The 525622-nt window shown below is 41.4% G+C and overlaps 4 protein-coding genes and 1 long non-coding RNA gene across 8 annotated transcripts; 2 read left to right on the top strand and 3 right to left on the bottom strand.

The window, feature by feature from the left end:
* Window positions 1-3136: 3136 nt before the first annotated feature.
* rnf26 (ring finger protein 26) lies at window positions 3137-6718 on the bottom strand. The gene has a single exon (XM_034097753.1). The coding sequence runs from the start codon at window positions 6236-6238 to the stop codon at window positions 4889-4891; it is 1350 nt and encodes a 449-aa protein (XP_033953644.1). The 5' UTR covers window positions 6239-6718; the 3' UTR covers window positions 3137-4888.
* Window positions 6719-21206: 14488 nt separating this feature from the next.
* Window positions 21207-57289, top strand: mcamb (melanoma cell adhesion molecule b). 4 transcript variants are annotated; one of them, XM_034097431.2, is made up of 17 exons: window positions 21207-21414; window positions 48691-48815; window positions 48908-49139; window positions 49733-49803; window positions 49911-49998; window positions 50130-50309; window positions 50811-50938; window positions 51115-51250; window positions 51364-51479; window positions 51818-51959; window positions 52074-52201; window positions 52465-52606; window positions 52758-52811; window positions 53881-53901; window positions 54316-54439; window positions 55376-55487; window positions 55589-57289. In XM_034097431.2, the coding sequence occupies exons 1-16, from the start codon at window positions 21351-21353 to the stop codon at window positions 55485-55487; spliced, it is 1863 nt and encodes a 620-aa protein (XP_033953322.1). In that variant the 5' UTR covers window positions 21207-21350; the 3' UTR covers window positions 55589-57289. The 4 variants fall into 4 exon arrangements, with proteins under 4 accessions (XP_033953322.1, XP_033953319.1, XP_033953320.1 ...); XM_034097428.2 differs by having other exon boundaries at window positions 21226-21414; window positions 55592-57289; XM_034097429.2 differs by lacking the exon at window positions 53881-53901 and having other exon boundaries at window positions 21226-21414.
* Window positions 57290-58042: 753 nt separating this feature from the next.
* On the bottom strand, window positions 58043-92110 carry cbl (Cbl proto-oncogene, E3 ubiquitin protein ligase). Its single transcript, XM_034097078.1, is given in 17 exon segments — window positions 58043-61033; window positions 62273-62533; window positions 63321-63409; window positions 63513-63707; window positions 63881-63969; window positions 64270-64644; window positions 64646-64708; window positions 65455-65586; window positions 66513-66731; window positions 66913-67044; window positions 68261-68348; window positions 69176-69313; window positions 70833-70954; window positions 72965-73121; window positions 73771-73917; window positions 86590-86837; window positions 91151-92110. Coding segments are annotated over 17 exon segments (2898 nt in total). The 5' UTR covers window positions 91298-92110; the 3' UTR covers window positions 58043-60737.
* A 14928-nt stretch (window positions 92111-107038) lies between these two features.
* grik4 (glutamate receptor, ionotropic, kainate 4) lies at window positions 107039-505134 on the bottom strand. The gene is made up of 22 exons (XM_034097561.2): window positions 505053-505134; window positions 503861-503973; window positions 399503-399701; window positions 278568-278701; window positions 221373-221537; window positions 217643-217740; window positions 198270-198435; window positions 191393-191571; window positions 188259-188312; window positions 156927-157088; window positions 153982-154134; window positions 152703-152807; window positions 135571-135678; window positions 128458-128661; window positions 125893-126006; window positions 113973-114082; window positions 112632-112805; window positions 111961-112126; window positions 111034-111259; window positions 110228-110356; window positions 109994-110112; window positions 107039-108438 (listed from the first exon to the last, which is right to left on the bottom strand). Exons 4-22 carry the CDS (start codon window positions 278647-278649, stop codon window positions 108049-108051), a joined length of 2904 nt encoding a protein of 967 aa, XP_033953452.1. The 5' UTR covers window positions 278650-278701; window positions 399503-399701; window positions 503861-503973; window positions 505053-505134; the 3' UTR covers window positions 107039-108048.
* Window positions 324384-326063, top strand: LOC139435002 (uncharacterized). The gene is made up of 2 exons (XR_011644272.1): window positions 324384-325093; window positions 325752-326063. It is a non-coding gene; the product is annotated as an uncharacterized lncRNA (long non-coding RNA).
* Window positions 505135-525622: the final 20488 nt, after the last annotated feature.

The raw sequence follows: 525622 nt of genomic DNA, 5'->3' as shown, positions 1-525622 counted from the left end.
TTAAAACCTTCAACAGCTAATAAAAAAGCTGTTTGTATTTATAGTGGGTTCATTTTCTTTTTCATTCTTCTCGAGTGAAACAGTACACATATAAAGTATTGATGTCATGGTTTGGTTTCCCCACAGTACCGACTCAGGTACCAAATGCAGGTGAATTTAAACACAAATCTACTTAAACACCTACCTAGTTGATCTTCATTTAACTATTATGTGACTTCTTAAACCAATTATCTGCAACAGTGATGATGTAGGCATACTCTACGAAAGGTAGATTACTTTATCTGTTTGAATAACATTTCAAATGCTCGTTTAAAAAAGCCACATTAAGTCCCCTTTGATTGAATGTTATACAACAATAAAGAAAAGAGGATTAAGAGAGGCCACACCCACAATTGTCTCAGAAACACTGAAGAAACATTAGTGCTGAAACACGTCTCTGTCCTCTGCCGCTGTGCATTTTAAAAAGTATTTAATTTGTATTTTCCAGTTTCCAAAGTTTTATTTCCGGGTCCCATTAGGCTTATAGACTAGATTTGAGTTAAATTGCATGTTGTTTTGTATTTATATCAGTGAGTGTAATTTAGAGTTTAGTTTTAGAACTCTTTCAGCCCTCGCCATCCTTCTCGTGTTGGAACAGTGGCACATTTCACTGATTCTCATCTCTCCCTCTCAGTCCGAAGGGGAAAGTTCAAGTACCACTGGGGGCTCCTATAAACAACCCATTGACCCGATGGCTATAATCCAGTTTTAATCACAGTGAGGCCCATACATCACACCCTGCATTTATTCAAGGCTGTCAGGATCATCTGGATTAATTACAGCAAACCTCTTGATAACACTAGAGTCAGAGTTGGGTTTAGGCCAGGGCTAATGAGCTCCCTTTCTCCTCTTCTTTATCTCCTCACATTACTGTCAAACGGGTGTTTACGCCGGTCTTACTCCATTTCCTCTTTATTTGGTCTTCTTCACTTGGCTTTATCCTCTTTGTATTCATTCGTTGTCTCTTTGAAACGGTTGCGTTTGTCTTTGCAACATGTCATGTAATGTCAGAAATAGAGACTTTAACCCAGATGCTCTTATTATCTGTTAGGTCAGAGGTCAGGGAGAAGTCACTGTTTGAAACTTGTGTAAATTCACCACCTTTGACACTTTAGCATGGCAGATGCTCACTGTTATGATGGCACGAACCCCTCTGGTGTTGAAGATGACTCCCCCTCATTAAGACACCAAGAGTAAAACAAACAGTTTAGAGATGAAGGAGAAATAAATACACAGGGACAGAGATCGTAAACATAAAAAGTAGAGCCTGAGTGAGGAAGGGAAGAGTTCACTGGAGTCTGACATTTTCCCACACTGCTCCCAGCAAGGCAATCTAAATGAAGAGGTCGAATCCCTGGAGTATAAAGCTCTCCTTGGTTTTAAACTTCCTCTCCTCTGTTAACACCACCCTCTCTTACAACAAACACGTAAACACTGCTGAGCAGACAATAAACAACCCCTTGATTGCTAATAATGTTTAGTTTGTTGTCGTCAAGATGAAACCTGAGCACACCTCTCAGGAGGATCAATCACAATAACAACTTGCCATTTTGTCTTACAACTAAGCTTTAATCTCTCTATTATTTCAAAATCTAAAATATATTGCAGATTAGTGTCATTGAGTGCATTCTTTTATCTCAGCAGATGTCTGGTATGAAGCAAGGGATATTTTTAGAGAGGACATTGGGAACAGGATTGAAGATGTAAACCACAAGACTCTGGAGAAAACTCATATGGTGGTAGAAGTGGTCCCATATGACCATTAGGGGCCCATTCCTCTAACGCCTACTGCAGCCCCCCCCCCCAAAACCCCTTTATCTTCACACATGCAACACAGGAAAGTTGATCTCTGGACTCAACGGTTGCATTATCTCTGCTTTCACATGCAGCGTCGACAAGAGAAAGGAATCTGTAATCTGGTGTGGCAAGCCCTTGTATAAATACTTCCCACTGTACTCCAGTTGTAAAAATCTGCATTGCTCTCAACATGCAGTAGGAAATCCCCTCGGGGCATGAAGTGGTCTGTGTGGACGTCATGAGAAAAACCAAATTTGGTAAAAGATGCAGCTGCCAAAGCTTGAAAAAAACGTGAGCATTAGCAAACTATGTTTGGGAGAATGTCGTGGAGATGTGGTCTGCTTTACATCGCTAATGATTTCAACAAAGACCTTTTTAACATTTTATTGTAGAAAATGCAAATGTGTTTCTCATAACTTTGACAAGCGCTCTTTTTAAAACAGTGGGACAGTGAGCCAGCATAAACAATACCACCTCACTGAAAAAGCTTATTTGAATGAAGCCATCAATATTTGTTATTATTTATCCCTGTGCTTCACCTAATGCGATATGTCTACATGTTTTCTGTGCCTGCGGCTGTGTTTTCTGAGCTGTACCTGAACGCAGCACAAACGGAAGCATAAAGGCCCTTCTGTAGTTTGTCCTGCAGCACACTGTCACTCATCATTACTCTCATTATGTAGCTGGTACTGTATTGGTAATTGTGAAAACTAAATATTCAGAAGATCGGCTTCAGACCAACTGGCTATTCTTCTTTAGTTTTCTCTCAAAAACAATGTTTAAAAACAAAAACAAATCATAACTTGTTCGTTATTATTGAATCAGCTGAGCTAATCAACCATTATTCCCATGTTCCTGGTTGGCAATAACTTGCATACAGTACTTACAGTATATTACACATGTTAACTATTGTTTACTATCTCCTGCTATTCTAGTTTAATGAGATTTTAGAATTGAAACATGTTCCTCAAAAATGGCTTCTTAGATAATTGTTTAAGTAATTTTGCCATCTGGCCCTAGCTTCCCAAAAAATGATTTTTTAGATAGCTTACTCTTCAGATTTTAACAAAACAAGGCCTTTAAGGATGTTGCCGTGGACTCTTGTAACATTTGATTGGCTATTTGCTGACATTCTTAAGACTTATGAACTAGTCAATCAAAAGATAAGGTTTGTTAAATCAATATTGAAAATAATCCATAGCTGTAGCTCGTATAAATTAACTTTAGTATTTGATACACCAATATCTTCAGTCATAGATTCCCCTGTGCAAACCTTTACAAGACTTACAAGTTCACGAGATACAGTTTCAGTTGTTTTTTTATTATGAACAGGAGACTTGCCAGTTATGTGGCAGCCGTAGTATTTAAAAAGTTACATTCATGTCTTCAAATCCCCTTTCCCACACTTCGTCATACAAAAGCAGGTAACAAGAAATATATCATGTGAGCTGTTTTCTCCCTCTCTGATAAACTAGGAATACCAAGTTATAGTAGTCGGTAATGACTGCAGTCAGGTCTCTAGAAGTAATTTACAACCTTATCAAAAACCTTCATTCAGACCACTTTCATTAAGGATATCTGATACAAATCTAATCACACCAATTATTTAAAGAAGAAAAAATACCAGATTTGCCCCCGCACCATGAATAACAAGTGGTTCCACAACTAGTAAACTTTAAACACTGATCAATATCAACACCTCAGCTTCAACAGCAACACGTGAGAAACCAAACTAAATTGAAAAGCCTTATTAGTTTACAGTCCTTTTATACAACAGAAATCTGTCGTATTACCACAACAAAGGAAAGGCAAAACCTTTTATGGATTGTGTTTGTGACCGTTATGTGCCTCTGGTGGAAGACTGGAATAAACCCTAACAATAGAACAAATAAATGCAATAAAGCTGTAATTGATCCGGCCTTACTGGAAAATTATAAATCACTGTCCCTAAACCGAGGAAACTGTCTTTACATCACTCTGGAGAAAATGGTCTAGGTTTACAAAAGTATATTTCAAAGGTAAAAGCTTTTTACAAGTCAAAACTTCGATCTTAGTGTTGCTTTGAATACACTGTCAAACATACAGCATGTGTGGAATCATTGTATGCTAATGAAATGAAGCACATTGTTACTTTGATCTTCTTCACAGCTTTGCCCACTGAAAGCACAACACCTTAAGACATGAGCGGTGATGGACTGTTCAGCATCAGGGAGGCCACGGTGTCCCAAAATCCATACTACCAAATAACTCTTAGGAGGATTTGAATGTTGTTAGTTCAGACTAGATAAAGCAAAAAGTAAACAATAACCAATCAGTATGCATATAAAAAACTACTATTTAAGTTTGATGGAACCACAATACATTGCACAAAAGACATGCAGGAGTGGCTCAACGCTGAACAAAATAGTGGACAGTGGTGAAACCGAAGTGGCCTTTAATGTTGTAGTTTGATATCTGAAGGTGCAAGTATTCTTTCATTTCCTCGTCCTGTAACATGTTGATGTTGTGGATACAAATGGCAAAAACTGTGTACATTAAAGTATAGTACACAGTTAAAGTTAGTGTGTTGTATGGAAGTGGGACAAGTGTTACTTTTGTCAAAACACTGCCAATTTATAAGATAGAGTTTGTGATATTCAATATATGTATTATTGTAATTAATTCCAATAAAATGAAATGAAAATAATGAAATAATAAAATGAAATTGTCCTGACTAGCATAAACCTACTCATTGAGAACCTTTTCTAGTAACATTTGAGAGTCACTTTGAAACATTTAGATTTTCTGTGAAAATAATTGTCTTAGGTTTGAGTGGGGCTGCAAGGGTAAAGAAGCAGGAAGGTTAGAAGAGACAGACTAACATGTTGTAGCATTTGGTCTTATGATGGGATTTGTTGAAAGCAAAAAAATGAAGAATAACACCAGATGTATCCTTTAAGACAACCTGGTAAAAAAGGTCTTACACCACAGTGTCAGAGGTGGTAAAACAGTACATACAGATACTGATAGGCTGATTCATACAGTCAGACATGTACCCACTTCTGTTGGTCCCTCATAGATACACGTCCATATGGTCGAGGATCATGTGCCGGCAGAGCGGGCAGTTCTGTTGGTACATGGGCTGCCTCATCAGGATGTTGGTACAGTCTTTACACAGGCAGAGGTGCCGGCATGGCAGCAGCACCACGGTCTTGGTGCAGTCCTGACAGATCACACACTTCTTCCTCTCCTCCTGCTCCTTCAGCAGAGTCAGCAGATTCTCAGCAGGCAGAGGCTTACTGTCTTTGCCGGAAGCCATTTGCTTCTTAAGTGGTCTGTCTGTGCTGCTGGATGAGGGCAAAACTAAATCCAGCAGCTCCTGGTGGACTCCATCTCCTGCTCTTCCATCCGGCGGGTCCCGCCTCTCCCCTCCAGGGTCTCCGTCGCCGTGCACTCTGTTGTTGTTGTCCCTGCTGAGATGTGTCCTCAGAGCCAGAACCAGGCTTCTAAGTGGAGAAAGCTGCTGCCAAAGTCTTCTCTCCAGCAGGTAGAGGTTGTGGAATATTCTCTGCAAGCGCTCCATGGCAACATGTAATAAATGTGGGGTGCTCTGCAAGGCAAAATTGAGGCGATGGAGAGCCACAGAAAGTCTGCGTGAAGCTGGAAATGAGTTGATGCAATCCACTATTCGCACTGCAGCCTGTCGGGTCAGCTCTGGGTTCAGGTAGGCGGTGGTGGTTAGAGCAATAGTAATAGTGAGCAAGAGGCCGTAGATGTTCAATATGAAGATGCTGATAAACATATGCACCAGCGAAACCATAAAGTCCAACAGCAGTTTACAGGGTGACCACAGGAAGGCCGAAGTCCCAACCAGGCTGCTGTACAGGAAGGTGAAGGAGGTCAGCGTGAACTCCAGAACCTTCTGCAGCGGGCTGGAGACTGTCTGCCACACACCGACCAACACTGAGCACACGTTCTGGGTGGCGATGAGTGCAAAGTTGACCATGGTGTTGGTGAAGTAGACCACCAGGCTGACAGCGATGCCGCAGCCCTCCAGCACAGACAGCAGACCTCGACACAGCTGCTCCTTCCCACGGAGCAGGACGTGCATGGACAGGTAGCCCACCATCTTCAAGCTCTCCAGCAGCCCCTCCAGAGCCAACACCAGGCTCCCCAGCATGGTGACAGTGCTGTGGGCAACGTTGGTCGTCGCTTCTGCCAGGGACACCAAGCAGAAGAAGGTGAAGTTTCCCAGCTCCAGCACCGAATGGAGTAGCAAGGTGGGAATGCTGTTTATAAGGGTGATGACAGCCATGGCGGTCCGCACCACGGTGTGGACCATGACAAAATTCAGGTCCAGCAGTAAGCAGACGGCTTCCAGGCATTTTCCAACCGTGGAGATGATAAAGTCCACAAAACCCATGGTAATGTATCATGAACTCTGAGTTTACCTATCGGTGCTCTCAGGTGGTCCCAACGGCAAAGTCCATGTCCGTGTGTTTGTTCAGGGAGAGATACTCAGACGTGTTACATCTTGTTCGGTTATCCTGGGTGTCAGAAGAAACAATACGCCATTCCTCGTTCCGTTAAAAAGACGATTGTTACCTTTCTTCCTCGTATTTGTACCGTTGAACCGACGAGCTAACATAGTAAACAACACACGCGTTACAGTGGCGGATGTTTAGTTTCAAACGAGTCACACACTTCCGTTGTTTCCCTTTAGCCCTGCGTTCCTAAAATGGTCCAGAAACATGTCACTAGTTACATGGTCATCTTACTAAATATGTAATCCGTGAAAACCGAAGGCAAATTTGGGAGAGTAGAAGAAAATCATCCAAAATGCTTCGGTATGTTTATCGTCTCTCCTGTGGCCGCCATGTTTGTTTTGGTCAAGGCAGCTCATCTCTCTACTTCCTTCCTGTGAGATTGAGCAACGTCACACAACCGTTTTTTTGTAACATGATAAATAACGTTTAAATATTTGGATAAAATATATAATACAAATATGCGATTACTTCAAATTAAATAAAAACTACGCATTTTCAGTCATTTATGAATATGTAAAAATAGTATGTAAATAACAACAATTATAACTGCTAACATACAGTGGTGGAAAAGCTATTCAGATTCTTAACGTGAGTAAAGATAGACACTGTGAAGTGAACACACTCAATTTCAGTTGAAGTTACTGCCTCCAATAACATACTAAAGTAAAAGTATAGTACAATTCAAAAATTGTACTTAAATAGAATAAAATATAATATAATATATCTTCATTGTCATCATACAAAGTATTACGAAAGTTGTAGGAGTAAAAGTACTAATTGCAGAAATGAATTTGAAATAATTCTGAAAATATTTTAAAGCAAAAGCAGCAAATCCTGACATCCTGAAGCTGGGACTTGGAAATTTTTTGGAAAAAAAATCCTAAAACCAATTAATTTTCTATTAACCAACGCATGGTTGTAGTTACTTAATATATTGTTGGATGGTTTAATCTAGATCAAATAATCACATTTTAAAGGTTTCTCCCTAAGCATAGTGTGTCAAATCTGAATTGATAAAGTAACTAGTAAATCAATCTGTATAGTAAATTAAGTGGATCAAAAAGTACAACATTGGCTTACAAAATCTGATGGAGAAGTGTAAAGTAGTATAAAAGACTTGCAAGTACAATAGCCCAAATGTGTACTTCAGTAGTTGAGTACATGATGTAATTAGTTACTTTACACCACTGCTAACATATTTCGGCCTATTTAGTTTTAACAATTTTGCAAAGAGATAAATAGAAATCCATTGTTCCCTCACTCGAGATTTTCATTCCTACCCTCACCTATGGTCATGAAGGATGGGTCATGACCGAAAGAACGAGATCGCGGATACAAGCGGCCGAGATGGGTTTTCTCCGCAGGGTGGCTAGTGTCTCCCTTAGGGATAAGGTGAGAAGTTCGGTCATCCGGGAGGGACTCGGAGTTGAGCCGCTCCTCCTTCGCGTTGAAAGGAGCCAGTTGAGGTGGTTCGGGCACCTGGTTAGGATGCCACCTGGGCGCCTCCCTAGGGAGGTGTTCCAGGCACGTCCAGCTGGAAAGAGACCAATGGGTAGACCTAGGACCAGGTGGAGGGATTATATCTCTTCGCTGGCCTGGGAGCGCCTTGGGATCCCCCAGTCAGAGCTGGTTGATGTCGCCAGGGAAAAGAAAGTTTGGTGCTCTCTGCTGGAACTGCTACCTCCGCGACCCAACCACGGATAAGCGGGAGAAGATGGATGGATGGATGGATAAATAGAAATCTATGAATTATTTTCAAATTCAATATCATATCTAATTTTCATCCCTATTACTCATTCAATCAATCAATCAATCAATCAATCAATCAATCAATCAACCAATCAATCAATCAATCAATCAATCAATCAATGTTTATTTTTATAGCCCGATATCACAAATGTTACATTTCAATCAATCAACCAATGTTTATTTATATAGCCCAATATCACACATGTTACATTTGTCTCAGTGGTCTTCACAGTGTGTACAGAATATCAGTATGACAATACGACACCCTCTGTCCTTAGACCCTCACATCGTACAAGGAAAAACTTCCGGAGAAAACCCACAGTTTAAAGGGAAACCTGGGAGAAACCTCAGGGAGAGCAACAGAGGAGGGATCCCTCTCCCAGGACGGACAGACGTGCAATAGATGCCGTGTGTAAATTGAAAAGATAATACATTTGCAACATAGGTAGTCCAAATGTTTCGAAATGTATGTGTGTATAATAGTAAGATGAATCCACGAGGATATCCATCCAGGACCTATGATCCAGGACCACAGCCACGACTCAAGATCCAGGGCTTGCGATGCAGGACACAGGACCGCAGGATCATCCATGACTCCGGATCCCAGCGTATATAGACACCAAAAAGAAAGACATTTGGGGATGCTGGGTTAATCGGAACATGAGAGTACACAGGTATAGACAGAGAGAAGGAAGAAGTAAGATGTCCCCCGACAAACTAAGCCTATATCAGCAAAACTAGGGGCTGAATCTAATCAGCTCTAACTATAAGCTTTATCAAAAAGGAAGGTCTTAAGTGCACTCTTAAAAACGGATAGGGTGTCTGCCGCCCGAACACAAACTGGAAGCTGATTCCACAAATGTGGAGCTTGATAAGAAAAGGCTTTGGCTCCCATTGTACTTTTAGAGACTCTAGGAACAACGAACAACCCTGCATTCTTGGAACGCAATGCCCTAGTAGGACAGTAGGGTATAATTAATTCTTTAAGGTAAGATGGCGCCTGCCAATTAAGGGCTTTGTAGGCGAGAAGAAGAATTTTAAATGATATCCTGTGTTCTATAGGGAGCCAGTGTAAGGCAGCCAGAACAGGAGTAATGTGGTCCCTTTTCCTAACTCTGGTTAGTACACGAGCTGCAGCATTTTTAATCAGCTGAAGCGACTTGACTGACTTCTTGGTACACCCTGATAATAAGGAGTTACAATAATCCAGCCTTGAAGTAACAAATGCACGGTCTAGTTTCTCTGCATCGTTTTGAGGCAAGATATGCCTGATTTTTGCAATGTTACGTAGATGGAAGTAGGCGGTCCTTGAAATTAATTTGATGTGGGCGTTAAAGGATAAATCCTGATCAAATATAACACCAAGATTCCTTACAGTCTCACTGGAGGCCAAATTAATGCCATCCATAGTTAATATATCTTTAGAAAATTTGTTACGTAGATTCTTCGGGCCAAGTACAATAACTTCAGTTTTGGTCGTGTTTAACATCAAAAAGTTTAAGGTCCTCCACGTTTTTAAGTCCTTGAGGCAGTCTTGAATTTGATTTAGATGATTAATTTCATCAGGCTTGATTGATAAATATAGTTGAGTATCATCCGCATAACAATGAAAATTTACAAAATGATTCCTTATAATATTGCCTAACGGAAGCATATATAATGTGAACAAAATAGGTCCGAGCACTGAGCCCTGTGGCACTCCATGGCTAACTTTGGTTTGCGTGGAAGATTCATCGTTGACACGTACAAACTGAGAGCGTTCCGATAGATAGGACCTAAATCAGCCTAAAGCAGTTCCCTGTATGCCAACTAAGTGCTCTAGTCTTTGCAATAAGATATCATGGTCGATAGTATCAAATGCAGCACTGAGATCGAGCAAAACAAGAATAGAGACAAGTCCCTTGTCAGAGGCTATTAGAATGTCATTTGTGACTTTAACCAGAGCTGTCTCTGTGCTATGATGTGTTCTAAAGCCAGACTGAAAATCTTCAAATAAATCATTGTTTTTTAAGTAATCACACAACTGTTTTGTGACTGCTTTATCAAGAATCTTTGAGAGGAAGGAAGATTAGAAATAGGTCTATAGTTGGCTAAAACCTCTGGATCGAGGTTGTGCTTTTTAAGAAGCGGTTTTATCACTGCTACTTTGAATGATTGTGGAACATAGCCTGATAATAAAGACATATTCATAATATGTAATAAAGAAGTGCTAATTAATGGAAAAACTTCCTTCAACAGCTTAGTTGGAATTGGGTCTAACATACACGTTGATGGTTTAAAAGAGAGAATCATTGAATTTAATTGTTCAGGGTTAATGGCTGAAAAGCATTCTAGTTTACTATTTAGTGTAATATTAGAACTTACGTTTCCGGGAGCTGTTGATAACACTATACTGGTCAAAGGCAAGAGGTCATTCATTTTATTGCTAAGAGTAACAATTTTATCGTTAAAAAAGCACATCAAATCATTGCTACTGAGTGCTATGGGAATAGAAGGCTCAATCGAGCTATGGCTCTCTGTCAGCCTGGCTACAGTGCTGAAAAGAAATCTTGCATTATTCTTATTCTCATCTATTAATGAAGAGTAGTAGGCTGCTCTCGCTTTACGCAGTGCTTTCTTATATTCATTGAGAGTAATATGCCAAATTAAACGAGATTCTTCAAGTTTAGTGGAACGCCATATCCTTTCAAGTTGACTCGACTTTTGCTTTATCTTGCGGGTTTCGGCATTATGCCATGGAGCTAATCTATGTTGTTTTATTTTCTTCTTTTTCAAAGGAGCAACAGAGTCTAATTTTATTCACAGCGCATCTGTAGCACTATCAACAACATGATCAATTTGGGGTGGTGTACATTTTGTATAAGTTTCCTCCCTTACATGCAGACATGCTATCGAGTTAAGTATTGGTGGAATCTTTTCCTTAAATTTGGCTATAGCACTAACAGATAGGCTTCTGCTGCAGGAGCTTTTGACTAATGCTTTGTAGTCTAGTAATAGTACTTCAAAAGTTACTAAGAAATGGTCGGATAAAGCAGGATTATGCGGTTCGACTAATAGTTGCTCAATTTCAATACCATAAGTCAGAACAAGGTCGAGAGTGTGATTATAGCAGTGGGTTGGTTTATTTACACTCTGACAGAAACCAACAGAATCTAATATAGAGTTAAATGCAACAGTAAGGCTATTTTTATCATCGTCAACATGAATATTAAAGTCACCTACGATAATTACTTTATCTGTTTTAAGTACCAAAGTTGATAAAAACTCAGAGAATTCTGATAAGAATTCTGAATAAGGACCTGGTGCACGGTACACTGTAACAAATAAGATTGGCTGCAAAGTTTTCCAGGTCGGATGCGTAAGACTAAAAACGAGGCTTTCAAAGGAGGTATAATTTAATTTTGGTTTAGTATTGATAAGTAAACTTGAGTCAAAGATTACTGAAACTCCACTTCCTCAGCCTGTGCCTCGGGCAATATGAGTATTGATATGGCTGGGTGGAGTGGCCTCATTTATGCTGACATATTCTTGAGTAATTTTAAAACATTTGATATGTCCCCCCCCTTAAAAAAAAAGATGGGGTATTTTTTTAAGACACACCCTGGCCTTTGCTGTTACATTTTCTTTGCTAAATTCTCTCTTACAGATTAGTTGAGTTATTTTCATTTAATTCAACTGGGTCTCTAGTAAATACGTTTTATTATCTCATATAATTGTTAGTAAAATATGGAAATTATGTTTTCTCTGTTCCTAGAAACACTGGACATAAGTTCACATTTCAGTGTGTGTGAATGACAGTTAAAAGTTAAAGCAACAACTGACACATTTTATCGACGTGATCTTCCATGCCATCACCAGGGTTTTCCAATTTCCCAAATTCATTTACTTTAACATAATGTTGCTTGTTGAGCCATACTCTCCCATTACGTCAACCCATTTAGCGTCAATTGAACACAAAAGCTTTGCAATCCCGAACAATATCAACAGTATTTCCTTCCTTGCCTTGTGCTTCATCCTCCCCATCTGAATCGTTTCAACACGACGAGCAAAGGGAAACTCTGATAAGATCATGGGAAATCCTGCTCCAAACCTTCGGACACTTGACAAACAGCATTTCGTTAAGCATTTAATGATACAACAGGGATACGTAGGAGCAATGCAAGAAGCTATAAAAGGCCATCTGCAATACTTTGTATGTAGCAGAGAGCTTCTGGACCGGCTCCTTTTATGGTAGCTGATCCTCCCTCTGGTCCTTCAGCAGGCCAGTCGTCAGCTTCCTTTGTTTAAAACCTCCTGCAGATTTACACATGTGTCCCTGCTGGGAATAAAAAGTCTACTTTAGCTCTAAAGTTTTTGACTTTTTTTTGCTCCAATGTATATAAAGTCGTCAACATACATTTTTAGAAATGTGGCTGAGATGATAAGAAGACGATTGAGGCTATTTAGTAAAAACAAGATAACCTTTGAACTTATTACTGGCCAAAGCTACCTTAAAATGTGCAGCTTCTAGATTTATCAGTAGTCTTGTTGATGCTTGAATTCACATTTAGTCAACCGGCAACCTGAGAGCACGACTCCTACTGAGACACAGATCGTCACTTCCACCCTCCAAGGGGCTTGAGCCTCTGACCCGCCCTTCCACCTCTTTGTCTGCTCTTCCACTCCCAAGAAACAACCTTTTCCCTTTTTGAGTCAGCCCTGGATCAATGTTTGACTGTACTGAAAGACGCTTGTTTTGTTGAATATCTTTCAGTAAAATCTTATCTATAAAGTCTTAAAAGTAATCACCACTTTTTGAGCACATTTTTTGGAGAGAACAACTGGCTTCTGGCCATAGATATCAGATATCAGACTTGAACATTGACTTTTACAGAAATAAAACCCCATCACCAGACAAGAGCGCTGATGTTCTGCAAAAGGTTATTGTGTTAATAGGACAGAAACAATTTGGTGACTGACTGAAGGCCAATAATCAGATTTCAAGACATTTTAAACTTCTTGTTTATTGTTGTGGTTTATGGAGTGTGGTTATGGCTAATAAAAGTATAGAGGGGAAACTTGATTCCTATTTTGTTGGCTTGTAACATTATCAGGAAAAATCCAAGTCATTCTGAGCTGCAAAATAGTCTTGCGCATTGCATTCAGATTTCTGAGTTTAATTAGATGTTCAGATATTTTCAGATAACAGTTCAACAAATGATTTATGTTTTTTAATCGAGCAGAATATTCAAAAACTTTTAAAAAATGTTTTTGAATATGTTGGTCAAACTTCTCTATCCCTTGTCTAGTGAGATAGTGACTTAACAATTTTCACATGGACCATTCTCCCCACGATTTTGAAAATCATCTTTCATCTTTCACAATTTTCGTGTTGTGTTCCCAGACTTTATGGTTCATTCTGGGAAGTAGAGTTCAGATCATCTGATTCCCTGATTACTTTGGCTGCCTGCCAAAAAGCCGAGCTACATCCGGCCATCTACTGGCACCTAAACCCAGGACAAATCTTCTGAAATCTTCTGTGTCTTATAGAGCTATAAAGGAATGGAACTCATTGCCAAACTACCTTGCTGAAATAGAGTCCAGAGCCTCTTTCAAGAAGAGATTGAAAGGCCATCTACTAATGACCATGTACCCTTGTGAGCTGTGAACCCTAATTTAATTTGATCTCATGCTTTGTACTGGTGGGTGTCTATGCACTCATCCTTGGCTGAGATTGATATTGAAAGTGGATGAGATTGTTGATGATGTTGGAAATTGTTGATGATATTGGTGATGTTGTTAATGTTGTCAGGACTTATGTCTTGAATGTTGTTGTACTATTGTTGTATTATTGTTGTATTGTTTTAAGTGTCGGACCCCAGGAAGAGTAGCTTTTGTCAAGAGCAAAAGCTAATGGGGATCCTTAATAAACATAAACATACATGTACATTAAGAGTATATTTGTGTGTGTAAGGAAGACCAGAAGTTTATCTGCGAAAACACAATCTCCAAACAGTAGAAATCACTGGAGTGCAGCCTGGTTCAAGACCCAGAGCAGGACCTCGCATTCCTCAGAAACCCTCAGCCTCAAACCCGCTGCCTCCACACGCTGAGGAGGCGAAAGAGATGGGAAGATGAGGAGTGGGACAAAATGACTAATTTCATTAAGACACAGTGATGATTTCCCTGGTTTGACTCAGAGAGATATGAATAGATGACTAAAACTGTGGGGGTCCCTCAGCGTGACATTCCTGTTCTTTGAGTGGTCTTCTCAGGACCTTGTCTGAGCATCTGCAGGAAGTCCCTGTGTCTGCAGGCTGTAGTAGCAGCTTCCTGCTCCATGACTCATTATTTCTCAGAAAAACCTCTGTGAGACCCTTTGTTTAATCATAAACAGCTAACACTGATGACACAAACGGCAAACTTAACTAAAGCTACATTTATAATGATTTATAATTCGACTGCAACTGTTTTAATCATTTTTATTGATAACATTTAACAGTCCTTTTTCTGAGTCTTGAATCCACAAATATTTACTTAATTATCTTTATAAAAAGGAACGCACAAATGTATTACACACAATCAGCTTGAATGATCAAACATTTATTATTTTAGTAAAAACAAAACGATGAATTACTCGTCAAAAACTGTTTCAAATTATTTATTTTGTTTTCTTTAACTAATCCATTATCTGATTAATGTTTTCAGTTTCTAATACAATAAAGTATACATGATTCAAGCTTTAACCATCTAATGTTTACTATTTATTTGTATTTGCTTAAAAATGACTCATTATCCGAGTCATTCAACTACTTGATACATAAATAAATAAGAAATCTTAAGCTCTTATTATGATTATGATCTTATTATATAAATACATTTTACAAAGCAAAAGAGTATATCAAAGAGATAAACACAGGCTTTAAAGTGGACCTATTATGCTATATTGGAAAAATATATTGTATTTTATGTCCTGCTTTTTAAACACATGTGCTCTCCAGTACAGGTTAGCTCTGAGTGTTAGCGAGGCTTGCTAATGTAAACAAAGACGAGATTACGTCCAAAACACGTCAGGCATTGTTTCTGATGGCAACTTTCTGTGGGTCCGCTTCCGATTTGATGTCATATCGGCGGCAAATCTGTATCCGCTCGTTGTACCCCCATTTTTAAAAGATTGGGGTACGGAGGAAAAGAGAAAGGGTTTTATTTTCTGAAGCTGCGTGAGTTCCCCGACACACCAGGGACACATATTTATGTATAAAAGACATAAAAAAGTGCATTTTGCATGACAGGTCCTCTTTAAATCAAGTAATCAACTAATGGTCTGTTAACGGTTTTTTCTGCAAAACAAAGTTAGTTTTTTTGTATCCAGAAAAGATTGCTTTGAAAATATCCTCATTTTATTGGAAACACTTTAAAATGATCACCCTACCCTGACGAGTTATATCACTTGTTTTGTATACAATCTTTACATTCGAAACAGAAAGAACTTGATAAACCATGAACTTTATTTGCAATTTAAGTTGCTCTTTAAGTCTCATTAATTAACTGAATTCATTAACATTTTTATTCATCTTCCTTTTCAAATCTTTTGAATACCAAACTCTTCCCATGATGAAACACTGAAGAAACATGTCAGTGGGTGGATTTATTATGATGAATGCCCCTATTACATATAATCACCATGGAGAAGCGATGTTTAATTCTTGGCCCATGGAGCTAACAAAGTGTCTCTTTGTCACAATCTCTGCTGTTATGACGGAGTTTAGCAGAAATTCAAATTTCTCTCCCACTCTTCCACGGAGCCCCCTCACCATACCAGTGAATTCTCGATAGCCCCCCGTCCTATGGAGCAAATTGGACAATAGCTGTCTCTCATGCCGGGCAGACTGCCCCCCAAAACAACTCGCTCCCGGGTCTGGCCTCAGTGGTTTGGAAAGAATGACTTATTTTCCTCTCTTTCCTTCCTTCAGTCCTTCCCTAGCTCTGAGCACAGCGCTGTGAGCCCCGGTGAGGTAAACAGAAGTCATGTTATCGTCAATCACAAAGGAATGGCACACACAGGGGTGTGTTTGGGAAGGACACTGCAGTCAGAGCATCAGAGGGGGAAATCAAAGAAGAGCCAAGTATAAGGGCAAGCTTTTAGTTAGTGGTTTGAAAAAAGAAATAATGAACTGCACTTTTTAAGAGTAGAGCTGCCTGCCCAGAAGCTGTACGTTTGGAGACACATACCTTTAGGTTACCCAGTATGTGTGCAAATGCAAATATTACCGTACCAGAGGTGGAAAAGTACTCATATATTGTACTTACTTTAAAGTAGCAATACTACAGTGTAAAAGTAATCTAAAACAACGTACGCAACAATAACCTTAAAGTACTTAAAGTCAAAATAATGTACATTGTACAGAGTTGCCCATTTCAGAATCATACAATGTATATTATAATGTGTACCACTTACATTTTGCACTTGTTGTACTGTAGCGGATCCTTTAATATGGTTTATAATGTGATGTATATATTGTATTGATAATATTAATCTAAAAAGTAGCTAGTGACTAAAGCCATAGATTTTTTTGCAATATTAAGTGGAAAAGTCTAAGTACCTTAATTGTGTATTAAACTACAGTACATGAGTAAAGTGCATCACATTCCAACAATGAATTTAACCATCGTGAGAAAAAAGGGGAGACATTTTGTTAGGGATTGATTGGGATTGTTAGGCGGTTAATAGCTGGAGGATTTCCCCTGTCAGCAGGTTGAGAAACATGCTCTGATAATATGTTTCAGGGCTTTGCCGTCCCTGGGAACTCAGAAGGTATGTTGCCTTTCCTGCTTCTATTTTCCTTTTTCAGTCTCATTCCCAAAACCATTGCCCCCTGATATTCCCAAATGCCCTGTCCAGGATGTATCATATTAAATAAAGGGTCCAAAGGGGACATTCTTGCATACTGTCCATGAAGAATTTAAAGAGGGCTTTTGGGAAAAAAAGGGGTTTTCCACATTTCCTAGTGTTAAACTATGGACCAATATACCTTGTGTCACGCCCAAGTCACATAGCAGCCTGGAAGATTTGGTCGTATATCACTGACCTTGAGTGGCTGAACAATGTAGTTGTTTTTAGAACAGCTAGTACTTTGCTATCACTTCATGCCATAGGGACTGTGCTTCACCCCAAAGGAAATGAAAACATCTACATGGTGGTTTACACCCTTATTTACATTTGAACCTTGTTTTAAAGCATGCAGTGCACTGATTGGTCTCTCTGTTGTTTTTCTATAGTGTGTATACATGCTAGTTTCTTGACATACTGATATCAAAATAAAACTTACAACGCAACTTCATTGAACAACATGCATATTTGTGTGTGTGGAGCACATGGGAGGGGTGCAACAATTGCAGTTGGAACCATTTCTGTGGCGGCAAGGCAGCAACCCAAAGAGGATTGAGAGAATTTATACTACGTCGCAGCAGAAAGTCATGTTAGGATGTGTTATTATATTGGCTTCATATTTCCATCAGAACAAAGCACCCGTATCTCCACCATCAGATCCCCCCCAATAGCTCCAGGATGGAAGGAAAAACAGAACACCAGTGATGGCGAACAGAGGATGTTTTCCACTAAAAGCACCTTTAAAAGCAGACACACTTTATCTGTTTTATTTTTGCTCTTCACCTGCTTTGAACATTTGGAAACAGCAAAACCCCCATTATAAAAGCCTTAGCGCGACACTGGGTTTCATCATAAGAAAACAGATGGTTGTTAAAGGAATCAGTCTTTTGGGGAATATGCTTATTTGTTTTTTGGGAAAAAGTCAGATGTTTAATGTCGATAGGATAAATACAAATTGCTCACTTTACTTAGATTGCCTTTGCTTAGCATATACACAACGTACAGAGTTTAAAGATCTGTATACTAAAATATTGTACCCTTCCTCAAAAGATAGCCAGCTATTCACTGTTTTTCAGCGTTCCCATTCAGATCAGGTTAAAACACAACATGTAATACAAACAACATCTATTTCTTAGCCCATCCCTTCGTATGTTGTGATGTCAAGAACCATGCTTAAATTGTGATTTGACTTTTAAAAAATCATTATAAGGGAATTCAGCAAGCCAACCATTTCTATCCGTGTCCTCCAAGGCCTTTTGCAGGCTGTCGGACTTTAATTCTTAATTATTTTAGAAAGGGGTCAGGGTTTTTCTTTTATAGCCTAACATCTTGCCTGATACACCCCTGACTTGTACCTCACACAGAGGGCTTTCACATTCAGAGCGAAATAATTTGACAGATAAATACGCAGAAAAAAAATTACCCTGTAGCTCTCTCACGGCCTCTTTATCTGGTTGCCACCAAATGAAAATAAATAAAAGACATATCTAAAAAACCCAGCTTGAAATAGAGCAATGGAATGGCTGAGAACACAGCAATCCAGATTTTGTGATAAAGAGTATATTCTTGAAACTTGCTCAAGGCCTTGACCAAATGTGCTGATACAAATATTGAAAAAGCTCACAAGTCATTCTGTGCTCCTATTTTCCAGGTATTTGAAATTACAATCATGTGGAAAGGGCTCACACAAAAGCAAAACACCTGCTCCAACCTCCGGAAAATGGTCCACTTCTTCTGAGGACATTCACTGTTTATGCACTGCTATCATAAGCAGACCTCCTCTTCACTGCAGACTCTCTCTACAGTTCGTTTTGAATCATTGCCTGATCCTTCCTGGAATCCTATGTGTCTCTGACCTGCAGGCAGAGGCAGTGCACTTGGCAGAAACAGATGGCAGAGGGTGTTTTCCAGCACTGAAGTTTACAGGGATCAGTGTTCCCTATACGTCCCCCTGTCTCTGATCTGTTTCCAACTGCACAGGCTCTGATAGTTCACACGCGATCAAATCATTCTGAGATTAAACGCTTGCTGTAACTGCACTAACAGTTTGAGGTTTTATCACTGTCTGTGCAGAGTTGAGGAAAGCGCTGTATTGTTTGTAACATTCATTGGTCCCTTAGGTCTTCTGATCAGGCAATCTTGGTTGTGCCAAACAGCATTACACAGAGTCTTAGCTACTAACTACACTCCAAACACATTTGATCAGCTCAATTTATTAACTTTTCAAAATCTTTGGACACTAGATAAAGACTGAAAGACACTTAATTTGCATTGCCTTTACGTTTTATGTCTGTGTTTTGTTTGATCTGTTAAAACAACATTTGTCAACAAATGATATTTTGTTGCCCTCAACAATCTGAAGTTAGGCTTTAGCTATCAGTGTTTTACAAGAATCAACTCCAAGTTATTTACTGAGAGGCTCGTGTGTATATCTACGGTGTGTGTATGTACTGTGATTTCTCCAAACTGTGGGAGCAGACAGAATTGTTTAATTGCAATAGATGCCGTGTGTAAATTGAAAAGATAATACATTTGCAACATAGGTAGTCCAAATGTTTGGAGATGCATGTGTGTATAATAGGAAGATGAATCCACGAGGATATCCATCCAGGACCTATGATCCAGGACCACAGCCACGACTCAAGATCCAGCGCTCGCGATCCAGGACACAGGACCGCAGGATCATCCATGACTCCGGATCCCAGCGTATATAGACACCAAAAAGAAAGACATTTGGGGAAGCTGGGTTAATCGGAACATGAGTGTACACGGGTATAGACAGAGAGAAGGAAGAAGTAAGATGTCCCCCGACAAACTAAGCCTATATCAGCAAAACTAGGGGCTGAATCTAATCAGCCCTAACTATAAGCTTTATCAAAAAGGAAGGTCTTAAGCGCACTCTTAAAAACGGACTTGGCTCAACAAGAGAAAAACAACCTGATATCTGATCATAGTGTCAACAGCAGTATTTTGTTTGATTTTCCTGCAGCCCTCTTGGTACTCTAGAGTTAGTTGTCTTTGCTGTTTCACATTCAGCAAACACTGCAGATATCCAAACCGAAAGTCAAAAATCATGTTTACAGTTAATCTGTGTCACCTATCAGCAACTGAAAGTGCAGCCGGTCAACATCGATACAAAGTTATCTGGCAGACCATGTTTTAGATTCACCCTAATTCAGTTTGTTACATTATACTGGGTGGATGAAGATACAATATCTTTGTAACACTTACTGATGGAGAAGATTCATGACTGAAGTGAACACAAAATATCACAAAAACATAATTCAGCTAAGCCTGCTACTTCACACCAGAAAGCAAAGCAAGGAAAAAAACAGTCAGAAAATAATGTTGTCTTTCTGAAACTAATAGACATTGTTTTTAAAACAAATCAAAAGTACTGCAAACTGAATCCAGAGGTGTACACTTGTTAGACCATGCATGTGCCTGTGATATTTACAATACAAATCTGTGCCCTGCCCAGCAGATAATGTATTTCTAGCATTTATCTGGTAATGATTAGAGGCTGCAGATCCTCTGCAGCTGAATATTTGCTCCAAGAAGCAGGTGGAAGTTTTTGCATCCTCCAGGCAGCTCCACGTTTACCTCGCCTCATGTTGATCCACATTCACTGCAAAACAAGTCCTGATATGAACATTAAACCACGAGGTTAACGAACACACACCCACACAGTTTTATTTTACCTATGGCTTTCAAATTAAATGTCCCGTTATGCAAAACAGGGACAGCCACACTTTTTTTTCCAACCAAAATGACGCCCACACTTCACTTAGAAAAGTCATGCTTAACTAATTTCACTATGGTTTACTGTTGACAACACATTACTTATGGTACTTTTCACGAGGAGATGTATAGTGTTGTAATCTTGGTAACATTAAAATGCTGTAAATGTTATCCTCACACACTGTATTTCTCTCTAGACCTCCGCCCTCCTGCCGCTTCACTCACGTTTCTCCTTGTTTTGCACACTGCAAAAAATAACCAACCCAATCATTAATTTGAACCCGTGTTTCGAACTCGTGTAACTTATTCACCCACATTTATAAGCCACATAATAGCTGAGACAGAGATGTTTAAAACAAATAATGTGTGGAGAGAAAATGACGAATTTCAGCTCGACAGAATGAGCCATACAGAAGGACATAGATTAATTTTGTACAGTGTAGGTCCTCCTGTCTGCCCCTCCTGCATCATCTGCCTCCCCGCGCTGCACCGCCGCTCCTCTCTGCCTCTCACACAGTTTTCCAGAAGGACCAGCCACTGTCAGACTCCCTGCATACACACACACACACACACTCACACACCCACACACCCACCCCAGCACGGACAGCTGTACAGCCGACCAAACAACCATGGCTGCACGGGACACTTCCTTTCTGCTCATCGGACTTCTGGTCCTCTTTCACACCTGGGGAGGTGAGTGCAGCAGAACATGTTTGATACGCGATACGTGCAACTCTGGCGGTTGGACTGAAGTTGGTGGCAACAATGTTGGTGTTTTAAACTACCTTTATGTCACAATGAATCACACGAAGAGGAACACTAATGTACACCCCGAGACAGACATTTTTTTTAATGAACCTTGTCATATTGAAATAATGGGACTGCATTGAGTGTGATTAAGTGAAGTAGCATAGTAGCTACAAACGAATATACTGTGCTGAGGTATTACGACTGAACTAACTTGCAAAATTCAACTTTTCATCATTTATGTCGGGTGCAGAAACATTTTAAGAGACTTTAGGGAACTTTAGAGGTGTCAGCCAGGTCAACTGTTGCCTGCAGAGAGACTTTGCTCATACCGCCCTGCTCCATACTGTAGGTGAAGCCCCTGTACTGTGAGACTGCACAGTCCCCACTTGCTTACATTACCTTTGTGTACAAATCTACCCACCACTGGTAGTAAACCCTTCTAACCTCTGCAGCCCTATTACGTGTTTTAAAGTGTCAGTGTTTCCCACAGAATTTGATTCTATTTGGGGGGGCACCCAGTTTATTGAACACTATTTATGTAATTTTGCCATTTTGTAAATGCCTTTCCTTTGCATTGTGGGTGTTCACCTGCTGTCTGATGTTGGATTGCAGATTCTTAACAGTGAAGACGTTTTGGAATATTTGTTGTACCTGTTGTGAATAGTCATCATTGTTGGACACTTAAACTGTAAAACATCTTAATTGAAAGTATCCTTATGATACGTCATACTTTGCTCTATTTGCATGGTGGTAGGTTTGAATAGTTTGCTGCATGTATTTTTAGCCACTGACATGACATCCACAGAGGTCCAGTTGTAGTCAGAGAGCTCCGTCTGCTTCCTGTCAGCACTGATCAAGTGGCTCAGGCAGCAAACTGTTTCTATCACACACACACACACACACACACACGCACACGCACACGCACACGCACACGCACACGCACACACACATTCCCGCCCTGAAGTCCAGCTCTCAGAGCACAGGTTTAAAGTGTGGAGCCAAAGGAACAATTGCAGTTTGTCATCAGACTACCCCTTTAAATCAGCTGTGTGATACTACACTGTACAAAAGTTGGATGGCACCTTGTGATATGCATGATGACGTACAGATGAATGTTTATTTTTAGAAGAGTGCATGTGATAGATTTATATGTTTGGAATGTGGGTGAGAGAGGCATGTCCCCTCAGCCATCCACCTACAGTTCCTTTCAACAGCTTTTTGTTTGTTTAAATAAGACAGTTCAATGTGCGTTTGCACCCCAAATCCTTCCTCTTATGAGCAGGACTTCCCTCCTCTCTTGCTTCCCACTCTCCCCACGTCTTTACCATTCCTTACCCCTGTTTGTCCTCGACAACATAAGCGTTTCCCCGCCTCGTCCATGCATTGTGCTGATCTCCTGTTAAAGTTCAGCCCGACCATTGTCCGTGACTCCTTCTGCTCTAATCAGGTCAATTTCCTGCGCTACTCCTTCTCTGGTTTTGTTCCGGCCTGGTGCCCTTCTCCTTTTATCCACATCTGCCCTGCTGTTTATTGTCTTACATTTTTACCAAATAAGCATAGATCATTGACCAGAGGAAGACATTTTGATCTTATCAATTTTTGGCTGCAAATTACCGTTGACTATTTTTCATACATAAATCAAATATTCAGTTTAATGACCAAAAATTGCAATCACATCTTCACAGTCAGATTTATAATTGTTTTTGTCATGACTAACCAACAGCCCACAATACAAATATTGGTTTACCAGCCAATATAAGGCATTTTTCCTGAAGCATTACCTAAACAATCATCAAAATTGCTACAGATTAACTTTTTGTTTATCGATTAATCTCCCAATTGGCAAAAACAAAGCCGTAATAGTGACTTTTAAATGATTATCATCTCAAGCATTTGCTGATGATGGTTAAAATCCACTCAAGACGCTCTTTTGGAACACGCCCACGCCATGTATGTGCACATGCAGCACGAATGAGTGCTATTGTATCTGTACCATATCTCCGTCTCAGCCCTCTATGACATCATAGGAAATGGGCATGCTGTTGCACTGCAGTGTTGACCCCAGATAAGGATACCATTCACTTCCTGTGACTTCAGCTAATCAAGCCGGGCCAAAGAGCAGCGTCATTAGACCCCGCTCATTTAAAGGTCATCACTTTCTGCCTGGTCTAGGCGTCATGCTTCCGTTCCATGTTCTCAAAACAACTGCTGCTCTTCAGAAGAAGCGGGCCGGTCACAGACAATAAATGCCCTTGTTGTGTTTCGACCGCAGAGCATAGAAAATTGAGGCCCAGTAATCTAACAGAGCATCAGTATAGCAGAGCGGGCTTCAAATGGAAGTATCTAAATTCAGACCTCTTTTCCGTAAGAGGTTCTGCTTAATATCAGCAGAACCTTGAGTTTGCAAGCAAGACTATTTCAGAATTCATTTATTAATTTCTGACATAAATATGACATATTCTTCTTAGTAACCAACTAACGGAGGTAAACACTGTGCCCAGAAAACAGGTCCTTGTGTGGAGGAAGTTTGTCACAGGCACATGCTATCTTATCTTTGTCCTGAAATAAAGCCTTGAGCTGTTCCAGCGCTCTGTTTATGTGTTCCCAAGTAACAGACCTCAGGACAGCACAACGAAAAGGAGCAGTCTCACACTGTTTTCAATCTGGGCCACGACGGTGCTTCATCAATCAGAGGATGTCTTCAACTGTTTTGGTGAATTTACTTTTGTTAGGATTAGTGTAACATAATCCAGATCTTCAGGGAAACCTGGAAAGGAAACTGTACAAAGGCTAGAGAATATCTGCGTTGTATAAAAGAATAGTGTGAGAAAAACAGGAAGTCCTAATATCTTTTATGGGTTTTAAAGCCTATGTTTTGTGGATGTATACCTCATTGAAAGACGTTGTTGTTCCCTGCTTGTGGTCTGGTGTGACCTTCGCTCTTTCATGTCTGCCAATGATGAGATCAAGTGAAATTGTGTGTGCTATTATCAGGTAATCCAGACAGTAATCACCACATGGCCACAGCTGTTGCTGTTCAGACAAATTGACATAGGCTGGCTTTATAAAGGTCACTGCTACATTATTACTGTAGTAATGCCGTAACCTTATAATAGATATTGGCAGCAATGTCTAGCCCTCAGAATTAGAACATATGTATTGGTCATTACATAGATATTAGAGATGTGAAACACATACAATTAAACCAAGTTTGGTGTAAAACTTTAAAGTGTAAAGAAAGAAGAGATTCAGGCAGGTGAGTCTTATTTTCCTGCCACCATTAGTTTGGTAATAAGCGAATGAATAGGCCTGGTTTGTGTGGGAAGGGGCAATGGAGGCTTTTCCTGGCTGACTTGTCGACAAGGATGCATGATTACATGCATCTGTAATGGATTTGTTAGTGTTTGTGGTTGTGACTCTGGCCTTCTGAAGAAACTTGTTTATCTGCTCTATAGCACTCTCATATGCAGATTTCCAGATCATCAATACCTTAGTGGTGTTGAATGAATGGTAAGGTTTTAAGTCTAATGAAGGAAAATGTGCTGCAGTTAAAACAGAGTGTTAAACCATGAAAGCAGAAGAAATGCTGCATTTATGTGAGGTGTTTTTTCTTTTGTTGGGAAAAAGCGTCTCTCTGCTGAACTATATAATGGGTTAAGGCTTTGCACTTGGGAGCATGAATTGTAGAAGCAAAGGGTTTCCTTTTACTGTTTGATCTTCCTATTGATGTGAATAACATCCATTATCACCATTACCTGGGTCAATATAGCGAACCAGTGATGGACAGAGCGGGGGGGCTGTGCTGGTGCAGAAAGCTTCCAGGACTTTGTGCTGTTGTCATCAGGGCCAGTTTGTGTGCGTTCAGCGAGTAGCAGAAAATTATTGTTTGTATAACGCCTTGTTGACTGATAGCTTAATCTCAACAGCTTTTGTTGCCAAAGCGTGTGGTCTCACACTTGTTAACTGCGTAAAAGGAAGGAAGGAAATTCATTTTCTTCCTTGTTCAGTCTTACGATATCAGAATTGGGGAAAACAAGCTTTTGTCCCAAAGAAACATTGCTTTTGTTTTACACATTTTGGCTTGAAATGGACAAAGAACTGCAGGGGGAATGTTTTTTTTTTTTTTACAATTGCCACTGAATAATTGCTTTCATAAAATACAGTTTTTTTGTATTTGTCCAGTTTCAATGCTTCTTGCAACACAGTTTGGTTTGATAGGAAACACACCACCAGTGATGTCCAACAACGAGACTTAACACGATACCAGCCAGATATGCATGAGGCATTTGATCTATATTAAAGAACCTTAACACACATTGGAAAGTTCCCCAATCAGATGGACAGCTGCATACACCTGGCACCTCCCAGGCCTGTCAAAACACACACACACACATACATACATACATACATACATACATACATACATACATACATACATACATACATACATACACACATACACACACACACACACACACACACATAGCCTTTACAAACCTAACATTGCCATACATTAACCTAAACATCAAATCTGAACAATGTGTTTATTTTTTTAGGTTATACTATAAATATATGTATAATATCCTCAGCATTTGTGAAAGTACTTGGCTTTGACAGGAGCAGCTACCTGATCCCTTCACAACCTGAAACTGAGACAAGCTCACCAGTAAACCTGTGTGAAAAACAAACTGGGACATAAATCATGGTTAAAGCTGTCTTATAGGTCCCACACAAAAATAGAAGAAATTGTAAAATAGTTTATCTCCGTGACCTCCGACCTTTTTTTGTATTGTAATGAGAGAGGTTCAGAGGTCAATGTGGTGCTTTCAACGCTACTTGAGTCAAAATGAAGGGAAATACAAACGGGATGGAGGGTTTTGTTGCCTCCACGGATGCTCAGTTAAGTGTTTTGCAGGTTTGAACCTTGTACTCTCTGTAGGAAAGCAGGATGTAGGCTCGCCCGTTCTCTTTCTGACGTATTGATTTAAAGCACAGTTTACTAGAAGAGTATTACAGGACTGTTTATGTGGTCCCGCCATTTGGAAGTCATTTAAATGCTGTTTTTATTAAGCTGGCATGAACAATAAATCTTAAATGCCGTCCCTATCAAACTGTCAGGTGCTGCTTGAGCAAGGCACTAAACTCCAAAGGGTCTTTGGTTTCAAACCAGTGTGATGCATGCTACACAAGAATATGAAATGCAGTGCCGTTATTGATGAGGCGACTATGAACGAATTGGAGGAAAAGCACTTTGTCATCACTTCCTTGCCTGTTGTAAATGTAATATAAATAGTTGTTCTTTTATTCTTCCAGATTATCTGCGAGACCTCTGCACACTTGAGTGCAGCGAGGTTACTGTAATAATAATATCTCTTCTCAATGGGATGTCTTGCTAGTTACACTAGGGTCACGGTTAGAACCAAACCAAGCCAAACCCTATAATGTTGCATAAGCCCTGAAGTGAACTCTAAACCTTCAGCGGGTTCTTTTCTGCAGACAAATTGGGAAAACTCATCGGCCAAAAACATCAACATTACTGAGGAGGTCACTGAGATTATGTAAGACGGCAGAGAGGTGAAGCCTACTAGTAATAGGTGAAAGGAGAAATTCATGGTGGTGATTTAATACTTTAATTATTTGTGTGTATTATTATCTCCAAATGCAGTGCAGACTTAAATATTCTTTGTTTTTTGGTTTGTCTGTTGGCTCACAATTATACGCATGAGTAATAATAATTACAATTATAATTACATATGAGAAAGTGCAATTTTGTTCAGGAAGGGTGTTGGTTGTTATTTTCCTTACTTTCTGTCAGGCACTTAGTTAAAAGAGGAGTAAGTTGTTGTTTAAGGGTCCAGACAGCTGCCCTGTTACTGGTGTTGATGAGCCAGGAGGGAAGCAGCTTTACAAACAAACTCTGTGAAGCTTAACTCTAATAAAGAATCGGCCTGCAATAATTATCACTCAGTCTCTTTGTGTTAAATATTTTGATTATAACTTTGTTTCTAGGTGGACAAGTTCAAACCTATATCAGTGCACAACAATATTCAATAAAGATTCTGGCTTTTGAAATGTCTGTGCCAGGCATCTACATTAGGGTTAAGATCAGAGAATCCTCTTACTTATGGCGATACACTTTAGAGTATCGTTAGGGTCAAGAAGCTCAATCCCTTGGTTTGGGTGATGGAAACATTGTGATAAAACCCAAAGGCTCCTGCACGAGAGTCAGATGAGCTACTGGCCCTTTCCAAACTCTTACTTTTTCCCTATGAGCTTTAAGAGCACTTTTACTCCCGCATCTTGAACGTTGGCGTAAACTCATGGGGTGCAATGTCATCCAACTTGGTTGAACAGTAAATCCTGTATACTGGACTATCATTTCTACAAATAAACGTATTGACGTACTTACAAGAAAGTAAGTTCATTTCTACAATGCAATCTATACAGTTATTACTCACTCACTCTGTAAACATCAAGACATTTATTTTAGTCATGAGCAGTTCTTAACTGTGAAAGACAAGCATTTCTCATTTTGAGTCTACTGTCATAGATCTGGCATTTTGTCTGGGAAATACCTTATTTTTCTCTCACTCTGTTTCAAAGGTTGTATAGTGGCCCCCAGATGAGCCAGCTGTTCCTTTTTGTCAGTCACAGCGACTCCAATGTCGAAACCATGGTTTCTACATGGTGGTTTAGCATAAAGAAATAGTGATCATTCTTAGCGGTTTCAGGGGTGTGGAGTTTTACAGAAATGTTGAAATACACACCATTCACGCTGTCAGATGGGATAAGGGATGTGTGAAATATGGGACATATGTGTATTATGAAATGCGTCCGGGCAAAAAATCATTAAATTAACCGAGGTTGTGAAACTCAAAAAAAGTAAATTTATGTACATAGAGAACATACAACCTTCACAAGTCAAGCATTTACTGCACTGTTGTTGCTGGTTGTCTGATGTGAACATTGCCTGCTTTGTTTTACAAAAAAAAACAGTTATTATGATCATCTTGTTTTAGTGGGAACAAAGTATTTAAATGAACACCTCACTGTGTATAAGCGGAACCTGACATGGGACTCTTTAAAGTTGTGCTTCTCCTCTAAAGCCTGCAAATGCTAAAACATTTGCTCTATCCAGTGTCTCCCATTTGCTCTCCCACAGATCTGTTATCATAGTTGAGGATGATGGGAGCTGACGTCATTTGCTCCAGACTATTTAAGGCATAAAATATGGTGGGATTGAATGAGCCAAATTTTAATTTGGACGTAATGAAGGTGCTGCTCTCCACAGGGTCTGACTAACCAACCACACAGACAGGCAGCAAGCACAAACACATACCTACACAAGGCATAGGGAGATTTCGCTACAACAAATCAAAGAGCAGTGCATTCAGTTACTCTTATAACCTTGAATGATGGACTATTATTTCTTAACATGTATATTTATCCTTTTATATTTGATAGAAATGTAATTTCTTTCCGCCTGAAGCACATCAACAAGCCTGCCAGTTGCAGACAATTGCAATTATTAGGTTGAGTCGCACATTTCACAGAGCTGGTGTGTTTAAGCTGTTTATATACATATAATACATTCAGTGGCCTTAACTGCTCCCAGTTTGATGTTCCCCATTCAGCCTTTTTGCATTTTATCATCTAATCCATGATTTCCATAAATAAAAACATTTGCTCTTCTGCCACACATAGAATGTAAAGGTTGAACGTCAGAAGAACCCAGCAGTCTCTCTTTGTCTGACTTGAACCTCTTAAATTTGACCTCAGAAAGCATCAATAAGACAACAATTGTAAAATAGTATGTCTAAATAAAGATGGAACCTGAAGTATGTGGTGCTGATAAGATGGTTGCATCATGGGGCTTCGAGGATGGCCTACATGTGGTTTCCAGACCTTGGCATGCTTATCACATGGTGCACATCAAGTAGTGAAATCTTTGCTGTGTGATTGATTTGATCCAGCATGATATACGGTCATGTGTGTTCATGAGAACAGTTTATAGCATTGAGGAGAAACACCAGGCATGTGCTTTAGATGTGTGACATGAAGCTGAAAGTTGAGTTGAAACCCGAGCAGAGACTTTACACTTTTTCAGTTCTCTCTTTTACTTTGATGGTCAAACATATATTCAAATGTTATGTTAAAGATATGATATACTTATTATTAGGGATGTCCCGATCACCTTTTTTTGCTCCCGATCCGATTCCGATCATTTGATTTTGACAATCTGCCGATACCGATTTTTCCCGATTCCGATCTTTATGCAATGCATTAAGAGAAAAAAAGGTAACAGATAACAGCTGGTCATCCAACGCGATGAATTCAGCTATCTTGGCTGTTATCTTTGTGGCCTTTTCACTGTTCTGGGGCAGTTTCTCTTTCCTTTTAAAAGTCTCTGAAAGTGTCGGTTGTTTCAGTGCCGTCACCTGAGTGGCCGCTGTGTACTCGCCGTGTTGTTGTTGGTGTTTGTTTCTCAGGTAGCGTATTAGATTGGTCGTGTTGAACGTAGCTCTGTTCTTTCCACCACGCGGAACCTCTGCCTTGCAAACATTGCATCTGGCTGTTACACTGCCTTCGCTTTCAACTTTATAATACTTCCAAACTCCTGACATTTTCTCTGTCCTGACATTTGAGTCCCGAGTCACCAGCTGAACGTAGCCTCTCGTTAGCTTACTGCTACTATTAGACACTGCGCCCACTCTGTTGCCAGATTTCAGAGAAATAAGCAACCAGGTCTATGAAAACAAGCCCAAAGAAAGCAACACATACATGATGTTGTGTAATTTTAAACGAAAACTAAGTCCTCAGGATGACTTTAAGACGTGAACATGGTCATTTTTGTTTTGTAACATTAAATAAAATTAAAAAAAATTATAAAAAAAAAAAAAAAAAAATCCCGATCCCCGATTTTTTTCTCCCGATCCCCGATCTTTTTTAAATCACGTGATCGGCTCCGATCCCCGATCACGTGATCGGATCGGGACATCTCTACTTATTATATGATGAAGAAATCCCATTAAATGTTATTTTTTTGGCGTGAATAAAATACAGATCCAATCCACAGACATGCCCTCCATCACTAGCTGCTGCATGTTGATTTCTTGTCTCTTTTTCATTCTGACACGGTGATTTATGTGCTCCTTCACTCTTCGTCTGCTCTGAGGTCAAACACACAGAAACACAGAGACCTCTCTGTCCCTCTGCAAACTGATGCCAATGTGAGAGAAACACTCCTGGGCGAGGGGCCTCTCCTTTTGCCCTCTGGTCTCTTTTGCTTTTTAGTGTGAAGAAATGAGACTCCAGTGCTGCTCATTACCAGGAACCGGGGCTAATATCTTTAAAGGGCTAGCAGCCAAGCTCGTGTCAAGTACTATGGTTAAACCCCTCATTTCTACCACATGTGGCTGGAGGTGCAGGGTGGTTTGGTCTTCGGCAGGTCTAAGGCTAACATCGTCAAAGCATTGTTCCCATGTGTTTGTCCATATGATTGAAGTTGCAATGTGTTTAGCGAGCTCTCAGCGCCGCTAGATGCTAGAAAGAGAGCGAGCACAGATTCGATCTCGAGGCGTACAAATCTTGAGCTGATCCGTGGGTCGAAAGCTGTCCTCCGGGAGATTCACAAGCAAAATGGAAACTAGAGGCCTGGCTGTCAGGATCTCTGTCTATTCTCTGATAGTTCAACACCCTGCTTAATAATGGATGTTGTTTTCCTGAAACAATGCTCCGTGCTGATCTAATGCACATTAGGATCCTTTTAACCTAATGCAACAGGCCTCAGCCATGACTCTGTGCCGCTGACTCCACAGAGCAGACTGATGTGTTCGCTATGGCTTCACAGTGTTTAGTCACTGCTGGTAGTTAACCTTTATGGTCCACTTTGCTCTCTGACGTTAGTGTTTGTTAAAGGAATTATTAGCGCCTACATTTATCGTGTATTTTGTCTTATAAGATTATATCTCAAAGCTTCATTCATTCATCAGTCTTATTTTTCCTCTGCTTGAAGTTCTTTCTCTGCGGATGTAACTGTGATTACTGAAATATCTTTTTCTATCTAGGTCACACAAGACATTCAGTAGAAAAGTGATCTGATATGATTTGATTCAGTATCATTCATTTAATTTCAGTCTGCCTTTTCCAAGAAGGGAAAGTCAAAAGAGATCATTGTTTTCATCGTTCCGTTGCTTCATCATGCTGCACAAACACCCCAGTCCTCAGATCATAACATGTGAGATATTTAAAATGGACCTTGTTATTTGTCCTGTCATAAATAGGTTAAGCTTTTGGCAAATACATCATGTGAGCAAGGGATACATTCACACCAACACTGTTGCAAGAACTAGAGATGACGTCAGTGCTGTTTCTTTGGGCAACTTGCAAGGAATGACCGGTTTCATTTTTACCTCTTGCACTCCATTGGGATTAAAACTTGGCAATCAGTGTATACTGTAAAGCATCCTTGAATTATATCTCTACATCCACTCAGTTATGGACACAACAAAGTGACGGGTGAAGTAGATGTTAGTGCTAATCTTCTAAGCACTACCATACCTGACCCATCATCCAAAAGTGTGCGACGATTTGGAGGGATTTTTAAATATTTCAGCACGGTGACTTTTTTAAGTGCCAATTTCATGAGACTTTTTTAGGTTCCATTAATTGGTGTATACTTTATTAATTCAATGGGTAATATTGCCAATAACCCTCACTCGTCCAACTACCATCTACTACCTTAAAGGTGGGGTAGGTAAGTTTGAGAAACCGGCTCGAGATCGCTAGAATTTGAAAATACACAACCGGAGAAAATCTGCCACTTCCTTATAGAACCCCTCCTCCAACACACACGAACGCGCACATGACCAATGAGGGCACGAGATAAGTTTGTGCCCGATGGAAGGCTGACAGGCAGGTAGGCCATCCAATCCGTTTAGCCGGCCCGGCTAATAGGATTGGTCGTGCTTTTTACAGTATTACGGCTTCTACAGATGAATTTTTTTTATGGATTTTTTGTCAAAGCACTTAAGATATTCATTGCTATCGGGATGTTAAGAGCATTCCATGGAATATAACAAAAAGTGTATCTCGAGCCGGTTTCTGAAACTTACCTACCCCACCTTTAAGCTTTTTTTTTAAAGGAAAAACAATTCTATAACGTTAAAGTGCCCTTTCATGGGTATGACATGCATACATTTGCCATTTTCATGTAAGCTCAGTCACCTGTGACCTGCAACAATGGCATGTGTTGCCCGTTCTCTTGCAACACTGGCACATAAACAAGGGTGATTTATGTTTAATATACGTTTTTGGTACCTTCTTCTCATACACGCATGCATATTTATTTACAGTCTCACATTTTCATGTAAACAAAGGTAGAAACTTTAGATAGAGCCGTAAACAATGTTGCGATCCATAAATGCCACTTGCACGGTCCACCAAAAAAGGAGACGTAGAGCTGCTGCTGAGCACTTTAATCGTGCGAGTGAATGGGTGAAAGCTTTCAGTGTGTGTATGTTTATCTGTGGTCTATCTTTAGCCGTAATATGCCAGCAGCAACCAACGTACATCTCATACTTGTGAAGCCATGTCATGGGACCTCTTTCTCCCTTTATGAACAGTCACAATCAGCACTGTACAAAAATATAATCCCTCTTGGCCTTTCACATACTTGCAAAGCAGCTTTTGTTTTTTAACTAGTGTGTGCTCGCAGAGTGGACGAGAGGGAGACCATTTTGTCGTCTGGGACGTGGGAAAGAGGATGGAGGGGGCGTTTGTACCTCTATGGGAGCAGGAGGAAGGGAGGAAATGGCCCTCTGAGATTCTCTCACACACACACACACACATGCATACATTTGTGGGATTGGTTTTTTTATATTATGGGAGTCATTGCTTTGGTCATGGGAAGATGACCGTATCCCACATGAACTCCGAAGTCCTATAATTCAACACATTTTTGCTATGCATGTGTATGAGTGGGCATATCAACATAGCTGAGTGTGGAAACTAAAGAGGAGTACTGTAGTTCTCGTTGCCAAGTTCTTTAGCTATCAAACGCTGGGGAACACAGGGATCTCTCTTTGGAGAGTCGCTGTTGAGGGAAGACCAAAGAGCTGCTTATCAAAGAGGGATTAGCCTCAGGTCAGCGAACCTGTGCCGCTGCTCACAGCTGAGGGCTGCAGTAACACCTTCACAGCTGTGGTCTGAGACTGCTTACTAAATATGTTGATGCTTGTCCAGCACTCTTACAACAGTGCAATAGTTTTCATTATTTAAGGTCTTTATTAAAAAACGTAATAGCACAGAATGCCATAAAAAGCATGAAGTGAATTGTTGAGTAGACCTGCAGATACTTTGAGTTTTTGAACACAGGTGTAACTAATAACATTATTATCGTTATTATATGCACTAGTGATTACCTGCTGATTATAAAAGTCTGGACACAAGTTGTTTTGGAACAATAAGGCCAGAGATGTGCTGAGTTACCTTTTAACCATGCATTAGGATATGAGAGGTGGCAACCATGCAAACGCGTAGTTAAAAGCAATATCTCACGCTTAAAGAAACACTGAACATTTTTCAAAATGCATTGGGCTTTCAGGGAGGCTTACTTTTGATCCCTTTTGAAAATATTAGTAAAAAGTTATGGAATCACTGTAATAAAGGGTGTGATTGCAGCTCTCCAGTGGTATCCAGAGAAAATATAGAGTAATGCTTTTCCAAACAATCGTTCAACAGGTTTCAGTGTCAACACGCCTTAAATGATTTCAGACTTCATCACTGCACCCGGCTGAGAAATAGTCCAGAACATAACTCCTGTAAAGTCACATAACAGATTTTATTTTCTTTCAAAATATCGAGGCCTACTTTTGGGGGCATCTTCACGAGAACAGTGTAGAAATGGGAGAGAACAGTTTAAGACCCAGAGTCCCAGAGTTGAACCGGGGACAATCTGGTTATTAGACATTCACTGCAACTCTTCATCTACCTTTGTACAGATTTAAACACATAACATTGTGTTGATAAATGAGCTGATAGGTGGATTGTAAAACCTTTAGACATAAACAGGCTAGCTCTTTCCCCTGTTTAAAATGGTTATGCTAAGCTAACCGATGCTAAAGCTGCCTGTAATTTCATACAGTCAAAAAAGTGAGATTGTCACAGTGAAATGAACCTTATGAGAGGCCCATCCTAAACATAATTGCCGTACTGTTGTAACAGTTGTGAATCAGGAGAGCCCCCTGAAAGAGGGACTGGAGTCTGGCGTGCTGAGAACCGATCCAGGTCTGATCTGTGCAACAGGTGGTCTGCTGAAATGGAATATAGCGTCAGATCACCAGGAGAAATCAGAGAGCGATGTGACTCCCTCTCTCCCTGTTGTGTGGTCCTCTCTGATCCTCTCCACTGTATTTACATTTTTCGTATCCTTCGTCTCCTCTGCCTTTTGGAAATCGTTAATTCTGGTGGCATGTTGAGTTGACACTGCCGGCATTCGGCTCCAGCACCCTGGGGATCAGGACGTGTGAGTGTGTCTGGCAGCTCACTACGACAAGTTGACCTTGTTTTCTCTCAGGCATCGTGGGAATGTGCCGTTTGGTTGCTGCAGCTGCCACTGTCCATCACATCGTCATGGCCACAGCGATTAAAACATCACCTGAACCCCAGACACAGGATCCATGCAGAGGAGCAACTGTGTACAATTTATCAGGGTCACAACACATTGTTACTTGTATTATCAGTTTAGCTGTCAGTAGTTTCTTTGATCAATTGATGAATTGTCAATCTAAGAGACATCATGAAGTGGTCCCAGCTGACCCAGATGCATTCTGCTTGGTTCAATCAAAACAGTGCAGAGGTTTTAGACCAAAGAAATCTGAACCATGTTTAATTTGTTTCTGCAACCAACGCACTGGCATACATGCAACTGCATATTCTAGCATACTTGCCATGTAACGTGCACACCATTCTTCAGTGTTTTGACATCTGACAATCCCTTAAACTGCCCTGTGGACTTTCCCGCTAAAATAACACAAGTTATGTTTACAAAAAAAGCGTGACCCACCGTAAACTCTTTGCTCCACAGCGTTACTGGTGGTAGAACATTTGAAAGGCTATTTTAATTCTAACGTTTGGTTCAATAAGATGTATATGAAATTGTATTATTTGACCTTATGTGACCGTTTACCATGTGCAAAACATAATAACTCATGTCATTTGATGATTGACTACATCTGGTTTAATCTTGATCCTCTCACTCCTGTAATTCCTCAGAGTTCAGTTTCTAGCTGCTATTTCTGTTTGGAGCTGTGTGCCAGTTCCCTCTGCTGCAGGAGAGTTACTGCGTGCGGCCAGCATGGCGGGAATAGATCCATCCACTCAGCCCAAGGGCGCAGCAACAACACTAGTTTTAAAAATGCCTCCTCCCGATGAGACCTTAAAAAGGTCACTAGTCCCCAACATAAATACATGAAAGCCATTGTTACAGCTAATGAAAGCAGGATGAAAGAGATGCATGCATATTTATGAAGTAACTGTAAAACACACTCGCGTCAAAGAGCCTGGTTTATGGTTAGATCCCAATGAGCACCATTGTGCATCAAAGACGCTATTAATTCTGCAGAGTTACCACTGACAGGGTTTGTTAACTGGATCTTTTAAAAAGGGTTGAACACAAATCTTTAGACTTTCAAAATGCACATAACATCTAAATTCATTAGTCTAGCATTGTTTTTATTTGAGTGGCTCATTCATGGATTTATAAACCCTGCTGCATGTTGAGTTAATGGAGTCTGCTGTGCCGGAGCTGTGAGGGGAAGTCCTTTTATTTTTGAGAGACAGATTAAAGGCGTGTGTGTGTGTGTGCGTGTGTGTGTGTGTGAGAAAATGCCTTGGGGTGCGTCACAGGAGTAATGTGATTGATGAACGTGTGACAAGGCCTATAGTGTTATGTTTTTTAAGACTTTCTCAAACATTCCTTTGCACCATTTAGCCAGGCTGAGATGACCAAGGCTAAGTGGGGCTACTGTTCTGGCAATGGCTCTATAAAGGGGGGTGGGGGGCAAGAATGTGTCTGTGTCTGCCCATCCCTGAATTACCAATCTTCTGCTTTTCAAGACCATTTTATAGGCTGAATAAAGATAACACCGAAAAAACCCAAGCTGTGCTGTGTTTGAGCCCGGATGTTTGAAATTAGTTTGATGCAAGATGCATTTCCAAAGTGTGTACACCAGAGTGTTTGATTTACATTGGAAGGCCATATCTGAAATATATTGGCAGTCACAATTTGAATTCTGCATATTTCCAGATTTTGTAATACCAAAGTGATCAATATGTTTGCCATGCACTGACATGACTTGAAAGACTTGCATACTTCAGATCCTGCATCTTGCCAGGAGAGATGAAAGCAGAAAGGCCAGGGAGTATGAGTTTGTCTCTCTGTGTTTCTCCTCTCTGAGTTGTTATCTTCAGCCTGATATCATTTCCTTCTCTCTGCAAGATACTGTAAGTGTGCCATTAAGGGATTAGTGTGTTACATGTCAGAGGCCACAGCAACACCCTCTTTCTTCACGTCTCTTGATACATCTCCTCCCACCCCACTTCCGTTGACTCTTCCTCTATCCTCTATCCTCTCCAGCTCCTCTGTCATCAATGTTTCATGTTGAAGAAGAAACAGACTACTTAGCCACTCTAACATGTGCAGGTATAATTACCCTCACATCACACAAGGCACACTGCAATTGTTTCTAAATAAAAGACAACAAAGTGGGTAATAAGTAACATGTTTTATTTTCTTTGATTTTAATAAGGAGATCAATCTACCTTTTTATTATCGTTAGCAACATTACTCCCGCTAGCAACCTGGCTAACCTTACGATATAAAGCAACAAATACAAATAAGTATCCCAAAGAACTAGAAAACAATGAGTAGTATTAAAAATAAAGGTGGTTCTGTTCTATAGCTTAGTAGAAATGTGTTTTTAATCCCTTTAGCTTTGCCTCCTCCACGTGATAAAGTGTTCTTGTCTAGGGTGATGTTTGAAAAGAAACAATCTATGCAGATGGAGTTTATATTTTGCAGCCATTAAATTGTGCAATTAACATTTACTTCATAACGATCAGCTAAAGCACAAATGTTGTCTTTTGCCACAGACTCCTGACTGATTTACATCCACACAGAGAGCAGCCTGACCGAGGCACTGTTTTCCCATGCTCCCTCTCTCTCAGGCTCACCCTGTCTTGAAGTAGGGCTGCTATTTCTGGTGCCAGCCAGGTCAGTGTACTGCAATTCTACTGTATCGTGTAAGCAAACAAGCTTGATAGGCCAATGTTATTCTTAGATGTGACAGGGCTGGAAACATGTCCCAGAGCTGTCGCTTCGTTCTACCACCATGTTTGAGGAGAAATATTTTCTTCAGTGGAATAAACACTGTGGTATGAAGGTCTTGTTTCAGACCTAAACTGCCAGGAAGGAATATTGTATTAGATTATAATTAAATGTAATGGGGCCCTCTTTAAATTATGGTAATTATGCTCCCACGTAGTGTTATGAGATTTGTTCTGCCTACGTGTTCATACTTTCTCAGCAGTGCTATCACCTGACTGGTGGTTGTTGGCAAGCAATTGAAACTAGGTTAACACACACACACACACATTCTCACACACACGGATAATCTCTGCCGTCTCAGTATCCGTCCTCCCTTTCGATATGATACCCTACTATTCCTTTCATGTCTCTGTTTAGTACAGCCTCAGCTGGGGACACGCCAGAACTAAATCAAACATGAATTAGAGTAGGGGAATCCTGGGTATGTAAATATTAATACAAAACCTTAAAATATAACCTTGTGAAAGGAAAAACTGATTATATTAGGACTCTGTAATGCAAACAGAACTGTGGCTCTCTCTTTTCAGATGAATGTATTCTGGAGTTCTTATTTCCTCTTGGAGACAGCGGTGAAGCTGTTTGTGGATCACTAAAATAAGTGGTTGGAAACCAGTGAATGGCAGTGAAACCAGTGAATGGCAGTGAAACATGGCAGAGTAGAAAGTGCGTCATGTGCTCTGAGACTTTTGCAAACCGTGTTATAATGTGTTTAGTGCTGGAGGCAATTCTCATGTTCAGGACAGTAGTTTGTGTGTGTGTGTGTGTGTGTGTGTGTGTGTGTGTGTGTGTGTGTGTGTGTGTGTGTGTGTGTGTGTGTGTGTGTGTGTGTGTGTGTGTGTGTGTGTGTGTGTGTGTGTGTGTGTGTGTGTGTGTGTGTGTGTGTGTGTGTGTGTGTGTGTGTGTGTGTGTGTGTGTGTGTGTGTGTGTGTGTGTGTGTGTGTGTGTGTGTGTGTGTGTGTGTGTGTGTGTGTGTGTGTGTGTGTGACAAATCAGAGGGGCTCGTCCCACCTCACATGTCCCATATACAGACATGCTCAACGATCTCAAGCTGTGTGTCTGCTTACCCTTGACCTCAGCAATCATCCCGCCTGTCTCTGCTGCCACTTTGATCAAGTTTCTCCCCGGATTGGATGAAATACTTTCTTGATGGTTTTTTTAACCATAGGCAGCAGAACCAAAGCAAGTCTGCCCAGAATATATCTTGACAGTTACAGTAGTAGCCAGGTTGATCTGATTTACTACAGATATTTACAGTTGTTCTCGAACGATTCTGATCAGCTAACAGATTATCCTGATATTTAATTAGTATTCATAGTCTCCACAGGGTAAAATCCCCCCCACCCTAAGGTTAACATGTCAAATTTGCATGTAGGATGTTTCCTAATTTCATGGGCAAACTGCCATAACCTAAACTGAGCATTTCCCTTCACTTTAGGGGGATACACTATTTGAATTACCTTTTCCTGTTACAGCACTTTTCCTGTTACAGCATTGTCTGCTTTATTGAAAGTTACACCCTCGAGGCAGTTGCTTTAAGCTGTAATCCTTTTAACAGACATACCCCTTAGTATTTAGGTTTCTATTCTAATTTTGAGAAATTACGTTATTTAGAGAGTACTACTATGGAATACTTGTAGTGAAATTATTAATTAATAACAGAATACACACTGTTTGCTGTGCATAATGCAATGAAAAAAGCATGATGAAACTGTTTCATCACTTAGCTAGGGTTAAAGAAATGCATTATTACTTTAATAAAGTCGTACTGAAATCACAATCTTTCCTTGAGCCTGATAAGTGAGATCTAGTGATCTAGAAATAGGTTTTTTGTTGGGTGTAATTCTTACAAAAAAATATATAATTTCATTTGCAATCAACATTTAAAATGGGAGATAAAGGATCTTGAGTGCAGAATTATTATTCTTATATACAGAGAGACCTTTTTCAAAAGTAAGTCCTCGTAGGACCATGTTCTGCACCAATTTTCTGTCATCCAGTTAGATTAATGTCAAAGAGTCCTGGAAGATAATCTGGTTTGAATGGCAGTTAATGTGCTGAAGGAGGACTTCCTCCGCTCGGTGAGGACTGTCTGCGGTCTGGGCCGGCAGCCAGAGCTCCACAGAGAGACAGGGCAGGCCGCCTGCAGTCTGTCGGCTTCATGGTTAGAAAGTCAAAACAGATTCCAGCCTTTGAACAGCCACATGCCTCCTCTCATCTGTCCACTCTACCTGTCAGAGGGATTCCTGAAGTGTCTGTAGAACATACTGTCATAAATGTTTAAAAATAAATTACCCTTAAGGAAGATTGTCTGCTGATCACCTGGCAATACTGTACATGTCTGTGTCTAAAGGAGGTTTTCTGTACATGTTTTTGTAGTAATATAACTAAATGAAGACGTTTTATAGCTCTGAGTCTGGCAGGAAGTGTTGTTATCATTGCTCTGCAGAGACAGATACTGATTTGTGTATCCTGACAAAACAATGTCTTTGTCTTTCTTCCCTCTTGAGATGATGCTCTCTGCCTCTGCTCTCCTTTGTGTAACCGCTGTGTTGTGGGGCTTATCTTTTAAGTGCTGCTAATTTTGCAATTCCTTTGAATACAATCCACATTGTTGTAAGATGATACTGTGTGTGTTTTTGGGGAAACAGATGAACGAGAGATTTATTTCTCTAAGGAATTCCCTGTAGCCTCGAAATAGCCCCTGTGACACTTCATTATCAGCGCTGAACTGTGATGTTCAGGATATGTACATGTGTGTATATGCAAGACCCAGATTGAGTTAGCTTCATAAATCAAAGCCGAATATCCTTTAAACTGCAATGATTCTGTATATGTTGACAGTGTGATTTAAGTGCGGTTCCTGTAGGGGTCTTCTCTCTCTGTGGTGTGAGAATCCTTTTATGTATTCTGGTGAAGTTATTCAACTTTTTTTCAAGCGACTTTGGAAATAACACTTGCTTTCACAACTTCACCAAAGTTGCTGTAATACTTTTACTGACTAAAGCATTCAAACTTCTAAAGTCACTTTTAAAGGAGCAGTTCAACTTTTGGGGAAATTCGCTTATCCCATTTTTTCAGAGAGTAGCACGAGAAGATCGATACCACTTTAAACGTAATTGGCTTACTTTGGCACAAAGATTGAAAATAACAGGAACGGCTAGCCTGGCTCTGTCCACAGGCAACCAAAGGCACTTACAATCACTTTCAAAGTTTAATTATTGAAAATTCATTTCTTTGTTAAATTGCCTGCAGTCTTTAGGCCAGGCTAATCGCTCTGGCTCCATATTCATCCATAATAACATGGATGTTCTCGGCTGCACATTCAAATACAAGGAAATCGTCTAAATGATTTGTTTATGAAAGCTGAAACGATTTTTGAGTGTTTTGAAGTAACTATGCCAAACATTAATGTATTCCAGCTTGTTATTTACTTATTTCTGTTGCCTTTCTGGGTGTTTGTGATTCAGTAGAAGTATAAACTAGAATGTTGGGTTTTGCACTATTTGTCAGACTTGTGTTTAACTGAATAATTTGTATTTTTTAGTTATTTTCTTATATTACAATTGCATGACGTCGCAGGTTGCCACAGTGTTGCTCTTCCCATATGTTTTAAACTCTCCACACATTCCCCTCTCTCTTAGACATTTCTGACTCAGCATGTGAAATAGTTTTCTCGGGGGTCAATCCCACACTCTCCAGGGGAAAGCAAATTGTTTGCTGAGCGGAGCCCATTAAACTTAAAAGGCCCAGCTCTCACAGCGTGTCTCTGTTGTCGTGGATATTTTAACCTCGTCAATAATGTAAAGATGTACAACCTTTTTTGAACCGTAGCTACTTTTAAAGTTGCCAGTCTGCCGAGATCTACCAGTCCAAATAGAGGGGCGTAGCCATTACTGACAGCCTACTACCAGGTAAATACACACTTCTACTTGTATAAAACTGACCTTTGTACGATTAATACTCCATAAAATACTGCAGATCCTTTATCTTACCTCTTTCTAATCTACACACATACAAGTATTTAACTGAAGTTACACAACAGTGTTGTTGATACAGAGTTGGAGTTTATTCACACGTCACATACTACAGTGGGTAATGTTTTCAAGAAACATTGAACAGTGCTGCCACATATGACACAGGAAAAAGAGAAAAGACTCTGAACCCTTTCTTTGCCATTATATAAAAATAGTGTTGCTACAAAAGTATAAATGAGGCTTACTAATAAGACAACTCAGATCTGAAGCTACTCAGGAATCTGCTGCCAAAGTGCAATAAAAAAGACAACATTAATAGAATCAAACCCTTTTTTTGTTGCATTTTAGTAGAGTATAAAAATAAATGCCTTTTAAAATAGGATGCAAGCAACACTAGTTTCTTAACCTGAATTGATAATAGACTATAATCAATTTAAACAGAACAGATCTTAATATTTGCATTCTTATACCATTTTGTACAATAATTATAATGAATAAGTTCAAACAAACTAAAACTTACAGCTGATTAATAACGGTATCTAACTTGAGTTTTTATTATATCAAAAACCTGTTGAAATGCTTCTGTTATATTTTTACTGTCCCCCAAAAAGCGCATCGGCAGCCTCCAGGAATGCTTCTTTCACAACTTCGCCGTCTTTGAAAGACTTCATGTGTTTCGCAAGAACGTGACTGACACGATAAGATGCTATGGTAGCAGCCTTGCTCTTGTTGTTGGGCCTGGTGAAAATGGACTGCTGTGCATTTAGCTGTCCTTTCAGGCCCCTCCCCTTTTGGGAGCGTAGGGCAGAATTAGGAGGGAATTCCGTCTCGTAGCGTTTGTGCACTGTTTTGAAATGCCGCTCCTAAATTACCCTTCTTCGATAAAGCAACGCTGGCATTGCAGATGAGACAGATGGACTTTGAATTGGAATAGATACAAAAATAATCATCCTCCCACTCGGAGTGAAAATGATATATTTTTGGCTTTTTTGCTTCTGCCATAATTGCGGTCTTGTGTGTGTGTGGACTGTCACTCCTGTTGACACGGACAACATCAGCGAACTAGTGCACTGCCCACCAGCCACGCCCCGACACATGGGGTGACGCCGGCCAATCACAAAGCTTTGATGCGTTCAAGTGCATTATTCTGGCACAGGAAGATTATGTTATAGGACATTAACGATGAAATCGAATATTGTTGTTCTATTTTTAGACACATCTCGCGATCGACTGGGAATCGGTCTATCGCGATCGACTGGTTGGGCACCCCTGAACTAGAGTAATCAATAATAAACTGGTGAAAGCAAACAGAGTTGTCTTAGTAGTTCTTTATACAAGCTTGTAGGTACGGTGATGCAAAGTACAGAGTCGTTTGCAGGAGTGGACAAAGAGGGAAATGTGTGTGTGTGATTTATAGAGGACTGTTGCTGTGCACACCTACAAACTTTGGAGACTTCAACAGACATGTGGGCACTGATGGAGACACTTGGAGTGGCGTGATTGGGAGGAACGGCCCCCCTGATCTGAACCGGAGTGGTGGTTTGTTACTGGACTTCTGTGCTAGTCATGGATTGGCCATAACAAACACCATGTTCGAACATAAGGATGCTCATAAGTGTAGTGGTACCAGAGCACCCTAGGCAGAAGGTCCATGATCGCTTTCGTTATCGTATCATCGGACCTGAGGCCGTATGTTTTGGACACTCGGGTAAAGAGAGGGGCAGAGTTGTCAACTGATCACCATCTGGTGGTGAGTTGGGTCGAGTGGCGGGGAAAGCCTCTGGATAGACCTGGTAAGCCCAAACGTGTAGTTCGGGTGAACTGGGAACGTCTGGAGGAGGCCCAAGTTCAGGAGGCCTTCAACTCACACCTCCGGCGGGATTTGTTATCCCGGGGGACTCCCGAGGCAGTTGCAAGGTACCGACAGGCCCGAAGGGCAGCAGCCTCATCCGTGGCCGAGGCAAAGCAGCGGGTGTGGGAGAAGTTCGGAGAAGACATGGAGAAGGACTTTCGGGCGGCACCAAAGTTGTTCTGGAAAACTGTCCGACACCTCAGGAGGGGGAAGCAGGGAACCATCCAAGCTGTGTACAGTAAGGATGGGACGTTGTTGACCTCAACTGATGGAGTGTTGGGGCGTTGGAAGGAACACTTTGAGGAACTACTGAACCCGACAACTCCGCCCTCTATGTTAGAGGCAGAGCTGGAGTATGACGGGGGATCAACACCAATCTCCCGGGGGGAGGTCACTGAGGTCGTCAAACAACTCCACAGTGGCAAAGCCCCGGGGGTGGATGAGAACCGCCCGGAAATGCTGAAGGCTCTGGGTGTTGAGGGACTGTCATGGTTGACACGTCTCATCAACGTTGCGTTGCGTTGAAACCGATGGACTGTCCACTAGGGAATGAGTCCTTACCCCAAGTGAAGGAGTTCAAGTATCTTCTAGGCTGGATTATTGTAACTCTTTATTATCAGGGAGTACTAAGAAGTCAATCAAGTCGCTTCAGCTGATTCAAAATGCTGCGGCTCGTGTACTAACCAGAGTTAGGAAAAGGGACCACATTACTCCTGTTCTGGCTGCCTTACACTGGCTCCCTATAGAACACAGGATAGAATTTAAAATTCTTCTTCTCGCCTACAAAGCCCTTAATGGGCAGGCGCCATCTTACCTTAAAGAACTCATTATACCCTACTGTCCTACTAGGGCATTGCGTTCCAAGAATGCAGGGTTGTTGGTTGTTCCTAGAATCTTTAAAAGTACAATGGGAGCCAGAGCCTTTTCTTATCAAGCTCCACATTTGTGGAATCAGCTTCCAGTTTGTGTTCGGGCGGCAGACACCCTATCCGTTTTTTAGAGTGCGCCTAAGACCTTCCTTTTTGATAAAGCTTATAGTTAGGGCTGATTAGATTCAGCCCCTAGTTTTGCTGATATAGGCTTAGTTTGTCGGGGGACATCTTACTTCTTCCTTCTCTCTGTCTATACCCGTGTACACTCATGTTCCGATTAACCCAGCTTCCCCAAATGTCTTTCTTTTTGGTGTCTATATACGCTGGGATCCGGAGTTATGGATGATCCTGCGGTCCTGTGTCCTGGATCGCGAGCGCTGGATCTTGAGTCGTGGCTGTGGTCCTGGATCATAGGTCCTGGATGGATATCCTCGTGGATTCATCTTCCTATTATACACACATGCATTTCCAAACATCTGGACTACCTATGTTGCAAATGTATTATCTTTTCAATTTACACACGGCATCTATTGCACGTCTGTCCGTCCTGGGAGAGGGATCCCTCCTCTGTTGCTCTCCCTGAGGTTTCTCCCATTTTCCCCTTTAAACTGGGTTTTCTTTGGAAGTTTTTCCTTGTACGATGTGAGGGTCTAAGGACAGAGGGTGTCGTATTGTCATACTGATATTCTGTACACACTGTGAAGACCACTGAGACAAATGTAACATTTGTGATATTGGGCTATATAAATAAACATTGATTGATTGATTGAAGTATCTCGGGGTCTTGTTCTCGAGTGAGGGAACAATGGAGCGTGAGATGGGCCGGAGAATCGGAGCGGTACTGCAGTCGCTTTACCGCACTGTTGTGACGAAAAGGGAGCTGAGCCAGAAGGCAAAGCTCTCTGTCTACCGGGCCATTTTCGTTCCTAGCCTCACCTATGGTCATGAAGGATGGGTCATGACCGAAATAACGAGATCGCGGATACAAGCGGCCGAGATGGGTTTTCTCCGCAGGGTGGCTGGTGTCTCCCTTAGAGATAAGGTGAGAAGTTCGGTCATCCGGGAGGGAATCGGAGTTGAACCGCTCCTCCTTCGCGTTGAAAGGAGCCAGTTGAGGTGGTTCGGGCACCTAGTTAGGATGCCACCTGGGCGCCTCCCTAGGGAGGTGTTCCAGGCACGTCCAGCTGGGAAGAGACCAAGGGGTAGACCTAGGACCAGGTGGAGGGATTATATCTCTTCGCTGGCCTGGGAGCGCCTTGGGATCCCCCAGTCAGAGCTGGTTGATGTGGCCAGGGAAAAGAAAGTTTGGGGCTCTCTGCTGGAACTGCTACCCCCGCAACCCGACCACGGATAAGCGGGAGAAGATGGATGTTGCTGTACAAAAGGAAAGAGATATCACCTTCTCCTAGCTGTTATCTTACAATGCTCTCATAAGGAACAAGAGCCTCATTGTTCAAATACGACCTTGGCAGGAAGCTACCTTGGGATACAACGGGTTGAGCTGACTAAACAGTTTTCCTCAGTATAATATCATCATTTGGTTTTACCATATAAAGTAATATAAGAAATTGCCACTACACTGTCCGATGCTCAGCTTTATTCCGTCATACTGATTTAGGAGCATTATGAAATGGGTGTGGACTCCAATATCTGCCCTCTTCTCATCGCAGAGCATCGATCCGAGGCCTTTGAGTCCGAGCCGCTCGGATTGATGCACTGTGATGTGAATGCTGGTCAAATTACTAATAAGATATGATTGAGATTCCCATGAGAAAACAGACTCCCGCTGTCAGACAGGAAGGGGAAAGAGTTTGTGAAATAATCGGTGTGATGCCAACTAGAATCAGAATTTGCTTGATTCCCACTTCTCTAAGTCCTCAGGTGGGGGAGGGGATGCTGCGAGTGAGTCAGCATTGTCCTTTCAACGCTAATGGCCAGGAAATGTCTATGTTGGAGCGACTAATTGGATTTCTTTAACAGGAAAGCATCCGTCCAGCTCCATTAGCCGGTGCTAAACGTAACGGCTGCAGAGGGAGAGGCAGGTGGGAGAGAAAAGGGGGTTTGAAATGTGGACAGAGGGAGGAAGAGTTTGAAAAGAAGGGGCAGGCATGTTGTTGATGCAAACAGAGGTTTAGTTTGGGTGGGATGCAGTAGATGTTTGTTATGCAGGTGAAGAAGAAATGAAAGGCCAGGAGTGGAGCAGGGATGTCTGCTGGGTAATAAACTCATCAGCAGGAAGCTCTGGTGTTATCGTAATTCACTTTAATGCAACACTTCGCATCTGATTGCTTTTCCTGGTAGTGTCTTTGGTTACCAGACACAGTATCATAGTGCCCTTAGTCTGCATGAAAACAAACACATTCATGTAGTCTTTTTCACTTCTTTCACTGATGCACACTTATGGTTGAAAATAGCTAATTTGTGTTTTTGAAATAAAGTAATTCATTTAGAGTAATAAACTAATGCTGTTTTGCCTGACCAGTGGCCATATTTGACAGTCATTATTATGGTAAAACCGAAAACGTAGTGTAACAGGAGGAAAGAAGTAGCATTTTTATGCATGAATGTGTCTTTCAAAAAGAAAGGGCTCTTTTTTCTTTCCAAATCTAATTAGAACTCACTAGCTTTTTCCAGAGCCTCCCACCAAATCTCACTTCTTCTTCCTGATGAAGACTAGATTATACTATATAAATCGTAGTCTTGGATATTATGATGGGAACTTCCAACATCATTTAATCAGAAAAATATACAATATAAGACAAACGTTTTTCTTGTGTATTTATTGCGTATTGTCTGTTGTGCTTCTTGAGGTTAACACGAACGAGTAAAAAGGCGGGACACAGATGGGCCACGATTTACATTCCTCTGAGCAGCTCTCGACATAAACTCATAGAAAAGCTACATTCAGCAACACAATGCACAGACAGTCAGGAAGAGCTAAATCAAACCTGGCAGCCTCGCCACCTCAGGGCGACCGCTCCCATTGGCATCTCATACGTCTACTGACACGCTGCGATGAAAAGTGTAATTGGGGGACCCTCCTATAGACTATGGGGATGGTTAGAGACCCTGGAAGGAGAAAACCACTCGTTCTTCAGAGACGGATCATGGAGGAACAGTGGGGCTACTATGCTGCCTGTAAATTGAGCCTTTCTTCCTGTGAGAGGGTGCCATGGTGGAATGCAGCACATTAATGTGGACATGGGTGGGCTTCTCATTCCTGTCATAGCATCCCACTCTTCCATGTGACCCTCCATGACTTTCTCCTCTCGTCTTTTTGTCTCCATGCCTCAACATTGCGGGAATGCAGAAGTTAGTTTCTTCACCAAAATGCTGGTACTTGTAATCTAAATTAATCCTCTGTCACAGCTTCTCACCTCGAGGTTCTGTTGTATCGCAGTCCCATCCATTTCTGGGTTTTCTTCGGAAGTTTTTCCTTGTACGATGTGAGGGTCTAAGGACAGAGGGTGTCGTATTGTCATACTGATATTCTGTACACACTGTGAAGACCACTGAGACAAATGTAACATTTGTGATATTGGGCTATATAAATAAACATTGATTGATTGATTGATTTCGGGTTCATTTAAATAAAGAAATGTTATCTTTAATGTTCTGATCTTCATTACATAATTGGTCCACCAGAGAATACTTAAAGAATCCTTATCAGAAGTGTTAGTTACTGCTGTAAAATTCCTCAAATTAATAATCGTAATGGACACAAATGGGATACTGCCAACAGACTTTCCACATCTTTTTTTATCTGTTTAAGGTTAAGGTTTGACCGTCACTCTTTTATTTGATGGATTTCGGAGGATTGACAGTTACCAACTCAGCTTTCAATCAGACAAAACCGCTCCTTTTAGAGGTTTTGAAACTAAAGACAATTTTGTTATAACACAAAATATATTTGCTTAAAAAACATTAACAAAATGTACTTGGACATGAATTTTGGCTGCAAAAGGGTTGAAATAAAGTAGAAAATGAATTGAGGAATACAACATTTAAGAGACAAAAGGAGTAAAATGACATACCTTTTCTTTATTTGCGTGCAAATATTGAGGTTGATGGTGAGATCACTGAACATGTTGAATTATTACTCAACCACAACCATATTTTCTTTCTATTTTTCAGCATGGGCTAATGTGGAAGTGAACATGGAGGACAGAGTGGAGGTGTACAGGGGAGAAATGGCGCAGATCGCCTGCATGTTCACATCGTCTGACGGTGTCGGCGACAACGTCATTCAGTGGTTCTACGTGAGTTTCATCAAGCCTGGTGCACTCTTACACAGAGAGGTATGATGTGTCCACGCAGGCAGTGTTTCATGTGTTTGAACTGTGACCTTTAGGTGACACGGACGGGTGAGAGGCAGAAAATCTACTACCAAGACAGCACCATAAAGGTTATGGAGAAAGGCACGCCGTTCACAGACCGGATCAGTGTGAACGGTACCGGAGCCAACGGAGAGATCGTGTTGACGGTCAGCGACGTGCAGCTGGACGATGAACTGGAGTTTATCTGTGTCGTCAAAGCTCTGACGGATGGGACTGGGGAGGGACGCACAAAGCTGAAGGTGTTCGGTAAGATTTAATTTGACATGGCCTGTTTTTTCTAATGGTTTGAATAACGAGGGAGAAAATGGCAAACATTACAAAGCCCACACCTTGAAGGCAGTGCTAATAACACCGGATTTGAAATGAATAATAAATGACCCCTTGAAGAATGTGTCGTACAACATGTGGCTACTTGTGAACCAGTTTTTAACTTTTCCAACTCTTTCAACAACTTCATATTCATAACTCGTTCATCATATCTTATCTCATATTTTCTTTAACCAGAAAATGTATTTAGATATTCTGAGCATTACATGTTATCAGATTAATTCAGCATTTCTCCATACCTCAGATATTATGTTTAAAAAAGTTAAATTGTGATCGTTCCAGAACTTTTGCCAAATTCAACTCAAATAAATATTCAAACTCGTTTTGCTCCCATCATTTTTTAGCACTTTTCCCTTTAGCCAATAACCTGTCACTGACACGTCAACTCAACACACAACAACAACAACAACAGACACTGAAACTACAAATGATCAGCTTCCCAAACATAAACCTTTTTTTGTTGGAAATGTTGCCTTTTCTGGTTCTTAATTCATTTCTTAATTCCTATGCAGAAACACCAGGTAGTCCCACTATCGAGGGTGTGCAAACGGGGATCTCCGTCCATGAAGAAAACCCATCCAAGGTAACAAAGCTTTGAATGGCGAACATCAGAGTATAAACATGATGAAATGAAGCTACAATTTTATACTTAAAATGTTGCCTTCTCTTCTTCTCTCTCCTCTCCTATAGATTGGAACCTGTGAGGTCAAACATGGCTACCCCAAGCCGAACATTACGTGGTACAGAAACAAAACGCCCATACGCGCTGGTCAGGATGGTGAGAAAGATCATATCAACATCGGGAATGCATTTCTACACTTATTTAGTCTGAGCTTAATGCGGTTCAATGCATTTGCTCCATTTCCTTATCTTCCCTCGTGTGTTTGCAAATGTTTCTGTGTCCTCCAGTGGTGAAGGTGGAGCCGAGCATCACCACTAAGTCCAGTGGCCTGTACTCGGTTAGGAGCGAGCTGAGCATGAAGGTGATGAAGGAGGACAAAGACGACCTGTTCTACTGCGAGGTCACCTACTTTGTTCCCGGAGGATTAAGGATGACAGAGACCAGCCTCATTAACATCACTGTGTACTGTGAGTTCCACACATAGTTTAACAGCAGCATCGTTCCTTTCAATGAGAGACAATCACAGCTGTAGAAACCAACGGAGCCATTTTGACCGCTGGTATGAAACAATATGTCATCAATCTATGTCGACACAAGAGTAGTATACAGTATTTGTCACCAGTTCCATTATCATGCTGATATATAAGCCTCCACTTGGAAATATAGTTTTATGTTCTATCATTAACATTGCTTATGCCAAATACACTTCATATGGGATAGATGCTGAACAAAGCACAATAATATATTTATATATGTATTCACAACTTTCACTAATTATAGTTCTAGTTTGATATGCAGCACCATATATATATATATTAAGTGCGGTCCCTGCTCCATTTGTCTTTCAGATAAGGGGTCCTTTCCCCCAAGCACGTTTAGTTCAGGAGCGGTTGTGGCCGTCACATAATCCATCCACAACTCAAAGTGTAGGTTGGTGGTCTAACCTATCATTCCTCTCTGTGTTTCAGACCCCTCCACAGCTGTCAGTGTTTGGGTGGAGTCACCAAAGGGGGAAATCAAGGAAGGGGACTCCATTGAACTTCACTGCCAAGTCGACGGGAATAAGCTATTCTCAATCATATCAATTTCAAATGAAGTAAGAAAATCTACTTTGTGCTCTTTATTTATGCACATGGAAAGACAGCATTATTGTGAATACAACTTACTTATATACTATGTGATCTTTCTGATCACTATCCTCCTCGGCAGAAAGAGTTATTGACGTCAAAATGTAAAAGTTATGTGTTGATCAAATTCCCTTGACATTTTTAGGATGGTGTTTCTTGGGAAAACAAAACGGTGGTGCTGGAAAATGTGTCCCGTCTGGACAGTGGAGTTTATACATGTACCTCTACGGACACGGACACCTGGGAGGACGTCTCGGGAAACACCACTGTGTTTGTCAACTGTAAGGAACCTGCACAGATACATTAGTGACCATGATATTCATTACATTTTACCAGCAGAATGAGTGCATGCAACAGGTTTGATATGTTCTCTCTCCCCCTGCTTTGTGTGTAGATCTGGATCCAGCTGTCATGATACCTAAGGATGGTGTGGAGTTGTCCCTGGGAGAGGAGCTGACGGCCACCTGTAACGCCCTCTCTTCTCTCCAGACACACACAGTCTGGTTTAAGGTCACTGACACACAGCAGTACAGTAACAGTACACTAAAACCACAACATTATTGTCCTATACAATAACTAACACTCAAATGAAAGAAATAGCATTTAGAAAACCCTTCAGACTAGTGTTGCTTTGTGTCATCAGGTACTATGTTTATTGTTGAACAGATTTATATTGGGATGAGACTACGCTTTTATTTTAGTTTTGAGAATGTAATAGTGTCAGGTGATCAAAGAGGGAGAGGATTTTTTGAATAGTTTTCTTCATAACCTCGTGTAAACAGATTGTTGAAGCAGCCGTCTGATCTACTAAGACCCCTGTTTATGTGTGTGTTTGTGTTTGTGTGTAGGATGGAGAGAAGGTTTCAATGGGCCACAGTTTGAACGTGAAGGATGCTTCATTTGACACAGCAGGGACGTACAAGTGCGTGGTGACTGTTCCTGAGTTCGAAGGAATGGAAACCAGCAACACACTTAATGTTAACGTCAATGGTAATCCCGTTACTGATACCCAATTATAATTGAGTCTCTAATCAATATGTTTTCCAAAATATTTGAGGTTTTGAACTTTAACTAAGTTGTTATTTCTTGCTGTTATCCTTGCAGGCCCACCACAGATCATAGCACCAGAGTTCACAGAGTTCGAGAAGAGTTTTGAGGATATGGTGGAGCTGAGCTGTGATGTCAGAGGTTACCCTGCTCCCACTGTCATGTGGTCCACCTCTGACGGAAAGGTATTACAGTACAATGCATGAACACATAACGAAAGTAGCTGATATGTAAAAACAACGAGAGAATATAAAAGCAGTGCCAGAAATAAGTAAGTGATGTTTGTAGGTTTGATTTGCTTGATATTTTTTTTAAAGGTTGTATAATTAGTGCTCTATCTTGAGTCAATAAGGAGACAATTGAAGTTGTAGGTGGATCTAATTTTAAATGTGACCTGTGCAGAAGAAAGGGAAACCTTTGTGTTAACTGTTTTGCGCTTTTGTGCCAGATCCCTGATGCAAAATCGAAAACGGATACAGAGGGCGTCCTTCAGAGTGTGGTCAGCATCAAGGTCACCTCTGACTTTACAGCTTTCTGTAACGCCTCCAACGCTTTCGGCATGGACGCCGTGTCCTTCAACATCACAGCGAGTGAGTTCCTCCTGCTGCTTGGGTTTCATGCTCTGTGTTTTTTTGTGTACGTCTATATCTGTTCCGTTGTCTTGCCCCGTCTTTCTGTTCCTCCCCTTGTTGTCGGTGTTACTTCTTTCCTTTTTTTTTTTTTAACTTTGTCTGTTTTCAGCTAAACACACTCCCACACCTGACACCACCACTACTAGCACTGCCATTCCCACAGGTAAGACAGTCACTTTGCCCTGTCGGCCCCCAACCAGTCCACTCAAGTCAACTAGAACACGTTTAGAAATGAGTCTATCCAAAACAATGCATTAAGAAGGACTGACTGAGAGTGAGAGTGATGCTTCTGCTGTCAGTAAAGTTTATTATCTTCATGTTCAGTGATCCTTCCTTTACTTCACGGTCCGGCTGGGCTGATGTGAGTTAATCAAAAAGAATAAAAGCTAGAAAGGGAAATCTTAAAAGCTGCAGAAATGATATCTGAAGGTCACTAAAGCTGTGCCTGTAACGAGAAAGAACTGTGATTTCCTCAAGGTATTTATCGTTTCTAAAGGGTGATATTGCTCCAAGGTGCTTGTAAGGGTATTATGGAATTAATCTTATGTTGTTTATATATGGTCTTTTTTCATCTTAAGTTTTACACATTTTGTAAAAATGAGGGGGTATTTAATTGTATGCCATAAAAGTAATCAACTAAAGCAGATAAAATCATAGTTTACCTTCTACATACAGCAGTGTTATGACTATTGCATTTTTGTCAGCATGATGTTGTTATACACATCACACAAACGCACACATGCATCAGTGTGACTCTAGAAAGCAGCTGATACGTTGAATGCACTCAGAGAGAGTCTCCTGACTCCCATTACGGGTACCGCCTTGTGTTTACTCTCCTCCTCCTGCCTCCTCTCTCTTACATTATGCCAGGAAATATCCAGCCCCTCAGAGGAAAACTGTTATTGGTTGTTGTTTCTGGCAAAGCGCTGGTTAAATTAGATCAACCAGGGCTGGCCGGGGAAATGACCGGAGTGCTGCTGACCACATAGATGTTCAGCTTCGTGTGTGTGTGTGTGTGTGTGTGTGTGTGTGTGTGTGTGTGTGTGTGTGTGTGTGTGTGTGTGTGTGTGTGTGTGTGTGTGTGTGTGTGTGTGTGTGTGTGTGTGTGTGTGTGTGTGTGTGTGTGTGTGTGTGTGTGTGTGTGTGTGTGTGTGTGTGTGTGTTATTTATGACATCCACCCACCGACTGATAATTATGCTCATGTGGTTTTTCTCTTTCAAACCTGAACCAGCTCCAAAGAAAATCAGGAAAGGTTTGTATGTTATGGTACTGAGGACTCTCCATCTCAAAGAGCTTCCCTCCACAGCACCTCCCTCTCTCGCACCTCGCAGCATTCATCAGACCCCCCCGCCCTTTTCTGCTGGGCAAAGCATCAAACTATATTTGAGTTGTTTATCTTCACCTCTAGCTGTGCATGTTATCATTTATAAGCGCACCTCTCCTCCTACACTCCTGAATGATTTCCTTTATTTGGGTTGCCAGGTTGAGGTCTCCTGAATGAAGCTAGTGCTGCACTCTCTTTTCGACACACTGTACTGCTATCTACTGTTCCTGCACAGCCTGCTGCAATCCTGAATCCAACCTTTCTGCGTCATACCATCATTGTATTCATAATCTAGTGGCAGTGAGTAACCCTGTGTTTGTTGTTGTGCTTCTTCTCCACCAGAGGGCAGTGGTGTTATCATTGCAGTCATCATAATCTGCATCCTGCTGCTGGCCATCTTGGGTAGTGTGCTCTACTTCCTCTACAAAAAGGGCAAGCTCTGCGGCCGGTCTGGCAAGCAAGACCTGTGAGTAAAACACGATACGCCGTCACACATTTTAGTATCAAGCATTATAAATTTTTAAAGTATCTAGATCAATCTCTGAACTCATATGCATGTTATTTAAGGTGCCAACTAAAGATGTTTGGCCAGAGGACAGACAAGGCCAAAGTTTAAGTTCTGCTGGTTTCAAGAAAGTCTGAACCCTACTTGGCATTAAATCAGATATAAAATAAATAGCAAATACAGGAATACTGATAAAAAGACTTCGATCGTAATTTTATTTCAAACTTACACAATTTAACATGATTACAAGAAGCATGTGATTATTTTTGCTGTATAGTTAACACACACACAAAGCTGCTGCAATATAAATGTTTACAAAATCAATAGATTACATGTTATATGAAAGAACCACTGGTAAGGATCACCAAACCATACACAGACACTGACAACCTGAGAAACTTAGTGCAGCTCTGAGCAGGATTTCCCCCTAGAAGTTGGTTAAAGCCAAAAGTAAAGTGAACATAAGACTTCTGTTTCTCAGGAGAACACAATCTGGACACAACATGAAGGATAATGTTGTTACTTTGCTGCTGGATGATTACATAAGCAACTGTTTCTCTGACAAGTTCAACACCTACTTGAAATGTGATTGAATGTTTGTACTACTCTTCTACGCTGTAAAGCATTGTTTTTGTACATTAATGTTAAGAAAGGACTCAAGGGTGGTGCTGGCGAAGTAGATAGGGACTTGGCTTGGCAACTGGAAGGTCACCAGTTCAAGTCCCGGCCAAGTGCGCCCTGAGCAAGGCACCGTTCCCCACACTGCTCCCCGGGCGCTGTTCAAAATGGCAGCCCACTGCTCCTAACACTAGGATGGGTCAAATGCAGAGAAACAATTTCCCCACGGGGATTAATAAAGTATATCCTATCCAATCCAAGAGTTTTTTGTTCCTGCAGCTCCAAAGAGGTGTCCAGCAAAGATAACATTGTGGTGGAGATGAAGAGCGACAACACGGAGGAAGCTGTGCTCCTCGGGGTCAACGGAGAAAAGCAGCCTCAAAACAACTAGGTAGATATTAAAGTACTCTATGATGATGCTGTTTTTTTTAATGTGATAGAACCATTAACATATCCGCTCTCCCTCTGCCCTTTTTGTGTGTCTTCCCCCAGCAGTGAGGAGCGTACCTGGATGAACAGAAGTGAGGAGGAAACTGCGGACACACACAGCTGCTCCAGTTCCTGCCTCTCAGGCTCAGAACGGCCAATGCTTCCCCCACAGCCCCTTATTAGTCGTCATGGTAAAGCTCAGTCGCCTGCTAGTATAAATGATCACGATGCACGACTGACACTCAAATGTTCTCCGAACTGCAACTTTAGCTTGACTGTCCTTTTTATCCAGCACATTTCCTCTAGAATAAGCTTTAATGAGAAGAAGTGATTTGATCCCACCATGACAAAACTCAATTTCTAAAATGACACCAAGAACTATCCTAAGCCTATAGTTCGTATTACCACAAGCGTTGTATATTGCTGATTGTCCGCAGAACAAGATTTGGAGCACAACATTGACCAGGGACTGTTTTTATATCCAACTAGGCATCACCTCAGGCAAAGTAATCACTGAAGAGCAGCGTGAAACAGGTCTTTAACAAGTGTACATATTATAACCTATGTATATATTTCTTTATTTAAAATGACAATATAGAGAAAAACAACCACAAATAAATTACCAGATAGCGTTTTTATTTTGTTTGGGTGCTGTTTATGGACAGAAAGAAAGCTTAGGTTAGATGTTTTGTTTATTTCTTTTTTTGTCTGTTTCCTGTCGCTTAAGTCTGCACACTGAATTTTATGGCGATGCAATGATGCGTCCGCCTGCAGCCAGTTACAGCCTCACAACGTTTTTCCTTTTATCTCTGAAAAAAAACCTTTTAGGTCATTTAAGTTTATCACACATCATTCGCATTTGTTGTTAGCTAACACACCCCAGTTTTAGTATTTTTAAAAAGAAGATATTTTTGTGAGACGGGTGCTTCATTTAGTCTGTTTCTAGACCTAGAAGGGTTAACATTATTTGTAGTTTTATGTTTTCTTTCCTTCAGTTTAGTTTTGTTATTTTCCGTGTTGAATCATTATCAACAGCCAAGTTGAAACTACAGATGCCTTAGCAATTCAACCAAAAGCCTTGTAGGAATATAATTAGTATTGTTAGTTTTATTTAATGTTCAGTGCACTGATTTCTTTGTGTTTATTCATGCAGTCGTGTTTCCCGAATGTGAAACAGTGGTTTTGTTTAGTGTGACTATAGGTGAATGAAAAGTATTTCTGTCGCTAGTTATTTTTTCCGGTAAGGATGAGGGTCGAACAGAGTTTTGGTCCATATATATGGTTCCCAGCATGCAGTTGCCCTCATTAGGAAAATACACGTTTCTGTTTAATTAAGTAATTCATTCATTTATTGACTGAAACTTGAAATAATTAGTTGGCTTCCTAAGAGACACAGACCCCCCTCAGATATGACGACTATAGCACAGTATATGACTTTCAGAGGAGGGGATAATGACTGTGACTCCACATATGCAAAGTTGGCAGACAATCAAACGCACTGTTTGGTAATGTGCAGGTATGGTCCATACTTGCCCCCCGTCCTACCACCGGTTGGTCTGTTTTGTTCTGCTGTTTTTTTAAGAACTACCACTGTTCAATTGTTTTGGGTGTTAGAATTCTGTTAAATTCCCTTTAATGCCTTGGAGTTCTGAAATGTAAAATGAATGTCAATTCAACAAATTCATTGTTTGTAGTTTTTGCAAATTATACCAAATAAAGATTGACTGTTAAACGAGAAGAAGAGCGTACAATGTTTCTAAGTTTGAATGTGATATATATTAATCAATTGCATATAAAAGCCTTGGTTGTTAATGGTTAGCAAGACTAAGACGTGAACGTTCGTTATTTATTAATAAATAGGCAGTTTCAACGCATCTCTTAGTAATGAACTAATGTCAGTACACTTGGAGTAAAGCAATATGTTGTCAGCACATCCTGTCGGTACTTTTAGTCAATGCAAAGATACACATTAATAAACTTTCTAATCTGAGTAATGAGATAATGTGCTTGTTTTTAAATGTGTCGAAGTTGAATGGCAACTTGTCGTTAATTGTGAGTCTTGTTTGGATTTATTTTGTGGTCAATACCAGTAACGCTAAAGTAAACTGCATCAGTTCTGGAATTGAATCCAGAACTGAGAGCGTATTTTGTTATGCTGGCTCACTTCATTGGAACTGTCATTCAAGATGTATTAGAAACCCTGGTATAATAAGCCATTACAACGTCATGATATATTTAAAATGGACTTAGTATAGCTTTTCATACACAAAGTTTTTCGAAGGTCATTAAAACTTGCAGTGTAGTAATAATCAAATAAAACTAATCATACCCTAGTATTTTGCAACAATTCAATGAAATTCATAAAAATGCTCCAACAAATCTTAACTATTTCATAGGAAAATAGTTACATGTACAAAGACACCGAAATATAAAATGCAGGCAAAGAATGACCTTGTAGTTCTGGCAGCTACAAGCTAAACCCATTTACTCTGCTGTACAGAAGAGACACGTGATAGCTTTCGTTTATAATTTTATTAACAGCACTGTGCATACTTCCAAAATGATATGAGCTTTAAAAATCATCAACAAGTTAATGAATGCCTTTTACTGATGAGAAGCGACAGGCTACGTGGACCAACGGCTCCCTCTGATGGCAGAGAGATGAAGTACCCCAATACAGGCTGCGGGTCAGGGGCTGGAACGCATCGAGCATCGGAGGCTGAGTACTGATCCTGGACCTGCTTTATCTTCCAGGTCGGAAAGACAAACGAGACTTTTCTCAGATGCTCATACTGTGCTCATAGATGAGGCCTGATGCGGCTGACGAGGCAAAGAAGACATAATAATACAAGCAATACTGCACAACCTTCTGAGATCAACAGGTACAGATCAATACCAACACATTCTCTTCAAAAACGGACTCTCACCATGATGAGGATCTCTGAACATATGGCACTGCTCACAGAATTATTCACAGAAGTAAACAAAACCTTTGGAACAAAATACATTTACAGGAATGCAAAATGAAATAAAAACAACAATTTCTTTCTTTTCATTTCTTTTTCTTTAGAGTGACAGTATCAAAGCACACATTGGTATAATGTGCGAAATAAAAAAAGGTAAATAATACAAAACAACAATAACCTCTTCAAAGCATCAACAACACATTGGTACAGTCTGGAGGTTTGGGGACCATTACCCATCATTCAAGACGTTTCTCAAGGCAACTAGGAACAAAAACAAGAGAACTAGAGGAGAGCCAGAGAGAAAGATGGCTTCCAGTCAACAGACGGCATTACCCAGAAAAAGCAAGGGCTGACAGTCTTCTTCATGATGGCAGAGGTTCATGTACCTAAAAGCTCCTTGCATTGGTGTATCTTGTTCATTCATAGTACCTGGAAACAAAGCTGCTGTTTCTAGTCCTGCCAATATGGAAAATAATACAACAAATGTGCAAGTTCTAGTGTAACAAAAGAAGAAGAGTATTAGGCTACTTGTGTGACTTCATTGAGCGGATACTTGTGGCTACATGTCGCCTGATGAAGAGTCGGCAGGTGAGCGGCTGTCTGTGACTCTGAGTCTCCTGGGGGGGGGGGGGATAAACATTATTCCTGAGTTAGCTCTCACAGATGGCCCGAACACTGACTTTAATGTAGACTTGGGGGTGAGCCAGCAAACCCATGAGCCTACTTAATAAAAAAAACAGATTCAGAAACTCCCACAGAGAATAGAAATGTATGTGATAGAAGCCTGAGTCTGTTACACAATGTCTGGTTTCTGTAGCAGAGTCTCCTTGTAGAGAATCATACATCATTAAAAAAAAAGAGGGTTTAAACCACTGAAGATTTGACCGCTTGCAGGCTCACAGGCTGCTTGTACTTTCAAGTATGCTACATTACGGACCAGAGAAACATGGGATACTGTCACTCTAAAGAAACAGAATGACGGTTAAACACAATATTCACAAATGTACATTTAAGGCTTAATTGTTTAGCACTAACAATAGTAGCAGCAGTGAAGCACTTCTGAATGAATTATAATAACAATATTTATGATCATATAACAATAATATATTACCAAAAGTAACTTGATGACGTTTTCTTTTCCTTTTCCTTCTCACTGGACTGAGCTGGAGACGGAACACTTTGACCAGCCAGCCAATGAAGTTAGACAAAGACAGAATGTTTCAGCCACCAGGGATCACACAACACGAGCCCGTCAATACTGCAGGGTCGTCAACATTAGCACGTCCTCTAGTAATCTCAGCGCCGGGATCTACAGTGAGAGCAGTAGTACGTATACTGACTGTAACACCACATTCATGTTGTTCATTTAGGAGCAGAGGAGAAGTCTGGCGCACACACACACACACACACACACACACAGAAACATGCTCACATACACAAACTCGCACATTATAAAAACATACTGCCAGACCATAGTCCAGACCCCAAACCATCGCCATGCTACTTTGAAAAATACAACACGACAAAACAAGCATGTTTATAAAAAAAAAAAAAAGTACCAAAGCAACGTTGTTTATCAAAGGCCATTACAGACTGAATCCATGATGAAGTGCTCTGCCGCACGTCTTCAAAGCTGCTGAGTGAACTCATGGTGAGGAGGTCGCCCCGACTCTTCCTCACATGAACGTCTTCCTCAGTCTGAGAAAACGGTCAAATGTAACCTGGTCCCCGTCTACCAACATCGCTTGTACCCTCAAAGCTGAAGTCATTTTTTTTTTTTTTACATACTGTATATGCACGTACTGTATATATTACACATATTTAATATATATTTACTCATATATTACATTTTCATATAGACATACATTTTTAGTTTTATTTGTGAGGTGTTGGTTACATTTTCAGCAATAGGCTTCAACTTGAAAGATACGAATCTGTCTTCCTGACGTCCTACGAAAAGTCTCGCGCCACGCGGCATCCCATCATTGTTCCGCACACGCTCAGTCACCCCCCCGTAGATGTCTCGTGGGAAATGAAGAGGAATGCAGTAGCGGTTTAGAGAAGGCCGGACACTGTTGAAAGCGCATGGAGTGCAGGGCGCTCTGGAGTAACAGCCAGTTAAAAACCCACAGGGATGTCGGGCGTCAGCACAGAGGTAGTGCTGCAGGCAACCTTTACCCAACCAGGCTGTGCCAAGCTAGGGCGAGAGAGCAAGACACGAGAAAGAGAGAGAGGCACAAAGCGTGCTATGTAAGAATATTCGCGGTGGAAGGAATAGAGACGAACTCGCGTAGGATGTTCCTAGCCATTTCGATATTGTTCTGTGCAATCATCAGTGCTTTCTGGATGTCCTGCTGAGAGTACCCCTGACTCGCAAGGAGCTCGATCTCGATGCTGATCTGAGGGTTGGCTTCTCCCCCTGCTGCCCCACCGCTGGGGGGGGCAGGGACGGGCGGGACAGGGCTGGGCCGGTGCTCAGAGTTGATTCGTCGGGGCAGGGGCTTGGGAGGTCTCTCTGGGGCTTCCACCGGCTCGGAGAGGGCTGGAGAGAAGAAGAGAGGGGATTTATATATTGTTGACTTTTTACTTGAATTATCCAGATATTTTATATTCTTTTGTTTATATTTGATAGAATATTTTTTATTTTTGTATCTATCTGTCCATCCATCCATCCATCCATCTAAACCTGAAATAATATAAACTCCTTTGAAATACTCTTAAAGTAAATCTTAATGTTCAATGACCTATATTGACATTTGACTGGAAACCATCTCCAACTCATTTCATCCTGATTACCAAAATAAAGCCCCCTGAGTGTTTGTCTGCAGTAAGCTATGAGTGTTTTTAATGATACTGTATATACGGTGAACTGGTTGACCTTTAAATCTGCAGCAACCTATAATAAAGCTCCCATAGAGAGACCAATTATAATCCGAGAGCTTGTCAGCTTGTCTGAGAGACACTTAATTGGTCCTCAGATATAAAAGGTTCAAGTCTTTAGTGGGACACAGACAGCCGGCAATCATCACACTGTAGGTAGAGCATGTCAGCTCACTGCAGACCGAGAGATGAATATTACTCATAGAAATGCTTTCCGACTGTCTTCTACATAATGTGTGTTGCAGTGAAACGTCCGCAGACCGGTCGGTCACCGGTCAGTCCAACGGCAGGTTTCTCTCAAGTCCTGGAGGAAACACTGTTCTGGTTTTAAGGTCACTGGGCTTACCGAGTAGCTCTCTATAATTATTCTTCTCTACCCTTTGCACATACTGAGAAAATTAGTTATGTCAATCAATTCATTGTAATTTATCTAAGTCTATTATTAACTTCAGAGAGCTTCCTGAGAATCAGCAGGTAGCAGAAAAACCTCTTAGTGGACTTTTCATGCTGCTCTCCCAGTCAGAGGGCTTTTGTGATAATCCAAGATATTGATTAATCAGCTATTTTAGTATGGACCTGCACTAAGAAGCTGCTTTTATACATCCAATGCATTTTATGAAACAAACCAGTTGCCTTATAAGCCACCACTAATGTAAATGAATGTCACATCATCTAATAAAAGCACATTTTAAAAGGGTCAGTTCATCCAAGTCGCAAAAAGTGACCTAATGGTTTCCAACCATTTACTCAGAATCCTCTATTTAGCGGTCACCAGTAGCCTTTGACTATGATATGCTACTGGATGGCGCCTTCTTTCTCAAATTGTCTTTCAAATAATTTATACAGTTATACATCATTACAAACTAGCTCTGGATCATGTGCATGGGGCAAGTATGCTTACGTGCTGCAGCTCCAGCATCCAAATCAAGAGAAAGACGGCTGAAGGCTGCTGTGGAGGATGAGCATGATGAGGAAGATGAAGAGGAGGAAGACGACGCCCCGATTTCTGAAAGGGTCCGTCGGGTCGTGGGCATCGGCAGCCGCGGTTTAGGGAAGTCGTACCCGTTCTCCTCCCCCCCCTCCTCCCCCTCCTCCTCCCCCTCCTCCTCCTCCTCCTCTCTGGGACCGTTGGACAGCGCCAGAGGGGGCAGCTCGGAGTAGTCTGGGGCGGGGGAAAGACATTTATTAACACTTACGTATCTGACTAATTATATTTAGCATATTCTTGGGACTACTCATTTACACAGGCTGCTGTATTCACCTTTTTAAGACCCTTTCCATACATTTTAAGACCTCGTCGCCACTTCGAGTTTTAATTAGAGTTACATTGGCGACACACTTTACCTCACATTATACAGTATTGATTGTCCTTCCTCCTTATCTTTCAACCATTTGGACGCAAACTTACATTTCCCAATAACGATGTTGTTTAACAACCGGCGTAAACGGACCCGATAGAACCCTGAACAGGACATCGCGCGCTCACTGCTCGATAGCGCGCGATGTCCTGTTCAGATGACATCAAATCCAACGGGATGTCATAAACAAACTACACAGAATCACACTACACACCCACGCAATGATTACATTCAGGCACACTGTAGAACACAACCTCTTTGGACCAGTTATATACTTATTGAAAACAAGCTACAAAATTAAATACCTTGGAAAATGCCGTTTAATACTTTTTAATAGCCTTAATTTTCGATAAATGGATTTATCAATTTTTAATACTTTTTAAGACCCCGCGGACACCCTGTTTTCTCACATGGTGGGGGTCTTGTTTTGGAGTGAAACTAATATTCACAAATTCAGGTTGATTGGTTGAGAGACTGTTGTTCAACCAGGGGTTCAAAAAGCAGAGATCAAATGTGTAAACAGGAAGCATATAGGTTTAGAAAGTGACACATTCTGCCTCTAAACTGATTGGATGGAGGAAATCTAAATACCTGAATCTCTGGCTTGCTGGGCCCTGGCCTGGATGTCGTACATGGCTTCATACATTTGAGGTCCATCCTCCACTCCAGCCATCGGCAGCCTACAACAACAAACAACAATAATGAAACAACAACCATAACAAACTGCACTTATCAAAGTAGTACAGATGTGCGACAGGTGGATTTATTGAGTGTTTTGAGTACCGTGAGGTGAGTGCGGAGGCTTGTGTCTGCAGTGCTGATGGAGGCTGTGAAGGCCTGGGGACGGGGGGGAGCTCCCCTACAGGAGGAGCAGTAACGGGGGGCAGGACGGGGCGAGAAGAGGGGATCATGTACTCCGACTCTTCCTCACTGTCACGGGCCTCCTCTCCTGCCACTGGCCTCTGGGCTGGAGAGGGTCTGGACACAAACAAGCACACATATTTAAACTAAAGCTGTATTCATGGATGTGGAACTATCGACGGTAAAAGGCTAAACGTTTGTGGAAGAAACAACAAGCATTAAGAAAAAATTGTGTCAGTCAAAGTTGAAATGCTCGACGCATCCGTCCTCATAGTGCCAGTCAATCCTACCTGATTGCCAGGGAATAGATGGCGTTGGCCGAGGCCGAGGGCTTCACTTTGGGGCCGTCGTAATCTGGACCGGCTGGAGCCGCAAAACTCTGTAAAGGAAGCAGAAGCTGAAATGTCAGACATTTTAAAGAGGAGCATTTTCATTATCAAAATCTTTAAATCAAACAATGATTACATTTAAGGAATAGATACAATCATTTAGTGTGTTCTGTGGTGTTCTGTGGTGTGCTGTGGTGTGCTGTGGTGTGCTGTGGTGTGCTGTGGTGTGGTGTGGTGTGGTGTGGTGTGGTGTGGTGTGGTGTGGTGTGGTGTGGTGTGGTGTGGTGTGGTGTGGTGTGGTGTGGTGTGGTGTGGTGTGGTGTGGTGTGGTGTGCTGTGGTTTCTCTGACCAGCTGGTGGTCCAGACTGAGGGAGCTGTTGTTCTTCTGCGACTCTGAGCGGGGGTCCAGAGCGGAGGGCAGCGCCAAGGGGAGGGAGTGTCGGTTGGAGAGTTCCCTGACGCCCGCTCGAATGTCCACCCCCAGACTGGACACCTGGCTGGATGAGGAAGAGGAGGAAGAAGAGGAGGAAGAAGAGGAGGAAGAAGAGGAGGAACTGGGGGCCTTGGGAACAGGCCGGGAGTTCCAGTCCCCCAGGGGCCGGCTTGGGGGTGTGGGAGGGAGCTTATCTCTAGGGGGGTCCCCAGGAGTGCAGGGCAAGGGCCGCCTCTGCAGCCGTCCATCGGGGGCCGCCCCGGCTACGTGGGGGCGGTCCGGAGGGGGGGGGAGGGGGGAGATCCCTCAGTGCTGGGGGCAGGGGAAGAGGCTTGTCTTTGTGGTGAGATGCTGCCTGGAGGGGAGGAACAGAGAGGGGGGGGGGGCTCTTTTAGAGTACACACAATATTGATGTGAAACAAAGAAAACACAGTACTGCCGTCTGCTCCACTGGAAAGAATCCATTTAGCAGCAAAAGCACTGTGTGTGCATTCATCATCTTAATCGACAATATACATAACAACAGAAAGCACAGTGTTGTTCATCATCTGCACACAATCCGGCTTCCCATCTACAGTTTCCATTGATCTACATTTAAGCAGAAATGTGATCGGGGTAATATGAATATGTGAGTGAGTAGAAATGCACTCCCAGACGTCTCGTATGCAGGATATAAAATACAGTGATTAGTGAGGCTGTCATTTCAACACTACTTCAGTGAAGGGAGTAACAAAGGTACGCATCGTTTGAAAACCAAGCTACCAGCTGTAAAGCAGAATATTATTAGTTTGGCTTAAGGGACAAACTAATGTTAGGGTGACTTTGAAATGGCTTATATGTTACAAAGATGGAAAGTGATAGTGCTTGTATTAACATTATGTGCAAATGACATCAAAAGAAAAAATAACATTCTTCTATGACAGCACTCTTTCCTGTTGTCCTGTAGGCCCCCGACCCCCCTGGAGACAAACACTGGACAATCCAACCCAATATTGAAAATGCTTTGTGACTGTGAAATAAGTAATGCTTTAACTACACTTTGATTTGAACATCCCCTCTTGCCCGAATGAGGCGTTCTCTTGCTTGTGTATGTTCAGTTACCTTACTGGTGACCCCGGGGCTGGAGGCCCCCGGCGGGTTGGGAGGTCTGTGTGGTATGAGGTCTAGTCTGGGCGGCACGGGGGGCAGAGAGGACTGAGGAGCCATGGACATGGGTGACGGGGGGCGCTCCACCTGGATCAACAGCACAACACCCATCACATCTGATCAGCTACATTTCAACAGACCGAGGGTTGTCTAATGGCGGGTTTGAGGAATACGAATTAATGACTATTGGTTCCAATCAAACTTAGGTTAGAGAGTGTGGGGGAAAGGCAGCGCTTTGAATGAATAAAGAAGAACATTTTGCACAACAGTGCTCATTTTCTTCTCCTCAAATGGCCACATCTAACGTTTAAAATCATTGTTTTGAGCTGCATGGCTTAAAATGTCAGGATTATGTCGGGAAACCTAAGTCCTGATCGTGCAACAACAACAATAGTTCCATGTGCCATAACATTTGACTGCACAGTTCAATGGCGTAGATTTCTTTGCTCATCAAAAAGGAAAGAACAAATCTAAGTTTGCTTGTTTTAAAAATAACAAACACAAATCAATACAACATATTTATGAAGTACAGCCATGTACTTCAAAGTGTACAAGTATATTTAAAGAAATGGTCAAAGATAAGAAAGAGACCGGGGCAGCAATGAATGCCATAGAAATTCCAGGGACCACTTCAAAGTGTGTGTGAGCCTGATCTATATGCAGCACACACAGTTTAAAAAAAGAAAAGAAAATGCCCAACATATCAAACACTGAGGCACAAAAAAGTTACTACCTTGACACCATGAAAGATGGAGATGAAAGACCTGAGATATGAGGAGTGATCCTGAATCTCAGAAAATATGAAAGGGGGGAGGCAGGGAGTATTTCATCTGTAGAGAGATGGGTCTCTCAAAGACAGATAAGATACGAAGACAGAAGAAACCCAGGAGGTGCGCTGAGGGCGTCAAACCAACGCAACATTTAATCAACTCTCGAGGTGCCATGACTGGAAGCTTGAGGGAAACTGATATCACTGTCTTTCTTAATAAAGTTAAGTCTTCCCACAGTATTACCTTTGAACAGGCGAGTTTGCTCATCATGAGGTGGGGGTCTTCAAGTCTGTCGTCGTCATCGTCGTCATAGCTGGGTGACGGAGCCCCCTCAGCCCCGAACATGCCCCTGCAGGAGCCCCCGCTGTTGTCCTTGGGGTCAAAAGGATCCACAACAATGGGCTCCGTACCTTTAATCTCACAGCGACAAAAGGGACATCCTGTTCCCTGACCCTCCGACTCCTGGAACAAAAGCACAAAGGCAGATGTTATGGGACACAGAGATGAAAGGGGGTGATGTGTTTTTATATGTCCGCCACGTTTGCCGAGAAAAACACTTGGTGAGTGTTCCTCTCAACAGGTAGGAGGCGTGACACTTCACTTGAAGCGAAACACCCACACAGACCTGTCCACCCACTCTTACCTGCCAGGCGGTGAGACAGGAGGTGCACATGAGATGACCGCAGGGCTCGATCTTCACATCCTTGTCGTTCTCGGCACAGATCTTACACAGCTGGAACGTAGAGCCCATCTCGCAGTACAGCTCATATTGCTCCTAAGGGGGAAAATGAGACAACTGAGTTTTCGTTGCCAAAACACAGTAACATCATACGATCCTAACACCATCTGAGATCATTTCGAAAGAGCCCGGAAGGATCTGGAGCCAAGTTAAAAGATGTGGGGGCGTATTTTTAGTTTCAGTCCTGTGCTCAAGCAAAAGGGTTCTGTTCATAAACAAGTTTTCAACCCCTTGAGAAGACATGAAAGCCCAAGGGTTGTTTAAAGATATTTCACAATTTACAGTTGAATCTTGTGCAGTAACACGATGCGTGCTTCAATGTGATGACTGTGTGACATTCTGAAAGACAGACGGGGTTTCCTATTCTTCTTAACAAGACTGGAAGCTCGCGCTGACAACAGTACAAATGGCTTGAACTATAAAAAACATTCTGAAATGCAGCAATATCTTTTTTTATGTATGAGAATGTAGCTCATGCAATGTTATGGCTTTGGAAACACTGTTGAAATAAGACGACATTAAAGAAGATGACTTCAAATGAAAGCCAAAAATATAAAGTTTAAATGTTGGTATTTTAATATATCTTAATTGTCTATGTGAATGATTTAGGCTTCTGCAACCTTTACCTCATTTAAATTAGCTGTGGCTTTTTGTCACAGTGAAGAACCTGTTTTTAATACGTAGTATATTATTTCTTAAATATAGATGTCAGACATAAAAAATGGCTATATGTTAAAAGGAGTCAGCTATACTCACCCATGACTAACTTAGTTCCTGTGCGGTGTATTTTGTCATGACTTTTACTTCCTTTTGGTCATGCACTAGACGGTAACATCAATATCTTTTTTCAACCAAGATCTTTATGTGTATCTAAGCTATTTGTCCGTAACAGTTAAATGCCAAAGGTCAGTGAGAATGTATGACGCAGCGTCCACACGGCGGCGTGGGTTGAAGCTTGCTGGTGGGCGTGTCTGAAACTCGACCAACAACCAATCACATGAATCTCCCGCCCTGGACACACAAGCACGCGGTTTGATTGGCTAGAGCTTGTACTGGCCTATAATTTGATTGGCTGACGCTTCAAAAGTAGAACATTCCCCTTTTTTTTTGGAGCGAGCAACGCGAGCAAAGCGAAGCGACGGAACCACAATGCAATTCGGCAAAGCGCGACGTCACCCCATTCAAAGTGAATGGGCAGAAGTGTTGAAGCTTCAACGCACGCCGCCAAGATCCAGAAGCACGCTGCTCTGACCTGTGTGACTTTGATGTGGTCTTGAGGTGAAGGCTCACACAGTCCTGTCAGATCTGGGTTTTGGGTCCGACCATCTGGGAATAAATAACTGGGGAATAACAAAATGAGAAGTTACGCACAGTAGCCTTGGGCATTTCATTTTTATTTAAAAGTTAGCCCCATAATTAGTCAATATGATTATACTTCATGTACATCCAACAGGCTGCTGCATGAAAACATCTGTTCAGTCGTTCACTGGGTATTTTAATATCAGCACAGAGATGATGATGATGATGATGATGGTGATGGATGATGATGATGATGATGATGATGATGATGATGATGATGATGATGATGATGATGATGATGATGATGATGATGATGATGCATGTAGAGTACGTGACTATTTTATAAATGGGCCAGATGGTATAATTACTATTTGATAAATGTTTGTAGATGCAGGCGATATACTGGATTGATTACAGGTGTGAGCAAGCCAACCATAGCTTTCCTTAAACAAAAATAATCAGCACTGTCATGAAAAGATGTGTTTCATGCCAGCCAGCTAAAACAGTGACTGAGCTGCACATTGGAAACCAACAGTTCAGTTCTGGTTATGATAACGCTGCAAAGACGGGAACAGGCAATATGATATGGCTGGATTGTTTGAGAGCTGAAAGGCAGAATCATTGTGGCGGGGAAAGCATAAACACATACTTTAAACAGAGATGCATGCTTTGTGGGAAGAGAAGAAGAAAGAAAAAGAGACATGGTAGAACAAAGAGAAGTTCTGCATATGACAGGAAGCTTAACTTATAGACCATTTATTAAAACAAAAAAAGACCCAGTTACAGAGACACCGAGCAGAGTTAAGGGTGGCAATGATCAGAACAATTGCTGATAGGAGTGTGTCAAACAAATAGCAGATGGACTTACAATCCTTCCCTGAAGCCGTCGATCAGGGCCTGGAAGAGCGGTTTATTGTGGGGAATGGTCTGGAGTATGTTTCCATCTGCGGTCACATAACCGATGGCCCACTGGCCCAGCCGGGTGCAGCTCAGTCGGAATATGTAACTGAGGAGGAAACATAAGACATGAGACAGAAGACATGCTAAAGTGTTGTCGACAAAGGGCAATCAGATAGAGATACTGTATTACTGCCACATATTGTGCTCATTGGTTTTCAGCTTAGTTCCAATGTAAACAATTATGTAAAATGTACAGATCATTGAATTCAGTCCCCTCAGGAGTGTGTACATCGGGTTCACTTAGAAACAGGTTTCAAGTATGCCTGTACATTTGAGTGAGATAAAGTAGGTAAAAGAGCAAATATGTAAGCTGAATAATGCATGGGAATGTCAAATGTTTGTTCAGACTGAACAACAAACAAACAAAAAAGTTAAAAAGATAAGAAATCATATCAATAAGACTAATATGGTTTGAATAGGAAAAAACATTTCAATAAAATAATCATTTGTAACCTGGATTTATTGTATTGGCAGAATCATATGGAGAGAGGGCACCCACAGACATGTATTCATCTTTTAATTGGATGGGCAGTGGTGGGTTTTGAGGGTCTTTGCCCATTATTTATCATCAAACAAAGACACGGTGTGATGTCTGCGTTTTATAATTATGCTGCTTAAAATGTTCCCTGTGGTGTTTTTTAACCACCAAAAACCATTTGGAGCTGTGGCTTCAAGAGGCGGCATCAGGCTGGAAAGACATGCAGCCACTCTTCCCTGTGCTCAACGTGTTTTATGTCCTTGTTTTTATGTTGAGAATGTTGTGTCAGGAAATGACCAAATAAAAAAAATCTGGAGTTTTTAACACCTTTAAGAAAAGGCCGGTTCATTTAATTACATGTTACAAGTGCCTTGCCCAGGGACACAACGGCATTCTGACTGCAGTGGGGTTTGAACCCGTGACCCCCTGATCCGATCATCAACACACTAAGTGCACAAATGGAGAAGGTAGTGTTGTTGATAGTCTCTACGTTTAGTTTGGATGTGGACCAAGTGCTTTACCCATAATACAAACAGAAGGCTGTAATTAAGAGTTTCAAAATGCTGCACACACATTGGCCAATAACTGAACGGATGTGGCCCTTCATAAGCCAAGCCTCAACAGTGACATCAGCTTTCAATCCACACGCACGCACGCACGCCTTATCTACAAAGCCTAAACCATGATAATTGCATGTGTGCATGATAGCATTATTGCCTTAGGTAAAACTGATGATGTATTAGGCTGTGTACGCTATACACCCCCACACACTAACACATGTCTCTTCAGCAGGGACAAATGTAGGACATTGGAGATTCGGTATACCACAACCAAGCTGTTGCCGCTCTAATCACATGAACGTGGTTACATGAAATGTCTTGTTAAGTTTCAACAATGGAAATAAAAGTTTGTTGCAAACACAGCTCACAGTGTGCTGATAGAAGTTGATAATGGACCTTAAACTATATATTTCAAGTAAATGGGAGGACACCACACACCAATAAGCAGTAAATGACACCACATCTTTATTTAGATGGTGTGACAGGGTGTGTCTGTGTGTGCATTCACATGGCTCTTGATATCTCACCTGCCATGCTTGTGGATAAACTTCTGCAGCCGCGCTTTGACCTCATCGTATGTGAGGAAGGCCATGTAGCCGGGGTGAGTAACTGCCAAGCTGTTCCAGTTCCGCAGCAGGGACGACCAAGGCTACACACACACACACACACACGCGGGAGAAAGAGAGGGTGACTCACTCAGTTGATACGTGAGTGAATAGACACGGCAATAACAACACGAGCAGAGTAATGAGAGATAAACTGTGTTACGGATGACACTGGAAACAACCATTTACTGAACTTCAGTGTGATTTACGATGGCTACCTGGGTCAAGCAGAGTAAAATGCTCCTTAAAGCTGAATTTGGAGCACTTTAAACAGCTAACTTGGTACCACATAATGAGGAAGATTAAAAGGGAAATACGCAGGCTGCTTCCCATAATGTATGTAAAGCAGAACACTTTTTCTTTCTTTAAAAACCACCAAGATAACAAGGCTTGAAGCAAAAATAGTCAAATAATTCATACAACTCCGTAGAGCGTGGTAGTGAGAAGATGTTTTCACGGTTAGTCTGGTGTGAAAGGAAGTAGAATTACACATACACCACCTACAAAAAGATTTGCAAGGGCACGGTACAGGCTAATCACAAAGAGGGACTATTCTGTTCCCCGTGCATTTCCAACATATTTGCACACATTTCATCTGGATATTTATACTTTTTGCCCAAAGGAAGTCACAAATCAAAACTGACTCCTTTGATGGACTCAAGTTTAACATTTTGTATCTTATCTCTCTTTTTAGTGTAATTGCAGACAAGTATCAGGGTTTACTAAACAGCAGGGTGCTTCTGACTAACTGACTTTATGTGACTACGTAATGTAGCTGCACAATTCTTTTTCAGTCGCCTCTTATTTGGACATTATTTTTAGATGATCTGTTCGCACTACATGAGAGCTGTTGATAATACCCCCAGATCATTGAGCCTAAAGATACTGTATGAAACATTTGAAGGGGCCGATAGCAATATTTAAAAAACGCATCATTTCATCTCCAGTGTACTGCATATCAAGGACAGAGCTCAAAATGGCCACAGGCTCACTTCCTATTCTGTGTTTGAGGACATTTAGAGGAGGTTTTTTTTTCTGTTTGAGGGAGGGTCATAGGAAATGTCTGTAATCTGTTTAGGCTTCATTAAGCCGATCAGTGCTGTGCACACATTCAGCTGGGATAATATCACTGAGGGGAATGAGCAACACACACTACTGCAAGCCAGATATGACGCAAGATGCTTTAGATAATACAAATTCAAACAGAGCAAGTTTACAGTGGTTTACAGATGATATGGTATACAACATCAATGTTTCCCATAGAAGTGTTTATTATAATTCTGTTATAAAACACTTGCACTAAATATAATATCTGGAGATAATGCCAATATACCCATCCTCCCCCCTCCATTTCCCCTAACCCTTTTTACAGCCCTACATTTCACAATGATGCTCAATTCTATGTGTGTATGGGAGTAGTTTGGTCCTTTAACTACAACATTGCATCAGGTTTAGGCAAAGTAAAACTGTAGGACATAATCTGTGACGCTCTAGGGTGCCAACGTTGTTTGGAAATTATACCACAAATGGTCAACCTTGCTATTTATTATTCATCTGACACTAAGAAAAGGATATCTTATAATGACAACATGACACATAATGACTGTCCTTGAGGATGCTCCTTAGTGTTATCACCACCTGGAAACCCTAGACCTGCCTGTGCCTTTTTAAGTGACAACAGCCATCACAAAGAGAGGACCAAATAATTGCCAAACATTTTGCATCTGTAATGTGCGAGCAGAGACAATGCAAGAACTTCCGTCCCGCCAGACAGCGTGAATAAGTCAGCAGTCATCCTGCTAACAAGTTGATAGGGTAAGTCAAAACGTGACAAATATGTTTGAGTTCATTATGCGCTTCTCATATGATATTAGTTTCCATGACAACGGCTTATAGACTATGCTATTAATTACTCTCCGTCTTCTCAATCACCCTCTTTCATAGCACATATTTCTCTTTCATCATCTCAGACTGTAACTATGACAAATACATTAGTGCCGTGTGTGTGTGTGTGTGTGTGTGTGTGTGTGTGTGTGTGTGTGTGTGTTCAATACCTGGAATAGCCTTGTGAAGATGTCAAACTCAAAGACAGAGATGTAGTCGTTGCAGGCGAGGTCGATGGTGGACTTGAGGGCCATGGCCTCCAGTCCTGAGCTGATAGAATGAAACTCATGGAGAGACTGACGAAATATCTTCCAAGGCACAATGGTCCTGGAACACACAAACCATGACGAAATCCCCTTTAAACAACGTAATATCTTTTATCCTGACAACAATACAGACGTCTTGTGCTGAAGCATGCTCGGCTTTAAAGATGCAGATATGGTATCGGACGATAAAAAAAAACACCTAGGGAGTCATTTGTTACTAGCCATTTCATGCTACTTGTCAGCAATGTGGCTAAATAATGCTCCAAAAAGGAAAAAGTGGCAGATCTTGACATCAAATAAAAAAAATAAAAATGTAGTATTGGGGAAAACCCAGATTTGAAAGTGTTGTTGTTTCACGTGGCTGGATTCCTTTTGTAGGACACATTTGCATAAAACCAATTTTCTCAATTAACTTGACTAATTAGGTTAAATATCTGTGATTGTATAGAACTGATTACACTTCAAGGACCTGTCAGAAAGACACTTTAGTCGAAAGAGTTCTGTATTCAATAACCCAATAGGTTTTCTAAAGAAGATACTAGTTACTGACGCTGAAACTATTGCTATCAGATGCCTCTTCAATATTATTTCAATGTAGTGATTAGTTGTTTTTATTCGTATTTTCTTGAGGAATCCCATATTGTTCCAGGATGCCAGTTCGGGTAATATTTATATTCAATGTCTGAAAAGATATATAGAGTTTGTCTCACTTGTCCCCGAAGGCGTGCCTCCAGAACTCTGCGGCGTCGGCCTTGGTGATGCGGAAGTTGTCACCCTGGAACAGACCATTGGGGAAGATGGCCTTCAGCTCCGCCAGCATGTGGCTGAAGATCAACGACAGCTTGGTGAGGTTCCTCCTGAGGAAGTCAAAAGCAAAAGGGGAGTGTGTGAGAGTTCCCGCATTTATCTTTGCAATGTGGCCGCAGTGCCATCAGCCCGTACAACAGTTTAACCCTTCTCTTGCGTTTCGGGTCAAAAGTGACCGAATGACTTTTGTTTTAATGATAAATATTGTGTTTTTCATCCAATTGCTTCAATACCTTATGTTATCCTCCACACTAGGCCTCTGAACATATACACTTGAGGATCACCACTTGCATTGAATTTTGAGTGATTTATTCAACAGTGAAACACCATGATGTTTTCGGTCAGAATTGACCGCCATAGAAAATGAATGGGTATGAGTGTATTATGTTCATCCTGCAGATGGAAAACATCTCCATACACACACACACGTTACGGGAACCCCTCCCTTTCTCGTGCTGTATGATACAATGTATCATACCTTCTCACAGGTGCGAGCTCTGTGCCCCTCGAGAAACACAAACGTCTCACTTTCTCGTGCTAAATGCGCCTCCCTTACTGGCTCTCAAGCAGTTATATTTGTGCCTTGCTCACATTTGACTCATTGACACAATGAGCAGGCGACCGATTAGGCGATTTTCTGTACGAGGGGCTCTGGACACATTGTTGAACCAGATGAAGAGGAGATAGAGGAAGATGAAGAGGAGATAGAGGAAGATGTCTCAGAAATGGAAGACAACAGCGATCCAGACTATGAGCCTACAACAGACCAGGAAGAGGCCCCTGAGGGAGAGGCCCCTGAGGGAGAGGCCCCTGAGATAGAGGCCCCTGAGGGAGAAGCCCCAGAGGGAGAGGAGCCTAAGGTGACATTCCACAATTTTGCATTGCCAACTATGTGCGTGAACACACACGCGCACACACACATGTTCTGTTATGGTATATTTCTCTTTCAATAAATGTTCATTGAGGAAAACAGTATCAGTGTCTTATTGTATATTCATCACAGTGAATGCTGAACTTGATGGGCCCACCGGTGGGTCCGGACCATGACATGAAACACTGGCTTGCTTGTATCAAATCAATAGATCCCATACATCATTGGATCGGGAAGAATCTCAGCTGCAACACTAACTAAAGCATTTCCATCTCCAGTAAACACAGCCTACATGGCAAGCATTTTTATAATATACAGTAATGTAAAATAAGCACTATCTTTGAACTTACTGCAAAAAATAATATGACATTCACCCCTGGTGTCATTCTGTCTGTCACCCCTTGATTCCACTTGCTTTGACTGTTCAAATGAGATGTCAACCATCACAATTGGATAAGGGGTTCCAGAGATATCACTGTGCAAAACACACCGGTCAATATTGACCGAAAATAGCATGGGAAGGGGGGTCTGACCTAACGCAAGAGAAGGGTTAAAGACAAATGCAGAGCAACACAAGACATTTCTTTAAATACATGTGGATTTAACCCAATAGCACAGAATATTCGGTGTATTAAACAAACAGCCAAGCAAAGAGAACAAAATAAAGATGGTAGTTTACCCTTGTGGCAGAAGGTAGTTTCAAGTGTGAATTTGAACCAAATAAGAAATAAGTTAATGTCTCACTTGGGGTACAAGAGGAATGTTAACTTGTTTCTTCCAGTTGGGAATTAGTCTTGACACTAGTGCTATCTAACTGTGTTGATCTAATCTACCCACGCTGCATTGATAGCTTTGGGAAGACGTTTAAGAGTGTGTGTGTGTGTGTGTGTGTGTGTGTGTGTGTGTGTGTGTGTGTGTGTGTGTGTGTGTGTGTGTGTGTGTGTGTGTGTGTGTGTGTGTGTGTGTGTGTGTGTGTGTGTGTGTGTGTGTGTGTGTGTGTGTGTGTGTGTGTGTGTGTGTGTGTGTGTGTGTGTGTGTGTGTGTGTGTGTGTGTGTGTGTGTGTGTGTGTGTGTGTGTGTGTGTGTGTGTGTGTGTGTGTGTGTGTGTGTGTGTGTGTGTGTGTGTGTGTGTGTGTGTGTGTGTGTGTGTGTGTGTGTGTGTGTGTGTGTGTGTGTGTGTGTGTGTGTGTGTGTGTGTGTGTGTGTGTGTGTGTGTGTGTCTCTCAAGCCAATCAACGCGAGCCAGTAAAGTGTTCCTCATTCAACAAGCTCGTCTGAACAGTTGCTTGAATTGAAAGCTTGAGTTGGGAACAGCATCACTACTGATGATTCATCCAACTTAGAAGAGGGGAAAACACAGGACTAAAGAAAAACAAATGCATCAAGATATGCTGGCACTGTTATCGAGTAGAATGAGGGGTGGCAGTTGTAGAGCTTCTGGTGGTAGTAGGTTGGCCTTGGTGTGGGGCATTGCTGCACATGTTGGTGCAACGCGCAAGTGGTCATAGTCGTTATACCGCTCAAAAGCCCACAATAGAAAAAGAAACACATGATCGGCTCGACAGTACTTGACAAACTCATCGAATCTTCAATTATGTCCCAACAACCATGTGAGGAGACCATGTGAATGCTTAACCTTTAAAAAAGAGTTTCAAATGTAGACCGTTCACTTCCATACAGGTATCAGGTTATAGTTTCAAAATGATGAAGTATGAAATAAAGACATTTCCCTCGAGGCTTTCTTTCGTCTAATACCCGTCCACAGCTGCTTCAACATTAAAGAATGACAAGTCCAGGAAGGCAACACAGCAGATAACACAGACACTCACATACAATGTAAGAGTGAGAGAGATGTGGAAGCCGTGACATTGTCATACAACTCCAATTCCACAGAGAAGAGGAGAGGGTTGAATAGTAGGAGAGAAAAAGAAAGATGACAGGATAGGATGAGGTGGAGAGTATAAATCAACAAAAAATTGAGAGGGTAGGATACCAAGAACAAGGAGACTGGAAATCGAGAGAAGGAAGCCACACAATGTCACTATGACCCTGCACCCCATTGCAGCATGAGAAGTGTTTTGCTGAGGAAGACATGATTTACGAGGCAGCACAGAGGGAGATTGTGCTTGGCTGCCGGCAGAGTGAATTGACATGCACAAGAGAGACAGCTATGAAAGCGTGGCTACACTGCAGCTGCCCGACACTACACTACACTACGCACCCTATGAGTGGTGCTGGGGGGAATTGGAAAGAGTCAATGAGTGAGGAGGACAGTGACTGGAGATGGATGAATCAAATGAGTGTACATTGAGAGCCTTTGTGTGATAGCTAACCTCAGGTGGGAGCAGAACGGCACCCGAAAAAAGAAATGCAACGCTCCTAAACTGCATTTAAAGTGTGTTGGTACCCTCTCAGCAGTACATGATACTAAACAGTGAACACTGATGGACGATGTCCAATCCTTTGAACAGCTCTGCCCACTTTGAATGTACAGAAAAAGACTTTAAGCCAGATGCAGGGTGTCTTTGAAGCAAGGGTAACCCTCATTAGTGATGCAATGTGGAATATGAGACCTTCAACTTCTGCCGGCTCTTTCCCCCGAGGTGCTGGTGTTAGTCTTTCCTTTTCAGTGTCATCACAGAGCGTTAGTGACACTGCATGTCTGAGTGCTTTCTTTAGAAGCTGTCATCTCAGCAGGAGGTCGTCCTCTGTTTCTTCTGCTTTCCAGCCTCCCTGGCCTACTGAACCTAAAAGCTGCAGTCAGATCCAGTCTCCCGTCAACCCCTTCTAGCCCTGTGCTTTTCTCCACCCCACTGCTGCTTTGCTTTCATCTACGAGGTAATCCTGGGAAGACAGGCGTCTCTTCAGTTTACACGCAGAATTCATATCTTCTCACTAAAACCTTGCATTTCCACATCTAGTTTAATTGCTAACTTATGAACCATTTATTCACTCCCCCCGTCTGTGAGCTTGAAACATTTATGGAGGCTACTTGAGACTTTTTTTATAAATGACTGCTCCTCAAACCCACCATTAAATCCCATTTCTAATTCACCCACATATGCCAATGATATGTTTGGAGATGCTTACTGTGGGTCAACGTTTCTGTGGGCACGATATGCGTGATGAAAACATGTTTGATCTGAAGAGGCATCTTGGCTGGATTCTACATGTATTTAAGAGACCAAAGGGCAATCTTTTGAGGTCTGTCTAAAAACATGTATGAGCAACATTCAGTAAGCTCTGCGAGAAGGAACTAGAAACAACCAGTTCCACCAAGTTCAGCTATATCAACTATGATCTAAAGATAAGGGAAACATTGCAACAATGCAAACAGGCATTCAATATTAAATGTACAGATAAGTATTTGTATATGCATTAAATCTATGGTTTAAGTTGTGTTTAGCCCCTGTTAAATATACTAGGAAAATAATATAAACTGTCTAGGTTAAAGACATGCAGTCAAGCAACCATAATGCACAGGAAGCTTTAAGTGAAGTGCCACATGCAATCCAAAACAATGGTCACACAGCCAAGTAGTTTGATATCCACAATTCCAGGCTTTTCTACACATGTATTTTTTATTTGCGTAACTTTAAAAATGTGTGTGAAATAAGGATGTGTTTTTGTGAACCTGGGGTTCAACTGAGCCATCATCCAGCCTGCTGTCTAAACATCAACGTCAGCAATTTAAAAAACCCATATCCGGCGCCCACCAGACTCAAGAGACAGAATGGATATGAAAGCCAACTCTGGTCTGACTGGCATCAAGCTCACAGGGTGGCACAGCTGTCTCTGGCACAAGATGTGCACACTGCACAGTGAAGGAGACTTTGTTGGTTAGTTTTTTTGGTCAATACATAAGAAAGAGTGCTTTACAAAGAGAGGCTGAATATTATTTCAAAACTCTAAGATCCACATTCAAATCTTATCTCATATGTAGCAGGTATCTGTTTTAGCATATTTCTGTCTCTCAGTTGATGTCCCTTCATCCTAAAATATCAGCCCTGTGTGTGCACGTGTGTGTGTGTGTGTGTGTGTGTGTGTGCGCGTGTGTGCGCACAAACTGGGCATTAGCCTGCACTCCTACAACTGTGCTGCTCTTTAAGCTGCTGTGCCAACATGGATAATGCAGAGTCAATGGGCGACAGCAGAAAACAGATAATGGCTGGCTGACCTTCTCCAGATTGCCACATGTCCTTAGAGTTTTCTTTTTCATCCCTCACTCATTCTTAATCACGTCCAGAAGTCAAACCCTTTTTTCGGAACACTAGTGTTTTGTCCACCATCCCCCTCATGCTATAGATTGACCTCTGACCTTGCAGCTGGCTGCTCCCTTCCTGTTTCCTGCTGGCTATGATAAAGTAGCGCAACTAGCCAGCAAGCACTGCGCTGCGCTAATACACCGCAGCACAGCAAGCATGGGTCAACCTTACAGAATGAAAGCCTGTCTGGATTGGCAGAGTCACAAGTAGCTGTAATATCATCGGACAGCTGTATTATCTTTCCTGCTTAAGGCTTAAAGGGAAATGCAGATCAAACACAAACTGAGCCCTTCAACAAAGCTACCTACATTTTGATGTATTCATTAGATGAACTCAACTTGATCAAGTCCCATGTTTATTATGTATTTTGATTACAAGAGCACTTTGGAACTATTTTTTTTATGTAATCTGAGAATAAATCACTGAATTATTGTCAAAAAATAGAGCTGCAAAATTGTGTTTAACGTGATGTCTGCAAAAATGTTTTTGTCACTGGCTCACTTGTGAATATTGCTAATCGGAAAGGTTAAGGATCAATTACAATTTTCTTTCCAGTCAAAGCACTGCGATTAAGTAAAAGGCACATGTGAAAGGGCATTTACTGCACGTGACGTGACTTCCATCACTTCAGCAGTTGCCGGTCTGGTCATATGCAAAGCTTTCACACTGTGCCCCAATCATAGCCTCTGATCTAAGTTGCACATAGAAGGCTACACCACAGTTATTCCAACTGAATGGAAATATTGATGCACATTAAAAAGATAAACTACAAGCTGCCAGCATTCAAGCATGCCCGTTTAGAATCGGGTTATAAAGTGACACCTTTGCAAACAGAGTGCATGCTTCATTAGGCCAGGGTGAGTACCATTTTGGAAACTGAATTTAATAATGTGGTGAATGATTAAACAAAAACATGACTATTAAATAGACATAGATTTTGTACAAGCCAACACAGTGAATTATGGCTTTTTTTTTTGCACTAGTCATCACTTAGTAACAGCCATGACAGCACACAACACACACTCCACACTGCACTTAAGCAATGACCCAAACACACGTAACTGCTTCCGTACAAAACTCCTGAATAATAGAAAAAAAAGCCCCAAATAAAATTGCTCATATCTTTCCAGTTAGACACAGATTATTATGAAGGAGAAAATCAAAATGGTAAAATACACATAAAACAGCAATGTTTTAGCTGAATCCTCTCTACACACAGTTGACTGCATATCTGTGCTAATGTATCTCTGTGCATAAACAGCAAGTGCTTGTTGTACCCCGTGGGGGAAATAAGCTAGTGGGTTGCATAGTGCTAATCACCATAATCTGCAAGGACTACATGAGTCGGCTGCTTAGTGATACTGCAGTGACATAAATAACCATGATGCTCTGCTATTTATGCATGCGTGTGTATATGCGTATAGTTGCACATATAGCCCCAAGCTACAAGTAGAGGCAAATGTAATTGAAGCTGCACACCCGAACCTAGAGTAAGAATAAAATGTGTTTTCCATTGCCAGCTGATAGCGAGGGTAACTGGAAGACTCACTGCTGTGGCAGCACAGAGGGAGGCAATAGACTCAACTTGGTTTGTACATGAGATGTGAACCAAAAAGGATGACAGCGAATGCAGAGAACAGGAATGGTGTCATAGCACGGTGGATAACTGCAATATAAAGATATGTTGCAGTGAATCACCTTAAGAACAATGCCTCTAAAGATCAGACAAAGCCCATGCGTACGCCTAAAGTCTAAACTGTGTTCATGTCTGCCTGCACTACACTAGGCCAAACATGTTAAGGTTGATTCTTAATAAGGACATTCGTAACTAATGTATTTACGGGTAAAGTGCACAAATAGATAAGCAACTTACTGACAAGAAGTTAGTAAGCATTTCTCATTGTATACCCTTCAACATTTGTTATTTAGACAGTTTGGTGGCAGGGGACACAGTCTGTGGGGAGAGTTCAGGTGAAATCTATTTAGTTTTGAAACATGAGTGGGAGCAGCTACTTCATCAAATGGTATGTAGCCCAGCAGCTGCTGATAAAACAGGAATGATTGATATCCATGCAAACTTTCTCCTTTAATCAATTTCATCTGACATCATTGTCATGCACGGCTGGATTTCCTCATGGCCCCATCCAATCCGACAAACACAGGCCTGCAGTAATATAGCTATAGTGATAAGATTGGTGTTTGGATATTCAAAGTCAGGATATGTCACATGTGCTCTCAGAGACAGACCTTTGTTTCAGATACACATCAGGTACGTTTACAGAAAATAGGCAGTCATATTTTAAGACGAGGCTCTCTTTGTGAACCAAATTAGGAATAGGTGCAAATGACATTTGCAAATACCAGAGGTACCGTACCGTACCGTACAATGCCATGTTTCTCTCTGTCCACAAAGGCTTGACCACATAAATCATTGATGGCACTGGAGAACTTTACTGTAAACAGCTGCCGAACAAATGTCAACATTTCTTTTCTAGGAATAATAGCATTGGCAGTATGTGACCCAAACAACAAATCAAATAAACTTTATGAATTATTTCCAAAACACAAATGTACAGACAGACAGGTGCTGTGATACAAGTTATACAAAAATAACTGTGTGGTGGCCTTGGACACATCCCGACCTACTGAAAGTAAGGCCTCTTTTCACCACCACTATGTTATGTTATCATGTTATTTTGGTATTGTACAGGAAAACAGATGATTTGTTTCTTATCTGTTTTTGCTGTGTTCAAAAATCTCTTTACAACTTTTCAAGTATGCAGATTATGAACAGCAGTAACTAAAAACAGTAACTAAAAACATATAAATGTTACATGGATATTAATGATAAACTTCACCTACTTGCAAGGAGCTTCGAGGGGGGAAAAGAGTCTAAATCAGTAACAATTATGGCAACACTTGTTGCACGTCGATCTACAGTTGGCATTTACAAAGTTAAAGGTGGGGTAGGTAAGTTTGAGAAACCGGTTTGAGATACACTTTTTGTTATATTCCATGGAATGCTCTTAAAGGTGGGGTAGGTAAGTTTGAGAAACCGGCTCGAGCCACACTTGTTGTTATATTCCATGGAGTGCTCTTAACATCCCGATAGCAATGAATATCTGAAGTGCTTTGACAAAAATCCATTAAAAAAAAATGTCATCTGTGGAAGTCGGAGTACTGTAAAAAGCACGACCAATCATTTAAGCCGGCCCGGCTAAAGTAACTGGATGGCCTACCTGCCTGTCAGCCTTCCATCTGTGCACAAACCTATCTCGTGCCCTCATTGGTCATGTGCGCGTCTGTGTGTGTTGGAGGAGGGGCTCTGTAAGGAAGTGGCAGATTTTTTTCCGGTTGTGTATTTTCAAATTCTAGCACACTCGAGCTGGTTTCTCCAAAATTACTAAATTATTATTAATTTAAGTACTTTTATTGTGAGACCGAACCATTTCTGCCTTTGGCCTTCGTCAGGGTCATACTGATGAGAATAAAAAAGTGGATCCAAATCATTGTTAGTGAAAGGCTCTTCTTGGCATTGGACACTAAAGGCTGAACAGTAGATTAGATGCAGAGAAGGCTGAATAAGTAGAAGCTGGAAGAAGTAGTTCCTGTCGACGATTGTAGTAATATCACCAAAGCATGTCTGGAATGCATCTTTCTATTGTGCAAAGGATTCAAGCGCTTTACATTACAACATTTTACCAGCTTAATAATCGCTGCCGCAAGTTACACTTTTTATTTCTTCAAACATGTTGGGTTTCCCTTCTCAAATATAACACATTTACAAACGTTTAACATTGTATCACAGTATCTGCAATATAAGCCTTAATGTTATGTAATTCTGTAAACCTGACGTATTTGAAAAGTTGCTTAAAAGGCCAATACGGGACAGTCATATCTTACAGTATGTGACACTTTTTTCCGAAGAAAACACCTAAATTAGGATGTGAAAATGTTCACATCACTAAGCTCCGGGAAAGAACACATTCAGGGATTTAAAACAAAGCCACCAACAGCCATTATGTATTTGACAAGCAACAATATATGTGTCAGAAACCAATTCTAGGTCAATTCCTGCAGTTTAGACTGTCCCACAGTGCAGATGCGTCACCTTACAAACTATACGCCCACCACTTCCTGTGACCAGCTGGACCTATCGACGGTGGTCAGGATGCAATGGCAGCTTAGCCCAGGAAGATGATCAAACAGACTCTCCCAGAGAGGTCAAAGCAGTATCCGGCTAGACCCATGGAGGGGTGGGGGTGTTAAAGGGCTTTTCTGAGAAAACATTGATCAACCCTTCTGCTTCATTACTCGGCGCAGGAACCTTACAATGCGTATTGTTTAACAAATATGATTCTTAAGAAAATGTTATCACTGTGGCTTTAGGAAAAATCCGCTGTCAAGAAGCTAAAAGTTATTTGACAATCACACATCTCAACACAGAACAATTAACTACACCTAATAGTCAAATATATTTTCTTTGTTTTTTAGTCCAAGTTGATTTCATTTTTAGTCTCAGTAAATATTCAAAACCTGAAGAAACGTATGAACCTTGACCTGAAATACATCAATAAATCTGTTAGGTCTATAAATGGTCCGTTACATTTTATAATTGTTTTTTGCAACTATAAATACAAATAAACCCTTTTTGTCACTTCAGTGACACCGAGTGAAAAATGTCAGGCAAACCCAACCAATTTCCGTATGGGTCTTTTGTCAACTCTGACGCCAGAAAATGTCTCACTTGTGCTTTGTAAGCCATTAGGGGAAGTAAGTGAAGCAAACAAGGAGGAAGTGCTGACTGATCTGTTGATTCTGACGGAGTATGGGCCGTCAGTGTTAATAATTAAGTCTTGCTCACAGTCGTCACTTTTATCCATTCCCCACTCTCTTTTACTTTGAACAACATAGAATCATCTTTCTTCTTCTTCTCCACCACCATATGTTAAAGAACAAACATTATAGATTTGTAGTCAAGACTGTTGCTCAACATGAAAAGAAACCAACGCAAGCTTTTACTGCACTACATCTTCATCTCTCAAGCTAATCAGTCTGTGGGACATATGGGACATATGGGAGAGGGGGACCAGATAAATAGAGGCTCTAAATCTCTTGGGAAGACATAGTGGAGAAGTCTGTACGGCATCACAACACAGCATATCCACCCACGCTTCATTCAAGGCTCTCGTGAAATGCTCAGATCTTTCACTCCGACTCTAAAAAAGCCAGAAGCCCCTGTGGAGTCCCGTTCATTGTCGTTTGAGTCGATAACTATCAAGCTTTGATACTGATTGAAATCACAGTGGTGGAAATAATAAGTGCCAGTGTTCTCATATTTGAATTAAGGCAGAATTAAAAACACAATGAAAGCAGTGTATTATCAAACTATTCTTTCTGCATTCAGGCAGTGAGATAATCTTTATCCTTACTGCTCGACTTTTCAGTCTGAGCCATGTGCTGAGCTCGGCTGAAGCGTACACATACTAGTCTCTCTAGCGGCTCAACGTCATTGGTTGGTGGGCTGATACCCATTGGTTAGTATCACTGCCACGGCCTTCTCCACACAGACAATATCAGTCTTTGTGTGCACTGCCTGGCTACTGTGTGTGCGTTTCCTCTGCATACACCAGGAATTTCTTTCTATGTAGCTTTTTGGTTCAGAGAAATGATGATGAAATACATTTTCGCAGAGCAATAGTTTACATTTCTATAAAAAAAAAACACCAACCACCAACCAATGGTGAATACAGCTTCCTCTTCCCCTTGCTTCCCTTTTAGTGTGGGGTTTTTCTCTTTGCTGAGAAAGAACAATCTCGCTGAGGAACAACATGATGATTCTAATGATAATCATGATAATACTATTACCACATTTTCGAAGAACAAGAAAGAGTTCAAAAAGACGGCAGCTTAGGAAGATACCTCTGAACTAAATGCCCAGCAGTTTTAAGTAGTATTGTATGTTAAGGTTTTTCGGATAGAACGTAAGGAATACTATGAAATCTACTAATGAGCTCCCCTCTTCAACAGTCTACATTTTCTTTGTTCAAAAATGTCCCGTCTCTCTGCCCACTCCCAGGTCACTTTTTGCTCACATGAATCAGGTTAAACCAGACTCTAACAACCAGCTTTACAGACATCTTAATTACCCCCTAAAGCTTCCCTCTGCCTTTACTTACGTCTGTAGGAATTCAGATGTTCTCTTACAACGTCTTAAGATACATCTCCCAGTCATGACATGGGCCAGTAAGAAGACACACATTCGAATCAGAAACAGTGATACACAGAGGGCTTCACGCCGACTCTGATGGTCAAAATGTGAATCAATAGAATGAATAGAATTGGGAGGGATGAAAACCTCTTTAACGGTCACACATGCAGAGCACACAGTGACATTTGTTCTCTGCATTTAACCCATCCTAGTCCCAGGAGTCTAGTACTAGGAGCAGTGGGCAGCTATTGTACAGCGCCCGGGGAGCAATGGGAGTCAGGGGGGTGTCCGGTGCCTTGCTCAAGGGCACCACGGCAGGGCAGGAGGTGAACTGGGACCTCTCCAAGTAGCAGTCCACACTCCATATTTTAGGTCTGGTCGGGGACTTGAGCCGGCGACCCTACAGCTCCCAGTCCAAGCCCCTACCGACTGAGCCACTGCCGGACAACGGTAATGGTAAATCCTTACGTGGTAGTTCGATGAAAAAGACGCCATGGAAAACAGAATGAAATGTTTTAAATCTTTTGCAAATGATCTTTTTCACCCCATGCTAGAGAAGCAACCGCCCAGAGGCAGTTATAGAGAAAAACCTTACTCGGATAACATATACTTGTCTATCATGATCACTCCCAAGACAAGGCTGATGAGCTGTATCTTACTGATTCATTATATATTGTACATATTGCATGTTATAGTTATGTTGTACAAGGAAGAAGGGAAGAACAGCTCCATCCAGCAGCACGATAATAACGTTGTGTCTGCAGTATAAGATTATTTTAGTTTTTTCCTCCGATGTATGTTTAGTTTTATTTAATTTGGTATTTTGCCAAAAAGGGAACCAAATTACACTTCTACAAATATACCCTTATATTAAAACAAGGAAACTGCTTATTTCTAGAACATGTGTGCGTCTGTTTCCTGAGGGACAGCGACAGGTTATTCAATGTAAAAGGAAAAGAAAGAGACATTTTGATTTCAAAAAAGAAGAAAGAACACATAAAGCTACCATGTACGTGTTCAAGAAGATGGTAGAGATAGTGTGGCACAGGAACAAAGTGACAGGCAGCTGTAGATTAGGCTCCATCCTGACCACAGACGCTCAAACCACAACACCTTATTTCTTTTGTTTTGATACATGTTGAGCAACAAGCACCCTGGGGGCAGGGTGCAATTATTCACTCTGAGCCTTCACAGTCGACAATTATTCAGACTGATTGAATTTGATGTGTGAAATCGTGATGATACAGCAGCTAGTCTTCACAGATCAAATTAACCCTTCAGCAAGGGTCTTTAAAGAAAGTAAACAAGCCATTTTTATCACATTCTCCTTTCAAGATCACATATTTTCAACTATTGTTAAGGTAGTTGTATTCACCTGGGCTGTGAGTTCTCCTCGTACATGCGTTCTTTGCCCTCCTTAAACAAGCTGATGGTCTGCTTGGTCTTCTTGGTTAGGTTCTCCATGAAGACCCGGAAGTACTCGTTGTCCCCCAAGGTCTCCATTTTGCCCTCGTAGCGAGACAAGATTGTGCGCAGGTGCTGGTAGGTGTCTGGCAGCAGGTCCAGGATGTAAGGGGGGCTGTTCTTCAGAGCCAATTTGGGGTTTTGGCACAGGCGCACCACCTGCAGAAAGGGAGGATGTGAGGGGGAAGACAAGATTCAGTTAGAGACAAGTCGTTGAAAGAAGTAAGGTAGATGAGGGAAATGTTAGACAGACTGTTAGAAAGAGGGTGTAAACAAGAGGTTAAACTACAAGGATTGGTAAAGAAATCTCCACTATGCATTTTCATTCTGTACATCAGAAAGACATTATTCAAAGAGTCTTGCATCACATAGCTCCTTTCTGTATTAGAGCACCGATCTACAGAATATTGTAAGAAAGCCCAGATAGAAGACATGCAAAATGGAAATGCCAACAAAGTCAAAGACTGTGAGAAAGGCCCTCAAATGTCCTGACAGACTCATGCTTGGGGCTTTCAGTGTGTCAAATCTCTGATGTCTGATACATGAGTATCATGAATTGATTCCCTGTAGAGTTGTTTGATTTCTGTCACACTACTTCCGTTTTTAGTTATGCAAAAAAGATGAAGGTGGAAAAGGAGAAATGCATATCTTCCATTAGCAGACAGTTTCTGATCTTATTGTGCAGCAAAATATCTAAATGTTGTATTTATTCTATCATACATATGTCTTTTTGTAGATATTCAGAGCAATGCTTGCACCTTATTATGCGACTACCATGTCGATAATCATGGGTCACAACAGTTTGATTCTGTAGGTTTAAAGAAACTGTTCATATGTTAACACTTCCGCCTTTCAATCTGCACACCTACACCACTTCTGCCTCGAACGCACACAGTCTCTTTGCTCAACATTTGAGCATGATTGCCATGCAAATTTGAACAGCTGAAGCCCAGACTATGATAATGTAGATACAAGCTTAAACAACAATGACACACCACAAAATAAAAGCAACTTAAAAAAAAAGGTATCGAAGACAAGAATATAAAAAACATTAAAAGGTCAAACAGCTTGATTAACATCAGTCATTGATAATACAGTGTGGATTAATTAATGGGTAAGCAGAGAGATTCATTTTCTCTTTTCGACAGCTTTATAACTCATGAAAATGAAGACCTCCCCTTTCGATGGTCAGTCTACGTGTTTATTCACCAGACTGCTTGAATACATGAATGTTACATCCTCAGTAATGTTCAACCATCCTCACTCATCTCACTGTACTGCTGCGCGGCGTCTGAGTCACTTGGTTGACTATTACAAGACACACTGGCGGGCAGCCTAGAACACTGACATTTAGCTATGTAATACTGCTTTCATATTTATCTCTGCATTAATGTTAACATTCTTGCATGATCGCAGAGACGCACAACTATACTTCCATTCAAAAATGCAGGGACTGATGTCCTTATTTGAACCGGCAATGATTAAAAACAAGGCTTTCAGCTTCGAAGAACAATTGCGTATCAACAACAGGAACCAGCTCATTCTTTTGAAAACGAGGCCTAATTATTGTCTAGTAATCATTTGTGAGTGTTAGAAAGATATATGGCAGGAATAGCATTACAAGAATGTCAGTTTGAATTTCCCTGCCCCTTCTTGGAAGCTATCGATTTGTCATTATGAGAAAACAAGACGTCAACAACATCTTGTGCTCAATCTTCTTATAATTGATTTAGGCACGGGACTACTAAGATTTATAAATGGTCATTAATAAACAATAGAAATATTTTACCACACATTAACATCTTATATTTGGTTATTATTATTATTCAGAGTGTTCCCTTTCCTTCTAGACTTAGCTCATCTCATTAATCTAAAGGCCCATATGAGCCAAGCTACATATAATGAGTGGGATTCATATTGTAATTACTTTATAATATACTATACGACCGAATTGCTGGGTACTACAACATCCAATATGGATCTAAAACTCAGGAAAGGGAACTTCCACAATAGACTTTATTAAGTTCAGTCGTGAGGATTATCCATATTTAGTTCAGCATTAGATTGTCCAGATCAAACTAGCAAAGCCAAGATGATTCCATCTCTTTCAATCATTTCAATAACCAAACAGAGATGCAACTGAAAGAGGAAGAACAGATTAAATACTTAACAGTATGTAGCACTCTCAATAAGAATACTTTTTTCTTTTTTTCTAGTCTGTGTATTTTGGATAATTTTCAAGTAAAAGATAATAGGACTTGAGTGCCATTACCTACACTGTGCCCTTATTCCTCTGAAACTCTCATTAGGCCTCCAGAAAACAGAAGGTCTACATTGGTTATGTCTGAGACCAGATAAGACTGTTGCCAAGGTGAAATTAACATTATCATCTACTACACAAACACTTAACTAACATAACTAATCCAAACTCACTTTCATGCACATGCATGTACAAGGCCACATCAACTGATGTAGTCTATCAAGGCGACCGTCTTGAAGTAAGTTGTTGACTGCCTGCAAGCAAAACTGCATTACACATTCTTCTTTTTTCTCTTCTGGGTTGATCTACACCTGGCATAGACCTGGTATATTTTGTATATCAAGTTAAGTTGTTTAAAGGTTAACCAGCTCGGGGAAAGGTGGCCCATTTGTGTAAGAAGTGCAGCTCTAAACAGACTATGTTTGTGTTTCCTTGGTACTGGAGAGTTGAGAAATTGTTATTTGAAAAAAATGATTTGCCTCTATCACATTAAAGACAAAGGAGTATGTTTTTTCTAAATGTCACCAAAAGTTTGGATTTCAAAATATGGATAATGTTTTTAACACAAAAGTCTAATAACAAACTGTGTTTGGTCTCTACATTCAAGAAAGCCTTAACTATAGGATTAAACCCATGTTTAATACACATAATTGACCACTGTCTTATTACACTTATTTAAGCACAACAATGTACTACCCAACAGAGAACAACATCATTGTGGTCTACCAGACTGTGATAGTTAAACAAAAAAAAAAGTGTATTATTTCAACTGCTATAAATGTATGGAACGCTCCAAATGTGTGTCACAAAGCTCTACTATGGCACAAATGTTATATCACAATATGCATCTTATCTTTGAGTAACATATGACCTGAACACGACTGGTGGATATCCATTTGGTCAAAGCCAAACTTATTATTACCAATATTTACTTGTACGACTTTTCGCATCTCTGTTAACTAGCCTTAAGCATATAGAAATGCAAACGCAGAGATTGCAATACAACACCTAATGGTTAAACTTTTAATGCTGTAAAAAGTTTCATATAGGGTCATAGAGAGTGACTGAATTATTATTCTGCAGTTGTTGATCTACGATATATGCTCGGCTGTGGTTTTCCTTCAGACCAAGCTCAATGTTATTTCCGCTGCTATTTTTAACAATCTGGTAGAGTAAAAATACTTTTGGTCTCATAGCCTTTTCAAAAGATAAAATACTGATATTTGTTCACATAACTTATGTTGCCCTCAACTCTTTCACTGGGTTTGATTTTATATGGTTAATTATCCCCATACATATTTTAAAACAGTAAAAGCTGCATATGCAGGTAGTTCAACTGATGTAAGGTTAGCTGTCCAGTTATCAAAAATAAACTGGAATGTGGTTTCTTTATTGTAGCTTTGTAAAAGGACCTGGTCTCTTAACATCAGAGCTCTAAACTAAGGCCTCAAAGAGGAAGAGAGAACACAAAAGAGTGTCTTGTCTTCCTATTCACTCTTATATCGCTGTGTGAATCTCACAGGAAACTGGGGGTCAAACTGCTACAGACTTTTTTTCCGAGAAGTTAAACTGTGAAACGAGTCTCCTCTTTGAAAGAGTATAATTTGCCTAGTTAAATGGACACATTTACTTTCCTATTTATCAGTGCTTTGTTACAGTTTCTAAAGGCTGACAGCCAGTTGCAAACATTTCAGCAACAGTTTAAGTTACACGAACACAGTTGCTGTGATAGCAGACCCTGTAATTTCAGCCCACTGTGATAAATGAGCTAAATTCAATTCCACCAGGCAAACTCTTCCGTGTATGTTAATGTATAAGATACACCGTATCATTCAAATTTGACCACACATGATATGAAACAACGTGATTTACCACAGATTGGCACAGCAATAGCAAACAGATGTGCTAAAGAAGCCCTTGTTCGGTCTGTGGGCTAACGTTAATGTTAGGCTGCCTTAATAAAGTATCTGTCTTGTACTCTACTGTGAGGTAGCCTGGCACATATGGTATACATGAATACAGTTTAAGTTAGACAATTAGCTAACAATGTCTTCTCTCAGCTGACTATGTAACATTAACGTTAGCAACGCCAGACCTGCTGCAGGCGAACATTAGCTAGCTTATCGCTAGTTAGCTGCGGTTAGCTAGCATCACTAGCCATCAAATGGGCTAGCTAACGTTAAAGGCTAGTTAACGTTGACCATTAACTTACCTTGTCCATTAGTTTCCAGCATTTCTCCACCGTCTTTTTGTCTACGGCCCCGGGCTGGTGATGGGAGTGGAGGTGGTGATGGTGGGGCTGGAAGGCATCCTTCATCAATCCGATGAGCCCCCCTCCTTTCTTCAGGTTCCCTGCCATGTTTGGGCTCGGGTAGGGTCGGCCAGAGCGGCAGAAAGGCGAGGCAGGGCAAGGGTTAGAGGGACCGGACCGTGGAGTCAGCTGGACCGGGCTATGGTGAATCGACACCCCCCGACGAGGACAGCGCCGAGAGGCGAATCCGAGCCAGGGTCCGACGGGGGGTATAGGGAGGGAGGGATGACTATTTAATAAAGGCTCCCATCAGTAACCCTAGCATCAGTTTGTCAGATAAATGTCCCGATTATGGCTCAAAGAGTCACTCACACCCTGTGCTCTGTGCTGCAGCTAGCTGCTCGGTCTCTGCAGGGACCCACGCAGGCTAATTAGCAGAGCACCAGACCTGACTCTGTTTAGTCTCAGCTGGAGGACAATGGCACCGTTTCTCTGCCCAGAAGACTCCTCGACTGGAGTGTGTCCTCTCCTCTTGACAGCCCCCGATGTCGTTCCCCTTTTTTTTGTCAGCAGCAGAAGGAGATATTTTCGCCTGTACCGTGTCTTGACGGGAAGTTCAGTGGCTGTATGACACTGTCAGCCCTCCCGTGCGGGCTGACGACAGAGAGCACTCACCGATGCCTGAAGGGAGGAAGTTGCGCTTGAAACTGCAAAATCTTCACGAACATACAATAGAACAGGGGTGAATAAATAATTGTGTGAATCAAACATGTCCCAGTGTTTTTTGTTTCCTCCCGTGACGTGTATGCGCGGCCCTGTTCCTTTCCTGTACGTCTCCTTCCGTTCGCCCCCCTCTAAACCCAAACTCCACGCCTTCCCTGTGCGCGTTCACGAGCCATGAATGTAGTCGGATGCGCGCCTCTGCCTGTGTTGCATTCATAAAACGTAAAAGGGATGCAGTCCTGAATTCCCCCCGCGGTCACCCTTAACAACAAAGGACGCTTTGACTTGTCTCACCAAAAGTAAGGATACAATTACATGCCCTGTGTGAATAAACTCAAAATGCATCGGTGCCCCAGTCAAGTTTGATTGGCTGTTATTAAAGTCAACCAACTATCAATCAAACTGGACATCTAGTGCCATGGCAACTCACTCAGCAACCAGTGCCCAGCAACAGAGACTCATCCCTGTGTACAGTTAGTGTATTATGTTATGTTCTTAAAGGTCCAAACACACGCTGCCTCAGCAAGCAAGTAAGTTTGCCTCCAATTAAAAAACAAAAAAAGACCAAAAGTGATTTTGCTCATGTGTTTGCTTGTGTGTAGTAAGGTCAAACCAACTATAGCCCAATAATATATATTTTTAATTAATTTGTTCTGTATAATAGGCTACATCAAAGGGAAAACGTATCTTGCGTAATACTAAAGGTGTGAATTCCATACTCTCACTTTGCTGTTTTAATATCATCTTCAAAACCTGCAACTCATCATTATTTGACATCATCAAATCATTTGTAGACTTATTTTCATTTAATCGATGAAATCATTTCTTAATTAAATTTCAGACAATGGGAGTGTTTTTTCAGAGCCAAAATTCAAAGATATTGAATTCAAGAGGAACACTGAAAATCCTCTCCACTGATACCACTGAATGCAGCAGACTTGATCAATGAATCAATGATGAATTATCTTCTGACCTACAACATTACTAAGACAAATATATCTACATTCACTCAGTTTAGTAGTCGTCTTACAGGCACTGATATTTCCATTTTGCGAGGCCCAGAATTTCATTAGAGAAAAATAATGATTTTCTAAACTATATTCATTAGATGGTGTAATTATTCCTTACTTTCAGTAGCTTCAATTTGTATAAGGTTTCTAATGGTGGTTGTAAGTGCAGTATGTAAGTAGTCTTGTGTCTTGTGTTAGCATGATTTTGAGGCAGGCTACCTGTTCTTTAGAAACTTGACATTTAGATGTTATCCATTCTATTTCTACACTAAATGTAAGGGAAATATTCTATTTTTCTTATTAATTTTCTTATTGGCTTTCTTAATGATCAATTAAAAAGCTTTTTTTTTTAATCGTTTATTTGGTAGGGACATTGCACATTAATGAATACTTAAAACAATAAATGTGCCAAGAGTAAATATGCCAGATTTAGCTTTGAGCTACTTTCCATCGGCAGTCCCTCATATTTGTTGATTTTGTGATTATAATCAGGTAATTTGGTCAAGTCAAGGAACCATCTGTCTGCATCAGGGCTTTACTTGATAATATTGTGTGGACAAAACGTATATATACTTTACTTTTTATTTTAAAGGTCACCATATTATGCAAAATCCACTTTTTCATGTATTTTATACATACATGTGTCCCCTCTGTGTAAAGAGATTCTAAAAGTTTCAGGTAAAAAGATTTGCACACTTTTTGTCCTGATCCATTTATATAAAAACCTGTCTGGAAATGAGCTGATCAGATTTTGGCCACTTTATGATGTCATAACGATTTTTTGGCTTGTGTAACCATTAGCCAATAACCAACCAAGGTAAGCCCCCCCCCTTATCACCTGAATCTCCTACTAGAGCACCTTTGTGTTATTTTTAACCAAATATCTCGCAGAGGGGCGTTGGGAGTGACACCTTATTTTCATCTAAAGCAGTGGCGGCCGGCCCATAGGGGCGCTAGGGGCGCCGCCCCCCCTCTTCCCACATTAAAAAAAAAAAATATATATATATATATATATATATATTAGGGCTGTCAGTCGATTAAAATATTTAATCGCGATTAATCGCATGATTGTCCATAGTTAATCGCGATTAATCGCAAATTAATCGCACATTTTTGATCTGTTCTAAATGTACCTTAGAGGAATATTTTTCAAGTTTTTAATACTCTTATCAACATATGAGTGGACAAATATGCTTTATGCTAATGTTTATTATCATTTGAACAATGACAAATATTCTCATGAATATTAAACACAACAACCTCTGAACATTACAAATATTCGCCTCAATTCAACCTGGAACCTCTCTCATACAATACAAATGGGGGGTGTGTGTGTGTGTGTGTGTGTGTGTGTGTGTGTGTGTGTGTGTGTGTGTGTGTGTGTGTGTGTGTGTGTGTGTGTGTGTGTGTGTGTGTGTGTGTGTGATGGATCGTTGGAGCTATCCTATGTGCAACTCAAGGCATATGCTCGAACGGGAGCTGCCTGGACGCTGCAATCATGTTGCGCACTATCCGTGCTGAGTGTGCTGACTTTTCGTACAATGTCCCACTGTCTGGCTACCTGCATAAAGTCAAGTGCTCGGCACAGTTGTGGCGAAATGTCGCTCCTCTGTTTTCATTTAAACAGCTCCTTATATCCGTTAGCGCAGCTAGCTAGCACCAGATGCTAAAAACAACAATGCACGTAAGGTCTCTCTCTCGCTCGCTCGGGCCACACATACACACACCCTCCCGGTCCTCCCGATGGCCAGTCGGTGCCTGCCGGTGAGCGTGGAAGTGTGGTCTGCCACAAGCGGGCGGCAGGAGCGGGGCTGTCAGCATCAGCTTGTAGATGGTATTTTAAACTTGATGTGCTCTGAAACTACGGGGTGGCCGAGGAAAGAAAATACACATGCGGTTTTTTTTTTGCGTTAACTTGACAGCCCTAATATATATATAGATTTTTTTAATAAACAAGGTAAATATTATATAATTGGTATCAGTAAAATGTATAATCTACAATAAAATGTCGTTTAAATTGTGTTACGATGTCTAAAGTTACTGATAAGTCACATGTTTCCTGCCTGGCCTTGCCCGTATATCATTACCCTCTCTCGTCTGGGCGCTATGCACAGCGCCCCGAGCGAGAGTGCAGCAAGTGCAGCAGAAGCCAACTGTCGCTATCTTTAAACTATGCCGCCAAAACATAATTTCAGCCAATCAGCGTCATCAAATCTGATGGTCACAGGGGCGCCTACGTCAGCGCCCGGTGCAGTCTGTGAGTTGTTTGGACTCGTATCCAAGGAGACAAAACAGGAAGCTGTCATACACTCTGGAAGCTATCATTAGCAGCTATTATGAAAACTCAGTTTTTTACATAAAAATGGAGTTATGGATTATCAATATTTTTTTCAAAGTGACAGACACATTGGATTAACCTATGGATTAACCTTCAGCCGCGTTTTTCTCGTTTTTGATCAGAATAACAGCAAAAGGTGAACATATCTCCATCTTTTGCTACCTAAAGCTACGTCGTGTGATGTCTGTATTTGTCTGTCGCGAGTTCTGATCGCTCAGTGATGATACTTATATTTCTATAATCTGTGGAATTTCAGCTTGTTAGCTAAACTTGTTTGTGCATATCCGATAAGTATATCGATTGATTTATACCTAGAGTGCGTCAGCATTTTTTCGCTCAGGGCTCATTTAGACGCTTCTTGTGAGACTTGTGTTTTGTTTCGGTAAACATGGTTCATATCATCAGTTACCTGAGTTTCTTCACATTAAATGAGTAGGACACATGAAGAGTTTATTACATATTAAGAAACACTGAGACACAGTTTCGTGAGAAAAAAAACGGGGGGAAAAAGCACAGGTTAAATGGGAATTAAATCATTTTAAGTAATTTTGAGTGTTCCCAAAGCCCCGGTGTTCTGCAGTTTGTGTGGGCCTACTGTACTGTTGCACAGTTTATACTGTAGAAACTATGTCCAGGACAAGGTGTTTGGAAATGTTGGAAGATTCATAGCTAACCACACTGCATATTATGGAGGTATTGATCAGTCTTCTCATATTTTTAAGCCTCAATTTGTCCCCCCCCCCCCCATGCCAGGGGATTATGGCATGCTACAATGCAACTGTTTGGTATTTCGAGCCAAACACTTCAGACACATGTGTTGTATATATCTGAGACCTCTAATATACTGATGAAAAACAGTATAATTGGGGACCTTTAAGAGTTTGAATGCAGGACCTTTGCTCTGGATAAGGGAGCAGGAAGTGTAATGATCATCTGAATACATCACCCACCAGTGTCTTGTCTACCACCATCTGCATCACCTAACCGCTAAATGGATATTTGAGCATGTTTCACTAAAAAAGCTATAGTTTAGTTTGGTAAAATATGGAAAAATAACTGAAATATGAGTCTTTTGTTTCTCTAAAATAAATGGACCACTAGTGTGTACATTCATGCATTTATGTGTGTGATTACCACAGCCCTACAGTGTGAGTCTAAAGGGCCAGTGTAAGAGAATTTATATGATGAGCACAGAGACATGTAGCAGAATCTGCAGCACAAGAGACAGGACCCCAGGGACGTCCACTCTGGTACTGCACATACTGTACGGGGCATGAATCAACAATTAGCCACTTTTTTAATAACATGAGATAAGGTGTGATTCATTTGGGAATGAGGATAAGGGGCTTGTTAGCCAAGGTAAGGGCAATATTGAGGAACAAATGTCTAATTAACCGGGTAAGGTGATTGCTGCATTAGCCTTACAATGTGATTCAGAAATGAGTCAGACATCTTTGACACAAGTATTATCACCAAAGATAGAACATATTCAATCCTATGTGTGCTTTCAGGGCACAGCAGGGGTTAATCAAGTTATTCTTCTTGAGCTCCTTTAGAAGGTAAAGTCTGTGTCTCAAACAAAGAGATACTTATTGTACCAAGCATAATGAACAATGTTCCACCACCAAGCTGAAGAAGCACCCTTCTTTTTACAACCAGGGTCTTAGTGTAAAAGCTCTGTCTGAAATACCTTAAGGTTAACATAACATTGTACCCAACACAATTACTTTACCAACAAACAGACAGCACAATGCTGGACACAGATTTATCCAACCCTCCAAAGGCCAGCCACCGTCAGAAGCAGGTATTTGGCCACATAAGAAAAGGGAGACAACCTCTAAAATGTTTTGTGACTTTCTTATCTTACAATGCCACAGAATATCTCTCTGCAGACCTATGCACATTGCTGTTTGCTTTACAAAGCAATGTGAGAAGTTATTTGGCTAGCAGAAATGACATATTAGTAAAATGGGAAGTCATATCAAAATAGTGCACACTGCACAGGAAGTTACATTCTGGTTGATTTTGAGTCAAATTTGGTCCATCCGGACTGTTGTAGAGCTGCTTAAAGAAGCGTACACATACTCGATATAAAATACTGCTCAAAAATGTTATTCTAACCCGTAGGTACATTATATAACATCAGACGGACAATAAGTGAAATAGCAGAATTCTTCCTTTATTGACATTTTTACAGGTACAGCCCAATTGGCTAAGAACAGTCAATTTCGGCACACTTTCTGCAGCTGATCCTCAAAGATAAGTGGATAACCTGGAGCCCTCTAAGAGGGCTCAGCTTGTGATTATACAAACTAGGATTTGAATATGCAATTATCATTCTTTCTCTCTTTCCCACAATGAGACTGAATCGAATTATGCCTCTTCTCCATCAGCCCCAATCAGTTAAAGGTAGTGCAGACGGATATCAGGTTAGAAAAGGGAGTGACTTAAAGGGAACATTTGGGATGATAAAAGAAAACCCCTCACTAAAAATACAAGGAACTCTCTGTCTAAATGCAGAGTTGGGTGTAACGCGTTACAAAGTAACGTTACCGACAAAAGTAATATTATTACAGTAACGCGTTACTGTAATAATATTACTTTTGTCGGTCACGGAGTAGTGTAACGCGCTACTTTTATAATTCAGTAATCACACTACAGTTACTAACATTGCCCCGACACGCGTTACTTCGTTACTTTCTAAAATCAGTCATAATCAAACCTCAACAAACACCTGCAAAGAACACATGCTAAGGTGAAGCTAACACACATAGCTGTTGTTTATTTATATCACACACGTAGTCTGTTCTTCTTCTCTGTTTTCCGGTTGTTGCCTGTTTTGAATGACGAATACACACTACCGCCGCCTGCTGGTAAGGAGAGTTATTGCCACTCACGCATGCGCAGTTCGTACGTGCTCGGCTGAAGTCTTTGCGGTGTCTGGTTCCAGTGCAACACATGGCCAACACGCAGGAGAACACGCCGACGCAACAGCGTGAGCAGAGATAGACTGCGCAAAATATACAGATAGCAGGAGACAGAGGACAGCCATGGTCAGATAGGAAAACATTCAGGATCTGGATTAGTTTTATGCGACAATGGAAACTGAACTAAAGAGAACATTTGAAACTTTAGCAGTCTGCGTGATCTGCCTGCAGGGAAGGGCGGGCCGGCCCTGCGAGTAAAGTAACGAGTTACTTTATGTAGAGAGTAACGAAGTAGTGTAATATATTACTTTTTTTAAAAAGTAATATGTAATATGTAATGTATTACTTTTTTTTAGTAACGACCCCATCTCTGTCTAAATGTTACTTAAATGTATTGCACATTTAAAAAACAAATGCAAGCAGCTGTTCTTCTCTGTGAGACACATCTGCAAATTAGACTTGATCAGATTGTTGTATCTGTTTGGTTCAATTGAAAGTGACATGTGCTATGCGTCAGCATCAATCTGCAATTCACGATTTAGTATTCCTAACACTGGGTTGGATGTTCTTATTATATAATATTTTACCATCAGAGTACAAAACAGGCTGAGAAATATATGCATGCATTCAGGAGCCTAACGTGTCTGTAATGCTGTGTGATGACCACTAGATGTAGCAAATGTCTGTTTATAGTCGAGGAGGCGGTACCAAGATTATTTTACAGACCCAGACGTTTTTTGAGAATTTATATGTGTAGATACATGGTACAGGTATTTATCTTTTACGTATGCTTATATTTTTTATGTTAAATATAAGTAAGTGACGACTACACTTACATGGTATGAAATTAATGATACCAAGTGAGAGTACACTATACACACACATAAATAATAACATGATCTTTCAATAGTGTTAAGAAATTATGGGAATGTGGATCATTTGTTGTATTGTATGCTGGATCCACGGGCCAGAGGCCAAATATGGACAGGCAACAGAGCATACGTGAACCTCACCACACAAAGTCACACAGTATTCTCCAGACTGCAATGTTTTCTTCCACATCCCAACTACGAAAAAACTGAAATCCTCCGAAAATAAAGTACAAAAAGTTAAGTTCAACATTAGGTAGACCAACAAAAACAAAAGTGAGGTAGAATAACAGTTAGTTACTGTAATGATGCAGGAATTATGACTTAGCTGCTCAGCATCGATAAAACCAGACTTCTCCAGCGGGGAGCCAGGCTGTCGTTTGCGTCATTTTCATGGCACAGGGCAGTTTTGTTAGCCTCTCATCTGTGAGGTAACGAATCATTGACTAGGATGAAGATAATTCTGTGCTCTAACGACCAATTCAGACAAAAACTCAAGAGGCCTTTATCTGGAACCAAATATTTTCTCCTCAAACCACAAGTTGTCGTTGTCCTAAGGGAGTTTGTGTTTCTGTTATTTAGAGTTTAATGGGGTATAGGCTACTGCAGTCGCCCAAGTGCTAAACATAAGATAAGAATAGCGCACCTGTTAGTGGGGGAGTTTAATTTGCATTATGCCTTTAATGAATATTCCCCTTGTGAAAAAGTAATTAAAAAAAATACCTAGTGATGAAAAAACTATTCCGAATTTTCTTAATTGAAAGTATTAATAGGCCTACAAGTCAGAGCTCTACATTTAAATCGAGTTTAGTACAGCAGTATGTTCAGTCAAAATTAAGTATCAAAAGTAAAAGTGCTTGTTCTGCAGGAAAATACACCATGTGACTGATGTAATATTATATGTTACTTTGGTATGTTAAAACGGATGCATCAATGTTCAAGTAGCATTTGTACGAGAAGACAGATAATTGAATCCAGTGCTTTCCATTATGGGTGGGTTGCCCTCAAAAGGGCCACAAGACGATTAATGGGGTGAAACAAATGTAAGACCAAGTTTGGCTGCTCCCTTTTATTATTTCTTTACCTTTTCTCTAATTATTTATTTGAATGAAACTCTCTGAGAGGTTTGAAAGGAAAGTGTGTTTATGTACATCTGAAATGTTACAAGGGGCCCAAAGTAAACAAAATGGTTTAGGCTTTTACATACGTGGATGAGCTTGTCCATGTTTTCATGTTAAACATGAATCAGAAAAGTTACTAGTAACTTTAGCTTTTAAATAAATGTATACAAATGTATAATATTTCACTCTGAAATGTAGTATAGAATAAAGTAGCATTCAATTCAAGCACATTGAGTAAATGCCTTTTGGTACTTTCCATGCCAAGTAGAAGTAGTATGTAAATGCCTAAGGTGTGTATACCCTTTATCTACATGTTTACCAACTGATCATTAATCATGTGCATCATCAAAACTCTGTGATTAATGATGTGCTTCCAATCTGAACCCTGTTTCCTGCTGTTGTCGATGCATTTCAGACAAATGGTGCTTTATAAAGAATTAGAGTCATTATAAGAGTGACGGATGTCTTTGGACACTTGAGTCTCCGGAACCTTAATCCAAGGTCAACAAAGTATTTCAGTGCAGACACTCACATAACAGCATGTTGATGTTCTTATTATATAATATTTTACCATCAGAGTACAAAACAGGCTGAGAAATATATGCATGCATTCAGGAGCCTAACGTGTCTGTAATGCTGTGTGATGACCACTAGATGTAGCAAATGTCTGTTTATAGTCGAGGAGGCGGTACCGAGATTATTTTACAGACCCAGACGTTTTTTGAGAATTTATATGTGTAGATACATGGTACAGGTATTTATCTTTTACGTATGCTTATATTTTTTATGTTAAATATAAGTAAGTGACGACTACACTTACATGGTATGAAATTAATGATACCAAGTGAGAGTACACTATACACACACACATAAATAATAACATGATCTTTCAATAGTGTTAAGAAATTATGGGAATGTGGATCATTTGTTGTATTGTATGCTGGATCCACGGGCCAGAGGCCAAATATGGACAGGCAACAGAGCATACGTGAACCTCACCACACAAAGTCACACAGTATTCTCCAGACTGCAATGTTTTCTTCCACATCCCAACTACGAAAAAACTGAAATCCTCCGAAAATAAAGTACAAAAAGTTAAGTTCAACATTAGGTAGACCAACAAAAACAAAAGTGAGGCAGAATAACAGGTAGTTACTGTAATGATGCAGGAATTATGATTTAGCTGCTCAGCATCGATAAAACCAGACTTCTCCAGCGGGGAGCCAGGCTGTCGTTTGCGTCATTTTCATGGCACAGGGCAGTTTTGTTAGCCTCTCATCTGTGAGGTAACGAATCATTGACTAGGATGAAGATAATTCTGTGCTCTAACGACCAATTCAGACAAAAACTCAAGAGGCCTTTATCTGGAACCAAATATTTTCTCCTCAAACCACAAGTTGTCGTTGTCCTAAGGGAGTTTGTGTTTCTGTTATTTAGAGTTTAATGGGGTATAGGCTACTGCAGTCGCCCAAGTGCTAAACATGAGATAAGAATAGCGCACCTGTTAGTGGGGGAGTTTAATTTGCATTATGCCTTTAATGAATATTCCCCTTGTGAAAAAGTAATTAAAAAAAATACCTAGTGATGAAAAAACTATTCCGAATTTTCTTAATTGAAAGTATTAATAGGCCTACAAGTCAGAGCTCTACATTTAAATCGAGTTTAGTACAGCAGTATGTTCAGTCAAAATTAAGTATCAAAAGTAAAAGTGCTTGTTCTGCAGGAAAATACACCATGTGACTGATGTAATATTATATGTTACTTTGGTATGTTAAAACGGATGCATCAATGTTCAAGTAGCATTTGTACGAGAAGACAGATAATTGAATCCAGTGCTTTCCATTATGGGTGGGTTGCCCTCAAAAGGGCCACAAGACGATTAATGGGGTGAAACAAATGTAAGACCAAGTTTGGCTGCTCCCTTTTATTATTTCTTTACCTTTTCTCTTATTATTTATTTGAATGAAACTCTCTGAGAGGTTTGAAAGGAAAGTGTGTTTATGTACATCTGAAATGTTACAAGGGGCCCAAAGTAAACAAAATGGTTTAGGCTTTTACATACGTGGATGAGCTTGTCCATGTTTTCATGTTAAACATGAATCAGAAAAGTTACTAGTAACTTTAGCTTTTAAATAAATGTATACAAATGTATAATATTTCACTCTGAAATGTAGTATAGAATAAAGTAGCATTCAATTCAAGCACATTGAGTAAATGCCTTTTGGTACTTTCCATGCCAAGTAGAAGTAGTATGTAAATGCCTAAGGTGTGTATACCCTTTATCTACATGTTTACCAACTGATCATTAATCATGTGCATCATCAAAACTCTGTGATTAATGATGTGCTTCCAATCTGAACCCTGTTTCCTGCTGTTGTCGATGCATTTCAGACAGATGGTGCTTTATAAAGAATTAGAGTCATTATAAGAGTGACGGATGTCTTTGGACACTTGAGTCTCCGGAACCTTAATCCAAGGTCAACAAAGTATTTCAGTGCAGACACTCACATAACAGCATTCATACAGCTTTGTCATGCAGTGAAGTGATGTTGTCGCTTTCATTTTTCTGATGAAATACCTTACAATGAGTGCCGGCTTCCCCACTTCCACTTGAATTTGACTCGGCTGTCCACTGCGTCTGTTCAGCTCTTCGGATACAACGACATAACCTCCAGCTGATGAGTCACACTGTCATTTCACATGGCAAGTGCAAGAGAGAGACACACACACACACACACACACACACACACACACACACACACACACACACACACACACACACACACACACACACACACACACACACACACACACACACACACACACACACACACACACACACACACACACACACACACACACACACACACACACACACACACACACACACACACACACACACACACACACACACACCCACCCACCCACAAGGTCATCAATGCTTCCCATCTGTGGGCCATCAATCAAGGCAGGAATGAATAGTGAGGAACGAAACACAAAATAAACGAAGCTTCATTTTATTTCTCTGAAAGACAAACAATGCCAAGATGTTTCGGTTGGTCAATATGTTTAACAACAGCTGTCAGTGTACAAAAGGTTGTATAACAGCCTGGTCAGCATCTCACCTTCATCTCTGAATCCCTTTTGTTATTTAGCACAAAACAACAACAAGCCTTTCACAATAATGGCCAGCAAATCAATAGGAAAGCTCTCACTTAAAAATGTTCACCAGTCTAAATAGATAATTTCCTTTGTCAGTCTATAACGTCCTTCTGTTAGTATCCAGTGCACATTGGTGGCTGCTATGGGGCATATGTATACATGTATACTGTTAACCTTGGGAAATCTTTGAGGAGGAGGAGGATCAATAAGTTGTTGTAAGAAATGTGATGACAAGATTTCACAACTGTTATTGGAAAGCAATACAAGTATACTGAATGCAGAGTTATAGACACAACTATTCCACATTTCTAAACATCCAAGGTTTTCATGTTTTGGTTTCATAGAGCTGGAATGTAGGCTTAAGAAAATATGTATGATCTTTTAACAGAAAGTCAAGAAAACTTTGATTTGAACAGAAAGGGGCCGATAAGAAAGTCACTCTTCAAGTGTATAAGATGTGATCTGCTAGCGTGACGAACTGCATAAGACTCAGTACAATTTAATTCCCAAATCCTTTCAGAATTACAACCAACAAGGAAATTGATATTAATCTGTGCTACAGCTGGTTAAGCTTGAAGAGGGAAGTCGATTTCCAAACACCTCAGCAGGCACTCAATGCTCATCATGAGCTTCATAAATCCAACAGGCAGTGGTGGGAAGAGATGCACTGAATTTATGGAGCCGGAGCAGAAGGAAAAGCATGAGCATGAAGAAATAAACTTGACACATAAGTGACATACAGGTGGCGGTGAGTGTGTATGTGTGTGTGTCACTCCTGTAAGAGTTATATGGCACTGTGTGTGCTGAGGATATGCACTGTGACATGCAGGTTGGTGATGCACTGCAAAAACCTGTCATCTGTAATGCCGCAGTGGAAAGATTGCGAGACAGGCACTCAGAGAGGAGAGGAGAGGAGATAGAGGCAGCCGGAATTAATTAAACTGTAAATCAGTTGCAGTTTGTTGTGTGCGTTCACTGACTTTCCCTAGGAGAGAGAAATAAACCTGAAAATTAGAGTGATGAATGGACTGCAGGTAAACGTATAAAGCACATAAGTGTGTTGTTAAACCCATAGCCTTCGTTAGACTTCCCACCCACACAAATCCTCAGCTGTTCAAGGTATCCACAAGTGGGCAGACATTATCTCAGTTATGGGAGATAAACGAGAGGTAAATGCATGAACTCCTTCTGGTTCACTTAACATCGTCATGTTTACTCAGATAGAAACCCATACATCCTCAAACTGCTTCCCTGCATGTGTATTATGTCACAACAAACTGAGTGCACTGTCTGAATATTTCTTCTGGTGGAATAATAAGTGAACCCAGACCCTGTTTAGCATTGCAGATCTAAATAGCTCAGAAGGTCAAATACATCAGAGTAAAAGCAGAACCCCACAGAACGGAAGGTTGTTTTAAGAAATGTCTTTATAATGGAATACAAATGTCAATAACAAAATAAAGGATATAAAATACAGCAGCCAAACCCTGCCAGTTTTCTCTGTGATGCTAAGGTCACCAAGTGTTTCAGTGGGACCTGTTTTAATTCTTACTCTACCGCTCTCCAGGCATTCAAGGTAATTGGCAATCTCATTCCAACTACGCTTGATTTAGCACCCCTGTAAATGTTTTTAGTGCTCAAGAAGTTAGCATCGGGTGAAGCGAGAGCTTTCCTACTCTCATGAGTTTCTTAGTGACATTCAGCAAATTAAGGAACTTTTTTTATAAAACTGGTAATGGAATGTGCGTTTTCTCTATATGCTTGGCAAATAAATGTAATTAAAGCAGATTCAGCGCAGTTTCAAACACTGATGTGTACACGTGGGAGTTAAGACACAATGCAGACCTGATTTAAAATGCCATCTGAAGTGCTGAAACACTTTCAGTAAAAGATTGGACTGATATTGAAAAAGTGGGGGAGAGGTCTCTCGATTAGAAATTCCTCTCACTTGTGATTCCAGTCAGCCAATTTGTTCAGAATCATTAATTCACAGAAAACTCTAAAGTTAGTACAATTGCGCTAGAGTTCCTTCCAGCTCTGTCAGCAGTTGATCCAGCACAATTTCACATCTTCAGCTCCTAAAACTGCATACCAATCACGGCCCTCAATGCAAATGACAGAATGATTTTACAACATGGTGACACTCACATATGTTTCAGTTTGTGTATGTGTGAGATCTGAGATTTATGTTCTTAGGATGCAGCATAAACATCCACACATACAATATGAACATCTGTATGTAGGTAGGATACTCATTAGGATTCATCATGTATTTTTGTTATATAGGAATTAAAAATGTTTCCCCAATATTTAAGTTATTTCTCCAGGAATAATAACTATTTCTATTGGTAGAGAAATGGCAACCTGAGAGGGTGGGTTTATTTTCTAAGGCTTTTGGGACCATTCTCATTCATATATTGAACTTTCAGATGTATCTCAATATAGAGGGGATAATGAACTATCTAAGTTATATGGTTACTCTAATCATTAATAATTCCTTCTTTCATTCTTTTGTTTGATGGAACTTTGTAATAAGAACCTTGTAGGATTTAAGTTTACTTCGTTATGTGTCGCAGATAAAACATTTAAAAAAACTAAAACTTTTATTGTCATTACATAGTACAGGTACTAGTAACGAAAAGGTTTCTCTGCATTTGACCCATCCTAGTGTTAGGAGCAGTGGGCTGCCATTATTATGTACGGCACCCGGGGAGCAGTGTAGGGAACAGTGCCTTGTTCAGGGACACCTCGGTAGCACTTGGTCTTGCCGGGACTTGAACTGGTGACCTTCCAGTTGCCAAGCCAAGTCCCTATGGACTTCGCCACCACCAAATTGAAGTGGTGGTTTTGATTTATGATTTATATTGATTTTATGATATGTCACAACAATGAGGTGTCACCTATTGACACAACCGTGAAAAACAGACACAAACATACTTGAATGATCGATAAGTCGAACACTTGAATTTAACATCGACTCATTTTCAAGAGAGCATATGTCGAGAATTTCAATCAGGAAAAACTGCAGGTGAAAGATGACAAAAGATAGAAATTGAACGTTGAGGAGAAATGCTGCAGCGGTACCTTGGAGCTGTGTTGAGTAGGTGGCCTAGTTCTGAGGGATGGTGACTGACAGAGCCTGATGGACAGATACAAGATGATCCACACATCAGACATAAGCAAGAAGCGGTGAAGACAGGTGGATGCCCATCGATTCCCACTGTGCAACAGTCAAGCTATCATAGACCTTCAAACTGGTTAGTTCACTAGAAAAATACTAAGCCATTGGTCGCAGTCTATGCAGGAAGAAACCTAAGAATCGTGATGCTGGTGGTTTAAAGTTCAAATAAAGATTAATACAGTCTACACAAATGCAACCAGTTGTATAGTTATGTTCTTCATTAGTTTGCAAATAAAATATGTCAGGAATTGATTCAAATGTGCTATATTTGGGATTTTGCAAAAATAAAATTATGATAATGAGAGCATCTTGGCTGATCTGAACTGAAAAAACTCCTCGGAGCAGTGTGTCAAACATCCAATTTTGTGAATGTTTACTGCCGTAACATTTTAAAAATAATTTAAATAAAATGTAAATAAAGAAACATCTTTGCTTTACCAGGGTCTCCATGTTTGCAGTTGGTTCTGATAACAGTAGGGTTTTAATCACATACTGGCTTGTACTCATTTAACCTGAATCCTTCTTGAATATACCTCTAATCTTTTGCAGACTACACAGGAGACAGCGTGCATATTTTTAAGTGAGACATACAAAATGACAGGTGATGAGACAATTCATGTACTGGTGTCAAAGATCAAGGAGAAAGTAATGTCAAGAAAAAAGTGAGGAGGGAAATAATGGATGCCCATTGTGTGTGTAGCCATCATTTCCTTTAACAGGTATTCAAAACAGGAAATCATTTTACACTTTAGCATTTATCATTCAATGAGCACCTACCAACATCGCTGGACATACATCGCTGGACATGCATCGCTGTCTTTCAGAGATACCAACAGTTAAAACATTTTTTTAATAGAATATCACTACTATAAAAGAAGTCCGTGTGTCTGTCTCTGTGTGTTTGTTTTGTAGGTTCAGTTGAGTTTGTTGTCTTCTCAAGGCTGTGGTGCTTTCTTCAGCCACAATATAATACTCATGGTTTTTGGCACTTTCAAAATAAAAGGATTTGGAGGATGATCTTGCATTAGTCTGTTCATCTCGGCAGCTCTTCAGAGGCAATATACGTTCATACAGTTAACTGTCAGATAAAAAAAAGGAACTTGTTCAACATTTTCTTGTAGAACAATAGAATAACAATATTCAGTACTGATAATCCAACAGAGGACAGAAATAACTTAAAAAGGAAAAAAAGAAACAGCACTATGACAAATGACTGAAAATACTGCATAGTACAAATGCCCTGTTGCTTTTTTGTCCGTCCTGTTTTTGTCCACAGTACAGAAGGCCAACAGGGACAGACCACAATGAGACAGACTCATCAGTTTCTCCTATGACCGAGGAAAACATTCACCCAAGGAGACTCCAAAACTACTAGCTTCTGCTTCATGGGCAGAAAGTTCACAGCACTGCCATGCCCTTTAAGATCAAGTTCTGCATGGCTGAATCAAAATACGTGAAGTGAACTTTGATCCCTGGAAAGTAGAGAGGTGGCTGCTGTGAAAGTCATTCCTGCTGGGATTGCCGGGTGTTATTCAGGTTCACTGCTATTTGTGGTTTTGTCCCACTCTATGCTCTCCTCACTGTGCGTGGGAGAGGGGAGGGCCCCAATGGCCCCTCCAGGATGCATCCTCAGTCCCTGGAAGCGCCGGCAATCAGGGCAAATGCGAATGTGACTGCAGCCTCTCGCAACCAAGGCAGCCTCCTGTGCCAGTCTGTGGGAGAGAGGCTCAGGTAGTCCGGTCCCCCCGCACAGCTTGCCGTTGCTGAGGCTGACAGCGGCTGCTCGAGCACGACGCTCCTCCAGGGGAAGGGGCCGCGGCCGCAGCGTTGAAGCCGTCCGCCTGCGCCTCACCTGCAGGCTGTCGCGACACAGGACGATCCCGTGGAGCTCCCGCAGCATCTCCTCACACATTGACTGCTGCAAGCACACACACAGAGAGAAAAGAGAGGGATAAGAGAGGGAGAGAAAGGGAGAGGCCAGACAACTCACTGACTGACTTACTTTATCAGGACAAACAGATGAACAGCACAGACATAGGACAAACATTTCATCTCCACAATCAGTGAAACAACAGAGAGATGGCTGGTGAACAACAGAGAGATGGCTGGTGTAGCTATAACAACCATCAGGAAAAATACATTTAATAAATGTTTAAACATACTTCACAGACACATACGGACATGTAACCAACTTTTTGTCTCCTTGACGGATGATCCAGTGTTCCACTGAGTATCGACAATACGTAAACTCAAATGATAACAATGACAGACATGAGTTCAAGTGCGAGACAGGCCAATTACCAATCAACACATGCTGCACATGAACACACTGACAACTGTACGGATGCACACGCACATACCGATACACACACAGACGCACAAGCAGGCACACACAGGGTTAACAAGTTAGAGTGGAATAAATCTAAGGTGCCTAATAGAAATAAATCACATGAGTTTTTGACTTTCACAATCTGAATATTTATTGAATTAAAATCAGTGTGGAGTCCATTTGAAAAGACAATTATCAAGTATCTTTTAAAAGAATCACATCAGAATTAATTATAACACTGCATGCAATATTTCTCTACTCCATCTTTGTTAATAGTGTCCCCGCTTCAAGTATAGGGCAGAAGAACACCTTCACAAACAGAACTGATGATTTTCTGTGCATTCAAATTGGCCCTTCCTTCGTCCTGATAAACAAGGCTTAAAAAACTCCTCATATTGCTTTCTTGTCCCCACTCCAGATGAAGCTACAAACAATTGTAAATTATTCTAAATATGGTTTCGATTTATAATTCATACAGTCTTCGGATTACATTAATCAAACACTATCTCTTGGATTTCAAATATACATCTTATAATAGTTGCTTTTTTCAAATCTACGTTAAGTAGATATCTTTAACTGATCATTTACTGTAACAAACGATTCTTCCTCTGCATAACTTTCCATCATCCAACCTCTGATGAAAATAATGACTTCTGATCTGTGACAATTGATTTTTGAACAAAGCTGTTCACACATTTCCAAGCATCTCTTAAATAAAAAGATTATTAGATAAAGGCTAAGATAAAACAATACTTTTTTAAACTCTCATTGGCTGCATGTATTTACCACCACACCAACACAATGAAACTACATTCAATATTCTTTATAATGTATGATATTATATGAAATATATATATATATATATATATATATGTATATGAAACTTATTCCGCCACAAATAGAAAATAATCTTTATATGCATGTACTTCGAGTGAGGTTTAAGTGAGGTATATCTTTGGTTTTGTGCTGATTATGTCACCAAGGCTAGACAGAGGAAGTGTCAGTGTCACGTTGAACCCAAAGGAAGACCTAGACGCATGGTACACTTCCTGTCAAAGCTGTGCACTGTGGGGAAGCATAGCAGCTCGTGCCAGGGAGGGGAGAGGGAGACAAAGCAGATGCAGGTTAGATAGCCCTCTCTCACCTCATTTCCTGGAGCCTGTCTTAACATCCAGACAAATTCTAGCACTGCCATGAAGATAGCCACCAGCAGGCCACACACCAGCACCACGAAGATACCGCCAATATTCTCCATGCCCAGACCTGGAGACAAACAGGTGTGATAGGAGAAGTGAACATTACAGGACAAAGGAGACAAAAGGAAATTAAAAACATTAAAAACACACGTCAAGCAGATGAACATTAACCAGAGACAAACCTTTGGCACGGTGGTCTTCCTCTTTTGGACACTTGCCACCGTCCCACCACTTCCTCTTGAGGATTTCCAAACGATTGTCTTCCTGTATTTTGAGGATGGCCAGGTCAAACTCATCACGGTACACAGACCCTGCAGGGAAGAGAGGGGCAAAGCTCAAACAGGCACACTCCTAACGATGTGCCAACTGAAAACTGAACCTTCGGACGAATACAATATACTTGTGTCCAGTGCAAACAAATCCAACATCTTCACCTACTATTTTACACATTTCAAGGTCAGATTCAACACAAAAATTGCACTAATAATATTACAATGCACAACACTCCCAAAAAGTTAGCTTTTATGGGTGTATTTAAAATGTCTCTCATGTAAAAAAATAACATATAGGGAAGCTTTATTCAATATCTTTTATATGACACCACTGTCATTGCATCCCATCACGGTGTCATGCAGTGACTGCAGCCCAAAAGAAACGAGTCTGGGTGGACCCCCATTTGTAAATGCACTTCAGTCACCAACAACTCCCTGAAGACACTCATAATTACACTATAACTGCATGTGGCCATTAGCCCTGATCTTCAATCCTTCAACTAATACCCAGACTCTTTATTCCCGATTCTTAGCTTCAACATGAATTATACAGTGTATCTAAGCATAACCATCAGATGTTGTTCTCTGCTGCCTTAAAGGATGCTGTCTTAGCCACTGACATCCAACAGGTGAAAGTCAAACTTGAATTTCTTCTTTTCTTGTCCTTTCAAAATGTTTCATTTCCCCATGTAAATCTCCAGTTATTCCTCACTCACCCGGTGGCATGCCGATGCCGTAGCCCTTCGTATCCAGCAGTCCTCCAATTTGAGTCAGGTTGCAGTTCCTCTGACGGTAGTACTCGTTCATGGTGCTCTCTAGCAGGTAAGCATAGTTGGAGTTGAGGACACGGGCGATGCCCTCCTCCGTGCTCTTTACAAAAACACTGGGCTGTTTTGAGTGCATGAAGTTCCACATCCTCTGGTAGGTCTGGTAGCGAGAGTTCTGCAGAGCGGCGAGACACAATCAAGAGAAACAGATGTGAAAGACGGTAAGCAAAAAGATACATCATCTCTCAGTTTTGCGCAGGTGGGAATTGGTTCTCATCTGTTATTCTTTTTCATTATCTTGACTGATGGATTCATTCAAATTCTACACAAAGTTTGCAGCAGTTAAATGTAAAAGGTTTTATCTTGAGCAGATATGTTCCCACTTTATTAGCTTCAAAGTTTAGAACAGAATCTTCAACTAACATCTCTACTTTTTCATCACCTGTCTTTCCTGAGTTGATCAAGGTCTAGTGGACAGGCAAGCATAAAGAAAGGCATGAAAAAGTGTCTTTTTCCTTCCTCTCCATCCTTCACTGTCCTTCTCCCTGTCACACCTTCTTACTCTGTTTAGCACATTCCTATTCTCCCTTTCTGAAATCAAATCTTGAGGAGATGAAAGAGGATAGGGTGCGCCTCTCTTAGGGACCTGGACAGTGCATCTGAGGCTAAGTATATTTAATGGTTTTGGCAAGACACAGATAAAACCTTTAGTTGGAAGAGAAAGGCAGGAAGGAAACTAGGACATTTGATCAGGAGGATCAGGAGAAACATCACTGATGGACCACTGATCCCTGCAGGCTACGGGTGAGTTTGTGTATATATGTGTAGCTGTGAATAAACAACCTATCAAGCGCAATAAAGTGTGTAACCTCTGACCTGGAAGAAGGTCATAGTGGATCCTCCGTGCATGGTGCCGTACTCTATCGCCGTCTGATCTGCAAGGTCGTCGACTGACTCAATTGGCACCTCCATCCTTTGGACTGTTAGGAAGGCAGCCAGGTTGGCGGTGTAGGATGAGATGATGATTAATGTGAAGGCCCACCTGTAGAGGAGAGGCAGGGGACAATAACATATGTATTCACCTACAAAAGTATGTAAATGGGCAGGCTGGTGTATGAAGATAGATTGTCTGGGTGAAAGTGTGGGAGGATTTAAATAGCTGCGCACCTGAGAGGAGAAGACATTGCAGGATTTTCAGAGGATGACGGGGTGGATGCGAGAATGGGTGGGTGTGTATGGATATACAGTAGGTGACAATGCTCGGTTTGGATGAAAGGAAGTGATGTTTTTGCTGCAAAGCCAGACATACACAGACAATGTCTCACAGATACACCTGCTCAGAATCCATCACTTTCTTATCTTGAACTCTGGTATCCAGGAAATCTGGATGTAGTTTCAAGATCACATGAAATATTAAATGTATTCCACGATGGAGCAATATGCAACAAATGATAACAGAGTTGAATGGGTGAATAACTGAGAGGTTTTTAAAAGATGAACATATGCAAATACTCTCATGTTTGTGTGTCCTTGTCCCCAATACTTACCACACTCCACTGACACAACGTGTGGACAAAGCTCTGGGAGCAATGGTGGATCCTTGCTGCATGAAGCCTCCAACAGGAAACCAGAAACTGTTGCCAAGTGAGTATTGGTTGATCAGCAGGTTACAGCGACCCTTTAGACAGGGGTGGGGGTTGTACCACTCATACGGTGTCAATCTAGGGAGAACGAGACAATGGGGTTAGACAACAGAGAGAGTCACAGGAGGAAAACAGCCAACAAGAGTGGAAATGAAAGTTGGATTAAGTATTCAGATGAGAGCAAAACTCAAGAGATGTGGGGAAAGACAGGGAGAGACAGACACAGAGCAAAACAACTCTGACAGTCAACTGAGCACAAAGTCACCTTGGCTCTCGAGAGAGAATTAACCTGCTTTTCATTCCCCATGTGCTGCCTACTTTCACAGTGTGGGGGGGTACAATGTAATTGGTATGTGCAAATGGTGCTGCATTTCTGTGACAACTCTGTTATTTGCAAAAGTCTCTGTCTTACTAAGGCATAACATCTTTCTGATCAGTGTAAATTAACTAAAGAAACATACAAAATGGACTTCACTCACTGCTCATTCGAACATCGAAATATTTAGTTTTTGTTATGATTCCTCCTGTGCAAACTGGCTGTGAAAATAAACCATAGTTTTAGTAGGATATTTCCTCTTTATGTTTCCCACCCTGTTGACTTACTTGCTTTCTTATTACAAACACATTCACTTTAGTGGATTCCTATGTCCTTTATTTGGCTATGTTCTCCTTAGAACTGCATTTGAAAGTGGGAAATACATTACGGCCATTCATTATATTGTACATGTACATTACAGCATTTGAATTTGTTTAAGGACAGACCCCCGAAAAAACATGAACCTATCTTTTAAAATGCTATACTGCCCAGTATGATCCTAAACAAAATATTGTTCTTAGCAAATGTAAGTAAAAACAGAAGGTGTATACAATTACGTTTTTATGATAAATAAATATACGACCCAAAAACTCACCCACCTTCTTGATCAGTACATTCAATGTTTACTAGTAATTAGCAGGAGCAGCTGTGCCGTTTCCCTCCATGACCAGCAGGGGCCAGTGTGACGCTGGAGACCCACCACTGGGAGGAGACCCTCTCCTGATGTGATGAGGACTACAGACGCTACAGACTAGATAGATAGAGACTGAAGCAAGGCAAGAGAACAGACACCTGTTTCCTCCTTTGTGTAACCCCCAAACAAATATTGTTGTGGTTTTACTCTCTGTTCTCTACCCCCTTTGTATGTCTCCTTGTTTTTTTCTCTCTCTCTCATCTGTGCAGAGTATTTTTACTGGTGAGCAGTTTACCTGGCTACAAGAAACAGGACACAGCTAACAGCCAAGTATGCTAGAAGCATGAAGAGCCAGACACCAGGGGAGAATGGATCCAGAAAGGAGAAGTAGCCTGGTCTACGTCCCTGAAAAACACAAACACACAATAGGCATTAAAAGCATGAAAGCCTGCACAGACTGTGATCACTTGTATCTAATGTTCCATTCACACAAGCCAAACAACACTGGCCTTTGCTGAGCAGAGAGCTTAGAGGTTAAATCATTATTTGTAGAGGTGCAGATTAACTAATTAGTATGCTAAAAAATCTCCAACAGTTTCTAACATCATCCCCTAGAAACTGCGTGCCCCGGACTAATTAAAACAAATGTTGATACATTTTCGAGTTGATTCATTTGCCTCTGGCCCATTTCTGTCTGTGTTAAACAACATTTGATACCGCCTGTGTAATTTGGAAAGGATGAAAAGGTGACTGGGACAGTAAATAAATGGATTTTCACGTGATAAGCCTAGATTTCCCTGTCCTTAACTCATAACAATATAATTATATGAATCTCATTTGCGTGTAAACATTCAGATCAACATTGTATGAAAGCACAAACCCAGTCTCCCATGAATTGTCAACAGATGGGCACAGGGCTGTATATTGATACAACATCACAGATAACAGGTTTTATTTCCATGATTCGGGGACTATAACCATTTAATGAAAAACGGAAAACTACTGACCAACTGCTTTCTGTTAATTGGTACATGTTCTCACATGAAATCACATTAGATATAATAGGACGTCTAATCATATTAAAGGAACAATTGAAGGTCAACATTATGAGACGAACACCATTTGCGCCCTCCACAAAGTTGCATGCACCGAAGACAGAAAGGTCAAATAATCAGGTAAACTATTACAGCTAAACATTACACCAACATTAATTTATATGACCTATACCTGACTTCCTGTATGACTGGGAGTGTACAGTGCTCAAGCTTGGAGGGTACTTGGATTGGTAGTAAGGGGGATAAAGTGTCTTAAATAAGGTTGGCAGCTGGCATACCAATTGGAATAAAGGGGCTAATTGCTAATGTTTCCTGCACCAAAAGTTATTATTCTCTAAATGAAACAAATTAATGCGCTTGTGTGCGTGTCTTTAAATGTCCATGTTCAGCCTAGCCTTGGTGACCGAACATCAGCAAGGGAATATTAGCCGCTTCCACACAGATGCACCTACTGTTACACCATCTGATAATGCCTATGAAATGTACGTGGTTGTCACTGCCAGCAACATGGTAAAATAGTGGCGTGATCAAAACAACCAACTGTCCAAGTGTTGTCATCTTTCATTTCTGTCTACAGGCAGCACTGTGGAGCCAACCTGAACAAGCTCTAATTGCTTTTATGCAAAAACACTCAATTACTGTAGGTACTCCTGAGGGACATCACACATGCCAAAACACTGCAGTAATACATTTTTGAGGCACTCCAAAATTAAATTTGGAGCAAGAGGGTGAAATTATTTTGGTGGACATTTGTTATGATAAACGAACCCCCATTTAGACTTGCGCTCTGATGAAAATTCATTAATTCATCTGTAATCACTTCCATATTAGCCTGACTGAGAAGAAAAGGAGTGGTGCAGAAAGCAGGAGGAGAATGAGATTCAGTATAATTTTTTGACGCAGCCTGCCAGGCCTAATGTCTGTCTGTCAATCTATGGAGTGTAATGCTTATGATGATATTGATCATAGCTATCTCAAAATAGAACAGTAGAGTGGTGAAACACTAGATGGCCATCAGAGGTAGAGTACTGCTGTAAAACAAATAGTACTCTTATTGGCACAAGCATTCTTGGTGTAGCAGTACATTGTGTGCTGACATAAGTCCTGCTGGTCCCGCTGGATGTATGCTGAACAGAGTTTTGATAAATGCTTTCCCTGCATGTCCACATTTTAGGCTCCCACCAAGGAGCTATCATTTAGATGAAGAGAGCTGTAGAGACACGGGACACCTATGCTAACAGATGGTGGAGAAGTGAAGGTGCAGGGGAGCAGATTAGAAAAAGAGAGTAAGGTAAAAGGAGACGCAAATCACAAGGACGAGAGGGATACAGTGGGGGATGCAAGCTGCTGAGAAATGTAACATTTGTGGTTTAATATGTGTACTTTAACACTCTGAGTTTTATTTCAGCTGCCGGAGGGGAAATTATCCGTTGCGAGGCTTCAAGAGACACACTAATGAGTACAAAGACGGTCAGATAGGCGAAATGGGAACTGCATAAAATGTATTAAAACAATGTGTGCATGTTTCCAGAAATGTGTCAGGAGATATTCCCTGGAAATATATTTTTCCCATTTTATGTCTTATTTACTAGTCCTAGAAAGAACAGGCTTAATTAATTCATCTTCCTTATATGATAATTTTGTGATGACATAAACTTAGATCTGGGTTAGTATGATGTTTGACATAAGGTCACGTTTTAAAAGGTGCACATATCAATACTGTTATACTACAGTGGATCAGAAGACTTTGTATAGTATAATCTTAAAGAGTCTCCAGAAGGGATAAAACAACAGATGACCAATTCAATAACGCTACAGAGCATTAGCCTTTGAGCACATTGTTTTGATTTAACTGCAGCAACCAACCCAACTGTATACTTCCTGCCAAGCACTAAAGAACAGACAGGCAAACAGATGGACTGACAGTGGCTGGTGAAAATAATGAAGCATTACACTCCTATCCAAAACATATCCCTCAATGGTTGGAGGAGACCAAAACAAAGCAAAAAAGAGTATATATTGGATCTATATTCATCAGATTGCAAATTAATTAAGGCTAACTTTGCTTTTCGTCAGCTGGATGTGTTTATATTGTAATCAACAAAATGTATAGAAGTCACCCACATCCAATAACCCCAGAAGGTAGGTGCTGGACCAATGGAAGAAAGAAGTAAAAACACACTGTAGCTTAAGGGCAGTATATAAGCACAAGTGTTAATGTGTTAACGCAGCTGTTAAAGTTCAGTACAGTTCTGTAAGTGCACTACTACATTATTGCTTGAGTTGAGGTGACTGACTCCTGTTATGTAAGATGTAAAATAATATTGAAATCTGTCCTTCACAGACGCTTGCCTCAGATTCATCTCTGCAACCGAGGACTCAATGTTAGCATAGTTTTAAATAACTTATGAATGTAAATATTGAGTGTATTTAGTGATGCATAAGTAATCAGGGATAAATTGACTTGAGAGAGCAATTTCCTATACTTTGCAGTGCATCCAAATGGTCTATTGTGAGCTCATAGGCAGGCATGAAAACGGGTCAGGGGTGAAAAAGGTGAGAAGGATATTATCCCTCTAGGGGGGTCTGGGGGCATGCTCCCCCGGAAGAACATTTTGTATATTCCATATTTTAAAGCATCAATCTGATGCATTTTGAGATGCCTTTTTTTTGCCAACCTGGGAGAAACTTAACTTCAGCCATGAGTCAAAAATATTATGACCTCCTTACCAAGTATTATCAGGGATGCAAACTCATCAGGTATGGAAAAGGTGACAAGGACCCGAGCCCCCCGACCCCACGGAATATCGGCTTTAAAATGAGGAATAACAGAGGATTTTAGCAGTCAAAACAACTAAAGCAGCAGTGTTAATAATAACAGAAATGGTAAAGAGTCACATCTAATAGAAATATATAAAAGCATTTATTTTAATTGTGTAGCAGTCAGTTTATAATTTTGGCAGCACTGTTGAGCATTTTGAAAATCTATTGTCATGCCTCTGTGCAAGGCTGAGTCTTTCTATCTTTATGGCATCTCGTGTAAAGTAACTCAATTCATAAACTCAAGTACTATACTTGGGTACAATTTTGAGATACTTGTACTTTATTTAAGTATTTCAATGTTTTGCTACTTTGTTCTTCTTCTCCTCTACAGTTCATAGGTACATGGTGTACTTTTACTCCACTACATGTATTTAATACATTTAGTTACTTCACAGATCTGGATGAATGATGTGAAATCTAATCAAGTGTTGAATCAGACTTTAGTTCCACCTGGAGTAAATCCACAAGCTACCCTGCAGTATACAAATTCATTCAAACTAGCTGCACCTTTACCAGCATTGAGAACACTTTCATGATCAATCATTATAAAACATATCATATATATTATTCTGAAATGGACCAATCTGCACATCGACTACTTTTACTGTCGCTACTTTCACTATATTTTGATGAGAATACTTTTCTACTTTTACTTGAGGAACATTTTGAATGCAGTACTTTTACTAACAGAGTATTCCTATTCCTACACTCTGGTACTTCTACTTTTACTCAAGTACAAGATCTGAGTATTTCTGCTTTTAATCAAGTACAAGATCTGAGTACTTCTACTTTTAATCAAGTACAATATCTGAGTACTTCTACTTTTACTCAAGTACAAGATCTGAGTATTTCTGCTTTAATCAAGTACAAGATCTGAGTACTTCTACTTTTACTATAGTACAATATCTGAGTGCTTCTACTTTTACTCAAGTACAAGATCTATACTTATACCACCTCCGTTTATCGCCTATGAAAAAAAAACTATTAGAAAACGAAGGCTAAAGCTAACGTTAGCAGATAGTGACAATGTATGCTAGCTAGCTAGCTCAACGATAATATTGCGACAGAAAAACTTTTCGGTGCACATCACGCTCTGCGCTCCGACAGGGAGCTCTGCTCTGAACACCTGAACGGCCCGTTCTAACAGCTGTTCACCAGCGGTGCAGTCTGTGCCACAGTGACTCCGGACCGCACAGTTAAAGGTGACATGTCATGCTTTTCCGGTTATTACCCATCCCCTTGTGTGTTATGAAGGTTTTTATGCATGTAAACGGTGTGCAGAGTCAAAACCCTCAAAGTACACCCTGTAGCGAGTACAACTCTAACGGCCCGTCTACACTACAGCGTCGACAGCGTCGAAAGCGTCGAAAGCATCGAAAGCTCCAATCTGCCCATTCACTTTCAATGGGGTGACGTCACGTAGCCGCACTTTTTCGCCGAACTGAATTGTGGGTAGCAGAGCGGTCCGTCTCAGGCGTCTCCGGCGACAGAAGTTGAACAATGTTCAACTTCTGACGCCGGAGACGCCGGCGTAGCCAGCGCCAGCCAATCAAATCCCGTTTCCCAAAATCTGACAGCTGAAGCTGTAGCCAATCAAACCGCGTCTAAGCTGGGAGAGATATCCCGCCGTTCATTTCTATATTTCAAAAAAAGTCGGAGGAGAAACTAAGTATCGCCGTAGAAAATCACCCGGTTTTGTATGACCAGACCCTCTTCACCTACCGGGATACAAACCGGAGGAACCAGGCATGGAGGGAGGTGGCAGAGACAGTGGGGGAAACTGGTAGGTTTTCGCCTGTTTGAGGAGTTTATATATATATTGCTCGCATAAAATCCCCGGGGGTTTTTGCTTTGTATGTCGGGGGCGGGAGATTCATGTGATTGGTTGTTGGTCGTGTTGCTTGAATAAAATCCCCAAGCTCCAGACACGCCCAGCTCCAAGCTATTTTTGAAGCTGTAGTGTGGACGCTCCGTAACACAGAGAAGAACTCCCCAAAACGCCTCGTTGGTGAAACGTCATCATCCATTTGATTCTTCCGGGTACATCAGGACATCATGTTGTAACCGGAACGAAATGGACCAATCCGTGGAGCCGTTACGTTAAGTCCGCGGAGCCGTTACGTTAAGCCCCCGCTGATTGGTCCAAATTGACCAATCCACGGACTTCCTCACACACACGCAGCTCAGCTGATGTCTCCTCCCTGGCTGCAGGCTGATAACAGACAGTTGGGATCGCGGCGAAATTCTCTCTGCAGACCCATTCTCACAGCGTTTATCAACCTTTTTCTTCTCAATATCAAGCCACACTTATTGTTTTTACTTCGGCTGAGACTGTGTGTGTGCTCAGGGCAAGAAGAAGAAGAAGAAGAAGAAGAAGAAGAAGAAGAAGAAGAAGAAGAAGAAGAAGAAGAAGAAGAAGAAGAAGAAGAAGAAGAAGAAGAAGAAGAAGAAGAAGAAGAAGAAGAAGAAGAAGAAGAAGAAGAAGAAGAAGAGCATTGTCTGCTCTGCTGCATTTATTTGATTAATTTAAACGGTAAGTAACGTTATTATGTCAGGTGCGTGTGACCTGTGCCGCTGCACATTCATCATCTGCAAGGTGCTTACACAGCAGTCAATGATGGATCAGAACATGGTTAAAACAACCAGCCCTTATCGCCAGCATACACTGCATCTACTGCAGGTAATAACAGTTCAGATCATGGGGACATTACGTTACTGTCGTGGACACTAACGTCCTCCTGCCCGACTCGCTGGCTTTGCCCGCCTCGCCCACAGAGGCGGAGCAGCCACAGCCGTCTTCGTTACCCCAAACACCGCCACCCCTCGGCGGCCCGCAAGTGCCAGAGGACCTCTGCAAAACAGAGCCTGCCCAGGTATATTTAAAAAAAAAGTACCCAACTCGCTCATTTTGCAGCTCATGGTTTCAAAACAGAGATTGGCTGGAATATTCATGTAAAAAAGATGCCATCTTCTGCTATGCATGTAGACATTTCGGTTCAAGTAAGTCAGATGCCTTCACCACAACTGGCTACAACAACTGGCGCCATGCTCTTATAGGCTATGTGATAAGGGACTGGGAAGGCATAATCAAGCAAAGAGCACATAGATCCATAGATCTCTTAATGTTGCTCTCAAAGTGCACCAGATTGATGCTTTTAACTTCAATATTTAAAAAAAAATCTTCCCGGGGGAGCATGCCCCCGGACCCCCCCAAAGGAGGTGAGGACCCCCCATAGAGGTTGTTAGGTACACCCCCCACAAAATAGCACTTTACCACTGCACCTTCTCTAATCTTAGATGCACCCTTAGTCATTTTGCTCTGGAACCGGGCCTGGCTCAGGCTGTGTTTCGCTAAACAAGGAAATCACACCTCCACGGAGCTCAGCGCGATTCACAACGTGAAACAATCGGACGTTGTGAATCACCCCGAGCACACACAAAGTCTCAGCCGAAGTAAAAACAATAAGTGTGGCTTGATATTGAGAAGAAAAAGGTTGATAAACGCTGTGAGAATGGGTCTGCAGAGAGAATTTCGCCGCGATCGCTACTGTCTGTTATCAGCAGCAGCCCGGAGGAGACATCAGCTGAGCTGCGTGTGTGTGAGGAAGTCTGTGGATTGGTCAATCGGAGCACACTGGGCTCACAGGGAGGGGGGCAAGAGCTCCAACGAGCCGTTTAGTGGAGAGAGTGAATACACGTAGTTTACAGAGATACTGTATGCGAAACAATGTGAGTTTGGAAAATTGCACAGTATTTTTCTATTGTAATATCCCTCAACAATGGTATTATGATCAGTAGAAAGGACCATGACATGTGACCTTTAATATTAACGAACGCACCCGTAGCTAATGTGGCTGCTGAAGCGAGACCATCATCGCGGAGTAGCAGAGCCAACAGGCAGGAAGACTCGAGCACACAGCTCGCGCTGCATTATAATATATAAAAAAAGAACACCATGCGTGTCATGATGGCACATAACAGCTCGCGGCCGCAGATTACTCCGGGTCCCAGACCGGGGGTCATACCCCAAAAATATTTTTATTGCAGATCTACATGAATCACACAAACGACCTATTTTGGATTCAAAACGGCGAATTACGCCGAAAGGTGAGTGATTCTCATGCCTGCATAGGGGGTCGGCTCTCTCTTCATTTTAGAAGTAGCTGTGTGTTTGTATGTGTGTGTGCTTGTGTTTCAAAGCTTGTCAGCAGCTGTCTGTGCTGTCAGTCAGCAGCAGGATAGATACAGTATGTGCTTGGGCAGCCGAGTGCCGGGGAGCACCGGTGCTGAACACAGGAGGAGCAGGTAGCTGACTTTTGGCTGGGGAACACACAGCAGCCATGGCTAGTCTGGTAGTTACTGTTAAATGGGAGATGTAAGCTTGGAAAACACTGAAGACTCTAAAACTAGGAAGTAGGGACCAAACAAACTGAGAGTATTGACATTAATAATTGACCCGGTGCTTGAGTTAGATATTAAAAGTAAACCTTCTGCCATAAAGGGATTTCATAGTAGAACAAGCGCCAAGTGTGAGTGTATAAGCATTAAGCATACATTATATCCACAGGTTGCCTTGGCTCCTCACACATAAACATTTGGTACTGCGTTTGACTTATTCTTATTAGAGGCAGGGGAATAATTTTATAAAAGGTTTATCGTTAAGTTAAGATGATAAGATGGCGTGAAGCAAATCAAAGGACGGAAGAGATTGCAGACGTGGTGCAGAGGGGAATCGTCCTTAACGACTCCTTTTTATGAGTACATCTCAACAAATAGAAGAGCGAGGAATTGCTGCCTATTAAAGTATGTATCCTCGTTTCTATAAACACGTAGATGAAGAGCTCATTCACCTGGCATTGCCCTTGTTCGCTCCACACTTCCCAATGTCCCTTCTACACCATCCCTCTCTTTTGCTGCCTCTCTCAGGATTGCCTGCATGCCAGGAGGGTGGCTGAAGGAGCTGGTGAGGTTATCCCGTCAAGGATTTCACCTAGTCATCCTGCCTCTTGGTATTCAGATAACATTGTTGCCCCCTGAGGCTGCCTGCCTGAATACGGACCCGCAGAAGGACACTTATTGTCATTTCAATTCTCACTCTCATTTCTCCATCTTCTCTCCACCATTTTTTCTTCTCATTCTGTCCATTTCTTGCTAATTCTCTTTCATGTTGTCTATCTTCCTCTCCTTCCCTGGGTCTCCTCACCTTCTGTCTCATTTTCAGGGCTCTTTCATAGCATGTGGATTTCTAGTTGTGTCAGTGCCGACGCCAGGAGCTCTTACTGTTGTTGAGATAGCAGCGGGGGCAATCTTCAAAAAGCTGTTGATTTTGCAGAGTTCACGGGTCATGTAAATATCAACATCACGCTGTCCCCTGGGCTCACTAGGTTGCCTGTTTTCATGTCTGAGTGCTTCGTTTGGTGCGACTGTGAATTACAGGGTGAAAGTATGTATGTGTCTGTGAACATGTATGTGTGCAAGGCTACATATGTTTTTGTCTGTGTAATTTTGTCTGAGGTCGTGGGTGGCCAGAGAGTCAATAAAGCTCCATATGCCCAGCTTTACCCTCAGGGCAGCTGTTGAATTAAACACAGCCTCCATACACCCCTACTTAGTTCTTATGTCTAATTAAGCACCACTCTCCTACTCTAACATACGCACACATGCAATGCAGAACGGTCTCCAAAATGAAGGAAGTGTGTGGTTGACAGAACTGGCACTGATACAAAGTACCTCGGAGTGTTGGGGTCTTGGGTTACAGCATATGGCCATTTGTTGCGCAGATGATGAATGTAATAGGGATGTTTTTTTTATTAGAAAAGGCTGACATTAGCTCTAGGTTATGTTCCTAACTCTAAAGTCCAATTCACATTTTGTACCGGCTGCTAAAATGAAGGTGTGCTGTTTGATTTGTGTGTAAAGCAAATCAAATGTATGTATATAGCCTCAAACCACTTGCATGTCTCCCACACACTATATAAGATAAATTGCCACTTGGCGGTATACGTACAGAGAATAACTAAAAACCACCAACCAGGCACGAAATAGCAGTCAGGCAAGACAGCTGAAGAACCAAGACAGGTACAGATCGTCTCTGCAAGGGCTTCAAGCTGTCTTATATCTGTTCCTGTCGGGGTATTTTTATTATCATAACCGATTGAGTATACAAGGCAGCAGTGATCCCTTCAGAGTATCTGATCCCGTTTGTTTTTGTGTAATGTCACACTGTCACAAAATTATGTGTCAGGTAATTAAGTTTCATGAATTGCAGCTGTACTGACTGTTCAAAGAAAAAGTTGACTTGTTGGAACAAGAATGTACTGTAGGAACAAGTGGAGTTTCATAAAGGAATGCATTCGGTCTGAATTTAAAGGCAGTGATGCTCTGGGAACAGTTTTATATAGCTTTGTAATACACTTGACTGATTATAGCCAAAATAGAATTATACGTCTTACTATATTGTTCTAATAAAAAAAAAAAGGCAATATTTACTGCCTTAAAAGGTTAATATGCGTCACACTGTTAATAAATAAAAAATTATGAAAACACACAGTGTGAGAGGGAGACCGACATACAATACAATACATACTGGTAAAGAAGAGAGCTATTTATTAAATGGCATTTTCTCTGGGGGTAATTGATACTCAACATGCACCTTTATTTTATTGCATTTGCCATTGTTATTGATTGGGCTGAAATGTTCATTTAAAGTTTGAAATAAGCAGCAAATCCCCTTGTAGAAATCACTGGGCCTCAGATCAATAGTCAGTGGATTCAAACTAAACAAGTGCAGTCACATAAATTCAAATATTGAATTTTAGAGCCATGCTGAGGGGCCGCTCTGAGTCAGATCTGAGAAAATACCGAGGGGCAATGGGAGCGTAAAAGGAGTAGGTAATGATTGTGGGATAGAGAAATAGTGAGAGGGAGAAAGAGAGAGAGGGAGAAAGAGAGAGAGGGAGAGAGAGACAAGGGAGACCTGTCTTCCCCTCCCCTCCCCTTCCCTCTTATCTTTAACCTTTCTCTTTTCTCTCTATCTTTTCAAAACCTTCATACACCAGCGCATTAACTTAAAATAACTGATTTCTTCATTTCCACGTACTCAGCGGTTTGAGGTCAACTGGGCCAAGTCAATGCTAATTTAACTGTGTTACTCTGTGTCCACCCTGAGGGGACATCATATCCATATCAGAGCCCTGCACAGTTCAGAAACTCCAGACATAGCCCCACGAAGTCTGCACGTTTTCAGCCTGACCCCGACCCCGGCCTGAGAGCGACACCAATCACTTCAAAATCTCTCTGACACATGCAAAAACACACAATTTTAATATTTATAACATACATTTAAACAATATATCATACAGTGGCCTACACCTGTGTGTGTGTGTGTGTGTGTGTGTGTGTGTGTGTGTGTGTGTGTGTGTGTGTGTGTGTGTGTGTGTGTGTGTGTGTGTGTGTGTGTGTTCAGAGGTGATATGCTACCCAGCAGCCCATTTAACACTGCACCTGCTGCGAGCATCGATTGATGTTGCCCAACTGTTGGCGCTCAATTGAGTCCCTCACTGCTACACCTATTAGTGCTGGACTTTGGGAAGGTGAGAGGTTTACAAGAAGCGGAGACAGGAGTAAGGGGGGATGTGAGTAAATGCCCCTATGGGATACTACACACGTGCCAGATCACCTGAGTGCGGACTGTGGCCCTGTGTCACCTTGGGTTTCGGGGAGGACTGATGATTTATGGGCCTCTGATTCTGCAAACACTGGCTCATTTCCACCTGCGCTGCTGTTATTTCACTGTTTCCTGCCTGGGCTCGCTCTCTGCAGAGCATGGGGGGTATAACTTGTGTGAATGGGATGGCCAAAGCCAAGCAGAGGGCAAGCAGAAAACAATTGTAAAACTGGTACATTCATCAGGAAGTTCACACAGTAAAACACGCCATATGGTGCTGGCAGGATGGGGGGCCACGGCAACAGAAGGAGGAAATGAGCAAACACAGGAGAAAGGAAAAGTGCTGGACACTATTAAAAAGTTGAGACTAGAGGGAAAGGAGTGGAATGCAAGAAAGCGAGACTCAGGGTTGGAGGAGAGGAGGACAGAAGGAAGAGGAGGGTATGGCCGTGAAAACACACACATGCAGGGGAAATGGTGAAGCTGAGAAGAAGTGGTGCAAAGGAGGAGAGTTTGGAGATAGACTTTTCAGTACAAAAGGGAGAGTGGTTCTTTAGCAGCCATTAGACAAGGCTGACTGGCCGCTGTGATACGCCCACGATAAGCTGTACGTGGGCCAGTTAGATCGGGTGGAGTTAGTGTCTGTGGGGGGCTGGTAGGAGTTAACTCACCAGGTGGACGCGGTACATAATGCTGATGCCGAGGGTCATGTAGGGCTTGGAAAAGTCGATGACCTTTTCACGCTCTGCTGTGATGGTGAGGCCTGCAACTGCCAGATCAGCTTTCTGAAACACAGAGGGCGAGTAGAATCACATCATGTTTACACTCAGTCAAAAGGCATGCTGGAGGAGGGAACACAAGTTAATGACATAACCAATCATTTGGGCGATTGAAAGGACGACATAGGAAGTGGGCCACTAGATGCTAACTCCCTAATAATGCCCTTTTGTATCCCATAGCCTCTTTGTCTGCCGATACCGTTATCTGTTAAGAGGATAATCCAGCATTGACACTGTGTGTGAGTGTGTGTGTGTGTGTGTGTGTGTGTGTGTGTGTGTGTGTGTGTGTGTGTGTGTGTGTGTGTGTGTGTGTGTGTGTGTGTGTGTGTGTGTGTGTGTGTGTGTGTGTGTGTGTGTGTGTGTGTGTGTGTGTGTGTGTAGGGCAGAGGGTAACAATTGTGGCTGGCCGAGGGAACACTGTCAAGACAAATCACTTGACAAAGCAATGGCTGGTAAAACACACAAGTAGAAATGGTCAATGTACACTGAATACTGGATGGCTCCCTGCTAATAATTCGGGCCAGCAAAGTGCAACTGCAAGGGATTTTTCTTCTCCCTGAGGAGCAAAGAGTGAAAGCAGCAACGCATTGCTCTTTGTCTGCTGCAGGAGAACTAAGAGGATTGGGGAGACGGAGAGGAATGGGGAGGATGAGAGTGAGGAGAGAGGAGCTCTGCTGCAGCACTGCAGACGCCACTCAAAATCCACAACACGCTGTTTGTATTTCCAGGAAAGAGAGACAGGGAGTAGGGCATCTAGCTTGAATGAAAAAGTGTTTTGCATTTTGACGTGATGTGAAAATTGATCATTCTTTCCCAAATATCAACTAGTGCACATTAAAAACACTCCCAGGAAACATTTAGGGCTCTAATCTCGCTCTGTCTGTGCTTTAATTAGTGTATTACACTTTACAATGTCCTCCTTTTTACCATTACCCTAGCCTACACTCCACTCCGAAGCCTAATGTCTCCTGCTGCCCTACCCTCAGCCCGCAGGCTACGACGCTCCATCATCAGCTCTCCCCGGCCCCGCCTCCTCTTTTGTCATTTGACAGTCTGATCGCCTGCTCCCAGTGCCGGAAGGAAGCAACGCGCAGGGATCGACCATCCAGGCAAATTCAGCAAAGAAAGTCACTGATCCTTTGAAAAATGAACAAACGGTCGTAACAGCCACTGAAATATTTATGTGCTGGTAGAATATTAATATTGATTACCAGATTCATCTGCCTGCCTTCCCGCTGTTATGCCTTCTAGTGTAACTGAAAACAAAACATCACACTGTAATACTGCTTGTTTAATGTCGCATCATACCTGTTCTCACTTGCATTCAATCATATCACGCTAACATGGTAAAAAAAAGCAAACCAATGAAACTTGTGAATACTAGGGATGAATTAAACATTACCCTCTATGTAGAATTTGACTTTGTGTCTTTGGGGATGCCCCTTCTCTCTAACCGCAGCGCTTGTGGATTAAGGAACGAGGACATACTGTACTTAGACTTTGGTCTGAATTCCTTCTGGCATGTCTCACTGTTAGCTCAGGCTTAGTGACACCCGTCAAACTAATTGCCCTCACACAGTGAAATATTGCTCGGTCTGGATGATCCTGGCAGGGACACAGGTATCTGTTGACCGGAATAACCTAAGGCTGTCCTCTTTTGCTGCTACCGAGTGTACATTTCATATTCTTTCAACCTATCCATTCAATGTACAACCATGGCTGTTCCTTTGTTTTCTTTCACAAGCATTTCACTCTGCTGTCTTTCCCAGTCCTTTGAGCCTTTATCCTAACAAGCCAAAGCCTTTCCGTCCCCCCGGGAACATCCCTCTAGATGTCCCAAATCCCATGACAAATCCCTCTCAAGCACGTCTTGACTTTGTGTCTGCCCCCCCACCCTGCCACTCCACAGCTCAAGCTCCTGTCAGAGAGGTTGGCTTCGACCATAGTTCTTCTGAAAGTCACCCGTCCACAGGCAACTTAACAGGCTTTGACAATAACAAGAGTGGGCACTCCTTGCTTTACATACTTAATTACTTTCCCCTCCATTAGCCCACAGAATGAAGACAGATCACCTCTTAGGATTGGCTCAATTCCTCTCTACTTCATTTCTGTTTTTCTCTTCCTCACCCCAACCTTCCGTTTCACTTCTCTTCTTCTCCCCTCAGCTCCTTATAACCTTATCTGCCTGTTAACGGCTACATACAGTGTAGCTGGAGGAGGGTAAGACCTCACTCAGAGATTTAACAGCAACAATATAGGCCGATTCAGGAGTAAAGTGTGTTATGGTCACTTCAGAAGGCTTAAGGAAAGGAGCTGACAGAAAACAAGCCACCAACAAGCTGTGACTGCTTTGGAAAACACAATGTATAAGCTGAAAAGGTTGACTGCTGAATCAAAATGTGTGTATGATAAAAAGGAAAGCTTCAGGTTGCATTCAGTCTGTGTATGTTTACATACCCGCGAGATTAGCTCTCCCACCATGCCGGTCCACGATCCGTTGGACCCAGGAACCCCGTACAGTCCGTCCCCCACCAACCGGATTCGATACTTGAACTTGAGAATATCTGCTAGCTCTTTCAGCATGTCCACACAGAAGCCTTCGTAGCGATCATTTCCCTCAAGTTCTTGGTGGTTTGGCCGCAGCATCACATATGGATTCTCCTGAAAAACACACGGTTTGTCACAGGCTAAGACAGTGCATCTCAAAGTGACTGTCTACTACTGGTCGAGTGACAAAGTAAGACAGAGCATAGAAAAGATACTGCAAAGATATTTCAGTCACAGGAAACACAACTCAACCCGAACAGCACTAGGTGTCCGGGTTACTTTTCATAAAAAATCCTTTAAGGCTTGTACAAAAATAAATAAATAATAAACTGTGGAGGAAGTTTCAAGACTGAAAAATGACTCTTGCTTTACAAACTGGGGTTGTCAAGTCTCAAATACATTGACAGAAAGGTTCTCATGAAATACATGACTGAGTGGGACGTGTAGGATTCATGGATTCATTCGAGATGAGACAGGACATCTTAGTTGCTTAAATTTCTAACAATCTTTTTTTTTTTTAAAGCCTCAACATCCTTTGGACAGCATTCTAAAAAATGTAGTGTGCATATTTATGTTCAATATGATTGCTTTGCTTTACAGTTAGGAAGAATGGTGGCAGCATCACCTAAGGCCTTTGGAGGTCCTTGTTCACACCCGGTAAGCCTTGAATGTAAACTGAGATTTGTGGATTTGAAGCAGTGCCAGGCTCTAAAATCTGTTATATCTGCAAAAAGTGGATAAGAAACAACAGCAGTTTTCCTCTCACACACCTATTTACAACCTGTCTTTTAGAAAAGCAACTCTCTGTTTGGCTATCTCTTTATTTATGTCTTGTTTTGTCATTTAGTTGATGTTGGGAAAAGATTTAAAGAGCACCGCAGTGATGTATTTTGGAGCCACCTCTATTGTGCTATTTTTCAAATGATGCAACTGTCATACTAGTGCGCACAGGCTCCACTACATCATAAAAGAGACAGCATAATGTACCACTTTGCAGTTGCTCTGTCCCTGCACTCAGCTCATGAATCCAGGTAAAACAAACTTACTTTGACAACGTGACATTAGATAAAAATGATTAACATCAGTGTGTTCTCATACAGTTTGTTCTCCACATATTTTTTAAGTGAACAAGGCTGAAATAAACTAAAGTTCAGTTCACTTTTTTTCAGTGGATAGAAGTTGTATTGTGTGTTATTTTGAACAACTCAGGTTTATGTGGTTATGCTAAATATATACTACCTCACAAACCATGCTCTTGTTCAAGAGATAGTCGACTATAGCGGGGAGTGTGTAATTCAACACAGAGCCATGTGCGTAAGCCATTTAAAGCACTGTGACAGCTTTTAGGAGTGTTACGCATACAGAGTAGTGTTGTGGTGTTTTTTCAGAACTGGAAAATAAGTGAATTTGTTTTGTAATCGCCACAGCTGGAAGTACTTCTTTGCTTGGTGGCTGGTTGGCTGGCGATTGATTTGCCTCACAGTGAAAGCCAGAACAAATATTTGATCCACAGAAATTTGGAACATTTGAGAACTTGCTGCACATCAGGTGGCACAACTGTTACTGTGACTTGCCAAGTTGTCATGGCAACTGTTTGGTTCCACCTGTAGCTGCGTACTGGAGGAGGGGGGGGGGGGGGGGGGGGAGGGTCACTTTGTCAGCAGATTGGAAGGCTTTGCCTTTTCTTGTCTGCATCACTGGGCACTATAACCAACAGCCTCCTGTTCTGCTGCGATAAGACTGAGAATAAAGTCACTTCTGATCGACTTTGTGTCTGGATCTCTACACCAGGAATCGGCATATGGATTCAATTATATCTAACCAGACTCACAGTTGGATCAAACATACTTGCTTTACAGCTACACTAGCCTAGAGAGTCTTACGGAGAGAAGGGTATACGACACATACAGTATCTTTGGTAATATTCTTTATTCTAAACCCATATCAATTTGATCCGACTAAACTTGATTTAGCGTATTCCTCTGTGCCATTAACCTCAGAGGTGTTGAGCTAACAACAGCTCTTTGGTTAAGGTCCAAAAAAAGCAAAGGCTTTGGTTAATTGTAATGCAATTCTATGTGCTTCAAATTTCTATTAAATTTACTTCAATACAAAAAAAACACAAGATGTCTCTCTAACATTAAACGATTCACTCTTAACTTCTGTTTGTGCTAAAGACTACAGTAGCAAGCTGTTCGATTTAAAATACAAGATCAAAGTCACTCAAGTTTTCAGCCGCTAAGGACATTTCATAAATGTATCAAATTTTGAAGGTAAATCCCTCCCTCTGTTAATTAATTTCTTGAAACAAACACAATTTGCAACTCTGGTTTAACACGACATCAATACATGCTCATGTTTCAGCATGCATGAGGCACAATATCAATGCACATTTCATCTATGTTACTGACTGCAGAAGGTTCTCGCAAAGACTAGCAGTCAAACCAGACTGAGTCCGACATTTTCACTCACTTTAAAACAGTAAGTTGCCTGGAGGATTTATTATGTATTATTATATTCCATTACAAAAAAGCAAAAAACATGCCGAAATGCGGTCTTTTTTATAAGTGCCATCCTCTTTGTTCAATTGTTCCCAATGAGGAGCAATATCAAGTTTATACATCTGCATATTTAATACTCATTTCAAAACCTCTACCAAACTGACAAAAAAAAATATACAAGCCTTCTGTGGAGTTGAGAACAAAATGATATCAAAATAAATACATAAACGTTTTCAAAGTTTATACAGGGGTATAAAAGTGCCAACTTCCATGAAAGCAAAATCAGAAGGAAATTCGAGCTGTTTTCTTTTGCACATCACGGCAAAAGAGAAATAAAGCTTTAAAGGCAAGTTTATTTATATAGCACTTTCAGAGTGCAATTCAATTCAAAGTGCTTTACAAAAAATGAAATACATTAAGAAAATGGCATTTAAAATCAGTCATTAAAGAAATCCTGACTTTTAAAAAGCAGCCTCTTATTCCCAGGCCAAGAGGTGTCTGTTTGTGGACTGATCACTTTGGAGGATGAAGCATTCTCCTACATATGCACAGTCGAGTGCACACACACACACACACACACACACACACACACACACACACACACACACACACACACACACACACACACACACACACACACACACACACACACACACACACACACACACACACACACACACACACACACACACACACACACACACACACACACACACACACACACACACACACACACACACACACACACACACACACACACACACACACACACACACACACACACACACACACACACACACACAGCTGCTCCCATTCAACTTCCTGCACCACAGTTTTTCTAAATATTAGGTCATTGTTAAAAAGTGCCAGGTTATGTAAATGTTTTATGAATTTCAACAAACTGTGCTTGATGTTAAACAAAATGCAGAAAATATGAATACAGAGAAGTACACACAAACTTCAAGAAACAGGGACAGATCTGGTGTCTATGTGCAATTCAGGTGCGCATGGCTCAGTGCGGCTGAGCCTCTGCGTCTGCTTTTATCTGTTAGCTTTGTGTGCACTGTAGATTTCTTCCTAATGCATATGTAAGTGGGTAAAAGAGCTCTCAGTGACGCGAGGCAAGTCTGCAGAGAGAATGACCACGAGAACTGCAGTGGACTCAGGCAGAAAGTGTCTCTTACAGCAGGGAATTATGGGCCGTTTCAGGCATTAACAAGAAAAATGGGTCTTGGGTTGGGATTTAAATATTGAGACGGTATGATTCCCTAACAACGGCAGAAAGCTGGCACCAAAGAGAGATGTCCCTGTAGGTAAAGCTCTGCTCCATTTGATTTCTTTTTAGAAACAAGGAATAACAAGCAGTCCTTAATTCTGCGAGCAAGGAGCATTTATAGAATGTAAGAGCATAATTAAATGAGAGATATATTAAAACTCAAGGCTGTTTAAGTATTTGCTAGTGGTGTAATAACCAAATGTCTCGAGAGTGAAGCCAGTGAAAAATGAAGGAGAAATCCCTCACTTAAATGTGTGATATATGATGTGAGTTGTTTATGGACTTGGTAGTTTTCTCACTATCTAGCCTCTGTATTAAAAATGAATGACCTATGATACACAATAATATTACAATATTTTTCAACATTATTGTTGATTTCAATGTGTGACCAAAGGGAGAAAGGGGTGCATCTGATAATGAGTATTATCATGGGGAAGTGGTGGTGGCTGATGGTGGTCAGTTTTGCAAAGAGAGCTTAAATGTCCAGGTGGAGAATTTTAGAATAAATAAAGGGTTTAACTTGTACAAGTTTGATTCATTTGGGAACAGATGTGCACTGTAGGAGAACCCTACAAAGACAAGCACATATATTTTTGAGGCCTATTCAGTGATACTCTGCTTCAGAGACTTCGTTTTAGGTTGTTCAAGGAGTTTGGATGCTGCTTTTCTTGTTAGCAAGTCCAATAGCTAGATCTATAGATGTTCCTGATTCTAGTTTAACCTCAAAATTATACATGTGCCATGTTCCCTCAAAAGGGGTTGGCTTATTGAGAATCCAGAAGCTCCATTCGAAGATATGAAAACTCATGAAGTCCAGCAGGCACACAGTCCCAATGCAAATCACCTGAGATCTATAGGAATTGGAAAAGATGACAGTTTCTACTGTGTGACAAGCTACTGTAAATTTGAACGGAGAGAAAACGCAATACCCCACAATATTACCCCAAGAAACCTTTTTTTTGTATTAGCTACTGAGGGTATAAAGCCATTATTTCACTAACGGTGCCTGCACCAACTCAATTTCTGATTACAAATACATGTCTTCAGGTCCTGCAGTGAAGTGATAATCAATCCTGTGACCCCGTGAGCTGTTTTTTTTTAAAAATTGAAGTGGGAAGATGACGGCCATGTGTAGGTGTAATGAAACTGCCTTGTAATGGCCAGGTGAACATTTCAAAAGAGCACACAAACTGAACAAACTGAGCACACAGAGGAAGAGAGCATCCATTACGATATAGTGCATTCGCACACAAACGCACACAAACGCACACAAACACACACAGTCTCCCAGGCCAGTGCCACAGGTAAGGAGTTCCTGTGGAGGCTTTCAGCTGTGGCGCGGCTGCCGCCCACAAACCAGATAACAGCGGCACGGCAATCACACCATGATGAATGAGCTGTGATAGGCACTGAAAATTGCTCCTTGGTGGCTTCCGAAGTTTGGTCCAGGGACTCTATTTCTCCTAAGTGAAATCAAAGCTCTGTGCTCAGCCAATTCTTTCTTTCACACCCACTTTCTGTTGTGAAAATATTGTCTCATTTGTACTCCCCCTGAAGGAAAACACGCACACACACCTCCGTCGTCCCAAAGCTCTCGTGCCCTCCGGTGTGAAATGAACCGTTCAATCTGAATCCCAATCAGTCTCAATGAGACCGGAGTTGGCGGACTGTTCAGTGGCGGACTATGACTATATGTCCTTCTTTCCCTCATTCCCAAAGCTCCACAGCTGATAAGCCAGCCACTCAGAATAACACATTGGACCAATCTGCTCACAGGCTACTTTGTGTCTTATCGTCTGATTAACAGAGAGGAGGAGGAGCTGAGCAACAGACAGGCTTTGTGTGTATCGAGGGATGAAGAAAGGCACGAGACACGGGCAGATGAACGGTTTTATCCAGTTCCAACATGAATCCGTTTTTACACCTTTGATGTGATATCAAAGCTACAGTAACACACACAAACTGAGCTTATAAACAGCATTCTATTCTGCTCACAAATGTTTGAAATTACAAACACCTGCTATTCTAATTAAAACAGGTTGCTAATTAATTGATGAGCAATTAATCACTGTTAAGAATTGGATCAGTCAAGAATATATTACCTGTGCCACAACATTTGTGCTTCGCGTGGTGAGTAGCTCAATATGTGTTTCAGTGGCTGGACTCAGAGATCAATGACTCGAGGTCATTCCAACTGAGCTGAAGTTTTTCTTCCAACAAAGTTCATTATATCTGCTTTACAGGATTGTCCGATGTAAAATGTTCAACATTTTGATCAAGGGGGAGTTACAGTCAACAGCGCATGACTCACCAAACACCCTGTTCATATGCTAATGAATACAACTCATGAATAAAATTCGATGTGGTGAGAATACAAAAAAAACATGCTAAATGATGAGAACTCTTGTAGAGAGATCAAGATGCAGTGGGAGGCAGCCAGGAGGAGGAGGAGGAGGATACGTCAGTGGGGTTTCTGCCCCAACTTCAAATGTAGCCTCCCGGAGCAGCCAAACACATTAACGCTATCAAATCTGGTCGGACGAAAACATCATGCAAATGAGTTTCGATTGAGGCATATTGAACCCTTTTTAATTAACAAAATGTTTTGGCTGCCCTGTGTGACAAGTGTCATCTGGTTTGTTCTCTAATAAGCCTATACATTTGGCCTTTTCGTAATAAAGAGCATGGGACATTTTGAGTGATAGAATTTTCCCTCTTATTCAAATAATGTTTATTTAATTTGTTTAAATGTCAGCTGCTTATATCAAGCCTTCAATGAGCAAAATAATTATTTTGTTAACATATAATTAATATATTATAATTAATATTATATTCGTTAACAGGATTCATAGATAACTCATAGTTAACACGGCTGGTAATTAAGGACATTTATTAAGAACTGCATCACTCGTCACAGGTAGCAGAGTGAGGGTAGTGAGAACTCGCACTCACAGGATCTATATTTACAACAAAGGCTGACATGGTGAATTATTAGCTCCTGCTGATGCACTGTGATGTAGCATCATCTGAAGTACTCAGGGCAAAAACAATCGCACAGCAGCAGTTCCTCTGATCCCAAGAGGACTGAGTTTGGATCTGAAAATACAAAATGGGTTTTTGATATGGTAATGGTCTGTCAACCACAGAATGTCAGCCACATGGAGATCAGATGAGGAGTTGAGCCGATTACAATGACACACAACCCTGTTGATGTGTGCGTATCAGCGTGCATAGAGTAGTACTCACTAATATTGTCGTGATGGTAAGAGTAGTGTTGAAGAGCGTGTCCGTCACGTTGATTGATGGAAGCTTTCTCTCCATGGACAGTCCACCTTCAGAGTGCCACAGGCCAATCTGTGAAAAGGACACACACACACACACACACACACACACACACACACACACACACACACACACACACACACACACACACACACACACACACACACACACACACACACACACACACACACACACACACACACACACACACACACACACACACACACACACACACACACACACACACACACACACACACACACACACACACACACACACACACACACACACACACACACACACACACACACACACACACACACACACACACACACGTCACTAAGTCCATCAGTTGGAAAAGGCCAATAGAAACAACCTGTATTTAATTGCCTCTTTCCTTAAAGGACAATAAGTGTGTCCTTCGTTGAAGAAAATGCAAGAGAGGGAGAAAGCAGTGGACAAATCACAATGTTTTGAGAAAAGGTGACAGCGAGAGTCAGGCAGTAGGAGAAAAATAAGACAGCCTTTGTGTGGCTCCTTGAGGAGAAAACACAGGGCATGTGTTCAATCAGAGGCAACAGAATGCATTCGTTAACACAATTACCAGTCAATCCTGTGGCACAGAGCCACACCTCCACCTCACATGGTGTCTTTCCTCCCATCCCCTATCAATCTGTCTCTGCCTTCATCGGTTTCATTCATTTATTTGTGTGACCCAAGTTTGTCAAACAACATGACGACAGACATGATCATTTTGTAACTCTATACTTATGCCTCTTGCTACTGTCAAATACACATTTCTCTTAATAACCTCCATCTCACCATAATGTCCTTGACAAAAGAAAAATCTTGGCGATTTGTATTTTCTTACCTTGAAGGATTTACACGGCTCCTCTAATGGTTGGAACAATTCTGCAACCTTGAAGCTTATTAAAAACTGTGCAAGCACTGGATAAACTGAACAAATTCAAAGTTGTTCGGTAAAACCAAGAAGGTTTTTCTTGCCAGCAGAGCTTTGACTTTCCCTGTGATAACCAGTTGACCCGTGATGATGAGCATGAGCGTTTTATTATTCTCACTCAATACATCTATGCTTGTGATGATATGGTAGGAAGTATGTGACCCTTCACAACATCACAACGTGTGCAGAACTACCAGCAAAACAATTTGGCTTTCCTTATCATGGTGGCTTCACAAGCTATCGTTTCATTTATGTGGCTGGCGCAGAAACAAGCAATGTCAGTGTCAATATCAAGCAGAACAGTTGCTCTATGTGTTGGCACAGAAGATAACCTCAGATAAATCAAGATCAATGAAATATGCAAAATGTGTCTTTTTGTTGGTTTGCTAAACTAATCTCCTCAGGTATCTTAGTTTGAAATCACAGTCTGTCTTATGCAAACAAACTAGGAAAAAGGCAGCAATGTTAAGTCTTTTATAAAAAAATAACCTGTGAGGCTCATTGAGAAACATAATGGTGACAATTTCAAAACACTGTTTTTGGTCATTTACATTCAAACTCTGTTACCTACCTCATTATGTAAACATTGCCACCTCTATCTGGAGAGAAATAATATCCCTTATCTCAATAATCAACCTCCCTCCATTATTAATATTACAGTGTATGTACGAGGAATAAATGAGAGAATATGGCATTTCATTTAGCCTTGATACATTGTTGATGTGAAGCTATCTACAGTATGTCAATGAAATTAGTTCTCGACTACATGCTGGAAAACCTTTGGGAGTGTTCATGTTTGGACACCAGAAGATGAACAGTTGGATGATCAGTGATTGAAGTCTGAAATGAAAAAAATAAAAACTACAGTAAACAAAGCTCTCATTTCTTGGTCATAGTTTTCTTCAGGACTAAATTGGCCTACAATTATCAAGGGATTACGGCCCATTCATCATGATCAGTGCCTGCATTTGGAAGCTGTTTAACCACTCTCTCCAGCTCTGATCATAAGTTATGATGTGAGGTACAAAAAAAAAGAAAAAGGAAGAGAGAGTTCCCGGAATCAAAGATTTCCTTTGAGAGTACATGATCAAAAGATCTCTCCCATTTCCTCAAGTTTACTTGTTGGAAGAAACAGCACCTTGATCACACAAATAGACTATAGCTACCCAAACCTCTTAAACAACACACTATACACTCCTCTGATGACGGCCTCAAGAAACAGAGAGGTAGAACATGTGAGCGTATATGGTGGCACGACCAAAAAAGAACTTGGGAAATATGGAGTTCAGCAATCAGCGTACATAATCAGTTGTCAGAGCCGGTGGGGGCTGGGCTACTTCTGGGCTCAGCAGGTGTCAGCAGAGGGCTGAGCATGGGGGTGACTGAGAGGTTAATGGGATGGGGTGGCACCACGACACCTGCCCAGGAACAGGAGGTGAGAGAGATGTGGGAGCTGTGAGCAGGAAGGGAGAAGAAGAAGAAGCATATGCTGGCGGGGGAGGAACTAGCTCTGGTGGCCCTGTTGCAACATGAGCTTTGAGGGGGAGAGAATAGAGCTGTAGGCCTACTATCTGTGAGTCACTCCGACTAACAGGCAGGAAGATGTATACATCTGCTAATATAAGCAGGGAAGCACGGCCGGGAGCAAACCCACCGTTACATTCATCATTTAGACTGAAAACCTTATACGGTAATGATTTAGTAATAATTCTGTAGGTTGTGCAAATTACAGAAAAGTGAATGGATCGCTAACCATTGCATTAATCTTGGTGAAGCAACACCACTGAACCATTACATGATATCTCATTATACTCGCAGCACAACCCAAACATCGATTAGACTCATAAGATTCATCAGAGAGAGAAGATGCTGCACATTGCCAAATATATATGCAAAATAATATATTTATCTACTGTACTTGATGTTTCTCGTTTCAGTGTCATTATTTGGGTATTTACACTGCAATTACAATCAATAACCACAGTGCAATACAAGCAGGGAGTCTAGGAAACAAATTCAGACAGAGTTCAGACTGTTGACGAGTACTGTGCACTATTTATTGTACTGAGGAGCAGGCAAGCAGGAAGAAGAATCACAAATAATAAGAGAGAGGGGAATAGGAGCAGAGCAAAAGGAAAAGACTGAGAGAAATAGAAATATGCAGGCGAATGTCAATCTTGTACTGAGTAGGTGCGGTGAGGCTGACGAACGGAATGAAAATCAATGAGAAAGTATGGGGAGCAGCCAGCTAGGGAGCCAGAACATCAGACGGAGAGAACAAGGGAAAGAGACAGCATCTGAGAGTCAGAAGACAGACAGAGAGGTGGAGAGAGAGTTTATGCGAGTGAAAAATAAAGAGCAACAGCGAGAGAGCAAGGTAGAAGAGAGAGACCGACAGGGAAAGTGTCAACAAGTGCAACGACGTTCCCTGGGAGGGATTACCCAGGGTTCATTCCGCAACCTGGAATTACAGCACGGGGGAAAGATTAGGGAGGCTGCTCATTGAAGCGTCAGGATTGGCTGATTTTCCTGTCAGAAAAATGCCGTATCCAATAGGGTGTGGCGAGACAGTGTTGTGACAGAGCCATCCATCACATAATGAGAGAAGCAATAGCTACCATTATCAAGCATAATGTCATACACCCGGGCTAAAGCATTCAGGTGTCACAGCGCTGCAATGAGTCTGACTGTGGATGGAAATGTGTGTGTGTGTGTGTGTGTGTGTGTGTGTGTGTTTACTGTCTGTTAGCGGATGTGTGAATTGCTGAGGCAAAATAACCTTGTGGGCCTCTGAGGATGGACTTGTATTGCTCTTATAGCTACGTTATGCCACCTCAGCTTGATGAAAATATGCTGAAGTAGATGCAGTTTCTACCCATCAGCGAACATTACCACTTGTTGAATCAGCAGCTATCTCCCGCTTAAAATGTATATTTAGAGCTAACCCACTCACAATGATCGCATTGTTCAAATGACGAGCAAAGACATTGTATAAGTGTGTTAGTGTCTAACTGTTATGTGTGTTCTCTCAACGGAATAGAGAGTGAGATAAATAGCTTTTTTTTAACCAAAACTCTCTCTGGTGTGACTCATCAACTGGAATGAGAATAATCAGGGTGGTGCTTTAGGCAAACTTCATGGGGTGAGACAGACAGAGGTGGTGGTGTCGGTGGTCGACACTGCCCTACAGTAAAAATAGTTTCAGGGAAAATAATATAATTGAAACTCAAGTCCCAATTGAAGAAAAAGAGGCAGATTTGTGGTATTTTCTCGTATACCTCGCAGTGAGTATTGAAAAAGTTGACGACTTAAAAACTCTTTTATCAAACTCTAAACTGTGATTTGCGCTGTAATTGTTGCCATATTTTCAGCACACTCATTATTTGGCATTATGGAATTAGTTGTTCAGTCCTAGTAATGAGACTAACTCTGGGATGAAAAGGAAGTCTTTCGTCTGTCAGAGCAGATCTTCAAAGCAGCGCTGCATGTTCTCCAAGTGCTGCATCCCTAGTGAAGCAGACAGCAAACAATGGATGTCCTTCCAGCCACAGTCCCTGCTCAGTCTGTGTACCCCCACATCACTGACTGTCCAAATGTACTCATCTCTAGCGACCGTGTTACTGCAGACATACTCTAAACACTAGGGGAAAGAACAAGACCTTTAGGGGTGTGTTCGCTTATTAACTTAGTCTAATCCTAATCTTCATTATCCAAACTGAAAGTCGAATGACAGAGGGTGTCTGGACAGACTGTAAATCCCCTTGAGGCAAAAAAACCCAACTGGACAAAATGAAAACTAACATCTGAACTTAGTCTTCGGTGAGATAGTTATTACCGGGACAAATTACTCTGCAGTAACAGTCAGGTAATTATCACCTCAAGCTATAAGTGACAGTGATGGAAACCAATGGGTTGGACACATCTTTTCAGGCGAGATGATATGCTATACTGTATTCAAACAATTATTACAATAAATTCATATAATATTAAAGGTCCCATAACATGGCCATTTCTACTGATCATAATTCCATTGTTGAGGTATACTAGAATAGATTTACATTGTTCAATTTTCCAAACTCACATGGGTTTCTCATACAGCATCTCTGTATAGTATGTGTATTCACTCTCTGTCCTAAACGGCTTGCTGGAGCTCCTGTCCCCCCCTCCCCATATATGAGCCCAGTGTGCTCTGATTGGTCAGCTCGCCCACTCTGTTCTGATGAGTCCACCACCATTACAGCGGAACATCAGTGATTATGTGTTACAATGGCGGACGTAAGTAGCGGCTCCGCAGATTGGTCCATTTGGACCAATTGGTTCGTCGTTAGGTCACTTGGTTCCCGGAAGAAAAAAATGGATAAAGAAAAATCTCCAACGAGGCGTTCTGCGGCAGCATAGACACATATTTTCTGTGTTAAGAGTTTTACTCGCTACAGGGTGTACTTTAAGGGTTTTTGACTCTGCAGACCGTTTACATGCATAAAAACCTTCATAACACACAAGGGGACGGGTAATAACCGGAAAAGCATGACATGGGACCTTTAAATAATATGCCTGATAGATGGAGTGAGCTACACTTTCTTGACAGAGTTATGGAAGGGTGCATTATAAGGATGATATCACTGTGGTCCTCTGGTGAGGGGGGCCATGAGTGAGTTTAACTAAAGGAAAAATGTTTGCTTGACAAGAGCATTGTATTTACTTATTTGCTATAGAATGTTGCTTTATTATCTTGTAAATACTTTTTAATTAATGTGATATTTTGTTACTATTACTCCCCTGCATACTTGAGGCAACCTAACGTAAAATCCTGTTCAGCGTGCACTGTAGATCAAAGTCTTGGCACTTGTGAAGTTATAAAACAATAATTATAAAACGATGATGACAATGTTTGTGATATGAAACGGGAATCCTTTAAAGAATCTAACGAGGCTGCTGAGAGAACAAAGTGTGAACCTGTCTATACCCAGAAGAGAGAACAAATAAAAACAATGAGTTACGATTACAATGCATCTATGGATCCTCTGTAGCTACACCATAACGAGAGTCTTGGTAGGATTTCAAGGGTGCACTGTGTAGACTGATAAAAACAGACACACAGAGGCATGTTCACAGGCACAGAGGTCCTCACGCACACTCACATTCATTTGCATATACATGCATATAACACACACGCGCACACAAACTCGTACACCAAGCCAAGTAAACCATACACAGTCTCACCCAGCCTTGAAATCCGTTAAGACTGGGGGATCTTGCAAAACAGCTCATCCATTCTGCTTTTGATCTATTCCCCATCTCCAGCCTGCAAAGTGCAAACTGAGAAAAACAAAGGAGGAATGGGGACTGCTGTATGTCTCTGAGAGACCAAACAAAGGAGAGAACGACAGACACACACAGAGATGCCGGTGTGTGTAGACTTGTGATGTGAGTCTCTTATTCAAAAAACGCAATACGCATTCCAATATGCAGTTGCAGATTCAGCACAGGGAAGAAAAGTTTAGTCAGATTGAGGATGAATCAGTTTGATTGCCATTATTTCTTATTTGATCTCATGCAGAGTTATTGCTTAATAAATATGTTTTGCTTGAACTGGCGCCACAACAAGTGTGTGACACACACCCACACTTCCTTTAATACATGTAGTGATGTGTTTTGTTTAGCTCAGGACAGAGAAGCATTGGCATCAAAGCCTGTCTTTAAACCAGCTTAAGATGTATTTCTCCAAGGTTTTGAGGGAATCTCGGTCAAGATGCAAGAACAAAAGTGAAATGCGGAGGGGTGTTGGGGAAGATATGTCAAAAGACGACTAATAAGTCTTGTGAGCAAGGCTAGCCAGCTTTTCCCCAGTCCAACACATTTAAATCAACAGCCGTATCGTGCAGCTCACACAGTCTTCACCCCTGTTACATCCCTACTGGAAGTGACTGCGTGTTTGTGTGAGTCTCAGGGGGGAAAAGTCAGATGGAATTATCGTATACGGTATTTGCATCGACATGATTTTTTAGTATCAAAAGATCATCTTAGGGGAGAAATTCTTATAATACTTCAAAATCAATACATTAATGTATGACTTGCAATTAGTATCTATTCTCATTGGAGAAAATGAAATCAAAATATAATGAGAAGAAATCTAATAAAAGCGACTTGAGTCAGAAGAGTTGTTTCTTCTCATAATTCATAGCCTTTCTGACCTCCAGGGCTGTCGGCAGCACTAAGGACATTTAACTCATAAAAGAGACAGCTCTGTGTGCAATAAACTGGAGGAGACCAAGCCGCTCATAAACTGATCTGCTGTTTTGCAACTGAGCATTACTGACACTAGAAAGAGGGCATGTAACTGTAATGTAATACAACATTTTCAGAATACTTTTTCTATACAAGGTTTACATGGTGATATGATAAAAAAACAGTATCAAATAAGTGTACGCTGAACGGGGAGCATCACTAACACCAAAGAGATGAAAGCAACTTTAAAGACGGAGCTACCCTAGGGAGGCAGAGCATAAAAAAAACGAGGCGAGAAAGTGATAGAAAAGACGATAGTGAATTCATATTTTAGAGCTTTGAGGCAGATGATTCCAAAGTCTAAATCTCCTGCTGGAAAAAAAAACACAGCCCCTTCAGGCTTCACAATGAAAAGAGCAGCAATAAGGGGGGGGGGGGGGGGAAGGATGCTTATTGGCACATGCACAAGGTGAGAAACCGTGTTGAATGGATGATCCTCAGAAATTAATGTGGTTTGACATGCTGCTGTTCCACTTGCTGGACACATGCACTTCACACACAAATGAACATAAAAGCATGTTAGGCAGTATAATACTGACAACAAAACCGCACTGGAAGGCTCAGTTCTGATGAGCTATTAAATTGTGTTAGCAGGGTAAGGATAACACAAGATACATCTCTGAATAAGGCTCTAAACTCCCTTGATCTGCTCCGAAAAGTGGTTTTCAGGGACAATTTAATCTTATAGTGAAATACTACAGCTGCACACTGGAAAAGAAACACTAAAACTATTCCCATACTATCTTTTTCCCCCTGCTGGCGAACAGTTTCCTTTTCTACCCTTAATTCCAAAATAGCCAATATTTTATACTAGCTTTGCTGAATTCTATCAGAAGGGTTTTACTCACAGATTTTCCTTCACTGGCATTTTGATTGGACTATTTCGCCATAAGCACCCATTAAATCTTGACCCTGATTAAAACACATACCATGATTTATGCAAAAAAACCAAACATTTGCAGGATTTATGTTTAACCCTCACCTTGTTTGAGGGTGCTATCTGGAGCACCTTTACATCTCATAAAAACTCCCCCTCTTACGATGTTAAACGTGCTGTAATTATTGTTTGAAATTACACAGCTATAACACTGACACCTACTCTCCCTATATTACACACTCTCTCACTCACACACATACACTCAGAGTGAAAGACTGAAACATGTTTAATCTGCTCAGTTGCTTGGGATCAGAGGGTTCCCTCAGTCTCGCCTTACTCTAACCTTAGTGGCAGTAGCTCAAGCACCAGCTCTTTCCTATTATACCTGTACGTCTATCAGACCTGGTTAAGACGTACTTGTTTCTGCCTGAGGCGGGGAAAGGGATCCAAGCCAGGCCGTGGTGTGCTGAGCTACGTCAAGCTCCTATGATAATATCCTTCAAGGAGAGAAAAAAGGGTGGAGGCAGTCTTGAATCTGTCAACCTGCTGTGCACCAGCCCACACCTCTCATCCTCTTATTTCCCCCTTTTCCCCTTCTCCCTCTCAGTACCTGTCCCGTCCCTCCCTCCCTCCTTCCTTCTCCTATGCAGCAGCGTAGAGAAATTGAATTGAGTGCATCTGCATCCACAGCAGAGTGGGCAGCAAGAGTAATAGTGCTCTCAGAGATGGGAGCAAAGAAAAAGGGTAGGGTAGGAAAAAGCAGATTGCCGTAATAAACATAGGAGCAGCGCTGACAGGAAATAAATAAATCCGATACAAAAGAGAAAGAAATTGAACGAGGAAGTCTTGTGTAAATAACACAGCTCAAATCATTTCTTGCAAATTAAAGTGGTGCCCATGCAGTGCATGTGTCCGAAAGTATGCGTGCAAGATGTGTCTGTGTGTGTGTGTGTGTGTGTGTGTGTCTGAGATATGCCAGGCAATCAGAGTTCCCTCAGATACAGGGAAGCAGATGGGTTTAATAAGGGTCGCCTCTTAGTACACTACCTGCATGTTTTAGTTTTACCTATGAAGACCTTGACAAAAGGACACCTGGGGACCCAAGTTTATTTAAAAAAAAAAATCAATCTGGCTGTAAATGCTCAAATGATAATTCAGTAAATTGGATAGGGCTTACTCCGACATGTTTGGAAGATGAATAGTTTATAGATGATCTCTTCACAAAGATTCACTATGGGGACAAACAAATGCAAAGAACATGGGACGGAAATGTGTGGTAGAAAGACAACATTACACAAATTCAATATCCAAGGTTAAAAGAAGTGTAAACTGCAAAGAAGGATCCTGTTTGTTTTATTTGTTATTAAATGAACAACTGGTTTGAGCTGTGGCACTGCTGAATATATGTAATGGGGAAATAAGGCAGAAATGTAGTCAGTTCTTTGTATTTAGCCAAATCATTCTTAATGCTGCTGCAAATGTAATCTGCCCTGATGAAAAGGAATGAGTTGGGACACTTGCTTTGTATTCCAGTAGATCTGGCAGGGGTGGTTTGGGCAGCTCGCACATTCGCCTAGGGAGGGATTTCTATTACTTCAGTGGAAATAATGGAGAAAAATAACTCAATGGAAAAAGCCCCAACCTATTTTCATGTTATGTTGATGAGATTTTGGTTTGCAGATCAGGGAGGCAGCATTTGGTTTAAACAAAGAAAGAAAAATAGCCCAACATCAGGCACTGAAGTCCCAGTCACTGAAAGAATGTGTTAGATTATTTCATGCTTGCTTAACCTTTGTTTTACAGCTACTGTATGGCAGATCAACTCAGTTCGATCTCTGGTACGAACCTTGCAGGCTTCATAAAAACACATTATGAGTGTGGTAGAATGTCAGAGCAAAATCTATTCCTGAGCATCGCATTTTTCACAGCACCTGTAGACTCAATAATGAGAACAATTAGCTTTCCGTCATGCTGGAGTCGCCTTTCTGTTTGGCGTGACCTGCTGTAACTTACTCAAACATGGTTGATGCTCTGCAGTCTCTAAAAAGTACCCTTGAACGCAAACTATGAGTCAAAAACAAACACAACAAACTTTCTCTCTCTCTCTCTCTCTCTCTCTGGTGGTTTCTGTTCTAAAGCTGTGATGAAGTGCCTCCATTATAAAATTAAATGGGTGGTTCTCTGTTCTCCAGGATGTGGCATAGAGTATTTGCAGCCGTTTGCAAGGCACAGATATGAACAATGAGGCACGTGCTAACACACAAACACACACAGAATACCATCCTCTTTTCTGGACTCTCACACAGTGTCCCACACCCGAGCCTAGCACTGTAAGAGGAATGGTCTTGCCTACCCCAAACTGCAATAATTACTCGTTTTGCAGATTCTTCCAATTAACAGGAGTGCTGCTGTCAATGTGCTTCATGCAGAAAGAGAGGGCCAGTCCAGGGATTCTGCAGAGAGGCTGGAACGCTCTCTCAGTTTGGTGTGTGCTGTGGCGCGGTTGGCTGGCAGGCTGCAGTGTGATTGTTTTGGAAAAGACTTGTGCTAAACATGCATAGATGCTGGTGGGCTCGTTGTGTGTGAGAGTGTGCAGAGCCAAGAAGCAGGGGGGCTGGCACAGACTCAATTAATGCTCACGCACGCACGCACGCACGCGCACACACACACACACACACACACACACACACACACACACACACACACACACACACACACACACACACACACACACACACACACACACACACACACACACACACACACACACACACACACACACACACACACACACACACACACACACACACACACACACACACACACACACACACACACACACACACACACACACACACACACACACACACACACACACACACACACACACACAGATATATCAGTCAGCTAGTATCCAAATATCACACGAAGTGACTCTTATACTTCTGAAACCAAAGAAAATAATTCAGACGATAGCAGCAAGAGGTTGAGTTAGGAAAGTGCTCCGTCTGTTAATGTTCCATCTGTACAATCCAAATATAAGTGTTTTGAAACTTTCCCCTGGTGTTCACCATCTGCAGAATATATACCCTCGGAAACACATTCACAAGGCCATATAGTTCTAGTCTCTTTTATCTAGCTCATTACACTAGCTTGTGAATAGCCGGAGCAAAAGAACAAGGAGGATTACAGCCTATTCCTTTAATATGATTAGTCGTTCAAACAGGAAATAGCAGAGAAGGTCAATTTGTTGCCCTATAATCATTAAATGTGGTGACAGTTAACACACAGTGCACATAAAGGAGAACACAAATGGAGCCCCGCTGTTATTTGACATGCGGAAAGATTGTTTCTAGTTATATAGCTTCGTCTTTGCCTCTTCTCTTCCTGGCCTATTTTTCTCTTGCATGCCCTTTCTGTCTCATTTACTTTCCGCCTGTCATCCCCTTTCCTCGTTTCTCTTCCCCCTCTCCCCTCTCCCCCCTCCACCTGCGTATCTTGCCTCTTCTGTGGACTGTTGGTTACAGGTGCCAGTGGTCCCTCAGCCAGACCATGCACAATGTCATGCCAACTTCTTAAACCATCATCATTGGCACACCTGGCCGCTTGCACAGGAGCATCTGGGAAATGTACTTTGCCTGCCAAAACTCAACAAATAAAGATTATTGCATAATGCAGCGACATCATATCCTGGAACTAAGGTAGGTTAACTCCACTGTCATCTGAAATGGTTGTTTGTACGCGTAGAGCTATTACTGGAATTGTATGTTATGGATCTCTAGATGGTTCATTTTTTTGATTTTATAGCTACAAATCTAACTGTGATGAGTTTTGCATCAGACCAAACTTGGTCAAAATGTATTATAAATGAATAATTTAAACAGAAAAATAAAAAGAGCAGTTTCAAATGTTCTGAATGCAGAGTATTAATTCAACATTTCAACTGCCATAATGGCAATATCACAATCTCTCTTTGGGCCTTGATGTGGTTCACACCATGTGTGTGAAAAGTAAAACTAAACACTACAATAATACATTATAAAATGGTCTTCTTCCTGCCGATCACAAACCAGCAGAAACCGGTGTGGACTCTGCAATCTTATAGGTGTGGAGGTTTGTTTTTTGTTAAACTAAAAATCTATTATTACTTGTCATTTGAATGAATGACATCTAATGATGAATACATTGCTACTGAATCAATGCATTAACATTAATATGTATCTTCTTTAAACGAATAAATGATGACTGCTAATGCATGAAAGAGTAGTTTTGCAAGGCAAGTAGCACTAGATGGTAAACATACATGTGATGGTGACTAAATAGATGGACAGGGAGGCAAATAGACAGACAGATAAATAATGATAGATGGATAGCTAGATAGATAAAATAGAGAAAGGCGGAGCAGAGAGCAGCAGGAAACTGTTCTAATGTGTGAAATGCCTCCCAGAGAAATTCAATTTTTGACAGAGATTGGCTGAATAGTGTTGAACCCCAAAGGAGCTGATGGTCTCACATGTGAGGCAATCTATAGCCAACCACAGGGCTCGGGATGAGCGGATGGTTGATCATACTGACTGAGGGAAATGAGTGGAAGTGGGGAAGAGAAATGGAGATATGTACAGCATGACTCGTTGCTTTATTTCCAGAAAGTGTTGGTTGACAGTTGATGGAAGGTTTTCTTTTGTGTTGTTTTAATTTGCATTTATTGGCATAGTTGTAAACTATGAATATAATTCTTCTTTTAACCAGAGAAAATATCAACTTCATATTCGTTTGTTTGGATATATTTAGCCCAAACTCTTTTTGTGAGAGTTGGTGTGTGGGTAGTGAGCCACCTTCCTTATGTCTGGCAAGGCCCTGGCACCTGTACTGTCTGCCTGGATGGATGAAGCAGCCCCAACCCAACAACATGTGGGAGGTGTTAGTCAACAAAACAAACAACACCCCCATCCTGTCCCCTGTCTAACACCTTGCCTCTCACCATTAACATAACTGGCAAGAGTGCTTTATAATACTTCTGGTTGAAATCATCAAATTAGGCCTGATAGCATTACCCTTCTGCTTGACTGGCCCAGTGCCAAAATAAAGAGGGGACACAGAGAGAGGCAGACAAGGTTAATAAAGGCGGATGGGATTTCTGTCTGACTCTTTCACGGGTTGCTGAGGTAAGATTTGTCTGACACTCAATCCCCTCATTCACGGATATCATCAAATCCAAAAGGGTCAAATGTTTTAACACAGAGATGTGGAAATCATTTTTTCATCTCTGTGCTATCTTACTGTTTACTGTATGTCTTGTCTGTATCTTATAATAGTATAACAACAAATACAAAAATGCTGTAGATAAAGCAGCAAAAATACTGCTATCTGCTGCTGCAGAGGGGTGAATGTTTGTTTATGGACAAGTCAATAACCAGCATACACAATGCAGCATCCACTGGAAAACAGTCAGGGCAGCAGGGAAAACACAGCTGTCAGGGTGAGGGACAGGTATTTCTAGGGAAAATACTGTGCAGTTTAGTATAGCACCATGAACACATACATTTCAGGGATTACATGTATATCTTTACATCAAGAATCAGGCCTTAAAATGACATATAAAACACTAAAGTCTTGGCATTTCTAAAAACAGTGGTTTCAAAGCAAATGGTAAATTGAAATGATGGCATTCTGAATAATCTGGGACATCCACTCATAAAAAGACACACATCCATTAAGATGCATGCAGATATAATACTCATTGTGAGCACTGAATGTGAGTGAGGACGAGGAAGGGACAGGGAAAAGAAAACTGCTGTTGTCCAGCTACTAAGGGATTGGTCGTCACTTGCCTTATGCCAAATAAAAGTAGTGGTTAAAGTATAAAAGAGAATAACCCTAGGTAACTTGACTTACAAAATGTCCCTATCTAGTTCAACATGATATGTAGATCTCATCTTAAATCTGTAATGTCCCAGACACAATGTCAAGTAGCCTACTGCTGCAGTGTGTCTAGATACTTGGTTGGCAATGGAAACAACAACTTGCCTCTTCTTTAAACAGGGTTGGCAGAAGAAATTGAAAGTATATTTTTTGTTTTATAACTCCATCCATCCGTCTTTATTTAGTTGTATGTATTTGTCCTTCACTTGGATTCCCCAGTACAGAGTCTGACACACTGCAATATCTGACAGAATACATTAGTATAAAAAATAAAGTTATTTTGTGACTCATATACATTTCTTTTCTTAATAAATAGTCTGAAACCTATTGTTAGCTGTGGATTACCATAAAAGCAATCATAGATCCTTCTTCCTCTACCACTCAGCCATTCAAGGTTTCTGCTTTTTATGCGCTAATGTTTACATTTGAGCACTTATTTTTCTACCAATAAATCATTTTTTTTTTTTACCTGCTAGATCAACCACAGATATTTACTACTGTAGATGGGTGAGACCCACTGGAGCTTTTTCGAGCTGCTATTGATGGATGAGTACAGACAATCACTTTGCCCACACATATTTTCCCTAGCCAGTCTTCAATTTGAAACAATGCTCTTGTCTCCAACCACTTCGATAAATTCCCTGTCAGAGGTTCTTTACAGTAAGTGTTGTCCAGGAAATATCAGTTTTCCACTCCGCGATTTCAATATTTAGACAACATTACAATGAGAGAATGTCTGGGAAGTTTTGTGTAATAATGGGTTTTAATGCGTTGATGTCAAAAACTAATTGTTTTTCAGACAGTGTGTCTTAATTAACATAGATATTTTAAAGGGGACCTATCATGCAAAATGCACTTTTTTATGTCTTTTATACATAAATATGTCCCGGGTGTGTCAGGGAACTGACACACAGATGTTACGCAAATCTCTAAAAACGGGGGTACAATGGGGCTGATCCAGATTTGCCATCCGATATGACGTAAATTACGTCATGTCGGATGGTGGACCTACGGCCCTATCAGAAACGTCGCTATCAGTGATAGTGCCCGACGTGTTTTGGACGTAATATGGTCTTTGTTTACATTAGCAAGCATCGCTAACACTCAGAGCCAACCTGTACTGGAGAGAGTATGTGTAAGAAGCAGGATAGAAAAAGGAACTCACCCTGTGGTAAACCTGCAAGAAAAAAAGCATTTGAGCTCCATACTGTTTCAGAAATAATCTTTGATGTGGTTTTGAACATGATATGGCGTTTCATCACCGCAGCGTTTAGACAGTGGGTGTTTCTCAATCGCGAGTACGCTTGCTTGGTAGCACGTCTTCCGAGTCACTTCCTTCAGAAGCTAGGCAAGAATCCTTCCTGGCATTCGGAAAACGAAGAGTGGAACAGGCTAGGAAGTGTGCAGGTGTGCGTCATATGAGAGGCCCCGCCATACATTTTCCGCCACAGATTTGGGGAAATTGGTCCGTGCGCAAAGCATTGTGGGGATTTTAAGGACGCGAAGTCTACCCATGTGCAGCCTCGAAATTTCCCCCAAACCAAGGACGCGGCCTCGGTGGAATTCCAAGTATACTGGACATTGGAACGGTCCTGCTGCGCCACTTGATGACGTAGCATCCTTGAAATATTGGCTTGGAAGCCAGTTTCCTCGAGATTGAGAAACGGCCAGTATCTGCCGTGTCCCGCATGAGCAGGCATAAGCTCCACCCCCCCTCTCTCTCTTTTTTTTTTAAGCTTTATTCCCCGAATCAGCACTTTAGTAACAGGGCTGAAACGGAGGGATATGAGGCATGGCTAGAATGGGTGATCTGTTTGGTATTTTGAGCAAAACACTTCATAGACATTCATTTTTATATATTTATATATATCTGAGACCTATGCTATTGCCTAGAAATAGCATGATAGGTGACCTTTAAATCTGCTGAATGTTTGATTTCTGGATCCCTGACAAGTAACATTGAAAACCCTAGTATAATATCACCAATCCCCAAGCAATTGATACAGTCCAGAGAACAAGAGCAGCAGTAGTTCTGCCATCCATTCATTATTAGAGAGCACTAAAAGCTGCTCAAAGCCTCTCGTCACTTACATTTAATTACTGACTACTTTAATTCCTTGTAATCCTGATAAATGTCTTCAATTTAGAAGAAATTGTAAAGTATTTATGTTCCCTGGTGTGAAAGTGAGGCAAAGAGATTCTGCGGGAGACCAAGCAGTTTCAGAGATTGCGCAGTGTGGTTCAGAGCATAGACTCAAATGCCTGTGGTGCATGTAGAGTATTTTCAGAAAGCCAGAGAGAACAACAAGACCGCTAGTGTAGGAAGCGTGAAATGCCAGCATCCACTGGGGCAATAATGGAGTGACTGGTGTTTGATCAACACCACCCACAAATTCCTGCTGATACAATATAGTCATTTTGTGAGACTTAAATATGACTAAATGTTCTTTTATTCCATAAAGAATAACAGCTTCAAATCTAAAAGTCATCAAAAGTAACTGAGGAATATCTGTAAAACCATGTCTGTCTTGCGTTTTAACCCAACAAATCCAGTATGCCTCTTTGCACCTTCAAAATGGTATCACTACTTTTTATTTTTTTTGTTCTATCTTGACACTCTTGCCAGCATGATAATGGGAATTGTTTGGACCAAAAGATGTCAGTTGAGCTGGTGTTCAGAGCAGAACCCCTGCAAGTGTTATCGCCGCTCCCTGCAGTACAATGCAGCACAAGTTACCTCACCGCCATAAAACAAAGGTAACATTTGCCCATAGAAGTGTCCTACAGAGATCAGGAAGGTGTGTGCTGAAGAGCTTTGTGTTCAGCAGTAACAGCTATATTATGGCCAGTGTCTATCTAAAAAGCAAATGGAAGAATCTTTGCGATTCACTTCTGGTATAGCACACTATTTATATGTAGATGCTCTTGAACCAATGGGATGGACTACAAGCTGTTGAAAGGCAGTGCTGATGCTGAAACCATAGCATGTGGTTTTTTTGAAGACAGATAATACCAACATAGGATTTGTAGGATTGGGAGTTACTTTACCTGCCTTAGGCCATCTTTGCTGTTCTGCATGATCCTCAGGACGTAGTTAGACCTCTGACCTTTGCTGTTGAATTCAATGTGGCCCGTTAGACCTTCCAATTCTACCTATCCAACACAGAGACAGCAACATGTTAAAATACCTCCCAAGGAAAGCAGCAGCTATAATATATCTCACTAGAGGCTACATTAGCACTACTGGCTCTGGATCAGGCTCTTGAAATGTGTCACATTTATAATAATAATATGAAGAACGAGGCTGTTATATCTTCAATTTACCACAGAATAGACAAGCCATTAGTCAGGTCTTCTTCCTCTGAGAGAGGAAGACAAACAGTCTGATATCGAACACATCACATTTAAGCATTTTGATAGCCCTATCAGTTCCAGCCATTTCTCCCTAATAGGATAACACATTTTATTCACTGACAGCTAATCTTTATCTCTCCTTCTCTGTTGTCTCTCAGTATAATGTAGAGACAAGATAAACTGACCTAGTGGATAAGGAGCGTATCAAAGATGAGAGCACAGACTATTATACAGTGCCATCTGTTGTCAGCGATAATATAAGGGCTTTAAGATAAACAATTAATATGCAACATCAGGAAAGCAAAAACAAAGGTCTCAATAAGCTTGGCAATATCTTTATCATTATCTGGTACCTTCTAATAATGACATTCCCTGCCCTTCTTGTTGTGTGAGAGAGTACGAACACAGAAATGAAAACTTACAAAACTGAGAATTATCTTTAATTAAGGATAATAGTTTGTCATTTTTGGAACATACTTTTCTGTCTAGAGTTAGATATCAGTTAAAAACATCAGTTCTGTCATTTCGGTGATTTGCTGCAAGAATAAAGCAACTGGTTAGTTAGCTCAGCTTCGATAAACATAACATCTGGAAACAGGGAAAGCAGCTGGCCTGGCGATGTTTAAAGGTAGCAGACCATTTGTTGCCATGGCGCAGTGACTTTCTGGAGTTTCTGCTGGTTTCTCATGGTAAAACGACGAGGAGGTAACTGCGACCGCCAAGAAAAAGCATACATTTCTGTTAGCTTTAGCAAGGCTGGCTGTAATCAGTCTTTATGCTAAACTAAGCTAAAAATTAGCTGGCTGTAGATTTATATTTACAAGGGAAAGGAATCAATTCATTTTCATGTTGTATTTGTTTTGGTGTGTTTTGTCCTAGAGTATGTAACACTTCTTAAAGAACTCAATTGAATATACATCGGATGTATTATTTATAAGAAAAATAACTAAATTTCTCAAAAAGTTAAACTTACCATCCTCAGGTAATTCATCAGGCTGGTGCCGTGCTCCCAAATCTTGGAGGACTTGCAGGAGAGCTGGGTGGCGCCAACATTTTGGCTACGGTTCAGCTCCTGGACGGCCGCCACCACCGCGTATACTGCATCAAAGAGCAGGGCTGAGGAGAGCTGCAGAGGGGGAGAGAAAGTGCACACATTACAGTATGCATTCACACACACACACAGCTGCAAAGACTCCAAACTGCAAGTGTACCATGTCAGTAGTTAGCGGTCAATAAGGGGTTAACCCATCCCTTGAGTGGCAGTGAGATTATTCCATTAGAAAGACTCTTTTCTCTCTCTCTCTCTCTCTCTCTCTCTCATCCCTAATGAAGCTGGCACATCCAGACCATTTGAATCACCGCCTGTTCTCAGCGAAGGCCAGCTTCAGGCAGCTTTTCCTGTTCTCAGCGAAGGCCAGCTTCAGGCAGCTTTTCCTCTCATCACCCTTGTACAAACAGCCCCCTCGTTACTACCACTGCATCCTGCTATGTACATTTTATTAAAATGCATGATGCGCTGCAATAGAGGCCAAAGGAGGGTCAGTGCGGTACATCTGTGTAATGGAAATTGGGATGAAATGGCCCTGATGTTTGGTGGATATTGGAAGAGGGAGGGATGGTGATGCATAATAAATGTTGGATCAAAGAGAACAATAAGCCATTAAACTGAAAACCTGTGATGTCTTACAACCTTAAATTGGCAAACATAATTGCTGGATTGCACTTTAAAGCAAAATGTTGCGTACAAACAGCCTGTGAAGACATTACAATCAGCACTGTGGGTTTGACAGATTGGAATAATGTCTTAGTGTTTGTTAAGTCAGCATTAAAAAGTAAATGGTAAAGTGTTTCTGGTTATATTCCACTCGCATCTTATCATATTTATGCCGTGAAGCTAATAGGGCCATTGCATCTACGCAGCTCCTCTGTTACAGGTGTTCTCTCTTTGTGTGCCAACATGAACTTTCACTATTTCGGGCTTGTTTTACAAAAAAGAAACGTAAGCCTTTGGTGTTACCGGATGTGCTGTAACACAAATACAGTCACGTCTTGTTTATCTACTGATATTTTAGTCTACTTTTTCTTCATGCTGATTTGAGAATATAAATACCTCCCCAAAAATGCGAGACATTCTTAGGCAGCGTTGTATGTCCTACACTAATTTGTCTCCTGTAAAACTTTAAATCTATGCTGCATCTTTCGAAGTTGGCATGGTGCACATCTTTATCTTTCAATGCATTAACAGTCTCAGATTGACATGCAAAGAGTCACATGTGTGCATTTTTTGTACGTATGAGCCCCACAGTTGCAATTCCTCCAGACCTATTTACAGTAAATGAAAAGACAGCATATTATCTACGTGCATGTCTAAATGAGTTATTGACTTTCTTGCTCTGCGTTCATCAGCCTTTATTCTCTCTAGTTATTAGCGAATTAGTCACAAGTTCTAATTGCCGCAGGCTCAAAAGCATCCGAGTGACCTGCTGTGCCCAAAATACATTTTTACATGCTATTCTTAACCTGTTCCACCAGCCAACATGGGTTTCAATGTGTTTATTTAGTTTTACATAAAGTCAGGGATTAATTCAATAATTTCCTTTACTGACTTTGTTGTTCCTAATGAAGCCCTTGAGAAAATGTGCAAAAGCTGTCCATTTGCCTCAAATATGTTGTTCTTGTTGGGACTGTTGTTAGATGTTATTACTTAATATTCACGTCATGTTTACAAAAGATAGCACAAACACATTTCCATTTGAATTACTTTAAAAAATATATGTTGGTTTAATACTTGAAGATATTTACAATTATACTGTTAGATTGATTGGTTTCGACACTGATAAATGATTGAAAAATGACTTCAATATTGATGGCATTGAAGATTTATTATAGATTCATATGTATAGTATAGTATATTAGAAGAAAGTTAATTTCATCCACTGTTGACATGAAAGACATGACACTGCAATACTTCTTTACTGGACTCAGAAGTAGGAGTTCATCTCATAGCAGCTCAATTCCCTCGTTACTTTGAGATGCCGTTTTTACGAGTGACACTTTCTGGGTGAGAGGGCTTAATCCTGAGAGGGATTATTGGGCAGTGAGATAATACTCATAAATTGAGGTCCCATAAACAAGCGCTCATTTACGAATGGGTGGCAGTCATCACTTTCATGCATGTCATTAATGACATTTTATCGGCTGAACAGCACGTAGACATTTCAGACAAGTCTATCTCATAAAACAAGTATGAGAGTGTTCTGCTGTCAGTACAAAATGTTCATTAAATTGGGCTCAAATGTAAAAAAACTGTATTTAATCGAGTTTCTTAACATAAAAACCTGCAACAGTTGTACTTTCATATGTTAACAGTAGCTTAGTGATTTGAGGCTGTTTTGAAGTCACTCATTCATATATGCAGAGCAGGACATGTTAAACGTTGAGCAATCTTTGGATGATCAGCGGAATTAAGAAGAGCAAAGTTTATCTTTTCTTTTGCATCTTCTTCTGAAGGAAATTTAACAGGGATCCATTATAAATGTATTAAGGAAGGTGGATTCTGCAAATTAGTTGTCTGCCAAATAACAACTGCCTACAGCAGCACCTGCAAATAAAACAGTTACCTGGATAAATGTCAAACCGTGGTATTTTTGTGTATAAATGACGTCAGTATTTAGGTGGATTACTTTGAGATGCAGCAGTACACTGAAAGAATATTGGCTCTGAAAACCCTGTCTGAACTTGGTATGGCAATAAATAAAAAAGGCTTCAACCATTATTCTCACATGAGTAACCCTCCTCTTCTCTGTTTGTGTGTGAGATCATGTGTGTGTGTGTGTGTGTGTGTGTGTGTGTGTGTGTGTGTGTGTGTGTGTGTGTGTGTGTGTGTGTGTGTGTGTGTGTGTGTGTGTGTGTACTTACTGGGGTGCCAGCAAAGGGTGCATGGTCACAGTTCTCTTGCCAGGAGCGGTTGAGGCTTAGCACAAAATCCTGGAAGAAGGGATGAGTTTGGTTGAAGACTGAAAATCCAACTATGTTGACTTGTTGTTCCACCACGTCGTCCAGTCGAAGTAGAGAGAATTCCTGGAGGGCAAAATGAGAGCGAGACAGATGGAGATTGCTGGGTGAAAGCATTTTATTCCCATGAAAGCTGTCACATTCTGCCATAATCTACTTTGAACAACACCAAATGATACATTGAATCATTGTCAAGGTAAAAAGGGCATGTGTTGATCAAATATGTTTACATCCGATTTAATCCGCCTCACTTAGCATTCATAAACTCCCATTATTCCGGGTGATTGACATGAGAAAGCTGCGGCAATTTGTTAATTCCCACCATTTAGCTATGCGCCACTACACAAAACCATGCATTTTGAACTGGCCATATGCTATTCTTGACATACAGGCCATTATGTTAATACTGTATTGCAATGTTAAGGGCCTACATTAGAGCAAGATGTACAGTAAAAAAGAGCCTAAGACGGACTGGAGACAGTAAATGGGGAAGAAAATAAGGACACTGAGATAGGGCTGCTCAATTAATCGTATTTTAATCGCGATTAAGATTATGGCTTGCAACGATTATGAAAACAACGTAATCGAAATAAAACGATTATCTTTTCATTATTATTATTACTTTTTTTTTTTTTTATTATTTTGTTTTGTTTTAGTTTTTCAGTTGAATTATACTTAAAGTTCAGGGTAATCAACTGTTAGAAACATACTGTTCACATTTTTTTTCTCCAATAAATGGATGTTTTCAAAGTCAATGAATAATCAAATTTAATAATCACAATTACAATTATTGACCCAAATAATCGAGATTATGATTTTTGCCATAATCGAGCAGCTCTACACTGAGACTGATTATTGAGAAAGTGAGGCAGAAATTCATTGCATATTAAAATGCTCTGGGTTAGGAGGAGAGAAAAAACATATATCTTTCTTATTTGGCCGTAGGGACATGGTGTTTCTTCTCCACCTGGGGAACAGCAGACAGGGGACAGGTGGAGTTAGAGATGAGGAAGACATGGAGGAGAGGGAATGCTATGAGCGGGGATGGACGTTTCCTGAAGGTTAATAGAGGTGTCAGAACCTGGTACCCCCTCAGGTAGCAGCCTTCGCCTGGCAGCCTGTCGTGCCACCAGCTTATGACAGCCAGACCAGACATAGTCTACCTGTCTGTCACCAAGGCCAGGGACACTCTTGATTTAGAGTGATTGGAGGGGAAAGTAAGGTAGAAAATAAAAATGAAAGGGTTGGTGTGGGAGTAAAGAGGTGGTAGGGGGCATGCAGAGAACAAATGGGAATAAAACATGATAGCATGTGTATGGGTACATGTGGTCAACAAGTTGGAAAGAGGTAGAGAAGAGAAGCTAGACACCTGTTAATGAAAGGAATCAAATTTGTCTGGAAAACAATGATCAAAGCCCTCGACGACCAGCTTTAAACCTCCTGCTATGTAGAAACCCAGGGTGCGTGTGGTACAACATTTAAGGAATACGGCAAAATCTTTCAAACAACCCAAACATTTGTTTGCCAACCAAAGGGAAGTCATGATTGTGTTCTGGAGAATTCAAGCTAAGGCACGGCTATGCTGCAACAGAAAATGAAAAAATAAGAAATTGCCTTTTTCATCTGTAAGAACAAAATGGATGAGAGGGATTAGGCAAATGAGATAATGGACATTCACACACAAAGAGGGAAAAGGGTCAGTGAATAATGCCCCTTTCACACCAGCGCCTTTTCAGCTCCGGCTCGGAGCTAGAGCCTGAAAAGCGCCGGGTTTTCCTGTTCACACCGCAGCGGCGCCGGCTCTTAGCTCCGGAATCCGCTTCATTTCCAGCTCCAAAAAATTGTCGGTCCAGAGGCAAGAGCTTCGGAGCTAAGAGGTGGCGTCGCTTACGTCTCTCTTACGTTGAGGCGTGCAGGAAACTAAACCCACCTCCCCTGAACATGGGTCGACTGTTATGCCTGCCTACAAGCAGTAGTGCCTATAAACACACTTTATAAAGTCAGGCAACACTAACCAGGCTTCGTGTGATTCTGTTTATTTGTACCTTACTTTGACCATCCCTTCACTGTTATCGATCATTGTGGAGAAAGGCAGACGTGTTGTTTTGTATTATTTCAGCTATCGGATGCAAGTAGTCAGTTTAGCTTCGGTTGCTATGCTAACATCACCCGTTTTATACCAGAGAAACTTTCATAACAGCGTTGTGATACCAAACAGTGTCAATTCAGACTGACACACATTCACTTAGGCTAAGGGGAACTGGGGATATGCATCAGCTGCTTGTGTGAGTCGGACAGTGAATACTTTAGAGCGGCCGCTGCAGTGTGAGCTAACGGGAGAATAAACTCCCGTGGAAGAGCAGCCAATACTGCAGCGGTCGGTAAATGCTGCAGAAACACATTAATAAACAATGAACCACGGCACTCTGGAGCAAAGTATAAGGTTGGAGAAGTCGTTATTCAATTTATTCTGGCTTCGTGTGATTAAAAGCAACACGATCATCGACCCGACGCAGTTGTTGTTGTTGTTGTTGTGAGCGCCGTAATGGCTGCCGTTGGGGAGCAAATCAGCGATGTAAACGGTGACGTCATGACGCAGCAGGGGCAGCTCTGGGGCGCCAGTGGGCGGTGTGAACAGAGCGGGAGCTGAAAAGGGAAACCGGAGATGAACCAGAAAAGCTCCCGCTCGGAGCTAGAAACTGAAAAGCGCTGGTGTGAAAGCCGCATAAGAGAGTTTGGGAGCAGCAAAGTTATGTGTGATACGCGAATGAAACATTTCCTGAGCTGAAGGAACTCTTCACCAGGGAGAATGTTGTTATATATACTGTATCTGCATGTGGCAGGGGCGGACTGGGGGAAAAAAGTGGCCCGGGATTAATTGACAGACAGGCCCACTTAATGCGTGGCATGTATCGGCCGGCCGGCGACGAAAGTATGTTACTTAACAAAAAACCCTATGCATTTTATGTTATTTTGGACCATTATTCATAATAGTAATCACATTACCTGAGCCCTTGAGTTGCCTAGAGCAAAATAGTTACAGCATATATTTAGCGATTTTAATGTTAACAGATCATTGATGCAATAACATTTGGACCCAATTTGCCTGACTTGACACATGGAATAAAACATGGGCGTAGGAAGCATCCTCAATGTGGGTGAGACAATTTAACAGGGGGTGTGGGCAGGGGCGGCGCCAGAGGGTATCTAGGAGTTGCTATAGCAACTCCAACAATTGGCCTAGCAACGGCTTAGCAACCCCATTGTTTTGATATGAAAATGTATCATATTTATACACATTCTCGCAGCCCGCGAGAATGTGTATAAATATGATACATTTTCGCGGGATCTATCAGGGGCGGGTCGTTGTAATTTACTGCGTGAACTGTTACTTGGCTAATTCTCAGTAGATCGAAAATGGAAACATTTCTCACAGTCACAAGTCAGCGTAAACGACCGCGTTCTCCAACGGAGCCGGTCCAGACGGACAACCCTGCTATCCACAAGGATCCCGATGTTCACTATGAAAACCAGGAGGATTGGGACCACGAAGAACAGGTGCCCCCGCCAACTGACCCGCTGCACCCGCAGCAGCAGGACCAGCTAGCTGCTACCACGAGCTGCTACCACGAGCTGCAGTGGAACTAGCGCTGCTCCTCTCCGCACCGTGATGATCCACTGCCCTCATTTCCTCCACCCTGCTCTCTGCAGAGCTCCACTCCAGAATATACAAATTCTGCTAGTCAGTGATTCTCAGACACAGTGTCTCACCCTTTGAGCATCTCGGCAGAAATTACAAATGGTCATTTTAAATGAATCAAGAATGTGTTGTATTTTCCGACATGGCGCATTGTTCGAGGCGGGCTGACAGTGAGATCTAACACGGGGAATTGTGAATGAGGAGAAGAGAACTGAGAATGAGGAGGAGGAGAGTCACAGAATGAGGCCAGAGAGGAGGAAAAGTGCGTTATTTAGGCAATGTTGTTGGTGGGAGTTAGGGAGAGACCGCCCCTTACAGGTGTGTATGTGTGTGCGTTTTCCGGTGTGTGTTACGTGAAAGTCATGAGTGTTACACTATTGATTGGTTCTGTAAATAAAGAGAACGTTTTCGACATTGAAGGCTTGAGTGATCTTGAATAGCGGTGAACGCTACAATATGAACAGGCTCGTGCTTGGCCCACTGGTATTGTTTGTTTATTTTGAAAATTAACTAGCAACGCCGTGCTGTCATATAGCAACTGCTAAGCTACTGCAGCAAAAAAATCCTGGCGCCGCCCATGGGTGTGGGCAGGTGGTGGACCTCACCTCCTCTAGGGGGGTCCGGGGGCATGCTTCCCCGGGAAGATTTTTTTTAAATGTTGAAGTTAAATGCATCAATCTGGTGCACTTTATTAGGGACTAAATCTATGGATACATCTCTCAACACCCATATGAACAGATTTACTTTTTCTTTCAACATTTATTTGAACAGCAAGTGGAGGCAAAAGTGACTACACCCAAAACAATAAACCTGCTAGCTAACTAGCCTAAACTCAATAACAGAATGTGGGCAACACGTTCTTCTCCACAGCCGCGACCTCTGAGTCAGACGTCACTTCCCCCTTTTCTATCCTACAGGTACAGCCACTCCCCCTGAACCCCGTTATATATATTTAAAAAAATAAAATGTTTTGCCCTCCGGCCCACGCACAGCACCGGTCCACCGGGAAAACTCCCGGTATTCCCAATGGCCAGTCCGCCCCTGGCAGGTGGTGTGCTGTGATGAACAAATAAATCATTTATATTTGTGATTCCACATCTTCCAGGCATAACGTGTCTTTACCTCTTCTTATATAATATCTTTAAGAAAATCGCCTCCTGGCCCATTTGGAAATCAACTGCATTTGCAGGGGATGAGAGAAGGCAAACATCTGATCCCATCTCTTTCACTTGGCCCAGAGATTAAGCTGATTGAACTTAGAAATACACAACTCTGATCGTTCAGTTTGAGTGGAGAAGTCTGGCGTCCAATTCAAGAAATACTCAATCTGACCGGATTGTTGTTCGTCATTAACAAATACTGCTATCAGATTAAACTGCGTTGAACCCTGAGGGAGTTTGTTACAGAACCTGAACTTTACAACATGCTCTTTAATCTTTTGTTCTTGTAAGATTAGTACAGTATTTTTATTCTGGCCTTATTCTTTTTTTTTTAAAAAACGTTTATGTTATGCCCTTCTCACAAGATTTCACAAAAACAACACAGAAAAAGACATTTCCCCCACTGTTGAGAGTGTAACGTTTGTTGTTCGATGTTCCACTGTGTACAGGTTTAGTTTCTGTGGATGTATGGTATAATTGACATCTCTATTGAAACTTTAAAATAAATGTCTCGTTATTTGTGTGGTCGAAATTCAGCTTACAAATTTGAGGGAAAAAAGGCTAAGGGGCAAATTGTTTTGATACACAACTAGAAGATGAGGCAGTTACATTTATTTGGATGTGCTGCTTGCTGCTCTTGTACTTCATAAGACATTTATGTTAACAATGAGAATAATGGTCTCTGTGACTCTTTTATTCTTTTTATAAACATTATTAAGTGAAATTGATAGCCTACTGACTTGATTTTGCAATTTTCTCAAATTATAAGAAAATAAATAAAAAGTCTAAGAGTGCCAATTCTTGTTCCTCAGTAAAACTAGATGAACAAATATTCCCAGTCTTGATCACGTCAGGAGAACATTTGAGAAACATTTTTGACACTGTCCTTTATTTATTTATTCTTGTTCATTAACTCAAAGGTGAATGCCATATACTAATACATTCCTCTTCATTATATGTTCTCTCATCTTCATGTATATTTAGTCATCCCTTCTGGGGCCTCATAAGCCTTTTGGGACTGGCCATATAATTACTTGCTAAGAGTACTTTAAATAGATCATTAGAAGCAGAGCTGTGAAAATGAGTCTATCATTAAGCATACCCCTCAAGTATGCCTGTATGTATGCATAATATGTGCATACACATGAGAGCTCACGCACAAACACAAATTGGAAATTGCACGTGCACGCCCACACACAGAAAAATAAATCCCTATAATTGAGCAACCTGGGCAGACTCACTAAAGACCAAGGTCACCAATATATCCCAGGGCCATGTCTGAATACAATGACTGTGATGCTTTCGTGGGCTTTCAGGCCACAGACACTGGCACACATTCATATACAAATTCACACACATACATAGTCGGACAAAAGCACAGCCTAAATCCGAGCAATTATGCTCTCTTGCATACTAAATAGGCAGTGTTTCCCACAGATCTGAAATATACTTGGGCGGGTGGTGGCAGCGGGCGGGGGGGGGGGGGGGGGGGGGGGTGGTGACGTGCAACAACATTAACCTTTCTGTTGGTCGCTTGTTAGCAGACCCTTCACGCGATGGCAGAGCGAACAGGTACAGGCAGGGCCCTTAATGATAGCCGTATAGTTTAAATCTACTACCCACACATGAACATATGGAAATGAGTTACTATTTAAAAAAATAAATGTATTTAGGAACCTATCCATGTGATTTTTAGTGGGGGTCGACCTCAAATCCTCTATGGGGGTCCAGGGGCATGCGGGGGGTAAGATTTTATTTTTTATTTTGGAGTTAAATTCATCAATCTGGTGCATTTTGAGGGGAAAATATAGAGACTAGATCTATGGAAACACTTATATTAAATAGAACTGTATACATTTCAATAATCATAAAATCATGGCCATAACCAATAACATACCATTTCCAATATGAAAAAAAACACTGAAACTTGTTTATTAATTTATTTTTGGTTCATTTATAGTTGTGAGTGTGTCTGTGCTCCTGAATCAGCCTCTCCTGTCTCCCCCCTGCTCCTCTTTGAGGCAGCAGCAAAGACTAGTTTTCTCTCAACAAGTTTTAAAAGTGTATCTTACCTTTTTTCACCTTAATATGTGTTTACATAACTGGTGACTACCTCACCTGAGCTGAGCTTATCCCGAGCTTGAATGACACACAGAGACCAATCAAGGGCTTTGATTTATGATCTGTATGACAGTGGCCATGTCGGCAGGCCACATCATGTGGACAGCCAGTCACCCTGTGTGAGGCAGGCCACTTAACAGGCCAGAAGGAGGCGAGATCAGTGCAAGGGAGCGAGGGATCATTGTCCACAAGTTAATCGATCGCAGATGGCGTCGTGGTCACGGACGAATAAAAAAAATAAAAAAATAAAAATAAAAAAAACCTAAATGGGTCGCGAAATATACTTGGGCGGCCGTCAATATACCTGGGCGGCCCGCCCAAGTATAGTCTATGTGTGGGAAACCCTGATAGGTGTAGTGAAACAGCCGGTTCTTAGCAGAAGACAGTTGGTTCCCAGTAGTAGAGGCAGAGTTGAAGGGTAGAAGAAGAAAGGAGTGAAAAATCCAACTGTCCAACCAACTGGGGTGAAAAGGATAGGGAAGCAGAATGATGACGAGGAAGATGGAGAGAGAGAGAGAGAGAGAGAGAGAGAGAGAGAGCTATGGGTTGGATCAATGGAGAGAAGAAGGTGAAAAATTATTTTAGCACAACTGAGAGTTTAAAAAGCAGTGGTGGAGAAAGAAAGAGCGACAGAGCGAAGATGTGAGCGTGCAGGATGGTGGGAAAGCGCATGGGAGTGACAGCCTGGCCGTGGGCCCCTGACACAGGCTGTCAACCAACCAAAAACTGGTGCTTCACCCTCCTCAAATCTTGTCCTTCTTCCTCTGAAAACCTCCTGATCAGGAAGTCTTCATCTTATCCTTTATTTATGTCCCCTTAACTATTCTTTCAATGTCTCAAAGTTCAAGTTCAAATGATTTGTCCTTATAGGGTGTGCAACAATTACAGAGAAGGAGGCATGTAAAATATTGGGTCTGTAACAGAGGTGATCTTTGGGGCCATAGATCTCGGCCTCCGTTACGAATTGTGTAGTTTTGTTGGTGGTGAAATGTATGTAGTGTGTGCATCTGTATGTGTTTTAGTTTGTCTGTCTCTGTTTGCTGGTTTTATGTTGAAAAGTGTTCCCCTTCCCCCATGTCTGTTGCTGTTGATTGTGTGCACCTGGTGCCCTGTGTTGTCTCCTCCCCCCCACCTGTGTCTAATTGCTGATTAGTGTGTGTGTGTATTTAGGCTCTGTTGCCCTGTCTGTTTTGGGGGCAGGTAGTGTGTGTGAGATCCTTGTGGCTGGTGACTGTGCTCACGGGAACAGCAGGATTGAGGCTGTGTCCTGGGCTCGAGTTTAATAAATGCCCACACCGGGTTATATTTTTGGACGTTCTGCTCAGGATCCAGTTACAGAGGGTGGTGTTGAGCCCCAGGTCTCTGAGCTCGATTACAATCTTGAACCGCACAATGGTGTTGAATGCTGATCTATACTCTTTAAACACTATTCTCACATATATGTTATTCTAGGCCTGTTGGGAGAGGGCAGTGTAGAGGGTTTGGTCTGTAGGCAAATTGAAATGGGTCCAGTGAGTCAAGGGGGAGGATATAATCAAGGCTTGGAATGACTGCTCAAACCCCCTTATGATGGATAAGGTTAGTGCTAATGGACAGAAGTCAACAGTGCTTCTTTGGAACCGGGATAATGGTGTACAACGTGGTGTCTGCAGACTGAAGCAGTGAGAGGTAAAAGTACTGTACTGTATCTCAGCCAGAGATGTCCCTGGATTACACCGATTGAAAGATTTACAAACATCGGTTCTGGATATTGGGAGCGGGCAGGGGTCCTGGGCCTTTAATATCCATCCGGAAATATGATACCTCTACATGGAGCACAGCTGATGTGCTGATAGTATCTCTGAAGGACTTGCCACAGCTTGACAATGTTAAAATCTCTGGCCACAGTAAAATCAGCCTCTCACTGTTACATGTCTTTAATTATTTTAAATGGACTTTTAGATATTTTCTGTGATTTCTCTTACTTTCACAAACTGAGCCATTCACACCTGCACTCATGTACATTCACCGGCTGTAAAGCCCAGACTGTTGGACCACTTGGTGTTTTTTATGATGTGGTCAGCTTGAGCAGTGAATAATGAGAGCCCAGGAGGACTGATGCTGCTTATAGTACTCTGTCATGAACCATACACCACCATGCCTATGCATATCTCTTACCCATCCAAACACAGATTTGCAGTGGTGTAAGCCTCTATAAATCCAACATCCTAAACAGGATATCCAAAATGAAACTCTTTACACCAAGCAGCCTGTTTTAGCTCTTCTCTTTGTGTATAGATCTCATCTCCCTAAATAGGATATAAATGCAGAGATTATAGCGTTTCTCTAGGTTTCAAGGACAGCCACTACATCAGACTGTAGCTCTGCTGCATGCATGGTACAACATCTTGTAACTGAAACACTGATATCTCAACTAGAGATGTGCTTTTGATAGATGAGCCTTTCAAATGCAAGTTAGAGGGTACTGTGAATAGCATTGTGCAATATGTATGCATGCTGTATAGGGAATGCTGCTTCACTTTTTCACATTGGGAATATAAAAACTCAGTTTTTCAATGAGTTTCTTTCATCTGAACAGTTTATAGAACATTGTCAGTCGCATTCAAAATAATAAAGTTAGCTGAAACTAACCAACAGTCACTGTTGGTGTAAAGGTGATAATGTCACAATTGAATTTGTGTGATTAATGCTACACTACACTATGTTCTCCAGCTAGTTGCTAACTGTCTGTCTGCTATTTGTTGGGCTGTTATTTGAAACAAGGCTAATGAAAGTGTAAGGACTGAACTCTTGAACTTTCGTAGTAAAGTTGAGGGCCATAAAACCGAAACAATGAGTTGAAAGATGATAAAAAGCTTAGTACACTGCAAAGTTGGGTACACATCCTTTGTAGATTGGCACTAAGAATTACCCCTTTCACTTTACATTGCCATTTTTTAGTCCTTTCATCCATTGTTAATATAAGATGTGATTAGTACAACTTTGAAGAGACATAGTCATGTTGCATTCCTCGGGTTGCTGTATCCTCAGATGGTAAAGACATATCTTCTTCTGTGCCCCAGATAAAGACAAGGCCGCCAAGGGTGATAATCACTATTGACAGTTTGAAAAGAAAGAAAAATCATCTCCCCCTTCTTATCTGGCATGGCAGCCCTGGGAAAGAACAGACAGGCTTCGGTAGCCTACAGTATATGATTGAGAACATTTCTGTAAATTGCATATTGATTTTCCGAACGATAAAGAGCTAATTAATGACGCCCCTCCTGTTATGCTTGGGGAAGGGTATAACAGGATAAAACCTGTAGGCCTCAGGAGCTTAATGAAATCCATTTCTTGTGGCACACTGATTATTCTCTAATAGCTGGAATGTCCATTCAGTGTTTTTGGTAATAAGTCATTTCATGCTTGTGTCAATTGCCACGTAAATTCAGGCTGAGCTCTAAAGCCTCACGCAGCCTCTTACAGTAATTACGATGTTCTCAGTGAGCGTGGGTTGGGAGGAGAGGAGGAGGGCATTACCAAATGTCCTGCTAACAGAATTGTTATGAACCTGAGATGTGATAGCAACATTTGATGAATGATGTGAATTTTCTGTTTATCATATTCAACAGCTAGCCATGCAAACTGTTATTGCAGCTCTGACAGAATCTGCAGTCTGGGTACTTCTTTGTAATGTACATGCATGGATTGTATCCAAGGGATCCCTCTTGTGTACTCTAGGTCACTAGCCTCACTAGTCACTTACATCATTTCCATTGGCCAGCTAGTTTGATTCACTCCAAGATGACCATGAATTTACCATAACACATATCTTAGCACAGCATGCCGGGGTTGATACATTAACATTGTTTGAAAGCATTTAATAGGCGCATAAATCAAAAACAATCTGGCAGCATTCCTGCAGAGTGTTGGAAACAAATTACCAATTTTATTCCATTATTCATAGAATTACTTCTGACCTGCAACAGAAACAGCCTATTTGTGAGGCAGAGACCTTATGCCCAGAATAATTTGAAGGCTGGTGGAGGCCAAAAACACCATGAATATTGCAGACACTAGCATATGTTTGGAATCTGAAACAGTCTTCCTTTTTCCAGTAAGCTATTAATTCAAATCCCAGCTGAATTTGAAGGGGGAACATAACAGATGAATGAATTCAATGAATGCAAAGGATATTCAGAAAAAAGGTCCTTCAAAGTAAAATCATGTCATACTTAAGAATGCTTCTTTTAATTGCAAAGCTTCACATTTAAAGTGCAAATTATTTTGTTCGGAAACCAAATGTGGTTCCTGGCGGAGGGGTGGGAGAGTGGGAGGCTGTTAAACTGAAAAATAAATACAGAGGGATAATGGAGAAGAGACTCCATCTAAACTCTTCTTTAGTTAACTCTCCGTATGTTATCGATCACTTGAGCATTCTTTTATACAGAACTGTTTAACCTCTCAGTTCGGAGACTAGATGTTAACTGTCTGTTAAAAGGGCCACATCAGGGAAACACTTCACTACTGTATATACAGGAAACTTCTGGATAGCTTAACGGTTATTGCCAAAACCTAAGAGGTTATGCTGGATTTGGTTGTGTGTCATTTATGAAAATTATGAAAAAACCGAAACCTCAGTAAATAATAAACAAGGTCTAGGGGACAATGAAGAACCCATTATATTTTGGAGCAGATTGGAACGACAGGGTGGGTAAACAAAGTAAGCTTAAGTATTTTTAATACATTTGTGCTGCATCTATGTGTTGTTGGAATAACTGGAAAATAACTGAGAAAACTGTATGTAAATTCGGAACAACTCTGAAACCGACGTCAACAGGATTACTCTGAGCAATAAAATACAAAAAATGTTTTAAATGTTTCCATATTATGACTAAATCAGAAGAAAACTTCCAAAAATGGAAAATAGGGCCATCTGAGTGACACATGAATGTCCCTATGGCCTTGAAATAGGTCTGTGCTCTCAGAGTCTTGTTTGTTATTATTTTATATCACACATTTGCCTCCAATCCAATCAACTCAAACCTTATTTAATCTATGTGGACTAGCAAAGGTGATCAGCATTGCCAGAAAGATGGAGATGTTGCCGCCTCTTTCAGATAACATTTATAATGAGCATTTTGCATCGGATTTCTTCCTAGTAATTTTTAATAGAGAACATCTTTGTAATCTTTTGTAGCTGTCCTAAGTGGCAAGAAACGTTAAGTGCTTGGTTTATTGTGTCAGTGAGCCTTCCTCTTTCCTAGCTTTGAAAGGAATGTGTGAGTGTTGTCCTTTAAAAGTTATTTGTTATCTAGTCCAAATGTGTACCCAATTTAATTGGATCAGAATTATGATGGGACTGAAAGCTGTTGAGTATACAGTTTGCACTGGCATTAGCAACTCAAACACTGAAATTAAAGGCATCTGGTTTAGGATATCACATTCATATTGTGATAACAATGCAGAAAGCTTCCCAAATCATCTGCAGCCCAGGACGTTAATGAGAGAACATTAGAAGTGTTACCTATAGGTGCATCTTCATTAACAACGCAAAGGTAATTGAGGTCAGTGTCTTAATATTCTTAATGAACTCATTAAACTATAATGACTTTATCTGCCTGTATGACCGGACAAACAGAAACCGTGGACACTATCAGCTCAACTTGATCTCATATTGATCATCCTGCCTGGATTTATTACAACATGTACTGTATGTGCCTCATCAAACGAAAACCTCCATCAGGCTGATTAAAACCACAAAGAGATAGACATGAGGTCTGCTTCAAATATCAGTAATGACTCTCTGTTAGATGCCTAAGATGTAAAAACACAAATGCACATGAACACACACACTTGAAATATTCACACTTTTATAGTTAGTTAAGGAGGGTTGACACCATAAGTGGGGACCCTGACCAATAGCCACTTGTGATTTCTGGTGCTGATTCACCAATGAAAACTAATTAACACCGTCAAAAGAAGGGCACAGTATTTAAAATAGTGACTTTATTTTTGTAAATTGGAAAGTAACAAGCTCATTACTGCATATAGTAGGTTTTGCATCAGCATTGAAGCTGAGTACGTGCAAGCCACAAGGATGCTGGTATTTTAGTAGCGCATTAGGGAGACATTTCCACTGAATAGAAGCACTAAAAAGCAGGCATGAAAGGTTTTTGATCAATTTCACATGAAGTGGTGTTAAAAGCAAAGTGATTCTTGTGTTGGACTTTGTGTTGGCAAGTGTCCAGTTTATTATACAGTACATGGCAGATTCAATTTCAATGAATAAGGAGTAGGGGAAGAAAAGGGCAGTAATAGAAACAGGAAGATTAAAGATGTGAGAAAAAGTAAGTAAGCAGTTAAGAAATGAGGAAATGGCAGGAAGATCGTAAAGGAATGTAAGTAGTAGCCAGGTGGACATGCGGTGTGGGATGATGCCAGGAAGAACGTTATAGAGCAAAGAAAGGAAGTAAAGTATGAAGCCAGCAAGCCATTTTGACTTTCAAAAGAAGACCCTACAGTAAGCTATGACTCAAGCCCTGGGATTTGGAAGATAATATGCTGTAATACAATTGTCAACACAGTCATCCAGACATGGGGCTCAGAGGCAGAGCTTGCAGTAATATGGCTGACAGAGTAATAAATACACCAGAACACCACACACACAATACCAAGGCCTAAGTCTGAGAGGAGGAACACTGCACTACATTGTTTACCTCCATTTGCAGAGACTGGGAATCTTTAGGTCTTGTAATTTTGTGGTAAACAAACCTTTGAGTGGGTTTTTAATAACATTCGAAAGTTATGTTTGGGTTATAGGGCCAGGAGGCCTGTCTCATATATTAAATATGCCAGGTCCTTGGTAGTCTCTTACACAAGAATCCACTGACCTAATGCAGCTCAACATTCAAATGCATTTTCCTTCTTTGGCTGGATTTATTTTCCATAAATGTCAGAGCTGATTAAAAATCACAATGCTTTTAAGTTCTCTTCATGAATCCCGATTAATTTTGAGTATGAAGACACAGCATGACTGAACCTGTTCACCCTAAAAATTGGACATAAGATTATTTATGAATGCCCTTCAATAACACTGACATGGAAGCCAATGCATTTGTTACTCTTCCTACTGTGAAAGAGACATTTCCCTTTTATTACTTGTATTCTGCACAACCTTTTTAAAGAACTAATGTAACCACTTTTAACACATTTATATTAATTAAATTAAAGTGGAAATGCAGGGAACATACACTATATTTGTCGAGACTTCTCTATTTTTCTGACTTTGGATATCAGACAATGTGTTTAATCATGGATGAAAAGGTGACTGAAGCTCACGTCTGTGGAACTGTTTTTCTACTAAACCAGCAATAATGCTTGATAACAACAAACCCTAACATAACCTTTTCATGTTCAGTAGTTGCCAGCCCTCAATAGAGAGATGATGTGTGAATGAGGCAGATTGTCTTCAATATCAGGCAATACATAATTCATTAAAAGATGAATAAGACTCCGATTATTAATCATCAGTGCAATCTGATAATGGAGCATAATGAAGTGATTGGAATTGTCAATGGAGCGTTTTACACAGCATCACAGAAGTATGCATAGCGTCCCATTACAATTGATTTTAAGCTCTTTCCCATTGCATCAATACTGATAACCACATCAAATAACTGACAACAGATACAATTCTTGGGACCATAGGATGCTGATAAGAAAAAGTGCATGAACATTGCTTAAGATGATTATGTTGTATACTGTAGGTGCAACAATTCAGATTTACAGAATGCATGCAAGTCAGAACAGTGAGATCACAGGTTGGTCTTAGTTAATGACCTGCTGTTTTGATAGCTTGGCTCCCCAGTGAGTCATCAATTTAGACATCTGATGTAAATGGCTTAACACTCTTGCTAAGTGGAGCACAGGTTCAGCAGCAGAGCCAAAATTACCTTTAATTCGCTCTAGCTCAATTTTGCCTTGGATGGCTCTGCTTCCAGATTTAAAAAAAGTTGTCTATAGCAACAAGTATTCAAACTGCTCTCCTCACCACCACAATAAGTGTCATTGTTAAAAATGGAATTTGGTTTATTTGCATTACAAATGAGTGACAAGCTGACATTATGTGGCAATATACAATTGTTGTGATATAATAATGACGTACTTTATATTCTGGCTGGATGCAGCTCTCTGTTGTCACTGTCCACGTAGCCTATTACCTTTTCTATTACTCAGTTGATTGATTCTCAAACTCTGTGTCTAAACAGGGAAATATGAACTAAACATAAGCCGTGGAGGGGAATTAATTAAATCCCAATCATTTTCACAGTCACAGTGGATGCTTTCTAAAGCAGTTTGACAGACAATACTTTTTGGGGCATTTATAAATGTTCTGTTCCACAGTGCACAACAGAGATGGAGGCCAAGGTTGATTTTTAAAGAGAACATTCATTCACATTCACAGATTTGTGTCAAGAAACTTTACCAGAACAATAAACTTGTGAAATTGAATTTTGTATCTAGATAATATTTGTATCAAGAAAAAAAACTGAGTGAGAGAGAGAAGCAGGTTTTAGCAGTAAGAGAGGAGGTGGCAGTAAAGGGGAGTCTTGTAAGACATTGCAGTACAAGGACGAGGGCACAAAGAAACTACTATCTATGTATTATTCACTAAAGACAGAGGGTAAAGCCACCTCCTCAAAATGTATATGAGTTTTCTTTGAATAAAAGACAGAAAACATTTGAAAACTAGTTTTGTGCAGGTCGGGGAGGCAGTCCTTTATTTCATCGGTTCTTTAGTGGCACATTTAATTATGACACATTTTATAATTTTACAGTGTTGGGAGGAATAATTAGAAGCAGGGAGCATGTCGAGCCCAGAGCCCCAACTGGCCAAAAACAAATGGAGGGGAGCACGGCAGTCTCTAGGAAAGGAAAAGGGATTAACTAGAGAATAACAGCATCAGAAATGCTTCAGAAACAAAACCTTACTCTCCTCATCAGCCTTGTATACAAACCTGCCAATCAGCTCTGAATAATATGAACCGAGAAAAGGAAATATTCTCAATGAGGGGGTTTTGTGTGCATGGTAACCTGTACAGTATTGGAACATAGAGTGCAGCCTGTTTTCCATTACTTTCTCTGGCTTATGACACCAGAAGACAAAGAAAAACACAACTTATATAAGGGTAAGCAGACAGACAGGTAGGGAAGAAGGACAGGATGTTACAACTGTATATATGAGTATGTATGAGCGGGAGGGGCGATGGCGGTGAAGTACGGGTGAGCATGTACTTCACACAAGTTTATTCATTTAAGTCTTATCATTCAAATGCGTGTGTATGTATGTGTGACAGTCAGGAAGTGCTGGCAGCTCTTCAGGCACGGATGCATGACAATGAGTGCAGCGACAAGAGGGATCACGGGTGTGTGGAGGGGAAATGGAACATGAAAAACAAAACAAACAGACGGAGGGGTGGGGTGGAGGTTGAACTGAGGCCCCCGCTTTGTAGAGAGGGATAATATGTCAGCCGGCACCGTGTGTCGAAGCGGGTTTTTGACTGTTTTGATTGGATGCGCGTTTGTGTGTGTTTGTGAGAAAGTGAGAAACAGAGAGCCCGCATGCTTTCATCAAAACTCAAAAAGACATCACAAAGAGATAGTGTGCCCTGCCAGGCGCTGCTTAGCCCGACCCCGTGCTCACCTAACCTTCAAATGACATCAGGCATCCCGTCAACATATGATGAGCCACTGCCAACTTGGTGAGATGTATTCAATCCTGCCGAGTAGCTTGGATCGCGGGATACAAATCACTTAGATGGAAGCCGTGGAGCAGGGACTGAGTGCTAACGTGTGTGTGACTCCCGTGTGTGTGTGCTGTTTGTGTTGATTGTTTGTGTGTGTGCATCTATCAAATGAGCAAATGTGTGTGACTCTCATGTGAGTCTAACATTAAGTAAAAGCTGCATGTTGCTGGCTACCTTACAGAAAGAAGCTGTTAAAGCCCCGTGGAGCTGTTCAGTTTCTTTGCTCTTCCTGGAAGCATGTTTTTGTTTTAATCTCTCTGTTCACTGTTACCCAAGGGCCAACATGTCTGTTAGATCTTGCAATTAAAGCCCAGGATATTAACGGCTGGTATTAAGTGGACTTAATTGGAGGAGAGGAAAATAGAAATGCGCTAGGAGCTTTATCACAGCGAATAAAAGAAACAATGTTTGATACAATCTGAGTTATGCCCCATGTGCTTCTTTTCCTCCCCATCACCCGCGTGTCTAATTCTGATCAGCACCATCAACCAAAGCGAATACTTGCTTTTAAATCAGGCATTACATTAGCCCGGACCAGTGCCTTGGAAAACACAGACTATAAAGAAATAATGTAGCGAGGAACCTAAAGCAGGTTTTAGAGACTGTTACGAGCCAAAACGGTCTGAATCACATGGTCTTTTAATGAAGGGACAGGCAAAGGGAATATAATCTCTCTTCGCCCCAGGCAGCATCCACTGAAGATCATTAGCTCTAATGACGGTCAATAAATTGCAATTCTCAAACATCCATCTTCTCCATAGATACCAAAGTAATAAAAGGTCTGCTGCCATACATGAATAACAAACGCAAGCACACACAATGTATAAATAGGTAGCTGTGCACTAGCCAGCATCCCTAGAAATGCAGTTTTATACTTTTGCTAGGGGAAAAGGAGCATCTCTCTTTCTTCCCCCAACTTCTCACTCTAGATTAATACCATCAATATATAACAGGATAAACAAACAACCGGAATGAAGACTGAAAGCAGTCGGATCCATAAGTGGGCATGACAAAAACCCTGACTGTAGACGAGTAGCTGCGTGAGAACGTTGATGAGCGTCCTGAGATGAGTCAGGGGAAACAGATTAGGCAGGGGAGCAGTCTGGCAGATCGTTAGTCAGGGATGTCAGGACCAGAGATAAATGAAGTGTCAGCAGACGAGGGAGACAGAAGAAAGGAACGGTTGGAGAAAATAGGAAGAGACAAGGAAGAGAAGGGAGGAGATGCAGAAAGAATGGAATGTATACGTTGAATTAACATTCATAAGACACTAAAAAACGGTAGGAAATTGTGGAATTTCATCGCAACATATTTAGATTGTAAATGGCATTGTAATTGTGTAACAAAAGCAATAATTTGAGCGGAAGTGCCTTTTTTCATAGTTGAATCTCCAATATGTTATCTAATATTAATACATGCATAGTTCATCTTGCCCCTTTTAAAAAGCCCATGTATATATCATCACTTTTAGTAAGGATGCATAATTTATTATCATCAGTTACCGCTTAAAATCCTTCTGAAAATCTTCGAAAATATACACTATATTTAATTTTCATCTATATTAAATATAATAATAATATGTTTGTTTGATATTTTAAACGGCTTTGAAGAGCCTTTGGGGTAAACAGAAACTGTTGTCAATGTGTTAGTTAATAAAACAGGACTCCGACATGCTTTCCCTTGAGTGTTTCTAATCTTTTGTGAAGTCTTGCACTTCTTTATTTAGACTATTTTAAAATCGTATTTCTTCCCTTCAATGGATAACAGCTGTGTAAGATTCAGAGAAAGATGGAGGACAGAAGAAACAGATCTGAGATTTTTATGGTATGTATTTGAGCATTGTGTAAGCTGTTGGACCCATTTCGGCATAGGTATTGCCGACCTAACCTCTGTAACTTTCGTTTTTCTTGTTTGTTCTTCCAGCAGACAATACGTAATATTTCTCAGAATTATCATGCAAAGTAGAAGCTGAACCAAAAATCAGCCGTTAAATAGTATCTGCTTTTCCCTAAACTGCAAACCTTCAGGTTAACTCTCACTTGTTCCATCATGTAATTATAACCACAGCCAGACTGAACACTCTTGAAACCAATTTAGATGCATTCAATGCTCCTTTGATCAGAGTGCACAATGAATGTTCCTATTCAAGACACGCTGATTTAAATGGTCAGTAAATTTAATCTGAACCTCAAACTGTCTGTATTTAATTAGGTGCTAATAAGGGGTCACGAAAGGGGTAAACCCTCTGTCGACACAGGCATACTTAAATATATATCTGCATTTTTTAGGACAAAAAACATAGTGATAGTGATTTATGGTCGTTTTGGAACCAATTCTGTATCTAGTTAAAGAGAGGCTGTGGTAGGCAACTCCTCTCAAACACTATTCTAAATTATTGACAGTATAATTCACATTTATGAAAGCTCACATCATGGAGGACATGATGAGCATTACACCTTTTAGCACTTTCAAATACATCTCTGAAAGGATGTTCTGACTTCTGAGCGACAGCAGTGGAGAGTAAAGGTCTGCGCATCTGCTTTGTATCGGTCCCACTCTCTTTTCACACTGTCTATATATAAAGTATTATAGCATAGAAATTATAAAAAGGGCAGAGTCCTTGAAATGTACGTCTAGTGGAACACTAAGATGCTTTAGAAAAAGGATAGATAGCCTTGCGTGGTTTCCTGAGGATGACTGTTACTTGAAGAACACTTTACTGTATTTATCCGTGAAGAAAACTATAGGTTACTTACGTAACCCCATCACTCAGAGTAACATGAAGTGAGATGTCTCACTATGGGATGCGCCTCATCGCGGAGCAAACAGAAGCATCAATCTCATTACGCCAATCCTGATTGGCTGGTGATCTTGACGTCAGTGTCAGGGAAATCACCTGGGGTTACGTAAGTAACCTATAGTTCTCATTCATAACACTCCGTTCGATGTCTCACTATGGGAAATTGTAGCTCCCGTATTGCCAGACGAGCTTATCTCGAAATTGTTATCCTGACTCAACAAGGTGCCCAGCACTGCTCGGGCCACGCTTGGAGCGGAGACGTCTAGCCTGTAAAAGCGGACAAAAGTGAGCGGCGAGGACCAGCTCGCCGCTGCACAGATGTTTTGGATGGAAACACCCTTGAACAAAGCCCAGGATGTAGCCAGGCCCCGAGTCGAGTGAGCCCGCAGACGCGAAGGTGCTTGCAGATTCTGACTCGTATAGGCCAAAGTAATTGCCTCCACAATCCAGTGGGAGAGCCGTTGCTTAGTAACAGGCTTGCCCTTGTGAGGGTTAGCCCAGGACACGAAGAGTTGGTCATTAAGACGAAGCTCTTTTGATCTGTCCATATATGTGTGTAAAGCCCGGATTGCACACAACAGATCCTGCTGCTGCTCCCCGGAGGAAACCAGCTGCGGAGGAAATGCCTCAATGTCAATTGGGGTACACGAACCAACCACCTTTGGTGTAAAGGCAGGGTTGGGCTTCAACAACACTCTCGTTTGCCCTGGGGCGAACTGAGTGCATGAGGGATGTACAGACAGTGCATGGATATCGCTGACCCGCTTGGCGGATGCCAGGGCCAGTAACAGCACTGTCTTGAGTGACAGATGTTTCATGTCAGCTCCTTCCAGGGGTTCAAATGGGGTCATTTTGAGCCCATTCAAAACCACTGCCAGGTCCCATAAGGGCACCAGCGACCTGGAGACAGGGAGGAGCCTGCGCGCTCCCTTCATAAAACGGCAAACCAAAGGGTGTTGGCTAGCCGTCTTACCCTCAAAGCCCACATGGCATGCAGCAATAGCAGCCAGGTACACCTTGATCGTGGAGAAAGCTCTGTGTTTATCGATCAAGTCCTGTAGAAATGATAAAATCACCCCGACAGGACATTGAAAAGAGATGTGTCCTTCTTGAAGGCACCACTCCTCAAACACCCTCCACTTAGAGTCATAGAGAGACCTGGTGGAGGAAGCTCTCGCACTCTGAATAGTGTTTATCACCTTCTGAGGGAGTCCCACTGTATTCAGATTGTACCACTCACGGGTCAGGCCCATAGTGCCCCGCGCTCTGGGCGTGGGTGAAGGATCGCCCCCCCCGCCTGAGACAATCTGTCCCTGCATGGTGGGGGCTGCCATGGTTGCCCGCACAACAGCTGATATATCTCCGCCAGCCCGTACGTTGCGGGTAGTGTTAATTTCGTTGACTAAAACTATGACGAAATATGTTCGTCAACGACCTTTATTTCCATGACGAAAACGAGACGATGACGAGACGGCACCGACGGCAGTAAACAATAACTGTAACGAAATCATCATGCAATATCGTTGACGAAAAGTGACGAGACGAAAATGTAGTTTACTAAATAAAAACTATGACAAAATCTCTCTTTACTTTCGTTGACGAAAAATGAGGAGACGAAATATTATCAAAGATAACGTTACATCTCTGATAGTTAGTTTTTCTCCCAGCAGTTCCATTTCCGGTGCTGCGGCACTGGCAGGGCAGCAGCTGTGTGTGTCTGTGCTGCGCGCGGCGGTAGATTTGAATTACACCGGGCAGCGGCACATTGTTAACGTGAAAGACTCGGGTCTAACTCATGGTCTAACTAACCTTATTTAACAGAAAATAAAATGACAACAACAGGGCTTGGGAGCAGTGGTCGCGTTAACCGAATACCCCCCCGTCAGCGCGAGTAAGTGATACATTGTGCACTTGACGGATAATAATGGATTATGACGGAAATCTTACGATCCTGTCCGTCAAAATGACTGACAACGAAAAAGTCTAAAGCCACCACTGCTTGGGAGAAAGAAACGATGTGATATTTGGGCCCATTTTCGCTACAATGAGGCGGAGAAAAAAAGCGAATGCATTGTTTTATCAGAAGGGAAGCAATGTGGCCATAACACAGCTGGTAAAAACACCACAAACCTGACCAGATACTCTCTGCAAAGCTGCTTTCTTAATCATTCAACCTGTGTTTTTCATCAAATAAGGACAAGATAATCTTATTTATTTATATACTAAAATGACAAATTATTGGTTTTGGCTAGACTAGTTTGTTCTATATAATCTGATGACTAAAAAAGACTCAACAGTTTTCATTGACAAAAAGTAGACTAAAATAATTAGTTTTCTTTGACTAAAATAAGACTAAAATGCTCAGACTTTTAGTCGACTAAATCTTGACTAAAATGTTTACTGTTTTAGTCGACTAAAATAAGACTAAAATGCTCAGACGTTTAGTCCACTAAAACTTGACTAAATAAAAACAGGATGAAGGTGACTAAATATGACTAAAACTAAAAAGAAAATTTAACACAGGACTAAGACTAAAACTAAATAAAAAAATAGCTGACGAAATTAACACTAGTTGCGGGCTAGGGCGGAACCATCAAGATAAGTGTGTGGCGTTGCTCCTTCACTCTGGCCAGAGTTGGGGGTAACAGAGCCAGGGGTGGGAACGTGTACAGAGGACCCGGGGTGGGAACGTGTACAGAGGACCCGGAGGTCAATCGTGTACGAGTGCGTCCACACCTAACGGTGCGTTTAAATCGTGCATTAAAGAGAACAGCTGTCATTGAGCATTTTTTTCTTTATGCGAACAGATTTAATGCGGCTCTGTCGTAACGCAACCACAGCGGACTCACGATCCTTGGATGAGGAGTCCAGTCTGCATAGAGTGGTGCACCTCTGGACAGTAATTCTGTCCCGAGGTGCATCACTCCCGGTACCTGTGTCGCTCTCAGAGAGAGGAGACGTCTGCCGCTCCAAGGGATCAGTCTGTGTGCCAGTGTGTGTGACTGGAGACAACGCAGCCTCCCTTGGCGGTTCATACACGATATCGTGTTGTCTGTCCTCACGAGGACATGGTGTCCTCTGATGCGGCTTTCACACCAGCGCTTTTCAGTTTCTAGCTCCGAGCGGGAGCTTTTCTGGTTCAGCTCCGGTTTGCCTTTTCAGCTCCCGCTCTGTTCACACCGCCCACTGGCGCCCCAGAGCTGCCCCTGCTGCGTCATGACGTCACCGTTTACATCGCTGATTTGCTCCCCAACGGCACCCATTACGGCGCTCACAACAACAACAACAACAACAACAACAACAACAACTGCGTCGGGTCGATGATCGTGTTGCTTTTAATCACACGAAGCCAGAATAAATTGAATAACGACTTCTCCAACCTTATACTTTGCTCCAGAGTGCCGTGGTTCATTGTTTATTAATGTGTTTCTGCAGCATTTACCGACCGCTGCAGTGTGGCTGCTCTTCCACGGGAGTTTATTCTCCCGTTAGCTCACACTGCAGCGGCCGCTCTAAAGTATTCACTGTCCGACTCACACAAGCAGCTGATGCATATCCCCAGTTCCCCTTAGCCTAAGTGAATGTGTGTCAGTCTGAATTGACACTGTTTGGTATCACAACGCTGTTATGAAAGTTTCTCTGGTATAAAACGGGTGATGTTAGCATAGCAACCGAAGCTAAACTGACTACTTGCATCCGATAGCTGCAATAATACAAAACAACACGTCTGCCTCTCTCCACAATGATCGATTACAGCGAACGGTCAAAGTAAGGTACAAATAAACAGAACCACACGAAGCATGGTTAGTGTTGCCTGACTTTATAAAGTGTGTTTATAAGCACTACTGCTTGTAGGCAGGCATGACAGTCGACCCATGTTCAGGGGAGGTGGGTTTAGTTTCCTCCACGCCTCGACGTAAGAGAGACGTAAGCGACGTCGCCTCTTAGCTCCAAAGCTCTTGCCTCTGGACCGACAATTTTTTCGAGCTGGAAATGAAGCGGATTCCGGAGCTAAGAGCCGGCACCGCTGCGGTGTGAACAGGAAAACACGGCGCTTTTCAGGCTCCAGCTCCGAGCCGGAGCTGAAAAGGCGCTGGTGTGAAAGGGGCATGAGACAAGGCAGGAAGCGTTTTAGGGTGGGGACCACCGCTAAAAGCTCCGGGTGATTTACGTGCGCCCGCTGGAGGTCTCTGCTCTAGAGACCTCTCACCGGGCGACCTTCGTAAATACCCTATCAGACCAGCTTCCGTGAAAGGACAGCACCCGTAGGCGCGTCCCGTACTAGAAAAGTCGGGTGTCGTGCCACTACGCATTACATAATAACCAATACTCTCCGCACGCCGTGGCGCGCGGGGTTTAGTTTTATTATGAGACCCATGTTGTGCGGGTGCTTTACGAGGACATTCGTCCGCGTAATCTGACTCTGCTCAGCGGGCATTATAGATAAAACCCTTCTTTCTAGGAGAGAGAGAACCTCTCTCTCCAGAATATGGGTTGACTCTCTCTGGCTTGTGAAAACAGATAATGTGTAACTGTTTTGAGAAGCCCAGGCAGATGTCGTGAGTATCTCCTGCTGTATGCTCCTTAGAGCCAGCTGAGATGTCACGCTTATGGCTCCAGCCGGCACTGCGCATGCGCGTGACGGTGGTGCTTTTACAGCTCCAGCCGGCACTGCGCATGTGTGTGACGGAGAGATGCCGTAGCTGCTCTAAGAAGGGGAACAATTGACAGGCTGTTTATTGGCTTCATTGATTTTCTTTTCATTTTTTTGAGAGCTGCGCCCTCGGCCTGGAAGCGTCAGCGGCAAATGTTTTATGACAGAGGAATCAATCAATGTGTGACATGTGTTTGTGCGGACTTGAGGATGGTGTTTAGGCATCTCTCGAGGAGGCAGGAACACATTCACGGAGGGGAGAAGGAGGGGCTGTCACGCCACTCGCTTCTTCTTCCTCGACTGCTGGCCGAAATTCTGGGTTGGCTGAGCCTGAGCTGCAGCCAGAACCGGAGATTTTCTCGGCCAACTTGCCCTTGTCTCCAGCCTGGGCTGGGGACTCGGGGTGGGCTGCGACCTCTGCTTGTCCGGTGCTTTAAACCGAGCAGAGTTCGCTTGGGTGAAGGACTGCTGCTGCGAAGGCAGCGGCTGGACCTTTCGAGGGAGGCAGAGGTGGAGTGCCTCGTCCTCTTTCTTCTTCGTCTCACACCTCCTTTGCATGGAGGCGAGAGCGGAGCCAAAAATTCCCTCGGGAACGATGGGCATATCCAGCACATCTTCCTTTTCTCGGTCAGGGAGGTTGGTGAGGTTGAGCCATCTCGCTCTTTCCTGCACCACCATGATCCCCATTACCTTGCCCGTGGCCTGGACGGCGCAGCGCTGGACACAGAGGCAAATGTCCGTGACCGCTGCCATCTCGTCCAGAGTGGTCCCGGGCTACCCGACAGGTCCTCGCAGAGCTCCGCTTGGTAGGCGGTTAGCAGCGAGGACACGTTCAGGGCCCTGGCGGACAGCGCTGCAGCTTTATAGGACTTTTCAGTCATTGTAGACTGAAAGCGGTCCGACTTTGCTGGCAGCGTGGGGTTCCTGCTCGGTGAGGGGCCCACCTTTGGTAGAAGGTGGGCCGCTACCAGCGGTTCCATGGGCGGTATGCGGAGCAGGCCGAGCCTCTCCATTCCGTCGCAGTCCAGGGAGGAGGCACCCTGGATTGGGACCTTGTTGCTGAAGGGCCGGTCTCTCCACGAGACCGACACTTCATCCAACATTTCTGGAAAGACCGGGAGGAGTTGCCTCCTTTTGCCCGCTGTTTGGGGAAGATGTTTCAGGCCACGGAACGTTGAGTCTGACCGCAACGCGTTTGCATACGGCCTGCAGGTCCATGCTCAGACCGGGCGAAGCTGGTGTGCTGTCGCCCGGGAGAGCAGCCCTCGCTCCAGGCTTTGCAGCCTGGGCCGATGACATGAAGGTGTCCTCTTCTTGTTCATCTGACTCGGACAGGAGGAACGCCAGGGCGTCCTCCTCTTCGTCCTCCTCATAATCCAACTCGAGGACATCCTCCGCGGGTGAGACCATGGTGAGGTCTAACCGGGAGCCCCAGCTTGGTAAAGCGCGGGAATCCGTTCCCGCGTGTCTTGTCGTCACCGGGTCCCGGCCTGCCAGGGCGCGGGATTCCGGTTCTGAGGCCATCGCGGATAATGAGCCCCAGACCAACACGGAGAGGGGTTCGCTCTCTGTGGCGGACGCCCCCGTGTCTTGACTGCTGGCCGGCGGGTCCATGGACATGGGGGGGTCCTGTTCCGACAGGCTAGCTTGTCTTGCTAACCGTCGGCGGAGGCTCTTGACGGTGAAGCGGACACAATGTCCGCATGAGCCGGGGTTGTCGATAGCGCCTCGGGCGTGTTCCAGCCCGAGGCAGGACGAACAGACCTAGTGTGTGTCTGTGCCCGAGATCTTCCACCCGCAGCCGCAGAGTCGAGCCACCGAGTCTCTGATTCCTCTGGTGTGAGGGAGAGGGGCGTCCATCTTTGTCGCCTCGTGGCGTGGAGAGGGCCCGCTCTCGACAGGTGGGACGGGAAAAAAGGTATTACCACCTTGTCCTTAATCCGGAGAAAAAAGGACGGTGTGGGTCTTTTATTCCCGGAGAATACTGACTGGTGTGGCAGTATGCTCCTTTTTTAATCCTTTTCCCCTCCGTGGGGAAGAGAAAAGAAAAACTTCCTCGCTACCGTGGTGTCGGTAGAGAGGGAGCGAGCTAGCAACAGGTGTGCTGCTAGCTTGAAAAAATCGGACCTACCTTACTTTCTCGTGTAGAGAAGGGCGAGGTCGATTTTAAATACTAACGGCGTTAGTACTACCGTCTTCCTGCGAAGCAGAAGGAGTAGCCGGCAATCGCCTGTCGACCGAAATGGGTATTTGGGTTCAGTCTGTGGACAGTGAAGCTTGCTCGGCTACTGTGAGATGTGCTCTGAAGCGAGAAGAGGTGTTTGAATGACGCATGCGTTGTGGCGCAAGCTACTTATAGGGGGTGATTTCCCTGACGTTAACGTCAAGATCACCAGCCAATCAGGATTGGCGTAATGAGATTGATGCTTCTGTTTGCTCCGTGATGAGGCGCATCCCATAGTGAGACATCGAACGGACTGTTATGAATGAGAACTTTATGAAGCCTAATAATGTCCAACTTATGTCAAAGTACAAAGATCGTACAGTTAACACAAACTCTCATTACTGCCGTCTAGGTTTCATAGAAGCTTGTTATATTGCAGGACTGAGAAAACATGTGCCTTTCGCTGCCCTCTGCATTCTTCTCATAGATATAAATAAATAGAATGTCTCATATTTATTTAAAGAGATAAAGCCCCAAAGCATGTATCCTATAAAGTGTATAAGTAATCCCTGTTTACTAAATACTTGTTAGTAAGAAGTTAAAACCACAAGGTACCTGGTGTAAAAACGTGTTCAGGGGAAAGGGTGAGGGAGTGAGTGACAAGCGTGAACTTTAAATAGACTTCAAAAATGTCATTTGTTCCCTGAGATACTGAAAATATCTGGGATGAAACACCAATAACATTGCACACACACAATGATCAGTGACCTTTATCGTTCATCTGGTGGTTCAAGAAAGGTGTAACAATTTCTTTAAATATAACTTCAATGAAAATATATGTTTAATTTGAATGAAGTTACAGAAGTCCTAAATACAAAATGTAGACTTAAAAAAATAAGCTTTCAAAAAGGAACTTTTTTCTTGTTGGCTGTTGCTGAGTTTTCTCAATCAGCTTTTCTTTCAATCCAAAAGCAATTGCTTTAAGAAAGCTGTAAACCTAAGCATCTCCAGCCAGCTAGCTACGTTTGAAATCATCTGTTTGATGTTTTTATTCATTCTTATATTTATGGATAAAAAAACATAATTCAGACACAGTATGAACAGTACTGTATTTTTATATTTGAAATGTTTTTCACTAAAAACAACGATAATAATAAATGACTTCCATATAGTTGATTTCTGCACAGTATTACATGAGAATACTTCATCCTAAAAGCATGAAATACCATTTAAAGGTGTTGAGTAGTGCTGGCGGCATATTAAAACTTTTGACCATTGGTTTTCACACGTGTTACTTCAAGGTCAATGGAACATTTCATACTTCATTATGATCTGGGGTTACATGTTAAATAAAAAAGCCTCATTCCCAAGATCACAACCATCGTGTAGTATTTTACCACAGAACCAAAGGCATTTCTGGATGCGTTAATGGTTAGTCCTCAACCCTTTCAACCTTTTCTCTTGAAAATAAAAATAATTGGGCATCAATCTAAGCTCCGTCTTTGCTTTTCATTTTTCCATATACTTATGGTTAACTAACTTTATAAGAACAATGCAGTTTAATAATAACGTGTTGGCCGTTTCTGTACTGCAGATTTTTCACCTGTTTGGCCGCAGTCTTTTTGCAAGATATAACGTGTTGGCTTAGTTATCTAGCTCGCTACACATTTCCCTGTGTGAAATCAGGAACCCATTGTCACTCTACATGGCACATTACGTCCTGCTTGGCACCGAATGTTCCAGGTTGTTTTAAGGTCTTCAAACTAATCTGGACAGGACAGTCTCATAAAAATGTCCCTTAAACTGTACTTTAATAAGAGGAGGAAACAGTGACCCAAGCATGCGTTGTATTATTGCCCTTTTAGGGGATGTACTATCACAGTGAGTCTGTGAAATGAAAAATAATTAACTGAACAGCGATAAAACATACGAAATAAACTTCCTATCCTACCTTCTTTTGTAACCGTGAGTTTTTACGCAGTTGTAATGTGTATGTGTGGTAGGCACGATGCAGCAGCGCCATTTAAAAACAGAATAAATAGGATGAATCATGTATCGACAACTAAAGAGAAAACAGTGCACATTTATTTTTCTACTCACAGCTTCTGCAATATGTTTCCGGCTGCCGGGGACAAGGATGTGAGCTGAAGCTATAAACGATGCCGTTACTGACCAATTACAACGTTTTAAGAAAATGGTGGTAATAGTATAAATAGTGTAATAGTATAAAGGAGGATGTGTGTTATGTCTGTGTGTTATGCTGCAGCCTCCCTCAGACATCAGGCCAGAAGAATGATGGACCATATTCAGTTATATACACGGAAGAACAAAGACAAGCAGGTTAAAGAATGGGAGGAAAGATAAAATAGGAGAAAGTGACTATGTTAAGGGCTGCAGAGGAAAACATGGCAGCAGCCCACTCTTAATGAGTCATAAATCAGCTTGATATGAATCATCTCTACAGTGCTATTAGAGCAAAGTGTTGCGAACCTCATTAATTTCCATTAGGGAGCCACTATCTAGTAAGTTTACTATTGCATAACATTTTCTCCAGGCTCATATCTTTATGATCTTACAATAACTCCCACTGATCCCTTAGCATCTATGTTCCTTAACACCATTACTCTGAAGTTTGGGGTCAATCCCTTTCATTTCAAGCATGGACGAGCACAGACATTTTTAGCAGCAGTGACTAATTTCAAACGTCTCTGTCACCACTCTGCACTCTGATGAAGGCACAGTAGATTATATAAAAAAATGTAAAACACTATTGAAAATAATAAAATATATATTATATATATAATAAAATATACTATTAGCTGCCATGCAATGCCTTTGGAAAGTTGCAGAGAATAGCAAGCTACAAACCTTTTGATTCTAAATGCAACCAAACTAAAAGTTGTAGTTGATATACTTTTGGCAGCACATTTCTGTAAGATAGTACCCGCAATTAATTAAGGAAACATGTTGCCTGATGTGACTCGACAGTTATGTTAGGTTAAGTTATGTTTTTTACTCTAGTCTTGTGTTGTGATCTTGTCACTTCCTGTTTTTATTTTGAAAGTAATCCTTCCCTCTCATTCCAGATCCCACATTTCCCGCCCTTGAGATTGCTTGGCCCTGCCCTAATAGTTTTCACCTGTGCCCATCCTCCCTCACCTATAAATAGCCCTTGTGTTTCTTTGTTCCCTTGTCAGTTCGTTATGTTTCATGTCGTGAGAACCTGGGCCTTTTGACTCCTGACACTTTACTTTGAGATTTAGACCTTTTGCCAAGTGAGTTTTGTTTTGATGTACAACTTAGTTTTTTTGTTATTGAACTACTTTCTATTTTTTGAAAGTACGATTTAGTTTTGTTATTAAACAAGATTCTATTTTTGGACAACTGTCTTTGAGTCCTGCTTTTGGGTCCTGTGTCTCGGTTCATAACAGTGCCCTTGCCTGAAAAACACAAACTTGCTTTCCGGTCACAGAAAACATCTTTGACCTCAAAAACACTTACAACTTGAAAAAAAGATCATTTAAGAACTATGCGTTTCACTCAAAGTGATTCAGCTGTTGGCCAGCCAATGCTTTGAAAGCAACTTTGCAGAGTTAACATTTAGCTGCCTCTCTCTCTTTTGACTGCTTTGCCAGTGTAGGCAATGTGCAACATCCTCTATGAAGCATCGCTTACCAAGCTACATTAGTTTTGACTAACCGCAGTTAACAAGTAGATTAAAGCAGCTGTGCTCTCAACATTATGTAATGCAATGTGATTATATCAGTATGAAATAGTTTATGGGCACTATACAACTACCATACTTTTCGGACTATAAAGCGCACCTGCATATAAGCCGCAGCAGCTAAATTGTCCGTCTGTCTTGCTCTCGTTCTGTCTCTCGGTTCCACTTTTACTTTGGCGCGCTACCTGTCTCACTCTTTTCCGGCCTCCAGCTTTTCCTGCTGGAGCCCGCCGCTTAAAGGTGGCGCGGACCGGTCATAGAGCCCATAGTGTTAAAGGTGGTTAATTTTACCTGTAAAATCCATAGTTTTAGGAGGTTCCCTAGTGGCCATTAGCTTTACAAAAAAAATGGGGAAAAAAGTCGCGGCTTATAGTCCGAAAAGTACGGTACATAGAAATGCCCCTAAATGTGACCCAACATTACAAGGGTCCAAGGCTAACTTTAGCGAGAAACTATGCTAAGTAGCTAAGTAATTAAAACTAAATAAAGATAAGTTTACAGTACAAGCTAAATCAGCAAACACTGAGTAAATCACCTGCACTCAAAACGAGTAGATAGATTCTAAAACGGAAAAAAAGAAAAGAAAGAGAAGAAGAAAGGTGAAGATGAATGAGGTTTGGAGCTCTTCCTCAACTCTTAGACAGAAATGAATGTTGACTAAGGACGATGACCTCATCGCTCATTCCATGGGGGCTTGGCCGGCTTTCCACAATCACTATTAGATTAATAACTGCGGCAGCAACAACAACAATAGTACAAGTAGCAATCACAATAATCATTATTATGTATTTTTTGGGGCCAGGAGTGCACTTCAACCGACGAGGGGCAAATGATCAGTGACTGGAGCCATTTCAGCCACCACACTCAGTACGTCTCTAAATTTGAAATCACAAGCAGTGAGGGAGAAAATCAGCTATGCTATAATGAAGCTAAGCTATAATTCCTCTGTCTTAGCTCCTGCCTGCCTAACTCTATCTATTCAATCAATCATTCAAGTGAGGAGCACCAATTAAAGTGCACTATTTTAATACACTACAGGAGCACAGCATTGGACTACTGATGTGCTTCTGCAGGTGTGAAATCTATATTGCCTCCAGACACCAACACTATCCCCCGTTTCCTTACCAGAGAGGTGAAGATGTAAGTGTAGTAGACTGACAGCATCCCCAGCTCTGATGCCTGCAGAACAAAAGACAAGAGGGACAGGAGGTAAGAGATAAAAGGCAAACGTAAGAGATAGAAAAGGCAGAAAACAGGAATACGACGATTGTAGTTTCAACAAAATGGTGGAGGTCAGAGAAACGGAGCAGGCAGCGGGAGAACAAAACAGCAGCAGAGAGAGTCTAGAATAAAGGGGCGGGAGAGAAGTTGAGAGGTCAGTGATTAGTGTAACTCAAGCTCCACTCTGCAGCAGACAGATCAAATCCACATCTAGATAAGACTAGGCACATTCTTATCTGACGACGGCTCTCAATGGAGCAATTAATTTCCGAAATGCATTAGTATGCTGCTCGACACTCCGTCTTACAATTTGATTAAATCAAAGTCACAGTGAGGAGCAGTTGTGAAGGACAGGGTGAACTTTTCATAGTTTAATTTCATTAAAGTCATTAGCAAAAGAGAAAAAATAATCGAGCTTCTGTTTAATCATGATGTGATTATGATTCAAATCAATACATGTCAAGGAGATATATATATATAAAAGCCTTTTTAAAGAATGTCCTCTTTGTAAAAACATTTTTTACTATACATTATTCAACCCTGGGTGGAATCCTTTGTGAGCATGTATTAATCCTGCTTCACAGAGAGTGTCTTTTCTACAACTCGCTGCACTGAAATTTACATATTTCCATAATAAATAGTTGAAAGACTAACATTATTCCAAGGTTGTTATCTGCACAAATGTAACCTCTGTGTTGGTGTTTGAATGCCATACGATGTGTGCATCACTCAGTTGTTGAATATTCAGCTTAAGTGTTCGGCAGGAGCATAAATAATAAAACACAAAGAGAAGAAAAACACATCTTATATGGCAAAAACAACCAAACACAGATGTCACTATTAAACTCTGAAGGACCTCTCATGTTGACTTTTTAAAGCTTTCTCCTTTGAGCATATTTAGCACGCTAAAATTACTAGCATGATTACTATTTGATTACATTTTTATGCTTCAGGTTTAGTGTTTTTAGCATCTGCCCTGCAGGGTTACAGAGCCAGTTAAGCTTGGTAATGGGCCTAATGGCAGAGGTGATACATATGCAGGAAGTAATATTTCTAACACCCAGCTTCTGTAACTTGGGTGATTAATTTCTTTATTACCTGTCCAAAGAAAAAATTACATTATAACCTAAATCGCATTTTCCTGCTGCCCACATCAGAAGACACGGTACAACCAAAACAAGCAGCTGATGAAAAATATCCTTCTGGTTTCCTTTCACTGCATTTACAATAAGCTTATTTTACTTTTTCCCTCCCACTTTGTGATCTCCTCATTGTTCTACTGCAGCTTTTGGTCAGAGTGCCGGCAGTTTGCACTGCCCCGGTATACTGGGCTCACTATCAGTCCTACTGTGGTATTGTAAAGCTGTGCACAGCAGTGGAGGGCTGAATAAACAAGATTACATTCAGAATGCTAACACTGCTGACCTAAACCCCTCAGAATGCAACATCCTCAGAGAGTGAGAAACTGTAAGATGCAAGATGTAAACAGACAAATAATGGGAAATGTCTTGCATGACAAAAGGCGATTCTGTCCCGAGCAGCTCAGCACTCTTATCACCATCTGAGAAGGGTATATACGCCATATATATCTGATATGGTTGGCAACTAGGCACTCAACGAGAGCCAGGACTGCCAACTTTCTACCACCCTGCTGCAGGATTGTTGTGACAGGCAGCGTGACACAAATAGGAGACCAAAGAGTGAGAGACACAGGGATGGGGTGCACAAGACCACACGAAGAGCGAGGTGTGAGGAAACAAAGTGAAATAGTCTTCTCACGGGCAAAGAGCGAGAACGACAACCACTCCATGTTGATAATGAAGACACAGACAGACGGAGTATGGGAACAGAGGAAGAGAGAAAGACAGAAAGAAAGAAAGACATCCCACTGTGGGCTCCCGCTGCTCTGTGGCCCAGGGTTGCCTGGGTTGCCATGGTGACTTGGATGACCACTGATGGCGGCCTGAATGAGTTTGATCAAGGTGAGAGATGGAGACTAAGGTCTACTGTGCGAGTGAGTCTATAACTGAGAAGGAGAAGCGAGAGAAACATCCCCCCTTCTGTCTGCAGTTACTGTCACCTCCACTTTAGCCATCCATCCATCGTCTTCTAGAAATAATGGAGGTGTGTATTAATCACAGAGAGGCCATATGCTGTTGCCAAACAGTCTAGCTTCCTTGGCTGGCCCAATCACCGTTATTGATGCCATTAAGGCTATTTACAAACACAAGTCACCAATCAGGAGGAGCTTCATCTTGTGTGGACGTCAGACTGTTGGAGGTTTTGATAATGTATTGTGACGTTAATGATATGTATGTGCAATTACCTCATACAGGTCGAATTGTTAGGCTACGCACACAAATAATCTTCACTAAAGATTTCAATTTTTTTCTCTCAGGCGGTAAACTTAAAAACTTTTCATATTTTTGCGAAAGTACAGAGGTAGATAGATAATGAATAAGAGCACCATTAGAAAGTAGAGAAAAGTGCCTCTTTATGATTCTGTCCTTATTCACATCATTCCACTTAACTGTGTAGAATTTTCACTTTTCGAAGGTAATTCATTGGGATAGAAATTGATTTAATACCATGTAATTTGATGTGAAAGGTTTGTTTGACTCAATTCATCTGGCTTTTACTTTGGAGCCGAGATTTTCTGTAACTATGTCTTTTAAATGTCTAGTGCCATAAATCCATGTAATCCGTCTTCTTATTAAAGAGAGCCAATGGATTACTGCGGTGAAAAAGTATGTACTTTATAAATACTGCACACTATTTATTTGGGGAATACAAACTTTTACTTTTACAGATGAAAACTAAACCAACTTCTTCTTACAGTTTAAGAAATCACTCTCCCCGTATTCAATTATTTTTAGCCCTGAAACCTTTTTGCCACCGGCGGTTTCAGCTACTTTTCCTTTTTGAGGTATATGAAAGTTAAATAAATGTGGATCTGTATAAAGCCAAGACTATAGCCATGGAATAAAGACAAGTTATCAATGCACAAATAACACAGCCATCATGTGAACCATACTAACCCGTTCCAGAATGATATGTGACATGGTGGCGTTGGCATCGACTATAATAGTGGCAGTCTTGTCATCTCGTATCTCCTTCAGGAGTGGGGTCGGGTCGTTGCTGTCATCAAGCATGCGCACTGACAAAGTCTCCTTGGAGATGAGGAACTGCCTGAGGAGCTGCTCCAGGTTCAATAAGCCTGCCGGTAAGACACACGCAGAAAAAACACATAAGAGGGTTACTTGAAATAAAGTGAAGACTCTCCCAAGGATATGAAGTCAGGTATAATACTGTATAGCTTTTTTCACATTAGATAAAACAGTCAAAAAGTTAAGGAAAGTCAAGTGGATTTAAAGTACATGGTTGGTATTGTTAAAGCAGTATGCACTTACTATGCATACAATGTATCTAACTAGAAATTAATGTACCTATTGTTTGTTTTCCACCACATTTCACAGCAATTAATCCATAAATACATTTACAATGCAGAACACGTGCACTGATTTATTTTAATTACAATTATTGTGAAGCCATCAACACAAAGTGACGTTTTCATCAACTTCTCTTGTACTCGATCCCATGGTACGAGACCTCTCGACTGTGAGGGGGGTAAGTGGTATTTGCCCTAATTAAAGCATTGCCGACTTAATCAAAGCATTCCCAGCTGTATTTTAAAAGTCACTCGGCATACATATATAAGCAGACTCTGAGAGGTTATTGGACTAATTTATTCATATCGGAGACTAACTTGTCAGCGTGAGAAAAATACAACCTGAATAATGAGTCACTGAGAGAAATATAACAAGCCATAGCATGTATGTGTGATGGTTAAATTGGCCTCCCATGACCTAATCACACTCGTATAACATTACTAGATATTGGCAAGGAGAGTCATATGAGAAGGACGCATCGCTACACAGAAGGACTTGCATTTCACTCTTGACTTGCATTGGCTTCGACCTAAAATGTCCATTATAAAGAAATAACAAAACGACACTCTCGACTTAGGTGTCAACATCTTTTAACAGTTTGCCATGGTGACAGCAGAATAGATCATCTGTCACATGGGAACCAATTGTGGTCCAACAATTTAAAGTTATCAAGCTGACTCTTTTAAGCTTTTCCACAGCACATTAACACACGCTACAGTACTGCCCCAGACACCAGAATCATGTCTAATGGCTTCTATAATTGTGTCTCGGTTACTGTCTGTCTTTCATCTGGTCTGTACGGCAGTGTATCATTGGGTGTGTTTGTCTTCCTGTAGCTGGCTACCTGTGTGTGTGCACTCATGAGACATCACTCGTGGCTGCTCCTTGCTCGCCTGGCTGTGTCTCCGACCTGTCAGATCGGCTTCCTCTGTAGTAGAACTTTGATGAGCTTGAAATAGCTTCTGTTAAATCGCCCTCCTTGCCTGCCTCCTGCAGCCGCTCTCTCTAGCTTCTTGCTGTTTCTTGTTCATTAGGCACTAGACTTTAGAGCTTCTACTAAATATAACTTGCCAAACGGCACATACACAAATTCTTGCTAAAATAAAGGGACAAACAGAAAAGGCTCTTTTTAGTTCTGGCTGCACAGGATCTAAAGGGGAGTTGTGAAGCTGAACGACAAAAATAGTTTTTCTTAAGTTTGACCTTGCAGGGAAATAACTTGATCTTACTGCTTCTCCAGTTAAGTTATGTTTACGTTCAGAGTTACGCACCTAATCGCATTGTCTGTATCCTTGAGGCTTAGAAACAGGTTGAATCTATTTCCTAAATTATTTTGAATTCAAGCCAGTTCTTTCCACACTTTAAATCCTGTATTGTTTACCTTCATATTAACAGGTCTTGCAGTATTTCCTGACATTGCTGCCTCATTAGTGTGTTTCTTGGACATACTGTAACTGCCATCTCAAGATCAGTGGAAAAGTGTGAATTCACTGGCAGGAATGTAGATAACTAAACAAAAACAAAAAAACAGATTCATAGCGCTACTAGGGGTCCTTGCGGATGCATCCAAGGACAGTTTTGTCCACCCCAGTCAGACCTGGCGTTAAGTGAATCTTTAAGGATCATAACCTTAAGTTCAGAGTCAGAGTTTTGATTTGGTACCTAGTTGTGTGTAATCCAGTGTACGTTGAATCTAGAGAATGCATTATGTCAAAGAGAATCCTGTCAAGGTATTTATATAGATTAAAGTTGTGTGTTTGTTAACACACAGAGGAACAAGCAGTATAAAAAACATTAACAGAATACATTAAAGCAGCTGAATATGCATTCCTTGATGGTGTATTTGAATAATGTACAGTATAGCGAAATCTTCCGTCTTGAAGAAGCAAATATAGTCCCACAATCTTTGATACATTATGATGACTTATTATTTAGCCTTCAACAGAGTAATACCTAGTTTTATGGCTGGGCATCACTTTAAAATGTTGTCTGCAAGATCATGTGTTAAAACATTAAACAAATTCCAAAGCTTATTCCCCTTCCTATTAACCCAAATAACCATAAAAGTACAACCATCAATAACGGCAATAATCCACCTGTCACACAGTGATGGGGCTGATCTAATGTGCAGTTACTCATAATTCCTGATTTCTCTGCAAACAGAATTCATATAAATTATGTGTGCAGTGCAAATACCTTATCCTTGCAAAAGCTTTTCTTGTAGCTATTTCAGCTTGAGGGTGATATTACCGTGTAGTAATATATGGAGAAAATGGCAAGAGGCAAATATAGCAGAGTTCAGGTTCACATGTTTTGTTGCCCCATGTAGAGTGTTCCACAAGGGATACTACTTTGTCTGGCTTTTTATTTTTGTCTTAAATGGACAGGTAAGGATGAAAGCTCCATGCTGGATATAAACCGAGTATGACACAAAGTGGTTTTCATACACCTGTTTTTAAGGGCAGTTTAAAAAATCCATGAAAAACCCACATCAAAAGAAAGTGCATACATATTTTACAGGTTGTTGTTTTTATAAAAGCAAAATGCTCAGTGCAATGAAACTTTGTGGAAAAAGTATGTCACTTAAAAGGCTAGAAGAGGAAACAATGTTTTCAGTGTTTTAGTTTTGACTGGCTCTCCTTTAATTTGTTGTTGTGCCTTGTCCTTTTCCAAGGGTTTAATGGCTCCTGACTGGGCAATTAGCTCCACCAGCTGTTTACCTTGATGCGCCCAATTCCTAATACCCACATAACCGTAGTGAATGGAAACATACTCGACCTAGTATGTTCCTTTGCTGATTTTCTGTAGAAACTGGTTATAGTCACAATACATCTTATGGAAAACAGTATATCATTTACAGGAGATGTCTTTTGATTGAAATGTTCACATTTCATTTATGCTGGTGAGGAATCAGCCTCAATCCCTTTTCTAATAACATCAAGAAAAAAGTTATTGCAATTTAGTCTAGAGAAATACAACATGTTTGCAATTATGTACACAAACCCTGCCCACTCTCCACACATCTAAAATGTAGTTTTTATGGGTCAACAACTTTTATTTAAAAAAATCAGCATGTAAGCCAACTGCCCTTCATCTATTCAACGAGAAGCTTTATAAAACTCCAAAGTGCTGCTGCTTCTCGCACCATCATGATCATTAGTGGCCACGACATAATTACAATTATAAAAGTAATTATGTAGTATTAAGACCATCCTCTGCAATTACTATGTTCTCGTCATCCTAACACCAATAACACAGTGCTGATCACAAGTCATTGAGATGTCTCTTCCACCCGATTAACACTGATTACAAGTTAGAAAAGTAGACACAGTAAGTAGGTCAGCATGAGCAATGGAAAATTGCAAATTATTAGACGTCACAATCTATAATTAAATACAAAACTAAAAGTTTAAAGTGAAACCATGATACCAAGTATGTTTTGTCACGTACTTTGTGTAAGGGAAACTTCTGTTGCAATGGAAAGTCCGGACTCAGAGAGACACGGGATGAGCAGGAGTTCTGAATGTCAAACACTGATATTTATTAAGAGTTTAATACGGCCGGAGGATTAACAAAGCAACTCGGACTGTTAATGCAGGCTGCCAAATCAATTCTGCCCACACAAAGAAAGAACCGCTCGGACCTGGTCTCTGAGAAAGGGCGGAGCTTAGAAGCGCGGGCTTTTACTCTAAATCGATAACAGATGGACAAACAAAGATTGTTTGTCTCGTAACTGCATCGGGCAGTAAACCCTTCCTCCCACAGGAAAGGCAGAAGACCTTTTGACCTGTGTCTTCCTGAGAAATTACTTGCAGGAGAAATGTAAGAAAGACTGAGAATCTTAAAACACAAACAGATATTCTTAAAATATTCTCTGACACTTTGCTGCAGTGGAGCAATGCAGTGAGTTGAAATGGAAAACCTTGCTCTCAAACTGTGCCTATCGAAGGAGAAAAGAAAATGCTCTTCAAGCATGTGGCCGACTGTTTTGTTGAACTTATAAATCCTGTGTACCTGCACTGCAGTTCCAGTCAACATTTCACAGTTTAAGGGATGTTCTCTTTAAGCTTACTGACAGCTGTACCAATCAGCTCACTAATGAAAGTAGTCTGCTGTAGCGCAGTGTGAGTGAGAGCAGAAACAGCATGCATGGGAATGTGTGTGATTTGCACAGTGTACGTGTGTGCATGCAGAGTCCAGTGCGTGCAATTGAACATGTGTCTCTTTTCATTAACCAAAGGCCTCAACCACACAACATGTGGGCCCCCCCAGTAGGTCAACAAATTCAACCACATGGAGAGTTTTCGGAGCCAGATGTACAGTAATGCGGCTGCTGCACACACTGCTATCAATAGTGGAGGTTAGCTTTATTAATGTCCTGGTGTGCACTGTGCCTTTGGACACAGCTCCACCTCCGCTCCTGCCACCCCAATATTCATGTATTGACCACGCTCTATTAAGCTGTCACTACCTATGGTGATTAATGAGGCCGGCACATGTGGACGAGCCACCGACAGGCTTTCAACCAACCAACTGACAGGGAGGGGCCGAGAGAGAAGGAGCCAAAGTGGAATGGGTTTCAGCTGTTGCTACGGCTGAACACAGACCTTCACACACACACACACACACACACACACACACACACACACACACACACACACACACACACACACACACACACACACACACACACACACACACACACACACACACACACACACACACACACACACACACACACACACACACACACACACACACACACACACACACACACACACACACACACACACACACACACACACACACACACACACACACACACAGGCATGCTGCCATGTGATGCCTTTTCTATTGAATTAACGAGGGTCACATGAGAGAGTGCAATCAATACAGCCACGTCATTTCCTGGACTGTCTCCCTCTCGTTAATGTATAATTCTAGTGTGGTTGCCTCCTCCCTTTCCTCACCCCAAACAACTACATTTCACCCCTGCCACATCTGCCAAATAGCATCCTCTCTTGTTCTCTCCTCTCCCACCCCTCTCTCATGTTGGACTCCCCTTAGAGTCTTTTATCTGCCTCTGATCTACCCTCATTTCATTTAATTTCCTTTCCAGTACTCTCAAAGACCAGGGACACAGAATAAGAACCTCCCCGCCATGTAATGTTAAAATGAGTTTCTTTCCCCCAAACTATCTAATATGAAAGTCAAAGGGTGCCTAAAAGGTTCGCTTGTTATCACCATTCTCGCCGGAGCTGTATTAATCAACTCTCGGTGGAAAACGTCACAGAAACAGAATCTTTGCCCTGAATTGGAAAAATGACTGACAGGTACAGAAACACCTAGAAGGAAAAACAAGTAAAGATATATTTTGACCTTGCAGTGAAATAAGGTTGGTTTAAACTACAATTATGTGTATATATATATATATATATAGTGCATTAAATTATTTATTTACGAATTTCTTCCTAATCAAATGAATTGAAAGAGGGTACACAAATAACAGCATGAATCTACTTTAACTGACCGTAAATACAAACATTTCGGTTTAATTCATGTCATTTTGAGTGACATATTTTGTCCTAAAGGTTATAAATAAAAAGAAACAGTCAAAGAGGCAGCTGAAAGGCAGAATAACTATGAATAGAGATAGGCGGGAGGTTCATAGTGGCTCATTGCCATCTCCAGGCAGTCTGAGACATGGTTGATGTCTCAGACATCCTTTCTTCAAAGCATTGCGCTGATTAGGGAAAAGGTTAGCGGGTGCCACTCAGGGTCATGTTGCCTTTGTCTAGGGAGTTGTAATTACTGCTTGCTGGACTACAAGAGGGTGGGAACGGGCTATGGTTTAATCTTCCGCTCTATTTACGAGAATAACTTCCCTCAAGGAAATCTTCAAGCTTTTTTTAAGGTCATTCAGTTTAGTATCTTTAGAATCTAATGAGCGCCTTTGACAGGGAGGCGGTCAGATCACTGGTAGATACAACTTCAGACTCAACCCTGGTTCTTTTTAGTCTAAAGAGGAGTTTCAGCAGTGTTTCTTAGGTGTACACAGACTTGCAAACATGACATTAAGATGGAAAGTACAAGACAGAATAAACATGACACCATGTAACATGCTATATAATTTAATTTACGGATCATTATGACATTGCAAATGAGGAAGAACCCCGCGATACATGTGATTTATTTTTGGATGCAGAAGCCAGGGATGTTGATGCGAGGCCGTTTTAGCTGAGCAGTGCAGCAGCTGCTTCAGAGGGGAGCGTGACACAGGGTGAGATGTTGATAAGCAACACATCTGTTGTTAGAACACAGCCGACATGAGTGCGAAAAACGTATGTCTGCTTACATGTGTTAAAGGATGGCAGACATTAGACAACATGTTTGCACTTTGTTGGCAGATTCTCCCCCTCGTGTGTGATGGTGTGTTTTGTTGTGAAGGTGTGAACGCTGTACTCACAGTCAGCCTGTGCACAGATGAGGCAGGAGGTGGTGCTGTTAAAGAAGGTGAGAAGGCCGGCCACAGCCAGGCTGATGTCCGTGTTGGTCGGCCTCATGTCCAGAGTGGTGAAGCGAGGGAACTGAACCTTCAGAATGTCCTCTGGAGCCACCTTGACATAGGGCACCTGCACAGAGAGGCAAAAATCAGACTTCCTGTTGCATTTTAACCATCCACAGTTTTACATTCATGTTTAACAACGGCAGCAGACATCTGCAGAAAGGACAACAATATGCTGTAAGAGATCTCACCAAGAACAAATGTGTAAGATGGAACTGCAGAATAAAAATAGTACAATGCAAAAAAGACTGCCAGAAGAAAGAAAGGTTCTGTAGAAATTGGATCAATCTGTTAAATAAATTGCAAACAAGATGACCCAGGGGTCTGAGAAAATGTGCATATTCAGAATTCAAATTCTTTCAGTGACACGGAAGCAGATCTCGGAGACTCCAAGTGTAGATCTGAAAGACCTATTTTGGCTCCACCCACACGAACAAGCACTTGTTAGAGAAAACTTCAGTCCAACACCCCCTCACCCTCTGTGACAAAACATTGCTTCACTGTGGAGCAGCTCAACTGAGTGTTTCAGGTAACAATTTTATAATCCAACATATCACAGCAAATGTAAGTAACTAATATATTCTTTTTTTGTATTGGTGCTGTTAGATCATTCCATTGCACAGCTTCTTAGCAATACCAGTGTTAGCTACAAGCTTAATTACATCTGAAGTCCCTGTGATGGGAACAGGGTAGACCAAACATTCAATAAACAAAAGAAGATCATAATTTCTGATGTTAAAACCGTATGTTTAATACATTTATATAATGACCAAATCCAATATCATAATTTCTAAAATAAATAAAGAATATGACAGTGAGGTTAAAGTGCCAACTCCCAGCTTTCCTTTGAAGGTATTACATCCATATCCGCTGAAAAGTATTAGCTATAAACATGTAATGTAATGTATGCCCATGGAGGTTAATTGTCCTGCTGTATTATACTACATTTTTAGAACAGTGTGTAAAGAAGTTAACCCTTTCCACACCATAGACCCAAAACGGATGAACACCATTAAAGCTGTGTGTCAGAATCTGAAATTCATAGTGGCTGTTAAAGTATAATGTGCTGCAGGACGAATTAAAACCTGAGATAATGTAACTAATGTGTACTTAATAGGTCACGACTGACTGCCGTGTATGTCTAAACATCATAGTATCCTAAGATCAATAATAAGCAGTACACTTATGAGGCAGAATAAAGCAACAATTACACTGGGAAAACAACACATTGAAGAGCAGAAGCATGACATAAGGCGCGTGTTTAGCCAGTAGTCAGAGCAAAGATCAGGGCCAAGGAGTAAAGGCCCTGACACACCAAGCAGTCACCAGAGGACTAGCTGACGCTGAAGTCGGCTGTTGCCTGGCCGTGTTCTCCTGCGTTTTGGCCATGTGTCGCACGGGAACACACCGCACCGACTTCAGTGCATGAGTGGCAATAACTCTCCTTACCAGCAGGCGGCGGTAGTGTGTATTCGTCATTCAAAAGAGGCAACAACCGGAATACAGAGAAGAAGAAGAGTATCTTTTCTCCGTAATATCATACAGAGCTGGCCTCTCCTGGATCAAGGTGATGAGCAGGTCTTCGTTTGCATCATTCCAGATCGCCATGATGAGATGAAAATGAATAGCAGTCTGTGTGTGCCTTCTTAAATCGTTTGTTTACGTCCCTCACTTCCGCTTCGCTTCTCATGCACTGATTTGCTAGCTGAACAGCCAATCAGAGTGATTATTTGGTCCGACTGCCAGACCCGATGCATGGCCGATTCAACATGTTGAATCGGCCATGCATCGGGTCTGGAAGTCCAAATAAGGCGTGTTACGGTCGACGGTGCGGGACACACCAACCTGACTACGGCGCCGCGAATGCCCGACAGCCTCTGACGGCCTCTGACTCCCAAAATCGGGTTGGTGTGTCAGGGCCTTAAGTGAAAGAAAGCCAGCCAAGCCTTCAGTGAGAATCAATAAATACACAATTCTCCGATTCCAGCCCCATTGTGAGGCATACAGTCTTCAGTGAGATGGATTGCCGTGTTTTCACAGGGTAGATTTGTTGTCGCTATATTAATATCTGTATTCCTTTGCTGCCTCTAATGAATTGATCATACTGCACTAACAGGTATATCTAGTGCAGACTGTCTGAGGGTATGTTAAGTACACTGCAGCTAACCTTGCAGCCTTGGACATTTCCTGAGCACAGCAACTAATCCGGACGGAAGCCCACTACAAATCTGCTGAACTTCAGGAAAACCATTGTAGATTCATCTCCTTATTATACACACATGCATTTCCTAACATTTGGACTACCTATGTTGTAAATCTATTATCTTTTCGATTTACACACGGCATCTATTGCACGTCTATCCGTCCTGGGAGAGGGATCCCTCCTCTGTTGCTCTCCCTGAGGTTTCTCCCATTTCTTCCCTCTAAACAGTGGGTTTTTCTCCAGAAGTTTTTCCTTGTACGATGTGAGGGTCTAAGGACAGAGGGTGTCGTTTTTTCTCATACTGATATTCTGAACAATCTGTGCTGTTGTATTTGCTGTAAAGTGTCTCTACTGTAGGCTATTTTTATTATATGTACAGCACTTTGGCTCAATCAAAAATCGTTTATAAATGTGCTATATAAATACAACTTCATTTGATTTGATAAATTACTTTCAACACAATTTATACACGGCTCCCATCTATTTTCATCCAATTAATGCATCTGTGCTTCAGTTCTCCATGTGAGCCGATGCATGCTGCCAGGGCTCAGAGCAAGGCCTGCGGAGAGTGCGAAGAAGTGTGGCAGGTGTCGGGTTGGTCAGCTGCCAAGGCGTTGCAGTAGAGCGCAGTGGGGCTTGAAGGGGATGCGGGAGGACATGCTGGGTCCGAAAGGAGGGACAGGGAAGGGAGCCTCTTCATCAAGGCAGATTGCCTGTCTGTGTGGTTCCCAGCGCCAATACGTTGTTTTCCTCCTCGTACCCATATCCCCTTGATTGGTTTTCCATCCCTGCCCATCAGGGTGCAATGGAGTCCCTGGGTGTCTAGATGGATGGATGGAGGCGCAGCGACTACTGACAGGCTCTTCTGGAACGCCATTCAGACCACTGAAGGTGTCCTAAACCCTGCGTAATATTCGAACATCTCACTCGGGAAATGTGCCTATCTCCAGGTGTGTCCTTCATCTTCCCGGTTGCATTTTTACAATTCTTCACTTCACGTTTCTAACTCTGCTGTTTCTTTGTTTACTCTTCCTTTCCATTTGACCCTTTTTGCCCATGTGTTCTTTCCTTGCATTTCAGCACTGCAGACTGGTGCTGACGGCATCTTTCACTTAGAAACCTGACACGCTTCGATAGGCTGTATCTGAGGCAGCAGGGGGCTTAGAACGCAGCTTACACAAATTCAAGCATATTCACACACATACCCACACACCCTCTTTTGCTACAAACACCAGCAATTTGGGGAATCACTTGGCTATGAGACTTGATTCATCATTAATACATTTCCTAGCATGCAGCTTCGACTCAAAACAGTATATCTTTTTGACATCCTGGTAATTGTCCAAAATCATATATTTACTAATAATAATAATAATTCCTTACATTTATTATAGCGCATTATCAATGACTCAAAGCGCTTTACATATACACACATTGCACATCATACATGCAATGGTCAGATACTGTGGACAATACCCACAGGAGCAAGTTCAGGTGAAGGGTCTTGCCCAAGGACCCACCGGCTTTACAGACGCAGCAGCGGCGGGTTTCACCCCTTGATCTGATGATCATTGCACAGCGCACTGCGCCACACCGTCCATCTTCACGCCTCAAGGTCATCGAGGCGCTTTTACAAGTATACATTGGTATTATACATGTACTGTGGACAATACCCACAGGAGCAAATACTGAAATACATTTAATTAACAAGCACTTACAGTACTAGAGAAAATTACCATACTTCAATTATCCTCACTATATTTTATCCACAGATTTTCACAAGCAAGCTGTTGGTTTAGTGTGGTTTAATGTGACGACAAAATGGGACCAGAGCACATTATCTATACATCATGCCTCAGCACATTTCCCCCTTGTTGCAGCAATATGATTAATTGGTTGTTGAACTGAGGCAGTCACTATCCTCCTCATGTGGTGGAGTGACAAAGTGTTATAAATCAAGACTTCAGTTAAAACAGGGGTACTCAAAGCAGGGAAAATCAATCTCCACATTATTAACAGCAAGTTGTTTGACGCATCAAAGTCGTTGCCAGACTTCTTATCGGCAACCAACAGCTAGTATCACTCACTCTGATGATCTATTCATCAGAAAATAAAAACAGATACATCTTACCTACATGTGTCTTTGGAGCGCACTGCTTCAAAGCCGAACATCACCTTCAGAGCAGCTCTGCAGGAAACTCATAAGTGTGCCATGCCATCAATCCTGGGTATTAATTAGTGAGTCAATTTCATGCCAAACTGACTCATCTTATAACAGTTTGTATTGACTGTTTTGGACAATTCCCCTCTTTGTGTGGGTTTTTGGTAATTGTTTAGAATGCGCTAATCAGTTGCTTTAAATAACAATGGATCTAATGACTATGCGTCATGTAAAATAGGTCATTCTTAGTCATGAACCCACCGACAATTGTCAATCAATTATTCAGTTTCATTCAGTATCTTCCAACTAATTGTGTAGTTTAAGATATATATACTTATATATTTTTTAACTAAAAAGGGTGTGATGACCCTACATTGTGTTAGCTGTCCAGCCAGGGTTCGAGTTAAGTGGGAGCCAATGGGAGCTGAGGATAATAACCCATAAGGAGGGGTCTGAGCTCCCACGGACGCAGTGAAATCATACATCTGTGGGGGTCGCCAATACATTGCCAACAACCATTATTTGAATCACAAATAATGCATGTGTCAATGTAGAGTATTATTTACGTTAACGAGGTAAATAGGCTAGAAGAAAAGCATGTTTTCCAAAAGAACTACGCATCTCTTGAATGACAAATGCCTGCACTGCACCTCCAAGGTGCGCAATACATTATTTCGCAATCTATGCCTGTGAGCGTGCTGAGCGAGCCGAGATGATGTGTATGTGCGTAGTTGAACCTTTTCATATTTAAGTTTGTAGCAAGTAGAGGGCTGCTGCTGTGTGTGTTCGTGTGTTTGAGTGTGTGTGTGTGTGCGTTTGTTTTAAAGACCCCCATAGAGCTCAGTTTATAACCCGAACCCTGTGTCCAGCCCAACATGGTAGATAATTAGCTGCAGAACCTAATAGCACAATTTCCTGGATAAATAGCCAGACATTTCTCTCGGGGATTGGCAACCAAAAACAAAGCATCACGAAAAGTGAAAACTGGATCACCATTTACCAAGCCAGAAACACGTTTAATAATGAATGCTGTTCTGTAGGCTTGCTGACACGTTCATCATAAGAACTTTTTCTGGTGATAATTTGTCTATTTTGTGTTTGATAGAGATAGCATTTAAATAATGGTAAGTTTCATGAGTGTATTTGGCTTGAACAAAGACAATAGAGGACATGTAGTCAACTAGATAATGGAAAACAGGACGTTATTCAAAGTTGCATGGTAGTATCTCTGAAAAGCATCTGCTCATGGCAGTCGTACCGTTGGTGTGGGAGTGAAACTAATTACATCGTACCATTGTGAGCGGAGGAATATCTCCTGCAAACAAAAAAAGTTGTTTTCACTGTGAATAGAAATACATTTGATGGTGACTGCTGGGGAGACAGACAGGCCTGTGCCAGGGGAATACAAGGTGAGTGAGGACAGGGAAACTGAATGCAAGTGAAAGATAGAAAAAGGAGGGAACAGAGCGAGGACTAGAGAGAAACTTACAGTCTGACTGACAGAATAAGAGAGCATTGAAGTGAGCGACTGAGAGGCTGAGATGGGGATACCATGTGCAGGACAGGAGAAGAAGGACACGTAAACACAAAGACACAAACAAAGAGTGAGGAATTGGGAAAGGGTTGCAATCAGCACTCATTAAACGGTCTAATTGAGTTTAGTGGTTTTAAATTAGATTCTGTTGTCAAAGGCAATCTGTCTTATGTTCGCCACTTTATTGGTCCATTTCTAAAGACGTACAGTTTCAGGGGATTCACTAACAACATCAGCATTTAGCTTTGTTATTGTTTGGTGTCAGTGGGATACAAACACATTTCAAGTTAAAGAAGGGTACTGTGGGGCTCATTTATTATTAAAAGATGCAGAACCTATTTGCTAAAAGAACAGGAAGTCATATAAGTTGTTTAAGTTTAAGTAGTTATTGTTTAAGGGCTACAACAGTTTTTGGACTGTCTTAGATGCAAATATTAACCAAGTAACATTTTGGATTACAGCCCTAAATGAAAATCAAAAGTCAAATCGAATGCATTGGTAGGGGCTGTTTCAGGTATGTGTTGGAAAATGAAATACAATTCCAAATGTCTAGTTTTTATGATATCTTTCCATTTTGACTGTAATGACCGTTGCTCAGGAGGATCAAGAAAGAGAAAGGAAAAGAGGTTAAAATAAAAATTCTTAATAATGAAAATGTTTCCACACAAATCATAATGTTTTGCAAATTATTTGGCGGCAAATATTGAGTTAATAAATACAACTATTCTTCTGGCTAAAATACATATTTTTAAATGTCAATCAAGGATTAATCTTAATTTAAGGTGTTTGAAGAGTAGATTCAAAATACAATTTATTTTGGAAAATCAAAGGGTGGCCGAACACGCCATGAAATGGGAAATAATTAGCTCTTACGAAGAGTGGGATTAAAGGAACAATATGTATGCTTGCCATGTTGTGTTTTTGGTGGTATTTGGTTGTCAACCTATTTTTGTTTGTTAAATGTTGAAGTGATCCTACTGACTATCTTTATTTCTTCTGTTTTTGTTTTGTTGTTGTCTGAGATGGGAATGTCACTTGCAATGCCTTAACGGACCACTAGGGGGCCGCGGCCCACAGGTTGGGAACCGCTGCTCTAAGGAATGTGTATTTGCTGTATTTGGCTAGTTAAAGCAGCACCTTGCCAGATCAAATGCATCGAGTTATATTTTTACTTTTGTACAGTTGTTGAGTGTTATGACAAAGTATTTTTTTCATTGGAGAAAGGGACTTGGTACAGCCCAACCACAAAAGGTACAACTTGTGTTTTTAGAGTGTGTGTATGACACATAAACAGTCTGCTATGTGCTCTTGTTCATACTGTATGTGTGTGTTTCCTGCAGTGTGACAGAAAGGCTGGCAGGTTTGCAGACAGAAGTTTGACAGGCGTTTAATGAGGAAGATCTCACAGGACACACACACACACACACACACACACACACACACACACACACACACACACACACACACACACACACACACACACACACACACACACACACACACACACACACACACACACACACACACACACACACACACACACACACACACACACACACACACACACACACACACACACACACACACACACACACACACACACACACACACACACACACACAGAGATTAGGAAGCACCTTTCTTTGGCAGCAAAAATACCTCAACCCAATTATAATGTGCTCACAATATACGTGCCTTAATTACACTGCGATTGCACTCTGATCTTTTTAGATTAGCTATTAAAACAAGGAGTAAAACGCAACAGCACTTGTTCTACCTGCCAAGAGAGTGATGCGCAGTTGGCTGCTTGTTGGAAACAGCAAGGGCTTTTCATGGCTCTGTATAAGCTTAACAATAACCTCAGATAACCCCTCTTCAATGGAAAATCCAAGGTTGCATTCAAGAAGGGTAGTTTCAAATCTGACTAGGCATTAGCCAGGAGACTGTTGCTCTGAGCAGGAGTGAAGGTGAAAGCTTATTTCCTTTCCGTCCAGTACAACAAGCCTTGGGTTGCTTCGGTTGTTGAGCTCACAAATTCCCTAGTTATTCTGTTACCTGTCCACTGTGAACTTAACAGGAGCCTGCCTAGAGGGGGTCCGGGTGAGGGGCGGTGTAGGGGAGCTGGATGTGCAGCAGTGCCATATGGAGAGCAGAGACATAATGAGCAACTACATCTGTTGGCTTGGACTCAGAGGGGCAGTGGAACAAAACCCTTTTCAATTAATATCCCAGCACTTTTATGGGTCTTGAAACGTGTCAGACACGGATGTTGCCCATCAGTCATGTTTAACTAATTTACATTATCGCACATTGACCTGGCGTCAATTAGCATACAACACATACTTGGCAAAGAGACTGAACTGTCCTTGAAAACACTTTGCACTACAGCCAAGTAGACAGCGGCCCGTCTCAGTGAACAGAATGAAAACAAGTGGAAATAGCTAATCAAAAGATCATCAGTTGTAGAAAAGCAACGAATAGCAGAACACAGAGTATGACGCCTTGCCAGATAATTATGTTGGCTACTGAGCATTAGAGAACAGATGCTGTTGGAGACATTGTCCATCAGTCAGCGAGTGCTATGCCAAGACTGGAACGCCAGAGTGGAGTTGGCACAGGTGGTATTGCAGGGTGGCAGGAGAAAGAGGACTGCAGGTGGTAATCAATTTTCTCTACCTGATGCCCTTTCGACCAAAAAGGTTTATGAGGGATTTGGGAGACCATCTGTTGGCATTCAGGAAAGGCATTGAGGAACTCATGTGGGAGAGAAAGGGGAGATATGAGACACTAGAGAAGAGAGTCAATGCCACCCAACCAACAATCTCCATCCCAGACTGCCGGTTCATCCTAGTCTCTGCCCAGGAAGCCATATCTCTATTTGTGGTAGTAATGATCCTGCATCAGGTCCCCATGGTCAGAGCAGAACAGTGATAAAGATGAATGAGGCAGCCGATCCCATGGTGCCTTTTAGGAGAGTGGAACATTGACCAAGAGATCTCTATCTCATTGATCAGCCAGTTCAGAGAGAAAAAAGTTCCTTTCCTCCAGAGAGGCATGTTCCCCACTCCATTGCCCTATTTCAGAGCAAATGTCTTTGTGAAAAAGAAAGAATTGCTTTTTTACCTCCCCTGCTTTGCTGTGCTAGTATTATTCCAAGCAGTGGGGAAAGAACAAGAAGAACACACTCATTTGATTTTGGAGGTTGACTCAAGCCTTCTACCGGCTTAAATTAAGTAATATTTACCAGTAAATATTCTCCCCCTGCAATTCTATCGGTGTTTATCAAGCATGGAAAATATGTTGGTTTGTCACATTCAAATATTTCTATAGGGAGCTTTGATTAGAAACGTTTTTTTTTATTCTAACAGTGGGCTGACTTGTTGACTTACCACCCGCCAAACAAAACAAAGCTCAACTTTTCAAAACTAGGCTAACAGTTCTCCATCAACAAACATGAAAAAGGAAAAAGACTCAGGTTTTCTTGTTGTTTTTCACTTCACAGAATGTAAGTGATAGGAAATTATTTAAATGCACAGCTGGCAGAAAAAGAGAGCAATATCAGCTGGCTTGCGTGTTACCTCCTTCCACAAAACTCCTCTGCATGACCCAGCTGACTAAGACGTGACAAAAGTAACATCCATGGCTCAGAGTCATTTCTCAACCCTTGATGACAACAATCAGCTAAATTGAAATCCATTTTTCTTGCTGCTCGTCTGGGAGCAATGTTTTCCCTTGCTTTCATCTCAGTGATCACATCATGAGACTGTTTCTTGATGACAGGATGGTGGATTTGGATATGCACATTCCAGTGCTGTGTTGACAAGACATATCAAGAGTGTTGTGAGAAAAGGGTTAACAGAGGTGCAGATGACAGCTGTGCTTCACTAATTAGGATCAGGCAGAGACAGAGACACCTGCATTTTGTTAGCAAGAAAAGCAATCAGAGAAATCCTCCACACGGTGACACTCGGCTTAACATCCATGCTTCTAATCAAATGTGCTTCCAGATTTGAGCAATTGTATTCAAAGACACAGACATAAACCTTAGATATAAGAATTATGGTGCCATTATGTAACAGTTCATGATCTGAATTCAATTAAAATCATTAATATGTTGTGGCTATTTCTGCCTGATACTGTGTTACTGTAACTTGGGCAGCAGACATAGGTAAAAAGGTTGGTCTCGTATCACCACATTGGATTAACAAACATATTATGCATGATTATATATTATGTATTTACTAATTAATTGTCTGATATTGGCTGAAGGACAGTCCGATCCAATTTTGATACTTTAGTATAAATCTTTACATCAATAAATACTTGGCCTATGTGAATAAGCGTTCAGTAAGTAATTGCAGTATAGAGTTGTCAAAAGTATATTGAATGAATAGGTTCTCCAAATAAGAATAGTGGCTCATGTGTTTTTGTAAGAATGTCTCACAGAAAAAGTGTTATTAATTGTCTTTATCAAAAAGGTGAACAAATGCCATCAAATACAAATATTGGTGTTTTTCTGAAAGAAAAGTATTAGTTATATATATAATTTCTGAAAAAAATACATGATATACGACATAACCATTGTAATCATGCAGAGTAATGGAGAGGCTGAATCAATTCTCTTGGCTAGTTTTTAATTAAAGCTGAACAACTGTTTAACATTAGTTAAATAATAAATGAATAAAATAAGAGGTGGGTTCCTAATAAAGATCTATTAAACACCACTTTTGAATGACTGTGGTAAAGACCAATGCAACATGCTCAGTCTTGTGAGAGACATATTGACAACGTAGCCACACGTTTTAGAGGTGGGGGTTTGTGTACACACAGTGAACACAACATTTGGGTGAAGTATAAAACAGTAAGAGGGTGTGATCTAGTCTGTCACTGCAACCCTCAATACAATAGGAAAGTATATCAAATATATATGAAATGACCTAACCATATCTTCCACTCTCAACGGGATCCTTTGACAGCCATACGTTTAACTCTCAGAACATACAATTATTTACTTTATCGCGTTATTTAGAAATAAAACTTTAGAGAACAACCATTAAGCGCTTTGAGCACCAGGAAAAGCGCTTTATAAATGTAATGTATTATTATTATTATTATTATTATTATTATTATTATTATTATTATTATTATTATTATTATTATTATTATTATTATTATCTACTGACCTGTAATTAAGTAGCTCTGAACGTTTATTATCAGTTTGAGGCTGAAAAGCTTTACTGAGGTCCAAAAAGGGATATCAAGTTTGAGGGATGATACAGCTCCACTTCTGAGACTTCTTCTGCTGAGCTTTTACCATTACAACTATACAAAGTGTATGATTTAATTCCTTTAATAAGACTTTCCAAAGCAGAGACACAGGCAGAAGGACACACATATATACAGCTAAAATACCAACTGAATCTAAACTTAGAAAGTCTTTGTACCTTTGAAAAACACTGGAGGACAAATGTGATGGCTTCTTTCTTTGGATCCTAATGAATCCTAATGACCACAAAAATAGAGTAGAATAAATTGGATGAAAACTTGAGTGTTGGGGCGTGAACTGCATTTAGCTGTGGGCTAACAGCGTATTGTAATGCAAAGAGCAATGAAAGACTCATTTGTATTACATTTCATGTCTCTACATGTATTTTTTGAGTGGGGCATCTGTGAGTGTCAGCTCTGCTTAATCAATGGCGTGTCACTTGCTGACAAAACATATTGCTTTTGGCTAGAAAGCGTTTGACTTTACATATAGTGGTTTTAAAGCCCAATTACAGAGGAGAGCTGAACCATAAGCTTACCCCCAGAGCAGAACAAGACAGACACAGCAGAACTAATACCAGAACGCACTCAGACGTAGAGATTCAGCACGAGAATGATGGAGGGTGATTAAGAAGAGGGGGCGAGAGCGGCAACAGGCTTCTATATATTATTTTATTTAGTTTTCTTAACAGTGGCAGATCTTGAACTGGTAGACATCTATAGCTGGTGTCTGAGAAAAAAGTTGGTGAGGGTAATGTCAGGGATGAGACATGTGGAGGAGGTGGAATGAGAAAAATAAGCAACAAGAAGAGACAGAGAGAAAACGTAAGAAAGAGGTGAGATTGAGGACAAAGACAGCTAAGAGAACTGAGGCTTGTGGGGCAGTAGTAGCAGATATCACAGGAGGGACAAAGGCAGAGAGGTGAACATTGGTTAAAACTGCAGGTAAGCTGAAAAGAAAGAAGACAACTATATGAGAAAGAGGAGAAGGTGATAATGCAATCAACAAAGGAAAGAGGTGTTTCTGATATCGACTGAAGATTAAAGGTTGTTGTTAAAGGTGTATTTTAAAAGAAGAGGCTTGGCATCATGCTCAGCATGAGAATCATCAGGCAACGGACCCAATGTTCTTGTATTTGTCAAATGTTATATAACATTTTTGAAAAAATTATCACCCAAAAAACAACCAAATATAATCAACACATATTTCTGGTAATGTAGTCATTTAAAAAAAAAAAAAGAAGAAGATTTGCAGGTTAAATTACTTCAAGGCTTTGACGCTACAACTATTGTGTACTTTAAACATTGGGATGAAAAATAGCTATTACATTTGCGGAAACAGCAATAAACAGTTTGACTAATAACACGAAATTACAAAGTACACTCTTTTTTCTGAGCTAAGTCACAGAGGCTCATTTGTTGTTATTACATACATCACCACCAGCCATTACATAACCTAAGATCAATACTTCTCTAAGACAACTGAGCCAACTAAATATAAGTGGACCTTCAGCTGAGATGTCCTAGAAAAGACAACTTAAACTTAACTAATGTGCCTTTAAAGAAAAGAGGAATAGTTTTGGCGAAAACTAAAAAGGTACCATGGGGTACAGGAATCCGTTTTGGTTTCAAGACCCTGGTTCACGATACCAAAAAAGTCCTAGAAAGACAAGGTAAACTTAACTATGTGCATTTCAAAACAAAAAGAGGAATAGTTTCGGCGAAAACTAAAAGGTACCATGGGGTCAGATTATCATTTTCCAAAGGGGGGTTCATTCAGATGTGTGTATCTCACACTGCACTGTAACTGTAATTCATGTATCTTTGCTTTTAAATGAGTGTTTTTAAATGCCATTTAATATCATTGCTTTTAAATGAGTGTTTTTAGATATCATTTTATAATATGTTTCTTAATGTCCTTCATTTTTGTAAAGCACTTTGAATTGCCTTGTGTTGAAATGTGCTGTATAAATAAACTTGCCTTGCGATTGGTTTTCTCCTAGGAGTGACTTTGCTTAAGCACTTTATTCATAAAAGATTCCGTCCTAGCGATCTGTGTGATTCATACAGGTAAACACAGCGCCAGGCGCTAATAATGGCTAATTCTGCTTATTTCAAACACATCAGCTTTATCTCTAATTGCTTGAGATTGCATTGCCTCAAGCACAATTAAGCTTCTCTTAAGCTGATAAAACTTTTAAACACAATCATTCCTATCATTAAAAGATCATGAAAACTACATTATGCAATCATGTGTAACAGTGAAGTGTGGCTAATGACATTATAACTAATCTGAAATCAAAGGATTATTTATTTGTTTTATATTTTCATCACATAAATAATTGCTGTGTTTTACTCTGGCAGTTTATTATACCATGAAAAATTCACATCAATGTATCACCAATTATCGATACAACATCATGTATTATGTTTTTGCTGTCTTTACGCTCAAATCAGTTGATCCAAACAGGCAGATTTGTTATCATAAAAGGAAAAAAACATGGCTATCAATGTACAAATAAATACTTTTTAAATGGACTGTACTTATAGTGCTTTATAAGGTATTTTCGACGACTCAAAGTGCTTTTACATACTATGAGTCATTCACCCATTCACGACTCATTCATACAGAATGAGTGCCACTTGCTCTAGGGGAGCTAACATTCATACACATTCACACACCATGCCCTCGGGAGCAACTCAGGGTTAAGTAGCTTGCCCAAGGACACATCGACATGATGACTGCACGGGCTGGGATTGAACCCATAACCTTCTGTTTAACAGACGACTGCACTCCCTCACAGTACACAAGTCGCCCTTTGTGTACTTTGTAAGGGGTATTACGGAGCATGTGAAATATTTGGTTGATACTGAGGCCCCATGTGTGAGAACTAAGCTGAGCAGAAGTTGGCTGCTCACCAACAGGAGATTGTTGTGACCGACTGTGCTGCAGCGGCTGGCAGGAAGACGGTCTACTCTAAAGTGAGCGTGGCTACTGCATAAATGTGAATTCACTGGTTCGACTACCTGGCTTTTACATTCACAAAAAGCAATTCCACAGCTCGCCAAGTGTAGCACTGAGCTGCTGGACAACTAACAATGTGGAGACCTCAACACACAATGCAAACACAGCAGGCATCAGAACATGTGAATGACTACACAATCAGATGAATGCTCAATGACTGAGCTTATTAATGAGGACACAAATGAAGCAGTGGACTGGAAAAATCATTCTTTCTGAAAGCATGAAGAAAGGTTTACCAAGTTGTTAAGTACTATCCATTCACGAGCAATCAACTGTGTCTCAGCTTTGTCGGCTGGCTCTATTCAACAATTGCTTCGGTCCGACCATGTGGAGGAATCCTACAGAGTTAATTTGCCTTCTAATAAAGTAATTCAGAGAAAGACGCTTGGCTCCAAACTATCTTTAATTTAAACCGAGGACTCAGAAAGGAAAGTTTAAAATGATTACTTTTTAATCAAACTGGATGATTTTTTCAGCGTTACCTCAAACACCAATGCACACAATGAAGCAAACCACTATCAGAGTAGACAGGAAAGAAAGAGCCGGAAAATTAGATAATGAGAATGTTTGAGACAGAGTGAGGGAGAAAGGATAATGCAGAACACCTGCACATAAATGACACCTAATGCAAGTCATTTCCTGATTATTTCAAAAATATTCTTTGTGGTTGTATAAGAGTCAGTCGGAATTGCATTTCTGTGTTTTTGTGTGAATGCATCTGTGTGTGTCTGTGTGTGTGTGTGTGTGTGTGTGTGTGTGTGTGTCTGTGTGTGTATGAAATGAAAGCACAAATCTCTTATTATTGCCATCTCTAGGGCTTGAGCTACACCACTGACCTCCAACCTCAATCCAGTGGGCTCTTTGTTTGCCCATCAGACCTCAGACTCACCTTTGAATCCAACCCGAACACCATACATCCACAATGCAGTAGTGTGATCTCTCTTTACTTCTGCGACCACATGGCTTTGAGAGCCTAAAGCAACCCCAGGACAGCAGACTGTATATTAATATGCATGACCACTTCTGACACATATTTGAATCATTGAGCTATGTGTTTCTTTAGTAGACACAGGTTTAATACACATTTCATTCGTACGGTACAGGAGAGGAAGTCATAGGTAACAAGTCGTAAGAGCATTTAAACTGAGCTAAAGCAGGGGCATACAAATTGAATTTAGATACAATATTTGAAAAATGAAAATGCAATCACTGACATTTACTCGATTTAGTTGAAAAGCTTATTATGGCTCATGGCAAAATGACCTTTGGATGAAAATAACAAGATTGGGATTGTAAATGGAGCCTTGGGAACATTTGAATAGGGGATACAAAGTCTTTGGCCTTTTCCCTGTCATATCTAAATCACCACTTTTAAATAAGAATCACATTTGTTCATTTTAAGGGTCACAGGAAAAGCAACAGCAAGAATAACTGCACTATACAAGCTATTCTGGCTAGGCAGCGGTCACCAGATAAAAAGCAGCAGGAGCCTCTCATCCAAATCTCCTGTAAATGTTTCTCAAGTCATTAGTCAATATTAATCTACCCTTCCTCCACACTCTGACCTCAAGGTTTGCTTGCCATGAAGCATAAGATGGAAAACAAATTACAAACATGACGCACACACAGTCAAGCCCTTCTCTGCAGTCGCTGTTTTTGTATTAGTCACCATTAGTGTGAAACCCAGATGGGCTCAGTCCCACTCTGTCACCCGGTGGAAGTAGCCTCTGCAGCAGCAGTGCAACCCGGAGAGAGATGGATTGGGATTGGTAGATTATGTGCTGATCACATAGTGGAGTCTGTCAGCTGCAATACTGCTACAAGTGTCCCAGGCAACCAGCCATTTAAGTGCAGGCATATGTGGCCTTTAGGACTGCACAATGTTTCATTTTATTTTATGTCATCACCACTGTGATGTTAACTTAAGCAAAACAGGCTGAGAAAGACAGCAATATTGCAGTTTTCAGTACGTAGAAAGAAAGTATTAGTACAATAATTCAAAAATGTAACCATTGATCTGTTTTTATTCTCTCTTTCACTAAATTAGTCCAATAAATTAATACTAGAAATGTCCTTTTTGTATTCAAGAAGTAGAAGCAGTATACTGAAAAGAGCTGAAACACAGAACTGAGTACAGATCTGTTTATTTATAACAATGGATATTCAACAACAGTATTACATATTTTCTTCATCATTGTGAAGGGTTAAATTCAAATTGATATACGGTGGTCAGAGCGCCTAAAGCTCAGGGTGACCTGTTTGTACCTTTTATAGCCAGATAGGCAGACCAACACACACACAAGCAAAGTAAAATGCCCTGTTGATATTATTAGGGATGTGAAAAATATTATGTATAATTCCATACATTCTCAATTAATTCTTATGCGATAATGTTTACATGTACTAACTACAGTACAGGCTCTCCTGGATCTAAGAGCACAGTTATTGTGAGTAATGTCTCATGAAAGTGCTGTACTGTTAGCTATAACGCCCTCCTTCTAATATAAGTTCATATGATAAGGATCATTACCCGGTCAACCCTTTCAGAGTGATCATGACAGGAACAATGTGACCTTCTCTGACACGCGCGCACGCACACACACACCAGCTGACTTCACTGATTTGCACAGCTTGAGCCTGACATGGGGGACTTAATCAGTGAATTCAGCTAGTGTGATGTTCGGTTAGAATGAAAATCTGCACACTCTTGGCTTTAAATAGCAACCTGATGAGGACCATTGAGTTAAGACTGTCCGTTATTAATCCTGATCCTCAAGATACAAAACTACTACGACATCTGGTTTTCCAGACATTCACTTAACACCTGAATGACTTCCATGAAAACAGGCAGTGTGATGGTGACCACAACTGAGGACCATTGTGCCTAATTATTATAGGAATTTTCTGCCAACATAGAAATAGTCATTAATGCGTTCAATACAACAGTGAAAATAGAGATAAGACGATCAAAGTACAGTATTTCCAAGGACACAGCTTTCCCCCCGGGTGTTGCCTATTGTCATGACAACTTTGTATACATTTGTGTGTATTTTCACATCATCTCTTTCTGTAAACCAGACTTAATTTATTTTTGAATCATTGTGCAAAACGTTTGGAGACTAATTGACATGACAATACATTTATATAAAACCTATAAGGTATGTTGGAGTGGATTTGGTTGATTTGGTTTGAGAATGTTAACATCCTCCCAATAAGATCTATCATCTCCCCAACGCTCAAACATTCAGTGTGTTCTCCTCCTCTCTTACTGGAGGTGGAAGAAGAAGCAAGAGGTCCTCTGTGGCTGCCTTTTGAACTCAAGTTCTTCTTGATGTAACTGTGAGGTGAGAAACGTGTTAAAGCACATCAAACTATGCATTTCCAACTGAATCATGTCAGAAAAGAAACACCTTAAACCAACAGACAGTCTCTCACACTGTTCACAGAACCTGCAAAGATGACCCATATATGGACTAGCTTTCATGCTCAGCAATGTCGAGAACTTGCAGTTCTTTCCCCCCCTGACATATACCACTTTACAATGTATGATAGAGCAATAATACATAAGTAAAGTTTCATTTCCATTTCACTTATACTTATATACTTACTAAAAAGTCTGAATTCAATGTTCAACATAACATGGATTAAAGTGACTACAGTAACAAGTTGCTGAACATGGAGTACAGCCCTCAAGAGCTCACTCATTGTGTCATCTATCTGAACAATTGTTATTAATGTCTTGATCTAAAAACGAATCGATAGTTGCAAGGCATAACATACATGATAACATAACATGAAGATGCACACCCAACTGGCTTAATAAACACACATTTCACATAATTATATAAACCTGTCAAGTTTGATGTATTAACATAGTTATTAGGATTTAAATACCGCTAAAAACTGTTTAGACTACAGCATTGGTGAATTCATGTGCATGCGTGGGAAAGAACAAAGACTAATTGGACATGACAACAGCAGAGCTTGTATTTTTCTATCTGTGACCAATGGAGAAGACAGGATGAGCCTTTACGTATTCTGGTCATCCAAATGTTGCACTATTCATTCAAAACACTCACCAATAATTGATATATAAAGATGCAATATCTGCCAGTGTGGGGAAATTGTGAATCTTTAGGGCCAGTATCAACTCCGTAGGGTGTATGATGACTATACTGTGTCTATCTCTTCCAACCACCACTCTGAAATGTAATTTCTCCCTTTATGGGGTCTTTAATATTCATGCATTATCACAGTCAGCGTTTCAAAGCAGTCATCCCCGCAAGACAATGCCACCAGAGACTTCTAACAGCACGGAGTCTTGGTGAGTCAACCACTACAACAGGCTGATGGCTCGTTAGAAAGAGGGGCTATACTCTACCAGAGGACACTATAGAGATCACAGGGTGGTAATGGAATGTAATGTAATAGTTATGCTGATCAAATCCACGCAGTTAAAAAGCTGGCTTCTCTGTGGACCAAATCCAATGATGGCAACACACTAGTGAAAACTGAATGATTGATGAACTGAAAGAAAACTGACAAGTCGTTCTTAACATCTGCAGCAGTCAGTACACAGGAGATATTATAGAAAGTTACACTAATGTGTTTAAAATGTAGTAATTGCAGCCACAATGGCAGTGAAACCGCTACAGATAAATCGTTACAGATTTGTAATTGATTTTGATTACGTTTATGGTTTTGTATAACTCAAAGGCTCTTGACATCAGCCAGTAAAACACCATGTCAGTGTTCAGACAAGCCAATTAGCATCCAGCTGGTATCTGTACACACATCGTCAGGCTCTGATATTAAATCCACTCAGGCATGGGCTTTTTCTTCACAGTTCAGAAAATAAAATATGTCTGTTGACTCGTTTTGTCAAAAATAATCTATGATCTGTAAAATCATCTACAAAGTAAAACATTTAAACAGCAGATGCAGAGACAGCAGAAGTTATTTGTTGTCAACCCTTTAGAGCAAAACAGCCAAACTTGTATTTTTATTTGTTTCTAAATACATCTCTAACTGAAGCTAGCAAGCCTCAGGGAGCTAAACAGCAGGCCAGTTGTGTGCATGAACTCACCTCTTTCTCTCCACAGATATTGCTGATGATGGAGTTGGAGGCCGGGCTGGCAGAGGGGCCGAGGACTGCTACCACCCCTTTCGACATAATCTGGCACACTAAAGGAAACACAGAGAAGATGAAAGGGAAAATGAGGATTGATTTGTGAAAGGACGGTGAGAGAGGTAGTAGCTAGTCGGTCAGGCAACCAGGAAAGTAAAGTACAGTCTTTCTTGAAGAGTCTACGTCTTAATAAAAAGGCCCTCTTCAGTCACATGTTAATGGATGCACACGCTGACTATCTCAACCTCTAAACGGATAGCAGCCTGAGCCAGCGCTTCTACTGTCTCAAGGGAGCCTGAACCTACATGTATTAATGAAACCTGCACAAGGCCAAACACATTTCTCCATGTTTAATAAGCCTAACGTGATGGGCATACAGAAAAATCATATATACCCTGACCATTAGAGTTTAATAGCTTGTGGAAGGAACTGATATTCACATATATGTAATAGGCTTTCACAAATGGAGATGGATAGATAGAGAAATGGGAAGAGACTCAGACAGATACATACATTGACAGACTGTGGCAGAGCGACAGAAACAGTGACAAGCAGCAATATATTGAGGCATAAAACATAACATCTGGTATTTAAAAGTGTACACATGAATGCCATAATATCCCCAACATGACAGACAGACAGACAGACGGACAGACTTATCTTGTTTTCCACATTCACGAAGGACTGCTTTAAAGGCTTTACCTTTGGGGACGAAAACCTTTCAGGAACATTTCAATGTGAATTTGACTCAGGATATAAGATTTAATTTCGCCACACTAAAAAACAGAACCCCATTTCTTGTGAGTTTATAATCCCTGGACTTTAATTAAACAGCTACAGTCAATGATGTGAGGCAGACACAAATACAGACCCTACGTAGCCAACTGTTAATGTGCGGGCGTGTGCGCACAAAGGAAGTGTGTGAGATGATGATTTGGTGTGGGTTATTTGGGCAAATGCAGAGCATTAAGCAGTGGAAGAGGCAGGGGGGACAGTTTGTGAGTCTGTGTGGTGAATCCAGAGGCAGTGAGTCGAATGATTAATAAGTAACCCCTTACTTACCCATGGGGCCTGTGAGACATAAACACACTTACACCGTACATAAACACACATATACACTTGTATGCACACATTTACAGTACATACACATATTTTCACCTGTCTGCATGGCTTCACCAAATTATAAACCTGAATGATTTTACTGCCAGCCAACAAAATGCTGGCTTGTCTGACACTTTGATACGCCGTCTCACTGCACAGCCGGCATCGCGTGTATGTGTGAGAGAGATAATGTGCACAGAAAAGTGTGTGTCAAGACTCCACCTTCGAGCAAAAGTTTGTTTGCACTCCCTGGACATTTATGTCAGTGTCTATTAGCACTGTGAAAAGTACTAGGGTGTTCACCGCGGTCAAATTATGGTCAGGAGGTCTAGGGGTTGGCCTGAAGTCCATTTTTTCCGCTTGGTATTGATTTCCCCTGATCAATACAAGCTATTGGAACCTTGGAATGATTAGAGGGCTGTAATGAGTTTGACTTGTAAAAGGCTCGTCAATGTAGCTGCTTACAAGAGGACGGAGGATGGACAATCAAAAAGAGCAAACACACAAGATTAGATCCACAAATACCAAAAGACTGACGACGCACAACAAGCCTGTTTACACTCTTAATACGCAAACAATGCAGCTACCACAACTACATGTTTCCAGTTGCAGCTCATGGTGCTTGTAAGTTTCCTTTCAGATCATAAAAGTTTAAGATTTATCGGGATAAAAAGGTTCTCAGTAGGCCATCAATGTCCTCAGGAGCACACAAGGCAGCACTAAAGCAAACATTTGTGTTTGTCACGTGGCTATGTGCAATACACACACACACACACACACACACACACACACACACACACACACACACACACACACACACACACACACACACACACACACACACACACACACACACACACACACACACACACACACACACACACACACACACACACACACACACACACACACACACACACACACACACACACACACACACACACACACACACACACACACACAGAATGAAGCATGCGTACACACGTGAAAAATACACATGAGGAAAAGATTGCGGAAAAGGTTTTCGAGTTAGCCAGGCAGAGAAAGAAAAACAGTGTGTTGCTGTTGTGATAAATGAACATGTATTTTTATGAATAAAGCTGAAGCCCTTGGTTTTTTAAAGTGGAAATGTGTTGTATTGAAAATCAATCCCCCCTCTTGTCATAGCATTTTTTATTGGATGCTTTCTGCAGACCCGTGCTCCTCTGTATTGATCTTGGGTTGTTTTCATTTAAAATGTAAAAAAATAATTTATAAACACTGATGTGTGAGGCAGCAAGTCACAGCCCTGTAAACTGATTTGTTTGGGTAGCTGTGAAGTGGAGGCTTTGATCCAATTGATAACAAATACTTTAGCTTGTTTTAATGAAGCGAGACGCGAGGCGTTGCATAGCGCCGGGCAGGAAGTGGACCGGTCAGAGAATCCACTCAATCCCCAAAATAAACACATTTTGCAGACCCTATCCCTCCGTAGTCTTTCAAGTAGGAGGAGAAATGCCAGCGTTCTCCTCCGGTTTACAGGCACCGTGTAAATTATATATATAGAATAATTATGATGATGAATGCATTTTTGTTTTACCACTAGAATACAGCAACACATCTTTAATTCATGTTGTTTATAACTGGACTATTACAATTATTATTAACTTTGTCTGTACAAAGTAGCCTGTCCAGGAAACATGCCCAAATCAACAAAAACTGCGAGCCGGCACGCAAGACGCTCCGCTTCTGAAACACGCCCGGTGGGGTTTGACGCTGTAGGAGGTCGGAACAAAACCGCGGCGCAGACGGACCCCGTGGAATCCCGGGGTCAGTGAAGCATTTGTCCCATTTGTTTCTGGAAATCTCTTTATTGCCCATTTTCTTTCAAAGTCGCTAAGCCCTTCTGTTGTATGCCATCTCTTTTGATAGATTATGTTTGTAGATCAATCCATTTTTTACCTTACACTCCTTTCTACAGAAAATGTTGTTTTGATTGGACCTGTCAATGGAGAGAGAACGTTGCAATTATATAAGAGAAAAAAACAAAAAAACAACAAACAAACATAAACACACCGTTTGACTTCTGCTGCTTTTAAAATATGACCGCTCATTTTGCTTTTCTGCTCTACGACCAACTGGCATCTTTTTTCAATAAATTGCTTGCCTGGGTTTGACCGAAGTATTGTTGAACCAGACAGACTTATCTCTGTGTACTTGGGGGAGGCGTGTGATGGACAGAGTGAAAAGAAGAAAGTAGTGTGAATTGAAATGACAGGCTTGCTGTCTCAACACACACACACACACACACACACACACACACACACACACACACACACACACACACACACACACACACACACACACACACACACACACACACACACACACACACACACACACACACACACACACACACACACACACACACACACACACACACACACACACACACACACACACACACACACACACACACACACACACACACACTACCGTTTATTGACCAACAGACTCAAACACACACACATTACCGTTTATTGACCAACAGACTCAAACACACATCAACACTTTCTTTTCACACCACAAGCCGCTTTGTTCTACTTACTTGTTTCCCCCATCTCATATTCACTGTCTCTCAGCAGTTCAAAGATGTCCACCTCCAGCTTGCCGGTGGTGGAGCGGTTAGTGCTCCTGTTGATGGTTTCTTTGGCCAGTGTTATGGCCAAACGCTCGCCTCTACTGCACTCCATAGGGTCATCAAGAATGGCAGCTAAAACCAACCAAAAAGAAGGAGACAACCAAGGGGGGTTAGTGAAAAATAAATCATCCACTTTGGTAACTGGGTGAAAAACAGGGTGGTCCATGTGGCAAATGAGTATCCTGTCTAAGAAACTGTGAGAACAGGTATTGTATTAAACTCCTTTGTTTTCTTTCACATCTACAATAAAAGTTCAATTCACTTAAAGCTTGTCCCAAGGTGTATGGATTTATTAGCACTAATACCTTTGGCATTTTGAGCACATTGCCATCCATTTAGTGTAGAGTGCCTACCATGTCAGGCTTTGCTCTTAATAAATCCTTACACTTTGGGAGCCGCTCTTAGGGAGTAGAATCTACTGTTGTTCTGAAAGGATGAGTGCTATTTAATGTAAATGTCTGATCTGTATGACACAAGCTTGCAAGCCTAAAAGCATTAAAATGTTAAAAACACTGCTAAAATATGCATTCATAAAACACTGTTTACTGCAGCAAATGCATTAAACACTGTTTTAGTTGTTAAGCTTTCAAAAAGGCACAGTGGAGAGTTATAACTTCAGTTATAGACATACATTGTTCAAATATATTACAAAATTAAAACTGAAGCACTAAACAATAATGAGATGAGATGTAGTACTCAAAATTAATCATACACATTATATATACAATAGCTAGTTGTATTGTAATATACTTGTTACTACTGATGCCTGCCACTTATACAGTGAATCTGTGTTCATACATACTGTGGTATATTCCTTATACTTTAATGCAAATAAGTGTTTTTCCACCACCATAGGACTTTTCAAATTGTGTATGACAACTAGACTGCGGTATAAACTGTGTATGTATAATTTGAATAGACTGCAGTAATAATAAAAGACATTCAGTCAGAGATATTCTTTTGTTAATCCATAATGTATTCTGTGACCTTTAAACAGCACATATGTTAAATTGTCATCATGAGCAATTAAGCAACACAATCTGCTCACTGTGTTATCAAACATAAACTTTATGCTGTTGTGTATATTGAATTAATGGTGTGTTTTATGTGATGCTTGGCCCAAACTATTCAATGCATCAATATTCATGTTGGCTACAATTAGTCCTTTTCCAAATCCACAGAAAGCATGGCCCAAACTGAACGTAATACTTTAAACACATGTTCTATGAAGACTACATAGTCCAACGATGATGCAATTATAATGCTGCACATTATGCTTTCAGATGCACTATATCAACAGTCATAAAACATTATGGATGTTACATGTTAAAAACGAACCTATAGAAAAGTGGGAAGTTGTTATGAGCATGCACAGGAAAACACAATAATGTAGAACTTGCTCCAAAGGTGAACAGATTATGTATTACAGAGAAATACTGCAAGTTCAGTGATGTTACTTCAAGCCTCATCATCAGACTTTGACGTGCAGAGCTGCATACAGAGCTGGAACGTGTTCAAATTGACCTTTTCCCTGACGATTACACAGCTGAGTAAACAACTGGCTCTAGCCTGCAAAGATAAGACATATCCACTAATCATATATCATCACAGGGAGTCACAGCAGGCCAATATCTACAATCAAGTATAAGGCCAACAAGCAGAGAGTAGCAGTGGCAGTTAATTTGTGGTTGTACTGTGCTTGTACTGTGGACAAAGAACATTTAAAGAAATGTATGTTTATGTTTATCTGCAGGCACATTAAGCTTTCAAATGTTACAATTTTTAAATCCCAGCTTAATACATATTCATTGTTTAGCTCTTTGGACTAATCTCTGTCCAAGGATAAACACTTTAAATTCCATTAGATAATTAATGTCTACACAGGAGCAAGTTAAACATGTAGAGCAGGGGTCGGCAACAGGCGGACCGCGGTCCGGATCCGGATGCCGACCTATACGGACCCGGAACTAACATCTCTGTTATCCACCTTTGCTTTCTCACTGTCTCCGTCACCACCAACTCATAAAGCTGGCAATGTCCTTGATCTCATATTCTCAAGGAACTGCTCTACTTCTAACCTCTCTGTAAACCCGCTCCACACATCCGATCACTTCTTCATTTCATTCTCTCTACCCCTTTCAAAACATAACAAACTAATCTCTTCGCATCCTGCACTTGTCCGCCGTAACCTCCGTTCCCTCTCCCCCTCTACCTTTGCCTCCTCGGTGCTCTCAGCCCTCCCTTCCTCTGACTCGTTCCAACTCCTACCTCCAAACTCTGCTGCAGAAACTCTCTTCTCTACTCTCTCCTCCTCTCTGGACTCTCTCTGTCCTCTCACATCTCGGCAGGCTCGTCAGTCCCCTCCTGCTCCCTGGCTAAATGACGCACTGCGTGCTAATAGAACCGTCCTTAGGGCAGCTGAGCGGAAATGGTGGAAATCCAAACACCGTGACGACCTCCTAATCTATCAGGCTCTCCTCTCCTCTTTCTCTGCTTCGATCTCTCAGGCAAAAAGCTCTTTCTTTCAAGATAAGATCCAATCTTCTTATTCCAATCCTAAAAAACTATTTTCCATCTTCTCCACCCTCTTGGATCCTCCCAAGGCCCCTTCCCCCTCCTCCCTTCTGTCAAGCGACTTTGTTAATCACTTTGAAAAAAAGGTTGACGATATTCGCTCTTCTTTTTCTGACTCACCTCTACTCACCGCTGGATCACCTGAGCCACCTTCAACCGGCACACTAACCTCCTTTTCCCCTCTCTCTCCAAGTGAGGTTCTTACCCTCATTACCTCTGCCCGCCCTACCACCTGTCCTCTGGACCCTATCCCTTCAAACCTCCTTCAGACTATCGCTCCTGATATTCTACCGTTTCTCACCCATTTTATCAACACTTCTCTAACTTCTGGTCACTTTCCAAACAGTCTCAAGGAGGCAAGAGTAAACCCTCTCCTGAAGAAACCCACTCTTAACCCGTCTGATGTTATAAACTACAGGCCTGTCTCTCTCCTCCCGTTCCTGTCTAAAACACTTGAACGCGCTGTCTTTAAACAACTCTCCTGCTATCTCCATCAGAACAACCTTCTGGATCCGCACCAGTCTGGTTTCAAGGCAGGTCACTCCACAGAAACTGCCTTCCTTGCTGTCACTGAGGAACTGCACACTGCTAAAGCAGCCTCCCTCTCCTCTGTCCTCATCCTGTTGGACCTGTCTGCTGCATTCGACACGGTGAATCATCAGATCCTCCTTCACACTTTCCAAGAACTTGGAGTCTCAGGCTCTGCACTTTCCCTCCTCACCTCATACCTCAAAGACCGTACCTACAGGGTAACTTGGAGAGGGTCCGAGTCCGACCCTTGTCGATTAACTACAGGGGTCCCTCAGGGCTCTGTTCTTGGTCCCCTCCTCTTCTCCCTGTACACAAACTCGCTCGGATCTGTCATTAGCCCGCATGGTTTTTCATACCACTGCTACGCTGACGACACCCAACTAATTTAGTCCTTTCCCCGCTCAGAGACCCAGGTCGTCGCACGCATCTCTGCTTGTTTAGTTGACATCTCTCAGTGGATGTCCGCTCACCACCTCAAGCTCAACCTTGACAAAACTGAAGTGCTTTTCCTTCCGGGAAAAGATTGTCCCTCTCTTGACCTAACTATCAACATCGGCACCTCTGTTGTTTCCCCGACCCAGACTGCAAGGAATCTGGGTGTGATCCTGGATAACAACCTGTCCTTCACTGCAAATATCGCTGCTACAACCCGCTGCTGCAGATACACGCTCTACAACATCAGGAAGATACGTCCCCAGCTGACCCAGAAAGCGACGCAGGTTCTGGTCCAGGCTCTCGTCACCTCACGCCTAGACTACTGCAACTCCCTCCTGGCTGGTCTACCTGCATGTGCCATCCGACCTCTGCAGCTCATCCAGAATGCAGCGGCTCGTCTGGTCTTCAACCTTCCAAAATTCTCCCACACCACGCCGCTCCTCCGCTCCCTTCACTGGCTTCCGGTAACTGCTAGAATCCACTTCAAGACACTGGTACTTGCGTACCATGCTGCGAATGGATCTGGCCCTTCCTACATCCAGGACATGGTTAAACCGTACACCCCAGCACGTGCACTTCGCTCTGCATCAGCCAAACGACTCGCTGCACACTCGCTGCGAGGGGGACCCAAGTTCCCATCAGCAAAAACACGTGGATTTGCTATCCTGGCTCCAAAATGGTGGAATGAGCTCCCCATTGAAATCAGGACCGCAGAAAGCTTACACACCTTCCGGCGCAGACTGAAAACTCATCTCTTTCGACTCCACTTCGAGCGATAGAATGACTAACAAATAACTGCTAACAGAGCACTTATATACTAATAAAGGACTGGCTTATCTAAACCAGTTGAGTAGCACTTGAAACGATTGGCTCTTTGAAACCTGATGTTCTTATATGATTCTGTTTTCTTCAAGGTTGTGTCTTCCTGGTCGAATGTACTTATTGTAAGTCGCTTTGGATAAAAGCGTCAGCTAAATGCAATGTAATGTAATGTAATGTAATAATCAATACATATATTTTTCGGCACCTCCCGCTTTTTTAACGCTGATTTGGGTGACTTGTGTAATTCTTGGAGAACCCAAGAGTTTTCGTTTTGGGGGTGGGGAGTCCGTCTGTCAGTCTGACTGACGGACAACTTCTCACTTCAAAAAAGAAGAAGAAGAAATCTAGACCGCATAATTAAACAAGCGAGTTCCTGTTTTTCCTGGCCATGGACAGGTTCCTTGAACACAACACGAGCGTAACATCACCCCCTATAAGTAGCCTGCGCCACGACGCATGCGTCATTCAAAATAAGCACCTCTTCTCGCTTCACCATAGCAAGGAGGGCCGTCTGGTGAGACATCTCACTTCATGTTACTCTGAGCACTGGGGTTACGTAAGTAACCTATAGTTCTCATTCATAACACTCCGTTCGATGTCTCACTATGGGATATTGTAGCTCCCGTATTGCCAGACGAGCTTATCTCGAAGACCACCGACCAACCGGAATTTAACAGGTGGAGTCCCGACTCAACAAGGTGCCCAGCACTGCTCGGGCCACGCTTGGAGAGGATACGCCCAGCCTGTAAAAGCAGACAACAGTGAGCGGCGAAGACCCGCTTGCCACTGCACAGATGTCTTGGATGGGAGACATCCTGGACAGAGCCCAGGATGCAGCCAGACCCTGATTTGAAAGAGCTCGCGGACCCGAAGGTGCCTGCAAACTCTGACTCGTAAGGGTCTCAAAGCAATAGCCTCCTGATAAATCTCCGCCAGCCAGTACATTGCTGGCCAGTGCGGAGCTATCAGAATAAGTGTGTGGCGTTGTTCCCTCACTCTTGCCAGAGTTTGGGGAATCAGAGCCAAGGGTGGGAACGCGTACAGAAGGCCCGAAGGCCAAACGTGTGGGAGTGCGTCCACGCCTAACGGTGCGTTTAGGTCGCGCATCGAAAAGAACAGCTGACACTGAGCATTTTCTCTTGATGCGAACAGATCCACCGTGGCTCTGCCATAACGCACCCACAGCTGGCTCACAATCCTTGGATGTAGAGTCCAGTCTGCATAAAGGGGTGTACCTCTGGACAGCAGATCTGCCCCGAGGTTCGACACACCCGGTACGTGCGTCGCTCTCAGGGAGAGGAGACGCCCGCTGCTCCATAGGATCAGTTTGCGTGCCAGCATGTGTAACTGGAGAGAACGCAAACCCCCTTGGCGGTTTATATACGATATTGTCGTCGTATTGTCTGTCCTCACGAGGACATGGTGTCCTCTGAGAAAAGGCAGGAAGTGCTTTAGGGTGAGGCACACCGCTAAAAGCTCCAGGTAATTTATGTGTGCCCGCTGGAGGTCTCTGCTCCAGAGACCCCTCACCGGGCGGCCTTCATAAATACCTCCCCAACCTGTCAGACATGCGTCTGTGGTGACCACCCTTCATGAAAGGACAGCACCCATAGGCACGCCCCGTACTAGAAAAGTCGGGTGCAGCCAGTGGCGCAGTGCCGTTACGCATTTCACAGTAACCATTACCCTCCGCGCGCCATGACGCGCGGGGTTTAGTTTTAAGGCGGCTACCCAGCGCTGAAACTCCCTCATGTGTAAGCGTCCTAGTCGTACGACCAGGATGGCTGACGCCATGAGCCCCATCAACCGCAGGCATGTTCTGAAGAGAACATGTTTGCGACGCTGGAATAAAGCGAGACAAGCTCTGAAAGCTTTCACTCTTTCCGCTGACAGGCGAGCTGAAAAGGGCACCGAGTTCAGGTGTAACCCTAGGAAGAGTATAGTCTGCGCGGGGCACAACATGCTCTTCTCTGTGTTTATTATGAACCCCAGGTTGAGCAGGTGCTTTACGAGAACATTTGTCTGTGTAATAGCCTCGTGCTCCGACTGTGCGAGAAGCAGCCAGTCGTCTAGGTAGGTCGCCAAGCGAATACCCTGTTGTCTTAACGGGGCTATCGCGGCTTCCGTACGTCGTACAAACACTCTTGGACTGAGAGACAGGCCGAAGGGAAGTACTCTGTATTCCTAACAGATCCCCTGAAATGCGAATCTCAGATATTTCCTGTGTGGATAATATACTGGGACGTGGAAATACGCATCTTTCAGGTCGACTGATGTAAACCAATCATCTTGTCGCACGAGACGCAGCAGAGATGTGTGAGTGAGCATTCTGAATTTATATATTTTTTAGATATCTGTTCAGAACCCTCAAATCCAGTATTGGCCGGATTCCGTTCCCTCCTCGTTTGGGGACGAGGAAGTACTTGGAATAAAAACCACTCTGACTCTGCTCGGCAGGTACAACAGATATAGCTCTCTTTTCTAGAAGTGAGAGGATCTCTCTCTCTAGAATATGGGCTGACTCTCCTCGGGCTTTGAGAGATGCCGTAGCTGCTCTCGAAAGGGAAAGGATTGACGGGCCGTTCTTTACAGCTCTAGCCGGCACTGCGTGCGCACGTGGCGGTAGTGCCCTTAAAGCCCCAACCGGCACTGCGCATGCGCGTGGTGGTGGTGCCTTCACAGACCCGTTTATTATCCGCCTTTTGAGAGAGGCCGTAGCTGCTCTCAGAAGGGGATTTATGGTTAACGGACTGTTTATTGTTTTTCTTTTCATTTTTTTGAGCTGCGCCCTTGGCCGAAGCCTGGATGCGTCAGCGAAAAATGGTTTATTCAAACAATAATGATGTGACATGTGTTTTGTGCGGACTTGAGGATGGCGTTGAGGCATCTCTCGAGGCAGCGGGAACACAATTCGAGCCGGAGAAGGAACTTCCAGCTCTGTCACAGAGGGGAGAAGGAGGGGCTGTCATGCCGCTCGCTTCTTCCTCCTTGATTGCTGGCCGAAATTCTGGGTTGGCTGTGCCTCGGCTGCAGCCGGGACCGGAGATTTTCTAGACCAACTCGCCCTCGTCTCCTGCCTGGGCTGGGGACTCGGGGCGGGCTGCGACCTCTGCTGATCTGGTACTCTAGATCCAGCAGGGTTCGGAGCAGCTTGGGCGAAGGGTCGCTGTTGCGGAGGCAGCGGCTGGACCCTTCGAGGGAGACAGAGGTGGAGGGCCTCGTCTTCCTTCTTTTTCGACTCGCACCTCCTCTGCATGGAAGCGAGAGCGGAGCCGAAAATTCCCTCGGGAACGATGGGCATATCCAGCACATCTTCTTTTTCCCGGTCCGGGAGGTTGGTGAGGTTGAGCCATCTAGCTCTTTCCTGCACCACCATGATCCCCATCACTTTGCCCGTGGCCTGGACGGCGCAGCGTTGGACACGGAGACAAATGTCTGTGACCGCGGCTATCTCGTCCAGAGTGGCCGGTCCAGAATCGCTCGACAGATCCTCACAGAGCTCCGCTTGGTACGCGGTTAGCATCGAGGAAACGTTCAGAGCTCTGGCGGACAATGCTGCAGCTTTGTAGGCCCGTTCCGTCATGGTCGACTGGAATCGGTCTGTTTATGCTGGCAGTGTGGGGTTCCTGCTCGGTGACGGGCCCATCCTCGGTAGGAGGTGGGCTGCCACCAGCGGTTCCATAGGCGGTATGTGGAGCAGGCCGAGCCTCTCCATACCGTCACAGTCAAGGGAGGAGGCACCCTGGATTGGGGCCTTGTTGCTAAAGGGCCGGTCTCTCCACGAGACCGACACCTCATCCAACATCTCCGGGAAGACCGGGAGGAGTTGCCTCTTTGTCCTCGTTGTTTGGAAAAACAGTTTTCCCTCGTAACGGGACCTGGAGGTCTCCTTGGCCACTTCGGGCCATGGGATGTCTAGTCTGGCCGCAGCACGTTGACACACGGCTTGTAGGTCCATACTGAGACAGGGCGAAGCTGGTGTGCTATCGCCCGAGAGAGCAGCCATCGCTCCAGGCTTTGCAGCCTGAGCTGGTGACATGAAGACGTCGTCTTCTTGCTCGTCCGAATCAGACAGGAGGAACTCAGAGGCATCCTCTTCGTCCTCCATGTAATTTAATTCCAGGACATCCTCCGCGGGTGAAACCATGGTGAGGTCCAGTCGGGAGCCCCAGCTTGGTATAGCGTGGGGTCCCGTTCCCGCGTCCTTTGCCGCCACCGGGACCCGGCCTGATATGGCGCGGGAAACCGGTTCCGCGGCTGCCGCGGTTGATGAGCCCCAGGCCGTGAAGGCGAGGGACTCAGTCTCTGCGGCGGACGCCCCCGTGTCTTGGTTGCCAGCCGGCCAACCAGTGGACATGAGGGGATCCTGTCCCGACAGGCTAGCTTGTCGTGCTAACCGTCGACGAAGGCTCTTTATGGTGAGGTGGGCACAATGCCCGCACGAGCCGGGGTCGTTGATAGCCTCCTGGGCGTGTTCCAGCCCGAGGCAGGACGAGCAGACCTGGTGTGAGTCTGTGCCTGCTATCTTCAACCCGCAGTCGCAGAACCGAGCCTTCGAGTCCCTGACTCCTCTGGTGTGAGGGAGAGAGGCGTCCATGGAGAGGACCCGCTCTTAACAGGTATGTCGAAAAAAAGTGTCCCAAACTGTCCTTTATCCGGAGAAAAAAGGTAGTGTGGGTCCTTTCCTCTCAAAGAATATTACCTGGTGTGGCAATATTCTTTAAATCCTTTTATCCTCCGGGGAAGAAAAAAGAATAAAAAACGTCCTCGCTACCGTGGTGTCGGCAGTGAGGGAAAAAAGCACAAGCTAGCAACTGGTGTGTTGCTAACTTGCAAGTCAAAATCTTACCTTACTTCGAGAGGAAGAATTCGGCGAGGTTGACTATGGTACTTCTTCTGAGAGAGAATAGGGTAGCCGGCTAATGCCCGTCGACCGAAAATTAGCTTTGGGTTCAGTCTGTGGACTGTTAAGCTAGCCCGGCTACCGTTCGAGATGTGCTCTGAAGCGAGAAGAGGTGTTTGAATGACGCATGCGTCGTGGCGCAAGCTACTTATAGGGGGTGATTTCCCCTGACGTTGACGTCAAGATCACCAGCCAATCGGGATTGGCGTAATGAGATTGATGCTTCTGTTTGCTCCGCGATGAGGCGCATCCCATAGTGAGACATCGAACGGAGTGTTATGAATGAGAACTAAGTAATCAGCTGGTAGCAGTTAATCAGTTAACAGTGATGGCGGCGGTGGCGTCTCACTTCTGGAGAGGAGTTTCGTCTTTATGTCATGATAGAGAGATACAAATACTCAATAGTTTAGATGAGAAAAGGCATCGAAATGCCAGGTTGCTAGTATTTATCATGTAAACAGGGAACATTAATAACCCGATCTCTCTGTGCTCATGTAAACACCATATCCCCAATATGATCATAACCGACGGCTTACTGATGTCCATGTAGAGACGCGGTCAGTGTGTTTTACTGGAGCCTCAGTTCGATGAGAGATTATTTTCTGAGTTCTTTAACTTTGGTGCTCTCTCTCAAAATGGTAATGTGCATTATGTTTTAATTATACTTCTTATCATTCAGAAGGTTTTTGTGTGTGTTTATGTTTTACTGAGTGCTTATAGGCAATTTACATCCCAGTATTCAGTTAACTATTTATTTTCTGTGCACATTACATAGACTAGCTAATATTCTACCTACTGCTTGGGACTTTGAGTCTTCAAAATGTCCAATGTCACAGACTGGGACTTACTTTAGAGTCAGTTGTATTTACATTCAGTATGACTTGTTATGATTCAATGTGAAAGACTGAAAGAGTATACTGCCCAATAAATAATGATCACTGCACTACCTCTCTTGACATCTAGGCGCTTGAGAGTGAGTCAGAGGCAGAATACAGGGACGGTGGAGAGAGGTCCATTTCTGAGGCGAGTGATGAAAGGGAAATGACAGTTTAGAGTAAATTGTGATCCCAGAATTTTAAGGAAATCAGTGGGGATATTGAACAGGAAGCATTTCAGTCAAGGGGCATCATATGACCAATATAGACAGAAGAGCAACATTTATTTGAACATTTAAGTCAATGATACCATTCCTAGGTGAACTTAACATCTGTATGGAGTCAGATCAGTCTCAATATTAATGAATGCTCACAGAAGGATTCACAAATGTATTTTGCGATTTATATATAAATGACTCCCCACAACAATATCTCTCAATGCACTCGCAAATATTTATTGTTGTATATAAATGTACAAAAAATGGGCATTTAAACTGCTTTTTATTAATTCAAAGACGGCTCTGAATTAATAATCAAATATGTTTCCTTTCTTCACTACTGGATGAAATTACAAAATGTACCCATCATTTTCCTCATGCTAGTATAGCCACATAATAGTATCAAACCACCTGTTAAAATGCACCAGAATACAGGAAATCTATTTTTTTTCGTGGAGGTTAGGTCCCCCCCCCCCCACTTAAATCATGTTCACATGGATAGGATACTAAATACATTTGCACACATCTTGTGTCCATATCTTTCTGTTTTGGTGGTCACGCCACACCGTGCACATGCATGCATGCGTGAGTCATGGTGAGATATCTGGATTAAGAGGTTGCTTTTTCTTTGCACAGCATTAAAGAAAGGCAAAATGAATGGGCTGTGATTTTAGTTTTTTTAAGCAGAGGTTGAGTTCAATAATTTGTACGACCCTCGGAGGATGTTGTAAAAATTGAAAGGAAAAAGGTTCCCCACCCCTTCTGTAAATAATAATAAAACCCCTTGATTTATAACTTAACATCTCTGTCTCCTATTGATCTGAGTATATTATAAAGAATAGCCAGTTAATTGAAGCATTATAGCACAGGCCTTTGTCAGATGGTATATTACGCTGTTTTTTTTCTGCTTCAAATAGTTTTTCTGCTTCAAATATCACTGTAACCAAATGAGCACCTACATGTGTATGAGAATGGCCCTGACACCATTTCAGCCCAGATTTACAAACTCCTGGCAGGACAAGCTCCAGCTCAATTCTCGCACTGAATAAAACAAAGTGAGTGAGGGACTGCAATATAAGAGGGAAAGAAAGAGAAACTTTAAAACTGTTCAATTGTTATGATGTGTAAAGACTGATATTGTTCTATAATCGGCTGAAACTGTTAAGTCCTGATGTGAAACGGTTAACAAAGAAAAAGGGACTCTCAAGCTGCTGCTACACTTTATTTATTTATCTAAAATTAAGCACTTTTAAGATGCACATATTTTCAAAAGCTATTTTATTTATTTTCTCTATTTTATTTTTAAATGCAGCTCGAGAGGCACATTACACATATCCACAGTATTTACTGTATATCTGTATAGTTCAATGTTAATTGACAATAAATATTGTTGTTTATGAATTGTACTTTCTTTATTTGATTGGCAGTCAGTTGTTGATTACATGCAGACGTTGATAAAGCTACAGGTCACTTCAATATATATCACACTAATTCATGAAGCAAGTTAGACATTTTGATGTTCCGGATCTTTGCATGGGGAGATTTTCTCTAACTGGACCTCGTTGAATTTTAGTTGAATACCCCTGATGTAGAGTTTCACCACTATTTCTTGTCAAGATGACTAATAATATTAGACCTAACGGTATGTTAATTGGAAAAGATTCATGTCTTACCTCCAAACAAAGCATTGTTACATCTTTGGCCTAAAGCTGCTATAATTAAAATCTTTATTTTAATAATTGAACAAATTACTACATGTACTGTATAGTAAAAGGTGTTACTCGTATACTGACATACAGAAAGGATCAATGCTGCAGTCCCCCTCAGTTTTAATGGTGCTTTAAGGTCTTTCAGCTCATTGTTTTGGTCCACTGCATACAATCTAAAAAGCTACATAAAATGTAAAACTCCTATAAATCTCATATAAGATAAAACTCGACTAAAAAGATGATAAAGATATACAGTGGTCTCTAGGATTTGTTTCCAGGTGATTAGTTGTAACACATTACTAATATTCTTCAGCAAATATCAGGTATGGTACAGCTCTTGCTTTATAGGAAATTAATAAGCAGAAAGAATATTCTAATATAAGTTGATGTCTACTGTCATAAATAGGGTTGGGTACCGAGAACCGGTTCCGGTTCGGAACCGGTTCCAACATTTCGATTCCAACGGCATCATTTAGACATGTGAATTTCGGTTCCGCTTTTCGATGCCTGAGGAAATGTTTCTCACCGCTCTCCGTAGCCTACTGTATGACTGCGGCAGGGCGGGAAATGTAGCGTTGTACCTACACTTCCTACAGCGTAACCTGAGACCAGGGCCGGCCCGTTTTGTTTTTGAGCTTTGCTAAAAGCCACTGTGTCAAATGTCCATCATGGGTTGCCGTCCGGACTTGTCCAACATGGCGGACCCTCTCGCACATGCGCAGTACCGATCGGGCAGGGGGACGGATCGGGTAGTGACACTGGCATTATAGATGTTCGCCTAGGGTGCCAGATCTGTGGAGGCGCTGCGCTGACAGCTCTGGGAGGGAAACGAAATGTTTTGACCATTGGTGCTCATGCTAATTTTCGGCCTTGATGCAACAACATTCATAATTAAGTAAATGTAACACCCTTTTCATCCCTGTTACACTTTTCATTTGCCCTGTACGATGGGCGCTGTAAGTGATGAAAATGGGGGATGTTGGCTTATCTGGCACCCGCCGCAGCTCACAGCCAAAGTGCGAGTGAGCGTGGGAGCGAGCGAGGGAGAAAGGGAGGGTGCCGTTGTTATTAGCATCTGGTGCTAGCTGCTCTAACGGAAGAAGAAGATGTTTCTACAATGATGTGGAGGGAGAGTCCTCTCCAGTCAGACTGAGGCTGATAACTTCAGCTCAGTGAGGTAAAGGACTCTCAGTGTTTAGATAGTTCACTTTAGTCTAAGTTATCTCAGTGGGTCTCAAACGTTTTGATCACAATTTATGTAAACACATATTTCCAAGGCACTCCTTTATAAGTATTGGGATTAAACAGGTTTGAAATCATTCCAATGTATACTATACTGTAGGACATATCGTTTTAGACTGGAGAGATAAAAAAATATGCATAAATAAAATAGTAAAATAACATATGAATGAACAACAAAAATAAAATAAGTTACATGTATTTGTTATTGGCTATGGTAGGTTATTGGTTATGTTCACATACTTATTTAATTATTAAAATGTAAACCGATCTTTTTCATATGGGTGTTTAGAGTTGTACCCCCTAGATCTAGTCTCTAGTAATTCTGTTTAAAGTGCACCAGATTGAAGCATTTTACTTTAAAATGATCAAATATTTCTTCCCGGTATGCCTGAGAAGGCAGATATGCTTGTTTTTCTCAACAAGAACTGTTTTCATTCATAACACTCCGTTCGATGTCTCACTATGGATGCGCCTCATCGCGGAGCAAACAGAAGCATCAATCTCATTACGCCAATCCTGATTGGCTGGTGATCTTGACGTCAACGTCAGGGGAAATCACCCCCTATAAGTAGCCTGCGCCACGACGCATGCATCATTCAAACACCTCTTCTCGCTTCAGAGCACATCTCTAATAGTAGCCGGGCTAGCTTAACAGTCCACAGACTGAACCAAAAGCTAAGTTCGGTCGACGGGCGTTAGCCGGCTACCCTATTCTGCCTCGCAGAAGAGTATGGTACTAACACACCAGTTAGTATTATAGTCAACCTCGCCGTTCTTCCTCTGGAATTAAGGTAAGGTTTTGACTTTCAAGTTAGCAACACACCCGTTGCTAGCTTGTGTTTTTTCCCTCACTGCGGACACCACGGTAGCGAGGACGCTTTTTTCTTTTCTCTTCTCACGGAGGAGAAAAGGATTACAAGAATATTACCACACCAGGTAATATCCTTTGAGAAAAAAGACCCACACTGTCCTTTTTTCCCCCGGATTAAAGACCGATTGGTAACACTTTTTTTTTTTTCGACGTACCTGTTACGAGCGGGCCCTCTCCACGCCTCGCGGCGAACGAGATGGACGCCTCTCTCCCTCACACCAGAGGAGTCAGGAACTCGGAGGCTCGGTGCTGCGGCTGCGGGTTGAAAGTGTCAGGCACAGACTCACACCAGATCTGTTCGTCCTGCCTCGGGCTGGAACACGCCCAGGAGGCCATTGACAACCCCGACTCGTGCGGGCATTGTGCCCGCTTCACTATGAAGAGCCTCCGCCGAAGGTTAGCACAACAAGCTAGCCTGTCGGGACGGGACTCCCTCATGTCCACTGATTTGCCGGCTGGCAATCAAGACACGGGGGCGTCCGCCGCAGAGATGGAGCCCCTCACTGGGTCGGTCTGGGGCTCATCGACAGCGGCTCCCGCAGAACCGGAATCCCGCGCCATATCAGGCCGAGACCCGGTGGCGGCAAGAGACAGGGGAACGGGGCCCCACGCTTTACCAAGCTGGGGCTCCCGGCTGGACCTCACCATGGTTTCACCCGCGGAAGATGTCCTAGAGTTAGACTACATGGAGGACGAAGAGGATACCTCTGAGTTCCTCCTGTCTGACTCGGATGAGCAGGAAGACGACATCTTCATGTCATCGGCTCAGGCTGCAAAGCCGGGAGCGATGGCCGCTCTCCCGGGCGATAGCACACCAGCTTCGCCCTGTCTAAGCATGGACCTGCAGGCCGTGTGTCAGCGCGCTGCGTCCAGGCTAGACATCCCGTGGCCCGAAATGGCCAAGGAGACCTCCAGGTCCCGTTACGAGGGGAAACTGCAACTCCTTCCGGTCTTCCCGGAGATGTTGGATGAGGTGTCGGTCTCGTGGAGAGACCGGCCCTTTAGCAACAAGGCCCCAATCCAGGGTGCCTTCTCCCTTGACTGTGACGGTATGGAGAGGCTCGGCCTGCTCCGCATACCGCCTATGGAACCGCTGGTGGCAGCCCACCTCCTACCGAGGATGTGCCCGCCACCAAGCAGGAACCCCACGCTGCCAGCAAAAACGGACCGATTCTAGCCGACCATGACTGAACGGGCCTACAGAGCCGCAGCATTGTCTGCCAGGGCTCTGAACGTTTCCTCGATGCTAACCGCGTACCAAGCGGAGCTCTGTGAGGATATGTTGAGCAATCCTGGACCGGCCACTCTGGACGAGATAGCCGCGGTCACAGACATTTGTCTCCGTGTCCAACGCTGCGCCGTCCAGGCCACGGGCAAGGTAATGGGGATCATGGTGGTGCAGGAAAGAGCTAGATGGCTCAACCTCACCAACCTCCCAGACCGGGAAAAGGAAGATGTGCTTGACATGCCCATCGTTCCCGAGGGGATTTTCGGCTCCGCTCTCGCTTCCATGCAGAGGAAGTGCGAGTCGAAAAAGAAGGAAGACGAGGCCCTCCACCTCTGTCTCCCTCGAAGGGTCCAGCTGCTGCCTTCGCAACAGCGGCCCTTCGCCCAAGCTGCACCGAACTCTGCTAGGTTTAAAGTACCAGGACAGCAGAGGTCGCAGCCCGCCCCGAGTCCCCAGCCCAGGCAGGAGATGAGGGCGAGTTGGCCTAGAAAATCTCCGGTTCCGGCTGCAGCCCAGGCGCAGCCAACCCAGAATTTCGGCCAGCAGTCGAGGAAGAAGAAGCGAGCGGCCTGACAGCCCCTCCTTCTCCCCTCTGTGACAGAGCTGGAAGTTCTTTCCCCGACTCTAAACGTGTCCCCGCCGCCTCGAGAGATGCCTCAACATCATCCTCAAGTCCGCATAAAACACATGTCACATCTTTCTTGTTTGAATAAACCATTTTCCGCTGACGCATCCAGGCTTCGGCCAAGGGCGCAGCTCAAAAAAATGAAAAGAAAGACAATAAACAGTCCGTTAACTATAAATCCCCTTCTGAGAGCAGCTACGGCCTCTCTCAAAAGGCGGATAATAAACGGGTCTGTGAAGGCACCACCGCCACGCGCATGCGCAGTGCCGGTTGGGGCTTTAAGGGCACTACCGTCACACGCATGTGCAGTGCCGGCCGGAGCCGTAAGCGTGACATCTCAGCTGGCTCTAAGGAGCATACAGCAGGAGATACTCACGACATCTGCCTGGGCTTCTCAAAACAGTTATACTTTATCTGTTTTCACAAACCCAGAGAGAGTCAACCCATATTCTGGAGAGAGAGGTTCTCTCTCTCCTAGAAAGAAGGGTTTCATCTATAATGCCCACCGAGCGGAGTCAGATTACGGGGGAAAAATGTCCTCGTAAAGCACCCACTCAACATGGGCCTCATAATAAAACTAAACCCCGCGCGCCACGGCGTGCGGAGAGTTTTGGTTATTATGTAATGCGTAGTGGCACTACACCCGACTTTTCTAGTGCGGGACGCGCCTACGGGTGCTGTCCTTTCACGGAAGGTGGTCACCACGGACGCAGGTCAGACAGGCTGATAGGGGATTTACGAAGATCGCCCGGTGAGAGGTCCCTAGAGCAGAGACCTCCAGCGGGCACACGTAAACTACCCGGAGCTTTTAGCGGTGTTCCCCACCCTAAAACGCTTCCTGCCTTCTCTCAGAGGACACCATGTCCTCGTGAGGACAGACAACACGATATCGTGTATGAACCGCCAGGGGAGGTTGCGTTGTCTCCAGTCACACACACTGGCACACAAACTGATCCCTTGGAGCGGCAGACGTCTCCTCTCTCTGAGAGCGACACAGGTACCGGGAGTTATGCACCTAGGGACAAAATTACTGTCAAAGGGTGCACCACTCGATGCAGACTGGACTCCTCATCCAAGGATCGGGAGTCCGCTGTGGGTGCTTTACGGCGGAGCCGCGTTAAGTCTGTTCGCAAAAGGAGAAAATGCTCAATGACAGCTGTTCTCTTTAATGCACGATTTAAACGCACTGTTAGGCGGGGACACACTCGTACACGATTGACCTCCGGGTCCTCTGTACGCGTTCCCACCCCTGGCTCTGTTACCCCCAACTCTGGCCAGAGTGAAGGAGCAGCACTACACACTTACTCTGATGTTTCCACCCTAGCCCGCAATGTACGGGCTGGCGGAGATATATCAGCTGTTGTGCGGGCAGCCATGGCAGCCCCCACCACGCAGGGACAGATTGTCTCAGGCGGGGGGGGGGCGGTCCTTTACCCACGCCCAGAGCGCGGGGCACTATGGGCCTGACCCGTGAGTGGTACAATCTGAATACAGTGGGACTCCCTCAGAAGGTGATAAACACTATTCAGAGTGCGAGAGCTTCCTCCACCAGGTCTCTTTACGACTGTAAGTGGAGGGTGTTTGAGGAGTGGTGCCTTCAAGAAGGACACATCTCTTTTCAATGTCCTGTCGGGGTGATTTTATCATTTCTACAGGACTTGATCGATAAACACAGAGCTTTCTCCACGATCAAGGTATACCTGGCTGCTATTGCTGCATGCCATGTGGGCTTTGAGGGTAAGACGGCTAGCCAACATCCTTTGGTTTGCCGTTTTATGAAGGGAACTCACAGGCTCCTCCCTGTCTCCAGGTCGCTGGTGCCCTTATGGGACCTGGCAGTGGTTTTAAATGGGCTCAAAATGACCCCATTTGAACCCCTGGAAGGAGCTGACATGAAACATCTGTCACTCAAGACTGTGCTGTTACTGGCCCTGGCATCCGCCAAGCGGGTCAGCGATATCCATGCACTGTCTGTACATCCCTCATGCACTCAGTTCGCCCGAGGGCAAACGAGAGTGTTGTTGAAACCCAACCCTGCCTTTACACCAAAGGTGGTTGGTTCGTGTACCCCAATTGACATTGAGGCATTTCCTCCGCAGCTGGTTTCCTCCGGGGAGCAGCAGCAGGATCTGTTGTGTCCAGTCCGGGCTTTACACACATATATGGACAGATCAAAAGAGCTTCGTCTTAATGACCAACTCTTCGTGTCCTGGGCTAAACCTCACAAGGGTAAGCCTGTTACTAAGCAACGGCTCTCCCACTGGATCGTGGAGGCGATTGCTTTGGCCTATACGAGTCAGAATCTGCAAGCACCTTCGGGTCTGCGGGCTCACTCGACTCGGGGCCTGGCTACATCCTGGGCTTTGTTCAAGGGTGTTTCCATCCAAGACATCTGTGCAGCGGCAAGCTGGTCTTCGCCGCTCACTTTTGTCCGCTTTTACAGGCTAGACGTCTCCGCTCCAAGCGTGGCCCGAGCAGTGCTGGGCACCTTGTTGAGTCGGGACTCCACCTGTTAAATTCTGGTTGATCGGTGATCTTCGAGATAAGCTCGTCTGGCAATACGGGAGCTACAATATCCCATAGTGAGACATCGAACGGAGTGTTATGAATGAGAACTATAGGTTACTTACGTAACCCCAGGACTCAGAGTAACATGTAGTGAGATGTCTCACCAGACGGCCCTCCTTGCTATGGTGAAGCGAGAAGAGGTGCTTATTTTGAATGACGCATGCGTCGTGGCGCAGGCTACTTATAGGGGGTGATTTCCCCTGACGTTGACGTCAAGATCACCAGCCAATCAGGATTGGCGTAATGAGATTGATGCTTCTGTTTGCTCCGCGATGAGGCGCATCCCATAGTGAGACATCTCACTTCATGTTACTCTGAGAACTGGGGTTACGTAAGTAACCTATAGTTTTTAAATGGGGGGGGGTTTCCTTTAAATGTTAGACTGTTGCACTGTTGTAGCTTCAGTGGTTCTCAGGTTACAGTTACATAGCAGTGAATATAAACAGACTGATTAATATGAATATTACTGTAAACTAACCTGTGTAAAAGTTTCTCGAATAAATGTACTTTTTTTGGTGGAAGAAGCTATTTATAATTGTTTTACCCTGCCCCTCAAATAATCGGAATTGAGAACCGTTAAGAACCGGAATCGAAAAGTAGAATCGGAATCGGAATCAGAATCGTGGAAATTCAAACGATACCCAACCCTAGTCATAAATACCACAGGGTTTCAGCCATCCATGTCTTTAATGACACTTTAATGTTATTCTATACTATTACTGGCCGCTTCGCTCTTTCTTTCATTCTCCATAATTGTTCTATATTCTATCAGGCACTGTCATTTATTCTATTTAACTTAGGCTGCATAAGAAATCAAAATACTAATTACATTTGGTGATTCTAAGAACTGAAATGTCTTTCACCCATTACAAATCTATCCACACCAGTAAGTGTACACACTAACTGAATGATAGATACAATTCTGACATGTCTTGGTCCCACGGGAGTTGACATTTGGTGAATGGTCAATACATGAAAGCTGGCAAATAAGCAATGCTGTTTTCACACAGGGAAATCATGAGCCTGGCCTTGAACTATCGAAACCAATCAATGAACGGCGAGAGGTGAAGCGGGATGAGGAGTCTGCAAGATAGGCTCTGTGAAAAGTAGGCATGAAAAGAGAATCCCTTAAAGGTAATGGCGCATACAGGAACATGATCTCATGAGGCTATTACGAATCTCTTCAAATTCAATTCAATTCAAAACCTTTATTTATCCAGGTAAAATCCCATTGAGATCAATGATCTCTTTTTCAAGGGAGACCTGCAGATGTGATCCTCGTTTACAGACGATGAATGGTACAAAACCAGTATGAACAAATGGTATAAACTCTGCTAACCTTAAATGGTCAACAACAGTACTGTCTAAACAATGGAGAGCCTTTATTTTTATGAAGCAATTGGAGCAAGCATTATTTTTCACCTTTTCTGGAAAAACAAACATAAACCCCTTCTCTTAGCTGGACATACAGTACACACTTATTACACACACACACACAGTTTTTTTACTCTCAGTCCCTCATTTAGAGCTGGTCACCTAACCTTAACATATGATTTACACCAAAGTGGCAACACGTTTAAAACTTTACCTAATTCAGTTTCCTATCCTTCTCACTGCTTATTTATTCTGAATAGACCTATAACATAAAATAAGTCAGAATGAACGCATTTGGATCTCAACCTGTGTCAGGGCTCCTGCTCTGTGAAAATAAGTAACAGAGTCTATTGTAGAAGACAAAAGGAAGGTCCAAACAAAGGCTTGCATTGGCTTACTGTGCGAGCGGGTTGCTGTTTGTGACACAGAATGTAAAAGTGTCTCTGGAAAGTGGCAGCCAAGGGTAAAACACTCATTATCCTTTTGAAGGATCTGCTGGCTTCTCTATTAATTCGATGACTGTATCTCGCTTTCCATCAGACCAAGTGCTAAATGCGGATCAAATGAACTAGTGGTTCACCTATTTCTACAAGGTAATTAATGGTTATGAGCTCTCCAACTCATGTACTTTGATTGGGGCAAACGCCATTATCTGATAGGGAGATAAGGTGAAATACAGTAGAATCAATTTACAGTGAGTGATGAACACACTAATGCAAAACATGCCACTTTGTGATTTTTTTAATGAATTCTCAGAAAGTAAGGCATTTTGCCCATCATGTCAAGAACATTAGAAAGTGAAACCTTTGCTATGACACCCTTCAGACTTTCACAGACATTACAGACATGGTGAAGGTGTCACAGGGACAGACATCTGCATGCTCGCCTGTTTCTATTGGCTTCCTCTGGTAAAATAACTCAACCATATTTTCCTCTGAGGCTTTTCATCATGCATATTTGTATTCTATACATTAGCCTCTTTGTTGTTCTGTTACATATGCTATTCTTAAATAGTATCTGTTTCATTTTATCCATGTTTTCTTCTAATCACAATAACTACTCTACCATCAGGGAAATACGTGGCCTTTTAAATCATTTTTTAAGTTGGTACAGCTCTGCTCGCAAAACCCGATGTACATTTAAGAATGCTCCAATTGCCTAGTTACAGATCCCTTGTTGCAATTCACCCATCACACCCTGTCAGTATTGTCCTTGGGGATCGACCCTTAAAAAACGAATCCACCTTGTATGATGTACAAATATAAACAAATGGGTGTATAATAAGAACTAGACACTGTGTTTAAAATCATCTGTCCCCCCTAAATAAAATGTTAACATATTTAACTTTGAATGACATTGTATTAGTAAATGGTGTTCTTTTAGGTCTGTGATTTGTCTCGAATTAAGATTAAGATACACATTTATTGATCCCCATTCTGTTTTGCAGCAGTACAATTATATAACTAAATACATACAAGTAATGAGAGTAACATAAATAGATAAAAAGGAAACACACAAGCCAATAAAAGAAAAATAATATAGATAGAAAGAGCATTTGGAGACATACAACATGTTAAAGTGAGTGTTGACCCTAATAAGTCAACAACTCAATGATACAGGTTTTGATAAAGTATTTTTTTGTTTTATTTTAGCAAGCTGCATATTAGTCTTTTGGATATTATTCATTGCAAAAACTCTTTACCACATATTCCAGAATTGATTTCTACTTTAGTAACTTCATTAGAGGTGTGCTTTTTTTGTTGTAGCTGGCTGATTAGTCCACCCTATCATGTGTTTCCTGAATACATGCCAACACACAGGAACAGAGCTGTGTGCTAGTGCAGGATAGTGTAGGACTTAATGAAAGCTACAACAAAGAAGCCACTATGGGAAAAGCTGTATAGTTGCCTTTAAAAAAAACAAAGCAGCTCATTAGCTAATCAAACTCTCATGTGGGGTATTGACTCATAACTTATGCTACCCTCTCATCATTGTAAACTCCAGGCTTTTGACAATTTGATTTAAAGGGCCCATGTCATGCTTTTCCGGTTATTACCCGTCCCCTTGTGTGTTATGAAGGTTTTTCTGCATGTAAACAGTCTGCAGAGTCACAAAGCCTCAAAGTACACCCTGCAGCGAGTAAAACTCTAACACAGAAAATACCTGTCTATCCTGCCCCAAAACGCCTCGTTGGAGATTTCTCATTTTCCATTGTTTCCTGAGTTCTGTGACGTGTGAATACCCAAATCAACAACAAATTACCGGATTGACCCAAATGGACCAATCCGCGGAGCACCTCACACACCGGGATCCCTTGGCTAACTAACAGGGAGTCCTCATTGACTTGCATAGAGCTCCCTGAACGCTGGTAATAGACGAGTTGGGATGGCGGAGAAATGCTCTCCGCAGACCCATTCTCACAGCGTTATAAACCTTTTTCTTACTCAATATCAAGCCACACTTATTGTTTTTACTTCGGCTGTGAGTGTTTGTGTGTGCTCAGGATGAGTTTCGCTTGTTCTCCCTGTATCGCCGACCCGGAAACCTGTCTGCTTCTCGCAGAAGCTCACAGCAGCAACGACCCTCGCAACATTTTAAATCTATTCTAGTAGACCTCAACAATGGAAATATGATCAGTAGAAATGGCCATGACATGGGACCTTTAATATACCATATTTGATTCATATTTGATATTATTTATATTTGATATTTGTTTTACACAAACACACATACGCGCCGCACACACAAACACACACAGCATGTAACTAAGGGTTCCACGTCAAAAATTCTACTAATTTGGGTTGAGTTTTTTTATTCAAAATTCCTCTAATTAATTTGATGGTTGCTTTGACATTAATTAGCTGACAGACTGGACAGCTATCGCAGTATTTCCCTTGCCAGTTATGTGCCTGTTTATTTGTGAGCATGAGAATGTGTGTGCATGCACCTTTGTGTGCCTAAATGCCCATGCACTTGTGTATGTCAGCAGATTAAAATGCCGTGCAAGATGCTTGCCTATTAGCCGTTTTATTTATTTCAAGCAGCATGACTGCAAACTATACCACAGCTAATCTGTCTGCTTGTCTGACTTCCTGGCAAATGCAATTGCTAGTTCCACACTTTAATCAATCTCATCCGCAAGTCCTGTGGTGTGCACGACCGAAGGAAGCGGAGGTGTTATCTTACATGATTACAAACCCTCACTCACGGAAGACCTGGCGACAAGAATATTTCCTGGTGTCCTATAATGTAATTATAGCCATAATGTAATTATAGCCCACACAAAACTATTATAATGTGTCAAGTAATTAATCGGACGTTGCATGCTTATGCTGAATCAACAGGCCTGTACAACTTATGACAGTCATTTTAAATAATGCATATTTAGCCTGCAGTTTATACATCTTCTGGTAACACTGATACTCAATGGGAAAATAGTTAAAACCATGAACATAAGATGAAATGGAACGCAGTCAATAATTATCACAATTGGTATTGAAATCCCCATTGTTGTAATTAAAAGGAAACCTTCAATAGGTTCCCTCTGGGGCTTTCAATGTAAAAGCCATTGACAGAGAAGCACACGAGGGAGCGCTGCCTTTGTTTTCAACTTCCTTGAACAAAGAACCTGCAAAGGCTGATGACAAAGAGATGATAATGAGAAAGCTGTAATCTTACAGTTTGTTACCAATTTGCCGTATTGAATGTGACAAGAGGAACAAGAAAAATAAATAGCTTTTGATGCCTCTCACATGTACCCAGGTCATGTAATTATCACACCAATATGAGTGTGAACAAAACCTTTTAAAATATGGATTTTTGAATAATTGTATTGCAGATGATGTGGTTCTGATGGCTTCATCGGTCTGCGACCTTCAGCACTCACTGGATCGGTTCGCAACCGAGTGTGAAGCGGCTGGGATGAGGATCAGCACCTCCAAATCTGAGGCCATGGTTCTCAGCAGGAAACCGATGGACTGTCCACTCCAAGTAGGGAATGAGTCCTTACCCCAAGTGAAGGAGTTCAAGTATCTCGGGGTCTTGTTCTCGAGTGAGGGATCAATGGAGCGTGAGATGGGCCGGAGAATCGGAGCAGCGGGAGCGGTATTGCAGTCGCTTTACCGCACCGTTGTGACGAAAAGGGAGCTGAGCCGGAAGGCAAAGCTCTCTGTCTACCGGGCCATTTTCGTTCCTACCCTCACCTATGGTCATGAAGGATGGGTCATGACCGAAAGAACGAGATCGCGGATACAAGCGGCCGAGATGGGTTTCCTCCGCCGGGTGGCTGGTGTCTCCCTTAGAGATAAGGTGAGAAGTTCGGTCATCAGGGAGGGACTCGGAGTTGAGCCGCTCCTCCTTCGCGTCGAAAGAAGCCAGTTGAGGTGGTTCGGGCACCTAGTTAGGATGCCACCTGGGCGCCTCCCTAGGGAGGTGTTCCAGGCACGTCCAGCTGGGAAGAGACCAAGGGGTAGACCTAGGACCAGGTGGAGGGATTATATCTCTTCGCTGGCCTGGGAGCGCCTTGGGATCCCCCAGTCAGAGCTGGTTGATGTCGCCAGGGAAAAGAAAGTTTGGGGCTCTCTGCTGGAACTGCTACCCCCGCGACCCGACCACGGATAAGCGGGAGAAGATGGATGGATGGTATTGCAGATGCTGACTGTTACGTGCCAGGCAGGCTGTACATGTGTGGTTTTCCTTCCCTCCTGTGTTTCTCTCTTCTCCCTGTCTTCTGCACAGCTAATCAGCAGCTGATCAGTATCTGCCTGTGCACCTGAGTCTGATGGCTGATTGGATCCTCTCACCCTCAGCTGGCCTATCAGCAACCAGGGCCGACCATAAAGGAGGCACCCAGGAAGTCTTCTCTCTCTCACTCTGGGCCTGTTGCTGAGGAAGGAACACGGCTGTGTTTAGCAACTAAAGCTATTTGAATAATCTGAACTTTGTTAATGTGTGTGTTGAGAGGTGGAGGAGTTAGGTAAGTCTGGGGTACCCTGTACATTTCTCACCACCGAGCTAACTATTGTTTAGACACACTAGGTAAGCGGATTGTTGCCACCCCTGTATATTGTTTTGTCAAATTCTTTGTAGTTAGTTAGTGAGGGTTTTTTGTTTGAGTTTGGTTTCAAAGGATAGTTGTAGAGGTAGGCCTGGTTTTGTTATGCTTGTTTCTTTTGTTTGGCACAATCCTTTGACTCCTCCTCCTCCTCCTCACAAACAGAGTTTCTGTTTAATTGTATTATCTGATAGGTTACAAGGAATAAACCTTTTGTCAACCTTTACTCTGACTCTCTCATACTTATTGGTTGTACGTTATTGTCTCCAGGTCCCCTAGACCTTAGTGGGGACGTAACAAATGGGGGCTCGTCCGGGATCTGAATATTCCTGAAATAAAAACAACCAATAATTGAGAAGGCATTGTAGGTGTTGTACATTGGCTGAAAAATGGGTTTTGACTTACAGGACTTTATTGAAAGTCCAAGTGTTGATACGTTGTATTCCTGTCGCAAAGATGACATGTTATGTATTGCAGCTCACTTTAACATTACAGTAGACAAGTATAAAGTAAAAAAAGAGATAAGAGAGAAAATCCTGCAAAAACTAGAGGAGTTAAAGATTCTTGAAATCCCAAGCATGTCAACTCAGCCTAGGGCTGAGGTGTCTATTGAAGATGATAGGGAAAGAGTATTAGCTACACCTAGAGTTGACAAGTTTAGTCCTCAAGCTCCTCCTGCAACGCTTCCTAGGTTTGAGGCTTTCTCTCCGGGTAGCTTAGGTGCAAGTAGTAATGCCAAACTAAAAGTTCGTCTTGTCCGTCTTCAGATGGAGGGCCAGGAAAAGGAGCGTAGAGCGGACTATGAACACAGGCTGCAGATTCGCAAGTTAGAGATAGAAGCTGAGAAAGAAATCACGTTAAAGCGGCTTGAAGTTGATGCCCTGAGAATCTCTTCAGAGCAGACATTTGAGAGGTCAAGACCTTCACATACAGTCTCTCATACAAAGAGTTTTGATGTTAGTAAAAATATTGCTTTAGTGCCAACTTTTAGAGAGTCAGAGGTTGACTCATATTTTTGTGCTTTTGAGAGAATTGCTACCGCACTGGTCTGGCCTAAAGACATGTGGCCAATCCTACTTCAGTGCAAATTAGTAGGTAAGGCTCAGGAAGTGGTATCTTCACTTTCTTTGGAAGAAAGCTTGCAGTACGAAGTGCTTAAAGAGTCGATATTGCGTGCTTATGAGCTTGTGCCGGAGGCCTACAGACAAAAGTTCAGAAACCATAAAAAGTCTGCTACGCAGACATTTGTTGAGTTTGCGCGAGAGAAGGGCATTCTCTTTGATAAATGGTGTGCGGCTAATGAAGTGAAGGATCATTTTGAGAGTCTTCGTCAGTTACTTCTCTTGGAAGATTTTAAGAATTCTTTGCCTGAAAGGATGGTGATATTCTTAAATGAACAGAAGGTTACTTCACTGGCTAAGGCAGCTGTTTTAGCAGATTAATTTATGCTCACTCACAAGACTGTGTTTTCTTCACCCTTGTGCCCAGATAGAGTTTCAATATCACAAACCGGAAGACCTGATCTTGGCCCAACAACTTTTGAAAGGTCTAGAGGACCACCATCACCTCCACGGGGGACCCGTGAGTGTAACTACTGCCATAAAACAGGACACCTTATTTCAGGGTGTCATTTCTTAAAGCGTAAACAACAATTTTCGCAACGCTTTCAAACGCCAAAAGGCATGGGACTCATTAAAGGAGTTTCCCTATCAGACATAGAAATGTCCCAGGAAGATGATGTACCTGATCCCTGTTTCAAACCCTTTATTTCCAAGGGCTTTGTTTCTTTAACAGGGGATCCTAAAGACCAGCTGCCAGTACAGGTACTTAGGGACACAGGAGGTTCTCAGTCCATTATTAGGGAAGGCATCTTACCTTTAACCTCCAGATCATCATGTGGATCAAGTGCTGTTGTTCAAGGGGTAGGCATGACACTAGTTGCGGCTCCTTTGCACAATGTTTATATTCACTCATCTCTTGTCAAAGGATTCTTTAAAGTAGCTGTCCTCCCTGCCTTGCCCATCAAAGGTGTTGATTTCATCCTCAGTAATGACTTGGCTGGGGGCAAAGTTAAGCCAGTACCTGAGGTCATTGATTCTCCTGATCTAAGTTTAGATGCAGAGAAATCAGCTGAAGTACCTCCCGAAAAATGTCCTGCTTGTGTTGTTACAAGGGCACAGTCAAAGAAATACGGAGAGGACTTGTCTGATTCTTTTCTTGCTACAGGGCAGTTTCTTGAAGACATGACAGTGTCGGACCGACTGCCAGAGGAGGCCCGGTCTGCTGGTGCTGGATCACCCAGTAACAGCTCAGAGCTTGTACAACTGCCTGCCACTCGGGAATAATTCATGGCAGCCCAGTTAAGTGATGAAACACTTTCTAAATGTCTCTCTTCTGTTATCAGTCAGGAAGAGGCCAAGTCAAAGAAGATGGCCTACATTATGGAAGATCACCTATTAATGCGTCGCTGGATTAGTGATGCCTGTGAGGAGTCAGACTCCTTAGCAATTTATCAAGTTGTCGTGCCAACAACCTATCGTTCTCAGGTGATATCCTTGGCTCATGATCATCCATGGTCAGGTCACATGGGGGTAACAAAAACATATCAAAGAGTTTTAAAACACTTCTTTTGGCCAGGACTTAAGTCTGATGTAGTTCTTTATTGTCGAACATGTCATGTGTGCCAAGTTGTTGGTAAACCGAATCAGGTGATTCACCCTGCTCCTCTCATTCCTATTCCGGTAATGGGAGAGCCATTTGAAAGGGTGATTGTGGATTGTGTGGGACCCTTACCTAAAACTAAAACTGGAAACCAGTTTCTCTTAACTGTCATGTGTGCTTCCACTAGGTTCCCAGAAGCCATCCCACTACGGAAAATTACTGCCCCGGTCATCACCAAGGCACTTCTGAAGTTTTTCTCCATGTTTGGTCTACCGAAGGTAGTTCAAACAGACCAAGGTACCAACTTCATGTCTAAAGTGTTTGCCCGGGTACTTGACACCTTAGGTATCAAGCATGTGACATCCAGCCCATATCATCCTGAAAGTCAGGGGGCATTAGAGAGGTTTCACCAGACTATGAAATGCATGTTAAGAAAACATTGCCATGAGTCTCATAAAGATTGGGATGACGGTGTTCCTTTAGTGTTATTTGCTGCCCGTGAAGCTGTTCAGGAGTCTCTAGGTTTTAGTCCTGCTGAGCTAGTGTTTGGACATGAGGTCAGAGGTCCTTTAAGGGTTCTTAAAGAGCATTTGATCATGCCTACGAAAACAGTTTGCAGTATCCCGGAGTATGTCGCCAAACTTAAGGATCGTCTAAATCGTGCTTGCTCCTTGGCTAGGGAAGCTTTGACCTCTACCCAGGGGAACATGAAGAAACGCTACGACCAGAAGGCGGTAGCACGCTTGTTTCAGCCAGGTGACAAGGTGTTGGTTCTATTGCCTGTACCTGGCTCTGCTCTGTCTACTAAATTTGCTGGTCCTTATGTTGTAGATAAGAAGCTCGGTGAAACAAACTACGTCATTCAAACACCTGACCGCAGACGTCCTACCAGTGTGTCATATCAACATGCTCCAGGGAAGACCAAAGTGAGTCTTCTAAAGCTCACCAGGTGGAGACAACCGTCTCTCCTATGGCTTCAGTTTCAAAGGTGAGCTCAAATGAGGATGAGGATGAGTTGGTGATGCGCAGTGCAACACCACAGGGGGCAAGACTAAGCAATACTGAGGTATTAGCTGATTTGCCCAATTACTTGTCTCATCTTCCTGATATCCAAGGAAGTGATATACAGAAATTGATATTTGACTTTGCATGTCTTTTTAATGACACTCCATCACAAACTTCTGTCCTAGCTCATGATGTGGTTTTGACCAACCCCTCGCCCATCAAACAGCGGGCGTACAGAGTTAACCCAGTTAAGAGAGAGGTTATGAAAAGGGAAGTTGAATATCTACTTAAAAACGGATTTGCAAGGCCTAGTTCCAGTCCCTGGAGTTCCCCTTGTGTGCTAGACACAAAGTCAGATGGCAGTCCCAGATTCTGCACTGACTTTCGCAAGGTTAATGCTGTCACTGTCCCCGATGCACACCCATTACCGCTCATTGATGACTGCATCGATGAAATTGGTCCTGCACAATTTGTCAGTAAACTGGACATGTTAAAGGGATACTGGCAAGTTCCTTTAACACAGCGTGCTTCTGACATCTCGGCCTTTGTGACACCTGACAGTTTCCTTCAGTATACTGTGATGCCTTTCGGTATGTGTAACGCACCTGCCACCTTTCAGAGGCTTGTAAATCTTGTATTAGGACATGTTCCAGACTGTAAGGCATATCTGGACGACATTGTTGTCTATTCTAAGGACTGGTCTAGCCACATGTCTACCTTAAGAGAAGTTTTTAAGTGCTTGTCGGCCGCATCCCTAACGCTTAACCTTGCCAAATGTGAGTTTGGAAAAGGTACCGTTCTCTACCTTGGTCAGCAGGTTGGTCGGGGGAAGGTGTGCCCTGCTGATGCAAAGATCAGGGCAATTGCCTCCCTCCCAGTGCCATCCACCAGGAGGGAACTTCGCCGCTTCCTAGGAATGGCAGGGTACTATCGCCGTTTCTGCAGAAACTTCTCATCGGTGGCGGCCCCACTCACTACGTTGACCAGTCCCTCAAAGTCTTTCGTTTGGTCCGGTGAGTGTCAGCAGTCATTTGAGAGCCTAAAAGGTATTCTGTGTTGTAGTCCTGTTCTTTCTGCACCAGACTTTTCGAAGCCATTCAAGCTCGAGGTCGATGCCAGTGGAGTTGGGACAGGGGCTGTTCTTCTACAAGAAGATGCACAGGCTATCGATCACCCCGTGAGCTACTTCTCCCGAAAGTTCAACAAACATCAGTTGAAGTACTCTACTATTGAGAAAGAAGCTTTAGCTCTATTGTTTGCCTTGCAGCACTTTGAGGTGTATCTTGGCTCCAGTGTAAAACCTATTAAGGTATACACTGATCACAATCCGCTGGTTTTTCTTTCAAGGATGTACAACCACAATCAACGCCTTATGCGTTGGTCGTTGATTGTCCAGAACTACAACCTTGACATAAGCCATAAAAAGGGGTCCGATAATGTTCTTGCCGATGCACTATCTCGTGCTATGTAAATGGAAGGTTCATTGTAAGGGCCAAACATACTGTTTGGATTTATATGTGTGGGGGTGTTACGTGCCAGGCAGGCTGTACATGTGTGGTTTTCCTTCCCTCCTGTGTTTCTCTCTTCTCCCTGTCTTCTGCACAGCTAATCAGCAGCTGATCAGTATCTGCCTGTGCACCTGAGTCTGATGGCTGATTGGATCCTCTCACCCTCAGCTGGCCTATCAGCAACCAGGGCCGACCATAAAGGAGGCACCCAGGAAGTCTTCTCTCTCTCACTCTGGGCCTGTTGCTGAGGAAGGAACACGGCTGTGTTTAGCAACTAAAGCTATTTGAATAATCTGAACTTTGTTAATGTGTGTGTTGAGAGGTGGAGGAGTTAGGTAAGTCTGGGGTACCCTGTACATTTCTCACCACCGAGCTAACTATTGTTTAGACACACTAGGTAAGCGGATTGTTGCCACCCCTGTATATTGTTTTGTCAAATTCTTTGTAGTTAGTTAGTGAGGGTTTTTTGTTTGAGTTTGGTTTCAAAGGATAGTTGTAGAGGTAGGCCTGGTTTTGTTATGCTTGTTTCTTTTGTTTGGCACAATCCTTTGACTCCTCCTCCTCCTCACAAACAGAGTTTCTGTTTAATTGTATTATCTGATAGGTTACAAGGAATAAACCTTTTGTCAACCTTTACTCTGACTCTCTCATACTTATTGGTTGTACGTTATTGTCTCCAGGTCCCCTAGACCTTAGTGGGGACGTAACACTGACCATAACCTTAACATAATAAGTGGTCTATCTACTGTATTTACATTTTCTCAAAAAAACAAGATTATGTCTTGAGAAAATATTAGAGGGGAAAATAAAGTATGTACAGTTAGAACCAGAATACGTAGCCCTGTGGTTGTGGATGAGAGAGAGGGTGATAACAGCTGTCTTAAATAATCATTGCTGGGATTATGTGTTAAGTTGTCATATCGTGTTTCTATTGAGTGTACTTTATATGTCTTGTTGCCTGTCTACACCACGCATTTTTATATATCTATTGTCTCTAAGTACAGGTTGAACATACAATCCGAGTTTTGACTTGAGGTTTATTTCCCACATGGGAATAATGAGCAGAGTCGTATCACACATGTCTGTTTGACAGGACTCTGGGGAAGGTTGGGGCATGTGTGTTATTGTTTAAGTGTGTTTGTGGATTGTATGCATTTGTCTCTTGGGAATAGTTGTTTATATAAAACCACTCTCTATTTAATGTCTCCTCCACGCCAGCGTATTGCCTGGCACCACTGTAGAACCACGTAGCTTTAAAACAACAGCCAAGTACACAACCAGCTGATGCAGGACCACAGAGGACGAGGAGCAGAATCTGCTGAGCTTTATGCAGAAACACTCAGGAATGACAGCTGCAACTTTGAACCGCCTCTGTAAGTAGTAATGTCAAGTCATGTAATATATAAAAGAGGTCCTCTCATCTCCTTTTTGTATGTATCATACTAAGTGTAGTTTGAATAGCAAGTACTATTTACTTTACAAGTGAACAATGCTACTGTATGTTTGACAGGCTTAAGCTGTAACAAAAAATATATTTGGCAAACATTGTATCTGGCACAAACACACAAAGACAGCAGATGGTCAGAATGCTGCAGATGTTGACATGGAGAACTGAAGATCCAATGGATGCACACTACAAGATGTTCTGCCTGCTATTGTTAATATGTAAGGACCAGCAAAGTGTTGCCAGTTTCTGCACAGTGACATCAAATAAATTGAATGCACAGACGTTGTTTACAGAAGGGGCTGTACCTATGGGACCCTGCCAATGTCAGCATAATTACAAAACATCCACAAAGCATAACATGGAGTTAGAGTAGGAGCTGTCACTGGAGTACTCTGATTGATGAAAACGGACATGGCTAGGTAGGTTAGGGAGTGGCAGATGCCAAATGAGAAAAATTATAGTGGATACACATAAAAAGCAGCCTTGTATATATCCCTTGTGAATGGCTTGCTCTAGATTAACATGTAAGGCCACAAGTTCATCCTCGTGTGTGTGTGTGTGTGTGTGTGTGTGTGTGTGTGTGTGTGTGTGTGTGTGTGTGTGTGTGTGTGTGTGTGTGTGTGTGTGTGTGTGTGTGTGTGTGTGTGTGTGTGTGTGTGTGTGTGTATAGTGCAGTCCTATCTTTTATTCCAACCACTGACAGACTGATGCTGCTACAGTATTTGTTTGTACAATTTCACTCCCACCGGGTCAGAAAACTCCGCAAGCAATTCATCAGTACAAAGTAGCCCGCCTACTTCTCTTTCACTTCCTCCAAATCCTGATATCTCCATGCAGACTAATGGCCATCCATTCGCCAAAGCTGTTGGCAAACATTTTAACTTAAGAATGGGTTCTTTCAGACAGCGGAGTGATAAATAATGAGCAATGGTTGTCATGGAAAAACAGCAGGGAGTAGAATAAATGTTTTTACACTGGCCAGTTGCCCCTTTCACACCAGCGCCTTTTCAGCTCCGGCTCGGAGCTAGAGCCTGAAAAGCGCTGGGTTTTCCAGTTCACACCGGAGCTGCGCCGGCTCTTAGCTCCGGAATCCGCTTCATTTCCAGCTCCAAAAAATTGTCGGTCCAGAGGCAAGAGCTTTGGAGCTAAGAGGTGACGTCGCTTACGTCTCTCTTACGTCGAGGCGTGCAGGAAACTAAACCCACCTCCCATGGGTCGACTGTTATGCCTGCCTACAAGCAGTAGTGCCTATAAACACACTTTATAAAGTCAGGCAACACTAACCAGGCTTCGTGTGATTCTGTTTATTTGTGCCTTACTTTGACCATCCGTTCACTGTTATCGATCATTGTGGAGAGAGGCAGACGTGTTGTTTTGTATTATTGCAGCTATCGGATGCAAGTAGTCAGTTTAGCTTCGGTTGGTCCGTTTTATACCAGAGAAACTTTCATAACAGCGTTGTGATACCAAACAGTGTCAATTCAGACTGACACACATTCACTTAGGCTAAGGGGAGCTGGGGATATGCATCAGCTGCTTGTGTGAGTCGGACAGTGAATACGTTAGAGCGGCCGCTGCAGTGTGAGCTAACCGGGAGCTAACGGGAGAATAAACTCCTGTGGAAGAGCAGCACTGCAGCGGTCGGTAAATGCTGCAGAAACACATTAATAAACAATGAACCACGGCACTCTGGAGAAAAGTATAAGGTTGGAGAAGTCGTTATTCAATTTATTCTGGCTTCGTGTGATTAAAAGCAACACGATCATCGACCCGACGCAGTTGTTGTTGTTGTTGTGAGCTGCCGTAATGGCTGCCGTTGGGGGGCAAATCAGCGATGTAAACGGTGACGTCATGACGCAGCAAGGGCAGCTCTGGGGCGCCAGTGGGCCGTGTGGACAGAGCGGGAGCTGAAAAGGGAAACCGGAGCTGAACCAGAAAAGCTCCCGCTCGGAGCTAGAAACTGAAAAGCGCTGGTGTGAAAGCCGCAAGTGACATAGGCTCGTCTCAAAAACACAAGCACATTAGTAGGTGTCTTCACATTAGGAGGCTTTCTTTGCAGAGAGAGGTACCTGCTACCTCACAGCCGTACTGGTGGAATTAGCAGAAGTGTTTAATCTTTCTGTCATTCAGCACCAATTACACTTCATTTAAATAGACAGACTGACACTTTCTGCTGGGCAAACACACTTAGCATGTTAACTGAATGCCATGAGATAGTGCACTTTGAAATTGAAAATTATGCCAGTGGCTTACTGGGATAGGGGATGCGTTGTAGGGATTCCGGTGATATACAGTACGTAATAGTGGGACACTGGAATACAAGGCTGATTTAAGTGAATATTCCATGAGTTTGATGGTTTACCAGATGCCTGGAAATGGCCCACAGTGGCAGTCGTTTTGGTAGTGTAAGGAAATATTTGTATGTATGCATGTTAGTAAACTATCAAGATGCTTAAAAAGGGAAAATGATTTGGGTGAGAAAACTGTGAACTGTTTTTGGGGCCTGGGAACATTTGGTTTTGTGAGGACAAAAGGAAGAGGGGGAAGGTGTGGAGTTAACATACAGTCATCTCAGATCCCTGTGATAAGGAAGCTGAGCCACTGGGATTGGGGAACTTATGTGAGCTGTTGATACTAATTTGGGCAGCCAATCACTGGTCTGGAAGGGGGGCGCAGATAACTCCTCCCCTGGTCAGCGAAGTATTTAGACAGGAACTCCCAGCAGTGCCTCCCTCTCTCTCCTCTCGCTGGCACAGGTAATTATGGGATCCCACAGATAAACTGTATTTAATTTGTACTGTACTTGATTGTATTGCATTGTATATTACCATTAAAATGGATTATTGTTAAACGGTTACTTGTATGCTATGGGTTTCCTTCCTGTAAGATAACGGCTTGTGTAGGGACGCGAGGAGATTTTAAGAAAGCGGACGAGTTGACCACTAAATCTCCTAACAGTAGCTAAAATAATCACACACATTCAGGATCTGATGTAGCTAACTGATCGAGCAGGACAATCCTGGAAAACACATTCATCTCCATGTTTTAAGACAATTACTGTCCGTCCTTATAACTGTAGGTGTGACATTCACAGGAGAGCTTTAATAGGCAAGATAATGGCCAATCACTTACTGGGGGTGAGCGGATTGTGAAAATTAACTGCAACAGCTGCCCGACGGACAACGGTCGTCAGAAAGTCACAATGTGATAGTAAATTTAAGAGCTCGCCATCTTTAGGGTCAGTCCTGCAAATACTGATAAAGCACAAGCATACAGTAGTCTGCCTTTACTTGCCTTAACACCCGACTCCCCTCGATACAGCTGGTTCACAGCTCTGTCACTGCCAACAGCGTGACGCTCCAACTATATTCAGGATCGAAATCGAAGTAGTAGCAGTCAAAGGAAGCAATGAGGAAAAAGGAAAGGGGACATTCATTCCTTCACGGAAGGAAGAATCCCCCTGGGTCAAACATGACGACAGAAATAGAAATATGGATAGCGTGGTGTGTTGCTAACTCCTGTCAAAGCTGGACACGACGGAGGAGATCATTCTTTAAAGGCTGTACAGTCTCTGGAGGGCCATGACAAGAGTCGATAACACAGACTGACAGCACACACAAATCCCAGCTCCTCTACTTCAAGAATTATGTACTGGATACATACATTATAGTTATAAATAAATATGAATACCCTTTTTTTTTCATTATATTCTTTTAAATCTTTCAAAGAACCAATAGAGAAAATAAAGTTTTATGAGCTACAGACCAATTATGGTCACAGGACAAAAGGGTTATATTACTGAACCCTGAAGTAAAGGTGTTAAAGAATATGTATGGTATTTGTGCGTGGGAGTGTTAATGAGCCTATTAAAAGTAATTTTTCTTTAGTGTGTCAGTAAACTTGTTTCAAAGCCCCACGCCTTCACCACTTCAGTTCGTTTTATACAGCCGAATAGCTATGTAACCCTAACCCTATTACGGAGGTAGAGAAACGTTTTTTTTCCATCACTTGGCAGCACCTAGTGTACAGCCTGTGGTTGAACTTCTCATGAATACTCAGGACAACTTCAATGAATGATGACACTGTTACATTCCTGTCTCTCATACACACATGCACATACAGTACAGAACACTCAATTCTGCTTCTTTAACCACCCCGGCCCATACCTCCTCGATCTTGGTGCCACAGGAGGAATTCAAGTCAAAGTAATGGACCCTTCCAACGAAAGGGATGGATGGAGGAAAGATGGAAATGGATGCCAAAAGTTCATTTTCACTCTGTCTAAAATAATGAACTTGAATGACAGTTTGGAATGAGAGAGTCGGAGTGACACACATGGTAGGAGGAAGAACTTAAAGGGATAGTTACAGACTGGAAGAAATATAAAAAGAGAGAGAAATTGACAGGAAGAGAAGAAGTCTGAGGGAAACTCCTGGGCGGGAAAAAGACAGATTGTGACAGAGAAAGAAAGTTATAGCTGACACACTGTTGGAGTGTGATGTCTGTGGTTTAAGGATAATCTCAACGATGATGATGATGATGCCGACGATGATGATGAGGAGGAGGAGGAGGAGGAGGAGGAGGAGGAGGAGGAGGAGGAGGAGGAGGAGGAGGAGGAGGAGGAGGAGGAGGAGGATGGTTAGTATGTTGAAACAGCGACAGTGTGGCAGTTGCAGTTTGACTTCTGGACCCAAGGGATGGGAGACAGGCAGGCTGGCTGGCAGGCAGACAGTGAGTCCAGGGGGAATTCAGCTCTCAGTGGGTGTCATTACCTGTCAGTCAGCATATCTCTCTCAACAGGCCTGGCCTAAAGATAGAGCCACTGGCTTGTAATTGTCTGGAAGGTCAATAGAGACTAGTGGACTCTTTGATGAGAGGAAAGGGAAGAAAGGTTAGGAGGGAGGAAAGAAAGAACAAAGATATGTTGATGACAGAAAGAGAGACTTGGGAGAAGGAAAATAAGTAAGTGTTTGTCACCTCATGGAAACTTCAGATTGAGACTGTATATGCAGTGCCAGAGGTAACACAGTATCCTAGCAGAAACCATTTAACATCTTCTGTAGTATCAGAGATACAAACAGACCGCTGCCCGAAAACAGCCCATGGGCATGCGGAGAAGAGTCGCTGGCATTTTGAAATGGCAGTTTAACCTGCAGTAAACTGACCTTTATTATTCAAGAAGATGCATTACAGTGGATGACAGGCTCACTTGTTTCATAACAGTCTGATGGGCAGTCCTCATTCATGCAAAGGTCATCGCGGATGCCAGTATCATGAGATGTCAATGCGTGTGTCATTGAGCTTGAGGACACAATGTGGCTGATCATTAAACAGGTGTCAAACTATAACATTAGTTACTACTATGTAGAACAGATGTTCATGAAGCCTAACAACTTTTCAAATTGAAAAAAACGTTTTAGAAACAATGGATTTATGCATCATCCAATCAGTAGACAATTAAAGTAATAATTGAACTCAATTGTAATATTCCAGATTTCTGTTCCGAAAAAATAAATAAAACATTCACTAAATGGCCTGATTCATTTGATAATGCTTTAACTTGTACACTCTTCGGCTCCTAGACAAATTGGAAACTTGCTTTAGACAGGTAACTATTGTTATATGAGGGCACCAACACCTGGCCATATCTTTAGGGTGAAATTCATATCTTCATGCTCAGCTAGTTCGACAGAGATGGGAAGATGTTTTGACAGACTGAAGTGCCCCCATTGGCAGAGAAATCTACAAGCAAAGGATATCATTGCTGATACATGGACACACAAGAGAAAGTGGGAAACAGTGATAAATTAAAATATAGTAAGCAAAATTGTAAATCTACTCCATACACTGTATCACGTGCCAGAAATGGCTGATAAAGGAGAAACATGTTCTCAATACAACATAATCTAAAGTCTCAAAGGGAAAGAAGATTCTCCTTATATCCATTATTACCATAAAGCTGTTTCCTGTATCTGTGACAGTCTTTGATGTGACAGTCTGGGAAATGGACAGACCACTTCAATGGGTTGAGAGCACCCGAGGAGGTCAAAGCTCATCCTGTCGCTTCAGAGCACGCTCCAGTATAATTCACCACACTGGCACATCATCATGTACTAACACTCTGAGTAATGGAGGTTGAACAAAAAGTATTGATTTCTTATCACCATTGCAACAGGGCAGGTAGGGACACTGCTTAAATCGAGGACTTCATAACTATCAATCACACGCAGGGACAAAACCAAAGCTCCTCAGAACCATTAACAGTAACAGCACTAATATATATATATATATATATCCTCTGATACTAGCTCACAGTCATACGTCTCTGGCTTCCCCCTCTCTTTGCCTTGCACACGTTTAAGGAAAAAATAAATGGTATTGGTCTCTTATACGGTTTCGCATCTATTAATCGTTCCCTTAAGTAGAGGGAACTGAGGCATAATGTGTATTTCATAATAAATCTATTCAGCATTAAGAAGTATACATTGGATTGAATTAGGCGTGGTCTGAGAGACAGATACTGGTTAGGCTACATTGATGGTGTGACAGATTCAGACTGGGCTTCAGGGTAACTGGGATCTCCTTGAAAGACATAAAGCACTTTTGAGAGGACTGCGAAGATAAGAAGTTGAAGGAGAAAAGACATGGAGAGATGTCCACAGGGAGGAAGCAAGACAAACCATTTGTGAGTGTTTGACTATTGAGCAGGTCAGGATGTATCTAAGGGCATCGTAAGTTCCCATTGCCTAGCCTAATAAAGCACCAGGGAGAAGAGCCATGGCCCTGGCATGTGTGTCGTCATCATCCTCACACAGATGCCACTGGACCTCCAGGGATCTCATGCCCTCTGTCTGACAGCCACAATCCCCCATCGGCAATGTTCCTCTCTCTCCCTCGCTGTTCCTGCGATCTGGTGTTTCAACTGAGGGCCACTTGTGCCTCATTATACCTGCACCCAAACAACGCATGGGACCCAGATGGCAGGTTGGGGCCGAATGATATCACAGAATCTCTCGATCGCTTGCACACACATGCAGACACAGAGCTCCATAAATGAGACTGGAATTTTGAGTAGGTGTGCGATGTTATCATTCAGGCACAGACTATAGACGTCTCCCTAGAGAGTATTACATGAGGGTTAACAATGTAACTGGTGGGCCTCAAGGGATCTGCGATGGTAAACACTGCCTACTTAAGCCTGACTCTGATAATATCCTCTGTTTGTGAGTGGGTGTGTGTTTCTACGTGTAGCTCTGCTTGAGTGTATGTGAGTCAAAAAAAAAATGAAATCTGCTTTTGTCATTTTGGGGTTGTAATAGGACAAGTGGATGGAGTATCCACATGGGACTCCCTACTGGAATGTGTATGCAGCTAAGGTGAGGAAACCTTGGACAGGAAACAGGTGAGCAGGAGTGGACAGTAATTCACAACATTTCCCTGCAGGACTGTACTCTTTGTAATCTGTGGTAAGGAGTAATACAAGAGGGACAATCATCCACTGACCCTGAACAGTCAGGAATCCGATTATAGAGACTCGAGAAGCAAAGGAGTAAATTAGGAAAAAAATGGCAAACACACACGCTTACACACATTGAACCTTGAGACCTGTCAATTGATTCAGTGCCGAGTGAGTTAATAACACAGATCGCTGCACAGTGAAAATAGTATACCTGTCTGTACACAGTTAATAGACTGCCCCACTCCTGGCTTGAACTTTGTCATTTCCCCACTACCTGTACCTTCATGTATCTGATCCTCTGCCGTTAACTGGCCTCAGCTTCCTTCTTCTACTGTAAATGTTGTAGTGGCAATTTCTTATGTTACCTTATATGGTAAAACCAAATGCTTCTAAAAGCATTGTCTAACTAACACTACTGTACCATTTCCTGATATATGCTGTTTTCTCTGCATACTCTAATGAGGGTTATTATTCTCAAGCGTTTCAAGGCCACAGAGCTGATTTGGCAGACTATGTTGAAACTACTCCTCTTCACACAAAGTTTGAACTTCCATATTCTGATAACCGTTATACTTTCTACAGCTCAAGGACACAGGTGTCTAATAACAATATGAGACATCCGTGTGAAAGCAGATTTCTGAGGCGTTCCGCCTAGCTACACAAAACTCTGTCTGCCCGCCCTATCTTGTATATAAGCTTTGCTATTCTGTGACTATTGTGCACACTGCACTGCAGACTATCCTATACTCTGAGACCTGTGCCTTCGAGGCGCCTCGAATAAAGAACCAAAAAGACAACTCTGTTTGTTTCACCAGTTTATTGATTGATCATTCTAATTGTATATCTCCACAGTATTGACTAGGTCTAAGATTTCCATAACAATGTACTTTGGCAATTTTTTTCATCATTGGTTGTATGATGAATAAATAGTGATACGACTCAAATTACTATGAAATGCCCCATTTAAATTCTGCACATATAGCTAAACTAAATGTAATGTTTCTATGCCTCTGTCCAGAGTTTGTATTATTTTTATTTTAAAATGCATGTCAAAACACTGAACATTATACGTATTGTTACTTTGAGTCTATTTTAAAGTAACAGACACTGAACAAACATATAAACGCTTTTGCTCCCATTTTTCATGAGATGAACTCAAAGATCTAAACATTTTCTATATACACAAAATAACCATTTCTCTCAAATATTGTTCACAAATCTGAAAAAATCTGTGATAGTGAGCACTTCACCTTTGCCGAGATAATCCATCCCACCTCACAGGTGTGGCATATCAAGATGCTGATTAGACAGCATGATTATTGCACAGGTGTGCCTTAGGCTGGCCACAATAAAAGGCCACTCTGAAACGTGCATTTTTGCTTTATTTGGGGGGTCTGGGGGAGTCCGAAAACCAGTCAGTATCTGGTGGTAGGGTTAGGGTTAGGGTAATGTTGTGAATCGAGTGGCCCATGGTGGTGGTGGGGTTATGGTATGGGCAGGCGTATGTTATGGATGACGAACACAGGCCACTCGATTCACAACATTACCCTAACCCTAACCAATCTTTGAGTTCATCTCATGAAAAATGGGAGCAAAAACAAAAGTGTTGTGTTTATATTTTTGTTCAGTGTATATTCATGGTGATTTACTGAAAGTGAAGGTTTTGCTATTGGAACACTACATTCATGTCACATGAAGATTATATTGTGAGCTACTGCTCGCATTCCAAATAATCATGCAAATAAAAAAAGGAAATGGCCTTGTGAATAGTTTTTCAGTGTTTTGAAGAAAATAATAAGCTCATAAAAGCACATCTGTGTGTCAGCTAGAAATATCCAAATCAAAGTATTGAAATTGAAAACACTATCACACAACTTTAATGCAGCACTCTAACCCCCTGATCCCACCGGAAGCGTCTGCGCTGCGCTGCGGCTGTGCTGCGGCTGTGCTGCGGCTGTGCTGTGGCTGTGCTGCGCGGCGACCTCCTCCTGCGTCATAACCCACCAGGACTGTTCCAAATGTTGCGGAAGCGGAGCGTCGTGTGTGCAGCCTCGCAGTTGTTGGATGAACGTTCCACTTCCTGCCTGCGCTGCGCTGCGCCGCGTCAAAAATAAGATTCATCCTATATTTTAGAAATTCCTTGCGGCGAGGAGCTTCTGGGACGCTTCGAGCCGCGGCGCAGTGGGTCTGGTGGAATAGCACCCATTGACTAGAGTGGCCGCGATCGCTAAAAACGCCGCAGCCGCAGCGCAGACGCTCCTGGTGGGATTAGGGGGTTAGGTCAACATTAAACCGATTATATTAATCTAGTTTAATTGCAACTCTTTTTTTCCCTTTGTTTCGTCATCCATTCTACTTGTATCCCATGCAATAAGAACACATTATCAAACATATTATATTCTTCTGTCATTTATGCTTACATTCTAGTTCTGCTCAAAATAAACCTCTTTGTCTAGCTGCTAACAAACCATCTTCCCTCTCATGTTTTCTTTGTTCATCATACATTTTAATGTTGAGGCTGTTTTACATAAAACAAACCCGACTCCTTTTATCAGTTCCCTTTTTATTATAAATATCTCCATATTTTCTTTCTTACTTCACTTAGATTTCTTTTTTTTCTGTTAGTTTGTAGACTGTTTCATGTTAATGTAGCATATAAACACCAAACAGTTCTGAAAGTTGTCACTAATGAATGTTCACAGAAGCCCTAGGGATCAGTGATACAACAACATGGTAGCAGAAGATATCTTTTGAATAAAAAATAGTATGTTTCTAAAATCTCACTGCCATTACCCCCAATTATGGAATTAACACCCCACAGCTCAGTGTGCGAAGTTTAAATCTATCACGACATATTACAGGATAAAGGAAATACAGTTTAAACTGCCGTATGCAGAGAAGACGCCAACGTGTCGCACTTATCATTCATATCACATCATCAATCAGATCATCGATCATATAATATCATAATATATCATATATTTCCTTATCTGAGTCAGCTGAGCCGTATCTTGCCGTGCAACACTCAGTGTCACATACTGTATGCAGAAGTATTATTTTAAGCAACACATTAGCTTGACGAAACACTCAACTCAAATGTAATTTAAAGTCAGACAGCGAAATAATCTGTTTTTGAACTTTACTGTACAAGTACTCACAAAACATAAACTATTAGTTTTGGGTTTTTAATTATTATTAAACTGTGAATATTCACTCAAATAAATACAAAATATAATCAAATGAACATTAAGGTGCAGCATTTCGATGAACTGAAATTATCTATATTTGAACTGTACTGTACTAGTACCTAAGCAGCCAGTTTGACATTATGACTTGCTTGTCATTGTATTTTCATGTTGTTTAAAGAAAAATGAACTTTTCCACATTGCTTGCCGAAAGGGCAGATCTGCTGGCACTAGCAATGTCTCCTGCTGTGGAAAAAACCCTCTCGCTAGGGACAGAGGTAGCAGATACAGCCAGGTAGCGCTTTGCTAACATGGCAACATAAGGATATTTGGCGTTTGTAATAGCTTTGGCTCGGTCTGAACTTTTTGCGAGTGGTGGAGGCTTAAATGCTAGCGGGAGTTGGGTTTGCACTTCAGTCTTTTTTCTTTTTGTACTGGTGATATTCACGTTCGAGTGATGCCTTTTCAAGAGTGTGCCAGTTTGATGTGTTGCCAGCCGCGTAACCAATTTTAGTTGTACAATGCCGACAAACAGCTTTGGTTTGGTCCACCTGTCTTTGTCCGTCATCCTTGTATGTAACTGCGAAACCAAAATGTTCCCAAACCGGAGACTTCAATGATGCTGGAGGATTTTCGAGCTCAACTTTATCTGCGTTCGCCATTAATTTTCGACAGTTCCTCAAATTACTGACTAAATTTGAACGCATCCCTCTGACCAGCTCTCATAGCATGCCCTCTCATCCAATGAAATGACTTGCTCGCTCTATGACGCGATGAGCCCAATGTGAGGAAATTACTCTGAATGCTGCGACGCAGCACCTGAGATTACTTCCAAGAAGTTGTTCACGTTCTCAATTTTTTACGTTTAACGTTATATTCGTTCGGTACACTTCGGTACTGTTGTGTACCGAACCGAAGGGCCCGTACCGAATAATTTCGGTACGGGTACGTGTACCGTTACACCCCTACTAGCCTGGTAAATTAACCATGAACACATGGCGATGAATTTCAACAGCAGGCAATGCCACAGATGTACACACAGATACAAAGATGGATGAAGGTATGAGTAAAGGTGAACGCACACAAGATGTTAGCACACAGTCAAAGGTACGTGTACAAGCACCACACACATCTTGCAGCTGAGGTGGTGCTCAAGGCAAGGCTGGCAGCTGCCGATGGCCGTGCCAACCAAATGTGATGGCAGAGGGCCTGGCAACAGCTGGGGATGGGGTTCTGAGGACTCGCCAAACTCTTCACTGTGAGCCATGATCAAAGACGTGGCATAATGGAGTGGGAATGGCAGAATGATGTGTCAAGGGAGGAGTGTGTATTTCTGCCTTTTGAGAGGTTTTCTCTGTATGCGCTTGTGTGTGAGTGTGTGTGGAGAACTTGCTCATGCAGGTATAAAATGGATGGATGAGATAAGAACGCAATTTGACACCAGGGCACAGAAACCATCAGCATGCAAATTCACCAACTGGGAGGTTACTACCAGAACTGATACACTGCAAGGTGGATATCTCTTGTGAAACTTGTGTGGTTAATGTTAAAGCAAGCGGTAGCCTTGTTAAAATATAGACACTCATTTGCTCTACAATATTATTGATTGTATGGATATCAGATCTAAACCAAAAATAATAAGTTTAACCAAATTAAGAAAACCACCAAACAGATTAGCAGAGTTCAGAGCATATGCTTTCTTTTCAACATTTCTTATGCATTAAACATTATTCCCAAGTAAAATCTTTTGCTATTTGGTCTCTGCAGCCCTGAGGTAGCCTGGAGCAACTGTAATACATTTATAAAATAGCATTGGCATTTCCATAATTCAATGCACCCTGTATTTCTTAAATACGAAGACTTGGCTTATTAAGGCTGTAGGATGCTGCGTCTGTAAAGCCGTTGTGTCCTTGAGCAAGACACTTCACCTGAACTTGCTCCTGTGGGTATTGTCCACAGTGACCATTGCATGTATACAATTAATATGTGTAATGTGTATCTGTAAAGCGCTTTTATGGGGTACTATTATGGGGCTGACAGCTTGTGTCACTATCTGATGGGCAGTTTAAAATGGTGTTAAGGATTAATACTTTTCAAATTATGGTAATTAAGCGAGAATGGACAGTTCTTGAAAACGCAGCGAGAAAGTATTGGAAACTGGCCTAAAATGTTTTACACCAAGCAAGTCACCCAGCTGGCCCAGGGATATAAGCACTTGGCCACCAACACAAGTCTAAGGCAGTGTCCTCATTTAGGATCCGATGGCCTGAGGGCAGCAGCTCTTCCTGAGCCTCTCAGCGCTCCCATCGTGTATCGGGTAACTTCTTCCTGACCTCAACAGGGAGAAAAGACCGTTAACCGATTCTCCTAAACTTATTCTTGCAGCGCCTGGTGTACATATCCTTTGGGCAGTGTAGAGCAGTGGTGCCCAACCTGGGGGGCGCGCCAGGCCTCAGATGATTTGAGGCCAAATATCATATTTAGAAAAAAAATGTAAACTTTTTTTTTTTACATATAATTGTAACACAATACGTGATTGTCACTAAAAGCCTTGTCTCTACATTACAATAAAATATAAAAAATAATTGATTAATTCATTTGAATACAAATTCAAGTTAGTAGCTATTATAGGCATACAAAGACAGACATTTATAATTGTTTCTTTAATAGAAATGTTTCTTCTGCCCGTAAAGTGTCCAAACCGGGCTTGTCTGGATAAGCGCATTTTTAAAACATAGTCATTGTCCATGCCGGTTTCAGTTGGATTATTTTCACAGTTGCTGCGATCAGATCGGTCTCCTCCATTTTGTAGATTATTTACGACTTTTGAATCCACATAAACACATCGCAAAATCCGGCTTACTTTGAGCATGTGTTTTAAACAGTTTAATCCCTTTGTGAATTGTTTCCACTTGCGCCGTCCTTTAATTTCTTCATACAGCGGGAATCCAAATGAATTAATCCTGAGTCCAATAACCATCAAAGTCACTCCAATAGTGCTCCTTAATTACGCTTTCATCCTCCTTTAACAAAATACTTCACATTCCTCCAGTTTGTGACAGTAGTTGTAGCATTTTTGAGACTTTTAAACTTGAATTACCGCTGATGCTTCTCCACACTTGCTTTCCTCTCGTAAGGCAAGGACAATTTGTACATGTACCGTGTGTGTGTGTGTGTGTCTGTGTGTGTGTGTGTGTGTATGTGTGTGTGTGTGTGTGTGTGTGTGTGTGTGTGTGTGTGTGTGTGTGTGTGTGTGTGTGTGTGTGTGTGTGTGTGTGTGTGTGTGTGTGTGTGATGCTTCTTATCTGGAATGAATTGGGCAGGGATAGTTCCCTAATGTCAGCCAATTGTGATCTTTTTCACTCCCAACAGTGCTGAAAGAAGGACACAGAAAAATATATGGTCTTTGCTGTGTATGTGTGTGTGTGTGTTTCAGTGTGTGCATGTGAGTCTGCATGTATGTATGAACCTTCCATTGCCAGCCACTGAACCTTCAAAACTTGACCCTGCAAAACATGATGGGCCGCAATGACAGATTCAGCAAAGTCCACAACGTTGTTTCGCCATTTTGACTAATTGTACAATTTAAAACGTCAAATATCATCATCGTAATCAAACACAATCAGCTTTGCACCAGCATGCCTGCAGTATTAGGTACTATAAATAGTGTTCTACAGATGTTATTACAGTACACAAATGTGACAGTACTGTAAACAACAACAATTCTGATTTATAGTTATTGCAGGTGAACAGGAATTTTTTTAATTTAATGAGCAATGCTGCACGAGATGAAGCTACAGAACATGTTCAGCTGTGGCCATCTGAGCAGAAAGATCTTATAACGGTATAAGAGTAACTAGCAGCTACAGTAAATGAGCAGACATCAGGATTACTGGCAGCACAATTAAAAATATCCAGATAGAGGCAGCCACAAAGAGGGAGAAAATACCTGTGCCAGCTGATGATAAGTTCTCTATATGCATGAGCCAGTATATTCATGCGTATGTTGTTGGCATTGATGTTGCTCTGCCCTAATGAAAACTCAGTGAACAAAAGCTATTTCCCCTCTAGCTGCCAATAGATAACAACTATCCACAGGAGGAAAAGCAGAGCATTTATAGCTATATGTTCATGATTCAAGGCATAAGCACTAGCACAAGTTCATGGAGCATGCATGGTTGGCTGAGGCGCCCATTTAGTTATTTTGAGACAAGAGGCTTTAACACAGCAAAGGAGCCCAGTGAACACACGCTGCAGGTGTGAAACGGTTTTACAGGGGGAATCATGACTAATCGAATCATACCCTGTCATTCCTTTCAAAGATGTGCTCTCTTCACAATGGCTGTAAAGGACAAGGAGAGTCAAGATCTGCTGCACACAAGCCACTGCTAAGAGGAAATTGATGTCCTTGTTTAGGAGAACTAGGAGTGTCACGAGGCATAAACAGTAGAAGACTTTCTCTTCTTCTTCCATGCAGGGGAAGTATTGAGTGCTAGTTGTTTTTGTAGATCATTCCTTACCAGCATGAATAATGGGGACACAAGTCATGTAGTCCTACAAGTATGAGGTCTCAGCAGTGTTAGTTAGACAAGTCAAAAAGTATGTTCCAAGGTTTTTTAGAGGCTTTAAAGTACAACATCTTTGTTTAACTATCGTTCCCCCACAGCTGAGCTTCAGTGCCTTTTACACCGGGGAAACACAAAGAGTGAATTCTGTTTAAACAACTTTACCTTTTAAAGATACCCCCTTGATGTGGTAAACTCAGACTGCTGAAACCTTACCTTAACCTGAGGTACATTTTGGAATAAAGATTTTCAGGGAATGAGTAGTAGTAGTAATTCAGATTATTTCCCCCATCCCTCCCATTGGAAGTCTATTAGAAAGGCATGTTTAAATTGACACTTTGAACAGGAAGAACTTTAACATCAAGCACAATCTCCTTCAATGTAAAGATGGTTGGTAGGTTCTGCAATCCTTAGAAAGTGTGCGCATGATCCTTGATGGCTTAGACAATATATGTGGATATATTGCAGCAAATTATGCAAGGTAATCCACATAGGATTTAGGCTAGTAGTACATAAAAGAGGGCTTTCTATAGAAAAGTTTAAATATAACATCCAATGAGCAAAGATGTCGTTATATTGTTTGTTTTAAAGGCTGTCGTCAAGGTTTGTTTCGGAAAGATTCAATGGAGAGGAGCACCATTTTAGATTTGGTTGAGATTTAAAAAGGTTAAATCTTTTTCTATTTAAACATTACACTATAAACCACACCCTCAGCACATCATTAGGTCTTCACCATAAATTAACTATCACAAAGTTAGGATTTGTTGTAGTGTTTTGTTTTGCATCCAATGTGCAGATATAATAGTATATGAACTGGGCTTGCATCACACATTGGTTACATTGGTTATTTATTGTAAATGCAAATGAAATGCAATTATTCTATGCAACGCTTGTGTGTGGATTCAATGTCACATTACCCCTACCGTTCAGTGTAAATAATTCATCTGCAGCCAACAGTAATATTTCATAGATGATCGATAGGTATAAATAATGTGACATCTCCATTCCCTCATTCCATTGTTTTGCTGTGCAACGCCCTGGTTATGACCTTCACTCTACACTACCATGGGACTGTAAGGAAGAAGAATGACTGTCCATGCCCTTCTTTATATAAACCAAGCTCAAGCCTTCCATCCCAGCATCTGAAATGCTCCATTACACCACAAATACCCTCATATAGCTCGTAATTACTTTATTAATAATTGAAGTACCAATCTTTTCATGTTTGTGTGTGTAGCTGTGGATAGGGGACCTTTTTCTATGAGCACATATAGATCATTTGCACATGTGCATAAGCAAATAAGTAAATATTCATTTGACTTTGTCTTTAACAATCCCAGGAGACATTTATTCATGAGGATGTTAAGTGTGTGTTGGGGTGTGTGATTGAAACATACACAGTGTACACACACTCTTCATGCCTGTGCACAGTGACTTTATCAGATTTACTGAATAATTGATGTGGTAAGCTCAGGAGCAAAGTAGAGTGCATAATTGCATAACATCACTCCTATCTGCCATTCCTGCCATTAACTAAATGATGGTTCCCAGCACCTGCCCTGGTAATTAAAACCTTAGAGATTAATCATAAACCCTCCCACTTTCATGCGACGTGCGAGATTGAGATTTGAATGTGGATGGGCTTTATACTAGCCAAAAAAATGCTAAGCAAACGTTTTTTTCATTGGGTGACTTCGGAGGAAACATCCTGTAACAGAGGATATTTTTCTTTTAGGCATACACGGTTATTAATATGCTTTATTTGGCACATTTGCTGCCATCTGAGTAAAACATGGAGAACTGGGCAGTTGGATCTTATAACAATTGGTAACCTAAAATAAGTTTAACCCTGGAGCTTCAGTTCTGTGAGTACACATGTCTGAGTGTCATTAACTTAATGACTTGCACAGCACATGGCTGAGTAATTAAAGGAAGGAGATTAATCATAAAGTCTCCTAACATGGTCTCTCAGCTGGGAAAAATGTGTGAAAAAACGGCAAGACGAGGCCCGCTACATGGTCGAAAAGTTGAAGTAGTTGATATGTTGTTAGTGTGAACAGAGCATGAGGCCTCACAGCAACGCAGGAAACTTCCCTCACAGTTATTTCCTCCCTCCCAATATGCCACCTTCACTGCTCTTCCAGTTACAGTGAATTAAATGAGTTCATAGGTGCCAACTGAAGACAAGAGTGTATGAGGGCAAAAACAAACCTGACTAGAGGCTCATGACTCATCCTTGGTTCAGCCCTAATAAGTCGCTGTATATGTGCGTGGGGCTGACCTGAGGCAATAAACGGTGTGTTGCTGCTGACTTGTGGATAATCTATTAGACTCTACCTGTGTCTAAGATTGAACCGATCCGCCCTACATGCCCTTGGTGAATGGACACACAGACGTTGCACTCTGTGTGCACACCTACACACATGAACAGACACATGTGCAGGCCACTATGTGTAGAAATTAATAATAAATTATCCTGCAGTCCAACGCCTACTTTAAGTGTCAGTGCAGGATGTAGTGTGCTCTTTATGTAGCAAAGTATAAAGGAAAGGTAGGAGATGAGCATGCGGCATATTCTGACCAATGTTTGAAACAATGACTGCTTTTAAAACCGTAACCAATACTGCCTGCACTAGTGTTCTTCAAGCTTAAATATACTGTGACATTTATGTAGTTGCCATGTAACATTGTTGTTTTTGGAGACAAAATAATTCAAAGTTAATATGTCTTTGATGTAATGTGTTCTGGAGTTTACTAAACGGAGTCAAGTCTAATAACTCAAGATCAATGAACAACAGTGTCTCATTTGAAATGTATGTATGAGTTTTATTGACACAGTTATTATAAGTATTCTGCTGTGGCTAAACCTTAAAGACACAGTGCTAATTGATGCTGTATTTAATTTATCAAGGGGTCCCTCCAGTGAGAATTAGTACATCATATTCATCCAGTGATGCCAGTTTTGGGAAGATGGGTGAAGATGAGTGCAAAAAAGGGAACAAATAGCCAAACAAAGTTTAGTTGCCCCTCTCTTACTACTCATTGGTGCGCTGTAAGTGTCCATATAGAGCTTTGTAGGGACATTTTAAAAAGTTGTCTTAAGCAAGCCTCAGGTTGGATTTCTTGCGGTAACTTAATGAGTACAGCAGCAGGTTTCACATATAGCATTTAGTTAGAATATAAGTTTTATCTTAAGAATTAAGCTTCTTAATTAGGTGATCAACTTAATTGGAGATATATATATATATATATCTCCAATTAAGTTGATCACCTAATTAAGAAGCTTAATTCTTAAGATAAAACTGACAATTAATGTGTCTATATAGACACATTAATTGTCAGATGACTGTCACAGGACTAATGTGTCCTCTTTGAACTAACGCAAACTTCAGTAAGACTTTAATTGATTCACAGGCTATAACAGAGACCTGGGCTAATACTGTGTTGTTAGCATTATAAAATACACTTTTTTAAATCTCTTTTCTTGCAATATACAGCTGAGCCAAAAGCTGTTTCTAAACACTACATAATTGCCATAAATCATACACTATTTTTCTGTTAGTATGACATACATCAATGTATTCTACCCACCTGTACTGATAGGAATTACTGGATATGCAAACAATTATTTCATGAGATATTTAACAAATAATAATTATCTGTTCACACTAAAATCAATTCCCTTGTGAATATGTGTGTGTTTATTTCATTTGGGGTGCTTTTATTTTGTTATGTATATTTTTGAATTGTGACCTTCTCAATCTTGGCCATGTTACTTTTGGTGAGTTCACACTCGTCTCCTCAGTAACCTTCAGGCCATGCTGAGAAGAGGTGTTTATGAAAATAAATAATACTAAGATAAGAACCCTCGGCTAGCAAGGCAGGAGCCATTGTCTTCATCTCATTCCTCATCACCGATAAACACAAGCCAGATGCAGTGTCAAGGCCAGACCAGCTGCATACTGTATACATGGATCAATGGCTGTCAATGAAATGGGGACACTGGAAGGCTATTGTCCTGCCATCTCGCTCAAAGCTTTAGCAATTTTGCAGGCCTTCAGAAAATGCCACGTGACCTTAAGGTATGGAAAGTATGAGGACATTTTAAAGGCAAGGATCCTACAGGGAATATACATTATATACTGTATTACACGGACAAAACCACAAGGCCACATTGATTTTTGGAACAACAATTTTAAGAGAAAAAAATAATAGTCTACCCAATGCTGCTCATCTTTGTAACCTCTGACTGTATGTTATTGGTTTTGCTTTGTATACAAATATCAGAGCTTTTCATTTCTGTAACATACAGTTGTTGCGGACATGGTGTGTTTGCTCTCCACTGCCATGCATGATGTAGTATAAGAGACTGCAGATGAAAATCAGCTTTAAAGATATAATACGCCAAATGGTAACATTAATGTTTAAAATTGTACAAACGGGTCAATGTACTTAAACAAATAAAGACAATAACATATGCTCAGGGAGTTATGTCTGCAATTTAACAATGGCATAGCAGTTAAGTTAGCAGTCATTTGAATGTGATTGAGGACTGAGCATACACATGATGAATATGAGCATCTGTTGTGAACCAGGATCTACCTCACTGTATCTATGAGCTTTAGTGTGGAATGTGACTGGAAGAAAAAAATATGGATTTAAAAAAAGTCAAAATAAAAGTACTTTATGTGGCAAACAATTTGGGATGATTGCAGTATGAAACTAATGCGCCTTTGCATAGAGAGAAGCAAGTTGATAACATTCAGGCGTCTGTAAAGAAAGCCCTTGGGCATCTGAGAGGCTAACAAAACATGAGTAAATTGGGCAAAGAAAACCAACAAACATAGCCAGCCTCCCCGAGGACCTACCGTAATAATAAGAAATGTGATTTTTCATGAAATGTCAAATGCAGTAAAATCTCTGTTTTTTTAATATGTTCCTATGCAATACTCATTCTCAGTAAGGCATACATCTCTTCAAATTATACTCAATAGTAATCAATTAAACAAATCAGACATTGATAGATTTAGAAGAATGTGCACACAGTGGTGATCCATATATGTATATATATATATATATATATATATATAAGGTGACTTGAAAGGTTGTATTATAGATTTATGATTATCTATCTGTAATTTCTATGTACATGTGTCTATACTATAACTATATGTGAGTAGAGCTTTTGTGAAACCGTATGTGTTATTCAAATGTTTTTCTCTATAAAATGTTTTTGAATCAACACGGAGCGTAGTTCCTGATATGCTTAATACATTTTGAAGCTGTGTAAAAAACCTTTAAAACACATTTGATTGGTCTAGTTTAAAAAAAAATAATACCATGGAAGATATACTGCACAAATCCATTTTGAAGACAACCCAAATCTGGTGTTGGAGACATTGTGTGAAGCTTTCAACAGATTTCCATAACTATCGATAATAATCCTGACATTTAAAGAGAAACTGCATTTGCTCTTAAAGAACTCCAGCGCCCAGTATGAAAGGCATATTTGAGGTGAGCAAAAGGATATCTGCTGAGGAGATTTACGGCACCCCAGTGAGCTGACAACAGCTACATTTAGGCTGCGGCCCCACGAGGACGAATTCGGTCGTTTGCGTTACTGTTTAGTGTCATATAGACCGTTCGGCCACACGAGGACGACCGAATATGGCACTAAACGACTGAGGAAACGACAACGGGTCCCAAGGTGGATAGAAATGCATACGCCACTCTCTGGGGGGTCAAACAGCTCCGTGTGTGCGCCCTATACGGACATTTTCAGATCACTGATAGTGATTGCGCAATAGCCCCGCCTCTCCCCACCTCTTCTGCTCACCTCCGTTTACCCCGCGCCAGTGCTGAAGTGTTTCGCCACCAACAACAACAACAATGGCGGATCGCAGAGTTGCTATCGTGCTCCGGACGCTATTGACCATGCTACAGTTGTTTGTGCAACATCTACAGCAATAATGATGAGGCAATAGCCCCGCCTCTCCCCACCTCTGCTGCTCACCCCCACGTCAAAGTAAACTGCACCCTGAATTCAGATTATTTATCTTTCTCTCGCGAGTGAAGTCGAATCTGACAGGACGGAGACACGCAGCTCTGCTCACCTGCAGCTCCTCCCTCTGCAGCAAAACACACACTTCAAGTCAGATCATCACCCTTAGCTATTTTAATTACCTCTCAAACTCCCTAAACTAGTTATAAATATATTTATTTTTACAGTCGGCCGGGTCACTGATTACTGGATGAGCTGCTGCATGAGACAGACACTGGCGCTGTCCGAAGAGAGGGAGGAAAAAGAGAGGCTCCGTGTATTTTATCATTATATTATATAGAGTCGTTATTCATTTGTTTTAAAGCTCAATAAATAACAAAGAAGACCTTTGACCGGCACTTTTATAATTTTGTCCGGAAGATTTCAACTTTAATACACGCTGACTGGCGAAAAACTCTGCCCGGTTTCCTCGGCCCCCACCGCGGAGAATAAACAGAAGGGCAACCATGACAACCATGCTTCTTCGCTGCTTTTGTGGAGGAAGTTACAGCGCCACGTAGAGGCTCCTGCATATGTACTGCAGCTTCTCCAGCGGTTGGAGCTAAACGGAGCGGTCTCGTGTGGGCAGACACTATCCGGATAATTATTGCATGTGGACGGAAGCCGTTTGCGATTGCGTTTGCGTTAATCCTATGCGTTTAGCCGTTTTCGTCCTCGTGGGGCCGCAGCCTTAGTGTTGCTCTCATAGGAGGAGGATATCCTTGTGGTGAAGCTCAATGCGTAGACATTGTGGGATTTAAAAGAGAATCTGATGCCAGTGCCTGTCTGGATTTATTATTGAACAGAATTGAAATCCAACAAGTCTGTCAAAGCAAAACGATAAAAACAGAAAATCAAGACTCACCAATTTGGAATATCTAGCTGATTGTGGTAAGGAGATAAAACACATTTGTATCTTAATATTCTGACTATTTTTGTTCTAATTTAGATCATTTAAACAAGCCATATAAGACATCTCCTATACAACTTCCAACTTTCTATCTTTATTTATTCAGGGGAGTTGCACTGAGGGCGATGCTCTCTTTTGTAGAAAAAACCCTGATCCCATTCACACAGTAACACATTCAGACCTGAACGCTTCCCAGTACAACCACAGCCTGATCTGTTATGGGCCTTGCTCAAGGGCACCTCAGTGGTGGTAATGAGGGAGGATGACTGAGGCAGTGTGTGTTTGCACTATGTGCTCTGTTGGACAAAGTTGGCAGTGTTAATGATAGTAACCCAAATAAAAGTTAATGTTATCCTGACTCTTTTCCTAGACTCCCTATATTACCAGAGACAACATAGTAGTAATGTGTGTGTGTGGAATAATTCTTTAAATAAGTGTAAGCAGCGGTTGATTGGCTGAAAGAATGTTGGCGGCAGACGGTCTTTCACTTAACTAATGGGGAATACAACCAACAAGAAATGGCTGCACCAAATGGTAATGAACATGGATTCAATGTAATATTATTCATGATCTCCTCTTGTTTGAATGTTTTATTCATCCCATGGCTGAAAGAGGTTTTTCTCAACATCATTTTGTGAATCAATTTGACTTAATATACTGTATCAAACATCTTATGTGTTTGGATTGTCTATTGGAATATTGCTATTCATGATTCGTTACAGCTTCCCATGTCTCTGCGGTGTTTCTTATTAAAGGCAATACTGAAGAAAATGTAATTATGTATACACTCTCAGGCCTATATTCTTGTAATTCATCTTTCATACTGTGCAACAACTTCAAACAACACTGCAAATTATACCATTCAAACGCTGTATTAAATCAAATGAAAACCACCTTTTATCTGTTTTTACCAATCAGAGGGTCGATAAGAGGCCATGAAGACTTACCATACCAGATCATTTGTAAATGAAAGTCCATAAAACCTGGGACTTGCCCAAAGCCCAGTTCCACACCTACACTGAGCTGCTGGCTGCTGCTTGGTCCTGGCGGGGAATGTGGCAGGGGCGGGAGGTTGTTTTTGGTCCCGATTCATTCAGAGAAGGCCAGACAGTGACATTATGCCAGCCAGGCAGGACCCAAGGGACAGCCATGTTAAATACCATCTCTTGCAGCGCAAATGGCAGGGAGTTTGTTGTGGTGTTTGGGGGTATGCGTTTGCGTGCCTTGGTGTGCAAAGACATCTTTTGTGGTTGTGAGGGCCTGTTCTTGTGCATATCTATGCCTCATACTGCTTTGTGCATAAATGCATGCACACATACACACAGGCCCAGCAACCACAAACACATACTGGCAGTACACTGGCAGAGAGACTGCTGTGCGCAGATCACATTAGAAGAAAAGGAAAAACAGGCCAACAGCCTAATTATCCATCAGCGATGCTACATGACTGAGATAAACATAAACAACCATCTCTGCAGATGTTTGGTACATTCAGGTGGAGGGTAAAAGAGAAAGCCGGAGAAGAAAACAGAGACATGGGGCTCAATTATCCAACAATATTCACAAACAAGGAAAGATTTGTTCATGGTCTTGTTGATACAGTACACTTTAAAGACTGTTTTGTTTTCGAAACAGAAGATGGTTTGGGGCAATATATGCAAAACTACCAAAAGGATCCTGCAAACCTAAGCTGTTCTGTGGCAGAGCTCTGAGACACGGAGCAGGCGAGAAGAGAGAGTGATACAAACATGTCTTGTTCAAAAATAAGAAATGTTGATACTTTTCAGGGATGACAGTTGAACATCTTGGAGAGGCTCAAAATACTGGAAGAATAAAAATACTTATTTCTCTTACAAAACGCGAGACTTAACGGGCGGAGGGAATCAGCAAAAGGAGCTGCATTAAAGTTCCAATATGCATTTATGAGCCTGTAAGTCTTGGGAATTTCTCAGAGGTGAAGTAAATAATGTTTTCATCATTACTGAAACTAATTTTTCTAGGAATGAATGCTCAGCCCTGCAGTTTCATCATGTTGACAAGTGAATCCAAGACACCAGAAGAGACCTGTTTTAATAGCCTTACACAAATCCACATGGTACGAATACTGATTTTGAGTAATTAACTTCCGCCCTTTTCCCAAGACAACATATTTCGCTCTCAGATGTTTCTGAAAGTTGACTACCGTGCCATACATTTAAAGCAGGCAACAGGGTAGCAGAATCTGTGAGCTTCAGAATAAATCACATTCTAATTCTCTATCCTTACCTATACTTCCCATTTGTTCCTATATGCAGTACATACACACTCTCAAAAGGAGATATCCACCTTAGACAAGGGGTCTATACTTAATAAATAAAGAGACAGTCAGTCAAACTTTTGGTAGACGGGGAGCTAGTGACAGGGTGTCAGAGACCTGCTGACTGTAGGAGAATGTTAACGAGAAGGAACAACTCCCATTGGTTACTCACTGACTCTGTCAGGCTATGAGACTTTTGAACCATGCCCTCTCAGATGCAACGTCTAGTCAGTTTCAACCGTGGTCCACCGATCTGCCACATATTCCAGAAGCAGAGTATTACTGTAGTTTCTGTTGGACTTTGTCCTATTATATTGAACTGTTCAAGCTTCTGACTTAACCATGCCGTTGATCAAGCCATAAATGATACGTATTGTGCCATTAAAAATGCCCCAGTGCAGTGGTGATGATTAACTTACAATAGCCCAGACCACAGCAGTAGCGACAGGGTTAGCAATGGGGTTAGACTGACATCATGGGTTATATTCCAGGAAGAAAAGGCTAGTTTCAAGAAAAGGCTAGTTTCACTGTTACAAAATAGCCGGTAAATACCCCAAGCCGTGTCTGACTGTGGAAACTACAGTAGGGACTTTCAATTGAATTTCTTCAGCAAATGTTCCCATTATAAAACTGTGAAGCTGACAGTGCTGTCAACTTTAGGCAACATTTCAACAGCAATTTGGTTTACAGTCAAGCTCAATAACTAAAATGTACAATTGTATTTTTTATATATGTCTACTCTATGCAATGTTTTGTTTGTTTTTATGTCGTTTACTGGTATCTGTATTCTGTTACATTTGCTGTGAAATGTCTATGTGAAGCACTTTGGACTACACTTGTTGTATGAAAGGTGCTATATAAATAAAGATTATTATTATAAATTAATAAAAAAAATACCTTTAAAAATAGAACACTTTCAAGGTCACCATCAGACTTTACAGCAGTTCTTCTGCTGCTTCAAGACTGTAAAATACTGCAATTTAATTGTATAAAGGTACCTAGTCTGAAGGAGAGAGGGCCACCAGCGGTGCTTCTCACCCACATGGCTAAGAAGAGCAGAAGCGCCCAGGCTGTGAGCATCTTCTATGACTCCTCATGGGTCCTACCCCGGGGGTGCCCCTGTCACAGCCACCTGAAGGAAGCACAAAGCAGAGTACAGCATTAACACTTTAACTGACATGAAGAGGGACATACAAAAGTCAAAGCTGTGCACCAGACGGATAAAACTAACGGACACTCAGTTTATCTCGCTCCCTCAAAGTCTGTCTATCTCTCTTGTTGCATTCTGGGAATCTGATAGTTAGAGTGTGAGACTGCTGGTAAGTACATCTGAGGCCCAAAGGAGAGTTAAAGGTCCCATGTCATGCTTTTCCGGTTATTACCCGTCCCCTTGTGTGTTATGAAGGTTTTTATGCATGTAAACGGTCTGCAGAGTCAAAAACCCTCAAAGTACACCCTGTAGCGAATACAACTCTAACACAGTAAATACCTGTCTATGCTGCCCCAGAACGCCTCGTTGGAGATTTCTCTTTTTACATTTGTTTCTTCCGGGAACCGCATGACGTCATGCGGTTCCCGGAACCAAAATGGACCAATCCGCGGAGCTCCTCACACACCAGGATCCCTTGGCGTCACTATCAAACGCAGTGGGGGGACATTTAGCGTAAATGTTCAACTAACAGGGAGTCCCATTGACTTACATAGAGCTCCCTGGTTGGTAATAGACGAGTTGGGATCGCGGAGAAATGCTCTCCGCAGACCCATTCTCACAGCGTTATAAACCTTTTTCTTACTCAATATCAAGCCACACTTATTGTTTTTACTTCGGCTGTGAGTGTTTGTGTGTGCTCAGGATGAGTTTCGCGCTGTCTCGCTGTATCGCCAACCACACAGGTAAGCCAGCTCACTGAGCAGCGAGCCTCGTAATATCCCGACCAATCAGAGCACACTGGGCTCACAGGGAGGGGGCAGGAGCTCCAACAAGCCGTTTAGGAGAGAGAGTGAATACACATACTTTACAGAGATGCTGTATGAGAAACCAATGTGAGTTTGGAAAAATGCACAATATAAATCTATTTTAGTATACCTCAACAATGGAATGGCCATTTCTACTGATCATAATTCCATATTGTAAGAAAGGTTGCTGTTTTTTCTTTATTATTAATGGTAGTGTTTTTATATGTTGCTGTGTATTGTTTTTTTTTGGACAAAACATCCAATACTTCCTGCTTTCTGCTTGCAGTAGTCTTCAAATATCAAACTGGTAAAATCCTAGCCACAAACTGCTTTTCCAAACTTTAAAGGCATCATTGTCATAGTGTATAAATGTAAGTAGAAAAATGAAATTCTTCCATGCATGAAGCGCATGAACTTCTCACACGCTTTTAAGCTCCGGTGCCTCTTTTAACGCTTGGGCGAAGGCTGTCCATGACAACCTGTCATGTGTCTGTCATGAAAGATTAAGGCTTTTGGCTTTGTTTGCTGTGTTTTACTCTAAAGTAGGTTGTTCCCTGTGTTATTTTCCCATGTACTCCTCTCTTCTTTGCTTTTCTAGTGAAGGCTATTCACTTCAGTTAATGTATCATTTTTTAGTTTAGCGTCTTTAATTACCTTTTTTTTTTGTACCCTTGTCCAGTGTGTCCTTCTGAGTTAATAATGTGTTTTCAGTCTCATATTTACACAGGCACAAGATTGCAAAATTGTGTTTTTTTTTGTATTGGTGGTTGACAAAAAAGGTCAAACCTGAGAACACTTTGCTTGATGGTGGTTCATATCTGGTTGCCAAAGGCAGCAGGGCAACATTTGTTGAGCTCTGTTTCCAATTTGACACTGTTTCCAGAACATCTGATGTTTTGCTCTTCATGTCACTTCTGTTGAAAGGGCATCCAAGGCTTACATCAGCTAAAATGCCAAAATCACAGTAGCTGAAGGTATTACCATGATATTGTGTGCCATGTGTCAACATTGTGTTCCCTGTGATTCTTATTTTGTGGTTTGAACTCACTCCTACTGGTTTAGGAACACAATGATTTAACAGTATTGTGTGGAAGGGAAAATATAAAAGAGCAGTAGTTGCAGAGAAGATAAATCAGAAAGTTGGTTTTAGTTCTCTTTCAAGATACCGACAGTAAGGAGCATAAATACTGTAGGTACCTTGGGGCCTTTAAAGTAGAGTACATAATGTTCTAAGCCAGGGGAACAGTTTAATTGGAGGTGAAGCTAGGTCTGTATTTATCAAATATTTCCTAATGAGCCCTCATGACACGCATTTAAACCAGTGAAGGGTGAGTGAAACTTATTTATAATAATTTTGTCCGTGTTCAGAATAATTGCTCCATCTATTAACCTGGACCCACACCACAGAATTGTTTCATTTATTGCTTAATTGAAAACATGGAAATTGAGTCATCCAGCGCTGATTTGGTAGCAGCTGTTATTACATGTATTACCTCTCCAAGCGCTACAACATGCATATTCAATAGTTTCCCCCCCATTAAATGAAGGTAGATTCTGAATTACACAGCAGATAAAAAAAATGTATTTATATTGGTATAATAATAATAATGATACATTTCATTTATATAGCGCTTTTTTAAGTACTCAACGTCGCTTTAAAATAATACAATTCACACAACAAACGAAGATTTAGTTATCTTTGATACGGTGGCCAACTTCCAAGATAGCATGCCACAAATGTGTGCCTTATTGAGCTAATCTAGGTTTATACTGTAACTAAAACACATCTACATTTGCACAGTTAACAAAAAACTTCACACTTATTTTGAAAAAAATGATGCAAGGTTCAATGCCAGATTGAATTACATTACATTACATTGCATTTAGCTGACGCTTTTATCCAAAGCGACTTACAATAAGTGTGTTCGACCAACAAAATACAAACTTGAAGAAAACAGAATCATATAAGTAAATCAGGTTTCATAGAGCAAAAACATTTCAAGTGCTACTCAACTGGCTTTAGGTAAGCCAGTCCTTTAATTATCCTATCCGAATTAAATTGGTTTAAAGCAGCTACAATCAATATTTGACGTATTGTGTTTAGGTCTTTTGGTTAATTCTAATTTTCCCCTGCAGGAGGAGGCTGTTCTCATAAAAAAGCTCTTAAAACGCCGAGCACAAAATAGACACACACAGTTAGAAAATAACTGGTGAACATGGTGGACAACTTAGCAGCTAAATAGCAAAGTACTTCAATAAGGAGTTGATAGAGACCACAAACAAATCTGAAAACAATTCACAACATGCCATCATTTATTTCCCAACACGATATTGTGTAAAAAAAACAAAACATTTTTCTAAGGGTATTTATAGTCTTATTTTGAATCATTGCAGTGCCTTGAAATTATTCTTGGATGCTTGATAAAATATGTATCTTTTTATCAAGGTTCGGCTTTGGTATTTAATCTTTATTAAAGGTATGAAAGGAGTGGGTGGTTCTGATAACCAAAGAAAGAAGGCATGCTGACTTCTTGTCAGTGCTTATGTTACAGAGAATAAACTGTTTGTTGTCTTTCTATAGAGAGGTTAGTGAATATTGCTGGAGCTGTGAGGACTTTACTTTGGACAGGACAAACAAAGAGTCTGCAAGATTGGTGCAGCGACACCAGGGTTGCCAACTCTCACGCATCTGGCATGTGACACACGCTTTCACTCTCAGTCTCACGCTCTCATGCTGCCCAAACTATTCTCACGCCAAAAACAAGATGAACCGGTGATCGTTTTTGGTTTGTTATTTAAAATGTTGAGTTGACAGCTGCTCAAGCTGTCGATCCGCTCCCTCCCCGCCCCCACCAGTCTTAACAACGTCAACAGACAGCAGAGCAGTGGGAGCCGACACGTATTGCGCATGCACAGATCTAAGATCCAGTAGAAATGATAAAAAAGTAAAAGTCTGCTGCTTATTGTTCTACTCGGCCAAAATAGAGTCAAAGATTATATGAGAGTGAGAGTGTGTTAATTAATATATTTGGCAGTTTGGAGTAAGTCTGTAGATTTGTTTGGGTGCGTGTATTTCATGTATAGGCATCTCACGATAATGAATTTTGTTGGATACATTTTCCCGGAAATTATTGCGATAAACGATAATATTGTCGGCACCGTTGTATGACCATTTTAGACCACTGACGTAATGATAATATATAATAATAATTCAAGTACATCCTTTCAAACTGCTAGTCACATCCTCATGTAAATGGCAATTTATCGAGGTTAGAAAAGTTATCGAGTTCATTTTTATTTATCGTACGATAAGTCAACTAATTGCTTATCGTGACAGGCCTATGCACACAATAAAACAGTGGAAACCAACATGTGTTTGACTTTCATTACTGAATGAAACGTTGTGCCCTTTATAGTCTGTGTCCAATATTGTGTATTTGTATATATATCCTATATATGCTAAGGTCCCGCTACTGACACGATAGCAGTCATTTAGTGCGCATATGTGTAATTAAACCCATGATATCAAAATCTCACTCCAGCCAGGTACCCAAAGTTGGCAACCCTGAGCTACATTCAATAGACCAGGGGCCTCATTTATAACGCCGTGCGTAGGATTCACGTGGGAAGGTTGCTTACGTAATAGAAATCCGAAAAATAGGTACAGACATTTTCCGATTCACCAAACATTGCGTACCGGCGAGGAAAGTGCGTACAGCACTTCCTACGCCGGTTTCCCTTTATAAATCACAATCGACTCGAAATGCGGTGCAGCTTTTGCGGGCTTCACGTAACGCCCATACAGTATTTGCCTATAAATAGTCAAAGAAACGCCCATTCATTCATTCATTCTGACTGACTTTATGAAGAAGATCGCAGGAAATGACGGCTGAACAGCTAAAAAAGACATCTCACACCGTGTCAGATTTTGGTTATTTTGGGGAGGTCGAGATAAATCATATTGTTTGGTGGATGCAGTTTGAACCAGAGTAGCAGCATGGAGGTCGGATCGTCACCAAAATAAATAAGTGGCCCGAAAAAAGTTCATGACAAAATAAATACACATAGCCTAACCTTACTCAGGCAGTGTGTTTGTACCGGGGACAGGAGACACCCCCTTGATGAGAAATTGTAAGAAGTGATCGGGGAATCCCTCCGGAGTGGAGTCATGACGACTGGATCTGAATTATGTTTTCGTATTTGGTGGTTTGTGTCCCAGCTGTTGCAGCAACCCTATATCCACCAGTTAAAGGAAACACAACCAATGTGTTGTGTTATTTTCGCTGTACAATTGACCACATATGGTGTTCTTAGTTTCCATACCTCCTGTGTTTTACGAGCGACTTATCAAGTCTTAGAAAACGGCATAAAACACGATTAAACGTGATAGTATATAAAACCATGATCGTTCTACAACCTATAGAAATGCAAAATGGCGTCAGTTTAGACGTAATTCTGTCCTCCTGCTTACCGCATCATTTATGAGAAAACATTTCATAACATTAGCACAACATATTCGAGGTGGTTTTAAATAACATTTACGTATTTATTTATTTCTCCAAGTTATGTTTTTGTGTGCACTGAGGAGTCTCAAACAGGCGTTTGTTTAATCATTTTAAGATTGGCTTTAATCAATGTTTGAAAATGAATTCTTCATATATGATAAATGAGAGGTAACATTTTGTTTATGGTATTATTTCCACATATTTCTCTCCATTCTTCCTTCTGCCAACAGTGTCGCAGTTTCTCTTCTCTCCCATTTGTGTGCTTAGTGCGTACGCATGGGTTAGAGTTTGCGTGGAGGACCGCACATTTTCCCGTCAAGTTAGTATTTTATAAATCGCAAACATTGCGTAGAAACTGGCAGTTCAATGTGCTGTGCCTTTACCTTTGTGGCGTATTTCATCAAATGTACACATTTGTCTCGGGAGCTTAGGTTTCTGGGTTTGAGGAAGTGTCTCTGCGGGCCATTGGGACATCACTACAGGACAGAATCAAAGAGTTGGGGCAGAAGACCCAGTGGAGGTCTTGCAAAAACTGGTAGTAGCTTGCCGCATTGCTGAAGATGTTAACAACAACACAAGGGACACAACAGAGAAGTTTAGCTTCATGTAGGCAGTAAAAAAGGTGTTGTGTTTTGTGTGTGAGGAATTGTTATTTTGTTTCTTTAATTCTTATGTAGCCTCTTGTGAGTAAACTGCTGCCGAGTTGTATCCTATGCACTCTGCACTCTTTCTACATAAAATGTATCCCAGTAGCACATTGATAACACTGATGATCTTATGCCTAGACAGAACAACATTTTCTGTTTTCGTGTAAGAACATGCCAATGCGCTTGTCAGAGAAAATGTTTTTGATGTCAGAAAAGCCATTGAAGGTAGAATATATGTAATACATAGACCAAATGTTTCAGGAAAAAATAAAGTATAGCTATAAAGCATCTAATAGGGCAAAAATAATGTCTGTAATTAACTTTAACTGTGTATGTGGACATAGTTTGCTGCAAAATGTTTCTCACAAATGCACACACACACATTGCTCAATAGAAAAATAATCATGTGACTTGTGATTGGCACAGGCTCATGTAGTTTCAGAATTACTTACAGCCACTTTCCTGTGAGTTGCTATTGAGCAGATTGCACTTATTCACTCCCCCATCTAAAACATTCAAAAGGGCTCAATTATGTTGTATCCAAAGAATATCTTTGCACTTATTCACTCCCCCATCTAGAACTTTCTTTTCAGATGTGTATACGTGCAATCTGCTATATAGCAACTCACAGGAAAGTGGCTGTAAGTCATTGTGAAACTACATGAGCCTGTGGCAATCACAAGTCTATGATTATTGTTTCTATTCAGCGTTTGCATTTATGTTTGTGCCTCCTTAAAACTAAAAAAGGAATCACTCAGGGTGCAACAGCATGCCTTTTTATTGAAGTTATTTGAATATGAGAAGTAAAATAAAGCCAGTTTATTGAATAAACAATTGCAAACAATTGCACTTCATTTCTGGCATTGGAAAATATTTCAGGATTAATGACCTACACTGGCAAGAGGATATCAAATCCCCAACCCCAGCAACATGAATACGGAAATAAGAGTTTACATCAGGTTTACATCAGGTTCACATTGATGTCGTCCGCCTACCGTTCATATTTATGGTAACATTTGGCGGGGTTTTAAGACTACCTTACTGAGTTATGGCTCAGGAGAGCCTTGGGGAAAAGTTGCATCCAACTGTCAACACATCAAGATCATTTCAGAGACCTTTGCTGGGGAAACTATGCAAATAACAGCTGTCAAGAGTCTTCCCCCAAGGTTTTTAGAGAAGGTGAAAAACAGCATAGAATGAAGGGACTGTTTCAAAAACAAGCAACTGTTTCAATACCCATGGAAGTAAGTATGGAACATCAATGTCAATGGTAGCTAAGATACTGTAACAGATGCCTTCACAAGCTTCACAAGACAGAATCCTTGGCAAGCCTTGGATTGGCGCTCAATGCGATCTGTCAAACGAATCGCTCTTCAGTGAGATCAGCTCATTCATGTCAGAGTTCAACACAAATTCTAATAAACTCAATACAGGAGTAAAAAAAAACTTGAGTTGCCCTCGTTTTCAAGACTCCTGAATCTAATTTGTCAGTTTGAGTTAAGCTCCTGATGTGAAAAACACAGATTGATCTATATTTCTACTACTCTATTGCTACTCTACTGAAGCAGACTCGCCTAGAATGCTGTCACGTTGAAAGAGAGTAGATTAGGATTAGGAAATATATGAGTAGAGCCTGGGATTCTAAAACAGAGACAAGTAGGAGAAGTTAGAGGTGAGGGCATTCAGGAAAAAGAGATGAATAGTGAGTTGCCTTGGTACCCTCGGGTGTACGTCAGACATTTATATTCTGTCCTGTATAGACAAACTATGTGTGTTGAAAACCAACAGTGCCAAGATGTTTTAATTGTCTTTAATTTTCAGACCTGTTAACATAAGTCTTGATTAATGTATCCTTTATTGTAAAGATATATGGACAAAAGACTTAATTTGAGTCTTGAGTCCAGATCTCCTCTCTCTCAATATGTGAACTTTATATCACAAGCAGCTCAACCCCTTCATGCCTAAAGTCCACTAATGTCCTCAACAATTGTATTTATTTACTTAAAGGCAGGTTTTGTACTCTGTCTGGAACCAAACATTTTTAAATAAATATTAAATGCTAGATTTGGAATGTCCATTGCTGCAGTATTTGGACATATATTAAGTCCTCATGACACTAACATTGTACAGAAACCTTGTAACAATATAACACGGTGATAATTCTTCCTCAGTGCAAAATCAGCAACATATTTAAAGTCCCACTGCAGAGAGGAGGAATGAAGAGAACAATGGTACAGATTACTTTTACTGTGAGTTGGCTAGAAAGGGTAGAGAGACAGGCAATCATACTGCATACATACCCATTGCATGTTCAGCATAAGCCTCCACTGAATACCGAATAGGCTGTGAGGATCGTGAAATAAAATGCTGGCTATTGTAACTCTTCTTTTGTTTCTTTGCTCACAGAAAAGCCAAGGAGGCAGAGATGGGGGGATGACATCAGAAAAAAGGGGGACTACTTGAAATCATAGCTTTTTTCTTTCACAGTTTTAAAAAGATACAGAATAAAAAAGACTGTGAACTACAGGTTGTTTTTTTCTACAGAAGAACAGTATGTCAGTGCCTTGAAAAATTGTACCTGACTTTGACCAAAACAGGTTGAGGGGGCTAAGAACAGAGGGAATTAAGAAACAAAATACAAAACACAATAGATGTTAAGCCAATATTGTATTGACTAGAAAATGGGATAATAACGTTGCTCCAGAACACTGGATGCTTATTAGGCAACTGTTTAGCCATAGCTAAAGCTTGGTTTTCATGTTTTGCTTCCTCCTAATAGCCAAAACCCAAATAGAACAGCTTTAAGAATTCATAATACTCAAAACATACAATTATTTGCATTAGAAACAAAATACATCTTTAAAATGACTGTTTTAGTTCACAGTGTTTCATAAATAAAGAACTGGAACAATATGCAAAAGACCAAGAAAAATAGGTTAGAGATTATTATGTGGAAATCATTTTGGAACTGATCGAATTTGCATTCAGTTTTTAGCTGAAGAAAATATTGGATATACTGAAAAAGGAGGTTTTTGGGTTTGAAATAAAACAACACATTTACACTACGAATAGCACAGCAATTCTTCCTTGTAACAAATGGATAATTTGCCTTTCTACAAATGCTGGTCCATGCCTGTTCAATAAGAAAAAGCAATTCGCTCAAGCACACACACACACAATCCATTTTTAGTTAAATCCAATTTCTATAAAAGCAACAGGGTGACACAAACAGTTTTGCAGCACAGACTGCCGTTAAGTATCAGTGTCATATTTGACAAATAGGCCTTTGTATTTATATAGCTTTTGGAGGAAAACAGATACTCTGAAGCAATAGAACCATTTTTCCTCAATCTCATTCTCAAATCTCAACCTGCTGCTCCCTGTCGTGTGACAATGTGCTTGTCTCTGTGTTTGCAACCAATAGAGATGTGCGCAGTATATATATTTTTATCTTAGGGGAACATTACCAGCGAGAATGTTTTTTATTGTAAAGATCTGACTGAACTAAATCCTCCTCAAGATCAAACCTTACCTGCACATTACTGCAAACTGTATGGTTAAGGCTGTGATGCTCTGTAAGGGCCATAACAAATACAAATATAGTGGTTATGTTTTATTACAGGTGGGCCTTAGAATCAGCACAGGAGTAAACTAATACACTGAACAAAAATATAAACGCAACACTTTTGTTTTTGCTCCCATTTTTCATGAGATGAACTCAAAGATCTAAAACATTTTCTATATACACAAAATAACCATTTCTCTCAAATAGTGTTCACAAATCTGCAAACATCTGTGATAGTGAGCACTTCTCCTTTGCCGAGATAATCCATCCCAGCTCACAGGTGTGGCATATCAAGATGCTGATTAGACAGCATGATTATTGCACAGGTGTGCCTTAGAATGGCCACAATAAAAGGCCACTCTGAAACGTGCAGTTTTGCTTTATTGGGGGGGTCTGGGGGGGGTCCGAAAACCAGTCAGTATCTGGTGTGAGGGGTAGGGGTAGGGTTAGGGTAATGTTGTGAATCGAGTGGCCTGTGTTCGTCGTCCATAACATACGCCTGCCCATACCATAACCCCACCACCACCATGGGCCACTCGATTCACAACATTACCCTAACCCCTAGAAATGGTTATTTTGTGTATATAGAAAATCTCATGAAAAATGGGAGCAAAAACAAAAGTGTTGCGTTTATATTTTTGTTCAGTGTATAATGGGAGTGCCTTTCTGGCTTTAGAGAGGTGGAGAAGGTTATAAATACAGCAGCTTTACTCTGACCCTCACACTAAACTGATGCCTGGTAGTAATAATAATAATAATAATACATTACATTTATAAAGAGCTTTCCTGGTGCTCAAAGCGCCTAATAGTTCACTAACTGAATAGCTGGCAACAAGGCTTTTCTTACATATCATGTTGACGGCCTGGCAACAGCATGAATTTGCTCCGCATCCCATGACACCAGTCTTGAAATAATCTTTGTACCAGGGTATGAGTAATACAGTACTTGATTCTGATTGGCTGCAGGGTGTACTGTGTAATAATGTCTGATAATATTAAGTAGTTCTAATGATGAGACTGTTTGTGCACTATCCTAAATGATTGAGCTTGCTGTTAAAGTCTGATTTTGCAATATGTTTATTGCTACACCTTAATCTTATGCAAACAACTAACATTTATTTTTTCCAAATCAGGAAATATTGCAACTATGATGACTGGGATAATTCACTCAAACAGACGGTGAAAAAGAGGAGATCTACACAAAAAAAGAACAAATGTGTTTGTAAATAAACCAATTCTGAAAACTACACCTTTGATGCTCTGAATGAGAGCCTGCGAGGGGTTCGACACTGTTTCTCAAAATGTAATGATCATTTTTATCGCATAGCCAATCATTTAGCATTCCCATTAAACTCACTATTTCAGATTCCTACCAATAGTAAACATTTGTGATCAACTTGATATTAATATTTAGGAAAATGACATAGCTTGATACAAATATATTTGCTGTTCATCAAACCTATGTAAAGTTATTGACTTCTAACCTTGTTAAAACAACTCAAGCTTTCTTGCTTATATGTGAGCCAAAGGGTTTAGTGAGCTGCGTGGACTAGAAATATCTCCTTTTGCCAAGGAGATCTAAGGTTCATCTCCAAAGATAAAGACGCTTATTGGATGGCAACGATTGTTCCAGGTTTAGATCAAACCTTTAAGAACATGGATTTATGATCATAGCATAAGCGGGATAATGTCAATGAAGTGGTTGATAATCGGTCGTCCATTGATTCCTGATAATGGAGACCACTTTGGGCATTTTCTTTTTATATTCCTTTTTTTAGCCCAATCAACTAAGACACAAATCAACCCCCCCCCAAACACAGCAAGAACTCCCGTCACACCACTACAATAAGAGGTCTCAGCTTGGCTTTAAAATCAAGACCGTGAGCTTGTCTGTGCTGTTTCGAAAGGGGCAAGATGAGAAGGATCAGCGATTGACAGACCAGGAGGGTCTGACAGCTGGTTGCCTTGTCTGTTTGATAGTTTACACAATCCAAATATCAAAACTGTCAATCAAACATCAAACATTGTGTAATTCAATTGAAAATGACCCATTAAAACTGACAGATTGAACAAAAGGAAAGTCAGATGCATAATGAGACTCCCATATTTGCATATATTCATGTTCTGTTGCATTGGGAGTCTCAGAACTGCACGAAAGCAACTTGTAGATGGAAATAAGTGATGTGTGACCAATGTTCAGGGAGGTTTGAGAGACTGTCAGAAGCTGCATGAAATTAATATGCATGTGGTATGTATATTCCTGAATGTTTGCGGTGAGTTCAAAGAGAATTTATGTCTGTTTGTTTGAAATGTCTAGACATGAGAAATAACAATGAACTCAACAAAGGAGTTAGTAAAGAGGTATTTGTATATGGAAAGTACGAGTCTGTTGTTCAGTTCTTTGTAAGGGGAGTTTCTGCTCTGGAATGAACTGGACCCTCACAGTCAACAACACTCATCAACATTTCCCAGCAGCAAACACACATTTTTATTATCACTAAATCTCAGCGTTCTCCTTGTCAGGGACAACACAAGGTGGAGGGAAATTGCTCTGAAGATGCTCATTAAATGGAATCATGATATCTAGGAGTAAGTCTAAGATAGCCTGGCCTACTGTACACTAATCTAAGAGGCTTCATCAAATTCACTGACTGTGTGGGAGCCTGGGGAGTTTGCAGACTTGCAGTGGTTCAGTTAACAGTATTTTGGAGAAAATACCAGTTGTATACGGTACCTAGGATTTGTATTAGGGATGGGAACGATTAATCGAATATTCAAAATTATTCAGGTAAATATAAGAATATGAGAACATGAGTTATGAAGTTTTATTTTTGGTGGGGTGCCTAAGTTGATTACATATGATCAAATGGAATAATTCAATGTATACGACAGTGCCATAGCTAAGTGTGTTAGGTCTAAAGGTGTGTTTTGCTCCGCTCACCGGTCCCTCACAGCGCGCAGAGCTGCAGGTGCTGATTCTCTCTCTCTTGCGTCCGGTTATACTTCACTCGCGTTCATGTCCAAATCCATCAAATCTAGCTAGTTCTAGCTAATGATATGGCTGCTGCCCCTCCCTACACGCAGATCACGCAGACTCAAACCTCATCTTACAGTATGCCCTAATTCCAGCTGAGAGGGTCTTCACTACAGCTGGCCTGATTGTGAATCGTCTCCGCACCCGCCTCTCCACTGAGTAGACATGCTCATATTCTTAAACAAGAATAAGTATTGAATAGCTGCATTCTGTGCATAGGTCCTGTTATAGGTTGTTGATCTCTGTTGTAATAGGGTTACGTTACCCTGACCCGTTATGTTGTTCGTGTGTGATCCCTCTTTCCTTTAAAAACCAAGTTATGTTTTAAGCATGAAAGCTGTAGGCCTATCTGTCAACTGTTCAAACTGTGATCACCAGTTCAATACATTTGACAAATTCGACTTGGTTTCTATACTTATTTGAACATGTATTTAAAAAATTTTTTTATAGGATATGTACATTTCAGTTAATTGGTTAACCGTTTTTTTGGGGGTTGAATATTCGAATATACATTTGCTTTCAAATTCCCATCCCTAATTTGTAACATCAATTGTTTCCACCTTTGGATGCCCTACTTTCCCAGAAGATTTGTCCATTATTACTAGCTTTAGGGAAAGAGTAACCAAACATACACATTTCCTGGGTAGTAATAAACATTGGGGGTAAAGAAAAAGATTACCAAGTCAAGAACTAAGCAATTAAATATTAGACAAAAACGAATATATACAGTATATAAAATAGATAACAGTGTAAACTCAGAAGATTTAAAGAAGATGGTTTGCTCTTTCATTTATTTACTGAACGTATATATGTTGTACAGCAAAGTGTCCTTCGAGTATTCATCTGAAGCCCAGGCACATATTGTTCTACATGTCACTGTGCTTGCTATCTTGTTAGAAAAACTGAATCAGCTCTGCCATTCTGCAGATCTATGGAGCTATTTCAGGGCCATACGTTTTGATAATTCAACAAAATACAATTTATTTGAAAGTTCAAGTTTTCATCCTGAACTTTGAAAAATACAATGATGTATTCAAAATAAAAATAAGTATTTGAAATCATTTTTCAGGTTGAATATTATTTTGATTCAGTTCAGCAATTTTTTTGGAATAAAATATTTATTTTCAGATTTCACTTTTATACATATTTTGATATTTGAATCCTTATTTTTTTTAGTTGCAGATTTTTCTTTTTCAGATTCAAAACAATTATTTTTTCAGTTTCAAATCTTCTTTTTTCAGGTTTCACATTGCTTTTCACCTTCAGATCGTTTTTCACTTTCAGATCTTTTTTTTCGCTTTCAGATCTTTTTTTTCTCGCTTTCAAACTTTTGGCCCTGATTTGCTTGGGGGGGCGGGGCTTACCAAAGAGTAGTTGGGCATCCTGAGTGACAGGCCACCTCTGTCATGTTGCCTTCATGGATGTTAGTAATAGGTAGCGCGGGAAATATAACTCAATACTTTCAATACTCCCGTGATTGGTGGTAAACAAAACTGATACCAGCGTCAAAGTTCCGTTAAGCGAGCTGTTGAGCATCGTAGTTGGTAAGATAAACTTTTAAAACTTGTTGAGAGCTAAAACTAGTCTTTGCTGCTGCCTCAAAGAGGAGAAGGGGGGAGAGGGGGAGACAGGAGAGGCTGATTCAGGAGCACAGACACACTCGCAACTATACATGAACCCAAAACAAATAAATAAACAAGTTTCAATGTTTTTTCATATTGGATATGGTATGTTATTGGTTATGGCCATGTTATTATGATTTTATGATTATTTAAATGTATACAGTTCTGTTTCAGTGGGTGTAGTCTCTCTCTTTATTTCCCCCTCAAAGTGCACCAGATTGATGCATTTAAGTCCAACATTGAAAAAAAAATCTGCCCCCGGACCCCCCTAGAGGGTTTGAAGTCCACCCCCACTTAAAATATGTTCACATGAATAGGTTCCTAAATAGATTTGCACATTTGTTTAAATAGTAACCCATCTCCATATGTTTATTTTTTGGTAGTAGATTTAGACTAGAGGGCTATCACTATGGGCAGCAACGCTGTAAATATTGACAAATAAATCCAGCAAAATGGCACAAAAAACTGGTAGTGGCCTGGCTGGGTGTATAATTCCCGGCCTGACTTATTGTCCCAGTCCGGCCCTGGTCTGACCGCTGCAGGAAGGAAGGACCTGCGGTGAGACAGCGGGAGATGTGCGTCAGGTCCACCAGAACAACCTGCTGGCTCGTTGCGGATACGTAATTTCACATACTAGCACAGTTTATTGCGCATTTCCCATGATTGTTGCCAACTACGATGCTAAACAGCTCGCTTAATGGAACTTTGACTGGTATCTGGTATCAGTTTTGTAACATCCATGAAGGCAACATGACAGAGGGAGGCCTGTCACTCAGGATGCCCAACTACTCTTTGGTAAGCCCCACCCCTCAAGCAACATCAGGGCCAAAAGTTTGAAAGCGAAAAAAAAAGATCTGAAAGCGAAAAACGATCTGAAGGTGAAAAGCAATGTGAAACCTGAAAAAACAAGATTTGAAATTGAAAAAATAATTGTCTTGAATCTGAAAACGAAAAATCTGCAACTGAAAAAAATAAGGATTCAAATATCAAAATAGGTATAAAAGTGAAATCTGAAAATAAATATTTTATTCCAAAAATTGCTGAACTGAATCAAAATAATATTCAACCTGAAAAATGATTTCAAATACTTATTTTTATTTTGAATACATCATTGTATTTTTCAAATTTCAGGATAAAAACTTGAACTTTCAAATAAATTGTATTTTTTTGAATGATCAAAACTTATGACCCTGAAATAGCTCCATACAGATCTGCCTTCATTCACATCAGCTCTACCAACTTATTGAGAAGCATGCTAATTCAATTGCGAAGGTATTGACGGACCAATCTGAATACATTATTAATTCATTGTACACACCAACCACTAGTTGTCTAACTCAGCATGCATCTGGCAGAAAGCTGGGACACTAGCGGTTCATTAATAAAACACTTATATATAAACCGCAAAATCTCAAATGAAACTTGTTTATAACTTTAGGAGGCAAACAGGAGGAGCCCTTTTTGTACTATGGAAGTCAAACGTGATTTTGTAAATGTTTATTTGACATGTAACTAGGGTTGGGAACCGAAACTCGGTTCCAGATGAGAACCGATAAGAAAATGCCGGATACCGGGTACCCATACAAAATACACAATTTCGGTTCTGCTTAACGGTTCCTACAGTAAACGCGGTAGACCCTGTATTCCACCGGGTCCGTCTGCGCCGCGGTGACCAGGTGGAATACAGGATAAGGGCGGACTGGCCATCTGTGTGTTCTGGAGAATCACAGAACGGCCGGTCGTCAGCGGGCCGTTGACGACCGTTTAGATATTTTTGTTATCTAAACGTTTGACCTCTTTTTTTTACAATTTTGGAATCGAAACGGGGAATTGATAAGAACCGGAATCGATAAGCGGAATCGATACATTTCAAACGATACCCATCCCTACTGTACATGTAACTGACAAACATTCATCAAAATGTTATTTTGCAATATACCTCCATTTACACAATATTATGACTGTTGCACTGTATTGAAAAAAACGAACATTAAAAATATAAACGTATAATTTACATTCAGGTGTGGAACTGAGCATGTGAGTCAATCCAGGAAGTAAAGCAAACAATAATTGTTTACTAGTAACAATATCCCAAACATTGAAAGATGTAAAGCAGTATAGAATGATACTATAACATGGGGAGCAAAGTTGTAATGATACATTCATCAAACAGTAATAGGAGCAACACTGATAGCTTTTAAAGACAGTGGGGCAGAACAAGAGAGTCAAGGCTGATCTCGGGTGAGCCCGCCCATCAATATTTAGAAATATTTTGGCAGCCGGAATAAAAAAACCTGCACCAGGCTATTATGGAAGTTAAGAAGGGTTTAGCAATAAATGGCTTCACATTATGATGACAGGGAAGTTAAGCACAATCATCCCTAAAGGACGTTAATTTGAAGTTCTTATTAAATGATGATCTCAGATATCTCTTAATTGCAAATTGAAAAGCCCTGGCATCAATAATCTCCTCACAAAAATAAAGTTTAAAAGTGAGCACTGCCCTGGGCTATTTAAACTCCAGGCCAGTGTTTTTCTTAGTAGACACATGACTGCCACCTCTGGCGTGACAACATTGTATTTAAACTCATAATTATAAGTCTAGTCCTCAAGGATGCAGCAGATACGGTATGAGCATAGGTCAGATTGTGCGGCTGAATTTGCCCTGCATTCTGTAAGAACTGTCAAGCAAAGGCCCTTACAGCACATGACAGAGTACAAGAGTAAGAGGAGAGGAGGCTAAATTAGTCAATAATAGAAATTGAATGATCATCATAAGCAAGCTTTCTAGAGCATCCTCCCATTTTCCTTTGCCTTGTAATACCATTAAGACTATAATCAGATGAAAGTGACTTTGGCAGTTAAAACATTGCTAATTGATAATCATTTCAACTAAGAGAAGTGTACAATTGTCAAATTGCTCTTTCTAGTATGTGAATACTGTCTTACTTTCTGATTTTCACAGTTTAGATTAATCTATATATCATTTTATAGTGCAGATGCTGGATTTATAGTTGGCATAAAAAGCCTTTATAAACCTGTATTAACACAATCACTTAGATTCAGTAAGGGATAATGTGCAGCGACGCAGTCATTATGGGGAAAAGAACACTGACGCGAAGCATCGGCAGATCGGCATGCAGTTTGCTTTTCGGCCAAACTGTATACAGTTAAATCGAACGGACTTGTTTGTGCAGATGTGAGCGTCCTTAACAACGGTCAATAAGTCCTTGACAGCGGTCTGTCTGTTCTGGATTAACAACGTTTCACGTGTTCTGAATTAACCAATCAGAATTGAGTATTCAACTAAGCCATGTAATAAATGAAAGTAAGACAGGTGAACAACATAAATACATATTTACATGTATGGTTTAGGTATAAAGGGAAATTGATAGAAATTAATTATTAACATACTTCCAAAGTTAAATTTGTTGCAAAGCATGCAAAAGATGTCTTAAAAAGCATGTGCTGTTTCCAACAAAACAATTTGGAATGGATTGTGTTATCACTCAGATAATATAATAATCCCTTTTTTAACAACATATATATGTATATATTGTGGTGACACCATGTTGGACCATAATGCACCTCTTGTATTGTGTTGCCAGACGGACCCTTTAGTGGGAACACTGAGCTGTAGCTAATCATTCCTGCTAGCTTGTCATGCAGAGCAGTTCATGTATTAACCTCCGAGAGTTTAATGGATAATAAAGTGTGGAAGTCAATTCTTAATACACCGCCTCCGACTCCCTTTTCACGGCACTACAATATACAGTATACTAGGGATGGGTATCGTTAAGGTTTTAACGGTACTACTACTTTTATCGATACCGCTTATCGGTCCCCTCTTTTAATGGTACTCTTATCGGTTCTTTTGGAGAAAAAAAAAAGGTAAACTAACTAAACAAATGTAGTTATATTGTAGGGCCATGTCAGAGTTGGGGAAAAATAGGACCCAAATGCAGATTGAGGAGGAAGCAGGTTTCAAAAGAAAAAAAAAGGCGAGCTTTATTTACAAAAGCTGAACAAAACAAGAATCCATGAACACGTACGAGGCACGAGGTAGCATCCAAACCAAAGGTGACTGTGACCAACATGAAGGGAGACATGAACGACAAATAATGAACCAACACCGAACACAGGAAGAGACAAGACTAAATACAGGGAGGGGTAATCACGAGACGAGAAACAGCCGGGCAGGGAAGGATAAACACAAGGGCAACAGGTGAAGACAATCAGACACACCAGGGAAACTAACGACAGGGAGGAAGACAAGACACAGAGAACAGAATTACAAAATAAAACCATGACAAGACAGACCAAACAAAACCGTGACATAAAACTAAGATCGTGACAGGCCATACCTATATAAAACATGTCTGTGAAGTTTTCTTTTCAAAATACATTTTAGCCATGCCTCATTTCGCTCATTTGCTCTTTTCCAGCCCTGTTTTTGCAAGGGCTGATTCTGCTTTTGTGGAAGACTACAGCGTCACTTACAGGCCTGGCATATGTACTACAGCGTCTCCAGCACTTTCCAGCGGTTTCTCATTCCCCTGACAGGTGGAGAGTTGCCCATATAGGCGGAGCACCCCTTTTCTGACGTCAGAAAAATTCAAATAATAATCAGCTCCGTTGCATCCGCGTTTTTAGAGATTTGGGTATGGAGGAAAAGAGAGAGGGTTGTGTTTTCTGACACTTGGTGAGTTCCCTGACACACCGGGGACACATATTCATGTATAACAGACGTACAAAAGTGCATTTTGCATGATAGGCCCCCTTTCAATAACGCAATGCTAATACCTTCTATAAGTCATGTGCATTTGAGTTCATAATGTGTGCATTTAAGCATTTAATAAACCTAGTGAGCACAATTCCAAATCCACTATAATTGTTTTTTGAGAGCACCCCCTACAATTGTGTCTGATTGGTGCAGTCTTTTGAATTTCCTGGTCGTGATCTGTAAAATTACACAAACAGGGTAACTTCACAAGTGGCATTTGGAGAGGAAGAAATCAGTGTTATGTCATGGAGTGTAAGAGAAGAAATGAAAAATAATAGAATGAGGGGGAAAGGGCAGTACTGAATTGAAGATGAATGGATGTGGAACAAATGCTCATCTTATCTATGTCCGCTCAAGTGTCCGACCCTCCCGGTGTGCCCCACCGCTATACCACAGATCTGTTTTGCATGAGTGTGTAAGTCTCTACGCACACAGGTCAAACTTAGTGTGTGTTTGACCCTAACCTGTGTGTGTGTATTGTGCTGGTGTGTGCTGTATGATGTCCTTCACACTCTGTACTAAATGACTTAGACCCACAGAATACTCCAGGGGGATATACACACTCAATCACACTGTACACCACTGCAACACCAAGGTCAACACAAAGGGAGGCAGAGAGAGAGACGCAGAAACACCGGCCATAAGCAGACAGGCAGTGTGGCCTGCAAATCTGTTCCTTGGCAGACTCGCATTGCTACAGCTCCCAGTTGGCAAAAAGCATTGGAGGGTAACAAACTTGATTTCAAAATCAATGTCCCTTTAAATCGTAACAGCTTGTCACTCTGGTTAAACAGCTGTAAGGGTCAAACTGCAAGGTGCGTCTGTTGCAGAGGTGTTTCATATCGGTGCTTAGTTATAGTACACAAAAACGAATTGGCCGTCATACTGATGACTATTAGTTATGAATTCATAGTGGCTTAAGAAGGAGCATGCCATGTAAGGGATATAATGAGCAGCTTACACAAGGCAGTTAATTAATAGGCTTATTCAGGACTTGCATATGGTATGCACTATGCAGGCAGAAGGTTCAGTATTGCTCAAGGATATTTCAACCACAAACAAAGCTGCTATTGAAAGCATCATCTTTTTTTTTTTAATGTGAACTTGCAAAATGTCCAGATGTGGCAAAGGCTAAGCTACCCTTCAACAAGTCATGTTTCAGTGGAAACACTAGAGTGACCTTAGACCTGAGCTTTTTTAAAGAAAATGCATTGCATGACAAGAGGCATCAAGGAGAGAATGAACTTGGTTGAACACCGCAAGTGATCTTTCGAGTTATTTATTTTTTTACCTTCAGTGACTTTTTTCTGTTGCTAAAAAAGGACATTTTTAGCAAAGCTATGTGCCACACTCAGGGGCGCCGTAAGGGGGTGAAAAGTTAGGATGATTCTAAGGGCCCGTGACTGACAGGGGCCCCAAACATTTTTAGAACATTTTTTTCTTAGTAACCTTTCATCAATCATCCATAATTAACATTAATATAACGTTATATTGATAATGTAATCACTAAACTTACGATTCATTTCACTTATTTTCTTCCAAAAGTTAATTATCCAAAGCCTCTGTACACCCCCCTCTATTTACATGTAATGGTTTGGTCCTGCCTCCAAACACTGTGCGGCACCGCTCTTCCTAGCAGCAGAGAGTAAGAGCATGTGAGGAGGCTAGTACTTACTATGTACCATGTATCAACGACTAACAAAGTCAGGCTTTCAAGAAAGAAAAGAAAGGAGAGAAAGACAAGAGAGAGGGACTAAAGGGCGACAGTATGTCACCCAGTTTTTCAAAAGAAAAGGTGGGTGTGGTCTATGAGTGGTGGAAATTAGTCTGTTAGCTAAACTTAGTCCATTGTAAATAATAATTGTAATGTTTTGCTGACATTAAGTACTGTTAATATCTTCACAGAAAATGCTGAGGTTTTTCATTTCACTCCTCTTTTAGCTGACATTTAATAAATGCAGTTGCATTTTTAGCAGATATTCATACTAAATCAGTTGTCCCTCACCCTGGTGCCAGGACCAACATATCCATCTTTAGGCTCCGCAGCCCTGTCCCCCATAAGGCTTTGCAGTCTTGCCATGCTGTCCATTGAAAGCCAGTTGGCTAGAATGCTGGACCTCAAGGACTTGATCAGTGACTTTGCCTGTAAGAAGGCTAGGCGCTGGGCGCTTGGTGAGTAAGGCTGAGGCAGGGCTCGTAATAACTGTTAAAGAGCAAGGCTATGGTAACGATATTGGATCACTACACACAAGATGCACGATGAGAAAAGGACTGAGAACAGGTCATAGGCTCTGATTTAGCACCACCATCAGGCCTCTTCATTTCCATTTCCGTTTTGTTGTCCATTTACACTTTAATACCCGCTTATTTTGTAGTTGGTATGTATATTTAATAAAAAAATCTGCTGCTTATGTTATTTCTTTTGTTATAGCATTTTATAAATGATAATATTGGTGTTAATGTTCACTTTATTTTAAAGTTATATTTATTTTGATTTATGAATGTTCCATTCAAATGTGTTATTAAAAAGGCATGTACGCCATAAAAGATGACTATTGAGGTCTATTGTCAGTGATGTTAGTGTTATATCAAATAGTGAATTCTACTGCAGCAGAATGTTGCAGTAGAATTCACTTAGAAATCACATAGTGTTATATTTTCACCACTCAGTGTCAGTAAATATTGTGTGGTTAGTATTGGACTACAAGATACTGTAGATGCAAGCCTGTACAGGTAGAGTTATTTAAAGCATAAATGAGTCGGTTGGGTTCTGGAGGTGTGGTTACAGCATTGTGCTTGGTTGGCGTGGCCTGGGCCTGGTGGTGGGGCCCAATGTGATATATTTTCATGGGGCCCAAAATCCCTGGCGGCGCTCCTGGCCACACTCTGTGCTGCCCAGTACCATCACAGTTTATTTTTTCGTCAAGCCCCTGAGCAACACAATTTAAGCAGTTGGGAGAGATAATTGCCTTGCCCAAGGAGGTAGAAATTAGGGAAGGACAAGTGCTGCTCATTGACAGCCACTGGATAATCACATATTAAAAAAAGAAGCTCTATTAACAAAAAACTTTCTCTGCAGAAAGTCAGAATGGTGCTTTTTAGGCATTACGTGCAGTCTACTACAACACATCATATTTATAAAATGAGTTTATGTGTAGCTTCAACATATATGTTGTGCATGTCAGACAATAGTGTCCGTCATCACTGAAATAGAAGCATACTGGCAATTTTGACAGAACAACATTTTGTTACGTAGCCTCTGAATGCATTAAAAAACTACACACAGTTCAGATATGGTTAGTTAAATAGCAGATCCATTAACTAAGAGCTGCATCTGGAGGCATATACAAAACTGACCATGATAGCATTCAATTACTGACATAAATGTGTGGGCTTTGGTGTGTGCTGCATGTCTACAATGTATTCTAGGTTTTGTGTAGTTTCATTTCTGCAATATGCTTTCATCTGAGCTGAAAGACCCTTAGGCCTGCTGTGCTTTTACCCTAATGAGGTACAAGCCAGAAATCCTTCTAATGTCACAATTATAGGCATTTCTATGGGCTCTTGGGTTGTTTTCTTCTCTGAGCAAAGCAACAGCCATGAAGGACACACTGCTCTTACTCACGCACTTTCTCATGACATACACATCAAAATTACACCCATTAATTTCAGACAGCTGACAGGCCACCTTGCTCGCACCGGCTGGCTGAATCACTGCTTATATTTAGCACATATTGAGCATGTAGAGCTTTAGTTTGTCTTTTCAAATATTTTTGTGTTTCACAAAATGAAATAAAAATCCATAATATGTATCCAGATATTGTGAACAAAATGTTTTAGCTTATGGCTGTTTTCGATGTAATGCTGTGAAGAGAAATAAGAAACTATTATCACAGCCACATCAGCAACATTTCCTTTGGTTCAATATTGGTATTTAATGTCTGTAATAGAGCAACATGAAGCAATGAACAGAGACGCATGAAATCCATTTGCTTAGTCTTGCATGAAAGAAGTGAAGGATGGTGGTCATTGGAGCCGTCAGCTTGCTTGTGGGATCAAGAATGTTTTAAATGTAGATTTTGTTGTCCATTATTTTATTTAATAAGTTCAAACCATGAAGCTGATGTGGGTCAAGTATCTTATGTAATTAACTAAAGGCTGTTTATCTTGGCACTTGGACCCACAACTAATGACTGTGTAACTGCATGAGCTATTGGCAGAATGCCAGATTCTTCTCATAAGATACCCTGCGGTCTACAGAGAACGCATGTCTCAGAGGTAGCATCTATAATGCACAGTGGGAGAGGGAAAGTAAAAGTTTAGTTGTTAGATTGTTAGCAAAAATGCCACACTCATCCACTTAAAAAGGCCTATGGTTCTCTAATTAGCTCAATAAATCAATTTGGAGTTGATCTAAGAAGCCAATGAAGTGCACCCTAACTAGTCTATGTTGGCAGAGAATAACAGCCTCAAGCAAAATGAGCACACAACGGCTGCTGCATCCAGTTCTGCAGAATGCACCTTAACAGCCAGTATCTGTCACACTCTAGATGTAGACATGTTGTGTGACTATATAACATAGGTCACATGTCTCTTGCAATACCAGACTTTTGAATGCCCAGAATTAAATTGAACCCACTCAGTACACCACCCATGACTGAGCTTAATGGAAGATGGAAACCAGCTCAAGCAGTAAGAAAAGTGAATCCACACACAGTTCTTGGAGGTATCTACGGTGTGTGTAGGCATCATATTAAGCAGCAATGCTGGTCATCCATCATTGAAGCCTGGCTGGAAACAATCACAGATTCAACCTGCCTCTGTGGCAGGGCACAGTCGGAAAGAAATGGCTTGTACCTGCAGGGTGGTGGATAATGGAGGTGAGCGTCATAGACAGCAAACAGTGCTTTAGCAGCAGCTCAGTATCTGTCCTAAATCCAACCAACTCTGAAATTATTCAAGGAGCCTGTACAGATCAATAAAAGCTACATGAAAGCCAACTTTTCATTCAGATACTAAAGCAGCTCAAGTGCCTGTAAGGAATGTGTCAGATTCAGATAGAAATCATTGCAGTCCATGTTTACAGTGCAACAAAGGGCACAAGGTTGTGAGCCAAGAGTTCCATAAGCACACTTATGTGATATATATGCAAGATATATTGCCAACATGATTGCGTGACGTAGTAAATTGGATGGTTATGAATAATTTATTTCATACAGTATTCGTCCAAGCCTCTTAAACAGTTGTGGTCACAAAACACAAATTGATTGTGTCGACCAAAAATCGTTTATAAATGTGCTATATAAATAAAACTTGATTTGATTTGATTTGATTGTGGTAACAGGGTTCAATTTTTTTTTTTTTTTCAAAGTATGAAAATCATTTTCTCTGGGAGGTTCATTGACATACAGTAAGGCATTCTTTAGTGTGGTTGTATTGCTATTTATGATCATCTCAAGATGTTTATTTCATTTGTAATTTATTTTTGTTCAAATGTATTTATTTTATCAGAAGTATGTTTTTATTTATATTTTAATCACTTTATATCCTCGTATAAAAATTTGGGGGAATATTTATTGATAAAACCCTGCTCGCTCACCCTTTAACAGAACACATGGCCCTAGTGTTAGCATTTCCTGAGCCATGCATAAGTTCCAAAGACATAAAGAAAACAAGGCATCACTTCAGTGAACAAGGAAATGTTGATGACAATGTTTTTGCCATACATTTTACTTTAAATCCTCTTATTCTATCTGCCCTCTAAACTTGCTTGAGATGTTGTTCAGGCATGACTCAATAATAAAAACAGCTTATGTTTTATGGAAAAAGTGGCTCAGCTAAAATAAAGTTCCTCAGAAGCAGTTATAAATAAATGTGGCCTGAAGGTACAAAAGAAAAGCACAAGGCTTAACAATATTGAACAACACCAAATTGTGCCGGGGGGGCGTTAAGGGGCCCACATGGCCCCTTCCGTATACTTGCTACCATACTTCCGGCAGCTTTATTTTTCGATTCACGTCTTTCAACTTTTCCTCCATTCTTAAAGTGTACTGGCTTAATTGTTTACAAGTGTGGCTCTATTGCAATGACAACATATTTTGCAAAACGTAAATTGCACGGCCACAACAGAAAAGTAAATATGGGATGTTCAAGGGGTTCATTGTAATTATTTTTTTGGCTCTTTTTCCATTCCCTGTTGTATATTTGTGTATTTTAGTGTTCTGACAATTCAACAGGGTCCAACACAGCAAGGTACTGTCCTGTATACAATAACAATGCTATCTTTCTACATAACTTGCAGGTTCAAGTGTTCATTTTCAGGGAAAAAGTCTGCAGAAGGAAGGGAGCTTGATATCAGTGAGGCAAAATATGTTAGAGCGAGAATGTTATGAGAGGAAATGACAAGAGATGAATAGAGAAAGAAGAAACCAAACAAGTTTAGAAATGATTGAGTGGATTAAAAAGATGCGGCAAGTTTGAAAATCAAAGGACAATTAACAAGCTTCAAACTTAATTGTAATTTGACAAATGTGTTGCTGGTTGTCCTTTTGCTACCTCCTAAGCATACTTATTAGACAGTTTGTTAGGCAGAGAGCGCAGCACAGAGATAAAGAACACCAGCATGTGTTTCTTGTTTTCAGTGTAACCTATGATTCCCAATGCTACAATAGAACAGGGAATGTGCAGAATTGCATTCAAAAGTCAGTGAGGTGAAAGATTGTGCCAAAGCATGAAAACAATGTTTTGAGTTTGAGTACCTTTCTTCCTCTCTTTGTAAGTCCTCACTCCTACACAATTACACCTGAGGGTACACACTGGGTGGGACTTTTTAGTTTAACTACTTATATGCAATATTTAACTACATAAAATCCCTTTTCACTTAACAAATTAGAAGGAAAACGGCTTTAAAAGGTATAATACTTCAAAAAAGAATTACGCATTTATAATTGGGATTGTTCATCGAGAGAGAAACTACAGTATATTTGTTTTTTTAAATATCATTAAGGTACTTTTTGGACTGAAAAAACTTGTACCTGCCCACAGTCCTGACAAGAGCACCATAAGTTAAAACCCCTGTCAGTGTACATTGGTTGTATTATCGCTTTAAATAATGAAAATGTAATGAAGACAACCTAAGAATTCAAAGCTTCCATTGCATTAGTTTAACAAAAAACTGTCACCACCTCACTGGTGGATGATGTATAGCTAATGAGTATTCTGATTAACAAAGTCCACTGCCAGCTGTAAAGTCTACATGGTTATTACTCTGAAAACTGACCTCATCAGTCACTGTATTCATTTAGAAACTCACAGATAATGCAACACACACTTACACAAAAATACACAGATATTTGCAGTTCAGTTTAAGCACTTTTATCACCCAATTGAATCACAAGGAGAATATATTTTTGATTAATGAAGTATGCCTCAGTAAAGGGTATGTAACTCACAGCAGCAATATATTCTGAGGGCTGTGTACGTCTTCGTATAGCTGCAGTGTAATGCTCCTCTGCAAAGCCTCTGGGAATGGTAAAATAATTTTCACACACAGTGATTTATTTCACAAGGATATGTGATCTATGGTTGCTATAGTTTATTGGCACTAAAACAGGATTAGTCTGCTTAATTACATCTGCATGTATGCTGCAGTCCATTGTAGTGTTGGTGTAGCTTCAATGAAGAGAAGACAACAGAAGAAATGTCAAGGTCACCTCTGTTTTCCACATTTTAAGAGATACATAGACCTATTTTGAGGGACAACAACACATTGGATGTCACAAAGGCGGGCATACTGAAGGACTGAAGATAACAAATAATCAGGACCCAAGGTCATTTAATCTTTTATGAATATTCAATGTGTTGTGCTCTGACCTTGGAATATAACCGCCATTTGTTATGTGATTACCACTGTCTCTGGAAAAATCATTCTGAAATAGGTATGCTTTTTATAATATGTACATCACAAAGACACAAATGTAACCTTGATGCTCCACTCTGAATAGCTTTTTTTAATTTTAATGTAATTGATGTCTTTGTAAATCTCTTCACCAGTGAGATATCGATTCTTAAATCACATAACAAATGGTTGCTTGTTTGCAAACACAGGCAAAAAATAACATGTCCAATGACATGCAGACTGCTGTAAATGTAAGTATTCCACAACTGAGTAATCAAGCTGCCTTCTTGCCAATGGTTGATGAGCAAAACCAAAGAAGAGTACTAGACTCCTGGTACTAGGATGGGTTAAAAGCAGAGGCCAAATGTCACTGTGTGTGCTGTGTGCTCTGCATGTGTGACCATTAAAGAGGGTTTCATCCCTCCCAATATTATTATATTTTTACATTTTAGATCCATTGCTGGATTTAAGTTAATATAAGTATACTCGTGACTTAACAACAAAGGTGTTGCATATTCACATGCAAACACACTCACACGTGTATAAGTGTAGACACGTGGGTTTAATTACATACTATAACATAATTATTTTAAACCTGAATCCACCTACATCAATTTAAAACAATGGCAAATTAAACAGGAAGCACTGCATGGCTCTGACACTAGCATGTCTCTTTTACCTCTATTACTTACACAATTCATGTACACTTCTACAAGCCTGTTCATCAAAGAAACAAGAAAGGTCTGTTTCATACAGTATATATTGTGGTTGCTAGAGGGTTAGTAACTGCAGGGCGGATGCATCAAGTCTTTATGAATCAGTACTGAGGGCGGTAGGGTGTAAGCATGGGGAGGTATTGTTGGGCTGCAGGGGGTTCAGGGAAGTTGAAAAGTGTAAAGGGTGGAGGGAAAAGGGAGGTGCATGAGCAAAGAGGTTGTTAAGGGTGAGAAGATCTTGAGTGTGTGGTTGAATGAGAAATGAGAAAAGCGATAATGGTGAGTCCAGGGCAATGTGTGTGTGGGTGGTAAGAAAAAAACAGGAAGCAGGTAGAAAAGGCATGGATCAAGGTAAGACAGAAGGAGATAAGAGGTGAAGATAAAGGCAAGGGAGGTGTCAATGGAGGAGAGTGGAGAGGATGAAGGGCAGAGTAAAAGGGGGGGTTTCTCCGGAGTCTCAAGCAGCCTGAAGATACAAGGCAAAAACGGCTTAGCAGTGATTACAGGGAGATGTTTCTTGTCACACAGACATAAAAAGTTCTGTGTTGATCCTGTCCACAGACAAAAGCTGTGTACACCTCCGCAGAACATTCATCAACATCCACACCTTAGTGAGCTTTAATATACAGTCTATCTCAGATAGGTGACCCATTATAATTGGATCTCTGAAGGTGCTTTCAAAAAAAGTGAGCAGTGACGGCAGCTCCTGTCTCATGTTTGCTTCTTCCGCCTGAGAATACATTCAGCAAATCGCATTCAGGGCCAACATTTTGCATCATGTTATCACTTGAGTAAAGACTCAATGCAGGTTGTATAAATGGACTCAAATGAAGTTCAGTCAATTTCAGAAGAAGACATGCTTTATTCGTCCAGAAAGGGAAAATTCTATATGATCCCTCTGCCCTGATTAAGACATGATTCTAGGCGATTTGAGTGCCTTGACAACACAAGCAGAGAGTCGGCCATCAGGCGCCCTTGGGTTATCCAAGCATGTCATTTCTGCAGCCTGTCTGGTACTGTTGGCACTAGTTAGTCCTTAAAAAGCAGCCACTCAGCTGATTGAACATGTTGAATTTGTGATGGATGATATCTGCCTGACTGCTCAGATAACAGCGGGGGGTTCAGTGACGCTTTGGGTCACAATTTGCAGAATTAGCCATCACCCCTTCCCGTTTGCTGAGTACCCATGGTTGTACACACAACCAGATTAATTCACAGATTCACATGGAAGATAATTTAAAGGGAACCTATCATGCAAAATGCACTTTTGTACATCTTTTATACATGAATATGTGTCCCCGGTGTGTCAGGGAACTCACCAAGTGTCAGAAAACACAACCCTCTCTCTTTTCCTCCATACCCAAAATCTCTAAAAACGGGGCTTTAACGGATCTGATACAGACTGATACAGATTTGAAAATAGTCTGACGTCAGTGACGAGGAGCTCCGCCTATATGGCCAACTCTCCACCAATCAGGGGAATGAGAGGTTGCCGTGGCATGGTAACAGCATGGTAACATGATGCTCATAACTCGGCCCCCTCCTTTGCAGGGGGGTGTAGTCAGCTGCAGCGCATGCAAAGACAGGGTGGAGGAGAGCAAAATAGAGCGAAATGAGGCATGGCTAAAATGCATGATCTGTTTGGTATTTAAAAAAAGAAAACGTATAAATATACCTTATACTGTATAGGTATGGCCCTACAGTATATTATTCAAATATAGCATGATAGGATTTAATCATTCCCAGGCTATTTCTGGAGGTGTTAGGGGCATATTTCTTCCCTCTAAGATCTGTAGATGAATGTATGGACTTCATTTGCACATTGAATATTGGAGATAATGATATCCCTGAAACTATAAGCAGTTCAGAAACTAAAAATATACTGTATGTGTCATGTCTGTGTGTGTTTTATAACGCTTTTCATCTCGCTATGTTCCTGATGTAACAGTTAAGGGATCATACCAGAGTTTCCGTTAGAATCTTACGCTCGGCATCAGCCAAACGACTCGCTGCACCCTCGCTGCGAGGGGGACCCAAGTTCCCATCAGCAAAAACACGTGGGTTTGCTATCCTGTCTCCAAAATGGTGGAATGAGCTCCCCATTAAAATCAGGACAGCAAATAGCTTGCACATCTTCCGGCGCAGACTGAAAACTCATCTCTTTCGACTCCACCTCGAGCGATAGAATTACTAACAAAGCACTTATATACTAATAAAGGACTGGCTTATCTAAAGCCAGTTGAGTAGCACTTGAAATGTTTGGCTCTATGAAACCTGATGTACTTATATGATTCTGTTTTCTTCAAGGTTGTGTCTTCCTGGTCGAATGTACTTATTGTAAGTCGCTTTCGATAAAAGCGTCAGCTAAATGCAATGTAATGGAATCTTTTTTTGCCGGTCAACATGTCCGTTATAGTTGAAATCTTCCAGACAAAATGAGAAAAGCGCCGGTCAAAGGTCTTCTTTGTTATTTATTGAGCATTAAAACAAATTGATATGATTCGACATTAAACAAACTAATTATAGTAGATTAACTACATTATTCAAAAGTGTACAGTAACTTATAATAACACGGGAATAATAAATGAGGCGCTCTCTTCCTCTCCTGACAGCCCGTCAGTATCATGCAGCTCATGAGAGTGTCATCTCTCTCCCGTCAGATATCCCGTCCATATCGATCAGATCTAGCTAGTTCTAGCTAATGATATGACTACCTGCTTATCAATATACCTAAACAATGCAACCGGGTGAGGCTAACGGCCCGTCCACACAGCGGTGTTGGAAGAAGCTTCCAACGCTTCTGCCCATTCACTTTGAATGGGGTGACGTCACTTTTCGCCGAACTGCATTGTGGGAAGCAGAGCGGAACTTTCCTGGCGTTTCAGGCTGCAAAAGTTGAGCAATGTTCAACTTTTGAAGCTTCTGAAGCTTTCGGTGGAAGTATCAGCCAATCAAATCATATGCCAGTACAAGCTCTAGCCAATCAAACCGCTGCTTGTGTGTCAGGGGCGGGAGATTCATGTGATTGGTTGTTGGTCGAGCTTCAGACACGCCCAGCTCCAAGCTTTTTTTTTAAGCTGTAGTGTGGACGGGCCGTAAGGGGAAATTATTTTGACCGGAGAGATTTAGATTTGTCGGTCTTCAGCATATTTTACCGGTCAAAGTCCGGTTATTACCGGCTAACAGGAACTCTGGATCATACACAGAAACTCTATTCAGCACGTTACATTTGTGTTACATATTTTGTGGGCCTTAATAAATAAGCATGTAAGTGTAGCTGACTTTTTGTTAGTAAATTAACTAGGGATGCACGATATTGTTTTTTTGAAACCGATACCGATAACTTCCTGCTTCTCAAGACCGATAACCGATAATAATATAATATATTATATATATTAAATGTACCTGTAGTTTTTGCACACCTGGTGGTAAAAAAAAGACTAGTAGTGAGCAAATGACATGAGCATTACTACTATGAACAAAACAAAGCCAAGAACAGTTTTGACTCTTCAAAGTGACCATATTTATTTTCCCAAATAAAGTTCTTGCCTTTTTCAAAAGCCTCGTCGATAGGTAAAAGCCCCGGTGCCTTTGCAGCTGGCTTTGGATTTGTACTTTGTAGTTTAGCAGCGCAGGCGTCTTCGTACGCTTTTAACACACCATCTTAGCGATGGCGATGTTTCAGGTGACTAATCAGGTTTGAAGTATTATAGCTCGTTGCCTTTTTCCCTCTTCCTGGAACTTCTGCATTGCATTTGTTAATACAAATAGCAAGCGAACTATCTAACTCTGAAACTTTGAAATAGTCCCATACTACCGACGACATGTTTGTTTACTGTCCTGGCTTCACGGCCGCACACCATTTACCTCACAGCCAGGCATGAGAAGGGAGCGCTGGATTTGTGAAAAACTCCCCTCTTCCTAAACCACTAATACCACAGTACTGGCAAAACGGGAGGAGCTGAGTGAAAAACAAGCGCCCCTCATCCCAATCCACCCACACCGCAGTATGTTTTTCTTTTTTTTACCCAAAAAAGATATTGTATATTATCGGGGCTATTAATACTTTTATCGGGTTTATCGGGATGACGTCATAATTCCCAATATCGGACCGATAATTATCGGGCCGATAATTATCGTGCACCACTAAAATTAACCCCTCACTGGCAACCACTGGAGTCAATGGAAGCAATGGATAAGCTATTTGTTCTCTGGTTGTCCTACATTTTTAAGATATCCTAATGATCAATACTTGGTGTTAAGGGAGAGTTTTTAAGTTGACATCAAACAATTAACAGCATCTGTGATATTATTTGGATAAACCTGCTTTCTAGTATCCATCAAACTCGAGATACATGTGTAATCCTTCTGTGGTATTGTGCTGGTAGCTGTGACAGCTGTGTGGCTTGCTGTTCTGACACACTGACAGCAATGGGGAGCAAATTTAGCACAAACAGCGAGCTGCCGAGTGGGGTGTGAGCTCAGCCATTCATCTGCGGAGGCTTGACGTTTATCTATTAGAATATAAATTGAAAGATAAAAAACCATGAGTACAATTTGAATGATCATGGAGACAGCTATTTTGTTTTTATAGTGACTACATATGTGTATGTGTTTCAAGTAGCGTGTGAAATAATATCGCAGACATGCATTGCAGGGAGGGAGGAGGGAAGATAGACAAATGTGCACTCTTTTGCCTGAAGCAAATGTTTGAAGATGCAAGAGAAACATCTGTGTGAACTACATCTTACAGTGCTGATCCACTTGAGGCGAACAGGATCATTAACATGGAAAGTGCAATAACTCTCTACAAGCTAATCCCGGCCCTTTGTCAAAAGATGATGATGAAGCACTTACCAAGTGTAATTCTCCCCCTCTGCATTTATCTTTTCCAGAATAACAATATTTCCATGTAAACCATGCAATACCTATGTTAGGTTGGGTAGACTCGCTTCAACCCTCGAGAGCAGCAGCTAATCAAGGCCATTATAACCTCATGATAGTCCAAAACAATACGCGGATTCAGTTACTTTCTGCGTTCTGGATTTTCTTAATATCAATATACAATTCAAGAAAGCCACTTGGATACTTTTGCACAACAAGGTACATAGGCAGTTGAACACGATTCTCTCCTGCAATTAACAAACATCCCCTTTTCGAGATGGCTCTTCTGACAAAGAAGCCCCACTTGAAGGTAGAGGAAACAATGGGAAAGAGTGTTGCATATACCTAGAGCAGGGGTTCTCAAAGTGCGGCCCGCGGGCCAATGGCGGCCCTCGGAAATGTTTCTGGCGGCCCGCGATAGTTAATGTGACACGCTGAAATGCATGCGTTATATTTTAATCCTCCATGGTTGTATCTAGAAAGAATTTGAATGGAATTTAACCCTCTGGAGTGCGCATAATTTTACGTAATTAATCATATACTTTCGATTATAAGGAGTAGAAATATGATTCAGATATCCGCGGAATCGCTGGAAGAGTAGCTTTCCAGCGGTATCTCCTGTGAGACTGTAACCAGGGCACAGCAGCCAATATGGCCGCTCAAAGCAGCTTGACTTTACACTGTGTGGGATTGGTGGATTTGTGTGTCCGTCAAGGAAATCTCGGCCGGCAGCCATCATTGTCTCAAATGACCAATGGACATCGAGAAATCACTAAGGACCTACCCACCAAGTAAAAAAAACATAAACCACGTGTCTCCCATCAGTTTACGTCTGTGAGGAGAGAAAGAGAAAGAGAGAGAGAGAGAGAGAGAGAGAGAGAGCGACACAGAGAAATTGGCTAAAAAAAAACTTTACAGTTTCCGACTTCGCGAGAGATTTGTTTCGCTAGCAGCAGTGAAGATAGAGCCTCAGAACCTGAAGTCTTCGACTCTTCTGAAGAAGAAGAATACAAAGACAACAACAAGGATCCATTTGGACATGAGTAAGTGTAAATATTACAGTAATAGTGTACTGGCAATGTGTGGGGAATACCGCAAAAATGAACAATAGGTTTATTGATATATTTTTTTATCGATAGTCATGAACTTTTTATTGGGACAAAATAGACTCTCCATTAGCAAACGTTTACTCTGTGTTAACGTTATTTTGGTGTGTAAAAGTGAGATTACATGTGTAGATGATTAAATTAATCATTTATTCGTCCCACAACGGAGACATTTACAGTGACATGTTTTTGCCATCGATTATTTTATCATACTGTTCTGTACAGATGAGACTTTGTCATAGATTTATTTATATGTGTGCCGGTTATTATTTTACTGTCCTGTACAGATGAGACTTTGTGATCAGATGTAGCCTATGTATATGTGTGTCTGTGATTTTATACTGAATGTAAAGTAACTGGAAATACCTGTGTGTGTGTGTGTGTGTGTGTGTGTGTGTGTGTGTGTGTGTGTGTGTGTGTGTGTGTGTGTGTGTGTGTGTGTGTGTGTGTGTGTGTCTGAGAGAGAGAGAGAGAGAGAGAGAGAGAGAGAGAGAGAGAGAGAGAGAGAGACACTCCTTCTGCAACCTCCCAAACTTTATTTTGATGTGTGCATTGTTATTTGTGCTTGAGCAACATTTTACTTGAACTTTATTTCAATTAAATTAGTTGTAATTATTGTCCTACACAGGCGGCGTTTATCCAGCAGCCACAACATCCATTTGTGCCAGCCCCCAGGTCAAGATCTACTGTGGCTCAAGGGCCTTTACCAGAGCCATCACCACCAAGGACCAGCAGACCAGCATCACTACAGCTGCCTCCACCTCCATCTGCGGCTGCCACCAGGTCAAGATACACCTCAGCACAAAGGCTCCACCACAGCCATCACCTTCAACCCAGCCAGCAAGGAGGTCTCGTGGAGGTCTCGTATAGCACTTGTACACCCCACATACACAGCAGCCCATGCACCATCACCCCCACCTTCACAGCAGCCAGACCCACTGTCTTGGAAGACAGACAAAGACCTTGACACTGTCTTGACATTTATAATGAATAGTTGGTTGAAAGTTCTGATGTTCAATATTGTAAATAGTGAGATTTTCCAGTTTCTTATATTTATATAAATAGTTGGTTAAAAAAAACATATTTATAATAAATTGTTGGTTGAAAAAAAAAGGTTGAATGCTCAATTTGTATTTGTACACATCACATGAACCTTGGTATGTAATATGAAGTCATTATTCAGTCCTAATGTATCTCAGTCCCTGCTGTGGTGAAAGTAGAGTGATAAACACCTATTTTACTCAAAATTTGAATTTAATTTTTTTAATTTTAGACATGAATAACACATTTATATACAGTGTAATTCAAATATTTCACTGCTTTTGTGATCCTATGACTTTAGTAACCAAATCTAAAACACCAAAACAATTCGATCACATGAGTACATTTGTGTTTTCACAAGAGTTTTGAAGATTTTCCAAAAATCGGATGTCACATTTTAAGCTTTTGAGCTACTTATCTCATCAAACAGTGCTCTAACGTGAGCAATATGCATATATAGCAAGACCAGAGATTGTCCTGAACATTTTGATATTTAACACATGGGGTGTCATGTTAGGAGAAATACATTTAAAAGGTGATTTAAGAAAACAGGGTTAAGAGGCTTAAGAATGGTAAAACTGCGCCCCCTGGGTTGTCATTCCTAAATTATGAATGACAGCTTGTGGAAAGTTTGCTAGACTCCTGGTTGCATGGCAACTAGGCATCTCGCGAGTTGCGGTAATTGGTTAGTACAATAAAGAAAGGATTTATTTTGGAATTATTTTGTGTTCCGTTTTTTCTTGGGCGGCCCTCAATCAAATATTGGGTACCTAAATTGGCCCTCACTCATCAACACTTTGAGAACCCCTGACCTAGAGGAACCTCTTTGATCCAACCTAAGTAGACAAGCAAGCACAGTGTGTGCTCATATCATTTTAATAGATACAAAATAAAGGTTTAAAGTATCCCTTAAAAATAAATTATACTTATTGTGAAATTTGATCAAGATGCTTCATGTAAATGAATTAAGATAACACATACATTCTTACTCATTCAATCCCCACCAAAAGCTCAAGATACATTTCGTATGAAATGAAGATTGACTGAAAGATTGAGAGCCTCACTTCCTCTTCACTGCAGTTAAATGCCCACATTACTGTTTTCTCATCGGGTCTCTGCTGGGCTGGCCCTCCTCACTCTTTGTGTGATTTTCATGAACAGATCATAACAAAGAACATAACAAATTACAGAAAGCTTTACCAGAAAAAAGGTGGATTGACCTCTTTGGATTGGGACAAATTGATAAGCATTTATAACATATTGTTTTTGGCATTGTTCCTTAAGCTTAATTTAATGCTGAATATGCATTAACTGTAATTATTTAACACTATTAGATGTGAAATTCATGCTGCATACATATATGTATGTCTTGCTTTAAGTAGAGCAGGATAACAGGGCAAGAAACCAAACATGGAACCAGATTGAACTTGCACTGCTGCAGAAACCTACATCTTGATTAAGGTGCATTGATAACGTGAGGCAGGATTAGGAGGACTTCAATCCTGCCTAGATCTATCAGTGCTTTACCTGTTTAAGGGGACTTATACTTAGAATTATAAAAAGATGACATAACGTTCAGCAGTGCAGTTGTACGAATGTTTCATGTAAGTCCCAATAGAAACTGTCGTAGATTTATTTATAAAGTAGATGGGTTTCTGATTAAATAATTGATGCTAATGAGTTTCTTCAAGTACAACTAAAGTAATAACTTTACTTTAGCAGAGACGTGTTAGCTTCCAAACATCAATCAAACAGAGACATATCTGACATCAACATTAAATCTATAAAGTCATACGGGAAATGTAGTGAGGGGGGGAGATGCCTAGAGAAATAAATAAAGTTACATTATTGCCTGAATACCAAATTATCACAGTTTCTGCTCATGAGTTTGGAACCTTCAACAAATATGTTGCGAATGACACTGCCTGCTGATCACTTTAACAATGGGGCTGGGCAATAAATTGATAATGAATCAATTTAGTTATACGTGGAGTGACAAATGTGGATATTATAACATTTTAATATTGCCCAAGTGTCATTATGGTTAGGTGATCAAGTCATTAAATCTGAATTATTAATGATTATTTATGAGCAATTGTATTGAGTCAATTTATGTGAATGCACCAATACTCAACCCTTCAATATTATTCTTGATAATCCCCTGCCCTACTTCACATAAAGACAAAGACATGATAAACACAATTGATTATCTGAGACTGTGAACTAAACGTAAAGCTGTACATCGCATAATATTTCAGATGTTTCTTGAACCTTAAAGGGCCCATGTCATGCTTTTCCGGTTATTACCCGTCCCCTTGTGTGCTATGAAGGTTTTTATGCATGTAAACGGTCTGCAGAGTCAAAAACCCTCAAAGTGCACCCTCAAAGTACACCCTGTAGCGAGTAAAACTCTAACACAGAAAAGACCTGTATGCTGCCCCAAAACGCCTCGTTGGAGATTTCTCATTTTCCATTATTTGCTTCCTGGGTTCTGTGACGTGTGAATACCCAAATCAACAACAAATGACCGGATTGGCCCAAATGGACCAATCCGCGGAGCACCTCACACACCAGGATCCCTTGGCTAACTAACAGGGAGTCCCCATTGACTTGCATAGAGCTCCCTGAACGCTGGTAATAGACGAGTTGGGATTGCGGAGAAATGCTCTCCGCAGACCCATTCTCACAGCGTTATAAACCTTTGTCTTACTCAATATCAAGCAACACTTATTGTTTTTACTTCGGCTGTGAGTGTTTGTGTGTGCTCAGGATGAGTTTAGCTTGTTCTCGCTGTATCGCCGACCCGGAAAGCCTTCTGCTCCTCGCAGCAGCTGCGAGCAGCAACGAGGAGCGGACAGGTTTCTATTTTACCACTAGGACGAATAAACCATTTTATCAACAGGTAAGGGCTGTGTGTCAAGAGCTCAAAATTGTTCAAGCGAAATTCATTTAAAAAGAATCCTTTCCTGCAGGTGACAATTACCTCAGCGTGAAATTAAAGCCTGTCAAAGGTACAGATATTAAGTGAAATTCAAAAAGGTTGTGAAAAATGGATAAACATGGAGGAAATATGGAATTATAAGTGGTTTTAATACTGATGTCTTAACCCTGAAGCTGCAAAGCCACAGCTACAGTACTTTGCATATTATTATTGAGTTGAGCCTAAGATGTTATAATTTTTCCGTATGTGCACTCATGAGTATGCAGATGCACGCACGGACGCACCCCCACACCCACCCACCCACACACACACACACACACACACACACACACACACACACACACACACACACACACACACACACACACACACACACACACACACACACACACACACACACACACACACACACACACACACACACACACACACACACACACACACACACACACACACACACACACACACACACACACACACACACACACACACACACACACACACACACACACACACACACACACACACACACACACACAATTCATGCTCATACATGTGGACATACACACCCAGACTTATTAAGAAATTGCACAGCTCGCCTGTGTGGAAATCCTGATTACATTTCATTTACTGCAACTGGGGTTTCATCACCAAATATCAGTCAGGGGAGCTGAAGCACTGGTGCATGCTTGGTTCAACCATGCACCAGGAGAATTTCAAAGCATGCGACCCATCATGTTTAATTTCTCTCCAACCTTTCTGACTTCATGCCTCTCTTCTACTGTCACCTTTATGCCCCTCTGTCCTCACCCCAGCCCCATCATCATCTCTGCCTTCCCTCGGTCCTTTTATACCCCCTAAATCTCTTCCTCTCCTCTTTGCTCCTCTTGTTCTCATCCCTCCACGAGCAGTGTCATGCAAGACATACTGGTTGGCCCTGCAGAATGACAACAGCCCAGAGAGGATCCTTGACACTCTTTAGTGGCAGAACATTACTGGCTAACAGCCTCCTATGGGCTATGGAGCACTCTTTGCAAGAGATACAAACCAGTCAAAAACAACAGATGGTGCTCCCAGAAAGAATTAGACACGTATGATTTTTTATTTACTGCTACAGACTTTCAGTCAGACTTTAGCAGCACATTCTTTTACCGTATATCTCACTATAATCTAACATTATTTTTCAGGGGATATCTAATTTCACCAGAAAGCAGGGATGCAAATGACAGTATTTCTTATAATGTTGTATTCTGACCATAAAGCTTAGTGGCATTTCATTCTGTAGAACTGATCAAAACATTTTTACTGGATAAACCCTGGAACCTAACCCACACCAGTGGTGAACCGCATTTATCTAGATCCTCTGTCTCGAGACAGCTATGCTGTCGTCATTGATCCTACGCTGTCATTGGAGGCAGTCGCACTACCTGTTAGCATCTGGCATCTGTTAGCATCTAGCTCTCCTGCTTACAAACTTTTAGCCATCCCTGCTTATACAAGTAGTAGTTTTAGTTGTCTGCGATCTGCCGAGGCCTACTCCCACCTGTCGAGTACGGCTGTACTGAGGTGATTTTCCTCCGGAGACGGAGCGGCTCCATCTGTTGCTGCATGCGAACTGCGATTTACGGAGGCCTGCTCGTCGCGAAGAGACGGAGCGGCTCCACCTGTTGCTGCCTGCCTTTTTGTTGTTATTACTGTCAGGAAATGTACAACCAAACCCTGGTCCGCCCAGTAGTAGTAGTCAGATCGCTACTCCTGCTGATTTTAAAGCTAGGTCTGGGTTGGGTTTCATCCACTTGAATGTGCGCAGTCTGTTAGGTAAACTAGATTTTGTCCATATCTGGGCGAGCTCAACTGACGTCATTGTTTTATCAGAAACATGGCTAAACAAATCTATTTTGGCCTCTGACATTGCCTTAAATGGTTTTAATGTGTATCGTGCCGACTGGCCTAATAAAGGTGGTGGCGTTGCCATTTATGTTAAGAATAAGTTCAGTGTAACCACATTAGTTTCCAAATCGATCAGTAAGCAATTTGAATTTGTAGCCATAAATATAGAAGTGGCAAAGGGTCAACAGGTCATGGTAGTGAGTTGTTACAGATCCCCATCAGCTGTCAAAGACTCCTTGTCTTCACTAGCAAATCTTTTATCACAACTAGACTACAAGGAAATAGTGCTACTTGGAGATTTTAACTGAGACTGGTTAACTGCAGTGTCAGAGGATTTTAAAAACCTTTGTATCTCTTTAAATGTTACTCAGATTGTGGCCAGTCCTAACATTAAGTTCCCTAATAAATCCTCCCTAATTGATCTCATTTTAACTAATGTTCCCCATAAATATTCATCTGTGGGAGTATTTGCAAATGATCTGAGTGATCACTGTGTTGTAGCCACAATTAGGGACACTAAGGTCCAAAAGGTTAAACCTCGCATTATCATTAAGAGAGACAAAAAACATTTTGTGGAGCAGGGTTTTGTGCATGATCTGTTTGATTTTGATTGGGGTAAATCTATCTGTGTGCAGATGTGGAAACTGCATGGTCTTATTTTTATCGTGGTTTTATGGAGATCATTGATAGACATGCACCCCTGCGTACATTTAGAGTAAAGGGACGAGACAATCCTTGGTTTTCTGCTAATCTGTCCAGTCTCCTTCATGAGAGAAACAAGGCCTGGGCAAAGGCTAGGAAATCAGGCTCAGAGGTAGAATGGTTGCAGTTTAGGCAGCTAAGGAATAGCTTCACATCGCAAATCAAAAGTGCTAAATCAAAGTACTATCTGTCAGTAACCACAAAGAATCTAAATAATCCTGGAAAATTTTGGAAAGCCATTAAATCGTTATCCACCGGCGATATCCGTAATGAGCTACCTCCGTGCATTACCACAGCATCTGGCACTATATCGGACAGGGCTACTATGCTCAATTGCTTTAATGAGCATTTTGTGTCCTGTGGTGCTCTATTTGATTCTGTCACTAACTCTGCTTCTGTGAACACTACAGTATGTGACTCTGAAAAACGTGTGTTGGAAAACCCTTTTAGTTTTACCCCTTTTACTGTTGATGTTGTTCGTGAAGCTTTAACCAAGCTAGATCCTAAGAAACCGGCTGGCCCGGACAACTTAGAACCTTTCTTTTTAAAGATAGCTGCAGATTTTATTGCTCCACCTCTCACTACTCTTTTTAACCTCTCCCTCAGCACTAACACAATTCCAAAATTGTGGAAGTCAGCGTATGTCCTGCCTTTGCTAAAAGGAGGGGAGGCCACCTTATTAAATAACTATAGGCCAATCTCTAAGTTGTCAGTTCTGGCTAAGGTTCTTGAATGCTTAGTGAGTGAACAGGTAAAGGTGTTTTTGATGTACAAATGACATCCTGTCTAAACATCAGTCAGGCTTCAGAAAGCAACACAGCACCATCACTGCCACAATGAAAGTGGTGAATGATGTGGCGAGTATTTTAGATAATAAGCAGAGTTGTGCAGCTCTATTTATTGACCTTTCAAAAGCATTTGACACCGTCGATCATCACATTTTAAAGCAGAGGCTAACCAGTATAGGCATGTCCAGCCATGCAGTGGGGTGGTTTGTAAACTACCTCTCTGAAAGGTCCCAATGTGTTCACTTTGATGGGCTGTCTTCTGAGTGTTTGAACATTGCAAATGGTGTTCCCCAAGGTTCTGTTGTCGGTCCACTTTTATTCTCCATCTACATCAACAGTTTAGGTGAAAATGTGGATGAAGCTACTTTACTGTATGCGGATGATACCGTGATGTACTGTGCAGGTCCCTCCATTAAGGAGGCTGGTGTTACATTTCAGGCTGTTTTTAACATTATTCAGACTCAGCTCTCTGAACTAAAGCTTCTTTTAAATGTTGAGAAAACCAAGGTAATGCTCTTTTCTAAAGCTAAAAAGACACCAGAGCCTGTTTTAGATATTGTAACTACGCAAGGAATAAAACTTGAAGTGGTTACCTGTTACAAATACATTGGTATCTGGCTTGATGATTGTCTCACTTTTAAACTTCATGTCAATAACCTGCTTAAAAAGCTGAGGGTTAGGCTAGGTTTCTTCTACAGGAACAAGTCCTGTTTCTCGCTTGAGGCCAGAAAAAGGCTAGTCACTGTGACCTTTTTACCTGTGCTGGACTATGGTGATTTGATGTACAGTATATGAATGCACCTGCCAATTGCCTGGTCAAGTTAGATGCTGCGTATCACAGTGCACTAAGATTTGTGACAAACTATAAAGCATTAACCCATCACTGTACCCTGTATGCAAGGGCTGGTTTGCTTTCACTAACTGTACGGAGGCTCAGTCACTGGTACATTTTTATATACAAAGCCATGTTAGGGAAACTTTCATCTTATATCTGCTCCCTGATCTCACGGAAAATTGTAAGTGGCTACTGCCTGAGATCGAATGCTGTGGTTTTATTAAATGTGCCAACTGCTAGGACTGTCTTAGGGAAGACAGCTTTTAGATGCGCAGCTCCTCTGTCTTGGAATAGTCTGCAAATTAAATGGAAACTGAACGATCTGGTGCCACTAAATGTTTTTAAAGCTCGGTTGGATGCTACTCAATCGGAAGCTATTGGTACCTGCTTATGTGGATAATTATGTAAATGCTGTATGATGTCCTTTTGTTGTTCTATTTATGTTTTTATGTTTCATGTGGAACTACTTGAGCAGGTCTCCCTTGAAAAAGAGATCAATGATCTCAATGGGATTTATCTGAAGAAATAAAGGTTTGAAATGAAATGAAAGTGAACTAGCGGGCCTTCTAGAGCACCCTGGAACCGAGGGAAACTCTGAAAGAATACACCCATTGGCTACAAATCAATATATGATTGGTTGATCAAACTGTCAATCCAAACGTATGCTCTCATTCAGTGCAACGGCCATGGCATTCTATCAAGGATGTAGAATACAGGGACGCAGTGGTCTGTGCGTTTGATCATCAGATCAAGGGGGCGTTGGGGAACTCCAGTTCGAAACCCGCTCCCGCCCCACTGCGTCAGGCCGTTGTGTCCTTGGGCAAGACACTTTACCCGAATTTGCTCCTGTGGGTATTGTCCACAGTAGATGACCATTACATGTATTTATGATCTGTATGTGTAATGTGTATTTGTAAAGCGCTTTGAGAGTCATTGATAAAGCGCTATAATAAATATAAGGATTATTATTATTATTATTAATACCTTGTTGAAGGATATTCTACCCAGAGACCCTGAATAATATCTGATTGGTTGCATTTCTTTTCTAGCACAAAACCACTGAAATGCGTAGTGCATGGAACGAGAAAGACAAACAAATCAACTTAACACTCTATTATTACAGATCAATAACACAGATATGATTCTCATTTATTCATTTTATATACATTTTATTTATATAATTAAATCGATTTTTTGTTTGTTTTATCTGAGTGTTCCAGGGTATTGTCTGAATACCTTGTACCTTGAAGGCTCCGACGGTTCGCCACTGAGTTACACTAGTCTAAGTTCTATATATGATTGCTGGTAGTTAAAACAGGAGAGTCATTATCCTTTTGTCAAAAGAATGGATATCTAATTCAGGATGAAAACTCTACATTATAGTCTAATTACTATGGCCTAAATTAACTGAATCAATCAATGTTTATTTATATAGCCCAATATCACAAATGTTACATTTGTCTCAGTGGACTTCACAGTTTGTACAGAATATCAGTATGACAATACGACACCCTATGTCCTTAGACCCTCACATCGTACAAGGAAAAACTTCCAAAAAAGGAAAAACCCCACAGTTTAAAGGGAAAAATGGGAGAAACCTCAGGGAGAGCAACAGAGGAGGGATCCCTCTCCCAGGACGGACAGACGTGCAATAGATGCTGTGTGTACAGTAACTGTAAATCGAAAAGATAATACATTTACAACATAGGTAGACCAAATGTTTGGAAATGCATGTGTCCATAATAAGAAGATGAATCCACGAGGATGTCAACAATCCTGGGTTGGGTATCGTTTGAACTTCCACGATTCTGATTCCGATTCCGATTCTACTTTTCGATTCCGGTTCTTAACGGTTCTCAATTCCGATTCTTTGAGGGGCAGGGTAAAAAAAATCGATTAAGTTCTTGTTGAGAAAAACAAGCATATCTGCCTTCTCAGACATACCGGGAAGAAATGTTTGAACATTTTAAAGTAAAATGCTTCAATCTGGTGCACTTTAAGCAGAATTACTAGAGACTAGATCTAGGGGGTACAACTCTAAACACCCATATGAAAAAGATCGGTTTACATTTGAATAATTAAATAAGTATGTGAGCATAACCAATAACCCATAGCCAATAACAAATACATGTAACGTATTTTATTTTTGTTGTTCATTCATATCTTATTTTACTATTTTATTTATGCATATTTTTTTATCTCTCCAGTTTAAAACAATATGTCTGGTTTACTGTCCTACAGTATAGTATACATTGGAATGATTTCAAACCTGTTTTATCCCAATAATTATAAAGGAGTGCCATGGAAATATGTGTTGACATAAATTGTGATCAAAACGTTTGAGACCCACTGAGATAACTTAGACTAAAGTGAACTATCTAAACACTGAGAGTCCTTTACCTCACTGAGCTGTAGTTATCAGCCTCAGTCTGACTGGAGAGGACTCTCCCTCCACATCATTGTAGAAACATCTTCTTCTTCCGTTGGAGCAGCTAGCACCAGATGCTAATAACAACAGCGCCGGTTCCAGTGCACCCTCCCTTTCTCCCTCGCTCACTCCCACGCTCACTCGCACTTTGGCTGTGAGCTGCGGGTGCCAGATAAGCCAACATCCCCCATTTTCATCACTTGCAGCGCCCACCGTACAGGGCGAATGAAACGTGTAACCGGGGTGAAAAAGGGTGTTACATTTACTTAATTATGAATGTTGTTACATCAAGGCCGAACATTAGGATGAGCACTAACGGTCAAAACATTTGTTTTCCCTCCCAGAGCTGCCAGTGCAGCGCCTCCACAGATCTGGTGCCCTAGGCGAACATCTATAATGCCAGTGCAACGGGCCGGCCCTGGTCTCAGGTTACGCTGTAGGAAGTGTAGGTACAACGCTACATTTCCCACCTCGCCGCAGTCATACAGTAGGCTACGGAGAGCGGCGAGAAATATTTCCTCAGGCATCGAAAAGCGGAACCGAAATTCACATTTCTAAATGATGCCGTTGGAATCGAAATGTTGGTACCCAACCCTACTCAGGATGCAGGATCAGCCACGACTCAGGATCCCAGCGTAGATAGACACCAAATTGAAATTTGGGGGAAGCTGGGTTAATCGGAACATGAGAGTAACACAGGTACAGACAGAGAGAAGGAAGAAGTAAGGTGTCCCCCGACAGTCTAAGCTTATAGCAGCAAAACTAGGAGCTGAATCTAATCAGCCCTAACTATAAGCTTTATCAAAAAGGAAGGTCTTAAGCGCACAAAACGGATAGGGTGTGTGCTGCCCGAACACAAACTGGAAGCTGATTCCACAAAAGTGGAGATTGATAAGAAAATACATCTTAGATGTGCACATGTCAGTGTTATCCCAGCAGCCAAAGTGTTCAGGCTGCTGGGATAACACTGGTCAATGATCATGTGCACATCTGAGAAGTTGCCCAAAGCTTGTAGACACAACACATTGGAACGTACAAAAGCTGATAAAAACACACAACACAAAAATATACAACAATGGTCACATAACGGTTGAAAAAGACGGATTGATGCTTCGATATTTTCTTTTCACAATCTTTTCTCAGGCATTCTGTTTCCTGACACTTATTTTCTTTCTTACATTTCAAGGAGTGTTACTGTTTACTGGGGGTCATTCAGGTTATATTGTAGCAATAACTAGCTTTAGAAGTTGTTTCACACAATCATAACTGGGCAATTTCCCAGTGCTATAGTTTAGGGTTTAGTGTTTTGTGCAAGGGGGTCTCAAACGCAGTTAATAATGAAAGTAAAGTTAGGAATGGTCCTGGTTTGTATAGTTGTTCTGTGTAGCTTTTCAATTTTGCACCTCAGACCTATAATAGCACAGGCAGCTGAAGAAGGATCAATCAATGAAATGGGAAAGGAATATGTATTTATTTCAACTTAATCCTTGCAGTCTTTCCAAAGTATTCCCAACTTGTGCATTCAAATTTGCATTGTAGAGTGTTTGTATTTGAGGTTACGAAGAATGTAAGTTTGAGAGAAGAGCTCATCATTCATCTACATTTTTCAGGCTAGAAGAAAACACGCTGCCGACTTAAGTGTTTGATGGCATTTAAAAGTGACTGGCATCTGAGTGTAAAAGCACATGCAAATACACAGGGAGACTATAACTTTACATGGCAAATATCAGGGTTTCATGCCAAAGTGTAACGGCCCGTACACACTACAGGCGTCAAAAAAGGCTTCCAACGCTTCGCCCATTCATTTGAATGGGGTGACGTAGGATATTTTCAAAATTCGCCGAACTGCATTGTGGGTAGCATGGCAAGGCGTTGCAAGCCTCGCGAGCGTCTATCGGCGTCAAAAGTTCAACAATGTTCAACTTTTGAGGCTCGAGGCTTGCTCGAAGCTGGCGTCAGCCAATCAAATCCCGTTTTTGAATTCCCGTCATTACAAGCCCTAGCCAATCAAACCGCGTGTATGCAGGTCTCGACTATTTTCCTTATGTCAGAAAATGCAGGACAAATTAATCATTTCCGTGGCAAATGTCCCAGTCTTGTATGACTGTACTCTGTTCACCTACCGGGACCTAAACCGGAGGAACCAGGCATGGCGGGAGGTGGCAGAGACAGTTGGTGAAACTGGTAGGTTTTCAACTGTTTGGAGAGTTTATATCCAGTTTACTTTGTTTTAGCATTGAGCAGACAGCTAGTAATGTAGCATAACAACATATTGTGGTGACCACCTTCGATCGTCTCCGACTCCCATATCTCTCGGCACTACAATATCATATATATTAATATAAAAATAACAAAATATTATAATAAGTATAAGCATAATATATAACATAACATATAATACATGCACAGCTATCAAGCATAGGCAGTATATTTAGCCAGCTAGTAATGTAGCATAACATATAATATATATTAATATAATAATAAAAAAATATTATATATAATATAAGTATAAGCATAATATAACATATAATACATGCAGAGGGTGTCGTTTTTCTCATACTGATATTCTGAACAATCTGTGTTGTTGTATTTGCTGTAACGTGTCTCTACTGTAGGCTATTTTTATTATATGTACAGCACTTTGGCTCGACCAAAAATCGTTTATAAATGTGCTATATAAATAAAACTTGATTTGATTCACAGCTATCAAGCATAGACAGTATATTTAGCCAGCATGGAATGTAGCATAAAAATAGCATTCATTAATGGAGGAATAATTTAGTAAATTAAAGAAATTCACTTTATTATTTATTAACTTTATTATTTCATTTCATTTCATTAGAGAACGTCTGCAAGAAAAGATGAAAGAAGTCTGCTGTCTGCTGTGACCAATGGCCCAGTCAACCCCACCAGTGGTGGAGGAGGACGAGGACTTTCAATTCTTCAAGAGCCTCTTGCCCACCATGAGGCAGATGACAAAGGCACAGAGGGCAAGAGTCCGCCTCGGGGTACACCAGCTCATTTTTTAGGTGGACCAGGAGAACAATGTATAATTTTATAATTTTTTCACACATACTGATCCACATTACATTTTTTTACACTCATCACACACACTTCACTCAAATTCACCAAATAAAACATTATTTCAAGTATGTTATGGCTATACTGTGTCTTCACTTGTTCATGTGGTTTGTCAGTTGCAACATACCAGAAGCTTCATGTATGTCGGTATATATAATGTGCTTTCTTCTGTAATTGGTCATGTGAAAACATATTGAAATTATGAGTGGTTTATCAGTAAAAACAGGGCTGAAAGAAAAAGGTTGTTAGTCATATCATAATATAAATTCAAGAAACATGTTTATTAGCAATGTTTGATTTTAAAATGGCTCATTTGGAACATTTGCTCTTTAAAGAAAATGGGTAGCTCTTAAAAGAGCTTTTGGTTTGGAGGAGCCATGGTGCCTACACCACGTTCTGCTGCCATGGCACTGCACCCTCCTCATTCAGATAGGAGCAGAAGATGTCCCGCAGTTGGATGGATCGGCGTGTAGCGTTGTTGGAGCCCATCATAGGTGCATCGTGCAGGGTTGGAGCTTCATCGCTCGACTTTGCGACGACAGGTGTGCGTGATGTCCTTCCTATCGCCTTCCTGCGGAGAACGTTGTGCAACACACAGGTGGCCTTCAGGTGGTGATGACACGCCGGAACATTCTCCACCGAGATGAGAGGATGCCAAACGCACATTCAACCACCAACCTGGCCGAGGCGGTAGTTGAACAGCCTCCTGTGAGGTGACGTCCAGGGAACGGACGCAGCAGGTTGTCCAGCAGCGGAAAAGCCTCATCTCCAACGAACACATGGGGAAGAAGGCCTAGCCGCTCTGCTCCTGGGATGACGTGTCAGGCGGTAGCTGCAGACTGCCATCTCGGAGGCCCTCTCCAAAAGCGGAATTCCGCAGGCTCCCACCGTCGCTGCTCCTTCCAAAACCTCCGACATCCACTACCCTGAAGAGGTACTGGGCATCCACGACAGCCAGCAGTACCAAGGAGTGGGTGGACTTGTAGTTGAAGTAGAGGGACCCAGAATGTGCCGGAGCCTGGATCACCACGTGCTTCCCATCTATGGCACCAACGCAATTTGGAAAGTTCCAGCGCTCCTGGAACCCAGCAGCGATGGCTCTCCAGTCCTCGGTCTGTGGTACCGGCATGGTCTCCTCGACCAGCGCGGTCCAGATGGCACCCGCAACCTCCTTCACGATGACAGCCACTGTTGTATGCCCGACCCGATAGCTGAATGCTATGGTCCTGTACGAGTCACCGGTTGCCAGGTACCTGAGAAAAAAGTAATATACATGATTTAAAAAAAAAATATATGATACGCCACGCAGACACACACACCAGACACACCAACATACCACAGACACACACACACACCAACATACCACAGACACACACACATCACAGACACACACACCAACATACCACAGACACACACACATCACAGACACACACACCAACATACCACAGACACACATCACAGACACACAATTACACCACAGGCAGACACACACACACCAACATACCACAGACACACACACACCAACATACCACAGACACACAATTACACCACAGGCAGACACATACACACCACAGACACACCAACATACCACAGACACACAATTACACCACAGGCAGACACATACACACCACAGACACACAATTACACCACAGACAGACACACACACTGCAGACACACACACAGACACACCAACATACCACAGACACACACACAAACATACCACAGACACACAATTACACCACAGGCAGACACACACACACACACACACACACACACACACACCGCAGACACACAAACATACCACAGACACATCACAGACACACAATTACACCACAGGCAGACACACACACCGCAGACACACACAAAATTACACCACAGGCGACACACACACAATTACACCACAGACAGACACACACACACACCAAAATATCACAGACACACAATTACACCACACACACACACACACACACACACGCGCGCGCACACACAGGGGAGCAATACTGCGTTTACCTAGCTATCTTAATTAATGTCATTCATCTGAACTAAATCACAGACTTCTTTCATCCATTGCATGCATTCTCTCTCTTTATATACAGTCATATTAAAGAAGTAGAAATATACAAAACGTACCGTAGGCAGATGGCGAGTCGCAGATGTGCTGAAACAGTACACCATCCAGGCGGATCTCTTGGACAAGAACGTGGTATTCCCCCCGTTGCAGACGTTTTCTGAGTATGGGATGTACCCAACAGCGACGCACTATACGTGGCCTCCTGCGAGACATTGAATAAACCAACGCTACCGTTGCTACAAAACCGGCATCCATTTTGGCAATAGTAAAGAAGAGCCGGGCTTTTTTTTTGCTTTGTATGCCGGGGGCGGGCGGGAGATTCCTGATTGGTTGTTGGTCGCCTTGGGCGCGAGAAAGCGCCAAGCCTCGGACACGCCCAGCTTCAAGCTTTTCTGACGCCTGTAGTGTGTACGGGCCGTAACCGAATCCATTGACTACTGAGAAACAGTTTCAATGGCATTGCATTACAAGTCAGTGAGTTCCTCTGTTTGTAGTAGTGCCCATAGGCAGTGCTTTTGAGAGGCTGGGGTACAGATGTAGCACTCCAGATCAGACTCAAATGGATGTGTCCCAGTCAAAAGCCCAGCGGATGCCAGTGGCTGGGGGTGTTGCCAAATTGCTAGAGGGCGTTGCCCAATTTCCCCATTTGTTCAATTACAGGATTTAACCATGAGATGGCGCTTCATTCACAAAATACACAATGGGCGTTGTAGAAACATCAATATTTTAGATCAAATAAAGTATATAGTTTGCTTTATGCAGTATATTTCTTGTAATATTGTACAGTAGATTGAAGTAAATCAACTTATACATTAAGATAAGATAAGATGGACCTTTATTAATCCTGTGGGGAAATTCAGTAGTTCAAACAGCAACAGGGTGAGAGTGGAAAAACAGGACAACACAGATTCACACAGATTAACAAAATCAAAAATAAGATGAGCGATACAAATAATAATTAAAACTGCGGTCGCACTTGTGCGCGCAGTGATGAGCGGGCCCTCGCGTCCGTGCGCCTGTCGGGGAGGGTTGCTGGTCCCCCCCCTCAGTCCTCCGAAATGAGCCGTTTGTCATCCCTCTAAATTGTTTACCTGACTTTGCGTTCCTTTGTTTCTGACCAGGAAATCTTAGACATGTGCGCCAACTGTGTCAACCCTAACCCTAACCCTATATTCCGACAGTGAAGAATAAACATATTTATAACTAGTTTAGCTAGCTCCAGAGGTAGATGGAATAGCGAAGTGTGTTTGGTCTAACTGTTAGTGTGTGTTTTGCTCAGCTCCGCAGTCCGTCACAGCAAACATTTAAATGTAAACCTAAGACGCAAAGAAGTGCAAGATACATATAAACAACCATAATGTAGATTCAAAGATATGAGAGAAGTTGTAGATTAAGTGTAGACAGTATTTAAAAAAAGACAATGTTAACAGCAATGTAATAAGTATATACAGTATATGCAAAATGACAAGTACTATATGGCACACAGATGTAATGTTTTAATTATAAGTAAAAGTATGTAAGGCTGAAGTGACAGCAGTGATGAGCTCTACACGTCTACACTCATACGTCTGTACTGCAGTCAGTGGAGGTTTGGGTGGATGATGTTCCTGAGCGCTGTTCAGGCTTGCTTTATCCAGCACCTCAGGTGGCAGCTCTGTCCTTCTGATTTGCCGTGCACTTTTCAAAGTAAGGGTCGTTCCCCAGCAGATCCATTTCTCCAGAATTGTGGTAATCACAGAGAAAACAAGAGATCATAATAAAGACATGGTTGCTAAAGCATGATTGAACAATGTAACTGTAAGCCTTATAGACAGAGAAAGTGTTTGTGTGGGGGAGGGGGTGTGTGTTTATTTGTAGGCTTTAGGAGATTTTTCATGAAACCATATGGTGCTTCACTTAATAAATACAAGGGCTGTAGCCTAATATTTATATGTATTATATGCTTTAGGAGCTGTTTGTGTTTGTTGTAGAACGTGTAGGTGTGTGTTGTAGAACGTGTAGGTGTGTCTGTGTGTTTGTGAGCGTTGATGTGCGAGGCAGACAGGCAGGTTTCAGTAGCTTATCTGACATATAAATGGTCCAAAAAGGTATATTCTCCGTTAGCTTACGAGGTCCTCGATTCAGCTAGCAACTAATTTCTTCACAATTTAGCATCACATTGGATATGGGCAGAATTTGTGCTGGATTGGAATTTTTTGGAACATTTCCCTAGGAGGACTTTGCTCAAATGTGCTTAAAATGCATGAGAAACGCACATTTTTCAAAATGGCTGACTTTCTGGGGGGCGGAGCTAATGGAAGGCAATTTGAAATATGTGTGCAATCATAATAGCAATATGTATACAGCGTTTCGTCAATATCGGAATAACTATATCCGAGTAGTTTGGAGTAATTTGCGACATGTAAATCGTCAAAAATGGTGTATTCGCTGTTAGCTTACGACCTCCACGAGTAATTTTTCAAAAATGTGCTGCTCAATTAAGTATCATATGGGATAGGGGCTAAACCTGTCCTGCATTGGAATTTTTCCGAATTTTCCCTAGGAGGAGTTTGCAAGAATGTGCGTAAAATGGCTGAAAAACGCACATATTTCAAAATGGGCAACTTTCTGGGGGGCGGGGCTAATAGAATGTATGTACAAATATGTCCGCAATTCCATGAGGAATGTCTGTGCCAAAATTCATGAAGTTCTGAGACTTATATGTGACTACCACACAATAGGGGGCGCTAGTGAGCAATATTTTTGAAAAATTACGTTTTTTTTATACATTCTTGAAAAGGTCGTGGGCTGTGATGCGTGTCCCAAGTTTTGCGTACCGAAACACATTTAAGCACATCGTCATAAAAAAAAAAGTACAGGCCACGCCCACAATTATCATTCGTTGTGACACTTTCAATATAAGTCCATACTCATCCCCAGAGTATGTCTAAAAAATAAAAAAAGATTTCGTCCATCATTTCATGAGTTATACATTTGTCATGTTTTTGGCGCCCCCTATAGTCCAAAATGGATATTACTTTGTGTGCTTCTTCCCCAATACAGACTGAACCTTACCACCAAAATGTATGTTTTTTTGGTACATTGTTGATGAATTATGAGCATTTCTATCTAAGCCCCGCCTTTTTGCGAACACGTTTAGAGTACTGACGGCCACATTTATCGACTGAACATGCTCATTCCCTAGGATAATCTGCCTGACCCTCCAGCGATACTGTATACTGAGTTTGGTGTTGAAAAACCAAAATTTGAAATTTAAGTGAATATTTCACTGTTTTTAACATTATGGTAATTAAAAAAAAATGAAGGAGGTGGAGCTTTCGGGTTACAGGACATAATATGTAGAGTAGGTCCACCCGAATAAGTGGGCAACATTTCAGGTAATTCTGAGTTACGGTGCCACTTTGTAAAGGTTTCCAAAAATGGAAATGTAGTAGTTTGGATGAATTTGCGACATGTAAATCGTCAACAATGGTGTATTCGCTGTTAGCTTACGACCTCCACGAGTCATTTTTCAAAAATGTGCTCCTCAATTAAGTATCGTATGGGATAGGGGCTAAACCTGTCCTGCATTGGAATTTTTCCGATCATTCCCCTAGGAGGAGTTCGCAAGAACGTGCGTAAAATGGCTGAAAAACGCACATTTTTCAAAATGGCCGACTTTCTGGGGGGCGGAGCTAATGAAAGGCAATTTGAAATATGTGTGCAATCATAATAGCAATATGTATACAGCGTTTCGTGAATATCGGAATAACTATATCCGAGTAGTTTAGAGTAATTTGCGACATGTAAATCGTCAACAATGGTGTATTCGCTGTTAGCTTACGACCTCCACGAGTAATTTTTCAAAAATGTGCTCCTCAATTAAGTATCATATGGGATAGGGGCTAAACCTGTCCTGCATTGGAATTTTTCCGATCATTCCCCTAGGAGGAGTTCGCAAAACGTGCGTAAAATGGCTGAAAAACGCACATATTTCAAAATGGCCGACTTTGTGTGGGGCGGGGCTAATGGAATGTATGTACAAATATATCCGCAATTCCATGAGAAATGTCTGTGCCAAAATTCGTGAAGTTTTGAGAAACTATATGTGACTACCACACAATAGGGGGCGCTAGTGAACAGTTTTTTTGAAAATGTACGTTTTTTTTTTACATTTTAGAAAAGGTCCTGGGCTCTGACGTGTGTCCCAAGTTTTGCGTCCGAAGCTCATTTTATGCTATCGCAATTTAAAAATAATGTATAGGCCACGCCCACATTCTGAATTTGTTGCGACACTTTGAATCTAAGTTCGTAGTTGCCCCGAGAGTATGTGGTAACAAAAAACAAAAAGATTAGTCCATCCGCTCTTGAGTTATAAATTGGTGGTGTTTTTAGCACCCCCTATAGTCCAAAATGAAAATACTTTGGTGTGCCTATTCCCCAAGACAGACTCAACGTTTCCACCAAAATCTGTGATGTTTGGATACATTGTTGATGAATTATGATCATTTCTTTCTAAGCTCCGCCTTTTTGCGAGTACGTTTTAATTCATGGCGGAAATAATTATCGTTTGAACATGCTCATCTCCTAGGGTAATGTGTATGACCCTCCGGCAATACTGTATACGAAGTTTGGTGTTGATAAACTAAAAATTGAAATTTAAGTGAATATTTAAGTGTTTTGAAAATTATGCTAATTTAAAAAAAAATAAAGTAGGCGGAGCTAAAGATTCCAATTGGATTATTTGTAGAGCAGGTCCACCCGGATATGTTTGCAAAATGTCAGGTCATTCGGAGTTACGGTGGGACTTTGTGAATTTTTCCAAAATGGAATTGAAATAGGTGGCGCTAGCGAGCAGGTTGGACAATTTGAACTCATTGACTCCAGAATATCAAATTTTTCACCGGTCCTGGCGTCCGTGCAAAATTATACAACTTTTTCAGCATCCTAAAGGCCTGAAAACAAGGATTCCGTAATTATATAATAATAATAATAATACCACGAATAACAATAGGTATCCTTGCACTTCGTGCTAGGACGCCGTTGGGTCCTAGCACTCTCGTGCTCGGGCCCTAATAATAATACCACGAATAACAATAGGTATCCTTGCACTTCGTGCTAGGACGCCGTTGGGTCCTAGCACTCTCGTGCTCGGGCCCTAATAATGAGAAACTATGAAATAAGAAATGAATAAAACTAAAATGTAATTATCATATCATATATTATAATGTATTTTATTATTAAGTAATATCATACATTAACCCCATTATAGCAGATGCCACATTAAATGGATGAACACATGTATGCATCAATAATTACAACAGAGTATTTCTAAATACAAGTTGTAAAAATACTTATATGTATTTAATATTGACCCTTTGGAGTCGACCGTCACGCCGGCGTGATCAGATCACATGACCTGTTCAAGCCGGTGCCGCATAAAAACAACAGTCCGGACAACATTGCCGTGTGTTTCTGTCGAAAGTACTGGCTTGAAACTATATCCTAGTCTTTGTTTCATGCAAAAAGACCCAGTAAACACGGAGATACGATAATATAAAGTTAATACATTTCAAAAGTATGAAATATGGAAGCACATATTTGAATATCTTCGCCGAATTTGATCATTTTACGAAATGGAAAATACTGGAAACTCTAGATCCTGCTCAACAGGATGTATATGTGTATTTCTGTCGAAAGTACTGGCTTGAAACTATATGCCAGTCTTTGTTTCATGCAAAAATACCCAATAAACACGTACATACAATGATATAAAGTTAATACAGATATATTTCATAAGTATGAATAATGGAAGCACATATTTTAATATCTTCGCCGTATTTTATCATTTTACGAAACGGAAAATCCTGGAAACTGTAGATCCTGCTCAACAGGATGTATATGTGTATTTCTGTCGAAAGTACTGGCTTGAAACGATATGCCAGTCTTTGTTTCATGCAAAAATACCCAATAAACACGGACATACGATGATATAAAGTTAATACAGATATATTTCAGAAGTATGAATAATGGAAGCACATATTTTAATATCTTCGCCGTATTTTATCATTTTACGAAACGGAAAATACTGGAAACTGTAGATTCTGCTCAACAGGATGTATTTACCAGGGAGGGGGTGAGGTAATCAGTTAAACGGAGTGATACGAAACGAGACGAAAAGAGACGAAGAGGGACGGCGGGAACCAAAGAGAGACGGCGGGAAATGGAGAGAGACGAAGATATACGAAGACAGGCGGCGGGAGACGAAGAGAGGCTGCGGGAGACTGCGATTGAAGTAAAGTGACAGACAAACATTGAGAATTTAGATATAGTTAGATAGATTTAGAGTTTTGAAGACTCAACTATGATGAAGAGAACTCTGAACGTGAGTCAAGCTTTAAGCTTGTTTTTTGACATGGAGGAGGAGGAATCTGTGATGTTGCCCTCTGTGTCGTAGTTGACAGAAACCGCTTTGAAGCGTGGCACAGATAAAGACAGAAAAAACAGATTGTTGTACATAATGTGTATATATATATATTTGTATATTTGTTTTGCCTTATCAGAATGAAATCCCATGCTACCTCAATCAAACTTTCACATTATCATAGTCACATCCCATGTATATATTTACAGCTTTTAAATGGTTTCGTTGTGTATGTTTGTGTTATGAAAAATAAAATCATTTTCAAAATCTGTTTTTACGTTTTTTTTGTGATTTTGGGTCCAAAATGTTCATATAGTAGAAGATCACTGCTCTAAACAAAGTCAAAAATCCTACATCCAAACGAAATAAATATAATTAATTATGATGAACACGTTAAGTCTTGTTCATTGTTTTTCACTTTTATTAAATGTTTGATATTTCCGGTGGAAATGGTGGACTATCGGACATTCAAAATGCAGCATATTTTCACTCTTACACACATATATTCTCATTTTACATACATACATTTTCACTCTTACACACGGATATTCTCCTTTTGCTCTCATGCGAAATCTACTAAAACAAAGTATGTCATGTATATTTAGTTTTCGTAGACGAGACGGACTAAGGTGTTAATGGTGGACTATCGGACATTCAAAATGCAGCATATTTCCCCCAAGTGTCTGTCAAAATGCATATTACGTTTCTAACTTGCAATATCATTATTTCCGCTCTCTTCAGAAGAGCGATCTGCCTCTCTGTGTGCGGGGGATCACAGGAGGGGGGGGGGGGAAGAGAGCTGTGGAATGTGACACACATTCCGATGGCCAATTAGTTTTAAACAAAGGGTCCCCAACATACATAGGACACATGGGGGGTTGGGCTGGTGAACGGTATGGTCTGCAGCACATCACAGAGGCATTTAAAAAGTGAAGACAATACATTCTGGAAATGTTCACATCAGGCACCTTCAAGTTAAACAATACTACTGCACAGTAAACAATTAACACAGTAAATTATGTGGATTAAATCACATTTATTTCGTTAAAAATAAACGAAATGACTCGGTTTGCATTCATAAAGAATGCACAAACGTGTTTAATCGTTAATGTCAGATATGTACTAAGTAAATAGCCTACATTAGTTCCTGCTCAAGATTAGATTCAACTTTATTGTTATTGCACAGATTACAGGTAGGCCTACTGAGACAACGAAATGCAGTTTAGCTTCTAACCAGGTGCAACAAGCAGTAAAGTGAAAAGTAATGTTCACAATCTACAGAATAAAATATATAATGAATTGAATGATGAATAAACAGTGAGGGGTATGAATACACTAGATATCAGCCTGTGAGCAGTATGAACAGTGTGTTAACCGTTAATGTCAGATATGTACTAAGTAAATAGCCTATATTAATTTCATGATGGATTAAACCACATTTATTTCGTTAAAAATAAACAAAATGATTAAATGTAGGGTGAATTGCCCTAATGTGGAAATTTTTTGCATTTCAGACTTCGGGAATATATTGCGACATGAAGCCGATACAATAAATCAAAATCCAGTAACATTCTGAAATCCCCAGGATGTGTCCTAATCAAACCAAAAGAGAACATGCAGATATTAAACTCATAAAATAAATGGTAGACATATTAGTACTCTTAGTGCCAAGTTGTCTCAGACAATCTGTTTTCCTAATGTGGGACAGTTCTGTGCAAAATGTGGGACACTGAAAAGTCTATATTAAAAAGCCTCAGTCACCTTCATTCATGTAATAAAAAAATCGCAGGCCAGTAACACTCAAAGCTACAGTAAATGTGCAATACCATGCTATGTTACTATTTATAATGTTATTGTTGTTACAACAGAATATGTTTTTATTTAAATTGAAGTTAAATGCATCAATCTGGTGCACTGAGGGCAAAATTAGTAGATTTGTGGATACAGCTCTCAACACTATGCATATTTTATTGTGTAAACACACAGCTGATCACCTGAGAGCTGCCGTTTCATTCAGAGCGTTTAAAAAAAATGACGGTCTGATTTCAACAACTCAATGTGTGATTATTATAGCAGTAATATTAGACACTAATAATACAGTACACTAACACTGTACATATTATTGTTTGCCCGTGGGATTAGGGTGATCGGTAGTGAGAGCCGCTGCATTTTCCTCCGGTCGGATGTGATATAAAAACAAAGCGATTATTGTTGTTGTTGTAAACTCACGTGAATTAAATTTAGTGCATTCATTTCAACTCGCGAACATATGATACATTAAATGAATGCGAGGATGACGATCGAACATCGTTTGTTTGACCCTGGATGCATTTCCTGATCTAAAAACATAGCGATGGTTTTGTACTTACGCCAACGTGAATTAAACATTATTTTGTTAAATAAAAACATGGTGATATTTAGTAAATGATTACATGTCTCTTATTTAAGCACAGAATATGATCCTATCCGTGACATATATGGATCTTAACAAATATCCGCTATATCAGATACCTGTAGATCAGCTGTTTATTTCACATGAGTTTCAGTGTGGCAGCTTTTCACGGCTCCCCCTGGTGGATCCATGATCCATTGCAGCTGGTTTCATTATAATTAAATGTATTTATCAAGGGGGCGTTTCAAGTCCTGCGGGGGGGTTTTCCTTATCAGCAGGGGCCCACCCCGTGCCGATCACGGACCCGCACGGGTAGGCGTCTGAAACGAAGCGCTACATCTGTAAGTATAGCAACATTATTACTGAAAAAGGATGAAGATAGCTTGCTGCTCTGTCCATGAGCATAACAGCAGCACTCAGCCCGGACCTAACATCTTACCGAGGCATTATAATGGACTTATTGCAGCTTCACACAGGTGTTCCTGCTCCCAGTGAGACTGCACTGTTTCAGACAATGGTCTTCAATTATTCCTGAAACACCCCCACTCTGTTACCATGCTTTGTCGGTGTGACTTTTTTTACCAATTCACTAATGTATTGAAGTATACATTGTTTCCAAGAGTAGGCACTTACATCTATCTTTTCATTTTGCGAAGTGAACCAGACTGATGATGTAATCTTAAAATGTCTTCCCTACCGAGTCCAAGGTCCCCCCTCCAGTCTTGTAAAATCCTGTGCAGACTAAGTTAAGCCATGCCGGTAGAAGGAAAGCCTTCCCTTACCTGATGCCCCAGCGCCTCCTGTGCTAGAGCTGTAAATGCCAAGGCATTTTAGCCCCATGATTTACATGTTTCTCTTATCACTACAATGGGGAAGGGGAACATGCTTCTTAGCTTAATCCCCCATCATAAAATAAGCCCTCATATAAACTGGAGCATAGAGACGGTTCTACAATGGTAAAAGTCTTAAAGCATTAAAGTAATGGTGGTTACACAATTTTCTGGAAAGCAAAATAGTTGCTAGGCAACTGCTCGTGCCCATTGTATTGAGTGAATACATTGTGAAGGTAAAAGTATTTACATAAGGAATACAATATAAAGAAATAGAAGAAACAAATGAACACAATATAAAGAAAAATAATATGTTTTCCCCCCTGTGTGCATAAGACCAATAGTTCTGTAAAAAAATACTGAATAAATGTTTGCCATATTCACATTGTTTGATCGGTATATATTTTTTCATTGAACACCTTGTAGTTTTATCAGCTCAGCTCAGCTAAAGCAACAGGCCAAATATATTTTTAAATAATTGAAAGCTTGTGGCAGAAATTGTCATTCAAATTCAAACCCATTTTGGTCTATTGTAGCAGCATTTAACTTGCTATTTCATCTCTGGTACAATGACAAAACTTTGATACAATATCAACAGCAACGATTGGTTGTTTTCCATGTCATATAGTTAAATGTCAATGTATTCTGTGCTGAATGTGACGCTAGAGGGCAATCAGGTATGAGTGATGGGCCATGCTTCCTTTTTTAAAAGGCAAACAGACATGCCATCTCTTGATCAATTTGCCTTTCATCCTTTGACCCATCAATCATATTTGACCAATGGACATTTTGAAGACCTCTATAGAGTTGTTAAGTGACAGGAATCAAACACACACACACACACACCTGCCACCGGACCAAGACTGATTATACACTCGATGGACGGAGTGAGAAACATGGGAAGGAAAAATATTAATCATTGGATTTGACATGTTGTGCCACCACCCGTCAGCCTAATGTTAGTTAGTCACACGCTCACACGCACACACACACACACACACACACACACACACACACACACACACACACACACACACACACACACACACACACACACACACACACACACACACACACACACACACACACACACACACACACACACACACACACACACACACACACACACACACACACACACACACACACACACACACCATTTTCCTGATACAAAAGCCTATAAAAATTGCAAAATAAGTTATTTGGAGCCATTGTCAGCAATCAATACCCCACAGTCCCTGACCCTGAAACCCAGCCGTCAAAGTATGACATTTAGCATGCAGCAATTATAAAAACCATGACAAAGAGCCAAAGCGAACAGAGAGCTGTGCACATGTGTTAATAATAATACGAACAAATGAAGAATCAAAATCTATTGACACAAAGAAGCAAAGAATGATCCCACTGTTCGAGCAGATGACGCAATATAAAGTGAAGTTTATGAGGGAGAATACAAATAATTGCCTTGTTGCTTGTCATCTATTTTGTCTAATCTTTTACAAGACAAAAAGCCAATCCTAGGAGTCTGTGTCATGTTAAAAGGTGCTGGATATGCCAGGATTTTATGAGCCCTGGTCGACACAAAACTAAGAGTCTAACAATTCCTACTCCTAATTGTGAAAATAAATAATTAAACTATTGGTAGATAAGCCAAAGTTGGTGTTGGATATGTTGACATTTAGACCTGATGATTGTGCTGGATAAAAATTCAAGGAATCACTAAAGTAATTTAGCTTAATTCACTTGGGACTATGATTGGCATCAAAATTGTATGAATCCATCAAATACTTGTTGAGATATTTCAGTCTGAACCAGTGGTGGACCAGCCAAAACACTCATTACAAAACTAGCAAGGCTAAAATGTTGAATTTTATGCTGTTGTTGAATTCACCTTCCAGGGACATCCATAGACAGGATTCCTCCATGAATACAGTAATGGTCTGTGTAGTAGCCATTTATTATTAAGAATTCCAGTTTTAAGTTTGTAAAACCAACGATAATAACCACGATTTGCAGTAACAAAACATCCTATATTTTCTATTCAAACATGCTATTGTTATAAAAAGCTGTACACTGAGTCCACTGTTGCTCATTGTGCACACAATTTGGCTGCAGGCTGGAGTTGACCTTTCCAACTGCTAAACGTTTTGCCAGTAGAAACAGGCCTTTATAGCTGGGACATACAAAGCAATCAATAGGACTCAAGGGAGCAAGTGTGTTCTTTGTTTGTGCACACATTTATGTATATGTGTGCTACTACCTCATGTGTAATGTGTAAGCTGTACCATGGCCCCATGCCCTGCCTTTGATCTGTCTCTGGCAAAGAGGTTTCAGACAAACAGGATCGAGCCTTCTAACTAATGGAGGCCCCGCTAAGCCCAGCTGAGCTGTGTGGGCGCCACCTACACACTGCAGCTTTCTCTCTCTACTTCTTTCAGCCTCACTTCCACACCTCCTCACAGCTTCCACACTAACTGCTTATTCTCATCTCAGAATATGTCACTATTTTTTCCTGCTTCAATAAAAGGTCAATGTTTTGATAATCAAATGAACCTCATGTTAATATTATTATAATTAGTGAAAGTGATTTAGGACGCTGAAAACCACTGACCTTAGATATCAATTCTTTATAACCCTTTTATCTATCACTGCGCTGATTCAGGGTAAGGATTGTGGGTTGGTGACTTAAATGCCTGCTAGTCTGTAGATACAGTCTCTGGTGTAACCTTGCTGATGAAGTAGAAGTCTCCCAATGCATGTTGGCATTCAGGTCCCACGAGAGAGGAGGCAGAAGCTGGCATGGTGGTTTTTCTGAGGCTGCGGGCAGACACAAGCGGTCACTTTGTAATGAGCGATCACATTGCAGGCTGCATAACCTTCAGATTTGTTTTATAACTCACCACACTGTATTTTACATCACATGATGAATCATATCTGATAACTCCATCACAGTGAAACAGTGTTAATGAAAGACTTTTATGAAGCTTGTCTGTCAAGACTTCATTTTGTAAAATGAGACTGGAATTAGCACAGACTCCCAGGCTGGTGGACACAGTTTCTAAGTAAACTGCAGCCATGTGGATGTGGCAGTCCTACAGTTCTGGGTGGTTGTGGCACTTTTTCTTCAAGACTGTGACAATTTTCAAGTTTCAACTAATCTTAATTTAACATTTCAGAGGAATTAATAAATTAGGGTAGCTGATATGAGGCTCTTTTTTTTTATTGCGAATATGCAAATCCGATAATGAATAATTTGACTGGATAGTAGAAACTCATAACTGATAACTTTTGTCCTAAACACTTGTGGAGTGTAAGCCTTCTGTATGTCGAAGAAAATGTGTTTATATAGGTAAAATAGAGGGATGAGTTGTGGTAAAAGGGCAGCGAACATATTAAAGCATAGTGCCGGAAACAGAGACATAGGGTTGAGGTTTGCGATATATATATTAATTGAGAACAAGTTAAGCTGCTGATTCAATCTCTCTGTCCCCTGTCTGCCATTAGAGGTGGCCATGTGTAAAAGCTCAGTATCTGTACAATTACCCTAACGCCGTCTCCTTTAGATAGTGCCCACAAAGGTTAGATTGTTGCCACTGTGTGTGTGTGTATGTGTGTATGTGTGTGTGTGTGTGTGTGTGTGTGTGTGTGTGTGTGTGTGTGTGTGTGTGTGTGTGTGTGTGTGTGTGTGTGTGTGTGTGTGTGTGTGTGTGTGTGTGTGTGTGTGTGTATGTGTGTGTGTGTGTGTGTGTGCGCGTGCGTGCGTGCGTGCGTGCGTGTGAATATCAGTATGTTTTCTTGTACACACTTGTTTTCTCTCCTATTCCCAAACTCTCCAGGGTTGAACTTGCTTTGTCTACCAGCGTCTTTTTCCCCCAGAGGATCTGTACAGTAGCATGTTAGTGTAGGAGGCGTCTGGGGAATTACAGCAGCTGCAGCCCCAGTATTAGATATCACTCAGCAAAAGAAGAAAATAAAAGGGATTACATGACATAAAAGTTCCCTACAAGACACTTCCCCTTGTCTGAAGAACAAAGCAATTCTTTGTGTAACAATATTGGTGGGTAGATGGAATTATACTCTCTCTGGGAGTTTGGAAATAATGTCACATAGAAAATACAATGTACAGCAGGAGGATAAGAGTTCACATAAATACAAATAAGTATCAGTGTGTGTGGGCTTGGATTCTATGTTATACATTGTATTGTAATTACAATAAAACAAACTTTGGCAATTCAAATTCAATTTATCAACAAGAGTAGGCAAGCTCATTTATAACAACATGCTTGGCAACGTGTTCTCCAGTGTGTAGCAGAGTCCTGCACGGGTCTGATTTTCAAGACCCGCTCCGGCCCCGCACCCGCGACGTGCAATACCGAACCCGCCCCGCTACCCGCGCATCAGGGTTTCCGTTAGCTGGTAATTACCGGTTTTTAGCTGGTAAAATTTATTAAAAACCGGTAAATTCAAAACCTGCCGGTCAAAATGTCTGGTAATAATTAGGGAGGCTCCGATCGATCGGCCGCCGGTCATTATCGGCCGATATTCACTCTTAATAGTTTGATCGGTGCTCTCTATAAAGGCCGATCAGGAGAGCTGGATCTGATCGATATGGACATAAACGCGAGTGAAGTGTAACCGGACGCGAGAGAGAGATCAGATCAGCTGCTGAGTCTGACCGAGACACGCAACTCTGCAGGATCACCTGAAGCCCCGCCCTCTGTTTAGCGAGCTGCAGGAGCTGCTTGAGAAACTGACGTGCTGTCAGGAGAGAGAGGGAGGGAGGGAGAGAGGGGAAAAGAGAGGCTCCATTTCTCCCGTGTTATTATTCAAAGTTGATGTAAACTTCTGAATAATGTATGTTATCTACTACAAGTAGTTTGTTTGAATGTAATAATCATGTTGTTTGTTGTTTGTGGAATCATTTATTGAAAAATGAATCTGAATTTTTCGATCTGTTACAATTATAAACTGAAGCAATATAAAAATGAGCCCCGTGAACTGAGTTTTAAACTGAAGCATATCTGCTCATAGTCCGGTAATTACATGCTAACGGAAACTCTGCTACACAACTCTTATTATTATTATTGAAATATGACCGGTAAGTTTCAAATTAGTCCGGTAAAATAAATTCTGCTCGGACATTTGACCGGCGAGGAAAAATCCTAGCGGAAACCCTGCCGCACATATTGCCAATTAGTTCCGCAACCCGACCCGACCCGTCGGCACAAGATCCGCAACCCGACCCGAACCCGCATATATATGAGCAGTGAAAACGTGCAATTATTAACACATGCAGTTGCATATTTGTCTCAAAAAGCGTGGGATGTTGGTTATTTTCTCCATCTAGGATGACACCAAAAGCCTCCCAGACGTTGGATTTCGCTCTTGAGGAAGTGTTATTGAAAATGCTTTATTCTCCACTAGAGAGCTTCACCTCAGCCATTTCGAATGTGGCGCGCACAGCAGCAGATTGATGCGCTGCAGAGGTTATGATTATGCACAGTCCCGCGGGGGAGAAGTCTGAGGATTTAAACATTAAACTAAATTATTATTATTTTAATATATTTATTATGCAATACCCGCGACCCGACCCGCATCATCTTTGTTTTACCCAGAACCGAACCCGGAAAAAAGCATTTGAAAAAATACCACCCGCGAATCACCTTTTTGCGGGTACCCGACCCGATGCAGGACTCTGGTGTGTAGTACATTTCATTAGTTATTTTGACAAAAGCAAAAGCTGTGCCAAGAAAGGGAAGGAGAGCAGGAGTAATGACATCTCATCATCAAGGCCAACTGACTCCAAAAACAACTATTAAAAAGGTGTGAAAGTGTGAGTTTGAGAGGGGCAGGAAAACAACTGTGTGTTTCTAAAGATATATCTGTGCAAGTGTCTGTGATAGAACGACAATCAATTGAAGCAACGGTTTGCACAGAGAGAGGAAGCCAGACCAATCTTGGCTCAGTTACAGATCGAGTCAATATGAAAATCTGAGACCTGCTGAAAAAGATGTCATCCAACTGAAGTCTGCGTCATTTTGTGAATATATCAGGCATTCCTTTCATAAAGATTCAGCACATTTATTACACGCTTAAACCAAGGACCATCTCTCGGCCTAACTCTCTGAATGCTGGATTGTTTCCCCCAAAACCTCCAAATATCAAAACAAAGGTTTCATTTCTAGTTGTGAAAGTGTCTGCAAAATCACGTGTGTATTACAGGCTACACTCATTATAGAAGATAGGCATCCTGAATATCCCATGGGGTAGTGCAGCAAAAAAAGGTTTGAGAGAATCATGCTCCGAGTGATCTTGCCATCTGTTAGACTGCGATTGATTTCCCCAGCATCTGGCTGAATGCTTTTGATACATTTCAATGACCTGCATCAAACCCGACATCACTGACACACACACACACACACACACACACACACACACACACACACACACACACACACACACACACACACACACACACACACACACACACACACACACACACACACACACACACACACACACACACACACACACACACACACACACACACACACACACACACACAGCTGCCAACATGTTCTATAGTACTTTTAAGATAATGAATCCCACATCGAATGACTGCCACAACAATTCTGAATTGAGCAATTAAAAATGAAATAGGAAATCAATTTGATCAATAAGCCAGTCTGTAGGGAAAGGTAAAGCAATATCTTAGAACAAGTTCACGTTTATTTTTGTCTTTTATTTCAAATTACAAGTATATTGAAAAAAAAAAAAAACTCCATCAGATCATTGCATTATGCACCTTACAGTATGAATCATGCAACTTAAATTGTTATTTTTAACCTTAAGTATCTGCCTCCCTGTGCCACCCCCCTTTGGCTTTTACAATAATAATAACAACGCAAATAAGTTAATGAAATTTTAATTTTATTTGTATTAACTTTTCAACAAAATATCTCCGTCAAGCATGTCTGTCCAAAATATTATAACTCCATTACTTTATCCTACTAAAATGTTATGAGAAAGTGTCACACTTAGCCTATTAATACTTACTATGGACACAATCCGGTCTTTAGGGTCACAGTGACCTTAACCTTAGGCATTGGTTCCAAAACTAACTGGAATAGTACATGTGCAGTACAATAACAACTATGAATACAATATAAATACTATACATTTGTAGGCACAGCAAAGAGAGCGTTTCAACGCAACCAATGATTCAAGAACATTACGAATACCAAGAGATTAAGCCCATTTTACTCTCTTAAACCATGCTGCTGTGACAACAAAACAGTTGGCTTTTCCCCTTCTGCAATGAGACATCAATGTTCTGCATTCCTTCCAAGCTTTGGCCACATAGGAAAATGGTTGAATACCGATCTGAGGGAGCAGGAATGTTTTGTGTGGGATACCGAGTTGCAGGCTGTTCAGGGGTGTCCAATTGAAGTCCCACTTCAAACACTATGATACCACATCATGTGGGAGTGTTTGCACATGAACTCCTCTGCATGTAGAGCTATTTATTTGTTTGCTGCATTCTCTAGCTCTTCTCGTATGAAGAGATAAAGGAGTGCAAGCTAAACAAATAATGGTTTGAAATGTGGGATTTGGTAGTGAAACAGAAAGGTAGCTGCAGTGGTGAACAATCCTTGATCTGACTTTATCTAGAAGAAGAGGCTGCAATCATCCCTAAGCCACTGAAAGAGAATGATAGGGATGGTGGGGCCTCGACAAAATTGCACTAGGAAAATCATTTCTAACAAAAAGACCCTCATACACTGATGTTCACCTACACATTTTAAGAAGTAATTTGAATGAAAAAGCTGAATTTGACTGAGATGTGTCAAGGTAACGTTAACTAATGGAGAAATGCCTGCATAGATATAAATATTCACATATTTATATATATTTATGTTCTCAGTATTTCAAGCAATGTGCGCAATTTTATGTAATCTTCCGACACAGTATCAAAATTCAACTGTAGTGTTCATGCCTGTAGCATTACCTAACCTCAAGCTGCCACTGGGGATACAAACCAGCAGGAAAATACAGAATGTATTGCTTTAATGCATAACGCAGCAAGCCAACTTATCAATTAAATATGTGAATTGGAACATAGTCTAGAGACTTTAGCCAGTCTATGATCTACTTTATCATGCCACTTCCCCCTTGTATTTTGTGGTGTTACAATGAAAAACAGGACCGTGACAGTTTCAATAGAGAGCCATGGCATTTTGCCAGAGTTAACACTGCCCAAGCTCGGCATTTAGATATCCGGAGAGCATCCTCACCCATTCTGGCCTTCGTATCATCAGCACCATTACAGCCTTGCCTTTGGTATAACTGCAGTGGCCGTACACCAGGGGTGTCAAACTCAAGGCCCGGGGGCCAAATCCGGCCCGCGACTTCATTTGATGTGGCCCGCAAGAGCTTGCAAAGAATATAATATACAATACAATTGTATTGTCATATGTACATAGCTACAGTGTAGTTATGACAAAGAAATGCTTAGGTCACAGGCTCCTCCAACAGTGCAACACAATAAAACAGATACAATTGTGCAAGTAAATAAAATGTAATAGAAATAGTGCAGAATAGTCTATATACAAGTAATTGGCATATTGATATATATAAGTTGCAAACAGATTCATGTTATGGATGTTCTTTCATTGTTGAATATTTGCTTTCAATGATGTGCCCTAGACTTCTGCTTTCAGACGTAGTTATTTATGAAGTTATTACCAGGACTGATAATAATCCAATGCAGAGCCAATAATATAATACATTATTTAATATATATTCTATATTTATATATGTATATTTATATCGTCTTAAAGTTGCAACCGGCCCTTTGAGTGCATCCATAATGCTAATGTGCCCGCGATGAAATTGAGTTTGATACCCCTGCCGTACACAGACACATGTATATCCTTTTCTACATTTTGGAACTTGATCTATTCTTATTGAGTTATTCTCAGTACCTCTTTAAAACAAAATACATTAATAGAGGTTTCACTCTTGGGCATGCTTGAGAAAGCCAGTATAAAGACACATTCAATATTGATGTTTGAATTGGAGCCGAGACGAGTAGTAACGGCAGTGGTTGGTGCTCTTTGACTGAAATAAATGAGCCAACAGGGATGAAGGGTTCAGAGTATGATATCACTATAATCCCCTTTAAATATCATGAGCTGGCTTAAAAACTGTGTATGAGGGCAGGGTGCTGTCTTTTTACTCATAGTGATGTGTACTCACACATGCCATGTAGCAAATGTATTTAAAATAAAAGTAGATTTCTGTCAACAGGTTTGACAGTGCCGAGTCACTGCAACAACATTAGTAAGAGCCGAGGAATCTGCAATCCGTTGCCAAGAATGCTAATAATGAATGTCACTCTTTATTTATATGCTGTTAGTTTATATGCATGTAATTGGCATTGTATCTAACAGCTATGAATAGGCAATGAAACTCTTGAATAGGTTTCTAACAACAAGGTAAGGAAATCAGTTACTACAATGCGTATTTTATTAATAACAAGCAAGATTATGTAAAAATAGCACCTGATGTTCTATGATCTTACATATCTGCACTAACTGTGTATTATGACTGTATGTTAATGTAATGCATGCAAATCATATTATATGCTATCTTAACATCCAACTTACATAAAGGATTTAAAGTGCACCTACAGTATCATGCTATTTTTAGGCATATATTATGGGTCTCAGATATATAAAAACATGTCAATGATGTGTTTTTCTCAAAATACAAACAGATCATGCATTTTAGACATCCCTCATATCCCTCTATTCCAGCCCTGTTAGAAAAACGCGGATTTTGGGTCCTTAGCTTGAAAAAAAAAAAAAAAAGAGGATGCGGAGCTAATGCCTGATCAGAATTCTACCGGAGATAAAGTTAAATTCTGCTGTGATAAAACCCCATGCTGTTCTAAACTACATCAAAGATTATTTCTGAAATAGTATGGAGCTCAAATGCTTTTTCTCTTGCGGGTTTATCACAAGGTGAGTTCCTTTTTTAATTCCCTGCTTTTTAAACACATGTGCTCTTCAGTACAGATTAGCTCTGAGTGTTAGCGAGGTTTGCTAATCTAAACAAAGACGAGATTACGTCCAAAACACGTCAGGCATTGTTTCTGATAGCAACTCTCCGTGGGTCCACTCCACCATCCGAAATTACGTCATATCGGCAGCAAATCTGTATTCGCTCGTTGTACCCCTGTTTTTAAAAGATGTGGGTACGGAGGAAAAGAGAAAGGGTTTTATTTTCTGACGCTGCGTGAGTTCCCCGACACGGACACATATTTATGTATAAAAGACATCAATATGTGCATTTTGCATGATAAGTCCCCTTTAAATGGCCGTAAAAGGGTGGGTATAATTACATAATTGTATTATGAAACAGTGAATATATAAGAGAGAAAAACATCTTTCATTTAGTTGTTAGGCCTAGGAGATGCGAATGTATTCTCATTCTGTCATGTGTTTCTATTTTTAATTAACTATTTTACATTAGTGTGACAAAGTGCACCATACCGCACACTCCTTTGTTTTGTAAGGTAGTCAGTGTTTGAGACATGACATTAACAATGAAATAGGTTAACCTTAATTAAAAATATCTTTGTTTGTTTCATTTTCTCATGAAACAAATTAACCATGTCTATCTTTATACAATGCTCTGTAAAAGTATCAGTATGTTCCCATCACTGCAGATGTTGTTGGTATTTTGTCTTTCAGAGGGGTTAATTGGTAGTGTTGAGAGCTTCATAGTATGTTGAATACTTAAAACGAAAGTTAGTTATAATCAAATATAATCAATTATATTCTTGTATAACCCATAATGAGAATGCTTCTTGATGGTTTTTGAATATGTATGTATGCTTACAATTTTAGTTGTTGCTGTTTGATAACTTTGCGTTTTAAAAAGAGGGTGTTGAGAGCTTTATAGTATGAAGTGAATACTTAAAACGAAAGTTAATTATAAATCATATATGATCAATCATATTCTTGTATGAACCCATAATGAGAATGCTTCTTGATGGTTTTTGAATATGTATGTATGCTTACAATTGTAGTTGTTGCTGTTTGATAACTTTGCGTTTTAAAAAGAGGGTGTTGAGAGCAACATAGTATGTTGAATTAAAAAAAAAACTTAAAACGAAAGTTAGTTATAATCAAATATAATTAATTATATTCTTGTATAACCCACAATGAAAATGCTTCATATTTTAGGTTTTTTGTATGATATTACGGAGAAAAGATACTCTTCTTCTTCTCTGTCTTCCGGCTGTTGCCTCTTTTGAATGACGAATACACACTACCGCCGCCTGCTGGTAAGGAGAGTTATTGCCACTCACGCACTGAAGTCGGTGCGGTGTGTTCCCGTGTGACACATGGCCAAAACGCAGGAGAACACGGCCAGGCAACAGCCGACTTCAGCGTCGGCTAGTCCTCTGGTGACTGCTTGGTGTGTCAGGGCCTTTACTCTTTGATAAGAGAGTAGGCAGTTTCTTTCCTCTCCTCTCACAGCAGGGAGGGGGGCTCCTGACATAAGGAGAAACACATTGAGGCCTCAAAAAGGTGGTTATGTCATAGCCATAGAATATGTCTAGTCATGTTTTGTTTTTTTCACAAACATGGGAAGGTGTGTCTTATGCCAGAGCCAATAGAATATGTTGGTTGGGTATAGAGGAGGTGTTTGTGGGGTTTCTATCCGGTTTTTTGAGCATAAAAAGACTGGCTTTTTTGGATTTCGGGGGGAGAGAGGGGGAAACCCCTGGTATACTCTCTCCCGGTAAGCTCTGGCCCTCAGAGCTGGGTTAGATGGCTCTTGGTAAGGTATACCCGGAAGGCGTTGTTAGGACGTACGGGGATCTTATAACTAATAGTTAGACTCTACCTGGAATGCGTAGTTATTACGTACGGGGATCTTATAACTAATAGTTAGACTCTACCTGGAAGGCGTTGTTAGAACATACAGGAATCAAAGAAATAACACTATTCAGATCTACCTGGAAGACGTTCTTCGGACGTACGGGAAGCTTAGATCTAATAGTATTATTTAGATCGACCTGGAAGGCGTTGTTAGAACGTACAGGAATCAAATTAATAACACTATTCAGATCTACCTGGAAGACGTTCTTCGGACGTACGGGAAGCTTAGATCTAATAGTATTATTTAGGTATACCCGGAAGGCGTACGCACGGGAATAAAATGAATATGAATTAAGGTTTTAGATACAAAATATATAACCCCAGCATGATATGTTTTGTATGATCATAATGTGTTAAAAGGTAAAGACTCTGTATTAGTTTGGACCTATTTTTCTTCAAATAAACTGATCTCACCTTTTGGATTGGGACAACTAAAAATAAAATCTGTGCTCTCCTCTCCTGCTTCAAAGGTAAGATTGCACCCTGCCACACTCACGTTTAGGTAGGAACACACCTCATTTACTGATACCAAAATCCTTCGGGATCCCTTAAACAGATTTAAAAGAGTTGTCTGAATAGAAACAGCAGTTAATTGAACCTGGTTCTTCGGGGAGTTAATAGAGGTGAGATCTTGCTGACGTTGGTGGATCTGAGCCAAGCAGTAAACTTACATAGACTCAATAACTTCGGTCAGGTCAATTAGTAGGTCAGAGTAATTTACCGGAATAAATTATCAGGACCTCACCTACTCTAAACAGTAGTTAAGGTGTGGGTACAATGTGGGTAAGTTAAAGTGCTACATGTCTGTTTTGTTGCAAAAGAAACGTTAAGGCAGCAAAAAGCAAGAACTTCTCAGTGTGGGGGAACAGGTCTCAAATAATTGATGCTCAAACGCCTCATACTGTATACTGTCCGTGGGGCAAGCTAAGCAGAAGGACCATCACAAAAACAGCAACCACACTTGAACCCAACTACCTTTGCATTACACCCTCTGGCCACTTAATAAACTGTTTTCACAAGGACTATGGTATCTACTGCTGTACTTATTCAAACGCAGCAAAGGGATATAGAAAAATGTAAAACTCAAAACATCAATACTTCACAGTAAATAGAGAACCCATACAAAAGAATGTTTTTGAAGAAATTGGATATTGAAATGAAATAAAAGAAGGCGGATATTGTAAATGCACAGTCGATGAAAATACAATTCAGACCGCTACTGCTTTCAGACCAATACTAGTAAAAAGTGCTTAGCTGGTACAGATGTAGCGCTTCGTTTCAGACGCCTACCCGTGCGGGTCCGTGATCGGCACGGGGTGGGCCCCTGCTGAAAAGTAAAACCCCCCGCAGGACTTGAAACGCCCCCTTGATAAATACATTTAATTATAATGAAACCAGCAGCAATGGATCATGGATCCACCAGGGGGAGCCGTGAAAAGCTGCCACACTGGAACTCATGTGAAATAAACAGCTGATCTACAGGTATCTGATATAGCGGATATTTGTTAAGATCCATATGTCACGGATAGGATCATATTCTGTGCTAAATAAGAGACATGTAATCATTTACTAAACATCTCCATGTTTTTATTTAACAAAATAATGTTTAATTCACGTTGGCGTAAGTACAAAACCATCGCTATGTTTTTAGATCAGGAAATGCATCCAGGGTCAAACAACCGATTTTCGATCGTCATCCTCGCATTCATGTAATGTATCATATGTTCGCGAGTTGAAATGAATGCACTAAATGTAATCCACGTGAGTTTACAACAACAACAATCGCTTTGTTTTTATATCACATCCGACCGGAGGAAAATGCAGCGGCTCTCACTACCGATCACCCTAATCCCACGGGCAAACAATGATATGTACAGTGTTAATAGTGTACTGTATTATTAGTGTCTAATATTACTGCTATAATAATCACACATTGAGTTGTTGAAATCAGACCGTCGTTTTTTTTAAACGCTCTGAATGAAACGTCAGCTCTCAGGTGATCAGCTGTGTGTTTACACAATAAAATATGCATAGTAATTTAATACCTTCCAACACACATTGTAAGAACAGTTCTGTTTCATATGAGTGTTGAGAGCTGTATCCACACATCTCCTAATGTTGCCCTCAGTGCACCAGATTGATGCATTTAACTTCAATTTAAATAAAAACATCTTCTGTTGTAGCAACAATAACATTATAAATAGTAACATAGCATGGTATTGCACATTTACTGTAGCTTTGAGTTTTACTGGCCTGAGATTTTTTTATTACATGAATGAAGGTGACTGAGGCTTTTTAATATAGACTTTTCAGTGTCCCACATTTTGCACAGAACTGTCCCACATTAGGAAAACAGATTGTCTGAGACAACTTGGCACTAAGAGTACTAATATGTCTACCATTTATTTTATGAGTTTAATATCTGCATGTTCTCTTTTGGTTTGATTAGGACACATCCTGGGGATTTCAGAATGTTACTGGATTTTGATTTATTGTATCGGCTTCTTGTCGCAATATATTCCCGAAGTCTGAAATGCAAAAATGTTCCACATTAGGGCAATTCACCCTACATTTAATCATTTTGTTTATTTTTAACGAAATAAATGTGCTTTAATCCATCATGAAATTAATGTAGGCTATTTACTTAGTACATATCTGACATTAACGATTAACACACTGTTCATACTGCTCACAGGCTGATATCTAGTGTATTCATACCCCTCACTGTTTATTCATCATTCAATTCATTATATATTTTATTCTGTAGATTGTGAACATTACTTTTCACTTTACTGCTTGTTGCACCTGGTTGCAACCCCCCATGTTTCCTATACTGTATGTTGGGTACCCTTTGTTTAAAACGAATTGGCCATCGGAATGTGTGGAGTCACATTCCACAGCTCTCCCCCCCCCCTCCTGTGATCCCCCGCACACAGAGAGACACAGGGAGATCGCTCTTCTTCTGTAAGAGTGAAAATGTATGTATGTAAAATGAGAATATATGTGTGTAAGAGTGAAAATATGCTGCATTTTGAATGTCCGATAGTCCACCATTTCCACCGGAAATATCAAACATTTAATAAAAGTGAAAAACAATGAACAAGACTTAACGTATTCATCATAATTAATTATATTTATTTCGTTTGGATGTAGGATTTTTGACTTTGTTTAGAGCAGTGATCTTCTACTATATGAACATTTTGGACCCAAAATCACAAAAAAAACGTAAAAACAGATTTTGAAAATGATTTTATTTTTCATAACACAAACATACACAACGAAACCATTTAAAAGCTGGAAATATATACATGGGATGTCACTATGATAATGTGAAAGTTTGATTGAGGTAGCATGGGATTTCATTCTGATAAGGCAAAAGTGTTATTATAAATATAATACAAATATATATATACACACATTATGTACAAAAATCAGTTTTTTCTGTCTTTATCTGTGCCATGCTTCAAAGCGGTTTCTGTCAACTACGACACAGAGGGCAACATCACAGATTCCTCCTCCTCCATGTCAAAAAACAAGCTTGACTCACGTTCAGAGTTCTCTTCATCATAGTTGAGTCTTCAAAACTCTAAATCTATCTAACTATATCTAAATTCTCAATGTTTGTCTGTCACTTTACTTCAATCGCAGTCTCCCGCCGCCTGTCTTCGTATATCTTCGTCTCTCTCCATTTCCCGCCGTCTCTCTTCGGTTCCCGCCGTCCCTCTTCGTCTCTTTTCGTCTCGTTTCGTATCACTCCGTTTACCTGATTACCTCACCCCCTCCATGGTAAATACACCCTGTTGAGCAGAATCTACAGTTTCCAGTATTTTCCGTTTCGTAAAATGATAAAATGCGGCGAAGATATTAAAATATGTGCTTCCATTATTCATACTTCTGAAATATATCTGTATTAACTTTATATCATCGTATGTCCGTGTTTATTGGGTATTTTTGCATGAAACAAAGACTGGCATATAGTTTCAAGCCAGTACTTTCGACAGAAATACACATATACATCCTGTTGAGCAGGATCTACAGTTTCCAGTATTTTCCGTTTCGTAAAATGATAAAATACGGCGAAGATATTAAAATATGTGCTTCCATTATTCATACTTCTGAAATATATCTGTATTAACTTTATATCATCGTATGTCCGTGTTTATTGGGTATTTTTGCATGAAACAAAGACTGGCATATAGTTTCAAGCCAGTACTTTCGACAGAAATACACATACATCCTGTTGAGCAGGATCTACAGTTTCCAGTATTTTCCGTTTCGTAAAATGATAAAATACGGCGAAGATATTAAAATATGTGCTTCCATTATTCATACTTCTGAAATATATCTGTATTAACTTTATATCATCGTATGTCCGTGTTTACTGGGTCTTTTTGCATGAAACAAAGACTGGGATATAGTTTCAAGCCAGTACTTTCGACAGAAACACACGGCAATGTTGTCCGGACTGTTGTTTTTATGCGGCACCGGCTTGAACAGGTCATGTGATCTAATCACGCCGGCGTGACGGTCGACTCCAAAGGGTTAATATTAAATACATATAAGTATTTTTACAACTTGTATTTAGAAATACTCTGTTGTAATTATTGATGCATACATGTGTTCATCCATTCAATGTGGCATCTGCTATAATGGGGTTAATGTATGATATTACTTAATAATACAATACATTATAATATATGATATGATAATTACATTTTAGTTTTATTCATTTCTTATTTCATAGTTTCTCATTATTATTATTTGTATTGCTCATCTTATTTTTGATTTTATTAATCTGTGTGAATCTGTGCTGTCCTGTTTTTCACTCTCACCCTGTTGCTGTTTGAACTACTGAATTTCCCCACGGGATTAATAAAGGTCCATCTTATCTTATCTTAATGTATAAGATGATTTACTTCAATCTACTGTACAATATTATAAGAAATATACTGCATAAAGCAAACTATATACTTTATTTGATCTAAAATATTGATGTTTCTACAACACCCATTGTGTATTTTGTGAATGAAGCGCCATCTCATGGTTAAATCCTGTAATTGAACAAATGGGGAAATTGGGCAACGCCCTCTAGCAATTTGGCAACACCCCCAGCCACTGGCATCCGCTGGGCTTTTGACTGAGACACACCCATTTGAGTCTGATCTGGAGTGCTACATCTGTAGTAATAATAATAATAATAATAGTGGTGCTCTGGCAGGTAAATAAACACTACACTACACGACTTTGCTCTCATCTTAGGATGTGCTCCGTCTATCTCTGTGTTCCACTGAGTCTCAGAAGACTCTGCTACATTGCCACAAGGAAACGTCATTATTTGACGTATCCATTCAAATGCAGCTGGGAACAGTTAATAAAAGAAGACAGAGGACCACAGCATGACCACCTAACGGCATCATAAAGTTAGTGAAGGGAGCATAAATAATGGAACACTCATTTTCTAGAAACGCCTTCGTCTAGCTGCTTTCTCCAATGCACAGGTGTCTGCCATGCAGCATGGAAATCAGTTTGGAATATTGGTACAGACTCAGAAGAAAATGTATGAATGCCATGCCACTGACAATATAAATTAGCTGCATTGGAGCTGTAAAGTAGTTCTGTCAAAGAGAAAGAAAGAAGTATAAAAGTAAAGAAAGAAAGAAATGGACTACAAAACGGCATAATGCAGGCTGGTTTCGCACTATATTATTTAAAATATAGGAAACTCAATAAAGTCATGGCTATATTTCACCAGTTGGAATTTTTTGCAATTATCTTACTGAAGCGAACTGCAGGCTACTGTATCATCCAATAGAAGCCAAGTATAGATTTATTTAATGCACTGAGTCCAGAATTTAAACCTTCATTCAACCAAGACAAAGAGGCCCGCTGGTGATGCTAAATGTCAGGGGATTATCAAAGTCCTACAAGTTTATCCAGAATAGAACATAAATGTATATATTAAAGTGATGTCATAGTGGCGCTAGAGGAGAGGTCATAAGGATTCATCATCTGAGAACCATGAATTTCTATACAAATGTTGTGCCAATCCTTTGAGTAGAATTGAAGATATTTCCCTGGATTAGGGATAGTGTTGACCTGCTGGTGGTGTGGCATACAGAGCCATCAGTGGGTTGATATACCTACATTATTAATAATTACATGGTTAACATGATTTGCAATTAATACAGCTCATGTTAAGAGTGTGGTGAGAATTGTCTGTGTGTTTTCTGATAAGGAATGGTTGGTTTATTGTTGGAAAAATGTAGTGTTATCTAGCAGTATGAAGTGTCTAACTTCGACCAGCAGAGGGCGCGTTCGCTACACGGTGTTGGGGACAAAGAGAAGTCTCGCGTGAATACGTTCAGAGAACGTAAACACACACTTGATTGAAGTCACGGTGTTTGTGTGTGTGGCGAACTGTGATAATAATATATATATTTTGCTCTTTGCAGGTAAGAACGGAGAGTTGGAATTGTGTAAATGATGAGTGAATATGTTATGTGTGAGTTTATGATCCCGGTTGGATTTTATGTAGTAGTGTTTATGAACGTTACTTGTTCAGCAAACGTAACGTACTGAAAATGGCTAGCCAGCAGTTAGCACTGGTGGCCTTGTTAGCTTGAGCGAGCGTGAGGCGGGAAAGTAGAACAATGAGCCGGTCTAAAGAGCCCGGACTGCTCGTGTATAGTTAATAGATAAATAAGTTAAAAGAGAGACATAAGTGATTTGGTTAATGTGACAATGTTAGGTAGACATGATTGGCTGACTGTGTATCGGAGCAACAAATTGATATTGAATGTACAAGATGAAACTGGTCTGGAATAGCAATGCAACAGACATGATTATTGTTTGGATGTTGATGCAGATGTTCATTTTGTTTCTGTGTTAGTATAGTAAATACGTGCAGAGAACGTAAACACACACTTGATTGAAGTCACGGTGTTTGTGTGTGTGGCGAACTGTGATAATAATATATATATTTTGCTCTTTGCAGAACAAAATAAAAGACTTTCAAATTAAATGTGTAGTGGAGGGCTACTTCATTCTGTACCACGCTACATATTTTGGTAGCAGAGGATGGTTAGATCCAGCCCCACGCCCAGCTGCATAGAAGCATAGATGGACGAGCAGAGAAGGACCATGGAGGAAGCAAGGGATGAAGTAAGCAGGATACTACTGACGCTGGAGGAGAGGGAGCTCATTTCCCTGTGTGAGCATCTAAAGTGTAACGCACCTGTTGGGGGGTTTGCCAGTAAAACAAGACGAACCCTCAACAGGTTGGTGGAGACGACATTAGATGAAATCGAGGAGGATGAAGAGTCCGCAGAGTCGTATCAGCAGTATCTGCAGCATGTGCTGTCCTACCTGGCCTCTCTGAAGCCGACACCGGGGGAAAGTGAGGCTGAGATTGTAATTCAGGAGACAAGTGAGTTAGAGAACTTGAAAAAGCAGTACCAGAAGTTACAGCAGCAGATGGAAGAGGAAATCGGGGCATTGGAGGAAAAGATCAAGCGGAAGACACAAGCAGCAGGAGGAGACACTGCGCCTGCCAGCGTGACCGCAAAGGAAGAGGACACAAGGACTGCCACCACAGCACCAATCAGACTGCCCGAGGTGACGCTGAGGCGGGAGTTCCGGATAATTGGACAGATTGGTGAAGCGGGGCAAAAGGACAAATTGTCCTACACAAGCCTCGTCAACCAGATCGAGTCTGGACAGCGGAAAGGACATGGAGGAGCGGAGATCATTGAAGCAGTCACACGTGCTGTGAGCCCAGGTCTTCATCTGCGGGAGATGTTGGAAATAAAGCGAGAGCTGACGCTGCACACCCTCAGGATCATACTCAAGGGTCACTACAAAGTGGACTCCTCCTCCGACCTACTGCATCGCCTGATGAACATGACGCAAGATCCAAAGGAGTCAGCGCAGAATTTCTTATTCAGAGCAATAGAACTGAAAGAGAAGCTAATGAGAAAAGCCAGTGATGATGATGCAGGTGAGGAAGGTGAGTAGTTTAGCCCAGCGCTAATTCAGAAAAAATTCCTCCGCTCCATAGAGACTGGTCTTTACAGTGATGCGGTTAAGTTCCAGTTCAAGCCGTATCTCAGTGACCGTACTGTCACAGATGAGGTGTTAATTGAGCGAATCAGTGAGGCTGCAAACTTAGAACAAGAAAGACAAATAAAACTGAGAAAGTCAGTCATAAACAAGCCCCCAAAAGTCAGTGAAGTGCAGGCAGAGGTGTATCCACCGGACGCCTCAGCGGCAGCAGTTGACACTGTTACTCACAATGAAGTAGGGGGGAAGAGTAAGAAAAGTCAGGGACCCAAGACAGAGACAGACCCAATAGGAGCGCTCAGGGCGGAGGTTCTAGAAATTAAGAAGTTGATGTTACAGACAGTGGAGGCCACACAAGCTAGACCGAGAGAGAAAACGTTCACACCCAGCCGTAGTCGGCCCAGGGGTTGTAGGGCGTGTCAGGAAGCTCAGATAGGTGACTCCTACAGACATTGCTTTAAGTGTGGGCAAGAGGGGCATCTCTCCAGAGGATGTCGACGGATCAGAGAGCAGCAGGGAAACGAGACCGGGCTGCCGAGCTGGGACCCTCGGTAGCCCGTGAATCATCCAGTCTCCACATGCAGCAACCTGTCCCCCCTCCCGCACCGCCTCAAATCTCATCAGTCAACTACCTCCCACCACGACGCAAGGAAAAACTCATCAAGTTGATTGGGAAGAGACACATTGTCCACTGCACACTGGATACGGTTCCAGTAGTAGCATTATGGGACTCAGGCGCGCAGGCGACCATCATTAATGAAGAATGGAGAAAGCTGCACTTACCACACAGCACGGTGCGACCTCTCAGTGAATTGTTAGGCTCAGACATTTTGTTGGGAGTGGCAGCCAACCAGACTGAGATTCCTTTCATGGGCTGGTTGGAGGTAGAGTTTAGACTAGGGAAAGAATCCGCCAGGACAAAGCCACTTCTAGTACCTATTTTAGTGTCAAGTGACCCACACGTAGCAGCGGAGCCCATAATTGGCTACAACGTGATAGAGGAAATAACAGGAGAGGATAGTCAGACAACAAAGACAGAGACCATCCATAGTGTGTGTCAAGCCTTCCAGATAACAGTCAAGACATCACAAGCAGTGCTTCAGCTTATCCATGCCCCTATTAGTGAGGAAGATGTAGGAATAGTACACACAGGAAAAAGAACAATCACTCTGGGCGCTGAACAGATCACCACAGTGTATGTTAATGTCAACACTGGGGCTCAGTATCATGGCCAAGACCTGCTTCTAGTCCCAAGTGAAGAGCCGACATTGCCAGAGGGGGTGGTGATAGAGGAGGGTCTAGTCAGGGTCCCCAGAAAAAGGTCAGGTTATGTACCAGTCCCCATCGCCAACACAAACAAATACAGTGTAACCCTGACTCAGCGCACTGTTGTTGGTCACCTGCAAACAGTCAAAACCGCCTATGCGGCCAGTGTTGAGCAGATAACCGGAGGAGAGGGATTAAAATCACCAACTAACACCGCATCAGCCCCAGGTGACAACTCAAAAAAACAAAAACCCGTGGGACCCTCCGGTCGACCTTAGTCACTTAAACGAGGAGCAAAAGAGGATCACAAAACAGCTGCTGAGAGAGGAGTGTCACGCGTTCGCATACGACGATGACGACATCGGCTCAATCCCCTCACTGAAACTCCAGATCACGCTGCACGACACTACCCCAGTAAGAAAAACGTACATGTCAGTTCCAAAGCCACTACACCAGGAGGTGAAAGAGTATATCCAGGATTTATTAAATCGGGGCTGGATTACTCCTTCACGCTCTCTGTACGCCTCACCGGTCGTGTGCGTACGGAAGAAGGATGGGACTTTAAGACTGTGTTGTGACTACAGAGAACTGAACAAAAAGTCAGTCCCTGATCGCCACCCCATACCCAGAATCCAAGACATGCTGGACTCCCTCACTGGCAGCTCTTGGTTCTCTGTACTGGACCAGGGGAAGGCCTATCACCAGGGGTCCCTGGACAAGGAGAGCCAGCCCCTGACAGCTTTCATAACCCCCTGGGGTCTGTACCAGTGGGTCCGAATCCCGTTCGGGTTGAGTGCGGCGCCCGCGGAATTCCAGAGGAACATGGAAGATTGTTTGCGTGGCTTGAGAGATGAAATGTGTCAACCGTATCTGGATGACAATCTGGTTCATAGCTCCAGCTTTGAGGACCACATTAAGCACCTGAGAACTGTGTTACAGAGATATCAGGGGCACGGGGTTAAACTCAGTCCTCGCAAGTGTGAGGTGTTGAAGAGGACGGTGAGATTTCTGGGACGGATGGTGTCTGGACAGGGCTACACTATGGACCCAGCTGAGGTGGCTCCAGTCCAAGCCTTAAAGGAGAAAGCGCCTACAACAGTGAGAGAGCTGAGAAGAGTAATGGGATTCCTCTCATACTACCGAACATACATCCCAAACTTCTCCAGAATAGCCCAGCCTCTCTACCAGCTGCTCTCAACAACACCTGATCAAATTAACAGAGAGAAGGTCAGGGCCACTACCAGGAAGAAAGGGAACCTCCCACCTAACACTCCTATACAATGGACAGATAATCACCAAAGGACATTGAACTCTCTCATAGACAAGTTGGTAGAGCCTCCCCTTCTGGGGTACCCAGAGATGACCCAACCATTCGTTCTCCACACAGACGCATCCCAGGAGGGATTGGGAGCAGTACTGTATCAGAGACAGAATGGTAAGCTGATAGTTATAGGCTATGGTTCCAGGACTCTAACACCACCGGAAAATAACTATCACATGCACTCGGGGAAATTAGAGTTTTTAGCACTAAAATGGGCAATATGTGAACGGTTTCGGGATTATCTTTATCATGCCCCACACTTTGTAGTATATACAGATAACAATCCCTTAACCTATATCCTCTCAACAGCTAAGCTTAATGCTACAGGTCATAGGTGGGTGGGCGAGATGTCCGAGTTTGACTTTTCCATTAAGTATAGGCCGGGAAAGAGTAACGCAGATGCGGATGGCCATCCCGCATGCCATTAGACATTAATGCGTTCATGACACAGTGTACAGAGGAGGTGGGTCAGGAGGTGTTCAGTGCAGGGAGTCAGTGTGCAGGGAGACACCCCGTCGGTCTGGGTAGCAACAGTCCCCATAGAGACACTAGACTTAGTGAGAGATGCGAGTACACACCCTCGATACAAGTCCCTGACACCAGAACAGATACGAGACAGTCAGGAGAGAGATCCTGTCATAGGCCAAGTTCTGCATTATAAGAGGGACAATCAGCACCCGTCCCGGAGAGCTCTGAAAGCAGAACCGGCGGACGTCAGAGTATTAATGAGACAGTGGGCAAAGTTGAATGTCAATAAGGAGGGAATTCTCTTTAGGAATGTAGGAGATAAACAACAGCTTATCCTCCCAAAAGAGCATCATCAAACAGTATTCCACGAGCTTCATAGAGAAATGGGACACCTCGGGGTCGAGAGAACTTGGAACCTGATCCAAGATCGATTCTATTGGGCCCGTATGTACTCTGACATAGAACAGTTTGTCACCCAAGAGTGTGAGTGTCTCAAGGCAAAGCGACCTCACAAAGCAACCAGGGCTCCCATGACAACCATTGTCACAACACGCCCAGGTGAGCTAGTATGCATTGACTTTTTACACTTGGAGACATGCAAACAGGGGTTCGAGTACATTCTCATTGTGATCGATCATTTCACTGGTTTCGCCCAAGCCTACGCCACGAAAAACAAATCTGCTAAAACTGTTGTTGACAAGCTGTTCAATGAGTTTGCACTCCGCGTCGGATTTCCAGAGAGAATTCACCACGACATGGGGAGAGAGTTTGACAACCAGTTGATGGACCAACTACAGAAGAGCTGTGACGTGCGGGGGTCCCACACAACATGTTACCACCCCCAAGGCAACGGGAAGTGTGAACGGTTCAATAGAACTATCTTATCAATGCTCCGCGCCCTCACAAGTGAACAGAAGGCTGATTGGAAGAGCTCATTGACAAAACTGGTGCACGCGTACAACTGCACCCGCAGTGGGGTCACAGGATTCTCTCCCTACTACTTGCTCTACGGAAGGTCACCTCATTTGCCAGTAGACCTGCTTTTCAACCTACAGCCCAGAGAGGCAAAAGAGACTTACACTGAATATGTACAGAACTGGCAAAACCGAATGCGACAAGCCTATGAGATCGCATCCAAAACAGCGGCCCGGGAAGCTCTACGGGGCAAGAAAGGCTATGACAAAAGAGCACATGGAGCCGACCTGCAACCTGGTGGACGGGTACTCGTGCGTAACCTGTCAGAGAGAGGCGGCCCTGGTAAACTGCGGTCCTACTGGGAAACTAAAGTGCATGTGGTGGTGAAGAGAAGAAGCAGTGACAGCCCGGTGTATGAAGTAGCACCAGAGGGAGGAGGTAAGAGTCGCGTATTGCACAGGAACCTCCTACTCCCATGTGACAGTCTGCCCTTGGGGAAACCGGAACTTGCCCCTGAAAAACAAGAGAGGAAAATACAGACTCGGACAAGGACAAGACAACACCAAACCGGCGAACCAGAGGAAGATTCAGACAGCGAAAGCAGTGATGAAGTTGAGCTGGTGTGCCGTTTCCCTTACGACCAAGAACTAAGTCAGAGAGCTGCAGAGTTGAATCCAGCTGCAGATTTGAATCCAGGGGCAGAGCCATTTGCACCAGCTCTGACGATGCAAGACGGAGCTCCTGATCTGGAAGATGCAACGGTTGCTCAAGAGGAGACAGAGACTGACAACAGAGGCATCACAGCTGATGGAGATGGTGAGAACCGCACGGCAGAGCCTGGGGAAAGTCTACAAGAGTCATCAGAGGAAGATGATCCTGACCCTCCGCCAGCGACCAGCTATCCGCAGCGACACAGGCACCGTCCCCGAAAGCTGACGTACAACGCTTTGGGTGAGCCGACGTGGGAGGAAGCGGCGGCCGAGAGTCTGCACGTTGTGAGTATGTCACCAGCCTGCAACCCACCGGTCATGTGGCGACCGTGGGCATCACTAGACGTTGAGGTAATGGGTTGAACTCACATTACACGAACATTACCCTAGTTCGGAGAAAATGGACTCTGAAAAGTAGAATGGTGAAATGTATATGGACTGTGAAGAAGAGACAATTCCGGGAAAACATATTGCACTGGTACTGTACAAAAGAAGAGACTGGTAACAGACTAAAAGAACCGAGGCCGATTTGAGTTCTGTTACATTTGAGAGTTGATCTGATTGGGATCCAGAGTACAGTAACTGATGTTTAGTGGTATAGGTCTAAATGGGTCAGATACTTGGATAAATGGGTACTAATTTAATTGAATGTCAAGTGCCACTTTAAAATAAGTAATACCATGTTTTCAGTGTGAAAATGCAATGTGTGAAAAGGTACACATTGGGTATCTGAAATGTCTGGAGACATTTATTATTGGGGGGGAGAGTGTGGCATACAGAGCCATCAGTGGGTTGATATACCTACATTATTAATAATTACATGGTTAACATGATTTGCAATTAATACAGCTCATGTTAAGAGTGTGGTGAGAATTGTCTGTGTGTTTTCTGATAAGGAATGGTTGGTTTATTGTTGGAAAAATGTAGTGTTATCTAGCAGTATGAAGTGTCTAACTCCGACCAGCAGAGGGCGCGTTCGCTACACGGTGTTGGGGACAAAGAGAAGTCTCGCGTGAATACGTTCAGAGAACGTAAACACACACTTGATTGAAGTCACGGTGTTTGTGTGTGTGGCGAACTGTGATAATAATATATATATTTTGCTCTTTGCAGGTAAGAACGGAGAGTTGGAATTGTGTAAATGATGAGTGAATATGTTATGTGTGAGTTTATGATCCCGGTTGGATTTGATGTAGTAGTGTTTATGAACGTTACTTGTTCAGCAAACGTAACGTACTGAAAATGGCTAGCCAGCAGTTAGCACTGGTGGCCTTGTTAGCTTGAGCGAGCGTGAGGCGGGAAAGTAGAACAATGAGCCGGTCTAAAGAGCCTGGACTGCTCGTGTATAGTTAATAGATAAATAAATAAGTTAAAAGAGATACATAAGTGATTTGGTTAATGTGACAATGTTAGGTAGACATGATTGGCTGACTGTGTATCGGAGCAACAAATTGATATTGAATGTACAAGATGAAACTGGTCTGGAATAGCAATGCAACAGACATGATTATTGTTTGGATGTTGATGCAGATGTTCATTTTGTTTCTGTGTTAATATAGTAAATACGTGCAGAGAACGTAAACACACACTTGATTGAAGTCACGGTGTTTGTGTGTGTGGCGAACTGTGATTAATAATATATATATTTTGCTCTTTGCAGAACAAAATAAAAGACTTTCAAATTAAATGTGTAGTGGAGGGCTACTTCACTCTGTACCACGCTACAGTGGCACTAAATGAGTCAGAGCCACCAGATGTAGTCAGTGATGAGTGGGAGTCATCTTCTTGGGACAATGAATGTCCGTACATCTTTTCACGAGAATTTATCCAAGAGCTGTTCAGATATTTTAGTAGGGACCTAAATTGTTGAATTACAGACAACATTACCCTGCCAAGATATGCTGCCAAAACAACCTAACACTGGATTAGGGTAAAGAAAGTATGAGCATGCTGTTCAGATAAGATAATTTAAAACATGTGTGCACTGACTGTCAGTGTGGCTCTGCAGTGCAGTGGCTAACTGTGGCATGGCAGGGCTCTGTTGAACAGCACTCCTCCATCATTTCCCTTAACTATTCGACAGAACAGCAGAGTATACAGACTAGGGCCGATATTCCGCATTTGACCGATTATCGGTATCGGCCTTTTTTTTATCAAATTGCCGATAAAACTTTGGCTCTGATGCGGCCGTTTCTCTGGCTGCAGTCACCACTCTGTGTACACGAGCAATGTCCCGCCCACAGCGCTATCTGATAGGCTATTACTGAAGATTTTCCGGGCGGGTGCCAGCCAGAGAGGCAGGACCTTCTCAGATTACAGGCAGGTGCGAAAGAACGCAGACACAGACTGAAGCAAGCAGCAGCGCTGAGCGGCAGAGCCATACATGTGTTAAACCGAAGTTCAATAAACATCCCTATCCCCTATACTGAAGTTGCAAAAACACCACGATCGTATGATCTAATTCTATCAGTTTCCCAGTTACACAGGGACGCGGGAAGTCACGTATGGGATTAGTTTTGTATCATAAAGATAAAGCAACACTTTCTCAGAATAAAGCAAAACTATGAGTTTAAAAGAAAAACAAACTAAGTCAAGCAAAATAAAATAAATTTCAAAAATAAAACTATAAGTTGCAAACAAATCATTTGTGTAATCATGTAAACTATAAGTATTGTTTCTTTGTTTTAACATAGGTTTTTGTTTGCAGTTCTTGTTTCTTCAAACTCTAATCTCACTTTTGCGAAGTTTGCTGGTGACTCTAGATCAACTGACAATGTATGTGTGTTGATTAAGAGGAAAAGGTGCCTGGTATTTTTATTGTTGTTACTATCAGGAAATGTACAGCCAAATCCAGGTCCACCTAGCAGTATTAGTCAAATAGCTACTCCTGCTGATTTTATATCTAGATCTGGGCTAGGTTTAATTCATTTAAATGTGCGTAGTCTGTTACCTAAATTAGATTTTGTCCGTATTTGGGCGAGTTCGACTGATGCTGATGTCATTGTCTTATCAGAAACGTGGCTAGATAAATCCATTTTGGCCTCTGACATTTACATAAATGGTTATAGTGTATATCGTACTGACCGGCCTAAAAAAGGTGGTGGCGTTGCCATTTATGTGAAAAATAAGTTTTGTGTAACTAATATGGTTTCCAAATCTGTTAGTAAACAGCTAGAATTTGTAGCCGTGAATATTGAGGTAACAAAGGGTCAACAGCTCATGGTGGTGGGCTGCTACAGGGCTCCTTCGGCTGTCAAGGACTCTTTATCGTCATTGGCAAAACTGTTATCGCAACTTTCCTACAAGGAAATAGTGCTGCTTGGTGATTTTAATTGGGACTGGTTAACTTCTGCGTCAGAGGATTTTAAAAACCTGTGTACCTCATTGAATTTTACCCAGATTATAGACAGTCCTACTCGCCCAAATATTAAGTCCCCAAACAAATCCTCCTTAATTGATCTAATTTTAACAAATGTTCCACATAAATACTCATCTGTGGGAGTATTTGCTAATGATGTGAGTGACCACTGTGTTGTAGCCACAATTAGGGACACTAAGGTCCAAAAGGTTAAACCACGTGTCATCACAAAGAGAGACAAAAAACACTTTGTGGAGCAGGGTTTTTTACATGATCTGTTTGATTTTGATTGGGGTAGAATCAATTTGTGTGCTGATGTAGAAACTGCATGGTCTTATTTTTATCTTGGTTTTATGAAAATTATAGATAGACATGCACCTCTGCGTAAATTTAGAGTGAAGGGACGAAACAATCCCTGGTTTTCTGCTGAGCTGTCCAGTCTCCTTCATGAGAGAAATAATGCTTGGGCTAAGGCTAGGAAATCAGGCTCAGAGGTAGAATGGCTACGTTTTAGGCAGCTAAGAAATAGCTTCACATCTCAACTAAAAAGTGCTAAATCAAAGTACTATTTGTCGGTTACCACAGAAAACCTGAATAACCCTAGGAAATTTTGGAAAGCCATAAAATCGATTTCCACTGGTGATATCCCAAATGAGCTACCTCCGTGCCTTACCACAGCATCTGGCATTATATCAGACAGGGCTACTATGCTAAATTGCTTTAATGAGCATTTTGTGTCTTGTGGCTCTCTGTTTGGCTGTGTGGCTCCTGTGAACGCTCCAATCCTTGACTCTGAACAATGTGGTCTGGAAAACCCTTTCAGTTTTACTCCTTTAACTGTTGGTATTGTTCATGAAGCATTATCCAAGTTAGATCCTAGGAAACCGGCTGGCCCGGACAACGTAGAACCTTTCTTTTTAAAGATAGCTGCAGATTTTATTGCTCCACCTCTTACTTCTCTTTTTAACCTCTCCCTCAGCACGAACACAATTCCAAAAGTATGGAAGTCTGCTTATGTCTTGCCTTTACTGAAAGGAGGGGAGGCAACTATTTTAAATAACTATAGGCCAATCTCTAAATTGTCAGTTCTGGCTAAGGTTCTTGAACGCTTAGTGAGTGAACAAGTAAAGGAGTTTTTATGTACAAATGACATCCTGTCTAAACATCAGTCAGGATTCAGAAAGAAACACAGCACCATCACTGCCACGATGAAAGTGGTAAATGACATTACTACTATTTTAGATAATAAGCAGAGTTGTGCAGCTCTGTTTATTGACCTTTCCAAAGCGTTTGACACCGTTGATCATCGCATTTTAAAGCAGAGGCTACTCAGTATTGGCCTATCCAGCCTTGCAGTGGGGTGGTTTGTGAACTACCTCTCTGAAAGGTCCCAATGTGTTTATTTTGATGGACTGTCTTCTGAGTGGTTAAACATTTCTAATGGTGTACCTCAAGGTTCTGTTTTAGGACCACTTTTATTCTCCATATATATTAACAGCGTAGGTGATAATGTGGATGAAGCTACTTTACATTTGTATGCGGATGATACTGTGATGTACTGTGCAGGTCCCTCCATTCAGGAGGCTGGTGTTAAATTACAGGCTGTTTTTAACACTATTCAGACTCAGCTCTCTGAATTAAAGCTTCTTTTAAATGTGGATAAAACCAAGGTAATGCTCTTTTCAAAAGCTAAAAAGACACCAGAGCCTGTTTTAGATATTGTAACTACGCAAGGAACAAAACTTGAAGTTGTTGCCTGTTACAAATACCTGGGTATCTGGCTTGATGATTGTCTCTCTTTTAAACTCCATGTCAATAACCTGCTTAAAAAACTGAGGGTTAGGCTAGGGTTCTTTTTCAGAAACAAGTCCTGTTTCTCGCTTGAGGCCAGAAAAAGGCTAGTCACTGTGACCTTTTTACCTGTGCTGGACTATGGGGATTTGTTGTATATGAATGCACCTGCCAATTACCTGAGCAAATTGGATGCTGCGTATCACAGTGCTCTGAGATTTGTCACAAATTGTAAAGCGCTTACACATCACTGTACACTGTATACCAAGGCAGGTTTACCATCACTCTCTGTACGGAGGCTCAGTCACTGGTACACGTTTATCTATAAAGCTTTGTTGGGTAAACTCCCGTATTATATCTGCTCTCTGATAACACAGAGAGTTGCAAGCAGCTATTGTCTGAGGTCACATGATGTAGTCTTGTTAGATGTGCCAAGAGCAAGGACTGTCTTCGGTAAGACAGCTTTTATGTGCGCAGCTCCACTTGCTTGGAACAATCTTCAGCAAGAATTGAAACTGAGCAATCTCATTCCTCTGCATGTTTTTAAAGCTAGGGTAAATGAAATGCTTGCTGATACAATGGGCACTTGTAAATGTCTATAACTATGTATCCTGTAAATATAATGTGTAATGTCCTTTATTGTTTTATGTTTCATGTGGAATCTATATGCTGCAGGTCTCCCTTGAAAAAGAGATCTATGATCTCAATGGGACCAATCTGAATAAATAAAGGTTTGAAATGAAATGAGATGAAATGATCAGACTTTTGCTCTCGCTGCAGCTCTCTCGTTTGCGCTCCCTCATTTTTTGTTTGAGATTTTGACACAAACATCCCAGGTGGGCGGGACTTTCAGGGCAGGCTTTCCGTTAGCCGGTAATTACCGGTTTTTAGCTGGTAACATTTATTAAAAACCGGTAAATTCAAAACCTGCCGGTCAAAATGTCTGGTAATAATTAGGGAGGCTCCGATCGATCGGCCGCCGGTCATTATCGGCCGATATTCACTCTTAATAGTCGGTGCTCTCTATAAAGGCCGATCAGGAGAGCTGGATCTGATCGATATGGACATAAACACGAGTGAAGTGTAACCGGACGCGAGAGAGAGATCAGATCAGCTGCTGAGTCTGACCAAGACACGCAGCTCTGCATAATCACCTGAAGCCCCGCCCTCTGTTTAGCGAGCTGCAGGAGCTGCTTGAGAAACTGACGGGCTGTCAGGAGAGAGAGGGAGGGAGAGGGGAAAAGAGAGGATCCGTTTCTCCCGTGTTATTATTCAAATGTAATGTAAACTTTTGAATAATGTACGTTATCTACTACAAGTAGTTTGTTTGAATGTAATAATTATGTTGTTTGTGGAATAATTTATTGAAAAATGAATCTGAATTTTTTGATCTGTTACGATTATAAACTGAAGCAATATAAAAATGAGCCCCGTGAACTGAGTTTTAAACTGAAGCATATCTGCTCATAGTCCGGTAATTACCTGCTAACGGGAACTCTGCTCCACAACTCTTATTATTATTATTGAAATATGACCGGTAAGTTTCACATTTGTCCGGTAAAATAAATTCTGCCCGGACATTTGACCGGCGAGAAAAAATCCTAGCGGAAACCCTGTTTCAGGGGTGTGTCCCCATTGGCTACTCAGCTTTTGAGTGACAGCCCACTACACCACAGATCATACAGTGCAACGCTGGTGCAACTCATGCAGCAAACTCCGGAGTCCACTCGGCCACGTTAGTGTTGGTGTCTCCTGGGGAGTTTTCATGAACATATCGGACTTATCTTATGGATTGCAGTGCATTATACTTGTGATGTGTAGTTCATACTTTATTCAAACTTTAAATATTTTAATACCTGAACACACTGCTGCTGTTAAATAATTTCCCAATTTGCGGTAGACACTAAAAGTGTCTGTCTATTTATTTTATAGATTAAAAAAACACATCTATGTATTTTTAAGCTAAAGGTGATACACAATATAAACTGTATACTATTATTTTTTAAAGACATGTTACATTTCAAAAGCATATATTGCTATGTTTAGGACAAACAATTAAAGACTGCTTTAATTGAACAAATTCTGCAATATAAAAGTGGCAGATTTGCTTTATTAAACAGACCAGACCTAGGTTGCATACCAGCTCACATCTTACTATGTTGGTCTGAAGAGCTGAAATATTCATACACAATGGATAAAACCGGTGTTGTTCATTCTATATCCTGTGAGAAAATTATATACATTTAGCATAACAATTTCGACATACTATTCCTAGCCTGCAGGAATATATGAATCAACAGATTTGAATGGAATCTCTAACATTTTCATGTAGAATAAAGACAAAAGAGTGATTATACAAATTACATTTATTGAAATTTTAACCAGAAGATGAAGTCTCAAAGAATGTTTTACACTACAGGCATCACAAAATCTTGAAGCTGGGCGTGTCTGAGGCTTGGCGATTTCTCGCGCCCAAGGCGACCAACAACCAATCAGGAATCTCCCGCCCGCCCCCGGCATACAAAGCAATAGCAATGTTAAAACGAAGTAAACTGGATATAAAATCCCCAAACAGGCGAAAACCTACCAGTTTCATCCACTGTCTCTGCCACCTCACTCCATGCCTCGCTCCTCCGGTTTGTATCCCGGTAGATGAACAGAGACTGATCATACAGCACCGGGTGATTCACTACCGCTCAATTTTTTTGAATATGAGGAAATGACCTGCGTACTCTCTCCCAGCATACACGCGGTTTGATTGGCTAGCGCTTGTACGGTCAGTACATTTTTCGATGCCTGTAGTGTAGACGGGCCGTAACTCATTGCAGATGACTGCACTAAAGAAAACGGCACAGAGAGGAAACCAGTTGTACGATGTTTAAAAGTTAATTAAACATAATATATGCTTAAATGCATTTCAAAGAAGTTGTGTTGAGTTGTGTTGGAGTTTGTGTTATTCTACATTTTGACACCAAGATTTTCTGATTTTACTGCAAATGTATATCGGTTCCAAATATCGGTTATCGGTCTCCTTGATTACTAATAATCGGTATCGGTCTTGAAAAAGCCATATCGGTCGATCCCTAATACAGACACACTGTACGTACCAGCACCACCTCTAACTACAGCATCAGCTCCAGGATGCCCATCTGCAACCCCAGCCATTGATCTAACCTTACGTAAGGCCAAGGCAAACTCTTTGTAACCGAGCCACATCCTCAGTTAATCAGTCAGTTTGGACTCCAATCTGCGGCCTTAACAACTCCCACTGAACAGCCACTCAATTCAAAATAAGAATATCCTGTTCTGAACTCCACCCAAGATTAGCTCATTGCCTCTATTTCCTGCTTTCCAAAACCCAAAGGGTCCCTTTTGTTCTCTCTGTTCAGTGGGTACTGGCAAAGCACACAATCCTGCATGTACACATGTAAAAACGCACCACCATGCACCGACTACTACAAATAAGCCAGTTGCCATGGAAGTAAATGTGTGTGTGTGTGTGTGTGTGTGTGTGTGTGTGTGTGTGTGTGTGTGTGTGTGTGTGTGTGTGTGTGTGTGTGTGTGTGTGTGTGTGTGTGTGTGTGTGTGTGTGTGTGTGTGTGTGTGTGTGTGTGTGTGTGTGTGTGTGTGTGTGTGTGTGTGTGTGTGTGTGTGTGTGTGTGTGTGTGTGTGTGTGTGTGTGTGTGTGTGTGTGTGTGTGTGTGTGTGTGTGTTTGTTAACATTTACTTCTATCTGTCTGTGTATGAACTGAGACAGCCCCCCCCCCCCCACTGTCCCACTGATGGGGAACGAGCCATGTAAGAGCTGCTGGAAAGAGTCGTAAATAGTGCCGCATTGGTGAGACTTACAGCAAGGATAAAACCGGCCAGTGTGAAAAAGAGGCAGGGGTGTAATTACATATAGGCGGAGGGACAAAGAGATGGTAGTTTGTTTGCAACAGCATGGACACTGTTGCTCGGGGAGAGTGAGAATAGGATCAGTTTGCCATAGAGAAAAAATAGACTGCTCTCACTTTTGGTTGTGTCCCTTTGCTCTGCCACCCTTCTTTACTATGGCCCAATTTCTTTGAGGATCCTTCTTTTGACGTAAACTGTTGTGTTTAATCTTTCATTCAGTTCTTCATGTCCAAATCAGTCTGTAATGCACTCAGAGGAAAGATAACAAGGCCAAAACAGATGACACACACTGCATTGAGCATGCCAATTTCATTCAATCTGGAGCTAATGGCGATGTTCAGTGTACACTCTTAATGGTTCCCCGGTAGAAGGTGCACAAGGGTGGAGGGTTGTATAACTAGCTGAGGTCATCGTTGAAGTAGAAACCAAAGAACCTGCTGCTCCAAAAAATATCCACATTTGAGAAGAGGTAAGGTTTGGTTTTCCTGAATTAAATTCTCATCTCTTTTTGTCGTACTTCTCTGGGATAATTGGATTGAACTGGGGATTTGTTTAAAAGCTGTCAGATTGTCTGACAGCTCATGTCTAAAATCTAAAATGAAAGCTTTCGTCTGGCTATGTCACCACATCCTCAAACCCAACAATAATCTTGATGGGTGACGTGTTATCCATAGTAATAGAAATTATAACCTAATCTGTAAATCTGTGAAACGTTGTACAAGCAGACGTTGCTGTTGATGACTAATATGGAAGAGTGTGGTTTGGTTGTATGTTTGATTTATGACTCTTGGGACTTTTTTTAGGCAGAAAAGAAGATCACAATCAATTTCAATTCCAAATATGACCAATAGGAAACAGGGCCTGTTATTATGGAGAACAAATATTATGCAGATGTCTTCATGTGATCATGAAAACAAAACATATTGTAAATGTGTGATATTAAAAAAGTAATGATACCTACTCAATGGAGATGCTTAATAAAGGATTAGAAGTCTTCTAAGTGCTCTGGCTTAATGGCTGTTGTTTGTGCCAATGTACTCTGCGGCAGAGTCCTGCATCGGGTCGGGTACCCGCGGGTGACCCGCAAAAAAGGTGATTCGCAGGTGGTATTTTTTCAAACGCTTTTTTCCGGGTTCGGTTCTGGGTAAAACAAAGATGATGCGGGTCGGGTCGCGGGTATTGCATAATAAATATATTAAAATAATAATAATTTAGTTTAATGTTTAAAATCCTCAGAACTCTCCCCCGCGGGATCGCGCATAATCATAACCTCCTCTGCAGCGCATCAATCTGCTGCTGTGCGCGCCACATTTGAAATGGCTGAGCTGAAGCTCGGAGAATACAGCATTTTCAATAACACTTCCTCAAGAGCGAAATCCAACGTTTTGGTGTCATCCTAGATGGAGAAAATAACCAACATCCCACGCTTTTTGAGACAAATATGCAACTGCGTGTGTTAATAATTGCACGTTTTGACTGCTCATATATAGGCGGGTTCGGGTCGGGTTGCGGATCTTGTGCCGACGGGTCGGGTCGGTTGCGGAACTAATTGGCAATATGTGCGGGTAGCGGGGCAGGTTCGGTATTGCACGTCGCGGGTGCGGGGCGGGAGCGGGTCTTGAAAATCAGACCCGTGCAGGACTCTGCTCTGCGGTGGTCAGAGTGCCAGTTCTCTAATGTTTGGCTAATCAACACTAAAGTAGTGCTGTGACAAATGTAATAATGGTGTTAATCCATTCTGTCAGCTTAATACTGCACACACAGTACACTGCAGATAAAGCTAAATGCATTATACAAAATGCCGTCGTAGATTTAAAATAACAATTATTTTACTGATGAATAGATTAGCTGTAGATGACCTTGGGAGCTAGCGTTCATCTAAAATAAAAATTAATTGTTGGGAGCTCGATGTTTTTGATTGCAAGCTAAATCTATATTATGCCCAGAGTGACAGTGAAACCTTTACAGCAGGGGTGGGGAATCTCCGGCCCCCGGGCCGTATATGGCCCGCGAGACCATTTGGTGTGGCCCTCGAGGTAATTTATAAACACACGCAAAAAAGAAAAAAATTAAAGAAATCTTGACCGCAAAATAATTAAACAAGTGAGTGCCTGTTTTTTCTGGCCAAGGTCAGGGTCCTTGAACACAACACAAGCCTAACGTGTCATCACGTGGTATATGTCTCGTCTGACAGGGGTGTAGTTCTGACGGAGAGCACCAAAACGCAGCTCCGCTCCGGCACTTCCAAAAATTGCAGTACGCATAAGGAGCCGTACACATGCTGCAGTTTTTGGGTGTCTGTGTCTTAGTTGTAAGCCCAGTGGCGATCTGTCATACTGATCATACTGTCAATAACTTTGTTGTTATTAGCATCTGGTTAGCTAGCTATGCTAACGAATATAAGAAGCTTTTTCTCCAACCAGTGAGGTAAAGGCACATCTTTATATGATCATTATAGTTATAAAAAAATAAGAGAACAAAGTAAACCGGTATAAAATACTATATCACAGTAAAAAAAGTTGTTATTAATAAACAAGAATACAGTTTGAAAGGAGAGTGATTTGTAAAATATCCATAAAGAAAAAGAAAATCTGTTTACAGTTCTGTTTCATATGGATGTTGAGAGATGATCCATAGAGCTACTAATGTTGCTCTCAAAGTGCACCAGATTGATGCTTTTAACTTCAACATTTAAAAAAAAAATCTTCCCTGGGGAGCAGGACCCCCCTAGAGGAGGTTAGGTCCCCCCCACTTAAATCATGTTCACATGGATAGGAAACTAAATACATTTCCACACAGTGTCCATATCTTTCTGTTTTGGTGGTCATGCCACACCCGTGCACGTGCATGCATGCGCGAGTCATGGCAAGATATCTGGATTAAGAGGTTGCTTTTTCTTTGCACTGCATGAAAGAAAGGTGAAATGAGTGGGCTGTGATTTTAAGCAGAGGTCAATAAGTTGTACGGCCCTCGGAGGATGTTCCCCTTGAGAGGAAAAAGGTTCCCCACCCCTGCTTTACAGCCTTGCTTAACAATGGATACACTTTTTGGAGACACAAATTCTCCATTTATAGTAGGGATCGACCGATATGGCTTTTTCAAGGCCGATACCGATACCGATTATTAGTAATCAAGGAGACCGATAACCGATATTTGGAACCGATATACATTTGCAGTAAAATCAGAAAATCTTGGTGTCAAAATGTAGAATAACACAAACTCCAACACAACTCAACACAACTTCTTTGAAATGCATTTAAGCATATATTATGTGTAATTAACTTTTAAACATCTTATAACTGGTTTCCTCTCTGTGCCGTTTTCTTTAGTGCAGTCATCTGCAATGAGTTAGAGAGAGAGACAAGAAGTGGGGCTGCAGGCTGACATGCTTAACTAACAATAATGCTTAATTTATTATATCTGTCTATCTAGCATAAAATCCCAATAAGCTGCTAGCAACTGCAAAACACTAGTGCTAGCTAATGTTTTGCAAACTATTAAAAGAGAGGCTATTACAGTAGACCTAACGTTAGTCTAGTAGCCTCACTTCTAATATTTTGCTAAACATTTGTTAGATACATGTTGGCTAGCTAATGAGCTTCACATATCAACCTGAAAAACTGCGAGGCTCCACTCGAATGGGGGATACAAAGACCAATGTATCAGAGAGAGATATCTTTCCATTTGTTTACCTAAGAAACATTGGAGCTCAAGGACATTGTGTCTGCGTTGTTTGGAAGGAAACATTTATAAAGGAAGGAATGAGCTATTTCAACAGACAACGTTTCTCATTCTGACAATACACAAATCAGACTTTCACCAAACAGGAGTATCTTTTGACTCATTCAATTTTAGAAGTCGAGTGAAAAGGTCAATGTATTGTCATCTAGTATGTACAAAATGTAGAAGTAATAGACATTTCCAATATGACGGATATTCATTATACCCTGAACAGCAGCGTTTAACAACAAAATACTGATGAGACTTACGAAATAATATTATTTAATAAGAGCTAAGTGAGATAACTTGGCCAATATCAACATTTAATTTACAATGTCCCTCTGTTATACAATCAGTTTAGAAAAATATCTTAGACCTCATGGAGCCACTGGCCATCTTCATCCAATATGTCCCTAGTTTTAAGCAAAAACAATAGTATATACAGCCATGCTAGAGCCTCTGTTAGGCTTTCAGTGGTGATTCGAGATAGAAACCAGAATGCTAACATGACCAAAACGACAATGCTAACATTCTGATGGATGGGCCAAAAGACTGGCCAATCTAAGAACAAATTTGCACTTCATTGAATACAAATACATACACACTGATTAGGCCTCAAGTGAAATAAACCAGTCCTTCAAATCATGGATGACAAGCTCCTAATTGCATAATGTGTACAGTAATAAGGGTTCATTATGACATTCAATTACAGTAGCAATGGGTTTCATGCCAGGCAAAGCCAGGGCAGGAGTCTAATCAATTTAAAGAAGCACATTTTATTCAAAGTGTTATAAGTCAAGCTTGGATAGAGTTTGACTTTAGTGTTGCAAGATCATTGAATATTAATCTTGCTATGTCCATACAAAATTATGATTATGATATCTAGGTCATGAAATTATTATTTGTAAAAGTCAAAGCACTTAAAGCTGTGATCAAACATTAGATAATAGAATAAACCAGAAAAGATAAGGCACTTTTCAAGGATCACTACACAACTGATCAAATTTGGATATGAAGAAAGATTGTAGTTGATTAATGAGCAGTTTATTTTAATAAAGATGTTGACACAATAAGCACCTCAAGTAGAAAGCGTCAAAAACACATTGTATCAATAGAGAGTGAGCATACCTAAGAGAGGGTGATGTGAGTTAAGCCTTGTCCTCAATGCAATGCCTACCATCTCCCAGAGGATCCACTCCAGAGCTGTGTCAGCAAGTGGGATCCTGTACAGTGAGTGTTGAAACTACGGGCCACAGGCGGCTTAAGCGTCCACTCCACCGTGAATCTAACAACAGGGTGGAATATCACACTCAACCACTGAGGGGTCAGGCAATAGAAATTGAAATGTATTACACACACAAGTTAATATATGAGAAGCTGCTACAGACAACTATGCCTGACCACATACACCTGAGATGTACTGTACACACATCATCAATACTTGGAATTATAGATTAAATAATTAGCATTTTCTGATCCCATTTGAAAGAATATTACAAATGTGTATACAAAAATGTGACCTGCTCCATCGAAATCAGTCGCATTGACCCGAAGACACATTTTGAGTTGTATACACGGTTGGAAAGAGGATATTCCTAGCTTTCTAATGATATCAGGATTGTTTTTGTACTCCAAATATTAGGCGAAATATGTCACATTATATAATGACTGTCACCGAGTCCTCATTTTGAGAAAATGGCCTTTAAAGTTTCCTCTTCTCTGGAATCCATCGATCTGATTGATTATTAGTGGAGCAAATGATCAAAATACTACGGAGGGAAGATATTTTCGTTTGGAGGGGAAGCTCGCGAGTGTGTGTGTATACGTGTGTGCGTGTGTGTGTTTGTGTATTTTTGCGTTTGTGTGTATTGTGTTTGTTTCCCGGGGAAAACCCTCACGAGAAACACCGGCTGTTGTTGTGCCTGCTGTGGCGTTAAATTACTCCGTTCTCCGCTTGTAATTATGCCGTTACAAGCTTCAAAGTTATATTTATCATCTGAATTTGCCGAAACAAGTTTAATATTCTGAAAGCCAAGACTCTGTTTAATTTAAATCAGATGAAAACAAACTGTAACGGATCCTGCCGTGTTATCTATGATTACTTTACTCTTACGTTCATAATGTCAGCCGGAGGGAGGGGGGCGGCGCTGCTGGAAGAGCAGAGTGCGAGTGAGAGGTGCCTGTCTTCGTCCCTTTACAAGCTTCAAAAATGTACTTATCGTGTGATTTTGTAAATAAAAGTTTCATATTCTGAAAGCCAAGACTCGGTTTGTTTAAAATCAAACAAAACACCCGAACCCTGAAAAAATAGTTTTTTACGTAAACCCACGTTTATTCTGAAATGAGCCGTTGCGACTTCCGACTGATTTCGATAGAGCGGGTCACAAATGATGAATTCATATGGATGTATGGTCTGAATTTAAGTGCCTAGTACAACCACAGCTTGGTTGGGATTAAATTCATGCATTCCTTTTCAGTTGTGTCCATATACACCAGGGCTCGACAGTAACGGTTGCCAGGTTGCCATTGGCAACTATTCAGAAAAAATGTCAACCACTTCTTGGCCTTTGGTTGCCATCAGTGGCAACCACTTTTTAACATGAAGAAACAAGGACAGCAAAATGAGTGTATGGAAAAAAATATTTCAAACGGAGCATATGCAAAGGCAAACTAGGAAATACTCCGAACATTGCTGTGTCCCACTGTGTTCAGCGTCGGCGAAATGTAATGGTGTTTTGAGTTTTCATGGCTTTCCAACCCAACTCAACCTAAGAAGACAGTGGCTTGTAAATATACGCCGGGAGAACTTCACCATCACTTCTCACTCCAAGGTCTGTAGCACACACTTCGCCCCGGATCAGCTAATAAATCCAACGACACTTGATGGTCGAAGGAGGCTCGTTAAAGATGCCTTACCTATGCTGTTTGAGTGGAACAGGTTTACTTTAAAAATACCACGGCCTGGTGTGTGGGAAAGAAGAGAGCGGCCCATTGAACCGGTCCCTCCTGAGGAGCACGAACAGCCCTGCAGGTAATGCCTAAATTGTATCCAGTACAGCTAAAAAGGTTTTTAAGTAGTCCTGTTTTTTGTCAGAATTGTAAATAATATTTTACCGTTTTGCTACTGACTATTTTCATCACAGTGTGTGTGTGTGTGTGTGTGTGTGTGTGTGTGTGTGTGCGCGCGCGCGCGTGTGCGCGCGCGTGCGCACGTGTGTATATATGTAAAACAGGTAAAGCAGAATAATAATAATGATAATTATTGCAGATTATAGATTATAAATAAATCATTTAGGGACAAGGGGGTGAGATTAAATAAATTATACTTCTCCTCACTCCTTTTCGAACACTAGATTTGGGACTGTTTATGTTGCTAATGCTGTTGTTGTAAATGTCATTTTTTGTTTTGATTTTTTCTTACATGACTATGCACTGCAATATTTGTTTTGTTTTGTAATTATTTATTTTACTTGTTCGAAATAAATGTATCAATCAATCAATGTGAAAGTTAACTTTACTCCTTACAATGACACAATCACCTGTTTATTACAGCTTGTATTGACTGTACTATGTCGATTAATGATTGACATGTATGTTCTGTGAACAGATTTCTGGTTTTTGATGGAGCCTTCCATTTATAAAATGGTGCGGGTGTCAAGAGCAAAATTCGCTGCCAAGATAAATGAAGAAGTGGTTACACTTGCACCTCCATCTACGGTAGGCTATGGTCTGAGTGAGCTTTCTTGGCTGATACAGAGCCAGAGGTGAAGTGGGGAGAGGGTCCATGTGTTGTTGTTTACATTCAATAAATACAGACCATAATATATTTAACCGACAAGCGGCAGTTAATAGCTTAAGAAGTATTAACTGTTTTTTCCTCTTTTACTTCCCAGAGACAACTGCTGCAGCCAATTGATGAGTTATTTCTTTTTCTTGTCTTCCTGTCGGTTGGTTTGAAGGAGAGGGACCTGGGTCATCGATTTAATATTCACCAGTCCACTGTGAGCCACATCATTGCTACATGGACAAGTTTTCTTGCTACTCTACTGGGGTCACTATGCATTTGGCTTACACCTGATGCATTCAGTGATTTCCCAGACACACAGGTGATTCTGGATTGCACAGAGCTGAGGTGTAAAACACCCTCCTCACCCCTCCTCCAAAGTGAGATGTACTCTACTTACAAATCCCACTGCATCATGAAAGCCCTGGTTGGCATGGCCCCACATGGTGCCGTGACATTCGTCTCCAATATGAGAGCATATGTACGCTGGCTCTGCTAGCGATAAGGAGATATTCAAACAGTCGGGAATAGCCGAGAAGTTGACAGATAATATGGCAATCATGGTAGATAAGGGCTTCCTAATCAGGGATTGTTGCAAATGCAAAGTGTACTGCCCACCTTTTCTGTCAAAGCAGAAGCAAATGCCAGCCTACAAGGTGAGGGAGACACAGGCCATTGCCAGACTGAGGGTACATATTGAGCGTGTCATCAGGAGGATAAAACAGAACAAACTGTTTGATGGTGTCATCCTCCTATCCCATGCCTACAACGTCAACCAACTATTTGCAGTAGCATGTATGCTGTCAAATTATCAGAACAAGGCATTAGTAAACAAATGGGTAAAGTGAAACAAGATAGACATGTCAAGCCATATTGATTTAAACTAATCGGATCTTATTAATTAGTGTAAATGATTTAAAAGTGTATATTTTTCTATTAACTTCTTCATGGACTTGTACTGTTAAAGTCAGTTTTGTGTTTTCACCATTTATCCATAATTATATTTCAAATTAGCTGAGCTACTCTACAATTTTCACATAACCTGTCATACATCCCAAATGATTTTTACACAAATGTTTTACCATGTTTAGAAAATATCACTCTGTTAAATTAAAAATGTTTAATTAATTTTCCCAAAAAGTGAAATGTCACAAATAATTTTGATTAAATAAAAAGTGTAATGTTGTAAGAAAACAATGTTCTTTTTTGTGTTAAAGAAAATATTTTAATCACATTTTTGTCATCGGTCTTTGAGGGTGCTATGTTAAACATTCATAACATGTGATTCAGAGTTAGCTTCCTCAAAATGGCTTACAATGCGAGGAGGGGAAATGTTCAGTGGTATTTATTTGAATGAAAGGTACTTAGGCGTTGCTCACGGGTAGCCTCCTCAATTGTGTGTGCCATTTTCATAGTAACATAAGCTGGTCATATGCAGTAGCTCCTCTTCAGAACACACAAACACACACTCACATGGCAAGATGTCATATCCCTCTAGAGGCAAGTGTGGTGTTGGTGGTGCACCATTGTGAAGAACGATGTAACGAGATTTCAAAGCAGGCATCTGATACGACAGAACACTGCCCTCCTGCACCATCCTGAAGGCACTTTCCACAAGGGGCTTGTCGGCTCTCATGTTCATTGTAGTCACAAGTGGCTGATGCAGCATATAACTTGAACCCTTTGTCCCATTTGCTGGCTGGGGATTTAGTCGTCCTGCAAAATTCGATGAACATCAGTCATTTTCAATTTCGGGAGCTCTTGTAAACACCGGGTGTAGAACGTCGCCATTGTTGTTGTCGTACCGGAAACAGTTGGGCAGTACTACGCACAATGCGGAAGTGACTGTGCATGTAGCGTATTAAGTTGTTTGACTGTGCAGTAAAAAGTTCAGCCAACCCGTCAACATCTCAAACGAATGTTCAAAGTGATTCAACTGATAAAGCGCAAGGTAAACCCGAACGAAAAGCAAAGAGGAAATGTGTAAAGTCTTGGGAGGCGAAACATTCTGCTCTGTTGTCCATTCACTTCCGGTAAAAGTTCCTTCAAAAATAAGAGTCCCGATCTTATTAATACCAAAATAAAAGTGCAAAACGAAACTTCACCATAGGAAAATATTGGCATAAAATTATAATCACTTCTATAAAAACACTTCTATTTTAAATATAGTTAGACGTATTAAAGGTAATTTACAGCATTAATAATTAATATCTAATTCTTAACTGTGAATGGTTTTCATTTATTTAAAATTAGAAATGTATTAGTCTGGCCAATCCAAGACTTCAATGCTGAAGGGCCAATGCATCTGGTGGGGATCAGCACAGAGGTCAAGAAAACCCAAATCTGAAAGGAAAACAACGGATGACCAAGAAACTAGTGACTTGCTCAATTCATTTTTGGGGGATCTGTGAAGAACATGACAACAGCTGCACTACTGGTGTTTTGTATACCAGCAATTGAGGGTGGACAAGTTTACTACGACTTAAGTTTCAAATAATTGTGTTAATTACTTATTGTAAAGCATTTGAACATTCTTGTGTGTCACATGTTCATTATTAAGTTGATGTATAACTGTATAGTATCTTAATTATTTAAAATATAAGGTGAAAATGGCAACCGTATTTTCAGTTTTGGCAACCAAAAGCTGATGCCTGGTTGCCAGCCTGACAACCACTTTTAAAAGTTAGCGTTGAGCCCTGAAATACACATTCAGTTTATAAATGGTATGCAGTATGGTAGCAATTCTGCTCATGAGTAACAAATGTGTATGCTAGGTAAAGTAGTTATTACATTGAGTATAGCAAATGTTTAATCAGGAAGACATCCTCATCTACTCTCATCTTCTCCTTCATTCATGACTTTGTCTCAGTCACACCTCTTGGAACCTACCCAGTCATTTACTTCCTTTTATTATTTTAAAACCAAGAAGGCAACTTCTTTCAGCTTCCCTTCACACAATTAAGTAACGTTTAGAGTTCAGCTACAATCTGCCCCATGATTGGGAAGATTAAGAGTAAACAATTGGGCTATTCAACAAATAATGCTGGGCAAAAGCTGTATATGAATTATTTTGCATCAGTTGTAATATAGACCTAACATTAATAGTTAATAACATAATGTCACAGTTCACATGTAATGCAATACAATTTATATGCCACCTGTGATAATGTCAATTTGTTTCTGGAAACTATGGCTGTGCAATTAATCGTATTTTAATCGCGATTACGATTATGGTTTGCGACGATTATGAAAACAGCATAATTGACAAAATACGATTATTTTGCTGGGTGCGCTTTCGCCCCTCCCTAAAAGCCCACTCGGCCACGAGTGACATGTGTTGTGAGTGTTCAGCGCGAGCGAAGATGTCAGAACAAGAGCAGCAACTCGTTAAAAAGAAGGGTAAAACTATTTCCACTAAGTACTTTGCCATTACATTTCACATCGCTAAAGATATGTGCCCAGTTAGCACTATTAGCAACCAGGGCTTTAAGCAACTTGTCAACACGTTGGACAAGCGTTACGCGATGCCGTCTCGGTATTATTTCAGCAGGTCTGCGCTGCCTGCACTATATGACAAATGCCGTGGGGAAGTTGAGAGAGATGTGGCTTCAGCTGACTACTTTGCGACCACAACGGACCTATGGTCTAGCCCTGGGGTGCCCAACCAGTCGATCGCGAGATGTGTCTAAAAATAGAACAACAATATTCTGTTTTATCGTTAATGTCCTGTAACATAATCTTCCTGTGCCAAAATAATGCACTTGAACGCATCAAAGCTTTGTGATTGGCCGGCATCACCCCATGTGTCGGGGCGTGGCTGAGGGTCTTCAGTACAGGTGGCAATATTGTCACCTGCCTGCGCTCATCTCTGAAACCAGACCATGTAAACAGGCTGGTGTTTCTCGCAAAAAATCTTTAAGAGATGACATGAGCAGCCCTACCAGCATTTGCCATGGTGGCCTAAACATTTTTATTTGGCTATATATTAAGGAGTTGTCATTAGGTTGTGACAGTGCACTGCAACATATTTGATTTAATTTATTTTGGTCTAATTTATTTGTATTTATCATATTAATAATATATGTTTAGTAAGGTTTTGGAAGTGCGCTCCAACATATTTGTTGATCTTGTTTATTGGTAAAATATTATTTGTTTTAAAGTTCAATAAATGGTCAATGAATAATCGTCAAAATAATCGTGATATCAATTATTGACCCAAATAATCGTGATTATGATTTTTGCCATAATCGCACAGCCCTACGTGGAAACACAATTATGACAGCGAGGCAGTGACTACGCCTCTGTTTACCATGCTTAGTCTAGCACTTCCCTAAAGCCACCACTCCTCAATCACTAATCACAATCCCCTATTATTAATCCAATTAGCGCTCTGTTTTCCTCTGTGTACAGCTCCTCAAGGTGCCGCCAGCATCCAACCACCCCCCCCCCCTCTTATTGTCAAACTCAGACAACTTGTGTCTTGGGGATAATGTTGCTGACAATTATTGGACCCCTCATCACAATCAAACTAATTGAGGTCTGCACCAAAGAGCTCACTTCTACAGCATGTACTTATCATGTGGTGAGCTGGGTGTGGAGATATTTTTGCAAGTAAGTACAGATTGAGAGAAATATGAAAATGATATCCAGGATCTAATCGGAAGACTGCACACACTGCATTCAGATAAGGATTCCAGAGCAGGACACAACTTATTATACTAGTATACTGTTGCAATCTGCTGGCTTCATGTTTGTCCACTGTGAGCTATTAAACTGCTGCTATATTCACCTCCAGGAGCTTCCCCCTCACTCACATCACTGCTGACCTGAGAAGCGATCAACCACGTCCTGATTAATGGCTCTGTAAGACTCCTTGGAGGAAATCACACCCAAAAGGTTGAGCCAAATACTAACAAATAGGACTTTCAGCAATCATTCTTGCATCAATAACCGCATCAATAACCGCAGTCATCGATTAATCAGCATTACATTTTTAGAGGAGAAACACGCCTTAATTGGTGGTGTGTGACACGTCTTTATTGAACACCTTAAATTCTCTGCTTGCATTTTCAGAAAATAAAGTGCATTTTAATTCATTTTAGACACCTGGGCTCAAAGGCTGATATTACTCAAGACTCCCGGGTAAAATCATGTTACCATGGTGATTAGATCAGCACATGCAGAGGCAAGCAGTGACTGATGACATAAATAAACAATACTTAAATTGATTTGTTCACTTAAAGCTGAGTTTCTTTCCTGCGGTTTTCTTGCAAAAAAAGAAAAAAAACGACCCAAGGAAGTGTTATGGGTCATTTGGGCTGAGAGGGAATTTCTTGTCTCTGTCTAAACGGCATGGTGGTAATGGTGGAGGCACTGGTGCATTTCAGAGAGAAGACTTCTTTCATCAATCTAATGCCTCTCCTCCTGAGGTAATCATTTCCACAGAGCAACATGGCATCTCATTAGGCTGATTTGCTCTCAGTGTCAGTCAGCCTCAGACACCTTCACAACTACAATTCTGGTGTGAAAAAGCACACACTTAGTTTATTAAACAACCCGATGGCACAGGCTCTCACACCCACAGTGCATTGGCATTATTGCTCAAGCGTCATTTTCTTTTTTTGAGCAACATTTCCAAATAATGGCCTGCAGATATTGGTTTTTCTATGGCCGATGCTGATATTTAGAGAGCAGAGCGGCCGTTCGCAGATCCTTATGCGGATATCTTGTTGTTTTATGGGTTGTTTCTTTTGCACACAGACACATGCACACACACACGCCACCAACCTCAGAGTCTCCGTTCTGAAACAGGCTGTAAAAGTGGGAGATTTAAAAAAGGCCATGGCCGGAGTTTCAAAGTGTGAGTGGACTGAAAAACAGGCCTATTATGGATGTCTCATTATATGCTTTGATTCCTTGCCTCGGGCCCCAATCCATACATCTAAAGATCTCTGCTTTCAGGTGAACAAAGTCACAAAACACCTCCTTAAAACAACACCTATCATCTCACACACATCTGGGACCTTTGAACATGGATATCCTGGAACAAAACATCTCTGATTGTTACCGAATGCACAGACTGTTTAACAATCTACCCCCTAGTATCAGATAAAGTTGAACTTGTGGGATAACACACCTCTATTCTTCTTCGACAATACTTCCACATCTCATCTATCTCTTTCTCTCCCCAATTGAACTGGAGGAGATAAATGAGATGAGGACTGGCATGTTCCCTGGACATTTTAATTAGCTAGTCTTTAATTCAGCCTGACCCTATTTCAACTTTGATCAGCCGGAGGGAGCTCTGATAAGGACCTGTCACTCACATGCAGACACAAGGTTGTTTAACAGAAAATTGTCTCTTTGGCTTTTACAGATGCTCTCTACCGGTGCTGTCGTGGGAGATTTGTTCACGGCTCAGTGAAAACTAAAAGCCCAATGAGAACAGAAATATGGCTCGTGTGCTGTGCTCATTCATCCCAAACCTCCATTCACTACGGCATGGACTGTGACAGAATTGACTACAAATGGCGATAAAGAAAGATTATTAAGAGTCTAGAGGATTCTGAAGGCTACATTAATGTTTAAGCCTGCAGTTCTAAAGGCAAGCATTGTGTTTCAGTCTGAAATTACCTTGGCCTTGGGCTTTATGAGTCAGCTGAAGTGAAAAGCAAAACACAAATAAAAAGGTCTGTGGGTACATAATGTTATGATTTGTACACGACTTTCCAACTCAGAATGCTGTGCTAAAAAAATAAATAATCAAGCAACACTATTGAACGGGCCGTCAGTGTTGCCAACTTGGCGACTTTCCCGCTAGATTTGGCGACTTTTAGAGGTAGCGCAGCTAGATATATATGGAAAGGGATAGCTTTTTGATTGGATAATTTAAAATGTAGTTTACTTGCTGTTTTGTCTAATTTTACCTACAGTATACCCAAAATTCAAATGACAAGCAAACGCATGCATTTGAGATTTAAGATAGTATTTTTCAATATCAGTTATGGTGCAGTACTGACATGTGTTTCCTTTTTTGCCAATGTTTAAGTAAATACATGGAAGATCCAATGAGCCGTTGTTTAATGTTCCCATTTTACAAAATTCATGACAGACATGTGACAATTGCCTCAGACACATCAATCACCTAAGGTTCTATTATAAGCAGATTTCAGATCATTTTGTGTGTCAAATTGTACTAGGCTAAGGGTCTTTGGAGTATGTTTTCCTGAAATACCAGAGGAATCAGCTGTATAGCTCTATATCAGCTGCAGTTTTAACGTGAGAAGGATTTCAAGATGGCGCCTGTGTCGGCATGCCGCTCTCTCAGCTCTCTGCCTTTAGCTATCCTGTTTTTGTTTTATGTTTGTCAGAATGTCCCTGCTCTGCTTGTCTATGATCGGCAAGCTCTTCTCCACCTAAGACCCTCACTGGAGTTTATACTGCTGCCCAAACCTATATCTGGCAAACGTAAATCGGTTCGGTGGATTCGCCCCGTGTCTTTCCGGAGCTGCGGCCTCTGCTGGGCCCGCTGGCAGCTCATCCTGCCCGACTGACTGCTCCCGGTCCGCGCGGCGTTCAACACGCACATCTTCGTCAGCTGAGACGCACTACACCTTTGGCCAGCCCGGAGAGAAAACTCTGCATGGTTTGCTAAATGTTAGGTCAAATGTTAGGTCAATAGCAAACAAGACGTTCCTCCCGACTGTACTTTCTTCAGCTCCCCCCGTACCACCGGCCGTGGTGGGGGTATAGCTTCAGTGTTTAGAGCAGGGATGGGCAACTTTGATGGTGGTGGGCGCCACATCATTGATGTACTGGCCACCAGGGGGCCGCAGATTCACTTGGAACACACACAAATTCCATGTGTTGTATGTAATTATTAACAAATATACTAAGTCTGACATCTTCATTGACATTTTACAATCATCCCCAAAAAATGGGAACATCCTCTAATAAGCTCACAAAACAAATATCAGTTCACAGAAATGTTATTTCATTTTTACAAGTGGCATGTTTGTATTGAACAGGTTATTAAACAGTGGAATAAAACTATTTTAAACTATTGGAAAGCACGGAAAATGTGTGTGTATTGAGATTAACCATTAGATGACATACACATGAAGTCATGAACCCAGACATTAGTTGTCTAACTTGAACCTAAAACACTTGTAGCCTGTCTCTGCATTCCCCTTATTCCACAATAAGGGGAATGTCAACACAGACACCTGTCAGACTGCTGTTCCTCAGCACCACTCCCCCTCCCTCCCGCTGAAATTATGAATGAAAAGAGTAGTAATCATAGATAACGGCAGGGTCCATGACAGTTTGTTTTCATCTGATTTCAAATAAACAAAGTCTTGGTTTTAAGAATATTAAACTCAAAATTCAGATGATAAAAACAACTTTTAAGCTTGTAAAGGCATAATTACAAGAGGCAACTTAACGTCACAGCAGGCATAACAACAGCCAGTGTTTCTTGTGAGGGTTTCCCCGGGAAACAAACACAATACACACAAATGCGTCACAGATTATTTTGCGGTATTTGAAATCATCTACGCAGCTCGCGACGTAACTAGGAGTCTAGTGGACGTTATCAGTACTACAAGTACAACAAAAAAAATATATATATATATTTTTCTTTTATTAATTACTAATTACGTTGTTTATAAATTTATCTGAGGGCCGCAAAAAGAGGAGGTGGGGGCCGCATGCGGCCCGCGGGCCGCCATTTGCCCATCCCTGGTTTAGAGCTAATCTCCAATGCCATTTGCTTCACCCAGTAACTAGCTATGCTAGCTTCGAGTTGCAGCTTTTTGAATTGAATCCAGCCTCGCCTATATTCTGCGCAGTCGTGTATCGTCCGCCAAAGTACAATAATGATTTTATAACTGACTTTTCTGACTTTCTGTCCGGGATCATGGTGAAATATGATCGTGTTTTGATCTGCGGAGACTTTAATGTCCATGTGTGCTGCGACTCTAAACCACTGGTTAGGGATTTTTTAAACCTCATCGACTATTTCGGTCTTATTCAGTCTGTGGCTGGTCCAACACACGATAAAGGACACACCTTAGATTTAGTATTATCGTTTGGACTGTCTATCTCTGTGGATGAAATCTGTGTAGGAACGCGTATCTCAGACCATTTACCGGTTCTGTTTACAACCTTGATCCCTTCTGTAGGAGTCGAATCACGTGCTCCTGCGCGTTGTCTGTGTTCAATTAACCCCTTGACTGCCTCACAGTTTTCAGATGCTTTTAATACTTATCCGATTTGTAAATTACATTAGAGGTGAACTGTGCTTTTAGTGAGGATGAGCTTATCTCTTTGTTTGATTCGACATGCACACTAATACTGGATTCCGTTGCTCCTTTTACGCTTAGACGCAACAAAGTTCTCTCAGAGCCGTGGCTCAATGATTGTACTCGCGCTTTTAGACGCGCTTGTAGGCGTGCAGAGAGAAAATGGAAAAAGGATAAACTTCATGTCTCCTTAGAAATTCTTCGTGCTTGCCTTTCCGATTATCAGACGGCAGCCAAGACAGAGTATATTTCTCTGTTAATCTCCAAAAACAGCCATAAACCTCAAGTTATTTTTAATGTCCTTAATTCGATCATTAATCCTTGTGATGCTTCTCCAATTGTGCCATCAACTACTCTCTGCGATACATTTCTTAAATTTGTTATCGAAAAAGTATCTGCTCTTAGGCACTAGTGCTACCCCAGATCCTGCTCCCTTTCTGTGCCCTGCTGTCCCAGACCATTTTGAGCCTGTATCCCTCTCTTATCTCTCGGATGTAGTCAAGCACCTGCGGCCGACAAACTGCACCTCAGACAGCATTCCCTCTCGCTTCCTTAGAGATGTTTTTGAATCAGTTGGAGCAAGTGTTTCATTGCTTGTAAACACTTCTCTTAGCTCAGGATGTGTCCCAGCTGCCTTCAAACATGCCGTGGTTAAGCCACTACTTAAAAAGAAAAATCTCGATCCCTCCATTCTCGCAAATTTCAGGCCCATCTCCCAGCTACCCTTTTTATCTAAAGCCCTGGAGCGAGTAGTCTACTGTATCTCTGTTTCTTATCCTATATCTAATAGAACTGCTCGGGTCTTGATAGATTGAGTGGGGAAGTTCATGAGATCTTTCTAGAGGGTTATTAAGAATAACTTTTATCCAATGACCTTTTCCCTCTCCGTCTGTGTCTGTGTATTCTCTTGTTCCGATTAACCCAGCCAAATCTTTTTTCTTGTTTTGTATCTATATCTACGCCGGGATCCGGAGTCGAGGCTGATCCTCTTGCTGTAGTCCTGTGTCTTGGATCCTCCATCCTGAGTTCTGGATTAAGTCGTGGACTTCGGGTCGTGGCTGAACCTGTCTCTGCGGTCCTGCCTTGGGTCTCGTCATGCTGCTTCCCTGATGGCTTCCACAGTATTGTGGCTGACATCCTCGTGGATTCATCTTCTTATTACAGACATATGCATTTCCTAACATTCGGTCTATATGCTGTAAAATGTATTATCTCTTCGATTTACACACGGCATATATTGCACTTCTGTCCGTCCTGGGAGAGGGATCCCTCCTCTGTTGCTCTCCCTGAGGTTTCTCCCATTTTTTTCCCTTAAACTGTGGGGTTTTCTCTGGAAGTTTTTCCTTGTACGATGTGAGGGTCTAAGGATAGAGGTTGTCGTTTTTTCTCATACTGATATTCTGAACAATCTGTGCTGTTGTATTTGCTGTAAAGTGTCTCTACTGTAGGCTATTTTTATTATATGTACAGCACTTTGGCTCGACCAAAAATCGTTTATAAATGTGCTATATAAATAAAACTTGATTTGATTTGATTAACAGTATGCATGTCAGGCGTACTCATACTGTGACAGAAGCAAAGTTGCAAGACAAATCCTCTCGCTGCTGTGTGCGCTAAGCTGTTCCTGGCTACTCTTTCTGTGTGAGCTCCATTCCCCTTATGGCAAAGAGCAAGGCAGACTGAAATCCGCTGCCAACAGCTGTCTCATTGTATAAAACAGACCATTTCAAATAGTACCATTTAGAAAATGTGTTAAGTTAAACAATTATTTAACAATCTTGCAGTGCTATTTTAATGCCACACTTCTCTTATATGGTGTTAAAATGCTGACAAATACAGATGGTATTTCAGCCAGACAGCAATTCTCTGTCTGGTGATTGAATCAATTAAACCTATGTTGAATACGTATTATTACTACACATACAAAGGCTACTCAATTCAGAATAGATCTGGATTTTAGATGTGTGTCCTCCTGTGTTGGACCCATGAATACCCCTAAACAGCCATAACCAGTCAATTATCAGCAGAATCAAATGGTAAGCAGCGGATTTATCAACTAGACGTAGACGGGTAACTTTTCTCATGCCACCAGGCAGTCATAATCCATCTCTGACCTCTTCTGCCCCATTATCATTAGATCCGAAAGCAAAGTGGTCCCATCCATCAGCCAGTTTACACAGTGACAGTAGCCAGTTTCTGTGTGACTGTGACTTTTGGTCCTTCCAATTTGTAAATGGGATTGGAGCGTGTCTACAAAGGCTGAAACAATACCACCCCTCACCACACACCACTGGAGCCAGCTGTCGCGTCTAGCCTTTTTACCCAGCGCTGCCCTTCATTCCGTGCTGACCATATCTGGAGATGCTGCGGTGACTTTGCCGACCACACTCTCTCACCAAACTCCTCCTCCTCTCATTTCTAATATCTGAGGTATTGTGTTCTCTCCGTGCCTCAGTTCCTATTAGTAAATCCTCTGACAGTCTCTACTGTCTTTTCACAGTCCGAACCCCCTCCACTATGACTTATTTTATCTTATCCCCTTCTCCTGTGCCTCGTACTTACTGCCTTTAATTTTCCTCTCACTTGGTCCTTCCATTCTTCTATATTTTGTTATTGTAATCTTCTTGAAACTCCATCCCTTATCGTACTTCTCTCTGTCTCTGATATCAGACGGAGTACCTGCAGAGGATATGAATTGCCATTCAACAGGCAGCATTGGCAGATCACAGTAAAGCAAGTGATGGCTATTGACTCAACTTACAGAAATACGACCAGAACAAAAAACACAAATCCAGTGATTTATGACTGTAGATTTTGGCCACAGGGTTTACCAGTGAATCTGTTATATACTTTCAAGACTAGATAGCAACAATTACAGTGCACATATATTAAAAACAGTGATGCAATTTGCGGAAAAAACCTCATGTTATGTTTCATGGGTTCATCATTTTCCAATTATGCACCACTGTGCACCAATAAAGCCCAACAGCAGTTAATAATGCTGACAAAAACCCTTGCTCCATGTTCACAGGCTGCAGCTCCGGATATACAGGATAACAGCCAAAGGTTAGTTCTTGAAGAAATGCTGCTTTTAACAAAAAGCAATGTAAGTGTGAATGAAAGCCATTAAAAGCCTGTGTCCTCTAGTGGTCTATCAAGGGGGTAACCTGCTGCGTTTGGTGTTTTTACATCCTCTCTCCAGCTGTAGTATAGAAATAATTCATGAAAATAAAAAATAAATAGAAACGATTGACATACTTAGAAACAAGCTCTTTAAACTTCTTATAACTTCCAACCTGCCAGATGTTGCTATTGGTGGAAAGCTGAAAATCGCCACAAGCAACCAACACTTTAACCATATGGTATTTAATTAAAGTTATGATAGGTTACTATTAATTACAGTAAATGTAACACTATAAACCAGGTGTGATGCCCCTGTGGGTCCATCAGTAGAGAGGGTGTGGCTGTTCTGTCTGTGCTGCATTGGCTCCAGTGATTGCATTGATTACAGTAACTCAGGGCACCTGGGTCTGGTGTCCTGCAGCTATTTGAAGCCTCTCTGCTCCTCTCTGTTCTCACTCTGCTTTCCCCTGCAGACACCTGGTGTTGTTGAGTATATATGGTTGTTACTTTAGTTGCTTTACTTTGTGCACCTCAACACTCTCACCCATACACATTCATGCAACCCTCACCCTGCATTTACAATACTGATACCACTGACGTCCACACCTCATGCCTTACTTATTGTTGCACTTCATTTAATTTGGATTGTTTCCTTTAAATAAACATGTTTTGATAACCGTTGACATGGTGTGTCTCCTTTTTGTTGTGGCCTTTTGAGCCAGGTCATAACACCAGGTATTATATATATATTAAAACAATGTGTTAAACTATGTGGTCTGTCTACCGTAATGTCTCTGTCTGGTGGCTGATTTGCTTCTTATTCTACAATTTCAGAGGTATTCTTCAATACATTTGCATTTGTCAACCTGACAATCTTATGGTCAATAAATCCCCACAGCAGTTACACTGTCTAATTCATTCTGAGCTCCCTTCATAAGCTGTACTTCACCTTGTAAAAGTCTGCTTCTTAGCTCTTTCTAAACCCTCAAATCCCTGCTACACGCTTTCTTCCCCATGTATATCCCGAGTGCTAAACAGTCAAGGCTTACTATGTGTGAGTCATGTATTATCCCATGTCCTCTGCTCCTTCTCGTATGTCTCTCCTTTCCTTTAATTTCATTTTCCAGTAGCATGCATGTGGAAGAAAAGCAAAGAACAATTCATATACTGCTAGTTGGGCCACAATCGACCGGCATCTTCACAATTGGCCACATAAATATTGAGACAACTATTTAAACAGCCCTGATCAAACAGGAGTCAATCAAACAGAAACAATGAACAGAGAGAGGGAACATATGCCTGCATGAGAGAGATGCAGACAGCAAGGCAAGACTGTCTTCCATCATTTCAAATAAAGTTTAAAATAAGTTTCAAAGCTAAAGTTGGATGCTTAAAGTATGACATAAACTGAAAATGTCAGATAAAAGGGACTTAGCATATTACCACTAGCCTGGCCTGTAAAAAGTACAAGTGATATTTAAGAAGAAAACAGAAGTGTTCAAATCCCTGTGATCCATCTTTAATCCCTTTTTTCTACACATTCCCTTTATTCTCACTTTTACCTAACTTCATTGTCTTTCCTTTTTATGACCCATTTATGACACTAACCTTTCCACACTTTTAAAAACCCAACCTTTATTTTATGTACAGAACCTTAAAACAGGAGGGCTTTTAAAGTACACCACTATATTGTATTCTTCAAGATACGATGAATGGTCTCAACTCCCATTAAAGCATTAAGTAAAATCATACATCTGTGGAGGTCATTCATTCCTGAAAGGCCACTATGTTTAGGCTTTAACAGGATAAATAGGCTGAAAAATATGTTTTCTGAAAGAAGTACACACACCATATTCTAACATTAATGACAGTATTGCAACACTTTATCACAGAGCAACCATGATGTACAATATTGTGCAGAATACAGCAAACCAAAAATGATCACACCCATTTAGAAGAAGGAGCCACAAAATATGAAATAGACATTTTGAGTAAAGTTTCTCTCTCTCTTCTCTCTCTCTGAAAATGCATCCATTAGGCTATTATTTATTTATCTCCACCCCTAACATTAGTTATTTAAGAGACCCCCACAGAGCTCCGATTAAAACTCAAACCACGCTGAGCTCCGTAGATGAAGTGAGAGATACAGCAATGTTATGTCCAAGAAGACTGTGAAATGTTTTTCAATGAAGCCGAAAATACCTAATTAGGCAGTTCCACAGCGACCATGGGTGTTTCTCAATGTCGAGGACGCTTGCTTGGTAGCACATGTCTTCCGAGTCACTTGCTTCAGAAGGGAGGCAAGAATCCTTCCTAGCCTCGGAAAACGACGAATTGTGGAACAGGCTAACAGGTGTGCAGGTGTGCGTCATATGCGAGGCCCCGCCTTAAATGGAGTGTGATTTCCGCCAAAGATTTGGTAATTGGTCCGTGCGCAAAGCATTGTGGGGATTTTAAGACCGCAGAGTCTACACATGTGCAGCCTCGAAATTTCTCGCTACGAAGTACGCCGGCCTCGATAGAATTCCAAGTATGCTGGACATTGGAACAGTCCTTCGGTGGCACTCGATGACGTAGTATGCTTGTAATAGAGGCTCTGGAGCAGCCTTCCTCGACATTGAGAAACACCCCGTGTGCTTTAATCATAGCCATATCTTCACAGCTGGTGCTCAAAGGGTAAACATACAAAAGACGCACACACATGTGCATGCTTTCACACACATTCACAAAAAGATCACCCAATTTGTGTATATCTTCTCCCCCGAGCCCTGGTTTATTAAAGCTTTTGCTAATTGGTCATCGACGCTGATCTGAATAAATCACCAGCTTTTCAATATTTTAGTGGTATCAATGAAAGACATCACGGGAGAAACCCCATCAACATCCAATTATCATTCATTATCCAATTGGGTTTCAGCAGCAACATTATAGCCTATACAGTACAGACAGTGTACTATTTACAAAACAGACTCATAATCACTGTAACCATTATTTATACCAATTGACAGTGCAATGAAATGTTTAAGCAATGATAATAATATAATCTCTGTAAGTCCTTTCGTCAGTTATTTATTCCATGTTTCTGTAAGTGAATTTTAAAATAATGTATTTGCTTTTATAAAGCAATATTTCCACAGCTTATTTTTAAGTGTCTCCTGGAAATAAGACGAATCAACCAAATAAAAAAATTGAAAAACTTGAAAGTGTTCGAAACAAGTTGATATACATTTTTCCACTTTTTCCAACAGAATTTTAGATCGTATAGAAAGAAAATACATAATTGTTATAACATGTTAAAATTGAAATGTTGTAAGTGTATTTATTGTGTTTCAGTGATGTCTTTGGTATGCTGGTGACTTACTGACTTAAATGGCGTTCCTCATTTATGCAATCATGAGTAACTGATTAAATGTCTATAATTATTAATCAAAAGACAATCAGTGACATTGTGTTTGATTATTCTCTATCATTTAAAATTAACTAGTTCAAAGTTTTTTCCTAGATATCTCCCACATTAACATGTTTTTCTTTGAGGAGTAATTAACTGAGCAGCAACAGCACATTAAAGCAGGCCAGATGGCATTCAAGCTGGATTGGTGCTGTGGTCAGCTGAGACATCCCAAAACAGGGTCGTCTTTGGCCTCCAGTTTACAGTAGCTGTCTGCGTCAGTAATCTGCCAGGGAGCAGACAAACATCAGTGGGCCTTATCTCTACTTCTCAGGAGCAGCCAGGAAAGGAGGCAGGAAAAAAGGCAGGTGGCCCAGAGGCAACAGAGACGGGATCAGACTAAGGCAGACTCATGAATTCAGTCAACACTGAAATACAAACAACTCATTGAACACACATCTCAAAGTACACACACCAAAGCAAATAAAACTTTGTCTGGGAAAAGGGGAGTGAGTTCATCAGACGCTCTGTATTTCTGCTAAGCAGGTAAAGGAGAATTTGCTACGGCAGTGGTGAGTGCATCCGTGATGCGGTAAACAAAGTGCAGCAAGGATTATTTAATTGAGCATGAGATGCCGGAACCAGTTCAACATTTTCAGTAAGACTGAGTAAAAGGATTAGCCCAATGGCAATATTGGATGCTGCCGTTGACACACACTAAGACACCATCTGCTGCAAAGTGATATTCAATACTTGCATCTCATGCAAGATTGCACATGTGAGCAATGAAATTGAAACCATCTCCTCAAACCACTTTCCTCGAGCTAAAGTCAGTAAAAAAGTCCAATACTGTCAGTAGTAGATTTCACAGGGCACCAGTGCCTCAGAGAAATCCAATGTCTTTACAGCAAACTGTGTGTTCTGGCATTTGTATTCACAGCATACTGAAGCAGCCTGTGGGGGGGATGTGGTGGCTTAAAAAATATGAAAAGCGTGTTATCCTGCATATGAATTAGGTTTTTCTGTCACTGGCACACTGAATAGTTTGTAATATGACATAGGCTAATAAATGGTCTTAGTTCTCGAGGAATATGCAAACACATGTGTCGGTGCAGAAAAGGATTTTAGTTTTTCTTTTCACAGTTATTTAAAGGCTTATGGAAAGACATGGTATCCATCATTCTTTATAAACATTACACTTTTCTATCTGGTGTTATCTGTATGCTTTTCAATCTGTTTTTAAAAAGGAGAATGTTGCCATGACTTGGATTCACAGTGAAAATCTGAACTCTGAAAGACTCAGATATGCTGCCTTGTGCATCTAACAGTCTGCCTTTAGACAACAACATATTCTTGTCTTCCAAATAATCAGCACTGGCAAAATCCCTCAGTCATTTGTCTGGCACCTTTGTAGAAAAGTACACAATTGTTGCAGCTTTTGTGAGCTGAGTTTGTCATAAACCACAGACACACACAAGTAAGGGATGTCACAAAGGAAGCAGAGAGGTGGCCCTGCCAGGAAAAGAGGACAGAAAACTGGTACTCTGACATTCTCTACCTGTGTTTATGCTGTCAGAAAGTGATAAAAGGCAACATTGATGTTAACAGAACATTGTCACCTGGCACAATGTTTGCTTGCTGAAGTCTGGGTCAGACAACTTAAAGTAATACACACAACTAAAAGATCCACAACCCAAATGAACACACAACCATAACATCCTGGAAGAAAAACTGCAAAAGCAATTTTAAAATCTCTATTGATTGTTTGAACTAGGAGATTAGCCTTAGAGAAGCCAGGTGCTGAGGTTTTGCTCACATGCTGCTGCAAACTCTATTATTGATTAACCATGGAAAACTGCACTCGCCTCGGTATGCCTGATATGAAGACCCACACAGTTTCGGAATTTATATATAGAAAATAATCTGAATACTAGAACGAGGAGGTACTGAATTAGTTTAAACCATTCCCAGCAGCACTGAATCAGTGTTGATTTAACAGTTTATTCATCGCCTATCTTTGGACTGGAAGTATGACTTAGATTTTATGATTATATTTAATTTGGTTTTAACCCCCAAAAATGGTAGAGTACTGCTCAGAACTTAAGCGTTTGCTTAGGTTATTGAAAAGAAAAGTTAAAACATGAACGATAATTGGCCTTCATTGTTAAAGACTAACCTTTAGAGTAATGTATGCCTTTCCTCTGAACTGCATAAATAAGTTATCTTTATATTGTTGAGAAAATTGCTGATGGTACTTAACGGTTAAGGTCACCTGCAAGGGCCCTTGTCGGAAACCAGAAGAAAATAAATACATTTTTATGGATCCAATTTAAAATGGATGAACAAAACCCTCTTGGTTGAAGAAATCTCAGTAAAATAATCCGATTTCACGCAAACAGTGCTGAATTATAGTCCATATAAGCAGCTTGTCACAAATAGGTTCAGTAAAAAACATTGTGTGATTATGAAAACAATATTTCACACATTATGGCGCCCACAGTAAAGAACAGAGTGTCACACTTGCATTGCTGTGAGCTTTGTGTTTGCTTTATTTAATTCTTTCTTTTTCAACTAAGTACCCAATTTGGCCTTGAAGGAAATATCCTTTTAGCCATTTAATTACAGTGACCACAATCATTTCTGTATCTGCAAGAACTTCTCAAGCAGCTTAAAGGAAAAATGTACCCTGAAAGCAGTTATAATCTCACAGTTAAGTGCATCATCTGCCTGTAATGTTCAGTGTGTCCGAGGTGTTATACTGCAGTGTCAAAATCATTGACCTTCTTGTTTCGTCTTAATTTTCCTGCCACATCCACCTCTATTTCAGTTAGCTTTTTCTTGTATTCACCATTATTACTTTCAACAACTCCCGGAGAACTTGCTGGTACTTGCCGCATATAACCAATTATTTGATTATAGATGGAAAGCGCAAGGCTAAGTACTTATCACAATAGAAAGAGCAAAAAGTGTATTTCCCTTGGCTTGGTTGTTTCTCTCACCAAACTCACAAGTGCAAGACCTTTTTGGAATCGCAGACAAAGTTGGGAACGTGGGCAGCTGTTCAGAGGTCCATTCTGATGTTTTACAGTGCTGACATTTCTCTTCTCAAATTAACCTCTTGAACCATTGATATTGTAACACTTTTTCAACAGCCAACAGTCCAAATCTCTCTGCTTGTACCACAGCTCCAATTTAGTGATGCTACTGAACTTCAGCTAGTGATGTATGTTCCAAGGCAAGTTTATTTATATAGCACCTTTCAACACAAGGCAATTCAAAGTGCTTTACAAAAATGAAAGACATTAAGAAAATGGCATTTAAAAACAGTCATTAAAAAGCAAAGATAATAAAAGAAAAATTAAAAGAAAAAATACATGAATAAAAGTTACAGTGCAGTTTAAGATATGAATAGTTCAATTAAAAGCAGCGGCAAAAAGAAAAGTCTTCAGCCTGGATTTAAAAGTAGTAAGAGTAGCAGCAGACCTCCAGGTTTCTGGGAGTTTGTTCCAGATATTTGGAGCATAATAACTGAACGCTGCTTTACCATGTTTAGTTCTGACTCTGTGGACAGAAAGCTGACCAGTCCCAGAAGACCTGAGAGATCTGGATGGTTCATAATTTAGCAGAATATCAGAAATGTATTTTTAGGGTGGTCCTTTGTGAGAGGTACATTTTTTGAATTCATTTATTTTAAACCTGGGCTGCCACACCAGCAGCCACGGTGCTGCAACTGAGGCTAAACTTCAAGGTCGATGAGAGAGGGGTAAATGTTGTCAGATTGAGGAAAGAATTCACCAGGAGAGTTTTCTTGACTAATAGAATGAATTCTGGGGGTTGGAGCTTAGACTTTCCGTCTTTCATTTTGAAGGACCACCCTAATGTATTTCGGGCCTAAACCATTCAATGCTTTACAAACCAGCAGTTTTTTTTTAATTGCCTTGTGTTGAAAAGTGCTATATAAATAAACTTGCCTTGCCTTGCCTAGCCTATTAGGTTTTTTCTCAATTTGGCTGCTGATCTATAACAAACACTCAGTAATGCAGGGTGAAAAAAAACAAGTATGAATACATATATTAAGGATCTGTAAGCATTTGTTGCTTTAGAAAAAATAACATACATTACTAATGGAAAGCTGGCAGTTTTTGAAAATATCTGGGGGAGCTTCATGGAGTTTTTGAAAAAGAATGTTGGTAGTGATCAATAAAACCAAAGACCGGGGTGGGGAGGGGGGCAACGGGAAGACAATTATAAAGTGTAGTAGCCCACGTCATATTCTTTGAGATTTCTGTACTCTGTTATCCCTGTATCATCTGTATTCTGAACTGTGTTTATTTACATGCCTATTCATTTGTCTGTACACTGTATCTGCCGCCTAGACTGACCGTTTTATTTATGTGTAATGTTGGTTATATTTGAAAACTTCAATACAAATATTGATTAAAAGTAATGCAGGGTGCACCATCTATTTCTGTTCTTCATGCCTCACTGATATGTTTGCAGTATGCAGGCCAGCTCACTTTCAGGCTCACATCATTTCCAATAAATGTATGTACAAAAACATTGTGAAATCTCTCCATTACTTCCTTTAGTTCTTCTAACATCAAAAGATGAGGTTATAGGTATGACAGGCTTAGAGACCTTAGACCAAACTCATTGTGATTCATCATGGCGCCTCTCTTCTTCACTCTTCTTCACTCTCTCTATGTGGTCATTGAAAAGGGCAGCTGAGTGACAGCTGATTACCAAAACACATTCTCCTACCTTTGATCTCCTGAGGTGTGAGGCTCTAATCCATCTTGCAGCGCAGGAGGCTGTCTGATCTGGGTGGTTGTGGTAGCCACTTAGCTTCTCCTCATCTCACATACACATACAGTGTGTGCCCCGACTCTCGCACAAGTGTGTATATACTGTATGCACACACAAAGTTTGGGCTCTGTATTCTGGCTGCTGCGAATGCACACTGTAAGAGAAAAAGAAAAAAGATATGATTTGTGAGTCAGAAAACACAAAAGAGGATGAATATTATTTTATGAGGGAAAGACTAGACATATTATCAAGGAGAACCATCAGCTTCACACAGGGTTGAGCAGGGTTTAGTGAGACATTATTTTTGTTGTAGAATATATTTGTTGTTTGTCCTGCTGAGTAAACTATAAATGTTTAAAAGCAACTTCAGAACAAGGGCATTGCATTATAAATCATATTTCTGCTCCCGTATCTGCTGTGTTATTGCTAATGCTGAGGACAGCCATTTAAACAGAGTGAGTTTGGAATCTGCACTGTTACCCAAAGTTTCAAAGTTCACAGCCCCATTTTTCTGATAGTCTTCGTATATTGTTTGTCCCTTACTCAGCTAGATACCCTTCCTCTTTGTAGAGCGCATTCAACATTTGTCATACTGTCACTACACATACTTTGAACAGCCTCCAAAACTCATCAGCATTCAAAACAAGGTCGAGCACATAATATTGCAAGAGCATTCCAATGGTGAATGTGAAAGTAATTGTCACTTACAAGAGGAGCATTAATCTCAAGTCATTGCATTTTAATGGTGCCCTTACTCAGAGGGGAATTCAACTTCCCCACAGAGATCAACCTAATCACTTAGCACCATGGTAAAATCACGCTCTTATGTACGACAAAGCTTATGCACAATCTGCCACGCATCAACAGTTAGCACATATCGTTCAACGACACACATACTGTACTTTACATACTCACATTTACGTCCATGCACTGGGGATTTTGTTAAGTGCTAATTTATGTTATAAACATGTTCTCACAACATCTGAATTAATATATTCTGAAATTGATAGTCAAAGATTTCACAAAGGTCTATCAAAGATGCTTTGTATATGATTTCAGGGTATATGGAGGAATCCTGAAGTCAAATGTAATACCTTTTAAGACCTTTTTTAAGACCCTTTCCATACATTTTAAGACCTCATCGCCACTTCGAGTTTTAACCGGTTACATTGGCGACACACTTTATCTCACATTTACTATATACAGTATTGATTGTCCTTCCTCCTTATCTTCCAACCATTTGGACGCAAACTTGCATTTCCCCACAACGATGTTGCTTATCAACCGGCGTAAACGGACCTTCGCGCGCTATCAAGCAGTGAGCGTGCGATGTCCTGTTCAGATGACGTCAAATCCAACGGGATGCCATAAATAAACTACACAGAATCACACTACACACCCACGCAATGATTACATTCAGGCACACTGTAGAATACAACCTCTTTGGACAATTTATATACTTATTGAAAACAAGCTACAAAATGAAATACCTTGGAAAATGCCGTTTAATACTTTTTAATAGCCTTCATTTTTTCTAAATTGATATATCAACTTTTAATACATTTTAAGACTCCGCAGACACCTTGGATTTGAATGTTTCTGGGTTTAACATTTATCATCCCGTGAGAATATAAAAAAACCATTGATTAGTTTGACAATTGAAAACAATTTCATTTAAAACGAGGCTACAGCTGACTCTTCTTTGCTACTCTTCTTATGAACAGGGTTATACATCCGTTGTTGGGTGCAGTTTTTATGAACTGGATTTTTTATTGGCAAATAAATTAGACTGATGGTATAACATCAACTAAACAACTCTTAAAAGAAAAGGATAAAGAAAGGAAGAGGGAGTAATAGGCAAGGCAAGTTTATTTATATAGCACCTTTCAACACAAGGCAATTCAAAGTGCTTTACAAAAATGAAAGACATAAAGAAAATGGAATTTAAAAACAGTCATTAAAAAGCAAAGATAATAAAATAAACATTCAAAGAAAATATACATGAATTAAAGTTACAGAGCAGTTTAAGATATGAATAGCTCAATTAAAAGCAGCAGCAAAAAGATAAGTCTTCAGCCTGGATTTAAAAGTAGTAAGAGTTGCAGCAGACCTCCAGGTTTCTGGGAGTTTGTTCCAGATATTTGGAGCATAATAACTGAACGCTGCTTCTCCATGTTTAGTTCTGACTCTGGGGACAGAAAGCTGACCAGTCCCAGAAGACCTGATAATTCTGGATGGTTCATAATTTAGCAGTAGGTCATACATGTATTTTGGGCCTAAACCATTCAATGCTTTATAAACCAGCAGCAGTATTTTGAAATCAATTATTTGACACACAGGAAGCCAGTGTAAAGACTTCAGAACAGGAGTGATGTGATCCACTTTCTTAGTGTTAGTGAGGAATCGAGCAGCGGCGTTCTGAATCAGCTGCAGCTTTCTAATAGATTTTTTAGTGAGACCTGTAAAGACACCATTACAGTAGTCGAGTCTACTGAAGATAAAAGCATGGACAAGTTTTTCCAAATCCTGCTGTGACATTAGTCTTTTAATTCTAGATATATTCTTAAGGTGATAGTAGGCTGGTTTAGTAACTATTTTAATGTGACTGTTGAAACTCAGGTCAGAGTTCATGACTACACTTAGATTTCTGGCTTTATCTGTTGTTTTGAACATTGCACACTGAAGCTCAGCGCTAACTTTTATACATTCTGCCTTGGCTCCAAAAACCATTACCTCAGTGTTATCTTTGTTTAATTGGAGAAAGTTCTGACACATCCAGTCATTAATTCGTTCAATGCACTTACTCGGTGTTTAAATTGGAGCATAGTCTCCTGGTGAAATGGCAATGTAAATGTGTGTGTCATCTGCATAGCTATGCTAACTTATTTTGTTGTTTTTCATTATCTGAGCCAGTGGTAGCATGTAGATGTTAAAGAGAAGAGGCCCCAAGATGGAGCCTTGAGGTACCCCACATGTCATATTTGTCAACTCAGATGTGTATTTAGTTGTTTCTGTCCTTTAAGTAGGATTCAAACCCATTTAGAACTGTTGCCGAAAGTCCCAACCAGTTTTCAAGTCGGTCTAGTAATATGTTGTGGTCAACAGTGTTAAACGCACCACTGAGATCTAATAATACTAACACGGAAGTTCTGCCACTGTCTGTGTTTAAGTGGATGTCATTGAAGACCTCATGGAAAGCAAGAGTGGGCAAGTGAAGGCTAAAATGGGAAAATGGTGAGTATGTTAATAATTTGATTACATTCTCAGTTTTAGGTGTGCAGTGTATTCAAACAGATTTTAAACTGGAGTCTCTGTGTATGGTAACTAACGACCAAAGACTAAATGGTTAATAGACTGCACTTATTATCAGGTCTCTTCTGCCCTTCAAAGTGCTTTTACATACTACGAGTCATTCACCCATTCACTACTCACTCATGCAGAACAGCATCAGGACTAAAACCACCAGACTCAGCGACAGTTTCATCCCACAGGCCATAAGACTGTTAAACACCTGAACTTTTGAAACAACATCCATAACGTTCATCTGGCTGCAACTTAGAAATTATGTATCTAATATATCATATTCCAAGCACTTGTATATAGACTCTAGGGGTGTAACGGTACCCGTACCGAAATTATTCGGTACGGGCCCTTCGGTTCGGTACACATGTGTACCGAAGTGTACCGAACGAATATAACGTTAAACGTAAAAAATTGAGAACGTGAACAACTTCTTGGAAGTAATCTCAGGTGCTGCGTCGCAGCATTCAGAGTAATTTGCTCCCATTGTGTTCAACGCGTCATAGAGCGAGCAAGTCATTTCATTGGATGAGAGGGCATGCTATGAGAGCTGGTCAGAGGGATGCGTTCAAATGTAGTCAGTAATTTGAGGAACTGTCGAAATGGCGAACGTAGATAAAGTTGAGCTCGAAAATCCTCCAGCATCATTGAAGTCTCCGGTTTGGGAACATTTTGGTTTCGCAGTTACGTACAAGGATGACGGACAAAGACAGGTGGACCGAACCAAAGCTGTTTGTCGGCATTGTTCAACTAACATTGGTTACGCGGCTGGCAATACATCAAACTTGCACACTCATTTGAAAAGGCATCACCCGAACGTGAATATCACCGGTACCAAAAGACTGAAGTGCAAACCCAACTCCCACTAGCATTTAAGCCTCCACCACTCGCAAAAACTTCAGACCGAGCCAAAGCTATTACAAACGGCAAATATCCTTATGTTGCCATGTTAGCAAAGCGCTACCTGGCTGTATCTGCTACCTCTGTCCCTAGCGAGAGGGTGTTCTCCACAGCAGGAGACATTGCTAGTGCCAGCAGATCTGCCCTTTCGGCAAGCAATGTGGACAAGTTCATCTTTCTTTAAAAAAACATGAAAATACAATGACAAGCAAGTCCTGATGTCAAGCTGGCTGCTTAGGTACTAGTACAGTAAAGTTCAAATACAGATTATTTCAGTTCATCGAAAAGCTGCACCTTAATGTTTATTTTATTATATTTATTTGAGTGAATATTCATAGTTTAATAATAATTAAAAACCCAAAACTAATAGTTTATGTTTTGTGAGTACTAGAACAGTACAGTTCAAATAGAGGTTATTTCAGTTCATCGAAATGCTGCACCTTAATGTTTAGTTTATTATATTTTGTATTGATTTGAGTGAATAAATTATTCATAGTTTAATAATAATTAAAAAAAAAAATGTTATGTTTTGTGATAATTTTTTCTGCTGTACCGAAAACGTAACGAACCGAACCGTGACCTAAAAACCGAGGTACGTACCGAACCGAAATGTTTGTGAACCGTTACACCCCTAATAGACTCTTATTGCACTATTTCACAATTTTTCTTTTTGTATTTACTTGCACTATTTGTTCAGTTTTTCAATTGTATTGTGTAGCACTGTTGGAGGAGCCTGGGACCTAAGATTATCATTGTCATAACTACGCTATAGCTATGACTAATAAAAACCTTGAACCTTTAAGAGTACAACTTGCTCTAGGCAAGCTAACATTCATACACATTCACACACCGTGGGCCATACCATCGGGAGCAACTAAGGGTTAAGTATCTTGCTCAAGGATACATCACATATTGACTGCACAGGCTGGTATCGAACCCACAACCTTCTGTTTGAAATACAAAAGCAATGCATCGCTGTTAGGGCGCAGTCACATGCACCTAACTAGCCCGACACAGTTAGAGTTAGTTGGGTGCATTTGAATGAGTCTAAACAAACCTATTTTTTTCTTGGAGTTCTTGAAGGGGATGTTGGATACATTATAAAGGGGGAAACTTTTGAAGCGCTTACACATGTTCAGTTTCAGGAGAAAGGATTGCTGAAGCCTAATCTCCTCTCCAACTCATACGCCCTCTGTCTTCTTCCTTCTACCCCCTTTTTTAAATTATTCTCTCTGCCCTACAGCTTCAGGCGGCTGTAGACAAGCCCAAGGTACAGATTATATTTCCTGTCAAACACTGCCCAAAGGACTAACATTCCGATTGCACTGCCTGCCCTTACCATTTAAAAAACATGGTTTTAATCTTTTAAGCAGTGACATTGCATGGCGAGCCTGAGGTGCAGCCTCAACACATCAAATAAGTTATGCTTTTGTTTCTAAATGTCATCATGTTGAGCTATTCAGCACATCAAGTAGAATCTGATAGGAATTTAAAGAATGGAATAAAGAGAATCAACGACTGAGTATTGTATACATGAAGGGAGGCCAGAAATGCTGCTTAGTTTGGGGGCAATTCATATTTAAATTAGGGCTGTCAAGTTAACGTTAATAACGCGTTAACACAAAAAAAATTAACGCCACTAATTATTTTAACGCGATTAACGCATGTGTATTTTTTTTCCTCGGCCGCCCCGTAGTTTCAGAGCACATCGAGTTTAAAATACCATCTACAAGCTGATGCTGACAGCCCCGCTCCTGCCGCCCGCTTGTGGCAGACCACACTTCCACGCTCACCGGCAGGCACCGACTGGCCATCGGGAGGACCGGGAGGGTGTGTGTATGTGTGGCCCGAGCGAGCGAGAGAGAGACCTTACGTGCATTACCGTACCGCAGTGTGAACGCGGCTATTGTTGTTGTTAGCATCTGGTGCTAGCTAGCTGCGCTAACGGATATAAGGAGCTGTTTAAATGAAAACAGAGGAGCGCTCTATCCACACAACTGCGCCGAGCACTTGACTTTATGCAGGAAGCCAGACAGTGGGACATTGTACGAGAAGTCAGCACACTCATGATTGCAGCAACATGATTGCAGCGTCCAGGCAGCTCCCGTTCGAGCATATGCCTTGAGTTGCACATAGCTCCAACGATCTCACACACACACACACACACACACACACACACACACACACACACACACACACACACACACACACACACACACACACACACACACACACACACACACACACACACACACACACACACACACACACACACACACACACACACACACACACACACACACACACACACACACACACACACACACACACACACACACACACACACACACACACACACACACACACACACACACACACACACACACACACACACACACACACACCATTTGTATTGTATGAGTGAGGTTCCAGGTTGAATTGAGGCGAATATTTGTAATATTCAGAGGTTGTTGTGTTTAATATTCATGACAATATTTTTCATTGTTCAAATGATAATAAACATTAGCATAAAGCATATTTGTCCACTCATATGTTGATAAGAGTATTAAAAACTTGAAAAATATTCCTCTAAGGTACATTTGGAACAGATAAAAAATGTGCGATTAATTTGCGATTAATCGCGATTAACTATGGACAATCATGCGATTAATCGCGATTAAATATTTGAATCGACTGACAGCCCTAATTTAAATATATTGTAGTGAACATAGTTTGCAAAATCCCATTGGCTTTTTCAATTACTATATCCCATGTACTGAACATATTTGCAAATAGCTTCACTACAACATGGACATAAATGTATGTATGTCAAGATAAATAAGTAATCATGTTTTGGTTGAAATATATCTGCAGTGGAAGTAGAAGAAAAACTGTCTTGATTAGCTGCAAGGCACATTTTAAAATATACAAAACCACAGCACTGCACAAGCTACATTATGAAAAGACCTATACAGTATAATAGATAATTCTCATGTATTTTGGAATATCTGCACCAAGAAGTGATTACCCTTCACATTTTCTGCAAACGCACACTCTCAACAGGGATTTGGTTTGTAGTAATTTTTCAAATGAAAGGGCAGACAAAGCTTTATGCTCAGATTATATTCATGAACGTCAGCAAGTTGTACCAAGAACGTGTTGGCCAACTATTTGGTAATATCAGAGAACCCAATTTAAAACTGCAAATACTTTTAAAAGCCACAACAAATCCATTGCTTCTGTATTCCAAAATCCAAATGTAACCCCAGGCCTCAGAGTAACATGAAGTGAGATGTCTCACTATGGGATGCGCCTCATCGCGGAGCAAACAGAAGCATCAATCTCATTACGCCAATCCTGATTGGCTGGTGATCTTGACGTCAACGTCAGGGGAAATCACCCCCTATAAGTAGCCTGCGCCACGACGCATGCGTCATTCAAAATAAGCACCTCTTCTCGCTTCACCATAGCAAGGAGGGCCGTCTGGTGAGACATCTCACTTCATGTTACTCTGAGAACTGGGGTTACGTAAGTAACCTATAGTTCTCATTCATAACACTCCGTTCGATGTCTCACTATGGGATATTGTAGCTCCCGTATTGCCAGACGAGCTTATCTCGAAGATCACCGATCAACCAGAATTTAGTCCCGACTCAACAAGGTGCCCAGCACTGCTCGGGCCACGCTTGGAGCGGAGACGTCTAGCCTGTAAAAGCGGACAAAAGTGAGCGGCGAAGACCAGCTTGCCGCTGCACTGATGTCTTGGATGGAAACACCCTTGAACAAAGCCCAGGATTTAGCCAGGTCCCGAGTCGAGTGAGCCCGCAGACCCGAAGGTGCTTGCAGATTCTGACTCGTATAGGCCAAAGCAATCACCTCCACGATCCAGTGGGAGAGCCGTTGCTTAGTAACAGGCTTACCCTTGTGAGGTTTAGCCCAGGACACGAAGAGTTGGTCATTAAGACAAAGCTCTTTTGATCTGTCCATATATGTGTGTAAAGCCCGGACTAGACACAACAGATCCTGCTGCTGCTCCCCGGAGGAAACCAGCTGCGGAGGAAATGCCTCAATGTCAATTGGGGTACACGAACCAACCACCTTTGGTCTAAAGGCAGGGTTGGGTTTCAACAACACTCTCGTTTGCCCTGGGGCGAACTGAGTGCATGAGGGATGTACAGACAGTGCATGGATATCGCTGACCCGCTTGGCGGATGCCAGGGCCAGTAACAGCACTGTCTTGAGTGACAGATGTTTCATGTCAGCTCCTTCCAGGGGTTCAAATGGGGTCATTTTGAGCCCATTTAAAACCACTGCCAGGTCCCATAAGGGCACCAGCGACCTGGAGACAGGGCGGAGCCTGCGAGTTCCCTTCATAAAACGGCAAACCAAAGGATGTTGGCTAGCCGTCTTACCCTCAAAGCCCACATGGCATGCAGCAATAGCAGCCAGGTATACCTTGATCGTGGAGAAAGCTCTGTGTTTTTCGATCAAGTCCTGTAGAAATGATAAAATCACCCCGACAGGACATTGAAAAGAGATGTGTCCTTCTTGAAGGCACCACTCCTCAAACACCCTCCACTTACAGTCGTAAAGAGACCTGGTGGAGGAAGCTCTCGCACTCTGAATAGTGTTTATCACCTTCTGAGGGAGTCCCACTGTATTCAGATTGTACCACTCACGGGTCAGGCCCATAGTGACCCGCGCTCTGGGCGTGGGTAAAGGACCGCCCCCCCCGCCTGAGACAATCTGTCCCTGCGTGGTGGGGGCTGCCATGGCTGCCCGCACAACAGCTGATATATCTCCGCCAGCCCGTACATTGCGGGCTAGGGCGGAAACATCAGAGTAAGTGTGTAGCGTTGCTCCTTAACTCTGGCCAGAGTTGGGGGTAACAGAGCCAGGGGTGGGAACGCGTACAGAGGACCCGGAGGTCGATCGTGTACGAGTGTGTCCCCGCCTAACAGTGCGTTTAAATCGTGCATTAAAGAGAACAGCTGTCATTGAGCATTTTCTCCTTTTGCGAACAGACTTAACGCGGCTCCGCCGTAACGCACCCACAGCGGACTCCCGATCCTTGGATGAGGAGTCCAGTCTGCATAGAGTGGTGCACCTCTGGACAGTAATTCTGTCCCTAGGTGCATCACTCCCGGTACCTGTGTTGCTCTCAGAGAGAGGAGACGTCTGCCGCTCCAAGGGATCAGTTTGTGTGCCAGTGTGTGTGACTGGAGACAACGCAACCTCCCCTGACGGTTCATACACGATATCGTGTTGTCTGTCCTCACGAGGACATGGTGTCCTCTGAGAGAAGGCAGGAAGCGTTTTAGGGTGGGGAACACCGCTAAAAGCTCCGGGTAGTTTACGTGTGCCCGCTGGAGGTCTCTGCTCTAGGGACCTCTCACCGGGCGACCTTCGTAAATCCCTTATCAGCCTGTTTGACCTGCGTCCGTGGTGACCACCTTCCGTGAAAGGACAGCACCCGTAGGCGCGTCCCGCACTAGAAAGGTCGGGTGTAATGCCACTACGCATTACATAATAACCAAAAGTCTTTAGTTTTATTATGAGGCCCATGTTGAGTGGGTGCTTTACGAGGACATTTTTCCCCGTAATCTGACTCCGCTCGGTGGGCATTATAGATAAAACCCTTCTTTCTATGAGAGAGAGAACCTCTCTCTCCAGAATATGGGTTGGCTCTCTCTGGGTTTGTGAAAACAGATAAAGTATAACTGTTTTGAGAAGCCCAGGCAGATGTCGTGAGTATCTCCTGCTGTATGCTCCTTAGAGCCAGCTGAGATGTCACGCTTACGGCTCCGGCCGGCACTGCGCATGCGTGTGACGGTGGTGCCTTCACAGCTCCAGTCGGCACTGCGCCTGCGCCAGTGTTAATTTCGTCAGCTAATTTTTTATTTAGTTTTAGTCTTAGTCCTGTGTTAAATTTCCTTTTTAGTTTTAGTCATATTTAGTCACCTTCATCCTGTTTTTATTTAGTCAAGTTTTAGTCGACTAAAAGTCTGAGCATTTTAGTCTTATTTTAGTCAAAGAAAACTAATTATTTTAGTCTACTTTTTGTCAACGAAAACTGTTGAGTCTTTTTTAGTCATCAGATTATATAGAACATTTCAGTCAAACTAGTCTAGCCAAAACCAATAATTTGTCATTTTAGTATATATAAATAAATAAGATTATCTTGTCCTTATTTGATGAAAAACACAGGTTGAATGATTAAGCAGCTTTGCAGAGAGTATCTGGTCAGGTTTGTGGTGTTTTTACCAGCTGTGTTATGGCCACATTGCTTCCCTTCTGATGAAACAATGCATTCGCTTTTTTTCTCCGCCTCATTGTAGCGAAAATGGGCCCAAATATCACATCGTTTCTTTCTCCCAAGCAGTGGTGGCTTTAGACTTTTTCGTTGTCAGTCATTTTGACGGACAGGATCGTAACATTTCCGTCATAATCCATTATTATCCGTCGAGTGCACAATGTATCACTCACTCGCGCTGACGGGGGGGTATTCGGTTAACGCGACCACTGCTCCCAAGCCCTGTTGTTACCATTTTATTTTCTGTTAAATAAGGTTAGTTAGACCATGAGTTAGACCCGAGTCTTCCTGACAGTTCATATTGTGCCGCTTCATATTTCGTCTCCTCATTTTTCGTCAACGAAAGTAAAGAGAGATTTTGTCATAGTTTTTATTTAGTAAACTACATTTTCGTCTCGTCACTTTTCGTCAACGATATTGCATGATGATTTCGTTACAGTTATTGTTTACTGCCGTCGGTGCCGTCTCGTCATCGTCTCGTTTTCGTCATGGAAAAAAAGGTCGTTGACGAACATATTTCGTCATAGTTTTAGTCAACGAAATTAACACTAGCCTGCGCGTGCCGGTGGTGCCCTTAAAGCCCCAGCCGGCACTGCGCATGCGTGTGGCGGTGGCTTCACGGACCCGTCAATAATCCGCCTTTTGAGAGGTGCCGTAGCTGCTCTCAAAAGGGGAAGGATTGGCAGGCTGTCCTTTACAGCTCTAGCCGGCACTGTGCATGCGCGTGACGGTGGAGCCTTCACGACCCCAGCCGGCACTGCGCATGCGCGTGATGGTAGTGCCCTTAAAGCCCCAACCGGCACTGCGCATGCGCATGGCGGTGGCTTCACGGACCCGTCAATAATCCGCCTTTTGAGAGATGCCGTAGCTGCTCTCAAAATGGGAAGACTTGGCGGGCTGTCCATTACAGCTCTAGCCGGCACTGTGCATGCGCGTGACGGTGGAGCCTTCACGACCCCAGCCGGCACTGCGCATGCACGTGACGGTAGTGCCCTTAACATGGCGGCGCATGTATATGCTGCGGCTTTTGGTCTCGCCAGTTTCGGCAAATTAGTTATTATTTGCACACTTATCTTTACTCTGTTCGTCCAGAACATCTGTTCTAACCCACTGTACAGCAGACAAGACCTTCTGGACATTGGGTTACATGTCGGACCACTGGATATCCCCATTAACGCTCCCGACGACATCAGGCTAGCAACGGGTTCACCGGGTTTGTTTACATTGCCTCCCCGGACAAGGAGGCTCCGTAGACGGCGAAGAGATCGCAGGCAAAAGCGAGGCTGTAGAGGAGGCGGTCGTGAGAAGCTAACCCAGGCTCCGCACCGCGCCCCTCTCCCCAGCCTTCTCCTTGCAAATGTGCGGTCTCTGGTGAACAAAATGGACTATCTACGACTGTGGATTATAAACAATAAACGGATTACGGACACAAACATTCTGATCTTCACAGAGTCATGGCTACATGAGGGTGTTCCTGATAGCGCGATCGCGTTACTAGGCCTTCACTGCACCCGTTCGGACAGAACAGCTGACTGTGGTAAGATGCGCAGAGGAGGACTGTGCATTTATGTCAACAACTCCTGGTGTACAGACAACAGCACCATTACCAGGCACTGTTCTGCCGACATAGAATTTCTGATGGTTAAATCCAGACCCTTTTATCTGCCCAGAGAATTCTCATCATTACAATTGCAGCCTATATACCACCCGATGCTAATGCTAAGCTAGCTATGAAGGAACCTAAACTAATCTAATCTAAACTAATCTAATCACTCCAACCTAAAGACTGTTCTCCCCAAATTCCACCAACATGTCACATGTCCCTCAAGAGGAGATAAGACCCTGGATCATGTATATACTAATATCAAAGATGCATATAAGGCCCTCCCTCTCCCCCATCTGGGTCAGTCAGACCATATTTCACTGTTCCTTCTACCCAAATACCACCCCCTTATCAGACGAGTCAAGCCCTCGGTCAAGACAGTGAAAGTCTGGCCCGAGGGAGCAGAGTCCAATTTACAGCATCAGCTTCACATAACCAACTGGAACAACTTCGCTTTAACTACCACTATGGATTCCCAAGTAGACATTGACGCATACACCTCTTCTGTTTTGGATTGCATCAACACCTACATCAGTGATGCCACCACCACCAAACAGATCAAAATATTCCCTAATCAGAAGCCATGGATGGATAGGCAGGTCCTCCAACTGCTGAAGTCACGTGACACCGCCTTCAGGTCAGGAGACGCGCAGGACTACCGTCTAGCCAGGGCTGAGCTGAAACGGGGCATCAAAAGGGCGAAGCGCTGCCACAAGCTAAAGATTGAGGAGCACTTTAACACCTCTGACCCCCGACGCATGAGGCAGGGGTTACAGACCATCACAGACTTCAAACCCACCCGGGCCTCCCCCCCGTCCACTGACCCCTCGCTTCCAGATGAGCTTAATTATTTTTATGCTCGTTTTGACAGGGTCAATCATGAGGTAGCCACTAGGGCCACTCTCCCTGCAGACCATCTGCCCCTCACACTCTCCACCACAGATGTGCATGCTGAACTGAGCAGGACAAACACACGTAAGGCCGCTGGCCCCGATGGCATCCCCGGACGTGTACTCAGCTCTTGTGCTGAGCAGCTGACCAGGGTCCTGACTGACATCTTTAACCTGTCCTTGGCCCAAGGAAAAGTCCCCACGTGCTTCAAATACACCTCCATTGTGCCTGTTCCCAAGCACGCCTCTCCAACAAGCCTTAATGACTACCGACCCGTGGCACTTACATCGACCATCATGAAGTGTTTCGAGAGGCTGGTCCTGGCTCGGCTTAAATCATGCCTCCCACCCACACTTAGTGCTGCGTACCGGTACGCCGAACCGGTACTGGACTTGTAAAAAGTTTCGGTTCAAGTCCGGTTAAAACCGGAACGTCAGGAACCGGTACTTGGACTCGCAAAAAAACTAGCACTTACGTATATTCTGGTGTCTGTGGTTATTTAAACATTCCCTGATGAACGTTATTCAGCGTCAATAAATGAGTGCTAATCCCAGTGTGCTCAGTGTGCAACATCACATGTCATTTCACCTTCGACTCACGGTTTTAAAACGGAGCATTTCGCCACATGCTAATGCTAACCGGAAGTGAATAATTTTCAGAATAAAAGTATTAAGTAAATAGTGTGAACTTCCGGTTTTTTCAGAATACAACTGATTTAAATTAAATAGTGTATTTAATTCAAAATTAGGCCATATCAACATTGATTTTAATTTCTAACAGTATGTATGTACATCACTATGTATGTAGTATGTACTGTATAATGTACACATGTAGAGTTGTAGAAAATACATGGTGTACAGACAGTACAGTACACTCACAGTGTAGCCTATACTGTATAGTAGGTGTGTAACAGTGTAATGCGTATAGTCTACTCTACACTCTACCTTTCAGCAACGTTTTAGGGATTTAGGCTCAGTCAGCTCAGGGACTGTTCGGTTACTTTAGTTTGGTAAATGAAATAAATGTTTGAACTTTGTAGTAGTTCACTGTAGTTGCTGTCATAAGTCATTTGTAGACTAAGTGGCAAAAAGTGTTATTTTTACATTTGTACTTTGTAGAGAAATGTAGACACAAGTTAGATGGGAGCACAATAAACCTGACAAGTTTGAATTTGAGTTGATTATGAGTTAATTTTCAATTGATAATTAGCTCACAATAAGTTCACTTTAGTTACTCACACAACTTGACACAAGCCATGGGTTCAGGTCCGGACTTATAAGTCCGGACCTGAACCTGAACCTCTGGACTTGAGTCCGGACCTGAACCTGAATGTGAGTCCAGGTACGCAGCACTACCCACACTTGACCCCTACCAGTTTGCCTATCGTCGGAACAGGAGTACGGATGATGCCATCTCCACAGCACTACACCCTGCCCTCTACCATCTGGATCAGAGCAACACATACGTACGATTCCTGTTCATTGACTTTAGCTCGGCATTCAACACCATCATTCCTTCAAAACTGATTACCAAGCTCAGTGACCTTGGCATCGACCCCTCCCTCTGCAACTGGATACTGGACTTTCTCACAAACAGACCCCAGCATGTTAGAATAGGCAAGCTCACATCCTCGAATCTCATCCTTAGCACTGGTCTCCCACAGGGCTGTGTGTTAAGTCCCCTCCTATATTCCCTCTTCACACATGACTGCAAACCTGTACATGGCTCAAACACCATCGTTAAGTTTGCAGACGACACTACAGTGGTCGGGCTTGTCAGCAACAATGACGAGACGGCATACAGGGAAGAGGTTGAGCATCTGTGTGGTGCGCTAACAACAACCTGGCTCTCAACACCAAGAAGACGAAAGAGGTCATTGTGGACTTCAGAAGGAACAAAGACGGCACGCACTCCCCAGTCCATCTTAGTGGAGAAGAGGTTGAGCGGGTCACCAGCTTCAAGTTCCTGGGAGTCCTCTCCTGGACCACCAACACCTCAGCCCTAGTCAAGAAGGCTCACAAGCGCATCTTCTTCCTGAGGAAACTGGCAAAACTCCGCCTATCCTCCCAGGTGCAACTTCTACCGTTGCACCATCGAGAGCATCCTCTCTACCTGCATATCAGTATGGTACGGTAACTGCACGGTCAAGGACAAGAAATCACTGCAGAGGGTGGTGGAGATCGCACAACGCATCATCAAGATGCCACTCCCCTCCATAGCCTCAGTCTATGAAAATCGGTGCCTGCGAAGGGCACGAAACATCATCAGAGACTCTTCCCACCCAGTGTGCGAAAAAGTACACGTCCCACCGTCCGGGACGTGTTATTTACAATATCGGACAAGTAGATCTTTTAATTGACTTGTCCGGTGGACAAGTGACGTTTTTCGCCCCGATTTATTGACAAATTATTGATAAATTCAGTTTACAAAAGGCAGAACTCATTCGCAAATTGTCTGTGTCCGCCATTGTTCGTTTAGAAATGTTAGTTTCGGTTCTGCTTGTCGATTCATAAGGAAATGCATCTCGCCGTTTTCTGTACAGTTAGACGGGGGCGGGGCGGAGCGGGGTGGGAAGTGTAGCACAGTGGCAGGGTTGGGAAGCAAAACTCGGTTTCGAGTAGGAACAAATAACAATTGTCCGGTACCGGGATTAATAAGAGTTGTGAGGACAGGAGGCGGAGCCCCGCGGACCGCAGCTCTCTCTCTCTATGCTCCGTATCAGCTGATCGCTGCACGTTGCAGCTCAGCGTCTCTCTATCTCTCTCTTTCTACACACAGCGGATCCGCTGCCCGTTTAACAGCCTCATCGTTGTCAAACTTTCTTATGTTCTTTCTAACACGTAATGAAGGTTATTAAGCGTTTTAGCTCCTGTGTCGTTAATATTGACCGCCATTTCCTTTATGAAGTGAAGCAGCCTCCCTGTCTGTCCTCGCGCTGTCCTCACATCCCCGGACCCCCAGACTCGGAGGAGCACAGGGATGTCATGTTAGTATTGTTTATGAAGCAGGGTATAGAAAGTACATTATTGAAATGAAAATACTATTTATTTACTTTTACAAACAGTGATTAGCTGGGCAGCTGCAGCATGTGTATTGCAGGACATGTGTATGCGCTTTGAGTTGTAGAAAAGCGCTAGGCCTATAGGCTATAAATATAATAATAATAATAACTTTATTTGTATAGCACCTTTCATGCAGGGGATTGCAGTTCAAAGTGCTTTACATCAGTAAAAAACAAGACATCAAATCAGTGTAAAACAAGCAGCAAGAGCAAAAAGTGGGATAAAATAATTAAAAATAAAAACATGGGGAATAAAACATAGAGAAATAGTGCAATGTCAATCACAGGGAATAGTGCAGTATAATAGTGTAAAAATGCTTTGGTAAAGAGATAGGTTTTAAGCTGCCTTTTAAAAATGCCTAATGTATTGGCTTCCCTAATATTGTTGGGTAACGTGGTTTACAAAGGCTGCATCACCGATCTTCTTATGACTCTTTCTGGTGACCTCTAATAGACCTGCATCTGATGATCGCAGTGTTCTGGCGGGTGTGTAGTTTATTAGAGAGTCAGCAATGTAGCTGGGTCCTTGTCCATTTAGAGCTTTGTATGTAAGGAGAAGCACCTTCAAATCAGTTCTGAAAGTTACAGGAAGCCAGTGTAGAGTAGCTGAGACAGGACTAACGTGTTCCCTCCTTTTGGTATTCGTCAGTAGTCTAGCTGCAGAGTTTTGAATGAGCTGGAGTCTAGCTTTCTTGGGGAGACCAGTGAATAGTGCATTGCAGTCGGCTAGATATAAAAGCATGAATTATCTTCTCTGCATCATTGTGATTTATGAATGGTCTTAACTTCGCTATGTTTCTGAGATGAAAGAAAGCTATTTTGGTCACTTTGTTTAAATGGGCGTTAAAGTTCAAATCTGAGTCCAGGATGACACCGAGACTTGTCACCTCCGGTTTAATCCAAGTGGTTAAACTTCCTAGATTATTTGTTAGCATCTCTCTTTTTGAGATAATAATAATTTATTATTATTATTATTATTATTATTATTATTATTATTATTATTAGGCCTATGTGTTGGAGATGTGTGGTTGGACTCTGTCTCACAGGCAGGTTGCAGTGTAACATCAGAGGAGACTGGGCCAATTGTACATTCTTAAACTGCACCACTTAGAACTAACTAAATAATGCAATTATTTTTATATAATTGTATTCAATAACCGTAAGAAATTCAACAGTATGAAGTGATTTGTAAATAGGAATACAGATTTGACTTAATGTTTTCATAAATATATTTTTCTCCCAGTTTGTCATGGGACTTATTTACCCTCTCAAAGAACCGAAATCGAGAACCGAAAATAACCGGAATCGAAAAGCAGAACCGGAATCGTTAAAATCAAAACGATACCCATCCCTATGTGTGATGCAGTAACATCTTACCGCTCACTTACGTTAGCGGTGTTGTAAAAACCGTGGGAAAGTGTAAAATACGATGACGAAGAAGAAGATTCCAGTGGCCCCAATTTTTGTCCATTCTGGACAAGTGAAGAATGTATTCGGACAAGTAAATTGCCAAACTCACTTGTCCATGGACAAGTACTCTCTAAAAACTTTTTCTCACACTGCCACCCCAACCATACACAGTTTGTCCCCCTACGTGGCACCCGCTCTGGGACACGCTACCGCAGCCTCTACGCACAGCTTCTTCCCTTCAGCAGTCAGACTGCTGACAATGAACCCCACGCTGTCCCATACTGCCTAGTTGTTGTCGTGTGCTGTGCTGAAGCGCAATTCTGTATTCACTGTATTTATTTATTATTATCTGTGTATTTATTCCCATTTATTTCCCATCTATTTACCTTTATTTTTGTATCATTTTTTTTGTTCTGATAAATGTGTATGTAACTGACTGTTTTGCGATCTGGTTAGACCATCCTTACATTTCGTTACACTGTGCTTGCATTTTTGTAATGACAATAAAGTAATCTAATCTAATCTAAAGCCCCAACCAGCACTGCGCATGCGCGTGGCGGTGGTGCCTTCACAGACCCGTTTATTATCCGCCTTTTGAGAGAGGCCGTAGCTGCTCTCAGAAGGGGATTTATAGTTAACGGACTGTTTAGTGTCTTTCTTTTCATTTTTTTGAGCTGCGCCCTTGGCCGAAGCCTGGATGCGTCAGCGGAAAATGGTTTATTCAAACAAGAAAGATGTGACATGTGTTTTATGCGGACTTGAGGATGACGTTGAGGCATCTCTCGAGGCGGCGGGGACACGGTTAGAGCCGGGGAAAGAACTTCCAGCTCTGTCACAGAGGGGAGAAGGAGGGGCTGTCAGGCCGCTCGCTTCTTCTTCCTCGACTGCTGGCCGAAATTCTGGGTTGGCTGCGCCTGGGCTGCAGCCGGAACCGGAGATTTTCTAAGCCAACTCGCCCTCGTCTCCTGCCTGGGCTGGGGACTCGGGGCGGGCTGCGACCTCTGCTGTCCTGGTACTTTAAACCTAGCAGAGTTCGGTGCAGCTTGGGCGAAGGGCCGCTGTTGCGAAAGCTGGAACCTTCGAGGGAGACAGAGGTGGAGGGCCTCGTCTTCCTTCTTTTTCGACTCGCACTTCCTCTGCATGGAAGCGAGAGCGGAGCCGAAAAAATCCCCTCGGGAACGATGGGCATGTCAAGCACATCTTCCTTTTCCCGGTCTGGGAGGTTGGTGAGGTTGAGCCATCTAGCTCTTTCCTGCACCACCATGATCCCCATTACCTTGCCCGTGGCCTGGACGGCGCAGCGTTGGACACTGAGACAAATGTCTGTGACCGCGGCTATCTCGTCCAGAGTGGCCGATCCAGGATTGCTCGACATATCCTCACAGAGCTCCGCTTGGTATGCGGTTAGCATCGAGGAAACGTTCAGAGCCCTGGCGGACAGTGCTGCGGCTCTGGAGGCCCGTTCAGTCATGGTCGACTGGAATCGGTCCGTTTTTGCTTGGTGGCGGGCCCATCCTCGGTAGGAGGTGGGCTGCCACCAGCGGTTCCATAGGCGGTATGCGGAGCAGGCCGAGCCTCTCCATACCAAGGGAGAAGGCACTCCATACCAAGGGAGAAGGCACCCTGGATTGGGGCCTTGTTGCTAAAGGGCCGGTCTCTCCACGAGACCGACACCTCATCCAACATCTCTGGGAAGACCGGAAGGAGTTGCCTCTTCGTCATCGTTGTTTGGGAAAAAAGTTTCCCCTCGTAACGGGACCTGGAGGTCTCCTTGGCCATTTCGGGCCAGGGGATGTCTAGCCTGGACGCGGCGCGCTGACACACGGCCTGCAGGTCCATGCTTAGACAGGGCGAAGCTGGTCAGTCAATCAATCAATCAATCAATCAATGTTTATTTATATAGCCCAATATCACAAATGTTACATTTGTCTCAGTGGTCTTCACAGTGTGTACAGAATATCAGTATGACAATACGACACCCTCTGTCCTTAGCTGGTGTGCTATCGCCCGGGAAAGCAGCCATCGCTCCCGGCTTTGCAGCCTGAGCCGATGACATGAAGATGTCGTCTTCCTGCTCATCCGAGTCAGACAGGAGGAACTCAGAGGTATCCTCTTCGTCCTCCATGTAGTCTAACTCTAGGACATCTTCCGCGGGTGAAACCATGGTGAGGTCCAGCCGGGAGCCCCAGCTTGGTAAAGCGTGGGGCCCCGTTCCCGCATCTCTTGCCGCCACCGGGTCTCGGCCTGATATGGCGCGGGATTCCGGTTCTGCAGGTGCCACTGTCGATGAGCCCCAGACCGACCCAGTGAGGGGCTCCATCTCTGCGGCGGACGCCCCCGTGTCTTGATTGTCAGCCGGCAAATCAGTGGACATGAGGGAGTCCCGTCCCGACAGGCTAGCTTGTTGTGCTAACCTTCGGCGGAGGCTCTTCATAGTGAAGCGGGCACAATGCCCGCACGAGCCGGGGTTGTCAATGGCCTCCTGGGCGTGTTCCAGCCCGAGGCAGGACGAACAGATCTGGTGTGAGTCTGTGCCTGACACTTTCAACCCGCAGCCGCAGCGCCGAGCCTCCGAGTTCCTGACTCCTCTGGTGTGAGGGAGAGAGGCGTCCATCTCGTTCGCCGCGAGGCGTGGAGAGGGCCCGCTCGTAACAGGTACGTCGAGAAAAAAAGTGTTACCAATATGTCTTTAATCCGGGGAAAAAAGGACAGTGTGGGTCTTTTTTCTCAAAGGATATTACCTGGTGTGGTAATATTCTTGTAATCCTTTTCTCCTCCGTGAGAAGAGAAAAGAAAAAAGCGTCCTCGCTACAGTGGTGTCGGCAGTGAGGGAAAAAAACACCTCAGCCCTAGTCAAGAAGGGTGGCAACGGGTGTGTTGCTAACTTGAAAGTCAAAACCTTACCTTAATTCCAGAGGAAGAACGGCGAGGTTGACTATAATACTAACTGGTGTGTACCATACTCTTCTGCGAGGCAGAATAGGGTAGCCGGCTAACGCCCGTCGACCGAAATTAGCTTTTGGTTCAGTCTGTGGACTGTTAAGCTAGCCCGGCTACTATTAGAGATGTGCTCTGAAGCGAGAAGAGGTGTTTGAATGATGCATGCGTCGTGGCGCAGGCTACTTATAGGGGGTGATTTCCCCTGACGTTGACGTCAAGATCACCAGCCAATCAGGATTGGCGTAATGAGATTGATGCTTCTGTTTGCTCCGTGATGAGGCGCATCCCATAGTGAGACATCGAACGGAGTGTTATGAATGAGAACTAATTCAATATTCTGACATGTTACAGTGGGAAGAACACAGATGTAAATAATGAAATCAATGAAGGTGGAACTCCATTTAGCTTCTTCTGTTCCAAGGTTGTTATCTATGTTATCAACACCTGCTCTATTATTACTTTGACAAGACAAAATGTATATCTCACAATGCTGCTGTTGTTGCAAACATATTGTTTTTTGGTTATATCTTTGGCTATACATGTAGTTCCTTGTTTTTTTCTTCGCAGAACAGCTTAAAATGTTTCTAGCTTATTTTGGATTCGGCAAGAACCATTTTTAAAGGATATTGAACAAGAATCCTATGATTATCTATCCGTTTGTGTTCAGCCTGGGTTTAGCTACAGAATCAGGACCATGATCCATATTAGAATATTATATAACATGTGCAGACACATGCACATTATCAGAGAATTGCTTTAAGCACAGCCAGTATGCATTAGCTGTAAATAAAGTGTTGAAGCTGACATGACATAATGTCCTCCAAGAAACGTATTCCATCTCCGGCTGCTTTGCATCTACCAAGTAAACTGATGAGGAAGAGAAATACCATATACAGTTTATTAGAAATACAGTACAGTATGCCTCCACTGAAAACATGTCCTAATTATCAGTAGATATCCTGAAGTGCGAACTTATTCTCATGTGTGCTGGTTTTCCTAGCTGTCAGTGACTAAGTGCCTGCACAGTATGTACTTTTGTGCCTATATGTGCATGCAAATTAAAAGTGCACTCATAAATGTAGCTTTTCCCTCATGAATAAAATTAATTTCTTCGTGGATTGGATGGATTTTTCATCTGACTTGCCTCTTTAAATGCTCCAGTAAAAGAGAGTGAGAAAAAAAGAACCCCACGTTAAAAAAAAATAGATAAAAGTCCTTCCTGTGGCAGATTTATGTTGATTTACTTCTAAACATGTGTTGTTCTATTATGAGCGCCACAACAGTACATGACATATGCATATTGATATTTCACAATGAAATCAATGGAATATGAAAAGGGCAGGAGAGTGGTATGGATTTTTCTGTTTTTGCCTTGGCATGGCCATCAATCCCTATAGGTAATCTGGGAAAGGGACAAACAGGCGAATGAGCAACACAGCTGCTAAGAGCTGCTGCAGCTGAAGTGAAAGGCTAGGACGTTTTTTGATTTATTTGCCGTTTATAGCGCAGTATACCAACCCACCACTCCCAGGCAATTTCAGTCGGAAACATATATGCCATTACTGCAACTAAAAGTGAAGATTTTAGGACTTGCACAACCAGTAGAAGCTTTGAGGTTCCTCTAAGGGGATTCACATATATTGCATTTGACAGGGAAATATTACCACCAGTTCCAAACCAAGAGTTATGATGTTCACATTCGTTTAAGCTTTGAAGCTACCTTCTTCTTCACCACCATGTGTCTACCATATCAGTTTCTGAACTGTTCAATGTTGCATTTACATTACATTTCGATTTAATACAAACATTTGGTCAGTTCATAAAAGAACATATAGTTTTCTTGGTTTTGACTACTCCACACTTAAATGTACAGTTCTTTTTCAGATAAGGTCACTTAAGACACATATAAGAACATATAAGAGTACACACACACACACACACACACACACACACACACACACACACACACACACACACACACACACACACACACACACACACACACACACACACACACACACACACACACACACACACACACACACACACACACACACACGATATTTCAACATTACGGAACAATCTATTCTGACATTTTTCATGAATTCATTTTCTCATATAGCCTACTTAAATCCGCCTGCACATTACAATAATTATTAGTTTACGCTAGCTGACAGGGGTGCCTGGGTTTTGGACATACAGTATAGATGGTTATACATGTTTATTTTAATTAAGGTCACGTGGAATGATGAAAATCTTGAGAAGCAGCTTCATGGTTGATCTGGTTGTGAGACTGTGGAGAACGTAAAGTCTGGAAGACACGGCTGTGTTAAAAAAGCTTAGCTGAGCTGAAGCTGTGAATGCCAAAACAGAAAACATGTTTGCCTATCTAGTTTTATAAGTTTCAGAGTAATAGTCTCAGCCTATTTCGGATTAGCCATTTCTACAAGAGGTCATTGTTATGAATCTGACAAATCGTGGATTTAATTTATATCAAAATTGTTTAGGGATTACTGCATTTCTTGTTTTCTAATATGAGGGTCTGTCAGTTGACTTGTGTAAAGAACTGCCATTTATCTGCTGCTGCTCTTAATGCTGAAATGTTTGCCTGCAGTTATGAAGCAATATAGCTTCCTATCAGTTTGTGCTGTGACCCCAATTGGAGAGCCATATTCAATACAACACACAGGAGAGATGAGAGGCAGCAGTGTGCTGTCCGGGCAGGCTGCAGGGGACCGATAAAGCTCATAGAATTCACGAGCCATCATCACACCGTCCGTGATATTAACACCCTTCGCTGCTCCCCCATCAACCCGCAGGTGGCAGAAAGGCTATTAGGTCAGAAGTTTTGTAGGTGACACGTCAAACATGCATGCGTTAGGAATTATTCTTTATCGCTGTCCCTACAAAACCACACAGAATTTCAATAAATATGACTTCGTACAGGTAAACAAATGTTATATAAAACAAAGCTCTAAACCTTTTATTGTTTATCACTCTAGCTGCAGGATTGTTTTTGTTAACATTTCCACTGACAAATGTAAGTATTTATGTTGCCAACCTACACTGAAAAACTCTTTAGCTAAAAATAGCAGGAAACTGAAAAGGGTTTAGAGAGTAATTGAAAAATGGTGACAGACAGTGCTAAAACTAAAAATAGAAACATTTTCAGATAGTCTAGAGAAAATTGGGTTATCCGAGAAGTTTCTAGTTTCAACTATAACACACTATAATACATTTTCATTTCAGCAGGATACACTTGAACTGATTCACTTTATGGCTCATGTCCTCCCGTTACTTGACCACTTAGTGGCAGAAATTATGATTGACAAGTGTGACCTTATTACTTATTCACAGTAATGTGATGGTGTAAACATTTTTAATGGGCTAACAGCTGAATAAACGAGGTATTTCCAATAAATAGATTAAAACTTTTTCAGAATTGTTTTCAGAAACAATTCAGTCTCGATTATAAGAGGATAACATGTGTATGACAACATGTATTATGAAGCACAAAGAAGCCTTGCAGAGCCTCAAACAGGACTTCTTTGTTGACATGTTTGACATGTGTAGTCACAGCTGTGAGGGATTGTGAAAGCTCAAAATGTGTGTGACAAGCAATACATCTGATGGCCATGCAGATGCAATAAAAAGGACAGTAACAGATCAGAACGTAGCAGCTGATCATGATGGACTTTGAATGTAAAGAAAGGGTGATAGAAAGATAAAATGCATGGGTGGGCAAAGTAATGTGTGAATGAGGAGGAGATAAAAACAGTAAGATTGACGGTGACGCGAGACTGATTGACTGGAAGAGGCAGAGGACGAAACGGACGGACTGGAAGAGAGAACGGAGGCGTAGCAGCAGGCGGGGGAGCGCGTATTAGGAGCTGGAGAAGTCGAGTAAGTGGCGGACTGCCACGTTGGTCATTGCAGGACAGAACAGACTCATTTAGGTGTCTGCAGTCGACGCTGCTGAATAGCAATAGTGCTTCCTCTGCTGCTGGTTTCAGGGACGTGCCTGGAGTGTAGAGCAGCCGTCTTCCTGTGGCCTGGGGCCCTAAATCAGTTCTGCACTAGACACACCAACGAGCAGCTGCACACACACACTCTCTCTCACTGTTTCTCCCTTGCACTCTCTCTCTCATGGCCAACAGAGATGGCCCATTTGCATACTGTGATCCCATGGCGAGACTTGAGAAGACAATATTGACCTTGAACTTGGCAACTTTCAAGAGTGTGAGAAAAACTAGTTAAACAGATAATGGAACATCATGGAGAAGATCCATCCAATGGGGAGCACTAGAAAGACATCCGGATATACAAATATATAGAAAGAGAAAGAGAGAGAGAGATCCAACAAACTGATGAGGTTGGCCGGAGGTGTGCTGTCCTGCCAGAAGGGGAGGACATCAAAGAGACTTATTTGATTTAGATAGCATGCAAGCAACATTGAGCAGTACAGAGGCAGGCCTCTATGCTGCTGTGTCCTTGCCTCTCTCCCCTGGGTGGCCAGAATTATGAAAGCTACATAACTTTGAATTCTGTTGGGTTTTAACCTTACCTGAGGATGCCAGGTGTTCGTGCCTCTTACAGTTGTTCATGTTCATTTATAATGCATGATCTTGAGTACATTACACCTCCCTGAGGGTATACAGGTATATGCATAATTTACCACAAATTCCATGAAAGCAGACGTCACACAGCTCTACCTCCGGAGGAATGTGGCTCGTAAAAAAGATCCTGTTGTTGACAATCGGAGAATGCGTACTTTAATATTTCAACAGGATTCGAATTCCCTCCTTATATCCATCACATAGACAGGGACATAGAAAGCCAAGTTATGACCACCACACAAAACCAATTTCGTTTTCACAAACCAGAAAACGACCTATATTCTGTTCAGCCATATAAATGTCCCTTTTTCAGAAATGGAATGACAATCTTCCTCAAATCAATATGTCATAAGAGCTTAAGGTTAAGCTTGACAGAGTTTGTACTCTCCTTTACATCCCAAATGTCTCTGACCTTGTGTATGTACTGTATTTCTGAAATTCCTTTTGCCACATCCCCCCTGCAGAGTTCAACACAAACCATTGCCATCTTACTTGCATCACAGACAATCTTTTGCAGTGAGTTGTCATGGTTTCAATGTATTCTCAGTTTCTAAATAAAGGCATACAAATTAATCAAAAGCTTGTTTTGTTTAATATTTAGGAAATCATTGAGTACCTAATTATTTCTGTTTCACTTTATTTGCCATGTAACCAAGAGAAAGTCAATTTTGTTCTTAAATAAGGTACATTTGGTGGTGAGAAAATAATATTAAGAGATTTTGGATTTATGATCAAATATACAGAGATAATAAAATGTTTCAATTGTGAATGGAGTTGCTACCTGTATGGTGTATATTTTATTATGTTCTTTCTCTTTTCCTCTCAGACAGTGATTTATTAGCATCTTTGCATGCCATAAGCTTAAATACACACTCCTGTTATCATAATGAGCAGCACCCACTTAGCGCTTCATAAAGTATCCATGCCCTCTTCTGATCCCAGTGTGTCTCGTAAAGACTCCAGGTCCTCGCAGATTTGTTTTGCAGCCTTCCCAACATGGTAGTCCACTGAAGCCAGACACAGCTTGATAGACAAAGACTACAACACACAGTTATCGCTCTTTGATGAGATGCTTGAACGTGAAGACGAGCTGACATTGAGGAAGGCCCTTGAGAAGCGTACATCAGCGTGTGCCAGTGCTGGAGTGAACTCTAAGTCTAATTTATGAATACATGTCAACCGGGCCCTTGTATTTCCTTGGCCGTAAGGTTGTAAATCAGATCAACACAACTCATGAATTCACATACATGGCAAGTGGCAGGACAAGGCCATTGCTCCAAGACGAGAAGCAGTAATCATTTCATACTAATAAACATTTTAACTTCATATCTTGAGTGTCATTTATGGAGATTAATTTGACATTTGCGATCAATTGAAACAGTTAAATATGAATTCAGAGGTCCAAAATTGAATTCTGACTGGATAATTAGTTCAGGGAGAAGTTGAATGGTGCCAGAAAAAGGTATAGCCTATTTTAACTGTCTAAAAATACTGTTTTTACTCGGACACTACGTTAACTAAAACTAAAAACAGGCTGCATTTTAAGTGTGAAATCAAATATTTTCTCAATTTCCCCTCCTAACATTGTAGACAAATCAATGATCAGTGAGAAGAAAGACAATATCATACAGGCTTTAGGGCGTAATAATCTATCTATCATTTCATAAAATGTTCATGAACCTTATCTTTTTGGTAAAATTGTCTTTGTACCACCAAAAACCATCATCTTAATTATGATTTGAACCTGCAGGCCTAGATGTTATGGCCTAATCTTAGCTATAACCAATGGCATTGATGAAGTGTGTTAATGACAATTTCTTTTTTAAGTGCAATTATGCATCTGTTGTTTTGTTCCACTGATGATACTATATCCATGCCTATAATCCATCATAATCATGAGCTCAAATGAGATGGAGATTATTTTTGATACTTCAGGCTGTTTTTATCTCCGTATTACTTTTTGACCTTTTGGTGTTATTGAAAGTAATGAGGGGGAGTTTCTGGAAGATATTTTGTACAAAGTTATTGATCTGGGATGTTTCAGGGGGCTAATTAATTGTATAATTTATATATGCTCTCTGTGAGTTACTGCAGATAAAAGGTACACATAACAAACAAAGTCAACAAATTCCATATTTATAATGATCAAAATGTTATCACATAAATCAAATCAAGTTTTATTTATATAGCACATTTATAAACGATTTTTGGTGGAGCCAAAGTGCTGTACATATAATAAAATTAGCCTACAGTAGAGACACTTTACAGCAAATACAACATCACAGATTGTTCAGAATATCAGTATGAGAAAAACGACACCCTCTGTCCTTAGACATAAATACCAAACATATTATTTTGTTAGGAGGAGTCGTTCTGAATGGTTTTCATTTGTTGATGTAAAATTGGGTAAACCAATGCATAGGCTCTACAGCGCACTGTAAAAATCATTCAAACAAGTAATTTCTCTGTCTCAGACCTTTCTCAGTAAGGTATCAGACTCATGCTTCAAGACATATTTGGTTAAAATGCTTTGCCAGTGGGGTAAAGACATTTCTACTATTTCCTTATTATTTACAGTTATTTCTGGAGTAGTGAATCCATCTGGATGCCTTCTGCTTGTTTCAAAGTCCAACTTACTAATTAAATTGTATTTGTCTGTTATGCATCTGTAATAGACAAAATAAGGTCTCCATCTACACAGTCTCTACGTTAAAACTTCCACCACCAGAGCTTCTGTATGGCTGAAAAATTATGTTTTAGCAACACTTACTCATGATTAGTTGGGTCAAAAACACCTTAACGCTAACAAATCATTGGAGAGTGACCAAACAAAACACACAAGATGAATCCCATGCTGAATAAGGTGAATGAGGTGAAATAAAACAGTTCAGGCGGATCATTGGGCCAGGCTAATATTGTCTTGTCAACAAAAACTGGGCATTAAAGCCTTCATACTTTCTTACATCACCTGCTTACCGTATCATCGTCTCATGTTTCTGCCCGCCCCTTAATGATTCCCAACCTCCCTCAGCCTCATCACTAATTTGATCAACTCAATTGCATATTGTCTGGAAGAAATTGATTTACTGTACCTCCTGCAAAATGAAGTCTGAATTCTCAAGAGAAGGTCGTGCTCTGCCTTTTAAAGTCGGTATGAAACACGTTTGTGCATATGACACAAACAAACTAAAATAAACGAGTAAACCACAGTATATTTTATGAGCCACTTTCGCTAATGTATAACTAGAATATTTTTATGGATTGCACGCAAAATACAAATGAGGGCCAGGAAATTGTTATTGGAATTACGAATAAAACACAATACAAAGTAAATTAATGTTTCATTTTACACTGCAAACACTTCAAGACATCTCTTAAAGACGCATCCCTTATTACATTGCAAATGCAGTAGCTGTGTTTAATACCTACACTCAAACAGTGACAAAGGCTGGCAGACAGAGATCAATAATGTGGTGCAGGCATGAATGATGAATTTGATCAACAAGTGATAACGAATGTGCACTGAATTTGAAACTGGTGGAAGAATATAACAGCATTTTTTTAAATGATAAAGTTAGAATAACAGAGAAAGTAGGGGTGATCATGGATCATTTTAAGCAGATGTGTAAATAGTTGTCATGTTGTCAGTTATCTTATAGGGTAGACATACAGGTTTGAGAGGCGTGCCATTCTGTGCTTTCAAGATTTCGTTCACCTAACAACAATAAACAGTTTAACAAAACACAGACCTACAACGTTATTTGTACAAATACATGTTGCTATTAGATATTGTCCTCAGAGCAGCTCGTGCGATATTTAAATGATGTATTTCCCCCCTAGCATTTCACTAAAATCAAGTATTCTAGAGAGAAAAACAAGCCAATAAACAATATTAAAGTCAGTGCTAAGGCCATTTCAGATGTAATGCTGGTTGCTGGTAAACACGGCTATTTCTGTGTAATCTGACATGAGAGGAATAAGCCTTACATTTGCTTTTAAAGTTAGAAAGGTGTTGTCTCAACTGATTACCTTCTCTCTGAAATAGCAGTCATTTTATAGATGCAGGGCGGGACTGATGTGAGTCAGACACAGGGACACCCATTGATATCATTATGGCTTCCTGATCCACACTGAAATGCCAGCAGCATGCTTTTAGGCATGGCAATGTTGGTCTGTCAGTCTGACTTTGATCCAGTGGAGTCAGTCTTCAATCTAAACAAACAACTCTGCTGCCCCGTCAACCACCATCCTTGTAATTGCTGACATACATAAACCATGGTGAGGTTTATCAGCTGGGACACCATGAAATGTACATTTAACCCAGGATTAGGGACTTTCTTCAGTTTGTGAAATATGTGCCCTTGAGTTTTATCTTTGTTTAATAAAAAACTATTTTTTAAATAAGTAAACAAGTGTATTTTTATCAGTGGTGCCTTTCCTGCTTCCTCAATGCCAGCTGTGGCAGGCTGTGACGTCTACAGTGCACCCTCAATACAGCAGGACAACTGAAAACACCTGCTCTAATACTAACACATGGCATGGGAAACATGCCCAGCACAGAGCCGGAGGGCATCACTTGCCGCTTCTTCAAACAAGCACGGTTTCCCTGTACGCTTTGTAAACAGCACGAAATCAAATCCACAAAACATGAATCATGTCCTTCCTCTGCTGAATAAAACAGCAGTGTAAGCCTCTTCACTCCTACTTTAGTGATTAAAAGGGATGCCACCCAGAGAAAGACAGCCATCACACTCCCAGCCTGATCTCCCTGCAACAACCCCCTCCCTCGTCTTCTCTTCGTTCCTTTCCTCTGTTTCAGCCGTTGCGAGTCAGTGACTGGAATATAATCAGCCTTCATCCAAACAGAGAGGTGGCCCCAAGCAACAGCGGGTGAGTGGGGAATCAGTGAACGAGGAGCATGGTCCGATTTCTAATTATGAAAGCGAGGCGAGTCACAGAGCTAACATTGTTGTAATGGACAACCTTTCTCTCTGTGCGTGCGTGCGTGCGTGCGTGCGTGTGTGTGTGTGCGTGTAATGGAGAAAGAGAGAGACAAAATGGGGTGATGCCAAGGCCAGTCCTTCTTAAATTTGAAGTGCTGATGAAGGAAGCAACCAAACCAAGGGACTGGAACAGTTATTATCGCTCCCATTTAACAGACAATGAAAAGCAGATAATGCCCAACACACACAAGCAAATAAATGTCTACATCACATTCATAACTTTGAAATGTTTGCAACACCCGAGTACTTCTGTGCATCATAATGGCCAATGCAACATTTATACGCCTTTACTATTTCAATACACTCGGTTAGTGTTAAAGGTCCCATGTCATGGCCATTTCCACTGATCATAATTCCATTGTTGAGGTCTACTAGAATAGATTTATACTGTGCAATTTTCCAAACTCACATTGGTTTTGCATACAGCATCTCTGTAAAGTATGTGTATTCAGCAGTATTCACTCTCTCCACTAAACGGCTCGTTGCAGCTCTTGCCCCCCCCCTCCCTGTGAGCACAGTGTGCTCTGATTGGTCGGGACGTTGTGAATCGCGCTGAGCTCCGTGGAGGTGTGATTTCCTTGTTTAGCGATACACAGCGAAACACAGCCAAACTCAACCTGAACACACACAAAGTCACAGCCGAAGTAAAAACAATAAGTGTGGCTTGATATTGAGAAGAAGAAAAAGGTTGATAAATGCTGTGAGAATGGGTCTGACTCTGCAGAGAGAATTTCGCCGCGATCCCAACTGTCTGTTATCAGCCTGCAGCCAGGGAGGAGAAATCAGCAGAGCTGCCTGCACTGAGTGTGTGAGGAAGTCCGTGGATTGGTCAATTTGGACCAATCAGCGGGGGCTTAACGTAACGGCTCCGCGGACGTAACGTAACGGCTTCACGGATTGGTCCATTTCGTTCCGGGGACGACATGACATCATGATGTACCCGGAAGAATCAAATGGACAGTGACGTATCACCAACGAGGCGTTTTGGGGAGGTATTTTCTGTTTTAGAGTTTTACTCCCTACATGGTGTACTTTGAGGGTTTTGACTCTGCAGACCATTTACATGCATAAAAACCTTCATAACACACAAGGGGACGGGCAATAACCGGAAAAGCATGACATGTCACCTTTAAGCATGCTATATGTACAACTTTCACATGGGAGTTTATGTGAAAGATTCTAAAATCAATCAAAACAAAACTTCTAAGGCAGCATCCGTTAGAGAGCATGAATGAAAACACACTCACAGACACACACAAACAGAGAAAGAGAACAACCTGCAGCCCAAAACACAAAAAGAATATTTAAATAAACATGATAAAATAAAATCTTCCCTGAGCAAATCCACCACAGTAATTGCATTGGAGGAGATAATGGCGCTCTGCCTTTTCCATCCTGTTTGAAATTGTAAAACAGCCTGTAGTATCTCTGAAATGTTTCAACCTCGGATGTGGAGGCGTTCTGCTGACTGCACCACAAATGAAATTCATTGGAATCTCCACCTCTCCAAGTCATTCGCAACCACTCCATCACGTGATAAACGATCCCGCTCTCCAGAACAAATAATTAATTTCCCTGAAATGTCCTATGTTTCATTTTCTTGCATTTGCGTAAGCACAAGGAGAGATGGGTGCCATTATTGAAATAAGTCCATCACGGCTGTCCGCTATCAAAATATATGGAGAGATTGAAAGGTAACTTTTATCTTTCTTGTGCGCAGAAATAACTTCATAATCCGTATGCATCCCAATCTACCCAACCAACAAGGGCAGCATAATGTATTTGTCTTGAAGATATTTTTGCATTAGATCGAAATCTATATTAAAGAGATGCTAAACCCCTCTTAAATAGGATAAACGGTTAAACAACCATTGACAGTCTTAAATCTCTAAAGAGAACATTATGGAACATGTTTAACATTATTTGTGCTTGATGGGTAAAATAAAAGTATAATTTATTCGGTTCTTTTAATTAATACAAAGACAGAAGATCCCTCATGAGAACAATTCTGGTACGTATTCATTTGTTGTGTGTGGATATTCATCTTATACTGTATCTGCATGTAATGGTTTTTGGATTTGTAAGTACAAAAAAAAGCAGTGGCTGAACATGGAGACAAAATGTACCCTTTCTGTCCTTGTGCTTGATTGGCATAACGTTAACCTTTAATGATTGTGCACTTCCTTTGAAGGTTATTATCCATTAGTGACGCTTAAAATATAGAGTAGGGTGACAAGAAGGGCTTTCATAATCACGTGTAGGACGTCAATTATAGACACCCCTCTTCCTTATTTACATTCAATTAGGCATTTTAATGTTCAGTGGCAGGTCAGACATTTCATTCAAAGCGGTCATCACAACCTTCTGTCTCACACACACACACACACACTTGGCTCTCTCCAATACTTTGCTCACTTTCAGCGTCTATACTCTCTCTGTTTCTTAAAGTGCCCATTAATATCAATATTATTGGCTGCCGTCTAATCTGCTGCCACTTGAAAGGAATTGAACGGTGCTGCACTGGCTGCATGTTGAGATTAAAAGTTATGGCATCATAAACTATATTTTGGCTATGATACAAGTGTGATTTTTGACGACAATCTTATAGTAAGCCATATCCCTGACTGACCGTGTGGTTGACATCAAGACATGTTTGCAATTCAATTACATTCACCTATTTTTGGTATTTTTTTATTTAGTCACAATATTAATGCATCCGATTTGTTTTGGTACGGGTCTCATTTTTCTTGTGTAAATGCTTAACATTCAAATAGAGAACAATTTGTTATCCTGCCATAGATGCAATTGTAGTTGTACTGTGTCCATCCATCTTCAAACAAACATCAAACACTCTGTACAGTTTTATAATAAGATGACCAGAATAATAACAATCAAGCTCTGTACCCGATATTCAACAAATGGAGGTTAATGACAAAGCAGGCTTACAAGTCTCCACATGCATGAACTCACAAAGTCCAACACGTGGCCTTTATCACAGCAATGGCATCAACACAAAGCAGACCTGACATAATACAACAACAAATACCTCCTATTGGAGGTATTTGTTGTTGACTGCAGCTAAAACAAACACCACATGCCTCCAGGATTCTGTCTTGACATATTTCAGGTCCTGTTTTGTTTACCCAGAGAGACGCTTGCACTTCACAGAGCCACTACCTGACAACAGCGTGAAAAAACAATAGAGGCTGAACAACAGCTGTCTAGTGTGAAGGAAAATAGAACTTTGATCACAGAAAAACGGCTTGTATTTCATTTTAAATTGTAGCACCAGTAATTTCCTTGAACACAGAAAGAGTGCTACTGCTAAAGAGTTACCTACAAACTGAAAAGTGACACATTTGAATAACAAAGACATAATTAACACCATTCGTGATCCTGCTTATTGAGAGCACAATGGTCTTCTATTATAACCCGAACCATCGCATTTCATGCAGTGCTCTGACACTCCTCCACTCAAGAGTCCTCTATTCAAGTTTCACATGCACACCTTGCCAACCCTGCATGTTTTTGTATGACTATTTGACTTTAATTTTGAGTGTGAATGAAAAGAACATGTCCGAAGGATGGAGATGCAGTAGAAAACACAAAAGTCACAATCACATCATATACAAGCTATCCTTGAAGACAAACGGTTCCTAAGCCTCGGAAAAAACTGCATAACTTTTTATATATAATAACTGCTATAATAACACAGACAGGGTCGTTCTTTAAATACTGTCAGATTACATGCTCAGTAGATCACTGCGCTACCACTCGTAGTGGAGTGGGCATGCGGAGTCAACGATGCTGGAAGATTTCAATGTACAGTACCCGACAAATGGTAGAAATTCGGGACTCGTTTTTTTTTTTATTAAATGAGCTATAAAACAATTAATAGGCAGGCTATATAAAGATTATAAAACATAACTGCTTGACAATAGCATGCAGCTATTTCTAATCTTCTGTTTGCTGAGGTACTTTCATATAAATACACTACACAAACTCTTTAAAAACACTCAAATGACTTCCCTTATTCTTATAAAAAAACACCTGGAACATCATATTGGGGGGGAAAAGAGTGATAATGAATTGCAGGTAATGTTATCAAGCCTATTCTATTACGATTGAATTTGTGCTTAGAAGGACATCATTTTATTAAACATGATGTCCGTCTGTACAGAGGATAGGATACTGATGACCAAAGCCCTTAAACCCAAAAACTGACCTGAAATGTTGCATCCTCGGACAAATCAAATGTAACTTTGGCTTTATACCGATACTTTGTGCTGAGCTGAAAATAAATGCAGTACACTCCTGTCTGTCAGAGAGGAAGTGATTCATTGTCATTTGGGATGACACACCTCTGCCTTGTCATAAACATTGAAGTGCGGCAGTATAGTAATTATACTGTCACGTTTTTGGATCATTTCATTATGAGGAAAAAAACAAATACCTGTGTTTTGAATATAACAACTAATTTAAAGGTCTCTGCGAATTACAAATAACAAAATAGACAAACCCCATTATGTGAAATTCACATTGATTTAGTCTTCATGTTTCACCATTTCAAAAAGGCGGTATGTAGTGTTTTGCAATTGACACCATTGTTTATAAAGCAGTCTGTGTTGTAGGTGTTGTTCACTGCAAATCCAGCTCTGTTGTTGGTGATGCTTTCTAAACTGTCCTAAAGGTAATGGGCTCATCGATTTACACCTGTCCAGGTTGACATTGTAAAATAACTCTTTAAGACAGAGTAAACACACTGGAACAAAAGCATTCACCCGAAGTTTGTATTTAACAACTGAAATTGACAGCAGGATCTCAGGAGACAGACAGTGACCGTTTTGAATAACTGCTGTTTATTTAGCTTTGAGACAACCTACAACAACAATTGAAGCATCAATTCAACATTCTCCTGCAGCCGGAGATGCAACCCTTGTATGGTGTTCGGGTCTGTGGGACCCGTTTTCATTATTTAGCTAAATAAACATGATATGATAAATTATTTTTTCAAAACCACACTCAATGGTCTTGGCTGTCTTTCTGTGAATAACATATATCAGAACACATTTTCAATGACCACCCACTGTACCCCCCCTACACATTTACATTACATACAGGGTGTTCGGCTCCCGGACCCGGGGCTAACAAAAGTGTGGAAATTGTAGGTCCTGTGCACCTGTCTGAGCCGTGTGTGCGTGTGCGTGTGTGTGACACCTGTCTGCTCTCACATTCCCGCATTATGTCTTGCGGGAACCAATTTTTTCACACTCTATCCAAGCTGCAAATTTGGGGCAAGACACAATAAATAAAGCTTAGCCAGTTTGGGTCCTTATCACAACTGATTAAGATGGCCAAAAGATTCTCTGCTCAGAGGGCCTTGCAAATGATTCTGGAAGAGAGTGAACCATTTGATGATGATGTAGAGGAAGAGGTTTTAGAATGTGAGGATCACATTTCTGAGAATTCTGAGTCTGACCGTGACTTTGAAGAAGAAGATGAGATTGAGCATCAGCTAGTTACAAAAAAAAGACGAGCCACAGGACCAGCCGGTCCGGCACTTTAATTCATTAATGTGATATAATAAATGTAAAAGGGCAAATATTATATATACCATATATTAGGGCTGTGCAATTAATCGTATTTTAATCGCGATTACGATTATGGCTTGCGACGATTATGAAAACAGCATAATTGACAAAATACGATTATTTTGCTGGGTGCGCTTTCGCCCCTCCCTAAAAGCCCACTCGGCCACGTGGGAGTGACATGTGTTGTGAGTGTTCAGCGCGAGCGAAGATGTCAGAACAAGAGCAGCAACTCGTTAAAAAGAAGGGTAAAACTATTTCCACTATTTGCAAGTACTTTGTCATTACATTTCACATCGCTAAAGATATGTGCCCAGTTAGCACTGTTAGCAACCAGGGCTTTAAGCAACTTGTCAACACGTTGGACAAGCGTTACGCGATGCCGTCTCGGTATTATTTCAGCAGGTCTGCGCTGCCTGCACTATATGACAAATGCCGTGGGGAAGTTGAGAGAGATGTGGCTTCAGCTGACTACTTTGCGACCACAACAGACCTATGGTCTAGCCGAGGGGTGCCCAACCAGTCGATCGCGAGATGTGTCTAAAAATAGAACAACAATATTCTGTTTTATCGTTAATGTCCTGTAACATAATCTTCCTGTGCCAGAATAATGCACTTGAACGCATCAAAGCTTTGTGATTGGCCGGCGTCACCCCATGTGTCGGGGCGTGGCTGAGGGTCTTCAGTACAGGTGGCTTGTCACCTGCCTGCGCTCATCTCTGAAACCAGACCGTGTAAACAGGCTGGTGTTTCTTGCAAAAAATATTTAAGAGATGACATGAGCAGCCCTACCAGCATTTGCCATGGTGTCCTACAGTTTTTTATTTGGTCTTAAATTGTAGTTCAACATTTATTTCCTGTTACTTCTGGACCATGACGGTTGGCCAGCCTTCAACATTTAACTGAGTGGAATATGTTAAATATGTTTTACCAAAATGTTGGCTATATGTTAAGGAGTTTTCAGGTTGTGACTGTGCACTGCATCATATTTGATTTAATTTATTTTGGTCTAATTTATTTTTATTTATCATATTAATAATATATGTTTAGTATGGTTTTGGAAGTGCGCTCCAACATATTTGTTGATCTTGTTTATTGGTAAAATATTATTTGTTTTAAAGTTCAATAAATGGTCAATGAATAATCGTCAAAATAATCGTGATATCAATTATTGACCCAAATAATCGTGATTATGATTTTTGCCATAATCGCACCGCCCTACCATATATGCTGTTTATATTGCTTGTAATATAGATGAAGTAAACTGTAAAAATCTGTTGAGTATTTTAACGTAAAATAGTTTGATTGTGTTGAATTGAAGCCCAAATTAAGGCAGCGGGTCCACCAGACCCACGAACACTGGCTGAGTAACAAAAATATGAACACCACATAAGGGTTAAGACATTTTATTATTTGAGCTTTTCATACAGGACTTTTGGTATAGCTGCAGAATGCTGAAAAGCCTGGACTCACATAGAATAGTCTAGAATAAGACTATTACCTGCTTGCCTAAATAATTGTGAGGCAGCTAAAGACTTGATGTCATCACAAAGTGAATCTCGAGAAGCCTAATCTGAATCTCTATCAAAATAGATTTGATGTAGGCCCCAGATCTTTTGTACTTTGGGGATTAACAATGTTTGTTGTGTGGAACATTCTCGCGCTTCAGTGATAAAAGGAAGTATTTAAATGGACAGGCGTACGTACGCTCCTACTGCTAAAACTGGTCAAATTCAATAAATACACTTTGTATACCAAACAAGGCATTTTAGCCTAAAGCAGCAGGTAACACAGAGAGAAAGACAAAGGGAGACAGAATGAGCAAAGTGTGGGGGGGGGGGGGGGGGGGGGGTTCAGAGCTGAAAACATAATAGAAAGAGGCAGAAAGGCCCCCTGTGCGGTCTATCAAGTTTCTACTTAATCGCTATGTGTTATTTGTGTTGTTTTTATCTTTCATTTCCAAAGCACAAAAGCCAATGAAGTGTGAAGGACTGGATCGAGACAGGGTCCACCGTTTAGTTTTTTAAACACAATAGGAGTTCCTGCACAGCAATCACTGGTGTAAATGCATCAAAGCAAAACTTAAACTTGCAAATGATCTCCAGTAAAAGAGAAAAGATACACATTCATCTCAACAGGGACATCTTTTATTGGCTTTTGTACTCCAAAGAAACGTTATGAAAGCCGTACTCAAATAACTGCAAACAGCAAAAAATGTAATGCTGGCCTTAAGTGTATCTTTGCATTTAAACAACAATTACACAGCATGTGAATGCCCAGGGAACAATGGCTGGTAATGAGTAAAGCAGTAATCTGTAAAATTGGAATGAAATACCATAAGGCCAAGCATTAGTGTAAAATAAACAAATGGATAATATACAGACGGTATTCTACACATTTCCTTTGCAACACATTATGTGATGTAATGCTGCTCTAGCCTTGTGCAGTGTGCGAAAAAGTACACGTCCCACCGTCCGGGACGTGTTATTTACAATATCGGACAAGTAGATCTTTCAATTGACTTGTCCGGCGGACAAGTGACGTTTTTCGCACTGATTTATTGACAAATTATTGATAAATTCAGTTTACAAAAGGCAGAACTCATTCGCAAATTGTCCGTGTCCGCCATTGTTCGTTTAGAAATGTTAGTTTCGGTTCTGCTTGTCGATTCCTAAGGAAATGCATCTCGCCGCTTTCTGTACAGTTAGGCGGGGGCGGAGCGGGGTGGGAAGTGTAGCACAGTGGCAGGGTTTGGAAGCAAAACTCGGTTACGAGTAGGAACAAATAACAATTGTCCGGTACCGGGATTAATAAGAGTTGTGAGGACAGGAGGCGAGGCCGAGCCCCGCGGACTGCAGCTCTCTCTCTCTCTATGCTCCGGATCAGCTGATCGCTGCACGGTGCAGCTCAGCGTCTCTCTCTCTTTCTACACACAGCGGATCCGCTGCCCGTTTAACAGCCTCATCTTTGTCAAACTTTCTTATGTTCTTTCTCTAACACGTAATGAAGGTTATTAAGCGTTTTAGCTCCTGAGTTGTTAATATTGAATATTGACTTTATGAAGTGAAGCAGCCTCCATGTCTGTGTCCTCGCGCTGTCCTCACATCCCCGGACCCCCAGACTCGGAGGAGCACAGGGATGTCAGTATTGTTTATGAAGCAGGATATAGAAAGTACATTATTGAAATGAAAATACTATTTATTTACTTTTACAAACAGTGAGCAGCTGGGCAGCTGCAGCATGTGTATTGCAGGACATGTGTACGCGTGCAAGCGTCTTTGAGTTGTAGAAAAGCGCTAGGCCTATAGGCTATAAATATAATAATAATAACTTTATTTGTATAGCACCTTTCATACTTTTCATACATTGCAGTTCAAAGTGCTTTACATCAGTACAAAATAACACATAAAATCAGTGTAAAACAAGCAGCAAGAGCAAAGCATAAAGTGGGATAAAATAATTAAAAATAAAAACATGGGGAATAAAACAGAGAAATAGTGCAATGTCAATCACAGAGAATAGTGCAGTATAATAGTGTAAAATCAGTAAAATGCTTTGCTAAAGAGATAGGTTTTAAGCTGCCTTTTAAAAATGCCTAATGTATTGGCTTCCCTAATATTGTTGAGTAACGTGGTTTACAAAGGCTGCATCACCGATCTTCTTATGACTCTTTCTGGTGACCTCTAATAGACCTGCATCTGATGATCGCAGTGTTCTGGCGGGTGTGTAGTTAATTAGAGAGTCAGCAATGTAGCTGGGTCCTTGTCCATTTAGAGCTTTGTATGTGAGGAGAAGCACCTTAAAATCAATTCTAAAAGTTACAGGAAGCCAGTGTAGAGTAGCTAAGACAGGACTAATGTGTTCCCTCCTTTTGGTATTCGTTAGTAGTCTAGCTGCAGAGTTTTGAATGAGCTGGAGTCTTCCAATAGCTTTCTTGGGGAGACCAGTGAATAGTGCATTGCAGTAGTCTAGTCGGCTAGATATAAAAGCATGAATTAGCTTCTCTGCATCATTTTGATTTATGAATGGTCTTACCTTCGCTATGATTCTGAGATGAAAGAAAGCTATTTTGATCACTTTGTTTAAATAGGCGTTGAAGTTCAAATCTGAGTCCAGGATGACACCGAGACTTGTCACCTCCGGTTTAATCCAAGTGGTTAAACTTCCTAGATTATTTGTTAGTATCTCTCTTTTTGAGATAATAATAATGTATTATTATTATTATTATTAGGCCTATGTATTGGAGATGTGTGGTTGGACTCTGTCTCACAGGCAGGTTGCAGTGTAACATCAGAGGAGACTGGGCCAATTGTACATTCTCAAACTGCACCACTTAGAACTAACTAAACAATGCAGAGATTATTTTTATATAATTTTATTCAATAACCGTAAGAAATTCAACAGTATGAAGTGATTTGTAAATAGGAATACAGATTTGACTTAATGTTTTCATAAATATATTTTTCTCCCAGTTTGTCATGGGACTTATTTACCCTCTCAAAGAACCGGAATCGAGAACCGAAAATAACCGGAATCGAAAAGCATAACCGGAATCGTTAAAATCCAAACGATACCCAACCCTATGTGTGATGCAGTAAAATGTTACCGCTCACTTACGTTAGCGGTGTCGTAAAAACCGTGGGAAAGTGTAAAATACGATCACGAAGAAGAAGATTCCAGTGGCCCCAATTTTTGTCCATTCTGGACAAGTGAAAAATGTATTCGGACAAGTAAATTGCCAAACTCACTTGTCCATGGACAAGTACTCTCTAAAAACTTTTTCTCACACTGCTTGTGTATTTCACAACTAACACAACACTTTTGAGACTAATGATCTTTTAATCTACTTTTCCAATTGTACTTACTTTTTCTATTTGCTTGGAAGCCCCTGCTGTCACAAAACACTGTTTCAATATTTTCAATCAAAGTACTTAATGTGTTGATTGTTGGCAAGAAGTGTTTGACATCAATTAACCAAACGCACAAGAAGTGACTAACCTCTGGCTCTTTTCACTCTGGTGAAATGAACTTCTCGCATTCAACTTTGATTAAGAAACACAAACACACAAACCGACTTAATGTTCTTCAGACCCTGAGGCATCAAGACGAGTTTATTTGCACCATTCACTCTGGGCCACCCTCTCCTTTCTCCTACTACTTCCAACTTTCTCTCATGTGTTCTGGCCTCCTATTGTGCTTCCACCTTTCACCAGAGGGCCAGAGACTCATTGCTAAGGCCACATCAGACGCCCACCTTCAGAGCACTGTGCCAGGATCTACTCTTACACCCACAGTCTAAATCAGCACCAAAATCTAGCGCACTAAATCTAGTGCCTGTCCTAGTCTCTTCCAGCTGAATTTCAGCCACACATAAATGTTGTCATATAAATATGCCCAGGTGTGGAACAAGTGTTAGTACAGGGATGTAGCTCAAAGACAAGGTCTCATCACTAAGCCTATACTGGCTCCTGACCAGTGGCGTTTCTATATGTACAAAAGTGGTGGGGCACAAAAAACTCAGATGTCTATATATAAGCTTCTGCAGAGAGGTTCATGGCTGGTGAGGCACTGGCACTGACTCTTCAGGTTTACAAATATATTAAATCAAAATATAATATTATTTTCAAAAGCTTTTTTTTGTCTGATGCTTCAATTACTTTTAAACAGACAGTTCAACAGAAGGATACCCAAAAATATGTAATTTTATCATTTAAATATTGAATTGTTCTCTCTTAGTAAGATCCCATTTTCAATAAAATTGCAGTCTTACCTTGACTTGAAGATGAAGTCCATTTGCCTATCCTTCTGGACAAAAATCTCTATTACTTTTTTGTAAAAGTCCTCCTTATCTTCTTGTAGTTTCAAAAGTCTATCATAAATCTAATCTAATCAATAGATGTGTGATTCGAAAATGATAAAAGTAGGGTAGACATGTGGATATTATCCGGCTGAACAAAACGTACATTTATCTAACAGCTACGTTTCCCACAGATCTTATTTGGAGCTATTTTCTAAAATCCTATGGAGAAATATCATTGCTTTTTTGTGGAGGGAAGCCATACGCAGCTTACTTCCTGGTTTTAGGACGCCTCACTGCAGCTCTCTCTCCTCCTCTTCACACACCACACTTTTCGCGGCACACGTACTTACAGCCAATCAGCTCTGAATTATGTGAGATGACGTATGGTGGGGATGGCAGCACTTTGCCCCTCTGGTCATTATTTTTTTGCCACACACATTAAATAGGAAAATACTCTGAGCATGCGCAGTGTAGTTTTTGCAGTCACCGTTGACTTAGACAGTCAGAGGGAGGGGCAGGATCGGGTTTTGTCCCACATGGCTCTAAACAGCTCAATAGGCACACACTGTAGACACTAATTAGAAGAACACATACTAAAACAGCAATGAGACGAATCAGATGATTAAACATGATCTTAAAATATATTTTATTTATTTTTTAATTTATTTTTTGCATTTTGTTGTAATCATTATTTGAATACTTTCTGCTGACACTAGGTGGGGCTGTGCCTGCCCCTAATGACCAGTCGCCACTGCTCCTGACAGCTGCTATGTGGTGTTTGTCTTTATTGTGACTCTCTTTTGTGCTTGCAGAAGCTACATCCACAATACATGGACATTTACAGTCTGCAAGCATGTTAAAAGGTCCTTACCATTCTACGGTAATGGTAACAGTACCGTACAGTATTTATGCTTTTGTGTTTGTGTACACCTATACTCAGTACTCGAGTTGAGGGGGGATGGCATCCCCCCTGAAATAAAAACGGTCAAAATCATCCCCCTTCTAAAACTGCCATTCCCCCTTTCCATCCTTTATGTAATTTTATCAATGAACGTGGCACTGGTATTACTGCTATTTCAACATTAATTTTGCGCATTTTGAGTAAAATACTGTGGGCGAGGGAGCACGCACAGACGCAATGACATTTTTACCAAGTCACTGACGCTATACTATGCGAGTGCCCTAGAGGGCGCCAGAGCGCCGTGATGCGCCTGTTTGATCGATGCCAGAAGCGCAGGTAACGGTCATCACAATGGCCAAGCGACCAGGAGGACAACGCAATCTGAGGGACTTCATATTTAAAAATACTAAAAATAACATTTCAGGTAAGTCAAGAGTCAGTAATCTTAGTCATTACTCACTACTTTAGTCACCAAAGGTGGAATCTATGGACATAAGCAGCAATAACAACTTAGTTTGGAGTTTAGCTACGTTTTTCTCTCGTGTTAGGTAGCTGGTAAGACTCAAAACTGTTGATGAAATGATACCACCAGCACCAGAAGAGCTGAAACCCCTCCTTCAAGCAGTAAACACTCTGGTCATCTCCACAGCTGAGTGTGAACGTGGGTTTAGTCAGATGAACATTTTAACCAACTAGAAGCTCCCTAGAGGTAAAAAGCATGTCAGCCTTGCTTTTCATCAAGTGTGTTGGCCCTCCACTGAACAAGTTCAGACCAGAGGTATATGTCAAGACTTGGCTTCAAAGCCATTGCTTAGCTAACAATCCGAAAGCAAGAGCAAGAAAAATTGAGACCAAAAAACATGATTATGAAAATCTTTGGAAACTTCTATGAGATGGGGGAGAGTGGAGTAGGCACTAGGCAGCCATTGACAACATTGGTCCAATTTTGTATTATCTGTATAATCTTTTAATATATTTTCATATTTTGTAAACAATTTCAATTTGCACTTAATGCCCTGTTAAAAAAAGTAACATTGGGAATGTTAACATAAAATATTTGTATTTGAACTGCAATAAAATGATGACGGATCAATATTTTTCATGAAGTGTTCAATTTACATAATGATTTAATTAATTACGATACAAATGTAACCCTTTAGATACCAGTTTTGATCGTATACCAGTAACTGCTTTTTTGAAAAAATACACTATAATTCAATATTCTAAAAAGTATTTTGACTTTATAATTAGTGTAATCAGTTGATCCATCTGAATAATAAATGAGGGACTGTTAACCTACAAGATTTGTACCATAGACTTCCATTATAACCACATTTTTGTATCCCCTCCCCCCCTTTAAAAATTAAAGTGAAAAAAAGATTTTGCGCTAATTGTCCTCTGCATTTGACCCTAAATGTTAGTGGTGCCGCCATGGCAGCCCGGGGACCGACTCTAATTCTGAGGTGCCTTGGTCAAGAGCAATGAAAGGAGTATCTGAACATCCATAACATGCATGTTGTTTTAGGAGTATAATAATTATCTTTATGCTGGTTGGTCTCCCACCCTCTGCGGGTTATCAGCACAAATTATGTCCCCATATGATCTAATCCACCATCCCCCCTGATTTTTTTTTACAACTTGAGTACTGCCTATACTGAAATAGAGCGATACAAAAATCCATTACTTTTACCTACTTTACTATAAATTGTTGTATAGAACTTTTCGAAGCAATAGATGTGGCAGACAATTTCGCCAAATCATGTTTTTTCCTCGCTGCTGAAATGGGAAATAGTTGCTATGAGACAAACAATAGTTACTATGTACTCCACTGGAAATCCACAATCAAAAGTAACAACCCGCCTGTTATAATGGGGTTTCGTAGGGTTTTCATTTCTGGTGCTTTAACTGCTCCATTGTTGTATACAAAGTAGGCACTTCTTTTTGAAAGTGGATACCAATGGTCACAGGTGGCCAAGTTGTAGGAGACCAATACATTCATGTAATTCAGGTCAAACAAAGCTTTTTGTCACCAACTATTACTGCTGTAGGTACTTTTCCAACAATATCTCCTTAACTTCAGAAGCCAGGCCTCTATGGTTGACCACGTCACAGATTGCTCAAAAGTACTCCCTAATCATTCACATTACATTGTCGATATTGCACAGTTTCAGTGTCTGAGTGGGCAATTTAGTTGTAGGTGATTTGACTGGAGGTCTATATTCATTATTTTGGAATCAATTTTCATGGAGCAATGAAAACATCTAAAGCGACATATCTCCCCATGGACAATGGAAATGTACCTGGAGTTAGATGCCACTGTTAACATATGTAAAGTGATTTTGCTAAATGCTTTACTTCTTAAGCAGGCCCTTCCCTCTCTTTAGTTTCCAAGTTTTCTGCAGGATGTGAATAGTAGATACATGTAGTCGGGCACTTTACAAGTAGTAAGCTGCCCAATATGACAGAGTATCATGTTAAGGAGAGTCAGGGTTCAGGAGTTACTTACGAGTCGAATAGCGTGACAAGTCAAATGAAATAAACAACAGCATACAGCAAGAGGTCAATGCTGGTTTACAGTAAAACAGGATCCTTTTGTGGCAAGGACAGCCCAGAATGTGCTTCCAAAAGATTAAAATGTTTGTGAAACACTAAAAGAGCTGCTGGTAATTCTAGTTCCCAGCAAGTAATTAAAAGAAGAGAACATTTATAGTACAGAGCTGCATAAAAAATAATGAGCTCTAACCATATTTTCTTATGTGTAATCAAGATGTCTGAATGGATGTTATATTGTTTTCAAACACATTACTGTGCAGAAGAAAATGGAAAGAGTATCCATAATGATTTTACATATCTCTTCAAATGTATATTGGATCTTGTTTTATGAGAGACTTTATATGTCACATAAAGCATTATGTGTCCATCAGACGGGTTATAGCAGTGAATATAACACGTGTGTTCTGTACCTGCATGTTTCCGTCCCTCCCCTGGGTCCCATCTCAATGATCCAGTAACAAGCCATCTGTCATTGTCATTGTAATTAATCTGGTGCTATTTAGTGGATAATGAGATGCTGTTGTTGGGTTTTTTGCAGCTTCACTTCCCAGAGACTTGTTTCCTGTCTCCGTCAGTGCAAGGAGAAGAAAGAGGGGAGGAGGTGGGAGAGAAAGGATGCAATAGAGCCGTACTGCATCATGGTGGCTGCTGTTGGCGTGCAGATGGTTAGGATATTTATTCGCCAACTCATCACCCGAAAATCACCGGCTCTTGACACGAGCACTTAAAGCAATCAACAATAAAGAGGGTTATTGTCTTGTGAGTCATATACCTACTTTTCCTCCATCCACACAGGACATGTCAGATGTAAAAAAAGCTGATTCCACATTATGCAGGGAGGCATACAAATGTAACCTAAGTATGATTGTGGCGACTGCTCCATATTTATCAGATTATTTATGGGAAAGGTGCCAATTCTACTCAAGCTAATCGGACACAGTCTCAGCAGCCGGCTCTCCGAAAAATCTTTTGCAATCACACGTGAAAATTAAACGCCGGACTAGAAGGGCTGCTCCTGCTCAGGATAGAAATTGCCCTGCCACAAGTAATATCTCATGTTGAAGTATTGCTCTCAACATTCATATCATTTGCTTCCTTCACCCTAAAAAGAATTCATAGTGGAATTGTATCGCTGGTAATATGAATACATTTTCAATCAGTGACAGGGACAGAAGGTGTCAGCGCCAGTGATATTTCACACATAAAACACCATGAATATAGCGGATCTCTTTCTAGGAGATGTATGTAGTACCTGCATCTGGCTCTATTAGTATATCTCACAGATTTATAACACATCTGCGAATTGATCACACCTAGCACATATATATAAAACAGAGCAGTGAAGGCAGAGACGATTAACTTGATGGATGTAAAAATATGGCTCCATTACCTTACACAGAACTCCCTTCTTTTTTTAAATATAACCTAAAATCGATCGATGCTGTCAAAGAAATAGAGCGATGTAATGGTACCGACAGAAGCGTGAAAATAGAATGATGAAGTGAATGCATGAGGTTTGACAGTCAAAGAAATTGAGTTATTAAACACAATTTTCTATATTAGCTGTGAAAGGCAGCCTCACTTCTCAGTCACGTCAACTGCTGACAGACACCCACAACCGCTGTAATCCAACTGACTCCAAGGAAATGAGTTGAGGACATGACTAAGCACAATATAAGCAGAATTTTGAAGGGATGAATTAATTATCTTTGTGAGCCCCGCTGGTCCCTCTTCATTTTCCACTTATTTACTGCCAAGGGTTTCCATTATCAGCGTTTGTTACCAAACTCATTTCTGTGATGAATCTCACACACTCTCTCTCACTGTTTACCAACAGCGGGGCAAGCAGGCTAACCCTTTCTCGAATAAACAACAATTTCACACACGCAGAAAATGTAGCACACACAAGATATATATTAACAAAAGAGCTGGCTGATACGGGGTGATGAGTAGAGGACTCAACGGTGTGTTGACGAGGGCTATTGCTGCACTTGTTGGCCAGATTGATGGTTGACACTGGAAGGTAGTCTGTGGGCGCTGGAGTCAAGCATCATTACTGTGGCCAAGCACCGCAGGTATGTGGTTAATGGCAGGGAAGTGAGCAAGTGTGCATGTGTGACAGTTGCTCAATGAGGCTCTGCAATATGTTCAAGACAACAAGTGGTGATCATGCCACTGAGATCATCCAAAGTGATTCAAAGCATGCAAATAAGCCTATTCAAACCTTTGAGCTGAATTCAATGATATCATTAGGGACTTAATATTCTCATTAGTTCTACTTTACGGAGTTCAGAGATTCTAGAAAGGGACCGCATTTTAATGGGCCTTACAAACTCAAAAAAATTTAATGTGGTTTTATGAGAGTTTTGGCTGATGATTAGCAGTCAGCAGCGACTCGGAGATCAAGGCAGACTTAAAACGTGCTCTAACGTGTTCTCATTAAATTAGTGTAGGAATTAAACCCTGCGGGAGGATTACTAATGTCAGAAAGTACTTTTGAAAAAATGTAATACAAATCATCCATTACGGGGACGATTCCCCTAGAAATAACAATGCTGCTGGGCACACCCGCCCAGGTGAGAGGGGCCCTGTGGTGCTCAGTGGAGGAGCTGATACAGGGTGACATGGAAAGTGATATGACAGTTCTTGCTGTTTGTTAAATAGACTGCGTTGCCTCTGCCTTGCATAGGCAGCTTGCCGATGTCTGGGCACATTAATCAGGGTGTCATCACAGCAGAGGAGTTATGAATGAGCTACAGTAGTGTTGGAGAGCAGGGCCGCTGGGACATGTTCAGACCTGCTGCTACAATTTTGTAAGCGGCAGGGGAAGGAGGCTGCTACTGCAAATATTATGTGCACATTATATGTGATGTGATGCATTGGACAACAAAGCTGGGTAATCTTGATCAAAAACATCATTAATCTAGAAGTCTAATCCGTGGCAGAAAGGCAATTATCTCACAAATACTGTACATGTTTTCTCAGTGTCTGTGGGCACAATCCAACCATTTTAACCATGAATAAGTCACACTTCATGACAATCTGAGCATGTCAATCAAACCATTACTCAACCATTCATCCATAAATACCTACAATCTGCGAGTGTATTAACTCATAATTATATTTTAAAAGTAACATTTAAAGATCAAAAGATTTTTGGTAAAAAACAGATATAATATTTTCAGAATTTGCAATATAGGAAATTGATTACTTGAAATAAAACAAGTTGGAGAACATTTGATATAAAAGTACTCAAAACTGATTTTTGGACATTTATTTGGCCTATAGGAAGAGATTAAAATGACGACAGGGACATTGAAGTAGAGATTATAAAGTAGATGGAGGGATGGGTATCGTTAAGGTTTTAACGGTACTACTACTACTTTTATCGATACCGCTTATCGATCTGATCCTTTAACGGTACTCTTATCAGTTCTTTTGAAAAAAAAGAAAAAGGTAAATCAACAAAAAAAAAAATTGTAAATAATGTGAACTTACAGAACTGTAAAAACCAAACAAAAAACAAGTATTTACTTGAAAAATACAGTAGTACAGAGCAACACAGGTGGGGCAGACAGACAGGTATGCTGCCAAAGGCTTAACGGTTCTTCTGGAGGAAGATTAAAGTATACATAACATACCTGACGTGGAAACGTTACTCGTGGATGGGGCTACAGAGCTACTAGAAAGACAGTCGAAAACGGTGCATTTCTCCGTCTGGATGTGGTGCACTTTTGCTAAATGTTTAGACAAATTGCTCGTGTTACTGCCCTTAAATGCTAAACTCTTATTGCACTTTTGACAACGAGCATTCTCCACATCGAGACGGGTAAAGTTTAACCACACCTTGGAGCTCTTAGTTCTCTCTGCCATCTCGGCCGTGTGTGTGTGTGTGTGTGTGTGTGTGTGTGTGTGTGTGTGTGTGTGTGTGTGTGTGTGTGTGTGTGTGTGTGTGTGTGTGTGTGTGTGTGTGTGTGTGTGTGTGTGTGTGTGTGTGTGTGTGTGTGTGTGTGTGTGTGTGTGTGTGTGTGTGTGTGTGTGTGTGTGTGTGTGTGTGTGTGTGTGTGTGTGTGCTGCATGTAGCAGCCGCGTGTGTGTAAACTGCCCCGCCCCCTCGCAAGCAGGCGGGGGAGAGAGATCTCTCGCCTGGATTGGAAAGACATATTTTGTAGTCTTATTGCATATTATAAACGAAGTTGGCGAAACTAAAACTGCAATATAATGTTTATAGCAATAATACATGTGACATATATTTTTTAAGTGTCTCCAGTACCGATAAGAAGACCGATAACGTCGGAGCTTAACGGCACCGTCTTTAATAATTCAGCCCCGAGGCCCATTTAATACCGGGGCTCGGTACCCATCCCTAAGTAGATAATATTATTATTATACAACACTAATAGCCCATTCTTTATAGCATTGTTGTGGAACTTTAAACAATCTCAATTAACATGCCATAAAAGAAGAGTAACACCCCCTTGTTTATCTTGGGCAAATGTTTGACCTTTCAGCTTGAACACAAGAGCTGAGGTCTACTAAAATACTGCCAATACTGCAAGTGGAAACCCAAGATAGTACAGAGGTTTGAGTGTGAGGAAAGGGTGTTATCCAATCAGACCCTAGAGACAGAGGACAGAGTCACAGGGCGAGATGCATGAAGTGATACGTTGCTGCAGCAATTAATGAGGCCAGGGGACCTGAATCTCACTGAATCGATCGATATGTAGTGTCACTGTTGTAAAGCTCTATTTAACACTGCAGTTACATGCTAAGAGCAATTAGCCCATTAATGCAGGCCAACACAAGGGGAGAGATAATGTACTGATGCCTTTTTAACACATGGTCTCACATATGCAACACACCCACACACACACACACACACACACACACACACACACACACACACACACACACACACACACACACACACACACAACCTTTCCCTGCTCTACATCTCGTATCCTGAAGCTCCTTCAGCCCAGACAGAGTGTGTAGGTCTGTGTTAAAGACTAATGACTCAAAGAGTGAATGAGCTTCATGTGAAACATGTTTGCTAGAGCAAAACAAACAGCATAAAGGATCAGTATGAGAATGAACAGGATTTCTTTTCAACAAAGACTGCACTTATGTCCACTAATTGTGGAGATAAAAAAAAAGAGGTAAACCTCTCAATTAACATGCCAGAGAGAACATTTTCTCAATTGCTGATTAAGGCAACTCTGCTTTGTCTTTTAGCCTCAACGCAAGCCCATTTAACTGATTAATCTATACTAGGGTCAACACACCCATGTCTATATTTATTGTAAACACATTATACTGCTGTAAGCTTTGGGTGCTTTAAACTTATATTAATCACCATCACAATTTGAAATCATATACAGATGTTTCTGAAGTTTAGGAATTCAGTTTAATTTCAATATATTAGCTGTGTTTTGCTTTGACAGATTTAAAATCTTCAGGCTACATTACATCTAATCTCAGTAGTGTTATTTTGTGTAGAATTTGCTTCTCCTGGCCTTGGGCAATTAACTGAGAGTCAATTGTTTTCTCATTAAAAGCTTTCAAAATACAAATGCAATTGACATGGTGTATTTTCACACAGCAACTCAATTACATCGGGTCAATAATTAAAAAACATGAGGGGTGTAAAGATTAACCAATACAAGTCAGATAATCGATACAAGAGTCTTGTTATCTGAACACTGAATTTTGAAGGGAATCAGTTGAAACAAATCATATCCTGGCCCGAGATCAAGAGTAGACACTATAAGACATGATAAATGAATAGTTATAAGTCCTAACAAGTTATATGTGCTGTTGCCTGTGACATATATTTACAGTATGTAGTATACTCCAAACAAGTCGAGGCAAAATAAATCAAACTAACTTTAGCACTAGAGGAGCACATACATTTACATTACTCGACATTCAATAATGAGGCTTTGGCGAGCATTGTAATGCTAAGGCCCCCAAGTCTGGATAAGTAGGCTGTCTACAAAGTAATTCTTAAAAACAGAGCTTTTAGGTATAAAATGTACATACTAAAAACTGATATTAAGAATGTGTCAAATAATGATGATTTGTGTTGCATTTCTATGTTTTATTCAGATCTACATGCTTTTGACATCTCTCATTGCATAACATGAAAACTATAGAAATGATAAAATCACCCCGACAGGACATTGAAAAGAGATGTGTCCTTCTTGAAGGCAACACTCCTCAAACACCCTCCACTTACAGTCGTAAAGATACCTGGTGGAGGAAGCTCTCGCACTCTGAATAGTGTTTATCACCTTCTGAGGGAGTCCCACTGTATTCAGATTGTACCACTCATGGGTCAGGCCCATAGTGCCCCGCGCTCTGGGCGTGGGTAAAGGATCGCCCCCCCCCGCCTGAGACAATCTGTCCCTGCGTGGTGGGGGCTGCCATGGCTGCCCGCACAACAGCTGATATATCTCCGCCAGCCCGTACATTACGGGCTAGGGTGGAAACATCAGAGTAAGTGTGTGGCGTTGCTCCTTCACTCTGGCCAGAGTTGGGGGTAACAGAGCCAGGGGTGGGAACATGCACAGAGGACCCGGAGGTCAATCGTGTACGAGTGTGTCCCCGCCTAACAGTGCGTTTAAATCGTGCATTTTCGAGAACAGCTGTCATTGAGCATTTTCTCCTTTTGCGAACAGACTTAACGCGGCTCCGCCGTAATGCACCCACAGCGGACTCCCGATCCTTGGATGAGGAGTCCAGTCTGCATAGAGTGGTGCACCTCTGGACAGTAGTTCTGTCCCGAGGTGCATCACTCCCGGTACCTGTGTCGCTCTCAGAGAGAGGAGACGTCTGCCGCTCCAAGGGATCAGTTTGTGTGCCAGTGTGTGTGACTGGAGACAACGCAACCTCCCCTGGCGGTTCATACACGATATCGTGTTGTCTGTCCTCACAAGGACATGGTGTCCTCTGAGAGAAGGCAGGAAGCGTTTTAGGGTGGGGAACACCGCTAAAAGCTCCGGGTAGTTTACGTGTGCCCGCTGGAGGTCTCTGCTCTAGGGACCTCTCACCGGGCAACCTTCGTAAATCCCCCATCAGCCTGTCTGACCTGCGTCCGTGGTGACCACCTTCCGTGAAAGGACAGCACCCGTAGGCGCGTCCCGCACTAGAAAAGTCGGGTGTAGTGCCACTACGCATTACATAATAACCAAAACTCTCCGCACGCCGTGGCGCGCGGGGTTTAGTTTTATTATGAGGCCCATATTGAGTGGGTGCTTTACGAGGACATTTTTCCCCGTAATCTGACTCCGCTCGGTGGGCATTATAGATGAAACCCTTCTTTCTAGGAGAGAGAGAACCTCTCTCTCCAGAATATGGGTTGACTCTCTCTGGGTTTGTGAAAACAGATAAAGTATAACTGTTTTGAGAAGCCCAGGCAGATGTCGTGAGTATCTCCTGCTGTATGCTCCTTAGAGCCAGCTGAGATGTCACGCTTACGGCTCCGGCCGGCACTGTGCATGCGAGTGACGGAGGTGCCCTTACAGCTCCTGCCGGCACTGCGCATGCGTGTGACGGTGGTGCCTTCACAGCTCCAGTTGGCACTGCGCCTGCGCGTGCCGGTGGTGCCCTTAAAGCCCCAGCCGGCACTGCGCATGCGTGTGGCGGTGGCTTCACGGACCCGTCAATAATCCGCCTTTTGAGAGGTGCCGTAGCTGCTCTCAAAAGGGGAAGGATTGGCGGGCTGTCCTTTACAGCTCTAGCCGGTACTGTGCATGCGCGTGACGGTGGAGTCTTCACGACCCCAGCCGGCACTGTGCATGCGCGTGATGGTAGTGCCCTTAAAGCCCCAACCGGCACTGCGCATGCGCGTGGCGGTGGCTTCACGGACCCGTCAATAATCCGCCTTTTGAGAGAGGCCTTAGCTGCTCTCAGAAGGGGATTTATAGTTAACGGACTGTTTATTGTCTTTCTTTTCATTTTTTTGAGCTGCGCCCTTGGCCGAAGCCTGGATGCGTCAGCGGAAAATGGTTTATTCAAACAAGAAAGATGTGACATGTGTTTTATGCGGACTTGAGGATGACGTTGAGGCATCTCTCGAGGCGGCGGGGACACATTTAGAGCCGGGGAAGAACTTCCAGCTCTGTCACAGAGGGGAGAAGGAGGGGCTGTCAGGCCGCTCGCTTCTTCTTCCTCGACTGCTGGCCGAAATTCTGGGTTGGCTGCGCCTGGGCTGCAGCCGGAACCGGAGATTTTCTAGGCCAACTCGCCCTCATCTCCTGCCTGGGCTGGGGACTCTGGGCGGGCTGCGACCTCTGCTGTCCTGGTACTTTAAACCTAGCATAGTTCGGTGCAGCTTGGGCGAAGGGCAGCTGTTGCGAAGGCAGCGGCTGGACCCTTCGAGGGAGACAGAGGTGGAGGGCCTCGTCTTCCTTCTTTTTCGACTCGCACTTCCTCTGCATGGAAGCGAGAGCGGAGCCGAAAATCCCCTCGGGAACGATGGGCATGTCAAGCACATCTTCCTTTTCCCGGTCTGGGAGGTTGGTGAGGTTGAGCCATCTAGTTCTTTCCTGCACCACCATGATCCCCATTACCTTGCCCGTGGCCTGGACGGCGCAGCGTTGGACACGGAGACAAATGTCTGTGACCGCGGCTATCTCGTCCAGAGTGGCCGGTCCAGGATTGCTCGACATATCCTCACAGAGCTCCGCTTGGTACGCGGTTAGCATCGAGGAAACGTTCAGAGCCCTGGCGGACAATGCTGCGGCTCTGTAGGCCCGTTCAGTCATGGTCGACTGGAATCGGTCCGTTTTTGCTGACAGTGTGGGGTTCCTGCTTGGTGGCTGGCCCATCCTCGGTAGGAGGTGGGCTGCCACCAGCGGTTCCATAGGCGGTATGCGGAGCAGGCCGAGCCTCTCCATACCGTCACAGTCAAGGGAGTAGGCACCCTGGATTGGGGCCTTGTTGCTAAAGGGCCGGTCTCTCCATGAGACCGACACCTCATCCAACATCTCCGGGAAGACCGGAAGGAGTTGCCTCTTCGTCCTCGTTGTTTGGGAAAAAAGTTTCCCCTCGTAACGGGACCTGGAGGTCTCCTTGGCCATTTCTGGCCACGGGATGTCTAGCCTGGACGCGGCGCGCTGACACACGGCCTGCAGATCCATGCTTAGACAGGGCGAAGCTGGTGTGCTATCGCCCGGGAGAGCAGCCATCGCTCCCGGCTTTGCAGCCTGAGCCGATGACATGAAGATGTCGTCTTCCTGCTCATCCGAGTCAGACAGGAGGAACTCAGAGGTATCCTCTTCGTCCTCCATGTAGTCTAACTCTAGGACATCTTCCGCCGGTGAAACCATGGTGAGGTCCAGCCGGGAGCCCCAGCTTGGTAAAGCGTGGGGCCCCGTTCCCGCGTCTCTTGCCGCCACCGGGTCTTGGCCTGATATGGCGCGGGATTCCGGTTCTGCGGGTGCCGCTGTCGATGAGCGTGGTGTCGGCAGTGAGGGAAAAAACACAAGCTAGCAACGGGTGTGTTGCTAACTTGAAAGTCAAAACCTTACCTTAACTCCAGAGGAAGAACGGCGAGGTTGACTATAATACTAACTGGTGTGTTAGTACCATACTCTTCTGCGAGGCAGAATAGGGTAGCCGGCTAACGCCCGTCGACCAAAATTAGCTTTTGGTTCAGTCTGTGGACTGTTAAGCTAGCCCGGCTACTATTAGAGATGTGCTCTGAAGCGAGAAGAGGTGTTTGAATGACGCATGCGTCGTGGCGCAGGCTACTTATAGGGGGTGATTTCCCCTGACGTTGACGTCAAGATCACCAGCCAATCAGGATTGGCGTAATGAGATTGATGCTTCTGTTTGCTCCGCGATGAGGCGCATCCCATAGTGAGACATCGAACGGAGTGTTATGAATGAGAACAAGAATTATTGGCTTGAGTCTATTGGAAGACAAGGCGAGCCTCTGTGTTAAATTGGATTTAGGAGGAAATGTCAGCTGCACTCATTTGGTTGATAGAAGCTCAGTGGAGTGGCCATTAAACAGTAAAACAGCTCTCTTTATCAGGAAGCTGATAGATGAGGCAGTCATCTTTATTCACAGCCTTCGTTGTCAAATGGAGCAAATCTTTGCACAAGCCTCTCTTTCCTCTTCCTCACCCTGTTTGTCTCTCTTTCTAGCAAACCCATTTGGCATCATTATGGAACAAAAGAAGCCTCTTCAGACTTTTGTAATTAATAACAATGGTGTAATCAAATTAAGGGCCATCCTCTTCCCTTCAGTGTTTTTGTAATGTAGCAATTATAATTCCCTAATGAGTTTGCGCAATTGCGTGCACTGCACACTGTTCGGATTCTCGAAACCCCACTGCGACACCCCGGGCATCTTTTGATAATAAGGTTAGAGAGAGAAGATAGGGTGAGACATCAAATAGGGTTAGGGAGACCGAAAGACCGGAAAGATCAGTCTCTCTGCATGGTGGCGACACAGGGCAGTGGGGCGCCATTCAGAGAGTCTAAGGTAAGACAAGCCAAAGGGGTAGTTAGGTTGAAATGACAGAAAGTGAATGAGGAATGAGGAACTAATTAACGTGAGACCACTACGGTGGAGCTTTAGAGGGTCACGTCAAAGACTGAGACAGCAGAGACAACACAGGATGAGTCAGACGGGGTGGGATGCATGGGAGGGGGGGCAGAGGAATAAAGCAGGATAGAAAGGACACAACATAAAAGGATTACAGGCTTTCACAAAATCTAAAGGAGAAGCACAATGGGATATCTTTATATTATGGTGCCAGAGAAAGGAGTAGAGACAGAGGGCTTGTTAATCAGTGGCCTGCAGTCCAATAACATTATCTGCTTATGGTGCACACTTTTTGAATCAAGCTCAATACACATTTAAAAGCTATTCATTACACATTTCAAGGCATGATAAGATAAGGACTAAAAGAGCAATCTTTTCCCACTTCCTTTAGCTCTTTTCTGTTCTTTGGTTTTAGCGCCTGGCCGACGCGCTCACACCAGAGTTCCTGTTAGCCGGTAATTACTGGACTTTGACTGGTAAAATATGCTGAAGACCAGCAAATCTAAATCCAATACCGCATCAGTTGTGCAACTTGCGCCACTTATGTGACAGAGAAGAATAGTCAATTATAATGTCTAACACTTAATGTGGAGAAAGAGATGTCCTGTATGGGTTGATTGTGCGTTGATCTGTTGGTAATGCCTCGGGGTTCCGGTGGGCATGTAAACAAATGCTTAATGCTGCGCTATACTTTGCGGCCTCACCCGGTTGCATAGCGACGCTTCTTGTTTAGGTGTCTTTTAATAGGCAGGTAGTCATATCATTAGCTAGAGCTACCTAGATATGATCGATATGGACATAAACGCGAGTGAAGTCTAATCTGACGGGAGAGAGAGATCAGCTGCTGCTGACGAGTCGACACGCAGCTCTGCATAATCACATGCAGCGGTGAGCGGAACAAAACACACACTCGGGTTAGAAGATCACACGTAGCTATTTTAATTAGCTCTCAAACTACCTAAACTAGTTAGAGATATGTTTAGCTTTACTGTCGGGTCACTCATTACTGGATCCGAAAGCTGCATGACACTGACGGCTGTCAGGAGAGAGCGCTCTGTTTATTATTCCCGTGTTATTGTAAATTACTGTACACTTTTGAATAATGCCTGGGCGCCTCCCTAGGGAGGTGTTCCAGGCACGTCCAGCTGGGAAGAGACCAAGGGGTAGACCTAGGACCAGGTGGAGGGATTATATCTCTTCGCTGGCCTGAGAGCGCCTTGGGATCCCCCAGTCAGAGCTGGTTGATGTCGCCAGGGAGAAGAAAGTTTGGGGCTCTCTGCTGGAACTGCTACCCCCGCGACCCGACCACAGATAAGCGGGAGAAGATGGATGGATGGACTTTTGAATAATGTAGTTAATCTACTATAATTAGTTTGTTTAATATCAACAAACACAAAAAAACAAAAAAGACATTTGACTGGCACTTTTCTAATTTGTCCGGAAGATTTAAACTTTAACGGACATTTTGACCGGCAAAACAATATTCTAACGGGAACTCTGGCTCACACATCACTCAGAGATATATTGTTTGTTTTTGGTACATTTATTTCCATGTTATCATTTCCTTTTATTCACTGTTCGTTATCTTCTTTAAACAAAAATGAAGGCATCTAGACGATGTTGAAACAGTTTCGTCACTTACATAAACAAATCGTAACTTCTCTGCAGTGCAGCGGTCAAAAAACCGTGTGGCTTCACAACCAAAATAGAACACAGAGCATAATCAGCAGGACTCTTTTAACCAGCTGAGGCAATCGCAGCACCAATCAGCCTCTCCGCCCAACCGTGGCTGCGGATCACGATCAACTGACACCAATCAATTATACTCCATTACATAAATGATTAAATAATCAAAATAATAAATCCACGTTTTGGCTCCTACAGGACCACATCTGTGTAGCCTCGTGACCATTTCAGTCAACAACTCTATTTGTATTCTGGATTCAAAAGCAAGCTGATGGAGTCAGTGTCAGATTTGGAGCGGTCTTGCCTTGTCATGGCAGTCTGGTGACATGTCGGACAGGTGATATATCTGATTATCTTGACAGGTTTGAAAAGTCAAACCCTATCCACATGATCCTTGATAAGGGTCAAGTCATTTAATGCTGACTGGTATGACAAAAATAAATGCTTGCAGACTCAATAAACACTTGAAAGGGATAGTTCTGTTATAGAGTGGTGCAGGAACGAGCCCTAAAGCATTTTACCACTCCCGGTTCCCTCGTCTCAGAGTCAATGGGTTTTTTGAACTAGTTTTTGGAAAATAGCTTGAAATAAGGTCTGTGGTTGACACCTATTTAAGAGACGGATCACGTTCTGTTCTACGACATTAAATACACCAGCAGAGACCCCACTGGGGATTTTTGAAGAGTTGACATGTCTGAAAAACGATGGTTGTTAACAAGTGGCTGAATAGGACTACAGAAGTTGGCGAGGACGTTGTACGTCATTACGCCGAACACGTAAACACTCCCGCTGAGTTTGTCTGCCCCTGTGTGAAGCTGACCATTGAGCGGCCCGACCAAGTAAGGAGGCAGAGGCAGAACGTCCAAATACAACCCGGTGTTGGCATTTATTCATCACTGACACATGATTCACAGCCTCAGTTGCTGTCCACCTGAACACAGTCAGCAGCCTCAAGGATCTCACACCCAAAATCACAGGACACACAGAGCATAAATACCCACAGACTAATCAATCAACAAGACACAGGTGAGGGGGGAGGAGACAACACAGGGCATCAGGTGAACACAATCAGGAGCAACAGACAAAACGGGTTTGGGGAACACCCCCAAACCAAACCACATGTGCAATATTATAAGGCCCGAAGCCGTCAGTCCAGTGACGAAGTTACACCCTTCGTCACACCCTGTTCTGCTTGAAAGCAAGTACCTGCACTCTTGCAAACTGTTAAAACAAACGCTTCAACTTGTACACTTTTGAATCTGTATTTTCGATCTTAAGTTGGCGTGACGTTGAAGTCGTGCGACCCTGCTGTAGTTCGTTTATAGCATAACGTTAGCATTTTACTTCTGGCGATTCGATTTATGATTCGAAAATTATAAAAGTAGGGTAGACATGTGGATATTATCCGGCTGAACACAACGTGCATTTATCAAACAGGTTTGTTTTCCACAATATATTCCAAAATCCTATGGAGAAATCCCATTGCTTTTTGTTGAGGGATCCCTTGCGCAGCTTACATCCGGGTCGGCCTACACACATAGGTCATCACTGCACCACTCTATTGGGGTTGGATGTTAAGATCCAATGGTTTCATTTGTATTTTTCAGGTCATAGCAAAGAGAGCACTTCAAAGTTGAATAAGGGTGTGCAAATGTGTGTAGGTCACTGTGTGTGTGTCCATCAATAAATGTATTTCCCTGGTCATTCCTTCCCTGCAGCACTCAATTAAACGTGACACCGACTGTGACACAATCAAAGCCCTCTGTGCTTTTTATAATAAGTGTGTCTAATGACAACACACCCACATAATGAATACAACAGTAATTATCACGGCCAGGAATTTATCTGAAATAAGTTTATTAAAAAGAGTTGTTAGATGATTACCACTTACATGAACAACACCTAAACTCCCTATGGCCAACATAGTAACTATGTATTCTATCTATCTATGAATTTTATGTTTTGTTTTGTTTTACCCTTCAGTGCTAATGGGCTCTGCCTACAATGTTCATGCTAGATATTTACAATTACTTTGCAAGCAATTGAAAAAACATATTTAATCCATATCGTATTTAATACAATGACTGATCTAGCCTAAGATTTTTCTTTGTCAGATACAGAGACAACAATGGGAAGGCAAGGCAAATGACTGCTATGTCGACATTGTTATCTGCCTGCTACAGAGAAATGTACATGTCATAACAAACACCATTCAGAAAGGAATCTGCTGAGGTAGATTGTATGGTTCATCAAAAACCAGCAAACAACCTGCTAAAACTGCATGATTGAAGTTGGGAATTGCCTTTCTGCTGTGGAAACTTAAACAAGTGAGACACAGAGTCAAATTAGCAGGTGGGGCCAAAGACCCCGACTGGTTCTCAGGCAGAGAGCCCTAACCAAACACCTATGTTCTCCTACAGCTCGGCATGCTGCTTCCAATTAAAGGAGCGGTCACGTCCCATTGAGCAAATTTCTACCATCCAGTCGACCTCCCATGGACCAAGAAATAGTACATAATAGAAGATTCACCTTAATCCTGCGACACATACACTTATCTCCTGTGCAGAGGGCTGGGAAAGCAAAAGAGAGAAGTTAGGAGAAAGAGTTAAGGGATGAGAGAGAAACAGAGAAAGATGTGAGTGGGGGGAGGATGTAAGAAAGCAACGTTGGGAAGCAATGCAAATTCTCAAAGAGGAAAGGATGAGATGGAGCGAGAGTAAGAAAATAGACGGAAGTGGAGGTGCAAAAGTGGAAAGCGATGGCAGTGAAAAACGAGATACTTTCTGTGTTTTTGAATATAAGCAAAGCCCCTGGATTAATCAGACTCAGTCATGGTGCCACAGAGGTCCTCTGTTCTTTTTAACTCTGTTCAGACTGTTGCACTAGCCCGCAAGCTAAAGGATCCACTCACATTTACCCCAAGACCTAATTACAATCTGCCAAATATTCTCAACAGAATGTGCTACATATGAGAGAACATGCAAGACTTTGCTGCTAATGCAAACACACACACACACACACACACACACACACACACCATATTGCTTACAAGAGATAATACCATATATTAAATATTTGCGATATTTGTAAATCATGTACTTCAACATGCAATTACAACAAAAGGCTTGCAAAATGGACTTGGATGCGATTTTCTCAATTTTTGCCATGTCACAGAAATTCAGAAACTTCATTTTGTGAATTAGAGAAAAGTATACTGTAGTAATACGACTCAAAACTGTACATAAACAAGTAGGTTTAAGTTGTTAGTAATGTGGGCTGTTTTTTATGGGTTTGACCATGCATTGCATCAATTACAAGTTAAAATGACCTTAATGATTGGAGGTTTATGGTCTTGTTTCATGTGGCTGTGATTGTTAAATCCAGCCTCCACGTGCAGTTAACGCTGGGTTTATGACGTAAGCAGTCTAATTAGGTGTCCCTCTCTTTTTTGTAGTTCCATCCCAAATCCCTTAGTGAATGATCTCTCTCTGGCTACAAAATTCTGCTTTCACACTGTACTAAACTAAAACCTGTCTAATAACACTGACCCAGGATTTGTACAGTAAATAAGAAAACCTTGATTGGACTGCATTATAACCTTGGGAATCCAGGCTGGTAGTGGCTTGTAAAGTATAATACAAAACTATTTTTTTCAGTAAATACTAAGTCAAGTTTAAGTTTTGGTGATTTATAAGTAAGGCATCAGGGATAACAATACAAGTAGCTAACCAGTACAGCCATTGTGACCACAGTCAGTCTCTGTTATGTTTCCATACAATTGGGTGTATTGTGACCACTTATTTAGAGGGTTGATATAATTTATAACATAACAGTATATACCATTTGTTTTTATTTATAAGCCAGCCAATCAGAAACAAGTATTTTTCAAGATGATCAAAAAGCCTATGTTCCATTTAAAGTTGGTGGAAGGGACTGAAAATTACCTTGCATTACATGCAATCAAAATCATATATTGTTCAGACTCACAATGAGAGAAAAACAAGAAAAGTGTGAATGATCTGTAAATCCACTTAGACCAATCTAAATGAGGAGAAAATATTCCCTGCGCTGTTAAAACTCAATTAAAGCCCTTTACAAAAGCATGGTGACACTTCAAAAACAACTAAATGTAACCGCACAAAAGAAACTACAGACATGTAAAGTTGGATTTGATGCCGAATTTCCACTCGAAGTAATGTCCTTTAACTACCAGGGCACTTCAAAACAAAATGTCTGGATGGTTAAAGATAATGGTTTCCCAGGCAGAATAAGGACCCAAAAGACAAGGGGAATGTCTAATAACTATGAAACATTGGTATCATCCGTTTTGGATACCTTATGCAGAGTGCAGGCCATGACACAGTAATGCCAAGATCCATTCCCATATTCTCCTTTATTACATGTCTACACTGCCAGACTGCCAACACTTCCTAGCAAGAAACACCATTATGACTTCCAGTTAGCAAAGCCCACCATCGCCTCAAGACTGTAGCGAGATCTTTATGTCCTTCCCACGGCCCATGTTCCCGACAGTGGTTACGTAAGGTTCATCAAGAAGAAGAGAGCTACTTCAATTAACGTTAATGAGCAAAAATGAATCCTGTCAGCGGGGCTCACTGGTGGTGATTCAGTGACTGGAGCTACAGTATTAACACAGACTGAGCAAGATGCTCACCCTGTTCATGTTTACACATCCTTTGCTATAATGGCTTACCAAAGAACAACCATCACCTCAGAGAGCATCATGTCACGGTATTCTGATCGTAACTAATTTCATTCGGTGTGAATTAGAGCTGTATGTTTTGTATGCGCTCTCATGGATGTAAAGAGACTGTGTAATAATGAGTCTCAACAGAATCTAGCACCCCGGGCTCCGAAGCCACAGCCTGCTTCAGACCAAGACAGCTGGCAGACGTTTAAATACACTGTTGCCCAACTTCAGCATAAAATCTTCAATTTCATTCTGAGCCAAACATGAAAAAACGAGCTAATTGCCTTTCATGCACAAAAATTAAATCTATCCCTATGTTTAAAGTAAGACACCCTATGATCAAACATCAATATCGTCACAGCAGGAGTCTTGTGCTTCTGCTAAACTGCCGCCTGCGGGGAAAAAGACCCATGCAACATTTTCCATCAGAAAAATATTCTATTGGAACATTTTCACTGATGTCAATATGAGAATGTGCCTTTTGATGCGCCCCCTGGGTGTAGATCATCTGGCTCACAGACATACATTTAAGTAGGCATAGACTACACTGAGGCGGGAGGAAGTGTTAAGTCTCCCAGTCTACTGTATACCAACCTCCCATCGCTCTTGAGTTTACTTATCAATCATGGCCAGCTCTCTGTAATTTTCAAATTAATAAATCATTAGTGGCTTCAGCATGAGGATTAATCAGTGGCGGCTGGAGCTGCTTCTGCCTCTCTGTGGGAGTGTACCGTCACTCCCACCACATTCACATAAAGCGCCATCAGCAGCAACTCGCTGTCGATTGGCAGCGCTGACTGTGGGGGATTAGAAGTGGCAGCCTGGAACCTCCACATAATGCTCATTCCAGCACTCTGTCTTTTCTGCCTCTCAGGCTTTGTTAAGGAGCAAGTCTTGCAGAACTGTATATATACAGTATTTACATATGCAGGGTTTATCTGTAATGAAAATCTGCTGTAAGAAGATGATCTAACTTTAAGGGAAACATGTTGAAAGCCGGTTTTAAGAGCTCTGGCTAATTGAGTCAGTGAATATAGGTGGGTGGATGGGGTAGGGAGGGATTGATACAGTGACATAGAGAAGAGGAGGAGAGGTTAGAGGAGGCTGGGAAAGAATAAGTGCTCTGCTGGATCGAAATGGAGAGAAGCATGCCCAAATAATCGCTCAAAAGGCACTCATGACACTGAAAAAGCAAATCCAGATTTCCATGGTAAGGGAATGAAAACAGTATTAAGAGACAAAAGAACAATGGTTTAGTTACAAGACTTTAAGTGCATTATGGATAACACCACCATAATAAAAAACATAGAACAAGAACATTTGCATTTTTAGATGTTTTTTAAAAGTTAGTGATGTTGAATTGATGGCAAGGGATTGGCATCATTCCATTATTTTTAAGTAACAATTTGAGATAAAGTCATTAAACGCTTCGAGATTTTTCTTGGCAAATGAGAAGCGCTATATCAATTAAATGTATTATTATTATTATTATTATTATTATTAAGGAACATACCTTTCTAAGAGAGTATGTTACATTGTGCATTTTATCAAATATTAGTCTCAAAGGTGAAAGGAGTAGCTAGCATGCCATGAGCCAGCAGCTTTCCATCAAGAGGAGCATCCTGCAGGGCAGGAGTGGACCGGGGTCTATTCAATCAGCCAAAGATTTAACAATTTCTTATTCTCAAAAGTACGGCATCACACCAGGAAATTGCTATGTCAACCTCCCCATTATTATTCCCTCACATTCTTGGTGAATTAACATCTTGACATACAGCTATGGAAATGTGTTACTTCCAGAAAGCACTTAATGAAGCACTCATCAAGATGTTATTTTAGTCACCTTGAGAAGCACTAAAAATGAGTCATGTGAAACTTCTATCAGGGCACCTAAGGATGTGATTGTAAGTTAATACATTTAGATAATTCGGTTTTTTTATTATTAAGGGAGATAGGAGAATAGTGCATTTTGTTTCAAGAGGAACTTAAAAGGCAGCAACAAAAACAATAGTGAATTTTCCGTGCAGACAATATGACCTTCATATTATCATATAAGACTTGACATAATTGTGACATTTGTGGTGGAAATAATATTTGCAATGTTTTTATCCGTTTATTATCATATGCATCAGTCCAATATTAGCTTCCTTCTGAAGCAGGCTAGCGCAGCACAAAAACATTGAGGTGTTTTCAGTTCAATTCAAAGAGCTACAGGGAAATGTACCTGACTACGGTTGACAGTTATACTAATAGGCAATCTGTACAATAGGAGATATGATGCATTACATATGCCTTGTTATTGTGTCTGTATCAACTCTGCAATGCATTTTTATAAACTTTGAGAATCTGGTCATGAATCGCATCTCTTTCTACCTTTGCATATCCCGCACGTCTACTTTGATTTCTTCCCTTGTCAGGAGAAAGCAAGTCTTTGTCTGTGGTCTTGAGGCTATTATAATCGAACAGGAGAAACTTATTTTTAAAAAAGGTATAAAAATATCTAGACCTTTATGACCCACAGTCCCAGTATTATAAATCTAATATTAAGAATTTCCCGGTGAACGGCAGCTGAAAAAGAGTCTCTGTTCTGGTAAGATGCCACATAAAATAATACAAAAACAACTCCTGAATTCAGGGCAGCGCTCCAAATGTACTTAATATGCTAAATATATTGCTTATAAACTGTGCAAATGTGCTCGAATGTGAACGAGGGACGTCCGATAATGTAGTCTGTGCTAAGGTGGTGGAGTGCTTTGGATGGAGACTTCAGATTGTGGCCATAGGATCAAAGAAATTCACTTTGCTTTAAGTGCTCATGTTTTATATTCTTTCCTCTTTGAACTCAAAGACTTTAAAAAATGTAATGTCACGATAATAATGCCAGTGAGTGCCTTTTTTCTTCTTTTCTCTTGCTTCAGGGTGTACATTAGTGTCACATATTTCCTAAAAAAAGGCTTTGACACATTACTGGGACAAAGTGTTCTTGAAGAGTGACACTAAAAAGGCAAAAGACAAACATTGTATTAATGATTAATGCTGGTAAAGCAAACTCAACACTTCCTGTTGCCTCCCAGGAAAGACAATTTAATATGGCTGTTGGGGAGGGGTTTGTGTATCTGCGTTTAGGACATTTGCAAAGACATGTATTTAAAACTGACTGGTCCAAAAATGAGAGCTTACTTAATTACTTCCTTTTTTGTGCAGTAAAAACCACGTTTTCTTTCACATTATAGATTATTAATTAAATAAGCAGGCTTAGTGAAGTGAAAACAAGAACGTATGCTTGCTTAGTCTTATGCAGTTGTTCTATCAAAGCTTAGATTATCAAAGCCAAAAAAAGGCAGACAGATTTCAAATGTACTCTGAGCCCCCTGAGCCAAGAGCTGCGCTTCGGTTGTCTGTTTGCCAAGCGTGGTCCAGCAACACTTAAGGATTATAATTCTTCTTCAAAAGCTTGAAGTTGGGCGTAAAGTCTTGTTGACGAGAAAAGACACTGACAAGGACATGACACACATGTCAGACTATATTTGATCATTGAATAAAAAGGATTTGCCATTTGTGTATAGAGGAATATGTATGTACTTTATGTGTTTGAGTGTGTTTGAAAAAGTCTCAGATATTGGAAATAGGAAAATGATATGCAAACACTAAAACCCTCTGATTCTACATTTCTATTTCTTCAGCCCTCCTTGCATACGCCGCTGGACCTGTTAAGTGTTTGGGCCCTTAAATGAATCCTTTCCTTTAATGTTAATGTTCCCCATTTGCTTTTCCTCCAACAAAGTTCAATGTTCTGCTCCCTTTTACCTCCCTAGCCCTCTGTCTCTATTGCGGCTTTCACACCAGCGCTTTTCAGTTTCTAGCTCCGAGCGGGAGCTTTTCTGGTTCAGCTCCGGTTTCCCTTTTCAGCTCCCGCTCTGTGCACACCGCCCACTGGCGCCCCAGAGCTGCCCTTGCTGCGTCATGACGTCACCGTTTACATCGCTGATTTGCCCCCCAACGGCAGCTCACAACAACAACAACAACTGCGTCGGGTCGATGATCCTGTTGCTTTTAATCACACGAAGCCAGAATAAATTGAATAACGACTTCTCCAACCTTATACTTTTCTCCAGAGTGCCGTGGTTCATTTTTTATTAATGTGTTTCTGCAGCATTTACCGACCGCTGCAGTGTGGCTGCTCTTCCACGGGAGTTTATTCTCCCGTTAGCTCCTGGTTAGCTCACACTGCAGCGGCCGCTCTAAAGTATTCACTCTCCGACTCACACAAGCAGCTGATGCATATCCACAGTTCCCCTTAGCCTAAGTGAATGTGTGTCAGTCTGAATTGACACTGTTTGGTATCACAACGCTGTTATGAAAGTTTCTCTGGTATAAAACGGGTGATGTTAGCATAGCAACCGAAGCTAAACTGACTACTTGCATCCGATAGCTGCAATAATACAAAACAACACGTCTGCCTCTCTCCACAATGATCGATAACAGTGACCGGATGGTCAAAGTAAGGCACAAATAAACAGAATCACACGAAGCCTGGTTAGTGTTGCCTGACTTTATAAAGTGTGTTTATAGGCACTACTGCTTGTAGGCAGGCATAACAGTCGACCCATGGGAGGTGGGTTTAGTTTCCTGCACGCCTCGACGTAAGCGACGTCACCTCTTAGCTCCAAAGCTCTTGCCTCTGGACCGACAATTTTTTGGAGCTGGAAATGAAGCGGATTCCGGAGCTAAGAGCCGGCGCAGCTCCGGTGTGAACTGGAAAACCCGGCGCTTTTCAGGCTCCAGCTCCGAGCCGGAGCTGAAAAGGCGCTGGTGTGAAAGGGGCATATGTTGCTCCCACTATCTTTAATGCTCAATCCTTCACTAGCTCCCTCTTCTTTTGTTTCTCATTGTGCCCATGCAGACACCAGAATGTCAAATGATAGGAGAGGAGAAGAGACAAAAACAATGGCCTCCATTTCAAAGGAAGAACAACAGTGAGAGAACATCTAATTACTCTAATGAGCTTACGCCAGGCACGCTGTGTGAATCCTAACCAGTGTTTCCAAGCACCCATTGACATTCTGCTCCTAGACAGAAGCCAAAAAACTGGGGTGAAGATAGTGGAAAAGGAAGGATGTGGTGAATGAAGAACAACTCAGTTAGGGAGATTCGGCAGGTGGGGAGCGAGGAAAAAGGGTGGAGGTATGAGTCAGAGGGAGAGACAAAGGGTGAGGACTATCTGCAGGGAGCACAGCAGGGGGCATTTGAGGAAACAAACAGCCACTTGTTTGGAGTGAAGAGAGGAGCAATTTCAATTATCATTAGCTATCTCATCACACCAAGTGTAACCCAAAGACACTCTGTTGGACCTGAATGGCAGAGCGTCCCGGCTCTTTCTGAATCTTTGATAGAGCACGTTTCACAATCACTCAAAGACATCACTCAAGTGGAGGACAGTGGCCTTTCTTTTCACCGCGCCTTATGCTGTATCCACTGTCTTCTCTGACCTTTTGAAGTTGCAGAAAGTGTACAAATGAGTGTGTACTAGGGGTGTAACGGTACACGTACCCGTACCGAAATTATTCGGCCCTACGTGTGTACCGAAGTGTACCGAACGCATATAACGTTAAACGTAAACAATTGAGAACGTGAACAACTTCTTGGAAGTAATCTGAGGTGCTGCGTCGCAGCATTTAGAGTAATTTGCACCCATTGTGATCAACGCGTCATAGAGCGAGCAAGTCATTTCATTGGACGAGCTGGTCAGAGGGATGCGTTCAAATGTAATCAGTAATTTGAGGAACTGTCGAAATGGCGAACGCAGATAAAGTTGAGCTCGAAAATCCTCCAGCATCATTGAAGTCTCCGGTTTGGGAACATTTTGGTTTCGCAGTTACGTACAAGGATGACGGACAAAGACAGGTGGACCGAACCAAAGCTGTTTGTCGGCATTGTTCAACTAACATTGGTTACGCGGCTGGCAATACATCAAACTTGCACACTCATTTGAAAAGGCATCACCCGAACGTGAATATCACCGGTACCAAAAGACTGAAGTGCAAACCCAACTCCCACTAGCATTTAAGCCTCCACCACTCGCAAAAACTTCAGACCGAGCCAAAGCTATTACAAACGGCAAATATCCTTATGTTGCCATGTTAGCAAAGCGCTACCTGGCTGTATCTGCTACCTCTGTCCCTAGCGAGAGGGTGTTCTCTACAGCAGGAGACATTGCTAGTGCCAGCAGATCTGCCCTTTCGGCAAGCAATGTGGACACGTTCATCTTTCTTTAAAAAAACATGAAAATACAATGACCAGCAAGTCATAATGTCAAACTGGCTGCTTAGGTAGTACAGTTCAGTTCAAATACAGATTATTTCAGTTCATCGAAAAGCTGCACCTTGATGTTTATTTTATTATATTTTATATTTATTTGAGTGAATATTCATAGTTTAATAATAATTAAAAACCCTAAACTAATAGTTTATGTTTTGTGAGTACTAGTACAGTAAAGTTCAAATACAGATTATTTCAGTTCATCGAAATGCTGCACCTTAATGTTTATTTTATTATTTTTTGTATTTATTTGAGTGAATACATTATTCACAGTTTAATAATAATTTTAAAAAAATATGTTATGTTTTGTGATAATTTTTTCTGCTGTACCGAAAACGTACCGAACCGAACCGTGACCTAAAAACCGAGGTACGTACCGAACCGAAATGTTTGTGAACCGTTACACCCCTAGTGTGTACCACAACATGGAACCACCCTACTTCACCTACAACCACAACTACTGCACACAAAAGCCATTCCTCCACATGTTGTCAGTGGCACTCTGGATGCAATGTCGATTCAATCAATACTCCCACAAGGCCAGCCACATGCCCAGGACTGGCGAGCTAACAAGAAGGCTTGTGTGTCTGATGCACGCATGCATGAACACACACAAACAGAAAAAGGCATATGATATGTGCTGGCAAACGTTTGCTTGTACTATTGTGTGGAAGATATTGGTTTTTACATCAGGGTCATAAAGCAATAACTGTGCAGTGTTAAATGTTGGCAAAATTAAACTCATATATCTGCATCCGTCCGACAAAGTATTGTTTGTTCTTAAGTTTATCCGCACACATGTTTTTAAGTGACTTTTGAAAGTCCTCCAGTGGAAGTTTTTATTGAATGACCTCTCACAACAAGGACATCCTTTGTGACGTATTGTTAAAGAAGGCAAACTGAGACTAGTTACACAGCATAAGGTGTGTCAAGTAGATATATTGTTACAAGAAAAACAGACCTTAATCTATGTTCTCAGTGTATTCCAGTGTTAACAACAGATTTAACAGTTTTATTATATTTGTAAGAGCCCACACTGCAGAGGATTCAGTCAAGAAGCAGGACTGTACCCTTGGCTTTTATACTGAAGCTATTCTAGGACCTTGGGATCTGAAATGTGTAAGATCATCAAACATGACGTTAAAAAAGAACATTGTGAGTAACTGTTGCTCTAAGAATGAAGAAAAAAAATGGTGGGTGGTGTAATAGTTGGGCGGACAGAAAAAGAAAGGCCTTTACATTTTGCAACACGGGAAGCAAAAAAAACTTTATTATTTCAAATTCAAATTGGGTAAACTGCTGCTTTAATTTAAATTTCAGGGTTTCAGTCTGATTTTAAATGAGGTCCATACCGATCCAATTGTAAATATTAGGATTATGTCTGTAAACCTCTCACACTACGGGATCATTTGGCCAGATAATTGGTTTAAACCAGCCATATATTTGGAACACCCCAGCAATTGTCGGTATTGCGTATCTGACCCAAAATCTGCCCAATTATCCTTTAGTGTGACCAGCTCAAGCTTGCCAACTGTAGTATTTTTCATATTGTATGTTTTCAACATCAGATTACAGTAGATCAAGAGGGCTCTTTTGAGTTATTGATGCTGATCACAGTTCCAATTTGCAGAGGAAAAAGAAAAAAAAGTAAATCTTCCTATTATACACACATGCATTTCCAAACATTTGGACTACCTATGTTGCAAATGTATTATCTTTTCAATTTACACACGGCATCTATTGCACGTCTGTCCGTCCTGGGAGAGGGATCCCTCCTCTGTTGCTCTCCCTGAGGTTTCTCCCATTTTTCCCTTTAAACTGTGGGTTTTCTCCGGAATTTTTTCCTTGTACGATGTGAGGGTCTAAGGACAGAGGGTGTCGTATTGTCATACTGATATTCTGTACACACTGTGAAGACCACTGAGACAAATGTAACATTTGTGATATTGGGCTATATAAATAAACATTGATTGATTGATTGATTATCAAATTAGTCGTTTGTTGCAGCCCTAGTTAGCTAGCTGCACTAACGGACATAAGGAGCTGTTTCCACAACAAGCTGGAGGAGAGCTCTCTCCTCTCAGAATGAGGGGCTAAAGGACTCTTGAGTGTTTAGAACGGTTTTGTCACAAATTATTCAAAAGATTATTTCCGAGGCACACTTTCATATGATCATTATAGTTATACAAACAATAAGAGAATAAATGAAAAACAGGTATGAAATACTATATGGCAGTAAAACAAGAATACAGTTTAAAAGGGGAGTGATTTGGAAAATATCCATAAAGAAAAAGAAAATCTGTTTACAGTTCTGTTTCATATGGGTGCTGAAAGATGTATCCATAGATCTCTTCATGTTGCTCTCAAAGTGCACAAGATTGATGCTTTCAACTTCAATATTTAAAAAAAAATCCTCCCAGGGGAGCATCCCCTCGGACCCCCCAAGAGGAGGTGAGGACCTAGAGGAGGTGAGGACCCCTCTAGAGGAGGTGAGGTCCGCCCCCCACTCATAAAAAATAGCACTTTACCCCTGCCTATATGCCGTGAGCTGATTATGGAGCCTTCATTGTAACAGTAATTCAGATGTAATTAGCCTATATAAAAGGCCTCAAATTGGAAGCACTGACTGGGCCGTCTTTATCACTCAATTCTGCAATAGGTAGATCTCGCCTTTCACCTAGGCCGAGGTCGGTGATCTTGGGCTTAAAAAGGTTGGTGACCACTACCACAGAGGTTTCTCAATACTCTAATTTCCCCTCCTCGACTCCTCCGGTAGTGACCCGGAAATGGATTTCAGCGCGCCATGTTGAAGGACATCTCGTTTCTCTAAATGCACATTGAGGACCGAGCATTGAGGAGGCTCTCTGGAGGAGCTCTAACCGAGGAGACACTGATGGGTAAAATATATATCACTCAGTATAACAGGTCTGCATTACTCTCTGTATTTGTATGCTGTAGTTTAGTAGATATCTACAAACAAAGAGTCGATATTTTTCTAAGACCATTTAGTGCTTCACATAATAAAATACACAACGGCTGTAGCCTGATTATGCTTTAGGAGCTGTAAGTGTGTGTGTGTTGTACAGTGCGTAGATGCGGTGGACAGACGGGCTTCAGTTGGTTTGGTGTCCTATGTTTACTTTTAATACTTGTAAATACAATTTCAATTCCCCATTTCAGCGACCAGAGAGAGAGGGGGGGGGGGGGGGGGATATATCCAGTCTCTGATTGTGTTACGTTATTATGAGAGTGCTCTCATACTTGTTTGATTCTGAAATTGTATATATTTATAAATATATGTGTGTGTGTGTAATTAATTAAAAGTAAATTAGAGGGCTGTGCGATTATGGCAAAAATCATAATCACGATTATTTGGGTCAATAATTGATATCACGATTATTTTGACGATTATTCATTGACCATTTATTGAACTTTAAAACAAATAATATTTTACCAATAAACAAGATCAACAAATATGTTGGAGCGCACTTCCAAAACCATACTAAACATATATTATTAATATGATCAATACAAATAAATTGGACCAAAATAAATTAAATCAAATATGTTGCAGTGCACTGTCACAACCTGAAAACTCCTTAACATATAGCCAACATGTTGGTAAAACATATTCAACATATTCCACTCAGTTAAACGTTGAAGGCTGGCAAACCGTCATGGTCCAGAAGTAACAGGAAATAAATGTTGAACTACAATTTAAGACCAAATAAAAATGTTTAGGCCACCATGGCAAATGCTGGTAGGGCTGCTCATGTCATCTCTTAAAGATGTTTTGCAAGAAACACCAGCCTGTTTACACGGTCTGGTTTCAGAGATGAGCGCAGGCAGGTGACAAGCCACCTGTACTGAAGACCCTCAGCCACGCCCCGACACATGGGGTGACGCCGGCCAATCACAAAGCTTTGATGCGTTCAAGTGCATTATTCTGGCACAGGAAGATTATGTTACAGGACATTAACGATAAAACAGATTATTGTTGTTCTATTTTTAGACACATCTCGCGATCGACTGGTTGGGCACCCCTGGGATAGACCATAGGTCCGTTGTGGTCGGAAAGTAGTCAGCTGAAGCCACATCTCTCTCAACTTCCCCACGGCATTTGTCATATAGTGCAGGCAGCGCAGACCTGCTGAAATAATACCGAGACGGCATCGCGTAACGCTTGTCCAACGTGTTGACAAGTTGCTTAAAGCCCTGGTTGCTAACAGTGCTAACTGGGCACATATCTTTAGCGATGTGAAATGTATCTCCAGGTCTCCCTTGAAAAAGAGATCATTGATCTCAATGGGATTTTACCTGGATAAATAAAGGTTTTTAATTTTTTTTTAATTGTAAAGACAAAGTACTTGTAAATAGTGGAAATAGTTTTACCCTTCTTTTTAACGAGTTGCTGCTCTTGTTCTGACATCTTCGCTCGTGCTGAACACTCACAACACATGTCACTCCCACGTGGCCGAGTGGGCTTTTAGGGAGGGGCGAAAGCGCACCCAGCAAAATAATCGTATTTTGTCAATTATGCTGTTTTCATAATCGTCGCAAGCCATAATCGTAATCGCGATTAAAATACGATTCATTGCACAGCCCTAAGTCATCATGAACACATCTGTCCATCAGAGGGCTGCTGTGCCTCCTGTCATCATTGATGGACGTCTCTTTAAAATGACCACTCAGAGGAGAGGAGTTCTCATTTCTCTCCCCTCCTCTCTCCTCATTTCCCCTCCTCAGTCCTCCGCTCGCATCTCCTGTGAGCAGCACTAAGTCTCGAGGATAGGAATCGAGGATATGAGTCAAGGAGGGGAAATTAGAGTATTGAGAAACCTCTAATGTCCTTTCAAGCCCGCAGAGAAGTGGTGTACATCTGTTGACTACGGTAGTTAATGACAGAGCAATGCGAGCGAAAACAGGGCTCTATCCCAGAGGAGTCGTGAGCATTCATGTGGACGACCACCCTATAACAGGTGTGAGATGGGGCTAAATGGAGAAAAATGATGTCCAGTCAGGCGGGCAAGACCCTGTCCCCAAGCAGTTGTTCAGCAGTGTGATCTACAGCACGGGTCACCTGTCACTTACAACAAGCTGCAGCACACCCAAACCCAATTCACAAAACATCAGTGCAAGGGAAGATTAATCATTGGGTTAATATGATGAGGCGGCCTCCTCTCACCTCTGTGCAGTGTCCTTATAACACTTAACTTTCAATTCAGAAAAAAAGGTATGAAATACCCTGTGGAGAATACAAGGCATGAGCTAAATTCTGTGTTCAATCACCCGTGGGTACTGCAACCATATTATGCACAATTATCGTTGAGACTCTAGCTCATTAAATACATTATGTTGTGTTTGGCATGAAACCTCCAGAAGTGTAAAAGTAAAGAGCAGCTTTAAGAAACACCACTGGGAAGAAATGTATGAAACTGAAGCTTTTAGAACCATCACATTCATCAGCAGATAAAATGTAGCTAAGCCAGCTATATCTAAAGTGCTGTCTGGGGTACTACAGTAAAGAGGTACGAAAAAGGTAGAATCGTAACTTCAAGATACAGGGTATCTTTGAATTACAATATCCTAGACCATAAATAAAGATGTTTGTAGATTTACAAGAGAGTCATATATGTAGAGCACAATTGTTGTTGTTAGAAAAATGCCATTATATTCAAGTAGATGCCAATAGGGCTGTACCCGAATATTCGACTATTTGAATATTCGTTCGTTGGCCAACGATTCGGGTTTCAATTTCATTATTCGGATATTCGTATTTTTCCTAAATGTATGCTATCAATAAAGGCGAATTGCCATATTCTTATACTATATTTATACTTTTGAATTGCACTGTTAAAATGCGGAAATATATACAATCTCAGCCTGTGCTCCTGACATCGTGTTCACTCAGTTACGAACGCAAACGGCACGCTTGAACACAAAATCAGCTGTGTGGGACCATTTTAAATTGCACGACGGTAAGAAGAAGGCAGTGTGCCAAATATGCGACAAGAAACTGGCCTACCACGGTGTCACAACAACTCTGAAAAGTCACCGGATGCAGTAAGTACTAGCCTAGCTTAGCTGTTGTCAAGTTGCCATGATGAAGCTGCTTTATCCGCCGTTTAAACAGTAACGTTACACATGATAAAATCGTGCACTTACTTTGCTTGGAAAATAGTTGCAAGCAAGCAACCGAATAGTTTTTTTATATTAGTTTTTCAATTTTATCCGAATAGTGAAAATAATAGGAGCAATGTGGGAACATCTGGGGCTGGCAATTATTGGCATACAGTTCGTTCATTTATTTTTTGTTCTTCATTTATTTAAATACTGTTTACTGTATCGGTAACAAGTATTACACTGTTAGGCCTACTGTTACGGCTATGTTATTAAAAGTATTGTTGTTATAACAGAAATATGTGTTTTGTATCTTCAGGTTGTAAAACGTTATAGACGGAATTTAGAACCAGATTTGGTCCCCGGGCGCTGCACTGCGGCTGGGTTAAATGCAGAGGACACATTTAGTTTTAATTAGTGCTGTCAAAATTATCGCGTTAACGGCGGTAATTAATTGTTTGAATTAATTGCGTTAAAATATTTAACGCATTTAACGCATGTGCAGAATGGCCCGCCCCATACATGCCACCAGTGGCAGCGCCAGGGTATGGCTGGGGTAGGCTACACCCATACCAAGAAATGGCTTAGCCCCACCAAGAAAAATGATGTTAAAGTAAGCAAAATAAAGTCTGCCAACTCGCGGAGCAAATTGCACAGACAGCAGTTAGTAAGATTGATTTCAGTAGCCACGGTTTTGAAAACTTTTGTCACGTAGTGATCGTCTTCTCAATAGAACATCTTTGATAACGGCGTGGTGTTGTTGCAGGAAGTCCCTACGGAGAATACTCTTGCTGTAGTACAGGGCAGAGCCATATAATAGTAATAATATGGCTCTGGTACAGGGGTGCACATAACTGGTTCGCAGGTTATGTGCGTAATCTGAAATGCGTACCGTCACTTGTGTCACAAAGCGCATTTGCGTACCGACGTACTTGTGAAGCTTTTCCAGAAGGCGGTTAGATCACCGGATGACAGAGTCGGTCTCCGTGTGCACAGACAGGGCTGCTGTTAACGTCGGTCTGTACAACGGAACTGTGCCAAAACTACGCCAACCGGCTGCGGAGGGAGACTCCCCCTTCACTGGAGAACTGCGCTAAAACAGCTGATCACAACGTTCACACTGTGGTCACAAAGTACTCCACTAGCCCCCCCTCTGTCGACTTTCCTGAAGTACTCCCCCGTTGATAGAAATCAACACGTAATGAATTAAGACCCCACGGTTTGATGATTGATAGGTGTGTGGGTTGTCTTTCATTTTGACATGCAGAAAAATGTTATAATAAACATAGATACTGTATGTTAAATGGATATATCCGCCTTCTTTCATTTATCTTTCCATTCCCACAACAATATACATAAAGAAATGGCATATTTTGGACATAGTTCGAATGGTGATTAATCATGATTAATTAATTTTTAAGATGTGATTAATCCGATTAAAAATTGTAATCGTTTGACAGCCCTAGTTTTAATGTATGCGAGTACTGAGACAATAAATAAATATAAATCGTAATAGTATGCTCTTTCTGCGCTTCTGCTTAACAGCGTGTTGTCAGGTGTCTCGGAGCGCGTTATGAAAACAATTTGAAAAAAAATTCTCTCCGCACCGAATATTCGCTTACTACCGAATATCCGGAGCCCGAAAAATGGTATTCGGGACAGCCCTAGATGCCAACCATGTTCACAAATGATAATAAAGCCATTACCACCAGGAAAAGCTCTCTGTAATACACACTACAGTGTACCGGAGCCAGTGTTGTAGTCAAGTCACCAATTCACGAGTCCAAGTCACCCTCGAGTCACCACTCTTCGAGTCCGAGTCCAAGTCCGAGTCACCAAGGGAGAGTCGTAGTCGAGTCCGAGTCCAAGTCCGAGTCACCCAAGGAGTGTCCAAGTCGAGTCCGAGTCCGAGTCATCATTACCTGTGTTCGAGTCCGAGTCCAATTCCGAGTCACTTAAGAAGAGTCCAAGTCAAGTCCGAGTCACAAGTCTTCATGTATTAATCTTCGTGGATATATGTTTTGAAATGTAGCTGCTCCTCTACATTGCTGTTATCCTGTCTATTGAACTGCTGTGAAGCGAGTTTGGCTACAATTCTTGTAATAGGTGCTATACAAATATAAAGCTTATTTCTAATATTCATATTATTATTATATATAAATAAACTATATTTAAAATGAGTTACCTTTTAGAGAAGTGATTATATTTGTATGCCAATATTTTCTTATGGTAAAGTTTTCGTTTTGCACTTTTATTTTGATAGTAATAAGATTGGGACTCTTATTTTGAAGGAACTTTTACGGGTTAAATCAGTTTACTGATAAAGATTTAGCCCCAGAAAGCACATGGCTACTTAGCATGCAAAATGATGTCATTATGCATGTTAAGTAGCCATGTGCTTTCGTGTTATCGGCTGAATCTTTATTTATTGATTAGATCACGTTACTCTGATAGTGTTCAAGACATGTCTGAACTCGATCCTTAGAGTAATGTGTTACGGAGCCTTCTCTTCTATATTGTTTCCACATAACGAGCATTTTGCGCTGCTCTTTTCCAATGTGGAAGCAGAATGTGTGAAAGCATACAGCACGATGCGGGGTGTGTCTGTAGACATCTCTAGACTGGAACAGCGGGGCCCAGTACGTGAACTCGCCATACAGGATAGAGGACATCAGACTCCAGAGAAAATGTGCTCGAGTCCGAGTCCAAGTCGGAGCGTTAATGTACGAGTCGAGTCCGAGTCATCGTGGGGGGGGGAATTCACGAGTCCGACACCGAGTCCAAGTCATCCTGTGCGAGAATTCACGAGTCCAAGTCCGAGTCGCGTCAATCAGTGCGCGAGTCCGAGTCAAGTCACGAGTCCCGAAAATCGGCACTCAAGTCCGACTCGAGTCCAGGACTCGAGTACTCCATCTCTGACCGGAGCTGTGTTGTCCGTGGTCTGGCGGCTAGCGCTTAGGCTTACCCAATTCCCAGTAGTGTTCTCCTTCAGGGTTTTTTGTATTATCCTTCCTCTGAATGCAGTTTTTTTATTTATTTTTTCTGGAGCATCCACTTCAGATAGCTGCTGTTTGATTGTCTCTCAAACGGTGATTACTCTCTCTGCCAGAGGGGGGAGACAAAGAGTCCACACTCCATCTTTAAAAAAAAATTAACAAACGACATCGTAGCTACAAAGCCTGGTTGTTAAAATAAAGTTCAACCTTTGGTCATATCCTACATTTGGATGCTAATCAGGAAATACTAGAATACTGGTGCCAATAGACCATGGGCACTTGACAATGCCAGGCAACTGACTTTCGAGGGTGTGTGGCATCACATTGTAAAGTGTAGTGGTTGGCTGACCAGCTTACAATAAAAAAACAAGAATTCAATTACACGTTTTATTGTGCTGGCAGTTCACTGCAGGGGGTTGGTGGATCGAAGCAGGTTCTTGACAGTGTCATTCACTGGCCAGGAGATGCTAAGAAATGTTCCTCTTGCTGCTGTGTACATACATCCCAGGATATCTGGAATTGAAATATGCCTGTAGGAGAGTGCTTTCTTCACCGTTATTGACCAGAACCATTGGGGGGCTTTGAATGTAGCCCTGAACCCATGGAGGTGTATCAACATTCACTGGTATTATTACATGAAGGGGGCAAACTCCTGTACATGGTGGCAAAAAATAAGCATTTCGCATTTGAGGGAGCACATAGCAGCACATGATTTTAAAGGACCCATAACATATATTTCACATTCAAAACTTTATTTTGAATTATTTATCATCTTCTCTGACAGATATTCATCTCTTATTAGACCCAAATTGGCACTCATTTAAAGCCGAAAGTTTTACTGATAGAGGACTACATTTGACAAACTTTATAAAGCTTTAGATGCATATTGCACTGGCACCATAATTAACCCCATGCTCATATCACTGCTCGTGTTGAGAGCAGAAGGCAGCTAGGAGCCCTCTTCCTATTCCTACAATCAGGGTAAACCATACCATCCCTGCAGTATAATCATCGCAACATTGTGCAGGGGAACTTGACATGCCTCTAATGAGATGTCAGCAAAAGAAGGCAGAGGAAGCTGCCGAGTGTACTCTTGGCTCAATACCTGTACCAAATGAAGTGCCACTTTGTGCAGATATAACCCTATTATCATAGCCTTTAATTATTGTAGTTTTACGGATATTCAATGCATTTAACATATGTCCTTAACCCTATTTCTCTCAAGCAGGGGTCTCAATGTTTGTATGTCAAGTAACCTTAAAGGAGACATGTCATGCTTTTCCGGTTATTACCCGTCCCCTTGTGTGCTATGAAGGTTGTTATGCATGTAAACGGTCTGCAGAGTCACAAACCCTCAAAGTATACCCAGTAGCCACGCCCAGAGCTATGACCAGGCTGATTGGTCCAAATTAACCAATCCACGGACTTCTCCACACACACACACACACACACACACACACACACACACACACACACACACACACACACACACACACACACACACACACACACACACACACACACACACACACACACACACACACACACACACACACACACACACACACACACACACACACACACACACACACACACACACACACACACACACACACACACACACACACACACACACACACACACACACACACACACACACACACACACACACACACACACACACACACACACACACACACACACACACACACACTTCTCCTCCCTGGCTGATAACAGACAGTTGGGTTCGCGGCGAAATTCTCTCTGCAGACCCATTCTCACAGCGTTTATCAACCTTTTTCTTACTCAATATCAAGCCACACTTATTGTTTTTACTTCGGCTGTGAGTTTGTGTGTGTTCAGGTTGAGTTTGGCTGTGTTTCGCTAAACAAGGAAACAACACCTCCACGGAGCTCAGCGCGATTCACAACGTCCCAACCAATCAGAGCACACTGTGCTCACAGGGAGGGTGGGGGCTGGAGCTATTGGAGCTACAACGAGCCGTTAAAGAGAGTGAAATTCAGTGAATACACATAGTTTACAGAGATGCTGTATGAGAAACCAATGTGAGTTTGGAAAATTGCACAATATAAATCTAATCTAGTAGACTTCAACAATGGAATTATGATCAGTGGAAATGGCCATGACATGTCTCCTTTAAGCTTAAATAGAGATGGAGCATGGAGAAGTATCCATTGTGGATGAGTGCCACACATTCTATTCTATTTTATTTGTACTATTGTATAAGTTGTATAATGTTACCTAAGATGTTCATCGACATAACTACACTGTAGCTATGTAGGAATGACAATAAAAGCCTTGAATCTTGAAATTGAACAGTGAGCTAGTATAATTCAGATAGCTCACGTGACTGCACAAGGAATTATGAGACGCTGACATGATTCTAGTGTGAATCCAATTTTTGTTTTGTTTTTGTGAACAGATTGACCTTTGCTAATGATGTATTGGATTCCTATATATAAAATGTGTCTTTTTCATTTTAAAATGATTGAAGACAATCCGAACAGCAATTTCAGGCCCCCACTGAGAACCCCCTAGAGATCACGGATCCTTTTTTGAAGACCCACTCTGTAGAGAAAAATGCAATGCTATCTGGCTCTTAATCGACAGTAGACCATAGCAAAAGGAGTATATAAGAAGAGTCACTGATCTAAAATAAACATTTAGATATGCTTTGGTAATTTGTATAGTGCAAGGTTCTGCCAATAAAGCCATTACATCTAAATTGAATTGCTGTAAACGTGGACTTGTGAAGGAATGTGTTTGTCAGAATCAAAGGGCAATCCTAAATGTCTATCAGTGAAGGGCCTGTGTCTCTGGAGGGCAATTGTCCAATGCACTTGACCCATAATGCACTCTGGCTTCATTAAGTGTGCTTTCTGTTTTAGCACAACTTGGCCAGACGCCCTCTTAACAACACACTACCTTTTGCAGAAGACCCAGAGGCAATCACACTAAAAAATGATTCATTATGGCATCACTAATAAACCTTTGTACTGCGATGAAAAGCCAGGGATAAAAGAGGCCTCCAGGCAACAGATGAAAACTTATCTGAGATGCAAACAATAACATATTATGGATTATATTCAATTGCAAATTTGAGTGGATCACCTGTTGTGCAAACATCAATATCAGATGAATAACACACAAAATGGTTTCAATGTAAATGTGGTCAGCCTCACATGACACATGATAAAATTGGCCTATGCTCCCTGTTGAGAAAATCTTATCAACTATTTGTCCTACTTATGAAACCAATGGCACTTGATGCTATGAATATCATTCAACACAAATAACAGGGTTCCTGCAGGTTTCACCAACTCAAATGTAAGACTTTTTAAGACCACTTTGAATAGAATTGAAGACCTATTTCACGGCTAGAAAGTACGAAGGAAATTGCTATGAAAGAAGAAACGGGTCCCATTATTACTTACAAAGTACATTTATTCATGTTCAACATAAGAACGATGACTGAACATAACAGCATAACAGTACACAACCAGTTCCGTTTCATATGGGTGTTGAGAGATGTATCCATAGATCTCCTAATTTTGCTCTCAAAGTGCACCAGATTGATGCGTTTAACTTCAACATTTTAAAACAAATCTTCCCGGGGGAGCATGCCCCCCGGACCCCCCTAGAGGAGGTTAGGTCCCCCCCCACTTAAATCATGTTCACATGGATAGGAAACTAAATACATTTGTACACATCTTGTGTCCATATCTTTCCGTTTTGGTGGTCACGCCACACCGTGCACGTGCATGCATACATGAGTCATGGTGAGATATCTGGATTAAGAGGTTGCTTTTTCTTTGCACAGAATGAAATGAATGGGCTGTGATTTTAGTTTTTTTAAGCAGAGGTCAATAATTTGTACGGCCCTCTGAGGATATTGTAAAAATTGAAATGGCCCTTGAGAGGAAAAAGGTTCCCCACCCCTGCTGTATAGGGTGCTGAGTGTGTCACTCAAGCATTCCCCGTCTCTCTGCCAATCACAGAGCAGCACAGTGAGGCTGGTCGGGGTGCGGGCCTGTGGTTGGGGGAGCAGAGGGGGGAGGGTGGGGAAGTTGTGATGTTGACCCTGCTTTTATGTGTGGGAGTTACGGCCCGTCTACATAGCGGCGTGCGTTGAAGCTTGCCCGCGGGCGTGTCTGAAACTCGACCAATAACCAATCACATGAATCTCCCGCTCCTGACACACAAGCAGCGGTTTGATTGGCTATGCTTGTACTGGCATATGATTCGATTGGCTGACGCTTCTGCCGAGGCTTCAAAAGTTGAACATTGCTCAACTTTTGCAGTGAGCCACGCCAGGAAAGCTCCGCGTCGCATCCCACAAAGCAGTTCGGCGAAAAGTGACGTCACCCCATCAAAGTGAATGGTGAAGCTTTCAACGCACGCCGTTGTGTAGACGGGCCGTTACGGCCCCAAAACACGGCGGCGTGCGTTGTTGCTTGCCGGCGGGGGGGGCTGAAACTCGACCAACATGAATCACATGAATCTCCCGCCCCAGACACACAAGCACACGGTTTGATTGGCTAGAGCTTGTACTGGCATATGATTCGATTGGCTGATGCCTCTATCGAGGCGTCAAAAGTAGAACATTGCTCTACTTTTGCAGCGAGCACCGCGAGAGAAGCTATGCTTTGCTCTCACAATGGAGTTCGGCAAATCGTGACGTCACCCCATTCAAAGTGAATGGGCAAAAGCGTTGAAGCGGCAACGCACGCCGCCGTGTGTAGGTGTGATGATAAACCTGCAACCTGTAACATGTAACCTGTGTCCGTGTGCGAACAAAGGAGTTATTAAACCCCGATAACTTGAAGCCTGGTTCCGACTCCCTTTGTCGAACGTTACATTGGTATCAGAAGTGACTTTTTCGAACGAAGGACGTCTATCCTGACGGGAGCTCGTAACTGCGTCACGGAGTTAGCTAATGACCAGTGGTGACTGGTCATTAGGGGCAGGCACAGCCCCACCTAGTGGCAGCAGAAAGTATTAAAAATAATGATTACAAAAAAATGCAAAAAATAAATAAAAAAATATATAAAATATATTTTCAGTTTAATCATCTAATTCGTCTGTACATTGCTGTTTTAGTCTGTGTTCTTCTAATTAGTGTCTACAGTGTGTGCCTATTGAGCTGTTTAGAGCCATGTGGGACAAAACCCGATCATGCCCCTCCCTCCCACTGTCTAACTCAGGGGTCTGCAACCTTTTTGACCAAAAGAGCCATTTTGCTCCTTTTTCCAAAAAAATGTTTTGTCTGGAGCCGCAAAACATATTTCATAGCTTGATAGCTTATAAAGTTGTATTTATTGTTATATCAGACAAAAACTACAGTTGTTTTGCATTTATTAGGCTATTTATTACATTATATAAAACTGTTAACCTCCAATAAGAAACAAAAAACTCCTATAAGGAGAATTAAAAATTAGTGATGGGAATTCCGGCTCTTCTTGGTGAGCCGGATCATTTGGCTCGGCTCACCAAGAAGAGCCGGCTCTTTCGGCTCCCAAAGGGCTCTTCAGTTTACCACATATTATACCTTTTATAATTAAATCAAATGTAGCCCTGTTTTGACTAATGATTTATATATGTACACATATATCACTTAAATTATTCAATACATCCTTTGTACTGAAGTATTCAAAAGTAAAAATTACATGTTTAATATAAATGATTTGCTGTGGCCAAATGTTTTCATTGCATTTACAGACCCTCTCTGATACCACCCAATGAATGCACTGACTTGCTTGGAGAACCACGCTACACAAAGCAGATAGCTAACACCTATACAAACTTAAGCATAGACATTTAAAAAAAGGGGCTACTGTATCGACATTTTTTAATTATATTTAAGGCCCTGACAAAACAGCAGGGCTCTATTTCAGTAACTATTAACTATAGTAAAAAAGACAGCAACAGCTGACATTAAATCTTTGCTGAGCATAAGGATAATCAGAAATAAATGACATAGTGAAAATAAATATATTGCAATGCTCAGTACAGCAGCATCCAACCGTCTCTAATCATACTCTACTGTATATGTAGGCTATTTTTATTATATGTACAGCACTTTGGCTCGACCAAAAATCGTTTATAAATGTGCTATATAAATAAAACTTGATTTGATTTGAAAAAAACATAATAAAAATAAATGTATTGCAATGCTCAAAACAGCAGCATCCAACAGTCTCTAATCCTTGGATATTACATGTCACTGCATGCATGCACGGAGCAGCTGTAGTGCAGAGATCATCATATGGCGTGTGGCGCAGTGGATAGAGCCTTGGTGTTGGGTTCGGGGGTTCACAGGTTCAAACCCCGCTGCAGCCAGCATGTCGTTGTTTCCCTGGGCAAGACACTTCACCCCAAATTGCTCCTGTGGGGATTGTCCACAGTATTGAGAATGTAAGTCGCTTTGGATAAAAGCGTCTAACAAGTAACATGTAATATAGTTCTGTCTTGTATTACTTAACAAAAACAAAAAAAAAGTCTCGTTCGCTACGTCCTCTTCCAACACACATGAGCGCACACATGACCAATGAGGGCACGAGGTAAGTTTGTGCACAGATGGAAGGCTGACAGGCAGGTAGGCCATCCAGTTATTCTAGCCGGGCCGGCTAAAATGATTGGTCGTGCTTTTTACAGTGCTACGGCTTCCAGAGATAAAAAAAATGTATGTATTTATTGTCAAAGCATTTAATATATTCATTGCTATCGGGACGTTAAGAGCATTCTATGGAATATAACAAAAAGTGTTTTCTGAAATAAATTACATACCCCATTGAATTATAACTGAAGATCGTCAGCTGTCTTCCTCTCCCGTGTTGTTCCCTGGTTGTTCCTCGATACGTAAAGGCTGCAGCACCTTTGACAACTTCTCTCTCTATGACCCGTATCCACACCGCTGCTGAACCTGCTGGGAGACCCCCTATACACCCCGTGAGTACCTTAGAAACTGAACCTAGAAACCGCCGCCCGTGTGCCGCCAAATGCCACTACAGTGAGAGGAGAGAGACCCGGGAGAAGGAGCTGCTGGAGGAGGACATCGTCTGTGCTGCAGCTCGACAAGTTGAAGAGGTTATTTGCCGGGAGCTCCAGACAGTGGACGTGGCAGAGTGGAAGCAACAGCAGGAGCTGGACGCAGACCTACAGCCTGTACTGCAGTTGGTTGAGGCGCAGCAGCGGCCACCGTGGGAGGAAGTGTTCTCCAAAGCAACCAACAGGCTGTGGTCTCAGTGTGAGGCTCTGCGTCTGTGTCAGGGCGTACTACAGCATGCGTGGAAGGAGCCAGCAACGGGGGAGAAGAGATGGCAGGTGGTGGTCCCGAAGGGTCTGCAAGAGGCTGTACTCAAGGCCATGCACGGAATGGCAGACTCTGGGCACTTTGGCGTCACTAAGACTCTCCGGCGCCTTCGCCAGGGCTGCTACTGGGGGCAGTGCCGGAGGGATGTCGTAGACTTCTGTCGCCGCTGTGACCCTTGTATGGCTCGTAAGGGCCCCCCTGGTCGTTCCCATACTCCGCTGCAACAGTTTCCCATTGTCTACAGGGTGCAGCTGCCTCCCAAGGGGAGAAAAGTTGTGCTCCACAGAGACAGGTTGGCCCCGTACAGAGGAGTCGCTTCCCCACTCTTGAAATTAATGAACGCAGCCTTGAAAAATGAACTAAATGCATTTTTCCATTAAAACAAAAAAGGCAAAATTACATCACTTTAGTTTTCATTAGCGTGTGTTATCCAATCGACACATTTGCATTAAAAAAACATAACACTCTTTTGTTTGTTTACTTAGTCTTTAATAGCTGCTCTAAATGGGTGTGTCTATCTATTTATAATATTTCTATCAGTAAAATTGCCAACTTGCACTGGCTGTCGGTTTTGTTAGCCAGAGAGTCAGCGGAAGAGTGTAAGAAATAGTAGATGTAAGCGCAACGTGTGTGCCAAGGACTGGCATTAAATCAACTGGCACAGGAAAATTAAGATGCAAAAATACCAGAACAACAAATTGAGGCGTTTGTGATTTACATGCCTTGACACAAACATGGTACAGCTTTTGCCTTTGATGTAACCATGGTAATGTGCAACAATAAATCAGCATTACTTCTACCGGACTTAAACCACATAAAGCATGCACATTTATAAAGAAAAGACAGCAGAAACACAGGGTGATAGAAAAAGAGAGAGAGAGAGAGAGATCAAGGGTGGCAAGTGAGAAAGTGTGAATGAAAAGAGAGAGCGGCGACAGCGAGAACAAAGCAGTGAATCAGAGGAATTAAATGCTTCTTTCTAAATGTTTCAAGGCGGTTATGTTCTAAAGAACATATACACGTCACAAACACCAATCATTCTGCAACACCTTGCAGGAAGGTGCTGGACATTGAGTGAATATAACCAAATCGACCCTTTATCTAGCTGGAGGGAGACGGACAGGGTAAACACTTGAGCACATAAAACACACAGCGATTTAACAACCAGTTCTCCGCTGCTTTGTATAATAGAGATACGCTAAAGGCTGCCTGTGCTTTGTTATCAGATGAACAGGCGCATGACAAAGTGGTGCTTAATTGACGACCTGGGAATGAGAATAAGGCTGCACACCCTGCTTATTGGCAGAGGGTTATACACCCATGTGAAACCCAATGGCTATTTGTCAATGCCCAGATACATCCTGTCTCTGCAGATACAGATACAGTCACTTCTAGTGGGTAAAAGTGATGATTGAAAGGGATTTTTTTTACAATGTTTTTTAGGAACATGCTGCATATTATACCATGATATCCAGTGCATTGCCTGTATGGAAGCAGTCACCTGCAATAGCATAAACACAGCAGTGGCTGCAAGCATCGCCACAAGTAAAGAACATCAGGGTTCACTAATCTCTATCTGCAGCCTCCTCCTCCTCTTCCTCTGCTCCTCTAATCAATACCAGACTCCACAGCACACACCAGGTTTCGAAGAGGCTGCTAGTCCACTGATCTCAATCACTGCCCTTCAGCAGATAAGGCCTGTACAAGAATTGGACGCAATAAACTCGTCAGCTTTCTGCACTTTTTTCTCCCAGCTAAACTCATTAGGTGAATTAAGATGTTAATAGGGAGAAGAGAAGATCTGAGGACGCCTGCTAAGTCCAGTGAAACTAGACCTGGCAGCTACTCTGAGCCTACAGACAAGATTTCACTGAGCATCATTTGTTTACGAGTATCTGTCAGAAAGACAGCCTTCAGCCTCCAGTCTGTCTCTATCCTGTTTTTTACTCCTCTGCTACCAAGGTTTCTCCTCTGTTCCTCCTCCCAGCTCTACTTAATTAGCACAGGTGTTTCAGATGGTGAAGAGCTAAGCCTCCTCTCTTAAAGGGATGAAAATAAATGAAAAAGGAGAAGAGGCAGGTGTTTTCTGTGGGTGATAAAGATAGCACAATAACAGATGCAGTTGTGTCACTTGTACATAGTGTTGCACGGTGTACCGATACTTGAAAGGTACCGCGATACCCTGCAGTTAAAAACGGTACGATTCCTCTGTTTCATTAGTATCGGTACTTTAAGAATGACGGGGAAAAATACACCGGCGCTGTTTTAATAAGAGCCGTGTGTGTTCAGCGCTCTGCTTCCACTCCCTGCACTGCAGCCGTGCCTGCAGTCCCGCCCCTCTCAAGCACGCTCTAAGTCCCTCCCCTCTCTCGTGCACTCGGCCACGCGCTAGCTGCCAGAGCATGTGAGAAAACGAGAAGCATGGCTGTAAATGGGAGTGCAACTGCCGCTGCGCCTCGGCTTGTTGACAAAAAAAGATGCCAGAAGCGAAATTTGGAAGTATTTGAACTATATCTCTGACAGTGAGGGCAAGCCTACGGACACCACGAGGCCTGTCTGTGAGAATGTTTTAGATCCCTGCAAACCAAGGGAGCCAACACATCAAACTTGGCTAAGCACCTCGCCGACCGGCATCCAGAGCTGTTTAAAGAATTTAAAGACAGACAGGTTAGCGAATGTGATAGATAACATAATTACATCATGCTCAAGCCCATGCCCTCAAATCTAAGTCAAACAAGTGTAATTTATTTTGTGACAAACAAACGTTTTCGTAGTTTGACGAGGCAATTAATGGCAATGTTAACTGTCTGATATGGCTATCTTTTACTTACCAATGTGGCTAACATCCGCAATATACATTTTGTCAATAATTATTTATATTACTGTACTATTACATGTTAATACAATATAAAAAAAATTATAATTTATAAAACAAAAAAGTTGTTTGAGATGATGCTTAATTTTATTTAATACGAATTATTGTCATTTATTTAGTTTATTGTTCTCATTGTTTAAAAGTTTGTGTTATGGTTCTGGTGTGAAATAAAGCACAATAATTACATTTAAGACTGTTTCCCTTTTTTTAAGAAAAGTATCAAAAAAGAATCGGAATCGCAATTCTTGACTTGGTATCGAAACCAAAATGTTGGTATCGTGACAACACTACTTACTGTATACACAAGGTAGGTGTCAAAACTGACTATTGCTCAAAGCAAATGTAAATGGAGCTGGCCCAAGCTGTGTTAGAAGACAGTCGTACAACATGTCCAGCAGCAAGAGTAAAGAGTCAGATGGCTATAAACACCCATATGATCAAACTAAAAAAAGATTTTACTCTGCACTTTTTCCGAATGAGTCACCGCAGAGGGAAAATCACGAAAGAGAGGGGAGGCAGTGATGAAGGGAAGGAGGATAATGAAATGGTCAATCTAATTTTAAATCAAATGTTATTTAAAGAACAACTAAGACTGAATGTACCTTCAGAGTGCCAGTTTTGAGCAAATTTGGAAAATGTAAATACAAAAAATGGCGTGTGTGCAAATGATAGCTGTGTTATCCTTTTAAATGTTAGTATCTGCATCAGAAGATAATGAACTCTGATAAGGACTTATACACCAAACCTAATAATAATGGTCAGCTGATTCCTTGATGTCGGCCCTAATATCGTTTTGTGAGAAAAGTTGACAGTTATTTAGTTATTTAACAAAAATAAAATAAGCTACATTTATTTGTTATTGGCAATGGTAGGTTATTGGTTATGTTCACATACTTATTTGATTATTAAAATGTAAACCGATCTTTTTCATATGGGTGTTTTAGAGTTGTACCCCCTAGATCAGGTCTCTAGTAATTGTGCGCTCAAAGTGCACCAGATTGAAGCATTTTACTTTAAAATGTTCAAAGAAATCTTCCCGGGGGGGATATCCCCGGACCCCACTAGAGGATGTGACATCCACCCCCCAATTCAAACATGTTCATACAATAATGAATACATTTGAAGCCATTTTGACGTATATTACCTATGTCAATAAGTTTCTGTTTTTGTAGTGTATTTGCCTTTTGTAGAGATTTTTCATTTATTCTTTACATATAAAATATCGCCTAGGGCAGCAAATTGGCTAGAACCGGCCCTGGTACTAGGCCTCAAGAGCCTTTCTTGTGCTGACACATATGCGGCTTTCACACCAGCGCTTTTCAGTTTCTAGCTCCGAGCGGGAGCTTTACTCTGTTCACACGGCCCACTGGCGCCCCAGAGCTGCGTCATGACGTCACCGTTTACATCGCTGATTTGCTCCCCAACGGCACCCATTACGGCGCTCACAACAACAACAACTGCGTCGGGTCGATGATCGTGTTGCTTTTAATCACACGAAGCCAGAATAAATTGAATAACGACTTCTCCAACCTTATACTTTGCTCCAGAGTGCCGTGGTTCATTGTTTATTAATGTGTTTCTGCAGCATTTACCGACCGCTGCAGTATTGGCTGCTCTTCCACGGGAGTTTATTCTCCTGTTAGCTCCCGGTTAGCTCACACTGCAGCGGCCGCTCTAAAGTATTCACTGTCCGACTCACACAAGCAGCTGATGCATATCCCCAGTTCCCCTTAGCCTAAGTGAATGTGTGTCAGTCTGAATTGACACTGTTTGGTATCACAACGCTGTTATGAAAGTTTCTCTGGTATAAAACGGGTGATGTTAGCATAGCAACCGAAGCTAAACTGACTACTTGCATCCGATAGCTGCAATAATACAAAACAACACGTCTGCCTCTCTCCACAATGATCGATAACAGTGAACGGATGGTCAAAGTAAGGCACAAATAAACAGAATCACACGAAGCCTGGTTAGTGTTGCCTGACTTTATAAAGTGTGTTTATAGGCACTACTGCTTGTAGGCAGGCATAACAGTCGACCCATGTTCAGGGGAGGTGGGTTTAGTTTCCTGCACGCCTCGACGTAAGAGAGACGTAAGCGACGTCGCCTCTTAGCTCCAAAGCTCTTGCCTCTGGACCGACAATTTTTTGGAGCTGAAGCGGATTCCGGAGCTAAGAGCCGGCACCGCTGCGGTGTGAACAGGAAAACCCGGCGCTTTTCAGGCTCTAGCTCCGAGCCGGAGCTGAAAAGGCGCTGGTGTGAAGGGGGCACTAGAACAAATTGGCGGGGCGCACTTTGCACGCGCACCGGTGCTATGACTCCATCCTAGGGGAAACACTGAAAGCATAAAGTAAAGAGTTGTACCAATCAGGACACACTTTACCAATCAGAAAAGGAACTATCGAATAGTGCAATGGATGTGTCATTCACATATATGCACAGGTGTGAGCTTAGTTATATGGCTATATTGGTTCTCTGAATTTGTAATACGTTAACACAGCTTTGTATTCATTACAGATCTTGATGAAAGCTCATTCTCCTCTTTCTTGTGCAGTAAGAGTGGGACAAATGTGTGGTAGAATACCCACTTAAAATCCCTTGGTTTACTATTGAAAAGAACCAACAGACCTCAGAGTCACAGCATCTGGAGAAACTGTCTCTTCCAGTCGTTGAGTTTATAAAACACAAGCCAATTCAGAAGCATGCAACGTCCAATTCTGGAGTACAGTACATAGATCAGAGAGATATACAACGACCTACCAAGCTACTACTACACATTATGCCCAGTTGTATGTCCCTACACACAATATAAAATATACATCAAGTACAAAATGTATACAAGCTAATCCAATATACCGCAATAAAGAGAAGCAATATAACCTTTCTAGTTGTATATGTATGGATAAATAGATGCAAAGACAAGTTTGCATTCATAAATTAGCCATTGGGTAGCATTACGCTGACTGTGGCTGACCACTGCTTTATTTAGTGGCTCATCAGCCAATTTAATCAGTAATTCAAACCATTTAGTGCTTTTTCGCCTTACTTCCACGCTGCCTCTTCCATTTTTGGGGGATTTTTTTAACAAACAAAACACACAGGCTGACAGCTGCATTGCAAAGCACAGCAAAGCAGTACCAGTGTCCGTTTTTTCTCAGGCTTAAGAGCCGACTGTTTCATCAGAATCACAGTTGCATGAGAAGAGTTGGTTGTTCTGTTCGTCTCTTCACTATCTTTGTGTTTGCAGTCACGAACAGCACGGAACATTTGTGGAGACTGTGGTAATCTGGCTGACAGCTGAAGTGTTAGCGATGTGTTCCTGTGCAACTGTTAACAGAAGACCTGAGTTGACCTGAGCACGAGCATCAGTGCAGTTCATTGCCATCAAATGTAGATGATAAAGAGTTTAACAGCAACATTACCATATTTTTCTACAAGTTTTCAGGGAGTGGAATGAATAGGGCAAAATGTAACCTTCAAAATACAATGTTCTAGTATTTAGTTTGCATTGTCCTCTATTGCCACTTTCACACCAACGCGTTTTCAGCTCCGGCTCGGAGCTGGAGCCTGAAAAGTGCCGGTTTTTCCTGTTCACACCGCAGCGGTGCCGCCTCTTAGCTCCGGAATCCGGTTCACTTCCAGCTCCAAAAAATTGTCGGTCCAGAGGCAAGAGCTTCGGAGCTAAGAGGTGGCGTCGCTTACGTCTCTCTTACGTCGAGGCGTGCAGGAAACTAAACCCACCTCCCCTGAACATGGGTCGACTGTCATGCCTGCCTACAAGCAGTAGTGCTTATAAACACACTTTATAAAGTCAGGCAACACTAACCAGGCTTCGTGTGATTCTGTTTATTTGTATCTTACTTTGACCATCCGTTCACTGTTATTGATCATTGTGGAGAGAGGCAGACGTTTTGTATTATAGCAGCTATCGGATGGAATCAATACATGGGCTGCACAGGTTGTCGTGTCCGACTATCACAAGTAGAATCATAATAAAAATACGCCGGTAAAATGTGCCTGTAGAAAACGGTTTATGCCACAATAGGATAGCAATAGCAAGTAGTGTTGCACGGTGTACCGATACTTGAAAGGTACCGCGATACCCTGCCGTTAAAAACGGTACGATTCCTCCGTTTCATTAGTATCGGTACTTTAAGAATGACGGGGGAAAGTACTCCCGTGAAAAAACGCCGTTTAATAAGAGCCGTGTGTGTTCAGCGCTCTGCTTCCACTCCTTGCACTGCAGCCGTGCCTGCTGTCCCGCTCCTCTCAAGCACGTTCTAAGTCCCTCCCCTCTCTCTTGCACGCGGCCACGCACTAGCTGCCAGAGCATGTGAGAAAACGAGAAGCATGGCTGCAAGTGGGAGTGCAACTGCCGCTGCGCCTCGGCTTGTTGACAAAAAAGACGCCAGAAGTCTGTGAACGGGCCGTTCAGGTGTTCAGAGCAGAGCTTCCTGTCGGAGCAGCAGAGCGTGATGTGCACTGAAAAGTTTTTCTGTCGCAATATTATCGTTGAGCAAACTTAACTAGCAAACTAGCATCACTATCTGCTAACGTTAGCTTTAGCCTTCGTTTTCTATTAGTTTTTTTCATAGGCTATAAACGGAGGTGGTATAAGTAGCCTATATATCTTGTACTTGAGTAAAAGTAGAAGTACCCAGGTCTTGTACTTGAGTTAAAGTAGAAGTACCAGAATGTAGGAACAATCCTGCAATCAAAATGTTCCTCAAATAAAAGTACAAAAGTATTATCATCAAAATATAGTTAAAGTAGCGACAGTAAAAGTAGAAGTGCTCAGGTCTTGTACTAGAAGCACCAGAGTGTAGGAATACTCTGTTACAGTAAAAGTACTGCATTCAAAATGTTCCTCAAGTAAAAGTATTAAAGTAGCGACAGTAAAAGTAGTCATTGTGCAGATTGGTCCATTTCAGAATAATATATATGATATGTTTTATAATGATTGATCATGAAAGTGTTCTCAAAGCTGGTAAATGTGCAGCTAGTTTGAATGACTTTGTAGACTGCAGGGTAGCTGGTGGATTTACTCCAGGTGGAACTAAAGTCTGATTTAACACTTGATTATATTTCACATCATTCATCCAGATCTGTGAAGTAACTAAAAGGGATTAAATACATGTAGTGGAGGAAAAGTACACCATTATTTCTGAACTGTAGTGGATTAGAAGTACAAAGTAGCAAAAGAAACATTGAAATACTTAAATAAAGTACAAGTATCTCAAAATTGTACCCAAGTAGTACTTGAGTTTATGAATTTAGTTACTTTACACCAGTGGCTATAAAGATAGAAAGACTAAGCCTTGCACAGAGGCATGAAAATACATTTTCAAAATGCTCAACAGTGCTGCCAAAATGTTAAACTCACTGCTACACAATTAAAATAAATGCTTTTATATATATTTATATTAGATGTGACTCTTTGGCGTTTCTGTTCTTAGTAACACTGCTGCTTTAGTTGTTCTGACTGCTAAAATCATCTGTTATTCCTAATTTTAAAGCCGATATTCCATGTTTCCCTTTTTTTAAGAAAAGTATCGAAAAAGAATCGGAATCGCAATTCTTGACTTGGTATCGGTATCGAAACCAAAATGTTGGTATCGTGACAACACTAATAGCAAGTAGTCAGTTTAGCTTCGGTTGCTATGCTAACATCACCCATTTTATACCAGAGAAACTTTCATAACAGCGTTGTGATGCCAAACAGCGTCAATTCAGACTGACACACATTCACTTAGGCTAAGGGGAACTGGGGATATGTATCAGCTGCTTGTGTGAGTCGGACAGTGAATACTTTAGAGCGGCCGCTGCAGTGTGAGCTAACCGGGAGCTAACGGGAGAATAAACTCCCGTGGAAGAGCAGCCAACACTGCAGAGGTCGGTAAATGCCCGCAGAAACACATTAATAAACAATGAACCACGGCACTCTGGAGAAAAGTATAAGGTTGGAGAAGTCGTTATTTAATTTAATCTGGCTTCGTGTGATTAAAAGCAACACGATCATCGACCCGACGCAGTTCCCCGTTGTTGTGAGCGCCGTAACGCCGTTGGGGAGCAAATCAGCAATGTAAACGGTGACGTCATGACGCAGCAGCGGCAGCACCAGTCGGGCTCTGGGCGGTGTGAACAGAGCGGGAGCAGAAAAGGGAAACCGGAGCTGAACCAGAAAAGCTCTAGCTCGGAGCTAGAAAGGGAAAAGCGCTGGTGTGAAAGCCGCATATGACAACCCACCCCTGGTTTTTCCTTACCAGGCACTATCTTTGCATAGTTTGACAAAATACTACATTTCTAGGAAACTGCTAGCCAAGAAACTATCAAAGAGGAGCATACAGTGACTTCTCTTCACACCTTTTACACACAAGCATTACTCCAGTTCATATCCGTGCTATTCATATATTAAAAATGAAGTGAGAACAGAGTTTTGAGGTCAACCAAGCTCATCATATCTGAAATCCTATTAACACACATACTGTCATCTGCTGTGCTCATCAGAATGGAAGGAGTTCAGATTACACACAATCCTAGGGCGTTCGATTCGAGTTCCCTGACAGAGTGAGCTCCTCTTCTCCCTTCAGAGTCTCTCCAGTAACTCCGTAACCCCCAAGTAGGTTACCATCTGAATACTGATGTAGTCATTCCCTCAGTCAGAACACAGTGAAGAGTCATAGTCCCAAGGCCCTTGCGCAAGGACATCCTCCTTGAACCATTATCACCCTTACATCTCTTATCAGCCCCAGCCTGGCGAACATGATTAAAAAATGGCCGGTACATACTGCCTCTGCACCTGGAATTTGACGAGTCCCTGCTGTTGCATGTCAATCAAGCTGAGAGAAGCAGATGTGCACTGACTCACAACCCCAAATAGCCAATTAAGTTGACTGTAGCCACATGGCATATGCCATACATTAAGGCGTCCCAGTAGGAAAAGTGTAGAGTGATGACTGGGAGAACAGAAGAGTAAGTGGCAACTGATCTCTGGCAGTCTGGGGCAGCCGCTGAAACTCAAATCCCCCATAAAGAGAGAAGATTAGGCAGAGGAGAGAATAAAGAAAATGCAAGAAGAAGATAGTCAATTAGTAGAAGAAGCAGGCTCAGAGAACCTGAAAGTAGGCTCCAGCTAGGTGCAGTGGACTCCGCAAATAAGTCTAGGGCTTAGTAACTGGAAAGCAAATAGGGTTCTTCCTGAGAGCAGGACTACAGGCCCTGAAATGGTCCCAGACTGAAAATGCATGGATACTGGTTGGTTCCCAAGGTTATACAGGATATGCAAGTGAGAAAAGACAGATGGGAGCATGGGAGGTAACAAGCATCTGGAGGAGAACAAAATAAAAAATAAAATCTGAGTTAAAAAAAAATACTAAATGTATTAAAAAGAAAAGGAAGCACTTAAGAGCACCATGTTTAGTTTCATCACCTTGGGACCTGATCAATTGGTGTCTTTTGTCAGCACAAGACAAATCACAGCTGTTGTTAAAACCTACATCAGAAATGAGTGCAATTTACTGCTATGGATTACACTCTGGGGGCTGAAGGATGTATTGTGCAACAAGTCTCCCTCAGTCAGCATCAAGCATCTACTTCACTGTGAACTGCTTCTAAGAACGAGAGGTTCTTGTCTTTGTATCAAGGTTGCACTTAAGAACCACAATGAAAATAAATGTAAACTCTGCAACGTGTCTTGCTGTAGTGAACACATAAAAGCGAGTAGAGTTCTAATATATTAATATTAAAGAACTGGAGAGGGAATAAAAATGGCCTGGCAATGCTAGGAAAGGTCCAATGTGGAGCAGAGTGCCTGTAGCACTATAAAATGCCCATTTGGATATGATTCAAAAGAGAATATTGATGTTTGATAAAAATTCACAAATCAAAGTGAACTGCAAGGCTGCCCGCCGACTTGGCTGGAATACAGGCCGGCGAGGGGGACTCGGTGAGGCACGGAGAGCTGGATCACAAGATGTGGAGTTGAGAGTGATGTACTAAGATCAATTCTAAGTGCCTTTTCTGCACACCCCAAAGAAAGTAGTGAGAAGTAATGAGAGATAGATTAATACGATAGTCTTCGTCCAAGATTAATAGGAATTCATGTAGCACAGAATATCATAATCTAATTTCACATCCTATCTGTTGAGCGACTTTGTCATGGAAGTTATTTTATACATTCTTGTTAGGAGGTCACAGAGAGACTTTCCCAAGTCCTTGATCCTCAACATTTCAAATACACCATCCCTCTCTGAGACCTGTCAGCCATCAGCATCAAATCATCCCATGAGAAATGTATAGTATAACTATAGGTAGAGAATGTATATTATTTAATTGGAAAGAACAAAAGTTAAATGGCTTAGTTAGAGATGCCGCTATAACCAAGACTGCAACAGATACTGATCGTCAATGACCAACCGTGAATTTGCTCGTTATTTTCTGTTATAGCAGCTGGTGTTAATACTGAATATCGAAGATCTGTTAGGGTTTCCTCCGAGTTAGCTGCCCATTTTGGTTCAACGGCCAAACAACACAGGGTGTGTGGGTTAATGTTTTAATGATGACAGTGTTGAGGGCTATTTTACATACTGCTCATAAATCTGACACAGTGGGATTGAGCTTGTTGCCCTTTATGGCCACAAAATGGGATTCAATCATCATCTGCATCAAACCATTCAGTGACACCTTATGCCATGTAAGAAAACATGTTGCCGTTCCAAACATGTTTCAACTCTGCAGTGCTGTTAGTTTATTTGGAGTCTGTTCATGTGTGAAGCACTTCGAGATTTGTCTTGGCAGATGAGAAGCGCTATATAAATTAAATATATTATTATTATTATTATTTATTATTATCCAGGGGTTTTGCACTACTTTTGCCATTATTTGTGGTGGTTAAATAAGGAGAGGAAATATCTGTATGCTGTGTCTTGCTGCAGGTTCTTCTAAAATGGTGTGATTTCACAGTGGCTGACCATACACAGCCTGTACGTCTTCTGCTGCTCGTGCTTTGGTTTATTTTTATCTTGAAGCCAATGGAGTCTCATAATAAAAAAAGCGTCCTGCTGTCTATCTCCAAATGAATAAATGCATGGTTCTCCATGTTAAAGCAAATCCTGCCCTTGCATTATGCTGCTGGAAATAAGTATTGCAAAAAGGAATATGACCCTATCTGAATAAATAACTCCAACTTTTCAATGGAGAAAAAGAAAGTAGAAGTTATTTGTTTTTGGGACACCAAATCAGTAAATGTATAGTTTTTAACACCCTCACCTAAATTACAAGACAAAGTGTGACAACATGACAAAGCCTAAATGTAATGTGTTTGATGGATTTGTACAGTAAAATGATACAAAGTGGTAGGTACGGAGTCGGACTGGGATGTATTCAGCCAAGAAACAGCGAGATACAATCTGTAGAAAGTGTTATCTAAATGACATTTCCTTTTAAAAACACACAGAAGATACCACACTATATTCATCCCAAAAACAAATCCCTTGCAGTTCAAACCATCTGGGAAATTAGAGGTTAATCTTGGATGATTACCTCAGAAAAAAATGTGCAACATTTGTCCAGTTCACTTGAATATTCTTTATGAGTTTACAAGCTCAATGAGTTATTGATTTGCAGATGTGAGAACCTAACCTCCCTTGTCGCTTAATAACAAGGGTGAGGCTGGAGCGAGGAGAGCATTTGTCTGTGTCTACTAGGGGTGTAACGGTTCACAAACATTTCGGTTCGGTACGTACCTCAGTTTTTAGGTCACGGTTCGGTTCGGTACGTTTTCAGTACAGCAGAAAAAATTATCACAAAACATAACATATTTTTTTTTTAATTATTATTAAACTGTGAATAATGTATTCACTCAAATAAATGCAAAATATAATAAAATAAACATTAAGGTGCAGCATTTCGATGAACTGAAATAATCTGTATTTGAACTGTACTGTTCTAGTACTCACAAAACATAAACTATTAGTTTTGGGTTTTTAATTATTATTAAACTATGAATATTCACTCAAATAAATGCAAAATATGATAAAATAAACATTAAGGTGCAGCATTTCGATGAACTGAAATAATCTGTATTTGAACTGTACTGTTCTAGTACTCACAAAACATAAACTATTAGTTTTGGGTTTTTAATTATTATTAAACTATGAATATTCACTCAAATAAATATAAAATATAATAAAATAAACATTAAGGTGCAGCTTTTCGATGAACTGAAATAATCTGTATTTGAACTGTACTGTAGCTAAGCAGCCAGTTTGACATTAGGACTTGCTTGTAATTGTATTTTCAATGTACTTGTCCACATTGCTTGCCGAAAGGGCAGATCTGCTGGCACTAGCAATGTCTCCTGCTGTGGAGAACACCCTCTCGCTAGGGACAGAGGTAGCAGATACAGCCAGGTAGCGCTTTGCTAACATGGCAACATAAGGATATTTGCCGTTTGTAATAGCTTTGGCTCGGTCTGAAGTTTTTGCGAGTGGTGGAGGCTTACATGCTAGTGGGAGTTGGGTTTGCACTTCAGTCTTTTGGTACCGGTGATATTCACGTTCGGGTGATGCCTTTTCAAATGAGTGTGCAAGTTTGATGTATTGCCAGCCGCGTAACCAATGTTAGTTGAACAATGCCGACAAACAGCTTTGGTTCGGTCCACCTGTCTTTGTCCGTCATCCTTGTACGTAACTGCGAAACCAAAATGTTCCCAAACCGGAGACTTCAATGATGCTGGAGGATTTTCGAGCTCAACTTTATCTGCGTTCGCCATTTCGACAGTTCCTCAAATTACTGACTACATTTGAATGCATCCCTCTGACCAGCTCGTCCAATGAAATGACTTGCTCGCTCTATGACGCGTTGAACACAATGGGAGCAAATTACTCTGAATGCTGCGACGCAGCACCTGAGATTACTTCCAAGAAGTTGTTCACGTTCTCAATTTTTTATGTTTAACGTTATATTCGTTCGGTACACACGTGTACCGAACCGAAGGGCCCGTCCCGAATAATTTCGGTACGGGTACGTGTACCGTTACACCCCTAGTGTCTACATAGTGCAAAGGGAAATTACACATCCATGCCTTCTTTATTTTGGAGCCTGATACTCGGCTAATTTTAGAGTCCATTACACAGGCCATCTTTGAAATCCACCCTGATGTACTGTGACTAGGGCTGCAACAAACGACTAATTTGATAATCGATTAATCTATCGATTAATTAAACGATTAATCGACTATTCGGACAATTACTGTATGCCTTGCACAATTTCTCAAACGCTCTTATTTAGCCATCAACTTTTAGATTTAGCTTGAGGTTGTTTTAGGCATGTGGAAACTAACAATGAAGACAATAAAGATGAATACTTGATTCCAAAATACATATATTATTGAAATAACTTAAATTGTGAACAAAACTAACATTGCTTTTTATTCAAATTAAATAAATAATATTTCACATCAAAAGAAACAAGTGTTTTAACAAATCGTATTAAATAATCGGATGACAGAACTGTAAACAGAATAGCTGAAACTTTAACAAACTAAATAATAATAATAATAATAATATATAATATTTTTATAGCGCCTTTCAGGAAACCCAAGGTCGCTTTACAAGTCGGGTAGGGGGGGGGAATAGGGAAAAAAAGGCAGACAGGTTAAGGGGGTGGGGGGGGAAGTAGCGGACAAATAAACCTATTAAACTAACTATACAGTGGGGAAAGCCTTGATAAAAAGGTGCGTTTTGAGGGCTTTTTTGAAAATGTCCAGGGTTGGGGCGCTGCGGATTTCAGGGGGGAGAGAGTTCCAGAGGGTGGGGGATACCACACTGAAGGCTCTGTCACCAAAAGTCCGCAAATAACTCTGTTACCTCTAATCATTATGTTTGTATAATGTAGTTAGCTCCGTGTGTTGCTGCTAGCATACATAACACCTGACGTGAAAACGTTACTCGTGGACGGGGCTACAGAGCTACTAGAAAGACAGTCGAACCCGGTGCATTCCTCCGTCTGGATGTGGAGCACTTTTGCTAAATGTTTAGACAAATAGCTCGTGTTACCGCCCTTACATGCTAAACTCTTATTCCACTTTTGGTAACGAGCATTCTCCACATCGAGACGGGTAAAGTTTAACCACCTCGGAGCGCGTTCTCTCCGCCGTCTCCCACGTGTGTGTGTTGCTGCATGTAGCAGCTGCGTGTGTGTAAACTGCCCCGCCCCCTCGCAAGCAGGCGGGGGAGAGAAAGATCGAAAATACATCATAGACGCATTTGTTTGTCTTTTTGCATATTAGAAACGAGTTGGCGACACTAAGACTGCGATATAATGTCTTTGTAGCAATAATACATGACATATATTTTTTAAATGTCTCCAGTACCGATACAAAGACCAATAAAGTTAGAGCTTAACGGGGCGTAAAACACACGTGATGACGTCACCAACGAATCGACGACTGAATTAGTTGGCAACTAATTTGGTAATCGATTTTAATCGATTAAGTCGATTAGTTGTTGCACCCCTAACTGTGACCTGGGGGGGCTTTGTGAGACTGCATAAATGAATGGCTGCCAACTACTTGACTCAAGGCACCAGCTCTAGTTTACCTTCGAAGAAAACGATCAATATGCATTGCCCACTCATTTGTACATTGCAAGCCACTAAGTGGTACAAGAGGAGGTGACAAAAACAAGGAGTGCATAAAGACAAATGTTTCCCTTGACCTTTAATTGAAAAATTCAAAAAAGGTTTACACTGCATGTGATTCATGCATATCAATAAAATGATTAATATTGCATCTTGTTTGACAGCTTTATAGTGTTGTTAATACAATACAGATGAAGCATGGACTGGTCAATGGTCTTTACCCAATGTTTACAATGTAAATGTTTTTTTTTCCACAAACAGGACAAATTTACAAGACAAAGATTGCGAGTAAGAACTGGGAATGTGAAAAACGTACAAAAATATCATGCGCTTAAAAGTGGAAGACTAAAAGTTCTGTTTATAATGAACCAGCTGTCAGTCTGTTACACTAAACAACGTGTTGTCCCGTCTGAAAATCACTGAGAGCAATCTGTTTATTTACACAACAAAATTATCTTCCTATCACTGAAAGGAACCGACTCAATTTGTAGGCCTTTGTCATAAAATCATTGGTCGCGAAATGATCTTTGCCAACTATCTTTTCACAAACAAAGACTGAGTGAGTTGCACTTCTTTTCTGCCGGTGTATGGAGAACATTTTTTTATTTCTATGATGTGTCCATCAGGTTTTCTATTTTTTCTCTCGACCGCAGGTAGGTCAGAATCTCTGCCCTGCTGGTTCTTTATCTATGGCAGCTTGCTTTGCACATATTCTACCTCTCATGTATCACTGTCCAAACAGTTGACAAGTAGTGCAGTGGATATGGATCATCTTAGACAGCCAGATTAAACAACTCCCAAAGGTAAAATGTGCAAACACACACACACACACACACACAGACATACTGTCATAAGAAAAATGATAAAAGATATAAGTCCCATGGGAGAATTGCATACAAACTGTACGTCAGTGATTCTCAACGACCTGGTACTGGTCTGTGCAGTGCTTTCAGCTGGGCAGCAGAGATGTTCTGTGACATAAGCAGACAACTTCTGCAACAAACTCCAACTCTGTGGAGGCTCTCTGGCTCTTATCTCTAAGAAGCTATGTTTTTAGAATGAGGCCCATGTAATGACTGTCATTCTATTACATTTCGAAAATTGCTCAGGTGCACCTAAAATGGGATTTTCTTTCGTGTTCTGTTAGGGTGTCAAATGACCCCTGAAGTACACGAGCATCAAGGAAAATGACATGTCTTTACCCCGCATCACGGCTAGTGGCAGTGTGAAATGCTTGAAAGGCTCAAGTATGGATGTATACGGTAGCTGGTTAACCTTCACAACTTTGGGGAGTTGGGCTCCCATGTCCAATCCATCAATTGATCAAGAACGCAAAGAGACCATGAATCTTACTTCACTTTTCTTGTCAGCACATTGCAAATGACCCTTGAAGATTATCATGTTTGCTCAGTCAGGCACTTATTCAAAATAGAAGCAGGAAACTGCACTTGGCTTAACACTTTCCATTTGTCCACTGGATGAATGCAGACCAACAGACCAATAGAAAGACTAGCTCACTATTGTTAGGTATTAGCTTCAATGTTAGCATAAGTTTATAATGTAATACTGAAAATACGTTCCCTGGCCACTTTATTAGATACACCTATAATTATCATTCACGAGGCTTAGTTATAGTGACCATTTTTAGTAAATGTTGTTGCACCAAGGTATTCTAATAGGCTATTCTTCCCCCTGATGTTTGGGAATAGGGTGGGAAAGACTTTATAAAACACCTCTTAAGTGCAATCTAGTCCAACAAAATGCAAACACCATCTCCGATAGTAAACAAATATCCAATGTAATACATTTCTGACTGTTAATCAAATCAAAACTAAAGAATGTTTATAAAATGTATGGCTGATCTGTTGTATTGGATCGCTTTGGATTTTAAAAGGTATGCTAAATATAGTGGACTGAGTGTTATTTTACACTCTTTGAATAGTTGTACTGAGTAACAATCAGGATAATGGAAATAATAGGGCATGGATAATATATCTCAAGTCGTAGCAGCTAAGCTTGTACTTATTAAAACTATTATTTTTCATTGTGATCCTTTGTTTTCTTTTCTTGTTTTGCTATAAAATGTCTCGACAGCAGTTCACACAGCATGCCGTGACAGATATAATTACACGTTTAATTGCGTTTCCCTGCTTCTTAGGTTTAAATATACATTGAATACAGAAGATTACAGAAAAGGCTTGCAGAATGTTAACGAGTTTGAACGGACTTTGACTCCTGAAAGGGTACCTAGGAGTTGTGCTTTCCTGCAGCATCTTAGCAACACCATTTTTCTTGTAACTAACTGTGAATCCATTTCAGATTTTAGATTTCTAAATCAATGATGACCTATGGGAGTTTGAATCAACTGTAATATTTCCTCATTCCCCTCAGTCGAAATGTTGTGCATGCAAAAGGCCAAAGGTAACTAGAGAGATGGCTAGAGATAAGTAGTACTAAGTAATGGTAGTCTCCTAAATTAAGATTCAAGGTCAAATGAAAAATTGCACATTAAAGGTCCACTTTGGATTTGTTCATCAGGTTAACTGACATCGATCAGTGACATCATCATAAGCCACCAAAAACCCCTGAATCACTGCCCAGTTTAAACAGGTCTCATGCTGTGCATATAATGTCTGTTTTGAGAGCTTAATACGCAGTACTTAGGCAAGATAAAGTACCTAGGTAAAGCATAGTGTACAGTACACACACACAGGTAGAAATGAAGGCCATTTCTTACCCACTTCACTGTAGCCCTCCAAATATGTGCCTGAAACACACAACCTTGAATACTGCCCGGTAATGCAAAGAAGGAGTGGAAATGGGAAGGGTGGAGACAGGAGTGGTATACCTAAGTGGCGTTAGCATGCTGTGTCTATCATGCCATGGACATTGTTGGTGTAACCTTGAGCAAACAACTACACCAGCTATATTAGCACAATGAATATGTTAAACGTGACCTATGGAGGCACGGAAGAAAACAGGAAGACAGCTCAGCAGGCAGAAAAAATAGCCTCATTTATTTTAAAGTGCTATATTTAATCTACGCAATTTGTGAGGATTCAGTCATGAGTGTGAGCATGCTGCAGTGATGGCTGGCTAAATGAAGTGGGACAGATGCAGAGCACGCTGCTCCCCTCCACTCACAGGGAAAGAGACTTCCTTAAAGCCTTGCTCAGACTACAGGAGTTTTTAAATCCTAACCAATTTTGAAATGCGGTTGCACTACTCACATGCTGACCAACTTCCAAAATGTTATTTTTTGCAAGCTGCCGATTAAAGTGAGCGGGGGTAGCCCCAAAGTAAGCAAGTTTGCCCACCTCTGCACCTTTCATCAATCCAATCATAGGGTTTTCACTGAAATGTGGTTGAGATGTGTGGGATGAGGATTAATAGCAGGCTCCTGTTTCTGCAACAGAGGTGTTCACCCTCAAAGTACCATTTCTTTAATTACCATTATTTGTTTTGCTAGTAATTATGTTTGATAATAATCTTCATAATTACAAAATGATGAGCAGCTATCTTATAATAGGGATTTCCAAGAATAACCGGATATAAAGCCAGATCCAGGCATGTGTTTATTGCAGTCTAGATTTCAGCAATAAGCAGTCTGTGGGCCAAATCTGGCCCATGACCAAACTTTAAATCTATAAAATACCAGGGACTATACATCCAAGCTGGATAATGTGTGGGCTATGTCCAAGTGAATACAAAAAATATTAATATTCAGACAAACACAGGAATTAAAACATAAAAGGTCTGTCTCCGCTGCAACAATAAACAGGCTTTGGCCTCCATGTGCTGAGGCACTGCCCCTTGGTTGAACCTCATTGCCAGCCACTCTCCGGGTACGCCAGCTGTCAACAATAACAAAGCTCCATTGTGCTCTTTTAACAGTGGAACTGTTTCCTAATGCACAGCATTGCAAACCAGGGAACTCTGGAGCGCACAAACAAATAAACAGCAGCCAGTGAGTGGCCCGAGTAGCACCACTCTGAAATGGAGCCATGAAATTCACCATTCTTTTTTTTATTTGCTCTGAATGGCATCAGGTAATCTACCAAATGTTGCACCTCCGCCAATTGCAGTACAACAAAACAAAGACATAAAGCCTTACTCGTTCCACTAAAAATAGAAATCTGGCATTTTGTGTGAGATTCTAGAAGAGGATTATCCTGAACATCTGTGACAGAGGCTTTACCTGTAGGTTAGCTTTGGGCTTGAGGACAGGTCTGCTGCTGGTCTGTCTGTGCTCTCCTGATGCTGAAGTGGTTTTTGTCAAGCTGCGATGTCCTTCCACTCTTCTATAGTACTCTATTAAAAGCAATATAACATCTGGTATAGGTGGGTGATGTGTAACAAGCAAAATCAACAGAATACATTAAAATATATTTGAAGGCACTAGCCTCAATTTCAAGCAAGTCAAGTCAGTTTAATTTAAACAACTCATAATCCCACATTTCAAATTTGCCTGAAAGGGTGTGAAATAGAACCAATATGAATTCATTTGTTTCTGCCCATTTAGGGCTTGTCAAAAGAAAACAGTATATGGGCGAAACTCAGTACTCAAACTATTTTATATAATGTGATCATATTACAAAAAATGTCTTGTTCAAATGAATGATCCCAGCGAATTGGAGTTGTAAATTGAACACATTTGATATTGAAGATGTTGTCTTCATTTATGTAATTAACTAATGTATTGCAAATAGTGAGACATAGTTAAATGCATTGAACATCAGTTTGATTAGGAAAATAATTAAAATCTTTGCGAACAGACAGCCAGGTGACCTTTTAATGAATAACAATTGTATTATCCTTTCTTAAATTAGAAATGATCACAAGTAGGTGTATTATTCAACATATTTTGTTAACGAAGTAATTGTAGCTTCAAAGTCAAAATGTGCTGGTTGTTGTGTCTCATATCAAAAGTTGTTTCCAATGTGAAATCTGGTAGATAATAACACTTGCTAGCCCTTAGCTTTAACATCCAGCACTAACCATATTACTTATTGCAACTGGATAGAAATGACTGACAGCCTTTGGTTGGTGTCCTTTACAGAAAACTTAGATGCCCAACTTACCGACTAGAATACAGTTTAGCTAGCACGTCCACGTGGTTGCTAACTAAGGTTTTCAATTTAGCCACCACGATATTTGTAATATCTTTTTCCACATGTTCCAGACAAAAACGCCATAGTTACGTAAACATCCATGTAAAATCTCTGTGCGTTTTTCTGTACATTTCTCCTCCAATTTAACGCTACACACCTGTGCAAAACTACAAGCAGGTGGCCTACAAAACAATAGTCCTATCCCAGAATAAAGCGATAATCACTTCAATTATTATTATTAATCATCACAAGCAGGAAACTCAATTAAAGATCACGTACCTTCATTATGCATGAACGCCTCTCTATTGTTTTATGTTTTGTTTCTCTTAAACCTTGTTTTTCATCTTAACTTGCATCAGTGAGAACCATAGAGATGAGAACGAGAACGAACACTCTCATGGTGTGTTCAGTGAACCTTGGAATAACCGGACACGGCACGGGATCAAAACAGAAGACCTAACCCTCAAATCTGGATAATGAAACGTGTAAAAAATGTGTGTAAATATCCTTCCAATAACAATGAATTATTCATTATGAACAATAATTATTCATTATTGGTCATAATGACTAATCCTCACATGCTGGTAGTTGTGTTTAAAACTAAGTCTCTGAACTAGATTTGCAGGACAATACATCATGGATATGAACCCAATCCATAATTGCATATAGCCAATCCAGGATCATCCATTCCCTATTAATGAGCTGTAAAATGTAAAGAGTTCTTCTGGGGCATAAATTGTAGCATGTGGCATCACATACTGTATGAATATGAATTGCCAAGCTGCAGATACACTTTTAACATGAAATAGATTCTGAGTAAATATCTGATTTATAACAAGACAGCCAACAAAGCAGTTTGTGTTTATGGATGCAGCATTTATTCATTTTGGGATCAACACAAAGTACTTGAGCTTGGAGAAATGCAAACATCATCGGCTGGCATCAATATCACTCCCATGCAGCTGCCAATACAAATCTCAGCAAATATGTTGCTGAAAAATGTAATTGAATAAGCAAAGCAAAAATGATATAAGACTAAATAAATAGAACACATTTATATTGGACTAAAATAAATCATATTTTAGTCTGATGTATTACTAGGATAATCAAACTGTTAATTCCCTCTTTAATTTACAAAAGCATTTCATTTTATAAAAAAGAAATAAGAAAAACATCTGCTGTTTTATTTGTGATTATCACCAGTTGCTGCCCAGGGGTTGAATGCTTCCCACATTTTACAGCACATTAATCTTTTGAGACGATAAACTTAAAGGATTTTGTTTGTTTTGGCATCCACAGCAAAAACCTGTGGATGCCACGAGAGGAGCCAGAAACAGAAACTAAATTGAACCACAAGGTGGGGCTAAAAGTGAGCTTCTGTGATTCCCCAACCACCCTCTCTCACTATATCTCATTACAACATCACGTTCACTTATCCCCTCTTTGGTTCATTGTAATAACATGAGTACAAGTCAAAATTCTAGTGTGTACGGAGTGTTAAATAAACACTTAACCACAAAGGCAATCCATCATGCCCTAAATGAATTTACGCTTGATCTGTATCACTCCACTAAATTGAGCACTTTATCACTGAATGTGTCCCTATCATCCGTCACGATGTAGACGTCCTTCTCGGCCTCTGCCTCCTGAAAATGAATGATTTGAGATCCCTTATTGAGACTCCGAGCCGTGCTCTCAATCTCTGCTGCACGAGGACCCTTTTTCCATTCATCCAACATGCAACAATTAGGCTGCAGCAGGAGTTTTCCAACGCAAAAGAAACATAACAATGTAAAAGAACAAATTAATCCGGCCGAGAGAGCGTTTTGAATCAGAAGCAGACTGGTTAAAACATCACTCAGTATGCTGGATAATCAATATCCCAACTTCTGCTGCACAATGAAGCGTGATCCTAAACAGGAGGATAGTCAGTCCTTTGCGCAGCGTCTTTTCAAATTGTCATTAAATCCTTGAAGCATTCAACAGGCCTACTGTACAGTTTTCCAAATGATGCTCTTAAATACATTTCTTATATTGACTTAAAAAAACGTGCCTTACCTGGTAATCTGTTTTCTGTCTGTTGTCCAGTTCGGAAATAAATTCTCTGTTAGTTTGGATCAGCTTTTCCGTGAGTGTCCGCTGCCTGCATGAATACGTCGTTTTGCAAGAAAAGCGTAATTGCAATGTAACTCAATTCCCCCCTCTTTATAGTTCTCTGGATGTTGTGCCGTGCCTCCCTCCACACACCGAGGCAGAGAGATGTGCAGTAAAACGCGTTACAGATCACACCAACAACAGTCCAGTTAAATCTGATTTTTAGACGATAAAATATGTTTCCGTAATGTGGGGCATCAGCGCGCCCCGTGAATCAAAAACATCCACATCCCAACTAGTTGGAAAAATAACCCTTTTCACTTTATCCCCCGAAGAAAGCAGTCCTTTTCACACTTTTAGTCTTGACTACTTACGTTGCCTTGATATCTGATAGGCCCACTGAACAGGAAGGTCTCTATATATTAGGCTTATTCTAACGAAGCCGGTGATGCTGCGTATCCTGCATCCCACTACCAGCCAGGGAAGAGTGCGATGAGAAAGCCAGTCAGTGATTTCGCCTTGTGCTGTGTGCTCCTTCAATCAAACGGACCGGTGAAACACGCTCTGTCTGTATTCTCTTGTGGTGTAGATGTAGTCCTTTACGGTCGGGTAAACCCACTGCGGTCCGGTGGAAAGATGCAGAGCAGATTGAGGTGCAGGCGAAGTCTCGTCCCTTTTGCTTGTGCGCACACACTCACAGTCAGAGGGGATTTTTCTGTTGGTGCCTTCCTCACACCGCCTCTGACCAAACGTGAAAAAGAAGAATCCGGACTCCTGATGCATTTATATGAGCGACTAAAACTATAAAGGTTGTAAGGAGTGGACTGCGTTATTTTAATCATGTCAAAGCTCATCTGACATAAAAAGGAACATGTAAACGAGATTCTTTAATATGACTGTACACTGCAAGGTTCAGCAGTGGTTAAACATAGTATTATGAGAAGACTTTGTTCTATCGCCAGCATTAATGCACAGTGAGAAAATGTGTTAATATAGGCAGCACATCACTTTGATGCAACTCGCTGTAAGTAAATGTATTCATACCTGTTTACTGCAGCCTAGGGCAGGTGAAAATGGAAATACTTTTTAATGTTTCTTCAACCCGGTCTACTGGGGATACAGCAGCAACATTTGGAGGGCATGCACAGACAGAGCATTAACAAGGTGATCTCCATCCTCGACAGGTGAAAGGTACAACACAACCTCTATAGAGCACCCCCCCTCCCCCGCTGACCTAATCGCCAATCAACAAACAGCCTACTGCCTTGAGTTGCACTTTTACATCTGTCAACATCTACTGGGATTCAATGGGTCAACAATAAGGTCAAACTGCTGCTCCATCTTGCCCTTTAACTGGTTGTGAGTCAAACTTTTCTTCTTCCCATGTCTTCTTGCCACATGTTCATTGTGCATTAGGAGGAGATGTGAGATGCAGCAACAAGGGATTGTATCACACCACATGTAGTAGAGGACATACATGTGTGGTTAAACACCAAACACTGTAGTCAAAGGTGAAGGTTGATACAACATGTGAGAAAAATGTCTATAGACATTATCACCCTATCACAATTCTGCTCTCAACATCCACCAATCATGCTGTCTTCACTAGAGACACTCCAAAAATATTGGAAAGCAACCACATTTAACAATATTGCTCAAAAGAGAATTGCTCAGAGAATCTGAGAATTGTGTCACGTAAAAGCCTGATGGGCTTTGAGGGAGGCTGAGGGAGGCTTTTCCCATGATAGCAGACTGGGGATGTTTTATTCCTTAGAAATCACCTGCAGCAGCAGCACACCCAGGGCCATGTTAGCCGCAGGAATAACACTGAATGAATGAATAGATGACACTGTTATATGCAAGTGTAACAGCACATTGTCTACATGCTGTCACTAATGAATTTACATACCATATATTGTATGATGATAACAAATCTAATCAGTATTGTCCAAGTGGAACTCAAAGATGTGGTACCCATAATCCACACTCTATTATATGTGGCCAGAATAGTAACGTAGCCTATTTGGATATTGGTGTAATGCAGCCAGAGCGTGAAATACATTTTGTATAAGTGCCCTGAAACAAACATAAAGCAACAGTATACCGAATATGTATTTGGCATTTTGCTATTCTCCAAAAGTGTGGTGAAATCACTGTTATTATCTTGCACATCAGGAGAGTGTCTTTGCTGACACAAAATGCAAACATCTGAAAAAGATATGCAGTCACTCAATAAGACAGAGAAAGAGTCATAGTGCTTTAAAAGATGTCAAGATGCAGCAGAAACAGAGATTGTTCTTTTTTTATGAGATGCATTTTAGCTGACTTGTCGAACACTGAAGCCCAATTTATCCAGAATGCAGCTTGGCCAGAGACAGTTTAGTCAGCGATTTGGGTGTGTAACGCTAGTAGTGGCTAACATATTGACCCGCTAGCTTCAACAGAGATGAAGAGCAGGTCTGCTTAACTCACTACCTCCAGAATTACTTATGCCTCAAACTTGCAGTCTTGATCCCCAACAGTTGACTCGTGTTTTGTCACTTGAGGGAATTTATAAGACTTCGCTCAGCTCCCTCAAACAGGTGCCAAATAATTATATTCATTCAACGTCTTCACATATGTACACCGAATGATCTGTAAACAGACATTGAAGTAACAAGTCAGTGTTCAGATTTTAGTTGCTAAAAAATAATGCCTATAGGTATGTGAGAAAATAAGTGGGTGGGAGAGGAGCACTTAACTCTGTGTTTGACAGGAAGAAAAAGTTAATGTGCACACAAAAGCCAAGATGTTGACGTCATGACAAATACATCTCATTCAAATGAAATAGAAAAAATATAAATATTTATTGCGAACCTCCTTCTCCTCTGATAATAATAACAAAATATTGTATTGACATTTTTGGATGTTGCATTCTATTTGACATTAATATGTTACTGACCACTGGATGGCTTATGACACAGGCTTCCCCTCTGTTAGAAATTAAAATCAATGTCCATCCATCCATCCATCCATCTTCTCCCGCTTATCCGTGGTCGGGTCGCGGGGGTAGCAGTTCCAGCAGAGAGCCACAAACTTTCTTTTCCCTGGCGACATCAACCAGCTCTGACTGGGGGATCCCAAGGCGCTCCCAGGCCAGCGAAGAGATATAATCCCTCCACCTGGTCCTAGGTCTACCCCTTGGTCTCTTCCCAGCTGGACGTGCCTGGAACACCTCCCTAGGGAGGCGCCCAGGTGGCATCCTAACTAGGTGCCCGAACCACCTCAACTGGCTCCTTTCGACGCGAAGGAGGAGCGGCTCAACTCCGAGCGGCTCAACTCCGAGCGGCTCAACTCTGAGTCCCTCCCGGATGACCGAACTTCTCACCTTATCTGTTTATCTGTTTTTTGAGGTGTTGCTCTCGTTACTTTTAACCGTACAGGTGTGATTTCATAGTTATTTTGTATGTTAATGTCAAAGGAACAAAATGAGCAACCCTTTATACTTAATTTGATATTCCTCATTATCTGAAGCATTTGTTACTCTCATTTATTTTCCTCCCATAGTGACTGTATGGATAATCGGAGACAGCTATGTCTGGCGTGCTGCCCAGAGAGCTACAGAGACCATCGGCAGCAACCTTGACCTCGACCTGAGGGTGTGCTGGTTCGGTTGGGATGGACTGCACTGGAGAGGTGTCCTCCCCTTCTTTTCCAACTCCCTGCGAGGAAGAGCAGCCCCGGAGGTCCTCCTCATCCACTGTGGCGGCAACGACTTGGGGGATGTGCCCAGTGTTCAGTTGCTGAACCAGATGAAGAAGGACCTGCACCAGCTTCACCATCGGCACCCTAGCATGAAGATCAGTGATACAGTGATAGCTGTTAAGATCAATAAGTTATAAGATGACAACAGATGAATGAATGTTGCTATTAAAATAATGTAAAAAAAGGTAATATAATTCATCTGTTTTTAACATAGAGTATGTGGGGGGAAATGGCAATTCTCTATCTATGATAAAAGAGTCTTTGCATAAATTGAAGAGAAATGTGATGGTTTGTAAAAAAATTCGATTTCTATGTTTCTATACTTAACTGGCAAAATCTTAATTTGGCCTTTAATCAAAAGAACATTACTCATCACTGATGTGCAAGCTGTGCCATAACAATTATTTAGCATTGTATGATGTATAAAATGTATTTAATTAGTAACAACAATTTACACTCACAAATGGAACCAAGTTATTATTTTTTTTAAAAGGATCTGGACCCATGAGTCCGTGCTGAAGTGATGACTGTCAAAGTGTTCACTGCACAGGCGAGAAGAAACATTGGGGGTCCATTTATTCCTCCAGATGTTCAGCACCCACTGGTCCAGCCTGTCTGGATCACCTAAAGGAAACCTTTATTCAAAAATACATGAAAACCGACCCAAAGACAACAGGAGGGTTAATGCCATATTCACTTAATAACGCATGAACAACTTTTACAAATATTTCTATATTGTGTTGGTAAATGTAATCTAGGTTGCACATTTCCTGGTGAAATACATGCATGGGCCTACCAAGTTACTGCGTGGCACTTTGGTTTTGACAAAACAGTGTAGTTCTACTATATAAACGTTACATTCATAATCAAACGAGACAATCTGCAAGATAAATAGCTATTTGTTGTTATTCTTAATGCTTGTCATTCACACGTTAAGAAAATAAAATAAGTACCGATACATAGCAGAACAATTGTGGCGATGTTCAGCTTAATACGCCTTGTTCAACATCATTTCTTTAGCTAATACTATCAGGCTGCAGGCGAACCAATTCCGCGTTTCGCTGCATTCCTTGATCTCCAGTAATAACGCCGGGCTCCGCCGCTGGCCGAAGCTAACGGAGCCGCAAAGGGCTAGCTACGGCTCCGGTTAGCTTCGGCGGCGGACTCCGGCGGCCACCACTGGGATAATTGGGTCCCCTTTTAACATTTGCTCCCATTTAGCATTATGGGCGTCATAGCCATATACTATAAAAGGCTTACCCAAGGCTGCATCATAAACTAAACTGTATATATATATATATATATTCTTTCACACACAGTGACGTCACGAGCTACCCACAATGCAACACGCGCCATATATATATATAAATACGCCATTTTCCTGGAGGTGCAAATATCCTGGAAGTGCAAATATAAACAGCTAACGTAGCCAGGAAGAGCGCACTAGTTTTTTTTTCAGAATTAACGACCGAAGAAATCGCTGCATGTCTTCGGATTACATCTCTGGACTTGAGGGGTGTGCTTTAGGTCGTTACCAACGTAAACTAGAGCTGTGTGGGTTGTCGGATTGCCCTTACAGACTGCCTGCAGATGTATGGAAAAACGACAGTGGCCTTCGTCGATTTTGGCTGCATCTACGTCTAATTTCTGGAAACACCAGGTGAATACCCCACTTGTCACAATAATATTATCATGCCATTGCATATATGTGGTATTTTAGAGTTGACTAGATATTGATTAAGGCAATAGACTATGATATTCAGTACAGGAAGCTTAGCAACACCTAGACGGTGTACGGCTGCTTGCACCTCGCGTAAAACGGCGGATACCGGAAGTACGGTGTCGCGCTCGGCCCAATACCCTTATGTGTGTGTGAAAGAATATATATATATACAGGGTTGGGTTGTAACGGAATACATGTAACGGCGTTACGCAATCAGAATACAAAAATCAAGTAACTGTATTCAGCTCGCGTTACATTTGAAAAACGAGTAATCTGATTACAGTTACTTTCGTAAACCTGAAGTGAATACATTTTGGATTACTTATTGGAATTATTGGTGGAAAGAATTCCTCACAAAAAGTAATATTCATTACTAAAGGTACAGCCGAATCATCACAGCGCACAAACACTTTTACCGCCGCAGATGGACCAAAAAAGGGGAGCGTTTGAAAAAAAAGGGGCGGGTCCGCTCAGTGAAACAATAACAACGAAACATCGAGGAACAAAAGTCTGCGTTTACGTCGCGCGCGCGTGTGTGTGTATGTGTGTGTGTGTGTGTGTGTGTGTGTGTGTGTGTGTGTGTGTGTGTGTGTGTGTGTGTGTGTGTGTGTGTAGAGGTGTGTGTGGTTAAAACACATCAGCCTGCGGTCGCTCTTTAGCCTTATGATTCTGAAGATAAACACAGCGAAGGCGGTGAGTGAAAGGCGGTGCGTGAAAGGCACTGCACGCTCGTCTTCTCAGAGGCTGAGTTAACCCTCCCGCTGCTTCCTGGTGCTGCAGAGATTTCATGAAGTGAAGGAGGTTTTCCTTCTATAAAACAGCTGTGGGCAGCAGATACTGTGAGTGTCACAGACATGAATACATAGATCAAGGCAGACTGGTATACACACACCCCTGGCCGAAATGTCCTTAAAATGAAGTCTGAGTTCGATATTTTAATTCATGTTCTGCCAACACTGGCAGGACAGAAGCACACGTACGTTCTAAGCCGTGTCCCTCACTCCTCACATCCCAAGCTGCATCCCCAAAAAGTGTATTATGTTGTTCCATCGTTTCAGATGTTATGTTTCAGTTGTGCTCTTGATAGGCCATTAAAACAGTAAAAACACGTTCAGTTTCCTTTTGCTTTTTTTTTGTGCACCTGGTGTCCTGTGTTGTCTCCTCCCCCCTCACCTGTGTCTGGTTGTGCTGATTAGAGTGTGGGTATTTACTATTTAGGCTCGGTTTCTCTGTCTGTTGAGAGGCTGGTAGTGTGTGTGAGATCCTGGTGGCTGCAGGCTGTGCCGTGAACAGCAGCAGCAGCAGCAGGATTGAGGCTGTGTGTATTGTGTTCATGCTGTAATAAATGCCCACACCGGGTTATATTTGGGACGTACTGCCTCTGCCTCCTTGCTTGGTCTGGGCCGCTCAATTGTCAGCTTCACAATTGGTGAATAAAGTAAAATAAATAAAGTAATCCAAAAGTAATCTAAAAGTAATCTGATTACGTTACTTTTTTAAGACACGTAACTGTAACTGTATTCGGATTACTTTCAGAGCCATGTATTCAGTAATCAGTAACTGATTACATTTACAAAGTAACCCTCCCAACCCTGTATATATATATATATACACATGTATAAAGGGTTACGTCCTTAGCTGGCTAATAAGCTACATAACAAGCTAAGCTAACAAGCACACAAACACCTGCTAACGGGGTTAACATGTATAATATTATCATTTTACTCATTGTAATTGTCTGGTATTTGTAACAATATTCCCACAATCACCACAAACACGGCTAAAGCTAAAGGGTCAAGTACAGTAACTACGTCTAACTAACATTGTAGCCTCTATGGTTGTAGCCTAGCAGAGTGGACAAGTTGCTGTTAGCTGACAGTGAGGCACGTGCCTGTCCATCAAAGTGTCCACGCCCTAATTTATGCAAACACTTTAAGACCTAATATAAATAAAAGGGTCGTGTTAGAAAACAATTCAATCACAGATCCATAATCATGAAGGTGGAATCTAACTATATCGATAATAAAATGTATGGAGCCAGGGACAGAAACATGTTTTTTTCTGCTGTAAAATTGGGCATTTTAACATGGGGGTCTATGGAAATTGCTCCTTTCTGCAGCCATCGCCTATCGGCCAATATATGAACTGCACTGTGTGGCACTTCCGTGCCTGGGCCCATCCACATGCACGTCTGGCCCACCCACAGCCAATCAGCGCTTCATAGCGCAGAGCTGGGAAGCCCAGAAGGAAGTGCCACAAACTGCAGTTCATCTAGTGGCCGACAGGGGATGGATGCAAAAAGGAGCAATTCCCATAGACCCCCATGTTAAAATGCCCAACTAACTTTACAGCAGAAATAAACATGTTTCTAGCCTGGATCCAATCAAACTTATTCTGGATATAGTTAGATTCCACCTTCATGACAATGGAATAGGGAGTGCATTTTTTTTACCGTGAGTTCTTATAGTAAGTAAAGTAACTTTTGCCGTGAGTGAATGGAAGTATTATTTCTTCTTGAGGTCTGCAGTTTAGCGTGTTCACATTTGCTGAATATGAAAACACTCAGTGTGTGCCCACTGTGCGACTGTCAAGGATAAACAACCTGTGCCCCCGATATATGTTGTATGTATTATTGCTACACAAACATTACATTGCAGTTTAAGCAGGGGCGGACCTAGCACATTTGGTGCCCTAGGCGAGCTTCACCACTGCGCCCCCCCCCCCCCCCCCAAAAAATCATTTATATAGCACCATTCAACACAAGGCAATTCAAAGTGCTTTACAAAAAACGAAAGACATTAAGAAAATGGCATTTAAAATCAATCATTAAAAAGAAAAGATAATAAAAGAAACATTAAAAGATCAAAGTTACAGTGCAGTTTAAGATGTGAATCAATTAAAAGCAGCGGCAAAAAGAAAAGTCTTTAGTCTGGATTTAAAAGTAGTCAGAGTTCCAGCGGACCTGCAGGTTTCTGGGAGTTTGTTACAGATAATTGGAGCATAATAACTGAACGCTGCTTCTCCATGTTTAGTTCTGACTCTGAGGACAGAAAGCTGACCAGTCCCTGAAGACCTGAGAGATCTGGATGGTTCATAATTTAGCAGGAAGTCAGAAATGTAATTTGCATAGCTATGGTAACTTATTTTGTTGGAAGCCAGTGTAAAGACTTCAGAACAGGAGTGATGTGATCCACTTTCTTAGTGTTAGTGAGGACTCGAGCAGCGTCGTTCTGAATTAGCTGCAGCTTTCTAATAGATTTTTTAGTGAGACCTGTGAAGACACCATTACAGTAGTCCAGTCTACTAAAAATAATCAATCAATCAATCAATGTTTATTTATATAGCCCAATATCACAAATGTTACATTTGTCTCAGTGGTCTTCACAGTGTGTACAGAATATCAGTATGACAATACGACACCCTCTGTCCTTAGACCCTCACATCGTACAAGGAAAAACTTCCAAAGAAAACCCAGTTTAAAGGGGAAAATGGGAGAAACCTCAGGGAGAGCAGCAGAGGAGGGATCCCTCTCCCAGGACGGACAGACGTGCAATAGATGCCGTGTGGAAATTGAAAAGATAATACATTTGCAACATAGGTAGTCCAAATGTTTGGAAATGCATGTGTGATAAAAGCATGGACAAGTTTTTCCAAATCCTGCTGTGACAGTACTGCACCTTTATTTATTACAAGCAAGAACAAGAGCTAAGAATAAATGTAAAGTGCACACTAAAGAATTAAAACAAACAACTTAGCTAACAAACAATAATAATAACAACAACAATAACAAACAATAAAAGAATGTGCAAATTTGCTTTCAAAGAAAATTAAGAAGAAATGTAAAATATGTTACACATGTCAAAAAATCAAAATACAATATGCTAAATAAACAAACAAATAAATACAAATTACAAATTCACTTTGTCTCAAGAACTATTTACATTCCACTCCCTATCATCACACAAGGTTAGCCTACAATTTAGCTCCTACTGGTTTCCATTTACAGTGCAATCATTCTGGCCTTCCTCGCTGCAAAGTCATTAATCACATCATCATATGAAATCTGACCACCAACCTCATGGTTAATACTTATTACAAGGCAAGGCAAGGCAAGGCAAGTTTATTTATATAGCACTTTTCAACACAAGGCAATTCAAAGTGCTTTACAAAAAATGAAAGACATTAAGAAATGGCATTTAAAACCAGTCATTAAAAAGAAAAGCTAATAAAATAAATATAAAAAGAAAAAATACATGGATAAAAGTTACAGTGCAGTTTAAGATATGAATAGTTCAATTAAAAGCAGCGACAAAAAGAAAAGTCTTCAGCCTGGATTTAAAAGTAGTCAGAGTTGCAGCGGACCTGCAGGTTTCTGGGAGTTTGTTCCAGATGTTTGGAGCATAATAACTGAACGCTGCTTCTCCATGTTTAGTTCTGACTCTGGGGACAGAAAGCTGACCATCTCTGAAGACCTGAGAGATCTGGATGGTTCATCATTTAGCAGGAGGTCAGAAATGTAATTTGGGCCTAAACCATTCAGTGCTTTATAAACCAGCAGCAGTATTTTGAAATCTATTCTTTGACACACAAAGATCTTTCTATAAAGAACACACAAGAACAAATATATTGACTGGATTTCACATTAAATTATTTATCATCAGGAACATCTATTGACACATTGCACTCACCTGAGGAAGCCGGCACAGCTGAGGTGCATGGCTGTTCCTTGTCAACTGATGCAGCAGGTGGTCCCAGATATTTTAAAAGTTAATCTAAAATGATATAACAACATGTGTATTATCAACATTGAATAATTTCCATTTGTTAAATGTAGCTATTAATAATAATAATAATTCCTTACATTTATTATAGCACTTTTCCAGTGCTCAAAGCGCTTTACAGATACACATTACACATATTTTTTGTATACATGCAATGGTCACTGTGGACAATACCCACAGGAGCAAGTTCAGGTGAAGTGTCTTGCCCAAGGACACAAACAGGAAACTATTATGTAGTTAGTAAGCATTTGGACTGCCTGACAGGTCTGATTCAACTAATCAAGAGCTATGCCTATCTTATTAGAACAGTTGAATCAGGTGTGTTAGTTCTGGGTTGGAACGAAAACATTCAACAGGACTGGAGTTGAGAACCACTGAGCTAGTTAGCTAACGTTAGCGCACATTATGACAGGGTTGAATTTGGCAAATGTTTGACTCAATGTGCTTTCTGAGGTAAACTTAACGTTAGCTAACGTTACCAACTAACTAACATTCTACCACACTGGCTAGCTCGCTACACCAAAACTAACATTGTTATTATTACTAATATTTCTATTTCATGACACAACGAAAATAGCCTTATGACAGTTTCGACTGAATGGCAATAACACACTAGCTAACGTTGGCTTGGCTAACTATCAAGATTACATGATCCATTCACTAATGTTGACTATACAATCAAAATTGCATACCTTTCACCTTGGCACGTTTCTCTTCTTCTTCTTTTCTTCTGTTTTTATACTGCGCCCCGGATGGCTTTTGCCTCTTCATAGTTCTCTAACGTTAGTCTTTCTTTCCTCAACGCTCAATTTTATAAACACTTGACCGATACCCATCAATGCACAGCGCTCTAGCATGTTCTGACTGTGAACACCTAAAGCCGAGGCTCTTAGACCGACCGTTTTAGATTTTTGGCTCATTTTCCCTTATGTTAGAATATTTTTTTTTGTATGTAAGAATAATGGTTGGAGATATAGAGGGGGGCGCCAAAACTGCGCCAAGCAAAAAAAAAAAAAATGTACAAACATTTTTTTTGGTCCAATTTTTGGCGCCCCCCTCTGGGAGGCGCTCTAGGCAACCACCTATATCGCCTGTAGGAAGCTCCGCCCCTGAGTTTAAGTTTCCCCAACTCCGTTTAAGAGATCTATCCCCCGTCTGTGTGGGGGCGGGGCAGTTTACACACACGCAGCTGCTACATGCAGCAACACACACACACACGGAGGAGATGGCGGAGAGAACGCGCTCCGAGGTGTGGTTAAACTATAGTCGTGTCGATGTGGACAATACTCGTTACCAAAAGTGGAATAAGAGTTTAGCATTTAAGGGCGGTAACACGAGCAATTTGTCTAAACATTTAGCAAAAGTGCTCCACATCCAGACGGAGGAATGCACTGGGTTGGACTGTCTTTCTAGCAGCTCTGTAGCCCCATCCACGAGTAACGTTTCCACGTCAGGTGTTATGTATGCTAGCAGCAACACACCGAGTTAACTACATTATACAAACATGGGTTAATGATTAGAGGTAACTGAGTTATTTATTTTGTTAAAGTTTCAGCTATTCCTTTTACAGTTCTGTCATCACATTATTTAATACGATTTGTTAAAACATTGTTGTTTCTTTTGATGTGAAATATTATGTATTTAATTGAAATAAAAAGTATCGTTGTACTGGCTTACAGGAACGGGACAATATAACAACTTGCTAAAATTGTACATATAAATAAATAATAGTGACGTGGTGCAGATAAAATTAAAGATAAAGTGTGCGTTTAAAATATAAAGACTATACATATAAATAAAATAGACATACTATATAACAAATATGTGCTCTTTACACAGCGTAATGTAATCTTTATGTTACTGGTCTACTTGCTGTTCAGCAGTCTGATGGCTTGGGGGAAAAAGCTATTGCAGAATCTGGCTGTTTTGCTCTTAATGCTGCGGAACCTCTTGCCGGAGGGCAGCAGGGAGAACAGAGCATGGTGAGGATGAGTGGGGTCTTTAAAATGTTCTGGGCTTTTGTCAGGCAGCGTTTCTGAGCGGTGTCTCTGATGGGAGGGAGAGAAACTCCGATGATCTTCTCTGCTGTCCTGACCACTCTCTGCAGAGACTTCCGGTCTTTGGCGTTGCAGTCTCTCGACCAGATGGACATGCCGCTGGTCAGCACGCTCTCTATGGTTCCTCTGTAGAACGTGGTGAGGATGGGAGGGGGGAGCTGTGCAGGAAGTGTAGGCGCTGCTGTGCCTTCTTAAATAGTGATGTAGTGTGAGTGGACCAGGTCAGACTGCTTGTGTTATGCACCCCCAGGAACTTGGTGCTGGCTGTAGTCTTCACTGCTGTGCCGTTGATGTGGAGTGGTGGGTGACAGTGCTTTTTGTTCCTGAAATCGACAATGATCTCTTTTGTTTTATCGACATTCAGGATCAGGTTGTTGGTGTTACACCAGTCTGTCAGATGTTTCACCTCCTCCCTGTAGGCCTGTTCGTTTTGTCCCGATAAAAATAATAGTGGGGCCTTGTTTTTACTGAATGATGTGTTTTTTTATGGGGAATTCAAATATGAGCTTATTATTAGGATTTTCGGAGACTTTGCACACGTTTTCACAAACATGTTCATGCTAGGAGTACTTCCATTCGCTTCGTCTTGATCTGTAGATGTGATTTGATGTGTCGTGTGTCTCCCAACTCCTCTCCAAAGTTCAGATACTATATAAAAATACTAAAAGGTAAATAAAACATTAAACAATGACAAACAACCTGAAAGATATGTATTCTATCTACACATTTCGTAATTATCTAATCTCGTGGCCTTATAAAAGTGTTGGCTAAAGTAACGCAGAATATATATATTTTTTAATTGTAAATAATTAGAAACATTATTTATGTGCACAAGTACACACACATAACAAGCTGTACCGAGTTCCTCCGGCTGCAAACATTATTTATGTGCACAAGTACACACACATAACAAGCTGTACCGAGTTCCTCCGGCTGCAGTTCTGCAGACGGCCGGGGTGTGGCAGCAGAGCGCTGGGAGCAGAGGGAGGTGAGTAGACGGATATGACGGATGACGGGTGCGACGGAAATACACCCGAACATATCTGGTAGCCCGAACACATCTGGTACTGACACCGGCTGTTCCCCATGGATGTATAATAATCCCCAGAGTTTGCCGCTTGGTTTAAATGCTGTTTTATACTGAAAAACCAGAAATTCTCGCGCACAATGTCTGTTGTCAAGCTTTTATTCTGAAAATCCTTCATCTCCGGTTAGCATTTAGCATGTGGCATTTAGCATGTGGCTAATGTGGCTTTCCCTATAGAGGTGAATTTCGAAGTGAAATGACACGGAGTGATCCACACTGAAACCTACTGATTTTAACACTACAACTATAGACGTCGAGATATTATTATTGCTGAATATTTTGTTTACAGACGTGGGTAGCATATGACAACATCCGGGACTACCGTAAATGATAACTGTCGTAAAGTATTTCCAGTGTTTTTAAAGTATTGAATTACAGCGTTAAAAATTTATTAAATGAAAAGTCATGAAAGAGGAGGAGAAAATGCGTGTTTAGTTATGTAATTAATGTACAATGTCAAAATCCTCTGTTATGTGTGATATCGGACACTGGTGAAAGGAGGGAGGAAGATTACGCCACAGTCGCCATTGAAGAGGAGGAGCCAAATTAGATATAGTCAGGTGACGGAGCATAGATATATATAAACACTAGATGGCTCATGGGAGATTTTCCAGCGTAGCTGACCGGCCGCCATCTTGCCACAGTCAACAGTTACTCTGATTCGCGTTATGGTAGCTGTTGTAAGGTGAGTGATCTGCACAAAAATACTCTTAACTCTCTGAAATCTTGACTGATTTACAAACGGTTTGGTTTATTATAAACATTATTAGCATGGCTATGATACAGGATGCTTGGACATGTTGAAATTGCAGCTTTTCTTTGTGTATGTGGTTGTATTTATTAGCTGGCTAATAACAAGAGGCTGTGAGTGAGACCTAGTATTACAAATTTGACCCAGCAACTTTACACTAGTGGGAGAGGCAGAACTGCTCTTTCTTTTCAACATAACTTAAGTTACACATGATTTCTTCTAAGTGGTTTGGCTTATTAAAAACATCTTGCATTATGATACAGGAATTTGCTGGCTTTGTGTTTACAGAAGTACCTGACTATGCCGGACTTTTGTGCAGCCTACGGATGTTTAATGGCGAATCGCTATCACTGGGAGCATATATCGCCAACTACTATGTATTTATTAAATATTCATGTTCCATGAGACGCAGCACTATGTTCCCCACATATGTTTATGTTTGCTCAGTCTAATAAACCCATAACATGGTTGTGAAAGAATACCAAAGCTGAGGCTGGATGATGATTGATTGTTGGTGTGCCATGTGTCACCGTGTGTCTTATTGGTTTTGTGTTATACTGTATTTTATTGTGTGCAGCTGGTCCTTATCTCCAAGACACATTTAAAACAAATAACCTTGAACCTTGAAGCCCCATCTCTCCCCACCTGCTCCTGCTTCCTACACCACACCAAGTTGTTCTTCTTAATAATAATAATAATACATTTATTTTGGGGGGCCGCCTTTCATAACAACCAAGGACACCTTACAGGGGCATAGGGGCAATATAGGGAACAATTTAAACAGTGGATTTTGTGATATATCAGCCGGGGTGAGACAAGACAAACCACAAATGGACTACAGAAGGACACAAAAGGACACATGGTATAGTTTATATTATTCTTGGTCTTTTTTCAATAACATATTTCAAAGGTTCTGGATTTGTTTACAAATCTAGAAACTAAATACAAAACTAGGATGATATGAAGATCTCATGTCAAAAATAATTGTGATAAATGAGACAGAACTGGCCTGTCTGTGAGCACATTTTATGTTGGTTTGGTTCTTCCGATAAAGGTGTGAATATCTAAATAATATACCAACATATGCTATTGTCATTAGTTGTGTCCCTGTTCTTCAAGCTAAGGCATTGCTAAATTAACAACTCTTGGCTTACAGAGTGGTAACATGAGACCGATTTTTATATATAAAATATAAATGTATTTTAATTTTTTAATTTATTTATAATTTATTTTAAATATTAACAATATAATAAAATAAATGGAAATATATACACCCGCAAATATTTAATATAAATACCTTGTGTGTGTGTGTGTATAGCTATTGCTTTATCTGATTAATGTTATTTTCATATGAAAGTCCATGATTATAAGTATGCAGTATCATAACTACATCTTTGATGTTTATAAAAAACCAAACCGTTTGAAAATTGGTTGAAAATTGAGCAAGCTATGGTTATTTAAATAGTAAACCATAATGTTATGAATGAGAGAACTGCCTGTGGCAAGATGGCGGCCAAGTGGCAACGTCGGTCTCCATTGGCCAGCAGCGCGGGTGAGTCATCTAGTGTTTATATATATCTATGTGACGGAGTGTGTGGAGCTTTTCTCTTCCCTCTCTCCTCACCATCTTCTGTTTGTTTTATTACCACGCCACTTAATTAAAGTACCCATTTGAACCTTCTCAGAGACTCCATTGGTCTCCTTATTTTAAGTCTCTCTCCTGGACGCGAGGACAAGGAATATCCTAATACCTCAAATAAACCTTATGCTGACTGAACTGATTTTATTGATTTATTTTGATGTATGCCTGGTGGGGATCTGCTACACTTGAGACCCTTGAACCTCATGTGAGGCAGCCTATCATCTTCGGGGATTAATTTCCTTTGGCTACATTAAAAAACAAATGACTAACAGAAAAGCTTTTAAATCTTTTTTATATTACCTTTTACTTTTATATTGTCTTTGTGTTGTGTCGTGTCATTCATGGTCTCTATCGATTGCTGAATCTATGTTTGAAAAAAATGCTCTGTTAATCAAATTCAGAGGTGTTGTGTTACACTTTGTCAGTTTCAAAACCAGCGCCATAGGAAATTGAAGCTCATACAGAATTAGATTCAAACTTTAATAACACTGAAGTCAGAAGATGTTTGAATAACGGTTTAATTGTGGATTCAATAACCAATCCACACACTTCAAATGTAATAAGCAAGCCAGAAGTACAACACGTATAAAATAGAGGGAACTGTTCCCACACTACCAATCAGTATATAGAAAAGAAACAATTCAAACATGTCATGCTCAAACAGTGAAGCCATAGAGGCAATTTCTATTATACAAGAGCTCAGTGTAAAAAAGGACTGATTTGATGTGCAGTGTTGCAGATAAAAACTTTTATGCTATGGATGCTACTGATGTCCCATTTCAGGCTGAGTAATAGAAGTGTGCATCTCCTAATGTGAAATAGGTCGCTAATGGGGCACGGAAAAAGACCCTTAACTGTAGCGTGAAAATCTGACTTGTGGAACCGTCCCATTGACAGCTGCATAGTATTTGCTGAGGCACAATATGCCTGTAAATGCTTAACTATTGGGATGCAGTTGTGTCAAACAAGATGTAAAAATCCCCCATATAAAAATAAACATGTTAAATTCTAGCCATGCCATCCCAAAATCTGCCAATGTCTCTCAGCCATCTGTCATCAGTGAGGGTAAACTCTGCATGCCTTGATTTATGTTTGCATAGCAACGTCTGAATTGAAATTATAACCATATTTGAGCGAGAGCCATTTGGTAAATAAGCATCCCCCTGACACTGCAATAGGCTTTATTGACAGAAGCCTTAAATCCCCAGGAGTTGCAGCAATGTGTGTGTGGGAATGGATGCAATGCTGAAAAGGCAGGACAAGGCTACAGTCACCTCACTACAAGGGTGCGTAATGCAGCTCACAATGGATGACACATTTATGCTGAAGTCAGAGAGTGGGTGCTTCCCTACTGGCTTATTGATTGAAGAAAGCTGGCAAGGTGCACTAACAGGGAATAAAATGCTCTGACAAATCAGAACATGGATAGTCAGCAATTTCTCTCATTAGCATTCAAAGCATTTTTCTATTGACAGCTGTTTTGGCATCGGTTCCCTTATTCAATTGTCAAGGTTCCTCTTCTATGAGTGTACTTTGCAAACCAAAATAAAGGATCACCGAGAGTAAATATCTCCAATTATAATGTCAGTCTGATTGTGAGAGTCAAAGGCACTGAAAAACCTTTTTTCCCCATCCAATTAGCTTCTAACGATGAGTGATAGGGTTGCATTTACACAAGATTACGGTTTCAATTACTTCACATGAAAGATGTTCTGTATTTCTCCACTCACTTGTCTGAAGTGGCTGTGGATAACCATTCTGTGAACAAATCAAGATTTAGAAACATTTGAATACAAATGTGATGTTTGCTAATGATGCCAGGCCATTGACAAATCTAATGTGATCAACCCACACACACACAATCCTGATGATGAGTTTTGAATTGGCAAACTAACAAAACACAATAGCTGGTTAAGATTTTGTTAACTTTTGCTTGTACTAAAACATTTAGACGTGCATGTTTAATGTTTTAGAGAAATACTTCAAATTTGAAACCATTTCTTCAGAGGCTTTGATGCTCATGTTGCCAACAAGTTTGCTGAAATGCAATGAAGTTGTTGGTTTTTATGTTGTATAAAGTCATACAATACCTTTTTGGTGCAAATACATACTGAAGTGCAATATACACAAATAAGTTTCCAACATCCGTCAAGCATCCATTTCTAGGGGATTACATTGTAGCTGGAAGAGAGTCGAGGAGTTCAGTATGTGAGGTGACACCTAAGTGAAGCATATTTGTCATATTTATTAGATTATAATCTTGGTGCATGATAAAACGATAATGTAGAATGAAGCCAAGCAGCAGTGTGAAGCACAGATGGAAGATCCGCTTTCACTCACACAGCACCTTGACAGGGGGATAAAAACAAAACATGTATCTGCTGGCATACACATATGGACACACACATAATTACATGCACATAATGTGTAAAGCCCTTAATTTGCACTGATGCCTGGATTGTGAACCCTTCACCTTGGCAGCAGCTTGTGTTAGAGATTGATTCACAACTTGTGGTTCAACACCTCTGTTTCCCCTGTGAGCCGAAGCAGCTTCAGACTCTACAAGGTTGGCTGCTAAATATTCATTGCTCTGAATCAGTCCACTGCTGCACTGGTGCAGGTGTTTTGGCACAATGTCAGCGCGCACAGAAACACACTCCTACCACGTCACCTTACACCCCCAAAGGTCCTCTCGTATTGTGCATTGTGTGACCAAGTGCTGCTGTTCATTATGCATCCGCTAAATGAATAGAAAGGATAGATCTCCGTCCTCCCTCAGACCGACAGCAGGCTAATGGCTCTGGCTCTTTTCCAGTGACCAGAGAGAGATGGGAAGACATAACATGATGGATGAGAGAAAAATAGAGAGTGGGTCATAAGGAATAAAGCAGCGTAGAAGGGTAGAGTGACATCAATCTGGAGCAGTAAGAACTCCTTTTCCATGTTAGTGTCACAGCTAAGCCTAACCAA

Source organism: Pseudochaenichthys georgianus, chromosome 13 (genome assembly GCF_902827115.2).
Source record: "Pseudochaenichthys georgianus chromosome 13, fPseGeo1.2, whole genome shotgun sequence".
NCBI classification, from domain to species: Eukaryota; Metazoa; Chordata; class Actinopteri; order Perciformes; family Channichthyidae; genus Pseudochaenichthys; species Pseudochaenichthys georgianus.
This window is presented reverse-complemented; position numbering and strand designations above follow the sequence as displayed.

What these genes read in the sequence shown, in the direction of transcription:
- mcamb (XM_034097431.2), top strand. Translation starts at nt 21,351, where the DNA reads ATGGCTGCACGGGACACTTCCTTTCTGCTCATCGGACTTCTGGTCCTC. An exon ending in CCTCTTTCACACCTGGGGAG is followed by an intron (nt 21,415 to 48,690) that starts GTGAGTGCAGCA and finishes TCTATTTTTCAG; the next exon opens with CATGGGCTAATGTGGAAGTG. An exon ending in GTCCTTCAACATCACAGCGA is followed by an intron (nt 52,607 to 52,757) that starts GTGAGTTCCTCC and finishes GTCTGTTTTCAG; the next exon opens with CTAAACACACTCCCACACCT.
- grik4 (XM_034097561.2), bottom strand. Translation starts at nt 278,649, where the DNA reads ATGCTCACAGCCTGGGCGCTTCTGCTCTTCTTAGCCATGTGGGTGAGA. An exon ending in CACATATCATTCTGGAACGG is followed by an intron (nt 188,313 to 191,392) that starts GTTAGTATGGTT and finishes TTTGTTCTGCAG; the next exon opens with GCATCAGAGCTGGGGATGCT. An exon ending in CTTACATCTTCACCTCTCTG is followed by an intron (nt 157,089 to 188,258) that starts GTAAGGAAACGG and finishes TTTGCCCTCCAG; the next exon opens with GAATTCTCTCTACTTCGACT.
- rnf26 (XM_034097753.1), bottom strand. Translation starts at nt 6,238, where the DNA reads ATGGGTTTTGTGGACTTTATCATCTCCACGGTTGGAAAATGCCTGGAA.